At 40.0% G+C, this 452,687-nt stretch overlaps 31 protein-coding genes, 3 long non-coding RNA genes and 1 pseudogene across 84 annotated transcripts; 17 read left to right on the top strand and 18 right to left on the bottom strand.

The window, feature by feature from the left end:
* Positions 1-22,150: 22,150 nt before the first annotated feature.
* On the bottom strand, positions 22,151-25,584 carry LOC124406825 (putative sodium/calcium exchanger 7). The gene is made up of 11 exons (XM_046882452.1): positions 25,528-25,584; positions 25,227-25,444; positions 24,826-25,151; positions 24,676-24,756; positions 24,464-24,583; positions 23,959-24,336; positions 23,799-23,917; positions 23,575-23,728; positions 22,956-23,292; positions 22,841-22,849; positions 22,151-22,169 (listed from the first exon to the last, which is right to left on the bottom strand). Exons 1-11 carry the CDS (start codon positions 25,582-25,584, stop codon positions 22,151-22,153), a joined length of 1,818 nt encoding a protein of 605 aa, XP_046738408.1.
* Positions 25,585-26,218: 634 nt separating this feature from the next.
* On the bottom strand, positions 26,219-28,425 carry LOC124406818 (annotated as a pseudogene).
* A 49,198-nt stretch (positions 28,426-77,623) lies between these two features.
* Positions 77,624-202,282, bottom strand: LOC124404218 (nuclear receptor coactivator 6-like). Its single transcript, XM_046878213.1, has 11 exons — positions 201,532-202,282; positions 199,549-200,811; positions 129,684-129,807; positions 98,731-98,914; positions 89,202-89,356; positions 84,326-89,113; positions 83,762-84,049; positions 83,364-83,528; positions 81,693-81,840; positions 79,123-79,369; positions 77,624-78,289 (listed from the first exon to the last, which is right to left on the bottom strand). Exons 2-11 carry the CDS (start codon positions 200,715-200,717, stop codon positions 78,061-78,063), a joined length of 7,497 nt encoding a protein of 2,498 aa, XP_046734169.1. The 5' UTR covers positions 200,718-200,811; positions 201,532-202,282; the 3' UTR covers positions 77,624-78,060.
* LOC124404282 lies at positions 131,899-136,194 on the top strand. Its single transcript, XR_006928994.1, has 3 exons — positions 131,899-131,958; positions 135,663-135,667; positions 136,182-136,194. It is a non-coding gene; the product is annotated as an uncharacterized LOC124404282 (long non-coding RNA).
* A 1,202-nt stretch (positions 202,283-203,484) lies between the features above and the next one.
* On the bottom strand, positions 203,485-206,762 carry LOC124416199 (dnaJ homolog subfamily A member 1). 2 transcript variants are annotated; one of them, XM_046897224.1, is made up of 6 exons: positions 206,603-206,762; positions 205,842-206,058; positions 205,358-205,658; positions 204,670-205,009; positions 204,140-204,581; positions 203,485-203,797 (listed from the first exon to the last, which is right to left on the bottom strand). In XM_046897224.1, the coding sequence occupies exons 2-5, from the start codon at positions 205,971-205,973 to the stop codon at positions 204,152-204,154; spliced, it is 1,203 nt and encodes a 400-aa protein (XP_046753180.1). In that variant the 5' UTR covers positions 205,974-206,058; positions 206,603-206,762; the 3' UTR covers positions 203,485-203,797; positions 204,140-204,151. The 2 variants fall into 2 exon arrangements, with proteins under 2 accessions (XP_046753180.1, XP_046753106.1); XM_046897150.1 differs by having other exon boundaries at positions 203,485-204,581.
* Positions 206,763-207,821: 1,059 nt separating this feature from the next.
* On the top strand, positions 207,822-224,356 carry LOC124415497. Of its 2 annotated transcripts, none has more exons than XM_046896564.1 (12): positions 207,822-208,004; positions 212,140-212,286; positions 216,876-216,901; positions 219,163-219,205; positions 220,078-220,215; positions 220,668-220,939; positions 221,037-221,171; positions 221,308-221,391; positions 221,527-221,653; positions 221,739-221,960; positions 222,197-222,298; positions 222,641-224,356. In XM_046896564.1, exons 2-12 carry the CDS (start codon positions 212,184-212,186, stop codon positions 222,859-222,861), a joined length of 1,473 nt encoding a protein of 490 aa, XP_046752520.1. In that variant the 5' UTR covers positions 207,822-208,004; positions 212,140-212,183; the 3' UTR covers positions 222,862-224,356. The 2 variants fall into 2 exon arrangements, with proteins under 2 accessions (XP_046752520.1, XP_046752436.1); XM_046896480.1 differs by having other exon boundaries at positions 220,078-220,218.
* A 3,271-nt stretch (positions 224,357-227,627) lies between these two features.
* Positions 227,628-230,330, bottom strand: LOC124416439. Its single transcript, XM_046897576.1, has 4 exons — positions 229,913-230,330; positions 229,532-229,719; positions 228,514-228,885; positions 227,628-228,318 (listed from the first exon to the last, which is right to left on the bottom strand). The coding sequence occupies exons 1-4, from the start codon at positions 230,238-230,240 to the stop codon at positions 228,085-228,087; spliced, it is 1,122 nt and encodes a 373-aa protein (XP_046753532.1). The 5' UTR covers positions 230,241-230,330; the 3' UTR covers positions 227,628-228,084.
* A 1,633-nt stretch (positions 230,331-231,963) lies between these two features.
* LOC124416626 lies at positions 231,964-233,754 on the top strand. 2 transcript variants are annotated; one of them, XM_046897975.1, is made up of 5 exons: positions 231,964-232,175; positions 232,435-232,700; positions 232,835-233,030; positions 233,167-233,319; positions 233,358-233,754. In XM_046897975.1, exons 1-5 carry the CDS (start codon positions 232,109-232,111, stop codon positions 233,378-233,380), a joined length of 705 nt encoding a protein of 234 aa, XP_046753931.1. In that variant the 5' UTR covers positions 231,964-232,108; the 3' UTR covers positions 233,381-233,754. The 2 variants fall into 2 exon arrangements, with proteins under 2 accessions (XP_046753931.1, XP_046753866.1); XM_046897910.1 differs by having other exon boundaries at positions 231,967-232,175; positions 233,167-233,265; positions 233,374-233,752.
* Positions 233,755-233,994: 240 nt separating this feature from the next.
* Positions 233,995-236,331, top strand: LOC124406778 (putative malate dehydrogenase 1B). The gene is made up of 8 exons (XM_046882369.1): positions 233,995-234,286; positions 234,333-234,433; positions 234,504-234,814; positions 234,980-235,269; positions 235,340-235,524; positions 235,682-235,799; positions 235,884-236,079; positions 236,223-236,331. Exons 1-8 carry the CDS (start codon positions 234,019-234,021, stop codon positions 236,329-236,331), a joined length of 1,578 nt encoding a protein of 525 aa, XP_046738325.1. The 5' UTR covers positions 233,995-234,018.
* An 88-nt stretch (positions 236,332-236,419) lies between these two features.
* On the top strand, positions 236,420-255,701 carry LOC124416515 (glyoxal reductase-like). 2 transcript variants are annotated; one of them, XM_046897786.1, is made up of 7 exons: positions 236,420-236,560; positions 236,782-236,862; positions 236,969-237,076; positions 237,189-237,475; positions 237,549-237,750; positions 237,834-237,984; positions 255,690-255,701. In XM_046897786.1, the coding sequence occupies exons 1-6, from the start codon at positions 236,500-236,502 to the stop codon at positions 237,971-237,973; spliced, it is 879 nt and encodes a 292-aa protein (XP_046753742.1). In that variant the 5' UTR covers positions 236,420-236,499; the 3' UTR covers positions 237,974-237,984; positions 255,690-255,701. The 2 variants fall into 2 exon arrangements, with proteins under 2 accessions (XP_046753742.1, XP_046753658.1); XM_046897702.1 differs by lacking the exon at positions 255,690-255,701 and having other exon boundaries at positions 237,834-238,024.
* On the top strand, positions 238,099-240,302 carry LOC124416140 (tRNA-specific adenosine deaminase 1). Its single transcript, XM_046897080.1, has 3 exons — positions 238,099-238,790; positions 238,906-239,154; positions 239,470-240,302. The coding sequence occupies exons 1-3, from the start codon at positions 238,099-238,101 to the stop codon at positions 239,756-239,758; spliced, it is 1,230 nt and encodes a 409-aa protein (XP_046753036.1). The 3' UTR covers positions 239,759-240,302.
* Positions 238,988-241,681, bottom strand: LOC124416347 (RNA 3'-terminal phosphate cyclase-like protein). 2 transcript variants are annotated; one of them, XM_046897437.1, is made up of 8 exons: positions 241,462-241,681; positions 241,123-241,362; positions 240,866-241,032; positions 240,604-240,778; positions 240,309-240,459; positions 240,146-240,250; positions 239,890-240,052; positions 238,988-239,227 (listed from the first exon to the last, which is right to left on the bottom strand). In XM_046897437.1, exons 1-7 carry the CDS (start codon positions 241,601-241,603, stop codon positions 239,899-239,901), a joined length of 1,134 nt encoding a protein of 377 aa, XP_046753393.1. In that variant the 5' UTR covers positions 241,604-241,681; the 3' UTR covers positions 238,988-239,227; positions 239,890-239,898. The 2 variants fall into 2 exon arrangements, with proteins under 2 accessions (XP_046753393.1, XP_046753307.1); XM_046897351.1 differs by lacking the exon at positions 238,988-239,227 and having other exon boundaries at positions 239,852-240,052.
* Positions 241,809-243,770, top strand: LOC124416757 (B-cell receptor-associated protein 31). Of its 2 annotated transcripts, none has more exons than XM_046898107.1 (3): positions 241,809-242,007; positions 242,823-243,137; positions 243,287-243,770. In XM_046898107.1, the coding sequence occupies exons 2-3, from the start codon at positions 242,870-242,872 to the stop codon at positions 243,712-243,714; spliced, it is 696 nt and encodes a 231-aa protein (XP_046754063.1). In that variant the 5' UTR covers positions 241,809-242,007; positions 242,823-242,869; the 3' UTR covers positions 243,715-243,770. The 2 variants fall into 2 exon arrangements, with proteins under 2 accessions (XP_046754063.1, XP_046733704.1); XM_046877748.1 differs by lacking the exon at positions 241,809-242,007 and adding an exon at positions 242,184-242,362.
* Positions 242,688-260,217, top strand: LOC124404027 (glutathione S-transferase 1). 2 transcript variants are annotated; one of them, XM_046877958.1, is made up of 6 exons: positions 242,688-242,698; positions 259,129-259,278; positions 259,360-259,418; positions 259,517-259,658; positions 259,737-259,854; positions 259,932-260,217. In XM_046877958.1, exons 2-6 carry the CDS (start codon positions 259,144-259,146, stop codon positions 260,168-260,170), a joined length of 693 nt encoding a protein of 230 aa, XP_046733914.1. In that variant the 5' UTR covers positions 242,688-242,698; positions 259,129-259,143; the 3' UTR covers positions 260,171-260,217. The 2 variants fall into 2 exon arrangements, with proteins under 2 accessions (XP_046733914.1, XP_046733826.1); XM_046877870.1 differs by lacking the exon at positions 242,688-242,698 and adding an exon at positions 259,003-259,025.
* Positions 245,659-251,400, top strand: LOC124406750. The gene is made up of 2 exons (XM_046882328.1): positions 245,659-245,860; positions 246,113-251,400. Exons 1-2 carry the CDS (start codon positions 245,676-245,678, stop codon positions 250,992-250,994), a joined length of 5,067 nt encoding a protein of 1,688 aa, XP_046738284.1. The 5' UTR covers positions 245,659-245,675; the 3' UTR covers positions 250,995-251,400.
* Positions 251,240-252,686, bottom strand: LOC124404145 (MICOS complex subunit MIC25). The gene is made up of 2 exons (XM_046878089.1): positions 251,901-252,686; positions 251,240-251,537 (listed from the first exon to the last, which is right to left on the bottom strand). The coding sequence occupies exons 1-2, from the start codon at positions 252,295-252,297 to the stop codon at positions 251,362-251,364; spliced, it is 573 nt and encodes a 190-aa protein (XP_046734045.1). The 5' UTR covers positions 252,298-252,686; the 3' UTR covers positions 251,240-251,361.
* Positions 252,857-255,877, bottom strand: LOC124415922 (alpha-(1,3)-fucosyltransferase 10). 4 transcript variants are annotated; one of them, XM_046896868.1, is made up of 9 exons: positions 255,670-255,771; positions 255,257-255,438; positions 255,080-255,125; positions 254,867-254,994; positions 254,533-254,752; positions 254,266-254,455; positions 253,805-253,982; positions 253,195-253,705; positions 252,857-253,103 (listed from the first exon to the last, which is right to left on the bottom strand). In XM_046896868.1, exons 2-8 carry the CDS (start codon positions 255,323-255,325, stop codon positions 253,220-253,222), a joined length of 1,317 nt encoding a protein of 438 aa, XP_046752824.1. In that variant the 5' UTR covers positions 255,326-255,438; positions 255,670-255,771; the 3' UTR covers positions 252,857-253,103; positions 253,195-253,219. The 4 variants fall into 4 exon arrangements, with proteins under 4 accessions (XP_046752824.1, XP_046752906.1, XP_046752738.1 ...); XM_046896950.1 differs by lacking the exon at positions 252,857-253,103 and having other exon boundaries at positions 253,171-253,705; positions 255,749-255,877; XM_046896782.1 differs by lacking the exon at positions 252,857-253,103 and having other exon boundaries at positions 253,171-253,705; positions 255,620-255,773.
* On the top strand, positions 256,173-258,255 carry LOC124414543 (BTB/POZ domain-containing protein 17). The gene is made up of 3 exons (XM_046895899.1): positions 256,173-256,470; positions 256,594-256,734; positions 256,832-258,255. Exons 1-3 carry the CDS (start codon positions 256,375-256,377, stop codon positions 258,089-258,091), a joined length of 1,497 nt encoding a protein of 498 aa, XP_046751855.1. The 5' UTR covers positions 256,173-256,374; the 3' UTR covers positions 258,092-258,255.
* An 831-nt stretch (positions 260,218-261,048) lies between the features above and the next one.
* On the bottom strand, positions 261,049-268,840 carry LOC124405120 (putative thiamine transporter SLC35F3). 5 transcript variants are annotated; one of them, XM_046879892.1, is made up of 12 exons: positions 268,422-268,837; positions 267,776-267,953; positions 267,489-267,664; positions 267,211-267,360; positions 266,745-267,095; positions 266,550-266,678; positions 266,229-266,418; positions 265,933-266,022; positions 265,709-265,838; positions 262,667-262,950; positions 261,628-261,669; positions 261,049-261,450 (listed from the first exon to the last, which is right to left on the bottom strand). In XM_046879892.1, the coding sequence occupies exons 2-11, from the start codon at positions 267,915-267,917 to the stop codon at positions 261,662-261,664; spliced, it is 1,650 nt and encodes a 549-aa protein (XP_046735848.1). In that variant the 5' UTR covers positions 267,918-267,953; positions 268,422-268,837; the 3' UTR covers positions 261,049-261,450; positions 261,628-261,661. The 5 variants fall into 5 exon arrangements, with proteins under 5 accessions (XP_046735848.1, XP_046735929.1, XP_046735765.1 ...); XM_046879973.1 differs by lacking the exons at positions 261,628-261,669; positions 262,667-262,950 and adding an exon at positions 264,415-264,444 and having other exon boundaries at positions 268,422-268,839; XM_046879809.1 differs by lacking the exon at positions 261,628-261,669 and having other exon boundaries at positions 268,422-268,835.
* A 4,427-nt stretch (positions 268,841-273,267) lies between these two features.
* On the bottom strand, positions 273,268-276,790 carry LOC124404946 (activin receptor type-2A). Of its 3 annotated transcripts, none has more exons than XM_046879532.1 (9): positions 276,393-276,790; positions 275,760-275,962; positions 275,495-275,666; positions 275,175-275,317; positions 274,712-275,091; positions 274,416-274,611; positions 273,940-274,077; positions 273,705-273,836; positions 273,268-273,619 (listed from the first exon to the last, which is right to left on the bottom strand). In XM_046879532.1, exons 1-9 carry the CDS (start codon positions 276,436-276,438, stop codon positions 273,434-273,436), a joined length of 1,596 nt encoding a protein of 531 aa, XP_046735488.1. In that variant the 5' UTR covers positions 276,439-276,790; the 3' UTR covers positions 273,268-273,433. The 3 variants fall into 3 exon arrangements, with proteins under 3 accessions (XP_046735488.1, XP_046735572.1, XP_046735631.1); XM_046879616.1 differs by having other exon boundaries at positions 273,269-273,619; positions 274,425-274,611; positions 276,393-276,786; XM_046879675.1 differs by having other exon boundaries at positions 273,269-273,619; positions 275,760-275,950; positions 276,393-276,786.
* Positions 276,791-277,453: 663 nt separating this feature from the next.
* LOC124404339 (uncharacterized protein YbjS) lies at positions 277,454-282,000 on the top strand. Its single transcript, XM_046878401.1, has 7 exons — positions 277,454-277,751; positions 277,858-278,031; positions 278,378-278,580; positions 278,771-278,924; positions 279,089-279,357; positions 279,450-279,668; positions 279,757-282,000. The coding sequence occupies exons 1-7, from the start codon at positions 277,703-277,705 to the stop codon at positions 279,808-279,810; spliced, it is 1,122 nt and encodes a 373-aa protein (XP_046734357.1). The 5' UTR covers positions 277,454-277,702; the 3' UTR covers positions 279,811-282,000.
* A 4,628-nt stretch (positions 282,001-286,628) lies between these two features.
* LOC124404926 (protogenin B-like) lies at positions 286,629-295,228 on the bottom strand. Of its 2 annotated transcripts, none has more exons than XM_046879432.1 (20): positions 294,783-295,228; positions 293,599-293,858; positions 292,701-292,836; positions 292,410-292,563; positions 291,950-292,018; positions 291,628-291,851; positions 291,414-291,556; positions 290,556-290,715; positions 290,125-290,412; positions 289,823-290,032; positions 289,561-289,752; positions 289,265-289,449; positions 288,948-289,092; positions 288,749-288,847; positions 288,508-288,661; positions 288,290-288,423; positions 287,766-288,134; positions 287,411-287,688; positions 287,197-287,304; positions 286,629-287,058 (listed from the first exon to the last, which is right to left on the bottom strand). In XM_046879432.1, exons 1-20 carry the CDS (start codon positions 294,847-294,849, stop codon positions 286,864-286,866), a joined length of 3,570 nt encoding a protein of 1,189 aa, XP_046735388.1. In that variant the 5' UTR covers positions 294,850-295,228; the 3' UTR covers positions 286,629-286,863. The 2 variants fall into 2 exon arrangements, with proteins under 2 accessions (XP_046735388.1, XP_046735397.1); XM_046879441.1 differs by having other exon boundaries at positions 289,868-290,032.
* A 324-nt stretch (positions 295,229-295,552) lies between these two features.
* Positions 295,553-299,407, top strand: LOC124406209 (cell division cycle protein 16 homolog). Its single transcript, XM_046881567.1, has 11 exons — positions 295,553-295,744; positions 295,850-296,002; positions 296,098-296,262; positions 296,386-296,545; positions 296,636-296,888; positions 296,963-297,042; positions 297,245-297,334; positions 297,468-297,777; positions 297,839-298,001; positions 298,070-298,262; positions 298,673-299,407. Exons 1-11 carry the CDS (start codon positions 295,619-295,621, stop codon positions 298,957-298,959), a joined length of 1,980 nt encoding a protein of 659 aa, XP_046737523.1. The 5' UTR covers positions 295,553-295,618; the 3' UTR covers positions 298,960-299,407.
* A 1,452-nt stretch (positions 299,408-300,859) lies between these two features.
* LOC124404086 (cytoplasmic polyadenylation element-binding protein 1) lies at positions 300,860-310,101 on the top strand. Its single transcript, XM_046877944.1, has 12 exons — positions 300,860-301,137; positions 302,855-303,137; positions 304,626-304,816; positions 306,224-306,489; positions 306,815-306,941; positions 307,037-307,415; positions 307,589-307,821; positions 307,940-308,032; positions 308,130-308,295; positions 308,375-308,502; positions 308,580-308,660; positions 308,730-310,101. The coding sequence occupies exons 1-12, from the start codon at positions 301,117-301,119 to the stop codon at positions 308,901-308,903; spliced, it is 2,142 nt and encodes a 713-aa protein (XP_046733900.1). The 5' UTR covers positions 300,860-301,116; the 3' UTR covers positions 308,904-310,101.
* Positions 310,102-311,234: 1,133 nt separating this feature from the next.
* On the bottom strand, positions 311,235-314,183 carry LOC124404055 (peroxisomal membrane protein 11C). Of its 8 annotated transcripts, none has more exons than XM_046877899.1 (6): positions 314,035-314,183; positions 313,539-313,772; positions 313,205-313,383; positions 312,156-312,224; positions 311,742-311,951; positions 311,235-311,604 (listed from the first exon to the last, which is right to left on the bottom strand). In XM_046877899.1, the coding sequence occupies exons 2-6, from the start codon at positions 313,767-313,769 to the stop codon at positions 311,583-311,585; spliced, it is 711 nt and encodes a 236-aa protein (XP_046733855.1). In that variant the 5' UTR covers positions 313,770-313,772; positions 314,035-314,183; the 3' UTR covers positions 311,235-311,582. The 8 variants fall into 8 exon arrangements, 7 of the variants coding, with proteins under 7 accessions (XP_046733855.1, XP_046733846.1, XP_046733838.1 ...); XM_046877890.1 differs by having other exon boundaries at positions 313,846-314,176; XM_046877882.1 differs by having other exon boundaries at positions 314,031-314,176.
* An 828-nt stretch (positions 314,184-315,011) lies between these two features.
* On the bottom strand, positions 315,012-319,844 carry LOC124408900. The gene is made up of 3 exons (XR_006929478.1): positions 319,719-319,844; positions 316,159-316,164; positions 315,012-315,022 (listed from the first exon to the last, which is right to left on the bottom strand). It is a non-coding gene; the product is annotated as an uncharacterized LOC124408900 (long non-coding RNA).
* LOC124408864 (protein lap4) lies at positions 315,068-352,385 on the top strand. 7 transcript variants are annotated; one of them, XR_006929477.1, is made up of 36 exons: positions 315,071-315,550; positions 315,732-315,849; positions 317,677-317,755; positions 317,883-317,972; positions 318,337-318,457; positions 318,575-318,867; positions 319,493-319,626; positions 319,733-319,844; positions 319,982-320,157; positions 320,296-320,456; positions 322,895-323,005; positions 323,126-323,368; positions 323,522-323,755; positions 323,913-323,991; positions 324,900-325,064; positions 325,394-325,569; positions 325,789-325,929; positions 326,065-326,220; positions 326,314-326,394; positions 326,493-327,299; positions 330,631-330,738; positions 330,928-331,107; positions 331,585-331,614; positions 332,566-332,724; positions 332,810-333,190; positions 333,360-333,515; positions 344,192-344,755; positions 345,258-345,369; positions 345,601-345,657; positions 345,785-345,902; positions 348,931-349,036; positions 349,187-349,300; positions 349,419-349,550; positions 349,762-349,962; positions 350,546-350,638; positions 351,133-351,339. XR_006929477.1 is itself a non-coding variant. In XM_046886153.1 (35 exons), the coding sequence occupies exons 1-35, from the start codon at positions 315,389-315,391 to the stop codon at positions 351,385-351,387; spliced, it is 6,039 nt and encodes a 2,012-aa protein (XP_046742109.1). In that variant the 5' UTR covers positions 315,072-315,388; the 3' UTR covers positions 351,388-352,385. The 7 variants fall into 7 exon arrangements, 6 of the variants coding, with proteins under 6 accessions (XP_046742118.1, XP_046742098.1, XP_046742109.1 ...); XM_046886153.1 differs by lacking the exon at positions 350,546-350,638 and having other exon boundaries at positions 315,072-315,550; positions 326,493-327,026; positions 351,133-352,385; XM_046886123.1 differs by lacking the exon at positions 350,546-350,638 and having other exon boundaries at positions 315,072-315,550; positions 351,133-352,385.
* A 2,343-nt stretch (positions 352,386-354,728) lies between these two features.
* Positions 354,729-356,673, bottom strand: LOC124408895 (33 kDa inner dynein arm light chain, axonemal). The gene is made up of 6 exons (XM_046886185.1): positions 356,474-356,673; positions 356,022-356,180; positions 355,452-355,584; positions 355,229-355,374; positions 354,949-355,146; positions 354,729-354,871 (listed from the first exon to the last, which is right to left on the bottom strand). Exons 1-6 carry the CDS (start codon positions 356,564-356,566, stop codon positions 354,836-354,838), a joined length of 765 nt encoding a protein of 254 aa, XP_046742141.1. The 5' UTR covers positions 356,567-356,673; the 3' UTR covers positions 354,729-354,835.
* Positions 356,674-357,603: 930 nt separating this feature from the next.
* On the bottom strand, positions 357,604-359,698 carry LOC124406407 (alpha-2-macroglobulin receptor-associated protein). Of its 3 annotated transcripts, none has more exons than XM_046881826.1 (7): positions 359,117-359,280; positions 358,889-359,030; positions 358,641-358,838; positions 358,438-358,548; positions 358,234-358,342; positions 357,954-358,110; positions 357,604-357,890 (listed from the first exon to the last, which is right to left on the bottom strand). In XM_046881826.1, the coding sequence occupies exons 1-7, from the start codon at positions 359,195-359,197 to the stop codon at positions 357,687-357,689; spliced, it is 1,002 nt and encodes a 333-aa protein (XP_046737782.1). In that variant the 5' UTR covers positions 359,198-359,280; the 3' UTR covers positions 357,604-357,686. The 3 variants fall into 3 exon arrangements, with proteins under 3 accessions (XP_046737782.1, XP_046737772.1, XP_046737776.1); XM_046881816.1 differs by lacking the exon at positions 359,117-359,280 and adding an exon at positions 359,455-359,698 and having other exon boundaries at positions 357,606-357,890; XM_046881820.1 differs by lacking the exon at positions 359,117-359,280 and adding an exon at positions 359,455-359,696 and having other exon boundaries at positions 357,611-357,890; positions 358,641-358,811.
* Positions 359,699-380,857: 21,159 nt separating this feature from the next.
* On the top strand, positions 380,858-389,678 carry LOC124407160. Of its 2 annotated transcripts, XM_046883019.1 has the most exons (9): positions 380,858-381,559; positions 381,858-381,983; positions 383,541-383,707; positions 384,031-384,144; positions 384,307-384,367; positions 384,434-384,741; positions 385,029-385,160; positions 385,324-385,545; positions 386,896-389,678. In XM_046883019.1, the coding sequence occupies exons 1-9, from the start codon at positions 381,432-381,434 to the stop codon at positions 387,987-387,989; spliced, it is 2,352 nt and encodes a 783-aa protein (XP_046738975.1). In that variant the 5' UTR covers positions 380,858-381,431; the 3' UTR covers positions 387,990-389,678. The 2 variants fall into 2 exon arrangements, with proteins under 2 accessions (XP_046738975.1, XP_046738983.1); XM_046883027.1 differs by lacking the exon at positions 381,858-381,983.
* Positions 389,679-390,060: 382 nt separating this feature from the next.
* On the bottom strand, positions 390,061-410,034 carry LOC124407125 (tolloid-like protein 1). 6 transcript variants are annotated; one of them, XR_006929293.1, is made up of 20 exons: positions 409,720-410,033; positions 409,149-409,645; positions 408,335-408,474; positions 404,828-404,888; positions 402,216-402,308; positions 401,570-401,665; positions 400,836-401,013; positions 400,644-400,670; positions 400,301-400,512; positions 399,271-399,478; positions 398,969-399,177; positions 398,650-398,878; positions 398,387-398,572; positions 397,966-398,211; positions 397,599-397,819; positions 397,293-397,475; positions 397,005-397,134; positions 396,749-396,933; positions 395,248-395,387; positions 393,463-393,600 (listed from the first exon to the last, which is right to left on the bottom strand). XR_006929293.1 is itself a non-coding variant. In XM_046882988.1 (19 exons), exons 6-19 carry the CDS (start codon positions 401,648-401,650, stop codon positions 393,251-393,253), a joined length of 2,661 nt encoding a protein of 886 aa, XP_046738944.1. In that variant the 5' UTR covers positions 401,651-401,665; positions 402,216-402,308; positions 404,828-404,888; positions 408,335-408,474; positions 409,149-409,645; positions 409,720-410,032; the 3' UTR covers positions 390,061-393,250. The 6 variants fall into 6 exon arrangements, 5 of the variants coding, with proteins under 5 accessions (XP_046738944.1, XP_046738929.1, XP_046738952.1 ...); XM_046882988.1 differs by lacking the exon at positions 395,248-395,387 and having other exon boundaries at positions 390,061-393,600; positions 400,836-401,029; positions 409,720-410,032; XM_046882973.1 differs by lacking the exon at positions 395,248-395,387 and having other exon boundaries at positions 390,061-393,600; positions 409,720-410,032.
* Positions 396,841-417,810, top strand: LOC124407220. Its single transcript, XR_006929300.1, has 3 exons — positions 396,841-396,966; positions 409,317-409,320; positions 417,799-417,810. It is a non-coding gene; the product is annotated as an uncharacterized LOC124407220 (long non-coding RNA).
* Positions 414,235-432,735, bottom strand: LOC124407175 (heterogeneous nuclear ribonucleoprotein R). 13 transcript variants are annotated; one of them, XM_046883049.1, is made up of 13 exons: positions 432,213-432,735; positions 430,656-431,041; positions 430,037-430,144; positions 429,671-429,847; positions 427,335-427,470; positions 424,407-424,612; positions 423,882-424,031; positions 423,653-423,798; positions 423,437-423,555; positions 419,250-419,264; positions 418,548-418,696; positions 416,366-416,528; positions 414,235-414,653 (listed from the first exon to the last, which is right to left on the bottom strand). In XM_046883049.1, the coding sequence occupies exons 1-13, from the start codon at positions 432,223-432,225 to the stop codon at positions 414,412-414,414; spliced, it is 2,010 nt and encodes a 669-aa protein (XP_046739005.1). In that variant the 5' UTR covers positions 432,226-432,735; the 3' UTR covers positions 414,235-414,411. The 13 variants fall into 13 exon arrangements, with proteins under 13 accessions (XP_046739005.1, XP_046739022.1, XP_046739031.1 ...); XM_046883066.1 differs by lacking the exon at positions 427,335-427,470 and adding an exon at positions 428,201-428,336 and having other exon boundaries at positions 416,375-416,528; positions 432,213-432,732; XM_046883075.1 differs by lacking the exon at positions 427,335-427,470 and adding an exon at positions 428,201-428,336 and having other exon boundaries at positions 414,235-414,650; positions 416,375-416,528; positions 432,213-432,732.
* A 5,590-nt stretch (positions 432,736-438,325) lies between these two features.
* LOC124404468 lies at positions 438,326-444,268 on the top strand. The gene is made up of 12 exons (XM_046878611.1): positions 438,326-439,082; positions 439,158-439,276; positions 439,364-439,508; positions 440,237-440,366; positions 440,536-440,701; positions 440,794-440,974; positions 441,078-441,436; positions 441,737-441,893; positions 442,315-442,446; positions 442,584-442,701; positions 443,014-443,168; positions 443,259-444,268. Exons 1-12 carry the CDS (start codon positions 438,439-438,441, stop codon positions 443,362-443,364), a joined length of 2,412 nt encoding a protein of 803 aa, XP_046734567.1. The 5' UTR covers positions 438,326-438,438; the 3' UTR covers positions 443,365-444,268.
* Positions 444,269-448,532: 4,264 nt separating this feature from the next.
* LOC124406618 (mitochondrial pyruvate carrier 1) lies at positions 448,533-449,736 on the bottom strand. The gene is made up of 3 exons (XM_046882088.1): positions 449,577-449,736; positions 449,301-449,401; positions 448,533-448,993 (listed from the first exon to the last, which is right to left on the bottom strand). Exons 1-3 carry the CDS (start codon positions 449,630-449,632, stop codon positions 448,833-448,835), a joined length of 318 nt encoding a protein of 105 aa, XP_046738044.1. The 5' UTR covers positions 449,633-449,736; the 3' UTR covers positions 448,533-448,832.
* Positions 449,737-452,687: the final 2,951 nt, after the last annotated feature.

Raw genomic sequence — 452,687 nt, 5'->3', positions numbered from 1 at the left:
ACCAAAAAATCTGAAGTGTCCGTCGATTTTCCTACAATTTTTTCAGTAAAATCTTCACTTCTATTCTATCCATGCACATAAACAGCCAACTTCGGATCAATTATGCCCGATACGAACTGGGCGAGCTTCGATTGTACCGAAATTTCAAACTTCCAACGGCATTTGCAGACTCGTGGAAAAAAATCTCTCTTCAAAACCGCCGCAGAGTCGGCCACTTCAAGTAGAGACGATCAGTTACGGGTCAGACTACATTGCATGAAACGGCGTCGGTTAGCCGCAGGATTTTTCACTCCGTGTCCACATTCGTTCATTCGTTTTTTTTTTTTAAAGCGATCTGCAGAGAGAGAGAGAGAGTTGGCATACGCGGTATACCCAGTATATCTATTCAACGTGTTTGTAGGTATACCCGGTGTGGGGAATATTATAGAGAAGCGAGGATTAATCGACGGTGTATAACGAGCTCGTTGTCTAATTCAGAGCTCGCTCCCCGGCAAATCGATAACGCCGGCCGGCGTGTTCTGTTCCATTGAACGTTCATCGAGGTATGAAACGTATAATACTACACCTGAATATCGTTTACGCGATATCATTCCCGGGAAATCGATGCAGAAATTAAACGCCGCATAATTCAAGTTATTGGAGCACTCGCGAAGTTGGATTCCATGTTCGAGAGAATTTCTTACACGTATGTTCTTCGACACATGGCTCATATACTGCGCTGTTTAATACTGTAGAATATATAATTATGTATTATGTTGAGGATTTTTTTTCCTCGGAAGCCCCCCAAATCAACTTTTTTCAGATATTTATCTCAACTCTAACTCGTGCCTTTGTAAGAGGATGGATTTCCCCATTTAAAATACACATCTTTCGGACACATTCTTAATTGTGTAAAGATGACTTACGTCAAGAAGCTTGAAAATAAAATAATGCAGCTATCTGAATCAACATCAGCATAGATATGAAATCCAATCTCACCGGAATAAAAAAAATATAGGAGCAAATGGCGTTTCGAACACTTTCGCAGCGTCGCTGTGAAAATTGTTTCGTTAATACCCCTCGGTTTTCCCCCGCAATCGGTCTATCATACGCAAGACTTGACTCGAGCGATTTTCCGCTTTGAATAAAGCGCGAGCTTTCGCAAGGCTGATATCCCACACTTAATGCTTATACCTGTATACGTGAAGACACCTTGAACCTACAGAGACAGCAGGATGGCAAGAGGTCGGAATGTGTGCTCAATGGTGAATTAAATTTCGGTTGAGAAATCCCTAGAAAAGCAAGCAGCTCGGCTTCGCTCTCGCGGGGATCTAGAGTTAAGTAAATTTAGTCATTGAATGTGAAATGGGTTATAGGACTTTCCCCCGGCTTTCCTGCACCATCCAGCTGCGAGACTCGCTCGTATTACAATAGAGTCTGCACAGTCCTCTGTCTACCTCCTCGTAAACCTTTCGATCATCCCCCACTTTATTACAAAGATAATCACTCGCTGTTCCCGAGCCAATCGCAATTACCTCGGAAAGTAACCGCCCAGTCAGAGGTAATGGGGAAAAATTTATTCAACGTAAACCTGTTCACTGAGGGGCGGGGGTTGAAATTCCGAATTTTTTACTGGCCGAACTTAAAGTGATGAAACCGAACTTTGACTAAACATCAAAGTTTCGAAGATTTTCTGTTCTGTGAATTTCTGACCAGAAATTCCACCCCTTTGATCTTTCTTCGTTTTGAATTGTCGATATTTTTACGATCGGAATCCTGGTCATTCTAATTTTCGGTTTTTCTCATTTTTCACACCCACTCGTCGAGTAAACTACCCTGCGTAAGAATATTTTGATTTTCGAAATTAAACTCTATCAAACCTTTATTTTTCGTCATTTTACTCCATCGGAACTTTGAGCCGTCGAGTTTCGGGTCATTCTAAACTTTGCTGTTCCGTAAAAGTTTGATTCCTTCACTCGAAGTCTCGCTACCAAATAATTCGGAATTAGGCGCTTTCGGAACTTTTCAAATTCGGAACTTCAACCCCGTCCCCTCGAAAAATCATCGATCGGTGTCAAGAAAGGTACGGTTTGAAAATTTCGTTTCCCCAGTACCGCTTATATAGAAACCTGAATTACCTCTCACGTGACTCCCGCCATAGTCGCCTAGCTTTTTTCACTCTCAGTGACCTCGATTTTCTTCTTCTCTTTTCATCGCCATCAGCTTCCCGCAGCAAACTTCAAACGGGAAGAACAACTCAATATCCTCGTATAACGTAAGTATACCTACGTATACCCGATGTACCTACCTTATACCATCGCAAACCCTATATGCACATACGTACACACACACACACACAAATACGTGCATCCATTCCGCGTCACGTTTATACGTTTCATTTGACAGTTGGCGGAGATAAAAAGCACGAGGGTAGGAAGTGCAGCAGTTCCGCAAGTTTAACGACACACCGCGTCTCGACTCCTCGGGCTGCACGTCTCGCGGAACGTCGTTCGTTCCAGGCTTTATAAGCATTCTCTCGGCGGATGGTAAACTATAAAGTTTGAATGTCTTCCTCCCGTTTTCGGGCTGCATCCGTGTCCTCGGTACGCGCCGTTACGGGACAGAGGCAGGCGTTTTCCGGTGCGGGTTGAATCCGCAGGTCGTTACGCGAGCACGCGGAACACCGGAACCCTAGGCTGCAGCTCTGACCGGATATCACAGATTTCACAGCCGACTTCCCCCTGCTGCTGCGGATGTCTGCAACATACTCCGTGCCAACATGTCCAACGCATCGGTGAAAATAAAACCGGATCGACGAATAATACCTACGTAATGTGGAAATCCATTTGCACCAGCCTTTGTACGAGACTCCGAAGCTCTTCTCTTTGAGCGGATCGTGCATACGCGCCGCGTCATCGACGATGGAATCAAGCGGTACAAAAAGAAATGGAGTAAAGATGAAATAGTTTTTGTTCTATTTGAAAAATCTGACACACCGCGTTGCACAGGAAACCTCCTTGAACTCCTCGATATCGTATACCTATGCAGCACATCGTCAACGAGGTGGAACGAACGCTGCAATTTCCTCCACGAAACGGAACCGCTGCACACGACTCCCTTCGAAACTGATTCGTGAATATTTCAACAGCTTCTGCATTCGTGGTGCAATCGCTGTGTATATACATCGAAAAAATGTTCAAAGCTACAATAGAACTCTTCGTAATTCGTATCCTCACTTCTCATCGTTTCATTGATCATCGTCAACGAATTACCGACGAGTCTCTGTCGAAGTCCGTATAGATACAAATAAATTACCCTTCTTTGAAATTCTACCCTCTCGTTATTTATATTTCTCTGCAAAACTTTTCGGATAACTTGCCGTTTGAGTATTACGAGATTGAATTTTCGTTGTCACGGCTGACCAATTGCCTCGAGAAATTCAACACAAAGATATCTTTTATAGGTACAGACTAATTTATGCCTAAAACGAAAATCGCGGAGGCGTAGTAAGGAAGAGAAACACCGAGTTTGTAGCGGGAAATTAAGTGAACTTGAAACAAAGCGATTGTTTTCCAGGCTATAAACCCGGCTGAATCAGCCCCAAAGTTTGCGAGCAAATTTCTCGGCCGACGATTATCAGCCGGTTATCTTTCCGGTTAACGAATCTCGGCAATCGGCGACGAATTTGAATATCGATCCTCTCGGCGCGTTCGAAAATCCTCCACCCCCGACATGTTGATTGCCTGTAAAATTCTCTCCCTCATATTTTACACCCTTGAAATATTTAAGTACCTATATAGGACCAAGTTGTCGCGAAAATGCGAGAAGGGATTCGCCAATTCAGACCTGAAAGCAAACGATCTCCCTTGAGGGTGAAGATTCGAGAATTTTTTGCGAGTCGCGTATCGCGCTGTTTGTCCCGCGAGGACTTTGAGGAGCGACTTGTACTCATTGTCAGACTGGCCAAGGACTCGCGATCTGTTTTATTATTTCTCCTTTGTACCCGAGCTCAGCGGCTCCCCTCTTTTGTGTGTAAATGTTTCTCTTCCTCCTCGTATTCCTTTCGTCACCCGCGTTCTACGGATACACGAGTTGGCACAAATTTCGAGCTTTGTTGGTCGACCGTTTCGGCACTCCGCAGACTTGTCGAGCAAACGTCGTCGCGGCTGAACAAACTTTCATTAAATACAATCAAAGTCGGTGCGTGTTACGTACCTTATACATATATATAGTACATTCCCGGCTTTTTCACGTAATACAGTGTCCGGGATAAACGGTGAGTTTATATACCTGCTTATGCAACCGGGGCCGACTTTAATCCCGGGAAAATTAGCGGAAGAGCAAAAAACAAAAGAAAATAAAAAAGGAAACGTGAGAACAAAGAGAGAGGTTGAAAAAAAAAGAATAATAAGCATGGGGAGATGTAAAAACAGCTAAAAAGGATATCCAAACAATTTTACGCGCCGATGCGACACGCGGTTCGGATCTTTCCTTCCAGGTTGCGATAAGGGAGGAAGAGATACGCCCGGCCGATGGATGAGGGGAAATAAAAGTGTCGTGAACCACCGCGGACAAAGTGATGTTCTGGACCAGTGACTGTATAAGTTGAACAGCCTTCCTTTGACCACTGAACCCTTTGACCCTTTCCCGACGGATCAAAGCTGCGTGGCCAACCCGAGGACAAGTTTGCAACGACGTTTTTACACCCCGTAGATAATTTATTATACACAGTCCATTTAGCGTTGTGAAATTCGCCCTGCGTCGCTCTATCGCAATCAAAATTACCTCAATCCGCGTGCAGGAAGATACGGATATAGGTAGATGATATGGTCTAACGAAGGTATATATCTTCTCACCCTGGAGATTTGAACGAGGAAATATTACAAATAGACGAATTACTTAAGGGGATGTCCTGGAGATTAAAGACGTCGTATTTTAAACACAAAAACGGGTTAACCGCCCCATTCTATACACAATTCTGAACAAAAAGTCATGAATTCATTTTTATTTGATACAGAAATAAAGAAATTGCACGAAAACTACGAATTTACTATTGCGATTTTGTAGTTTTCGTGCCATTTCTTTGTCGTTGCATCAAATGAAAATTTATTACAGTCTTTTTGTTCAGAATTGTGTATATAATGGGGCTCTCAGTCCTTTTTGTGTTTGAATCACGTGGACTTCGATATCTGGAGATATGTACGGCAAGATGGAAATCGAACAGGGCAACCCCTTGAGTAGTTGCTGCGGCAACCGCAATTGTGTAGAATAGTATTTCTCTAGACGTTAACTTGAGAGCATCCATTTTCTCGAATATTATATACGTTTCACTGCATTTAAGTACATACTTTATTATCGCAGAATCCCTTAATTTTCTTGTAACGCAAAGTCTCAACAAGCACAAACCGCAATTGCGATGATCGGGCTCTTCCAAACGCGAGAAGGAAACGGTGTCGAGCCCCGCGGCGAAAAGGTCGCCGGAAACCACGAGGGGTGAGATTGTTCCGCTCCATCGACGGTCTCGCGACAGTGAAAACCGGTGACCTGGTACCTCAGATAAAGCCGCAAGCTCGCGTGCAACGAGCTTCCCGCTGATTCGACTGCATTTCAAAAAGGTCGTTCATGCGGGGCGGCCGTAAGTTATACGGCCATGCCCGCTCCACCGCGATTCGTGCTTCCTTCCCTCTCCCCGACAGATAAATCCACCCGTGCGGCTTGCACCCCCGACAGTAAATCAAAATTGTTGTACACCTATATACATACGTACGTATTCCTGCAGCCTTTCCAAGATATTTCACATCCGTACGTGTCACGCTTTGATCGACTTCCGATCGAAAAAGTTGATCCCTTGGCGATTTGTAAATGTAGGTACGTACGTGCCGTAATATGCAGACGCGATGCAATTTATTCGCAGAGATATTATTTCTTGTTTTTTTTTTTATACATTCGCCTGCTCGTCAATTTTGTTTAGGTACGATGAAAATCTGCGCTCGGTCAAATTTGCATGCAGTGGATATAATATATGGGGTGGGTTTGAAATTACGAATTTTAAAAGTTCGAAATGCGCCTAATTCCGACAATTGTTTGGTGACGAAACTCGAAGTAAAATTACGAAAAATAAAGTTTCGATAGACGAAAATTCAGTAAGTATCGATAATTCAACACGAAGAAAGATCAAAGGGTTGAAACTTTACGTCCAATCTTCAATCAATCGGGATTTCGTTGTTTCAGATTTCTAAATTTTCTCATCTTCGCACTTTCGGAACTTTGACTTGTCGGAATTACGCCCTTTCGCCATTTTACCATATCGGATCCTTGCACCTCCGGAACTTTGATGTTAAATTTCCTCAATGTTTAATATCATCGCTTTAAGTTACGCCACCAAAAAATTCGGAATTCAGCGCTTTCGCAACATTTCAAATTCAGATTTTCAACCCCGACCCAATTTAATATACATATATACACATACACAAAGGATTGACAAATGATCCCGGAAGTAAGAAGCAGGGCATAAATCGCACAGGTTGAACACCCGATCGTTGAACACGCCTGGTCGGAAGGCGGAAGAGTTCGTCACAATTCGCATTCGCCATTCGCGGAATTCGGCCTCTTTCATTTCTGCGATGCTCGTTCTCGTCCCGCGATTCGCCGTGCAGGCAGGCAACAACGTCTTTCTTGTTTTCCTGAATCAGCAGCCGCCGTCGCGTCTGTCCATTTATCTCAGCTCCCTTCGCGCGCGTCTCGATATCTGAGTTTCTGTTTCACCTCCTATCCCTATACTCAGTTTATCGAGATTGGCTCTTCCTGAGGAGCCTCGACTGGCCTGCAGCGCCCCGGTTGATCCGACCGCCACGTTAAGCCATCCATCCTCCAAGTTCGCAAAGCGTTATCAGCGCCCGGATCACCCCGCACCCTTCCCGAATTCCCCCGGGTTTTCCTTCCCTCCGGCATCAGTTAGCCGTGTTTTATTGATTGATTTAATCCCCACATGCCCGCCTCGGTTCTCCCTCAGGGCTGTAATAAGGGCCCCAGTAATTGGCCGAATCTCACGATCAGTCAGGTTGACCCGACTCAAAATAAGGTGTCAGTCTGGGACTCGCTTGGAATTGCGATCACGCTAGTGGATCCTGAAAAACTGCGTCCTGGCAAAAATCAAACTAATTTGCAAAGCAAGAGTGTGAAGGATGAAAAAACAGCTAAAATTAATGAGTCTTTCATTTTTTTTTTTTTAACCAATAATCCAAAAATCAGAATTCCAGTCATTGGGTCTGGTGTGTTTTTTCTTTTTCATTCCACGCGATTCGGCGAGCACGGAGATCGACGACTTTCAACTTCGGTTAGAAATTCCCACCGGAGTAAATCCGGTTAACCTCTGAAGCGGAAAGTTGCAGGAGACGAATGGCAGATAGGAAAAATATGGCGTTTCTTTATAGCTAAGCTCATCGGATCAGCTGAAATTGAATAAGTTTCAATTAAACGAGATCCAAACTATTCGTTATCGTGACCTACGCGTCTTCCAATCGTACTATTCACTTCGAGAGATCCGATATTATATCCTCCGGATATCCTCGATGCAATTCGATAACAATGCAGACGTAATGCATAACTATACACAACATTCTGCATAATTGTTAAGGAAAATTTCGCTAGATTAAAGTTCGCACGTTCGGGACATCGAAATTGCCTCGCAATAACAAACCCTTGTATACCTAATATAGAAGAGCTGTCGCATGTCGTCCAGATTATTGACAGTGAATTGATTCTCTAAACCCGATCAACCGGAATCGAGTGCCCATCAATTTTTCGGGTGAATGCAATTTAATAATTCGGTGCCTCCCCCCTCCCCCCTCCCCCTCCCCCCCTCACCACCGCTCGCCTGCACGTTTTGCCCTGCAGCTCGGACCGCGGATCGTTATTCAACGTCGTGCCTACAGCTTCGCTGCAAACCAAGGCAGATTTTACTCGATTATTCCAGTGCACATTTCAGGATGTTCTATTTTCGATTGCTGGATTCGGGAATTTGATTTTGGGAGAACAATAATCACTCGTCAAATCAGCAACTCCCCTGTCGGTATATAATTATTACTTGATCATGTTCCGCGGTCAACGTTATACAATTGGAAAAAGTTTACGTCTGAATGTAATTCGGTGTATTTATACTAATAGGGTTGTTTTTTAATTTTTATGCTTCTAGGGACTTGAACGCTTTCAAATTAATAATAAAATAATTCCCTAACAATTTGAGCTTTCTGCATCAACTCCAAGGTAGTCCGCTTTGCGATTGAAACATCTTATGGAAATAATATGGACAAACTTTTTCGATCTTTGAAATTTCTCGAGTCTCTGGCGAATATACTGAAAATAATGGAAAATTTATATTTTTATAGAGAATTGAACGTGCTACAGAAAAGTTACATGGTATTCGCGAATGAAAGAGTTCAAGTTAATTAACGTTCAAAGCTTAATCAAATTCGTTAATCAACATTCGAACGCTTGTATTTATGAATTTTATGCATCAGAGTTTTTTTGTAGAACGTTCAATTCTGTTAAAAAGTACGACTTATAAAACTTCAAAGAGCGAGAAGAGTTTTTCCCATTTCATTTCCATAAGATGCTTCGAATTATCTTAGAGTTTATGCAGACAGATGAAATTTTCTGATATTTTTTTATATTATTAATTTGAAAGCGTTCAAACGTCTCGGGGTATAAAAATTAAAAAAACAACCCTCTTGAGGACCACTCTAATGTATACTAAAGATTATAGATATACGTAATATTGTTTTGGCAAGAAGGAAAAATGCCGAAGGCAAGACACGCGGTACGTAGCGATTGACTAATTTTTTATCCTACCTGCTCGTTATTATCCCAGGAGGATCTGTGCGGGCGATCTTTTACAGACACTCAAGGACCCGATGTTTGCCCGTCTAGCTGTCGGCCGACTGGATGGGAAAAGGGTCGCCAAAGACCCGGGCTGAACTCGCTGATCAAGTATTTATCCGAGGATCAAATGTTCGTATACCTTGTGCAGGTACCTGTAGTCCTCGATTCAGCACCCATGAGATACATTATGCAGTTTGATAAGTTAGCAAATCTCTTTGGAATAAGAAAAGAAGAGAAAGAAAATGAAAACAGGAATAGAAAAAAAAGAAAAAAAAAAACAAATAAGAAAAAAATTATAAGTGAAGAAGAAATATTGCAGCAAAAAAATTTGACCTCGTAGGGCTTTATGGCGACAGATTGAAAGACCTTTTTCTCTCTCGGCACTAAAAGGATCGGGGCTAAAGCCTTCTCTGAGAAAATCTTGAATTCTAAATATGTCGAAAAGCCTCGGAGAAGCCCGCCTGCCTCCCAGACCGTATAAATTACTCCCATCTCCCGGCAAAAGCTCTCGCTATACACTTAGCCGTAAAGAAGGCCGCGGATTCTTGCTCGGCCTCGCATCCACGGGCGTCGAGGAACACGCAGTAATTTCTCGCAAAGGGTGTATGCCCATAAAGACACGTCGCAGCCCTGTGGGGGGGGGGTAGGGGGGGGGGGGGGGCGAGAGGAAGGCGGGAAATGGAGAAAAAGCCGGAGAGCCGGGACCCTCGGAAGTGGTTGTACACCCGCCGTAAGTGATCAACGACACGAGGATTTCTGCGAGCTACGGAAGGATCAACCTGATCCAGAAGAGAAGAATTATGCCAGCGCGGCGTCCGCAGGTCCTTCTTGCAGCTGTCCGATACCCCGCCGATAATCGTCCTTGTGTGATATCCGGTTCTGAGATTTTTTCATCTAAATTCAGCTTATAGGTATACCGTGATCCGATTCGAGTTCGATCTTCAGTCTCCCCTTAATGTAAAATGGATAATATGAAATAAAAACATAATTTTCTCTCTCATTCCCTTGGAAATCGCTGCGTGCTTCGTCCTTTGATCACACGCTCCGCATATCCGTGAAACGCGGCCGCGACGATAATCAAGGGCTGCGACAACATGGACAAAGGTTCACTGTGAACCGACTCCCGGAACTATGACGTGGAAAAAAATCAACGGAAATGATCCCCGGGACATGATGAATCTTTCTTTTTCGACGTTCGTTATCACCGACGATCCTGTTGCACCGAGAGAAGAAATTTACTTGCCTGAAGGGGATACACGTGATCGACATTTTATAATAATTGTAGGACAAGTGTTTTCACAGTGAATCGTACCGCATGTAAACATTCTCATAGAAACTGTAATCTCGTTCGTTTTTTTCTCCCAGTATGTCGATTGCTACTTATAATCAATCATTGGTTAGATCGATGACGCTGAGGCGTCAATGAAACCTCGATGATCACCGCATGACCGGAGATTTCCGCGGCCCTTTATTCCTAATACTCGGAGCTCGGGGTGTGTTTTTCGATGGGGTCGCGTAAGGGGTGGGTTCTAGAATCAGGCGAAGGCGCGGTCGAAAGTTCAAAGTTTAACCGTAGTCGCATAAAAGACAGATATAGGCTCGATATCGGGGCACCAACACCGTCTCACTCCTCCCGTATCTATCACCGGTAGGATTTACGTTACGACACCCCGTTGCCAAGTTAGCTTTCGGAACAGTTCTTTCAATAACCATAAACCTAAGAGATAAAACTCAATTTTAAACCCGAGCCGCTTGCACGCGGGGCTGGATCGAAGCGACGCGACGCTCGACGGGCACCTTGCGAAAAAATTCGCCCTTTTCCATGCACCGTCGACGATTCCGACGGATGATCGGTAGCCACGGTCAGCCAGGACGCGAATCACGATTCGTAGCAGACTCGCGACGACGGGAATGAAATCGAGTCGAAAGCCTTCCTCGAGGCTTGTTCGTATTTATTTAGGTCCTGTCGCGATATTTTCACGCCACCGCCGCATCGTCAGAGTTCGATATATTTTAATGCTGTCCCAGGGTAGGTACCGCAGCTCCCGCCCCCCTCGATATTTTCTTTTCCCGACGGCATCCTGTCAAAATAGGAACGCGTACCTGCCCTCCTCTCCGCTTTCCTTGCAATCGTCCTCGAGAAATGCGAAAGGTTCGGCTGACTCTTTTCCGGGATCACGCGCCCTTCCGCCAACGGAAGCGTGAGTTTCGCATAGAAATTTCTATATTATGCGAAAGGGCGGAATCCGCCCGGCCTGCCTTTATTATTTTTATTATTTTGATCGTTCGGAAAACCCGCGTCGGCCAGCCCCGCGTACGTAATACGCGTGGATCCCGTTTTCCGATACACTTATTATACGAATATACCCATCGGAATACTCGAGAATACAATATGCAAAACTTACATACGTACCTTTCGATTTTCCAATCGACTCGAGCTCCCGCAGGCCGACATTGCGACAGAACTCGAGTCCGGATGCTCTGTGGAAAAAGAGAAAAGTCTTCAACGATCTTGGATGATGAGGCCCGTTTGCGAGGGACGATTCTCCGAATCGTTCCACCGCACCTTGAGAGATCCAATCCGGCGAGCAGCCGACTTCCTGGCTGGAAATATCACTGGACCTGTGTATTATTGGCACTCAAAAAACGATATCAGGCAAACGGGACGCCGAGAAAACGGCCGACTGTGATCGCCTCGAATAAGTGTCGGTTAAGTGACCTCGACCTCTCCGCAAATATGTCTGGAATTCCTAACCCAGTGTATGTGTACATGGGTTATACGTGTATGTATGTTAGCGCTGGGTCGCGACACTGTGATAACGCTTACAAGGGACCGCGAGGCCACGACCATCGGTTATACGCCCTATTTCTCCAGCTTTTATACATGCCTGTATGCATATAACCTGGTTCACCACATAAAGCTACCTATATGGACGAAAAGGCTGACCAAAGAAAACTTCTTTCTTCTCAACTTACTATTTTTATCACTTTTCTTATTTCCATCCATAATTTTCCAACGATATTTTTCGACAATTTTGAACGATCTTTACCTAGATTAAACCTGAATCTTTACAGTAACTTTATCATGCTTTAACCTCGATCTCAGCTCTTTCGCAGAAAGAAATTACTGTTTAAAGATCGACGGTACTTTGACGCGCAGATTCCCTTCGTTACTTGGCATCGTTGCAGCTGATGTTGAAAATACGTTTCATGGTTCATCCGCATCACTGATCAACGAGAGTTCCGAAACACGGACCATCGGGGGTCGGAATATAAGAAGGTACAACCTGTAAGTACAACCAAGTCGCTGCGCATCCTCGCCATCCACGATATTACCTTTTTAATGGCATTCCAGGAAAATGCGTAGGGCCGAGAAAGGGGCCTCGGCCAGATGTCCAGTGATACAAGAAGGAATTTCATTTACTATCCACGCAAGGCTACGCGCCTTGACGATGTTCTCTGGCATGGCATTTGGCCGAGCTGCCGTTATCCTTATCACTTTTTACCCAGCGCCATAAAACTTGCCACATAATTTATTCCCGAAAGTGGACGGCGTTCTTATTTCATCCAGCATGGTGAAAAGGAAGAACGACGTGAATTTTCGTTCGAGGCATCGTCGCGTCTTCAACGGATGCAGAAACGTATTATAAACTTGACGTAGCCGCGCGGAATATAAGAAAACAATAATAAACCTGACATCCGGAAACAATAAGAGATTTCATTTTATACCGTCTTATTCCGTTTCATTTCATCGTTCGCCATCTTCGTCGACGTTGCGTTCAGAAAATTGATCCGTATCTCGAATAACCGTGCGAAATGCATGCGAGGGATTTCCAAGATTTCATTTGGATTTCCACTTGTGAACCTGGCGACCGTCGACATCCGTGGTGTGGCGTATCGTGATCCTCCCACGCGATCCCGTATCCCGGTCACACAATTGCACACTGTTTTTATTCAAATTTTTTCCGTTAATTTTCCCGGATCAATTTCCGCTTTTCAAACTTAATCGAACGCCCGTATCATGCGAGCTTTGAAAAATGCACGGCGTTAATGCTTGACGTAGTGTAGTAGATAAGCTATGAGAATTGTACGTACAGATTCCGTTACCGACGCTTCTTTGCCAAGGAACAAATCTTTTTCTAGGATCTTCGAGAGTCGGATACTTCCACTCTGGCTCGGTTTATCGATCATCGGATCATTTCGTCACTCTACTTTACCGGCAATTTGCTCTGCCTTACCATCGTTTCAGCCCGATAAGGTATGAGTCTTCGCTAAGAACCGTCGGTAACTGAAACTATATTCGGAACTCTCATAGCTTATGCATTTACTGTAACTCCGGAACTATCGGTCGTTCCGAAATTCTGGCAAAATTTTCGCCCCATCGTAACAACCGTAAAATCCCGGACTGATCTGTAATCAGTCGTTCACAATCGGATTTCAGCGAAGCACGCCGAAGAGAAGTAGAAAACGAGACGTCGCTCGTCGATGGAAATTTCGCCGAAAATCGAACGGAGCTTGACAGCGTGACGTGAATCTGGCGTAATTAGGGCAGTTGGCCGAGGGGCAGGTTGGATTTGTCATTAGCAGCGTTAATATCATGTTACCGAGTTTTGTGGCTACCAGTCGCGTAACAGCTGCGAATGTGATTTAATTAAGATTTAAGATGTCCCGTATAATTTAAATAATATCAGCAGTCCCCGGAATATAATTTGCATGCATAATATTAATTTCCCGTTACGTAATACAACCGAGTCCAGCGATTTCCTGCGGATCAAACGTTGATAACTATTTTACACGCAAATAATGACGACGAAACCGAAAACTCTGTTTGAATCCAATTTGTCCAAGTCCCTGAAAAATACGGTTAGCACTTTTCGTAAAAAGCTGTTCTTACCTTCTTCATTCCTGATGGAAATCTCCCCGAGACGACCACCTGTTTCAATACTGCGAGGTTAATCTCTGACGATGCATCATAATCTTTCAAGAAACTTTTCACCGACTGGGGATTATCTAGACTGGCGAAACTCTTCGGTGGCGATTTATTACACAAGAAAAGCTCGCCAACGGATTGGAGGGAGTGAAAACGTCTCTGGCAATAAATCAAAAGTTTAAAATACTCGAGTGACAATCTTGGCTAATTGTTCATCCGACACGTGGCCTGGGCGTAAAATAATTTGAATGGATTATTTTCGCACGGTAAATAATTAGCATTCGTCGGATTCTTGAACGGTAAGAAACGGTTGAAAAGCTTTTATGGTAACTCGTAAAAAGTAACTTTTTACCGTCGTCCTTTCTAGCTTTCCCTGTTCACCATCTCCCCTCTCATTTCTCGCTCACAAAAGATTCGTTAATTTGAATTAATTCTCACGGCAATACATTGTGATTAAAAAAGACGCTAAGTTATGTGCATTCATAACGAGTTGGGCAGGCGGGCGGACGGAGCTACACACAAACCTGCGGGTCGCTGGGCACAAACAAATTTATATGTCTCCAGCCTGACGTAGCTATATACCTACTCACGCATACGTATACGAAACGCAAAGAATAATTAAGAAATAATTACGTCTTCTTACTTTCTCCCTCCGTCCTAAATAAGGACAACCAATTCACGACCCGTAAAAACGCAGCGAAGCTTCAAGTTCGTTCTACCGATTTCTAAATAAAATTTATTCCTCCCTCAAAAGTGTTTACCGGAGTAAACTCAACCTCGTCGTTTCCCACTCGCCCCCCATCGCATTTGGCCGTTCAAAATCAAGATCAATAAAAAATTCAACCTCAGCGAGACTGGCTGCAAGCTCCGGCAGAAGGCAAGGGCAAATCCTTCTTCTGCACCTGCATCGGTGCAATAATAATATTCACATACGATTACCTGCGTCGTTCGAGATTTCGCTCGAATGCCTCTCGAAAGCCTGAAAGTTTTTTCCTCCGCACTTGGCGCTCTCTTTTGCGCAGCGGTAAATCTTTGTTTCCACGACGTTATAGCGCGTCGGCTTATATGCACAACGCGGTGCAACAGCTTACCGGAAGCGACAGGCGCAGAGAGGCTGATCCTGGATGTTCAAGCCTGTTTACTCGCCCCCTTCTGACTTTTGCTGCACCAGCCGTCTCGGCTCATGATTTGCATTCGCATTTCTATGCGAAATGCGGGCTTGTCGAATTCGAGAAGGAAAATATCGCTGTGTTTTGAGAAGAACACATTGCCTCGTGCGGTAGAACCTCGTTAGCGTGAACCACTCGAGCGCGCACCGAGTTTTTCAAGTATTAATTTAAAAATCTCAAATACATCTGCAGCACTTCTGTTCAAAAACTTAGTCTTATACTCGTAGCATGAGGATTTAGCGCACCTCATTATTAGTCAGCGGCTGTCGTTCAGCCCTTAAGTTTTCCTCGTTTGAAGGCCCTTGACCGTTCGTGGGACTTCGCGAAAGTTTGTACGATGGGTCACTGGGAGGGATGAGTACGTTTCTGAATCAACATGCCCGGATAACAACCTCGTGACAAAATCTTCTCGCCGAAGCCCGCAGGTGTGCGCAGCTATTTCTTTCGAAAATATCGGAGTTGAAATGGTTCCCCATATGAACCTCCCAAAACGAGATTCGCCTGCGTCGATAATCCCGGCGCCTTATCTTATATCTTCGCTGATGTTTGCTATAGCATTGCAATTAGAAAAAAGAAATCTCAAAGAAAAATCACTTCCGAACCGGCTAATTTTTTCCATCACCTCGAATGCAAAAAAGCAACCTCCGATATTCGTTCCGATTTCTAACGATAAACTCCGAATGTAGAATAGCATCGACTAGTATTACAGAAGTACGTATCTACAGGCGAACGGACGCAATAAATACTAACAGGCGCACACGCTGCAGGGGAGCTGACGGAGTCCGGAGAGTATAGGCCATAGATCAGCCGGCAATCCCGTGGAAAATATCTATCAAAAAACCTGTCACGCATCGAGCCAACTCCGCCCGTTTGCCCCCGGTGGGTAGTTTTATTTTTCCTCTCTTTCTCTCTCTCTCTCTTTCTCTCTATTTCTCCTTTTTCCTCTTCCTCTCGTCTTTTTCCCCTTTTTTCTTTGGGGAATATTCCGCAGACATCCACTCAAGCCAGTCCATTACGGCGTATGGCTGGCTGCTGGCTCCGATCGTGCATCGGCATTCTATGGGCGGCATCCGTGCAGCTAGGAAAACGCGGAGGGCATCGCCGACCGTCCACCGAGTCGATCCTGAGACACCCTTTGTTGACTTCCGTTATGCCCCGTTAGGATTTACTCCCACAGACTCGTTCCGATCACAATAAGCTCCGCTGACGCATCCTGCGGAGAAGTTTCTGAAAGAACTTGAGCTGCTTTTCTAATATTACACTTTGCTTCGAGAATGTTTACGATATATTGCTAGACATATTCCCACAGCAGCGCGATTCTCCGATCGTTACACATAACTACATCCTCCATATACAACCTTATAATGAAAAGTCTCGCAGGTACGGAAGGTAACCAAGTTTCAGAGTTTGAACAGCGTGAACGTGCAGAGATGCAGCGAAAAACAACGGGTGGGGTGAAAATTTTCTACACCTAGTGTACGGTTTACCCTGCAGCCAGGGGCACAGGTTCAATTTTCCCTCGGGTACGGACGATTGCGCTTGAAAAATAAAATGATGACGCGCGACTGTGCAAATGGACGAAAAGCGTCCGCTGCAGCCATTCGTTTGGTCCGATCGCACAGGGGCGGCTTTCCGTCCCTACACACCTGCGCCCCGTATACGCACGTATGCCGATGTATCGACAGTTGTATCTAATCTCATTACATTAGCGAGAGCCAACTGCCAGCGTAAATCTGGGATCCCTATAACTCTGCGCTGAAACTGCAGTACAGGGATTGTCCTGGAACCATCGGGATTCAAGCCCGGGAGAGTCGTTACCCCGGTTATTCGAGCAACGCGAAATGCGGAAATGCTGTATCAAGATCGAATACAGGATCTTCAATGTTGCTCAGTAGGTACCTACACGCCGTATTGCTCGATCGATAGGCTTAGATTGATCAGTTCGTCAATTCGTCTGCAACGAATCGATACTGCATCGTGCCTGTGGTAGGGACGGCAGTAAATCGAGGGGTGTCGACAAGCTCGGATGAGGAAACGTCTTGTTCCACGTCTTGGAATTCAAGGAACTGGAGCACACGCAAGGTGTCGTGGATGGCTGTCGAATGGCGGACACCTTGCCTTCACATCCGTAACTCGAGCAGAGGAAGCGTTCGCTCGGGCGATTCCGCCGACTAATGACAACGTCACGTTCTACGAGAAGGATCCGTGTCCTCGACGATCTGAGCTTTGTCCCGGGTCCACTTGATCCGTGCGAAACCCTCGCGGGTCGACTAAGTATCGGCCATCAATTAGACGCCTTCGCTCACCAGCTCCTACTAGCTACTGGCCGACTATAACGCGAAATTCCCTCGCGATGTTGTCGAGGCGGATTCTCTCATTAACAACATCTGGGCCAAAGTGCACGCCGAGTTTTTTAACGCCTCAAGGCTTGATAGTAGCTAAACGAAAAGGAAACCTACTTCATGCTCGAGAATTCATGTCAAGTAATTCATCTCGCTTGGGTGTGTAGGAGTAACGGTTCGTCCTTAACGATTCGCGGTCCACGGAATGCAGGGCGCAAAAATGAATGAAAAAAGATACTGCAGCCTGGTGGAGGTAGAAAGATAGTACAAACAGAGAGATGAAAGTCAGCTGTAATTACAAGTATACACAGCGAGCGAATCGTCCCCGAGTTCTAGTTCTCGCGGAGTGTTCCAACGAAAGCACCTCTCCGTTTTGACGACGGTAGTCGAAAGCTGCGTACCCGCTGCCGTGCGGCGCGCCAAGAATCCTCGAGCACCTCTGGATGTCGGGTACAACACGACTTTACAGTCGACCCTGGCACCACAGCCGAGTAGGTATCTCAGCAACCGAGCACACACATGACACACTCAGCGATATATTACATACTCTGCACTGCTGACGCTCTCCATCTTTGACATGCTAACCAAGTCTGTATACCTACTCGGTGTCCCCGAACCGAGGCTCTGGGAATCGCGTATCACATCACGGTGACAATCGTACATAATAAACGGGGTCATGGCCATGAGCGATTGCAGAGGAAGCTTATCCTTCGTAACTAAGCGATGTTGTAAAGATCGAGATCCCCAGAGTAAGTAAGTACAACGTGCCATGTGCATGGCTTGGATGGTCGGGTGAAAAACGGTATTGCGACGGAAGGGGGATAGCAGGGATCGAAATGGGTGTCAGGCCGAGTGCTCAGCTGGGAATTTGGTGTGCGCAGTGCAAACAAAGTAGGTATACAACGCCGATTCTGGATGCAGATTTCCATACCGACACTTACCGACACCTAGCCAAGACGCAATCCTTTTTTAATTGAATTCTGAAAAAAGGTTTGTATCTTGGCTAAGTGTCGGCAAATATCGGTGTGGATATCTGTATGGAGAACCAGGGTTGTTTAACTACTATACGAATGGTACGATCGTTACCTAGAATTCATATTCGAGGCCTGCTTAGCGCCCACCAGGCGTGTAGCTGGTTTCAAACGTACGTTGCTCGGCGGTTCGCGATGGTAATACACCCGCGTAAATAGACCGAGGTTCTACCCGACGTACCTACCACCCAGAGGGTATGTAGAAGGTTTTCCTGGCCAATGTGTTCGAGGGCGGAGCTCGGGAGCGAGCTTTGAGGACCGCGAATTGCTGCTTACATTGGCAGAGTCGTGGAAACGTGACGCGAGAACCGGCTAACTCAACGTGGAAAGAGGGATGAGAGAGAGGGAGGGAGCAAGAGAGACGCTGCATAAAAAGGAATGCAGGTCACCGGGCATTCTTTGCACCGAGTCCCTCTTCCTGCTTTTCGCAATTTTCACCGCATCTTTACAAGGCGTGATGTATTGTAACGGTTATTGTTGATTTTTAGGAAATTTTCCCTTAACGAAAGAAAACAATCAAACAAACAAACAAAAAAAAGTCAAATACTTATTATTGAAGACACAAAGTGTAAACTACACTCAAAAAAAATTGTTCAAACCTTTATTTCTAGATGTAAAATCGATGAATGTTGTTTGCAGATCTCGTTTTCCTAGATGGCTTTTCGATTTTCATTGTTATAAACTTGTTATGTATTGACTCATGGTTTAGAAGAAAATCTGACTAGACTTTGTTTAGTAAAAAAGAAATGTATGTTGTAAGATTGAATAAAGTGACAGGCGAAAGCATAAATTGAAATGTGAACTGCAAGGTATTAATTCAGTGTTAATTCTTCGGCGTCTTCTATTTAAACGGTTACAGCGTAAGGATTCGAAGGGGTGGTCCAGTCTTTTGTTACTCTCGTGATAAATTCGGTGGGTGGCATTGTAAATCGGTTTTAATCTCGTTTCACGATCGCTGTGTAGCGTACCGGAGAAAAATGAAAGCACACTGCGGAACCGTGTATACATTATATACCTATCCTCGATTTTCTTGCTCTCTTGTTACGGAGGCAAAAGGAGGCGATTCAATAAAGACTTTCGCAAGAACTGGAACGTAAATCACGACAAAGGTGCCGCTCGAAAACACGTATATAAATCCGAGATTTATCATTGTTCCGTTATTTCCAATTTCGCTTCTCTCGTAGTAATACGAGCCCCGTAATATCTCACACTTGTAATATATTCTATCAGATTTCGATATATTATATAGGTATGTATTATATATTTCCAGGCAGAGTATCAAACTTAAAGGGGGAAACGATAGGGATGAAGGGGCGGGGCGGGGGGGGGGGGGGGAGGAAAAAGGAAAAGCGCTGGATCATATCGAACCATCAATTTTAAAAGCTTACCGAATAAAATACTCGTAAAAAGTGATAGAAAAATTTTCCTCGCTGCAAACTGGACCGAATCATGTTTCCAACCAACTAAATCTTGGCTATACCTACGTATATAGGTACGCACCTTATCCTCTCAGCTACTGCTACGTGAATTATTACCCTATCCAGCTGCCTATCACACAATTAATGCACAACTTTAAGCGTAGCAGCGGCAACTGACGTTGATAAATGACGAAAATACAGATTCGGTATTGGTAGAAAATTTCAGTTTACAGTTGCATCGATACATCTTTTTTCTAATCGTTCTCTTCTTCTCTGCTTATGCCGGTTTTCCATCAACAATTTCACTCGACGCTTAAGGACTTGCAAAGCACGTTTAGATTCTTCCCGACGTCGGTCGTACGTACGCGTTAAATACGCAGCTGAGAAATTCGAAGAGACACGGCGGCGTGCTGACGGGATGAAAGCTTTGGAATATCCGGGATAACGGTGGCTGGCGGCTGCCAGGATAGCTACGCGTAATATCAAACGGCATATGCATATATATATACACATATATATATACCTGTATCTGCAGGGGCAGAGACTGCAAACCGCTGCACTGCAACGGCGCGGACCAGTAGTTCCCGATCAAATTTACGACAGGCAATGTCCGATATTATCCATTTGTCTTTTTGCACGGCCGGAGCCCGGTGCCCCGATATCTTCGCTCGTGCAATTTGTTTGCCAATTTTTCCGAGCCACCGAACACGCGGCCACCGCCACGCCGTTCAGCTTGTTTTACTATTTCGACTCGTGCTTTACGCTCCAATTTTCTATAAATATAATAGATTTTTAGAGTCCGTGCAGCAGCAGGAACGGCATTCGTTGTTTATCGAGGTCGAAAATTAAATTGGCGTTGCCCATTGATGTTGCACATACCCGCGTCCCTACTCATGTGTAGGTGTAATGTATCCCCCTGCCTGACGAACCGTACAAAGTACCAACGGCTGTTCACGATTTTAGTTCAATTTTGCGATGCAATTTGCCCCTAAAGCCCCGCGATTCCATTCCTATTTCACCATTTTCCATCGACCGATCGATGTTTACCGATACCCATCCCGACTTTTACCGAGGCAGTAAAAAAAACTAAGTATACTCTAAACATTCGTCATTAATATCACGAGGGAAATAGTCGGGATGAAATTTTCACTACCAGCCCAGATGAACCGAGTTTTTCGTTTTTATCCCAGCAACTTTTTTTACTTCCGCCTGATCTTGAATGCAATCGTTCGGTTTCAGATCCGAATAAATTTCCCGCGGCTCTAGGAGGGCGACGGAGACGGGAATGACTCGAGTTTCGAGTTTCGGCTGACGTGCGCGTATAATGGAGTAGGTATGATATTCAATGTCCGACGACGACGCCGATCGCCAATTCAACGCCGGGCCGCAAGAACCTGACAAAGAGATGAGAGAAGGGCCGCGTCAGCGGTTTCCGAATATTGCGGCCCCCTTAACGGCCGCGCCGAACCATCCGCATGGAAACGCGGAATACTCGTGTGATACACACGATGCTGCGATCTACGTCGAATACGTGCAGCTAGGGAGGCGGCATCGAGCTGACTCATAAACTTCCGGGGCGGCCGTTGCTGCTGACGCGAATCTGCAGCGAGATCCTCGCCCTGCTGCAGGCTCTTAAATTCGCGAAGTCCAGCATCAGTTACTCGTTGCCAACCCTAAGGAATACGCGCCGCTTCACGGCGGCTCACGAATCAGATTCATTTTCGACCAATCCGGGGTCGAACAACTCCCCCAACCTGGTACGAGAAGGGGCATAAAATCTTGGTAAAAATTTATTCTCAAGCTTGCGAGAAGTGTTTACCGTAGATAGACGAGCACTTCGCCATTCCATCGTACGAAAGGAAAAAACTTTTTCCATCAAACTGCACCCATGTCTGTACGACTGGTATACCTACGTCTATTTGGCGAAGTGGTACCGATAACGGCACTCGCCCAGCCACCTACCATCCTCGTATAACCTGAAAACTTTTCAACAGCATCTCTCTACTCCGAAGTTTGTATTCCCTCACTCGTTCAACTTTCCATCCATCGCCCACCATTTCGAGGTTTGTTAATTGCGTCAAATTCAGAACGTGGATCAGGGGGATCCGTCCTTCAAACTTTGACACGCGGATTTAATTTTATCCCATCCATTTCGACAACCTGCCATCGTATTTAAACTCATAAAGGCAAATGCAAAATACCTGCGGAGGGAATACAGATGTTTGACCGTTTCAAACGGACCGTGAACAGATTTCCGTTAATAGAGAATAAAACAAAAATCTACCCTCCGGCAGATTTACGTCTATAGAGATAACGTTTATGCTTCAAATACATCCGCAGACTAGGGGCGAATTGTGGAAGTCACGAAAAATTTGGCAAATTTAAAGATAAGCAGAAACCATTAGGCCTGAACACTAGCCCTTCAAATGCAGTGATAATCACATGAATGTAACTCCGTGAAACTTAAAACCTATACAGTGTGATACTATAAACTCGATGTGCCTTACTCATCGGCAACTGCGGTAGAAACAGATATTCGCTGTTGAATCCTCGCGAAAAGATTGTAAAGAATAGCGTCAATCGTTGTTATATGCTTATATAAATACCAAAAGGGGAGGATTTGTGTGCTTGTTTAGGTACGTAGCGAGAGGTTCAATCAAATGGACAACGAATAAATGAATAGTGGGTAAACTTTTCATTTCAACGGAACATCGGAGTGCAGGTGTCACGTACGGAGTGGGCAGTGCGGCTACAAAACGTATAACGTTGCAAATTCACGAAGCCGAAGCTAGCAGCCAGAGTTAGCAGCCAAACGTGTTGAAATTTTTGGAAATAGAAAAATACAGTTCAGTTTTATCCTCAGAATTCTATAAAAATATTCGGAGTTCAAGGTACTACACAGAATTTAGATTTTCGGACTTCACTGCCTTATTCGAATGAACATCAGAACGTTTGGCGGCTAATTCTGGCTGCTAGCTTCAGCCTCGTTGCAGATTCGACGTGAATTGTGGAAATACGTAAGTTCAAAATCACAAGATGTCATTCGAATTTTATTCCAAGCTTCTTATCATCACGGTCATCTACTTTCTACCCATCTATTCTGCACATTTGTATAGTACGCTACACCGTCATTCCGCGTACAGGTATCGCATAATTATTACAATAAACCTGAAAAAGGTACTCCTCAATCATCTCTGTGATCTGACCCCAGGGGGTGAATGAAACCAATCTCGCTAAGGATGCATATCACCATAAACATGAAGTAAATGCTGTAGAGCATGAAGCCGTAGGATCGTCGGGCGAGGTAACTGGTTGTGGTAAGGTAAAAGGCCGAGGCCATAAGTGAGCACAGCAGAAAGGCTATGCACCCGGGGCCCATGGCGCTGGATCTTACGTGAGTTCGCAGGTTGTCATGTTTCGCCGCAGCGAGTCCGTAGGTCAGACCCATGCTCAGGAGGGTGTTGAACAACGGCCCTCCGAAACAGGCGGCGAACCCCATTCGCGGATAGCCCCGTCTTGCTATCGCCACGTTTGATATGAGGTCTGAAACAATGATAAAACTGAATGCTCCGTTCCGCTTTGATCTGACGCCACGTCAACATTGACGGATTTATATGCTAATATGGCTGTGAGAAAGGTGAAGTGAATCTGTCTTGGGGTGTTTCTTTCTCTTTTTTTTTTTTGTCTTTTTCTTGGATCGCGTCTCACAAATCCTTCTTCCCAGCGTCTCGAGAGGAGGCCAGTGAGCCGCCAATAGAATGCGAATGAAGGTGAAAATTTCCAATGAACTGACCGGAGAGATTCTTGAAAATTATTCTCACTCACCACCGATGCTGTTTCCCCATGCAAGAAACATCATTCCTAAAGTGCTGTCGGATATTGTCAAAGCGGTCCCTATTGTGTGGAGAACCGAGTAGACTTCCTGAGCTATCAAATATACAACTGCCATCGCTGCGAAGAATCCCAGGAACGCGAATGCCTGAATTCATTACAGAGTGACTCTTCTGTTCAAGGCATTTCAACTTACGATGTTGCTAATAATGCCTCACGTTGTGATACTTCGGAATTCTGTCCAAATCAGTTGCGAAGAAAGCGAACACCCCGGTGCTGATCCCGACCACCAAAGCCAATCCGTACAAGGGAATGGGTCCAATAGAGTACGACCAAACTGCATACCTCAAGACAAAATACACGTGGTTAGCTCATTACTCGGTCTTCCATTCGACTCGTGACTCCTTCGTTTTGAGAGTAGATCATCATTACCGCCGAATAGAAAGGTAATGGCGACGGGCGTTACGCAGAGCTGGGTGCAGTTGAGGAGCTTCGACCAGCCTCGTTTCGCCGCGGTCTGATTCACTACGGGAATCAGGAACTGGAGGAAGACCATAGGGATCGCTCGAAGGACTATGTAAACGCGCGACAACTTTGAAGCCTCCGACCAGTCCTCCATGTTTATGGGGGAGACGTCAAAAACGAATTCTCGAAAGAGTCCGTGGGGTCGGCGAGAAGCACCTTCGTCGACGTTCGCTTCCTGCATCGTATCGTCCTTGGCCAAGACATTCTTCCGCTCGACGTCCAACACGATGTCTGAATGTAACCCACGGATTCAAGATGGTAAGAATAACCTCGCGCCTGAAGGATCCTCTTCGGACCGTACATTTAATCTTACTTCCAAATCGATGATCGAAGTGGATAGTTTCGCCCTCGAACTTACCCAGTTTTGATTGTAATCCGACAGCTTTGGCGCGTGTGGGTAGCCGTGGGATGAGAGTTTCGTCCCGATTATCCAAGTAAGTTTTCAGCACGGTTCGGTCGTACAGGCTCGGTATTCGACCTGAATTCAGAGCTCAGTTAGAGGCATTTCTGCCACGAAGGCTGACGGAATTTGCAGGGATGAGACTGGATCGTTAGTTGTGTCATACCAACCTTCCGTCACGTTTCTTCTGCTGTCAATCACCTGCCCCATGACAACAACCACGATAAATCCGATGTAGACGAAAATGAGACCTTAGAAAAACGAAGAAGAAGAAGAAGATCAGTTTCGCGGGTTCGGAAAAAATAGTTAGAGGAACGTACTCATGGCTTCCCACACGTGGACGGACTCGTCACCTGTAACGTAGGCTATCCAGCACACGGCACCGATGTAAAACATCGTGTCGCGGATATACGGGCGAAACCTTACTCTGAACGGCTGGACGACGGCTATGGAACCGGCTATAACCGTGGTAACAAAGACCCCGGCGCCAATGAGCTCGTTGAACATGACCACCGTCTCCTCGGCGGGCGCGACGAGGGCTGTAAAGATGTCGGGTGCTCCGTTGCCAAAGGCGAGGATCGTCACCCCGGCGATGTTGTCCGAGAGGTGCATTACCTCGGCGATAATACTTAGAGCAGGGCAAAAACTGATTGTGAAAGGAAAATTTAGTCAGGCTGCATGTGATCTGGCCCGCTTTCGCGTCTTATATGCCACCCCTTACAAATTGTCGGCGGTAGTTCCCAGGATGAGGAACAAGTAAAGGAGCCACAACATGTACAGAATAATTCCAAGAGTGATTAATGCTGTGTGCTCCGATGAAAATTCGCAGAACAAACTAGGTATGTACTGTATTGCCGCGTCCGTAAGACAGTCCGACGTTTTCTTCGTCCATTCGCACCTTTCCGCGGCTGGGATTTGCCACACATAGCCGCAATCGTCCTGAAAGAGTTCCAGAAAAAGAGAGCTTTCGTGGATGTCACAGTCGTGTACCAAAGACACTATTTCCACCGACGAACTCTTACCTCATCTACCTCAAGACCACCATGTCTGGCGACAATCGGCGGAAGATCTGAGGCCATTTAAAAATATTTTTCCTCGAATTTCACAGATATTTACAACCTACAACCTAACCTTATTACCTTTGGGCTAGATCATTGCCGCGCAGACGACATACCAATAAAACAATAAACGACGAATGTACAAAACTTGTCTCTGTACTTTGTTTCACTTCTCAAACGTTTCAAAGTGAAAATTTCATTAACTCGATTCAATTGTAGGTGCATAATGTTCTCGCATTGCCGGTAGAAAACACTATAGCTTCGTGTCGATATTTATGAACTGCGAGAGACGAGTCTGACTACCACAGATTTTTGTGATTTTTAGACTGATTTTATTATTTCGTAGAGAATTGCGTTGGTGCAAAGTGGGACAGCGGGGAATGAAAAGTGAACTTCCGGTTCGTGTTTTGCCTTTGCATAGTTGCACATTTATAATAGAACCGAGAGAAGATACAGTACAGAATTATGCAGAAACTTTTTCTACTAACTAACCAGCTATCACGTTGTAGAAGAAAAAGCTACGTACACGTGTAGGAAAAAGCACCCTGATGCTGCGATCGTTCGCACACCCCGTCTTGGCTCAACTTCTCCGAGAACTGCAGGCATCTAGATATTCTTGTTAGAATATTTGAACATAAAACAACGATTATCAGGACTACAGCGCAACACACAAATTCTTTTTCTCCTTGTCTCTGACTTGACATTTCTGTCGACGAAAAATCGCGCACAGCAGTTTATTAAGAATCCAGAAAAAGAAGGCCAAAGCACATAATACGCCGGCAACAACGTCCAAGAGTAGATACTGATACCAGACTAGCTCGGACGCTGCAGTCCTGAGAGCTCTCAGCCCGTGACGTAGAAGATACTCGACCCAGAAGACGGCATCCTCAAGTGGAGCCTGCGGCCGGTCGCGAAATCTCCTCGAGGCTTGCCTGGCGTGCTCGGCGTACCTGAAAAACAGGGTAAGAAAAGTCGTGGACGCATGGGGCTAGCTCGATCGGAAATTGCCATCGAGATCTGGATTCACTTCACCTGTTGTCGGTCAGCAATCTTTTCAAGTTCTCGTAGACATAGTCGTGGGACGAATTGTAGAAGTCCGTAATCAAGGCGTAGCCCTACGCCACGCAATGGACTGTGTTGGCAAATTGGTCTGCAAAAAGTGGCATTCCAAGAATCGGAACTCCGCAGTACACGGCCACCTGAATGTCAAGGAGCCCCCCGTGGCTGAAGAAAACTCAAACGTTTGTATGGCCTGCAAGGGAGAAGGAGAAACGTTCTATAATCCGTATTAATAGTAGAAATGGAATTCATCGTGAATAGCCGAGGAGTGGCTGGGGGCAGCAATTTCAATTCTCACGGCTGATTGGATCGTCGGCCGACGGGCAACATCAAAGTTTGCAGATTTCTCAAAGGGTCAGGATCGATTGGATTACATATACATACACCCGCCCGCATATATACAGGTATAAAATGTGTATGTGGGTATGGTTTAGGCGGGAGGGCGAAGGGGGCGAAAGCTTACAGAGAACGGCGAGCTGCGGCGCCCAATTGAGGCATTTCACGTTCCTCGGTAATTGCGGCATCTCCCGTTCGTCGCATTTCCATAGCAGGCGCTGCGGGAGTTGACCGAACGCTTCTCGAAGAATGGCCATGTTCTTAGAGGGAAAAGTCGTGCTATTCAGCTGGGAACCCATGCTGAAATAGACGACTCCTTCCACCGCCGAATCCAAATATTCCCTCAGATCCCTCGGGAGCTGGGCTGGACCGGAGCTCGGAATGTGTATACTGCCGACTTCCTTCACTCCAGGTGCCAGGGCCCGTGGACTGGTCACGGAATGATGCGCGTTTACGAGAACCAGACCAACCTTGGATCGGAGGACGCCGAGAGACTGGAGGTCGAAGCTGAAGTAAGACTTGGCGATCTCGTAGCTCGGCCAATCCGAGCAGAATCGGTAGCCGATTTTGAAAGCCAACAGGTGAACCATGTTGATCAGTCTCTCGAGGAAGCTCATCCAACCGGGTATGGACTGAAAAAATTTGGAATGTAGCTGGGATTGTCAGGATTGGGCAAAGCGTCGGGTAACCAGGGAAGGGTGATGCTGGAAACGATGCCGACGAAGGAGGTCCCGAATTTTTGCACGAAGCCCAGGAAACAATCGGTTGCGAATATCTCGATGATCATCAGATCGAACCGCTCGTCATTATCCAGAAGCGCCTTAATCCCGGGATGCTCGAATACCGGCCTTTGTCCATAAATTCTTGGCGTCCAGCCAAACGTTGAAGTTCTGGACGAGTTTGAAGCCCACCGAGCCGATCATCGAAGGTAGGCTGTCCGAAATGTCAACGTCGGTAAAGTTCGGGATTTTCTCCTTTTGAGGAAAATGCGAGATGACTCAAAGCTCGTGTTCTCTTTCTGCCAGCATTTTCAGGAGCGGTTCGAACGGGATGTAATGACTCTTGGATTGGAACGGCATCATAGCCAGGATCTTCGAATCGTCGCTGAAACATTTACATTGCAAACAACTTACCTTGGATAAAAGTTGGCTGGAAGCGGAAGGTACTTTAACAACAAGGTATACCAGGTGTAATAACTCTTATTGGTAGATTCATGTATAATTTATTTTAATATGTTGGAACACCGCTTCTGCCAACTGTTCAAACAGACATGTTTATAGATATCTCATTTCATTAAGGGGTAACCATTGTGAAAACAAACGGAAAGCACTTCTTTTACAATTCTTATTTAGATCGAAGAAAAGTAAGTGAAATAATAATATTTACGCAAGTCATTAGGCATATATTTATATACAATACAAAAAATTATTGTTAGCATATATTGAAAAACTTGCAACACTGAGCCATTTTCCTAAGTCATGTTGAATTCTGTGGCCCGCAGTGTAACTGGTGCAAATTTGAATCTGGAAAAAAATTTGAAAAAATCACTTAACGTAGATTATCATAGCTACAAAACCTCGTAGGTGATTTTGAAAATATTGATTTTTTTGTAATTCTCTAGTATTTGAACAAAAATGTCTCAATTTTGACCACAAAAAGGTCACTCATTTCCTTATTATATTCATTAATAATGTTTAAATTAACTTATCTAATTGTTAAATTTTTTATATTTTTACAGTGGTTTGACCCCTCCAATGATATGTTACAGATAATTTATTTCAATACGAACCGGACTTTATAATATATATCAACTTATGATTTGTTTATTCTGTATTCAACAGCTTATTGATTACAACGGATTTTTTGGGTTTACTTAGTTATTACAACAATGACAATGACAAGATACTATACCTATGTTCGTATTTGTGGTATTCGAGGAATACTATTAAATTCCCTGAGCATCCTGAAACACATCATGAATATATTAAAGCCTGCCACGGAATCGCAAAAAATGAGCGAGTGAGAGAGAGAGAGAGAAAGAGAGGGAATCAAAATAGCGAAATACCGATTCGAAGTCAGAAAAATTTCGTCAAAGGAGCAATTCACTTTAACAAAGATTAAACAACCAACAGCCTTACGCGGGCAGATTGTCACTCTGCGGAGTAACGCGTCACGGCGTCGTTCAGAAATTGTCAGAATTCAGAGGCGAACGTCTAGAGGCAGTCACTAGCCGCCCCGGAGATTGATGGCAAGCCACGAAAGGGCTTCGCACCACTCTTGTTCAAATTCGGTAAGTCCCCTTTTCCCGGGGTCTCGTTTCAACCCCCGCGTGCAACGACGTCGTTCATACACACCAGCGGGAGAAAAACTTTCGTTTCGGGTGTTATTGACAAAAACTAGAGCACTTGAAGCTGGCGGGGGAACCACGGAGAAGAGTGGCAATCGCTTGTCTCAGGATTTAGGCAAGTTTGCGACGTAACGATAATGGGACCCAGATTTTCAGGGAACCACGGAGAACACGGTTCACTGATAATTTCCTGGCGTTTAATTAATTAATCGTAGTTAAAATCAAGTCATTACTCGGCCCAGCTGAGCTCGCCGTGGAAGATACGAAAATAGTGAGTCGTTGGGCAGGCGAGAGGGCGGTGCGCGGTGAAAGGATGCAATTAAGCGTCGATTGGACGAAAAGGTAATCGAACCACCTTGACAAGGTATGCCCAGGTCTTGCCTGGAGTCGGCGAAGCTCTCCGATAAACCCGGCTAATTGGCTCGGGATCGGTGCAACAACAATCTTGGATCGAGACACTCTCCCGGAGCTCTTCTTTCGGCGGCGACGTTGCCTCAGCTGGCAAAGGGCGATCCTCGACTGCATCCGAAGATTTAAGGCTGTTGTTGCGGTCGGAGCCCTTCTAATCGAGGAAACCTTCCCGTCGTGCATCTCTTTCGATTTCTGTACATACCCCGTGACTACGTCTACTCTGCTACAAGCTCCACCCTCCTTCATCCACCCCCGGCCCCGGGCTTACAGCCCTCGGTAGCATATATCAAGATTTCCAGCAACTTTTCTCTGAAACTCTTCCTCCACGGGGGACCATCTCGTAACTAGATTCTCCTTGTAATCATGTTGCGAAAATAAAAGAGGTGCCTTGATTGGTTTCCTCGCGAAGTAGCTTCCAGCCTTCCAGCCTTCCAGCCTTCCAGCTCCGAGTCCTCCTCTCCTTCCTCGTGTTCGTCTTCTCCTTCTTCTTCAAGTTATTTTCACCCTGCGATTCCTCGTCAACGCTCGTGGTCAGAGAGAAGATAAAAGCGCTCATCTTTTCTTTCGTTTTCTTCTCTGCGCTCCTCCGATCTACAGGGTGATTCGTTTTAATTGACTCTGAGATTTAGTTCCGAGATAACGTTAACGCTGCAACATTCTTTCAGGAAAGTTGCGGACGGTGGGTCGATAAGAGGGACATTCGGCGGAGTAATATATCGGATCTTTCATATCTGTTTTCCTTCCCTCCCTTACACGTCGAGCCATAACTTCAGCGACTAATGAACAGACATTGAGCTTCCGCCTTCCCGTCCGGAGAAAATAATCCACCAACTGATCCGTGTATTTTTGGACGATGAAAGTTGCTCATCGTTTAGGCAGGTATGTACAGGTACACCATAGCACCCGAGGCAATTCAACGCGTCTCCTTGTATTATATATTATTCCATTACTTCCAGCAACTCCAGCTTTTGTCCCCCGCGATTTATCTTCCATTTTGACGAACCCCGCGGCTCGTCTGCATACCGGATCCCTAGGGAAACGAGGCGCGCCAGCCCGGGTATCTCCGGAGAGTTGGTCTTGAGCGTTGTGCCCCCGCCTCCGCCGCCACCGGCTCAACTCGGGACAGGAATTGTTAAATGAAAGTGAAACAATGAAAAGCAAAGCCTCCCTCAAATTACTCCGCCCATCGTTTGGCCGGTCTTTGACGCGGAAGAAGAACAAAGGCTTGGTCTCGCACAATCTACGAATCTCTATTGAGTTCGGAGCTGTACAGCCTCCGGGAGGAGGGTGGCTGCAAGGAGTAACTTCAATATGACAAGTTAAAATGTTGGAGGAATCTGCCGACACGTTTGGCCGAATTTGCTTCTCTTTTAATTGCCATTTGGGACGGCGAATTGGAGCAACGGTTACTCCGCCACCCATGCTTGGAGTCGCAATGAAATTAGCGAAATGAAAGAGCCGGAAAATTAAAGTAGACAAGATCTCGCCTCTCGTACAAGTCCGTAACACTTTAGCGGTCGTTTAATTTACTTTGTTTTTTTACGTCTCACTGCCATGCCGCCGCACAGAGCTGTAGGTCCTGTACGAAAAAGAAACGGCTGTAATTAAAAGAAAATTAAAACTGTCCCCAGCGCGCGTTCCACATCGTCGTAAACCGTTAAAGAGTCGTAAAACAAAGTCGAGTTAAGCCCCGATGTTGCGGAGGTTGGAAGTCGCCGGTTCGAGGCTCGTAGTAATAAATCTAGGCACGGAGGTGAGGTGAGCTAATTTTCCGACAGAATTTCATGGAGCAATGCGAGCAAACTGGCCCGCGGGAATTGCCTTATCAAGGCTTCGCGAGAATGTCGATGCGACCCCACGCGACGAAGAGGCGAAGAAGAAAGAGAAGAAAGAGACCACGAGTCTGCCTGACAGGTGGAGACTCCCCGGATTACTTACATATCATTCTCTGGAAGTCTTCCGCCGCCGAAAATCCATTAGCTCCCTTCTCGAGGAAGAGGGCGTAAGACAGGTGCGTGGCAGGAAAGGTCGGCTCCCTCGTCGCTGGTTCACCGCAAACAGAAACTTGGCTGTTGTTCCAGCATCAGAGGGGCTTGTCCATCATTAGCATTGCTTAGACAGGGCTTGTGGGTCGTTGGGTGGGTGAGTTGTCTGGGAGCAGGGCACGTGCCTCGCTAGACCGCAGCCTGCAGGAGCCGGCATATCCTGTCGGCCAAGGATCAAGCCTGCCATAAGGTAGCCTAGGGATAACCAATTACGATTCAAACTTTAGGAATGACCAACGTTAGACGCAATCTGTTCGCTCCGATCGATCGGCTGTCTCTGTATCAAACGAGAGATGGTGAGCCAAATCAATGCTGTTCAGAACTCGGACCAGTCCAAGTCAATTTCGGATGCATCGGAAGTTTGGCTGGTGGATTTACCTGTTTGTTTGTGGTTTGTTCAAACAGAGACGATAATAGAAGTGCATAGTTATCCGATGTTGTCTTTGACAAAAGTTCCCACCGATCTACCAAGTGCAGCGTAAATATTAGGTGTACCCGTACTTGCATGGCGGGGATTCGCCCCGATAATCCATATAATGGAGAAGCGAGCGTTGCGTTTGATTGCGTCCCCAACGGAAATTGCTTGTCTCGTAATTAGCCGTGTAACTTGGCCGTCCGCGGTAATGGCATCAGAACCATTCAAATTTGTACAGCCGCAGGAAATTGTACAAATTTGAAGTTGGTGAATGTTTAATTTAGTAAATAAAGCTTAAATGCAAATGTCGTCAGAATGGACGAAGTACTTAACAAGATGGAGCAGGAAGTACGACGCGGCTGCCTGCGCGGTTAGACGGCGACGTTGGGGTGGAGGGTGGAAGTCGAGGAAGGTTGAGGGGTGGGGGTTTAAAACGTATACTTGGCTGGAAATTCCGCCGCGAGAGTCGAGTGCCAAGGCCTCGTCTTCCTTGAGATAAAACGGAAAGTATTTCGCTTGGAAAATAATTCCAACTTCCGGGTTGCCGCCGCCTTTGTTGTCTCTTCCATATCGCAACCGACCGGCGCGGCGCTCAACTTTTTCAAGTAAAGAGAGAGAGAAAAAAAGAAAATCATTGTTTATCGTTATTTCTTTTCCCTCCTTCCCTTCTTCATTCAGTTTTTCTCTCGCCGCTGCGATAATCCCATAATATCACGTGTAACAGAGAGCGAAGCTCGCACCCTTCGCAATTTTCAATACTGCAGAAAAAGGTGCTGAGTAAGAATTTCCTAATTTGTATTTTGGTTTTCATAACTTACTGGCAATTTGTAAGACGCTAGCGTTATTACAATTCACCGAACATATGATGCGGAATATGATAAGTACGTAAATGGTAAGATTTAATTACAACAATAATAAGCAACGGAGGACGCGGTACTTTGCGCTGCAGGCAATTGAATTGGGACTAAGTTTGTGTTTTAATCAATTCACGAGATTATATAACCGCCGCCTTATTCCACCGTTTGCGCTATAGGTATATAATGCGGGAGGGAGGAAATTTGTCTTACATTTATTCACCCTTCGCGAATCAAAAAGTTTTCCTCAACCAAACCCGTGCCTGCCTGCCCGCCTCCTTGCCACTCCAGCGTTATCTAATTATACAACCGCGAGATTATTCTCAACGGATTTATCAAGCATTCACGAGGACCTTGAAAATTCACGTCCAATAAAACATCATCGAACTCGCGGTTCTCCGACATTTTTTATTATTCAATTGGTTTTTTTTTTTTCTTTTGCATTGCATTGCATCGCATCTTTTTTCCCTTTGTTTCCGCCTCGTTTCAGATCGAGTGGACGGTCAGTCGCGAAAGCTGGAATATAAGACCTCTTTTATCCGACACCCCTTCTATTCCCTTCATTCTTCCCTCTGTCGCGAATATATTCAAGGCACGCACCTCCATGTGCAGCCGCGTCGTGACGCCCTCGTGAATCCCGGGTGGACTTTAAAGTGGGCGTATTTGTAGTTGTGACAAAGCATCGGGCGCTCTTAAAATACCACATTTGCGGTAAATCGCGTGCCCCAGGCATCGGCATCGGCATCGGCATCGGCATCGGCATCGGCATCGGCGAGGAGGTAACGGCTCTGAGTCCCCGCGAATGGTTCGCTATATACGTGGTCGACATACAAAACGCGCGATTTCTCCGCCCCGACGCAGGCCTCGCAATTTTTCCTGGATCCCGCGGCGTCGACCCGACTCGACGTCCTGCATCCTCGCGAGAAATACAAGCCGCAGCGTTCCGGGATTAAAAATTTGGAAATTCAACCAGCGGAGCTTGCGGGCTTCGCTCTTTCAGACCTTTGTACCTACACGCGTGATCCAGGCGATACGATTTGCATAAATCAACCTCCGGGCGACATTCCCGCCGGTGCTGAACCACTGCCATCTTCCAAAGCTCGAGGTGTCAGCATTCTTTTATTCCCCGCATATTTTGCCGCCAGGAATCCTTGTTCTCCGTGGGACTTTTATCCTTTGAAACCTTGAGCCAAGGCTTGTGAAGGCAGTTTGTAAAGAGAGAGATGAAACACCTTCTTTCGTTTTCGCAATTCGCGCGGAGCTGAGAGGAAGACGATTTATAAGTCGCGACACGGGACTTCCGGAAGTAGTTGTTGTTGCGCGGTATGACTGAGTTCTTTTGAAAACCAATCACTCCAGTCTCGTATTCCATTTCATTCCCAGAGTCTCAATATGGCGCAGTTACCACGATTTCAAGCCACCTGAATCGATCTAGTCGACTCAAAGAGACGAGACGCGGCGTAGCTCGGCTCTAATTTCCCTAGAAACAGACTGTCGAGATAATTGACAACGGACGGAGATAAATAGCAGAGGAAAGGTGAGACGCGGCTGACAATGCTGTGCGGGAAGAGTTTTGAAACAATTAAACAATCCGCCCGCACCTGCAGCTCCTTGCTGTTTCGCTTCGTGGAATGAACTCCGCCCCGAGCTCTAATCCTTCCGCTTCTCCTGTGGCCTGTTTCTTGGGATTATAATTGAAATTCAGATAATTGCAATTTGCTGCAGGATGCGAATAGCAGTAAACCTCACCGAACTCGCTAAGGCGAAGATGCAACGGTGATTTCTCAATTCTCACCTCGGAATATCTTTTCGTTTGGCTCTCCATTTTAGTTATACGATGTGCGGAAAGCCCAAGGAAGAGGAGCGTGCTTTAAGGATATTCATTCATCCGAATTTGAGAGGAAAAATATTTCGAAAGGAGAAAGGTCGGCCGTAGTTATTTTCCCCGAAACTTTGGGCATCTCCTTTTCCTTCTACCCGGTAACGAGCGTCGGCTATGTGGGACTTTGCGATACTCGAGACGGACGGGTGAATCGGAAATCCAGGATCGAACGAGAGGCGAGTAACGAGCACTCGGAGAATCTCTAATGGGACGTGGAGATGGACGCCGAGCGTCGTTTTCCTCGCTCGCTCGCTGCGGCCTGAGATACCGAATGAAAGGAACGTTATCGGCTTCTTAATTCGCGCCCTTTGCCCCGAGGCTGCCAGCTCATTGTCTACCTTTATTCTTCCTTCAATTTCATTCTCGAATGACGAACACTCTGATATTTATCTTTCCGATTTATGACTTGCCAGCGGTCGGCCCCGCATTCATGGATCGTCTGATCTGGGGAGCGTTTTTTCCAAAACGCCTTGGCGAGGAAAACAAGCGACATAAACTTACAACGAGTGGCCATGACATTTTAGTTTATAAAATTCTACCCCTTCTTACGAAATTAAGGGATTTTACGCAGTTTGGAGATCGAAAAAAGCGATTTTTCATTTTTTATTGGATTATGTGAAATGAAAAACCGAAAAAGATTTAGTTAATATGAGGTATTATCTGTTCTTTGATTAAAGGAATAAGCAAAATATTAATTTCTAATCAAATGGCGGCTTCTCAAAACAGGAATTCAATTTTCAGTAAAAACTTTCGCCTCGATTTGCGTATAAAATGGAAAATATTTTTCGGTGAGAAAAAACCTTCGATCACAGACTGAAGAACATATCCATAAAGCTTGTGTAAAAATTCGAGACTGATCGGTTCACCCGTTTCCGAGAAATTTTCCTCACCGACTTTGAAAACATAGTTTTGAGAAAACCGCGTTCAAAGTTTCAAAAGCACTTTCAATCCCTCCGGGGCGTCTTTGCAAATGTGCGCGTAACTTTGAGAATATCTATCAGATCGATATGAAATTTTCTGTATAGGTATATACTTGAATAGATATTCGTTACGAAAATGAGATGGAAAAAAAATCAATTTTTGAAAATTTTTGAATTTTTTAAATCGAATGGAAGAAACAACGAGTCCAAAAGCTCAACTTATGGCCAGAGAAAGAGCCAGGACGTTAATTCTACGGGTGAACCGAGCTTAAACCCTTATATCCATCGGCGTTGATGAAACATGATAAAGGGGGAAATTGTTAAAATCAAGCCTCCTCGTATCCGTTTCGGCAATTAACACTGATCTAATATTCATTTCAAGCCCACTTTCGTATAATTCATGATTAGAGGCAAGGGCGAAGCGTTGCGGATGCCACATGGCGCGGCTCACATCGTAATGCGATTACTCGACCATGAAAGTCGTGTTTGCTTAGGCCTCGCCGCGCCCTGCAGGCCTCTCGCTTCTGCTGAGCGATACTTTTAATTTTAGCCGTGCCCTGAATATTTCACAAACAAATTAACTCGAGGATTTGTACAGAGCGATGTTTGCACGAGCATCGAGTTTGAGTGATCCTCGCCATCTTCGGGTCCGGTCGTGCCGATCAAATTATAAACAGCTTGCGCCCTCGGAGTTTTGCGAATTAAATCCCGCTCCAATCGACGAAATTATTTTCACATGCCGATCTATGAAATCCTCGTAAAGCACGCCGTGCAGCTTCTGGCTCGATCCCTCTTACGCTTCGCGTTCTTCTTTATTCAACTTTTCAACTGACTTCCTTCCAAGTTACTCAGACTTTTCACATTCCGGTATATATATATACGTATAAAACAACCCCCGTCAGATTATTCCCCGTCCCCTCGGTGAGAAACTTTGGTGAAAAATCAAATGAATTTCATATACAAACGACTAAAACTGATTCCCCGGGAACGCGAACGCTGCGAATAAGTAATCCGTGCATGATTTATGTCTACTTCGGAACTCACGGCAGCGCGATTTTAACTTCTTAAAATTGATTAAAATCAGTTCAGGGATACGTAAACCTGAAACTTTTCGAGTTGACATAGTCATGCCTCTAACGAAGAGACGGCGAGGAGAGTCGCCTGCCTCGTCACGCGACGCGCTACGGTGGAAATTTTCGTATCTTGTTTCTAAACTGCAGTTCGGCGCATTTGGTGCATGTAAAATTTTTAAGTCCACGATCCGACAGCCCGGCTGAAGGCAACGGAACTCTGAAACTACCGGGTTGTAATTAATGCTCGGAGTAAAAGCCTGCTGCAATTACAGGGCGGTCTCATTTAATTTCGGACCAAGTTCAGTCTAGTCGAGGAAAATGGGTCATCGCGGTATTACCCATTAGCATACGAATATGGACCCGCCCTACGACCGGCGTGCTCGTGTTCTTGCCAAATTGGCAAAGGATGGAAAACGAAAAAAATTACCCCCACATCGATGCGTGAGAAAATTTGTTCCCTTCCTCTCTAGCTCCATTCGAAATCTGCGACTCGCAATCATCAACCTGACTGCAACTAGATACCTTACAACACCGAAAATAGAACGAAGCCTTTCCGACGCAGTGAGACGCATCAACGACTCACGCAAATCCAATGAAGCACGATTCGCGCCGTTCTATACCCTTAATATTCCATCGCGAAGGATTAATGGATCCTTCTTCGGCTGAAAATTGCAATCGAGTATCAAACTCGGTTCTGCAGACTGGAGATTAAAGTGGTTTGTTATTAAGGATTGCGCGAGGGAATAGGGGAGAGCGAGGGGTGCAGGAAGGGAGATATTCCTCCAGAATGAGAAGCAATTCCTTACAAGGTATATTTCCACCTACTTACAATTTTATCGGCCTTTTCTTCAATCCGTCGCTTTATTCCACCGTGATAAAATCTCGGGCGTAGACGCGGCTTGCACGAAGAGAAATTGGCCCGTTGCGCAATCACACGATGCGCAAATCTCGCTGAAAAGGTGGAGTGTATTAAGTATACCGAGTAAATTTGGATCGTTTCGCATCGCGCGGGTCGGCTTTCCGTTTTTACCGCGTCCTCAAGGCGGCGGGTCGAAAAGCAAACGGGGTGTTTTCTCGGGGCAAAAAGTATCCACGCCAACGCCCTGCCGAGTGTTTCGGAAGGATTAGGCCGCTTCAGACGTCGGGGATGAAAAACGAGGCTGGAATGTAGTTGCTGATGACGTTATGACGGATTCTTTGCATGCGACTCGAGCCCTCGCGAGCAGAGAAAAAACCGCAAGTCCCAACGTAGTCCGCGGTGGTGGCAAAACGGGGCAAACATATCGCTCCCGAGTGACTCCGGAATGCCAAAAACGGTTCAATCTTCGTCGTGACTCGACTATTTCTCTTCTCGGTTTATCCTCTCTCTCTTGTCTCGCTCCGCCCGACTTTCTCAAGAGGCAAAGGCTCGAGAGATCTATCAAACGTATGGGTATATATAAATAAACGTATAGAGATGAGAAGCGAGAAAGTGGAGGTCAGACAACAACTTACCAAAATTTGTTCGTACCTCGCGTTCTACTAATGTCACTCAGCTCTGTCAAATTTCCAAGTAGATGCATGCGAGCCGGGTGAGCTGAGTTTGCAACACCAGCTAAGAAAACGACTCGGAGCAACTTGGACGGCGATACAGATCTGGAGGAGCATCAACTGCGCCCGAGTCGTAACGCCGGTCCGTCATTCTCTAAACTCGACAATTTCCAACCACTCGGGTCCCACTAGGAGGCCAAAGCCAACGGTGCAGGCCAAGATAGCGGGAGTTTTATGGGACCGCAGTGCCGCCGAAGGTGTTTCGCCCGTCGAGTCGACTCTCTCGGAACCGACAAACTTATTTTGCATTTCAGGTACGAAGGTAGGGATGGTGGTGGAGGGCTGATCATCCCTCTAACTATAATACAGACGGTGGAGCAGCAGAGCGGCCCGGGACTTCCGTTTTGGCGCGAGATAAAGCTAAGAGAAAAACATTCCGCGGGAGGTATAAGCTGGGGAAGGGCTTCGTTGGCCGTTAGCCAAAAGTTGCAAATAAGTTCTGCCGCTGCCGCGCCGGTGAGAAGGTGGGTTCTTTTGTTTCCCTCTCAGGGATGGAAAATATAGATCTTATTCTCTCGGCAAGTCGAGTTTCCTTTCGACCTGGTAAAATCAGGCAACTTCTCCGTGTTCCCCATTGTTTGCGTCGATCCGGCAGCGCCGGTTCGACGTCGTCCAGGTGTGCCGCTGCATTCGCGGGGGCGAGAAGCGGGGGATCCTCTGCAGGGATGCAGGAAAGTTTCGCCCCGCAGCAAGTCGTCATCCAGGTTCTCATTGTCTTATCGGGAGTCGGGAAATTAAGCTTTCGCTGCAAAGGGCCGCCGAACAATACCTCGGGAATATCCGGGCAGTCCCACATTAAAATTAATTCCACTGTTAGTTCTCATATTTCTGCATTCCTTCTCCCGGCGTGACGCAATCCTACATATACGTACACGTCTACCTTCTAAGTGTCTATATTATACGTAATGACTTGGTTGCCCCGTCTCCCAACTCGCCTCCACGTTCCCTGGACGTCCCTGAAGCTCCTTGAGAGATGAGAGAAGGAAACAATGAGAGGCTGTCAAATTTTGCTTCGACCTCGAGTCAAGTATAAGTAGGGGATACAAAATAATCCATCAGCCCTACGTTCCACCCACCTAATACCACCCTTCCGGTCCTTTTCGCATTTTGATTATCGATTTCTGACTACGGTGGGTCGATTTGCAATTTGCACACACTGTGCACCTCGTATATTTGTCCAGCAAGCGACTCTCCGGCAGATAACCAAAGAAGCTTCTCTGCGTGGGTAACCTACTTATGGTAAAATTTTGAACGGCGGGGGGGGGGGGGGGGTAAGAATACCTTTTGATACGAAGATGAGGGTGGATTGGGGAGTGGCACCCCCTCACTCGAAACGAGGCGAAGGAACTAATTGACACTCGTGAGAAGAGACGAGGAGGGCGAGTCCTTTACATCACCGATAAATAATGCATGCGATAAATAAGGTGCGGGAAAACGAAGACGGAAACGCCACCGTGAATAAAACAGGAGCTGCTTCGAGAGCATTTCGCGGTTGGCAGGCAGGCCAGACGCCAACCGTAGAACGCCAGACCAACCAACCGACAAACTACACCCTTCCCGACCACTTCATGGATATTGGAATAAACATCAGAGCGAACAAATGCCGGTTCTGCCCACGATGAGTGCCCCTTGCCGATTTATCCCTGCAGCCATGAATGCCGGCTGGAGGTACTTTTGATATTTGAATTCTTCCATTTTTTTTTTTTTTTTTACACACATTTTTCCATTCACATTTAGTTCCTCTCTCCTCTTTAATCCGGCACTAATTGATACCGGTTCGCTAGTTATAGCGGCACGTTTACCTCTATACCTATAACTACATGAAATTGAAGGAGTATCATAAGCGGATGGCTTCGGTACAATGAACACAATGAATCTAGATAATTTTCTTATTATATTTTATACAGCACAATACACAGACTGCACAAGCAAAATTCCCGTTCCATAGACCGTATTATTCTCATTACTAGCACAATAGATTCTAATATTACACATCAGCTACAGGATTGAAAATGAAAGCCTGTATTCCCAATTACAAGGTGCTCCGTGCAATTCTATGGGAGAATGTCACCCTGATTTGAGACCTTCCAGACAACGTAAACAGTAGCAACATGATATTCATCTTCTTCGATATCATCGGAATCTTCACTGGTATCAGAAAAAGTGAAGACTCTTATTCGTAGTAACACCCTGGCCTCTTATGTACACTCGCGCGTCACGAGTGTCACTTCATTAAATGGCGATTCAAAAACCACATCCTGGCGCCCCGGGGCTCCGCGTGATCGTCGAAATAACGCTTCGACCCGCCGAGATGTCACGTAAAGCAGATCATCTTTGTATACCAAGACGCCCTATACGACAAGCATCGTATACAGGATGCCAGATGACGTTGTAAACTAACGTGAGATCCTCGAAACGGGAAAACGGGAAAATATCTCAAAGCTCCAGATTTGCCGAGGTAACCGAGTCGACGTGACTTGAGAGTCCCTTGGGTCCTCGCGGATTTCCAGAGAAAGTGTCGACGCCGCTTGATTCACGGTTTGCAGATGCGGCGCGTATTGGATACGGCATGTAATTCACTTGCAAATATAGAGCTTCATCTTTACTTCGGAAATAGTATACATAGAGATGCAACGAGGATGGAGCGGGGAGGGATGTAGGTGCAGGTGCTCTTCGCTGAGCGACTGCGTCGAAAAAGCCTGAACCGTACGTCGAAGGGCCGAACTCGCCAAACTCGCCCAAATTTACAACGTGAAAAACCCAGCTTGGCGTTGGAATGAGAACACGCGATTATATTAGCAGTGCGTGAAATCGTGTAACGCGATTTGTACGGCTGAGAGCGTCCGGACCAACGCTTCCGGACACCCAGGGGCGCTCTTGAATACGAGTTGACGCGGATGGACCAGATTTGGTCGAGCCGGACTCGCGAGCTTAACGAGTCCAGACCCAACCCGGCTTTGTTAGAGGCCCCAGCCGACGATTTTCGCCGCCCCTCGACGTCCGTTCACGTTTTCGATGCCATTCGTCCAACACCAAAACCCGAATCTACCCCCGGAAGATATTGCTCAAGTATCCATTAAAAAGAATGCGTCTCAAATCTGAACTAGTCAAAATTGTAAATCGGGCATTTTTCTCACGGTCACGTCTGCGTGTCGGAGTAACTCACGTGCTGTACATTGTCGTGCCGAATTTCATCATAAAAACACTCGAGTATAAAATTAAAATTAAACTCGCCGAGCATGAAAACAATATCGCCGGGTGAACGTCGACGAAGAGCGAAGCGTGAAGTGGTCAGGCAAGCGAAATGCCTAACTCAAGTGGAATTTCAATAGGTGGCAAGTTAATTCGCGGGCGCGAGGGCCACCCTTACATCTGCTTAATTAGGTTGGCCTTGGGGCGGTTCCCTCGTCATGGTGTGTCCCGAACGGGATAGGAATTGCGGCTTTCCGTGGCACGGACGTATTATCTACGATATGTTGTGGTTGTTTCAATTTGGCCGAAAGCCCTTAGCCTGACCCAAAGCTACCGGAGCCTCGGTATACTGGCGATTAATTGCTTTTGAAGCTTTTCAAACTCTGCTAAATTTGTACATGGCCAGGCTTTTCGGTGGGCAACCGATCCTGTCGTCCTGCAGGCCTCGACTTAAACCGTCTGAATTATTCTTATTCGTCATTATTAAGCAGAGACTTTCGCGATCCTTGCGAAAGAATTGCGAGTGTTCTTCAGTCGGGGACTTGACTCAAGTTTCAATAACTCAATTACAGCAAGTACGCCTTGCGTTTGACGCTAGACGACCGTCTCTGGAGCTCGCGCGTTTATTGGAACGACAAGCTTTCCGCAACACTTTTCACACTCCCGACAGTTAATTCCGAGACTCGTTGTGTAAAATTTGTCACTGCCAGTTGCAGTCCGCAGCTGGTACCCCATCACTAATTGTAAGCTGCACAAGAGGTAATAAAATACATCAAGACTCGAGCTTTTTGCCTCTCGCCTCGCTTTTCTCTTCTCTTCAGTTTTTCCTCAGCCGCGAAAGGATCGTGACCTCAGTGTCTTTCCTCCTCTCAATTGTCAACTATCAAAGACCACACCATGGGGCTTCTTCCCCATTAATTCATCACAATTTGTTTTCACCAACGGCTAAGTGTTTCCGCCACAATCTCTAAGTCGACGTATGCATCACAGACACAGCAATTGGAACGCGACGCAATTCTAAGCGCATAAATTAGGAAGTATATCAAATTAAGTGTACAGCATGGGACAAGGAATCGAGTGGCTCCACTGATATGGTCTCGGTGCAGTTTCATGCCTCATCCCCGCAGACTTCCCGACATTCATCAGACACGAGCCTACATATATGAAGCTAACCCGGCGTCATGAACTCGCCTCGCCTTTATTTACGAGCCGGACGTCCAACGTGGATGATGCTCTAGTTTTTGGCTGAGTATAACCTGGTGAAAGAGGAAATTTGTGTTGCTGTATTAATGAGCTTCTTGCCTTGAGGGTCGCACGACGACGTCGCGCCTCATTCAACAGGAATTCCTCACAGCGCGCGGTGCAGCTTCCGCAGCATCTATCCGTTTGCGCAGGCGGATCCCACGGGCCAATTAGGTCTTTCTTAGTACACGGTGAAAAGCCCCACGGCATTGAAATTTTAACTAGCTGGTTCATTCCGCATCGAAACATCCGCTGATTAAAGGGAAACGCCACCGTCGCGATACACCTTCAACCTTCTTATCGACCTGACAATATTCGCTCCCGACGACGACGAATGTCGGCGATAACATCCTCCAGGTATACGCAGATTTGATCGAACGCGATCAGCGACAGGCAGGTCAGGTCACAACGTACAGCGAGTGGAGGCTCGATCGTTGAATTATGCGACGCGGAGCGTGATCAGGGCTGGCAGATAGCCTAGAACGTAACCAATATTTAACGGCGATTAGTGTCAAGTTCTATTCATCCTCTATACGTCCAGGGTATGGTATCGATTATCTCCTCCTCTGGTATACTTGCCAGCCACGCATGGCTAATCAATCGTCGTCTGGAAAATCTATACGACAATTCGTCTCCTTCGAGCTATACGACGTATAAATAACGATCAGGTCTCAGACACGCCTCGCTGAAGCAGCTTCCGGGCCGTCGGTTCACGTTGCACGATCTCCGATCACCGTGGCGTGGCGTAAAAAGTATCAATTCATTGCCCCCGGGGGTGGTTAACTATTTGTAAAATTAGCCGTCGCTGCATACCCCCGTCTTGATTTACGTAGTGAATGATGGAATTTGGCCCGCCCTAATCAAGTCTGAATTTCGAACTCGGCGCCTTACAGCTCGCCGGAAACGAGATTATCCGAGTTAACAAGGAAACTTGCTGCAGCCACGGGCTTCACCTCAACAAACCCTCTCTCCCACACCCTTCGATACTTGCAAGGGAAAAATATCCCGTTTCCCTGGAGCTCTCCGGTCCCTCGTTCTAGCGATAAGATTTATTGCCGTATTTACGCGGGTGGTAAAAGGGTGCTCAGAAATACGAAACTCGTTAATTGCACGCAATGTAATTAATTCCGAATTCGATTCTTGTTCTCAGTCTGTAGAACTCGTAAAATCAGATCCTGTCGAAGGTATCCAACTACCTGGAAAGTCTAATGACGATCGATCTTCCCATGTTTTATCGCAGTTTGCAGCTTGTAAATCGGCGTTGAAGAACTTTGACTCCTTTCCGGTTGCAGCTTATCGTCAATCGATGTACCACTCGTAAGACTCACCGACGGTTATTGAAGGAGAAGAATCTGTCAAGTTTCGTCCACATTGCATACCTACCCAGACGAGATGAAAGAATGGGGTTCACCTGTGAGAAACCAACGATCATCTGAAGGTGAGCCAGTTACTTTATGGTCTGTATATCAATTCACGGTGTAGGGATCTCCAAATCTCCTCATTCCTTCTAGATACACTGGACCGAGCATCGAAGCTGCAAAAGATAACAAACGCGCGCGCGTAAGAGCCGTGGAAGGGGTGCTAATCAAGAGAAACGATGCTTGATTACTAAATGGACGGTGGGCTAATTCCGAGGAGCAGGGTAGAGACGGGTGACTCGGCCCAGGGTAAGGGAGGCAGAAAAAAAGCCGCGAGAACCGAGAGGGTGGGCCCTACGGAGAGGACTTACTTTAAAACGAGATACCGAGATACCTGATAACAAGACTGATTATCAGGAAAATTCCCTCCAGCGATCCACCACTTTTTACGTCGTTAACCGGAATTACGCTTCTCGTCTCATCGCACCGCCGGCATACGCAGGAGAAGCTTGAATCTTTAAGTGAACTTCGATCCCGTCTAAGGTTGAGCTTAATTAGCGAGATAAACGGAGATTCAGATATATAGCAATTATTTTTCGCCGGTGAGTAATTGTTCACAGTGCAGGGAGAAAAGTTTAAACTTTTTTCACTAATTTGTTGTTTACCTTTTTTCCAACATTTTCCCAGGTCAAATAGTTTAAATCGAGAAATACGCCACAGAGAAGAACAAAATAGACAAATTCGATCCAATTTTTAAGGCAGAGCTGCAGAAGCTTGAGGGTGGCGAAGATCGAACGTATAATTCAAGGGAAATTGCTATCGGGCAATAGCTCGACGCGTAAGTTCGAAATTTAAACGGAGTTTTCGGGGGGGGGGGGGGGGGGGGGCTTTAAAGCGGCAGGGTTGAGGGTTGAGGGTTACGCGGTGCGAGCGAGCGAGCGTGGGGAGGTAAAGTTTCACCACTTTGCGTCTAACTAGTTGGGACAACTGACGCGGACGGGAAGGACCGACGGATAGACGGACGGACGTGAAACGGTCACCGCAATGTCACGCACCGGAACTCAGGATCGATGGTTCCACCGCGTCACCAACCAGCCACCGAGCCACCGAGGCAGGCGAGCGGTGAACCAGCCGGCAGCCCTTGCGACGTGACTTGAATTAACGATCACAATTAACATTGCGTTCGTTCGTTCGGTCCTTCGTTCGTTCGTTCGTTCGTTCGTTCGTTCGTTACCCTCGGACAACCTCCGATTTTCCTCCCCCTGGAACCGAAAATCCTAGGGCGCAGTCCTCGCCTCAACCCCACACCCTCTCCTCCCTCAACCTCGGGAGGCCCACGACCCAAAGGCTTCCAGATGTTACGTAATGTTACAAATTTTAACACCGTTAAATATGGAACTCACGCCCAGTAGTTACGCGCAGTTGAAATCCCCTCGACAAATTTACCTCACACTCTCGCCATAAATCAACACGGTGGTGGAAGAGAGTCGACGATGTCGCCGAGAATACCATCCGTCCAATTCCTTTAAACAATTATCTCTCCTCGTCACTGCAGTAGCGAGCTCATGTCTCTTGCGATAAGTTATACATCTATTTTGGAAATGACTCGATCAACGGGAACATTATTATTCTAAATCTATCCGACACACAGTGCAGAAATTTAACTGAGTGAAGAAGTGAGCGAAGGACGAACAGCAAGAATAGAAGTGCGTTTCGTTTCGAGAACGGTGCTCTTAGTACTCGGGATTCACTTTTGAATCGCAACAAAAGAAAAAAACTGATTGTAAGACGTGACAATCGTTAAACTGAGAATATCGCGAGAGTCTTTTGACTTGACAAGAGCTTTAGAACGGCCTGTATGGGCCTCTAATTAGATTAGATGATTAACAAAACTGTCCCAGGTGTAAACTGAGCCCTGTCATTTACCAATTTAATTACGGAGAGGACTGATAACTATTAATAGCCAAGGTGGCCTGCGGGGAAGGTGTTCGTTCGGAGAGCGGGTAGATACGTCACGGCATTCAATACTAATTGGTAGATAATTTCGCGATTAATTTTTCGGCGAAATTATATTTAATAACGACCACAAACTCTGCGACAAAGATTATAACTACGTACGAGTGAATGAAAGTTGAACAGATTGTAAATAAACTGCTCGTTATACGCTATTGTTGTTTGTTCGAACAGAGTAATAAAGAACCACTCGTTCCACTTTGTCACCGACAGCTTTTCACCGCTCTCCCACTTTCTCGTTTTAATTGGAAATGGAACGAGAAGAACACCAGTGCAGCCTCTGCACATTCGATCTCCATGCATTTAGTATATCAATAACCGATATTTGTGTTCGAAACATGTATCTACATAAACACGAATATCAGAGTAGTTTCAAAGGCAAAGGTTCGATCTAGAAGTAATACGAGCATTTTTAGGCATCTCTTTTGAAGCAGCGCATGAGCATTTATAAACCAGTACACAATTCAATTATTATTCTTCTTATTTTCGTCATATCATTATTAGGTATTTACTTACTAAAGTTTTCTTTCCCGGTGGTATCGTGGCGCAAACGTGTGAAATTACTATTTCCAATAGAATACTCTCTGATCAATCGTTCCATGACTCAAAGCTGCGTCCCGCGAAAATAAGTAAAACACACTGACGATGCGATGTGTGGCGAAGTGTGTCTTCAGGTGGAATTTATGGTGCTGCTGCGCTACGGACACGACTAACGGGTACTCTCCCATTCATTGCATTGAATGCAGGCTCCTGCACGAGGACGCTTATTGATGCAGGTACCGCGCCTATCCTCGAAGTGGGCCATGCTCCAATATACCCACCCGGAGAATAGATGCAAATCGCGGTCCTAGATCTTGCTTGCATAGGACCTCGCCAACGGTGTTGCCCAGGGCGAGCCAGCCGAGCTGTGGTCGTGGTAACTGTCCGCGTTGCACGCCAGGAAGTCACTTAGTATGCTAATTTCATAATTTGTACTCCATTGTGCTCGTATGACATCCCATCGTTGATCAATATCTGCCCGATAACATGCCCGATATTGTCAATCGGGTTTCACCTACGCGGATCGGATCAATGTGTCGAGAATTTCGACATTCCACATTCCTATGCTAGTATTCTCGAACAACGAAACCCGGAATTTGAGCGTGGAAAATTACTGAAATCGATTCCACACCATCTAGCGACGATGATTCAGTGGATATTGTCTCCTCTTGATGTGTAACTACGACAATTGATATAATGTCCACAGAGTTGGTGCATCTGTTTAACAATCAGTATTCACATCACTGCGAAATTAAATTAACATAAAACCAGGTGCGCTGCGACTGTAGGGGTATTCGAGAGGGGCAAATATTGGAATCCAAATACGTGGCTTGAAATTGTAAACGTGTGACGTTCTCCGGAATATTACGTCAGGGGCAGAAGACACAGAGTGGCGTCACGTAGATTGTTGTAAATTTTTTGATACACTTAACGGCGACCGTCAAGTATAAACTACAATCTTTTATTACAGCTATTGGAGCCGCAGCAGCGAGTCTTCATCATCACCACGGAGTTCATTGTACAGCTTTCGTGTGCGATAACCATGGCGTGGAATAGCGAGAACCTATCCTAAGGACGAATTTCGAGGATGGAGATGGCACAGTGGACGAAGTGTGCGGGACATGAGGAATTGCATCCGAATATTCGATTCATCATATTGTGAACGTGCGAATAGTGCTAAGACCTGCGAAGTGTACTCATGTAAAAAACACGCGATACATGGAATCTGGTGAAAATGTCCAGAGCGAGCAGTTTTTATCTCGGAAGAAAAGAAAGACCGAAGGAGGTTCGTGTGGTTGAGGGAAAAGGATTCGGACGAAAGGGTCGGTGCTTTTTCTGCAAGTCAGATAGCTGAACACTGATACTCAAAGAAGTAAGGCAGGGATAGAGATGAAAACTCTAGCTTAGAAAAAAAATATAGATATATGTGACTGAAACAAAACACATAAATTTTTGACGATGTTACGTGTATGAAGCCTTGAATAAAAGTATGTATCAATTATGACGTTTCTGTGAAGCCCCTTGCAAGTACCCCATTCTAGGATCCTCGAACTGGTTACATTTTTTGCTTACTTCTCCTCTCGAGATTCTGTTGTTCATTCCTCTTCTGATAATTTTTGGTACGGGCTACATATAAAGCACCATACTACGTAGCTGGAATCGTTCAGGATTGTAGAGGATATTCTCACAAATTTCGTTGCGTCTTCGCTGCTATTGGTTTGACGGAGTTCTACCTGTGTGTTCCATGAGACCTAAAATCCAATTCGTGGCAAACAGGTCCTGCAAGTCATTTGACGTGGAAATCACCGGAAAGAGGCAGCTCACCCGGTTGAGGGTTTTCACTTTTTTTGGACTGAATTGGAGAAAGCTCAGATAAATTCATTTGTACCCTAAAACAATGTAGATTTGCGAGAGGAATTAATCGGGCGCAGTCCCAATGTCCTGCGAGCGACAAGTGAGAAGATAAAGCCAAAAAACGAATTGTTCATTTGGTCATTTTCCTGCTGCTGCAATTTTGTTCGTAATTTCTCTTCCGCTGGTCCTGCGCTTATGATGATGTGTTTTCTGAGTTCCTGGGGGTCGGATCACTCTGGAGATGGTCATACAAATCGATTTCAAGACGACAAATTTTCGGCTCCGAAATTGAGCAAAAAAGCAAGGCTAACCCCTATGGATTTTTGGCCAAAATTTCGACGACTTTGAAAAGTGCTGCAATAAAATCTTTCAGGCCCTATCTCGACGTAATTTTGCGAGAGGAATCGATTAAGCGCAGTCCCAATACGCTGCGAGCGATAGCTTAAAAGTTACAGCCGAAAATCTTATGATTTTTATCGTCATTTCTTTGCTGCTGGTCCTACGCTTATTTTAATGTGTTTTTCGAGTTCCTTGGGGTCGAATTACTCTAGAGATGGTCATACAAATCGATTTCAAGACGACAAATTTCCGGCTCCGTAATTGGGCAAAAAAGCAAGGCTAACCCCTTTGGATTTTTAGCCAAAATTTCGACGACTTTGAAAAGTGCTGCAATAAAATCTTTCAGGCCTCATTCCGACGTAATTTTGCGAGAGGAATCGATTAAGCGCAGTCCTAATACGCTGCGAGCGATAGCTCAAAAGTTACAGCCGAAAAACTTATGATTTTTATCGTCATTTCTTTGCTGCTGGTCCTATGCTTATTTTGATGTGTTTTTTGAGTTCCTGGGGGTCGAATTACTCTAGAGATGGTCATACAAATCGATTTCAAGACGACAAATTTCCGGCTCCGTAATTGGGCAAAAAAGCAAGGCTAACCCCTTTGGATTTTTAGCCAAAATTTCGACGACTTTGAAAAGTGGTGCGATAAAATCTTTCAGGCCCTATTCCGACGTAATTTTGCGAGAGGAATCGATTAAGCGCAGTCCCAATACGCTGCGAGCGATAGCTTGAAAGTTACAGCCGAAAAACTTATGATTTTTATCGTCATTTCTTTGCTGCTGGTCCTACGCTTATTTTAATGTGTTTTTTGAGTTCCTGGGGGTCGAATTACTCTGGAGATGGTCATACAAATCGATTTCAAGACGAAAAATTTTCGGCTCCGAAATTGAGCAAAAAAGCAAGGCTAACCCCTTTGGATTTTTGGCCAAAATTTCGACGACTTTGAAAAGTGCTGCAATAAAATCTTACAGGCCCTATTTCGACGTAATTTTGCGAGAGGAATCGATTAAGCGCAGTCCCAATACGCTGCGAGCGATAGCTTAAAAGTTACAGCCGAAAAACTTATGATTTTTATCGTCATTTCTTTGCTGCTGGTCCTACGCTTATTTTAATGTGTTTTTCGAGTTCCTTGGGGTCGAATTACTCGAGAGATGGTCATACAAATCGATTTCAAGACGACAAATTTCCGGCTCCGTAATTGGGCAGAAAAGCAAGGCTGACCCCTTTGGATTTTTAGCCAAAATTTCGACGACTTTGAAAAGTGCTGCAATAGAATCTTTCAGGCCCTATTCCGACGTAATTTTGCGAGAGGAATCGATTCAGCGCAGTCCTAATACGCTGCGAGCGATAGCTCAAAAGTTACAGCCGAAAAACTTATGATTTTTATCGTCATTTCTTTGCTGCTGGTCCTATGCTTATTTTGATGTGTTTTTTGAGTTCCTGGGGGTCGAATTACTCTAGAGATGGTCATACAAATCGATTTCAAGACGACAAATTTTCGGCCCCGAAATTGAGCAAAAAAGCAAGGCTAACCCCTTTGGATTTTTGGCCAAAATTTCGACGACTTTGAAAAGTGCTGCAATAAAATCTTTCAGGCCCCATTCCGACGTAATTTTGCGAGAGGAATCGATTAAGCGCAGTCCCAATACGCTGCGAGCGATAGCTTAAAAGTTACAGCCGAAAAACTCATGATTTTCATCGTCATTTCTTTGCTGCCGGTCCTACGCTTATTTTGATGTGTTTTTTGAGTTCCTGGGGGTCGAATTACTCAAGAGATGGTCATACAAATCGATTTCAAGACGACAAATTTTCGGCTCCGAAATTGGGCAAAAAAGCAAGGCTAACCCCTTTGGATTTTTGGCCAAAATTTCGACGACTTTGAAAAGTGCTGCAATAAAATCTTTCAGGCCCTATTCCGACGTAATTTTGCGAGAGGAATCGATTAAGCGCAGTCCCAATACGCTGCGAGCGATAGCTTAAAAGTTACAGCCGAAAAACTCATGATTTTCATCGCCATTTCTTTGCTGCTGGTCCTACGCTTATTTTAATGTGTTTTTTGAGTTCCTAGGGGTCGAATTACTCTAGAGATGGTCATACAAATCGATTTCAAGACGACAAATTTTCGGCTCTGAAATTGAGCAAAAAAGCAAGGCTACCCCCTTTGGATTTTTAGCCAAAATTTCGACGACTCTGAAAAGTGCTGCAATAAAATCTTTCAGGCCCTATTCCGACGTAATTCCGCGAGAGGAATCGATTAAGCGCAGTCCCAATACGCTGCGAGCGATAGCTCAAAAGTTACAGCCGAAAAACTTATGATTTTTATCGTCATTTCTTTGCTGCTGGTCCTATGCTTATTTTGATGTGTTTTTTGAGTTACTTGGGGTCGAATTACTCTAGAGATGGTCATACAAATCGATTTCAAGACGACAAATTTCCGGCTTCGTAATTGGGCAAAAAAGCAAGGCTAACCCCTTTGGATTTTCAGCCAAAATTTCGACGACTTTGAAAAGTGCTGCAATTAAATCTTTCAGGCCCTATTCCGACGTAATTTTGCGAGAGGAATCGATTAAGCGCAGTCCTAATACGCTGCGAGCGATAGCTCAAAAGTAACAGCCGAAAAACTTATGATTTTTATCGTCATTTCTTTGCTGCTGGTCCTAAGCTTATTTTGATGTGTTTTTTGAGTTCCTTGGGGTCGAATTACTCTAGGGATGGTCATACGAATCGATTTCAAGACGACAAATTTTCGGCTCCGAAATTGAGCAAAAAAGCAAGGCTGACCCCTTTGGATTTTTGGCCAAAATTTCGACGACTTTGAAAAGTGCTGCAATAAAATCTTTCAGGCCCCATTTCGACGTAATTTTGCGAGAGGAATCGATTAAGCGCAGTCCCACTACGCTGCGAGCGATAGCTTAAAAGTTACAGCCGAAAAACTCATGATTTTCATCGCCATTTCTTTGCTGCTGGTCCTACGCTTATTTTAATGTGTTTTTTGAGTTCCTGGGGGTCGAATTACTCTAGAGATGGTCATACAAATCGATTTCAAGACGACAAATTTTCGGCTTCGAAATTGAGCAAAAAAGCAAGGCTAACCCCTTTGGATTTTTGGCCAAAATTTCGACGACTTTGAAAAGTGCTGCAATGAAATCTTTCAGGCCCTATTTCGACGTAATTTCGCGAGAGAAATCGATTAAGCGCAGTCCTAATACGCTGCGAGCGATAGCTCAAAAGTTACAGCCGAAAAACTTATGATTTTTATCGTCATTTCTTTGCCGCTGGTCCTATGCTTATTTTGATGTGTTTTTTGAGTTCCTTGGGGTCGAATTACTCTGGAGATGGTCATACAAATCGATTTCAAGACGACAAATTTTCGGCTCCGAAATTGAGCAAAAAAGCAAGGCTAACCCCTTTGGATTTTTGGCCAAAAGTTCGACGACTTTGAAAAGTGCTGCAATAAAATCTTTCAGGCCCTATTCCGACGTAATTTTGCGAGAGGAATCGATTAAGCGCAGTCCCAATACGCTGCGAGCGATAGCTTGAAAGTTACAGCCGAAAAACTCATGATTTTCATCGCCATTTCTTTGCTGCTGGTCCTACGCTCATTTTAATGTGTTTTTTGAGTTCCTGGGGGTCGAATTACTCTAGAGATGGTCATTTAAATCGATTTCAGGACGACAAATTTTCGGCTCCGAAATTGAGCAAAAAAGCAAGGCTAACCCCTTTGGATTTTTGGCCAAAATTTTGACGACTTTGAAAAGTGCTGCAATAAAATCTTTCAGGCCCCATTTCGACGTAATTTTGCGAGAGGAATCGATTAAGCGCAGTCCCAATACGCTGCGAGCGATAGCTCAAAAGTTACAGCCGAAAAACTCATGATTTTCATCGCCATTTCTTTGCTGCTGGTCCTACGCTTATTTTAATGTGTTTTTTGAGTTCCTGGGGGTCGAATTACTCTAGAGATGGTCATACAAATCGATTTCAAGACGACAAATTTTCGGCTCCGAAATTGAGCAAAAAAGCAAGGCTAACCCCTTTGGATTTTTGGCCGAAATTTCGACGACTTTGAAAAGTGCTGCAATAAAATCTTTCAGGCCCTATTCCGACGTAATTTTGCGAGAGGAATCGATTAAGCGCAGTCCCACTACGCTGCGAGCGATAGCTTAAAAGTTACAGCCGAAAAACTCATGATTTTCATCGCCATTTCTTTGCTGCTGGTCCTACGCTTATTTTAATGTGTTTTTTGAGTTCCTGGGGGTCGAATTACTCTAGAGATGGTCATACAAATCGATTTCAAGACGACAAATTTTCGGCTCCGAAATTGAGCAAAAAAGCAAGACTAACCCCTTTGGATTTTTGGCCAAAATTTCGACGACTTTGAAAAGTGCTGCAATAAAATTTTTCAGGCCCTATTCCGACGTAATTTTGCGAGAGGAATCGATTAAGCGCAGTCCCAATACGCTGCGAGCGATAGCTTGAAAGTTACAGCCGAAAAACTTATGATTTTTATCGTCATTTCTTTGCTGCTGGTCCTACGCTTATTTTAATGTGTTTTTTGAGTTCCTGGGGGTCGAATTACTCTGGAGATGGTCATACAAATCGATTTCAAGACGAAAAATTTTCGGCTCCGAAATTGAGCAAAAAAGCAAGGCTAACCCCTTTGGATTTTTGGCCAAAATTTCGACGACTTTGAAAAGTGCTGCAATAAAATCTTTCAGGCCCTATTTCGACGTAATTTTGCGAGAGGAATCGATTAAGCGCAGTCCCAATACGCTGCGAGCGATAGCTTAAAAGTTACAGCCGAAAAACTTATGATTTTTATCGTCATTTCTTTGCTGCTGGTCCTACGCTTATTTTAATGTGTTTTTCGAGTTCCTTGGGGTCGAATTACTCTAGAGATGGTCATACAAATCGATTTCAAGACGACAAATTTCCGGCTCCGTAATTGGGCAGAAAAGCAAGGCTAACCCCTTTGGATTTTTAGCCAAAATTTCGACGACTTTGAAAAGTGCTGCAATAGAATCTTTCAGGCCCTATTCCGACGTAATTTTGCGAGAGGAATCGATTCAGCGCAGTCCTAATACGCTGCGAGCGATAGCTCAAAAGTTACAGCCGAAAAACTTATGATTTTTATCGTCATTTCTTTGCTGCTGGTCCTATGCTTATTTTGATGTGTTTTTTGAGTTCCTGGGGGTCGAATTACTCTAGAGATGGTCATACAAATCGATTTCAAGACGACAAATTTTCGGCCCCGAAATTGAGCAAAAAAGCAAGGCTAACCCCTTTGGATTTTTGGCCAAAATTTCGACGACTTTGAAAAGTGCTGCAATAAAATCTTTCAGGCCCCATTCCGACGTAATTTTGCGAGAGGAATCGATTAAGCGCAGTCCCAATACGCTGCGAGCGATAGCTTAAAAGTTACAGCCGAAAAACTCATGATTTTCATCGTCATTTCTTTGCTGCCGGTCCTACGCTTATTTTGATGTGTTTTTTGAGTTCCTGGGGGTCGAATTACTCTAGAGATGGTCATACAAATCGATTTCAAGACGACAAATTTTCGGCTCCGAAATTGGGCAAAAAAGCAAGGCTAACCCCTTTGGATTTTTGGCCAAAATTTCGACGACTTTGAAAAGTGCTGCAATAAAATCTTTCAGGCCCTATTCCGACGTAATTTTGCGAGAGGAATCGATTAAGCGCAGTCCCAATACGCTGCGAGCGATAGCTTAAAAGTTACAGCCGAAAAACTCATGATTTTCATCGCCATTTCTTTGCTGCTGGTCCTACGCTTATTTTAATGTGTTTTTTGAGTTCCTAGGGGTCGAATTACTCTAGAGATGGTCATACAAATCGATTTCAAGACGACAAATTTTCGGCTCTGAAATTGAGCAAAAAAGCAAGGCTACCCCCTTTGGATTTTTAGCCAAAATTTCGACGACTTTGAAAAGTGCTGCGATAGAATCTTTTAGGCCCTATTCCGACGTAATTTTGCGAGAGGAATCGATTAAGCGCAGTCCCAATACGCTGCGAGCGATAGCTTAAAAGTTACAGCCGAAAAACTTATGATTTTTATCGTCATTTCTTTGCTGCTGGTCCTATGCTTATTTTGATGTGTTTTTTGAGTTCCTTGGGGTCGAATTACTCTGGAGATGGTCATACAAATCGATTTCAATACGACAAATTTCCGGCTCCGAAATCGGGCAAAAAAGCAAGGCTAACCTCTTTGGATTTTTGGCCAAAATTTCGACGACTCTGAAAAGTGCTGCAATAAAATCTTTCAGGCCCTATTCCGACGTAATTCCGCGAGAGGAATCGATTAAGCGCAGTCCCAATACGCTGCGAGCGATAGCTCAAAAGTTACAGCCGAAAAACTTATGATTTTTATCGTCATTTCTTTGCTGCTGGTCCTAAGCTTATTTTGATGTGTTTTTTGAGTTACTTGGGGTCGAATTACTCTAGAGATGGTCATACAAATCGATTTCAAGACGACAAATTTCCGGCTTCGTAATTGGGCAAAAAAGCAAGGCTAACCCCTTTGGATTTTCAGCCAAAATTTCGACGACTTTGAAAAGTGCTGCAATTAAATCTTTCAGGCCCTATTCCGACGTAATTTTGCGAGAGGAATCGATTAAGCGCAGTCCTAATACGCTGCGAGCGATAGCTCAAAAGTAACAGCCGAAAAACTTATGATTTTTATCGTCATTTCTTTGCTGCTGGTCCTAAGCTTATTTTGATGTGTTTTTTGAGTTCCTTGGGGTCGAATTACTCTAGGGATGGTCATACAAATCGATTTCAAGACGACAAATTTTCGGCTCCGAAATTGAGCAAAAAAGCAAGGCTGACCCCTTTGGATTTTTGGCCAAAATTTCGACGACTTTGAAAAGTGCTGCAATAAAATCTTTCAGGCCCCATTTCGACGTAATTTTGCGAGAGGAATCGATTAAGCGCAGTCCCACTACGCTGCGAGCGATAGCTTAAAAGTTACAGCCGAAAAACTCATGATTTTCATCGCCATTTCTTTGCTGCTGGTCCTACGCTTATTTTAATGTGTTTTTTGAGTTCCTGGGGGTCGAATTACTCTAGAGATGGTCATACAAATCGATTTCAAGACGACAAATTTTCGGCTTCGAAATTGAGCAAAAAAGCAAGGCTAACCCCTTTGGATTTTTGGCCAAAATTTCGACGACTTTGAAAAGTGCTGCAATGAAATCTTTCAGGCCCTATTTCGACGTAATTTCGCGAGAGAAATCGATTAAGCGCAGTCCTAATACGCTGCGAGCGATAGCTCAAAAGTTACAGCCGAAAAACTTATGATTTTTATCGTCATTTCTTTGCCGCTGGTCCTATGCTTATTTTGATGTGTTTTTTGAGTTCCTTGGGGTCGAATTACTCTGGAGATGGTCATACAAATCGATTTTAAGACGACAAATTTTCGGCTCCGAAATTGAGCAAAAAAGCAAGGCTAACCCCTTTGGATTTTTGGCCAAAAGTTCGACGACTTTGAAAAGTGCTGCAATAAAATCTTTCAGGCCCTATTCCGACGTAATTTTGCGAGAGGAATCGATTAAGCGCAGTCCCAATACGCTGCGAGCGATAGCTTGAAAGTTACAGCCGAAAAACTCATGATTTTCATCGCCATTTCTTTGCTGCTGGTCCTACGCTCATTTTAATGTGTTTTTTGAGTTCCTGGGGGTCGAATTACTCTAGAGATGGTCATTTAAATCGATTTCAGGACGACAAATTTTCGGCTCCGAAATTGAGCAAAAAAGCAAGGCTAACCCCTTTGGATTTTTGGCCAAAATTTTGACGACTTTGAAAAGTGCTGCAATAAAATCTTTCAGGCCCTATTCCGACGTAATTTTGCGAGAGGAATCGATTAAGCGCAGTCCCACTACGCTGCGAGCGATAGCTTAAAAGTTACAGCCGAAAAACTCATGATTTTCATCGCCATTTCTTTGCTGCTGGTCCTACGCTTATTTTAATGTGTTTTTTGAGTTCCTGGGGGTCGAATTACTCTAGAGATGGTCATACAAATCGATTTCAAGACGACAAATTTTCGGCTCCGAAATTGAGCAAAAAAGCAAGACTAACCCCTTTGGATTTTTGGCCAAAATTTCGACGACTTTGAAAAGTGCTGCAATAAAATTTTTCAGGCCCTATTCCGACGTAATTTTGCGAGAGGAATCGATTAAGCACAGTCCCAATACGCTGCGAGCGATAGCTTGAAAGTTACAGCCGAAAAACTTATGATTTTTATCGTCATTTCTTTGCTGCTGGTCCTACGCTTATTTTAATGTGTTTTTTGAGTTCCTGGGGGTCGAATTACTCTGGAGATGGTCATACAAATCGATTTCAAGACGAAAAATTTTCGGCTCCGAAATTGAGCAAAAAAGCAAGGCTAACCCCTTTGGATTTTTGGCCGAAATTTCGACGACTTTGAAAAGTGCTGCAATAAAATCTTTCAGGCCCTATTTCGACGTAATTTTGCGAGAGGAATCGATTAAGCGCAGTCCCAATACGCTGCGAGCGATAGCTTAAAAGTTACAGCCGAAAAACTTATGATTTTTATCGTCATTTCTTTGCTGCTGGTCCTACGCTTATTTTAATGTGTTTTTCGAGTTCCTTGGGGTCGAATTACTCTAGAGATGGTCATACAAATCGATTTCAAGACGACAAATTTCCGGCTCCGTAATTGGGCAGAAAAGCAAGGCTAACCCCTTTGGATTTTTAGCCAAAATTTCGACGACTTTGAAAAGTGCTGCAATAGAATCTTTCAGGCCCTATTCCGACGTAATTTTGCGAGAGGAATCGATTCAGCGCAGTCCTAATACGCTGCGAGCGATAGCTCAAAAGTTACAGCCGAAAAACTTATGATTTTTATCGTCATTTCTTTGCTGCTGGTCCTATGCTTATTTTGATGTGTTTTTTGAGTTCCTGGGGGTCGAATTACTCTAGAGATGGTCATACAAATCGATTTCAAGACGACAAATTTTCGGCCCCGAAATTGAGCAAAAAAGCAAGGCTAACCCCTTTGGATTTTTGGCCAAAATTTCGACGACTTTGAAAAGTGCTGCAATAAAATCTTTCAGGCCCCATTCCGACGTAATTTTGCGAGAGGAATCGATTAAGCGCAGTCCCAATACGCTGCGAGCGATAGCTTAAAAGTTACAGCCGAAAAACTCATGATTTTCATCGTCATTTCTTTGCTGCCGGTCCTACGCTTATTTTGATGTGTTTTTTGAGTTCCTGGGGGTCGAATTACTCTAGAGATGGTCATACAAATCGATTTCAAGACGACAAATTTTCGGCTCCGAAATTGGGCAAAAAAGCAAGGCTAACCCCTTTGGATTTTTGGCCAAAATTTCGACGACTTTGAAAAGTGCTGCAATAAAATCTTTCAGGCCCTATTCCGACGTAATTTTGCGAGAGGAATCGATTAAGCGCAGTCCCAATACGCTGCGAGCGATAGCTTAAAAGTTACAGCCGAAAAACTCATGATTTTCATCGCCATTTCTTTGCTGCTGGTCCTACGCTTATTTCAATGTGTTTTTTGAGTTCCTAGGGGTCGAATTACTCTAGAGATGGTCATACAAATCGATTTCAAGACGACAAATTTTCGGCTCTGAAATTGAGCAAAAAAGCAAGGCTACCCCCTTTGGATTTTTAGCCAAAATTTCGACGACTTTGAAAAGTGCTGCGATAGAATCTTTTAGGCCCTAATCCGACGTAATTTTGCGAGAGGAATCGATTAAGCGCAGTCCCAATACGCTGCGAGCGATAGCTTAAAAGTTACAGCTGAAAAACTTATGATTTTTATCGTCATTTCTTTGCTGCTGGTCCTATGCTTATTTTGATGTGTTTTTTGAGTTCCTTGGGGTCGAATTACTCTGGAGATGGTCATACAAATCGATTTCAATACGACAAATTTCCGGCTCCGAAATCGGGCAAAAAAGCAAGGCTAACCTCTTTGGATTTTTGGCCAAAATTTCGACGACTCTGAAAAGTGCTGCAATAAAATCTTTCAGGCCCTATTCCGACGTAATTCCGCGAGAGGAATCGATTAAGCGCAGTCCCAATACGCTGCGAGCGATAGCTCAAAAGTTACAGCCGAAAAACTTATGATTTTTATCGTCATTTCTTTGCTGCTGGTCCTAAGCTTATTTTGATGTGTTTTTTGAGTTACTTGGGGTCGAATTACTCTAGAGATGGTCATACAAAAAGATTTCAAGACGACAAATTTCCGGCTTCGTAATTGGGCAAAAAAGCAAGGCTAACCCCTTTGGATTTTCAGCCAAAATTTCGACGACTTTGAAAAGTGCTGCAATTAAATCTTTCAGGCCCTATTCCGACGTAATTTTGCGAGAGGAATCGATTAAGCGCAGTCCTAATACGCTGCGAGCGATAGCTCAAAAGTAACAGCCGAAAAACTTATGATTTTTATCGTCATTTCTTTGCTGCTGGTCCTAAGCTTATTTTGATGTGTTTTTTGAGTTCCTTGGGGTCGAATTACTCTAGGGATGGTCATACAAATCGATTTCAAGACGACAAATTTTCGGCTCCGAAATTGAGCAAAAAAGCAAGGCTGACCCCTTTGGATTTTTGGCCAAAATTTCGACGACTTTGGAAAGTGCTGCAATAAAATCTTTCAGGCCCCATTTCGACGTAATTTTGCGAGAGGAATCGATTAAGCGCAGTCCCACTACGCTGCGAGCGATAGCTTAAAAGTTACAGCCGAAAAACTCATGATTTTCATCGCCATTTCTTTGCTGCTGGTCCTACGCTTATTTTAATGTGTTTTTTGAGTTCCTGGGGGTCGAATTACTCTAGAGATGGTCATACAAATCGATTTCAAGACGACAAATTTTCGGCTTCGAAATTGAGCAAAAAAGCAAGGCTAACCCCTTTGGATTTTTGGCCAAAATTTCGACGACTTTGAAAAGTGCTGCAATGAAATCTTTCAGGCCCTATTTCAACGTAATTTCGCGAGAGAAATCGATTAAGCGCAGTCCTAATACGCTGCGAGCGATAGCTCAAAAGTTACAGCCGAAAAACTTATGATTTTTATCGTCATTTCTTTGCCGCTGGTCCTATGCTTATTTTGATGTGTTTTTTGAGTTCCTTGGGGTCGAATTACTCTGGAGATGGTCATACAAATCGATTTCAAGACGACAAATTTTCGGCTCCGAAATTGAGCAAAAAAGCAAGGCTAACCCCTTTGGATTTTTGGCCAAAAGTTCGACGACTTTGAAAAGTGCTGCAATAAAATCTTTCAGGCCCTATTCCGACGTAATTTTGCGAGAGGAATCGATTAAGCGCAGTCCCAATACGCTGCGAGCGATAGCTTGAAAGTTACAGCCGAAAAACTCATGATTTTCATCGCCATTTCTTTGCTGCTGGTCCTACGCTCATTTTAATGTGTTTTTTGAGTTCCTGGGGGTCGAATTACTCTAGAGATGGTCATTTAAATCGATTTCAGGACGACAAATTTTCGGCTCCGAAATTGAGCAAAAAAGCAAGGCTAACCCCTTTGGATTTTTGGCCAAAATTTTGACGACTTTGAAAAGTGCTGCAATAAAATCTTTCAGGCCCCATTTCGACGTAATTTTGCGAGAGGAATCGATTAAGCGCAGTCCCAATACGCTGCGAGCGATAGCTCAAAAGTTACAGCCGAAAAACTCATGATTTTCATCGCCATTTCTTTGCTGCTGGTCCTACGCTTATTTTAATGTGTTTTTTGAGTTCCTGGGGGTCGAATTACTCTAGAGATGGTCATACAAATCGATTTCAAGACGACAAATTTTCGGCTCCGAAATTGAGCAAAAAAGCAAGGCTAACCCCTTTGGATTTTTGGCCGAAATTTCGACGACTTTGAAAAGTGCTGCAATAAAATCTTTCAGGCCCTATTCCGACGTAATTTTGCGAGAGGAATCGATTAAGCGCAGTCCTAATACGCTGCGAGCGATAGCTCAAAAGTAACAGCCGAAAAACTTATGATTTTTATCGTCATTTCTTTGCTGCTGGTCCTAAGCTTATTTTGATGTGTTTTTTGAGTTCCTTGGGGTCGAATTACTCTAGGGATGGTCATACAAATCGATTTCAAGACGACAAATTTTCGGCTCCGAAATTGAGCAAAAAAGCAAGGCTGACCCCTTTGGATTTTTGGCCAAAATTTCGACGACTTTGAAAAGTGCTGCAATAAAATCTTTCAGGCCCCATTTCGACGTAATTTTGCGAGAGGAATCGATTAAGCGCAGTCCCACTACGCTGCGAGCGATAGCTTAAAAGTTACAGCCGAAAAACTCATGATTTTCATCGCCATTTCTTTGCTGCTGGTCCTACGCTTATTTTAATGTGTTTTTTGAGTTCCTGGGGGTCGAATTACTCTAGAGATGGTCATACAAATCGATTTCAAGACGACAAATTTTCGGCTTCGAAATTGAGCAAAAAAGCAAGGCTAACCCCTTTGGATTTTTGGCCAAAATTTCGACGACTTTGAAAAGTGCTGCAATGAAATCTTTCAGGCCCTATTTCGACGTAATTTCGCGAGAGAAATCGATTAAGCGCAGTCCTAATACGCTGCGAGCGATAGCTCAAAAGTTACAGCCGAAAAACTTATGATTTTTATCGTCATTTCTTTGCCGCTGGTCCTATGCTTATTTTGATGTGTTTTTTGAGTTCCTTGGGGTCGAATTACTCTGGAGATGGTCATACAAATCGATTTCAAGACGACAAATTTTCGGCTCCGAAATTGAGCAAAAAAGCAAGGCTAACCCCTTTGGATTTTTGGCCAAAAGTTCGACGACTTTGAAAAGTGCTGCAATAAAATCTTTCAGGCCCTATTCCGACGTAATTTTGCGAGAGGAATCGATTAAGCGCAGTCCCAATACGCTGCGAGCGATAGCTTGAAAGTTACAGCCGAAAAACTCATGATTTTCATCGCCATTTCTTTGCTGCTGGTCCTACGCTCATTTTAATGTGTTTTTCTAGTTCCTGGGGGTCGAATTACTCTAGAGATGGTCATTTAAATCGATTTCAGGACGACAAATTTTCGGCTCCGAAATTGAGCAAAAAAGCAAGGCTAACCCCTTTGGATTTTTGGCCAAAATTTTGACGACTTTGAAAAGTGCTGCAATAAAATCTTTCAGGCCCCATTTCGACGTAATTTTGCGAGAGGAATCGATTAAGCGCAGTCCCAATACGCTGCGAGCGATAGCTCAAAAGTTACAGCCGAAAAACTCATGATTTTCATCGCCATTTCTTTGCTGCTGGTCCTACGCTTATTTTAATGTGTTTTTTGAGTTCCTGGGGGTCGAATTACTCTAGAGATGGTCATACAAATCGATTTCAAGACGACAAATTTTCGGCTCCGAAATTGAGCAAAAAAGCAAGGCTAACCCCTTTGGATTTTTGGCCGAAATTTCGACGACTTTGAAAAGTGCTGCAATAAAATCTTTCAGGCCCTATTCCGACGTAATTTTGCGAGAGAAATCGATTAAGCGCAGTCCCACTACGCTGCGAGCGATAGCTTAAAAGTTACAGCCGAAAAACTCATGATTTTCATCGCCATTTCTTTGCTGCTGGTCCTACGCTTATTTTAATGTGTTTTTTGAGTTCCTGGGGGTCGAATTACTCTAGAGATGGTCATACAAATCGATTTCAAGACGACAAATTTTCGGCTCCGAAATTGAGCAAAAAAGCAAGACTAACCCCTTTGGATTTTTGGCCAAAATTTCGACGACTTTGAAAAGTGCTGCAATAAAATTTTTCAGGCCCTATTCCGACGTAATTTTGCGAGAGGAATCGATTAAGCGCAGTCCCAATACGCTGCGAGCGATAGCTTGAAAGTTACAGCCGAAAAACTTATGATTTTTATCGTCATTTCTTTGCTGCTGGTCCTATGCTTATTTTGATGTGTTTTTTGAGTTCCTTGGGGTCGAATTACTCTGGAGATGGTCATACAAATCGATTTCAAGACGACAAATTTTCGGCTCCGAAATTGAGCAAAAAAGCAAGGCTAACCCCTTTGGATTTTTGGCCAAAATTTCGACGACTTTGAAAAGTGCTGCAATAAAATCTTTTAGGCCCCATTTCGACGTAATTTTGCGAGAGGAATCGATTAAGCGCAGTCCCAATACGCTGCGAGCGATAGCTTAAAAGTTACAGCCGAAAAACTCATGATTTTCATCGCCATTTCTTTGCTGCTGGTCCTACGCTCATTTTAATGTGTTTTTTGAGTTCCTGGGGGTCGAATTACTCTAGAGATGGTCATTTAAATCGATTTCAGGGCGACAAATTTTCGGCTCCGAAATTGAGCAAAAAAGCAAGGCTAACCCCTTTGGATTTTTGGCCAAAATTTTGACGACTTTGAGAAGTGCTGCAATAAAATCTTTCAGGCCCCATTTCGACGTAATTTTGCGACAGGAATCGATTAAGCGCAGTCCCAATACGCTGCGAGCGATAGCTCAAAAGTTACAGCCGAAAAACTCATGATTTTCATCGCCATTTCTTTGCTGCTGGTCCTACGCTCATTTTAATGTGTTTTTTGAGTTCCTGGGGGTCGAATTACTCTAGAGATGGTCATTTAAATCGATTTCAGGACGACAAATTTTCGGCTCCGAAATTGAGCAAAAAAGCAAGGCTAACCCCTTTGGATTTTTGGCCAAAATTTTGACGACTTCGAAAAACGCTGCAATAAAATCTTTCAGGCCCTATTCCGACGTAATTTTGCGAGAGGAATCGATCAAGTGCAGTCTCAATACGCTGCGAGCGATAGCTTAAAAGTTACAGCTGAAAAACTTATGATTTTTATCGTCATTTCTTTGCTGCTGGTCCTACGCTTATTTTAATGTGTTTTTCGAGTTCCTTGGGGTCGAATGACTCTAGAGATGGTCATACAAATCGATTTCAAGACGACAAATTTCCGGCTCCGTAATTGGGCAAAAAAGCAAGGCTAACCCCTTTGGATTTTTGGCCAAAATTTCGACGACTTTGAAAAGTGCTGCAATAAAATCTTTCAGGCCCCATTTCGACGTAATTTTGCGAGAGGAATCGATTAAGCGCAGTCCCAATACGCTGCGAGCGATAGCTCAAAAGTTACAGCCGAAAAACTCATGATTTTCATCGCCATTTCTTTGCTGCTGGTCCTACGCTTATTTTAATGTGTTTTTTGAGTTCCTGGGGGTCGAATTACTCTAGAGATGGTCATACAAATCGATTTCAAGACGACAAATTTTCGGCTCCGAAATTGAGCAAAAAAGCAAGGCTAACCCCTTTGGATTTTTGGCCGAAATTTCGACGACTTTGAAAAGTGCTGCAATAAAATCTTTCAGGCCCTATTCCGACGTAATTTTGCGAGAGGAATCGATTAAGCGCAGTCCCACTACGCTGCGAGCGATAGCTTAAAAGTTACAGCCGAAAAACTCATGATTTTCATCGCCATTTCTTTGCTGCTGGTCCTACGCTTATTTTAATGTGTTTTTTGAGTTCCTGGGGGTCGAATTACTCTAGAGATGGTCATACAAATCGATTTCAAGACGACAAATTTTCGGCTCCGAAATTGAGCAAAAAAGCAAGACTAACCCCTTTGGATTTTTGGCCAAAATTTCGACGACTTTGAAAAGTGCTGCAATAAAATTTTTCAGGCCCTATTCCGACGTAATTTTGCGAGAGGAATCGATTAAGCGCAGTCCCAATACGCTGCGAGCGATAGCTTGAAAGTTACAGCCGAAAAACTTATGATTTTTATCGTCATTTCTTTGCTGCTGGTCCTATGCTTATTTTGATGTGTTTTTTGAGTTCCTTGGGGTCGAATTACTCTGGAGATGGTCATACAAATCGATTTCAAGACGACAAATTTTCGGCTCCGAAATTGAGCAAAAAAGCAAGGCTAACCCCTTTGGATTTTTGGCCAAAATTTCGACGACTTTGAAAAGTGCTGCAATAAAATCTTTTAGGCCCCATTTCGACGTAATTTTGCGAGAGGAATCGATTAAGCGCAGTCCCAATACGCTGCGAGCGATAGCTTAAAAGTTACAGCCGAAAAACTCATGATTTTCATCGCCATTTCTTTGCTGCTGGTCCTACGCTCATTTTAATGTGTTTTTTGAGTTCCTGGGGGTCGAATTACTCTAGAGATGGTCATTTAAATCGATTTCAGGGCGACAAATTTTCGGCTCCGAAATTGAGCAAAAAAGCAAGGCTAACCCCTTTGGATTTTTGGCCAAAATTTTGACGACTTTGAGAAGTGCTGCAATAAAATCTTTCAGGCCCCATTTCGACGTAATTTTGCGACAGGAATCGATTAAGCGCAGTCCCAATACGCTGCGAGCGATAGCTCAAAAGTTACAGCCGAAAAACTCATGATTTTCATCGCCATTTCTTTGCTGCTGGTCCTACGCTCATTTTAATGTGTTTTTTGAGTTCCTGGGGGTCGAATTACTCTAGAGATGGTCATTTAAATCGATTTCAGGACGACAAATTTTCGGCTCCGAAATTGAGCAAAAAAGCAAGGCTAACCCCTTTGGATTTTTGGCCAAAATTTTGACGACTTCGAAAAACGCTGCAATAAAATCTTTCAGGCCCTATTCCGACGTAATTTTGCGAGAGGAATCGATCAAGTGCAGTCTCAATACGCTGCGAGCGATAGCTTAAAAGTTACAGCTGAAAAACTTATGATTTTTATCGTCATTTCTTTGCTGCTGGTCCTACGCTTATTTTAATGTGTTTTTCGAGTTCCTTGGGGTCGAATGACTCTAGAGATGGTCATACAAATCGATTTCAAGACGACAAATTTCCGGCTCCGTAATTGGGCAAAAAAGCAAGGCTAACCCCTTTGGATTTTTGGCCAAAATTTCGACGACTTTGAAAAGTGCTGCAATAAAATCTTTCAGGCCCCATTTCGACGTAATTTTGCGAGAGGAATCGATTAAGCGCAGTCCCACTACGCTGCGAGCGATAGCTTAAAAGTTACAGCCGAAAAACTCATGATTTTTATCGTCATTTCTTTGCTGCTGGTCCTAAGCTTATTTTGATGTGTTTTTTGAGTTCCTTGGGGTCGAATTACTCTAGGGATGGTCATACAAATCGATTTCAAGACGACAAATTTTCGGCTCCGAAATTGAGCAAAAAAGCAAGGCTGACCCCTTTGGATTTTTGGCCAAAATTTCGACGACTTTGAAAAGTGCTGCAATAAAATCTTTCAGGCCCCATTTCGACGTAATTTTGCGAGAGGAATCGATTAGGCGCAGTCCCACTACGCTGCGAGCAATAGCTTAAAAGTTACAGCCGAAAAACTCATGATTTTCATCGCCATTTCTTTGCTGCTGGTCCTACGCTTATTTTAATGTGTTTTTTGAGTTCCTGGGGGTCGAATTACTCTAGAGATGGTCATACAAATCGATTTCACGACGACAAATTTTCGGCTCCGAAATTGAGCAAAAAAGCAAGGCTAACCCCTTTGGATTTTTGGCCAAAATTTCGACGACTTTGAAAAGTGCTGCAATAAAATCATAAGGGCCCTATTTCGACGTAATTTCGCGAGAGAAAACGATTAAGCGCAGTCCTAATACGCTGCGAGCGATAGCTTAAAAGTTACAGCCGAAAAACTTATGATTTTTATCGTCATTTCTTTGCTGCTGGTCCTACGCTTATTTTAATGTGTTTTTCGAGTTCCTTGGGGTCGAATTACTCTAGAGATGGTCATACAAATCGATTTCAAGACGACAAATTTCCGGCTCCGTAATTGGGCAAAAAAGCAAGGCTAACCCCTTTGGATTTTTGGCCAAAATTTCGACGACTTTGAAAAGTGCTGCAATAAAATCTTTCAGGCCCTATTTCGACGTAATTTTGCGAGAGAAATCGATTAATCGCAGTCCTAATACGCTGCGAGCGATAGCTCAAAAGTTACAGCCGAAAAACTTATGATTTTTATCGTCATTTCTTTGCTGCTGGTCCTATGCTTATTTTGATGTGTTTTTTGAGTTCCTTGGGGTCGAATTACTCTAGAGATGGTCATACAAATCGATTTCAAGACGACAAATTTTCGGCTCCGAAATTGAGCAAAAAAGCAAGGCTAACCCCTTTGGATTTTTGGCCAAAATTTCGACGACTTTGAAAAGTGCTGCAATAAAATCTTTCAGGCCCTATTTCGACGTAATTTTGCGAGAGAAATCGATTAATCGCAGTCCTAATACGCTGCGAGCGATAGCTCAAAAGTTACAGCCGAAAAACTTATGATTTTTATCGTCATTTCTTTGCTGCTGGTCCTATGCTTATTTTGATGTGTTTTTTGAGTTCCTTGGGGTCGAATTACTCTAGAGATGGTCATACAAATCGATTTCAAGACGACAAATTTTCGGCTCCGAAATTGAGCAAAAAAGCAAGGCTAACCCCTTTGGATTTTTGGCCAAAATTTCGACGACTTTGAAAAGTGCTGCAATAAAATCTTTCAGGCCCCATTCCGACGTAATTTTGCGAGAGGAATCGATTAAGCGCAGTCCCAATACGCTGCGAGCGATAGCTTCAAAGTTACAGCCGAAAAACTCATGATTTCCATCGCCATTTCTTTGCTGCTGGTCCTACGCTCATTTTAATGTGTTTTTTGAGTTCCTGGGGGTCGAATTACTCTAGAGATGGTCATTTAAATCGATTTCAGGGCGACAAATTTTCGGCTCCGAAATTGAGCAAAAAAGCAAGGCTAACCCCTTTGGATTTTTGGCCAAAATTTTGACGACTTTGAAAAGTGCTGCAATAAAATCTTTCAGGCCCCATTTCGACGTAATTTTGCGAGAGGAATCGATTAAGCGCAGTCCCAATACGCTGCGAGCGATAGCTCAAAAGTTACAGCCGAAAAACTCATGATTTTCATCGCCATTTCTTTGCTGCTGGTCCTACGCTTATTTTAATGTTTTTTTTGAGTTCCTGGGGGTCGAATTACTCTAGAGATGGTCATACAAATCGATTTCAGGACGACAAATTTTCGGCTCCGAAATTGAGCAAAAAAGCAAGGCTAACCCCTTTGGATTTTTGGCCAAAATTTTGACGACTTTGAAAAGTGCTGCAATAAAATCTTTCAGGCCCTATTTCGACGTAATTTTGCGAGAGGAATCGATCAAGTGCAGTCTCAATACGCTGCGAGCGATAGCTTAAAAGTTACAGCTGAAAAACTTATGATTTTTATCGTCATTTCTTTGCTGCTGGTCCTACGCTTATTTTAATGTGTTTTTCGAGTTCCTTGGGGTCGAATTACTCTAGAGATGGTCATACAAATCGATTTCAAGACGACAAATTTCCGGCTCCGTAATTGGGCAAAAAAGCAAGGCTAACCCCTTTGGATTTTTGGCCAAAATTTCGACGACTTTGAAAAGTGCTGCAATAAAATCTTTCAGGCCCCATTTCGACGTAATTTTGCGAGAGGAATCGATTAGGCGCAGTCCCACTACGCTGCGAGCAATAGCTTAAAAGTTACAGCCGAAAAACTCATGATTCTCATCGCCATTTCTTTGCTGCTGGTCCTACGCTTATTTTAATGTGTTTTTTGAGTTCCTGGGGGTCGAATTACTCTAGAGATGGTCATACAAATCGATTTCAAGACGACAAATTTTCGGCTCCGAAATTGAGCAAAAAAGCAAGGCTAACCCCTTTGGATTTTTGGCCAAAATTTCGACGACTTTGAAAAGTGCTGCAATAAAATCTTTCAGGCCCTATTTCGACGTAATTTTGCGAGAGAAAACGATTAAGCGCAGTCCTAATACGCTGCGAGCGATAGCTCAAAAGTTACAGCCGAAAAACTTATGATTTTTATCGTCATTTCTTTGCTGCTGGTCCTATGCTTATTTTGATGTGTTTTTTGAGTTCCTTGGGGTCGAATTACTCTAGAGATGGTCATACAAATCGATTTCAAGACGACAAATTTTCGGCTCCGAAATTGAGCAAAAAAGCAAGGCTAACCCCTTTGGATTTTTGGCCAAAATTTCGACGACTTTGAAAAGTGCTGCAATAAAATCTTTCAGGCCCTATTCCGACGTAATTTTGCGAGAGGAATCGATTAAGCGCAGTCCCAAGACGCTGCGAGCGATAGCTTAAAAGTTACAGCCGAAAAACTCATGGTTTTCATCGCCATTTCTTTGCTGCTGGTCCTACGCTCATTTTAATGTGTTTTTTGAGTTCCTGGGGGTCGAATTACTCTAGAGATGGTCATTTAAATCGATTTCAGGACGACAAATTTTCGGCTCCGAAATTGAGCAAAAAAGCAAGGCTAACCCCTTTGGATTTTTGGCCAAAATTTTGACGACTTTGAAAAGTGCTGCAATAAAATCTTTCAGGCCCCATTTCGACGTAATTTTGCGAGAGGAATCGATTAAGCGCAGTCCCAATACGCTGCGAGCGATAGCTCAAAAGTTACAGCCGAAAAACTCATGATTTTCATCGCCATTTCTTTGCTGCTGGTCCTACGCTTATTTTAATGTTTTTTTTGAGTTCCTGGGGGTCGAATTACTCTAGAGATGGTCATACAAATCGATTTCACGACGACAAATTTTCGGCTCCGAAATTGAGCAAAAAAGCAAGGCTAACCCCTTTGGATTTTTGGCCAAAATTTTGACGACTTTGAAAAGTGCTGCAATAAAATCTTTCAGGCCCTATTCCGACGTAATTTTGCGAGAGGAATCGATTAGGCGCAGTCCCAATACGCTGCGAGCGATAGCTTAAAAGTTACAGCCGAAAAACTTATGATTTTTATCGTCATTTCTTTGCTGCTGGTCCTATGCTTATTTTGATGTGGTTTTTGAGTTCCTTGGGGTTGAATTACTCTAGAGATGGTCATACAAATCGATTTCAATACGACAAATTTCCGGCTCCGAAATTGGGCAAAAAAGCAAGGCTAACCTCTTTGGATTTTTGGCCAAAATTTCGACGACTTTGAAAAGTGCTGCAATAAAATCTTTCAGGCCCTATTCCGACGTAATTTTGCGAGAGGAATCGATTAAGCGCAGTCCCAATACGCTGCGAGCGATAGCTTAAAAGTTACAGCCGAAAAACTCATGATTTTCATCGCCATTTCTTTGCTGCTGGTCCTACGCTTATTTTAATGTGTTTTTTGAGTTCCTGGGGGTCGAATTACTCTAGAGATGGTCATACAAATCGATTTCAGGACGACAAATTTTCGGCTCCGAAATTGAGCAAAAAAGCAAGGCTAACCCCTTTGGATTTTTGGCCAAAATTTTGACGACTTTGAAAAGTGCTGCAATAAAATCTTTCAGGCCCTATTCCGACGTAATTTTGCGAGAGGAATCGATCAAGTGCAGTCTCAATACGCTGCGAGCGATAGCTTAAAAGTTACAGCCGAAAAACTTATGATTTTTATCGTCATTTCTTTGCTGCTGGTCCTACGCTTATTTTAATGTGTTTTTTGAGTTCCTTGGGGTCGAATTACTCTAGAGATGGTCATACAAATGGATTTCAATACGACAAATTTCCGGCTCCGAAATTGGGCAAAAAAGCAAGGCTAACCTCTTTGGATTTTTCGCCAAAATTTCGACGACTCTGAAAAGTGCTGCAATAAAATCTTTCAGGCCCTATTCGGACGTAATTTTGCGAGAGGAATCGATTAATCGCAGTCCCAATACGCTGCGAGCGATAGCTTAAAAGTTACAGCCGAAAAACTTATGATTTTTATCGTCATTTCTTTGCTGCTGGTCCTATGCTTATTTTGATGTGTTTTTTGAGTTCCTTGGGGTCGAATTACTCTAGAGATGGTCATACAAATCGATTTCAATACGACAAATTTCCGGCTCCGAAATTGGGCAAAAAAGCAAGGCTAACCTCTTTGGATTTTTGGCCAAAATTTCGACGACTTTGAAAAGTGCTGCAATAAAATCTTTCAGGCCCTATTCCGACGTAATTTTGCGAGAGGAATCGATTAAGCGCAGTCCCAATACGCTGCGAGCGATAGCTTAAAAGTTACAGCCGAAAAACTCATGATTTTCATCGCCATTTCTTTGCTGCTGGTCCTACGCTTATTTTAATGTGTTTTTTGAGTTCCTGGGGGTCGAATTACTCTAGAGATGGTCATACAAATCGATTTCAGGACGACAAATTTTCGGCTCCGAAATTGAGCAAAAAAGCAAGGCTAACCCCTTTGGATTTTTCGCCAAAATTTCGACGACTCTGAAAAGTGCTGCAATAAAATCTTTCGGGCCCTATTCGGACGTAATTTTGCGAGAGGAATCGATTAAGCGCAGTCCCAATACGCTGCGAGCGATAGCTTAAAAGTTACAGCCGAAAAACTTATGATTTTTATCGTCATTTCTTCGCTGCTGGTCCTATGCTTATTTTGATGTGTTTTTTGAGTTCCTTGGGGTCGAATTACTCCAGAGATGGTCATACAAATCGATTTCAAGACGACAAATTTTCGGCTCCGAAATTGGGCAAAAAAGCAAGGCTAACGCCTTCGGATTTTTGGCCAAAATTTCGACGACTTCGAAAAGTGCTGCAATTAAATCTTTCAGGCCCTATTCCGACGTAATTTTGCGAGAGGAATCGATTAAGCGCAGTCCCAATACGCTGCGAGCGATAGCTCAAAAGTTTCAGCCGAAAAACTCCTGATTTTCATCGTCATTTCTCTGCTGCTGGTCCTACGCTTATTTTGATGTGTTTTCTGAGTTTCTGCGGGTCGAATTACTCCAGAGATGGTCATACAAATCAATTCCAAGACGACAAATTTTCGGCTCCGAAATTGGGCAAAAAAGCAAGGCTAACCCCTTCGGATTTTTGGCGAAAATTTCGTGAACTTCGAAAAGTGCTGCAATAAAATCTCCCAAGCCCTATTCCGACGTATTTTTGCGAGATTAATTGATCGGGCGCAGTCTCAATACGCTGCGATCAAGTCATAAAAAGTTACAGCCGAAAAACTGAAAATTTTCATCGTCATTTTGCTGCTGTCGGTCGTACGCGGTTGATCATGTTTTTTTTTGAGTTCCCGGGGGTTCCCCTAGTCAAGAAAGGGTCATACAAATTGATTACAATTAAAAAACTTCCGAATTTCACGAAAAATTTGTGCTCATTCGAAAAATGCTGCCAACAATTCCTTGACACAATATAATGTCCTTTTCCGTTGGATTCTCCGTCAGACAGATCAATCGTTTGGAAGTTACAACAGAAAAACGCACTCATCTAGATGTGTACCGTAATCCTGAAATCTCCGGTACCGCTATGTCTCGTCGCTGTTGATTCTGGTGAGTCAACGCGCATCACTCGCTAAGTTGCGAAAAAAACTCGTCATCAATCGCAGTATAACTCAATATTTCAATGTTTTATTAACTCATATTTCACATACAATAGTATTATGCGTGAATGATCAAATATTGTATAAACAAAATTTACAAAATAAAGTACATTCAAGTCTTCACGACTAAAAGCTACTAATAGATCACATAGCTTCATATTTCTTTGCAACGGAGTACGTACCTCTGAACTCTCGTCTATTTTAGTGGTTTCATCCCGTTTCATACTTTATACTCTATCTCTTACATATGTATAAATATTATGCCAAGTATTAAATAAGATAGCTTTTTACTATATCACCTTATGCAGGGAGTTCCTTAGTACAGAACTAGATATTATTATACACTCATAGATTTCAAGTTCTATATTGTAAATATAAAATTATTATCTTTTATTCCTTTAAATACCACTGATAGTTGATATTATATCATATTTGTATAATTATGTATAATTACATTATATATTTCACAATACAATCATGATAATATACATATATAATGTTGATTTTCTCTCAAATTGATTTCCATCTTCATACCATACCATGCTCATTACAATAATATTTCTATAAAGCAACCGTGAAGATTACGAATACACCTATTTCATGTAATTCCATCTGAATCGGCGTTACCGGTTACCAAAGCAGGCATTTCTTTCAACATAACGATATATCGTTCAAATTAGTGATTCTTATGTACGACAGCACCTCCCGAAAGTTGGGCCAAACTTGCGACACATCGCGATTATTCGTCATAGTTTCAAGTTTCATTTATTCTCTTGATTACACTTCAACGTAACGAATGATTATTTTACCACCATTTCTCACCTAATTTCTAAAATTTACTACATACACTTTATACAGTTGGAAATCTGATGACCGATAACACTGATTTCATTCATATACTGTCTGAGGAAACTTCTTCTCTCTTGTTTGTCAATAGAATGCAACGTGTGTGCTTGTGTATGTCGTGTGTACATGTGTGTGATTTTGATTTTACCAAATGCACGCGCTTCTTGGTACGAATGGAACAAAAAAATTTATTGTTTATGTAGAAGTATACGGAAATCATCACCTGTTAACTATTTGTAAATAATAAGTCGTACCGCTGCCTAGATCTACAATCTCTGTGAATATAAATTCATATACATATTCACATATTCGACGTATAAACACTACAGTTATACATTTAATACGTAGTTGTATCATCATTAATATATATATATAGTACAGTCATTATAATAAATCTTACCTGTTATTATTTACAATAAATAGCATGTACAATTAATCACGAGATTATAGTATAATATGCAGTTGATAATGATGTTTGATTTCTGTATCTGTCACTGAGGTAAATGGTACTGCTTGCTGTTTTCTTATACTGTACGGAGCATTAAACATCATTTTTCACTTACTTTATTCAAGAGAATATATTTTCACCAATTCGACTTCATTACCCGCGACGTGAACTTGGTTTTGAAATAAACTGTTAAACATACATTTACAAGTAATATGGCATATGGTGTATTTTATATGTGCTTGGAATTTGATTGAAGAAAAAATAAATGGATAATATTAAAGAACACAAAAAAGCCACTCTTTAAAACATGCGTTTAGTTGAATACTGTTCTTCGTGGAAAAATCATTCCAACTGGATGCCGTGCATAAGTGGTTTTCACTAAGCCGTAAAAGTAACCGAAAATTTCAACTTTTTCACGTAATTGACTACCTAAATTTAGCTAAATGAACTGACTGGCAAACGGAAATATGGTTAAAAAGAATGCGGTTTAAGTGTGCCGTGACTCGCAAACACACGAGTGCGATTAAACGTTAGTTAAGGCTGTCCCTATATCTTGTGAACATTGCTTAGAATATTTTCTTTTCTTTTTCTCGTCATTGTGTTTTGTTTCGAATAATAAAAATCTTGGACCACTGTTTTCACAAGACATCATTCGTTAATTACACTAAATAGACATTAATCACTAAATAATCGTATTGTTTCTTATAAATATTTTCCTGCTGTTGGGAGTTGAGTTAAAAGTGTTACTAGTACATATTATAATCCTGTTAGAATAGTGTTAGAAATGTTTCGAATGCTCGGTTGATATGTCAACGCATTAAATTTGGATGTATGTGTGTGTGCGCACCCCACTGTACTGAAAAATAAAAGAAAACAAAATAAAAAAAAAAAATAGAGGCAAATGCGATGTACAGATTAATCGTCTATCTTATTTTTAAATTTACTTCAAATATTATTTAGTTATTTTGATTTACAATAAATACTCTAAGGCCCTTTTACGCACAATCATAACATTCTACGCAATATTTATAGTAATGCAAATACTTGAAACAAACTGTAATGTAAGAAGCCCCTGATCGGAGTCTCCAATATCATCTTAAAAATTATCACACACCTGTGTAACCTATTCGTCACAATCGTACAGATACCTCCAGCGAACTGAGTCGTTGATGCATGTGTGCTTACTGTGAAATAAGTATAGTATACCGTTATTCGGATAATTAGTAAATCAACCAAAAGTTCAATATTTTACGGAGAAGCTTACATCAGAAATATATAGGACATTACTGATACCTATGGTAAATGAGAATTCGTAACTACCAACGAAATTCAATTCGAAAAGTTATACGTAACGTTGGTTATCTCTACTTATTACAGTATGACTTTCGATCATTCTAATATGTATTGGTCATTAAGTAATTCCAACAGACTAACTAACGGATAGTATGATTGCTTATCCGTACCATTCACTATATTCGATGTTGAGGAAAAATACTGTAGCCGTACAGACGCCTAAATTTACGTTGCAAAATGTATTCCAAGCACATCAATATCTCTTTAAAAACTGTTTGAAAGAACCGACTTCGATGAAATTTTATGGGCATTACATTTTTTAAAAATTAACTTATTTCCCATTTATCGTATGAAAATTACAACATATGATGAAACCAGCCCGTTTTTAACAAAACATAATGAACATAACGTTTGTGCGGAGACCTTACTTTTGCAAATCAGGTGTAATAATTGATGAGAAGTGCATTAAATAATGACACTATTATTTACAATGGCATCAAATGCGTATCAATAATTAGCTCACATTAAACATGTAGGTCATTATACCCCAACTTGAATGAAAAATCTCTGAACGGAAGGATGATTACCAGCCAAGGTATTCCTTACTATTGTTAAAGACATAGTATGCCTCTGTTCTGATCTACTAAATTAGTTGAGTTTACAAGTTACTCGTCTAATATTTCACATAAGGTTTACACATTACTTTTGATTTATATTAGGCTAAAATGATTTTCCAGACTAATGCTAACGCAATATGTCGATCAAAACGTTTGTAACAAACATCGATTGTATTAGTAAAAAATGTGTGAAAATTAATAACTGCGTAACGAAAATGATGTATTTTTTAATTCGTTGTGTCACATATCATCCCATTCTATCGGTGCCTACTGTAGTACCTAATCACCGTATTTATTACACATATTGAATATGATAAGCAATGGAATAATGGTAATTACACGATATACGTACATATAGATGCCATTTTCTTGACACATTGAAAATCATACAAAATTACTTTGATATTTGCATTTCATTATTTATTGTCTGCCAGTGTTGATATAAGCAAAGAGCTATCTTCAAAGGAAATGAATTGTCGAAGATCAATTTATGATATTGTGAATACAACATGTTCATTAGAATCGAGGAATATATATTCTACTACATTCAATAGTGGCTCTTTATTGAGTTGAAAAAAAAATTGTTGCTCTTACTGTTTGTGCCTCAATAACGAATTTTCATATTAAGTACTTCCATAAATTGTGTCGAAAGTACTAATAGGAGAGCCCGACATATGTAAAAACATATGTAAGATATCATTGAAATATATCTATATCTACCAATAAATATAGGTGCCTATCATTCCTCAACTAGACAAGTATGAAAATTCTCAATATGAGGTTTCTCTCTGCTGAAGCACGAACTCTACTGTGAAAAAGAATTGTATGATCATTCAGTCTCGGTTTTTATGCATCGGTAGATGAAAGAAAAAATAAAACAAACAAAAGGTCAAGTGGAAATGTTTAAGTTCCATGAGAAATAGTCGAGTATAGAATTAGTACGGCTCCTTGCGTGTACGGAATGCGGAATAATGCAAACGAAGCTGTATAAACGGCAATCATTCCTTAACGTTCATAGAGAATCTGCGAGAGCCAATAACACCTGATTCTATGTAAAGCCCGCATATGTAACTCTTTGTCTCACTCAAGGGCCGAATAGCAAGTAAGTAGCAGGCTGTGTCTAATCTAACATAAAGCCTTTTTGGGATTCATGAGGAATCACATGCTTTCGCTTTCACTCGAGGATCCCCTACTGAAGGTAAGAATGATTGAACCTGTTCAAAATGTAACTCTGCAATAGATATATAATTAGAATATTTTGCTTGGTTTGTCAATTCTTTAATCTCAAAACTTTATCATGTAATTAACCCCAGACATAAAGGTATGACAGGGTCTAAGCGAGCCCTGTTCTTCTTTTACGTTTTTAGAAATTTCACTTCCACGACTTTAGCTTAGAATTGGCAACTTGAAATTTCGTGTCACTGACGGGAAAATTTTCTCTAGACTCTACATTTTCCACCGTTGTATTGAAATGTCGAGAAAGAATGATTAGAGACCAAACAGCAATAAGAAAATAACGACAAAGTCCGCTGGACCCTGACGTGTTTTTCATATATACAAAAGAAGAGTGTGTATGGCCAAAGTTAATATAAATGCGTGAAACTTTAGCCGGTTAGTAACAGTGCGCGTTTGAAAAATATACGCACACATACATATATACGTACATACGCATATACGTATTTTTTTTCAAACATATTTTTTCATTCTTTTTCATGTGTGTGTCTTTTTTTAAATGCGTACTGTTACTCGGTGACGAAAGTTTCACGCATATCATGAAGTATGTATATATATATATATATACATAAAATAAAAATACAGTAGTCAATTATAATAGTTGTAATTAGGTATACATCGTTACCATATTTCAGCAACATAATTTTATATGTTTCATGTATACTAAGTAAGAACTACTGCATTAAATGACAGTATTTTACTGAATTGCATAAAAATATTATTTTTTTAACATTATCGTGTGATTTAATATAACAGTTATATTATGCTAAAATGCGATTAAGTAAATACACACTATATACTTAATTCAAAATAAGTAAATTTACATATAATTACAAACAATTTTCAGGGTTTTTCACAGGCATAATAATTATACTATTGTTGTTGCTGTTGTTGTTGTTGTTGTCATAAAGCTAAGTTTTTACATATAAACAATGTACAAATTCATGAAGCACAATCAATATAGCTAAATTAACTACCAATTATAACCACAATAATAATAAAGAAACTAACAATGAAAATTATAAGTGGAAGAAAAATATCCAGAGACAAATATTTGCAGAAAACTAAATGATTCCAAGATACTAATATCACTGTGTTTTGACACTCATTAATTATTTCATTTTTTTAAATATTTTTTATGAGCATTCTTTACCTATTATGCAATCAGAATTCTCATTATATTAGGCAAGTATATATACAATTCTAGCTAATCCTTGATGCTGCTTATTAATTACATTTATAAATAATCGTTACAGATACACTACATACCATCCACTTTGTTTTTGAAAATTAGAGTTACCAACAGTCTCCATGCATCACCGGTTATGATGTTTTGCTTTTGCAGTCTCTGTTGACTTTGTATCTTTTCTTTTCTGTACTTTCTTAGAATCAGACTTGAGCGATCCTGTCGCCTTCGATGCTACGCTTTGTCTGTTGCACTTCCGTGTCGTACTCTTCACTATTGACTGAGATTCGCTTATTCTATCCAACTCGGCCATTGCTTCCTGAATAGCATTTTCCAGTTGCATATTTAATTTACGACTTCTAGAAAAAAATTAAACATTCAATTAGGTAAATTTTTTTCGTTTTCTACTCCATCGGTAAAATGATAATAAAAAATTTTCTAAACCTCATCAATGCCATACGACATAATCCCCACCTTCAGGTTTCAAATAGGTTTTGTCATCATAATAATAGCGATAGATGCTTAATTCAAAACCATATAAAGGTGTGCCACTAATGACGACATATTGTAATTTTAACAAATGATTAACTCAAAGGAATGATAATCGCCAATACTTGCACAGGCATAATACTAATTAGTACATTTCGTAAAGTAATTGGCTGTCGGTTTGCTAATAAATGCTATACATTTTTTCTATACTCTTCATAGAGTGCCCACACATTGATCACGTTGACATATAGAGGCATTCAAAAATCACTTTCTTATTAAATCACGTTAAACCAAGAAATTTAAACTTATTTTCTTCGTTGTAATAAAATACGAAAAGCAATTGTTCCATATGAATGTTTCGCAAGTTTACCTACCGCCAAATAGTTACCGTATACGTAGTATCCGTACCTGGTAACATTGTAATGTGGTCTGCCAGATTCATACAAATGTATTTCATGGGTCAAAAATTATCTTGCTACTCAGTGAATTGAATCAGAGTTACAAAAATCAAGTTGAAACGTGTTGTAACTGTATGTGCTCACACGCTATTCCAAAAAAGAGTACTGCGGTCTTGCGATAGAGAATGATGGCGCGCAAAAAGAAAATGTAAAATTTTGGACACTCGCTCTAACTGTGGGTATAGCATTTATCAGACTGGCAAGTCCAGATGTCATATTTTTTCCCCTAGCAGATAGCGACTCACTTCCTAAACTTTTTTCTGGCACGGTGGTGTGCCTCGAGGCCATCGGAGAGAGATTTGAGGGAAGTAGCATCGACCTGGGTGAGCGTTCCACTGCCCCCATACCAACGCACCGAAACGCGCAAGCTGCCCGGGGGTCCCAAGGACTCGACTTTTCCAGGCCAAGCTGGACTCCCCCGAGCTGCGCCCCACACTAGCTCACCAACCTCAAGTTTCCACGAATTTCCAGCTTCCCTTTGATCCTCGGTTACTAAGAGCCCAAAGAAGTAATATGTCAAAATTGTCTGGCAATAGGACTGCATGTGCCATTATGTTCTCGAAATTAATAAAAACAAATTGATCAAATACATTCTGGATTGTTCGTTCCAACCCTATCTCAGGAGCTAATTTTATTTCATCTTCGTTAATTCCCACCTCCGTTTATGTTTATATTATGAAAGTGAACCCATCACCCATAGGTCTTTGAGTAATTTACAGAGTATAGTTTAGTTTATAGTTTAGTAAAAACGAGACGTGTGTCTTAGGATTTGTTTTGAAGCAACATTTTTTTTCACTCTCATCTGAACATACAGCAAAAAAAAAAAATCTTCAAAGAAGGATATCTCTTGCAATTTTTGGTTTGCTACACGTTTTCTGTGAGCAAAATCCATAGCTGAGATGATTCATAAGTTATATTGCATTGACTTGAAAGTCAACTTCACTTAAAGATTCATCTTTAAACATCCTTAAACGTCGATTAGTGACTGTACAATAAATATTCCATCAAAATTCTTCAGACAACGCTTTCCGGGTCAAGAGCGTATCATTAAATCCGGCTAAGTGGTAACAATATCAGAAAAAATTTACTTTTTCGTCAGCATAATATTGTAAAAAAAAATTAAAATTCCGGGGACAATCTTTTGAAACTGAACCTAAGTGTTATCTTTCCTCAAGGCTTTCTTTTTTGTTATGTGCAAGTTCTTCAGGGGAGAGTGTAAAAAACTTAATGTTGCTCACCAACGAAAGACCCTAATGTGTATACTCTGCAATACTCGGAGTTTCACCGACATTTTGAAACAGGAGTCGAAATTTTCTATCCATCAAAGCATGGTTCAACCCTCCTCTGCCAATGAACACTTATTTCCCACAATAGATTCACCAAACTGAGAGCATGGATTTTGGATGTTAGGTAGTGGTGCTTGCTGTTGCGTGATGGCTGCTGTTACTGAGGCATGGTCGCAAATGGATTTTTATAGTGATGCGAGCACTTTGAATGTGACCTACCGAATGCTGCGATGAACTTAACAACCTCCCCTATGCGCTGACCATCATGAAACATGATGAAAGATTCTCTGATGACACAGGCATTATTTGACACGCGTACAACATTTTATAATCTGTTACCAAAGCCGCTGAACCTTCTGCCGACGTAACATTTCGTTAATGCTTATGAGGCGTTTTACTTGACATGAGATCGCTTGGGATTATGCACATGCGAGGCAGGGGGATGCGTGTGGCTATATATGTACCAAAAAATGCAATACCAATGACTGCCACACGATTTCTAGAATGAACGAATGACTGAAGCGATCGACCACCGGCTAAAACGTTATGGAGTGAATTATTTTTCGGTATTAACAAACCTAACAGCCAATTAGTAAACACAATAAAATATCCTGATTTATTATTTACAACTGTAATGCAAGTTATTGCTTTTGGGTAAGCGACGATGTATGTATTGACAAAATAGACTATTTTGAAAACAAGGGACAAACTTTAATACTTGATTACTTACCTGCATGATATTGTAAATAATGGATTAGTTAAACATGATGATATGTGAAATAATAATCTATTTACTTAATAATTTCAATTAGACGGATGCCAAAGCTTTACATACTGTGACAAAGGTAAGTAATTTTTTAGTCAATCCACCCACTTTTTAATATTTACTACTTATCAATAGAAGTGCTTTGTTAAAAAGTTCACCAATCACTTCCGAATTACAAAAATTAGGAACTTACCCGTTGCGTCTGTTAAACATAGAAGCCGAAATTGACTGAGAAATGTACGCCTTTATGTCGCAGTACATAAACGTACTTTAGTATGTGTGGTAATGGATGATAACGTTTCATTCAATAAGGGCCATTACCAAAGCAATTATGGTATGAATGAGAAAATAAGGATGATGCATGCTGATATAAATAGCCACCACCATGCACACTCAACTTTTTTGCGATTATAAATTCTTCTTGAATAAAAGTACCAGGAAGCATTCATGGCGACCAAGTGCACACGTTGATACTGAACTTCGGAATCACACACATTGACATTACTGCAATTGCAACTCACTTCTATCAATCAATGATTCCCTGTCTGACGTTGCACACACATACAATCATTCTTATGCATTTGCTCCAATTATGATACATGTGAAAAAGTTTACCAGTATCAAGTTCGATTCAGTCGAGCCATTAATTAATGTCTATCACACTTTAGAAATCATTTATATTACCATGCAACAACCCATACTGAAGTAAATGTGTTTATGAATTATAGTGGATAGTCTTCTAGGAATACAGTACAATACTGACCATCCTGGTCTTCATGCAGAGTGGAGTGCATGGAGTGGACGGAGTCCAGTTTTCGCTTGATCCCACGGCCGAGGGCATGTTCCGCGCCCTCGCACCTTGCCGAGCTCACCACCCCTTCGGCCTGCTTCAACGTCTCTGACGCATAGATCTGTCAAATACAACTCAATCAACTCAGGCACAAACCTACTGCATGCTACTATAAACTCAGCGGGACTGTTTGATGAAGTTACAAGTATGTAAGTATGTTATTACATTCTGTGATAAATCTTTACGTTTTCACACCGACCAACTTGATAATCCTCGGGCAGTTACCGAAGTAAAAATTCAATGATATACAACATGCACTGAAGAAAATATCTCGTAGCCGGTCAAATTTACGATTCTATTAATTTTTTTTATCAAGCCTTAATGCGCACTACATGTCTTGTGATCAGTTTGTATAAATTCAATTTATTTGTAATACTTCATCTCTTTGCGTTATTATCCAAGGTCACGCCTGGTATTCAAACTCATTCTGTTTATGCATGCAATTTAAAGAAACAAAAAAATTATGAGAGCAAACTTAGTATTCAAATACACATGCTTATTGCAGGATTTTTCATTTGTTAAAAATTAGTTTCAGAATTCTTCATTAAGAATTTATTTTTGGTATATAAATCGGTACGTCCTAAAATTCCGTTATCACTGAGTAATAGTACAATTACATATTGAAGTTTTTACGTTAAATAATAATGCTACGAGTAATATAAATGCTCATGTAAAAACTTGTAAAATAATATTAAATACAAACTAATTACAAACTTAATGTTATAATAATCCAACCGCTCCCTTGTTATAAAATTCAACCAACAACAGAGATATTACGATTATTTAAATGTTAATATACAACTCGATAAGTCATTCTAAAAGAAGAATGTTTCCTTGTTAATCCTCCTCTGAGGAGCCGGTATCCTCCTCATTGTTACCTTCGTTTTCGTACGCGAATTTATTGTACATGTAAGGATCGATGTACGCAGGTTTATTTTGATAATAATTGGCAAGAGCTACATCATCGATATCAGGCCTATAGTTATACAAGTGTGGATACAATCCTGGTGTTGTGGAACCACAGACATTCATAATTTTTTGATTAACCAAGTTCTGGGAAAGATATGGAATTGCATTGGTATGTTGCTGCACGAATTTTTCATTTGTATATTGTTGAGTTGTTACATGACTTTCAAGACTTTCCCCAGACTGAGATTGAGCGATATCACCGTCACGGTCAACTTCGTACAAACGCGACGCTACTTTCTGCGAATAAATGTGCGGGTTTGATGGAATCATTGTGTAATTTGCATGGTCTGGTAATAATGTTTGTTGTCGATACATATTTCCACCCGGAATGAAATGATGATTATGATAGAGGACGGGATAAGGATTTTGATCAACAATCTGTGATGAATTTTCAGATTCTGAAAATGAAGTATTAGTCATATCTCTACTAGCATCTAGTTGTTCCAGCAACGGTGAATGATCCACAATGTCTGAATAAATGGAATGATTTGGTGATGATATGTCCACACGTTCCCGTGAGTCTGCAGAAGTGTTTTCTGGGTGTGTCGTATCAGCTGGCTGGTGGGTGTCTGTATTAGTGAGATGATGGATGCCCTGTTCTATGTGGGTACCAACCTGGATCCCAGTTGTCACCGTTGACTCTACGTAAGTTTTTCCGTGGTGTCCAGGTGGTCCGATCATCACTTCTTTCGTCGCTAATCCGTGAACTCGCCAATCCTCAGTCACTATTTGGGTATCACCAGAGTCAGGTTCACTACTCGACACGCAGTGAACCATCGGCTGTAAATTTAGAACAGAAATTAGCGTGATTGTACTAAAAAATATACGTGACCAATGAATTATTTATTAAATATAATTTATGCGATTAGTTCTGTTCATTCAGTGGGATTTTTCGTATACTCATACGTTCCAACATTGTCGACTTCAAGATATTGAAAGGTTTAATTTAAAAGTTTGAAACGTTCCTCTGGCAATTGTAAACATCACACTATTAATAATAATAACTATATTACCGTCGAAGACGAATGGTGCCTTGTTCCCATAGATGGTGCTGGGGATGCTGCGCCATGAGTTGTAGTATCCACTGCAGGGCTACTAGAACGCTGGCTATTTCCAGGACTATGTGTCGTCGTGTCCGGTGGTGATCCTTGGCGCATCAACGTGGATTGTGCAACATTCGCTTGGTTTCCTGCTGTCTGCGTGGATACTGAATGCCTTGCCATTAACGGACTATGCTGACTGTTTTGTTGAGCTGTTTTTTCAACAACAGGAGTACTAGTACTTGTTAAAACATATTGTTGATTTTGTTGTTGTTGTTGTTGTTGTTGTTGTAGCTGTTGATGTTGCTGTTGCTGATGATGATGCTTTTGTTGGTGCTGCTGCTGTAGCTGCTGCTGTTGTTGTTGCTGCTGCTGCTGCTGCTGCTGCTGCTGTTGTTGTTGTTGTTGTTGCTGCTGCTGCTGCTGTTGTAGCTGCAGTTGGTGTTGCTGCTGCTGCTGCTGTTGTTGCTGCTGCTGTTGTTGTTGTTGTTGTTGCTGTTGCTGTTGTAGATTTTGTTGCTGTTGTAGATTTTGTTGCTGCTCTATATTTTGTTCGCAGCGTGGCGAACTGGCTGTACTTTTTGGAGACGAGGGTGACTTTGCCTGAACAAGGCCACCACTAAGGATATACGATTGATGCTGGTCTAAATTTAGCGAAGAATCTATGTTAGCAGCGTTGTTAGTATTTGCAGACTGGAAATTCGGTATTTGATTGTTTGACACCATGGTAGTTTGCTGTTGTACAATTGTTGTATTCTGCTGCACGAAAGTTGTATTTTGCTGATTGGAAGCAGAAGAAACAGCTATGTTAGATGCCGGAGTGCAGGGTACCATTAGCGTTTGTCCATTCATCTGGATGAACTCCTGCTGGCCTTGAACATTGGAAGGACGAACTTGAGATGTGTTAAATGTTACTTGTTGGTTTGGACTAACATTAGCTACAATCGGACTCAGCTGATTGCCGAACGAAGTAGTACCATTAACAAGGAACTGCCCACTGTTCGGCGACAAGAATTGGGCGCCTGGACTGTGCTGTTGAATGATTTTTCCACTTGTTGCTTGTGGTGCTCGAATCACCATCCCAGCAGGCCCAGCAGCTAAAATACTCTGTCCTGGGCTAAATATTCCACCGTGACTTTGAACCGGAGTCAGTACATTCTGCCCGTTTACATTCTGTATTTGCAATTGCATTCCCAAGTTATTATCTTGCAGTAGCGTCGCTGTACCGTCAGCTGACATGACCATGCTACCGATTCCTGGTACAATAAACTGTTGAATTGTAGGGAAATTCTGCATCATTCCTGTAGCTCCATTCAATAGATTAACCGGCTGTAATAAATTGATTTGCTGAGTTGGTTGAGGATTAGTAATTATTTGCTGTGTATTAAACTGTGTTGATGCCGTTCCTGCTTGACCATTCATCACAAGCTGAGCTGGAGCACCGCCTTTCCCTGGAACAATTGTGAGAGCTTGTAGCATTGGACCTCCTATGCTTTGAGTTTGGAAATTTTGTTGAGCAAAATTAGACTGCGATTGCATCAGCATTCCTGTATTTTGCTGTGAAGATGAGATGTGAAGCATAGAAGCCACAGTTTGAGAATTTCCCTTTCTTTTTTTGTATGCCTTTTTCTTAGTAATCGCAGATTCCGGAGATAGCAGTGCTGGTTGTCGATTAACAACAGCTGAATTAGCATTAACATTTCTCGCAACGTCTTGATTAGCTTCTATTATTGATTGAGCATTTTGCAAAACGTTTCCAGTGGCGACAGTGAGGTGTGGGATTTGAACGTTCTGCCCTATACCATCCATTGTCACTACACTTGGTTGAATGAGCAGTGGCGTCTGAATTGTATTAACAAGTACGGTCGGTTGTCCAATCACTTGCTGAGCGACTCCCACTGCTGGAATAACTTGACTAACAGCTCCCGTCACACTCGTCACCATAGGTGAGACCGACATTGGTGGCATCGAACTCGCATTCGATATCAGTTTGGGTGGTGGAGGTGCCATAACTCCACTTATTCCAGATCCTGTACTCGCCATTATCAGCTGTCCACCGCTCGAAACCAAAATGTGACCTGGTGGTAAGGTATTTCCAGGTGAATGCTTAAGCACGCCAGCCGACGTATGAATGACATTATGGACTTGAACGTTTGACTGGGGATGGCTCTGTTGATGCGTTTGCGGCTGTGCTTGTGAACAAGATGTACCCTGAGGTACCTGAATGCTGCTAACCACGCTTTGAACCATTTCCAATGGAGATTTCGACACGCTGACAGTCGTTGGTTGACTATAAACAATCGGACTGGAGCTGGAGTGATGTAAAGTTGCCGAAGACACATGCGTATTCGAAGGTGATACGGTAGATTGATTCTGAAGTTGATTCTTGCTGGAAACGAGTATATTAGGTACAGCAGAATTGGGCAATACAGATGGTGCATTAATTGATACCGTTGCGGTGTTGGCTCTTCCCGCGAGCACGGATGTAATTGTATTGCTACTTGCGGTATGGCCACTAGCCATAGTCGTTATTACTGATGACGCGCCACTATAAGGAGTGAACGATCCACGTGATACGACGTTAATGGTATGAGGATGGGGTTGATAGCCGTCGATAGCCGATTGTCTAAGACCTGTCGACACTTGCCGTTTTGTCAAATGGGTAGAACTCTGTGCCAAAGTTTCAGAGACTTGAACGGGGATTTCGATCTGCGGGGAAGCGCTAGGGGGAACCGTGCTAGACGGTGCCATAGTTGAACATGTAGGTGTTGCGGATCGTTGCTCCTGTGATGCAGATAACGGGGATGACGCCACCGTTGAAGATGAGGACGACTGAGTAGGTTGCTGACTCTGAGACGTAGATAGCTGAGAAGAAGTGTGCCCGGGTGTTTGATGAGAATGAGGTGTCGGAGGTTGCGAGTAACTGTGGGGTGTTGAAGGTTGCGACGATATGAGACTCTGCGGTGTTGTTGGTTGTGACATACCCGATGTCGAAGATGCCGGCGTCTCGGAATTCGCGGGGCTATGATTGCCCACGGGTGATCCATGACTGGTACTAACAGTTCCTCCTTGAATTGGCCTTGAATCAATTTGCTGACTGGTCGGCAGCTTGTCCCCAACGAAAGTTGATGAAGTCACCGGATCGTCGCGTTGATCAGGCTGTACGACATATTGACGGTGAAATTGGGGTTTGTATTGATCCTGTGCATATGATTGCGTATCGCCACTGGAAACGCAACCTTGGCAAGGGCTGTGCTCAGGAACCGTGACATTATTCATCGGGGTAGGCGTCATACTGCTGTGAACAACTATCGGAGAAGTAGCGTGATTCTTAACAGAATTATTGCAGATGGAAGAGTTGATGGGGCTTGGTACCGAGGAAGGCTTTGGTTGTGGAAGATAAGCGTTATTACCAGGCACGTGCGCACTGTGTGTATTCTGAGATACTTTCGAACTGTTCAGTATCGTCATGTGAGAGCTACTGACACCAGTTTGTCTCGAAATTGTACTGTTCAGAAGCGCTGTTTGTTGAGCCAGGTATCCGCTAGGATCCTCCAGAAAAGAAGGACCGGTACTTGCGACTGTTGAACCAATTTGATTACTCGACTGCGCTTTTTCAGTGTAAGCATCTCCGGAACTAAGATTTGACTGATCAACAGGGGCAATCTTCATTTCCACTGAATGGTGGGGTCGTTTCTTACCAAACGATTTATTCGCTTTAGCTTTTTTCCGAGCAAGTTCATCAGTCCAAGCAGGTGTTGGTGGTATATGATGATGTAGGGGTGGAACTCGATCAAACGTATTGCAAACCAAATTGTTCTGAACAGAAACAGGCGGCGACTGATGCGCCGCTACGACTGTTCTATTCTGCTGCCATGGTGGGCCTCTCGGATTAAATTGTGCGCCGACCGTCTGTCCGTTTGAGCCAAGGCCCACCTGAGCTTCCGCACCATGATTACCACTGGGACTTCTACCAGGGTTATTCACATTGGTGAATTGTTGATGTACTGGCTTTGGATCCATTCCGACACCCTTCGTTGAATCAAAGTGTCTCAGCGGATACGGTACTTGATGCTGCGGGTAAATTCGTTGCATGTTTTCCGTGGGTACGCCATTAGATATCAAGTTACAATTTTGCAGAACATGATGTCGCTGCAATACGTGACTGTGCATTGGATGATGCTGATGCGGAATTTGTTTGCCATTCATGTCCTCGTCGCTGATCGTTGGCGGTCTGTTTTGCCGATTTTGAGACTCTCCACTATTAACACCATTGGCAACCGCACCGACGTTCGACTGTTGCATAACGTTCAAGACCTGTCCATTCAGGTGATTAGTTGACTGCGATGCTTGATTTGGATACTGAGGCTGCGCGCATGCCTGCGGAATTTGTTGCTGCTGCTGCTGTTGTTGTTGTTGATGAATTTGCATTTGAAAATTCTCAGGTGCCTGGGGCTGCATCAAATGCTGAGGTGGTTGTTGCTGTTGCTGGTGCTGGTGTTGCTGTAGCTGTTGCATTTGATGTTGATGGAGTTGCTGCAGCTGGGGGTGAAGCTGCGTCTGTGCCGGGTTTTGAGGTGATGTTATGTGATGTAAAAACCCATCAGACTGATTCTGAGCTCCGTAATTGCCCGTTGTTTGTGCCTGCTCCGAGCCTTGGGCAATGTGTTGTTGCTGTTGCTGCTGTATACTCATGTTGTGTTTTTGTAGCTGCTGCAGGTGAAGCTGCTGTTGTAGTTGCTGCTGCTGTTGTTGCTGCTGACTAATATGCTGTTGTTGCATCACATGCAAAGACTGTTGGTTCAAGTGATTGATATATGTGGGCAACTGCTGCTGCGATATTTGGTTATTGACAACACCTTGTTGTTGCTGCGGTTGTTGATGTTGCTGATGTTGCTGCTGATGCTGTTGTTGCTGCTGCTGTTGTTGTTGCTGCTGTTGATGAAGTATTTGCATGTGCTGCATTTGTTGATGATGGTGTAATATTTGCTGTTGCTGTTGTTGTTGCTGTTGCTGAGATATGTGTTGTTGCATTAGCTGCTGTTGTTGTTGCTGTAGTATCAATTGTTGCTGATGCTGCTGCTGAAGTATCTGTTGTTGTTGCTGCGTCATATTCTTCAAATTGTTCCCTTGCTGATTCATTATCAAAGGATTGCCCACCACCATCCCAGCCATCCCATGTTGACCCAATCTCTGCTGAGGCGTGCGAGCCGCCGCGGCGCCGGTGACGTCCTGACTCTGCGATGGAGAGTTCAGAGGTTGGTGATTGATCGATTGGTTATTCTGCTGAATCTGCAGATTCGGTATTGCGATCGGTGGCCATACCTAGAAGGGGAAGAACGAAATACTGTTGTCAGCATATAATTTACGAGAACCAAGTTACGGAATAAATTGAGGGATACCCAAGCCTTACCTGTGGATTGTTGGAAACTGGAGAGCCTTGTACGCCGTTCCCTGTAGAAGCTACCAGGGCACGTTCCCGCTGCACCAGCAGTTGAGAAACCGAAACACCAGAGTACAGTCCTCCTGCACTTGCCAACTTTCGCTTCTTCCTCTTACTGAGGCCGTCTGAAAAATTGAATGATCAAGATACGGTTATTCAATAGAAGATCAAAAGTTATTGCAGGGTGCGCATATTGAACGACACGAGTATTCTAACTGAATATAAAATAACTGAATTTGACAAAGTGCCATTGCTGTATACATATATTGTATAAAGATTACGCTTAATCAATGACATTTGAACGGCCCAGGGTAAGAATCATTTTAGTCAACTCGGACTGATTCCAAGAAAAATGTACATTAAGGTTTGCTTTCTCATAAGAGAACATTAGAAAGCAATTCTTCTGGCAGGTTTTTCTTGAGCTGATGCTGGTTTTCCCATTCAATATTGGTATGTCCCGAAACTAAGTAGGTATTCTCTAATGCCACAACAATGATATCGTTAACTCGCTTTCGATAAAAAAAAAATGGAGTAAGGTAGTTTTTACCCTGGGCCCTTCATTTAAGTATACTGTCACGAGATCAGAGATGAAGAATGCCTTTCAGAAACAGTGAGAGGACTACGAGTATGCCTGAAGGCGACAAAAAGGTTTCACATATTTAATTCATACTTAAAGTTGACAACTTGCAATTATATTACGGTGTACGGAATACGAGGGATAAACGATGCCCTCGAAGAATTTCCCTCTGCATTGTCGCGAAGGTACTATATTCAAATAATAATAGGTATATTATAATTTCCTTAAACCGGACTGATATCGCGTCCAAGATACGTCTCTGGACTATAAGAAGACGGAGTTTTGTTTCGCGTGACGACAACTCCTTCGACCGTTTTAACCTCGGTGACTCGACCCCAACTCTATGCGGTTGCTGCGGTCAGTTTAACGATTTTAGCCACCGAGCCCACCCAAGGTGGGCGCCTCCTCCCTTCTGCCTCCTGTCCTTCTTATTCGAGGCCAACTCATGTGCGTGTTCAAGCCTTTCGCTTGCCCACGAAAGTATTCGACCGCCTAAGCGGCTTACGTTGATTGGACTGTTGCCCATGCGTCTTTATTCGCGGCTTCTTAATTTCTCAACCACCGCTCAAGCCAGCTGCTCACTCCAAGATGCGTCAAAAGCTATACTCGTAACCATTGACACAGATTTTGACGAGGTGCTCTACCTTTCTCCCTCATTTTTACTCCATTTTTAACCAGCAACCGCCATTGTATTCATAAGTAGGTGTGCGAATGGGATGATGCCGAGGCCATCTCGTTTGCGGTAAACCGCGAGAACGTTGAGAGGCTAACCATTGTCGGACAAAAGCTCACATAATTCTGTACGCGCTATCCGAGATCTTGTTTCAAACAAACTTCCCTCCTTCCTTTCTTTCTTCTTAACGAGAAATTCCAACTTCCAGGAACAGTGCGAAGATGCCAACGTTGAAAGATCGTAATATTGCGATAACAAACGTCAAAGCCCGCTGAAAGTGGGGTGATTAGAGAGGGTCGAACCCCCACCACGCTGCGTTTCTGCTTCTCTTGGCATTTGCGGAAGGGACAAAAATTTTGCTGATATTTTTTAGCTTTGAAGGACAGAGATAGACAAAAAGTGAATGCGAGGATGTTAATGAAGGAACGAGGTAAGAAAAAGTACCTCGTGTCGGTATCGTTGGAGGATAATCATAATCTTACATGGGGTAATAGAATTATCCGGTGCAGGTATAGGAACGAAAGATAAATAGAGGATAACAACACCACCGATTTTCCTTCTTCTCGTACTCCCGTCTTCCAGTCTCTACTAATGCAAGTCAGAATGATTGAGCCTTTATTGCGATTCATTCAATGACGATTCGACAAAAGGTGAAAACCTCGTTGACTTTGAGGCATTGTCGTGCCTTTTTTCTGTGATCGAATTCGTTCAAAAGTTTCTTTACTTTCGGACGGTTGCGTCGAGCTCCTACCAATTCCGAATCGTCTTGAGAAGGGTGAGATTATACGGCAAAGGGGCGGACTGCTTTGAGGGATCTCATAAACACAGATACGGATAACCTTTTGTACGCAAATACGTTTGGAGTACATCCTGCCCTCGGAGGAATAAAAATCTATCGTGCTTAAAAAAATAGGAATACTGGAGGCTTGAAAATCCTAAGTGCGTTGTACGTCTGAACGAGTAACGCTTTTACAAATTGTTCAGGTTTGCAAAAGCTATAAATCTATACGACGTAAACTTCACCGCTTACCGATATTGGTTATAGATTGATTTCAAACTCAGTTATTTATTTTTCGTTTAGTCGTATCATAATATATAGAAACACAAGTATAATAAATGGATTGAATCATCACTAGGTGTTTCGTAAGAACAATTTCCCACGCAGTTATTGAGGTTGAAAACTTTTCATTACTCCTCGCAACATATCCCACAAATTGTAAATGAAGCGACGCGACAAGGTATGGCCAAAGAATCCCAACTACAGTAACGGCGAAACGACGCACGAGTGATCCTCAACTTGACGTAAAGATCACCCAAACTTCAAATTAAATCATTCCTCGTGACTCTTATCTAGTTTTGTCATTAGATTACTACTAGCATTTACGTATAAATCTGACGTAAGCCTCTTAGAAAGAAACATATCGAATCATTTACAGAATTCAGTAAAACGATTTCTCCAACCGAGCGACATACCTCGATGACTTCCGCCGACAATTATGAAAGGTGAGAATCCCGTTTTCGGGATTCCCGGGAGAAAAGCTGAATACGAAAAAGGCAGGCCCCGATACTGGAGGGTTGCCTCGAAGAGGGGTGGATAGTCTCGATCATGTTAAATCAGGGGTAAATCGGTGCAGCTAGTTCTGAGGAGTCGTATCACGTACTGAACGGTAAATTGACGAATGCGCATGAGCGTCGTGGAGGTGCGCAAGGTTCGGCGGAAGCTGTGCGCGGTCCGGCACTGCAGGCAGGCAGGCGGTTCTTCCCCTTCCTATTCCCCACCCTCTCTGTGTCCGTAAGGTTCAACACTGCTTATATTCTCATATGAAATTAACCCTTATCAACGCGTGTCTACTAGCTTCTTCTCCACCTGCGTCAAGACCCCACCCCGTCAACGCCGACGCCGACCCGGTCGATTCCAGCGGAAACAGAAACTACGGCAGGGAGGCAGGAACGGGGAAAGGAGGGAGGGAGGGAGGGAGGGAGGCAAGCAAGCAAAGCACAGCATACGACGACGACGTCGACGATACGGACGACATACAGAAACGGTGGAGGTGGACGACGCAGACGTCGACGACGACGACGACGACGACGACGAACCACTAACACCCGCGGACTCCACTCCACCTCAGCCACTGTTGGACTTTTTCTCTCTCCCGGGACTTATTGATCGCGCTACAACCGACAAGAAGACACGGCTTCGGCTGATTGGCCTCTTTCAAAGGTGGCGAGAGACCGACGGGCTCCCACCCTTCTTCACCTACGCCTCGCGCCCGGACACACACACACACTGTAATCCGCAACCCGGTTTATAAAATACAACATTACCACCGAGGAGGTGGAGACCAGATCAATTCGCCCTTACGGGGGTGCGACGAGGCGGCGAAGTTAACTTTACTACGAAATCAATTCATTTCTGAAAGTTGAATTTCGCTCATTCTATACGCACGATATTGCTCTCGACTCCCTTTCGATTCCATTCTGCTGCCCATTAACGGGATAACGAAGCTTGACAGACCTAGCAAATATCCCACTTTCAAAGAACCATAAATATAGAGTAAAGTTCGTCGTTTATTAAACAAATGTAACTCAATATCGGCACTTTTATGAAATATGGGCGTTTCTTGCAGACGAGCGTTTAGTATAGATCATCTGTAACATCAACTCTTGGGTACAAAACCGCCAAAGAAGGATAAATTCGAGTCATCGGATTGACGAACCTGTTTGGATGTACTCCAGGAATTACTCGTCGAACTGTCGACTCGCGGAATCCCTACTGGGACGAAGGAGGGGAGGGATAATGGTTTCATTGATTGTAGAACTGGCTCGACCACTGACGATAAACTATGCTTAACCTCGGGTTTATTTGATCCCGGGCTGCAAAGCTCCCCCCACTCCTCGCCGCCTCGTCCCTGTTGACTGCTACCACATTCGCGAGTGGGGATGCACCCCTCCCCCTCCCCCTCCCCCACTCTCAATCTCCCTCAACGATCCGCCAGGCTCAGCCCCCTCCCCTCTTCCACCCCCCAACGCGCCAGAGGGATGCCTGGCGAAGCAGTCTCTCTGCTTGTCGCTTTATATCACCGGAAAATTGGAATTGAAGCGCCGGTAGAAGCGAGCTTTCAAGTTTAAAACGACCCCATAAAGCTTCGCGCAAAGCCCCCTCCCCCCCCTGCCCCGTCCCCCTTCGCCGTTCAACGCGAAAACGTGAAAACACGTTGGTTAACGTCAAGCGTTAACTTTACACTGGGGATTGAATTTCGTCCAATTTGTTCGCTTTGCTCTCGATACAAAAAAAAACCGCAAACTATAATGAAGTCTAATAGCTTTGCGACCAAACATCCATCGAAATCATGTCTTTTCCTTTGAATGATGCTTAGTGAAAAGACGTTAGATCCAGTTAGTCTTACTCTTAAGGCACTAATGGTGCCAGACACATTTATAGTCGAGATGCGCAGTAATTTCCACGCCTGTACTATTGGTTGGCATTTGAATAGGAAATATATTGTGTGCTATACACGGCCTGTACACGACGACTGCGCAGCTCCATTGCAACGCAATAAAATCTCCGAGCCACAAACTACACACCGTAGAATATAGACTTTACACTCCTGCAAGTTCCAGAGTCTGGAGGAATGCAAATTGAAGCAAACAAAAAAAAAAGCAGAAGTGAACACCGTAGGCAGCCTGTTAAGGATAATTATCGTTCATACCATTTATTACCACAAATTGACAGGGGATAATCGCTAGGCGAGTACTTGGATGATGAAAAATTCAATCAATACTGATCGACTCGAAATTGATCGTTCATGCATAAACAAACGTGATGAAATTACGGGACATCAACGATTGTAAATTGGTGGTTACGTATAAAAATCATACGAATTAGATTGTCAATTCAACATATTTCCTGAAAAAAAAGTAAAACTCTTTTTATTGTACTACTAACCGGCAAATCGTGGCTTTCCTTTCCCTCTTGAGAATCAATTAGCTTGGTTAATTTATCACTCCGAGTTACCTCAGTTACTATTTACTGTTAGTTGAAAAGAATAACATTGAAACCTTCTAAAAGTTCTTCAAGTCGTCAATTATTGAAAGTCAAATATATATATACGATCACCCCTGGTTCAATTTGTTCGTTTGAATGAAAAAGTATTCGAAAATCCACCCTCGTTTCCTCAGTCTTCTCCCCCTCTGCCGCGCTTGCTCTCTCTCTCTCTCTGTAGATATATTCCCCTGGTACGAGAGTTCACTACCACGGAAATACGCAGCGGGCATGCTACTTCCGTTTACTGTAGCATCATTACGGTGTCTCGACTAAGGGCAGGCGATTCAATCTGCAGTTATCTGGACGGGCGCGAGCCGGCGAGGAAGAGCGAGACGGGAGATCGGGATGGGAGTCGGGTGCGACCCTCAATTTCATCCATCCTCCCCCTACTCCCTACCCCTCGCCCCGGCCCTCCCTCTCTGCCTCTCTCCCTCTCTCCCCGACGCCGACGCCGACGCTCTTCTCCCCTACCTACCATCCACCACAAGAGAGAGTCGCTCCGTTTCACGTAATAACGTTACCTGCGAAGCGATGAAAGTTTAATACCAACCTCCCGGAAATTTAATATCCTTTTGTTCCTAGATTTTTCTCCGCGGTTATCGCCGGAATCGAATTACGTCAGTACAGAAAGTCGAAAAGCCAGTTTTGGTTAGCCAAGAAAAATTCACCCTTCCACGAATTCTCGTTACGCTACGGTATATTTGACAAAAAATGCTCTCGGTTTTCATAACAATTGCAAATACCGATATTACAATCGTATCAATATATTATAGGATGACAAACATGTAGAAGTCGATTTCAATACTTCGAACAATATAAAAACTCGTCTTTGACCAGAGACTCGCGAATCAAAGCAGTGCGATGTTTCGCACTATAATCCCCGGCCCCATTCTTGTAAGGGTACCGAAACCTGAATTGCTCCAGTTTCGAATGGTTAGAGTCAGGCTTAGTTACGGGGAGCTGAGGGAAGTGAAAGGAGGAGGGAGTTTTTTTTTCATCTTTTCAGCTAAGGATTATTGAGGTTTTCGCATTCGTATCCGGAGGGTCTGCGAGCACGCGGCATGATGTATTGATAAATGCGGTTATATCCCGCCGCTTGCGGGCAAAAAGACGTAGGTAGCTTTTAAATCGGATGGGAGGGGTATTCGAGGGAAAGCTTTTTTTCGGTTACATCGCCGTATATTTGCTCGGTGAGTCGTGATGGTGTATACGTGTATATGTAGACGAAACGCTGACTTATATCGGCAATACCCTGGAGGGGAAGGGGATACGAGGAGGCTATCAACAATATTTCAACCGATAAACTCAATCTTACCATCTCGCGACAATCAATTTTCAACATCTTTATCTCTACTTACGTTCGACTTCCATGACGCAATACAAAATGCGATACGAGAGATGAATTATCCCTCAGTATACATGCATTATATATATGTATACATATATCGAGCAGAACTTGGATATATTACGCGTGCACACGAACGCGGAACGCGGTGCTTTGTTAGTTGCAATTACGATTACAATCGTAATTATAACAGCCCTGGTTAAGCTACGGCATTGTCGAGACTTACAGAGCGTATAATTCGATCATCGATAAACCCGACGTACAATCAAGAATTACTTCGTCGAAGACAGGTTGAATTAAAAGGGGGTGGCGGGACAACCTACAGCGGAATTCCCCTCTGACTGCGCCACTTCAAAGGCTGCTTTATAACCAAATAATTAACGTTCGACTTTTTAACAGGAATCTACGTCACCGTCTGCTATTATCAAGGGGCGGTGAATAAGTTGAATAAGTGCTCGAATGAACGAAATTACGATTCTTCGTGAAATTCCACTCTCCAGAGACGGTGTATTTTCGCATTGCTAACTAACAGGACGTTTAATAATGTCCTTGTAGCGATTGTTGAAATATACTCTTCTCTAATAATCTCAGTATACCTACGTATAATACAATAATTAGCATCGGGTAAAAGTGGCATAATATCAATATTTAGTTGTTGCAATTTACTGTTGCGTAAAATTATGTAAAAAAATTTTACATGCCGTACAAAGGCAGACGTGGTCCTGGAGTAGATTCTTTTATTTTAATTTTTAAACCCCTGCTCTTTGAAGAGGGAGTCTGCGGGAGTTGTTTTCGCAGAAACGAGATTGTCTGCGGGGTTATTATTGGAAAGCAAAGTCGAAAGAGAGAGAGAGAGAGAGAGAGAGAGAGAGAGAGAGAGAGAGAGAGAGAGAAAAGGAGACCTAGGGGTAGTTCGGTGGTTGCGAGAAGAGACGAGAAGCGAAGAGAAGGAGGAGGAGGAAGAGGAGGAGGAGGGTGGTGGGATGGGATGGCTATATATCATTGGTGGTTTAATACCACCAAAGAGATCGGAATCGAAGAGGGGAAAAGAGGGTGAACCGGAGGCTTGGAATGGGAGGCGACGCCGACGCCGACGCTGACGCCGACGCCACAGCGGCTCCGCTAATGCCGCAATTTCATCGTTTTTCTTCGCCGCGACTTTTTCCTAATGATTACGAGGGCGGTGGACGGACGTCGCGGCGTTTCTCGTCCAAGTGAAACTTTTGGTCCTCTTCCAATAAAAGTTGGCACGTGCTCCGTCGTTCGTTCCACGTCGATTATACCGCCGGGGTATATGTATAGATCCAGGCATGAAATACGTAGGCAAACGTAGACGTATACCTACGTGAGCGAGCGCAGACATGGACAGAGGGACCTACGTACCCCGAGGCTGCAGGGCGACGTCTAGATTTTCCTAGCGTCGCAAGGTGGAAGAAGGTGCCTTTTCACCCCCGCGATGCTTGGCTGTCCGGAGAAAACTTTTCTAATATACGCTTGGCCGCGACAACGCGCTAGATCCGCTCGTCCAAATCAATCCGAAAACTTTTTACATAGGTATACGTATGTACAGACAATTTAGCCACAGTTATATGTTTGCTGGAGGAGAATTTTCCCAATGAAAGATGAGAACGCAAATTCAGAGTCGTATATATCAGAGCTACTGCCCCTAAAGTCGAGGGGGAGTCTGAGCCAGGTTGTAAAACCCTCGGTAGTTGAAAAATTCAACTTTCATGTATACAAAAGGACATTAGAGCTCGAATCACCCAACGCTCGCCTCGCATATGCCTGAGTCACGCGGAAAACGACGACGTCGATTGTAAGTTCTATCTGATATTGATGTCTAGAGGGTGGTGCGTAGCCGAACGATAAGAAGCCGTCTCCTCTGATCTTTTTACATTATTATTTTGCCCCGCGTACAAGATAAAATATAGATACTTGATACAACATATATATATATATATATATATATATATGTGTGTTTAGGCATCTGTATATTCAAATAGGTACGATATTTCATCCAACAACATTGTTGTGGCTACACGTATGTATGTATAATTTATATACATGAAGTAGATGGAAATAAATTTATTCGTTTACACATTCACTGGAAGATGTATTATACGATCTTGTAATCCAGGGGCGCTGCTCGGGAGAATTTTTATATTACACTCAGATTATGGGCTGGACGGTTTTCAAACCTTTTATTCATTTTTCATTCCGTTCGCTTTCCATCTCGCTATCGATAAGCGAAGTCTGTTTACCTGTAGTAAAACTAATTTTCCACGTTCAATTAAATCATTCGAGAATTCTATTTGCAAGCAGAGATCTCACTCCTTCTCTTTACTGTTCCTCTTTCAACAAATTTTCATTGCGAAATCCGATCAAATGGTTCGACCCGATGGTTTTTAATCTTTCCTTTCATCGCACGGATTCTTTTGCTTCACCGAGTTGTAATGGGACCCCTGACCCCCGCCCCTTCCCAAATTAAGACATTCAAGTATGCAGATATGATTCGTAGCACAAAAAACAAGGCTGTAAGGTAGGTATGCAAAACTGCTTCATTTTTCACAAGATTTTAACAAGGCGGTCCAAACAATGCTTTCATGATGACTGTTTATGATTCGAAACTGTTACCATGTTCTTCATATTGGAATAAAAAAAATTAAGATTTACACACTAGCCAAACGTTCAGTGCTAATTTACCTCACCTATACAATATCCGATAAAGATTGTGCCGCAGTAATTAATTTTCACGACGCAGCTGGCAGAAAAGCCCTGCTGAGAGGTATGGATACAGGTGAATATCGTTACGTCTAAAAGTAGTATGAGATACCATAAGTGATTCAAGATGCGTCTCACCTTTTTTGGACTTGTCGGATGAGGTAGGCGACGGCGAGGCTGGAGGCGCCGGGACGCAGGAGACGGTCGAGGAGGCGACGGGACTCGCGGCAGCAGCGGGGAGCAGCAATTTCCTCTTATGGTTGCAGAGCTTTGTCATCTCTCTGGTTTTACCCTGGTCCGGGCACCAAGGTCGCGTAGCAACCTGCAAAAGCAATCAGGAATTAACATTTTGGCCTCTGACGGGTGAAGACAATGTGAAATTAATCCAATAGCTGAGCCTTCTCGGTATTTTCAAGCTCAATAATGGCTACTTGATAACGACAGTCACTGTCGGATACACGAGACCCTTATACATATATATATATAAATTCAGCTTTTCATTGGTCGGATTAGTTCTTGATTGTATTAAACCAAGGTGATATCAATCATGTCGTCGATAATTCAGGTTCAGGGGGGTAGTTAGGGGGGAAAAATCGTCGCCAACATTCGTCGTCGGACCGCAGCCATAACTACCTGGCAGAGTCTCTCTATCAATCAAGAATAACGTGAGAGAGTAAATGAAAGCAGCACGCGAATCCGTTCATCGTCGATTGGCTCTGAATTATTTCTAGCTCCGTTCTAATTTTATACTCTCAAACTAATATACCAGCGACTCAAACTCAACTACTCTTTGGTCATCCACAGAGTTTCAGCCTTTCTCTCGTAATCATCTAAATCATCGTCTATAACATCGAGGAAAAGAAAGGAAGCCCGAGACAGTCGCCGCTGACAATCTTCACCATCTTTTCGACCCACGTATCCGCCTTTCCGTCATTATTACAGCACTATACATATGAATGAAAGTTGTTTGCCAAAATCATTAGTTCTCGATCTCACACGATATATACGGTATCCCCCGCCCGCTCATCTTGACCCAATTCGCGCTGCAAAAAGTATATTGAATCCAAAGTGCACGAGTAGGTATGATTAAACGCATTGACGGTGAAAGTCGTCGTGCTTTAATTATAATATACACACACGTATGCTACAGACCTGATTCTCAATTAGTCTCGTTAAAAATCAGATCAAATTCAATCTTGAGAGTCTTCTGTATCGAGGGAGCAGCAATGAGTTCGTAGGTTATGATAACGAATTAAAAGGACGATTCTCCGAACAAGTAAAACGATAACAAAGAGTGAGTAATTACTGTACGTGGGCGTGCATGCGACGCGTGTGTTAAGCGATTGGTTCGTTAACTGTAATTCTACCGCAAGGCAGATCAATACAACGTACGGTGGGATATCGATGTGAGTTTGACCCTGTAATCAGTCAAGCGCGTAACAGTTGTGGGATGGAAAACAAGTATGATGAAAATAACAAATATTCTGATTCGTCAATTTCGACGGAAGATCCAGCTAGCTAACAATTCGAACACATCCTGCTACGGAGACGTTCCGTGGAAACTACGAGCAGAAAAATCGCTAATTTGTACTTTTGTATTAAAAGCTGAGACGAAGATTGATTGCAATGGATTCTAACGATATTTTCAAAACAACCAGACATCGATGATATGATCAATTTGCTAAATCAACGTAGAAAATAACGAGAAGCGATAACTTGTTGAAAGTGCATAAGCACCATCCAAGATGCAGAGAAGTAGGTGCCCACGTCAGACATAGATAGATATATATAGACAGTGTAATGTATCTCGTAATTCTTGATAAACTGTAACTCGGACGGAGGTTAGCGGTGATGGGTTTAATTGATCATATAAATTAACAATGGCCTGAATGCGATGGTCGGATTATTGATTTAACCTTGATGTCATTTCTGCCGACTATAAATTATCGCTAATTATAGTTTCTCGCTCACAATCAGACGGAGGGGACCCCCGATGCCTAATTACCCGCGGATCGCTTATACTCTGATACTTTTTCTTGCAGGAACGATCCTATAAAGACCGCTGCTGTCTGTATTCTAGAACAAGCGGTAACTCGAATACATGAAACATTCTTCATCGACATATTGACTGTTTTCTCCACGTTTTTCACGTTCTGAGGAAAGGTTACGGGAACTAAAAAAGCGGAACTCGGTAATCCTGGGTTTTTGGGATCGCTAAAAACGAATCCAACGTCCAAATTTCAAAATTCAAAATAGCGGATCCAACATGGTGGACTCAAAATATAAAAATCGATCCAATCAGCTTAAAATTTGTGACTTGGGGATTTTCGATATCGTTGAAAACGAATCCGAGGTTACAATTTCGAAATTCAAGATGGCGATTCCAGTATTGCGAACTGAAAGTATAAAAAATGATACTATTCGCCCATATTAGATCCGCCATTTGGAATTGTGAAAAATATACCCAGTTTCAAAGAATTTCACTGTAAGGAAGGATGTCATCACAATTTCATAAACTGTAATCAATGTAAAACACGAATGCGGAAGTTGGGCAGCGCATCCGTCGTCGACCGTGTAACACATGTTTAAGCCTTGTCCGACGATAATACGCCTTCGCGTACTTTCTACCGTAGGAATCCGAGAGTGTGCGGTAAAATGCATCTGGAAATTGATCGTAAGTACCTAAACCGCAAATTGCAGCACGCTACCGGCGTGTTAGTACAGGTAAACACATATAACGCATTTCTCGAGTGATCGAGTCCAAATCGGGAGAAGCGTCCCTCCAGTCGAGAGACGTGAGCACGATCCATATACTCAGCGCATCCTTTTCCGTACGTAAAATCGTAAGAGAAGAGAGAAAGAATGAACATGCGAATGAATGTTTGACTGATTTACGAACGTGGGAGGAAATAATGTATGAGGAAAAATCGAGGTCGAATTAATCTGCAACGGCCGCGAATTATATGCCGAGCGAGGATGAATACTTATCCATCCTCCCCGTTCCTTCCTCTTTTCCCGCAGACGGTTTATTCCCTCTTCTTTTTGTCCACCGCACTCCCTGGCCTGGCCGCCCGGAGAATTTATGAGGCTATAACTTCTCGATGCATTCACCAGTCGACCGAATGCGACGCGACCCGTTTCACCGGGAAGTGGTCTGCGTTTTATTAGCGAGCCATACCCCGATCTCGTGTCGCATTGTCCGCCCGATCGCGACGATTACCGACTCCTCTTCAACTTCCACTATCCTTCACCATCCTCCTTCTCCCTCTCTTATCCCGCGCGGGTCGTTTCGCTGAACCCATAAAAGCGCGTCATCATGGCTCCGTCGCCGTGAAGATAAAGAATTAAGGGAAAAAATCTTCCTCGAGATTCATTTACTTCTGTATTCGGCGAAGAAGTGAAATCGTATCTGGGCACCTTGTCCATATCACGTATAGATTCTGCGAAACACGACGAAAGGAAACACTGCAACTAGTGTGGCTAATAGGCAAGGGAGGGACTGCTCGCGCGTCGTTAAACCAAATTTATGCTCTAGGTTGTGCTAACGTCAGGTTGCGTGTGTCGCTGCACCCTACTGGTTCGAAAGAATTCAGGGTATAGTGCTCTTTCGCATGCCCGAAATTGCGGTCGTGAAAAATTCACGAGGAAATGTGGGGACCGAGAAACCGGAAACAAATTTTAAACATGTACCCACACACGACGTACTTAATGCAGTGATAACTATTATATTGTTCATAATTAAATATCAGGGTTATCGATTGTCAGTATCATCAGCCTGATTTCCCCACGATGCTTCGACCACCATCCATCACACCTTAAATAATACGTCAAGATTAACGAAATGGACTCCACTTTTCTGATGCAAACGTACAGAGTTAGAATGAAACGGGGATTTTCGCGTGATTTCCTTCCCAAGTAGGTACACCTTCTTAGTATACGTCCCGTCTACCTCGAAAGGTCTACCAGCCAACAAGAGGATACGAGGAGAGGAGGAGAAACTTTACGATTGCCATTTATAACGTAGGTAATGTTCAGCGTGACTGGCGCGATGCACGTCTACTAAAGTATAAGTAACCCACCTCGGCAGAGTTCAAGTCTCTCGTGGTACGTCCCGGGGACCTTAAATTATGCAATTATATTCGCCCGCGCCGAGATCACGGTCCACGTTTGAAGCGTCGATCATCGTCCAATCTCCTCCTCCTCCTCGTCCGCTCGACGGCAAATTTCCCTTAAGTCGAGAGCGTTTACAATTTATACCAACGAGTGCCTGTATGTACCAACAAGTAACGGGCCAGAAACTGGATAATTCAGATGAATTTACCGCAGAGCACGTGCGTGAATCCGTCGACGGGCAGATGCATGCGTAGTCACGGTGTATATATACCGAGGCATAAATAAGTTATAGAGAAGTTGAAGTGAGTGCAATGCGGAGCGATATAAGACGACGTCGTGGCTCCGGCGTATAATGAGGTGGGCATGGCACGAGGTATACGGTCTACGGTCTACGGTATACGGTATACGGTATACGGTATACGGTACCGCACGTACGTACCTATCGCACAGGCAATTGCATAGTCGTTCGTCGCTCGAGCATGACTTACGACTTACGAGTCGTATTATCGTTGCCATTATTCAGCTCCGCGTCATTCTCTTCGGACAAAGTGCCCGTGTTCACCATTTCACCATTACGCCGTTCTCTGCCTCCTCGACACTGACATAAAGGCCTGCCTGCGGATCGGGAAGCAAGATTCCTAATACTAACATAAACGGCGTGCAGACGGTTGCCAGAGTCGAGTCGTCCACTTGTCACGACGCTTTCTCCCTCCACCATCGAGTGAAGATATTTCGGCCGAATTGCATATACACCGGAGTTTAACATGTGCAAAATAATTTAGTCGAAGCAATGCAGGTACATCGTGGATGAAAACACAGATATTACTACCGCATCGTCATCTCCGGCTCAATTTCACTTTTCAATGTACTTCCAAAGAGCAATCAGAATTTCAGTTTAAAAACTCAAGCTCGAATCAATTAGAAATTCAGTTTCGACAAAGTGGTAGCGATTTTTCTCCTCGCTCTTCATCACCCTCCCCTCCGGATCTCGTCAACAGGATTCTTGCGCATTCGTCGCATATATATTATAACGACGGCGTGAAATAAAGTTATTACAAGAAACCAGTTACGATCCATGAGAAATACCTATGAATACTACCTCGGGAAAAAGAGCACGGTACGGCATTGATACAAATGAAATGTCGACGGAATCCGATCTCACGATTAAATCGAGGCGTACAGGGACTACACCATGCCGATTGAAGGAGATCTGTAACATTCCTTCCGCCACGGTGTAAGTTGTATATTACTTTTCTTCGCCTTCTTTCATGTCTCGAAACGAATCCCCCCCCCCCCCCCCCTTCGCGCTCACTCTTTCTCAACTATTTCATTAATGCAATAAAACTGCAGTTAAGAAAATAACAAGAAACGTAAGTGGAAAGTACGCTTGAAATTCCTCTGCAACTTTTGCGCATGACAATATAATTGAACGTTGAACCGAAATAATTTTGCAGCCATGAAGCTCGATGCCCCGGGATAATACAATTAAAGCCTTTGGTGGTGAAAATAGCGTATGAACTCAGCCGATGAAACCGCGGCGGGGGTTTCCGGGGTTCTGACTCATACGAGGAGGAAGAGAAAAGGGTTAACCGCGGGACATAACACCGTGTGGTTAATCCCCTTTTCTCATCTCTCCTAAAACCGAGCCAGCCAACTGCTCACCTTCTTGCCTCTCTGATTTTTCGATCCACAAATCCGATTCGTTTCTTCCCTGTTTCAATTGTGCACGATTCATGTGACGTACGTAGAAAGGTTCGAGGGGTGAGCTACACGCGAAATTTGTTGTCTCCTTTCCACCGAGAGCTAGAAACTTTCTCATTATTTACTCTGATCCACAGTTGAAGCTGTAGCAGTGCAATAGCCTGGCCACGCCATGGCAGACAAAGTGTGGTAATTCAATTCTGCCCCCCCCCCCCCCCCCCCCCCCCCCATTCTTTGGCGGGAGGAGGAAAGAAGGAAATAAAAAGATAAGTAAATAAATAAGGAGGTCAGAGCGAGATTATAAGCAGGTCAGTAAATCCTCAAGATTGGAGTAAGTATATCGCGATGGTATAATTGGTTATACGAAAAATACGACCTATTATATTTACAACGCAGATAAGATGATGAAGAAGAAAAGAAGAGAACGAGGCCTCATTATTTCGTGGCTCGTTCTTTAGTTAATTGTCCTTGCCTCCCCGTCCCCGTAGTTAGTGTCAGGAGACGATAAAATTATTGAAACTCGTAGCTGTATAAAGTTAAAAAAATAAAAAAAAAATAAAAAAAAAAAAAAAGAGAGAGAAGATATAAAAAAAACGTGCAGAAGTTTGTCGCGCGTACCGTGGGTAATTGGCGACGATGACGAAGAGGAAATTGGCCCTGGTCTCTCTGGTCCACCACCTCCTCCTCCTCCTCCTCGTCGTCGTCGCGCCCGCCGAGAGTAAATTGGATCTCTTGCATACGTATAGCCATACCTGTGAAGAAGGAGCGTCTATCGCCTGCGCTCGGTTCGCTCACACGTATACGGACACGCGTGCAGCAGCAGCGAGCATTAAAATACGGATAAGTTTAATACCATGGCAGCCAGCTTGGCGATGTTCACCACGGCAAGCAAACATAACTCCCTGCGTACATCCTCCTTCGACCAACCGGCCACCGTTCGCCACATCTTTTTATCCCTTTTTCGTTTTCTTGCTTAATTCCACTTCCTCACTCTTATTTCTCTTTTATCGTCATTCTTTTTCTCGCACGCAACAAGCCAGCCTGGATTTTTATATTCAGCACGCGATTACAACCCCCCAAGATACGGACGGATCGAGATGAGATAGAGACCCTAATCGCTTCCAAATTATTTCTGATACTTCATTATTGCACAACGAAATTGTACGAGTTGGATTTTTCTTTCCTTCTATCTCTCTTTCTGTCTTTGAAAAACAACAAAGATAAAGAAAGAAAAATAGCAGAGCGTACTAGTGTATAATACATGTAGATACTAACAACGCTAGAGCCGAAGAAACTGCGGTACCAGATCAGATTGAAAATTATTTTTAATTCGAATACGTAACAGTGCGAAAGGTGGGAAAATACGGAGGGGGACGAGTAAGGCAATAAATTATCGTCGGCGTCGTAAATCAATCGTAAAAATCGAATCAAGTCGAACCGAATGAAATGGAATCTCGATGGGAAAAGTCAGCTCGAGAGTACCTAAAAGTTGAAAACATAAAACCGTGGTTGACGGTCTGTTGGGGGGGCGGGGGGAATCCAGGAAACTAAAAGTCTTGTACTTTATCGCATCGTTCGAACCACCCAGAGCAACTGCGGCGTATTATTGTATAGAAAATGCGGGAATATCAGCATGCAGCAAAGTCTATATATGCCTAAAGGTATAATAAGGGAAACCACAGCACCCCTGAAACAGATTTAACAATAATTATTCATGAAACCTTTTTCCAGGGTCCCCGTGCAAAATCGAACAAAATCATGACCGCAATACGAGTGTAACATATACATATTGTATTATAGCCTCCGGTTGTAAAATATTACGTGACTATACCGAATAAAGGGCAAAACCGAAAAGCAGAGATTGCCAGGTTACGGGCTTATCGCGACAACCCGATCTGGTGGGAAAACGATGAGTTTGCGAACGCGGCAGAAAAGCACGACGCCCTGTTCCCTGGGTCATAAATATCTGGCCGCGCGCGAGTCTCTCTCCTACACTCTGCGTAAACGTATACGTATTGTTAAAGTTGTCCTGGTATGCAAGAGGATACGTTTCTCTGTGTGTGGATATCGTATACGTATAGGTATGTATGTGTATTATAGGCAAAGCGCGTTCGTGTCGAGAAATACGCAACGCTGAATTTCAGTTATGCGAACGTGCTAATAACAAACGGATTCTATTCCGTCGTGAATTCCATCACTTCTATTGCAAAGCCCTGCGGCAGCAGAGCGAATGCCGCCACCCGGTTGCAAAGATTTATAGACCGATAAAACGTACATTCCAATATACTGCATACACATCTTTATTTATGTTATACTTTACTACGCATATATCTAACCCTCTGCAAGTGATGCGTGATATACCCGTGTCATTATTATTCAATTTTGATTCATATTCACAATTATATATTCGTACTACTTATTGTCAGTTACAAGAAATTTAATACTTACGAACGAGGCAAATCTCAATTTTTTACATATTTATATTGTGTGTATATATATATGTATACTTATGTACAGTTATAAATTGAAAATTCATACGAGGTGTATTTGCGGTATTGAAACTGTAGATTTGTGGAAAAAAAAAAGATTCCCACAGTCAACGACACGTATACTTAACACTATCCTACATCCACATCTACATGATTAATATATTTTCTTTTATTTCCCCTCCTTCCGCAAGGCGGAAAACAACAACCCGACAGAGAAATAAAAATTGATGACTTGTTTTCCCTCGTCAGTTGAGTTCCCTCCATACCAGCGTAGAATAAAACTTAATTGAATGATACTAGATCTTTCCCGCGAGTTCAACGATGGGAGACCAGTTTGCAGAGGAGTTGGAAGTTGAGACGGACACCTCATTAATATTGATGGCGTATCTCACACCGCAGCCGCCTCCCTTACCTCCTGGATTCTTGACCTCTGGCCAATTTCAATATTATACCTAACGCCAGATATATACGTATAATACCAAAGTATACAGTTCCAGAGTTTGCAGGTAAGCCCGAGCCGTGGTGCAATAGCGAATGTTCAAGGACAACACTTCGACATTCGCTGCTCGCCGCAACAATTAAGGAGAAAGCAGATGATCGCGGATCGTCGGATGATGTGAACAAATTCAGTACCGCAGAAGCGTTTGTCTCGTCGACAAGAATTCGCACAAAGTTTCACACGAGCCTATACCCGACTTTCGCCAAACACCCCCAGCACCCTCATTAGCGATTCGTCCTCATTAGCGTTGGCCGGAAGGATGTTAGTCCTTGGCGAATCACCGCGGCTCGCTTTCAACCCTCGACGAAGCTCGAGGTGGTGGGAGACGAGGGAATGAACGAAGGAGGGACGACGGAAGAAAGAGAGGCGGCTAATCTGAATCAGGGGAGATAACGTTTTCGACTACCTTCTTCGTCGCGTCGTCGGATCGTTTCGCTCTATCTGTGTTTCATCAGGTTAACAAATACCAGCTATCGCTGACTCGGCGGCCCTCGTCTTGGGGCATAATTTAAGTTACTGTTGCTAAATTGCCGATGCGGTCCCGATTGGCAATTTCGCAAAATCAACGAATATGCATGCACACGTCGGCTGGCTTGAAACACTGTAAATGGTGATTCAGGAACCGATTAGTATCGAAAGTAGGACGCATCGATCCATCCACCGGGTGGATTCAACCGATTGGAATTTCACAGTTATACTCTTCAAGCGAACGTTTCCATTGATATTTTCTACCTGTTTTGCGTTTCAGACACGAATCGTGAGGCACGTAAGAAGAGAAAGTCTATTTCGGTTTCGAGAATTTTTACAACTAAAACCTCAGGGCATTTACATAACAGATAAGAATATGAAAAGTTAGATATGACAAGAAATTGCTCGCTTACGTAAGGAGTTCTCACCGCGTCCCTTTCGGTAGACAAGACTAGTTTCCATATTTTCTCATTTTCCTCTTCACTAAAACCGAAAAAAGCGAGCAAACGACCGACCTGAAGTTGGCAAGGTTTTAGCGAAGAACAAAGTTGTCTCTTTCTTCTCAAGGGAGGTCCGAAAGGTCTTCATTGTCAAGCCGAGATGTCATTCCGGTAGAATCGTTCTCTCGAGCCGGCTAATAAAAACTGGAAATTCTGGTTCCCCTACAAGAGGCGGTAGACTGGAGGTTCGAAACGGGTGCGTATTACGCGTTGTACATACCCACATGCATACATACATACAGAAATAGATACACACGTCGAAAGACACGAACAAGGGCGACGGCGATGATGAGCGATAGCTGTGAATCGTCCGCTGATTCATTTACGAGGAAGTCAAATCTGCATGACATTTCGTCGCTTCGTCTGCATACGTATATACGCTCGACTTTGCTTTTCCTTTATTTCACATCTTCATCTTCTTTCCTCTCACGATGTGGACAAATACTGCAGAGACCCGCCGCCGTGTAGACTCTAGAAGTGTTGTTTCAAACTTGTTCAAGCTTGGCTTACAAAATGTATTTCGTTTGTACGTTACAGGGACGCTGGCGGTTATTTTCAATCGTTTTAAAGAAGTAAACAAATTGCTCAGTATTCATCAGCCGCCACTGGCAATAAATTTTTTCGAACTTTGACAAGTTTTCTTTTATTCTACCTTTTATCGTTAGGTACGTACTTTTGGTTAAATCGATCAGCAGAGTGAGGATAAAATGAGCAAGGGATAAAAAAAATTCCATCGAATGAATCGATAAACGGATACTTATATGGTTTCGATTGCCGTGACAAATCACACCGAAGGTTATTATAATTCGACGAAATAATGAACTTACGACCGTTTGCAAAATGAAAACCGACGCGTGGCCGCCTGATAGAAGTACGCGCCTACCTACGCGATTATATAATATTATTCAGGACCGAAGTATGCGGGTGTCCCCTATAACTGCGAAGCCAACTAATCTATTAATGTAATATTCAATATTAACAGCTGACGTCAGCCGAGCACGCGTTTGCAAAATAGATAATATTTCGGTGGTTCACCTTGCCTGTGGGGAAAAAAAAGAAATCAACGAATTCGACTCACGTACAATCGTGCGTCGATTAAATTTGCCCAACTAGCGTTTCGAATGCGATACACGGCGTAACGATACGGAATAGAGAAATTGTACCCGTTGTATTGTTGTTCTTTTTCCATTCAACAAAAGACATCCTCTCTCATCACGCGTTAACCCTGACTTTTTGTCGGCAGATCTAAGCGTATAGAGATATAGTTTATAAATACACACAGGTTATATTGTATTGCGAAGAGATATAATGCTCTTGTGCAGCAAGACGTGGTTGTCCATCGCGATCCAAGTCATGCGAGAAGAAGGCTGGAGCGGAGATTTCGAGTTGAAAAAAAAAAAAAAAAATTCGACAAACGCCGCTCCACCTGAAACCAACCTCTGTATAAATTTGCCATTGCGGTCTTGATTTACGAAGGCACTAGCGTAAGTAATAGTAACTCGGAATAACGCTGCCGTCCAGCAACGCCGCGGCAACGGAACGGAAACTGCACCAGTTGGCGAAGATTTTCCTACACAGAGCGAGAGAAGTATTCGTTATTTACCGCGAAAGCGTAGGTATACGTTATACATGGATAGGTATCCAACGGCATGTTCGCCGTAAACCATTAACTAAGCGTCGTGGCTTCGCAATCACGGCTACGCGAGTTCCAACTCTGGCTGCAATATGAACTGATTGAAATGGGGAATGAGTGTAACTGATGAGCATGAATTTCATTCTTCGATTTTCAGATGACAGGATCGCTCGACGATTCAAATATCATCAATACTTTGTTCAGCATTTGAACGATCGCTTCCGTTGTAACATCATTAAAACCCACCAATGGCTATAAGAATTTATTTCATTTGTCAGTAGGTATTCGGAATGTTTCAATAACTTGATATAACAATCCAGCTGCAGCAGTCCTCCGTCTCACCGTCCTAGAATTTTATTTTCATCGCCCATCGTGTATTTAAACCCCTTGAATACCGACGAAGAAATAATAATTGCCCGTGGTGAGAATGCTGATTACACCAAAGTTTGTCCAATTTGCATGAGAATGAATAGGTGCCTGAAGGATTTCAAGATCGCCGATTCCGAATGTATGAACTGAAAACACGAAGAATAAACACAGCCAGGTTTCCCCATCCAGCTGAGGTTAATGAAAAATAAAAAATGAAGGAGGGGTTGAACAGACTGTCGGAAACAGTACCTATACGGCTGCTGCAGTCAACGTCACATAATATTACGTATAAAACTAGTAGTCGATGCTGAATTTAAATCGTTCGCAATGTACATATAAATTAGTGGGAAAACAAGTTAAAACATTGACGACGAGGTACTCGTTGGAAGAGAAAGAAGAAACATGAAGATGGAAAAGGAGAAGAGAAAGAGAGAGGAGGAAGGAAGGAGGTCCACTCGCTGGTTCAGTTCGTGCTCTCTGCTGGTTTATAGACGATCATCGGTGTCTGCGTTCACGTCGTACGTCGAGGCTCGGTGTACCGGCTCGCGCGTGGACCAAGGAGGGAAGCTGCGATGCCGTGGCTCGGAAACACCGGCGGACTACAGGCCGGTGGAATGCCGTCGTAGAGGCTCTCAACTCAACCCGGTAACGCGAGATGCTGCTCATAACAACCCATTCGTCGAACGACCAACGACACGGATTTTCTTCACCTCGCCTCGGCGCGAATCCATCCTCCTCCATCCTCCTCGACCCGATCCCTGGGCTCCCAAAGTAGCCGCGCCGACACCGACGTCACGCCCAAGAGCCTTTCTGGGACTTTCGAAGCGGTTCGACCGCGATCCGGAACCGATATACGAAGCAAAGCGGCGATCGTTCCTTCTTGAGACGAGAGGCTTCGCCGCGGCTAGGTTACAAGCCTCGAAAGTGGCTCACCGGAAACATGCAGCACTTAAATGCTAAATACCATTTCCGGCCTTCCCCCTCCTAATTTGCATACCACCGCGGATTCTCCCCCTTAGAGCGATGCAAGGGATTCGCTGCCGTATTTTCCCGCACCTCGATAATTCCCAGAAACTATAAAGAGAGTTAAAGATCTCGACGCGAGGGGTTTCAATTAATACAGCAGCAGACCGTAATTACTACTATCCCATACCTACATCGAAACCGACGGAGGAAGTCCTTGAGATTCCGAGACAGTTTCAACATGCGAGCACGATCAACGGGCCCAAGAACAATCCCGATTCTCGTACACATAAGCCCTCGGGTTTTCGAGACGATCGACGAATTGAAACAGCAAAGGATGGAAAGGAAGTCGTCGGAACCCTCTCGCAGCATCATCGCGTCATGTCTCCGTTCCGCCACTCCGCACGAGAGTAGGTACGTTACAGATTAGATAGCTCAGGTCAGGTTGGATTAGGTATAATACGGCCGGTGTGTAACCTCGAAAGGCGATATGTCTGGCTCAATTACATTCGAAGGGAGCAAAAAGGAGAGAGGAAGAAAGAAAAAGGAGTAGGTATATTATAAAAGGCAAAGGTATACAATATACATGTATTGTTGTGCGTTCGTGTGTGCGGTTTGTACAACAACGAAGCCGATGCGGCGATAGAGAAATATGAGGTACTCTAAATGCACGTGGCACGCTATCAACGCGATCAACCCGACTGACGCCGCGCGTTCAGTGATTTATTTCCACACCGAAGGTTTTACAGGGTTGGAAGAATATGTATTCCGTCGACAGGCAAACTTGTTTATTCCCCGTTCCTCGTGAGGGGTGGAGGGGTGGAGGGGTGTGTGGAGTTCATTCCCTCTTCTTCCCTCCTCGCCTTTCGCTCTTTCTCTCCACCGGCGAAAGATTGGCATCGAGCCGTTGTGTCGCAGCATAAATAGATAAAGAAACCATACATTATTCGCGAAGCATGCGAGGGTCGAGGCCAAGCCAAGCAGCCATACCATCGGCGTCTACGTACTCGCCCAACTGTCACGGGACATTGTTGTATCAGTTATATATACATATATATACACGTATGCCCGATTTCTTGCCTTCGTTATACTCCTTCATTTTTACCTATTTGCCTACATCGTCACTCGAACGAATTTGATTGCAGTTGAGAAAAAAATTTTAACAAACCACTGTCTCGGATTTTCTCTTTTTTTCTTGATCCTTTTTTTTTTTACTTTGTACGTCAACCACACGCTGACACCTGTTAGGTACGATGCTCGTGTATATCACGAGATCACTTTCTACTTCACGATCAAACAGTGATTAAATTTGTCTGCACAGCAAGGGTAATTTCATTGGGATTGATACGTGAATCGTGAACATTCGCCAAACAAGAAGCTCGAAGATAAAGAGACCTCGCCTTTATGCCCGAGTTAACCGCTGGAAATGCAATTATCAGCGACAAAGGGCTCGCACCAGCAATGGGATCAGCGAGAGAGAGAGAGAAAGAGAGAGGGAGGGAGAGAGAGAGAGTCATTGCCTCCAAGGGCGGTCTTCGATTACGCGATCAGATGGTGTCGGACGACGCATCGACACTATCGGAACAACGCCTGGGTATTCTGGCCCTATTTAACCGCATTAGCCTTAACCGTGCATCATATGCTATACACGTATCATCATCTACTCACCTTGCAGGAGTTTGCGCGAAGATAAACGTTACGCGCCATTAAAGAGTCTCCTTAAAATGGAGACGCCATGTAAAAACCACTTGGATACCTCTTCTTATCGGAGAGAGGACTGGTAGTGAATTTTTATCGATTTCAGATGTGACGTTTATACGTCAATCAGATAACTCTGTCAATATAATACAAGTATTCCGACATTTTGGATCTTTGTTCACATTGTCTAATTTTTTTTTTCTTTCTTTCGTCTTCGTCGTCATTTATTGAAAGAATAGTTTTTTTGCTAAAACTTATCGTTAAACATTAACGACACCCCGACTGACGATGAGTCATTATTATCCGATTTCTAAAAATTAACCAACGTTGATTCCCCTGACAAATGAATTGGAAAGTTTGATCAAAGGCTCTCACAGCTTGTATATTCAATTACCGTAATTCGCTTGAATTCAAATTAGGTTAAGCCGATGGAAACTCGAGCCGCGTATATAATACTTTCTCGTAAGTATAATATAAGGTATACAAGGTGAGCTGGTGAAACGCGATGGAGACGAGTTGAAAGAGCTGCAATTTCCAATGAGCCCAATTCGGTGACATTCACGATACCGTCTACTATACAAAATGATAATTTACGACACTGCAGTTACGCGTCGACGGTATTGTTGCTTCAGGATTTCTATACCCACCTGCAGACGTTCGAGCCTGCACGTCGCCACTTCTGACGCGAGAGAATTATGCAGCGAATATACATATATATACATATATATATCCATCGTTGGAGGAGTTTAAGAACGAGGAAACGGGTGTTAAACCCGCGGAGAGACAAAACGCTCTATTCACTCGTGTGTATCTCGAAACGATTCAAACAGCCCCATTATATATGATGCAGAACCTGTCACAGCAGCAACGCCGCGAGAACAACTCTGACGTGAACGGAAGAGGGAAGCGGAGAAAAGAGAAGAGTAGAGAAGAGAAGAGAAGAGAAGCGAAGCGAAGAGAAGAGAACCCAGTGAGCAAACGAGCCCCTGCATGTCTTTCAGCTTATACAAGTTCCGGAGGTACGTAAGATCCGAACTGAATACGATATGGGAGACGCGAGGAGCTGCTGCTGCTGCTGCGCCAAGTTGCATCTACGTCATCCATCCATCCTGGGACACCACCACCAGACATACGGACACGTAGGTACGTATGTGTACCTAGTAGATACTACCTACATACGTATAATGACGAGAGTGGAAACGTCAGGGTGATCCGTGGTTTTAGTCCAACGGCACGTCAGCCTGCCATGCCTGCCCGCCCTGCAGACTGACTGACATCTGGTTCGCGAGCGTGGGAGTGCTGTCCCGTTCCTCCTCTTGCCTGCTATTCCCTCAGCTAGCTTCCAAGTCACATATATCACGCGATGCGCTGCGTGCATTGCCTTATACACCGCCGTGAAATAATACTAATGTGCATCTGTCATTCAAAACGACGAATTCGAGTATTGTAATATGTATCGTACTTTGCTGTGCGACAAACGTGGCAGCGTCAAGGTGTAAAGACTTTCGACAGTCCTGCGTGGTAGTGTCGATGGAAATTGTCAACGTTTTGAGACAAGGACCAAATCATCAATTCTCTCTTGCCTGTGTAAATACGTATATCATTGTCTAAGGAACTGACGAGCATGTGATGCTGGCTACTTCTACGTGTAACAATGTGCAAATTTCATCAACGAATTTGGTCTCTGTAAACATCGTCACTTTACGTTCTATCCGAGAACGTGCCAGAGAGAAAAAAAAAATGTTTCCATTTTAGAGACGGAGAGAAGAGAAATGGGAAATATTTGGAAAGATTGAAAGGTGTTTATATATCCGACGACGGGGTAAAAGGGGCAGCTGAACGTTTGTTTATTTGTACGGAAATCGCGACTCCAAAGTACCCATGGATGGCTGTGGTGGGTACGAGTGTTCAAATTCTGGAGGGTCGCCAAAGTCGACGTCGATTTTGTTTCTGGTTGTCTCCACGGTTGTTCCGGATGTCCCCGTGGCAGCGGGAATCGCTTTGACTCGAAAACGTGAGTGGAATTTATACGGGGCAATACGAGAGGGAAGGGAATGGATGGGATGCTAAGGGAAGGAAAGGAAAGCTCCACCCTCTCCGATTCTTTGCTCTTTACGGAGCGAGCCAACGGATACAAAGAGGTGAAGCTATAAGGGAGAAAAGGACGCGAATCAAAAGAGGTTAGAGTGTAGGGAGGAGAGGGGGAAGGGGAGGTGGGCGGAGAAGTGAAAATGGGATAAGAGAGCTCGCCGAATATCAAGGCGAGACGAGGAGAGAACAAGGAAAAAGAAGAACAAGCGTTTTTGGGAGAAAAAAGGGCGCCACAGTCTCAGCTTACTCCGGCGTGAGAAAAAAGAGAGAAACAACGCGATACACTTTATCGCGGGCTGAATTAGAAGTTGAAAGAAAGAGAGAGTAAGAGAGAAAGAGAAAGAAAAATAAAGACAGAGAGAGAGAGAGGTGGGAAATTGTGAAAGCAACAACGAGACGAGATGAGACCAAGTCAAGTCAGCAGGCAGGCGGGTTCGCAAGTTTGCCAAGGGCTCGAGAAATTACGGTAGACGTGTCAGCAGCCGTTCTACACGTAATGCGCCTACAGAAAGTGGTGCACGGCTCAAGGGGGGGGGGGGGGGGGGGGGGGGGGGCAAAAGCGAGCGAGAGCGGCGAAGCCGTGTGGCTAATAACCTTCCTTTTGAAACAAACCGGGCTAAACTTCTCTCAATCCACAGCAGGGATCCCACCCCTCCCTAACGTCCTCGCACCCCATTTAATCTCCGTCGTTCCTTCCTCGTTTTCCACCGGATTTAGACGTTCATCCGTGTCTGACCCTTGCGCACTACACTCGAACGCATATACATATATACACCCGTGCCTTTTCTCCTCAATCTTATACGGTTAGTCGAAGCTCGGCACCAAGCCAAGCATTCATTAAAGTCCATTGAAAATGAAGCCAACTTTAACGAATCGCTCCCGCAAGGAAAAATTATGTCATAATTTTACGTTACCCAATATTTCGGAGTAAGTCCTCACCATAAAACACCTATCATGGAAATAGGCTCTTACCTGCAACAGAAAAAATTAAGCACATGGCATTAGCAATTAGTCTCGGAAATATCTCGCCTGTAACGTGGGTATAATTTCTTTTCTTATGATTAATTTTTACCTAATAATAGCGCATAATCGCGACCCGCTGCGGTATAACCGAGTCACCGTCGCCTCGCTGCAACAATTAATGGCGTAACTATGTTACAAAGGGGAGTCTGGAACGGAAACGGAAATCACGTTCCAATATCTGCGACTGTTATCTCGCGCGATAATGATACACCCAAGTATACTTATGTAGGTATGTATGTATGTTTCATTGTTATCGCAATATTTCTTAATTGTTGTCGGGTTTCTACAGGCACGCTCGTCTCGCAGCCTTATTCGTAACGTCTTTTGTTCAACCAGATTCCATTTGTTTCACTTGCTTTTTCCTTATCTTAATTTCTACAGTACCGCATATATACATCTGTGTACAAGGAAAAAAAATTCGCGTAACATTTCTCACGGGGTAATTTCACAACCGCGAGAAGAGAGAAAGAAAAAAACATTTTATGCAAGGATAACAGGGGACCGAGCGTTATTACGATTAAACGCGTCGTGAGATATAAAAAATCTCCATGACTAACTAAATCAGCAGGGTACAAAGACGAAGGGGAGGGGAATACTTTTTAAAGGCTGGAGAGTCGCAGAAGTCTAAGCAGCACCACTCCGTGTAATTTTTTCCGTATATTTATACACTCGTATAAAAACGCGTAATCTCGCTTGTGCGATTTAACTGCCATTAGTAAGTTGAACGTATATACATACAATACATATAACAGTAGGTAGAGACGAGCGTAAACTGACGACGACGGTAAAATGTATAAGTGGATAATAATTATGTTGACTCCAGATGTAGGAACGTCGAGGGAACGCGGAAAACTCCTTAGCTGGCGGAATTAAGGCAGTGTTAATATCAAGTTTCCGTGGAGATGAGGAAAGGGGGGGGGGGGGGGGGTGAAGTAGCGAAAGAAGTGTTGAAGCCGAGAGTCTTGCTTGCGCCTGGGACCCGGATGATGGTGAGGGGGAAAAAAGAAAACGAAGAGGAGCGAGAAAAAGGAAGAAGGAAGAAGGAAAAGTAAAGGCCCACCCTCTGTAAAATAATTACGTCAGAGTAAAGAATCGCTCCCTTTATACCAGAGAAAAAAGAAACTCCGATGCAGTCGAGCGTTAGTATTTTTTACAGCTAGTCTTAAAATCAGTTAGTCTAGTTAGCAGGTCTTTATATTAAGGAAAAGTCTCTGCTATAACTTTGATCTCGACAATAAATTTACCCGACACTTCCCTCCAGTCTTCTGACCCGATAATACAAGGAAGAAAAAAGAGAGGAAATAAAAAAGACAGAATATTCGAAATTACCGTGTTCAAAACAACTCTCCCGCCACTTGTTTAAACAGTATCGAGAAGAAGGACCAAGAGTGCAGTCAACCCCTCGGAAATCGTTCTTTCGACAAAACGGGGATGCGTAAATGACGGGGAGAACGGAAGGAGGAATTGAACAACACTTCCATTATACATTAAAATTAAAGAGCAGTTAGTGACTTTTTGTTTCGAGAAACGAGGCAAGAGGGAGGGGAGGATAAAATTCATCGTCAAACAGATATAAAACTGTAACTCTATAGAAAACTAATAATAAAACATGACAAAAAAAAAATCACGCAAAATTATATTTAACAGTAGAAAGCGTTGATTACTCAATTATTATTTATCTCCCTTTCATGTTGAAAAAGTATCGTTAATATTCACGTAGGAACAATTATAAACTACACGTAAAATCAAATTCATACTTCAACAACAAATAACAAAAAAAATACACTTCCTGGACTAAAACAACGTACGAGAATTATATACCGCGTTTCAAAGAGAAGAGCAAAGCATAAAGGAGATACGAGACGTGCGTATGGTGGGTGATACGATAATAACAACGTTGACGAAACTTTGTAGATCCCCAGAAATTGCACGCAATCGTCGACGAGGGGGGTGGATGCTTGCCTGCCCATTCACGCGTGGCAATCTTAGCAATCTTGGCGTCCCTCTCGTATAATTAATCTTCGCATAATTTCGTATAGTAGTTAATTAACTACGTTAAGCGCGGGGACCCTCCACCCCTACCCGGCGCCGACGAGCCGCTTGACTTATTACCTTGACACAGGAATCACTCCCTCGGTGTGTATTATATAAGGCCCGAGATAAACCAAGGAAAGGAAATAAATGAATATCGAAATTGTTACAATGAGGATTGACAATGGAAGTAGAACTTGGGATTGAAGAATTTCAAGATTAAAAACTGTGGTTTTATTCCTCCCGTCTTACGCGGCACGTGGATTTCAACTTCCGAAAAACTGCAGTTTGTTTTAAATCACCGAGCTGATTACCTACGCAACGTTTTCCGCACAGGCAATCAGCTATAGGCGCAAAAGGCGCGAGTCAATCTGCAGCCCCGTGGGCGTTATACACACAGGAAAGGAAGGAAGCTATGCGGCGTGCACGAGGGAGGATAATTAATTATCATGGCACCGCTAAATTTGTAAAGCTGTAATTTAATTATTAGCACGCCACGGTGGTAAAGGGGAGCTCGTGTTGAACGACTGTTCGCTCGATCTCCGCTCGAACAGTTTGGAATATCCTGCGCAACGATATATTGGCAAGGCAAGCGCGGTGCGAAAACCAATACCGCGAAACCCCGCCGGAATCCGTCCGTTTCCAACACATCCGATCAATCCCTTGGAGTTAATCCGTTGATGCAGATTTCATCCCTCCTTCTCGAGGAGGACGGTGGTCATCAATACCGTCGTTTTAATATCGAATCCTCACTCCGAACAGCGAGTCTTTACACCCCACTTGACTCTTATGATTTTCCCCATTTCCTTGACATCCCGTAATCTTATCTTCTTCTTCTTCTTCTTCTCTATCTCTATGGAGGTATATACAGAACTCAACATCTTCTCTCTGTCTGTATATTATATCCGTATGTTCACTTATGACTCAAAAACTATTGAACCGATTTTGATTTCACCATACACACGTAGTTCTTTATAATATATGATTGAATTGTACGCTACCGCCAGTAGCGTATAACCAAAGCAGATAATAATCTCAATAACGAGCGAATTATACCTCGCGTGCTACGATAATCAGGATTTGTCCTCTCTCATCGTCCACTGATCCGAGTTGCTCGTATCACGCGTGTGTCACTTTTCGATGAACTGAGAACAAGTTGTTCGAGGTACTGATTCCTATTCTCAAGTGCAATTCCGAAGATAAGCATTCGTTTCCATCACGCCGGATAATCACTATGCAGTGCAATACTAAAGGGTTGGATGAAGATTTCGTTCACTTTCAAACGGATACGTAAGACATTCGCGACGTGCGTTCGTCACCGGTTCAAGTTTAATACTGAACTTTGCGCGGCGAGGTAGGGTATACATAAACACCGTGCGTAATAATAAGCGTCTTCTTTAAAAGTCAATTTGCTATTATTATAATTTTCCAGCACAGGTAACTGTCAATCCTACATCAGGACAGGTACCTAAAAATCTTTCGAAAACCGCCCACGCTTAAACCAGACATACCTTTACACGTATCCTCTATATTCTGTACATTTATATAGGTATATAAATGAATAAAAAAATTGCCCTCCTCGTATAAAAGTCAAACATAGCAATTTCGAAAGCCACATTCGCATAGCTATGGAATTGAGGTCACGGTTTTCCATTTTTCAATGCTTTATGGATATTATTATAGTTAGTAGGCTCGTACTCACGAAATGATCATGATTAATTATAATTATAATTATATTAATAATAGGTATGCAAAAAGTTTGTCGGCAGGTGAGGATCACGGTCAATGCCAATCAGACAGCACCGACAGGAAGACACGTGTCCCGTGGCACCGGACTCGACTCGATTTCATTCGATATCGGATTCACCGAGGGTGAGAATTGGTCGCGCGTGCCGCGGGAAAAGGTGAAAGATTGCAAAGGTTTCACTGGAGAGATCCGCCGAAGCGGATATCTTCACCAATACGTTGCATGCGTTATACGAGGGTGGCTTAGGGCTTAGTCGGCGCTCTTTTTCATTCCGTTTTTCTCATACCTACCTAAGAAATTGCAGTGTCACACGTGATACGAAAAAGCGTACAAATCACGATCGACGTTTCCCCGGATATTATACAACTGGATGAGTGATCTCGGAAGATATTTGTTCAACTTTGGAAGTACATAAAGGCACGAGAAATTCGCGTCATTGTGTTATATAGGCGAGTTTGCAAAAGGAAATCTCCGACTGTTCCTTCGGTGAATAATTCGTGACGCAAGGATGCTGCTGCGGCTACGCGTTCACCTGAAACGAAAGCATTTCGAATCATCGCGCAGCGTTATGCCCACGTATACATAATATTATCACGTATTTTTGAGACGTACGAAACGGAAGCGGGACTAATTATTTTCATTACTTACATCCGTTCCGTGACTGATTACCGTTGGCAGGCAGGTGTCCGAGGGGGAGCTGCACCGACGTAATCTACGCATGTGCCTCGTATTATATACCTGCGGGAGCCAGCGTCCCCTGGGCGTGACTTTTGTACGCGGGCCTTGTTTGGAAGGGAGGCCCACCGGTTCCCAAACATCATCATATACGGCACCTGACCCTCGTACAGTTGTACAAAAATGCGAGTATCGCCCTTGTGATTTATTTAATTTAAGAAAGAAGTTCGCCTCCAGGACAGAGGAGAATCAAATTTGGCGAAATATTTTTATAGACTGTAACGCGCGTCTTTATATTCGTCTTCGTAATTTTGTTCTTCTCTCACACTTAGCGAAACATATTTATCCGGGCTCATGTTCGCTGCTTGAAAATAAATATCAGGTCGCTTATCTTGAAAGGAAAAGTTTGCCTTACTTATATATATATATATATAATATATATGTGTATAACGAATTGTATAGCCTGCGAAGATAGCGTGATACAGCTCTATATCCATGGGAAGCCTTCTCTTTTCGAGATAATCTCCGAGCGGGTATTATAATACCGTGTATAAACATCGGATTAATCATTAATAACTACTATTTATAGAGAAAGGTCTGGACAACGGAAAAAGAAAGAGGAAGTAGAGAGAGAGAGAGAAAGAGATCAAAGAACAGGCGAAGAAACGAGGATCGTTGAATTCCAGCCAAAGCGAGAAGAAGTTTGCGAGGGCAAAACCGTTATTAACTGCGGTGGTGGCGGCTAGTATTAAGACAGGAATACCTGCATATATATATACCTATGTACGTATATAATCAACAAGGGCAAGAGATTCGAAGGTTAAAGTTCATCGGAATGATGGATCCATTATTGATCTATGAAGACTGGCTTAGGCACTCTGATCATTTTCACCGTTTCACCTACCCCTGTCTGGCTCTTCGTCTCTTTCTCCCTCATTAATTTCATTTCTCTCTCCTATCAATATGCGTATTATATTTAATTACTTTTTTTTTTAATTAATTGTATTTAGAATTGAAATTAAAATCCTTGCTCACGATGCTTGTTGTCATTAAGCTCAGCTATAAATTTACTTGTACGAGTCTAGGTATAATCTACTGTTATCTATTCGTTGAAGGGAACTTGTCTTGTAACCGATAAAAAAAGAAAAAATTCCATTCAACCGAATTATCTCTCTATAATATATATCTTTCATTTCTACCACGAACGCATCCCACATTTCTTCACAGCTTTCGATCTCGATCATGTACTTTGCAGCGCCACGAGTACCTACCTGGTTATCCATTAGTCACGATCGCAACTAAACCCCGCACTGTGTGTGAAATCTTTTGGAAAAGGTGTCGACGCTTGGCAAATTGATTGGGGGGGGGGGGGGGGGGGGTGTTTTAGCACGGTAACGACTTAGCGCTAAAGCTGCGTGGTGTCTGGCGAAATGTTGCGAAAGAGGGGAATTGGCGAGCGTGCAAATCTCTCCAGCGCATCTTCCATGTCTCGTAATAAATTTCCCCTCGAGTTAGTTGCGGGCTTTTTCACCTTTTGCAAGGTCACGACGATGATGACGATTTATTTGTCCAAAGACTCTCAGCAGCTGACGGCCTAAGCCCATGAAAGGACCTAAACACACCCCGACCACCGACCCGACAAGACAATAAAAACATTCTTCGAGCCCCGGCAATAAATCAACGTAAATTCTCTGCCCACCACCCGCAGGTGAAAAACAAAAACGTCTTCAGATCCGCCACGCATCGCGATATCCTTTTCAGCCCTCCATTACTTACGCCCTTAATTCGTCTCCCTCAAAAGCTATCCTAACTCAACGGCGGGTTCAAGCGATAGTCCCACGTATCACTGAACGATCATCAAATTCAAGGAAGGGATGATTTCTAATTCGTCTCTGTCTTCCCTATCTCGTTCGTCATCCAATGAAGGGAGGATAAGGAGGACAGGGGGGCGGGGGAGGGGAGAAGTGGGATAATTGCGGGCTCGTCCATGAAAAATAAAACGACCGCAGGTTGGTTCTCTCGTTAATTATTCCCAACGACAATCAGACACAGTAACGAGTTTGATTGACAGCTCAGCGTATTTGTACTACCTACGTACCATGTGATACGATACGTGCACTCCTTCGACGATTCGCGACTCGTATCACGTAACGGCGTCACAATCCAAGGTCAAGGCTGAACATGGAGCCTCGTTTCCCCCCTTCGTCCACCTCTTCGTATCCGATTACAATTACACGAGGCTGAAGCCTGACGGCCAGAAATAACAGCTAAACGATCTAATGTTCAATCGAACAAGCTAGTGAATTTGAAAAATCAGAATTTTGTGAAATACCTTAACCCCTAATATTTTGATAGAATTATGAGGGTAAAATTGAACTGCATTTTTCTATTTCCAAAAAGTTTCCTAATATACACCTTTTGCTTGTAGGTTTTTCGTCGAACCAGGCCGAGTAGCAATTACAGAATACCGCAACCTGGACTCGGAGGAAAACGTCGGAACCCTCGGAATAGATGTAATTAAGGAGCTTAGAGAAAAAACGCGATTCGAGTCGACTGTGTCGTCTATTTCGTTGCTGATTGAAAATATCCAACTTCAAGGTGGTATTTTGCTCATTTTACTCATGCTCTTGGTTTTTTCTACTTTCTTACAAAAAGAGCGAGTTACTTGTCGCGCATGTTGTAATGAAACTGTGTTAATTTTTTTTCGATATTCCAATAGTCTCGAGACTCAGAAAACACTGTGGATATCAATAAAACCTACTCGTGATTATTGTCGATAACGTACACTGGTATTGCAACAAAAATGCACAACAGATGTAGACGACAACTGTAGGCTCTACTAAAAGCCGCGTTGTTTAAATTTTAATTCGAGGTAAAAACTGCACTCGTCAAAACAAAAATTATGAAATGTTGTTGAGTTTGAGAAAAAGATTAAACAAAAAAAAAAGAAAAAAGAAGAAGAAGAAAGGGAAAAAGTAGGTAGAAATGAAACAATACGCATTAAATGAAACATCAGCGGGCAGAAGTTAATGCTACAGTCGCATGCTACGTTTGCCGAATGAATAGTAGAGTATATATATATATATATATAATATGAAAGAGATGGAAAGGTCGGAGAAACGGCGAGCGATGTCGAGGGTGGATGGGTGGATGGGTGGATGGGTGGGTGGGTGGGTGGGGGAGGCGAAGCGGCGTAAATATCGTGTAACGTAATTTAAAAATGTAATTGCTCTTGTCATCCTCCACGTTGAAGTGCACGGCGGAGCGAAGTTTCAGGTATGGGTGTCGTGTGTATACGTGTATCGTGTGTTTAAGCGTGTGTAACGCGAGGTTGAGAGGAGAGGAGAGGAGAGGAGAGGAGAGGAGAGGAGAGGAGGGCGCAACAATGGGTGGTCGTCGCGAGGCAGACTCCCGCTTCTGTAATAAGTTTTCACGTAAAACGAAACGGGAATTATCCGAGCGTGAATGTGCCGGGGAATTGTATTTCACGGGTATGTGCAGGAAAGGCAAAATATTCTCTGCTAGCCCCGCAACGCGCTTTTGGCCCGGTGTGTCTGTCTGTCTCTCTACTCTTGTTGCTCTGTACCTACTGCACACAGCGCAGCATTACACACCCACCTACGTTGCCTGCTGCCTGCTGCCTGCGCTACGTCGAGCAAAATACAATGCTGCAGCTACCCTACGAAATTCTTGTCTTCTTTCGCGATTAAACAAAAGACCGAAAGCATTTTATGGACGATCTTTTCGACTTTTGTATCAGTATCATAAAGATCGATTTTTTTTTCCCGTCACTTTCACTCAAGCCACAAATCCGATATTAAACCGGAAGTACATACCGGAATTAATGGATAGTGATTTACTGATGAGATCAGTATTTTGTGCTTCAAAATCCTTGCTCAAAAGACTTCGGCGCTTATACATACAGGGACCTGTTTTAAAAAATAAGTGATAAGAAAACGTCAAATATTTGATTATAGTTTTGCATCGTTGACCAACGTAATGTTCGGTTCGACTTTAGATCTTTAATAATGATATTGCGTTTCAAACAAAGCATTTACGCGTCGGACATTGACCCGTAATTGTCTTCCACCCCCGACGCAGGATAACCATTACAAGGGTGAATACGAACAGTTTTAACGAGGTTTAATGTAGAACCGAGAATCCTCCAAAAATCAGAATCATATTCAAGGGTGTTTTTCCGCGTGCCGAGAGGGGACTGGGTGGAAAACGAGATATGGTGAAAAGGGGTTGTTGGAGAACCACGGAGCTGCGATTGATTAGCCCCGTGATACGAGAAGCGTTGCTGCTGCGTGAGGTTTAAAACTTTGAACAATGGGGCATGTCATAATGGCCTTTTGTGTTTCATCGAAACGCTTTAGTGGGCGGAAAAACGCCGCTCGGCATTTTCCCATTAATTATTCCGCAGCGATCGAGGGAGGAAGGGAGGGATTCGAGGGCAGGCGAATCGTCGCTGAAAACGAAATCGCGTCGGTGTGCCGCAAGTTGGTACAACGCCGCTGACGATACCACCTCATGCAGTGAGAATCGCGGATGCATGGGGTGAGATGGGATGGGATGGGATGAAGGCACGGCATGGCATGGTGATGGCATGGTGATGGCACGGTCAATCGTTGTACGGATCTCGTTATTTATTCAACACCCCCTCCCTCCCTCCCTCGTCACACTACATTATCGGTGAATGCGAGCGCTTAATTACCCACCGTGTACCAGTTACAAACTGAACCAGTACATAAAAGCTGCGATACACGCCCGATAAGAAGAGGAGCGGCAATCATGAACACGGCGACGTAACAAAGCTGCACAGGTTTTAACGCGGGATTTTCTGCGAATCATCGACTCGTCGATATAGGCGCCTAGATCATGCACGTGACAGGTCTGCATAGATCTGCAACGCTTGGCTATTATGCAACAACGCTGTGCGATGGCGCGTCGACCTCGTCGACGTGCGTTACACCGCCGCATGCAGGGCTGTCGCTTCGAGATAATGCGAAGCATCGCGATCCCGCAGTGCGATTCCTGTGTCCAGGAGTCCGAGGTTCTAGTGGAAAAAACCGCGACGATATTCGAATTGAAGTGAATTTTTTATTTCATTTTTTATAATCACGTCTTCCGGCATAAATCGTACCCGCTTATATTTCTGGTCGGGCATTCTGTACGTAATTACGGTAGACTGGGTACTTGGTGTACTAACTTGAGCGGAACGAACGGTGAGTATACATGCATATACTGTTTTTTCGGCACTTCGTTCTCAGCAATTTTGTTATTCCACTTGGTCTGACCCGCGTGAAAATGATTTACGACTGAATGTTTAAAATAATCTTTCTCCGTCTGTTTCCCATATCGTTAGACCATTACAGAAAAAATTAGAAGAAGAAAATTGGAATGAATTAAATTTTGAACAAAGCGAGGTTTCCGTATCGTCCTCTTTCAATCCGACCAACATCATCACGTACAGCGTATACGGCAATATAACCGACGGCACGAAAATTTGTCGAACAACAAATGCGCAATTCGGTAGAGATTTATATTATATTGTATGTATAGCTCCGAGACGTGCAGGTCTTATTCGACATTGTTCGTCGATCCAACTACGAGAGTTATACCTGTATATATGTACAGATCCGCATTGTTCGGAATGGAGGATTGGATCGTAGGAACGGAATGGGATAAAGAGAGGAAGGAGGGAAGGATGGAAGAAACCGCCCGGGGCTCCGTCGGGGTGGAAGGAGGTTCGGGTGCCGGGGTTATGCGGGAAGTAGAGAGCGAGGAAGAGAGAAGTTGGCCGTCGATCGAGGTGAGAGAAGACGTATGAAACGGACGTGAACTTGGAGCGCCCCGGCGCTTCGACGTCTCGACGTCTCGCCGGATAGCCGGAGAGGAAAAGGGCCAAGGAGGCGAAGCTGTGCAACGGCGAAGGCGATTCTCGTCTCCAGGCTCAAACCACGCAGGTCGATATGTGCCGAGGGCAAGTGAGCCAGACATCCGGCGAACTGCTGCAACTAGGTACCGACCATCCGCAAAACATTTGCCTAGAGTAAGTACATCACCTATACTCTTGAGGAGGATAGTATCTACCTACCTAGACGTTTGGATGAGTTATTCATTTCGGCGTATATGTATACCTACTTGCAAGTTGGCAAATTGAATCAAGGATTTGAAAAACATGTCGATGCATCGTCCAGATAGCATTATAGATACTACATTGTACCTTAGTATTTCGACTTTAGGCCAAGTTAACTTGCTCGGTTAGTAGGTAAGTACTAGTACAGCCGGGAAGATTCAGCCACGTGTAATTTCGCCAGGTTTTTAACGGATTTAGACGGAACCTCCGCGCTTGCTTTTGATTTTGATTAGCCTTCACAGCGGTTTGGTGCCGCAGGATGCAGGACACGCATGCTTCCTGCTCTACTACCGTGAAACGAGGATAACAACTACGAAAAGAAACCGCTGTGCGCGATGCAAGTGGCGAGAAGCCATTTTCGCAACTCGAATAATGCGCGGTGAGTGAGCCGCAAGGAAAAGAAAGACCAGGAATGAAATCTCTTCTCCAGGAACGAGAATGAAAATTGAAGGCACGTTTTTCCAGGCGTTTTTCTAATTCATCTTGCATTTTCATTTATTTATTTCTATTTCACCTGACGTTTGTTCTTCAACACCGTTCTATCAAAAAAAAAAAAAGTTCCAATTTAGTTTTTATGTACCTGTCACGTAACTTCCACAGCTCATTTCTTGTCCATATACGTAAGGAGAAAAAATACTTTTCACATTATCAAGTATAATCGCCATGCACCTGCAAGGGTATAATTTAAAAGAAGTGTACTACAGGCTAGAGAAGAGTCTGCTGCTGCAGAGTGATAACGTCGTCTGTCTACGAATTACCTCCCACGTGTACATTGTACATTGGTAACTACACACACCGTATACCGCAGACAACATCTAATTGAGCGTGTCGAGAGTTAACGATTCCCTTCCTGACTTCAAACCATCGCGAGATTGTCGAAGAAAAGTGCGAGCGTATAATAATACCAAGGAGAGATATATAGGAGAGAGCCTTGAGAAGAGGGCAGCGGAAAAGACGTTATATTAATACGCATATAGGTATGAGGAGGCCGCCTGCGGTACACAAAAGAAGAATGAAGTGATGAATTGGCAAAGTTAGTCCCAGGTCGTCGTGGCAATGCGGGCATTCGGAAAAGAGGGAGAAAAATAACATGGCGAGTCGCATTTTCCCCGCGGTGGAAGGCGGAATAAGTACTCGGAGGATCCTCGGAAGCGTCGCAAAGAGAAGATTTCTCAACGGTTAACAACGAGGCGGCGGACCTCGAAAACAAGAACAAGACGACGCCGACGTTGTCGTAAGCCGAGCGCCGTCCTTTTCCGCCTTACTCGCGGGTCTCCTTAAAAGTTTTCCTCCGCGAATATCACGGTCCGCTGGCTTTCAATTCCCTCGTCCTGCTGCCCCGCCGGTCCTCGGATTCGCGAAACCCTTTGCCTCAGACACAAAGACCGTTCGCCCCGCTCCGCGCAATTTTTCTTTCATTATTATCATCATTATCCGACATCTTCCCCCGTCTTATCTTTTTTGTTATATTATCGCTATTATTATTCCTCATTCTTGACACTATATATTACATTTTTTAATTTCCCTTAATTTTCCATCTATAAAGTAGAAAAACGTAGCGAAATCTACTCTATAAGATCAAACTAAACCCCCAAAGGTCGGTAACTATTATAATCTACGTATTATACGTTCAAGCAATTAAAAACATATAGCGAGAGAAAAAGCGTCGGTTCCCTGTGTCTTTAATTGCCCTTTCGATGGGTAGATAAAATATACTGGATATGGAGAGCGAGGGGGGAGGGGGGGGGGGCGACTAAAAACTAAAAATGAATGTAAATGAATGAAAAGAAATGTAAGAGAAAAAAATCGAACGAAGAACTTGACGGGCCCGAAAGGCAGCAGGCGCGGACCTAATTAGGCGTTGGGCCCTGGTAATTCTAGCAGGTGATCGCGAGGTAATTGTTGACTGGAAGATAATTGAGGGAAACGCGGGCCGCAATAACCGGCATAAGAAGAAGAAGAAGGGGCCTCGAGGGAGGCTGAGAAGTGCCTCGAAGAGCACCGAAGATACCATTGGAGCGGCACTGCCTCACCGACGTCCGAGACTCACGTCAGCAACGTCGCTACACAAGTAGGTAAAATAATTGTTGGGACACGGGCGACGTTCAGCACCTCGCGAGGATCGAGCCCCGGGCGTCCGTTTAATAAACCGAGCTGACGCTTGCCGGCCCCTAATAATGCTGCTACATATTTGTAGCGGTTTGTAACAAAGCCTTAAACGAGGTCTAATCCTGTGCCCTGCATGCGGATGGGAAAGGGGGAAACCGCGCTTCCACCTTACCACCAATCAGCGACCGAGATTCGCTTCCAGGGTTTCTTATTATACACGCGCTCGATTCCCTCTCATCGCGTTACTTTCGCAACTTCTAATAGCCACGAGGGTAGTCAAAAGTACCTAGGCCTGTAGTTCTACTTACTTCTAGTTCGTATTACCAGTCCTCTTTACCGGGACGGTTGCACCACCAGCTGACGGGAATAATCGTCAATTCCATTAACAATTTTCGTCCTCGTTGAAAACCAAATTCCCATCGTCCAAATTGTGCTAATAAAATATACTACAAACACTTGGTTGTTGGTATAGGTATGATGACGATACCAACAGCAGGACGTAGAACGCGACGCATCGTCATAAAACAGGTATAGCGAAGCCCGGCACACTGTTTAACGGAAGCGAAACGTGATCAGGAAGGGTGATTCACGAGCCGCGCGAAACTCGCGACACGTCATCCCGGCACGGGCACGACTTTCACCCAGATGATGTCTACGGCCAGGCGGAAGATCGTGATTTATGCGAGTGGTGGTGTGATTGACGATCGATTGACGGCGATGAATTAGGTATCCAAGCAATCAAAGCAGCTCGGTTATCGCTGGTGTATTTCCATGAAACTTTCACGAGGAACGATAGGAATAAGACGACATAGTGATAGAGAAGAACTTCCGCCAGCTTACCTTGGGGTCGAAGTTGAAAACCAGCTCCGGCCTTAGCGGACACTCCAGGCCGCACTTGCAGGTTCCCGCGGTTGTCAGGTACTCTTTCAGCTGGTCCAGCGAACCCAGCGCCGTATTGCTTGGACTGGAATAAAAAGAAAATGCAAATTCCTGGGTGAGTTAATGAATCACGTCGGTGGTTCTATCGATTGGTAAGGCTCTACTCTTTACGTGCATGCGGCAAGTACTACAACATGTTTCGGCTATGTGCGTGCGAAAGTTCGCATCTATCACGTACACAGCAAGATTATGATCGCCACCACGTTCATCGATCCAAATCTAAGGGGACTTGTGTCTTTTTGTCCCGCCTGGAGGTCGTAGCTATTTGGTGTATCGAGGTGGTTCAAAGTTACGGTTCCCAATTTATCGCCGATCATTCGCCCCGGTCCCTCGTAGTAGACAATGTCGACCCTCCTAAAAAATCCCGGGTCCCTTTTCCCAAATACGACAACGAATTTTCAACCGACCGCGGAAAACTCACGACGCAAAATGCCTCAATGTACATGCAAAATATCGCCTCCTTCTTCCCCCATCGCCCGGGTGGTAGACGATAAATCGAGCAAACTTTTTTCTTTCCCCTCGGGTTCATCCGCGCACCTTAAATACGGCCACAGGCCGACGGCTAAGAGGGGGAATATCCTCTTCGGAAACGCCGACAAAAGTTTCCAAAGTGACTCAAATAAACTAAATGAAAAAACCTAAATAAACTTTGATAAAACGAGTGAATTAAATCCTTCCTATCTTGGATCTTGAATTCCGATTCAATGATTATTTTGTAAATGATTCCGAAACTTGTATAAAATTTATTCAATCGGGTTGAGACATTCCTTGTTGACATTCTACGACCCGATCAGACTGACGCGAACGCGCGGGACAAGGCAAACATATCCGGAGACAAGGACCACCGTGCAGTAACCGAGAAGGACATTCGTTTAAACCGGTATGAATTGACGAGGATGACGAAGAAGGAAGATAATTATCAGACGACTAATTATACCCGGTTTGAGAGCGGAGGAGCGAGTCGGGGACAAAAGTCGAGGATGGCGGGGTGGAAGGAGGGGAAGGAGGAGGAGGAGGAGAAGAAGGCCAGGAGCCGGTCCTGCGGATCCGAGAACAGCTGTGATTCCGTAAATAACGCAGGTCGGGTCTGCAGAGGTTGCCGCGAACGCGGCGAGGAACCACGACGACTGCGGAGACTGCGGAGACTACCACTTTCGGTGAAATGGATGTCAGAGTCGGAGGCTGAGCGGGATGAATTATGATATTTAGGGCGGAGGGAGGCAAGGAAGGAAGGAAGGAAAGGGTCCTAAGCTGCAGTCGTTGATGCTCGGGGAGCCGGAGGTGGCGGTAAGGAGGAGAGGGAGACCCTTCCGCAAAATTACGTAATCATCCGCGTTTTAACCGTGCCGACTCCTCGCCTCGGCGCATACCTCGCCTCAAAAGTCATCCTTCATTCGGAGCTCTTCCCTTGCCTGCTATTCTCTTGGCCCGAGCGATGCCAGAACCACGAAGAGGATGGATGGATGGATGGATGGATGGATGGGTATCTTTCCGGTTCCGCGGAGGGATCCGGGGCTGCATCGACGTCATTTAAATTTCAAAGAACTCGCACACCCTTGTGTTGATTCATTTTTAGGCTCTTACAGATTCATGCGGCCAACTTATATATATATATATATCTATATATAATAGGTAATGCGTTATACATATTTGCGTGAAAAGAACCCGGAAGAATCTTTATGGAAATAGACTCCCGGTCGAATTGGCTGGATTTTCAGTATATTATAGTACAAAGTACATATCCTCCTCCCGAGCAAAAATTTCCATGGACACAAGTCCCAAAAATCAGTGGTTTCCGAGAAACAGGCTCCGGAAGAAGGGTGTCCAGATTTTTTGATATCAATGAATTTCGTGATTTTCGTAAATTATAAAGCTTCACGGGGACTTGAAATCGAACAAATCACTCGATAAAACTGCACAGTTAATTCTCAAAGGTAGGCAGAAAGGTGGTATTGATCCCAGGAATGCATTGATTCTATCCATAAACTCGCTGGTTTACCAGAAGAAGGTGCAACGTCAGATTTCGCGTGAAGAACGAGACCCTCCGACTCTAGCAATAATCGAACTGTCCTATTTTTCACGGGTCTGCAGAATCTCTGCGAATCGCATGTTCAGCTTTTGAGTGGTATATTTGATTTCAAGTCCCCCTTGAAGCATTGTAATTCGTAAAAATCACGTATTTTATAGGTCTCAAAGAGTCCACCCCCTTTTTTGGATTATTGGTACTTGTGTCCATGAGAACTTTTGATCTGGAGTATATATGTATTACACTGCACACTGAAAATCCAGACAATTCAACCGGAAGCCAATTTCCATAAGATTTCTGCTAGGTCCTTCACACCCTTTCTCGTCACTCATTTTACATACCCTTTTCGCGTGAAATGAATTTTTCCATTCTGAAAACTCAGGAGTGTCCTTTCGTAATAATTTCAAGGAAGTGGAACCGGTGGATTATAGTAAATAATATACTCATGTGGGCGAAACGATAACTTCATTCTACGGTGAGGGTACGGTCTTCTTATCGTAATCCTCGTTCAGCTGATCCGCAGCAGCCAGACACGCATCGAAAGGGTCCGAGGAAAGAAAGCCTTATCCCCGATCTATGGATCGGTCTAATGACACGTTTGGCATAGCTACGTCGGTGTTGCACTTTCCACCTAGTCTGACATTTGAAGTAAGTACTCTTTGAAGCTGCGGTGCAGACGGAATCGAAATTTAATTCAGCACTTTCAACTCTGGGTATACCTACTGGAACATTACAATTTTCCAAGTCTGATAAGACAAGATGATTCTCACAAATTTGAAATCTTTGAGTAAGGTAGATTCCGTTGATAAATATTAAGAAAGTTTTTAACGCTTTCAGAACATACAAAAATCATTCCGTAGATGCAGTCCTGTGTAGTCGTGAAATTTTTTACAGATGAATCCTCGCTAGCCCTTTACACGTATCCATTATACATGTAGGGTGACCATTTATTCAACTCTGCAAACGTCCGGGACAGCAGAATTACGCAATGAATTCTACCCGGCGCAGTGGTGACTGCTGTGAAATTGAGTCACGTGCCGATAAGCCGAAATACCAATTGAAATTAGTTTGATAATTCACGTGCAGCGACGAAAAGTGGGGGGCGATATTGTATCAATATAATCACTCGTACCAACATCATGACTGCAACTTTTGTATAAAATTATAAATTACGCAGGACAATAATAATTGCTTATAAGGCTGTTGCAGCTGCTATTAAGATCACCATTGAAGTGGAGGGATATTCATAACCGACCAAGGATGCTGCGGGTCAAAAATGTTATCTTGGCATGCCGATTTCGCAAACGCGAGTGATCAGTGCTGGCTAATTTCTTTTCTTTTCTATCTTTTTTTTTTTTTTTGTCACGGTTCGCAAGCGCGCAGCTTTATTTAAGTAGTTTCGTGGCGGGTCTGCAAACTGATTCACCACACGAGAGGCGACTAAACGACGATTCGAGAATAATCACGATCTTCCCGCCACGCAGCACGGATACGCGATGCACAGACTCGGAGCTCGCGTGCTCCCGCATCCAGCTTCCTCCTCTTCGGCGACGACGACGCCGTCAACCGTGGGAATACCTCGTCGCCGATCTCGCGGAGCCTTTACTTTTCCTCTTTCATCCGCACGTCGGGGAAAACGTTCGTGGACATAAAAATTTCATCGTCTGTACCTCCGGGTAAAATATATGTAGTAACCATAGAGTGATTCGTCTGTACGTGCTTGATAAATTGCAGATGATAAATCTACTTGTTCATAAACGAGTAATTGCTTCAAACATTGTATATCGTAGTGCAGATTGCAGGGATCCGCGACACCACAATGCAGATAATATCGCGCTTCAATATTGTCTATGCAGGGCTATCGAAATTTTTTTCCAAAACCCGATAATCAATCCCTTCGAATATGATCCGTGTGAAACTGCACGCTGCAGGTACTATTAAAGTACAGGTAGTAGAGGTGTCGTGTCATGTCCATATGCCATTGATTTACTATCGTGATCCACGTATACCGACTCTATAATACGGCTCGCGAATGTCTTTAGTTTCGCGTTGGTTCATTAATCCAGGTTAACTTCTTACTCGCACCGGCATGTTGCTGCAGCTAAGCGATCGAGCCGCGTATAACCTCCGAATGTCCTGCATACCTAGGTAATGCATATTACACGCACGGTTCTATGGCGGCAGCCGTGTCCGGATAGTCGCGTAGCTATATACCGACGTTTGACGGGGGTTAATACGGCTGTTAACCACTCGAGCGCGTGCAAGAACAGAGCGGATACACGGGCATGGATAATTGATAGGCAGGAAAATCGATTCGTTAGCCGATAGCAGCCGATGATGTATGAACTCGGGAAACGCGATATATTTATGTAAATAAATTTTGTACACTACCGTCATCGACATCGCGGTGCAACTTACATCGTGCGTGAGACCAATAATGATTCGAGTTTTTGAGAAGCGCGAATAATTGTACGCACGAGACAATTACCTGCATTGATCATCATCAGATTAGTTTTCGCGTTGGTATTTATAGGTGTAAATCCTGCGACCTCGTAATCGATCGCAAATCGCCGAGAATGAAGTGATTTGTAAGAGGTGATCTGGCGAACTCTGCTCGGTAGGAGAAGCTGATCAAGGTGAGACCGTCGAAGGGTCATGGCCGAGCCGAAACGATCCGACATCAGGAGGAATCCGGGTCAGTCCCGATAGACGGCACGGAAAGTTAATTAAGATCAAAGTGCGAGGTAATTTATCCAGCTAACGGTGGTCGACAAAGCCCGGAGACACCTTCGCGGTGCCTCTTTATACGCGTGGCACGAGTCAATGTACCTACGACTTGGGTTAATTAAAAAGGCGAAGGTGATCGGGACTAGGAATTATAGCGATTCATGGAAAGATGGATTTCCAGCGCACGGAATGGATGGCACAGCTTGTACATACGTACCGATTGCGAGGATTTTCATTTTTAAGTCCGCAACGACGTATCCACCATGACAGACAAGTGATGTATGTATACCTACCCACTGACATTACATGACACAGAATCGACAGCTTTCACCCATGCAATTGCGAGAGAAAACTGTTGCTATATACGTAAAAACTATGCGCACACAGGATTGCTCGGAAGAGAAAACAGAATCGTTTTATTGGCTTGTTAGTTTCATCTTCTTTTTCCTTGTTTTGCTTTTCTACAGTGCGAAGCCAGACGAATCACTGATCTGTACCCTCGTGTAAAAATAAATTGTTCAGCGATTGGAAGAAAGAAAGGAACGAGACTGTTGAAAAGTTGTCAGTATATTATAACCGATTAACTCGAATAACTGCATTTCCTTGAGGGTGCAGCCAGCCTTTGCCCACGTGACCTTACAGAGTAAGTATTGCTATATTATAATGAGTAGGTATAAAAGAGAAGCAAGCGTCCGCACAGACGGCTGTGCGTGTGGTGATTTCAGGCTTCGTGTCAGAATGAGTTATGTCACAGAGATTCAAATCAGTCCGGATACACGGTGTCGAGTAATGAGAAAAATGTTAAGCAATCAAGAACGGACCGATTCAAACAGGATAGATATAACGTCCGCCTAATATGGGATCAGCTGCTTCTGAGAAATTAATTTTTGGGTGGGCGCGAACGACGGAGATTGAGTTATTCTGCCCGCTTTGCTGCATACAGTCATGCCAGGCATACGTATTGGTAACCATGCTGTGTAGAAGGCAACGCAGCTCCAATTATCGGACTGTAATTACGACGATTTATCAAAGCAACAAAGTAAATACATTATTCTCGTTATAAATGCATAAGCAAATGCTGTGTAACGATTTGTAGCGATCTATGTAATTGAATATAATACGCAAAGAAAATGTTTTGTTTCTTCTTTCATCTTTTAAATCGATGATGAGAGACCCGCGAATACAGCTGATTAAATTCCCACCGAGCAACAGTGGGTCGTGCGTCTCGGGTTTCAATTCCGATCGAATCGTATCCGAGAAATCTCGGGTGTAGATTGAAGACGACTCGGGCTGCCTGCACTGCAGCACAAGTAAGAAATTATCTTTCCATCCTTTTATCCAGCTCGGTTAAACCCGCGAGATCGGTAAACCGGTTTGCATCATCTCGCTCGCAGGGTCAAACACGGACGAAGCATTTTCTACCGACTTCTTGACCCAGGCGAAAGAGAGAGAGGGAGGGCAGGGGGAGAGAAAGAGAGATGATCAAGCTCAACTCCGATGTAGGTACTCGACCCACAGGATGTATGATTTTTGTAGATCATCGGTAGTGTGGTGGCAATGCACACAAATATCACGAGAGTTTTCTTGGCGGTTGGAGACAATAAAAAAAAAGTTAAATGGAATGAATAAAGAAGCGGAGAAAGCAGCAAGAGATAACAGGATGAAAGAAGGGGAGAAAGAAAAATGTGAAACGAAAGCACGAGACGCAGCAGCGGCGGCCCTGACTTATTTTCCCAAGGCACATTGCAGAATAATATGCTGAAGCGGCCGGCCACCGCGGTCTGCCAACTGGCTTGCCTGTTTCGCTCGTCACTTTAACTGCGACCGGATCTCTTCAGTGGTTTGGCAAGTTAGCTGCACCGCATGTAGGTATAAGAGCTAGCTGTTGAGAATGCGGAGACGGCTGAGCAGATCCTTCCACGGACGATGGAGAGGAAAAAAGCTGTAGGAGTGAGTGAGGGAGGGAGGGAGGGATGGAGGGGAGAAGGATCAATAAATTATTGCGAGCACGTTTCAGAGTTATCGTTAGAACAACCTTTTAATGACCGCGCTACTCGAACGATCGGCTCCCTTGGTCGGTCATTTCTCAAAATGGTACGTATCATACCCCCCCACCCTCCCGCCACCGCCGCCGCTTCACCTCCCCCGCCTCACCACACACCTACAGAGACCCGTAATTGTTCAATACGGAAAGATCCGATCTGCAAAAACACCAGCATGGCGTCTCCCGCTAACCTGATCGGGTCAAGGTTAATAAGCCAAAGGAGAAGAAGGATGAGAAGAAGAGAGATCAGGACATTTAATCATCCTTATAGAACCCTCGATTCAATTTTTCTAACGCAGGCAAGAATTTATGTATTATATATATACATATACACGCAATGTAAAGCGGGGTAGCGATAGGTATATACTGAGAAAAGCTACGTGCGTATAAAATAGAATAAGAGATAAAAAAGAATCCTTGCTCGATCGATTTGGTACCCTTGTTTGTTTTCTTTTTCTTTTTCTTTTTTACACAAATTACTCTCAGAGTCTCACCCCTTTTTTTTACAATATACCCTACAGAAGAGACGCCTCAATTTTTTGCCACGACGAACTCGTCGAGTACGCTTTTCAAAAAACCCTGTGCATTGAGCATGTTTTTCATAAGGCCGACGTAGCACAAGATCCATACCTAGGTATATAACCATAGAATAAAAAAGAGGAGCTGGAAGACAAGATTCGGCAGAAAATGAAAACGATTATTACCACGATTCAAGCGAAGTCGTACGAGACATTTGCAGAAATGAGTCGCGATTGTGCAGACTCAACGCAAAGATGGGAAAAAATGAGTTGCGAGGAGATAACACCGAGGGCGCAAAAACAACGGGGGTGGTGAATGGAGGAGGGAGGAGGGAGGAGGGAGAGTCTGGACGAGGAGGAGAGTAAACGCGGTTATAATAACAATTTGTCGGGCCGAGCTGTCGTGGAAATTACATAAAATGGCTGTCAAGTCGTCTGACCTTGAATACCCTACAATTACGCGTCTGCTGCTGGGAATAACCGCCCGCCTCGACGAAGTTGTAGGTATGCGCGCCTGCGTGCAAAAGCATCGTGCTTGCGTGCCTGCCTGCCTGACTGCGTGCAGAATCGTGCGATTATTACTATGCCTACATGATGAGCTCCCATCTGCACTTCTTAATTTCAATTCAACCAGTGCAGACCGCAATTGGCACAAACGCGTCAAACGGGCACTTCAAACTCGTAATTGTCGTGAAAAATCTTTTGGGGTCGATTCAATAAGACAGTCCCCTTCCTTGCTCTTTTACAGAGTCTATACAATCCAACAGTTGTACTGCCTACCTCTAGTTTGGGGGGGGGGGGGGAGGGGGCATTGTTGAGATTTGCCAGTTATCTATGGCAAATAGGTTGCAAAAATAATATTTATTCTAATTTCCGTTCGCCGTGCACTGAGAACAAACTTGCAATCATAATTCACAAGACAGCCTAGAGTACGTACGTAGGGTAGGTGGTAAGTGGTAGGTAGGTACCTACGCGTCAGCGAGGAAAGGGACGGTAAAACATGAAGAGTGCGAGTCTGCAACATAACGTATGACGGAATGCGGTATAACGGCGATGGAAACTAGTAATTATAACGCACTAAGGCTTACAATCGAATGAAGAATAACGACGGTAAATAATCTCGAACGAATTCAACTTTTCACGAGATCCTTGCCTTGATTTTTTCTATACTCTTGCGTACCTATAATAATATCATTATGTTGGTAATTAACGGCATCTGTAATGTCATTGTCACACTGTCACTTCGCGTTCTGTCAAATTACATCAACCGCGAAGAGCTTACCAGGTGAAATACTGAAAAATTTCCGGCAAGTCATTAGAGGGTCGCTCGTCGTCGGGTGTACGTCGTTGCAGAGAATGAGGGAATGTACCGACCTTCGTCGCGTGGCCGCGACGCCGCAAGTCACCCGAGCAAAAAACCGCTTCTTTATTTGCCCCAACCTGTAATATAAATGGCTAAGTGGTGCTACCGGTCGTTTCATCAGCCTTGCGCAAACTCGACTTTCATGTCCTAAATAATTACGTGACCTTTTATCAAAGGGAGAGAGGCAAAAGGGAGGTGAGGAGAGCCGAGCATGCCGACACGATCAGAGATTACGTATGGTAATAGTATTCGTACGAGGTACAAATAAACATATACATTCCAACACTTAACAATCTTAATTCATTGGCAACGATAATTGAGATACATCGTCACCAACAAAACTCTCTCTCTTCAAACTGGTTCTACCTTATCGTCGATTTAACTACGATCCCCTGTCAGACCAATTATTATCGATGAATACGACATACCTGTGCTTGGCAGTAAAGACAAAAGGCTGTCTCTCTTATATCCTACTCTAAAACGAAGAATCCCTTTGTCATGATGGGAATAACAATTTGCACCGTTCGTCAACTTGGTAAATTAGCTTTAGCACAAAGTTCAAGTAGCAACGAAACTCGCGTGAATATTGGATGAAGTAGAGGGTGGGCGGTAAAGGGGCGATAGCGGGTATAAGGCATCCCCGTCATAGTCTCGTTATAAACACCTTTGACAGGGGCTAAAGACAAAGGAACCACGACTGGATGCTCCGACAACGGTCCGGACTTCTGTAGAGTGGGTAAGGGAGACGGTCGTTGTTGTGACGACGACGGTACATCCATACATACATATGGATTAGGAAAGCTCCTCCTCGCAAGCGCATCTCGGTCCACAACCGAACTTGGAAGCAGCAGAAGTATCGCAGCCGACCAAAGAGGGGATCATCGGGCATGTTTATTCAAGAACGTGTACATATCCATAGTGATAGAGAGGGAGAGAGAGAGAGAGAGAGACTCGAAAGCCGTTGTAGGACTACGAGGTCTTATGCGAAGAGGCAGCAGAGTTATCCTAGTGGGCTTGAAATATCTCCCATCTTCCACCTCCACGTCTACTCGCGAGCTTTGCCGCGCAATGTATTCATAGACCTCGGCATGTACTCCTCGAGCTTTCTCGCCCTCCTCGTCTGCCACTCTCTTTCACTCCCTATTGACATATCTTGTTTAACGCCCGTTGGCCGGACGATTGGCAGGTGAATAGCTACCTACCGTCGTCACTTCTTTCTCAGCTACTCGTCTTGCGTTTCTAATTAGATTCGTTTAATTAAATCCTTTTTTGGCGGAGCGTCGCACGCTGGCATGTTAACTGAACTGACAACGACGATGACGATGATGATGATGATGATGATGTTGAACCTTCACAAAAGATCGATAAGAAGGAGGGAAGGGAGAATAGAAGAAACTTACTCACCCTACACCTGGTAGAGGTGAAAGAATTTCTAGTGCAGATGCAGTCGAGTGTATGTCGCATTTTTCCACGTACATACTTACTTACTTACATTTCCTCGGCTCGGAACTCGAGATTCCCGGAATGACACAAGGGAAAAGTGGCCAAGCCGCGTGTAAAGCCCGCTGGCTCCGGGCACCGCGTGACTTTCCCAGCTAGGTACTCGGGACGCCTTAGCGATTCTCTCGGTGATGCGCCCGAGGGGAAAAAGTAGTCGCTAGGTGTAAATTGCGAGGATAGCTTGACTGCAGCGATGGAGTCGGAGATAACTGCCGAGCTACTAAGGACTTGAAGCAGGGGTAATCGAACTCTCCCATTACCAAGGTAACGATGATAATCGTTCTCCCTGTTGCGACTGACGACGCCAAGTGAAACCGAACAAGGAAGTCCGAGTATAATAGCTAAATTTAGTAGGATTACAGGGCTGTAATTAATATACGTACACCTTGGGAAACCTAGCCATAGACAATAAATAGGTACAAGAGCTCCCCCGAAAAGATTTTCTTAACAATCTGACAGTCCTACGATAATATCTGATCTGCAGCTTTCGAGGTGCATTGTTTCTATCATCGAAACGGACGTAATATCACGATACGAGATATATAGCTGCAGTCTTCGTGAGTAACAAAGCAAGAGCGCTTGAAACGACAGTGACAGGAACGAATTGTTCGATCACGAAGACAAATACTAGGAGATGAGAAAGGAGAGAAGGAAGCACGGGAATATAAAACGGAGTATAGATATACTTATGAAGGTACGAAGGTGGGTAGGTACCAAGTCGCCCGGGAGAATTTACCAGGGAATGTTGGCTCGTGACCTCCGGTTGGGTCTTGCATGTCAACCGGGAGAGGTCACGAAGGCAGTGCAGAGTTATTTGTACCTCGTGGCGAAGACGCGGCCCGGCATCGTACATCTTTGTCGTTGAATTTGAAAGCACGAGAGCAGCAAAAGCAGCAGCAGCAGCAGCCCTGGGAGTCGCCGCACGGCTGCATGGTTCGCCCGACTCTTGAATCGTTTTGCAAATTCCCGCGTATGAATTTATCTGAGCGTATCTCCTGCAAAGCGCAATTAGGGAATAAAACGAGCAGCCGTGTTTCGCCAACGGTTACCGCGATTCGGTTCTGCTTGGACGGTCGGAAACAACATCTGTCGTCCGTCCCGAGATGATGACTTACTTACTTACTTACTTAAGCTTCCGAATCTTTCTTCGACCAAGTATCGAGCATACTGCACTTGCAAACTGAAACTGAAGCGTTCCGGGAAGTAATATTATTTACGTGACCATTCGATTCGATATTACAACGCCGCGCGTACCTGTTTTATGGTTTCCGTTTCAAGGGACAGCCTACACTACAGCCGGACAACATGAGGCGTATGAATATTCACTCGTGGCGTTGACAGACGGCGAGGTGACGACGACGACGACGACGACGTCGCGGTCGTCGACGTCCTCTACTCGTAGAAGTACGACGAACTCAAAGCGACAGCTGCTATCGCGTCGCCCTGCAATCCACCCTGCAGTCGTCGCTTGCTTGACGCAGAAGGCAGGAAACGCTTGCTGGTACGTTAACATGTAATTCGTGAGCCAATTAAAAACCGGCAGGAAACCAGCCGGGCCAAGCCACGCGGCGCGTATCTATCGAGCCGATTCGATTTTTGCACCCTCCTCTTAACTTTTTCCCTGTCCGTCCAGCAGCACCTACTGAGCCGCGAAAGTTCAAAATGTGTGATGAGGGAGGCTTCGTTCGTTCCTAAGTACCCTAGTATATAAATAGACAATTTAATAATTTGAACCCAGCCAAGAAGAGTTTCTTTTGCATATCGATAGATAGTCGAGCGCGGCATTCGTTTAGGTAATTAATTTACTAATAATTGTCAAAAGCATGATGATGCTAAACTTTCAAGAGTGCGTATAAGGTTCCATTTCGATCCTCACTACGTCACATCCCATCCCTTCATAGAACAAAAATCAGACGAATCAAAGTTGAATTAGTTAAAAAATGTATACGTCATATTTTCAAATCAATTTCTATTCCTCTATCAATACCAACGAGTAGGTAAGTCTAAACGGAACACCCAACTCCCGCCTTGGTTCTATCATCCATGCGGCGGTTGTTTACTCGTACCAGTTAACCTCCCGTCAAATTTGATCTAAAAATAATCCAGCCAAGCGTTGGGTGAATGGCGCATTTTCGCATTACTTTTATTTTACATTCCTGTTCATCACTCTCCGACCCTCACCCACCCGACACCCTCGTCTGTTTTTTCACTTCTCTCGCTGATTCGACTCCATATTTTTCAGCCTGCAAGCCTCAGTCTTATTACGATTTTATTGTACACAGGGATGATCTGAAATGCGACACTCATGGATAGCCGACCTTAGCTTTCAGATCGTTTCTATAGCACTACTGCTGTAATAACAATCGATCGATCCAAAATCACGACATATCGTGCGAATGTCAACTCACCTTTATCGGACCCTAGTAACAAGTACTCAACGAAAAATCGACGAGTCTTATAATACCGAGTGCTCAGAAAAGGTACGTCATTCCACTTGTTTGTTGTCGCTTACCTGTAACATAAAAAAAGGGAAAAAATGTTGAGTTGAAAATTTAACGTGATGTCGTTCAATGCGTGTGAACCGATGATCTTATTGTTAGCCATAAGATGAACGTGGAAGATTATACATGTAAGGCTAGGGTGGGGGGGGGGGGGCTGATCCGACTTTGTCGTTTCCGCGCGCCCTGAGAATTAGGGGGGGGGGGGGGGGGGGGGCGATAGAGTCGCGTGGCCTGGAAACTCCGGCGCGTTTTAAGCCCGCGGCTCGAATTTCCCTCTGCATGTTCCGATCCCATAGATATCACTTCTAAATGTAGGCGTGTTCGTGGTTATCAAGTTAGATTAACAAGCGGCGCTACTGCATGCCTACCGACTGCTTCTCGCCGCAACTTTGCAGGACGCAAAGTCGTCGCTCACTCGTTCGCGTGCTCCTCGCTGCCTCTACCTAATCCGGTCACGTGACCAAAAACCATACACCGTGTTTAACGCGTACGTACGACGTTCAGATGTTACCCGACTGCCCGTTCTATCTTTGACTTGGCTACGTAGTATGTGTGTATATATTGTTACAAAGGGTGAGATCACCCGTTAATTACCCGTGTTGCCCTTTTTTCAATGTCTAGTAGTCATCTTCAACTGTATAAGCTTTCATTTGTCATCAAATAAATAAAGTTTATGCGTCAACCATGATTATTTGAAAAACAGTCAGTCTCCAGACTTGAAACGGAGAACCTCGTACTAAATACATATATTGACTTTGCATAATTCTTACTAATTGTAAGAGACTCATTTCGCACGGAGAGCCCATTGATTTTCACATTCTTTTCGTAGAATCCCCCACATTATATATATTTTTTTTCACATTACAAACATTCTCGTATATAAAACACAAATGACGTATTACTGATAAGTATATATTTGGATGGCGGTAGTATACAGCAAGGGGCGGTTTCGAAATAAATTAGAAGGTAGACCGAGGGATGGGGGAAAGGTGCACCAGATAAAAAAGAACAACAGGGGTCAGAAGCTCGGTCCGATCCGACGATAAGGCGCGAAATGTATACGTAATATTCGGAAATAAAAATGTAAAACAGCACTAGCATTTGAACGCGTGGCTACGTGTCTACAGCCCAAAGGTATAGGGTCTGGTGCGTCGATCGCGTGCGAGATACACGCCCGTGCCCGATCACCTTTCTCTCCACCACCAGCTCCCATGACCAACGTGTCCAATGACTCACAAGTCACGACTCGACGAACCAAACCGAACCGAATCACCTCCCGAGGTGACGACGACAGCGTATACACAGAGGAAATTATGAAAATCATAAAGGGTTGTCAAATTACGTGTACCTAGAAGAAATATCAAGCAGTATCGAGAAAAAAGGATACAATTTCGAATTTACACGAAAGAGAGGTGTACCTGTAAGAATGCGGTGTAGACTATAGTGATCGACAATAATCGGACACTGCCATGTGCATGTTACGTGTATAAATTGTGGGTAAAAGTATGAGGAAAGAAACCGACATCAAATATTGACGCTGCATGGGAATGTCCTTCCTGTGTCAAAGTCAGAAAAACATATCGATATCCGCCGCGAATACGAGGTAATGTAAAAAAATCGAGAGCTTCATCCTCCGGGCGGAAGCCCACCCGCGGTGTATTCCTGGAGTAATATTTCTCCCATGGAGGGTCCCGACTCTACTGTACCTACATATAACGTACGAGCGACAAATCGTGCGAATCGATGATCGACGTCGTCGTCGCCGGCCAGCCGGCCGGTCGAAACACGAGGTGACCGACCACTACGTCCGGGTTGGTCGTTGATTCGGGGGATCCGAATCCCCGAAATCTGTCCGAAAGGCAAGTCGAGTCGAAAGATCGTATCTGCGATCTGCGACGCAATTCAATTCGAGCTGTAGGCGCGCAGATACAATGACTTGATTTTATAATGAAAATCGATCCAACGTGTCACGTGTTCGTTCAGTTTTTATTTCCTCGTCACACGCTCGAATCGAGTGTTACGGTGCTTATAATAACGTCTATAGTAAGTAGGTATGAATGTATAATACAATTATACAGAGGCAAAGGATTTATACTGTAAGACCTGCGACGATAACTTATACAGCTGGGGACGAAGAGCTTATAACGGTAAAGTATTTGAAATATAGACATCTTGCGAACCGGTTTATAAATCTTACAGGTATTGCGTAATTAACTATCGCAGCGCGGTGTGCCCGCTGAGATGCGAATTAAACGATTGGTAACACGCGGCGTTCGAGTTCTCCTCGTACCAACCCATACGTAGGTAGGTAGTACCTTTAGGTGGCTCAAAGCCTTCGGCTACGTTAAAGCACGAGGTTAAATAAAAATTGAGGTCAATACTTCAGAAACGAAATACACCCTACCATTATACAGAGGTATAAAAATTCACATTCCTCGCTTATACGCGTGCGTGTAAAAGTGTATAATGTTGGAGAAATATTACGGCACGCAAGAAGAGCTTTATTTATCCGCCCGTGAAAATATCAGACAAGGTGGTGGATGCAGAGAGCGTGGAATTGTACTGCGGATGATGGACAGAAACAAGCGGGATAGAATGATAGAGTAATACGGTAAGAAAACCGGAGGTATAGGTATGGAAAAGGTATACAGAGATACAGAATTGGATAGCATTGGATGAAGTGAAGTAAAATGATAAGGATGTAAGATAGTAAAGCAGAGAAAGGAGAAAGAGAATGTGTGAGAGAGAGAGAGAGAGAAAGAGGTGAAGAGGTGAAGAGGAGACGAGGTACAAGACAAGTCGAGCTATAGAAGCCGCTACTACTCGTTACAATCGAAGAAGTTGAAGGATTTATGCGAGTCAGGAACGACGTTCTCAGAGATCGAGTCGAGTGACGGGCGTCGTAGTCTGGTGAAAATAGAAAAATAAATATTGAAACGAAGGAAAAAAAATGGCAACGACAATCCGCAAAGGGTAAAAGAGAAGAGAATAAGCTACGCGGAGGACAGCTCAAGCGGGTGAAAGAAAAGATACTGCCGCCATGGAGGGGGAGGGAAGAAAAGGAAGAGGTAAAAAAAAAGAGAGCTCACAAACGCGGGCGCGAGGAGGAGGCGACGCGGCGTTGCACTCTCGGCGTGTGTCCCTGAGAAAATGACGAAGGCGACGTTTGAAGGGTACGCCCAAAGACTAACAACGCCAGCCGAGGTCGGACAGAGTGAAGAAAAATAAAGATGACGGAGAGAGATAGAGAGACAGAGAGAGAGAGCACAGAAATGCGAAAGAAATCGCGGGCGGCGTTGATACGAGATTTCTACTTCTCCCAGCGTCGTTAGTCTCACACTGATTATACACCCTCGCTGATACCGCGCATCGATCACGCATCACCGATGTTAGGGGTTGAAAAGTTTCCACCGTTCTTCGAGCTGCATGTATTATTTCATGAAAAATCAAAGCTGACAATAAGAGTTTAACTGCTTAACGAGATCGGTGGCAAAAGATCGGTGGTACAGCGAGTAAAATCGAAAGACACAAGCTCTTCTCGACTACTCCGGGAAGTCCTATTTCGGTCTCGAGAAAAGTAGGTATTCAACACTCGCGATGGTTCCTGTATACGTATGACGGTTGCATTGCACATACCCTGCGGGACATCAGCGGTACAGGAGTAGTATAAGCCGGGGTGCATTCGAGTCGTCAGATCAAGAAACTAACTAAACACGTTTAGTCGCTTAGTCGGCGAGTCGTTTAATCACCGAGCAAGTCGGTAATTCCATTTCATTCTAATTTTAAACACCGTCAGACAATAACGATGCGGTAGGCATGCGGCGGCGGCGGCGAGGCGCCCGCGAGTCGAATTCGTCTTCTTCCCAGAAACGCGACGCGACGTCTTTCACGCCCGGACCGCGACGACATCGTTGCGATCAAGAATTTTCGAGGGGGCCGGTGGCCTAAAATAATAACAATATCCGCATTGTGAGAAAAAATTAAACAACGAACCGCAACCCGAAATGCCAGCAATCTCGGCGTCTCGATCCCCTTGGAAGTTTTCTAACAATAAGAGAATCGGCGAAGGCGGCGGGCCGCGTGTCTTCTGTCGACCCGGAGACACGACACGATAATAGTTTCGGTTACAACAAATCACTCCCGAGTCCTTATCCTCCCTCTTCCTCCTCGCCTATAAACGCGAAATACGTCGGTCCGACTCTTCTCGCCAGTGAATCATTCGCCCCTCTTCTTCTTATTCCTCTTCCGCGCCCCCGCAAACGAGCGATTTCGCGCTCCGCTTGTCAACTCTCGCGGCGCGATATGTGCAATTTTATTCGCCCATTTCAAGATGTCCCGCCGAGTCCGGGTCGCATATGCCTTACGTACGGTTTCGCAAGGATATATTCCAGCGATTGCACGCGTCCGCGTGTATTTCTATGTGTATACGTTTATATTGCCAAATGCCATCACGTTCTCGTCCTGCCGACCCTAATCAACGTCAAGCCGCGATCTATTTTGCAACGAAAAAAAATGAGGTTGAGAGTATAAGGGCAAAATTCTGACGGATCAAAAAGGTTATACACGCGCAAATCCGCGAGATGGAACAAACGCTTCAAATTATACATACATATGTATGTACATTAGGGTGTGCCAAAGAAAACAACATTCAAAAAATGGTAAAACTAAAATAGCCATTTCTAAACATCAATATCAAGAGCTCATATTTGAATGAGATATTCTATTCGAGATACTATACCGAAATTTTGATGTGCGTTTGAAAAAAAAAAATTCTTTTTTTCTCTCTTAACACACCGTAATATATGTATAGAAATTTGTATTCCACGCGACGTATGTATGAGTACATGAAGAGACGTCGACGTAAAGAGCTGCGCCACGCAGCTAGTGATAAGTGATTTCCATTTGGCAAGAAGCTCCGCGATAGAATCGCCCACGCCCGTCTATGCACATCTGCATAAAATACTATTCATATTCCGTAAGGGTAAAAGTGGGAAAAAACACATAGCCAATTCCCATGATAATCAGAGATTATACCGCACGTCCGCGTGATCGCGATCCCGGCCATTCATTTGTCCCCTTTCTTCGCAGCAGCCCCCACCCCCCCTTTCTCCTCAGCTGTAAGAATTAAGCACGAGGCATATCACGCCGATTACACATAGAATATATGAACCGATGAACGTCGATTTAGCCTACCGAGCGGAGGCATTTACCCGTCTCGTCGAAATTCCGAAGATCTCTTAAAATTGGATACGGAGGAATTATCCACGCACTTCTCACTGACTGACTGACTGCCACGAGTCACGACGAGGCGAGAAGAAGGGGAATGAAACATCGCGACGACTCAATTTCTTTCATTTTAAGACGTATACATATATACCTATATGTATAGGTGTACCACACATATATATAAAAAGAGGAGACGAGGTACCTACAGATTTTTTTCTACTCCCTTCGGTTAGGTGAAGCATTCTCATAAACATATACAGTGAATGTATAAATGGATACGTTGTACCGATTCTGTCCTTTAAATTTTTAACCGCCTGATCGAATGAACGAATAATGCAACGGAAGTGAGCATGATATGTACAACAATATATTCGCATTACTGGTTCGTCGAATATTATAACTATAATACAGAGCTGGGTTATGAATATTATTATTTAGTAAAGCAGCGATACCGATATACTCACGCATGAGTATTATATACATACAATATATAATATGCATGTATAACACGCGTGTACGCAGGCGGAGGAGCGTGCATGTATGTATAACGCTGCGTGCAAACGTCACGCCAGTCTGCACGAGTAATTATATTAAATAGACACGTCACGGCGGTTGACGAGTGCCTCGTGCGAGATAATTACCATTTGAAATGATTGCGTGTAACCCCGTCGCTGGTGCAGCAGGTCCGAGGACTCGACTCGTAATTAAAAGTGTCACGTGATAGCGTTGCTTGCGTTGCCGATGCCGTTGCCGTTCAACGCGGCTCGTTTTAAAATACGAATTATTTTATACAGTATTGTCTCCTCTCAAGCCAGTCTAGCTTTGCGTGTATGGCACCGTTTCATTTTCGCGTGAAATTACAACGTCAATTATATACCCATGCCCAACCACCCCTGCTAGCCGTTCGAACTCGTTACTTACCCAGTGGGGTACTTCAACTTTCCCACACTTCCAGGCAAACATCGTCATACGCAATGTTACGAGTGAAACAAGCACGCAAGTCGAGATCCAAGAGTATAAAACGATTTGTGGATACTACCCACGTGTCAGGAAATGATGCGCAATTAATCAACGACAGATAATCATCATGGTGAAATCATATTTCACGATGATGCCGCGTGGCGTTTGTAAAACTCTGTAGTACGGAACAAAAAATCCCACCTCTCGATCGATGCCTTGCAACGATTATAGGTATAAGTCTTTAAATTATCGGGAGCTTAGAGATTGGAAGTATAATAAAATGCGAAGGAACACCGTGATATGCATGGTGAAAAAAAAAATAAATAAATAAAAAAATAACCAAGGTTGACTCGGTAGGCTGAACGGAAGATTTAATTAGAGGCAAAAACGTTGGCGGGAGGCGCGAATCGCGTTCTACTTACAAAGCTCGTCGATCACAATCGACTGAATACGTTATACACAGACCATCAGGTTTTATCACGAAAACTTGCAGAGAACGATGATGATAAAACTTATGAGGTGGGTAGAAAGGTGGGTAAAACGAAGCACTTCCGATTTAATGAGGCGAAGTATGAATAGTAGGAGAGGAATGAGGAGAGGTGCTCTAGCTTAGCTAAGTATCTCGAACGCCTCGCGGGCTCGGTGTAGCTACAACAGAGATGTGATGGATGATGGTGTACGTGCATGAATGTATATAGAGAGAGAGAAGACGATATCGCGTCAGATCGAAACTAAGGCAGAGGCACCGGCTTGGCCGTAGGTGGGTAGGTAGGTAGGTACATGTGCAGTGTATAATACCTACCAGTCCCTTGGCGTAATGTACGCGAAGAAGCCCGTGGAACCGTTCCGAGAGTGACGAAGACGCCGCGCCGTGCGGCCCAGCAGCGCCGAAGGACAACTCCGCCATTATTCACTGTCCCAAGACGAACCTGGGAGAGGAGAGAGGAGAGAGAGGAGAGGGAGGAGAGGGAGGAGGTAAAAAGAACAAATGGGAGGAAACACGACTCGACGTACGCGATTAATGACGAGCACGCGGAGAGGAGCAAAGGAGGCTCCTCGCTGTTTGTCGGCGTAACGATATACGATTAAATTTATAATACTAGGGTATGGAGGTTGGATTGTACGAGTATGACGGTACCCTTGACGCAATTCGCAAGCCGCCTTAGCCGCACGAAGTGCGCGATACGTTTTTGGAATTGAGAATTTAGGGTGGCAGAATTGTTAGGTAACTACCCCGAGATGTAAGACGGGTGAAAAGTGATTTCTTTCGGGGTGAAACACACACCGTTTGATGATTACAGCCCATGCGTACCGACGATCGTTCTTCGTCGTGATTTATTTCTTTTTTTTTTCATTTTTCTATTTGCTCGCTATCTTTGCTAGAAGCGAAAAAGGTCGATAATATATCAAGTCGTAATTATATGAAAAAGACAAACACGTCAAACCTATATTTGGATATGACGGACTAAATGTTTCGTTATTATTATCAAATCTTACTTGAGCCAAATGTGATTTGTTAACTACTGTCAAATTTCTATATCGATCGTGATTCGTTACCACGAAAATTTAATAATAATAACTTCAGAGAAGGGCTCACGGCTTGCGAAGCTTGCAGAATTCCATCGTAATTATATTATTGGATACAGTACCTATTTTGGAAAGAGGAAAGATTTTATTTCGACGTTATTCCACCCTGACGTTTTACAACTCTAGATTAATTTGTGCGGCGTCCGTTTCTCCTCTCCCCTCGAACTCAGGAGACGTATAATCGATTCATTAGCATTCACCTCCTTCCTTCATCCTACTCAGGTATAATACCGATCCACCACCGCGCGATGAGAAGCCGGCAAAAGGCTGAGAGGAGGAGGGAGAGGATGCAACGCAGAAGAAAACCCGCGGGGACTCTACTTTTTCTCCTTTTTTTTCTTTTTCTTTCCAAGTGGCTTGAATTAGCCCAAGATTTATGTCCTCCGATCCTCAGGTCTCCGGTAGATGTATATATATATATATATATATATATATATATATATATATATATATATATATATATATATAAAAGTGATCGAGCCGCAATTACTATACTGATCGAGAATCTGTACCCCCCTCCCTCTTTCTCTTTCTCATCTCGTCTTTTTAAGTTCCTTAATCTTGCCTGCCTTGCCCTTCTGACGGTATAATACAATGTTTACTACTCGAATTGTCATCGCGTTAATCGTTGCACACCGTGGTCGTTACATACGTAAAAGTATCATTTGTTTGCGAATCAGACAGATTATGAGACAGGGTCGTAGCCTCATTTCCTCGTATAATACGTTGTCATTTATGGATGAAGAAATCTCATGCCAACGACGCAACGGACCCTCGAGTGTTCTACTGTACTACAATAGTGAAAAGGGTTATAAAAGGTCCCGTAGCGAGGATCCTTCTCATCCCGCTGTCCGCGGCACCGTCGCATACACGTGACAATGACAAACGTGCTTCTTCGATGGCTGACCGTAGAACTGTCTTAAAGCCGAGTATCTATCAACCAACCAACCATCCAACCTACCAACCTACCAACCAAAGGGAAACGCGGGACACGCAGCACAAGCCAGCCGCTGCCCTCCGTCCGTCCACTCGCTAACAATTTCCCCTTATGGCGTGCTGATTAAATCTCCCTATACGGGGGTTTCCCCGCCTTTCTACCCTCCTACCTCCTACCTCCTACCTGCCCGCCGGCGGACTACCAGCTATTCCTTATCGTTATCAGGCACGTTCTAAAGTATATACCCACCGAGAGCTGAGGCGCCGCGTGCTAGACGCCCTTAGACGAAACACGCAACCCTGGTTGGGAGATGAAAACAAAGCTTGCCCCCTTATCGCGGCGAGATGATCGCCGTCCAGCCTTACTTCCACCTTCGTAAATTAGAGATTAAAATACAGGATACGGACGGAGCTGGCGCCTTCCATGCCCTTCCGCCCTATGCCGCACAAACACGTAGTACCCGTGGTGATTGACGCACCTATTCACACGGAATTTCATTCAAGTCTCAATTTCGCAACCTATAACATTGCAGCTATGCACGAGGAGTACAATAGATCTAACGTCGAACAACAACTTTTCATCTGCGTAAGATGGTGGTCGGACGATGACGGACGGTAGGTGGGGTCGTGGCTCGTTAACTCGACGAATTCACAAGGCCACACTCTATATGAACGAGATTGACTTCGTCCTCCCGCCACCCCGAGGAGGAGGGCGACGGACAAACCAGGGCGTGCGTTTCTCCCGTAACCGCTGTACGACCTCTTGCGCTTACTCACCCGATACTCACTCCGGGCGTAACGGCGACGCTGACGCATGTTGCGACCCGCCGACGAGACTGTAATATATACTTGCTGCACATAATGTGTGTGTGTGTGTGTGTGTGTGTGTTTGTGTTTGTTGGTACGTAGATACGTCATACCGTGGTGTGCATGGATACGTGCATGAATGATAGATGCATCGATCACGAGTCGACGGTGATGAATTCTATGTTTCCTCGACGTACGCCGCTTACTAGAGACTTCAGATTTTGGATCAATTGCTTCAAAGCTCGTCGTCGTACCTCATCTACAATCTTATTCGCAAATCAAACTATGCATCGAAAGATTAGCATAAAAATCTCTCCAATATACCTCGGGATCTGAGAAATTGATAGATAATTTGTTATATCTCGCAAAAAAAAAAAAAAAAAAAAAAACGAAAAACCACGTTGAACCGGAAGTAAAGAGACCAGCAATTTCTAGCCAGGTTGTGGCAATTGCAACGCGTCAACCTATATATATATATATATATATAAATAACGGTTGAAAATCTTGTGCCTCTGGAGTCGTTCGAGTTACGCTCGGTACGTGAGTCGAAATAGTAGGTACGTGATGCCGATCGGGGATCGCGCTATCGATGGGCGATCAGCCCTTTCTATCCTCTCAAGTACCACCGAGATAAACGGCGAACCACAATAAATATCAAATAGCCAGTCCGTCGGACGGTGAAGTAAACAACTCGCGGGCCAACCGGTAACAACAATATTGTATCGTATACGGATACTCAACGATCACGAGCGACGATCGTGCAGCGAAGATCCGATCGTTTTTTTCTCTCCCTCCCTACAAGCAGTTCGATCGATCAATCGATCGATAGTTCGTACGACGCCCCTAGGTATTCACACCACATTGTGGTGCAAAGAATAAAATGAAACTAGCACAGTATTCATTTGCTCATCAGTCGTCTATATTTCTATATGTACCTCCAACCGCATGGAGTGAAGCAAAAAAATTAACGACACTGTGCAAAGATTCTAATAACACCATTAAGTCGGCAACTATATTAGATATTATAACCTTTAATTATACTCTACACCGAGCAGCGAGCACGTCGAAAATACAATAATTGTTTGAAAGGAAAATAATATTATGTTTGATCGAATGATACACTTCGAGTCGTGTGTGTAAAATACTGTATACGCATCTGTGTGTGTGTCTGTGCTTAACATATATGGTGGCTCCGTGATAAAACGGGGCCATGAAGCACCTGGGCAAATTAAATTACCTCGGCCAATAAAAGAAAATGAGAAATGAGAAATGAGAAATGAGAAATGAGCGGCCGCTTCGCAACGGGGTGTATGTATATAGGTAGAGATATATCTATGCATGTGTATCGTATATACTATAGAGGCGCGCGTGTGGACCCGCCTATACATTCGCAGCTCGCTTACTCTGTGTAAACGTGGCTAATGCAATTAGCAAAGCGGTGACGAAGCGTCCGCCGGAGAGAAGGGGTGGGGAGGGGGGGGGGGGGGGGGTGGGGAGAGAGAAAACGAGGAGCAGAACAGCAGCAACCCTCAGTTTTTACGAATTTTCTCACAAACTCCGTATAAATTATTTGAAGGGTACTTTGATGCTCACAGGTGCTTATGTAGGTATACCTACGCGTATTTATATACACGTCATTTACTTCACTTCATCGTCAAATTTTACACCCTCGTAAAATTTCTCGACCAGAAAATACCCCCGAGTTTCTCCAATTTTTATTATTAACCCCGTGTAATTTCTTTTGAACTTCGGCGTTCGTTATCGCGAAGATTTTCCACTGATACAAGGTGCACGCATCGAGTCCAGTACACGCCTAAAACTTATCAACAAAATCCATATTCCAGATTCTAGACTGCGATTTGCGTGTTATCTGTTTATCTGATCGTGATCGGCATAAAATTTCTAAACGTCGTCGGTAGGTGACTAAAAAAAGTGATGTAACAAATATTCGCATTCGCGAAAATCGTGGGAATATTTAGCAAACTCGATTGTCACAAATACTTCATATTTGGCTTATAAAAATTGCAAAAATAATATTAAACAAGATAAAACTCATTAGTTTGATAACGAACTTTTATTATAAACGTTTGTGTTCACGTTTAAATCACACCTCTAATCAAAAAATAAACTTATTTCTGTTATCAATTTGTTGTTATTATTTAACAAACAAACAATCGGCTTGATTCGAATCAGCTCGGCAATTTCCGGAATAAGATGCAAACTGTCAGTCAATCAATTGTCAACTTTTAGCCATAAAAAAAAATGGTGCTAAATCAAAAAATGAATATTGGCATCGGCATTCGCGAATACTTAAATATTTACATTCTTTACATCACTAGCTAGGTATGCAATGTCAACAACGATAACGAGAAGGAGGAAAAAAACGTTTTCGCTAACGGTAGTTCTAACGAGCAGAAGAACAAGAACAATAACCACGATGATTACGACAGATCATCGGAAGGCCACCGCAGACAGAGAACGCTTACCGCACAAGGTAAACCCAAACGTGTCGAAGTAACCGATGATATTCGTGAGTGAATCACGTACAAACCCATCAGGCAACCGAGCACTTTCGGTACAGCGCGAATATTTCCTCGTTTGATACGTTGACTATTTCTTTTATTTATTCACTTTGCCCACTATTTATTCGCCTATTTTCCTTCAGGTGTTGTTTACGATTGCGAACAGCCGCCGAGCCGAGCGCGTCGTATAAGCACCGGTTATCCATGCCCTCATACTGTAAGAGCAAAGGTCTCCGATCAACTTCCGTGTTAGACACCTCGCCTGTAGTAAGGAAAAAAAGGCAAAACGTACTTTCAATCCAATCTTTGCACACCTACATAATAATATCATACCTGACAAGATTTATACGGCTAATAAAAATATAATCGTCATACTTCACCATCGCTGAAAAAGCATATGTAATATGTAAAATAGGCTTACGTAAAAACTCGCGAGGCGGGGGGGGGGGGGGGGGGGGGCAAATAAAATTGATCCTATACTTTGGAGATAAAAAATGTAGGAAAAGATCTACGATTCTTTTTTATACGCGTCCAACGGACTCCCATTAATTAATTTCATTTTAATCCCCTACACAGCGTTCGCTGAAACTCCCCCCCGCCTTGGTTAAAATTTAGCAGCACTAATCTTAATTCGAGATGCGTTCATTTCTCTCGAGATGGCAACCGGCCAGGTTGTATCGCTGCTACATCCCGCTACTGAGCTATAAATATTATAGATCTGATCTGTATCTGCGGCGGCCTGTATAAATGATGTTCGACTTTATACTGATCTAAACTCGAGGCTTAACGAACGATCGCGATGTGATCCGGCAGTCGACTTGTTCTACGGAGGTGTACCTACGACGTAGCTTTTTACGTCACATTCCGCCGTACCCGCATTCACTGCGTTATAATATATTCGCAGGGTCATCCCGCATGAAAGCCGGCAGGTCATTGTCAATACTCTGCTGCTCGACGTGGGTGATGATGACTCGGCGATTAATTGGCGCGTTAGTGGCTGTCGTTTGATCGATAAAAAAAATAATATCTAGCATAAAGGATGTATTTTAGAGACTAACGAAGTTGAATATTACTTTATACAAAGTATATAATCGTTCAGCAAAGAGAAATCAATACAAGTGTAGAAAAAGAAAGCAAGACTCTCCCCCCCTTTTTTGCTTTTTCCTCTCTCTCTCTCTCTCCTTAATTTTTCCTTCGGTCATCGTTGTTGACTTTCAAATTCGCGTTACGCATGTTGAGGCGTAAGAATGATCCTCGGTCGTAAAATCATCTCGCAGATATAGCTGAGGGAGCTTGGTATACAGAAAGACGGGCGCGTAATTAATTGAAGCGGATAGACAGACCCGAGCACCGATAATATAAGCGGATGTTTTTTGCTCTGCCTAATGCCACAACTATTACAATATACCGCGAAGATATTGTACGCCCGACGAGAGAGAAAGACGATACGCGTTTGGGATCGTGAGGAGAAAGAGAGGCAAATACATAACCTTGGCTGACTCGGCCCGATCTGTAAACTCACGCTTGTCCCAGATTGAATCTAAAATTTAACGCACACGTGGTGGTTCAACGTTGGAAATATTATACAGCCGTCGCGCAGGTAGTCGAAAAAATATTCAAGTCACGCTCTGTTCGGAACTGGACTACCGGCTGCCTGTCACAGCAGAAAAGATATGTATTAAGTGTGTAAAAAGTGATGGCAAAACATTCCAACGATTCCTCGAACCAAATTATATTACGTATATCCAGTGTATCCATCCGTGGAAAATTCTGGGCGAGAATAAAATATGTAAAATAATTTCAGCAATGATTCCCCATATCGGCAAAACCTTAGGAACAACATCTGGTGCCCGTTTCAAAGTGAACAAGGCAAAGGAGAAACCCGTGTTGGTACGAGTTACACGTCTCGCTGGATATCAGTTCTAGAATTCTATCGGGATTGAAGAAGAGGAAAAAAACAATTTGGAAGTTACGGATAAGAGAAGCTTCAAGCGACTAATTTATAGCGCCAAAATTGTGCAAACATAAATGGTAAATATTACAAGTGCGTGTATGAGTGTATGAGTGTAGGTACTATCCTACATGTAGTAATGTAATTATAGTTAAGAAGATGTGTCATAGCCCCTATATAGATAAATATATAAGCTTAAATATATATACAATATTTCAATTTGGTAATAAAGGTCCAAGTTCGCGAATATCGCGATCATGGCCATTTTAATTCCACAACCATAGATATGGCGTGTTACTATTATTATAGGATCGACATTGACGTCAAAAGTCACGAGATATTGGCAAACCGCGTATCGCGTAACCTTGACCACGGGACAAAGTATAGCCGGTTCGCGCCAAAATCGATCCAACGATATACGTATAGCCATGTCTAAAATGTGACCCGCCAAATTTGCGAATAACAAAAGTTTTGTAACAAGATGAAATTCTTCTTTTGTTTCTTGCGTTCCGTAACGCGTATGTATTAACAAACGAAATAAGCAATATTGTGAATGACACTACATTTTCCCCTCTATATCCCATCCTATGAGATGAAAATTCACACACCACGACAAAATGAAGTACATAATATGCATACAGAGGAATAGCGTGACACGTTATAGACGAAACTGCGAGACATAAATTTGAAGAATCTCGAGGCGAGTCGAAACGACGGTTACATACACATATATACAGGAAAAAGCTTTTGATTTAGTCGCTTTTTCTCCGGTGACCGTAGATTTTTCCCGCATCTTTTTTCCGCAGCAGACATACAGGTATACAATTATCGACAGACGTAAGCCCCGAGACGACCGGCCTGGTACCCATCTATCGACCAACCTTTTTATAACAACTCAAGAAGAGGCACGGCAGGTATACTCATTGTAGTCGATGGCTCGCGAATTCTCAACTCCTGTCGTCGAGAGAAGAAAATCCTTACTCTCCCTCCCTCAACATCATACACGAGAAGATGATGAGGTGTCTCGGGCACAGCGGCTAGTGAACCATCGAAGGTAGGTCTATTGGTCGTCGCGGGTATCTATGTACCAAACCCATAATAGATCACTTATACGCCAGTCTAAGGGCTGGAAAACCGCCAAATGCACTCAACGTTCAATCAGCAGCTACCCTCTTTTACCCACGGTTAGCCACCTACAAGCGCAGTCTACATACCAAGGATTCCCCAGTGAGGCCCGGTTAAGCCCTAATCTAGTGTTGGGCTCACTATACAAATACTTTGACGCTACACGATGTAGTAACAATAGGAGAGGAAAATATTTCGATTCTTATCAATAGTCATATTTCGTTATTCACTTACAAGCATGCAATCTGCGCGTGTAACTGGCTAGCAGAAGGGAGAAAAATATGTTTTTTTCTCGAGTTATAGAAAAATATCATATTATGAGTGACGGTAACGAGAATGAGCAAACATGAAAAAAAAATAATGCCGCTTGACAGTGCCCCCCATGAACGCCGTAACGACATTCTGTACAGGTTAAATTTTTAATTTATTTTGCGACAATGACGTGGGTTAAATGGTGTAAAAAGGTTTGTTAAAATGGCTAAAGAGAGTTTAAGAGCCAGCCAAACAAGTTTTCGATTGTTCATTTTCGCCTGTGTGGTAACACAGCTAGCAGCGGCCTCGACGGGTGTTGATTCGATATAAACGACTTAGAGAGAAAAAAATAAATGTTAATACAATTATAGTATATGAAACGAACGTTATATTCACAAGCCTTTCTTCAAAGAATCTTTCATTGATTGGCAAACAATAGTTGAGCAAAGGAACAAGGCTAAAATAAGGTGGTGGAATCGAAAAGAAAAAAAAAAATAGGAAAAAAATGTATACCTGGATACCGATTCGAAAAGAGCCGCATGATAAATTATTTATGATACACACGCATGTAACCACGAACGCGTATATCTTTCTCTATACGTGTGCGCCGATACTTTGTAAGGGGGAACGAGTTTCGTTCGTTACACGTACTTACGTTATACGGCGATATATACGTGCGGGGTGATCAAGTCGAAAAGAGAAGAGGTTCTTACATACTTCAAAATACAGGGGAGACGAGGAATATCGAGTGACGATGCGGACGACGAAAGAAAACCGAAACTTGTGCCTGAATCAAAGAGAGCCAAGAGTCGAAACGACCCCAGGAAATTCTGATCTTAATCCAAAATACACTTACAACTAAGACGATGCTAATTGGTCGAATAATGGACATGTCATGCATGCCTACAACGCGCCTAATTCGTGATACATGTCCGAAACAAAATCCTCATAGGACCGTATTAGGGGCCTGATATCTTTTTTATAGTTCTCGTTATTTCCGATACAGGCTACGTTCTGAACCGCATACGTTTACCGCGGAGGAGGTAATTATTCAATGTCGAATGGTCACCGTTAATGAGTACGTCGGGGCTGATATCTCAGTTCGTCGAGGTCTAGTCACCGCGGGTGATTCCTCGGACCCTACACAAAGGCCTCTCATCCTCGCACACATCGCTTTTAGCTTTGGTTTGCCTCGCTTTGCCTGCCTGCCTGCCTGCCATCCAGCACGGCTGCTTAAGAATAATGAGGAAAATCGAGGAGGACTAACAGATGCACGATCGTACACTGCAGCAACGATGAAACAACGAGCCAATTGAGAGGATAAGGAAACTATTTTCAGCGTGTAAATTAGGCTGGTTCTTTGTTCAACGTTTATTTTGGTCAAGTTGCCAATCCAAAAACTTGTGACAAATACTGAAAGAGAAATTGTAGTAAAACCTTGAGGAGGTAGGAAAATATTTAGAGGTGGCTACCAATTATTGTAATATTTTTTATTTATGTTTACGTGTACACCTTACTGATTTGTATAATATAAATTACTTTATTCTTTCGTATGTGCCAACGGCACATCGATCTTCAGACGCAAAGAGCCAAAGAAGGTAACAAGCGCGTAAGAAAATGGGGGGGAGAAGAAAGTCGGATGCGCTGTGATTCGGTCGGTTAAATGATAAACGGATGAAAAAATATTACCCAGGACGTCTTTAATTCCTCCAGTCAAGAAAAACGATTCACGTTTCGTCCGTTAAAACATCAAAGCCAAGCAGCAAAGTAGCATTTTCGAATGGCTAATGCGATTGTGATAAAATAATTCGTCGTAAATAAATTCATTGAGCGTTTGTAATTATAAACAAAGATCAAGAAGGCAAAGGCAAACCTACCGACTGCAAGTGGAAAAAGTTACACAAGTTTTCCGACGTGGAAATAATACCGTAAAATAACAGCGTGCAGACTTGACGGTTTTAATGTGTAAAATTTTCATTTCGTTGCAGCATTTAAAAAATGCGATCTTGCTCCAGCCGAGGGTCCGAAAATTGAGGTTTTCCGGTGAGCTGAGAGTCTATCTCGCGATTTTATTGATCACTCTCATCAATTACACCGAGATCCCTCCGACATCACGGCATGGCTAGCACGACTCGGTATAAACCGCGTTGTCTACTCGCACATATGTACTGCAACCTTATTTATACTCGGTACCGACGTGATTGCATCGTAAAGGGAAGCGTCGAACTGCTGCTGCTGCTGCTGCAGTAGAGAAATAAAAAACAGAGAATGCCAACTCAGCACGTTTTGCCTGGTCGTTTCCCGACTCGGAGATGGTTCCTCTCCCCTATCGACGAACACAGATCGGCTGCTGCTGTTCGCAGCATGAATTTTTCCGCGACACAGAGACGTGTGAATTTCAATAGCAATTAACCGTATACATATTAGAATTTTAAATTTAGGTAATTCGCGATGGTCCATTTAATTACGATATGCTAAAAACCAAGGGTAAAAGAAGAAATAAAATTGGAAAAAAACATTTTTCGCGTTTAAACAACGCCAACGACGAGGTAGTAAATAAATTAAGTCGTAAAATTACTTGATATTAAACAAATTTATAACGAAACGACTCGCATCTGTGAACCAGGTATAAAAGTCTACGTAGAAATGAAATTTCAGATCGAGGGGAATACTTCTTATATTATGAGTCAAATATAAAATATAAGTAACGCGAGGCAAACTTGTCCGCTCGCTAACTCACTGACTCACTTGGCTTCATTCCGTTCCGCGATTAATTGAAAGCGCGAGGCGTCGGTCGTCCGGCTACGGCTTAATTAAAACATCAAAGTTCATTTCTCTACGTCTACAAACCCCGAAGGCGGCGGGCGAGAGTTAAAGCTCTTTCGGGTGAAAAGTATTTTTTTTTTTCTTCCCCTTAACCCTCTAATTTCTCCCTTTCTCTTTTGTCTGAATTTCTTTCCCTAATGGTGACTAACCCCGTCACTCATCCCCCTCGGAGTTTCGGATGGGTGAGGATTTTCCGAGGGTATCATCTAGGTATATGTATACATACCCGCACTGTATTTGAATATGAGTGGCAGAAGGAAAGAGGCGCGCGGATTGCTAAAGTTTTGCTAATTGGGTCGGGGACTCGGGGCTTCGGAGATTCCCGGCTTCTGGGCTTCTGGGACACGCCGAGCCGCTTCGTTGCCCCCAACTGCCCGTTTACGTAAAAGGTTCGCCTCGCTTCGCATCGAGTCTCTCGAGAGGTGGTGGAGGTTTGACGCCGGCTCCTCAGTCATGGCCCACGTGAAAGTATAAATAAATCACGACGCTAGCCGCTTCAAGCCCGTGACTACGCTATAAGTACGTAGGTACTACGCCTTCCTCAATCCCAGCCCCTTACACACATTCACAGGTATATCAAAAGCTCGTGCGGCATACCAACGAAACTTTCGTGCATCGCCGGAGGAAAGAAATTTTACATACGTAATATAAAAATTGTCGGATATTCGTTATATGTGCCGTAGTTGCTTACTTGATTCATCCTGAATCGTGAAGGCTTATAATAATAATAATAATAATAATAATAATAATAATAATAATAATAATAATAATAATAATAATAATAATAATAATAATAATAATAATAATAATAATAATAATAATAATAATAATAATAATAATAATAATAATAATAATAATAATAATAATAATAATAATAATAATAATAATAGTAATAATAATAATAATAATAATAATAATAATAATAATAATAATAATAATAATAATAATAATAATAATAATAATAATTCTCCAACTATGACACGTCAGAGATACATCAGTGTGTCTTGGGCTCGAGCTTACAGCCTGGTATATATATAATACGCATCAACGGACGCGTGTCGAAATCACGTCCAACGAGATAATTAGTTATCTGCTTTTGGTAAGTGGGAGATCAAAGGATCCCTCTCGCGTCGCATCGGCAACAGTAACAGCAACAGCAGCAGCAGCAGCAGCAGCAGCACCGGGTATACCGACGTTGTGCTTTGGATTTTGATTAAGCAATCTGTACCGCAGGGATGCTCCTCATCCTCACCTTCCTCCACCGATATGCCGACGACGGCTGAGCCTGAAACCTGGAATCCATCCAGCCACATAACCCGCCTGACAGGAATCCTTTCATCCCCTTTATTCCTGCAGCAGGATTTCGTTACCATCAAGTGTTGCCGCCGTGAGATGTATAAGGATAAGGGAGAGAAATGAGCAGACGGATACTAAAGCTTTGAGCTTGTTGGCCTCCCCTGGCTGCCCCGATAATTGTTAATTATTAATTGTTGATTATTGATTATTACCAGCTGGATATTATCATTGATCGTGTACTATGACGAACTTTAAAACATCGTCGCGTGGCGAGTGACATCTATCCGTCTGTACCTCCCTCCAGCTACGCTGGGATATCCAGTCAACAATATCTTGAACACGTGAGAGGAATTCCACCCTGCCTACTCACCTATGATACCGCGATTCGCGTGAATATTCAATTAATTAACAAAGTACGTTAATACCGATGTACGTATGTATGTATGTATATACATAAACTCTGCTAGGGCAGGCGGCAATCATATGGTGACGACCCGCTAGCGCTGCATCATTTCGAATGAAATAACAGAAACTCTTGACGTGTTGAAGTTCAAGCATTCTTTTTATCGTATAAATTCACCATTCACCGCAGGTTAAATCCACAGGATCGAATTGACGTTAATAAGTAAAACGGGAAGTAAGTCTAACCCACGGTCAAGTAATGATATATGTATATATGTATGTATACTCGTATGTTAAGGATGATTCACCGTCGAGATACGAAAGATCTGCATCCTTATTATTACGAGAAAGACCAGCTGTCGTGATAATGTTATAGAGTAGATGATGGGAAATAATTAAAAAGCGATATGACCAACTCCGAGGCAATCAAAATTCATTAAGACGAGCAATGCACGGGACTGTGAAGAGGACCGAACGAGAGAGGAGAGAAGATGGAGGGGTTCATTAGCATTTTAATTAGTAACCAGAAAGAGAGAGAGAGAGAGAGAGAGAGTGAGAAAGAGAGAAGGATAGAATCATCGTCATCGACAACAGCGACGACGATCGCCTCAAATTACCCGGGACTTTATCGGGTGAGTAAATTATTTCTCTGGTCACTACACGTCGTATACGACGAAGACACGCGGATTAGGTACACCGTTTATGCACATCATTATTGTTGTCATTGTTGTTGTTTTTCTTCAATAGTGAATACCTGCTGCAGGTCTTACGAAATTCTGAAGAACTTTCATAGTTGATTTCTGCAGCGTAAATGTATAGCTTGTATATACCTATTTAGGGTGTTGATGAATTTTTGCCGCCCCAACCCCCAAATCAACTTTAAATAATTAGAAAACAATCACCAAATTTTTACAGATTTTTACCTCAACTCTAAGATAGTCCGCTTTGTGATCGAAGTTTTTTATGGAAATAACATGGGGAAAGCTTTTTTTCTCAGTATATATTTTATTGTAAAAGTAATAATGTTAAAAAAGATTTGTAACCGTGAGGTTTTAGTCGGCACTAATGCTAATGTCTGGAAAAAAATTCACATAATCATCTCACGCAATCTCGACGAATTGCACCCCCTTGAAATCTGACTTTTTTTGCATTCAGAGGAAGTGCAATTCGTCTAGATTTGCTGGCATCGTGATATAATTTTTTTTACAAATAGTACGACTAATGCCCACTAAAACCTCGCAGTTACAGATTTTTTTAAATATTATTACTTTTCCAACAAAATATAAATCGAGGAAACAAGTTTTTCCCATGTCATTTCCGTAAGAGACTTCGATCACAAAGCGGACTATCCCAGAGTTGAGGTAGAAATCTGAAAAAATTATGCAATTTTTTTCGAATTATTTCAAATTGATTTGGGGAGTTGGGGGCAAAAATTCGTCGACACCCTAATATACATATATGATATAACTATCACAGGCGTGCGTGACGGTAATAAAAACTGAGTATAGCAATACCCCATAACTTATACAAAACTTGTCCCGAGTAGAATCCCGTCAGTCTTTGGAAGTAGTTGACGTGGTTGTCATTCATTCACCCGGATATAGACCAAGTTACTAAAGAAAACATAAACTGTGTCTCGGATCAGACATCGATTTATATAATATGCCTGCACCATTTGACCAAACAACAACAATAAAATATTATATTATTTGTGTTTTGTTTTATGTATTATCGTTTTCTTTCACGCGTGATCGTGTCTGAATCGATCGATATCTCAATCCACCAACCGACGAGACAATCGACAAGGCAGGAAATAATACCATTTGCACTCTCTGATGCAGAAGTAAAAAAATTTTATTAACGATTTAGGCTCGGATTTACGGTTCCAATGATAATATAACCCTCGAGATTTGTAAGTGGTAATTCCAACATTCTTCTGGGATCTAGTTTTCAAATAGGATCGTTAATGACGCCCGGTTTTGTCACAGAGAAGCCACATGGAGACAGTGATGCATCTGGGGTTCCCGGACCGGACACGCTGCGTTTAAACTAGAATCGGTAGGATTAAATCCCGCCAACGACACGCAGTATTTGTTACTTCATCCCGTCTCTTTCTTCTTTCTTTGACTAGAAACAAAAGAAAAGCGGAAACCACCATCTCCTTGTCCATCATCCGCGACCTAATTCCAAAGAATCTCAATCGTTTATCTGTTACGTTATAGAGATCCGCGCCTATAACATGGTGAAAAAATAAATGAGCGTGAAGTTGGATTTTTCAACGAATCGACGATGACGACGAGAAGGAAGTGATACAAAAAATTAACGTACGCATGATGGAATGCGTCCTGTCTGACCACTTGAATGTTGAACCCTTATGTACATAGAGTCCTGATTTGTACGAGATGATAAGGCTATACTTTCTCATATAAGTTAGTAAGTGGCGATAATGTTAAACCAAGTCGGTATCCGATCGAAAACCAAACTCCTAGAGGTGCTGCTGTGGAAGATGCTGCTGGGCTTGGATCTCAATACCACTTGTACCAGACTACCAGCATCACCCCGATTATTCCAGACGTGCGTGTGAGGGCGAGAGAAAAATCAGAGAGACGAGAGACGAGCGAGGAGTGAAGAGGAGAGGAGAGGAGAGGAGAGGAGAGGAGAGGAGAGGAGAGACGACGCGCCACTCCGACAGATGTTCGGTTGTTCGAAAGCCGTTCTCGAAACCTTCTCGTGGCGGGTAGAACGGAGTCAGTGAGTCCAACACGCTCAACGCCACCAGCAACTCTCAACGTGGTTAGTGAAAGAAGAGTTGATCGTTCGTTATCCGTACAGCTCGCGTATAATTACAAAACCACCGAAATAGATCTCCGAATAAATGGGTATAATGTACGAGATTAGAAAGTCGCCCTCGTCGTCTAATTATATGCCTGCGTGAACAAAACGTTGCATCACGTCTCGGACGAGAGCAGCGTGGATACTGGATATAGGTAGACGCAGGTGTCGTCATTACATCTCATAGTCAGGCAGCAGCTGGACGAGCGCGAAACTAGGTCCAATCCCAATGATTTTACTCTCGTTCCCAGAATTTCATCCAAAATTAAACAGATTATATAAACGGAATATTTCATTTTATAACCGCGAATAGTAGTAGGTGGAGCAAAAACATTGGGGCCCCACTACTATATAGCGCCTTACAATCAAGCACATTGCGATCACGTTCCCGTTCATCCTCCCATTATATTCGTCTCGATACACAAACTGAATTAAACATATACAATTCGCTGTCCACCGATGAGATAAAAAATTTTTACGGACAGAATATGATTGCGAGAAAAGATCGGAGGAGAGGATCAACGAGTCGATGGTGATCTGGTTGAGTTCACTGCGATGGTGGACGCGTGAGACTGGCAGGCAGAGGGCATTACATGCCAACGAACGGGTAGTCGATGAGTACTCGATGGGTAGTCGAACGAGAGACCTGTTATTAAGGTCAATGGGCTTAAAATGTTTTTTACCGTCACGGTTTTTAACTATATTGAATACGAGGGTGTTTAGGGTTAAGAGCGGGAAAAGGGATACGAGAATGTGCCTACATGTAAAAGGGTATCAGTTGCAAATCCATGACGACTATGGGGACGTCGGACCTTTTCCCTCGAACCAGCCGCCAATTCCTTCCTGGCTTCCATCACGCTACCATGCACGTACCTACCGAGTGTTTGTCCGTCCGTATATCTGCCCCGCAGCGAACCGGTGCTGAGAAGGCGAAGGATCATCTTGGTTTGTTTTTAAAACGGCGCCAATCATCGATTTTGCGTGGACTGTAATTGCGGGTATAATTTCACTCCTGCCACACAGCAAGCAAGCAGTGTATCCACCTCGTCTGCCATCTAGATGCGTGACTGTGTGCGACGCACGTATGCGACGGTGAAGAATAAGAAGCCGACGCAAGGACTGTTAACATTTCTTCTGTTTTGTTTTCTTCTTTAGAATTTTTATCCTACTTTTTTCAAATTACAATTACCCTCGTAACGTTTGTTTTACAAAAATTTCCGCTTTAAGTACCAAGCTGAAGCCTAGCAGACAGAATTATTAGCCAAACGTTCAAATGTTCATTCGAATAAGGTGGTGTGAAGTCCGAAAATCGAAATTTTGTTAAATACCTTGAACCCCCAACAATACTCTTGTATTAAGATAAATATGATGGAATTATTTTATATTCTCGATAGTAAGGATACGAGAAAAATGAAGAATATGTAAACAGATAAAGACTGAGATCGATATTACCGAGCGTAGAAGATAGTGAGACAAGACATCGCGGGACCAGCACCAGTTTATAGACCAATGATTAACAAGGGACTCAACAACTGACATACAAAGAATGGTAGCCCAGCCGCCGCGCTCTGATGCTTCGGTTGAAGGCTGTTCGGGTGGTTGTAGTAATTACGTTAAGTGCGCGAAAGCACTTTGTGGCCTACCAGAAGATAAACGCTCTTCTACCCCCCGTTCCTTACATCGCGTCGACGACGTATAACGTGATTCACAAAACTCAGGGATATTCGGTAATTTCAATCATACGACAAGAGGATAAAATTATTATTATTATTTCCGTATCGTTCACAAGGCACAAATTTTATTGTCGACGCGGGTATTTAATGTCCGCTTGGGTGATTCGTGATCGTCTGTCTATATATATATATATATTTATTTCCGACGTTCGCAACGTAACCATTTTCGCTGTGAATATAAGAAAGAGAGAAAAATGGGCTGGTGCACGCGTTGGCGTCGCCCTGACCTAAATACTCGTGACCCGGGCCTTATTCTCCAAGGCTTTGCTCTCCTCCGCTATAATACTCTCCTCTCCTCAGCCGCTTTCCCGCCATCCTCGTTTTTCTTTCTCTCTCGTCCCCTCCCGTCCAGCTTATACGACCGGCAGCTCGATTACCAGAGCAGGCAGGTATATTATAGCTGGGTATCCACACCCCTCCTTCGCGCGCACACAAGCACACACGTATACACGTTACGACACCACGCGTGGATGTGTATGAAATTAGTCACGGGAGCAGATGGAATTTCAACGCCGTCGAGGGAAAGAGATAAGATCTGGCCGTAGTAAACATAATTAGGTAATCAACAACAAAAAATTTTTTTATTCCCTCCTCTGCGTGTTTTACATATATATGTATGTATAAGTATGCGCAGAGACTGACTTTACCTACAGGTGCACCACCACCGGTGGTGGTAGCATTCAGGCGAGAGACTTGCGGTTGGTTGGTTCGAGCTTGTTACCGGGCGCAATCAGATGCGATCCAAGATTAAATGAAATTCGTGTAACCGTTGCAAACGATTGCTGCACCAACATCAGAGGAATAAAAATTTTCATTCGAATATCTCTGCAGTTGTTACGTATGTATGCATGCATGCATGTGCATACCTCCTACATTCGCAGCAAATTGCAGGACCAATATGTATACCAACGTATGCACACAATATTACATCCCGGTATAAATTGTTCGATGATATTATACCTTGAGGTCCGGTGCAGAGCTTGGTTGCAATAATAAATTATCGGCCAAGAACTCGAGAATTCGAATAAATTGAAGGCTGCAGCATCATGGAGGCACAAATCGGTCGTGATAATAAATTATCACCGATCAAAATGAGCTTCAGTTAGCTTTATGCATAGTGATTGGAATACCATCAACGACGGTGTCAATGCAGTCGTATTCGTGTTTCCATTGAAGAACTTGTCGGCCTACCCGCGGTGTTGGTGCATTGAACGAAGCTCGTAAGGGAGGAAAGATAACTGTTATATTGACAGGTATGAAACATTGCACCGAGAAGTGAATCGCAGGAGTTAGAAAGAGCACGGCTTACCGTTTGGTAGGAAACCTGACAGGACGACGTCAACTAGGATGGACGGTTACGTGCATATAAGTATTCACAAGTCCTATGCCGCGAGTGAAAAATAGACGGCCTGCTGGACACGCGTTGAAAACGTTCAAACACCATGGATCGTAAACAGAAGAAAAGTTGAAAATATGTAATAACATACGCAGTGTTAAAAATATGTCGATAATGTCGTGAAACAGGTGGTGAGACTACACACGTTATAAATCACTGATCACCACCGCCCTTATCTCATCGCCAGCAGTCGCGTAGCTCACGATTGATGCAAAAAGCATCTGTTATACTATATATATACTATACGCGTTGCCGATAATAAAACAAGTGTAGTCATTCGTGACGCGGCGTAAAAGTAATATAATTACGTGTGACAAGGCGATGTAATTAATTGTCTTCGGTTGAGAATATTAAACAAAGAGATCAAAGATGATCCGCAGAGCCGATACGCGACATCGTTCCCTCCCAAATACATTTCTATGAGATTATTTTCAATCGGAAAACAAGAGCCAGTCATTTTTCATAAAAATCAATATCCCTCCCCTCGGAATTGATCGCACTGCAATCAGCGCGATTATACCGATAAGTTTCATCCACATCGGCATCGTTATTACGGTACGTTGAATGATGATATATGTATCTTCGATTGAAAAATGGAGAAACAAAATATCGCAGACATGGAATGTGGCGTAAAAATTGGTCCTGGGTAAAAAAAGGATTTCTTATACTAAAACGAAAGAAAACAAAATGTTCATTACATTATTATAGGCAGTGAACAACACCGACGCGTGCTCAAGGTTTTAACCGGTTATCGATCTCTCCGGATTTATCGGCTTTTCATAATTACCAAAGGCGGGGCCTGTTGAGCCGAAATTATTTCGTAACCGATAAATAGATGGTAAGATGAATGGATAGATGGACAGATAAATAGATAGACAGATCTGCCTACACTCTTCGGCCAGCGGAAAAACAAAAGAGACTCGACGTTCAAAATCGAAACCGATCATCATCGCACCGTCAACGAATTCATGCGTGTATTTATGTATGCCACGTATTACACCATAAAGAAGAGGGACAATAAAAAATAACAATGAACAAGAGTAAAGAAGAGGAGAAAAATGCTATAATCGTCATCGCATGCTTCGTCAATTATGCTGCCAGAGTATATAGCATATGGGCACGTATGGAAATTTATATCCAGGTGCTGCATGACGTAGATATACACCGATTTATCCACAATACAAGGAATGGTGTGAGAGCCAACGTTTAAACTTGATTTTTGGTAAAAGGTTGAGGGTGCCTTCCTTTCATCGGTTCGTTAGCAAGCCGAGTCCCCCGGAGGTGAATCCCGGGGTTATAAGCACGGCGGGATGGGACCGGGCGGTTGCTGCAGAGCCCATTGTGATCGCGCGAGGATCGGAAGAAGAACGCAGAGACAGAGAGATGAGGGAACCCTGGTGGAAGGGAATACACCTCGGCAGGAGGAGGGTGAGAGAAGAAGAAGAAGAAGAAGAAGAAGAAGAATGAAAGAGAAAGAGAGAGAGAGGCGAGCGAAGAGAACCGACCAAATAAACGAGTTGGCTGGGTTGTTGGCCTCGGGTGAACCCGCAGCAGCCCCGGTGCTGCAAAACACCACACGAGCATCGAGAGCCCGAGCAATCGGGGAGAGAGCGAGAGAGAAAAGCGTTTATTCAAGAGAAGAGAGAGAGAGAGAGAGAGGAATATAGAAAAAGAGAAGGGATGAACGAAGAAGACTGGTGCTTAAAGGGCTGGTGAAATGGTTCCAGATCTGAGTATCATCGAGTTTATTACGTGTATGATTTCGTTAATCGTTTGCACGTCAGTTTTCATTTGTTTATTACTGTTTATTGAGACATTTTTTTTTTTCTCTCTTCATTTCAACAATTATTGAATATTTTCCAAAAACTTCTTTGAGCGGGGATTGACAAGAACTCTAAATAACTCTGTATTGGCAAAGTATTAACGCTTATTAAAGGGTACGCATTATATATCATAGCACGTGTGTACGTATTATATACTACGTAGGTCTGTATAACAGCGAAGATGGATGATATATCGCAATAAATAGATAGGTGTAACACGTTTCACTGCACATGCGGAGCATTACATATGTGTACTAGTCATACACGCAGCAGCGACGCAAAGCGACTACATATACATCTACACATATATATATATATATATATATATAGTATATACACGCGTCTATTTATACAGTCTGGTATACAACGCTGGTTATTCATTTCTTGAATGATCTCTTTATAGGACGAAAAGAGGATCAGGGATTATATGGGTTTTCAAACGGCCCACAGTGCGGCCAGAGATATTCTAGCTCGTATAATCTCTTCGTTATAATCCTATAACATATAACATAATAATAATATATAATATATACATATATACTTGCTATCCAGCGACTGGCTAGTTGCTGTGTTATTCGGTAGAAGGAACGAATGTAAATGCGATACTTGAATTATCCACACGCGGTGGACTAATTGGGATTTTAACAACACAAATATCGTGAACAACTTCTTTTCCCGGTTGAATGATATTGAATTTCAAATAACCGGTGTATAATAAGATGCTTAAAAATGGTTGAAAAAAAAAAGAAGAAAATTATACATATACCTGTACAAGTTTGTTCCACCGACTTACGTCAGACCCGACAAAAATTTGATATACCCAATTATTATCCAATTAAAAATCAGCATTAAACATATATCGAAATTTAAAAAAAAAACCATCCTTACGTACGTGGACATTTTTTTTTTTTTTTTTTTTTTACCCAAAGTCATAAACCCATATAGGAGATAATTATCATCGACAAATAAGAGTGGCTTGAGAATGGCAAACAAGCAAAGCTATAAATCGCGGTGTTCTCTCCACGCATTCGTACAGCTATTATAACGAATGGCCCCGCAGGCTTCTTCGTCTGGCGACACAACAATAAACGACAGGACGCAGAAGGAGGTCGCGCCCGAGACTAAAGCAAGCCAGGTAAGGCAATGTAAGGCAAGGTAAGGTAAGGTCGGAGAGAGAGAACGAGGATGAGGAGAGTACAGGAGTTATCCCGAAGATATCCGACAATGGCCTCATTGTCCAGAGTTCGCTCTCCTCATCTCGGCAGATTGTATGCCGCGATAAAATCATTCTATTCGACTCGATGTTTCCTCCCTTTACTTTATACTTCTTCCACGTCACCTCGACGTGGTTCACCGACCGACTGCGCCCGCAGCGGGGAGCGCTGCCAAAATACAAGGTGTCCCTCCGTATCTTTTATAATTGTTTAAAGTGTATATGCCAATCGAACCACTCTCGATGAGTGTAGTTTCAATGTTGAATATTCACGTTATAAATTATAAATAATTTCGCATTGCGTACAGCTATTATACGTAATACACGTTCATTTACACGTGCAGCGAGTGCGTTTCGCACGACGTCCGTTGATTTTGGGGAGAGCCGATTTCGAAGAGCAGGAGCAGCTGTGTTAAATTGCGAGAGGTCTTTCGTAATTGCGGCTTGTAAAAACCTGAGAGTTCGTCAAAGGCCGACTTGCACGTTTCGTTTGCCGGACGGTGAAGACGGACCTTGGCCGATTTCTCAAAGCTACATCGACTGACTGTCGAACGAATAAACCGCGAATGAAAAACGAAAGTACTTGATCGAAAGAGATCTCGTTTCACTGGAACGCCACCCGTCCCAATATACCTTAACCTACAACTACCAGATGATATCGGAAATGAAGACAACAAACATATACCCTTGATAATTCAATATCCTAAGAAGGATAAAAGGAAATTTGCGTTTATGAGGACTACAACGTGAACTCCGAAATTCCAGTTTACTTGAGATATTATAAACAAGATTTTGAATTCGAAGTATTTCTGCCAATGAGATTCGACGTTATGGTGAATTTGACTTTCGACCCTTTAAGAAACCGGAACCGCATCCACGAATTACTTATTACATGACAAAAAAAATTTTCACTGGATTCAAAAGATTTTGCGCCCTGGGACTTGTACGATTCGGACAATGACACGTACTGACGAGTAATTGAATTAATATTTCCACCGATTCTCGGCAATGTCCTCGATGGATCGGTGACGATGCGGAAATTCGAATCGGTACGAAAGAGTTTATTACATACCCGCTACCTGGTCAATCAACGAGTGTTACGCGACAAGCATATCTATCTCATCGTCAAACAAACTACGACACGAGATCATAATGGGTACCCCTACGTAGATGCGATCAGCAGTCGCAATACCGCAGGACAATTACCGGTCGACAACGCAGCGAACCAAGAACCCTGCAAGCAGGATGATTACGAGGGCAGACTGTGACGGGCTGCTTATATATATAGATATCCGCCCACGTAAACGCTACACAATCATTCGTCTTTTTCGCACCTACTTTAACGCGTCATGAGTAATGCACATATACAAGAGATGAAATTGTTCGTTTGAAAATAAAAATTATTCAATAATATCCGAGATAGAGATGATGCATCTACATCATGCTGAAGGTAGTATCAATGTAATATTTATTTGAAGAGCATCTATACGAGGTGCTGCATCTGTCGGTTGAATTTTTTTGTTATCAAACTCCTTGGATCAAAAAACAATAAATACCTACTCTCTCATCATCGCAGTGTTTGCAGCGACTGTTACGTCTCTTGAAATATAAACGGGAGTCAGAATCTACAGAACATTCCGTTTTTGTTTTCATCTTTTCTTTTTCAAAATCAGTATATTGACACAAAGAATGAGGCGAATTATAGATTACTCCTTTTATACAAAAATACGATCTGTTCCTACGAAAGACATAAATTGCAATCGCGGTACGTGTGCTGTGTAGCGGTGCAAATTGGTGGCACGCGGTTGACCGACCCGAATCAGTAATTGGACGACAAGTATCGCGCGGCTTCTAGGTACGCGTGTATCTCTGGAGGTCTAAAGCAGAGGGAGTATCAAAAAGAGAGAGAGTCCGCTTTGGTAAACCTCCCCCAGCACACGTTATATAGTTTGTTAGGGTTTACGGTTTAGGGTTCAGGGTTTAGGTTTAGGTTTAGGTTTAGGTTTAGGTTCAGGTTGGGTAACTGTATCGCATGCAGCGGTAACGAGAGTTAGGGTATGGATAGGGGCTGAAGTGGGGCGTGTTTGCGGTGTTGGCTTCTCTTGCCGCCTCGACTACACCCTGCCTACCCGACGTAGTAAGTCAGGCCAAACGGACATGCAGAGCCGACTAGGGAAGTAGATACCTACTCGCTGGAAACAGTTAATGGGCTTCGACGCTACCGAGGTAGGCGAGGTGGCTTTAAGGCCTTGGAGTCACTTCCTATAAAACCAGGGCGCCTACAACACAACGATGAAACACCGCTCACGTATCAAGCTGCCTTCTTTCCTTGTTTTTCAGTTACTCCTAATTCTTATTTTAGCATCACCATTCATTCTTCTCAATATTACTCTCGAGTTTTTAGCCATGTTTGTCCCCCCATTCAAACCGTATGTAATTATAGGTGTTTAATTAACGATGAGTATGTAGTTCGTATTGCTGCAGGGTAAACGTACCTGTACCTATACTCCACGTTGACAAATGCAAATTGAACAAACATGATCCTTCGTCGTTAATATAAACAGATTAAGAAAATTAAAAACTGCTTGCACAGATTTTGGCGCAATTTTTTATAAACACATTTTACTTGGGTAGGTACTCCAAAGCTAGCTGAGTAATACGTGTACGATAATTTTCAAGAAGATACGTGTAATGGATGGTAATGCGTGAAGTTACGAGCGAATGACGTTCGTTTCATACCTATACAGGTGTGAGTAGTAACAACATACGTGGATTTGATTAGCGCGTGTCCGTTCGTCGTAATCGAGCATTAACCACGCATTTATACCCTTCAATCTTTTACCGATCTCGAAGCCTAGCTTGCATGCGGTTAAACGTTTACGACTCACGGAAATGATATCGTCATTCCAGGTAAAAAGTAAACGAACGTTTTTGCAAAGAGATTTACTTCTGAACAAATCCACGATGGCAATCATATTTAATTAATCAATAAATTACATGCGGCTTGTATGATACCGACACATAACAGACGGAAAGGCTGACTGAAAGAGAAAAGAAAAACAACAGCCGGTGAAAATTGTAAAACCGTAAACCGGTCGTCCGCTGCATTTTTTAAAATTTCACTTTTGGTTTATACACGTATATATATATATGCTACAATACAGATACGCAGGCGAAACAGAAAGAATGAAAATAGAAAAGATAAAAAGCTTCAAAGAGTATATAAAGATAAGAAGGAATAAGAGACAGTGAGACGAATCGTGGAAATCTTTCATCGCGTTATCTCTTATCATCTACATGTGCGCTGCACGATGCAAACCTCCCAGAGAGCTGAAGCACCCTTCACTTGAGGCTACGATACAACATCGTCGACGAACAACTAAAGAAAGCACCAACGTCGTTCGTCCTACGTCAAGCCCCCGCTTTCAACGCGCACTACACCAACCATCCATAAAATACTTTCACGAGGTTGAGGAGTACTTTTACTGATTGTGAGACGACAGTATACGAAGATTGGAGATCTATAAACGTGTACGCCGTAAGATACATGAAATGGATTTGTTTTTTCTCCTTTCAATGAAACACCGATCCCAACTCGCTTGAGATTTGTGCCGGTTCGTAGAAATCAGTGATTGGTTTCAAGCTCACGGCAAAAGCTTACGGCAAGAAGAGCTTGTCCACTTTTATAGCAACGTACCATACGGTGCTCTGTATTATAACCGTGTAATAGCTACCAGCTAGAGTACCTACTGCAGGTGTTGCGGTGACGACTACGGAGCTACCGCGATGCAATGATTGCGTTGCTGCTCGTTCCCTACTACCAACAACATCCCAGTAGGTATGTATAACGTTGTGCGGTTAATTCGCGCCTTTTCCCCAACACCAAATTACCAACTTTTCACTATTATCAGACGCGTAGGTTTCCAGCCAACCAGCCACCACCTAGTATACGAAAGCTTCCAGGTCTACCTAGAACGAAGGAGATAGGTGAACCGGTAAAATTACACCTCTTAAAATACCTTCTTGGTTACGCGTCCGTCTCGATCTATTGCCGGTTAAATATCTCGAGGTAATACCCTAATTTGTATGCTGCGGCGGTACACGGTTATGAGAAGGTATCTTATACCAGCGCACCAGGATTGCAGCACCTGGGCGTTGGGTGATTGAAAAATCAGCCGCAGCAAAAGAGGTTTGCTCTGCAATTTGCTAGTGTAATTTTGCGAGAACTATGCGCGGCGAAGCTAGAGAGTTAGGTCAAATTTTAATCAATCTTCAGTCGAGTGAAACGTCTATATATACATGGTGTCCAGTAAAAAATCCGTAACAAATTTAAGAAAATCTCCAGTACATTTTCAGGTTGTTCAACGACATTAAAAATAAAATATTCCGCGGAGATAAGAAAAATTTAATGATGATTTACAGGACTTTTGAAGAACAAGCAAAAATTCAAGAACGTTTCCAGGACCACTGGACACCATGAATATAGCTTAATGTCTGAAACACCTTATACGATAATCAAAAAACATCATGACTCGAGAAAAATTAACAAGCCAATAACTACCGTGCTATAATAATTGATTATATGTATAATACGAGGAGAAAAATTTCGTTTCGTCAATGAGTTCCAGACGATCCCTCTAAGTAGGTATACTGGAATGAGTTGTCCTGATATAAGGTATATAAACGTGCCTGTACTTTGCATCCTGACTCAAGCGCGGTTTGTATATTGAGACAGAGATCTCTTTAGCTTCGAGTATAACGTGATTCTCGTTACTCCTTGGGGTCCTACAACGTCGTAGTATACCTCCTGCGCAAATGCCAATCACTGTCGTATGTTCGAGAGTGGAAAGGTGCGAGATTAAACCGCGAGGGAGTGCGTTTGCCGTCGTTCCGTCCGTCGACGTTCGTTTACGGAGGAGAGAAATGGAGGAAGCGAACGATTGCCGAGAGAGAGAGAGAGAGAGAGAGAAACAACCGTCACTACTACTACTACTACTACTATACTGCCACCCTAGCTTCTCCGTGTAACACCTACAACACAGCTATGGTTGGGTAACTGCGGGGAGGAGAAGAGGATGCGAGGATATGCGGGGAAACGGATGTTATATTGATCAGTTGCGATGAAACTGGGTTAACATCCCGACACACGCGGACTTTCCACAATTCCTCTCCTCCTCCTCCTTTTCCTCCTTCTCCGACACGATTCTGTCGAACGAATTCGCCGAGATTTGCGCAAACCCTCGATACGAATAACACAAAAAATTCATGTAAATTCTTTCGCGATTCGAAATACTATGAAAAATAAAGACAAGAAACAATTTTGAATACACAAAAAGCTTTCGACATTCGAATATCCACGTAAAAGTGACGGTGATTTCTTCTGCACTAGTCTTTACACAGACAAGCAGAAGAGGAATAATCTGCAACATTTTTTTTTTTCCTCCAAGCACGGCGAGCATGTAGACCGAGTCACAAAGCGAGTGAGCCAGAGGAATCTTGAATGAAATCGAGGCGCAAGAATTTATCCCTGGGCTAGTGGAAGGCGGCCGAGGAGGAGGGCCACTTGAAAACCCGGGCTCGTCGGCAGGCTCCTCAGCGCGTCCTTTTGAACCCTTGAAAGGTCAGCAATTGTACGAAAGTGGTGTGCGGACACCCAGACGACGACAACGGCTCGTCGGGCTTTAAGCCGACAGCGAGCGACGCCTCACTGCTAACTTGGGAGAGACGAGAGCGGAGCGACGAAGAACAGAAGTAGAAGTTATTGATTCTGGGTTACCAGTTGGCGAGCGAGGCGGCGAACCAGGCTCAACTTTCGACCGTTGGTTGCATAATTTTTGATTTCATCTCTTTGTTTTTCTTACTCCCTATTCATTTCCCTGACTTCTAAGTACGAAGCACGCACCAATGTATAGATTTACATTCATCGAGACTAAACAAAATGATAAAATAAAGTTCATTAAATCGTGTCGGAAATATCACAAGCCCTTTCAAATTTAGATGTTCATACCATTTTTCTATCATTTGAAACAAATCGGCTGTTGTCAGTATTATTTGATTATGAAAAAGATGGGTAAAAAATATACAGATCCGAAAAATCGTCTCTTGTCTACATCGAAGACACCCTAATATCGTTGTTATAAATTTTCTAGCGAATTGAACGAAGCATTTTTACTGAAATGCCCTTTGTCAGGAATGGATGGGGGAAGGGGTCGAGAAAAAGCGTGGAGAACGATCGTCAGAAGCTAGGGAAGATTTAAGAGGGCGATTACGTAACGCGAAGGGTCCAGCAGTGTCGAAATTTTTATCGGTTTAGCGGAGCAGGAAATTGCCTACAAAATGCTTATCCCCGCAAGTCGTCGAAAAGCGGAATGTTTCGATTTGCAATCGTCGATTGAAAACTGAACCGGTATTTGTATGTACCTATATATGTCCACACGTGTAAACAGATTATTATATATGCTACGACTATAAGTATCTCTATGTGAAAAAAGAGTCCGTAAAAAATTTCCATTTCGAATAACGATCTCACACTTCTGTCGAATGCAATAAAACGATTATCGCTTATAAACCATGTCCCGATACGACGATATATTCACACTGCAAAAAGATTATGCATGCGGTTAGATCAACTGATCAAGTGGATCAGCACAGGACAGAACATACTCGTACACCTACCGTTACTGTGAGAGTAGTTTGAAAAAACTATATAAGATAAATATGCACTAATATGTATTATTAAGAATCGTTATTTCTCCAGCAAACACCTCAACAACATACAACAACAACCGAAACCTGCAGATTAACATATAATCCCGGGATAGAAAAGGACAAAGAATAATTTCTTTCACACGATTATCGACGCGCGTCAGAGATAGGCATGTATAAACAGGTATTATAACTCTCGACATTAGTTGTGTGTGTACACAGATACGTCTGCCGCTGTCTGTGTGCCAGGAAGAAGGGAGGCGAAAAACAATCCGATAACATTACCCTGAGTGGCTTTGGATTTCACCCTTCCGGGTACGTTCTTCTCCTTCTTCCCCTCCCTTCCGGCGCATGGCGTCACGGTGTACGGTGGGGGTGTTTATCTCGAGCGAAATTAATCTTCCTGCACCATTTGGGTCAATAAAATCCAAGTCAAGTCGACTCGACGGGCGCCGTGGATGGCATGAGAGAACGCGTAGCTAATGCTGCAGTAGCAGCAGCAGCCGTGCATGGTAGCGGAAGACGACGGCGGATCCCTGCTGTTTACTTTATCCCTTCCCCCTCCCCCCCCCCCCCCCTGCCGGTTCCCTTCCCTTCCGCTTATCCTTCCGCTACCATTCCGCCTTCCGATCCACTCGAAATCCGTTACTAACCCTAATGCTGTTACCACGTTTTCGCATCCCGTTGTAACCCTCCCTCCAGACAACCGACGACGGATCTATACTCAGAACTCAAGTCTCTCTTCCTCCCTCCCTACCTCGGCGATCCCCGGTTGTCGAGGATCAGACAGGGGGAAGAAAGGAAGAAAGGAAGGAAGGAAGGAAGGAAGGAGAATACTGCAGGAAGAAGAAGAAGAGTGAAACACGAGCAACCAGCAGTAGTAGAAATTATACAACCGCAAACTTGAAAACTTTTTCCTACCATCCATTCGTGTATAAACACGTCCAGACGAGACGTGAATTGTGATTTTTGTGGTTTTTACCGGGAATTACATTTGAAAGCGAAATATCAAGTATAATGGGGCGGTATATGGAGAGGGAGATTCGAGACAATGGAAAAGGGGCGAGAGAGAGAAATGGGGAGACTTTCCTCGATTGGATCCGAGAGGTAGGGAGGGATGCGAACGGTTTATCGTAGAGTTTGTCGCGTCAGTCCATTATTTAATACAATTATCCCCCGTTCTGTAACCCGGAGCGGAGCTTTTCAACCCCCTCGGTATAGCCGTCGCTCCGCTACACCGTATTGATTCCAACCACCACTTTAACTTGACTCCTACAAACCTCCCTCCGCTCAAGTATAATGCAATCGCCACTCTTCACTCTCCGTTCTCCATTCTCCATTCTCCGCTCTCCGCTCTCTCTCTCTCTCCCTCTACTTTCCACATTCTGCTCTCCACCGCGGCGTATATACCTTCCACATATTCCACATAGATATGTACAACGTTCTCTATACACACGATCCGGGGTCAAACCGACCCTCGCACCAAAAACCCTCCCACCTTCGGTTACGCCCGAAGAAATTCCGTTTTAATAGACAAGGGAAACGTTCGTTTCACTAAATATGATGATCCAAGAATTCCACGATAGCTGTCGCTGACTTCTATACACGATCTCGCAGCGATTGTCGATTCACTAATTTGTATAATATACCGTGACATTTTTGAAACACAAATACCGCAAGACGATATACTTACTACCTTCGGTGATTATGATGCGATTTGAATGGGTCGTCTAGTCAAGTGTGAAGACAGGTTAATATGCAGTTTGTGTTGATTGTGGATTCTTACCTGAAAGCAAAGAGAAACCAAACGTTAGAACGATTAATTATCATACCTAGGGGTAACAGTTACACATCAACGACGTTATAATGGGATGCACCAGAAAGTTTAACAGCAAGACCGAAACACGATAGGTATAATAATTTCAAAACATCCCCTTTTGAAAAAATGCTCAACTTGTTTAATTAAACAGAGTAAGAACTTGAAAAATCTCTGCCGGGTTTCGTACCATTAACAAGTCATCGGACGAACGATTCGAAATATTATATATATATATAAAGCAATAAAAATGAAAAGCATAACGAAGTATTTGCCGCGACCACCACCACCACCACCACGGGATATCATTGTTCTTACTGCTAGTCGATATACCGGAGTGATGCACCCCGTGGGAACGAACTGAGGCCAGGTAGAGTCACCACACTACCATGCTAGTGGTGCTGGTAGTGCTGATGCTGCCGCCATTGGGTATAAGGTAAGCGTAATACATATACTCAATACTCCTTTTTACCGAGTCAAGCTATAAAATATATGACGTTTTATGACGTTGTTATGGCATCGGACCGCACGTCCCGGTCTTCGCCTACTGAATAAACGATCGAGGAACATCACCATGGCTGATAATTAATTTTCATTTTACCCGGTGCAATTTAGATTAAAAGAATTTTTCACTCAATTTGAATATCTCATGCGGTATAAATTTGCGCTCGCCCTTCGTGCGATGATCGATATCGGATGGATCGGGTGTTTGTCATTTAACATTCACACACTTCTAACGAACGGAGCCACCTCAAGAGCTGTACTTTCCAAAGGCCTGTTTCAATAGTCCAAAACCACTCTAACGGTGCACGCATTGTCATCTTTCGAAGCCGGCAAAATACCTTGGCGAGAAGGACGAGGGGGACCAAAAGCGGGTGCAGCACGTTCGCTAAGCTTGTTACCCATTTTGAATTTTTAGCCTCTGGTTTCCGCAGCACGCTTTTACAAGCACCGCATCGTCGATATGAATAATCGAGTCGCAATCCACAACAGGTATGCATGCGTATTTTTATCTATCTATAACGCCGGGAACTTCCCATCACGGATTGCAAGAAAAAAGTAAGTGAAAGGAATAAGAAATAGAGAAAATGTGAAAACACTTTTCCTAGAAAAGGCTAAAAACTTTTCATCTTATTGTAAGAATCGATTTAATTTAACCTTAAAATTGACTTTTCAACGTCATCGCGACACCCATACTTTAACGCGTTTCCCACAAAACTAACGGCTGGTCACTCATATAATGCTTATCGATAATTGACGTTGAAATAATGAATTTCATCGTCAATGATTCTCCTCGCGAATTGAAAATAAATCTTATAAATTATACGTAACAAACGACCAAGCCTGAAGTCTCGCGAATGATTTCTTATGTCGGTAAAGAAAGGTTGTTCCCGGCGGCTCGTGTCCCCAATTCTTGTGTGTGTATACGACGAACGTGAGCTCTTCCCTTCAATTATGCACGCTATTTACAGGATGCGTGCGTATGTGTGCACGTCTATATACTTTCGTCGTCGTCGTCGCCTCCCGAGGCGTACAGGATCAATAAAGAATGATTGTACGCTATGTAGGTACGTATTATATATGCATGCAGCAGGTAGATAAAATGTTCAAAGTTTAAACCTTCTGGATTCCATATACGGCGAGGAGGAGGAGGAGGAGGAGGTAGGCAGGATACGTAACCAGAACGTATATCCATCGTACATATCCCGACGACACATACGCATTACGGCGAGGTGGGTACATCCCTATATACCGCAAGCGAGCCACAATTGAGCCTCGGCTCTTTTATTTCGAGGCGCGATGCGGCGGTTTGGTTTGCGATATATATCGAGAGCACGACGATGGACGGCCCCTCCATATTATACATATTCCTATACATAAAGTATGTATCTACCCGGGGATTGCATTATACTACCCATACCCATTACCCGTATCCGTGCCTCTCAGGGTAGCCCCGCGGCTCCTTACCTCGTCGAGAGAGAAGCTGAACCCATCCTCGGTTAGGTATACCTACCTAATTGGAATTATCTTTTTGCACAAATTGCATATATATATAGATATTATACATATATATCTATAACACCCATCCCATCCTCGCAGTCAGTTATTCCTTCGATTTATCGCAAAGTCTTGGCTAGTACCGACATATATGCGTAATGCGTATACGTAACTTGGTACAACGTTTCCAAATAAGAAAAACAACAACGTTTACCCTGTCGGTACGTCACTATGACAATAATTGATCAGGTGATGCGAAAACGAAACAGAGGTATACACGTTGCTTTGCAGATCGGAAAATATTTAGGTATCATCACTCTTGTTATTATTATTTATTTATTTGCGTCAAGAAATAAGGTAAATCGTTTCTTTCGCCTCCCCTTCATCTTCATCTTCATCTTTCTCGGCGACGCGGACATCTCGGCGAGAAGAATCGCCGTCGTCATCGACGTCGTCGTCGTCGTCGTCGTCGTCGTCGTCGTCGTTGCTTGAGAGCCATAAAAGGGGCCGCCGCCAGTGGCGAGGACACGAGAAAAGGTCACCGAGGCGACACTGACCCCAGAGAAAACGAGATAGAGCCGAGATGAGATGAGACGAGGCGAAGCGAGGCGAGGCGAGCAGCTAGCTAGAAGGCAGAGGGAGGGAGACGCGACGTGACAAAAGCAGCGCGAATCCCGGAGTAAAGCTGCTGCCGGGATAAGTGACATTAATTTCCCCCAGCAAACGGTGGGTAAGTATATAGGTATAGGTGTACACGGAGAAACCGCAAAACCAGAACGAAAGACAACGAAAAGAAAGAAAGCGAACAAACCGCTCCTTACCTACAGTCGTGCCATATATAATATATATGTATAGGGAAAAATACTATTTCTGTCGTTGATTATAAAATTTACCTCTTTATTACACCTGTGCATATAAACACCTTTGCTCGCGAACCGGCACGACGGATTCTCACGCAGTGGCAATTTTTAAATCTCTTTACAGTTTACACCGACTTCCTGATAATTTCAGTCTAACGGCGAGCGATAAGCTCCTGGAAGGTAGGAAAAAGAGAGAGAGAGAGAGAGAAATACTACTGGAAAGAGAATAAGAGAGATGTAAATGCAGGCGTATACCTCGGGCTACAAAAAGCATAAAAACCACCTGGATGCCCTGCAAAGATTGCTGCCAGGTTTCTAACAGGCCAACAGCTAAGGGTAAGCTGCCTGTAGTGGAGAGAACCAAAGTCGTAAACAAACATTATAATACCGAGTTAATGATATTTGGTTGCCGTATTTACGAGGGCAGTATACTGCTTTGACGCGATCTTCCTCCTGAAACGGGCGAACGAAAGAAGGAAACGTACAGGTAGAGAAGGATTGCGCTATGGAATCACGCCGATAACCATTTCCGGTCTAATCATGTATTATAAACGTACACTGATACAATCCCGATTCCTGATAAAAAAAAAAGTTGCCTTCATACAGCGCCCGAGATTTCGAAGGACTCGTTTTGTTTTTTTCTCCCAATGGAGTAAAAACTCACGTGATTTTCGTTACAACTGTCGGACGGCGAAAAACATTCAAGTCCGAGCACTAAAGCCGACGACAAAAAAACGGATTTCGGGGAGTTAATCATTTCCTGTTCGGATAACGTCAATATTTATCAACACCACCACTGCCCCGCATGGCACGAATCCGCGGGGGAAAACGTCGTCGCCCCCTGATAACAACGAATTATAAACATTCTTTTATTTGCATAAGCATTCGCATTTACATACCTGCTGCACACGTGAAAGCGAGCCTTTGTTTGGTGGTGATACAGACGGAGGAGATCCGTACAGATTTAATATTGTACATGTATACCTATAATAGGTGTGTCGATTCCAATGCTCTACGTCCGCTCAACAACACCAGAACCATACTTGTCAGAGATTCACGGTATGTATGTACATACAAGGTGTGGATGTTGGATTTATCCACCATCGCATACGGAATTACGTTGACTTACGACAAGGATTGAAAATGGACCTTCCCGCACGCGCATGAACAAAATAAATCGGACCATAGACGCGTTGTTGGACAGCGGTATTCTACTAGCTATTCCATACCTCATAGTTTGGAATCTTTGAAAGATATATTGTACAGAACCAGTGGCAATAAACCACAATTACCGTAAAACGATGGGGATAATAAATAAGGTGGTGGAGAAAAAGAAACACTTCGAACACCGCGGGTGGGGGGAAACTCTGCCATGTTATTTCCTCAAGGCATATTTCTAGCTAATGAAGCGGTTGCCACAAAAGCAACATCAGTCTATAAAGCTATGGATAGTCACGCTTCGACGAGTCTACCATTTTTTATCCATCCTACATCACGTCACTGTCAGTTTTCATCACCTAAAATTATCGATATCTAATTAATTATTATCCACGTTAATAAACCAGCCGCACAAAAAGAATGTGTAATTTTATCTTCGTTGCAAATAGGATTGGAAAAATGTAGCAACAACAAATGCGCGAAGAATATGCAAGTTTCTATTCCCATATTAGGTGCATACACATTATACATGTATATTATATCCCAGACACAAGGAGCTGTGTACAAGTGCACCACATCTGCGGCAGAAGATACAAATCCTCAAGTTCTACCGTTGCGGCAACGACAACGCAACGCAACGCAACGCAACGCAACGCAGATTAGCATTTATGTAGAGAAGGTAGGTAGGTCTCCGGGTCGTCTGACTGCAGCAAAGGTACAAAGTACATAAACGACGCCTTGTTGCGGCCTTAGTCGAGGGCCTCCTCGCCGGGAGGCCACGTGGGTCCCAAGTGGCACATGTTTTTATAACAACGTAACCAAACCCGGAGGGCTGTAGTCTGAGGCTTGTAGAGAAAACTCAAGGACGCGTAGCAGAATCGGTAGAAGGAGAAGGAGAAGCAGAAGCAAAAGAGGAAGAAGAGGAAGGAAGGAAGAGGGAGAAGAATACTTGAGAATATTGACGTTTCTGGCGTATCTGCAAAAAAGAGAGGGAACGGAGGGCTTTCCTTTCCTCTTCACCCTACGGAGATATCACTCACCCCGGCATCGTACAACACGCGATACTTGAGGAAACACACTGACGCCGGCCGGCGAGCTAAAGTCGACTTCTCCTGCTTTGCTTGCTTCCCTAGTCTGGCGATGGTTTCGCGGGAGATGAGAAATAGGGGGGCGAGAGAAAAGGAATGATCTCCTATCCGCTTCGTACATGACGTTATACATGGTGATTCACTCGCACGACGACCCGTTCAAATATTCACCCCGAACCGGCCCTCCGCCATCGTCACTCCACCGTATAACCCCGTGTGGGTATAACAAGCCAACCTACACTACCTACACTACCTACACCGGCTGACAAGAGTTTCGAACTACATACAACTTCTTTTGCATGGCGGTCGGTGGGTTTAGGTAGGTTAACCTATCGAAGGTGGTTGTTCGTTTCGCATTGTCGGTTAAAGGGAAGAATTTTGAACATCTTTAACAACAACGGTATGCACTAAAAGTAAGTGTAATAAAAAAAATAAAAACTAATTCTCCTAATTTATCCCTTTCCAAGGGAACAAAAAATCTACCACACGGACTTCGATGAAAATTGTTTTTTTTATTATGAATCTGGACTCGAAATTTTGAAATTAAATACCGGAGCCAATATTACAATACCAAGGGACTTCACTTTTGGGGATGTTTGTCCGTGGACAAACTATTCTAATAAATCCGCTATTTTGAATTATAAAATTTCGATTCCATATTCGTAATCAGCGACACAACAAACCCCTCCTAGATGTCGAATGTCATCGAAATCCATTTGGTAGAATTACTCTTCTCTTGAAATGGGTTAAAAAAAAAATGGGGAAATCAACCCTCTCGCGGCACCGGGTTTAGAGTTAAGGTGAAAATTTGAAAAAATTAGGGAATTATTTTCGAATTATTCGGAGCCGAATAATTCGGAGGACGAGGCAGTCGAGATTCAAAAATGGCCTTTACAAGGACCACCCTAATATTGTATATATATTGTATTCGCCCTAGAGGTATAAATTGCTTAAATCGCAGTTTCGTCCACACACAGTTTATTAAAAACGATCGATTATACTCAGGCCACGATAAATTACGAGGCAGAACACAGACCACCGCAACTATCGTCGGTGATACTGAGCTCAAGCATACCTTTGTTTTTCTCCAATATCTTCTTCTCAGGACGGAATTCTAAAAACTTATTCCAGACGTCTGGACATTTATTCACGATTCAGCTCGTCTCGATTTCGATTCTGATATACAGGTGTATAAATATACATACACACAGGTTTATATACGGATATATATATATATATATATATATATATGCAGAACACATATTTCTCTGCACAAGCTAGGTTTTGATCGCGCACTCTCAAGGGAAATTGAATTTTCCCTGTCCGCATGTAAATCGTGTAGGCGAAATATCAAGAACGTGACGCAAATAGGAAGGAAGAAGTAAAAGAATATAAACCAACTCCGCAAGCTGATCGGGAAACTGACGAGGAACGATTCCAGGTATGAGATTGATGATTCCGGTGAATTGCGCCCGAGAAAAGATTTCGAAATTGTTAGACAATCGTGGACGTTTTATACGCCAAAATTATACCTATTAAAGAAGGCTTGAACAGAGAAATATTATGATAAAAAAGTTTTACGTTTCATACGTGCGTTAAGCAGATTTTTAAAATTTTACAGATATTGATATTTGTACATGGGTGACGGGCATGGGTGACGTCAAACAGTACTTTTTGTCAATCTGTTGTATCTGCTTCAACTTTGTTTCATGTGAAAAATTAAAAAAAGATGTTAAAAAATTAATTTTCCTCAAACTATTCAAATGTGAAAGAAGAAAATTTCATGAAACTTCTTCGCCACAAACCCTAACGGGGTAAAGAACTGCCAAAGTTATAGAGAAAGATTTATAAAGGGAGAATCACCAGGCTATTTACATTTCATCTATTGTATGTGCAATATGTATATACATATATTATATGTACTTAGGTATTGCAACAAAAAAACTGGAGAAAAACGTCTCTCGAGTATTTTCACTTTACTCGTCGTCCTTGTCAGAGTCGAATTTCATCCTACTTTGTACAAAGCAGGATACAAGGGCGCTGAGTGCAAGGAGGTGAGCAAGGAGGGAGAGCAGAAAAAAGAAACCAAGTCGCAACGAGGCGAGTACACGAGCGGCAAGAAATCCATTCACCGTCCTTTTGCGGAGTCGGAGAAGAATAAAGAAAACGTAAAACGGAACACAAGAAATATAGAATATCAAAGAAAAGAAGAGGGAACGCGTTTCATCATCTCAGAATTTCAGTACATAGCATTACATTCACCGTATATGGTTGTGTAATGTTTATACATCCACACATTATAAATATGATGTATTTCATATGACTTTTTTGAAATCGCATATTTTCTCCTCTTTCATTCCAAGATTTTGCACAAAAAAAAAAAACACACACACACAATTTCTAGATCATTTATAGATGAAACTAACAAGTGGCTTAAGCGTCAATTACGACATGTAACACAGATAAACGATAATAATTACACAAATCGTAATTATTTCAGAGCTCAAACAATCTGTTACGTCGAACGAACACTTGCCAGGTGTAGGTGGTGAAGTAAAAATACTATAAAGCGCGGGAGGAAAAAAACACGGTGGTAAACGATACCTCTCCGACTTGTCTCTACAGACCCATATTCTGATAGTTCCCAGCCTGCAATGCTGTCGAAGTCACCCTGAGGACGCAAAAACGCCAGATGCCACGCGCCGCGTGTGTAAACGCCCCTAAACGCATCCCTCAAATACATGACGATGGATGGAATACAGGTAGAAAAAGCAATAAAACGGTGAAGTGTACAAGGCGAAGAAAGAAAAGCGAAACAAGAGACGGAATTTGCACAGCAGGGTGGTCAGGAATTTTTGGGAAAAAGATTCCATGACATTTCTAGGTTTTCCAAGACCCAAGAGCTAGCTTTCCCTTACATTTTCTTAGTGTTCTAGTAAATTACTAAAAGCTAAATCGCTCAGCTTATTAATTCTATATTCTATTCAAATTCAATTCGAAGTGAAAAATAATATAATGTACGTTAAAAAGTCATTATTTAAACCATATTGTTTTATCGACGAAAAAAAGTGAACTTGTTACCTGAAAAAAATAATTTCTAATTCCCATGATAGAAAACTGATATTTCTAGGTTTTTCAGGTGTGTGGCCACATTGCACAGCCAAAGAGTAACCTTGCGAGAGTATTTCATCTTACAATTGTATGAATGAAATATGAATTGCATTCATTTTCCCTTAACCGATGAATTTATTCATTAATGTCGCGAGTGAGGAGAGGTTCAAGGCGTAGTTCCTCCCCTTCCTCGTTCTTGCCGATTTACCCGTTCGACATACTATACATCCCTTCCTGCAGGTACCAAGGTAAACATATTATAGAACTGTCCTAAATAATGCACCAAAGTACCGTGGAATACGAGCTTGTTATTTTACACAGGGTAGAACTCGAAACCGCTGCTTGTTTGCCAAAGTTTTATCAATATCCGCTCACGAAGAGACGACGACATACAGCGGCCTTTTGCCTGAATTACCCTGTTATTAATATTGCAATGGAGCGATAAACGAAATGGAACGAGGTGGTTCGAATAATCGATAAACCCTGAAACGATTTGCGGGCGCGGCCGTTACATGATCGATGATGGCGAGCAATCTGAAGAAGACACTTGATTCAGCAGGGTCATTATTAATAGCGCAGAATAATAAGGAGACACCCTTTTCCCTTTTCGTAAAAGGAGAAAAGGAGGCGCAAGGAAGAAAATCAAGAGTTTTATTAAAACTGACTATGAGAAAGGAGGGAAAAAAACCAAGTCACACCCCTCGAAGGCTGATTGAAACGGGCCGACGACGGTTCCGTAAATGGCAACAACCAGATCGGATTACGTTGCGACGGACGGTGAACGGATCTTGAACACAACCAAACAACGTCCAGTTGAGAAAATCATTTTCAGCGCCACCTACATACTTCCTTAATTTAATTGGACACGTTCAATTGACGGTAAATTTATTGGGTTCAAGTAAATTGTAATGAAAAAACAAATAAATTATGAATCAAAATATCTCGTTTACTTGACTCTTATATACGTACTACAACCTCGTCTACAACAATAACATATTTATTTGTAAATATGAAATGTCCAGTCAATGAAACAATGCACTTGGGACAAGTAAACTGATTTATTTCGTTCAACCCTTCTGTTCAATTTCAGATTTTATTAATCCAAGTTTCAAATAATTTTGTATAAAATAAATATTCATCAATTTATTTGCTAGTGGTATTTTCTCAAAAAAAGAGAGCATAATTTTCTTCAATTCAAGTAAATTCGTATCGTCAATTTGTATTCGAATTGAATGATCAAAAGTATATTTGGCAAGCCGAATATAGTTGGGTAAACTTGATAATGTGGTTGAGTTTGGTAAACGATTAAGTTGAGCGAGCCAATTGAATCAACGCGTTTTTGAATCTCAAATAAACGATATTATATTGGACAATTCGGATTCAGTTTGAGTACCGTAATGAATTAGTTGATTCAGCTGAGACAACTGCAGTATTGGCTGATTCAATCAGCATGTTTCTTGAACACTGAATTAATTTGTTACATATCAATGCGATATTAGTTTGCTTTGAAAATTCACTTTTTTCCATATTACCTGCAAATATTATTAGATTGAAGGAATAGAAACATTGACAGTAAACTCGCATGTTTCGCTTTCGAATCCCGTTCAAAGTGTGGTGTTTCTAAAAAAACAATTGATAATGCCTCTACTTCGACATACAACTAATTATCAATAGTTGGCTTATAAGTAGCGTGTTTGATAAGTTGCAATTGCCTTAATACGAGGCAAACAAAATTTTTTTGGTTTTTACAACCGATGTTAAATTTTACAATCTTGTTCTGGTCTAATTATTTGGTTACTGTAAACGTTTCTTTGTAAGATATTGAACCTGCAGTTTTTTTCTATTTTTATAGAATTTTTTCTTATTTGACACGAGTTTTAATTATATACAAAAGGATCACGTTCACTGTATTACACCAATATTTACCCAAACGAGCGTAAATGTCTGTTTGGACTAAACGAACGAGCGATTTACTTGAATGAAATAATATCTACCAAAAATCAGTGAATTTTTTTTTCTCAGTGTACATACCTATGTATATGTATATGTGGATATATTAATATGTCTACAAACCGATAATGAAACTCCACGAATATAAGAATTGCGTGTACACGATATTTTTTGATTTAATTTTCAATTCACTATAAACGCAACTGAAAATGTGTTTTACACAATTTCAATCATTTTTTCATACGTAATTGACATGGACATCGTATTGTACGCGATATAAATATGACGTAAAAAACATTAGAGATGAATAAGGGAAGCTGCATCGAGCCCACGACAAAAAAAATACCTTTCAGTCCATAATGTCGATTGAAACAAGATAAATAAATTAACCATGGTTTTGAATCCGTATCAAACAGAGCGCGAGGCTTAAACTAGCACAAGAGATATATATTCGTTTTATAATTAATAAAAAGAGCAACAATACAAGGTAACAGAAAGACACATACTGCCTCAAAAAAAAATCCTAAGAGCCGCGTCACTGTTTCTTCATAAGTCATAACATGGCGAACAGTATAAAAAAAATCTAGGCGATTGCATTGGTCGTGGAGTTCGAAAAAAAAAATCAAGGAGAGAATTATATAAAGAAGAAGAGAAAATTTTTTTTTTAATAAAATAAAGCCGTGAACAAATGTTCAACTTCCAGCGATATGAGATTATGTATATAATATAATTCCGATAGCCCGGGTCAGCTGTTCATTGTCAAATGTGTCGGGTGATGTATTCTTATCGCGCCGCATGTAACATCATACATGATACACACCTACGCCACGTCGCACACACGCATACACGTATATAGGTGGCTTCCTTTGTTTGCATTATGTCATTGTTTAGTCAGAAAATGTTTATGCACTTGCGTCGCGCGCGCGTGTCATTCCGATGCTATCTCTTCGGTTAGCAAACATTGCATGCGCACACATTCATAGGCGCAGCAAGCAAGTTGTATACATAACAACGCCGGAAAACAAGTAGGTACCTACATAGGACACAGGACCGTGGACACCGCATACATATAGAATATAGATATGTATAATATGTACCGTGGCGCATAATCTGATCTGTGCGCATAGTAAAAGGCTCACGTGCTACCGGGCCACGTATCACGCGTGTACAATTATTAGACGGATTATCTTACACCGCGGCGTGTCTCCCTCTCTAGCTGTAATACAGGGTAGACTGAAAATAAATGAAACTTAGAAACGAACCGATATTTGAATTAAATTTCTTCTCGTCGTACCACTTGCAAGTATTCTTCTGGGTCGGCATTTAAACGATCAATGAAATGATGAAAGATCCCACCATTCGACGTGGCATAAATTTCCTAGCGTCCATGAGTTATTGGATATACAAGATCGAGTAGCTCGCAATTTGTAATTGCGCAAACCTGTCGTCACAACATGATAATCGCAAGCTTGATCGCAAAACGAATGTAGAGTAAGGTTCGTTAAAGCCCCGTTGATGCTAGTTTACGAGGGACGATGTTTGGCTCAAAAAACGGTTTAATGTACCAAAGAGTATAAAAAAAAACCAACAAACACAAACTAATCAACATGTCGTTTCTCATTGTCAGTGAGTCGGCAGAATGGACTGTATCAGCCGTCGCATAATTGACGTGAAATTGAAAAGGTTTTATTATGTATACATACATACATCGTTGCGTTATCGTCCGTTCTAGATTTCGCAAATCCACATTATGTATGTATATAGGTAAACAGAAACTGAGAAATTAATTCACGTATAGCCTGACTAGCTCGAATTATCGTCTGTTTCGTATACGGTATACCCACTTACGATACGGAAAAGGAGAAGGTAAAAGTGTCTTAAAAAAACCACGAAGCGAATTACCCCATAACAAGCTTTGCACGAAATTCTGCGGTTAATCCGGTGCAATTATTTCACCGACGCGATCCGAATTTTTCGCTCTCTTCACTACGTACTAACGATATAAAGTGAAAAAGCAAAGGAACATGCGACCCGCTTTAGAATTAAACCGCACGAAAGAGACGCAGACGCGTATATCGGATAGAGTGCCACGTTTAAATTCGTAAATGGTAGGCGGGGGGAGGGGAGGGGTCCCCGCCTTACGCCTGTTGTCAGATAACAAAAGTAGATAGCTCAGAAACAACAGCAGTTTGATGCTTTCCTCAACGGAATGAACGGCTGCTGCCTTGGTTGTTAATTTAATATGTAATTACACATGAAAGAAGACCGCGGGGCCGTCGCCGTGGCGTACAATGATAATTACGCTAACTAATTATGTACCACACACGCTTATTAGCATCTCTCTGGAGAGAGGGGGGAAGAGAGAGAGAGAGTGTTGGTTCCGTTTACGAGGCTAAAAGTTCGCCCTTGCAATTCATAGAATGCAATTAATAAGGACCTTCTTCCTAACTGAAGGTGTTTCATTTTAAATGTCAAAATGAAAAATTAAAATAAACGAATTTTTCGGAATACGGTTAAAAATCAGATGAGTTCAAAGAATGAGATAAGAAAAACAGATGGAGATGGATAAGTAAGCGGTTTTAGACACTGGCCATGAGCTAGCCCTGGAAACTTCCCGTCCGCGCAGACTGCAGTTTCCAAGTTTATCTAGGAAAACAAGAATAATATCCAATTCGAATTTCGAACTACACATTTAGATTCGTGATTAACGATTTTAGTGTCCTTGGGTAGCATATTACATGAAAGTATGTCAATTTTTTTTTTGATTTTGTGGAATTTTGATATTTAAATAATTGGAAAAATACCGAACCGATCAAAGCAAAAATCTAATCAGTTCTGAGTTTAATGGAGCCGGATCGATTGAGAGCAAAATCATCGAAATCCGGTAACTCGATCTCGAGATATCGTCGGAGAAATAAATTGATCACATACATGATACATACAAACACATACAATAGTCCTCCCGAAAATGGTCGTAATTCTCTAGACTTAAAAAAGTGGATCTTGTCAAATTTTCATTTTTGGATAAATCTCAATAACTTCCATTTTTCTGTGAAAACAATGAAACGGGAAGTTTGAAAAAAGCCCTCAGAGCAGCACTCTTCGTTATACGGCCAGAGACAGATTAGTCTGAATTGAGTTCCCCGCCTTTTCGAGCGGGGCTTGCGGATTGTACTAAAATTGCCGGTCACGGGGGTAAATTCCATCGGCAGAGGGGCGAGTTTGCCTCGGCGGCGAGCGAATGCGACGCCAGCAGCTTCCCAGGCGACGTTTCGCCCCCCCGTCGCTTTTTCTGGTTCCCCCGCACCCCGAGACGTCGGGGTCGCCCTGCTAGAGCGTTTAACGACCTTGTCTCAGACCTTCCCGAGGCGAACAACGACGCGGTAACTAGGTACCCAGCTCGTGCGCCTCTTCTGCTAGATTGTCTCTGGCCAAACGAAGAAGCCTTTATATGATGGTTGTCCATCATCATCATCGGGCGCTAATATGAAATCTTTATTCATTTACACGACATTTAGTACAACTTTACATTTATGGAAAAATCTTCTATTTTCAAGTGGAAATATAAACCCCGTAAAATTGATTTTTCTCACTCGACGCGGGACTTGAACTCGCGACCGTCGGATTTGCAGGCCGGTAAGAAACCGTCTGCGCCAACCAACGGTGTTGAAAATCGATGCGCAAAAGTAAATGTCAAGCTACCCAAGCACGGTACATGAATTGCTGATTTCAATTTTAAAAGGTTTTACGATTATCCAAAGAATTTTTCCACTGCTAGGAGAAAAAGGAACATGCGCACTAAGAATGACTGAAAATAATCGATTTTCGATTAATTCATTATTTTTTTCCGATTAATCGAGTATCAATGGATTATTTTTCCTAAGAATCGATTTTCGTTCTTTATTGAGACTACATACTGAAATTTACGAAGTTTAGGTTTCATATGCACCATTTCAAAAAAATCCCCAAAAAATGAAATAATTTTTATCGATTCAATCGAGTCGTGTTTGATTATTTTTTTGGACACGATTAATCGATGCATCGATTATTCTTAGCTTAGTGGCCATCGCTGTGCCATACGCACGCACGCACGTATGCCAAATTACGTTCGTACCTAGATACCATGTACATGTATGAGAAATATAAAAATATTCATCCATATTTCGTAAGACCTGAAAGAGATCCGAGACAGCGGTTTGACATATTGTCCACCAGTGTTGCTGCTGCTGTTGCTGCTCCCTACTGATAATAATCCATCACGTCGTGATCATCAAACGGTAAAAATAATAAATCTTGTTCTCAAACGAACGAGATCGAGAACGCTGATTTATGTCTAAATTCACGATAACGATTAACCCTGTATAAATATAGGAATCAACCTCTGCCGTTCACTATTCGCTTTTGTCTCACTGCCTATAAATAACTCCGAGCCCAGTGTTGCGAATAAATTCCGACAGCACGGTAGCAGCTGAATGAAAAGAAATATCTCTATATTACACATCTTACAAAGCCTGCGCCTCAGCGGGCGGGAGTAATAAAAGGTGTGTCAAAAGATCAGAAAATATAAAGGATCAAAATATCATGAAATTTTCAACTACGCGAAAATCTACTTCATACGAGTTCAAAATGTACAAGAAAGTTGCAATACGGAAGAATGCCAAAATGTAGGAAGATGAAAGAATCGATAGCCAAAATATGGAGTCGACGGAATCTTGACGATTCTTATATATATTTTGCATTTCTATACTTACTCCTTTCTGTCTTAATTTCACTCTTCACTTCTATATTTCAACTATCTCTATGAATTTTAAAATTCTTCAAAACGGATATATGCACTTTTGAAATATTTCTACATTTTTTCCCCCAAGCCCACTGCTACCTCGTCAAGTCCCGTCTAGCCACGAGAAAAAAAAGAAATCTGAACGAAAGCGTAATTTTAACTAAAGCCAAGAATCAAACCAAGGACGATATAATATGGATCCGAAAATCGCTTTAATCGTTCAATCGATCGGATGAATACATTGCATACAACAAAATGTATACAACAATATTGCAAATAATTCATATTATATCATATTAACCTATTTACCTATCTAGTACCCGTACACATTACAAACTATAGATAGTTACAACGTAACACCTGTACACACACACACAGGCACATACACACGTACACAAGCGATATCTACGAAGTGTTTTCTTTTTTTTTACAACGTCGCGCATCGGCCGACACGCGACGACGATACGCGTTCGCACTATACTCCGGCTGTTTATTATTGCGGCAAGCAGTCTCGCCACGATGGTGCATACATACATACATACATACATACATACATGCATGCATGCATGCATACTAAGGGCTGATGCGGTATTTATTTCTCGTGTTTAGCGAATTATTTAACGCGAGTTATTAAGCGCCAAACGAACAGTGGGGAGGTGAGCTACGGCGCAGGGAGCAAAGGAGGGAGGGAGGGAGAAACACTGGTAATTAATTATCACATTTGCGTAATCGCTATGGTATGTATACAAGACCGGCTGGCTGCCCGTCGCGTCGTTCGTTCGTTCGTTCTTACGCAACGCAACAGCACATCACAGATATAATGTTATACACCGTACCGATCTATCTCCATCTCTTACTCGCTCTCGCATCATCGTCGTTTGATAAACTCAGAGCAGCGGAAGAATCCAAGCTGCCGCTGCTGTCTCTGCACGTGTACCCACCACTCCGAGAGCCTTACTTTGTTCAAATTTTTTTCTCTCTTTCTTTCTTTTTTTTTCTTTTTTTCTTTCTTTCTTTCTTTCTTTCGTTCCTCACTCGAATTGCACAATCCTCGCATTCTCCTTCTCCTTCTCCTAAGCCAACGCTACGTTACGTCACGTCTCCTCTCGACGAAGTGGTAGTTTGACTATACCATTGTATGAAAAGAAGGAAAGAATCAATCGCCCGCAGACGTTTGCATACACACCTACTTCTACGCACAGTACAGAGTGATAGTTGTATATGCTGACAATAACAACAATACCGATGATGATAATAATATGCGATGATGCGGGAATTACCGAGAGATAGTCAACGCTGCGCGGAACTACAATTCAGGGATTTTAAAAACCATACGGCCATTACACTTGCGGATGGTTTTTTTTTTATTCCCCCATCTGCACCCTCTGTGCGCTAAATTATGAATCAGAATATTAATAAAAAATTATGAAATTTGTTCTATATAGAGTTTAGAAAAAAAATCTGTGAGGTTTATTGATTAATGGCGCCCTCTATAGACTAGAATTAACTGTCAGCTAGGTAGGAGTAGTGGAGAACAGGGGACAGTCAGTCCCCAGAGCAGCCGTTGGGTCTGTGGGATGCGCGTGCGTCGCACTTATATTTCAATAAACGTCTTTCCCAAGACGATCTGTGTTATCGTCGTATGCCGTATGCCTCGACGTATACATAAAAATCCACCACGTTTTTTTTTTATTTATCAATGTTAATCAGGCCGGAATTACGATTCATTTAACACCATATGATGGACAGGCATGACCCCGGAGATGACGAAGAATATGAAAACGTAACAAGACATGGTGACTAGTAAAAAATCCGTAACAAATTCAAGAATATTTCTAGGAAATTTTCATATTATTCAAGGATATTAAAAATACAATATTTCCACAACACAAGAAAAATTCAAGGACATTTCCAGGACCACTGGACGCCATGCCACATATTCTACGATGTAACCGAAAGTATTATTTAATAATACAATCAATGCTAAAATTTCTATATGCTCGATAGATTTCTGCATCCTAGACAGTCTCCGACACTAATCTTTTATGCGAAATCAAAGTCAACCTAAATAAAATATGCATGTATGCAAAATAATAAGGGAAAAAAGTGTAGACGTTTTTTATAACGTGTTCGCCTGCGTTTGCGATGCTGCGGGGGTTTTAGTTAGCGATAAGTAATTTTACACCTGATATATGTATTCTAATTCATTTTTCCGCACGCAATATTATCTCTTTTGCAGCCACGGGTTTCAATATCGTGCATTCGTAATAGGTACACTTGAAACTCAGCTGTATCCTCACGAAAAAGCGGAAAACAATTCTTGTTAATAATGATTTGCCTGCGTGCCTAGTCTCGTCATTTGTTTCTTCGAGTGTCGCGGAATACGAAAAACTTTTTAAAATGTATTTGTTTACTAGTTTTTTTACTGTCTAAATTTTTTTTAAACCACGTGCCTTTCTGGGGGAGGGGCTTCAAAAGTGTCCGAAATAGAGCTACTTAGTTTATGAACAGCTCCTATCCATATCCGACCAAAGCCAGAGCCCATGGTGCAGTTTTGTCTGCGTCGTGATCATACGTCTCAAGTTAGTTGCGCACAATTCAATCATAACAAACAACGTTGGTGTGGCGTGCTCATACACAAAATTTCCATCCAAGTTTCTTCACCAGGTACCTACGTAGGCACCGCTGATGGGCGTATACGCACATGGGTCACACGCACGCACGCACGCACGCACAGTAGTAAAATGCTCGAATAGTACGTAACTTAGGCGTATTGCTGTGTGGATTATCCTCGTCGCCGCACTTACGAGCAGCGGCAGGAGTTGTAAATCAAAGAATTGGTCGACGGGCCCGAAATAAAGGCAGAAAAGGCGGAACGAGGGTCTAAAGAGAACTGCAAGGAATGGAAAGGTCAGAGTCAAAGTCACCGCAAATACCCATAAAGAGTTTCACCCAATGCCGGACGTCTCTTGTCCTTTTCTAACAACATGATCTTCCGTGAGAAGAGCCAGGGTAAAATTTTCTGCCTCCTCCGTGTAATATGCCTTAGGTATACGTGGACCCGAATGACACCCTACGCCTACCCGCACCACCCCTTTTCCACCTCGCTATACCTTTTTCACTTTACCTGACTCCCACTATCCATGTAGGTAGGCACGGAACTTTATGGGCAAACCGAGTAACCGAGGAAGAGCAGCAGATTCTTCTCCACTGACTTCTACTGCAGAATTCTAATTTACGAAGGTCAGCTGTGAGCGAAGGCCACCTTCCCTTCCTTCTATCTCCGAACCCTTTGTGTATAAGACGTTTCCTTCGTACAGAGTCCCTAGCAACTCTGTAAGCTTAGTTTGGCTCAGTTTCTTCTTCTCGGAGTGCGTCGACGACCACTTTCAGAGGGATACGGACGGTCCCCTCAATACCACGAAGAAGGAGAGGCAGGCAGGGGAATTCCCCGATTCTTTGACCGCAGGTCTCAGGTCTTTAAATCCTGTGTAGCCTTTTAAAGCGTGACTTTTTACCCTCCAGAAAAATCTCCCCCCGTCGGGTAAGACGAGGGAGGATCATCGACGCGGTTCGCTCAACCGAAACGGATATGACGTCGTGCTTCACCACGAAGATTTTCAGCATAAGGTATATTTACGTGACTACCTACCACACTACGTATGAGGGTTGCGCCTCTACAAGAAATTTCCCGCTTTCTCCAAAATTAAAGAACGAATTGTGACCCGAACTCAACACCGAATATAAAAGACGTATGCACGCGAGTTTGTGTGTGTGTGTGTGTATGTGTGTGCGTGCGCGTATGCACTGTTATATCACACACTATACCGTGACAACGATCAGATGTTTCGCATGTTCTAAAACCGGAGCTTCCATTCTATTCCTGTATTATAGGCATGTCAACGAACCTAATAATAATTAAATACGGACATATAACAGAAATAAAATTTCTTTCCTTGATAACAAAAAACATACCTGCAGCTAGACCCCAAAAATATTTGGGTTATTAACCGAATAAAACTGTTGTAAAGAACGGTTTAAAGATGTCGCCGACTAAAGTGATGATGCAACAAAGAAAAAAAAGCGGAGGGTGAAGTAAGCCAGCCCCGAAGAAAGAGGGGGAAAGAAGGAAAAAAGAAATTGAAGAACAATTGTATCTTAGTGAAATATCGAGTTACGTGTTTATTTCTCGATCTTTTCCGTCCGCCCCTAGTGGACAAAGGTATTGGTTAAAATTCGGAAAAAGTTAAAAAACAAATCTTCCGATCCGACATATGCGCGAATCAGTTACAACATTTCAGCATGATATTTGTACCAATATCAGCAGCAAAAATGTTGGAGTAATTAAGGCAGACGGTTGCAGAGACACGACCGAGAACCCGGAAATCCCAATTAAGGCTCCCCCAGCGCCTAATCGGATCGGATGAGCTCTCGCCACATGTGCGCTTACGAGGACAAAATTTTTAAATACTCTTCGATAAAACGAAACTTCGAATCGTTCAAAAGAGCTAGCACAGATGTGAACATTATTAAATCTATCAGTAATCAAGTAAGATCTGCAATTATACCGCATTATTCAAAAGGTAAATCGTTATACGTGTCAGGGATTTAATTTCACTTGCTGTTAAACGGTGGGTGTATCATTCCCAAATTGGATTTTTACTACTTTCATAAAAATTTTTTTCATGCAATAATATGAGTTTAAAGTACAAGAAATAGTAGAGAATTCCTTACCTGATATATATGATGACACCGTTAGTGCATATCCTCTTCCACCCCTGAGGAACAGAAACTGATGTTTGTTGTTGCTGATGATTCACGGCACTACTGTTCATATTCAACACAACATGATGCTGCACGTTGTTCGGCAACAATGATCTCACAGCCTGCTGTGGACACGAATTTAATGACAGGGATTCCTGTGACTGGCTGTGACTTTCGGGGCTACTTAAACTGCTGTAAGTAGATTCCGCCGTGTCCGATCGCACAGAATCACACCGCCCAATGCTCCCCAAGCTGATCTGATTATCCAGACAAGAATCTAATGTCTGATTCGAAAGAGAATTTGAATTTGAATTTGAATTTGAATTTGAATTCGAATTTGAATTCAACTCGCACTTAACACCGATGGCTCGATGGTCGTTCACTAAACTGCTTGGAGAATAAACATCTTCGCCGGTATGCTGAACAAAAGTAATAGGAGTAGTCTCATTGACGACACTTGAGCACGTCTCCCCTGACGCTGTGGCAAGTTTACCCGGCGGCAAGTACCCGTCGGGCAATTGTGCCACGGGGTAGGCGGCATTGCATGCCTCCCCGCTGACCCTGTGGGGCGCCCTCATAGAAAATACTTTCCGCTGTTCATCGGAACTCGTCGCTTTTCCCAACGGGTCTTCGCTGCCGCTTAGTTCTGGACTTTTGTTACTATTCGTGTCCGCCAGACTGTCCTCTGCCCCGTTCCCATGGCTCGTCAAACGATGACCGTTGGTCAGGGCTGCTTGATCGTAAGCTGTCCCATTGGTCGCAAGTATCGGTATCGGTCTCTGCCTGTTTTCGTCGTTGGCTCTGTCGACAATGGAGTACGATTGAGATCTGGAGATACCTTCTTCGTGTTCCGACAGGGCATTGTTTCCAATCAAATTTATTTGCTTGGTGATATTTTTACCCGGGTAAGTTTTAGCTGGATAAACTTGTCCCTGCGATTGGACCAAGGCATTGTGGTAGGATCCCTGCTGGTAGCCAACGGAAGGATTCTGACCTACCGCTGTGGCATAGGCAAAGTTATCGCCAGAAACGTAGACTAGAAGACTGTTTTGCTGTATATTTGGCAGTGACGATTGGTGCTGATTGTTGCGATGGGAGGGAACAGGGTGAGACGGGATCTGCTCAGGCTTGCCGGCCATGGTCCAGGTCCAGCAGTGTAGGGCGCCGCGCCACCAACATTACTGGTATACACAGCGCACGCCTCCGACACTCCTCTAGTCTCTGCGGCATCCTCTGGCAACACAGAAAATACAGTGTCAACGTCAACGTCGTTGCATCCTCCTACCCATATGTCGCCGACTTGTTTGGGTGCCCGAAAACTTATTAGTGAAAGAGAATGGGGGAAAAAAAATTAAAAAATTATGTATGCTCTACGAATAGACCAAGACTTGAGAATCTCCATCCCCGCGGGGATTACCGAAATTGAGGAATTACGATTACTATTTCTTTTTTTCCGTTTACACCAGATGCATTTCGAGCTGTGATGCGCGACAATTGCAAGTGAGCCAAAGAAACGTAGTTCAAAAAGGGGAATAAACAAATAAATAAACGTGAATCGAATCGAAACGAATCGAATCGGAGTAGAATAGCGTTTACGTCAAGAGCCCGAGTCGAGTGAATCTGTGTCAAACCTCAGTTGTCGCGTTGGCGAAGCCCAAGGTCATTGGATGAGAAGCTAGCTGACTGACTGACTGACTGACTGACTAACTGACAGACAGGCAGGCAGGCAGGCAGGCAGGCAGCAGCTGTCGAGGAGAAGAGATACAAAGTCCGAATAGTAAAAAAAAAATAAAAGGTGTACGAATTGTGTGCACGTTTACAATAATTATGAAAAATACTAGACCGCGAGGGAAAGGAGTCAAGTCAGTGTGTGTCAGACAGTGTCGCGGTGTAACGTAGACGTAGACGTAGCGTAGACGACGAAGGTGTAAGTGGAAAAAAATGCGTAGTAACCTGAATTGCGCATTTGATGCATATGTACGAACTAGACAACGACTGAATCCAGTTGACATCACACACGAAAATAATCCAATAGCGGCACTGGCACTCTATTAACCCTGACCAGTAGGAGCTGCACTTGCACACTACGGATATATAATCTTTACACACCGTGGTTATAATATACAATATACGTATATTGTATATGTATGTATATACATGTATACACGTATCGGTATACGTGCAGGATCGTGATATAATTAGGGCACAAAATATGTTAACTAATTGATATTGTTATGACATCGATGTCATCACCGTTACATTACGGTTACGTCGCGCTACGTTACGCGTTCACGAAACACTGTGAAACACGGTTAAGTTAACCCCGTCGCCGAAACAACTTCCAACACCTGCGCGGTCCCGAACCAATGTTTTCACTAAAACTTCACCTTAATCGTGGAACAAAACACTAACGTAACGATATTAATTATTATAATGGAAAAAAAAACAATCACTTTACGCGCGACAAATCTGACCCTGCAGATCGAAACACGCGCACGATTTTCACCCTGAAAATCCACTCTATTTCGTCAATACCAATAAAAATTCCATCCCGCAGATGCTTTCCCTCCGCTGTATTTTCACGTAACTGATATTGGAAAAATATGGCTCCCTCTGCATACCCAGAAACCTTTGCGGCATCTCGAGTCTCGACGACGGACCACGGCTTTCATGGTTCCATGATGCATTTCACAAAAACAATCGGGGACTACGCCCGTGCCATCTGACGACGGTTTACCTACGCCTCGGCATCCCCTCCCCGCCAGCCTGCGTGACTGCGCCGAACTCGGTCGTAATAACAAGACCCATTCACATCGATACACGACGCGAAACGGAGCGATTTCACAGCGCCCAATGGCGCAGTGGTCAGCGCCTGCATTAAGTACGGAGCCGAAATTCAGGGAGCGTATAGAGATTGGATTCATGGATGGACCGAGCCTTCGACTGAACCGGGAATTATTTGAAAGAGCAATAATAATAATAATAATTTGTTTTCGTTTCATTTTCATTAATTTTATTCACGATTTTTCGGCATAGGAATTACGCTCAAGTATTCTCTTCTTTCTTTCCAGAAAAAAGAACTCGACGAAAATGTATTCACCTAGGAATTATGCATTACGTATTGTGAATTATATCACGTCCGAATACACAAATTATACGAATTACCATTACAGCGGTTGAATGTGCGAAAGATTGGTTTCACGTAGAGATTATCAACAAAAAAAGTGTAGTAAAAATTCGTTGAGTTTAATTCAGTTTCAAAATGGTCTCTAAAAAAAAAAAAAAAAAAAAAATCACAGTTGTGACACACTCAAGGTATACCATTTATGTGATTCAATGATAAAACAATTACGGAGACACATTCATTTAATATTATGTGTCACGCTTCTATTCAATTTTACTGATCCTTACCATAGACAAGTGAAACAATAACGAGAATCATACAGTAACTCGTTGGTTAATTTGCCTATGATTCATTTATATTTACTATTATTATTGTTATTATCTAATCAAAGTATGACAATTACCAGAGACAATCATTATCACCTATCGCTAGTGAGATTAGCGAAAATGGGATAAATTTTTAGCCAAGTTATTACCTGCGACGAGACATGTAATAATTTAAAGGAACGAGAAAAGGAATAGCTTCAGTCACTCTGAAATTTTCAAAAGATGATGATCATACAATCATAATCTAGAAAGCCTTGATTCGAAATGAATCGATTTAGCTATATAGCTATTATATCTACTTGAATTAGGGAAACATTGGCACGTTCTTACTAGAAGCCAACAGAGTCTGTCGAGTACATTTACTCACTTTGTAGACGGGTATCTAAATATTGCCCAATGGTTCCAATTTTCCCTGTCACATTTGTAATCGAATGTTACCCAACAGTCTTAATCTTCCCTGTCACATTTGTTTACTGCGCAATTTAAAAACGCCAATATACCACATACATAAGTTTAGTTTAGCAGCGTTAAATAAATTATTTCTACTATATTTTGCAAATCAGCAAAACTAGAAATACATCATTGTGGGAGCTGGTTTGATCGCAAGGCGAAGAAGAATTTGGAACATCTATAATCGCAGAAAGGTAATGTTAAGAAAACAAACTTACATTTTTGTGAAATAGTTTCAACTCTTGTTTGTTGTAACAGAGTCTTTCCGAAGAATCTCTCAAGTCATCAAAGATGGCATGACGCGTCAATTGGAATTTATCTGAGAATTAGGAGACAAAAAAAAAACAAAACTGAACTACTTAACTTTCGCCACTGTAAATTAAGAATAAATAAATTTCGCAACATAATAGCCAAGTAATTACAAGTAACTAAACCTCAGGTTTAAATTTAGTCAAATACGCTCAACGCCACCACGGCGCCTCATGCCATACCATTTTTATGGCTTCATTAGCAAAATCGCCGAACAGCGCGGTGCTGGGTGTTTACGTTCATACAAAAAAAATTATCGTCTCCCACATTATTACCGAATCCTTGAGGTGTAGTTAAGGTGCGCAAGGTGTATGAACGAGGAAGAGAATAAAATAGAAATAGAGCTCTTAACATTAATATTCGGTTAGTGAGTGGCGCACTGAACGCGAGACGGTCCACCTTCGTCCTCCTCGTAAGCTTGCCGCGTATTTCGCCGTCTCGTTTCTTGCTCGGGGTCCAAGTCCGTCAGCAAACATTCTTCGGCGCCGTCGGGAATCATAACCTCTTCTCTAGGAGGTAAGCATTGTTCGAGGGCTGGAATCATTACAGGGTCTATGACCTTCGGGAAGTTAACGACGAATTGAACGATGAGCCGGCCCCTCGTGAAGGGATCCTTGTAAACTGGCATTCCTTCGTTTAAAATGCATTTGACGTCGCCATGCTTTGTCACTTCACCCGGGATGCATGTCACGACCAAATCACGGTCATCAAGAGTGCGAATTACTTTTTGAAAACCGCATAGTGCCTCAACCAGCTCCAGCTGCATCCTCATGATCAAATCGTTACCCGTTCGTCTGGAGTCAAAATAGTTACAATTAAATCATAGTATCACTGAAACTCGACTTGTTCACCGAATACTACCAACAAAGACCATAGACTTACTTGAAAACCTCATGCTCCTTCTCGTCAAGGAGGATAACAATATCGCCTGGTTCTAGCTCAGGCTCCTGATCACCTTCTCCAGTGAATACGATTTTCTGCCCATCTACCATCCCCTTGTCAACGTGAACCTCAAGTATTTTTCTATCTCGCACAGTCTTACGCCCATTGCAATGCTTGCATCTATCACGGGGGTTAATGCGCTCTCCCTGCCCTTTGCAGTCAGAGCAAATCGATTGAAGCTGTTGGATCATTCCCGGTGCAAGTTGCTGAATTTGTACCTGCATCCCAGAACCGCGGCAGGTAGGGCATTGCTCTACCGAACCTTTCTTACCACCGATACCTACAGATTTGCGAAAGACATTGTTTTCAAATAATCATAGAAATATTAACACTTGATGGAAACTTTCGTGTAAACAGGCAAATGGTCTGAGAAAATTCGGAGCATACTTTGTCTAGCACAGTTTGAACCGCAACATTAGAAAACTTTCCATGTATAATATTTACCTAGCCACTTGTGTAACAACTAACATGCTTTGTACAGTAACCTTGGCATAAAATGCGCATCTGATATTCAGGCCCTTCGCATTCTGATATCCAGAATATTCAACGAGTACACAAAGGAATGTGGAAAGTACGACGAAGAACAAAGAAATATAAAAAAGCATAGTCAGTGGAATTACAGCCCTACCTTCGCACTTGTCGCATATAACATTTTTCTGCAGAGCGAGTTTCCGTACAGTTCCCTTGTAAAGTTCTTCCAGAGATACAGAGAGCTGATGAATAACATCTTGGCCCTTTCGCTCTCTTCGACGTCCTACTCTACCGCCGCCCATTCCACCCCCAAAGAACATATCAAAGATGTCCATGGGGGAAGAGAAACCTCCACCACTCATTCCTCCTTCTTTCAATGCTTGTTCTCCTCCTTGGTCATATATACGCTTCTTTTCAGGATTCGATAACACTTCGTAAGCTTGTGAAATTTGCTTGAACTGTAAACGAATTTGGAAAAGGCCCAGGATACTTTCAGTGTATTCAGTTATGTGAACATTAAACACAGAGGGAAGATAATTGAATTTCATAATGAGCAAGAAAAAGCCAATGATGCGTTACTTTCTTGATGATGCGATGTAAGAGAAAAATATCAATGAAACGGAATCATAATAAATACTGACCCTTTCCCCTTCATTTGGATTTTTGTCAGGATGATATTTCAAAGCAAGTTTCCTGTAGGCTTTTTTCAGGTCCTCCTGTGCACAGCCAGGTTTCACACCGAGAACATCATAGAACGTTGTTTCTTTGACCATGATTGCGCAAGGTCTACTGCTCCTCTCCGAATATTGACACTTGGTGAGACAAGTTTCGTTTCTCTGAAACTACCGCAATTACCTGCTGCAAGTGAAGAAAGGAAGGCATTCTAGAGCGTTGTGTCACGGTATATGTGCATGTATAGAATACGGAAATTTGACTAATTCAACGATTCCAGGTGTGAAATTACCGTGAAATTTTACTTCGCAAAGTTAAAGGCAAACAACGAGACCCAAGGTCACCGGTACGGCTCACAAGATTCGTTCGTATCAACAGGACGGAAGGCGAACGTTCAATAGAAATTCGAGAAAAGTCTCACCACGCCATGAGAGTACGTCATCAGCTGAGTATTAACAATCTACACACCACACGTCGAACCTCGTGTCGCTGAATTGAATTACGAAAAATTTCACGAAAAAATGGATGATTTAATAAATATTTCGACGCTTCGGATAAAGTGAAGCACGATGTAAAGACGTGAAAGATTTACGTACACACGCGTGTTAGCAAAAGGGAATTAATTCTTTGGAAAAAAATGTATTGATCCCGTAGCTACGCAGAGATATTTCTAGTTGAATGAAAATATGCCTTAACAAACCTATTTATTAGCGTTACGTAGCAGCTTTACCTGTAACAGCAACAAAAGGCGCTACTGCTTGACGACGGTGAAACTCTCGCCAGAAATGACAGCGAAAAACTACGGATCTTGTGACGGTTTAGCACGAATATTGCCGTTGTCACGTTCTCGAAATTTCCTCAGGCAGCAATGGACGTCATTCGATGCGGATTCGCGGACCAATCAGAAGCGAGGTGAAGGCCAATAGCGATCCGCGCGACACTACGTGGCCATTCGCTAAACCAACCCTGGCAATGAACCGGACTATCGAATGATCTCGAATATCAAGCTGAATAATCGAATCAGATATTCGACTGCAATTTTCGAACATCACCCGGGAACGAACAGCGGACTTTTAATTAATTATCCAAACGAGAGATGAAAACTCTGTACATACATACTTGGATTCAATTTCTTGCTGTATTGTTTATTATTCTATTATATTGTATAGTTATCATTGTATTAGTCCCGGTATTTTATATACATGCGATTGAAGAAACTGATTTATGAAAATAATGCTATAAATGGATATCAAAGACCGAAATCACAGAGTACGAGTCAATTCCGATAGACTTTACCTATATCTACACTTATCACTTATTGTTATATTATTTGTGCAGAACAACGCTCGCCTCGATACGAGAAACGCGTGCGGCTGGATGAGAGAGAACGGAGATTCGCAACGTGCAGCACATCAGTATAATCGATCTCGACAGGGTGGCCACAAATTTTTGGGAAAAAAATTCCATGACAATACCAGGTTTCCCAGGGCCTAAGACCTAGTTTTCCTTGGCATCTTCCCAGTTCTAATAAGTTACTAAAGCCTAAATCCTTCAGCTTATTAACTTTATATTCGATTCAAATTCAATTCGAATTGAAGAAAAATGTAATGTACAAAAAAGTCAGTTTAGACCAATTTATTTTTTCGACGAAAAAAGTAAATTTGTCACTTCAAAAAATCATTTCTAAGTCCTATGATGGAAAACTGCTATTTTCAGTTTTTCCCATGACCAAATTAAAAATCCCCTGAAGCAATTCCAGGTTTTCCAGGCTTTTCAGGTGTGTGGCCACCCTGTTCCAGCAGCTCGCGAAGGAGAGGTCAGCGGTGGACTTTCGTCCTCCGTCGGTTGAAACGCAGGGGTTGGCTCAGGGCGTCGGCGGGGTGGGAAGGGTGGGCGGAGGGAGACGTCGATCGATCGCGACGGCGCAGGACGACGACGTGGTCGAGGAAGGTTCGCGCCAACTGTTTCTTCGACAGTCTGACGAGACTCGTCGCGACATTTTCATCTCAAGTTATTCCGAAATCATCCTATTGCACGTATAGTAATTATTAAACTCGACATACGGGATCGTATCGGACTTGCCACAGAGCGAGAATTTTCAGAGAAACGTCCGAAATACGTCTACGCTAATCGCAAGTATTATCTCAATGCAATTTATAATTTCTGAGAGTATAATAGTGACATAATACTCGCAACCAGAGGTGAAAACTCATCGTTGCTCGATCACCCGGCGAATATCCTCGAGACACACCTTAATTTTAACGTACTATTTGATAGTGAAATTAACTATACGCAAGTACTGTTATGCATTGCGCAATCGATTATTATACATGCCGAAGACGTAGCATGTGAATGAAATAGAATTCGACTACCATATACTCGTACTTACCGACATGCTGGCCGTGTGCGTAGAAATAGATGAGAGCGAAACATGTGCTTCTTATCAGCAGCTTTCGTTATCTTCAGAATGAAAATTCAATCACCTTTTGTTGTTATTCGCTTTAACTTTGCACGAACACCGACTGAATACACCATAGGTGTACGTTTTTTCTGATCGCCGCCGTTATCCAGCCACGAGTTACGTTTCACTAACAATCAGTATGTGCCCAATACCGTCTTGGGTTGAAAAGATAAACCATGTTAGAAGCGACGGGTTTTATCGGCTTTCTCAAATCTTTTGGAAAATGGCCAGGTGAACATTATACTTCCACTTTTGAAGTTATACCAAGCACCGCCAATTACCTTTTTACGTATATAAAATTCATTGAAAATAATGATTTTCAAAGGCTTTATACACCGCCGGATTCATAGTCCCGGTGAGAGTTGAAAACCGCAAGATTTGGTCTACAGTAAGAGAAGGTTACAAAAGTTGTAAATAAAACCCGGAACTGAGAGAAATTCTTCGTGAATATTTATCTTGCGTTTCTTTTATGGTAAAAATATTTGTATTTTGTCGTCTATCCCGATGGTCAATACTTAAATATCGTATTTCGGCAAGTAAATTCGAGGATGTATCTATACATTCACTTGTAAAAATTGTTGAGAGAATTTTGTTTTCTATTGTTTATAAGGTTGAAACTTCCGACCTGTATATTTGGTTATATTCCAGGACGGGAAATTCACCGAGTTTAGTTTTACGTTTTACGAAATGAACGTACGATCTTATCATTTGAGAGAGTTACATAAGGCACCCAGGTATGAGTTGAATCATTTCAGCGATGACCAAAACATCATTATTCTCAATTTTTAATGGAATTCGTGCACGTATTTATTTATAATTAAGTAGGTACTAGCTGGTCTTACAGCGGTCGGTGTGTAGGTTCGGAATATGAGGGGACTTGTAAATTCGTTCTAAAAACGAACCTGCGCGTCGCTTCTAATCGGATTTACGTAACGAGACGCTCGGGGATAACGAGATTCGTGAAGGATTATTACACCACGGGGTAAGACGAGGCCTTGAAATCGTTTTACGCCTATACGGTATACCTATGTAATTCATACATAAGGTACTTATTTTCCCCACCTGTCTCCCTTATCCAAGGTGTGGGTTCGAATTCCCTCAATATTCTTGCGAAGCTTTTCGCGTGGCACGTGCCTTAAAGGAGTGAAGTACAGAGAGAGGATAAGAAGAAAAACCGTAGTATCGCCGATTTTTAGGCAATTGATCGAAGGAAAAAGCAAAAATTGAAAATAGACACACATAAACTGATTTCTGCTCAATCATATTTCCTCGGAAAATAGTAGCGAACGTTTTTTTCCGGAAAGGTATAAGAGGGTGAAGGAGGATCGTAGCTTTGACTCTCTTCCGATGTTTCACAGATACCTTCGAGGACTCATCATCCGATATTCGCGGGGGCAAACCAACAACGAACTACACAACCAGTCTTCTGGAAATTTTTCTCCCACCTCTGTTTATTTTCCCCGTGCCTCTAAACCGAAAGAATTATCTATATCAATGAGAACTACATAAAAAAAAATCTCTATTTGTTTGTACAAACAATGTAATACATAAATCATTCTCATTGTCATCACTGACAGTTAGAGTTGATGAAAATACCGTGATCCTGGATAAAATGCCTACACATGAGCTGGAGGGAGATCTTGTTAATGGATTCGGTAATGAAATTAATGACTACAACGCAGCTGGTCTGGGAGTAATAATTGTCGTAGGCACAGCGACAGGCCTATGTTTACATTAGTAATTTCACGCCTCCGCGACTCAATGTCAGTACTAGTCTGAGCGCAGCTTGCAAGCTCGCCCGTGGTGACCCATGCACGCTGCTTTCTCCGTTACGGGTTTCGGGTCTTTACAGAGAAGGGTCACAGGACGAGGATATTTCGAGATGAGGCCTGTTTCCAGGGTACCTGGGCTACATGGACCGCGTACCTACGTGTTTATATTAATTATAGATCGTACTCTCTAAATTTCATTGAAGCGAAAACTGCGCAACTCGTTTGATGGAGTGTATATTCGCTCTGCGAATGAGTGAACTTTTCCACTTCAAACGCTTCGGGTGAACAACATCACTCTCAGTTTCACTCGATTCAAGTGAATATTCACCCTATTGAACTAAAATATTCACTCGATTTGGAGTTACGAAGTTTTCACTCTCACTTAGTGAATTTTTACTCGAAGACATTAAAAGTTTCAGTGCGAATCGAAAGTTAAACAATTAGAGTAGCATTTCGACCAACAGCACAATGATTCCCGACAATGAGTTTAAATATCCAAAAATTCAGCAACTTTGTAATTTTCATCCGCATTTCCGTGTACACGACTAATATTACAAGCTCACCGCGAACTAATCTTTACTCAAGTCGCATTGCAAGCTCGGGTAGCATGTTCAAACTTCGCTCTCTTGGCCGTAATTACAAGCTCCCAAGTTAATCTTCGAGTTACTCGGTGAACCTATGAAACTGCGAGCTGCCTAGTGAGCTTTGAGGCGAGAAACTCTACTCCGAGCTTGTCGACGGTTACCCAGCCGATTTTCCTCTCTACGTGACTCCCGGAATTTGGGTATAGGTAGGTTCTAAAGTACACACGGAGAGAAAGCACATCAGGTATGCGACTTGTAAATTTTCCAACCTTTCCCCAAGCGCTTTCCTTTACTCGAAATTTAACTCTGCACTAAACGCACGACGCAACCAGATTTTTTCAACTCTCATTTCACAAGTTAGGTATATGTTTTACCGAAGGAAAGCATCGAGGAAGGAAAAATTGGAGTTGATATTGTGTTTTGATTTTGAAATAAGAGTGTAAGAAAAATTTCTCTAATACGCAATAGACGATAACATGGCTACTTTTACCGTCGTAAGGCCTCAGCATTTTTATGCTGCCTAACTCGGTTAGAGTCGTATGTATACGTCCCAATGAATTTTTATGTAGCCCTGATCCTCTGAAAATAATAAAAACTCGCCAAAGCTCGACGAAACTCGAAGTGAAATTACCTGAGAAGGGCGGATGCGTTATACCTGAGTCTGGAGCAATAGCGTGTAAAGCCGGTTTCTCCGGAGATGAACAATTTCTAGGTAGATACAACTTTCATTTCCAATTTGGGACTGTGAATAATTGGTACCATGAAATTTGCCATATAATTATTAAATCCATACTTCTGGAGAGAATTTTTCTACAGAGTACACTGTCATGTATATCCCTGACATTTATCGAAGTTTAAAATAAATATCAAATTGATTTATGTATTGCAAATATAGCACACATAAAGAAATGGTCTGAATTCATACTTTTCCACGAAAAAATGCATTTTCTGCGAATCTACTGTGAAAATCTGAAGAACCAATTTTCACACAAACTTAATAGACACCAAAAAATTTTACACAATTTATTCAAAATTTTTCTTTTGTTACTGATTAGATCCGTCATATCGAATTTTCGAATGTCTAGTTTAGAATCCTAATCAGTGACCTCAAAAACTATGTAACATAAAGTTTTGTCCAAATCAAATAATAGTTTCCAATTTACGTCCGCCATGTTGGATCCGCCATTTCGAATTCTTGAATTTATAATCAAAATCCCAATTAGCGACCCCAAAAGCCCATGTATGGAAATTTCAAGCGAATCACATGAAAGGAAAAATGAATGCGTGAAAGGGTTAAGAGAAGCTCAGTGCAGGGATAAGCTCATACCAACATATATAAGAAGCAAGGTTTTCGCATTGGCGAAAAAGCTAATCCTGAAATTTTTTTACTTGATTACAGGATACATAGGAATACCTTATCATTAACCGATGTATTCAACAACTGTTTCAGAACACCCGGACCAAATTTTCTCGACTTGATAAACGGACCGCAGAATGCGCCTGCAGGAAGCGCTGAGGCAAACAGGCCTGGGGATCTTCCTGGTCTTCACTCTCTCCCGAAGGTTTGTCGATCCGGCACCCTTGGGAGGAACCGCAGGTGAGATTACATGGATAACTGTTTCACCTTCACCCTGCTATCGAGCTAGTAGCGATACAAGGGCGGTTCTGGATACAAATTCCTGTACCGATATTTGGAGTGTCGGTAAGATGTCGATAAAGGAATCTGTATCCAGAACCGGCCTTGTATTGCTACTCGAACTGATGCACGTGAAGGTAAATTAAATGCTAAATCAACTAGATTGCGTAATTCGTTTCTCGATGAAAAATCATGTCACCCAATCGTCGGTATAAAACCTCGAGAAAACGAACCACGTGACAATATGTGCCCGCGACGCGACGCTGTAAACGTGGTTTTATTTATTTATTTATTTTTTTTCTTTTGCTTGGAGAAATGATTCGTGAAAAGGCAGATGACGCCGTCGGATTCGTTTAAGCTATTTCAGGCGCGACACTCAACGGAGCCTATATCGACGTCAAAGCCGGGTTTCGCACGTTTTTTATGATTACGGAAAGCGCGAGAGGCAGCCCGACGTTCTCACCCCCGTGAGACCCGGTCAATTTTATCCAAAGCGAGCTGCTTGAGACAGCGCACCTAGCGTACCTTTTTTTTCATTTCAACCCCCTTGACGCATATCGAAAAGCTTGGCAACAAATCGACACGTCACGCGATAAACCGACGGCGTGACATCCGCGAGAAAGATTCAACGACGTAATTATCGTTCGCAGCTGCGATGTAAGGACTGTTGGAACCATGGAAATCCATGACATACGAGTTTGTAACGATTTTACGACACGCGGGCATTCCTCTGTGCGATACCGAACCTTTGATAATAATTCGCAATCTATTCGGGCACACGAATTTTGAATCATGCATGAAAAATTTCCGCAGCGACTGGTCTTTTCACTGTAAAGTTAATTACCATTTTTCATTCACGAGCCTGGAGGGTGAATTACATTTTTGACAGGGGTTGTTAAATGCCTTTTAAATTCAGAGGTACCACCTCGTCGTCAGAGTCTGCGCAGCTTGAACAATTCTAGTTCTAGTATAATCCGCGATATTTCCAACGGATAGAAAATTATCTTTAGCGCGGTCAAAGGTTGTAAAGCTGCGAACAGATCTCTCCTGTCCCAGCTGTTGAAAAACACGCGAGACTTGGGATCGGGAATGAAAACATTGACCGCCCTTTCATTTTGTCAGATCATACACAGATTCGCGTAGCAGCATCCATCGTCAGGTATGAATTTAAAATGAACGTAATTTTAAAATTAACGATTTATCCATCAGCCCGCGATCAAAGAACCAAGACACGGTAGCTGCATGCTTCATATTTCTAATCGTAAGCTAATGTCAGCCGCTTCGCGATGCAGAGTAAAAATTTCATCATTCCAGGGTAGAATCGATCATACAAACGATATTCAATTAGTATAAGATAGGAGACGATTACGTAGCCATATGGTTTCGTGATGGTTTCGCGTAGCGCAGGGTCGAGCCTTGACCTTGAGATACGACCTTGGAGCGCAACGCGCGGCGCAGAATCTGATCTCGTTAGCGGAACGCCTCGGTGACAAATTAACTTTCATAGACCCTATGTGATATGTTTATGAGTATGTGTGTACAATACGGTCAGCTGTACAATACAGAATACATAATACAATAATCTGTGGGTATATTATGTCTGTGTGGTTTATATAATGAAGTAGATATAAGCGCAGGTAAATAGGGGAGATAACAAATGGTAGGGTGGCTCACTATTCTTTTCACACGATATAACACAATTCGGTATCTTTCCTTGATCAATCCACCGAACCTTCTCATATCGGTATCGCAACTGATGGATGGGAAATGTGTGTTATCACGGAAGCTTTAAAGTTTCGCTATAGTTAGCTTCGTTACACCGAAAATTGAAATTCACTAAATGGAAACCTGATGGGCTTAAGGAAAATCTCGGATAACGCGAGGGGGGGGGAACGTGTCTGTCGGACACTTTGAAGACAGGCGTTTTTTGTTGCAAATAAGTCTGGAAAAAACAAGGAATCGCGAACTCGAGATTTTTGTTACACTTGATTCACAGTTTTGACAAAATTGAGGCTCGGTCTTGATCAGATGAGACGGCTAAAAATCTATATTCTTCATTGCCGCGGTCGTTTCTGAACTTTACAACAATCAGAACTGCTTATTTTCGACATTTTCCCCCGTTGCTAACTCCCCTGAGTTTTTTTTTAATAGGTCTCAAATGTTTTGCGAATTTGCCTAAACTCTTGAGAACATCCTCCGAGATCGTGTACATCCGTGAAAATTTTCGCCGCCATATTGTGGCTGAAGTAACGATTTTGGCTCTAGCGCTTTTTTGTGTTGAATTCGGATAACAGCTTGGTGAACCAACTGAGCAGGAAGATTTTGCGTCGTCGTCGAAAACTGCCAGGAATTTTAATCCCATGCAAAACGAAATAATTGCACAAGGTGTTTGTTGCCAAGTAAACTTTGCGTCCCGCAAATTTCGGATAGAAACGGCGTAACTCGATCTTAAGCCTCGTAATTTCAAGGGATCAGAGTGTCTCGCTTTCACGGAATCTGACGACTCCCGAATCCACCCGTGAGAAAAATTGTTTATGCCTATGACGGAGTATTTACGATCGGATTTGACGAGGAAAAAGCATGAACCGTATAATTGGTTATTGAACACCATCTGTTTCCGCATCTCCGCTGTTCGTTGAAACCGTGATTGATACAGAGAAATGCGTCCATGTCGAAAATGATTGGGTCGAGCGTGGGTAAATATTTAACCGAAACTAGGTATATGAGAGAAAATCGACACTGATGTGGATAGAACTTGCCTGTGAAATTTCATCAACTAAATAACAGTACAAACTGCTGAAGATCCGTCATACAATAAATCGAAACATTTCAGCTGAGGTAATGAAATACGCTATTCGTCGGAGATGTTGAAACATATAACTGATTTAACCAGCGAGGGCCAAAGGAAGAAAATAGCTATTTATGTGGCATGCCTGTAAACCGCCTGTTTTTTTGGCAAGGATAAAGATTTCAGGACGAGCTGAAGGCGAGCCGGAAGCGAGTACTGAAATTATCCGAGCCAAAAAACGGTTTACGGGCATGCCACATGCAATATTTTTGACGGTATGGGCATTGCAAAGCAAAACGAAGAGTGAGGTTATGTCGCGATCTGTTCGACGAAGCTACTTTATTCGGCAGTTTGGGATGCGCACTTCGAACTGCGCATCAAAACTGCGGAATAAAGACTTTATTCCGCAACTTTGTTCGCTGCCGTATAAAGCGTCACTTTACGGAACGAAAACTGCCACAAAAGTGGACTTTTCAATGCCCATGCCGTAAAAAATTATTTTTTAGCATCTTGACGAAATTGTGAACGCTCCGTTGTCCCAGATTATTTGTCAAAAAATTTCGTTCCACGTACGTTGCAACCTCGTAATTCAATATGAAACATTGCAGTCATGTTTAATTAAGATGGCATTCACGGCGTCAATGGTCGTTAATAAGCTTACGGCTAGCTTAGAAACTTCTCGCCTTACCCACAAGAATCTTTACTACGTATACCCATAACGCGGTCGCCAATAATGGTGGCTGGTGACCAAAAGATCGCCCTGCGGGAGTCTCCAATAGGGAATTAACAGAGTCGAGTCACGAGCTGCGGGACGTCGAGACTCGCGGTTCACAGCTATCGCTTTTATGCTCGGAGAGCTTTTAACCCACCTATACTGCGCGCATCGCTCGCCAATGCCATTTTCAGATTTATTTCCAGAAAAGTCTCGGTGTTTCCTCCCAGGTTCATTTGTCCTTTTTTCCCCTGCCTCGCCCTGTCTACACGAATTATTGAATATCTCGTTTCAGGTGAGATAAATTCAAGAGAGCCGTCAGTGTGGGGACGAGAACAAGAGACAGATAGATATTAGACAGATACGTGGATAGGCAAATAGATAGATGAATACCTATATAGATACTGTTTATTAATCCCAATGCGTTGGAGAAAGGAAAAAAAAGAAAGAGATGGTAGAGAGGAAGGGAGTGAAGGAAAGGTGAGTATTGGGAGGGGTTTGAATCCATTTATCCGGCCCGCAACATCACGTCGGTTGCACGTACGCTGAATTTGAAATATATTTCCATTCGTGTCATTTTCCGATTAAACCTACAACAGTATGCACGTGTATGCCATCGACCACCGCATACATCAATCTGCATGCACTGCAGAAACATGTTATTATACAACGATGGATTTCCACCAGCTAGAACGAACGAAGGGGTCAAATAGGATATATGTATATTGTATACCTCATAGACATTCGAGACGAGGTCGAGTCGATCTCTACTTCAAATCCTTATTAGCCAGCATTGTTTCGCTTGTTAGTAATAACAATACCACGCTCGCTCCAGTTTTGCATCGACTTGTTATCTTAACGGTTGAATAAATAGAATAATATTAATTAAACTCACCTCCTCGCACAATCAAATTTGAAACTGAGCTCTGCCGCGATATATTATTAAAAATCTCAACAAACAGCAGTCTGATACCTGAGTAGTATAGACAACCTTGTGAACCTACAAGCCTTCACGTTTTTGTAAATTGTATTCCGATTCCTCTGTTTCAGATACACCAGCTGCCAATGTACACGAGGTGAGTCGGGAATCCCCTAAATTCTGTATTGTTTACAAATTTCATTGTATCTACGTAAATATCTGTGTCTTCGATAAACCTTTAATGATGAATAGAAGAAATGTATTAATCGAATGACAAAGTGAATAAAGCAACGCCGCTTGCGAATAGTTCGATAGTTGGTGCTTGAATACAAAGTCTGGCCAAGATCGACTTTAGATTGACGTTGAGACGAAAATTTTACGATCAATGCGCCTCTGATTGTAAGAGACTCGTCGTAGCGAAGTACCTACGTAGACGCTTCCTTGACGTACAATACACACCACACCACACCCACCTGCAAGTAGATTCAGCACCGAGGGGCGAGTCTTTATTCCTTCGGGACCGAGGGGGTGGCTGTGTTATGGGTGACGCGCAGAAGCCTCTGACGTCAATCGGGCTATGCATGTATATACCTACCTACCTATATCAGAGTCTCCCAGGCAACCGGGATTCATTCTTCGATGCCCATGAATGAACTCCGCGGACGAAAGATACGGACCAGATCTTAAATATCCGACGCGTTTACAACGTGAAATAGAAAGGAACAGAGGAAAAGAATTACGCTTGCTGGAAAAACCTATGCGAGATATACTATATAACGATATGGAAAATATTCTAAAGAACATTATTATCTCTCTATACATTTACCCTCTTCGCGGTGCCGGCTATAGAAAATCGACGTACGTACAAGTTAGTACAACTTGGCGTTAGGCAAACTAGGGAAATTCTATATGGATATATAACCATTGTACTCGTGTACCCTTAATCTGCTCTGTAATTCACTGAATTCATTTAGCTTGGGGTGATATTATTTTTGAAAATATTACGGCCTCTACAATGGTTTACTCAGCCTGTGTGCTTTCAGAGTACCTACCAACGTTTACGGTGAACTATATAAACATTCCGAGAACAGGTTTTATACCTTCCCGGTTCTATTTATACAGTGGCAGAACTATAAACTCGGAAAACGACGTAGTCATGCAAAGAAAATCTCAAAAGTGACAGAGTGTCGAAACAGGATCACGAGTCATAAGGATACAATCGATGCGGAGCGGAGCATTCGAAAAAACAAATTATAATCAACGGTATACAAAGTTATATAAATAATACACTACTAGTTTCTCGGTAAGGCAGAAAATTAAACGATCAAATTGAATTTTTATAATCTTTTTTTATTTCCTAAAGGTAGAAACTCTGGCCGACCTTTTTCCAAATACACTGCACCGTTACTTATAACTACGGCGAAACGTGCAGATCCATTAAATACACGAACTGTTTGCGAAGATAAAATTTGAGCAGAATTTAGTGCCGGTTGAATAATCATGAATACATTAATCTTTTTTTTTTTAATATAGAACGAGTTGAAGGGCCGTGTGGATATAATAGGCTTAACGAGTATAATGGGATCGCGACATCTTTCAAACATTTTACCGCTTTCGCATTCGAATTAAAAATACGTAAACTCACGTATGACAAATAAATTGTGGCATAACTTTATCATGCCGTTGTTCCAGACTTTAGCGAACACTTGGCAGAGTATAAATACAATATAATTTGGCAGAACTTTAGTTTTGGAGTACAAATGAATAAACATGACCATCGAAAGATGGACATATACATTTTTGTCAAATCGAATAATAATTTTTTAAGCACAATTTTCCAAACCACTATAAAAATGTGAGAAAGAAATTCTCATGACCGCGATGAATTAAATTTGACTGCATATTATACATAATACTTTTGAATGAAATTATGTCACCTCACAATTAAAAATATGAAAAAAGGAACTCGATACGAGGGCGCGCTCATCGCGCGCAAGCCGATTCGTCGCTGCTAATGATAACGCCGGGAATCGCACCTTCCTTTAAATATGTTTGCCGAGAAGAGATCTTCAGAAGCACTCGGGTGTAACGTTGTTAACGACACTCTTCGAGGATGCCTGAGAAAAGCCAAGTGTTGTTGCCGCTGAAACTGGGGAGCCGCGAATGCGCCACGATTGTCGTTACCTTGTCACCTACCTACAAGATACAGCTGCCCCTTACTTGCGACGGGCTTAAGAGCAGATTATAAACAAAGATGTCTCCCCTTTTTTTTATCTAAGTCGTATATTGTTAGATTAAAAAAAACGAAAAGTTTACAACCCTTAATCTATTAGCTAGGTTGCAGTTGGTAAACAAGTTAGGAGGTAACTGAAACTGAAAAATATCGCATGTTGATATCTGTCATTCAAATTCTTCCAGGATTCGGATGTCGAGCAGCTGCAGACCCTGAAGCATTCGATCGGTAAGTCTCAAAGTCAGCCTGTTTCGACCCTCTTTCAAGAGTGAGACTACATGTAGGTATACGAGTACACCCAGCTCTCGAAGATAAGGCTGATATAGTGGCGATGACGAACACCCTCGTTCCCGATTTCGCTGCGTTCCATCGAAGCCGATTCTTCGCGAACATGTTTATCGGAGTTTCCATGCCGACATAGTTGTCTGGCCGAGGCTGGCCGCTTCTTATGTACACGGTCTTCGATAATCAATGTACCTACACCGAGCGCATCGCGTGTCCGAAGTGTCGCGTGTCCCGTCGGATTCACTGACCCGGTACCCATTTACTTCACTTAAAATTCTCCTCCCTATCTCACGTACGGCCGGGCTCGTGGATACCTCTAGATAAATGTATGTACTATACGAATCAGGGTCGTCCTTAAAAAAGTCATTTTTTAATTTCACCGGCTCGCCCTCCAAATCGGATTTAGATACCTAATCCAAAAATAATTTTCGCAGATTTTTATCTCAACTTTAATCCGTGGAACCAAAAGGGTGGATTTCTCCAATTAATTCTTTCCGGGACACATCAAATCTACTGAACAGATTTAAATAAAAGTGAATATAGAAGGGTTTCTTGGGTCACTGGTTGCGAATCTGAAATCTAAATTCGAAAATTCAACGTAGCGAATCCAATATGGTAGATCAAAACCCGAAAACTGACTTAATATTGCCGGATTGGATTCACCATTCGGAACTTTGGAATTTCGAGTTCAGATTCGTAATCAGCGACCTCGAAAATCCCCCGGGTACTCACTCACCCCTTTCGCAACCATGCATTCTGCCTACTTGACCCATAAATTTCGGCCAATGTCACACGGGAAATATTTCGCTTTTCAGGAAACACATTGGCAGCAATGAAAGCACAGGCCGCTGCGCATGCAGCCGAGGTAGCTAAAACGGCTGAAGCAATTGCCGCATCCGCGGCATCATCCCAGGCAAACAGCACCGCTGCGCTAAATTCACCCCAGGATACCCGCGGTGAGCTTTTCATGTCGCACACATCCATTTTGTCCCCACCAACATTGCATTTATTTATCCCCTCCACGAAACGGAAGAAGTAAAATAGTATGTGATGACGTACAGACACGCATACACACGTGAATGGATTTACGGTGGTTGAACCCGGAACGTCAAGGGTTGATTCCGTAATTTAATCATAGGTACACTTGCATTAAATTTCATTCGAGAACCTTGAATCTCTGAGAGATAGCGCCTTATCGATACGTTTAAATGTCCTCCTGACAAAAAGCCCTGACTTCAACGCCCTTCCATATCAACATTTATCTGCTCCAGTAGTAGACAAGTCGTTTGATTTGACTACGTTTCCTTAAAAAGGAGAGCTTCGATCTATTCCATTCTGTCTTATTGCTAGTTGTCCTCGCCACCCTGCACTTTGTCGATCTTGGAATCAATCCTTGTTTTTTCAGGATCACTGGTCCAAGCCGATGAGAAGGAGGTCTCTCGCGAATCGCCGGCGTTAGTTACTTCCGCTCCTAGACCACTTCCACCTTCTCTGGTTCCCAGGGGTCAAGCGGAAGTCATACACGGTGAACACCAACGCCAAAACACACCGACGCCACCCGGTGTATCTGGATCAGTTCCAGCCGATTCCATCATTCCTCCCGCTCTCCAGTCTCCCGAACAACTAACATTCAACGGACAGAGGCGGTCCTACGCCTCTCGGGATCTTTCAAACGCCGTAAGACACCAGATGCTTTTTTACATTAGGTATAGGTATTCTCTTCGTCTAACGTGTTCACTCATTCTTTGACGTACTCGAAATTTTTGGCTCATAGATCGAGAGAATGGACAAATTGGCAGCATACGCGAACGCCCAGTATTCGCCGATGGACATGGCCGAGTACGTATTTAGAACCGGAGACGAGAAGGGAGTTACTTTGGCCGTAGAGGAGTTCCTGCAGCAGGGATTGGTGAGCGCGTCACGTTACATTGTGCTTTTTATTCCACAAACTGGATTTTCCAACCCGTTGATATGATATGTCGTGCCTCTGGCGATGAAAAAATTAATTGTTCAATAGAAAGTTGACTGGTTCGTTCTCTGCGCAGATGACACGCGATGAAGCAATAGCCTTTCTACAGGAGGTCAAGTACAACCTGGATTACTTGCAAGCGCACTACATTCAGAACAAGGTGCGATATTTTGCGAATCATTCGATTCATGCGCCAGTGATAGTTAGTCACGTGCAGTAAAAAGTGTAATGCCACCTGACATTCTTTATCCATGAATTGGATGAAGAAAATTTTCATTTACAATTACAATTGCAGGAAAGAGCAAGCCGTGTTCAAAAGGCGTTAGAGAACGCCGAGATGCAAGCTCAGAATCGGGCGATGGTTAAGGACTACCAAGATATGGTGGAGCCGTTAAAGAAAAGGAAAATGGAGCCGGTCAACGGTGAGTTATTTTTTCCATGTGTCAAAATCAGGCTGGTTAACGACAACGCTTGTTCTTCTACTTTTATTATATGTCGTATTCTTAGACATACAGGTCAGCAACTTGATCAAAGAATCGAGCCAAGATACTCCGGCCCACGCGGGTGTCGGGGCGGTCGATGTTGGCATGGGTATGTTCCCGGAGGATGCCGATTATGAGGAACTCCTCGAAAGACTCCGCGTCGCAGATTTCCTCTACACTCAGTATACCCTTGAGGAAGTGATTTATCAGCTGGCCAACGTTATGTTCGCCCAGTCTCTCGCTAGGGGTGAGTTTTCGCGCTGCCGATCCTTATAGAGCTGGATTCTCGGGTCATTCGACATTCAATTTCCATCAGTCACGAGGCTTGCGGTTATTCTATTCGAACTCTCAGACAACTGGCCAAAGCTTTATTCTCCTTGTTGACTTGGCTATATGTATAGGAGCGATACGCAAATCGGGCTCCAGTCGAATGCTGCGAATTTAAGACGATGACCTAAAAAATTCTCGACTGATATTTTCTAGGTAGTACGCAGGTACAAGAAGCTATTCAAAAGTTCACCAGCTTTCTCGAGGCGGAAGCCGCTCAAGGACGCATTTCCATACCCCTGGAGAAGAAAATCCTTGGTAAGAATAACTTACTGATAACACTTGTACGATTGATCGACTAGCAAAATTGAAGAAAAGAAATTTTCAATACCAATACCAATAAGAAATTCCGAAATTCACATAGACTTGAAGACCTTATAGACTGTTTTTACGGTCTTTTTCGTATAAAACACATGAATATAGTACGTTATACGAGGGTACGGATCAAAATTGCAAACAAAGTACCGAATGGTCAAACAAACTTCGAACGTTGTCGTCCTTTACATATGCGCCACGACTTAAGTTAAAGTTCACAACGTTTGGAACTTTGACCCCAGACTCTTACGCGATTCCTATGCCAGCAATCGATCTATTTTTCAGACGTTTTGATCGCGTCTCTCTCCGATACGCTAACGAAGCACCCGGACCTCGTCCCCACGGCACGCGAGGGTCTTGGCGGTCCAGCCCTGCAGCCGAGCGGACGATTTCTTCAGGAATTACTATTGTCGCGAGCTCCGGCTCGGCTCCCGAATCAGGAACCACTCAGGAACCACGAGACTCCGTCTCAGCTCGGTCTCACCAAGTACATGCACCGGGCGTAAGGGATTCCTCTTCAAATAAATCTATACTTTCATTCTTTATCTCTCTATCCTTCGCATTTTTTCCCCATTCTCGCCCCCTTTCCTGTTCTCTATTCTGCGACAAGTACTATCTTCTGAAAATCTAGTGACAAATACTACGGTCCAATTATGCCGAAAAAACTAAAAAATATCCTAGTTGCAGGAAAGATTTCGGACTATAAGTCACCATAGTGCAAAAAAAACAAGGTATGCACCCCGTGTGTGTTCCAAGGGGTGTTTCACCGATGAAAAAATTGACAGGATGATTACGTATTTCGTGATTACCTTTTCACATTTCACAGAGTAATTACGAGAGATTACTTGACAAATAAATTTTACTTTGATCACGTGATTTCTGATGATTCCCAAGGTTCATGTAAATTATTAAGATTACAAAGTGGCTGTAATCCTAAATAATTTCTCATTACTACCGATAATTACTTCGATAATTACCGATTTCAGTGTGATTTTGGAAATTATAAAGTGATTTCGGAGATTAGGAAATGATTTCGAATGATATTGTCACCTGAATCGCTTCGGTGAAACACCCCCTAAGCGTATCCCTTAACATTCAACTTATTTTCTACCCTCTACAATTACCACATAATCTTGCCACAAGACGATAGCCGTTATACTCGTAACACGGTATATTATTATTCATGTAGAACGAGTTAAAGTGAGTAAATAAAGCTTCCTCGGCTTGACAAGAGAAATTCTTACTGATAAAAATTCACGTATTAACGTACAAGATAAAGATAATATACGAAATTTCGAAATTATCTGTTGCATTGCAAAGAGGAGGTTCTCTTGTAGGTAGATTGACTGGTGATCTAATTTTAATCAATAACTTTAACAAATAGGCATTTCGCGATGAGAAAACTTTATAGGGATACCGCCTGTTAAAGATCTATTCTCACTATACTATATGGACTTTATCAGTTCTCAAGGGTAATTCGTTCGTAAACGTTCGAGAAAATACCGGTTTTTGATTCGAAGTTAGCATTACGTGTAGGCATTTTGAAATGAAATAATTAGAAATTAACTCGTGTGTGTTAATATTATGTACACTTTACGATTCCTTTGATATACTTTGCTAAAATTGTAAAATATTGACCAATTTGAAAATTCACTAAAAATTGCAAATTTGTAGCGTATATCGTAAAATGAATATCATATTGTAATAATAAGCAATGCTGTGCTATATTTCTGGCAAAAAAAAAATATGGTATTTCTAAAAGTTGAAATATACACGAAAGATTGTTACAAGATAGCTTCTTCGAGACAAACGCTTCGTTGATAAAGGTCTTAATTCGATATTACAGGGTGGAGCTAGAGTACCTATTTTAGCCGATGAATCCATCTAGCTTGTGGTTTAATGCTCAAGCTGAATTAATCTCGAGTCATTATAACATATCTATTGTACATCAATCGTGTACAAAAATTTACATTTCAAAAAAATTAACAACCCAATATCAATGAACAAAAGTCTGCTAACGACGCTGTTCAAGAATCAAGGAAAATTTCGTAATAGTGACAAACGAAAACGAAGAAAATTTGACCAATACGAGGTGATGCAATGAGTAGCACCAACTTCATTGCCTATAAGAAATATGTAATAAACGATAATAATTCCGAAAGACCCGAAAACAAGTAAAGAGTGTAGAATTTGCTATACACCACGGTCACTGGCTGTTCGCTGATCACGATCGTTCGCATAGCCGCGCTTCCCAAACGTAGGGATGTGATGTGGATGTAGGTACATCGTACGTATGCACATAAGCCGAAAACTTTCAAATTCATAACCAGTTTCACCCGGAATGTGGATATCGTTCAAAGTAGGAAATATAATCACTTTGTCGGTGCCAGTCCCTGCAGATCTTATATTTATAGTCATTCACGTCCTGGAAATCCTGCTCCATTTTTGTCACATTCTCATTTCTTTTTGATTTTGTTATACAAGTAAGTGAAAAACTACGAGGCCGTTCGGATCGAAAATCTGTAAATTTCTATGTTAAGCAAAACCCCGTCGATTAAAATAAAAAGCATCAATTCGTTCTCGAGATATCGTCGAACAAAAATTTTTTCACACCGTAGACACACACGCAAACACCCAAACGTCTATCTGAAAATAGTAACAGGTGATTCTGTAGTCAACTTCGCACCTTCAGGGTGGTTATAACAACTTTCATTATTCTCTTTCTTTGTCAAAAAAGAGGTTTAAAAAGTTCGACGAAAGACGATGCGATGTTATAGTTAACCGAATAGGGTATTCGGCTGGTCTGACGCGGATCTCACTACTGCAATTGGTTGTCTGACACCCCAGACCCACTACTACGAGTTGACGGCTGATGAGTCACGGTTCGTACTACTTATGCCGTCGATTCGAACGCTACTAATACTGGGGGAGCGGCCATTAATTACGTGAGGTGTTTTTTTTTTTTTTTTTTTTTATTTAACCAGATTTAGTCAGATTTGGTAAGACGTGGTGGAACCCCCCTACCCATAACGTGGAATTGACCCGACAACTTTTAAATAATTGAATTTATTCGATACTATTGATATTTAATATTGTCTATTTCCGGAATTGATTTTGTAATACAAAATGTTATCTGTTATAATAATGTATATTCTCTTGATTAAAAACTTGTCATGAGATTTTCATTGACACCCCCCCCCCCCCCCCCCCCCCTCCATCCCATTTTTAACTCACGTAATTAATGGCCGATCCCTTTGCTAATTATTTACGGCCGACCAGACCTGGATGTGGAAAAATCATAATGTAGCTTTCACACTTGAATACAACAATGCAGTGATCAACGAAGAGAAGTATTTTCTTTTTTTATCGACCGATGAATAATTTTTATGAGAATACATAAGAATATAGATATGTTGGTCCGGAGTTTGTAAGCTCATGTCAATTTGATAGCTATAACCAGGGAACTCTGGAGCGTTGAACGAGCAAAAAGAAGAATGGAATTGATCAAGTTATAGGTATGTTATGACTGGTTAAGTAAATATTTTAATTAACTGCTACCATCTGATATCGTACTAATCCTTCAATGAGTTTTCCATGTGTACGAATATTCGACCAAGTTTTGAAATTGAAAGTCAGCAGCGATATGCTTGTCGATTTGTATTGTACATAGTTACAGTAAGGTGTTAAGTAAAATCCAACGAGAGAACAAGGCTTCAGCTTCCTGTCGTTCACAAATTGTTCCAGATCAGAATTGTCGGCTCGAGGCTCAGTACCGTGAATTTTTCAACAATATTTAGACATCCTTATTGCATTAGTGAAAATTAATTGTTAAACGTGAGCGGTAAAAACTAAACGAGACTTTGAATGATTCGATACGGAAAATGGATGAATAGGTTTATAACCACTGAGCTGTATATTATCGCATCATTGTTATTGTAATCCGGCAAATAAGCATTAATAATATCAATGTAAAGCTTATTACCGAATAAATACGTATAATAAATTATTTCACTCGCCTCTTGATCTTATCTATCGCCACGTACTGTTTTTCATACACGTATCCCTTATCTCAAACCATCAAATTGTTCATAGCGCTACAAGTGTTATGTAGACTAGTCAAAAATTTTGTAAAAAAGGACCATTTTAAATTTTATGTCAGAACGAAACGGTAAATTCTATGCCAATACCCGTTCAGTTCTTTAATAAAATCCAGAATTATGAATTTAAAAATACAGTGAGCTTTTCTTCTAAGGGTTTCAATGAAATCAAGTATAATGTATACAACGACATTCTTTTAACGACAGGTATCATGTAGCCATCTCGTTAGTCGTGAAGGTGAAAACTTTTCCCTTCGAGCGCAACCAGCACAAACCTTGTAGGTATAAAATTTCCGGTGCAGACTTAAGGTTATCGCGCCAATAAATTTCCCGCTAAGCCAGTAAAATTTTTCATTACTGCGGAATAAACGACTCTTCAACTTGGATACAGAGTTGTTCCAGCTTTCGACTAGGGGAACAGCGTTAAATGTTCATTACCAGCCAATAATGTGAATTTTACAGCAAGGCTACAGAAATGAGAGGGAGTTTGGATCCGTATGGGAACGCGTATGGATCCATCGTGGATTGTTTCCGATTTTCATTTCATTCATCACTTCAATTTACCCCCCTTGTTTACGAAATAAATAATCATTTTTCGCCAGACGTTACGTAGAGCCAAGAACCCAAGTCTGTAAGGATGTAATCAATGGGAGAAACAAGCATGACCAGGTCATCGTGTGTTTTGTATAGAAAAGTGGCAAATTATAGAATGAATTATTTTCTCGCAATAAATTAAATCCATTAAATGAAATCAAATATGAACCATGTAGAAAGCAATCCGATTTAACTCTCTGCAAATACGTCTGAAGACGGAGCACGTGGAGTTACAAACAATTTATGAGTTCTCTTATTTTTTATTCATCAACTTTTCTTGGTGGACCTACAAAACTACTCATACATTATTTCAGGCCACCAAGTTACCAACAAGGTGGGCATCAACACACCGATTGCACTTGCAATTTGCTCGAAATCTGTGAGGCTAATGACAAACTATAAATATAACAGTAAGTATTGTTTGAAAGTAGAGGGGTCGCGAGGGAAGGACTACCCACCCTATCCACCCCCCTCAAGGGCTGGCGAGACTAGGTCCATCGCTTGGTAAGATTTCCTATATCTCGACGTTTCAGGATGATATTATAAATATAGTATCAGCGTCACCCCTGGGTGACAACATAAACGTCTGGCAATATTCGTGAAGCAAACACTTAATTTTTAGAAAGGCACTTTATTCGTTACACGCTGATGTAGGCACGCCTGTCGCATAGTCGTAAAATAAGAGTTATGCATAGTAAAATTGCACGAAAGTCTAATATGATATGAAATCAAGGTTCTTTCTATTAGTCGTCGAAAATTTTGACTGTAATTAAAGTGATTCAGAATAATTTAACGTATGGATGACTAACTCATGAATTCCGCACGTCGGGAAGTAACACCTATACTGAGATAACGAATAGCGTAACAATGAAATATCGTCAACTTTTAACAATGATCAACATTATTTTTCTTGCGATCAATAAATACAAGATAATCTTCGGAAGAAATCTACATATCAGAATCTACCCAGATAATCTCTTTTTGAGTATTTTTTAAATCGATGAAAAATTTTGACTATATTCGACGAGGGACTTCCTTCTACACGATCACGCTACGTCGATTTGTCTTACAGTAAGGACTGTAAACTTCCATTTTGTCCACGGGGGTGTTCATGGCCGAGTAATCGATTGGGAAGGAGATCGAGTCGCCACGTAGAACGCAGCTCTCAGTCATGCCCAGGAGATGCTCTCCGGGGCCGAAAGGCCCCCGGCCGAATAGAAAGTTGGCGAAAACCAGCTGGTACTGCGGCCAGCCCAGCGGATGGTCCCCATTCTAAGCAATCGTGAACATTATCTCTTGGGAGGTTTGAATACCTTGTATTAAGTTGGGGAATGTAACTTTGACACTTCATGCTGTGATATAATTACATATAGCCCTTGTGCAAATTCAACATGTGGAATATATTAACAGGCCCTATAGACCGAGTATTTACGAGTCAGGCGACTATCGACGAGCCTCAAGACTTACCGAGGTCATCGAGCTGTAGGCGACATCGATGCAAGACTTAATCCGACCGGAATCGAACCCGACGACGAAGCTGTAGAACGCAGCAATTTCATCCTTGGTGATTCTCCCGGTTCCCGAGGTGTTTATGGCTAGGAAGAAGACGCGCGGCAAGGCCTTAACCCACAGAGGGAGGTCGCTGAAACTCCTCCCTTCTTGAGGGGCGACTTTCTGAGCCCACCAATTCAACCAGTCCTCCAGGTCCACCTGCTTCTCATCGTCGTCACTCGCTGCGAGGTCCCGGCTTATTATAGACTCTACCAGTCCCTGCTCGATCTCCATCAGTCGTAGATATTCAGGGCTATTTTTCGACCAGTCCGCAAACCTCCTCAGCCGCTTTACGTTAAGATACAATAAAGAAGGAACCATTTAAAGGGCGTAAAAGCGTTTTCTCTTCAAGACATTTTTTTCCCTCTTTCAAATTAGTTTCAATAATTTCCTCAATCCCTCGCCGAGAGGGAGTAAGTCCAGTTCGAAACCTACTTACGCAGAAACCATCTTATTAATACCAAGACGCGATTGTTCATCGGAAGGTAATAAACTGCAAGATGGGAAAAGTAAGGTCTTGAATGTCAAATGGTGTTCTGTAAACTAACTAACTGTCACTTGAGCCGAATGATACGCGTTCTGAAACTCAAAATTAATCGATAGGGATTCATATATTTTACATGCATATAAGTATAAAGTACGTTGCACCTATAGTTTAGTGCGAGTAATGTAGTAAAAATTGAGGTAAAATCCTCGTGTTATCAATGAAAAATTATCTTCCTTGTTGACCCAGGTCAGTGCATGCGGAAAGCAATGCGGAAAAAAATGCTGATTGAATATAACATAACATAATTACCTACATTAATGCAGAGAAATTAAAGTCTAAACCAAGTTCGCGGAAGGTGGGGCGCGTTGTTATGTAAAAAATAGTCCACCTGGCACTTATTGATCCCACGATGATTTGTACGAACCGAAATACGCCGTGGACTCATACCTCGGACAGAAGTTCGAAGTCCCTCTTCGAGACGCTTCCGGTCCTCCTATGGTCCAGAAGATATGTAAAAAAATGGGCAAGCTTGTCACGTTGAACCGGTGCTAACCTCTGTATCGCGCCAATATCTTTCGACGGCATCTCATTCGTTGTCAAGCTCTCGTCACTCGGAAACCTGCTCACCCAGGTCGCTGCGGGTTACAAATTTCCTTTTCCGATTACTTTTGCACCCATTGATTTCAGAGGATTGTCTCACGGTAATGTTGTAGGCAATACTGTGATAAACGCTTACAGAGGACGTGTCCCGTGGCAAATGTACCATCGATCTATCTGTCCATTAACCAATCTCGAGTGGGAAATAGCGAACGAGCGAAATCGACTTACTCCACACATGAACACTCCATCCTGGATGATCGATTTCCTTAGCGGGGGGCTCGTTGATGACGAAACCATCTTCTTGGCCTGGTATCGTTCGCCACCTTTTTAACAGCTCCTTTGTTCTGTCTTTGGTACGATCACAGGCCTGCCTCCAATTCGCAATGAACTTTCTGGGTACCCGGGATGGGCTGTTCTTCTCATCGGTCTGCGAGCCCGAGAGTTCGACACTCCCTCCGGAATTTCTCTTAAGGCTCTGGTTAGTGGCGTTGCCCCGAAGAACGGGAATCGAGGATATGGAGGAGGCCTCTCGAATACTGTCCGAACGACTCTCCATCGCAAACTATACCAGGTCGCTCACCGAGAAAAGGCTTGGCCTTCTCCCCGAAATAATCGATTCACCTGCAGGTAGACCTCGTTGGACTGAGAAACTCTAGGTCGCTCAATACTGTGCTATGTCCATCGTGTCACGTAGCAACGTCTTTTCTATACTTCAAAGTTTCATACTATTATCTCCAGGTTCTAGCCATTCTTGTTCCACGTGAAATCGGTGCTTGTGCTTGATGGCGAGTTGTTTTATAGCGCTATTATATAAACGCCTCCTTTTTAGATACTCCAAACGACAAAATTGTTATAAGCAAAGTTTCACCATGAAACGAAAATCTATTTTTTACCCATCCTGATGACATTTCCCCATGGATAACAGCACGGTAACGAAAGAAAAATCAAAAAACGGCAAGCTTCTTTCAACTGCAGTAAACAGCTCAGACATTAAATTAACGTGCTATTTCATCTCAAATCATTCGAAATGTTTTACATTCAATACTTATTTTTAGGTGCTAGAACGAGAGACGCGAAGAAAAATGATGGTCGAAGCAAAGAACAAAGAAGGATACGCATTTGAAGCTGAAAACTGAATACCTGGAGGTGGAAACTGAGACGCAAGAAAGTTTGAACGCAAATTTAGATCAGATCAAAGCAACAGAAAGTCAAAAAGCAACGGAGGCAAATCCACCTGTGATACAATGCAAGCTGAATTATTGTTGCAGCAAAGTTCCACTTTTCACGTACATACATGTGATAAAAATAATAATAAAAAAATTCGATACGGCAAAGCTTGTGTGCCGGGTTGCCTGAGGCAGAAGGGGAAAGGAGATTCACCGCTTACGAGAAGGAGACGTATTTAAAATTTCGTAGTATCAAGATGCTACACGCTATAAAGGGTGTCAAGATTCAGATCGAACTATCGGTCTGTCAAAAAATGGAGGGTAAAATAGGCTCGCTATGCCTTATGGTGAAATCGCCTATAACAGATCGCATGCGAAACTTACGAATCACGCGATGTTTCCAAAATGTAGAATCGGCCGAACCAGCTCTCTTTGTCGACCCCAAGACGCCACAGGTTTAGTCGGTGATGGTCCCCGCCGACGTAAAGTCGATGAATTTCCAGCTCTTGAACTGACTCATATGTGATCTGTTAAAAAAAAAAAAAAAGAAAACAGTTATTCAGTGTCCGAACAGTTTGTATTTGTTGTTTATACGGTAAGCACGCAATTCGTAACAGAAACAACTTGACACCGTCATCTGTGCTGAACAATGGTCACGACCTTACTGAAAACACAATTGAACATAAGATAATGTAACATACGTGCATATTTCGTTGAAGCGATAGCATATAACTTTTTTCCACAGAAATTAAATCGCTCCGACAGGAAAACTGAATATAGCACAGCCAACACAATATGTAACGGTTAAATAGCTATCGTCACTTGTTTACCGTTGAAAAAACCCAATCGCATGCATAACGCGTGAAAACGAACCTCTGGGTGGCTGTGAACGGTTTGTTTGACGATGCTTCACCAATACCAGTCCCACGGATCGACTTAATTACGAAGAACCATCAAACTGAGCACAAATTTGCACAAATTCGAGACGCAGGATGCAACGGCAGCACGTTTGAATTCTTCGACGTCCCAGAATTCCGTGAGTACCCCGAAGGTGGCGCTGCAGCAGCGACGCTTGTGCGGCAAAAAGGATTCCCTCAGATTTCAAACGAGTTCAAAACTTCAAACCCATAGACAACTGCCGACAACTGACACAAACTGTAAACGTTGGAACGAGTGCACATAACAAAGAATATTTGGACTCTAACGTAGATTCGTAGTTGAAAAATAACTGCGGCACGTAGTCCCGTACCTAAAGAGAATGGCAGGTATATTCGACTTGTTTGGAAAGATCGATGATCCGATTCAGCGTGCTCCAATCATGCCAGGTGAGCAAAAATAAATAATCAGGTTATGTTTTTTACGTTTACGCGGTCTGCCATCACTTAATTTTAAATTGAAGACTCAACATATACAAATTCTGCGTGCAAGAATTGTTGAATGTGCAATATAGATAGGAATGAATAAGGCATCTGACCTCGCTGCCACGATAAACAGGAAACAAAGAAACGAATTGAATGTCATTTCGGGGATCTAATATCTGTCGATTAACGTGATTTAACTTCATCGTTGAATTTATGTAAATAGAGCATGGGAGAGCATCAAAGCAACGTATTCATCAGGAAGGTCCGGGTGCAACCCCAGCAAAATTCTTCGGGCCCAACAACGGATGTAAACCCAAAGGATTATCGATACGCTCCAACTCTGACCTTAATATTAATGCTGCAATTCCAAAGCCCTCAATGAGCTTGAAAAATAAAAAACAAACTGAAACCTTGAAACCATCGGTAACTCAGATGGACTTGGATGGGAAACCTATATCCCCGCGATCCAAAAACCAGCAATTCCTGAAGGTGACGATCATTGATTAGTTATAATAGAAAAACTAAAGAATTATGTTTTCAACAATTTCAAGTTCAATTTCAACGTATAATCTGTTCAACATTTAATAGTTATCAAAAATTAGAATTTTTGTGTATTCATTCAGGTCAAGGATCTGAAGCCTTTGTCAACGAAGACCTCCCCAAAATCCAAATTTCTTGAAGTCAACTCTGGTGGCAAACTACATCAGAACGATGTGTTTAAAAAACCATTGACACCTACTGTTATTAAAAATACGAGATCATCTACATACCCAGAACCAGAAAAACTGGCTTTCTATTATGACGAAGATGAGAACTACAGTGAGTTAGCATGACGTGTCATATGTTATCTTTTAGAATGCATCAATGTCTACTTGAGAATATGAAATAAAATATTCGAGTTTTCCAATTACTTGGGACCAATTTACAATAAACCAAAAATCTTTTTATGTCGCAGTGAACACCGATGAACCACCTACTGCTCCTGATTTTGAAGAATTAATAGCTACCTTTACTCGGTCAATTCAGACTTACGACGATGAGGGTTTCGAATCTGGTAAGACAGTTTTCCACTTCAAAGTTCAAATTCATTTGTTAGCCACATCATTTGGTAAATGAAATGGCAGTATAAATTGAGATTAAAAAATCATTTTTTTTTTCTCAGATCCTGAAATGTTGTCCTTCCCTGCATTACCTGAGCTCAAGCTACACGCATGTTTAAAATCTGAACAGAAACTTGATGAAGATTCGCTCAGTCTTCCGGATATTTCAGACAACGAATTTTAATGAAAACTGAGAATATTTCAATACCTGGACATCATCGACGAGCGACTGTTCACAATGACAATCAAAGGCAACGAAATACTTGTATTTGCTGCAAATCAGATTTCTCATTACTTTATCTTGGTAAAAATAAAATTAAGAATCAAATATGATCGTACCAGAGTCTGATCGATTATTCGTTAACTATTGCTTTGATTCTCAGTTTTTTCATGCCAAAGACGTTTTTTAACCACTACTAGATTCCCAGCTCTTGCATTTCTAGTTGATTTAATAATAATTATCATTATTTATAATAAATCTGCATCTTTGCACATGTAAATTTTTTGTATTTTTGAAAATAAACATGTCATCATTTTGATAACTTGGAGCTTGTCAGTAATTTGCTTGGTACTTTAGATTCCTAGGTGTATCTATGGTTACGAATGTCAGACTATAAACATTTGCCAAATATCCGTACATGGATTAGATATAAAGCTGATACTTATTGGACATCACAAATAACTCAAACTGATAAATCTAACCAAAGATGACAGCCAACCAGCCATTAATCTTGGTAGCTGGCATCGTGGAGGACCAGGTTTTCTCCCATGTGTGCTATGTTGCTAATCATTTATCTCAAACTCTACCGAATTTTAAATTTAAAAGGATTTGTAAACAATATGAAGAATGGGAAGTACGAATTCAAACCCTACAACATTCTTTGTACAAAATCAACAGGAAAATCTGTTTGCATATAGCCGTGGTTGGCGAAGATCTGCAAAACACAAGGCTGGTCACACAAAAATTCACCACTCGTTTGGCGTAAATTTGGAAAATGTGCAGGAAACTACACATACATAGGTGACGCAACTCAATTCTGGGAATTTATTCGTGAGTACTATGGTATTGAGTCCCAGCTTAGTAACAATGAACTGAACACGTTGGGGCAAGATTGCAGTCAGGTACACCAAGTCCATCAACAATTATTTAGCACTCGCTAGGGATGAAGAATTACATTCGTATACTGTCTAGGAAACAGAAATAAGGGCATATAAGAATATGTTGCACGTAAGAAATTCAAAACTGCATATTTCAATATTTGGATCAGACAAACAACTGTGTGAAAACCTGGCAGTTGACTTATGTGCAATTAAAACACTGCATTTTACAAGGGAAATGGTTGTGAGAATGTACAATGCCCCTGTGCCTAGTACAAGAGTAAATGAACAAACAATAGATATAGAAACACCCTGCAAAAGCTCATCTGCTATTGAAATTGTACAATCACTAAGTATTGCTTTGAATGACTGCGACATACTTATTATATTAGACGAAATACTAATGTGAGTTAATAACACAAGTTGTGATTGATATTAAAGGCTGAGCCTACATGTAAATTGAATAATTATTGTAAAAGTCAATATGGATCGATTATAGAATTAAAATAACTAGTAAACTAATTTGTATTCCTTCCACTGCTGTGCCATAAAACTTATATAGTCTTTCAGGGAGACTGGAGAACCAGTAGATCATTGGTTAAATCGTAACCGATCGTCCATGCTTGACTTAGCAAGGCACATAAATGATTTCGCCCCAGATTACATGAAGGTGGTATTTTGTTCAGCGGGCCCAAATTGTCTCAACGCCGGAGTGCTTGCTTCTACAGTTGTAAACTTGGATGTAAATAATATTGTCGTTGTGAGTAGTCACCTAGGACTTGAAATTTTGTGTGAAACAGCAAATTTGGTTGATGTAGCATTAGAAGAAATGGGGTGCCCTCCAGTTTGGGGCTTTATAGGCAAGTGTTTGTTGCAGACAGATATTCACTTATGAGTGAAGTTAAACATTGCTCACAGCAAATTTTGCAGGCATAAACCATTTTGTGGATATACGCAACACTATTCAGAGACACGAAATTTATAGACCCAATAACCGAGCGTTGAAATCTCGAAATGGTACAACGTTGTCACTGGGGGTGAGGCACCGAGAGTTAAGATCAATATTCTACCTGGTACATGACAAGGACCCTGATGTCACTCTTCTTGAGCATAAAGTAATACAATCAAAGTAATCTATGCCTAAATAAATGTATAATGACATGAAATTCATTTAAATTAATGATTAGAAAACTGATTCTGTATTATATTCCAAAAAATGATGTATTTCGAGGTCTGAATCAAATATTCATGAGCTGATCTAAAATTCACCAGGTTCCGCTGGCAGGTAACTCTCAAAAATGCACAGCGATCTGTGATCTTGTCAAACTTTGGTACAACAAAAGCAGCAATGTGGAAGATGAAATTATTTCTTTAGGAATTTGCTCAAAGGGTAAGTAAGAAAGGGAAAAATTATTCCACTCCTATTGAATACTGCCAGTGGCCATGCCCACCGTTTGATTAACTATGCCCATAGGAATGTTTGGCATTCCGAAGGGGATATTTTTCTCGCAACCTGTGTATTTACAACAATTGATGGACGACAGCCGTTATTGGATACCATGTGCTGAATTTCCACAACCAGATTATCAACACTGGATTTTGAACAACATGATTGAAACTGCTCAAATTTTGGCAGAGAAACTCATCTATGCGACGGACCCATTAAAGATGTAGTTCACTGATCTATGATACAAAAAGCAATTTATGTACCCATCTACCAACCATGGAAGGTTTACATTGTGTATAAAAATGTGTATTCCAAATCTCAAATGTAAAATAAAGAGACGATCGTTTGATATTTGATTCCTGGCAGCGATTACAGACACACGTGCATAGATATATCCAAGGTCGAAGCCACCATTCCCACTGTACATATGTACATGAATACTGAATACGAAAAGATCATTGATTCTGCTTTCTAACCTATGAAACCGCATCTTGCTCATATTGTTAGCAGAGTATTTGGAAACAGTTTATTCGTAATTGTCCACCCCCAGACGCTCGTTACCTCGAGTTGATAACTTGTAGGTGAAAATTAGAATTATATCGTTCGTATTCTCGAGTTTGTTCAGAATTTGTTAGACTGCAAAATGTTGAAGGCAAAAGAATATGTGAAGCTGTCAAGTGGCTACCACATGCCTCTTCTTGGATGTAAGAACAAACAAAGACTAAAAATGATTCAAATAAAAAATATCCATTGCTTTTATAACATCAATCACAGTCTGACGATCTATCAGCGAAGATTATCGTTCAACGTTCAATTTCATGATTATCATACTTTTATATGTTACAAGATCCATTCTCGGAAACCTGCAACAGACATATTTTTGGAAATATCATCTCTACAAATAATTACTTGGTTTTTATTTCAGTTGGAACCTACACAATAAGAGGCAGAGACCTCATCCTCGATGTTGTAGACGAGAGCCTTAAAGTGGGATTTCGATCGATCGGTGAGTAGGGCTGCCGTGGCTATATTTTTATAGTTTATTATCTATATCATTTATTCTCACTGCTTCTTTATATTTTTAAACATTTAAATCTTTCAATTCCCCTCAGATACCGCTGCAAGATATGGAAATGAACGTGATATAGGCGAAGCCCTGAGAATATCTCTGCCTAAATATAATCTAAAAAGAGAGGATATCTTTGTCACTACCAAACTCGGCAAGTGAACTCATACCGATCTTGGATTCATTATACTACGTAGTCTCAAGAGAACTCGACGGTCTCTTTGTACTTGAACATCAAACTTACAAACATGATTTCTGGATTACAGCCCCGAGCGATACTGGCTGTCCAGAAAAAGTTTACAACGCTGTAAAGAATTCTCTCTCAGCATTGGGACTCACCTACTTGGATCTGTACTTGATTCATTGGCCTGGTGCCGGGGCCATCCCGGAGAATTCCACAGAGAACATTAAACTGAGAGACGCAACATGGAAAGTGTTGGCAGAGTTTCAAAAGCAAGGCATACTTAGATCAATTGGAGTATCTAATTACCTCGTTAAACATCTCAAAGAATTGTTAGCGAATGATTATGGCGTGAGACCTTCTGTTAATCAAGTAGGGTGAATTTTGATTTTTGCAGTTTTGGTGGAAATTTGTCCACTGGTTAACCATTGTGCTGAATTTACAGGTTGAATGTCATCCCCACTATCGTCAGGATGAACTAAGAACTTATTGTAATAAAGAAGGAATTCATGTTCAAGCTTATTCCTCTTTAGGCACAAGTAAATCTAACGAACTGCTCCAGGATCCAACAGTCAACAGCATTGCCAAAGAATACAAGGTATCTCCAGCTAGGGTTCTATTAAGATGGGCACTGCAACAGGATATCGGTATGATTTCTGAACTTTCCATATGTCTCAAACGCTTAGATGGTAATAATGTTGACAATTGTCCACTATTTTCATTTCCATAGGAATCATACCAAAAGCTGCAAAAATAGAGCACATCAGAGATAACATCGATCTAAACTTCGTCATAAGCGATCAGCACATGAAAACATTGTCGAGCTTACCTCAAAAAAAATATACATGGGATCCAACCAACGTCTGTTAAGAGATACAAAAGTGAACATGGGCTTGGTCTAAATGCAGAATGCTTGCAATGATTCCATATTTTTATATCGTTGATACACTTAATTAAAAACTATCTGACAATGGGAGCATAAGTTGTTGTTAATTATGAACAACCTGGCGGATAGAATAGCGCAGCTCTGCTGTGAAAAATATAATAGTTTTGGAAAAACAGGAAAACCCCAAGATACAGAGTGGACAGTTCTAGCCGGAATTGTTTTGAAAGATGCCCAAGAAACTTTATCAGTTGTATCGCTGGCTACTGGAACCAAGTGTTTAAGCGGTACTGAGTTATTAGATACAAAACAGTGGGAAATTGGAAGTAGGTTAAGCGATTCACATGCTGAGATCCTAGCCCGGCGAGCATTTCTACGCTACTTATACCATCAATTAAATTTGAGGCTGAACAACAGTAATAGCGATGTTTTCGAGTTGGATGCAAATAAAACAATCTGTCTACGGAACAATATTTCACTTCACTATTATTGTAGTCAAACTCCTTGTGGGGATTGTTCGATATTTCCTAAGATAGTTGAGAATCGCGTGTTTGGCATCAACGCTTCTGCACGGAAAAGAAAAAGTCATGCAAACGATAATATGGAAATAAAACGACTCAATCTTCAGGAAGATTATCAGTGCGACGAGTACGACGTGCATCGAACAGGGGCAAAATGTGTGCAAACCGGAGAACAAGATTCTAGACTACCGGGTGTTGACTATCACCTTGTTGGACCTATAAGAACAAAACCAGGACGGGGTGATCGAACACTGAGTTTATCCTGTTCCGACAAAATTGCTAAGTAAGAAAATTGGGACCTACAAATTGAATTCAAACCTGCTATTGCCATAGAAAACGGTAGCTGCATCTCTTTTATTTTCATTATACATATTGTAATTATATAATACTTCCTACAGATGGAATATTCTTGGTATACAAGGGGCTCTTTTATCCAGACTAATTCCACCTGTAAGAATTGATAGTTTTTGTATTGGAGGGCAGTCTCCATTTTCTCCAGAAGCTATGCAACGTGGTATCTGTGAAAGGTTTGCCACTGGAAGATGTCCAGTTTTCATGCAATCAGAACAAAGTTTCGTCCACAGAAAAGGAGCTAACAGGACTCGGCCTTGCCCCTCCAGCGTAATATGGTGTGCAGTGCCCGATAGGTAAGTATCACTGTCTTATGTAAACATTGAGGTTTACAGTGGTCTGGCTTTAAGACAAATACCAGAAATACATCTGTAATAGATCAGTAAACGTTTCTTAAAAATCACTATTTCACAACTGTATAATTAATTTGAAGAGATTTTAACACCAGAATGAGTATAATTCAACTTTTATTGCATTTCGAATCATATTGGAGTTGTGAAGTAGCCACGCATTCTGGAAATGCAAAATTATATCAACATGATGAACTTCGATCTTTTTAAATTAGTGCATATATGATTCATATGAAAGTAATCATTTTTCAATACAAACAGACAATTGGAGATATCTGTGGATGGCCGAAAACAAGGTGCAACGAAAAAAAAAAAAAGAGGAAATTACTTATTAATCAGCAAGCAAGAGCTTTTTAGAACATTCCTCAGAACTGTTGACAGATTCAATAGAATGACAACCAGTGAACAAAATCACCCAAAGAAAATCACATACTATCATGCAAAGCAAAGCTCAACAGCTTATCAACAATCTTGGAGTGGGTTAAAGTTACAAAGTTTTCGGACATGGCCTGCAAAGCCATTATACCTTCAAGACTTCGTATTAATGTAATCCGATGCTAAATTTCATCAATTATATAAGTTTCAGATTGTATGAAGTAAGTCTGACAGGTTCGAGTGTAATAGTAACAACTCGTGTATCTGTATGTTTGTCCCTTATCTTAATGGATAAAAACTACTCACACTCAAACGCTACATGACACGGCGATTGATATTCGAATATCCTATTCCAACACAAGTTAATAATACGAGACTTGGTTCCTCAACGATGGTTTCATCACTGCTCACCATGTCTATTTTAAAAACAATACCAAAAAAGTCTCTCAAATCCCGTAGAAATTGTATTCTGAAAATCAATAAGATATAGTTGAACGACAATCAAGCTTTGATCAAGATAATACCAATAAAATGTTTTTTATGCAAAATGACTTTTACTTACGCGGCTTGCGTCAATGGGCCTAGGGTCATCTTTGAAATGTCTTTCTTACCAAGTGCCATAAATAGTGCTGCCATGCTTTGAAAAGCAGAATCTACACATCCGCTTCTGCAAAGTAAGAGTTTCTAGAGAGGTGTTGATTAAATAGTAACACATTTAATCTCACCTGTATATTTCGTCCAAAAGATATAAGGCTGCTTTTTTACCAAGATCTTCCGGAACGCATGGTAGAGATCCGGTCTCTGTCAAGGGTGAAAATGCTTCACCACTCAAAAATACTCCTGTTGTCGTTTCAGCGACTAAAGTTATTCCAAAACCTAAGGGTGAAAAATATTTATCTGGATGTAATACAAATTTCAACCTCAACTGATGGAGTCTGTTAAACATTACTTACTTTCATTGTGAACTAGCTTACTGACATAGAAATTTCTATACACCAATATTTGTAATAACGATTTTACCTGGAGATTTACCGCTTGATGCACCTCGGCTCTGATCTGTGTGAATATAAATATCTGGAAGATATTTCAACAAGCATCCTTTAGCAGATTCCACCATGCGATTGGCTATTGCTGGGGATACACGTACCGAACACGCTACGCCTCGCACTCGTTTAACCATTCCACAATTCTGGCACTATAGCAATAAGTTTAAACTTAGGCTCTATGTGAAGCTGAATGAGTTCAAATTTACAACAGTTATTCAAAAAAATTGTTAACCAACCTGTACCGACTTAAGGTGACGATTCACAGGACATTTAAACCATACTTCGCCACCACCTAATGGAGCAACGCCTCTCTTGGAAATATTTAATTCCACATCATCATCCCCTACAATGAATTGCTTAATGACTGGAATTCCGCTAGCTTTCAGCCTATCGATAGAAGGGTCTGAAACAATTAAAAACCAATTAATTTGATAGAACGTTAGATTTTCAATATGCAAACTGTATGAATGAATAGATTTTCAAAAATTCTTACCGAGAGTATTGTTGGTTATTCCCTTGATTTTGAGTTTGACCATTTTCTTACAAAAAGGGGCTAACATCATAACAGCTTCCAAATAGTAACTGATGCCTCGCTCAAGACTACATTCGTGTTCCAGATCTCCTCCGACTAGTAAACCAGGAATATAGGAAATAATAGTGCCAGTCTCATTCAACTCTATCCTCGTCCCATTTGTGATTTTGTCCATGAGGCGAACGAAGTTTATTTCATATTCTGCAATAAAAACCATAAATATAAATTTTCAACTTTATGGCGAAAATTGAACCACTGAATTGATTAAAAATCACATCCGTCAAGTTTAAAAATTCTAACCTCTAAGGCCAGGATTGTCATCGTTGATTCGTATCCCTGTTATTCTTACAGGTTTCCCGGATAATGTTGCCAGTAGTAAACGATACCTAAAGTAATTGCATCCTTCGTACGTGAGTACGTTGTTTATAAATTTACCTGGCATTCTTGCTCAATTATATTACTGTGCTCAAGTTCCAAACAATAATCGATGCGTAAAGCACGTGGTGTTATCTTTTTTTTCTACCTATTACAGTCGTTAACTTGCGTTCCTCAATTGAGTGAAAACAACAATCTTCGACGTCTTTCAAATGTTTAGGAACGCAAACTTTCGCTAACGAACTGGCCAATCAAAAAAGACCCTGTGTTCCACTGTGTCGTGGAAAACGAAATAGAAAAAACGTAGAAAACATAGCAACATTTACGGAGTACGACGTCATCCTGTAATTTATTTATAAACTCAGGAATATCCATACCGCACTTTGTACTTAGCTGGACGTTAAGCCGAGCGAATGAGTGATCGGAGATTCAGCTATTGCTTGAACCGGCGTGCGACTTTCTAAAAACCACGTAAGTAGCTGAGCCATTAATATAAAAATTTTGCTAACCAAGAGAATAGTGACGATTTACCCATTTCATTTGTAATTTTCCGCGCCAACGTGACATTTTTTTTCTCTACCGTACCATTGTACAAGAGAATAATCCTATGAGACTTGAGTACAAGGTTTGCCTACATGTACGAGTTTCATTACGATTCAATAGTGAAATCCTACCTCCCCGCCATCTCCTCGTCGCATACATTTTTAGCCATGCATTGACACAGAATATTTTTCAAATTCATAAATAGTATTGCGTCATAGGCTGAAGCTATCTGATCAAAGTTTGATAAGTCAATTGTGATTCACTTTTACACCTCAGTACATAGGTATTGCATTCGATCTCATATCGTACTGATTTTTTTTATGACAATTCTCATTACTTTACACACTATTTTTTGTGCGAAAAAATAATTCGGACCGCTCAAGTTTTTGGATATATTCAACGGTGTGAAATCTACTTGCATCCACAGAGGGAGTATTTTGTAATAGACATCTGTAATTTTGGTAGTTGTAATTCTTTTTATCTTAGGCTTGCAGTAATCAACACTAGTACCAAGTCGGAAAAAAATTACTGCGTGTTTGAATAAAATGGGCACAGAAAAAGTTTCACTTTTTTCATTTGTAATTCATCCGTTGGTCAGTCTATCATATTACAATAATTCGTTGTATGTGACAATTTAATTGAATTCAAAATTCATCTGGCTTAGAAATGACAAATATTCAAGAACTTTTCAGTACCTGATGTTGATTAAGCGTGTAATTGAAATTGTTCGTTATTATTTTCAGATATATTCTTCCGAAAGATAAGAAAGCAAGAAACAAGACTAGTAAAGATGAGCTTGCAATGGACAATTATCGCCTCTTTTCTGTATGTGGAAATAGCCGTTGTTCTACTCCTCGTTTTGCCAATAGCATCCCCGAAGAGTTGGCAGAGGCTTTTCAAATCCAGATTCCTTCAGAGCTTGAGCAGTCAAGCGTCGATATACTTTTTAGTCTTGCTGGCCATTTTGGTATTATTTCTGCTAGATGCGATCCGAGAAATGCGCAAGTATTCTAACATAGAGACTGGAGAACATGTTCATTTAAATACAGAAATGCAAGGTACGATATGTGCATACTAATATTTGTTGAAAAATGAAGAGTGCGTGAGATTAAATATTTAAAAAATGAGACTACTTTAGAATGTGGATTAATGTGTTTTCGAAAAAATAACAATCTTTGACGATTAAATACAATTGCATAAATTACAGGTAACATGCGGCTGTTTCGGGCTCAACGGAATTTTTACATTTCTGGATTTTCTCTCTTTTTGAGTCTTGTGATCCGTCGCCTGGTTACTCTGATTTCGGCCCAAGCAACGCTATTGGCTCAAAGTGAGGCAGCTATGCGGCAAGCCGTATCTGCCACCACCACGGCAAAATCTCTACTGGCACAGAAATCATCAGGTGAAAGTGCCCAGAATGATTCCAACGAGGCTCATGACAAAGCAGTTTCTGAGCTTAAGAATCAAATCAAAAGCTTGAATAAACAAATTTCCGAACTTGAAGCAGAATTGAAAAAGGAGAAGAAAGACAAAGAAGCAGTCACATCGCAAGCAAAATCTCTTGTACAGGAATATGATCGACTGAGCGAAGAACATGCCAAGTTGCAGTCTAGCGGAGACAAAAAAGTGGAATAATTTCCACCGTACTTCCTTTTGCACAAAAGACATGGTATTTGTTTGTAACTCTCTATTGTAGGATTTGCAAAGCTGCGTTGTCTTATTATTGAAGTTCTAAGCAAGTCTTTCTCTCATATTTATCTTTGAATGCTTGAATATTTCATGTTTGTACATAGCAACAATTACAGTGTGAGGGATTTAATATTGCTAGTTGATTCCTATGATTTGGTAAAGCGCTCGAGCATTTGTAATTTAATTATGGTAAAAATTTACGTAAAAATGAGGGATTCAAAAGTTTTTAAATGATATTTATTCGTCAGCTTAAAATATTAATCAGAGTGTAAAATTCTGAATAGCATTAACCGGCTGTTGTTTATTAATTACCATTAGAGCAATTTCTAATATCGTTAAAAGTATAAATATAACTTCTATGATGTTTCCTGGTATTGTATGCATATTTTTGAACTGTTTGTATTAACTTTTATAGTTTCTTAAATATAAGAAATACGTTAAAATAAAAAATCATCAATTTGATGTCTTCTTGTATCCCTAATTGCGATTGCTCAATACAAAAGTATTGTATTATAATAGTGCGACAATGATAAAAAAGATGTATGATGTAAATTCTTAGAAATATACCAACATTATCGGCCACTAGGAAGATTTTTTACTCCAACAAAACATGTAGACATGTTGATAAAAAACAAAGAACTATAGACTTGATGACAAAATATCTAGTAGGCTAGATAAATATGACTCGTAAAGTTGCATCGTGTGAGGAGAGTATTTAACTTTCTGGTATTGTGATAATTACAATTTGAAATTGTGGAAAACTTTTACTAATATGCAAGTGGAAGGTATAGATAACAGGCCCAATAAACCAAGTCTGGATATGAGTGACAGTAATGCTACGAAACTACGTGAAAACACAAGTCAGAACTCAGAGTCAAAATTTGAACAACAATATTCAGGCATTAATTGGGAGAAAGCAATATTCTTACCATTTGATACATTTTTTGCCAAAGTGGTAATGATGTCGGTCATACTTTTGATCCTCGCTGTAATTTACAAAATTGCATACAGTGCAGATACTACCATGTATATACCAGAATACTACATCATACCAAGTTGCGACGTCATTTACATGACCGATACCATCCTGAGAATAGTGCATAACATGTTTACCAGGATACGAGAGATGCGACAGTACTTGCCTACAAATTGGCTCTTACTTGTCATTGATATAACTTCATTAATACCATTGAACTTGATTTACGATGTGTGGAATACCAGTAAAGAACTCACTCGGCAGGCAGCATACAGTGCACTTTTATCAAACAAATTACTTAGAATCTACCGCTTGCCACTACATTTTCTGGAATATCGATCTGCAATTGGTGCTAGAAATTTGTGGAAACTTGCAATGGTCTACTTGACAATGTACCTCGTCTTAGGGCATATTTTAGCAGCGTTATTACATGCCATGGCATGCTGGAATTGCGAAGAGATGAACTGGACCTACAGCTTCCCAACTGATGTCCTCGACACTTCTAAAAAGATAAATCAGTTTTTAGCAGCAATTACAGTTGTGATGTCTGTTAATTGGAACAATGCTCGGGGAAACGTTTCAGCCACTGTACCTAGAGAATGGTGTTTTTTCAGTTTTGTTATGGTCTCTGGATTTTTCATGAAATCCATGTTCTACGCTTTTCTAGTCAGCATTTTTAGGAGAAATATGTGGAGACACCTTACATTCATGTTGGAAATAAAGTAAGCAGTACCGGAGGTACTGCATTGTTCTATTCCCACACTTCTGTACTTTGCAATCGAACAATTCAGTCCAATCAATTATGACTTGAAATTATGATTTCAGGTCCGAGGCAGAGTTTGTCAAATCTTGGGGTGCATCTGGTTATTTGAGAAACCAACTGAATCTATACCATTTGACACTGCTGGAAAATAGAGCTGGAATTAGAGAAATGCCAGAGTTCTTCCATGCGCTACCTGGCCCTCTGCGTCGTTCAGTTCAACTTGATCTTCACTGGGAGATGCTACGACATTCACAGTTGTTTCGCAGCCAAGATATAGCTTTTAAACGTGCCCTCAGCTGTGCAATCAGACATCAATATTTCCTTCCGGGTGAATATGTGTTTCGGGTAAACAGGTTAGTAGTGTGTTGGTGAAAATAGTTTTGCCACGAAATAAATGGCCTCGCCAATCATTGGAACAGAAAGTTTGAAATCAATCGCCGTGTACATGAATTTTATTCGGAGTCATCATTTTTCATTCATTTCTCTCACAAAAACGCGTTTCCAAACTTTGCACAGTGTAATAAACGTCAAAAGCGTATAGGGTGGTATGTCAGCTTACAACTGATCCTCTGATACTCTGTCTCAATAATTTATTCTGTTCATAGATACTCAGCAAAAATGGTCTACATAGCTTCTGGCGTTTTGCAAGTATTAACCGAAGATGATGCAGAAACTCCAATATTGTCATTATCAAGTGGGACTGTATTAGGTGAAGGAAAACTACTCATACCCTCGACGTGTCGAGCAGACATTCGTACCGCAACTCATTCTAAATTGCATATATTGGATGCGACAAGTCTTTACAGGCTATTGAATTTGTATCCCAAAGTAGCAGCTCATCTTCACCATAAACGAACTGCACGCACTGTGATTGCTGAAAACCTAAATAGACTGAAACACGGGCAGGTACGACATTATAAAAATATATCAGAACGTAATGGAATCAGTTGGATGAAAACGCAATGGCACGTAATTCAAGAGGCATCAAAATATGGTAACAATCACTTCTCACTAGATTTAATACCAATCGATGGAACAAAGACTTCACGATACCTTGAATTATTAGCTTTGAGTGAAAGGGTGGAATTGATGTCAAATGCCGTATGCTTGAGCATGAACTGCCCGTGTATTCTTGAACCAGAATCAAACTTTCTCAACTGGTGGGAAAAACTTAACGCCTTTGTATCTGTTGTCATTATTCTATTGTATCCATACTACATAACATTTACTCTAACACTCCCCAATTGGCTCCTACTATTGGATACTATGTTTGTCATAACTAAAAGTATTGATATATTTATACAAGCTTCCACTGCAGTAAAGCTGGAGAATCGACTCCGAATAGTCGACATTGGACATTTACTGAGACTACGATTACAGACACTGTCTTTCATCATCGATATTATTGTTACATTGCCGATAGAACTTTTCATGACGATATTCGGAACTCGTTCTTCTACAGAAGGTGTACCTTATTACTCGTATTCGGCTTACAGAATGAACAGACTCTTGACGATTTATAGATTATACAAGTACATACTAAAACTGGAAGGACATACAGAAACCAATGTAGAATTGTTGAAATCGTGTAGGTCAGTTTTTACATACACAATTGCTGCGTATTGGCTGGCGACTGCAACATATTATGGCAGTTGTCGCTTAAGGGGATGTGGTGTAGATTCGTGGATTGGGTATTACACCAACCACGAAGAAGAGACTTATGGTAAAAAGGAATTGTTCTATAATCCTTTAATAACTACCATGTACTATGTATTTAATACCTTAACAAGTTTGGGTGTTTCTAAATTGGTGCCTAGAAACAATTGGGAGATTTTAGAATTGGATGGAGGAATAATATTAAGTCTAATTATGTACGTTTACTTTTGTGCTGAATTGGGAGCAACGCACATAATTTATTACGAGAGTAAAAATTCTGCCACAGAGCACCTCGACTTGGTCACTCAATTTTTAAGACTTCGTGGAAACTCATCTGACATTATATCTCGTGTTCGAGATCATCTCGGTACGCAATGGGAGTATAAGAAATTGAACATGAATACCAACGGAAGATTGTTAACCAACGTATCTCAAGATCTGTATGATAAAATAATTATACACAGCATCATGAAAACTTTGAGATCTGTGCCTATATTTTACAGAGGAGACGAAAGTTTTTTGGAGATATTAGCTAAAAAGGCTAAGGTATTTCTCCTTACGAAAGATACAATGATCGCCCAAGCCGGCTTGAAAAACACGGCTATGTACGTAATACGAAACGGATACTGCCGAGTTGTTTCTGCATTACCAAGCGATGTGGACAGGGACAGAAGCGAAATCATTGGCCCTGGATCAATGATACTGGTCATTGAATTTCTGCACGATACTAATAATCTGGCTGATATACATGCCATAACAACGTGTGAGATCATATCAATACAGCGAACCGATTTCTGGAATACCCTCAACATGTTTCCTGAGTTCAAAGCCCAATTCGAGAATGCTATCGACTACAGTTATTTCACTGGTAAGACTATAGAAAACTTGAGTGCAAGAAGAGGGGGGAACAAAATAACCAGGTACCCAAACTGGGCAAATTTAGATGAAAGAGCAATCATCTCGGATTATATGACGCCTTTCAAAAGAATAGGAATGTTTTCTTTTATTCGTCATTTAATGTTACGACGTGGCATAAATCCGCATGGACAAAAATTCCAGCACTGGGAAGAATTCCGCGAAGTCGTATGTTTTCTAAGTGCATTATTTTATCCAAACTTCTTCACATCGCTAGTACTGTATCCTCATGCACGTTTAGCCGGTTACATGTTCGACATTGTAGGGTTTGTAGATATTTATCTTCGTTTGCACGTTTCTTACTACAACGAAAACGGCATTATCGTCACTCATCCTCTCTGTACCACATTGCATTACATGACCACTAGTTTTATTACAGACATTATAACGAGTACGCCGCTGGAATTGTTTGGACTGCAAAATACATTCGGTAGTCAAAATACCCATTTGACAAAGGCCTGGTTTTACTTAATCACACGGCCGCTTTTACTTTTTCGGATCTTTGGCAGATTTGCCACGGTAAAGGATGATATCAAGCATAATCACAAGCCTTTGGCTTACTTTCGATTTTTACTGACAACTGGAGTTATGCTGAATGCTTTGTCGTGCGCTAATATGCTGTACAACTGTGAATTTCTACATAATAACGGCGTGTATCACAACATTGAATGTACTTCATACTCCTGGTTTTCAATGTCTCAATTTAAACAATACAACGATCCTTTATCAGTCTACCTGATATCTGTATATTTTCACTCTACCTTTATGTTTCGTTGTGGTAATGGGGTAATATTAGTGGTGACAACTCTAGAAATGATCGTCATCATGCTAGTTTGCATGACCTTGATACCTACATGGTGGTTGATGATTGCCCAGATTACCTCCAATAAAGTTGGAGGGGATCTTAGTCCCACCGATTACCGTCAAGAGATGCAAGCTATGCTCAGATATTTGAAAAACGAAGACGTCTCTTCAGAATTAATACTGCTATCTATCGAGGAGGTGGAACACCGTTGGAAGTGCTCCAAAGAATTGAACTGGAAGAAGCTTTTCAGAACTTTACCCTCCCAACTTCATGAAGAGGTGGCCGTCGAATTGCATGGCCCAGCATTGGCCAAAGTTAATCTACTCAAAGACCAGGATTTTAGCGCAACAAGATTACTGGCCTGTCAAGTTGAAGACACGTGCTATCGCAAGGAAACGCCAATTATTCAACGCAACCAGGTCCAAGGTAACATTTACATTATCAAGAGTGGATTCGTTGATATTTTGGCAGCTGATGATACTTTGATCTGCTCACTTGGACCTGGGGGTATTTTTGGCTCGTTCAGGAGAAAAAAGCCTGTGAGACACACAATGCAAATGATGGCATCTGGCCATACTTCCCTATTTGTTATATCAGCTGAAGAATTTTATAACGTACTGGATCATTTTCCCGTTATACAGGAAAGAATATCTCGCGCCACGGCAATGGATGCAGAATTTGTGGATGTAGTTGCAATAGCGTCAAACTTCGAGAGTTCGGAAAAGAAAGTAAAATTCAACAGTAAAACCCATTATGAGCTAATTTGTATTTCAGCAAAGTCGAGATGGTACAAACATCTGCACTGGATTATATGTGTCCCTATATCGGTGATTAGTGTGTATTTAGTGACATCTCAAGTTGCTTTGCAAGTTTTAACCATGCCTGTTAATTCCTTGATTTACACCTGTGACTTTTGTTTCTTTATCAAGATATTCGTTGGCTTTCACACAAATCTTGATGACGAAAATTCAAATGCTTCCATTAATAGTTACAAGCGGACGGTAAAGAAATACTTTGTTAAATGGAACTTATTCTGGCTAGACCTGCTGTGCTGTATTCCGTTTGAAGTACTGGCGTATTCCGTGGACGAATCCCGAGTCAAGGCTACACTTCTTACAGTTCTGAAGTTAAATCGACTTCTTAGATTATATCACGTATTACATTATCAAACCGAGCAACAACAGCGATTGCACGTAAATCCAGTGAAGCGTAGTATGTTTCTTTGCATGACAAATATCTTGTTTGTTCATATGGGTGTTTGTCTGTGGATATTGATTGCATGTCGCAAATCAGGATGCAAGCATAATATCCCTCCAAATCGTGAAGAGCGCCTTGTCACCTCAAGACTCGAGGCCATGCTTCTAGCTTATCAGTATAATTTTGATCTACTGACCGCAGTTGGAACACATGACGTTCAGCCGACCACAATACCCGAAGTACTGGCAACAATATTTTTGATACTAGTTTATCAAATAATGGCATTGAATTTACTAACAACTTTGGCTACACTCATTCACTTTGCTCAGCACACGTTCACGAATTTTGAAATCCAAGTTCAAAGGCTCTACTCATTTATGGAGAGTAAATCTCTCTCTCCTATCTTACTGCAACGAATATGGGAATACTGTTTGCAGCAGTGGCTGAGACAACAAGGGGCATGGATGCCTAGCATGATTTTGAGCATGCCCAATTTTTTACAAAATCAAATTATGTTTGACATATATGGCTACTTGCTGACCGAATCCAAAGTATTTCATGGATTGCACGAAGATTTCCTGTATCAGCTCACAGCTAGAATGAATCGCTGTGTTTATTTTCCGAAAAATTACATTGTTCAGGCTGGTGATGTCGACCATACAATGTATTTTATACATTCTGGAAAAGTTCAAATTTTCGACAAGGCTAAGCCCAGTACAAGAGGGCTCGGAAGTATTCTCGGGGTTAAACAAGGTGTAACTACAGCTCTTCCTCATTTCAACGATGTAATTGCACTAACAGTGACTGACGTCATGAGCTTGCACAAAGATGCATGGAAAGATTTACTTGCAGAATTTCCATCTGCTAGAATAATCCTTTTTGATAGAATTGCCCAGATGACAGAATTTTACTAAATTATTACAGTGTGTGTATAATTTTTTTAAATTCATAGTCATGTAAGTTTCAGAGCAGTGATGTACGTTTACAAAATACTAGGTTCATGAAGAATTTGAAGAGAAAGTTTTGTTAATATTCTAGGTCTAATTTTAAGCAATGCATAGCGGTGCTTGTCAGTAAAAAATCAAACCTAAATAACACTGTCAGCTTAACTGCGATCACGTCGCACTAAATTTTTCAACACTAAGAAAATTGGCCTAGGTTTGCAATGTGAACAATAAATATTTTATTCATACCAACTGCTGTACAATTTGTTGAAAACTAAACGTTCAAACTCCAACAAAGGAAAATAAAATTAATAATCTGCTAAGTTCATAAGGTATCTCAGCATCGAGCAGCGATGATTTTTGCACGACGTTGATCCACGCAGTTGGAAAATTCTTCAACCAAAGTGGAGCACTTTAGTATTTCCTTGGGATTTTCTTGATAGCACTTTAGTACTTCGGTGCTATTCTCAATGCAGGGAGGTCTCGGCATTTTGGTAGACGGAGCATTTTTACCTACATGTCACATAATCAGTTGAGCGGAATGAAAGTAGATGTTTGGAACTTCTACAGCAGGTTTGATCGGACGTTATATTAGAGAAATATAAGCCTAACAAATTCAAACCACAATTTAATTATGGAGAATTTTCCAGATACGTTTCTTCACTCAGTGGTAGGAGTACAAAAAAATGAAATCTGTAACTGAAGTTAGCTTATGAATAGCCTTAGATGTTAGCAATCACATTTTACGATCCTGCTAAGGTTGTTGCAGTAATTTTATACATTTGATTTGACATTTCGATTAAGAGTGAAGAATCACATTTTTAGGATAATTACACCTTTGCAATTGAGTAGTGTATAAATCTGCTTTTCAATTACCATCTGTAAACTCGTTGACTGCTTTCTTGTACTCGATTGCCATGATAGTATCAATTTTTTCATGATTTCTTTCCAAATTTTGAAGACGTCGCTGCCAGTACTGATCCTGGCTCTTGAGTTCTTCCTCTTTCTGCTGTTGGATTTCAAGAGCTGATATAGTATATTCTGGATAATGATAAACTGCCACTCCATTTGACGGAGCACCCTGACCAGGGAGTATTGGAACCCCACTGGGCAGTGACATCAGATTGGATGGCTGAGCATCCCTTACATCCTTGGATCCAATTTCATCCTCAACACCCTGAAGTCGCTGGACAACTGCGTCTGACACTTGAATCACTCCGACTACCTCATCATTGGAAATGGTCAACTTTCTGGCACTTTGACTTGATCCCATGACTGGAATATTACAGGGAAATATCCTGCTTGAAACTTGACCAATATAACTTTTAACCTCTATAAATTAGAATTTCTAACGTAGGTTACTTTCGGAGACCGTATTAGAAGTGATTTTTTTTTCGATGTGGTTCACTGTATTTGCCCTAACCTAACGACAGGGTTGCCTCAGTATCTATTATAAGTCTGTACTCAGTACCATCCAATCACAACAATTTATGCGGATGAAGTTATATAAATTCAGAATTTATCTGTCGTCGTCGGAAGTGTTGTTCAAGACTACCTTTCTAGGTTCAAGTGTTATTTAATGCAAATTGCCAATTCACGGCATACACCGACCAACCGGCAAAAATCGATATCGCGATTTCGAGTTACGAGACCTCGCGTGCACTTCGTGTCCTATCTTCGTGTGACTTCATCTTCAGTACGCTGTGCATTTCAGTATTACATTTCATGCATTTCAGTCACTGATTCCAGTGGTTGAACCCTGATTCTAGGCAACACCCTCTATCGATGTGCAAGCTCAGTTGCATCCGATGGAAAATCAGCACAACTTACGTAGGGTCGCATCAAGTTCTATCTTGTGCAGTGGACGAAATTGAGGATTCAGTATATTATTCATCCAATCGATGTATCTGTGTTAATTTTAATGTACATTGTCACTTAGGAAATAATTTTCTCGATTTGCAGTCAGTTTCATTCAATGGATGTCGTCACTGATTGTGAAAACTTTGGTATTGAACCATTCAATTCGATCCTTTCCACGTCTAGACTGTTACCCGAATAGAAGTGTTACCCTCGCAAAATCTGCACAATTTTAATAAGCTCTGTAGAGTGGTACTGAAGAAAAGTAATTATGATTTCTTTCTTTGATATAGAATTCAAGAAGTAAATATACCATAATTAAGAACAATGTTGTTATATCAGCAATCTCTTTCTGGGTTGAATGTTAACAATTGTTGATGAAAACTCTCTCGATCAATGCTGATATTACGCAAGACTAGTTGTGCCAATAATTTTGCTTTGCATCTACCAACGATGAATTCATCCACCCAAAAATTGCTTCTATCTACTGTATTGGTCAGCGGATTCACGGGTAGCGGGCAATTGTAGTGCTCCTTATTGACAATGTAAGAATTTGCATTATCGAATGATCTTTGGCAGACTAAGCATTCAAATGACTGGACGTAATTCCCAAATTCATTCGGGACACTTTTGTCCCGATTACGAAGAGCATTCCGTAGACGAGGATTCGTTATTCGTTCGTTGAGATTTCTAGATATCTTGTGCGAGATATACTCGCGATAGCGCGATTCATCTGTTGCCAGCAGCAGCAAGAAATTTGCAAGTTCCTTAGGCCCTGCAAAGTCTCTCACGGATACAGCTGAATTTTTATTCGGTAGCCAATCCTGCAAATCAAGTTTTTCAAATGAAATACATAAATAAGTTGAAGAACATATAGAAATGTTAAATAGCAAACCATTAAAAGATTCAAACATTTTTACCACCTTGAAAGATGGTGAGCCATAATATACCGGTACTGATCCAACCATTAGCGGTCTCCATAATTTTTCAGTAATATAATCATCACAAACAGCATTTTCAAAGGCTAGCGTAAATTTGTACTGAGATGTCAACGACAGAAATTCACTGTCTTTTAAGGAGCTCACATGGTCTCGTTTCAAGCTAAACAAACGAAGAACATTGTCATGTAAGGCAGATGTCATAACTTACTGACTGATCTTCTGAATGTATGTACTCTTTGAATTTAGTTTATGATGGAAATTAGAAAAGTATCATTTGCGATTTTGAAGACTACTTGCTGCTGGCTTGTATGATATAAAAGTCCACAACTATAATCTACAGGTAGTAATCTTGGAGAACAAAGAGCTTGGTAAATAGTGGTTACCTTATAAATTATAGAAATATAAAACTTTAGCAGTATCTGGTTGTTGATAACCAAGCTTACCTTTCTGGGAGTTTTTTATTATTTAAACACGCACCATAAGAATCAATGGAAATATACTGCATGAGTTCCTTAATGTACAAATCTCTCATGCTGGCTGTCTCACAATTTGATTGAATGTACAGAAATGGTGCGAGTTGTTTCTCCCTTATTAATCTGTTTTTCTTCTCTAATGATACAAAATATTTTGTTCCTATAAAATTTTTAATTAATATTGATATGTCATCATTCTCAAAGATCAATCTTTTACACTTAATTCAAGAGTTGTACCTATCAAGTCTTCTTCACTGTCTAAATCAACTAAAGTCAGTGGTACGTCACTAAACCGACTAAAAGTTGCTGAGTGATTGAATAAAGAAAGAGCAGTTTCCGATGTTAGCGTCGGAATATTTCTAGGTGATTCTTCGTGCAGTAGTCCCCAGTCAATACTACCTCTCCGCGGCAAAGGTAAATCTTCGAATTCAATACTACTACCATAAAATAAAATGGTCTAAAAACAAGCAAAATCAATTAATGGTGAAAACCATTGAGCGATTTTTTACAAAATAGATGATATAGTAATATAGGATAAATTCTTTTGAAAGCGTAGTAAGATTTGACTCACGCTGAGCAAATTGTGCGATACAAAGTTCCGATTCTGTGTGAAATAACACTTGACTTGACCGCAGTTTTCCAATCGACCCTGATTTCCGGTGAAAGGTGTCCACCACAGTATCACTGGAACCTTGATATCTGAGAATGGAATTATGAGCTAATTAGTAAGTATGCTACCATAATATTTAAAAAAATATGTTAATATACTTATACACATCATCACCTTCAAATAGTATTTCATAATCCTCGTAGGTGCGCATCAGCCAAAACTATGATAGAAATGAAAATATTTTATACTTCGTATTATTTACAAATTTATATTGATGTGGCACAAATTCTTAACATTTTATCATGAAAGTTCCTCGAGAACTACACTTAAATACATGCATAATTAACTTACCTGAGAAATAATAAATAAACTGCTTGCAACGAGCGCTACCCAAATACATTTTCTCAAATAGTTTGCCATTTTTCACAAGAGTTACATTAGGTTGCAGTTCCTTGTGCGTATGACAATTGTTGAGGATAACTCCAAGTATCTATCTGCTCCAGGAAGGGGATGTCCGGAATGGGCAGAACAACCTATAGAAAATTAGTATGAACAGTAAACGCATGATAAATACAACATGTATACAGATAACGAAAAAGACTGCTGATTGGCTATAAAGAAGTTGGAGCCAGTAGTACAGCTCCGCAGAAGTACCCACAACAAAGAATTTGTCTTTTAAGTTTAATAAGTTTAAACAATGCAGCAAAAAATCACCGAAAGTTATAGCGTTTTCCATCAAATAAATATATGCCCAATAAATTAACGACGGTATTTCTTATGTCAGTGTATTCGGTATTGCTCGTTAGAATTCAATAATTCACAGGACGACATTGGCATCCTTACCAGCATGTTGGGGCTGGTTTTGTTGACACCAGTTGATTGAGTAGCGCCGAGCGTTCAGCACTGGAGCCTATTGTAAGTTTTAAGACTATGCTGATTAGTTTAAGTGTGTTTGAAGTCGAACGGTCGCACCCGAATCGTATCAAGATCAGAAAATAGTCTTTATTTACTACAAATTATGTTTTGAAAATTACAAACACGTAATTTCCAAATTCCGCGACAACTCGGTTCCTGAACGCAGACAACCGCAACTTCGCTGATCGTTGCAAGCGAGGTTATGTTGTCAATGTTGTTCTCGGCCTAGGCTACTCGAGTTTCTGACATTCGTGCGTCCAGGTTCATCATGCGTTATCGTTGAAGACTGAATGGGATATCGTGTACTAAAACTGATTTCGATCGACGGGTAATCATTCTGCATTGTGTTTTTTTCTGCAGCCATTTTCCGATACACGTATGCCCGCCTGTAATTGTCAACAGTTATGAACACTGTTTCGTATTTTCACGAGTATAGACTTTAATCGAATAAAAATGCAGTGTCAGAAGTTTTGAAGGACGTTTCCGATAGATCTCGTCCGCAAAGTACGTCCCTATTTTTCTTCTATCTAATTTCTGGTAGAGCGGTCAGGTGGATGACAGGGGCTTCTGACATGGAGAACAAGGAAGGCAAAGCTTCTGGCTCAAGGCCGAGTCCTAGCGGAGAGTCAGAAAATTCAGGTTCCATAGAGGTATGTTTCATTTATCTAAAAAGAAAACGTGTTACGTATGCGTACAATGGAAGGATTAGTTTTTATTAGAACCCAGCTGGTAATTATTATCTGGCACGTATGTACACCATTGTCTCATTTCAGGTCGACAATTCAAGTACAGTACTGTTGAAAATTGCAACACTGTATGCCGAACGATTGATGAATGATATTTGTTTGGTAGTCAATGGTGTCGAGTATCCAGCTCATCGTTTGATACTTTGTGCCTCCAGTGATGTGTTTCAGGTAAACGATTGCCTAATAGAATCTACAAATGTTTGGAACATCATTGTTATTTTTTTTACACAGTGTTCAACTGCCTGAGCCATGTGACGTGTTTTAGGTAATGCTAATGAGCCCACAATGGACAGAATCACAAGAGAGCAGAGTCACATTGCAAGAGACTCCGCAGTGTGCTACAATATTCAGTGAATTCTTACGCTACTTTTATACAGGTCAAATACGAATTAATTATGGCGTTGTTCTGCCCATACTGTCTCTTGCCGATAAGTATAATGTTAGGGATCTCATTTCACTCTGCATAAACTATATGCAAAGCCATATTCCTGCAGCTGCTACTCATGGAACACTTGTTTCTTGGCTACAGTACACTACAAACTGTGGGCATCATGCGGTTGCTCAATCCTGCCAGAATTTCATCAAATGGAACTTGGAGTTAGTTGCAAAAACCGCTGATTTTGGAAATTTCGAACCAGACGTCCTTGTCTCTCTGCTTCACCAGAGCAGCTTGGTTATCAGAGATGAAATGACCCTGTACGAATGTTTAGAATCTTGGCTAAATCACCAAGCCCTACGTTTGAAAACTGAGCTACTTCCGACAGATCTAGAAATAACCCTGGAACAGATTGTTGTTGCAGTCATGTCCTGTGTAAGATTCCCAATGATGTCACCTCGACAATTGGCAAAATTGTTGCTTTCACCACTGACAAAAAAGTACAAGGAATTCTTTGTCGAGAGGATGGCTATCGGAATGTCTTTCCATTCTGGTCTGCAAGAAAGAGTCAACAAAGTGATTAGAACTGAAGAAGATGGTGGCTTACTTTTTGAGCCTAGACTTTACACAATAGACACATGCAGTTCATTGCTCACTATAGAAAACTTCCGCAGCCTACCTTCCTACCACACAAGAACATTAGTATTTTCCAGTCATTCCTATTTAGCTGAATGTGCCGGAGATCGTACCTGTGAGTGGGTTGTAGACATTTATCCAAAAGGTGTGTGGTTCAAAAAGTTTTTCCTAATAGTTTGGCAGGGTAATGTCGAGGTGCCGGAATATGTGATGAGGTCGGTAAGACTGTCTCTGACATGTAGAGAACCACCGCCAAATAGTGAATCTGACATGCGAGTAAAAATAGGGGTTCTGTTTTATGGTCTACAGGACGGTGTGGAACACATAGCCAGAGTTACTGAGATCATTCATCGATTTAGCAAGGACGACCGAGTTCTTAATTTAGATGATCTTTTGCCGTTTGAAGAGCTTAATCCTCAACAAGCAACAGCTGGAAATGTTATTTCCCCATTTCTTGTTGGTCCCAATAAGGATATGCTCAAACTACACATTGTTATATCTCCTGCTAATTGATTCCAGAAAAAGGATAATGAAGCAATGTCAATCAACTGACGATATTTATGTTGTTTCAATTATATTTATTGCGAGTATGTATTACCTTCAGGTTTGTAGCAATTTCTGGCTAATGCAAATGATAAAGGATATAGTCGCTCAATTCTCTCGGAGTGACAGATGTTTTATTTATTACGTAAAATAACCATTCATTGAAGTGATTTGAAAAAATCGCTCAAAGAAGTTGAACATAATTACTATACTAATAGTAAGTATAAAGTCAACAGTGCATGTATATACCTATGTACAAATGAATATTTTGCACTGAAGATAATGATTTCCCATAGTGTTTTCCAAGTATAAAATTTCGCAAATCACTTTACAGATATGCCAAAATTTATCGTGTTTTGCTTGTCATACTACTTGAAATTATGCAATGTATCTCTGAAAATACCACTGTTTTTTCGTAAGGAAACAAAGTGACGTTTACTACGATCCGTAGCCTTGCTATACTTGTATATGAAACAAATTCTGAATTAAAACTGTAGTCATACAGTTACATGTATGATAATAGTCTCGTGATTATTCGTAACGTTAATATTATATTTGACGAATAAAATGTTGTTTGGTTGTAAAATGAGAACCTCATTATTAGAAAAGATAGTACCTTTCCTCCTTAACAACTTACAATTAAAAGTAATTTAATTGTTCGAGCTATAGTTCAAATTTACAACCTGCTATCCATTGAGTATGTAGTGTAAAATCAATATTACAGTTCTGCAAGGAATCTGCATTCAAATATTTCCGATTGTTGTTGACCTCAATTCATTGACGAGAGCTATATATCAAGTGAGGTGAAAGTTAAAAGACTTGTTACTCTTATACATCCAGATAACGTCAGACAAGCTGGTACCACAGATTGCAAGCAGAGTTGGCATACGTTCTACAATACTCCGTGAGTACTTTATCGGGATAAAAACATTTCTGAACATTTATTGAAAAAAATAATTGGACGAATTTTTCTTTAATTACCAGAATCATATTATTGATTGTTTTAGCTTTATAATCAAAATATGAAGTTGTACTCAGTGTCGGATGGGCCACCTTCTCTTGCTTGCAGGCAAGCTCTGAAAGCATTGAAGATTGATTATGAATTGGTAAACGTAGATTTTGGACGAGGTGAACACATGACGGATGATTTTGAGAAAGTATATATATGACATTCCAATATTGCCAAGTTTTTTTAAAACTATTTATTAAGAAACAGGTTTATTTTCTGGTCTATACAGTTGAATCCTCAAAAGGAAATACCAGTATTAATAGATGGAGATCTCACAATCGGAGAAAGGTACATACATGCACATTATTGCCAACCTTGAAACAACTACCAGGTTCTGTTACAATTAATATAACCAGTGGATGTCATTCCAACTACTTCATTTTTAGCAATGCAATTTTGCAATACCTTGCTGATAAATACGATGGTAGCGGAACACTTTATCCAAAAGATCCCGCCGCACGCGCAATCGTGAATCACAGGCTCTGCTTCAACCTATCTACATATTATCGTTATATTTCAGAATACGTAGTAGGTTTTCATGACTTATGTTACATCATATTTAGGTTTCATTTGTAAATTCATGAAATACAGCATGTTTTACTTCAGATGGCACCGATATTCTTCGCGTACGAGCGAACACCTCTTGGATTAAAAAAGATGAATATTGGCTTGAGTGCCTTTGACACATACCTAAAACGTTCCAAGACAACTTATGCTGCTGGAAGTGAGTAATTCGACACATATATGTATGTACTCCATGGTAGGTGCAGAATCAACGTTGAAGAGGATATTTTTTTACAGATAACTTAACAATCGCTGACTTTCCCCTTGTAACAGCCACAATGTGTTTGGAGGCAATCGATTTTTCTTTATCTACATGGTCTTTCGTCGAAAGTTGGTACAACAACTTTAAAACAAAACATCAAGACTTGTGGGAAATCGCCCAAGGTGGCATGCAGGAGATCAGCTATTTTGAAAAGAATCCTCCCGATCTCTCACATATGGATCATCCTATACATCCGGTTCGAAAACAAAACTAAATTTACTCTGATAACAGCACTTGAGCAATATGATTTTTCATATTTCACAATTATTCGTCACATAATTAGTTTCACTTAATGTTTATCTATGAGTTCACTTGATTCCTATCGCACAATAAGATAACTGGTGAATAAATAAATAAATAAATAAATAAATAAATTAAATCGAAGTATAAGATACAGAATAAAATTTACGCAATGCAAGGAAATCATTTCCATGTACTTCTTATTGATTGATTCTCCAGTTTTACTATGTCATTCAGTTATAGTATATCTTTTCACAGGGTTGATATTGCCTCCGCATGTGTATAATGACACACAATTATGTAATGTTATACAACTATAAGGTTTAAGAAACAGACGGCTACTACTATAGTACATCCTGAACAAAGAGAAGGGATGTTCAAACAAATCCGATACGTTGTATTATAAAGTTTGTGAATGTAGTACCTGCCACATCGTTAATTGAAATATTTAATGATTTTTCATTGCCACGAGCTCATTTAAAAATTGGAAACAATTATTTTTATTGCCTAACATATTACTGGTAATAATTCATTACTCTTAATTGGGAATTTTCTAACTAGCCTCATAATTTATTGTAACAATGTAATACTTTTTTCTCAACATTGGCAAGACAATGTCACGAATTTCATAAATATCTAATGAGATCACCTTGCTTGCTCCGTTAATTATGGTAATTGACGTGTATTTTGAACAAGTGAGGCTGTTTTCTGTACTCATATCGAGAGTTTTACAAACATAAAAATTCGATAATCTATTGTACAAATATAATACAAGGGTATGCCAAGAAAGACAAGTGTCTATATACGCATATTCATTAATTTCGAAGGTGATTTGATCTATTCACGCTATTACTTCTCCTTAATACAAACGATTATTTTTCAAACACTGAACTCACTGCGTAACAATTAATCATTGAATGCTTGAGTTAATCCCATAAAAGTGAAGTTATGAAATTTCCTCAGAATCTTTCATTTTTATATGAAGAACAGCATTTCTTTAAAATCAGCTTATTGTTAGTGGTTCTTTAACAGATCAAACCACTATAAACCTTGATATTCCGGGTGTGATAATCAAGAACTGGATCTTGTGAAACCCTGATAGTCATCTGATAATAAGCATAAAAGGCCCTGTAGGTTGGTCACCGAACCCTCCCAGAAGGTGATCGTAGATGTGATTTTATGTATCCAGTTCGATAGTCGACTACGTCACGTGATGTACCGCCTGGCAATCCGTGCCTGTGTCTCCTGCTCCATCTGAAAACACGTTTCTCTTTCAGTCCACCAATTTTTTTTTATTTATATATTTACTCATTGCCAGCATGCAAGCCTTCGCACATTTTCAATGAAGATATTCAACTTTTATCAACACTATACTATGTGCTAGTACACACAGAATATATTATTTACTAAACAAAAAAGTATAGTACCAACCAATTGTAAATTACGCTGAGCCGTTCAACGGACATCACGATGCTTCATTCCATAATTATAGCACATTCAGAATGATAGAAGAAACAGCTAGTCAAATAGTATTGGCTATAATTTACAGGTTTCAACGATCTAAAATCAGCGTCTTACTCTATAGGTAATAATGTATATACAAATACGTGTGACCCAGGTATACTAAATCTCTCACGACTCATAGTCGTTGAAATGTGATTCATATGAATCATATATTCTTATTACAGGTTGTTTGGCAATTCAAAGAAACAGTTAAAACCGGAGCGATTAATATATTGTGGAAATGAAACAAATCTTTTTAATATTACACATTGTTGACAAGTACTGGAAACATACATAAATGTATAAAGGATCCTAGTTATGTTGAAGAAATAAATATAATATTTTCCTGGCTAGTGGATGATCTCGAAGGGAGCGAATTGTCTGACTATTATCAACAATACCTTGTTAAGAGTTTCGAGGCAGTATTGCAATGTGAATATTCTTCGCCCAAGCTATGTATTTTATCAAACGTAGGATAGAACTAAATGTGCAGAGGCACAAAATAGCATTCCTGCTTCACACTATATGCTCAACTTGATTTTTAGATCAGAAATTCAATATTCAATATAATATTAAGGTATGATATGGAGAACCAAAAATCCCTGCCGCATTAAAATAACACACCTATAAACCTAAAAAACAGCTGTGTGCAATGCTACATACATTGAATATGCTTCTTAAAAAATCAGCATTCTACAAATAGAACCCTCGGATTGTGGGCTTATTATTACCATTCCAGAATTTGTGCAACACAATGTCGGTTTAGGCAATTGGCTCTGTTCATTAAAATGTTGCAAAGTAACAAGAGATCTTGTTGGTTATTACATGAAAATCCATCCTCTAATCTTACTCTACACGCTGGAAGAGACGAGCCAAGTACAGTTTCCCTTCGCTGGTTATTAGCCAAGAACTGGATGCGCAATACGCGCAAGCTACTACAGCAGCTGGTAAATTATGAAAGGCGTACCTTGTTGGACTTGAGGGACGATGAGCGAGCGATGATGGTTGTTGGTAGTGGTTGAATTTGAGGTAGGGACTCGGCGCGAAGGTTCAGAGGACGAAGAAGTGTTGATATTATGATGATAGGTCAAGTTAGTACTATTTGCGGATGGGAGTGGAAGAAGGGTTTGTCCATCACCCTGAGTGGAGGAGACCCCGTAGTTCCGTCTGAATTGCCGTTGCTGGATTGATTGTCTTCGGCTTCTATTCATCGCGCTTCTGCCACCCCCATGATGCTGCGAACTTGTCGTACTGCATCAACCCCATTGAATGTTTTGTTTCAAATTTACATACCTAATTCACGTATTACTTTATCTATATGTTATGTCATATTGATACTTTTCATTTTCACTCAGCCGAGCCTCTTTTCCCTTGAAATCTGCAATTCTTTCTGGTCAGACCTTATTTTTCTATCCCCTGTGAAACTAATTCACTACACTTATGGTTATACATGTGTTTGATCTAAAATTTGTGATTTGCCTGACGATTCTCAGACAAGTATTTGAATGAACCCTGCATTTTTTATCAATAATGGAATTTCCGTTTCATTTGTCAACCATATACTTTGATAATTTTTCAAAGAGTCGGAGACTTGGTGAGATTTTCCCCGAATTCATGATATTTTTATCCAAACATTGAGCAATAAAATTCAAAATTAAAACATAAACATGGAGTACCCGTCTTCCTAACAAATATACATATATTCCGCAAAGATTATTGGTTCTTAAGAAAAAAGCAAATGAAAATACCTGTGGAGTATAGATTCGGAAAGTAATGGAGAACATAGAGTTATTGCCTTTATGGCAAAATATTGTTAATCATGGCTGTATCTGTAGAAGGCTATGATATTTGTATCTTAGGACAGCATAGTTCACAATGGAGAGACTTGCTTCATAACCAGTATACAGCTTAGATGAGATATGCAGATACAATGAAAAATATAGGATTAGAGAGAACACAAGTGTGACGAGCATGCTTCTAAATGGAATGTATGAAAAAAACGCGGACACAGTTTGAAGCAGTGTGCATTTGAGAGTAGCGGAATCAGCATAAACTAGAAACACCATGCACCCACCAATATTAGATTGTTTTTATTGTTCGCACATACAGACAATTCACCAATAAAATGGCAAGCAGTAATAAAATCTGCACTCCATATTTTACACACCATAAATTTTGTTGTTAACAAGTGTTGCGTTGTAAATCAGCCATATAGCAACAAACTCAGGATGGTAATTGTGGATTTGTCAACTGACCCAATCATTATATACATATATTCAATGAATCATATTATAGTTACTGTTGATTAGTGTTTGAATTTTGAAACCTTATAATTTTGCGTGCAATTCCCTGAAATTTAAAAATTAATTTACTATTCGCCAACTAAATCCTCCAGGCCCTCCTACGTTTAGCATGATATTATTGATTCAAATAGATTATTAAATAATCTTTAACGTATTTGAAAAATGATAGTATCTGTTCGTATAATCTCTGCTGCATCTATTTCAAATTTTTAAGAAATGTGGGAACTTTCGAAACATTTAACAACTTCTAAGTTATACTGCGAAACGAAAAAAAATTTAAACACATGTTAACAACAAAAATTCACGAATATGCAGCCACTCCATTACTTCTTCTCTGCGCAGCCTATTTCAGAGGTGAATTTTCAGTGTCACTGGCAAACAATATAGGTATGTAGGCGATATTTCTTCTTACCTTGCATTGTGACTCATCGCGATTATGTTTCTGTAACAGCATATAATGGATCCTGATTGTTGGGAAGTGAGTGATGAAGTGTCAAAGTTGATTCACATATAATAATAAGCAGCCGCGTCAGAGTTATCAAGATTTACTCTAAAACTCAAGAAGATCTTAACTGATGCGATTGATTTAATTAAATTGATCGAGTTTTAAATTTGGCAAATCCCATTAATATCAGTATATATAATTATATGCATAGGTAAATTGTGATCTTGTGATGATTGGATATAGGAATTAGAGGATAGATATTTGTATCTATCTCAGACAGGTGATATCACGAATTTGTAACGGGTCTAGGATTTCAATCCAAGCTGTGATCCTACAGGGCAAAATTATGTTGGAATGAATTGTTCCGACTTTAATGTGTATGAATATTAATATTCTACTATGCTACTCCAATTCTCATAGTAGAATAGGTATGATATAGGCTTGGTGATGAGTCCTTTGTGTAAGAAAATTCGACCAGGTCGATTACACTATATGATTCTTACACTGTACCATCATGTTGCACGGCAGTTATGTAACAGTTGGCAGTGAATAATCTGTGGTTCCCGAATATGCATTATATTCTGAGTGAGCCTAAACCTAAGCAGTCCGATCCTAATCCTGCTAAGATGAGACAATCACAATTGGAACAAGAAACAGTCGAGTTTGGACACAAACATAGAATATATGTAATATTCTATTCTATCGTGAAAATAATCTTACACGTTTGACACAATTTACTAAGCAATACCCCCTATCTTAAACGCAGAGTCACCAGTTTTTAAAATATTGTTTTACTTCCAAAAACAGATGATGATGAAAAATTAAGTGGCATGTGTAACTTATCTTGCAATTCTACTACAGCAATAACATAATTTGACCTAAACGAATGTCTCGTGTATTTGTTGAAAACACATAAAGAAATCAAAGATTTAATGTTACTCTGATGTACATCAACGACGAACGTAGGTATACACTTGTGGCATAATTGAGACTTGAGAAGAATATGCTTTCTATTTATAGTGAAGATCAAAGGCACAAACTGTGAATATAGTGAATTTTTCAAGCAGAACCTACTGTAGTATAACTATGCTCTTTCTATTTGGTGCAAAGTATGATATGAGTGATAAAAATTCAAATTATATTTACAAGAGTAGGTTAAAGGGACATGAATCCTAAGAAACTGAAAACTATAATGGAAATTAAGTAGAACTAAAGTGCATTCTACAATCCTGAGGAGTCAAAAAGAATTCAAAGTACATACCGTAGCAATCGCGTGATGTAATCGGGCCAATTGTCAGGGAACATCACAAGAAAGAATCCAACTGCTATCAATATTATCCCTGCCAACTTCATGCCAACAAAGTGAGCGCCATAAAGGACTACATCAAGGGCTGTAACAAATGCCACAATTCTATATGCTTGGTGCTCGCATGGGTGCATACGGACAGACCTACAAGAATCGATAAAATCGCATCATCATCCTACCTGCAGACACAGGTACAGCGGTGATTAATCCCAAAGTTATGAAAAGATCGTAAGTCAAGGCAATGCTGAAGTTCCCCAACATGTTGGCAACTGTGTAAGCGGGGTAAAAAAATTATTCAATTTAGAGTTTCTACACAACTTGGAATATTAACCAAAGCCAATGACAGGCTAGTGAGTACCGGATGATTTCAGAGCCGCAAGCACGAAATATGAATTACAGCGCATCGGCACTTTGCTTTCTTGATATGCATTCACTATTATGAATTATTGAAATAAAGTAATATCGTGTAACAAACCCAAATGAAGAATACTGGCCGAAAGTAAAGCTGGCCAAGGGAGACGATTCCATTGTACACTTTCGACGCCCGAGAAATACAAAGCGAGACAAATTGGCCACAGTAAAGCAGCATTGCATAACCCAACCAACGAAAAGAAAAGGGAAACCTGACCGAATGTAGTTTCCCCTATTACCTTTTTAAATAATACCTGCAACCAGATTCGAATTATTTTCATATCGACTTGTATTGTTGGAAAAAATGTATTCTTCCGTGGTATAAGAAATAATTCAATACAAATTTGGCATAATCCAATCCCACACTAGAATTATCGTAACTTACTTTGTAAACTGCAGAACCAGCAGCAGCCGAAACTGCAAGTACTACACCACCAAGAGTTGGACTACCTGAGATACCATCCATATATGCAAGTAATGCAATTCCTGTGTCACACAAAATGACTGCTACTATCTGTAATTCAAAATATTCAATCGATGTTATGCTGCAATCAGTTACGAATCAATTCATTTGTCTTACCCGAACGCCAACAAATTGTTCGTGGAGAATAACCCAGGAGAGAAGATAAACACAGCAAACATTAGTTGCAAAAAGAGCCATAACATCTGTTGCTAGTAATATCCTTAGCGAATGAATGTACATGTAATTTGTCACTACCCATAGACCACAAAAAAGACTGCATCGTGTCAAGAAGCGTCCGCCTGTGAACCCTTTGTCTCGAAAACCTCGAAGACTTTCTGCGACAATCTCCGATGGATTTGAGCATTTTGTGCTCGCTACTCGGCACAGAAAGTATACCGGGAAATACAGGACTGCCCAGTTTGTGCAGAACCATGTCGTGAAAAATGGTGCATTATAGGACAGAGTTAACTGTAAGTAATATACACACTTAATTAAATCACATTTGCACTACAATTTATTTCGCTGAAACCTCATTACTCAATGTTCACAGGCGCTGTGTACCCCTTCTGAGATACCTACTTACATGCTGATGATGAAGTCCAGAGACATTAGAAGGTATTGAAGCTTCTTGACCAACTGTTTCTGGTTTTTTAAAGTATAAATATTTCATACAATGGGTTGCTCCAACCCAGCTAGCCGTTATGCAAATCGTTACACAGACTCCAAAGTAGATCTATAAATTGAAATGCAATATATGACTGCTACGGACTCCTAATATATACAGACTATCTAATCAAATTCTGACAGTCCACAGTTTCCTCAGCATAATTGCAGTAGAATTCGTACTGAGAAAGTGTTTACCTTCTTTGCCGATTCGGCACAACAAGAAGCATAACATGTTGATAGAGAATTTGAAGAACTTCCTGGAGCATATGACTGTTGACTTTGCCCTCCTCCGCCTGGGTCATTCGTAGATCTACAAGCAATTGAAATTTCACTGCATCCTCCGCTCGCGCTACATCCTTGTTGTTCGCATCCTGAAAAATGGTGTCTAACATTATATATGTATATTATATATTTCCCGCACAAGCTTAATATATAAGTCTGTACTTATTGGGAGTGATTCCTCAGAAGTCAGTAGATATTACCTGAAGACGTTTCCAGTATAACTTGCACGGGACTAGCATAAGGACCGTTGTTCTGTTGTTCCTCGTTCAAGACGATGCTTGGAGTACGTGATCTTCGGGGATGAAATATTGTTGGGACTTCGCTGACTCCACCACTACCCATCCTTCAAGGCTTCTTCAACTTATTATCCATAGAATACTGTACACATACGAGAGAACAAAATTATTTGGTACTGCTAACGCACTAACAATCAACACAGTCTAATTATTCATTGATCCAATTACTGTATTGTAATAAGACTGTAGAAATGGAAAATCCCGAGGAAGAGTGATGGTTGCCTACTGCTAGGCGTTCTTGTCTTACAATTAACTAGGAGTGATAATTATTTTATTTAATTAGTATCACATATTAGATACGTCACTCTCTCTAGAGAAAATCATATTTAATCATTTCAGTTTTTTCATACAAAAGAAAGTTTAGTATTTTTCACGGGCAGACGGGTTTTTCAATTGAAACTGCGAATGGCATCGTAGATTTCTCGATAACGTGGAGTATACATAAATAATTGTTGTCAATATGAAATCTTGTGTTATACCCTGCCATATAACATTAAGAATGCTATAGGGTAAGCAAAGTAGCGAGTGTTGTCAGAACTTGTATACATACGTAGAAAATAATGTAGTATATGTTGGGCTGACTGTAACGAAATATGCCTTTTCGAACAGTTGCGTATCGCGTACGTAACAGTCGTGCGTTGTAATACGTAAAAAATCACCCCTGATGCTGCCGGTGCATTGAAGAGACAGTAGTCAGTTACTACATTTACCTCAAATAACGTGTTCAGAATTGAAAAATAAGAAACTCAAGTAGAGACTCGACGAATGGGATAAATCGGATAAATAGCCGACGGTAGCAACACCCTCACCCTCTCGCCGTGCCATTGATTGCAATTTGTAAGGCAAGGTCCGCCAACCGTTCTTGACTTTCACCCTTACTGTGCGTCGGCGCAAAATATTTTTATTCGATTCCTTCCAGGGCCTGTTTCCCCCTTTCTTTTTGCCTACCGATAGTACGTGTAAGCATCGCATGAGCTACAACGTACCGTTGCCCACACGAAAGATGTGTTGGACCAATAAAAAGAAAATATGATCGGCTCGTAAGGCTACAAAAGACAGATACCGCCGAAACCACGTTGCGCAGTGAATACTGCTGTACTATACGTGCACCGTATTTATTTACATGCAGTACTCCTAGAATACAATAATAACGCACGTACGTAAACGTATAGGTATGTATGTAGCTACATGATAAGGTAAGATTCCAGGGTTTGCGATTAGCGTATGTCTTGATATTTTTTATTATTTCAATACGTAAATAATGAAACACGTATGTTATAGTAAATTTTTACAGAAAGAAAATGATAAAGTTTATGGGTACATATGTAGTTTACACTCCTTTCAAACAGAATGTTCTCATAATAAAGTATTAATTATACAAACGAGGTTTACAAATTATGAGCTATCATTTAACAATAATTCATAGATTTCACACATTTTTATCAACTGGGTAGGAGTCTAGAAATGTTATAGAAAAAACATTACAACTGTCACGTCAATGTCTAGAAACCAAGTGATAATGAACATGAAATACAACACAGTTAGTAATTTTCGTCAAAAGATTAGCAGGAAGCTGCATTCCAAGGAAAAAATATGCCAAAGTTAAGTAAAATTTTTCAAACAAAGACAAGCCTCGTGCGAGTACTCAAAAATCTGTAATGAATTTTTACTAATTTTTAGCTTTATTACAGTTGACCATCTTGAAAATTGAGGACGTTCAAGTATTTTCGACATGCTATTATGCAAATTATAAAGAGGAATCCCCATCATCCATTTTCTTACTTTCAGAATATTTGGGGGGGGGGGGGGGGGGGGGGGGGGGAGAAAAAGTCAAGTTGTAAGCTGCCGAAGCTAACTTGTACATACATATAGGAACATTCCATTTCTTCAGTTTACACGCTACTTATCGAGATAAATAAAAATTATTCTATCATATGCCTACATGCTAATTCACTTTATATATATTTACAATAGTCTATATGCACCGAGGTGCATGTATTTTCTGACCATGGTCTTTGTTATGATACAGCCTACATGTAGTAATAGATGCATTCGGGATTTTTATTAAAAACAATTATAAAATCAATCGCCTAAAATGTAACTTAGATGTATTTTCGCATAGTTACAATAACGGTACTAAAAAGCAGGGAGTGGAGGTACTTGCCAAGTACCAGATCTCTAATTACCCACGAAATATTTGTTTAGTGAGAAAATTTTTCATTTTCTGAGCCACCTATGTGCTCGTTTAAAAATACTCAAGCTTCCATTAGGACATATTAAAAAATTCGGGCTCCCAATGTTCACACTTTAATCATTGACTATATGTATATCAAGACTCCTGACCTGGGTCCAAACCCTCTTGAGGGATTTTGGTACTTTTTGGTACTACACGTGTAGAACTAGTGGTAATTTTCATACATTCGCACCTCATGAATACCGACTCGTTGAGTGTGATAGTAATGTCAATCGAGCAAATGATTGCAGAATACTGCAATTTCCCGTGTATCTCTCACTGTCTGTTGCCCATCAAAAACTGGACAGATCTTGTAAACATTAGCAGTCTCTATATACCTGCAGTGAATGCTAAAATATTAGTATCAGGAGTTGTTGCAATATTGAGAGTGTGTGCTTTTTAGTACAGTCAAAGTACTACAATTGTTTACATTTAGGTACTTAATTACTTATGAGATTGAAGTTTGTAACGTTATCATAAGAAAATACGAACAAATAATTCATCTACTTTAACCATTGAATGTTTCAGGGACGAGAAAAAAAGTAGGCAAATTAGTGATCAAATTATAAATTGCATGCCAATTTTTTTCCCACCCTTTCACATCTCCAATGGTTACAGTTATGAAATTTGTCTCCTATATATTTGTTGCACTGAAGTTAGGAACTTCAATCTCATGATTATTCGTTATCTATAACTAGTACTTACAATTTTATACTGTAAGGTAAAATATACCTGTATCCGCAAGTGTCAATGGTTATTAAACAGTTCATATATTAACATGATTACAATAATGAATGTACAATTATGAATTACTAGACAGGTATTGTATGTTTCTTGACCAGTGCTGACAATGTACCGGTAATTGACAAGACTATATGTGGTCTCTAATAGAATAGATATAACTGAGATGCCAAAATTTGTTGACAAATGAATTTGTCACTACCTTCTTGCACAATATAGACTGAGCTGCCAACTGCAATTCCTGAATAATTAAGAAGTGTTTGAATATAAATGTCGGAATCCAGCTTAACTCGATCACCCTCTAGACATTAACGCCTTCGATTTCTGTGTTCCTTTCGGGATTATCTCATACCACGTGATAGTACCTCCCCCATTTCAATTCGAAATTTTTCGGAAGCCCGTTCCATAGTTGTAAGTTGCCCAAAGTTTTTTTAAGTCTTGAAATCCAATAATTTTCATTTGATGATATCTGGAGATGGAAAAGTTGTGTTAACAACAAGGTCTTTATTGGGTTAACACTGAATCCAAAATTTTGGAAATAAAATTTTAAGATTTGTAAATCACGTTTTAGTTGACAAGAATAGATTTGAAAAGGAAAATGCTATATTTCGACAGTTTGAACAATATTAATTTTCGTTTTTTTTTTTTTCTAATTCCTCGTTGAAAACAAAAAATTTCAAGCGCTGCCTCTGAATTGTATTTTCGATGGTTTAAAAGGTATGAATTTTAACAGAATAAAAACGTAATTATTATTCGCTGAGCATTCCAAGCGATCAGCGTTGTATGGTTTGTTGCCTATTTTTCAATCGATACAGTACAGCTTATTGACTGGCGAATGGATTCAATTATAATTCGTCAAAAATGTGGTTATACAGCGGAGAATATGGATGTTCATGTAATCATATAGTAATCATGCATACCTATGCGCATCGTTTTTCGCCGTATGGTCCCATTTTTGATGAATTGGAATTGAACCCACTTATATCACATTTTTCTTTTTCAAATCCCAAGATATCATTGAAAAAAAAAATCGAAGGGTTGAAGTCTGCAGGGTGACCGAATTGAGCTGGGTCCCCACAAGTACGAATGAATAGCTTGTAAGTTGAGCGCAACAATCTTGCAACACTAATTGAGAATGTGCTAATATTCTTTGAATAGCTTGACTTTTCTATAGTTAGTTTATATAAGGTAATTATTGATACCAAGACTTATTTAAACCATCGAATCATACTCACACACACACACACAGGCAGACTCACCCACCTACTTGCTGACACACATGTGTAACGCATGTATACCAAGCTACACTGTTGAAAAACGAGTCATATTTAAATAAAGTTTTGAACGTAAAAACTTTTAAGTAGTGCCAAAGACACTCACTTGAAATCTGCTTCAAACAGAGAAACGAGTGCCTTGACATTAACAAAAACTTCAGCTTAAAAAATCTTCATTTGATTGCTGTTCAAGCCTGAAAATCATAAATTCGAAATGTTTAGAAACGGGTTCGCGTTTTTGCAATGTTTAATTTCAAGTCTGGCGAACAACGACAGTCGATTTTCTGTCTCTAATCTTAAACACCAAGAAGCAAACAAGTTCACTTCAATCTGCAAATTACACCATCCTAAAAATAGATATTGTATTGAGTACCAAACAATTGTTACAAGAGAAGAGAAGAGACAAGATTTCAAAAACAGCTTCAATAGTTATGTGTATATTTTGGAAAATTCAGTTCATTCAAATAAAATAAAGGTACTTGCATCTTTCTATGTACTCCACTCAATGTTGCATCATTCAATATATTAGGATTAATTGCTGCTAATGCAAGCTAAATATTTTTTGAACCACTGTTTCATTTTCGTAAATTTATCCAGATATGTGTCTCAACAATTAACAAGTTCTGCTGTGATGTTTCAGATTTCACTAACAATGATGAAGTGAATAGGTAGTATTACACAGGTAACAATTGTGAACTGAAATGACTCATACAGAATTATAGGGGAGAAAATGAATCATTCTACTGAAAGAGTAGCAAACTGATTACTGGTCAAATTAGAAGATTGTTCTTCTCTTCACAGGTGCAAAATAGGTATATCCCAAACATACATTTACCCATGCTTTTGTCCACAAATCCATGGTACAATTCATTGTAGAGCATTTGGGCCAGCTGCCTCGTTTTGAGTAGCCTATACCTATTTGATTGCTATCGGTTGTAAATAATTTGTCATACTATCAATTTGCACAAGCACCACGAATTGAATAAATCTTGGACAGTATGTGACCAATGGGACACAATTACGACATTTTAATAAAAGTTTGGAACAGGCTGATGTCGAGTAGAGTTAGCAGAGTAACAATTTTTGAAAGTTGCAATGAGTTTGGCAATAAATAATATTATGATAGTGTTACAACTGTATCAAGTCATGCTATATTAATGATTGTGAAGATGTGTCCCAAATGTGTATTGTTGCCAAATATTAAATAAAAATTGACCTCATGATTACGATTGCTCCCGATTGGCACATAAAGCAATGTAGAACGGGAAGCGGTTGTTGTGCTGTGTGGCTACAGCTAATATACATACAAACTAACTACATACTAGATTCCTTGGTGGTAAGAGACTCATTGTTGTGGTCCATGCGTATCAAAGTAGATGAGTTAAGATGTAACGTTCTGCCTAGAGTAACAACTCTCTCCATAACGCACGATGCCGACAATCGAGCTTCAGCATCATGATCCCAACACTCTTCCATTGTATCACAGAGTGATAAGAGACCCTGGGGATTGTCAGACAAAAAGAAAAGTAATAATGAGTAAATAATGAAAATTAAAAAGGAAACTTGATGCAGTTGGGATACTTACCGGGTGCTTTCGCCATGTTTCTAATATGAGGGGGCGTTCCTTCTTAACAACAACGCTTTCTTGCATGTCTTCTAATGTTGGGTGAAGGCCAACTTCCTCCTCAAAAGGAAGTCTGTATTCTCCAATGGGACCCTGTTGTAAACAAGATGATAACTTAAAATTTTTTTGACAATTGCCGACAGCATTACAAGTGTGAAAACGAATGAATGGAAAAATAATTTCAAAAACTGCTTACATCTTGGACAGTACATCTCGATGCTAATTCCCACAGTACCAATCCGCAAGCATACATATCGATCCGCAGAAAAGAATCACGGGTAAAGTTAATTGCACCTTCCAGTACCTCGGGTGCCATATAACGTCTGGTACCAACCTATGGCGTATACACACTGATATAGGTACGTGTGTTTGTTTCGCGAACAATATTTTGCTGTGTTGAAGAGTTTAGTTTCGAGAATACAAGGTTGAAGTTTATAATGTTAACGGAAGACGAGAGGGCATGAAGATTTTTATTTTGCAACTTTCGTATTATCAGAAATGCAGTAAGTCCTCGACTATTAGTGAGAGAGAGCATTATACTTGCTTTGCAACTTATCCCTACAAACAAATTCTAAAAGTTCCGAACAATAATATTCAACGTTTCGTTGTGTTAGTCTAACGAACTTTGACCTTGTTTCTAAATTGTATTAATAAATAGCATAAAATTCATACTATCTCTACCTGTCCGTGCGTATCGCCGCATGGCTTCCCAGGATGAAAGATTAAAGCTAACCCAAAGTCAGCTATACAGGCACTCATGTCAGCTTTGAGGAGAACATTTTTCGATTTAAAATCACGATGTGCGACTGCTGGCTTGTATCCATCAGCTTTATTTGCTGGTATTTCCTCGTGCAGATGCATTAGGCCCCTAAATAAAGTAGATATTCATAATTAGGCCCTTCTGCTGCCAAATCAAAGATATGGCTCAAATTGTCATCAGAGTTTAAATAACTTATCATCTATTCTACCTTGCCATAGACTCTGCAATTTTGCACATTTCAGGCCATGTGACAACATTAGCCTTAAGGAAGTCACATAGCGATCCTTTCTCATGATACGCAGTTATTAGCCAAAATTCAGCTTGAAGGTTGTCCCCTCGCTTTTCAACTCCTATATAGCGTAATATGTCTTCATGATCCATATGCGCCAGTTTAAATATTTCTTGCTCCGACTGCCAAGATTGTTTATCTTGGATGGGAAAAACTTTGACAGCAACAACATCATTTTTCAGCTGTGCTTTCCACACAGCCCCAAAACGACCGCGAGCTTTGATTTCTAAGAGTTGAATTGGCCGTAGACCCAAATTTGGGGAAGGTTGTGGTAATGGCAAAGGCTCTAATGTCGGCACCTAGACATTGAAATATCAATGAGAGTATATCAAAGCCCATTATCTCGATGAATTCGCAATCCAAACAGGTATAAAAAATTTACCTCGTTGAAGTAGGTTAGTTTACGTTGTCGATAAAACCAGTATAAGCTGAGTAGGATGAATGCAAGTAATAACATCGGAATAGAGACCGATACAACAATAGTAATGTAATGCTGTTCATCGTTTACTGGAACTGGTTCACGTTCTATGAAAAATAGTTTATTGTAGTAACGAATTGCACAGAGGTGTAAAAATATTAAAATATTTTGTTTTCAAATTTTTTCTACCGTACTATTGTCTGACCTCCTTTTTCCCACCATTCCTCAAAGGTCAAGCAGTATTTTACAACATGTGTTTCACAAATTTTGAAAAATTGACTCACCTCCGTCTGGGTGATCATCATCGGTCTGTAGAGGTGATTGCGTAGGATCCCATGTATAATTTTGATTACACATGTTTCCATCGCAGCAACAAAAAAACAATTTTGTTCGTTCGTTTCTCTTTTCAATGCATTGCGCTTTGTCATAGCAATCCTTATTATCTAAGAAGCATCCCTGTTAAGTAACACGAATACGTGACATTAGTTAAGATTCTTTTGCATTTAATCAGGCAAACTCCAGACATAGGAATTTTAAACATGTAAGAACCTTTAATTTAATATTAGTCTGTCCAGTAGTACTATTTCTTTCCCAAAGTACATAGCAGTGATTACGTTTTTCAGATTCTTGGGGACTACATTCTTCTTGTTTAAAACAGTTTTTTTGCTGGTCCACACACATAGACTCATTGTAAAACTCGCAATACGTTACTCCCTTAACATCGTGGGCAAATGATGTGCCTGTAAACATAAGTAAATTGGATCAAATCTTTTTTTCTTCCAGACAAGCCCGCAGAATATTATGAAACGTACTCGTAAATATTCGCCCTACGCTTGAAAACATAAGAAAAAGTATAGACTATCAGATGTAGGCGCCAACTAGTGGAGTTCAATTGCTGCTGAAGCAAGAATCGAAAAAACAATTCCTCGCCAGCAATGTATATGTGTAGGTGGTATAGTGTTTTCATGACAAAACTCATTAATCAGAGAGTCAAACAGAAATTGCATTCTGTCATTCGAAAACATGAATTTTTCGAGCGATGGAGGGATACTGGCGTTGAATCAACAAATTTTGGGAAACACGATACACATCCCAGTGTATAATCGCCGAGTGTGTAAACGGGCAACTAGCGACTGTTACGAAAGAATTTCGATATGTGTACATATAATACTTGGAATGTACCTAGTAACCCCAGTAGGCATGGTAGTATCATCAAATACGGAGGCATTGTAATAGGATCACAGAAGCATAACAGTAATTTTGCGGCTATTAGCTGTTGAGCAATTTGTAGTAATTCACTCGGCGACACATTTCTCTCACTCAACAAGCCGCGCACAACACAGCCTCATGTCATTCACTTATCCACCGAGGACACACAAATGCTACTGGCCCAGAACTTCGTGGATTCTTGAACTCAATATCTTATTCACAATCAGATACAATGAATAAATATACGTATGCGATCGTCGATGCGTATCTGTAGTGTTGTGATAAAGTTTCTGAGAAATAGTGATGGAATATCCTCGTAGTTATTATAAAAATATACGCCAAATACACGCGAGTGACAATAGACGACCAGCACTACATGACGCCGTTAATTCCAATTACCAAGATTGGAAAGTCTGCATGACCGAGCACTGACGACTTGAGAATGTATAAAGACTACTGACCGTGTGAACTTTGCTCCGTGGGTAAGGGCTTGATAGGGGGCGCTGAGGACGGGGGGAAAATTGCAGTGTTCTGCTGTGCTGACTGGAATTAACGCTGGGAGATTTAACACAAGACGGACCGTAAGTGTAAAACAATAAAATTACACCTGGATCCACCCAAAGTTCGTAAATAGACGAGTAGATAAGGGAAGGTCTTCGCATGAGAAATTTTCCGTAGGATCTTCAGATATACCACTGGCGGTAGCCTTGCGTGTACATAAAGTATGGCGGAGGAGTGAGCAAGGGAGAGCGAGGACATATTCGTTACAGCCTGTTCTCTTGCTCTACACCTGGTTGGCTGATACGTTTCCACTCAGCCAATCAATCGCAGAGTGAGAGAGACGGAGTATCCCGAGTATATATCTCGCTTGCCCATCACTTCGGCTGCAGTTATTGCCAGCGAGGTTGGCGGCATGGGTAGCTACGTAACGTCCAGTAGTATATGCTCCACGGTTTGGGCAAACAGCTCGTTGCAGCTCGCATGGAGATCGGTGGATCAGTCCGACTTCCTGACAGTACCAGTACCAAATCCTCGTTAGAGTCGTAGTGTCAGACAGTAATTCATTCTTGGTTTGCGAGGTTATGAGATCCTTTAGTGGTATAAGAAGGACGTTGACATACGTAGTTTATCAAATCGGGCCCTCGTTCGACACTCCGTGTATTCGATGACAAATTGCTCGTTACATTGTTTAAGCGTTTATTCTGTTGTACTATAATACGCGTAGTTTCTTAATAATTGCATTTACCCGGTTGCCTTTTTTACCCCTCGAATGGTCATCAGCAATGGAAACTGTCAATTTTGATACAAAACCAGGAGTAATCGTTCTGGGAGGTAATCACTTATCATTCATATGCTATGTTGGGACAGAAGAAGCTGAATAAAGAAACTCAGCACAGTCAACCTTCTCGCCATTCATAATCTTATCAACTTTGTGTAGGATGTGGTTTTATCGGACGGAACCTTGTGGAATATTTATTGGATAATGAGCTGGTATCATATGTCCGAGTAATCGACAAGGTACCACCTCAAACAGCATGGCTTAACAAGAAACATCAAAGAATATTTGAGCATCCTTTGCTTGAATTTAGAAGCGCTAACCTTATTAACTCAGGTATATCGCTTGCTGTACTTCTATACACTTTGCTATTCTTTATAGAAACAATCCTGCCTTTTATATTTACAATTAATCAATTTAGGTACAAAGCATGAATTTATTTCCATTTGTATTCAGTTGGTATCGATCCAATATTTTACTTAGGACTGATCTTTCATGTTTATTCACACATACAAAACAAATTGTAGTCCTAATGAACTTAATTGCAAAGTCTTGCTAATTTTGGTTTTCTCTATGTTTGTGGCTATATTTTAAGACACAAGTATGAAGTAAACAATGTTGTTGAAATTATTTTGATCCAATGGACATGATTTTTTATTTTTTATTTGTATAAACCATTTAGCCTCTTGTGACAATGCTTTTGCTGGTGAGCAAACGATAGACATTGTATTTAATTGTGCTGGGGAAACAAAGTATGGGCAAACAGACCCTGTTTACAAGGAAGGAATTCATAAACTCAGTATGAATTGTGCCCAGAAAGCAGCTAAACTTGGGGTACAACGATACGTAGAGATCTCAAGTGGACATTTGAGTTCATCCGAAAAGGTACTTGTGATTTTGATTCCCTTAAAAAAATGATTGTAATAAATAAACTATTTTCGCTCATGCCAGATGTTTAACAATGGATTACGTCATCTCATTGTACACAATACAAGCACAAGCATCTGATAAGACAAGCTTAGTTGTTTACCGAATCCAAACTGTCCTCTTATTAACTGAAAAGAAACATTTTCAGGTACCGCACAAAGAGGATGATGAAGTTGATCCGTGGACATTCATAGCGAAATATAAAGTTCAAGTCGAAAATGATCTAAGAAATATACCTGGATTGAAGTTTACTATTATTAGACCAGCGATCATTTATGGCCCTGGAGACAGGAACAGTTTAGGTAAGATAATGAGGATATGCTGTAGATCCTTGCTGTGACCATGCTTCTTCACCTTTAAATTACGCTGAAATCAATCGTCATCACTTCTTAGCGTAACCTATAATTATATATTTCATTTACATTATGTATATATCATAATTGAGGAATGAATTTATGTTCCGCAGCACCTCGCCTCGTTGTGGGAGCAGTTTATAAACATTTAGGTGAAATGATGAAGTTGCTCTGGGGCCCAAACCTTCGGATGAATACTGTACATGTGCGAGATGTGGTGAGAGCTATGTGGCATGTTACACGTCATCCCAATACCATTGGCCAGATTTACAACGTTGTGGACGAGTCTGATTCCACTCAAGGCTCCATAAGCGCACTTGTGTCGGAATTATTTAATATTAATCACGACTATTGGGGCGCAGCCCTGTCAACATTAGCCAAGGTATGATCAAAGTATTTACTTCCAAGAAGGCTTTATCATACTTATTAGTCGAAGATTAAAATTGGTGACTAATGCTGTAAATCTTCATACAGGTTGATATGACCACAATCGTAGAAGAAGTTAACGATAAACATATGAGCCCATGGGCTGAAGCATGCAGCAAAGATGGAGTGGAAAATAGTCCACTATCTCCATATATTGACAGAGAGCTACTTTACAATAAAAATTTGTATTTACAGCCTGGAAAGTTGTCACTTACAACTAACTTCACTTACCTCTACCCAAAGCTGACAAAGGAGTCTCTAAAAGAGGTTTGACCTGGGACTTTTAACTGTAACTTGATTGGAAATTGCTGATCTCTACCACATGTCGTATAAACTGTTCTTTGTTTTCTTACAGGTTGTTGATGATTACGTAGAGATGAAAATATTTCCACATTCCCTAGTTCTGTGATGAATTCTTCTATAAGCTGCTTGAACAACGTGTAGAATGAAAATAGATGCATGATTCTACAAGCCAAAGCATTTCACACTGTGCCTAATGTGAAGAATATATTAAAACGTAGTGAGATAAATACGCAAAGCATTAATTAAACTTGTCGACTTTCTGAAAGTATAATAATTACAACGGATCGAATTAACTAAGCCTACAGCCACGCTGTGATAACGAAAATAAGTAATGTACTTAATTTTACTCTAGCCTGCAAGTTACGAGTGAGTCTGTCGATTATTTTTGCTTCTGCCCTCTAAGGATATGTACACACACGTACAACTGAATTTCGCGACCTAAACTCTCGAAATTTATGAGGTGTTTTTCGAATTATGGATGCATAAATCATTTCACAGATAAAAAGTACTAAGCATGAAATGACGCTGGAGAGCTTCACACTCTGCTGAAATTGCTGAAAAATTATTATCAAGATACCTGATAGGTAAATTTAAAAATTAGCGCAACATCATCATGGTCGCTGTTATGAGGCTTATAATTCCGTTTCGGCTTAACAATGATCTGCGATAGGTAGTTGCCAAACGATATTTCACGACAGCAAGAGTAAGTGAAATATGTTTGCACCATCAAATATAGCGTGATAATCGTAGTGTAGCCTGTGAAATTCACTGGTACAAACATGTGCACATGCCTGTGGAATTATTACAAAAATTATAAAATGATAAAGACGAATCGTTGATAGACTCTTAACGCAATTTCTGAAGTATTTATGCAGGGTACTAGTCAATGTGAATAATATCGTAATTGGAAGATTTTTGATAATCTCGATGAGCAAAATGATACTCGAGTTTGAAATCACCACGTTTATTAGTACCGAACTAAAAAAAATTATGTTACAAATCTACAAATTAGACGCATGTTATCACTGTTCATTAATTCAAAACGAATGAGTAACATGAAATAGTTTGTAAAGTAAACTTCGCCTTTTTGATGCCATTTTTCAATGTGCCTAATTATTTTGTACGCGTTTATTAGAAATATAGATGCGAATAAACGGTGCCAAAGTTCTGATATTATCTACTATATGTTTAAATTCGATAGTTGATATAAGCTGTGACAAAGCACAACGAAAGAGATTTATATCAACTCTGAATCCGTAATAGAAAAATCAAAAATGGAACTACTGGATCGAGGAGATGCAGGGAAAGCAGTAGCTGTTGTTATTTTTGATAACACTTCTGTTTCTCGATGGCTTTCTTCTTTTCAAAACGATCATTGAATCAAACGTTTCGCGCGGATGTTTGGTATAGTAGTGGCCTAGAAATTCGTTGATTAGTATTATCACAAAGTGAATTAAATAGCGCAATTATCGTGTTTTGGCTCCACTAGATTGCTCAGAGATCTTAATATAGTAGACTAGTAGAGTCATACAAGTTACTTCTTGCAGGAATGAGCTATTTTACTATTGACAGCGGAAGTTGCACATTTAGTAGATCGTATAGGTTTATCAATTATACCATAAACAATAACCACTGTGCAAATGCATTTACTTATAGCCTAAACTAATTAAGCTAACTAAATTAAGCTATAGTAAAATACATTTTGAGATACACTATTAAGCGATGAGTATTCTGCTGTATCAAATCAATGTATACAGGTCCATTTCAATAAAAATCGATAATTATGTCAAATAGCATTCATCATGTTTCCAAACCGTGTATTAAATAAAAAGAACGTCTACAACAAATAGATACTAGAAGCTCAAAAAATAGAAAATCTTAAAATAATTATATAACCATATTGCGTTGCCTTAATTTTATTCGATCATCATTACAACAATATGCTGTATACAGAGAGGTCAACAATATTATTAAATATCTCTTGTATCGTATGGAATTTAAATACTAAACAGTAGGATTGTAATTAGACGTTATTAATTATATTCAATATATTAAAATATATACTTTTAATATTTTCCATAGTAATCATAATAACGTATGTGTATATACAATCAGGTTAAGTATTTACAAAGTAACTGCACCTTCAACTAACATACTTCTAAAACGGAATCAACTACCTTAAAGTGAAAATAATATTTATTGAATAAAATAAATTATAAACATTCATGTAATAATAGATAATCAATGTGATTAATTATAGTAACAATAATTAAAATTATTTGTATTCATATGAATAAAAAAAAATTAGCAATAGTTTATTATATTTAATCAATATTTTAAAAAGTGTTCCTGTGAGGTATTTAAAACAGTTTAAATATAAAGAACAGTAAGGAGTAGGTACGATAGTTAAGTTAAAATTAAGTTACGATAATCACCATAGAGAGCAACCTCTATGGAGTTTTATTCATTTCAATGGGGTTGCTGCAAAAGACGTTAAAAGTGCCTATAACTTGGGTATTTTAATAGATTTATCAATCTTTTTCTAAATGATAGATTTCCTAAATGTAACATATTTGTTTGAAAATAATTTAGCTCAGTTCTGTAGTTTTGTCAAGATTCTGAACTTCATATGTGGCAGCAACCCCATTTCCGATTGAACAAGATATCTCAAGATTACTACATCCATCGGAGAATATTATAAGATTCTTTGAATCGTTTTCAAGTGTGAGTATAACGAAAATCATTAATGTTGTTTGTAAACGTTTACAGATGCAGGGAATGACACTATTCCAAGAAATAACACGAAAAATGCTCATTTTTGGATTATGGAAAGCTTACATGGTATTTTATATAGGATTTTCATTCACTTGAGGAGTTGTAACAATCATATTGGGGCCTATGTGATATCCTAGGTGATAACTGGTTATCGACCTTTGTAGCGGAATAAATTTATAACATCAAAATTTGGTAGGCGTAAAATGTCTATCCACACATAATAACCAACTATTGCCCACTTTCCAATTAGGAAAAATACAAATTCTCCTCAGGGTGTATTGATTAAAAATAAGTGGTGAAATGTAAGACATAATAAAAATGTTCTCCGTCCAGTACATCCAATATGGCCTAAAACTAATTCTCATCATAAAATCACAAGATGCCAAATTTATCGACCTATGGACATATAATAAAAATTATGTATCGCTGTTAAAAGTGCGCTGGCTGAAAGTATGTATATAAAGGCCGACAAACCTTATAGAATTAGTTTGTACAGTTATTGATAGAAAAGTTGAGGGACACAGGGGAATTGAGTGTTTCTGTAATTAACAATTCGATTCAGGTTGTGATTCTATTAAACTAGATGGTAACTGCAGGAAACTACAATCATCTCTGAACCTATGTGAGTTGAATACTGTGCCACACACATTGGTGTTTTTATATATCTTCAGCCAGCAATGTATGCGATTACTGTGGCGAAAAAGTAACGATTGGCAGTTCTGGTAAACCTTACATAGTTGTGTGTAATTTCGGTGTTTTATTATAGGCTGCAAAAATATTTTACAAGAACCGCACATAATATTACACATATTAATACTCAATTACAACAACTTAGTAGTTCAATTGAATGTCATATGGAGTTATAGATGCGGAGTTCACGAAGATGAATTTAAAGATGCACGACGTAATCTGTGACTAGGTTCTCTGACTAATGTGCAAATTTATTGTTTAATTTTGTACTTTGCATGTTTGAAGAAATGATGTAAGGAATTTATTAGTCTGATTAAAAGGTCGTAGATTATGATAATATTGTGAAAAATTAAATGTTCCAAGGAGTTGTGGGCCCTAAAACATATTGGTAACAAATACAACTCGACCAAATTGGTTCATTATACTTTCTATAAACAAAATAATGGTAGTATCAATACGTAAAGAAATAACAATCATGAGTAAACACACTAGATTCAAAAAACTATGCAACACATTGAACAAGGTATGGTTGAAAAACTTTAGGTGCTCTGAGTGTATCATATAATATAGAATAGCAGAATACACAGATGTCAACTTTCAATATAGAATTTTGACATTACTAGTATTGAAATAGTCAAAACCAATTTTTTCAATACCACTGTATCAAGACTAATATCCAATTAGCGTACAATAAAACAGTGGAGTCCCTCGAAAATTTCAAATAGCTTTTAAACAGCTGCCAAACATTTATCTGGAATGCCTTTGCACTCAGTAATCGAATTGTGCATTGATTTCATCAGCATCATGGCAAAAAATTTTCATACGGTCTTGTACAAGAGAGAAGTACCATCGTTTTTCTGATTGGTAATTAGATTTATACGATATCAGATTTCGTGCATACCTATTTATCGCGTTGACCGAAGTTTTATAAAGACTGCCGGGTTTGTTATTTTTCGTGATGGAGTAGTGTGTTACGAGTAGGTACAGAGGGCAATTCTACTACGCTGCAACTTACTGACTCGTCGTGTAGAATCCCAATGTAAAATTAAATCAACATGGCAAAGTACCCGAAATTACCCCTGGCCCTTCAACTCCTCTCATCCGTTCGTTAAAGTTCATAGGACTAGCAGTATTTATATATCTTCAGTCAATGCCTACTAGTAAAAATTATCGCATAGTTCATGTTGGTGATGAGCTAAAATATTATTGAATGTATAAAGAAATAAATAGCAGTTAATAGAGGAACAGCAATAACATCGACATGCCTACGTCTCACTCATTCTAAACGATACAACTTAGTCTATCAGGTACTGTGTTGGGTTTTTCTGTCATGGTAACGTACACCATTCTGTATGAGTGCTGTGTTGACTGTATGTTTTGTATTACCAATAAATTCTGTCTTAAATTATGTGAGATTAATATTGGAAAATGATCATCAAATGACTCAATAGCTCGTTTTGTTTAGAAAACTAACAAAAAGAGTATCAAACTGTCGGTATAACCATATTGAATAGAATACAATTAAGAATGTTTAGTATAAAATGTAAATGATTGTATACACTTGAGTAGAAGTGCTGTAAAAATTCAGCATTTGCTACCTATCCTCTTATACTATTATCTGTTATGTTTGCTCTATGAAAATATCCACAAGCTAATGCTTACAGGTAAAGAAATATGTAAATTGGTGAAGTTACATTAAATTAATGAAATTCCGAGTACTAGGCAACGATTTATGATCCTATTTTGATTCTGTTTAATTAGATTTTTAACCATGTCCAAACGAATTCTATCAAAAACTTTACTGAAAATATAACACCAATTATGTCGTTAAATTTGTGAATTCGTTTGATATTCTATAGAGTTATTCAGAAGCAGCTGCCATATAAAATTCAGAAACTTTCACCACGTGAAGCGAATCAATAATACATTATACACTTCAATCGAACTCTTAATAATGTACTACAAATTATACCCCAGAGAAGCGGTTCAGAAAGAACTGTCACCAGCGAGACTAAATTCGCCGAAATGTCTTCAAGAAGACTGAACGTTTATAACAAACTTTATTCCGTAGCATCATTTTATCGATACCTCTAGTATGGAAAGACATTCATACTCAGCAGTCTCGATTTCCTCGGAAATTCTGGACACATACATCACTCGGCACTGGAGGTTACATGATAACATTTCGTCCTCTCACCGTGAACACATTTCTGAACACATCTCTGATATATAAATACAGCTAAATTGACAATTTATTTTTTGAGTACGATACAAATAATATTCAAGCCTGATAATATTGATCCCGAAAGAAGAATAAAGCAATGGTCTAAATTAAAAAATTTCCCAATTGATTTCTATGCTAGCTGTTCCTGCACATCATTGTAAATTAATATATCAGTATGTAAAAACAATTATTAGTTTGATACGTGAACTGCGCAACAACACAATTATGAAAGTTGTTCACTACACAGCAAAAACTTGATGTGAGAATATTGTGTGACTTATGAAAAAAAAGTCACAGGATTTAAACGAAATTTAAAACTGATATAATAGCTACTATTTAAATAGTAAATTTAATATTTATTACTTCTTGCAGTTAAACCTGTAATTATTCTCTCAAAATGACACGTAAGAAATGAGGAAATAAAGTTTCCAAGTGGAAATCATCAGCCATCCTCCACGTGAGTGAGGATTCGAAGCCGACACTTCAGTCTGTAAGCTTTTTGAATTGGTTACAAATATTTAGAAAATTTGTTTCAAATGTGTCTGAAACTCCTTCAATAAGTTCAGTCTTGTCGGATACTACAGTCTTTCTCGAGAGTCAAGAAATATCTCTGTCACCTTTAAATTAGTATCGAAATAAAAACTAAGGGTAACAGTTTACTTAAGAATGCTAATGGAATGCCTGCACAATTAGGTAGTATTGTCGTGATTGTTGTGTTGTTACCGAATAAGTAGTAACATCATACACATTTTTATTATGTGTTTTTCTGCATTTGAGAGAATTCCGAAAACTAAATGTCAGTGTAAACAGTTCCTTTGTCAAATATATCTGTATCATATAAAAAACAAGGACAAAAGATCTAATAGAAGTGTTAATATTTACATACATTATTAAATAACGAAATCTAATATATACTAATATTATCAACATTTCATTGTCAAAAAGATTCGCGTTTTCAAATTATTGTTTCTGAACAATCAATCGCATCATAATAATTTATTAAATATGAGCAAATACCATGTGGTAGAAATCATTTTCCATGATCAATATCAGAAAGTATGTGTAACTGTATGTGTAGCTGGGCCAATTTTGATGTGTCATTTCATTTTAGTAACTGGTCAGTGACACACTTATAATACATCGAATAATATTTACATAGCCAGTACTATAGTAACTCAGGCACCTATGCAATTCGATAATATATATATATTTTTATATATATATATATATATTAATGGTACAATACTAAATCGTTCTTTTCTTAGCTTACTAAACAACTTCACATTATCCCTCATTCAATAGTATCAAAGATCATCTCTTCAGAGCATACAGCCTGCATACTCACATTTATTATATTAGTTTGACGCCAGCTCAGAGGCGATTTAGAGTAACATGAGCATTCTCATTATTACGATTTGATTATTATTCCACTGACACGGAATACATCATTCGTTAAATCTGAAGGTGTTCTCACCCATTGGGAGCAACGACGGGAACTGACGTTGATGGCACTTGCTGGAGAGACAACAAGTTTTCCAAACATTCAAAATTATTGTTTAAGCTGCTACAGCTGCTTGCCACTGTAGAATTTAACATCGTCATCCTCGTGCCATCTGAATCCTGCCGAGGCTGTTGATTCGAGCTGGTGCTGTCTTTTCGATCAAACTGTAAAATTGAAATTATCTGTTTTATTTATAATTGTTCAAGTTGATGTTGGAGTTGTTATAATCACTTTTTATAATTTTAAAAATTGTCTTCCATCAATTTGGTAAAATCCACATCAATAGTAACGTAATGCAATACCTGAGGATTTGAGGTAATGTCCAGATCTTTACTGTCATCATTTATGTTCCAAGGTGTCAGAAGGGAATCTTTCATGCAACATTCAACAATGCCGTTAGAACAACCCCCCTGGAACAATTAAGTAAAGAACTGCTAGAAAATATTCAAATATGCAACTAAACTATGTCACAAGTGATATTAGACTTCTTGGAGTATTGGAAATAATATTTTGTACCTTAGTATCTATATGAGAATTTGCGGATTTAGATGAGGCTGGACACAGGGTGGTTAGTTCAATTTCATTTATGGTCGACGCTGCACGTGCATGTTGGTTGCCGCCAATTGAATTTCTCTCTGCACAGCGGCCATTTCCATTGCGTAATATACCACGATCTTTTAACGATTGTAAACTTTCCTGGGGTGATTGTGTATTTTCCCACTTTTTTCGAAAATATATACTGCTCAGGCAAATAACAATGAAACAGGTGCTTATGCTTACACCAACAATGATTCCTAGGGAAATAGGTCATCAAAGAATCGTTATTGAATTGAATTTTACGTCTTGACTTTGTTGTAGCTTTCCGACTTACCAAAACTTTGATCTGTTCCTAGAGTGGAAGACGGGCTGTCCCCATGTAAAGGATCGGTAGAATTCTTTGGAACATCACCTGTGTGGAAAATGATTCTGTCCGAAGTTTTTCCATATCCAGCATCGGTAGCAGCTCGTACTTCTAGAAAGTATCGTGTACTTGGAATAAGACGTAGCAATTTTGCAGTTTTATTTGTTCCAGGTACAGTTATATTTGCCCAATGTTTCACGGGTGTAGTGAAAGGATCAGTTGTGTAGAAAATAGTGTAGTTGCGTATCTCTCCATTTGTTTTACTTGGCTGTTTCCACGAAATGCCAACCTCAGTAATGTTGGATAGAAACCATTTTATCTCCCTAACGTTACCTGGAACTTTTTTTGAAAACCATAGTCTTGATTACTGAAAACAACTTATGCAAAAAAAATTTACAATAACACCTGAATAATCCCAAACCAGATCCTAGGCAATATCTTTACTAAGAAAATGTCATTTTCATGGATACGCGTTAATTTTTTTTACAACTTACTATCTTGCTTTGTCCGACACTCCATATCTTTGCTGTACGAGCCACCTTGTTCGCTTGTTTTATACAGGACTCTGACTTTGAATTGATATACTGTAAACGGTTTTAGATGATGCACTGTCACCGTCATGTTTGTTCTGCAACATGATTTCAAAACAAAGTAAGTTATGATTTTCGCGCTTCAAGTTTGGATAAAGTTGTTTTTTTGCTACTGAACTTACGTGTTGAAACACTGCAATGGTTCTGGAATTGTGGGGTGGAAAGTGTTGTAACACACTTCGTAACAATGCTCCGGGTGAGAAGGGGCAGCAGACCACGTTACGTTAATAGCAGTGGATGAAATAGGAACCCCTTCCAGATTAGTCAGAGTATGATCTGGACATAGAATAAATAACATTCTTTGCAAAGAACTTTCACACGCCATAAATATTCATTCGATTCTGCGATATGTGTATCATTTACCTTCGCTGAGTCTCTTTGAATCCAAATACATTTGAAAACATTCCAATAATTTCCCAGAACTGATCATACACAATCCTATGTCATACGATGCGTCAGCTTCTGTAAAGATTAGGCAAAATATTTTCAAACAAAAATATTCAGAAAATCATTACAACCACTGTTTGTGCTCATTTTATGATAACGACATGTTAGTATTTACCAAGCTCTGTAAGTATGTACTCTGTACAATTCTTAGGCAGATAAGTAGTCGTCAGCTTCTTTCCGACAACATTCTGGTAGTACAACTGCCACAAATCAAAGTCATCTTCCCACCCTGATGTTTCTTCATTCATATTCCAATTTAGCTATTGATTACAATTACAAATTAATTACCCATACAGTATTTTGTATTACCGTAATGAAGAATCAGACAATAGATTCGTTTTATAAATTGAATCACTGATTTTTTTTAATTGCATAGCTTTGTTATGAGTTAATTGAACGGACATCAATACAAGAGATTGTCGAACTTCGAACCTTGACAGTTGATGCGTTGATGTTTGCCACATTGAGATTCAATAGACCTGTCCGCGGGACTTCGTTGGAGTTAGTTGAGGGCATCAAAGCAGTGGTCCAGCCTAGTTGCGAATCACTAACATTGGGCCAGCCTCGATCTGTTCGAGCTAAAACTCGAATCTCATAAGATGCGCCAGGAACCAAATCTGTTTTGAACGTTAATTATAATGTATTGAGTGAAAAATTACACTTTGAAATTATCGAGTTCACATGACTGGAACAAAGTAGTCTATAACTGGGAGACTATATTTACACACCAGTGAGAGTATATTGGTTAACAGCCGATGGGAGATGGAGAACTCTGGACGAGGGATGATGTTGAAGCCTCCATTGTAATTTATATTCCAGTATAAACCCTCGTGCCTCTGTCTTATTTAGCGGTGCCCATGATACTTCAAGTTTGGTAGGGCTAATCACCTTGACTTTTGTCGTTGGAGCAGCTATTGGAACTAAATGATAAATAAATTGTCAAGAATATCAATGGGCAAGTATTTCTTTACGAATGAAAATCATCACTACCAAATTTATTCGACAAATTTAGCCTTGCATCATTTGTTGCCATACCACTTGCAGCAGTTGCACAATTAACAGAAGCTGATTGTTCACTAGATCCATATGTGTTCCATGTCCGGACGTACATTGTATAATTAGTAAATGGCACCAGCGATTTAACTTCAACGAATGTTGAATTTGGTTCGGGTAAGGCAATGTCTTCTTGGCTGCCTGGTTCTAGAGTAACAGAACGATGAGATAATTTGAAAAATTTTCTTATCTGTGCCATATACTGAAATTCACCAAAATTGATTTAGTGTAATGCATACCTGCAAGAGCATAGTGAACGGTGAAATATGAGTCAACATTAGGGAATGGCATTGTTTGTGGTATTTTCCAAGATAGATGAATTATATCTGGTGACAAGGCGTGACAATTTAAAGATGTAGGAATAGGGGGGCGTTGCGGTGACTTGGTGACCTGGAGCCTACCAGCCGCCCAAATTTCTCCAGCAACATTCACCGCGACACACTGGTAAATGCCAGCATCGGACGGAACTGTGGACGAGATTACTAGTCCCACTTTATTATTGTCACTCACGAATGTTTTTTCCCGAGCTGTAATATTATATTTAATTATATACAAAAATGCGAAATACCATCAAAATTTATTGAGCAATAAATACTGCTCATTGATTAGGTATGAATTTTATTTAATCAAATGAAATTTGTGAATAAATATTTGTCAGGAGGTAATTTACGGTTCATAGTGATATTGACAGAATCCTTAAGCCAGTAAATTTGAGGCGTAGGACGTCCTTCGGCTTGACATTCGAACCGGACTGTTCTTCCACTAGGCTGTACTTGATTGGTAGGTTTCTTTACAAAAGTTGGTGGTATTAGGACGTCTATTGTAATATTCTGCGGAAGAAAAATGTTACCAATATTAATAAGAACAGTTTTTGAAAGACGAGGTCCTGACAATGGTCTTTTGTACTACTAATGATTGAAACTGATGGTTTTATAGTCAACTTGTTATACGCGGAGTAAGAGTAAAAACAAAGTGTCCACTTGGACAAGAAAGTTCAACCATGTAGAAACAGATCATTTCTGGACTGGATCATTTAGCAATGTTTATTTCCTTGAATTCGTTCTTACTCGGAATGTTCAAATATGACAATCCGTAGAATGCTTAGAATATTTCTGAATTTACAAAAAGAAGGACGATATTGGTAGGGAGAGGGGGGGGGGGGGGGGGGACAATTGATTAGTATTCAAAAACAAATAAAGAAATAAAATGTTCAGAAGGATCAACAAATAGTATTTTGTTGGAAAATATGTATTTCCAAATATTAGCTGTGCACTTTTACTACAAAGCTACAATAGAACTTTCTTCTCTAAATATTTTAAAAAGGTGTAATACAAAAACATAGCAGTGGTGTTTGGAAAAGCTGAAACAATTTCCATGACCAACCATCATAAAGAACCCCATCTTTCTAAATTTTTCCCAGTTTCACTAATTTATAAAATTTGCAACAACCAGCATTGGATGTGGCGAAGAAGTTGCCACATTTACTGGATTTAACGAGTCTTTCAACTAAATGGCCAAACGTGTGTACCTGAGTCTGGAGGGTCACGTTGGAGTTTTTTACAGAACAATCATAAATGCCTGCATCCGCTATGGTAAGCTCTTCTAACATTAACGCTGCTACACTGCCTGTGGAATTTAGGAGCACACGCGGCTCTTTGGAACCGGCACCATCTGAAAATAATTTACGTCATGTTCAGTATCTGAGCATCAAACTAGCTAGTAATTGTGGTTCATCTGCTTACCTGGGAACTGAGAAACAAATGTCCAAGTTACAAGAGTTGGAAAACCCGATGCGGCGCAGACTAGCATCAGATCAGACCCAGCAATAAGCTGATAACTATTTGAAATTTGTGGAAAAAGGATAACAGGTAAATCTGATCTTTTTTCTTGAATTTTGGGAATAACGTGCAGTTGCGCTTCTTTGCTTTTTCTAGTCTTCTTTAAAAACTTGTTATTTACTACACATCTGAAATTGAGATTCAAGGAATAAGAAGGGTGCTCATTACGTTACTCGAATAACATTGAAGACGTGATTAAAGTACGATATATAATAGTGATTTTTACCTGTATGAACCAGCATCAGATAGATTCGTTGCACTTATATATAGAACACCTGGTGATACCAAGAAATATCTGAAAAATATTTCCTTCATAACTATTATCTTCTATTCATAGCACTATTGTGGGTTAAATTATGAAGATTTCGGAACAGTTTATTATACATTTCTTAATTAATGGAATTATAATTTACGGGAAAAAACTCTATTTCTGTATGACAGTTTCCTAACATTTTATAAAAACCATTGGATTGTACACATATTACTATTTAATAGTACATATTTGTAAAATAGAAATTCACCAAAGCCAGCTTCACATACCAAAGATATTAATAATAATGGAACGCATGTAAAGGGTTGGTCTTTGTAAAAAGTCAATTCTAACTGCTTGTGAGTCAGCTCACACTCGAGTGATCTACTAAAAATAGTGTAACTATGGGTTGCTATGGCTTGCAACATATTCTTACTTTTTTCCACGAACATAGGGTAAAAACTGTCCATTATGCTGCCAAGTAATGTTTGGTGGAAATGGAATGCTACTGATGTAACAAGAAAATCTGGCTACTTCCCCCTCATGTACGATCAAATCTTGTGGCGATTCGTCAAATTCTCGAGATAAGTCTGAAATCAATATGTGCTGAATGATTAACATAGATAGGGATTACCTGAGAAATTTACTAGTAAAATATATACTTCATAGTTGATGTATTTGTTTAGTATGATAAATAGCTTTAAAAGCTATTATATAAAATTCTCACCAGCAATCTGTAAAAATGCAGGGGAAGACCTTAGTGAGCCTACAGCATTTTTAGTCACACAACGGTAAGACTCCAATCCTTGAATTTTATCACTTGGACTATTGCGGCTTTCTTGTTCTTTACTCTTTCTTGTCATCTATAAAACATAAGTCTGAGAAATTGCACTTCAGTTGCAATATTCTTGGCGAGGGTAAAGAAGTGTAGTGCCATTTGTCGCAGGTGGCAGGATTTTTGTTGGGAGCTAAACAATGACTTGTATAGATTCATGTAACCGGACGAGGGATATATAGGTTCCCAACAGCAAAAAGTTTCAGAACATTATTAAAGAGGAAGAAAAAGTACTAAAGATACCATGTGCTAAATGTTCAAATATAATTTAAGGCACCGTTCAGCTGTTATAAATGGAATAAGTATGTTTCTCGTTACTTTTCAACATGATAAGAGGAAGCAAAACAGTTGGCTGTGAGAATTTCACATACATGAATAGTAAACTGCAGTTAACTAGTTAAGACAGCTGGTGAAAGATGTATGTACTGACACTTACATGGATTCTGACCCCTTCGATATCCCTAGTGATTTTGCAACCCACGGTTCCAAATGAGCACCGTTGGTCGTAAGTTTACTAGGGATACAGACGGGGTCAGAATCAATGTAAGTGTCCATACAAATGTGTGAAGACAAATTTTACCCCTCCCCCATTTTGGTAAGTCAGAAATAAGGTAGGTGGTGCCGGCGTTCTATAATCTAGTAATCAACGTGTATCGTAACTGCGTCTGCTAAAGTTGCTAAGGTTGAATGCATCTCCCGAGAAATGCCATACATACCGCGAATAGAAATCAGAGGCAATATATGAATATTACATTGTGAAAGTTAGACATGTTTCATTTCGATGGTGTACCTTCAGGAAGTGTAGAGAACCATTACGCAGTTTGCATCGTACCAGGCCGCACGGAGGCGCTGCCACTCCATTCCGTAACCAGGATACATTTTGGTTATTTCCTATGGAACAATTGAGAATCGCTCCTCTTCGGCCAACCACAATATTGCCATTGGGCTCTTCCTCCAGTCTAACACCTAGCCCCCCGTTTCGCTCCAGTTCTAAGATTTCGGGTTTTGACAAGTTTAATCCTCCGTGACTTATGTTCACTCCTTTTACACCTGTAAAGAAAATAAAAATTTGCATAAATTTCAAACTTTGAGGTCGATCAGGTTCAACAAAAGAAAGTTTCGAACATCATTAATTCTTTGTTGTGCCTATTCACACTACAGAGCGAACCAACACGTAACATTTTAAATAAGCCAAGTGTTTATGTGTCACAAATCGTTTCGTAAAAATAAGAGTGTCCGGACATGTTTTCAAGCCACGCCAATTTCTACGTGAATAGAATTATTCAGAAACACAATCTTTGAGAGTGACAGACATCAGATCATTTACTGAACATGTAGCAAAGAAACAACAGAGGCTGAGCTTAATCTAACCATTATCACTCGACTTAAGTCTGCCTCAAGTAGCGATTCGGTCGATCCAAATTTTATGGAAAAAAAAAAAAAAAAAAATTGGGATATTTCAATATTTGGTGCATTTGGAGTGTTTGAAAGGTGCCGTGAATGTCCACTCTGTAATGCGGAAAAAGTCATCGATAAGTCTTAAGAACGTGTATGCAAGTTATTACAGTTTCTCAATTTTTACTTTAAGATTAAGTTTGGGAAAAGGGATGTAAATTTGAGATGAACCGTGAAGATATTGCAAATTATGGATGCCCGTGGTAGAAGCTAAAGAGGCTAACCAATGGAATAGGATAAAGGCATGTCAAGCAGATGATTGAAAAGTGCTGATGGTAATTTAAAATTCATAATTGATGCAGGTTCGAGGCGCACGATGTGCAGCACACGTACCTTGCTAATCGTAAGTTCTCTGGTGTTAAACCAGGATGAATATCGATCTTACGAGATGCACGGAAGCTACGTGATAGGCGGTGTGCATGCAGAACAGACGGAAATCGCACGCGTGCTCGTTTAGCACATACAGTGTATACAAGCACCTAGTAAGAACATAAACAAACGATGATAAAACGGACGCACCTTCAAAGCAGGCGGTTCTTAAAGCTTCTGTAAGTAAGATGCTGAGCAAAAATACTCGCGCCGCCATATATCAACACTCATTTGTACCGGTTTCACTGACAAATTCTAGCCGAAATACGCTGTATAAAGACAAAGCTCCTCCGTCGTTGATACATCTCTTCTTTGCCGCATCTTCGACATCATCCACGGAATATCCACAATTACCGTGGCTTCACAATGTTCAGTTCCGTTTACCGCAAGCCGAACCCCATAACCCTCTCTACGTCTTCATTTTTACTTTATTACGAATAATCACTGCACTGTGAACGGCATTTCGGGTTTCAAACTTGGTAAGAAAACTATTGTAAAAAAATCTAGACACACTTTATTGCAAAAGAGAAGGAGAAATTTTATTCCCTCAACACGCAAAGTGCGCATCTTTCCCGTGTCTCTTCTCTCGCCCCATCGCGCAGTGCTTCTTTTCTCTCTTTTCCTCTCTTTCTCGCTCTCACTCTCCCTCTCTTTCTCATTCCCTCTCTCTTTCTCTATATCTATCTATTCGCAGCCAGATCGAAAGGTAAAGTAGCCGGCAAAGCCGTCCGATCGTCGCTGTTTCACCGACTGATCCTGCACATGTGGTAAATAGGTATTCAATTTTTAACACGGCTGAATATCTTGGCAAACTCGTTGGCAAACGGTCAACGGCATTAGTACTACATTGTGGTCGTTAGCAGGTCGTTAGGTTACTTTCCCCGTATACAAATATACACCACAGTATTTATGTCGTGATTGGTCGTGATGGAGAGGAGGATTAAACAAAGTTTGTGTTTTAAATCCTATCCTACAAGTTTTCGTTGATGAGATCGTGTGTAACAATGGCACAACAAGAAATCGATACAGATTATGATAAGATGCAAAGCTTCAACGACAAGAATATCGACTTAGAAAACTACAGAAAATTAGTTAAATCATATTTAGACTTGGTAAGCTTCTCATACATTCACTGAAAGCCTAGCCTAAAAATTTCACACAACTTCCATATATTCCGGCATTCGTGTAGTAATTGCATTTTACTCCCCAACTCACAGCATTTATACAGCGCTGCATCATTCTGGGCAGATAAAGTTCTTTCGCTAGGAAATGAGAACCCCAAAGACGTTTATGCGCTTGCGCAATGCATGTTTCTCATGAAGCAGTACCATCGAGCCGCTCATCTCATCAGGAGTCGTGGACTTGAAAAGGTTTGAAAATTGGATCGCGTTACATCTATGATGCAAAAACTTTTGACACATCATCTCGACAACCCTGGCTTTTTTTGTAACCTTTGTGCTTGCAGACAGACATAATGTGCCATTATCTAGCTGTGAGATGCCTATTAGAGGCCAAAGAATTCACCGAAGCTCTTCAAGTAATTGTTGAAATGGAGATGTCTACTAACATCTCTGCATCTGGTGTCAGTTTTAATAGCCAAGCAGACATACTTGAGGTTGCCCCAAGAAATGTAAGTCTATTATAAGTTTAAAGAATTGTAAAGATTAGTTGCTATTATATTTTCCAACCCTTATTTGTTCTTTGGGACATCAAATGTGAAGCGAATTTTTGATAAATATGGATGTGAATTAAGGTGCAAAGCTCTATCCTATATTGCAAAGGAAGAGTATACGAAGCAATGGACAACAGAGCTGTAGCTTTGGATTGTTATAAACAAGCACTGCAGTGTGATGTGTATTCGTATCAAGCTTTTGAAGCATTGGTTCAGAACCAGATGCTATCGGCTGCTGAAGGTAAAAATTTTTATTCTGCACATATAAGCTGTTCCAAAGTATTAAGATTGATTAAAACTGATGTTCTTATAAATTCTTCCAATGTTTTAGAGAAGGAGCTGTTAGAATCATTGCCCATAACTGAGCAGTGCTCAGGTGGCGAAGCCAAATTACTACGATTATTGTATGAAAGTAAATTGAAGAAATATCAATCTCCAGCTGAAAAAGAGCCCTCGCTTTGCTGTGGAGTTCAGGGAGTCTTGGTAACTGACAGATTAATGGATAATTTGGATATGGAAGTTTCTAGAGCAGAAAGACTGTATTACAACTGTGATTATCAACAATGTTTTAGTCTTACTGAAAGGTTGGCATTCTTGCTGATAACATTTGCGCTCATTTTACAACTGACATTTTCATAATTTATTGAAAAATTTTCAGGATCCTAAAGAAGGACCCCTACCATAGCACATGTCTGCCTGTGCATATCGCCTGCTTAGTTGAGTTGAAGAAATCAAACGGTAGGAAATTGTTTTTATTACATTTGTTGTAAATAAAAATTATATATTGGTCTAACTTACAAAACCTAAATACTAAAAAATCCTGAAAAATTTTTAGAATTTGCACAATCTTTGACTTTTAATTTATGTGTAAGAAAAATATAGCCTGCCGCTTTGAAATGAATAAATGTTTTATAATAGACCAGAATATGTGGTTTTTCAGCACTCTTCTATCTAGCACATAAGCTAGTAGACTTGTATCCAGATATGGCTCTTGCTTGGTTTGCAGTTGGCTGTTACTACTACGTTATAGGTAAAACGCAACTCCAAAATTCAACTGAACATGCCCTCAAAATTTCATAGTACTTCATATAAAAATCTGGGTACAAAAGTAAAATGAAACTTTGTCACATATTTGAATCTACGAAAAATATTATCATTAATAGGTAAAAGTGATCCGGCCCGCAGGTATTTGGCAAAGGCTACAGCCTTGGATCGACTATTTGGACCTGCATGGCTAGCATATGGTCACTCATTTGCTGTGGAAAACGAACACGACCAGGCAATGGCTGCTTATTTCAAAGCTTCGCAACTCATGAAAGGCTGTCACTTGCCGCTGCTATATATTGGACTGGAATGCGGTCTGACAAATAATCTTAGACTGGCGGATAAATTTTTTCAACAAGCTCAAAGCATTGCCCCGGATGACCCGTTTGTTATACATGAAATGGCAGTCATATCTTTTCAAAATTCAGAGTAAGTAAGTTTTGATAAGCAGAATTATGTCACGTACAAACTATCATTTGAATGATTATAGTTATAAAGCTGCTGAGCAACAATTTCGAGAAGCTATGAAAAAAATACAAGGTGATTTGCAAGCGGTGATTCTTCCAAGCAAATGGGAAGCACTGCTCAACAATTTAGGACACACGTGTAGAAAAATGAAAAAGTACGATGATGCGTTAGACTACCACCAACAGGTAAGTTGGAACACTATAATAGCTTTACTATTTCAAAAGTTTTATTTCAACAAAAATTGATGTTTCAGGCTCTAGTATTGAATCCACTGAACCCATCAACATATTCAGCTATCGGATTTGTTCATGCTCTTCGTGGTACCACACAGGAAGCTGTGGACGCTTTTCACCGGGCTCTTGGTCTGCGTAGAGATGACACTTTTACTACGACAATGCTCGGTTACGTAATGGAACAGCTCATTGACGAAGTACCACCTTATCCAGGTGAGAAACTCATACCAGCGTTCCTTTAAAATAGTGTTCTACCAAATGAGTGCTTTGTCCCGATTGATTCTTTGTACTCAAAATTTTTCATAGAAGATTTCTGTCTAAAGAATAGTCTGTTGGTTATCCTGTACTACTTTGGTACGAATAGTTATATGCTAGTAGAACTGAACTCAGTACATAGTGAGCAGTCACTAAGACTTGATACTGAGCAAAAGGTGTAACAGGTTTTGGTGGCCCCCTCCTCTCCGCTGCCATTGCCCCATGTCCTTCTCCACCTCTTGCTCATTGATAACTTGATATACAGGTCCCACAAGTGTTTACAGTCTTTGTGCATCTCAAGTTCATATACTTTTCTAGTATAACGAATCGTATGAATAAATGCATTAAAAACTAACTTTTTTTCACAGATGCACCACAGGAAACACCGAAATATAAGTTCCCAGGGGGTGCGGTAACTACAGGAGGCGGAGAACCTTTTCAAAATTTAACTGGCCCCTCTCAAGATCCAAATATGGAAACATTAAGAGTTAATTTGTTCTCGGGATGGGGCGAGGAGGCTTCAAAGTCTGAGGAGGAAGCTTTAAGCAAACTAGAGCGAGCTAGAGACAGAGTAGTCGTTAATTACTCGACAAGTGATATGAGTTCAGAAGTAGAAATGCTAGACCCGTCTGCGGTCCACATAGACTATAAATAAATGTAGCCTCCGACGTGGGAGATTTGTGCAAGACTGAAGTGGAGAAATCTGTATCAATTACCACGATAATCTTTAAAAACATTTTCCTTGCAGTACCATCTTCGTGAGTATCTTGATGTGAGAGTATTCCTGAGCTGCTAATCCCAATACTCTCCGGCACATCCGTATCAAACACGACATTGTCGACTGTTATGAAAATTTACTAAAACTGTACAAATTTCAGTGTAAACGTACAGTTATTACACAGATGAAAAGAAAAAATGAAAGTTATATTTTATCCCCGTTATTTAACAATCGAGTCGTCTACCTTCTTTCACTGTAATTTTACACTGGTAGAATATACTTTTGTAGCAATGAATACATCGGTCTGTAATCGAATTATTACGGTTCTACAGATTTGCTGTATATATTATACTCGTGGTCGAATTGTAACATGATACCTATTTCAGTGAATCGGTAGCGCTGAAAAGAGTACTGTCTATTCTTCTCGTCTAGTATGATACCGTATTAGAAAGGACAATAGACAATTATTAAAACACCCTGTTTCGTAACACCACCTACGATTCCTTAGTAGGGGAAAGACTGGTAAAATTGATCCCCCATCGTCAGAAGTAAATTATGTATCATATACTTTCTTCTCAATGATGAAAGCGATGAATACTTAAATACCTACATATATTTCTAAGTCTGTTGTATAAATATTTCTGATAGAGTATCAAAACTTGCAGGGTTTTTGTAGTTCAATAGCTGTTATGTATTGTTTCAGTTAGAGTGCAATACTACACAAATGCGACCCTAAAGTACTACTAAAGAATTATACTTAGTCATTTTGGTATTGATCAAATTTAATGGAGCAAAAAATATTATTTCAGAAGCATTCGCCAATGTCAAAGGTATCGTTCAATCGCATTCTTCAAAGTAGTTCACTTTAAACCACAAGTGGAACATCACAGAATGTTGAATGAAGCCTATAAGGCATTAAGGAAAAGAGAAAGGAAAAAATGAAGTACCGAAGTTTTTGATAGTGTGTTTGATTTGCCGACTATAGCACTAGAACCTGGAGTGTAAAATTTAATACACTCGTGTAAAATTTATTTAAAAAAAATGCATTGTTCCACATAGTTGGACCATAATTGCCGTGCATTACAAATGTTAAACGAATGCAGCATGGACAGGTTACTACCCCGATAAATTCTGTTCTCTGCTATTCCTCTGCCAAGCGTAAGGGGGGGGGGGGGGGGGTAATTTTCCGCAGACGGTTGATCATCGTTTTTTCATGCTCTGCAGGTCCCTGCAGTCAATGCTCTTATTGTTCATTCACACGGTGCGAAATTCATAAAGTTCGCGAGACTTGAAAAGGTAGTGTGGTTTATACGTATATAATTTTACCGACGTGCGGCGCCATCGTGGCCGCGGGGGGAGAATAAGGACCGCGCAGGTCGCGGTTTCTACATATATGCATAGAGAGTCGCAGATATCAGGGGGGTAAGGCTGTTCCGCCGCGTAGCGGCTGCGTTGACGAATATCATCGTGCGTATAGTCCATACGTACGTGAACGAAAAGTATTCAATTCAGTTTGCCAAGCGAAGCAAGGTGGAGAAGAATGGGTGTTACGTTTCTGTCGTTGCTGTGCGTGATGGTCATCATTGAATGAGAAATAAGGGAAATAGATTCACGTTTCATGATACATATATTAAATGGGCGTGAGAAATAATAAATTTTGACAAATTATAGTTGAATTAATGATGATGAATATTATTTGAAAATAACATCACTCGCAAGGAGAAGATATTCACTTCAGATACCGGAATCACATCTCTGGCGTTCATTCGACTCTTAGATTTTAACGTGAACCATTAATTTATTTTATAAATTCGTTATTGAATTCTCTTACATATAAAATATAATATTACAAGTTTGGCTTCGACATTTTTCTGTTTCGTTTCGTTACCGTTTTTTTTTTTTTTTTAATTTGTCAGAAAAAGCGCTATAAGAACTTATAAGAACACTTTGTCTGCGTTTCTCGTCTTTTTTTTTTATATTGCCCATAAACTTGAGTTATCAAACCAGTATTATATATAAGATACTTGGCTTGGCGTATCTAAAAAAAATTACCAAGTGCAAAAAGAAAAGAGTCTGCAGCCAAGCCGGCATACGATGCCCACCCCACTGCAACAGGTAATATTATAAATTAATTAATACCAATATAGCATGTGATACATATACGAGATATATCTGTATATTAAAATTTAGATGCACAGGTGTAGGGGTTGCACCTTCTTGAACGAACCCACGTGTAAAACATGTGTTGCTCTATTCGGGAATTTGCACATAACGTACGTACTCCGTACGTTCGTCACGCCGCAGTATGCGCAGCACGAGCGACTTCCTATATAGTCAGCCACCAGCTAGCTGCCTTGACTGTAACGGCATTTATCTGCACATACCTGCAGCAACATGGTTCAATTTTCATATGCCATGTCTGTATCAGACCTCTTCTGATCGTGCATATCCCTTACTGATTAACGCGAATAGTTTTGGTAATTCTGTGTACGTATTTACGTACTGAAATGGTTTATAGTGAGAACTTTTTTTTCTCCCTTACTTTTGTTTTGCTCGTTGTTGATCTCATATATTGCAGAGAAGGTGAAGCTTATTATGTTTGTAAATAGATATACATTTACAATTATACACTATCAATGATATTCACCAGTTTATTATTCTTATTGCTATTTACACGCCTAAACGCATTATACGGACACTGAATCGACGACGCGACAGCAATCGTTAAAATTTCTATTCTCATGGCCTATAATAGCTTATCATTTATCAACGTTTATCCAAACTTTAACTCTCCTGTGAACCATACATTTTGTATTCTAAATATCCAAAAAAAGGATTAGCGTCTAAAACTGAATCTCCAATTTTTTTAAATTTAATTCCAACCGAAAGTTAATTAACGTATACGGTAAAGAGATTGAATCGCTAATAGCATTCTGCATTATATTGATACATAAAAATCCATGGATCACTCACCATATCGGCTGTTTTTACAGAATTCGAATTCTAATCACCCGTATGTGTAGGCATACCCGCTCGCTTCACGGAAAATTGTACATGTACCCATTGAAGGTAAATATTAAAGCCGTATAGGTCAAACCTTGCTATACGTACGGATTTCTCCGCTCTCTGGTTTGTATACGGATTAGGAGATCTGTTTTTGTGTTTTTCAATGGCTTTCCGAGAACTCGAAAGGTACAAGAGACGAAGAACTTATCGTTAGTCCCGAAGCCGAGTGTACTCGTAATTATATTTTTGATCTGCATGTTACGTGGTTCTCTTCCCTTACTCGCAACGACAATTTCTTGTACATACATGTGTGTACCTATATGTATATACATGTATTTATACATATCAACCGTACCTGCAATATGATGTCGGAAGGATCTAATTATTGATTGATATACATATACAATGTACATATTATTATATTGGTTGGATTTTTGAATCAAACTCTTTAATTTTTTCACGCAGTCATTTATTCACTCTTTTCCTTGTAACAATATCGCTCGATATAAATGTTTTCTAATGTACTGTGGATTACTTGATAACTGGAACGACGAGAAACGATGTTATACATACAACAGTATAATATACATGGATACCATGAAATATTGAATCGTACATTATCTGAACGGCCGCAGATTTGATTTACTATAACAATAAGACGTATAATGCAGCTCACAATGAATAAAATACATGCGCAATATATAATTGGAAAAAATTAATTATCAAAACAATAAATTATGTCGCATATACGATGTACATATATGCAATATATGTATGTATATATATATATATACACTATTCATATAATGCAATACAACTGTTACAGCTTGGACTATCGTACGATGCCGAATGCGGAAGCAGTTCGGAAAGTGAGAGCCATACTCCGAACCATGCCCCTCACAATCAGCATCATCATCTGCAGCAACAACGCGAACGAGAGCGGGAGAGAGAAAGAGAGCGCGAACGCGAACATCTCCATCAACTGCAGTCAATCAGCAGCTTACTTCTAGATCTTCCTCCGGTGCCTTCCAGCCCCTATCTGGCTGCTCATGCCCGTGACGGATCTCACGGCTCCTGTCTGCAGACTCCCAGAGGCTCTCTCTCCGACGGTAAGACATGTATACCTATTCCGCAGGGATTCCCCACATTGCGGTATCTGCCGCAAATCGCTATCATGAAAACATTTTATATCAGTTACACATATTATGTATATGACATATCTTTTACGGTGCTGCAGACCGTAGTATAGGGGTGACCGCTTGAGAAAAGTTTTGTCTTTGCCGATACATGCATAATACGCGTATAAGTATACAATACATTTCGACTAAATGTAACAACAACTACCACAATAGTAATAATAACAACAGCAACAACAACAATAATAATAATAGTAGTAGTAATAATGGGTATACCGCCGTAGTTGTTCTTCACGATTTGAAGATCGAACAAATTGTCTGCCTTGTCACGTCCGATGCCAAAATTGAGTGGGTCGATACCAAACGGGGTTTTTTTTCTTCCGTAGCTGCTGCTTCCTTACGATATGGTCCTATATTCCCGGCTTTTGCGAGTTCGCCTCTTGGCTCCCGCTTGAATTGCTTTATATTGAACCGTAATACAAAATATATACATACATATGTACGTGTGTGCAATTTCATTTACTCGCGAAGCCGTCTATTATCGTCACTGCAGCCTCAATATACATTATAGGTATATGTTTGTTACACATGTACAATAATATATAATGTTAATATATTAATACCTCTATCTCTCTTTCTCTACTCAGATATCTATACTATTGCACACGTAAAACTATACAAGAATTCATAGAGTGCATAGGGAGTACATTAGATTCATATGATAATATAATCTACTATACATATACCGAAACATGATATAACACGTCCGAGTGTACTGATGATTAATTTCACTCCGCAATCACCAATAAATTTGCTCTTCCCAGAGCTTACCTAAGTGCCAAGAAATTTTTTAGCAAAACTCTGCGGAAACCGATGTGTTGAACAACGATATTACATCATCGAGGGAGACTAATTCCTCAGATAAAAATGCAAGGCATGTGCCTCATTCAATTGTGTGCAGGTCCTTCTACCACAAAACGAACTCACAATTGCAAATTGACTTTTATGTAGTAACCTGCAATTTCAAATTTACCGAGTCGCGGTGTGGCACATTGCATAATATACGAAAATCATAGCAGTCAAATCGCAAGTGTATATCAGCTGGTTATTACTTGAATTTCTTCCAACCACCCTCTATATACTTCTCACGTATGCACATGTGTGTGTGTTTACGTGTGTGTGATTATATATGTATATATATAGACTTGAACGTTTCGGAAGATGCGAAATGATATAACTGCATTCGAGTTTTTTGTAAATATACGCGTAAAGGTAAAATAATTTCGACTCTATTTGTTCGTCGTTTGTTCCGTCGTCAGTAATCATGTAAAATCGGCTCGCATGTAAACCCATACCTACGCGAAACAAAACGAAGCATAGATACAATAATATATTTTAACATACATGGTAATATTCAGGGAGAAGGAAACAATATTGTTTTACCGATGTCATTTCTATCAGGCGACATGTCGATCTCGGATTTGTTCGGCCTTGGATTACCTAGAGGTTCCTTGATGGGGAGCACCGGCAACGGCGGCGGGCCCAGCGGAGCAGTGCAAACGGGAATTGGATCACCCGGAGGATATCGCGCTCATCAACAATACCACAATACTTCATCACTCCGCAACCAGTCTGCGCAACACATTTATCAGGTTTGACAAATTATACAATACCTACATTATTAAATTCTCAAAAAAAAAAAGAGGAAGAAATCGTCATCTGTATATGAATATATAATAGCATGGTACACCTGTGCACCAACTCTATCGCTGAATTAAAATTCTACCCTGCTGTCGGCATGAGTATAGCATGTAGGTAAATGTAGATAAATGATGTACCTTATGTTATAACGGTATGCATTTGCTATACCGCGACGTTTGTTATTTTTTTCGTAAAATTTCCCATCAAAATCACAGTAATTCATCTATCTTACATAATGACCCGAGGCTTTCAAAAGTCATACCCGTTCATTCTTTTTTCACGTGACAAGTGATCAGCTGTTTGGCTGCGAATCTATGACAACCACAACAGAATCGCAACAATTGATAATTCCATGATAGTTTCCGCAGATTGATATTTGTGTTGGATAAATATGAGCATTCTTATACCTTGTAAAAATGTAATGTTAAAAATCACCGCTGATTGGTTTATAATAATTATTTTCCATTGTTGATCACTTAAATTTCTCATCGTGATATGGGCCGTTGACTATATGGGCTCACTTTCAACACTCAAACACCGTTTTTTTATTCCTCAGGGAAGAGTTTCGCCACCTTCAGTTTAGCGATAGTTTGCTTACATCTGCACATTCCAATGGAAATTAAGCGCGAATAACATGGTTTTAAGAAAGAAATTTATTTTATATAATTATTATTGGGACTGACATCGAATGATAGGATTGCTCACATCCGCCCACTTTGTGCAGATAACGGCGTATTTGCTGGCTCAGATTAAACACACGCGTATGAAATCAAATATATGTGAAATTTATTAGACGCGAGTGTGCCTCGATGGATTTTGAATATTGCTTCATGTATCCTACACGATATGTTAAAGAAAAAACTCTGATTCCATTAAATTATCGATACTTTACATGCGAGATTGAAAAGACTTGTCGCTGCATTATTCGAGGGTTCGATCTATTTAACTTATGTATTACTTATATATAACTTAAATTTGGAGGCTCGACACCGAGTCTTGCAGGGAATGTGAGTACAATTAATCGTATAATGTATACGAGGGGCCCTCGACCATTTATGCGTACATCCATAATATCAATATGTATAATTTAATATCAGTAGTAGCTTTAACGTATAGATGATGAGAATGTGTCATAAAAATAGTGAATTGAGAGCCGGCTGAGTCTTGTGATAGACATACATGCGTTAATTCGCAAGCTTAGCTGGAGCAAACTGTTGGTTGGTCCTTTCGGGGCACGGTTAGCAACAAATCTGCTCCTCTAAACCAATGGAATTATGCTATAAGATTACACCGGCAACCGCAAACAAATTATGAAACAATAATTTATATCGAATTTATTACCAAACACCCAAATTCAGTATGAAGACAGCCATGGATGCTACCCAACTACCCTCTCGCTTGATATGCCAAGCTCTCCAACTTCCGTGACCACTCCGGGCAGCCCCAGCACACCTGGCAGTGTTTATTCCAATCCCTACACTTACGCAACCGCTGCGAGCAGTGGCGCTGGGACAAATCCTGCATCGTCGAGCAGTCGTATGCAGCTGCAACAGATTGGTTCTCCTTCATCTCCTATGCACTCACAGTATTATGGAAGGCCAATACGTGGTTCGCCCTCCTACAGGTTGGCACACAGTGGATTTTTATCTACATTCATGTACTACACTTATTGTTAGATATATTTTGCCATTCGCAGATCTGTACGTAGGGGAGAGGCAAAATGGGTCTCTTAAGGGAGGGTCTCTTATTAGTAATGTCAGACCAATTTAGACAAGGAAATTTCGAAATTTTTTTAAGTCCCATTTGATTGTACATAAGGCCCATTTTGCCCGCTAGGGCCCATGTTGCCCCCTTCTCTGCTATATACTTGTAATGGTCAAGTTTTCTTCTGTTGTGTCAAAGTCTGATTAACCAAAGTTGTTATTCATTATCGTGTATGTACATTCCAGTGACTGTGGAAGTCCAACTTTAGAATATACTCCCGTTATGGGATGTAGCGGCTCTCGTTCGAATTCGCCGGCAGATTCTGAAACTAGTGGTGTAAGCAGTATGGATGGATCACTGTCTGACATTATGGTAAAGAATAGTCTCAATTTGAACCTTATCAGTGGTAACTACTTTTATTTTCAACTGCCTAACATAAGTCATTATATTTTCCAATTATCTTACAGAATTGCATATCCCTGAACCCCGGCTCTCAGCCCTGTTACCCGCAAGCATTGAGTTCTTTGATGTCACCTGAACCAGATCTGTGCTCGAGTAACAGGACAGCTGCCTTACAGCGAATGGCTGCAAAAAAGTATTTGTCATCACCGCGTCAACAGCAACAGCAATCGGCTCTTAATAATCATTTTTCTCATAACCATATTCGTAATCATCAGTACATACAAAATCAGAACAGAAATTATTTGAGCTCACTTTTGAGCTCTGAAAAAAACTGCTGTCCAGTTGGTAACTCACACATAATGCCGATAAGTAGCTCGTCTTCTAATGCCTTGGACCAGCAAACATCGCTTGATTTGGCTGCAGGATTTCATCGCATTGCTGCTTGTAAGTCTTCAAAATACACTTCATAATTTTCATGTACCATGTGATCACATCGTTGATTCAATTTTTGGAAAAAGCCAATTGGTTATAGTGCAGTTGGAACGTTAATATCTCTTTATTGAAAAATTTTTGACTACTTGTATTAATTAAATTTGTTCTTCTGCTCAATATTCCAGCACTTTATGATGCAACATGTACCTGGAGTGGTCTGTTGCCTCAACGCACTCAGAAACCGCTTGGTTATTCCTCAAAAGTGTTCCTAGGTGGAGTTCCGTGGGATATTACAGAGTCTCTGCTAATTTCAACTTTCAAACAGTTTGGTCAAATTCGCGTTGAGTGGCCAGGCAAAGAACCATCCGTATCTCAACCCAAAGGATATGTCTACATCATATTTGAGTCTGAAAAGCAGGTGCGTACAATATTTTTTGGGAATCTATGTAATATTGCAGTGACATTAACTTCGTTATTATCATATATGTATGAAATAATATGTATTATGCATATGAAACTGCTTTTTCAAACGTAAGGTCAAAGCTCTCCTGGCCTCCTGCACCCACGACTTTACAAATGGAGGCAGTTGGTATTATAAGATATCGTCGAAACGCACAAAGGGAAAGGAGGTAAGTTCCTCAAGTCAGAAACTGTTCTTAAAATAAATTTTTCCGTGTTTTTACACAACAATGATGATGACGGTATATTTCTCTGCAAATGATACAGGTCCAGGTTATTCCTTGGGTATTGAATGACAGCAACTATGTGAAGTCCTCCTCTCAAAAATTGGATCCACAGAAAACTGTCTTTGTTGGAGCACTTCATGGTATGTTGACTGCAGAAGGGCTTGCTAAAATCATGGACGACCTCTTTGAGGAAGTGATCTACGCAGGTGAGGTTGCGAGAAATTGCAAACTTCAGTTTGAGAACGAATCGATTTTTTGTTTAATAATTTTTTTACTTTATTGCAGGCATTGACACCGATAAATACAAGTATCCAATTGGGTCTGCTAGAGTAACGTTCAGCAGTTCACGGTCTTACTTCAAAGCTATCACTGCTGCCTTTGTAGAAATAAAAACTGCGAAGTTTACCAAGAAGGTAGAAAATAAACCTGTAAAAAACATATCGATACAATTCTCCATGACAGAGGTGTCTGTATCTGATTTTGATTGCAGGTTCAAGTTGATCCCTATCTTGAGGATTCGTTGTGTTCAGGCTGCTCAGTTCAACAGGGACCATATTTTTGTCGTGAATTTGTAAGTATAAGAGATATGTAAAACTTGGACCGTTACTAGATCATTGACTAAGTCACTTTTGCTTGGCAGGTTTGTTTCAGATACTTCTGCCGAAGCTGTTGGCAGTGGCAGCACTCTATGGAGTCGATGTGGCATCATAAACCACGTATGCGCAGCTCCAAGACCAATCAGGTTGTAGGACTCACCCCAGGTGTTGGAATAAAGATCCCAGGTCTTCGCAATCCGAGCAGCCCTAATATTTAATAGCAATCCCGCAACACATATTTAGATCAGCTTCCATGTTCAATTTTATTTACGTATATCCTTTCTTCACTTTTTTTCCACTCTATGGACTAGAGTTATTCGAACGGACATAATTGTGCCGATTATTTTCAAAATGGTGCAAATTCAGTTTTACTGCAGGGCTGCGGGCAGCTGGTCTGACCAAGTGACATGGCAGACACCAGCTGATTGGCTTAATGATTAGTTTGTTGATATTATTGTAATGTTCAAGCAATCGATATTTGTAACGAGTAACGTTCAAGTTCCTATCTAAAATGCTCGATAATTATCGTGCATTTATTTGTTGAAACGGATAATTTTTATTTAGTATGTTTATTTAGAGACTGGTTCTCTTATCAACATTTTAACCGAGAGTATCGAAAATACGATATTACTAGATTCTGTCATAATGATGTTACGCCGCTGTCGTTTCAAATGCGGGCCCTGAAATGTTTTAGTGACAATATTTTTTATAAGATAGAATGATGATCTCGTGGATTAACGAACAACTGATTATTGTGATAGTTAATCAACTTATTAGCGCAATTGTTAATTTCTCAAATTTTTATGAAATCACAAAAAATGCTGTTACGCGATATTATGATTGATTATTCTTTTAATGAGACTTACATTAATGGACAAGCACCGTTGTTAATTGTTCTGCTATGCACTGAAATACCAGAGCTAAGTTAGTTGTTGAGATATAGCGGCCACGTACGTATATAAAATAGTATAAATATGCTATGCTATTTCTTGTTACGGCCAAGGCCCACAATACGTTTTTCTAATTGCAATAATTTATAATATTATTGCTTTCTGTTATAGTTTTACATTAGATTGTACAGTGTAGGGGTGAGATGTAGTTACACCCACTGTAGCCATAAATTATGTTGTTAATTAGAGCCGAAACTGCTTGCCAGTGCTCATTGGACTGTTTAATCGTTGACGAAATGGAAAAGTACACGGTCTACGATTCTGGAGCGGATTGTAGTGAATTGATTCAGTTTTTATTTTTTGTTAAATTCATATTATCTTGCCTTTTTTTTTGCAAAGAGATCTTTCAACTCATGTTTCAAATGTTTTGATACGATTTTGTTACCTAAATGTATTAAATTCATATTTTGCAGATATTTATTTATTCCTAATTTCCAAACTTCATGGTATCCTTTTCATAATGGTGGTGGTTTAGGTTTTTTTTTTTTTTTACCTCCTATCATCTCCATCGGGTTCCAATATATACCTTGGATATTTAGTAAACGACCCTATACTTCATTTCATTTTTCACTAATTCGTATGGACGGCAGTGACAGACTTGATTGTAGATCGTAAGGCAATCCAAAGAATCTCTAGGATGATTCAAGCAATATTTTTACTCCAAGCTTTGCTTCAGACGGAAAAAAGATTCATCAAAGCTATTTGCTGCAGCACAGCTCTCAAGTAATTGTGTTAAAATCAATCTCAGCTCTTTCACATCGCACCATCTATATGTGGAGTGTATGATGAACTGTCAAGCGAATAAACTAACTTAAAGTGCGACAAATGTGATCAGTGTTACGACATAAAGAATATGCTGATGATGACTAATATGTCAATCATACGAGGAGATTAATATACTGAAGCAAGTCGAGTGATAAATAAGGAGATTCCGTACAAAAGTTTCAGTAACTCTAGCAGAACGCAGTATTCGCGATTGAGAAGAATCATTCAAGTTCAATTTAGATCGATCTGAAATATAAAGTAACACTCGTCATTTGTAAGAAAATGTTTATATATTTGAGTATCTCTAGGTGTACATAATAGAGACATGATTTGTGTTCAACACATCAAGTGGTTCCATAGTAAACTAAACCGAGCAAACAATTTTGATCAGAGCGACGATTTTTCTTCTAATGCGATAACTTTGCTGCCTCTTCTCCATGTGTTAAAATTAAACATGGTTATTGGCTTCGTATTTTCAGTCGAAATTGGATATTATACATTTGGTAATAAAAGGAATCCGCAGCTATTAGAATGATAGTTCAAGTAAAATTTTTAAAAATTTCCTCTTATCGGAAATATCTTATTTATCAAATTTTAATGCGCCGTGCCTTTTAAAATAATTCGCGTAGGTTTTATCCCAGTGTTTGAGACACAAATTAATTTTCACAGTACTTGAAACGTGCAATACACAGGGTGATTATTTATTGCTATTTAATCAAGACTGTTGAACAAAATGTGCGATACCGTTTGTCACGTATTTTGAAAACTTTTAAGTAGAGCCAAGTATTGTTATAACAAGAAGAACGAGCTTTCACAATTGAAAAGTTGAATAAGTGCCTGTATGATTGGTTCATTTTTATTAACGACAACAATGATTATGATATTGATATTAATAATAATAATAATAATAATAACAACAACATATTAATAGATATTCAATTCGAACAATATTAACAAAATTCTGATATCAATATCTACAGGATAACATACGCATTAATAAATAACTGGAAATTTACATTACCAAGCCTTCGAACAACATCAAAGCTTTATTCAAATATCAATAATACTCTATAATGCTTTAGCCTTTTCCCGTTAGATATATCCTTGTTGAAGCATAATGTGTAATGCAAACTAAGTCGTTGAAAACAATAAAAAGTGTTCTTGATAAGTAACTACCCCATTTTATCCTGTATTACCCATCTTGCTGAATTTCAAAATTTTCAATACTATTATCAAATCATCCTGAAAGCAAGTGCATGTATTTTAGATTTCTATTCAATTACTTTTCACGGAGTTAGAATACTTTTCCATTTACGTTCGTTACATTGTGAACTGGATTACTTTTTCGACACTGTATGTTTACTGAACATCTGGTACAGTACTATTAACGATGAGACAGTCCCAAACACTCCCACATGCCATGTCTTGAGTTTGCCTCCCCATAAGACTCCAGATGGTAAGTAATTCACTGCATAACTCAGGTCCAAGATTAATCTTAGGCAAGACAGTGATTCATCGCGTTGTTGTATATCCAACATGCGTGACGCTATCCTGTTGTATTAATTATCATAATTATTGATCTTGTTTGAATTCACTACAGGAATTTTCGTCCAGCTAGAAATTTAGTCATTTTATATTATGAAAAATTCATGCATACACCACAGGATTCCAAAAATCTTTCAGCCACAAATGTGTCCTAACTCTCGAATATGCAGCATTACAAATGAGCAATGTCTCCGAAGCGAATCAACTCACCCGATGTTGCTCTCAGTCTGTTGTAAGCAAACCTTCTGCTTTTCCAATTGGATCACTTTTCTTAGTGATCTGAAAAAACGAGGTATATATCAATAGTGTGCAAAGATCGTCAGATGTGCAAAGATCGTCAGGGCTGGGTAATATTTAAAATGTAAACTACAAAAGGAGAAATTTCAAATATATATGGTCACACATTTTTTATTTTCTATTTGAAATATAAAAATGTATGCATTCACCTAATTGCCAGATACCTTTGTGCAATCGTCTTTCCCAAAATTTCTTGCCCAGTATTTGCAAATGATTCTTTTTGATTGGAGTAAATTATAATAGAACAGGCAGGTTATAACATAAATTTTAGTTCGAAGCAAGCGTATTCAGGAATGCATCAATCTTTTTGCTCAAATGAGAAAGCAGTGGATTTGATACATATCTTGACTGTATTGCATGTGAAAACTCGTCATGTCTGTCTGTAGTCATTTTTTCCAAAAATATGAGAACCTTTTGAATGGTATTCCAGAACTAAACAGTGGGTGATTGCTGTGCTTGCATTATCTTTTTAATAATGGCAACTAATGAAAATTGTAGTTGTCTGTAATTGAAAAACTGTTGTGAAATACAATACTTGTCTATCATCGTCTACACTCGTTGCAGATTCATTTGCACACTGTGATAATCTGGTCTAACAGAAGACACATTAAGGACAGACAGTAATACAACCAACTGCAGTTGCTTATCAGGAAAAATAACATGGGTATAAAATAAAATGACAAGCAAGAAAGTGTACCTCAGTTGTTAAAAAAATTTTAGTATTTGCAGTACAGTAAAATTATATGCATGCCATTTTCATTTTATAACTCATATCAAATACCTATTTTACATTTTTCACACTTGTGAAAGCATTTCACCCTAGATTTAAATATAAAACTTAAATAATGCAGCATTGTGGTAATTTGTGACTCCAACCATGCTGCTGTAACACTGTTATGAATATAATCAAAATTCGACAACATTATTGGACCTGCAGCATTTTCGTAAAATGTGATTCTTACTTTATTAAAGAAAGGTGAAGAGAGATCACCCAGCACCAAGTAGTGACAATGTCCAACAATGCAACGTTCACTGACAGAATTTTGCACTCTCCGGCCCAGCAGAGATGTTCAATTGGGTTGAAAATTACATCCACGAAGTTTTTAAACAAAGTGGCCCATCTAGTAACCCAGTCAGGTTCCTAAGACCGGGAGAGAGAGAGAAATTGCAAAATCAAATCTTAACTTCGTACTTCTCACACATGATATAGAATTCAGATATCTACATGCAAAAGATAGATAAAGTTATAATGTAAAGTAAAAAATACTAAATAAGGTTTTATTAATCGTGCCATACCGATTTGCCCCAACCATAGCTGACAACGTGATGCAACATGGGCAAATCATCTAATAGCCGCAAAATTACACGACAACCACTGATTTGGCTAGAGAAAATTTGTGACTTGATTGCGACATTTTTTGATGAGGCAATTCCAGAAGTTAGCTTGCCTAAGTACGTCAGTAATCTCAACACCTTATCCCTTCCATGGTAACTTTCCAGAACTTCTATCACGGTTGTGGTATTCATGTCCTGAATAAATATAAAATTTAATTCAATTCAATTTTAACAGCTGTACTGTTGATATTCTTCACAAAATGTTTACACTGTAGGATGGTGTACGTCAATTCACGTGATGACAGTTCTCTGATACCTTCTTCGCGTGGGTCGAACATTTTTAAGGTTAGATCAGGACGAATTAGAGTTGTCAGTGAGATTATGAGTCTCGCTGAATGTAACATATTTCCATCAGCTTTCTGTAATTTGTGATTTTGTAAATCCAATCTTTACCTACGTTTTTCACTCAGATTTCGAATTATTTTTACAACGTTTTCTTCAAGGTGTGACTTTCAAAACCTTGTTATAACGTCATAGGTTCGTAGGTTATGAGGGTTTCAAGTAGTTTCAAGCGTAGTGCTCTTGAGAGCGTATTTCCACAAATCACAATTTCGCATTCAATTATTGCATACAAGGTCGTGATATGTTACATACAGGCAACCTACACACGCACAAGTTTCGTCGCAGCTTGTTCACGGTCACGTGCGGTCACAGCACTCGGTTACCCTTTCACCAGAGATCCCCTGTATATGATTGCTGACTAGGTGAGTGAATTGAGTGAACAATGGTAGAAAACTTTTGTACCATCGTGAAAACCATAGACTCATCGAGATGGACTGAGCTGCGTTCTGGAACCTTATTCGAGTTACTTGAGCATCGTTGTTTCTCTGCTTGATCTTATGCTTTTGACAGAGATACGATGATACCTGAGTTAATTCGAGTAAGATCAGAACGCAGCTCTGTACGGTCTGTGCGCCGACCTGAAGCCGCAATTAGAAAGAGAGCTCAACAGCTGAAGACGGTCCTCTTTGTTGTACATACGATCCAAAGAGTGGAGGATCAGCCACCAGGCAGGAAAGCAATTGAGTCAAGCGGAGGTATACTTGTGTATAAGCTATGTGTTTTCCCCGCCAATTCACCGATTAAAGTGAGAAGTCCCGCTCTTACTGTTGCTTTCTCTTTCTAATTACGGCTTCAGATCGGTGCACAGTCACGGAATCTCTCTGTGCAAATCTTATGACGAAAACGCGAGTGTGGCTCTTATAAGCTCCCATGTTCGCACAAGGAACTTGGCCCGAGATGATTCTGACTTATTTTTCACTCGTGACAGCAGTTATAAGCGCTATCTAGACCAATCAGAAGGCAGCTTTAAAAGCAGAATCTTCTTTCACGAGTATAAAATAAGTCAGAATTAGACCCCAGGTGTAGCCGAACGGAGTTCAAACCTCAACCCGCCAATTCAGCGCCCGAGCCACGTGACCCGTCGTAATGAGGTTAACTAAGGTTAATAAATACATCTGAAGATGGCGGTACTATCAAAGAACCTATTTTCAATATCTATTAACGCTATGACGTTCGTGGTTGAATAAGGGAGGGGTACTTTTTGTGCGCCGTGTTTGTCGTGTCGTTTTGGTGAGACGTGATGACGTCAGACTTGAAGGCTCGAGCCGTGTTTGAAGCCGAAAAGGGCGTGAAAGTGTGGTGTGCTCATCATTTTATATAATTTATTTCATTAGAAATATGTACAAATAGGTGTAGTGTCTGAGTGAATTGTTAATTATGTTCGGTGCTGTCTGTGCGTGATAGAAAACATGTTTCGTTGTATACCGATATTCAAAGGGTGTAACAGGCAGGTGGAATACGTTGACAAGCGTCACTGCTCGTTGCCTAGTGTTCCCGAGGATATTCTACGTTATTCACGTAGTTTGGAAGAATTACTTCTGGACGCGAACCACATACGCGACTTGCCGAAGGTACGAGAGTACGAAAACAATTTACATTGGGAAGTAGGGTATCGAATGTAATGTTGAACGGGAAATGAAAATAAAATAACAATAAATTAATAAAAACGCAGCAATGCATTAACTTGTCGAAAAAAATTGACATTTTTCAAGCAGATTAGTCTCATTTTCCACTGTTGTTAATCTGTTGCAGAATTTCTTTCGTCTGCAAAGACTTCGACGATTAGGATTAAGTGACAATGAGATACACCGCTTGCCGCCGGATATTCAAAATTTTGAAAACCTCGTGGAGCTGGACGTGTCAAGAAATGGTTAAGTGTTTGCATGTCACATTAGACATTTTTTAGGCGAACCCTCGATATAGGTACCAAAATGACCCAAAATATATGGTATATGTGACACACGATATTGTTCTGGTACACCTTAGCTGCTATACCAGTGGCTCACCAAAAAATGCTTGTTGTTTGGTTCCAAAATCCTATTACTTTTATCCCCCTCCCCCCATTTATTGCCCCGACACTGTCTCGCACTTCTTAAAAACTCGCGATCGTTTTTCATTTTACCCTTATTTCTCCGAGAATACCATGATGTCATTTCTCAGAAGCAGCATAATGCTATACGTATGCCTGTAGCAAACGCGATAAATTGAGTCGAGCCTTGCAGTGTGCATTTCATTCCTTGTGTGTGTGTGTGGGGGAGGAGGGGGGGGGGGGGGGGACAATGACCAGTGAGCGTCCATTACAGGAGAGAGTCGGAAGTCGACTGGCACTGTCCTATGGAGGGCAGCCCTCCATACGCTGTCCTAAATGAGCCCGTAAGATGTATAATCTATACGCTGTGTCCGTACTACGTTATCGCGATACACGGGCGGCTTTACGTTCACTCACCAATTTTAGTATACTTTGAGGGCTACTCTATCTAAATCATCTTGAATTTATCTTGAATCATTTGGAATAGTGCTTACTACCTTATAAACCTTACACGCGTAACTGGCACCGTCGTAAATTACCCCGTGAAATGTATGATCTATACGTCGTACACGTACTGCGTATCGCGATACGCGGGCGGTTAGTTACCTTCACTCACGAATTTTACTATAGTGTGAGGGCTACTTATCACAATCATCTTGTATTTATCTTGAAACACTTTGAATACCGCTTACGACTTTATAAACCTTATACACGTGGTTGTATTTCGAAATTACGAAATATCAATACACGTGTCCGAAAATACCTGATTGCTATAGTTTAATCACTATAATGTAATACATTATCAAGGAAAAAGCTGATCATTCGTAAGTCCGCGTATTTGCAAACGCAATTGTCATCGTTATGCATGCGTATTTACATACACGTATACACAGGTATACACGTATATGCAATAACTCGAAAAAGTACTTGTTTAATCACCTTTTGATATTCTAACTCATCACTCATCTGGTTGAAACGAAAGAATCCTTTATTTCATCACATTAGATTAATTAATCCTTAAATACTTCGGGCTTTATTTCAGCAAGATGAACAGAAAGACCAATGAGAATGAATGCTTCTATACATTAAATTTTGAGATATTTAGTTTGACTTACTGCATAAGGATTGGAGGTGTCAAGCTGCTATTCACTTCTATTCACTTCTATGCATCTAATGCTTTTGAACTGATTCTAATTTGTATACATTTGTACATGTATATACTATGCGTAACGACAGTACATAATATGTACGGTACTCATTACAATTTTTCGAATTAGCTTTAGCAACGGTTATGAGCTTGTCTTTGTGAAGTACAAGGAATGGATAGTGATAACAATAATATGTTACATCATTATTTCTTACTTGATACTAAGAATTTTTATGTGCTTATACAGCTGCAATATTCACTCAGACTCACACATGTAGTATCGTGAGCCAAATTATTTATTTGCATTGAAAAGTTATATATACATGTCACTGTTGAAAGTAAGAAAAGCACGTCTTGCAACTTCAGTCAAGATGAGAGTCCACAGTGGAGTTAACTGCATAACAGCATACATACTGTTAACAGCATATTACAAAATCTATACTAGTACACACTGCAAAACGCCTGTATGTAAAATTCCTGAAATGAACCATTGCTGAACCATAATAATTATTTTGTTATAGACATACCAGATATACCTGAGAACATCAAAAATTTGCAAGCTCTACAGGTGGCCGATTTTAGCAGCAATCCTATACCTAAGTACGAGTGCTTTATTACTAAGTGATTATACTGAACTGAAAAATTTGAAAAAGAAGTCAATCCTGTATTTATAATACCATTCTACCTAGAAATTACCTTCTTGTGCATAATGAAGTATTTCTTTCAGATTACCAGCTGGGTTTGTGCAGCTGAGGAATCTGACTGTTTTGGGTTTGAATGATATGTCACTAACGAACTTGCCATCAGATTTTGGAAGGTACCGTCATATGGAATATCAATTTATTACTTGCACACAAGTTGAAACAAGCATAAAATGCCTATCATAGTACAAACAAAAAAGTATTCCAATGGTAAAGTTAGCGTTTGAGTTAAAGATGGCGATGGAGATTTTCATAAAAGTGATACATAAAAGAAAACGGAGAGAAAAATCGAATACGTTTGGAAGATTTGGAAGCTACAATGATCATTGAATAGTCCAAGAACACGAGTTGAGTGTTGGTTATGAAAAACCTTGGTAAATCCTAGGACTCTGAAATCACATTTCTTACGACCTGACTCTTATGATAGGAAATACAATTTTTAAATGGCTGAAATTAATTCTGATTATAATATTGATACAGTTTAGAAGCACTGCAATCCTTGGAATTAAGAGAAAATTTACTCAAGTCGCTGCCAGAATCTCTTTCTCAGTTATCGAAACTTGAAAGACTGGACCTCGGAGACAATGAAATTGAAGAGTTGGTGAGTAATTGTCAACTCTTTAATGAAAATCTTAAACTAAAACAAAACGTTTTAAGAATGAAAACTGTGAAACTTTGACATTTTATCACGGATGTACTGGAATAAAAACTTTTTCAGCCAGTGCACATAGGAAAATTGCCGGCGTTGCAAGAGTTGTGGTTGGATCACAATCAGCTGCAACATTTGCCACCTCAAATTGGAGAGTTGACTACATTGGCTTGCCTCGATGTGTCAGAGAACAGATTGGAGGATCTTCCGGAAGAGATTGGTGGTCTTATTTCGCTCACAGACTTGCACTTATCTCAGAACGTTATTGAAAAGCTGCCTGACGGGCTCGGCAAGTTGAAGAAACTGACTATTCTAAAGGTGGATCAAAATAGGTTGTCTGCACTTAATCACAATGTTGGCAGGTAAAGATATACGATGCTCAATATCAGCGCAATGCTTACTCAATGCTCATACTATCGTTGACACAGGTGTTGTAAACCCTAGTATCGATTCTGACCTCCCTAGTTTTAGTACGTTGGCTCGACGCGCTGCCAACGTTGGATACAGGCTGCTGGTACTAGCCTTATTTCTAATCCATTAGAACTGCAAGGGTCAGATTCGACTTGTAGGCGAATATAGGAAGTTGACACATTATTGACTTTTTACTCGGGATCGTCAGGTAGTGCACGGATACAGGCGTTGACTGAATAATTGAAAGACAATCACCCCTGCGCAAATTTTCATGGCCAATACTGTGTAGGTGAGTGGGCCTACGCGGACTGGGCTCCACAAAAAGTTCTGTTAACGATACGGTGGCTTATTTATCAGCAGGAACCGTTTACCATGCAATCCCAAAAGCCTCATATCAGGTGATCATCTGTAACAATCTTCAGTCAACGGTATAGGCATTCGCAAGCACTCTGACGATATCATATATTCAATAAAACATATTTTAGACCGACCTACGCACTGCTGGATACCTGCGCCTGATACATGTGAAAGAGTTTAATATACCAACAATTATATAACCGCTTCTGATTGTTTCAGTTGCGAAAATCTCCAGGAGCTTATTTTAACGGAAAATTTCCTCTTGGAACTGCCGCCATCCATTGGAAACCTATTAAACCTAAATAATTTGAATGTGGATCGAAACAGCCTTCAGTTTCTTCCTACAGAAATTGGTAAGTAGATACTACTTGAGCGTCTTATTATATTTATAATTTTAAGGCATAAATTTCTTACATTTCTTGGCAGAAATTTTAACAATAACCACTTTTTCGATAACAGGCAATTTACTGAAGCTGGGCGTGCTCTCCTTGCGTGATAATAAATTGCAATATCTTCCGAACGAAGTTGGTCAGTGTACAGCTCTCCATGTCTTGGATGTGTCCGGTAACAGGTATTAGTATTCAACTTCTTCAGTTATTTTTTATTGTAATGTCTATTTAATTTATAAAATATGAAGAAAGTTATCAAAAATTTTATAGTAGATCCTGCTGAAATCACCTACCAGTTACTTATAATATTATTTTTCAGATTGCAGTACTTGCCGTACTCATTGATCAATTTAAACCTAAAAGCAGTTTGGTTGAGTGAAAACCAGGCTCAGCCAATGCTGACATTCCAGACAGACATTGATGACGAAACGGAACAGGAAGTACTCACATGTTTTCTTTTGCCACAACTTGAATATCATCCTGAAAATCAACATGGTAAGTTATTTTAGATTCTTATACTCGAAATATTTCATGATTTCTACGATTGAAATGTTTGGTGTGTCTTGCGTTTGAAATAATTCTTCTTGTGATTATATTTTCTCGAATCTCTCAAAGTGTGTTTCAATTTTTTAGATCGAGGAAGGTTAAGCACGTTGACTGGGATCCGAGATACAATTGTAGGAGACGAAATGAGAGAAGTAGGAAGCAGCGACGACGAAGGTTGGCAAGAAAGGGAGGCTTCACGTACACATTCCGTCAAGTTTACGGACGAAGCACCAGACACAGACAAGGAGGTGAGCTCAATACGTGCTGACCCTACCTTTTTCTTTTCATTTTTAGTTCAGGCTATGAAGGTGATTTTTTGCCTACAACAAACTGATTCTTATAGCATGCTCTGATTCTGGGAAGTGTATTGTGGTATGTAAGGGATCATATAATTATGTTCTATATTGTCAAACCATTTGCGGAAATCTGTGATGACTATTCTCTCTATTCGTACTTCGTTTTATATGCTAAGTGAAGGTACATCACTATGCACACGTTATTTTGTATCATGACATATGTTTTTGTTTTTTGCGTTTTTGATGGTTCATCTTTATTGAAAGGTGTTTCGACTTGGTCAGTCTGTTCATTTTATAAATCTAAGTGCAACATCAAGCAAGACAATTGTCTTTTACTTGTAGTGCCCTCAAATCTGTGATTTTATTATCAATATTTTTACTACACTTGGCATATTATGGAACCAAAGACATGTGCATATATTCTCTAGTAAATATATTATTTAAATTTAGATTGAATTTGAAAACTGTTACTTATGTCAAAAGAAACACTTATATTATTTGAAATTTTACTTGAAAACATATCTAGTCTTACTGCCCGAGTAAATGTAATCATCGGCGATACGTATAAACAAATATTAACTTTTTTTCAATCATTATTCTTTTTCTTCTGATAGACGAATTCTCAGAACTATCTTTTAGTGTTATTGACTACTTATATTATCGCAATATTTTGATTACCCAAGTTTTTCACATCGCTTGAGGAGGAGCTGAACTATGTTTTGTTTTTCACTGCTGCAACTGTAAGAGATTTACTCTACTATTTATCATTGTTATTATACATTTTTACAAAAATAATGCATTACAGCTTCATGAATATTGCGATAAATGAACAGCATGATTCTTGTGTGGAAGATCAAATAGAACCGTAGTCCGTTATCTCCTTTGAATTGGATGTAATTGATTAATCATGCTACGGTGAATCGTTAAAGAAAGAAGAAGTTGTTACAAGTTCAGTTTTTCTCTGAGTCGTAGTGGAAGTCTTTAATTTTCACTTTTACTCCGTCTCCATACTTTAATTGGATTCCTAATTAAAATTTGTGTTGCTGAAAACTAGCACCTAAATTATTCGAATGTAATAAACAGAAAATAACGTATTTTTGTTTGTCTTTTCCATTCATTTATTTTCGCTATTAAATACCGTGTTGTTCTAAGAAGAGAGGGTTATTTTTATATTTAAGTTCCTGCAATTATTCTCCAGTAACTCTACACTGCACTGGGATTGCATTCACGTACCTGCAACTGTAAACTGTGATTTGTTAACCTAAGGCAAGAGAAAGTCATCGTTTTTATATACGAAGGAATATTACACAAATATTAAAAATATGATAATTCACAAGCTTAATGTATCACTTGTGATCGCCAGTTACATTCGATACAATTCACATATTTTATCCTTGAACAACTATCAGTGAGCAGAAGAGATAGCCTCATACATTTGCTGGACCTACAGAATTATCAACACATGCACACATCTACTTTCTTCAAAACTGTTTTTTGTATGAGTATCATTTCTTACCTCTGTCTATCATTCTTTCAAATGACTGCGTCTAATCACAATCGGGCCTTGTTGTAACACCGCTGTCCTGGGAGGACCTGCTGTAGCGAGGATTTGTCACGCCTCGACGACTCGTTTGGGCGGACCTTGTTTGTGGTATGAGTGCGGCATCTCATGGTAGATGGAGAAGGCTAGGTTGAGTCCACACTGAGGAGAGTTGTGTTTAAGTTGGACATCTCCTAACGAGGCCCCATTGTATTTTCAATAGGTCTCATTCTTATTCACATTTCGCTTAAGGGAGGGTTGTCCATATCACACCGCTTTTCAGAGTTTTCGTAATATTTTGAACTCCGCTTGTCTTCTGCACTAAGTGACGTCTCTTCGTGTATTGTATTAACAGATTTAATTGTTCGAATTACTTGAATAACATTTAGTATGGTTTATTAACAAGTTTCATTAACTTTGCAAATAGTACGATTTTCCAATTGCATTGTCCGAGTATATAATTGGTGCCTTAATCACATTTCATGTTTAATCATGCACATACTAATTAAAAAGTGGAGACTTGAAACTCATGTGCAACCTGTTTATAAACATCACCTTAAAGAAGATATGGTAAAATGGTACGCTGAATCCCATATCTGACTGCAGCAAATCTCTCAAAGTACCATCTACTTCACACTATAAGCATTGGGTCAATCCGATGAAAAAGCCCGGAATTGTCTGTTGCTTGTGATACCTTTTTTTTTTTCAACCAAATGACTGTGTAATTTGGGTAATATTCTCCTACACTTGAAGGCTCAGCTATAGCTTTTCTATAATATATTGTTACATTGCTTTTGCAAATGTTTTTTGTACACTTTTTATAATAATGAAGTTGTGTTTTTTATTTCAGACACCATTTGTACGTCAGAACACGCCTCATCCTAAGGAATTGAAGGCTAAGGCTCACAAGCTGTTCGGTAAAGGCAAAAATGAAAGCCGCTCAGGATCAACTGAGGAGCAGGTTGTAAAGAAAACTTGACATCTAATGCAAACAACCAAATTGATTATACCTATCATTGATAGAGTAACACAAATTTTTTCACACCAGCAATTCAATATTCTTCATTTCTCTGTCAACTAGGACGTTTCCCAAACTTTTGGTTTGGATAAAATAGAATCAGAGGAACAAACAAAAGGTACAGAATTGGAAAATTTTATAACTGCTGAACAGGAAAATCAGCCTTTGCAGAATTCCGTCGAAGTTGCCAAGTTTGGACTCAGAGTTTCCGCTGTGGAAGCATTGGATGATATTCGCGATGTTCCTATACCAAACGAACAAACACCTGTCCCGCCCCAGCAGCCTCCAGACCAGAATACTTTGCAGGTGAATAGCAATACACGACATTCTTACGATTGCTACTATCTTTGAAGCAAGAATTTATCCGCTAAAATTTTCATGGTCTTCTTTATTTGTGTCACAAACGGTTGCCTGATATATATAAAATCAGTCATCAAATTACTTTCAACTGTTGTATAGGATGCAGAAATAGAGAGACCATTGCCCAATGCTAGAATTAAAGATGATTCCGAGGAAGAAGACATACAAAGGCACGTTGAATTTTCGGTAACAGAAGAGACTAATAACGACGAAAGTATGGGAGACATGGGCAAACCTAACAGGCTGCACCGTCGAGATACCCCCCATCATTTGAAGAATAAACGAATTCATACGTTGATCGATAAGGACAAAGTTGCTTCCATTATCGCACAGGTAAGCTCGTCATCAGCTTGGCATTTGATGTCAGCTATTAGATTTCGTATAGGCATCGATATTTATAGTCTTGCCTTTACTTGATTAATGAATTAATCGTTGGCTCGGACATTAAAAGCATCTTTCAACTACTAATAATAAATGTACGTTTAATCAGGCATTATTGAAAAAAAGTGATGAGCTTCCAGTATCGCCCTTGCCTCCAATTGACACTACAGACGACCAACACTGTCCAGGTATGCTGTGAACAATGCGTTCACATTTTATATTTAATAGAAAGTTCATTTACAATTTTTCCTTAGTTATCAATTTTTACTACAGACTGTATCAATAGATTTATAAGCGAGAATATCTTTTAGCACTCCTAGGTTCAATTCTTAATCCTAAGAGTCATGACAAGATGTTCGTGAATTATCTCTCTTCCTGAAATCGTGAAGTTATCTCATCTTGGACTCATAATTCTGTGTTGTATACACTGTTTTATGGTGGGTGGGGGGTGTGTGATATCATATCAGCTGCCAGTGTACAGCCTTATCAGCTATGATTAATCCATCTTGAAAATAGCGTACTACGTTTTTTTCACTGCACGAGTAGAAGCTATTTAGAAAGAAACGCTGACAATAGTGTAGTGGTTGTGGCTATTGATTTGTGGGAGTGGTTGTTAAGTTTTGAAGTTGGGACTATCGAGTTATTGACATGCCTCGAAGATACAAAGTTTTTACGCTGAAGAAAAAGAAGAAAAGTAATGAAATTTTCTCCCATGTGCACGGAAAAATTATTTTGCACCATCTCATTTTATCATGTCAGACATTTCCTGTGGATCCAGCAGCTTTCTCGTAGTCTATTTTTCCAGCCCAACAAACCTGTAGATTGTGAAATTCTCAGAGAATCTTAAGGAAACATATCATTTACAGTTCACATAGATAATATTATCAAATCTGATCACTGATACTGCAGTAAAACTATTTCATTCTCGCTATTATTATTTTACTTCATTGCGTTTTCGTTTACAATCTTGATTTGACGAAATAATCCTATTATGGTTTAAATTTAGGTAGCATTTGATATCTTACAATTAGAAGTACAGTGATTTATATGCTATGTGCTAGGCTCACCAAAAATAACTAAATTGATCTTGTTACAGATACAATATCAGATGCAGAGCCATCGATAGAAGTGCGTGAAGAACAATATGAGATTCACATAGAAAGAACAACAGGAGGTCTTGGCTTGTCCATAGCCGGTGGTATAGGATCAACCCCGTTCAAGGGGGACGATGAAGGAATTTTCATTTCACGAGTAACAGAGGGTAAACTTAATTCGTATTTGTACTAAACTCATATCTTTCAAGACTTTCTAACACCACTGTCGAACTTACTCAAAATGAAATGTATCCTTTCACTGAAAGGACCTTGTGAAGCATACCTGTCACACAACAGCAGCCAACTGGCAGTGGTTGATGCAATGCGTGAAGTCACCTCTGGTTGGTTGGAAGGGCCCCTTTCACAAGATCCTCGATATATCTGTCGATGTATCCTGTTTTTTTTTTGGAACTCTGTTAACTCTACAATTTATTAATTATTTATGTATTCGGAATATTATCCTATGATGCAGCGCCCAATGATAATTATATTACAGGAGGACCCGCAGAACTAGCAGGACTCCGAGTGGGAGATAAAGTGATTGCCGTCAATGGGGTTTCAGTTGTTAACGTGGATCACTATGATGCCGTCGAGGTTTTAAAAGCCTGTGGCCGTGTTCTTGTATTAGTTGTTCTCAGAGAGGTCACCAGAATAATTCCATCATCAGAACAGGTATGTAATTTGTATGTACCTAATACATTGATTTTGCGCGTGCATACAAACACATGTGTGGATGTCGTCATTGACATCTTGTAATTTGTCAGAACTGACTGAGTTGAATATGAGAGAATAACTCTAAGTCTTTGGACATAAAGAAATATAAATCACACATCTGGATCTTGATATTCGTGTATTCACACAATATTTTATTCATTCCTCATGTTGTTATAGACGTCAACAAGGAAAGATTCGGTGTGTTCAAGTTTGAGCACTAGCCGAGCCCCTAGTGCAACGTCTTATGTATCGTCAACTACTCTCTCGCATCATCTTGAAAATGGAGAGAACCAATTCACACCTCACGATACTCCGAAGGTAGAATTATCTCTTGTCTTATGGATTATTGTTACTTCCACTTGATTGAATTTCACGTAAAGTAAAACCTGTTATCGCGCTTTAAAATATTATGCCAAACATTAAATATCATTGATCTTTTGAAATTTTCTGCAGATAAAAAAAATACCTGACCCAATTCCAAATGCCAGAGCAAGCAGCGAGCCTATGATGACTGTATTGGTGCACACTACGCTTATTCGGGACCAAAATGGCCTTGGGTTCAGTATTGCTGGTGGCAAAAGCTCTCCGCCTTTCAAAGATAATACCGATGTAAGTAGTACCTTGCATCCATGAATCCCGAAGACATGCTTGGAACGTGATTGAATTCTCTAAACATTAACATGTCACTGGTTGTTCTTGCAGGCAATATATATCTCCAGAATTACTGATGGAGGCGTCGCACAAAAGGATGGAAAATTGATGGTTGGCGACAGAGTTATATCGGTAAAACTTGAATTCATCTCTAAATTATTGCTAGTTACAAAATGAAACCATGTATCATAAAGTGGAGTGCGAATTGACGAACAAATTTCAATTTTCAGATAAACGGAGTTGAAATGACTGGTGCGAAGCACGAACAAGCTGTAGGCATGCTTACTGGCCTGGAGAGATTCGTTAGACTAGTAGTTGAACGCGAAATACCCTTATCTCAGGCAAATTCTTCCAATCCGTTGACTCCGTCAGAGAAATCTCCACGAGTCATTGGAGCACCGCGCCCATACACGGGACTTTACAATGCCAACAGTTACATGGCGAATAGGCCGGGATATGCAGGGTATCGTCGCTCTATGGATGCGGAGAAAAATTTATCGCAAAGCCCAACGTCTAAAACACCTCCTCCCACCAAGGATGAGGTGGTAAATGGAGCTTCTAAAGTCAATGGAATTACCGAAACTGTGAATCCTCTCAGAAATTCCACACCAGCAATGTTGTCTGGCGCTAATAACGCAAACCAGCCACAACCACAACCACAGCCAGCTCCGCGACATAGCGTTTCTCAAACAGCATCCGTTGCTGTTCCCGCGCCATCTGTAGAGCGAGAATCAAGGCCGGCTTCACCACAGGAGGATATACAGGTACCGAAGCCAATCACCAACGAGGAATTTCAGGCCATGATCCCTGCTCATTTCCTACGACCTCCGACATCCTCGCCCTCACCAGACTCCCACCAGGGCCCTGTCGTCACAGTGACTATCAAGCAACCCGATAACCTCCCAAGGGATATTAACTTCCCCCCGGCGCCAACCACCATTGGCAAAGTTACCGAGACCATCACAAAGAGCACCCTTACTGAAACAGTGGTCACTAGAGTCACCGACAACGAGCTGGTTCACCCAGTCATCATTGAGGTATGTGCCTCTTTGCTCACAGCATGCAGTTTTCACATTATCTCCATAGCAGATGCACTTACTACTTATGTGTATGATGTAATGGTATGAGCCATAATGCTGTATGGTACAATTCGTATGAATGCAACGCCAGTCTAACACAAGCGGTTGCCAATACCAGTTTTTGTTCTAGTTCTTATATGCAAATGAAACTTATAGTAGTCCACAGTTTTTCAATACACTAATAGAATTGTGAAAGCCAAGAAAAGAATGAAAATGTCTGGAAGATTGGTAATAGTGTTGGAATTTTTACAACAATTTCTAAGGATTTGCGATCTTTAGCGTTCTACGTTATTTATTGAATCAATTTTTCAAATAATAGTGCCCTACATGTTACTAAGGAATAATCAAATACTGTTCAAATTGATGATGGAATCAATAAGATTTAACTTTTGATTTCACGTATGCTGCACCAGTATGCAATACACAATAGTAAAGAAAATTGACTTCAGCTTATACACCGACTCCCTCGACAACCATTTTAATGCATACACAATCTTCATTTGTACAATGAAGGTACAATGAAAGACGAAATACGACATATACATGTTACTATAGTGTTTTCTTATGAAATATATTACATTAGAATTACATACACCTCGCGGCATAATATTTTTTTTGCGCTTCAAATAGGCTACGATTTGCCTTTAATTATATTAATTGTAAAAAAGTTCATTGAACAGTAATAATTTCTCATTCTATTTTCATAATTCTGTCGCAGATTCGCAACTTTCTTTGTTTGTGGTAAGAATAATACAGCTGTACAAGTGTTTGAATTCTTTAGTCTTGTAAGTTGAGGCGTGATCTTATTGGTATTATTTTCAAATTTTCCTGTTCTTTATGCAACTATTTCAAGAATTGAGCACCCATAAGGAAAAAGGAAAATTCAAGGAAAACCTTGTTTTGTCAAATTTACTACTGCGAAAAGTGGGTATACATGGCTTGATAATTTTGTAAACAACATTGAATATCTTTTTCTTTTATTGGTTGTGTAATTAGTTGTACATAGATGTTTATTTAGGAGGATACAAAGTGTCTGTTTTACAATTTGACTACTTCCAAGAATAGATTAATGTATCAATATCAAACAAGGTGTAGAGACTTGGCAAGCCGACATTGGTCAGAAAATAATCAACCTACGATACTGATAAAACTTACTTTTCGAATAACAGTGAAACTTGGTTAGTACCAAGGCCTGCTAACATAGCCTTGCTTGATGCATGACTTAACGATCTTCTCCCTCTATCGCAAGTGCCAATGATGGAACGTACACTCACGCCTTTGTTATATGGGAGGTGGGTAAAATAAGAGATTCTGCATTTTCGTTATCCATCAGCTTTAACGACAGTATTATGATTACAGTAGTTTGTTAACGAACTCCATATTCTAACTTTCGACGTTATTACAATGCTTATGTAAAATATTACTGGGCACCAATACTTGTACATCGAATTATCAATTGTGTGTCCATCATTTTTTCACCAGTTAGGTGAGAATCACGATATAATTCCATAGATTCGGATATCTTATGTAAAAATAGTCGATTTCAAACCTTTGATGTGACCATAGAACAATATTGAATAGATCGTACTCATGATTTTTGACTCGAAAGAATTTCATATATTGATATTATTTCGTTAACTGTAAATCACTTTTGATCATTGTATGGGTCGAAGCTCAATCGGTTGAAACTTAGGGGCCTATATTCTGATATGAAAAATTAGGTAAGTATTACTGTCGTATCTAAGAATTGTCAGTTCTTGTTCAGAAATGAAAACTCCCATGAAACTATTACTGTACAAAACATATTAGATATGAAAACCCCAATGTTTGTAATTGCTAAATGCTGTAATTCAGGAATGGCCAATTCAATTTCTCATAAGGAGATCCCCAGAATTACATACATTTGATAAAGTGGCAAGGAATTCCCGCAGTATGATAGAGGCACATGGATTTATGTGATTCTAGGTGCAGGTAAATAAAGCATGTTGAAACGTTGAAACCTACCAAGAGCCCTATATTGCGATAAAAAATTCTAATGTTTCAGTGGCGAGTCAGGTTTCTATAGCTGAACACGTAACCTTAGTGGATAGTAGTTTGGAAACTGCATTTTCAACCCGATTTCTCTTTTAGTTTAGCAGTCATGTTTTTTTTTCCTTGCTTTAGCAATTTTTCTAGTTTTACCGAATTTCCAACGACATGTATTTGGTTGCTTCGACATTTTCAATCTTAGTTTCCATTTTATGATAACATATCGCAAGATATCTATATTCCTGTTCGAATTGATGGAACAGTTATATTGTTTGGTTCACTATAGGTAGCATGACGATATTACCTTGCTATACCTACTCCCTTACCATTTTATGACGTTCCATGAAATTCGGTTGTTAGTCGGTCTGAGGATCTCCTTTTAGAAAAAGCATCTGTTCGCTATTTCGTAATGTATACATATTCTTTTTAATGTTATTCCCATTTGGAATGGTGATTGCCAACAACTGATTGGATTGATTCTCCAACAAAATCATTAAACTGTGCCTTAATTTACAATATCATTTTTTGCCAACTACAGATTCAAGTTATTTGCACAATTATAAGATGGATCCAAATTAACTTAAAAAATTTTGATGCCATATTTCATCAATTATAATTTATAGACATGAGTAATGTTACCCTATTCGCAACTGTGGTTTACAATATTGAAATTAAACCATAGCGTCGCTCATTTACTGGCTATATTTTCATCTATCTTCAGAACACTTAGGAAAGGGATGCTTCCAGTCTGTATTAATTACCCATTTCGAATTCAGCAGGGGCTGTTTCATTTACCGAACAAAGACGTTTTTCGCCTCAGATGTCTATATTCTCATAGTATATGCTATTTGTAAAAATAGTTTATACTGTATATGTGTACAATGTTATAAATGTTCGCATATGCTTCTGTCATTAATTGAATTTTAATTAAATTTTTTGGCTAGCAACTTGTAGGCTCTGTGAACAATTTGGGTGATTGGAGATGGTGAGTGATTCAGCCCTGAGAAGATTTTCCTCGCTGATGCTTGTCTCTTTTCGAAGTCAAAGCCTTTGCCTATTACACTGTATTCCTCAACTATTGCAACTTTTGATCCTCGCCTTCCATACCCACTCCCAAAATTGGCCACCACTGTGTTCAAAATCGACTTGTTACGTAGTTTGCCGACAACCCTGTCAAACATGTATCAATCCTGTTTGTGTACATAATAATAAGACTAACTGCCATCGATCTAACATACTTGACTAAGAAAGAACTGTTTAGGATGTGGTGCTGGTAAAGGAAGGATCTCTTGGATTCAGTATTATTGGCGGAACAGACCATTCGTGTATACCATTTGGAGTTAAGGAGCCTGGAATTTTTATATCTCACGTAAGTTATTGGAAGATAGCACTCGCTGAGCTATAACATATTCTCATCTATGTAACGATCATACGTAATCATTTTTACATTCCTTGGTAAGAATTTATCCCATCAATAATCAATTGATGCTTAACATTTCAATTAATTATTAGTTTCTACTGTGTCATTTATTTAAACGTGTATTACAATAATCCTCAGGTTGTACCTGATGGCATAGCTGCAAATTCTGGAAAGCTGAGAATGGGTGATAGAATATTAAAAGTAAATGGGACAGATGTAACAAAAGCTACTCACCAGGAAGCCGTGATGGAACTTCTGCGGCCTGGTGATTTTATTACACTCACCATCCGACATGATCCATTGCCAGATAGCTACCAAGTAAGTGATATACACCTATAATTTTTGCGACTTGGATCGTTTTTGAATTGCCACTTGAGATAATAAAACTCGATTAGTTGTGTATTGTGCCTAAAGATGCGACAAAGGATAATATTCAAAAAGTGCTATGCGTCAAGTTGCTTTGTTCAAGAGAGCTATGCTTGTATGTCGAAACTGGTCTCTATAGCAAGCAGATCTTTTTTATTTGCATAACTTGATGCTTGCCGAGAGCTGTCTTTCTTGTTATATTATTTGAGCTTGGATCAATCTTTTCCTTTACTATGTACCTGCAAACACCACACATAAGTTGTTATTGTCAGACAAAAAGATTGTCCAACAAAATTCCACTTTATTGTTCGAACGATCTACGCTTTTGTCAACTGCCATCACCAGATTGGATAACATCAACTTTTCTTCAATCTTCCGTATCAGCTTTCGTATTATATGTATGTCACATTATATCATTTATTTCACAAGCTGGTCGAAATAGAGTACATTCCAGTAACAGTAAGTAAAGTGACCTGAGATGTGTTGAATGTTCTGCCATTTTTCTGTTACATCATTATTGTCTGGAACATGTGCCAAATTGTTCGCATGATGTGTACTTGCCATCAAGTTTATAGAACTCACTAATAATTACCATACTGCTTCGACACTTTTTGTTAATTCCATATTCTATTGTTCGAATTCTAGATACATCATGATATCATATTTTGAAATTCGAACCAAATTATTATAATTTAATCATTCGGATGTTTAGTGGTTAGAGAAATCAGGAAAATCGGGAATTGTCAGGGAATTTTGTGGCTGTGAAAATGTTAGGAAAAAATCAGGGATTGTAACGATTTTTCTACATTAAAAAAAACAAAAGTTCCGTTTGTTTATTAATTTTTTTACAATTCAAATACTGAAAAAAAGTATTCTTAAATACTAAAATATTTTTTAATATTATGCGTATAAACCTCTTTCCACCCATAACGTGCACTGTGTAATGTTCGACTATGGTGATATATTTGTGCCATTTGTCATAATGAGTATGAGGTACACTACCTTTAAACTTTGCATGCAAATGAAATGAATTTCGATATATATACCTTTGCACTTTTTTTTCTCACTTCATTACAGCTTACCCCATTTTGAGAGTTCGTTATTTAACCCAATTAGATGACTTATACATATACGTACATTTTTACATTTCTTTAATTATTACTGCATAATCGGTCAGGGACAAACTATTGTTTGGATCTGGAAATATGGACTAGTCGGAGAATTGTTTCCAACAAGTCCGTCACGCACCTTGAATTCATTAATAATTGGTATTGATTGTATAACAGGCAATATCTATCTCCAAGTTGTATTTGTTGACAAATGGTGATAATTTAATAGATTTGGTCGAAGTTCACTCATCACTTTTTTCTTCTCTCAATTTGCATTTAAGCACGCTAGTCATTTTTCCAGGAATTAACCATAGTCAAAGAGCCAGGAGAAAAACTTGGCATGCACATAAAAGGAGGATTAAGAGGGCAACGTGGTAATCCCTTGGATCATACCGACGAAGGCGTTTTTATTTCAAAAATCAATTCTGGAGGCGCGGCCAAACGGGATAGCAGATTGAAGGTAGTTTGAACATACAATTAAACAGGCTTAATAAAATGTTCTCTTGATACTGTAAGTCTTCTGTACGGATTAATATTTTAATCAGGTCGGAATGAGGTTATTAGAAGTTAACGGTACATCCTTGTTGGGCGCAACACATCAAGAAGCAGTTAATATTCTCCGATGCTCAGGGAATACGATAACGTTGGTTGTCTGTAAAGGATATGACAAAAACGACTTGGAGCAGGCACTATACACGTCAAGAGGGAGGGATTCTAAAGAGTCACAAGGATCTCGAGAATACAAGGATTCTACAACGGATGAGGTAAAGTCCTTGTCACACAGTGTTTCTAGTTTGGATCGTGACGACGAGGATACGGCTACAATTCGGCAAGAGCAGGAAATGAAAGCTGAATTAGTTGCCTGGGAACAAGAAGAACGAGATCGAGCTATGATGGAGTACAGAGAAAAATCCACACCAGAAAAGGTACTTTTTATTTAAAACTCGATTATTGGACTTTATTCAGATCCTTCAACGAACCAATTAGACCTTGTCTGGTACCATATCAGATATTAGTCTTTGTTTCTTATCACTATTCTCATGTTGATTGTTCGTTCATCGGTAATAGAATCTGACGTGGTGCTACTGTTGACAGGTATTAGATGTTGTAAGAGCAGCAGAATCTCTGGTGAACAAACCAAATAGTCCGGTCGATATGCATGTACCTCCCAAGTCTCCCGGAGGTACGAAGGACCTGAAAACGACGACTATTGTTATGACCAAACATACCTTAGCACCCCAGAACTCCACTGTAAGTAATTTTCTTTTCTATAACAGATAGCGTGCAAAGTTTATGGCACGGCAAGATCTGGAATGCTTGTGCACTTGTGCATGTCTCATATACAAAGGATAGCATGATAACGAATGCATGCTGCAAAGTAGATAGCATGAAATACTAAACCTAAATATCTGCCAGCATCATGACATTTATTTCTTATAATACTTTTTTTTTGTAAGGCGTTAGGAGGAAAATATTATAAGCGCTGGTGGTTATTGAATTGAACAGAATAAATAGTGGAATGAGCGTTAGACAAAGTGTGCTTGGTTGTGATTTTTTGCGAGGAATCTTATTTTATTTCCATGAACTTGATGATTATCACCAATAATTGGATATTGAATCAGAATCAGGTTCGGATTTATGTGCGGAATCGAATAATTATATTTTTGGATATTGGAGCTGGTACAAACCGTCAACTTTGATGGGATACATGAGCTGTATACATTATTTCAATGTACAAATTGTAATCACAAACTCCACCTTGAGCACCAAGTTATGGTTCACCACGTAGCTATCATTCTATCCACAGCCTTCCAAGTGCTGCTCAATTCACTATATTCCCATGTTATGAAGGTCCAAGTATGTATTGCCGTTTTTGAAATATTTCTCATGATTAGTTCTTTTGAAAACATAAGTTCGATTGAATAAACATATCTCGGAAACTGCTATGATCATGCCCTGTAATAGTCCATGCAATAATTCAGCACAATGATACTTTGACAATTTTCACACAAATTTTTGTGGATCACAACTAATGGTCAATTACAAATTATGAGCATAATTTGGTGGTAACTTGTTGGATTGAAATTTCCATGTCAACTTTTGTCCCTTATGCTCCTTCGATAACTATGGACTATTGTGAGATTTTTAGCAACAAAAATTGTGCCACAAGAAGCTTTCCGAAACACCCTACTGTTGACGTTATTTTAAATAATATCTAGACACATACGGAACATAATTGAAACTGACTGAAACGCACTTGTCTTATGAAACTTTATTATGAGTTTTAATTTGATTAATCAACTTCATGTAATCTTTATTCATTGCTCGTTAGTTTCATATGTAATTCGTTGAGTTTCCAAATTTATACACGGACACTAATACACGGACAAAAATGTATTGTAGAATGTACAGCATTGAGATGGTATTCCGATTTGGATTGGCGTAACTAAACACTAAAAGTTTTGTTCGGGTTGATATAAAAAATCAGAACGAATTCGACATAAATTATAATTCAAAAATAGTTATCGTTAGACTGTACTGATATAAACATGGTAGGATTTGTTATTATTTCACTCTGACTTTAAATTGTCACATTTCGACTCTAGCTTATACAATAAGCTTCACTCCATGTATTTCTGTTGGTTGGAAAATCTAGTAATAGGCACATGAAGTACTAAAAAAATCTCCTGTGACGAACATTCAACTTAAAAACAATATGCTAGGGACTGGAATCGATAACTTAAAATTGCGAAAAAAGCATAAACCAGTAACATACAGGTGAAACTTTTTTGCATGGTCCGTAAGAAAAAAGTGTCAGAACAATGGGGCCGTAATGTACACATGTGAAATCATGTACAAGTGAAAAATTTGTAAACAAGATTTTACTGTATATGCATTCGAACAGGTCAGTTGGTCGGGGATATGGACTGTTGTGAGTTTGTCAGATCGCGATAAGTGGACTATCGCAGGGTGTGCGTGAATATTACTATTTTATGCACATACAGTAAATCTAGCTCGGTGTAATAAATACATAATAATTAGAGGAGTTGCAGTAAAAAATTGGTATAAGTGACAAAATTTGAAATTACGAGATAAGTACAATATGGACTACCCATTTAAACTCATAACTTGAAAGGTTGATTTCAAAACATTAACAAAAATGCACGCATATTTTTTCTGTACTATGCCCTTGAACCATTCCATTATGGAGGTTATTGCAATTCGGAGCTGTAGAATTAGCAACCTAATTTCAATAATTGTTAGTTACTTATGAAGCGAAACTAAAAAAATGTTGTTGCGTCATTGTTTCTAAACTTTCACATCTATTTATTTTATTTTTATTGGATAAAAAGAGTAATGACATCCCTTTTAAAGTCAACGGTGCAGATAGTTTTCAATTGAGTCAATCATATACCCATTAGTATGGGCACTTTTTTCTATTTCCATGAAAATAGTGCTATCTAGTTCTATGCTCTTATCACACTTTATCACATTTTCTCACTTCTTCTTATTACCTTTATAGAGTGTTTAATTATCGAAATTAAACTTGTGCATTTGACTAGCCCCAATTCCAAACACCTGGATGTCCATACCAACGTTGCACCATTAAAAGTTCCAGAAAATCCTGCTGTTCTTTTGCTATTCCGTTAATTTACAATTAATGATGTCCTGTTTTCTAAAGGTTCGCGTACCTGTTTACATTATTTACCATTGCTAGACAAACTCTATTGTATATTGTTATAGCATGATTGAAATTGTTTGTTTCTTTCCCGTGCCCGTATGCACCATTCAACGTTATTACTTTGGCAATTTAGCGTTATTACGTGTCATTGCATAAAATTTAGTGTCAGTTATTTACTAATCGATATGCTTAAATCGCGCATGATAAGTACTATCGATGTCCAGCATGCTCTTTAGAGCAAACAAAAAGAGTTGAAATATTTGCAGACAACGGAAGGCGATAGCACATCTATGGCAGCCCTATAACAAGAGCAAGCTATCCATCCTCTTCCCGCTTTCCCTGCGTCTGCCCTGCGGACTAATGTGCCATAAATAATTATAAATTATATAATGATGTAATGATATAAGCACAGGTTGCCATTATTACATGCTCACACCTATATTATTGTTGAACAATACCTTGTTATTCTGTCTGTTATCCAAACTGCCATTAAGCTTATAAGCGGGTCGTCGTACAATGTTAATTACTGACGTGGAAGAAACGATGTGTTTATTTTATGAAGTAAGATAAACTGTTAGCGAAGTGTGATATCTTCCTCATCATAATTATGTATTTCCTATAACTCCATACCATCAAATACTTCTAGTCTCGCCATAATGATATTGTCTTAGTTCTCTCTGTTCATTATGGTTTTTACGAGTTATTCATACCCATCTTAGAAATTCAAGTTCGTACTTGCACACAAGTCAGTTACTCGATAATAATTCTTGATAATACAAAGGTATTGTATCGAATTTTTAGAAGATAAATGATTTTTTAGGCCAGAATAATTGATTACATTGTAAAGGCGTAGGGTAGCTGCAAATTTGACTAAAGTCATGAAACACGTTTTGCTTAAAACTTTTCCAGTGTCGAACGTAAGTAAAAAGTCGTCAATTATTTGCTGACGTTTCAGCCCTTTGAGAGGGACCCTTCCCAGAGCTGTATTTTATTTTCAAAGAACATTTCTATTTAAAAAAGAGAAACATAACAATTAGTGTGAATAACGTAGTTCCGTTATTAATAAATGGAACCAAATAAGAAAAATCAGGAACCATCCATGCCTGGGTCAATAGCCAATGGCCAATTTTTATAAATAACTGCGGAGATCCCTCCTTGAAGGGCTACAACGTCAGCAAACAGTAGATGTCTTGTCACTCATCTTCGACAATAAATAAGTCTTGACCATAATTAGGATAAGGTCGAGAGATTGTATCTATGGAGAAAATGCTGGCAAAATATTCGCAAGGAGAATTTAAACATAGGCACAGAATCAAGACGTTAGTCATCGGCAAGCTTGTAATTAAATTTTGGCTATTAGACATTTTTCTTACCCCACAGTTATTATTGAGTAATGATTCATAGCGAACAAATTGTCAACAGGAATAATTTGATCATAACTTTACTTTCAAAATACTCTAACCATTTAAAATACAGCTTGAAAAATTCACTCGGCTGGATTTACATGTGTGATAACTTTGAAAATACAGAGAATCCGTCAATAGCTGTTCAATACTATGAGAGAATATTTAGTATTACTGAAATCACCCCAGAGCGCTATATGTATGTACGTACATTAGACCTGTCCTTAAGAAGGGCAAAATCGAATTTTAATGGTCTTACCCCCCAAATTGCTTCATAATAATTTAAAAAAAAATGTCAGAATTTAAAAAAAAATTTCCCTTCATATTTACCCACCGCTATAAAGCCTTACTTTTTCCCATAAGAAAAGCATTGATTTTTCGTGATTTTTGATCTTTTTTTTACCGCTGCCATAATTATCAGCTAAAAAATCTTAAATTCTCGGAAAATGTTGACAGTTGTGTTACCTTTTTGTCGAATTTTTTGGAATTCGATACAAGCATTTTTGGGCTAGATCAATCACATCTTTATTCTCTGTATGTTGCAGAAAAAAGCAAAAAAAGTCGAAGAACGTCGTTTTGAGAGCTAAAAATAGGAGGAATAAAATGGCAGAGGTTACGAAAAATAGGTAACTTTTCGCTGAAGATGGTAAATTCTCAGAAATCGCTGAAAATAGAAAAAAAGTATCTTTCAGAGGTCTAAATACGGAAGTTGAAATCGGTTAAGTCTTCACACATTTTATTATTATTACAGAATCGTAGAACAGAACTTCTAGTTTATAAATATTATTAATAGTTATAATTATTATAAATAGTTTATAAATATTATTTATAAACTAGAAGTTCTGTTCTATGATTCTGTAATAATAATAAAATGTGTTAAGACTTAACCGATTTTAACTTCCATATTTAGACCTCTGAAAGATACTTTTCGACTTTTTTTCTATTTTCAGCTATTTCTGAGAATTTACCATCTTCAGCGAAAAGTTTCCTATTTTTCGTAACCTCTGCCATTTTATTCCTCCTATTTTTAGCTCTCAAAACAATGTTCTTCGACTTTTTTTGCTTTTTTCCAAAAAATTCGACAAAAAGGTAACCTAACTGTCAACATTTTCTGAGAATTTAAAATTTTTTAACTGATAATTATGGCAGCGGTAAAAAAAAAAATCAAAAATCGCAAAAAATCAATGCTTTCCTTACGGGAAAAAGTAAGGCTTTATAGCGGTAGGTAAATATAAAGGGAAAATTTTTTTTCAAATTCTGACATTTTTTTTAATTATTATGAACCAATTTGGGGGGTAAGACCATTAAAATTCGATTTCGCACTTCTTAAGGACAGGTCTAACGTACATACTTGTATCATTTATTTTGTGGATGTGGTTCATGTGTTGTTTCACCTTCCTGTAAATTGTTTTGGGTGTGTTCATACTTAAATATCTGATCCAACTCTCTTCAATTAAATTATCGAATAGTTGAGAACATGGTTCTAAGCTTCATCATTTTCGAGTATCAAGTATCTTACTAAAAATTTCATTACACATAATAGTTAACTTGATACTTGCCACGCGTGAGACTCATTATTTACTAACTATACCAATGAAGGATATCAGTATTGGTAGGAGTAAACTTTCTATACTTCATACTTGTGAAAGATGCTTCTATTGACACAGACAGTGAAAACTAGCGGATTGTATTAAAAATTAGTCAAACGAACCCTGTTTCTATTTTGAATTATGTGACGTTATACAACTGGAATCCTTTGTGTGGCATTGCGACAATGATTACAATGTTGCTACGACTTGCCGAAATAAAGATTCTTGAACCTCAAAACTATGCGAATGGCAAAGTGAGTACAACTTCATACGTATCATATCATTTTTAAATTTCGAAGAAGAAGCTGTATATATCAAGAAATCTTGTAAAAAGTCAACTTGCAATGCGTATGCTACAAAAGTACACCATTCGTGTTGAAAAAATTGTAATGACATAGTTGTCTGTACTACAGCAAAGCTCAATAAGAATTATAATAAATAAACTCTGAACAAATTTTGTTCGAAATAGGAAGCAGATGTCGCAAGACTAATATCTGTGAAAATGATTGAGAACGGACCACCTCGATGGTAGTAGTTTCAAATTATTAACATAGAAGGTGTTTGAAGGGAATACTGGAGTTACGCTTGAAAAGCGCTCACATTTCACAGAGCAAATTTAGTACGAAAGAGTATGACGTAGTATTTATACATTTTGATTAGGTAGTATGAACCTAGTTAAATTTTGTAATTCGTCAAGTGTACATATACCGAGTAATTATCGAAAATGATTCATGCAGAACAATCCATCGCTGTTTCATTAGAAGTCATAGCTCGAATTTCAAACTGTTTTGTAAAATGGGCAACTTGTACTTGACAGAAGAAAATTGTTGTCGAAAGATCAGATGGAGGATATATTTTGCTAATCATTAACCAAGATTTAAAGTTACGCTAAGAACAATAACTTGGTATTCTTGTAATTTATTTGGCTGACAGTAGAATTCTCGCTGCGACATCAAAGATCTGTGGTGAAATATTACGTATGCCAGCAAGCGAGGGCCAAATTCATAGTTGGCTTTATATTTGCAATTAAATTATTTTCGAATTTACATTAAAAAAGTCTTTGGTAAATTCTGAAACAGTCGTTCAATTTTCAATCTTCGTTTTATGCAAATTTTGATGTAACGTCATTGAGCCTCGGGCAGGTAACGTAACATTTTCCAAACGTGAGCAGGTTACGGGATAAAAGTGTTATCCTTTACGAGTTGCAACAGTGTCAATTGAAAATCACCCGAAATCTGGAGTCCTCGTTTAACATTCATATATCTACGAATTATGAATTGTAATTTGGGATAATCAGACTTGGTAGTATTTTTTTTTTTTTTTTCAATCAACAAAACTCACTAACGAACTTTGTCACTCCTGTTTCATTAGAACACGTAAGTTTATATTATATATATATTCGTGACCAAAAATTAAAACCAAGGGGAAAGACACACTTTCTTACCTTGCTATAAAACACGTGGTACATTTTGTGTATGGAAAATGCGATGGTTTACCTGATTATTATGTTATTATATAAATTCATATCACTATTAGAATATATAAATTAATGTGCTGTATATCTATAAATTTTCTATAAATGTTATATGTTTATGTAAATCTAATGGACCAGATAATTACACAGATACACACACACATATACGTACATATATATGCGGGCTACTTCAAACTCTGAGAACAGAAGGAGATGAGTTGATTCGTAGGTGCCAATCCGCAGCCAATCAGGTGATTGCATTGAAGCAATGTCAATATTGATATCAGTGTTAGATTTTCATGATTTTATATCGACGGCCAACTAGAATAGAAATAATTCGGAACGGCAACAAAGAGTGGTGGCTTGCTTCAATGCCACTGCGCCGCCTACTGACCAACTAAGCCTGTCCTATTATTGGAATTTGACGCGACCCCCCCGTATATGTATATGATACGTATATACATATATGTATATGTTCATCATTATACATAAAGATATTATTTATTTAAATATAAAATAAAATGTTGATGTTAAAGTTAAAGTTCCATCTGATTAATATTTATAATTCAATATGAAAGGTGTGTTTCGTATTTTTAATGAAAGTATAGGATTCATCCAAGCAAAGTGGCGCGATGCTCAATCGCTCGAGAAAGAAGGTACTCAATGGCCATAGATATGCCATTGATCAAATGTCATCTATTTCTAACTGTTTTTTTTTTTTTCCTAAATTTGAAGGGGAATGCATTCTCATGGGGTTACGAAAACAAGATGCTTTCAAACCGTTTAACCTTGGTGATTATGTATAGTTTTGGTAACTACATATTCAGATCAGTGACCTAAATGAGATCATGTCTAAAAGTTGTCAACAACTTTTTTTCATAGGCTTGTGAGTACATAATCAAGATCCGATATTCTAAGTGTCTGTAAATTGTTACAAACTTTGAGCTCAGCGCTGCTTTTAAGAGAAGCATCAGAGATGTTCTCAGTTGACATAAGATAGCTAGGGTAGAGAAAACAAATTATTTTGAGAAAAGTTTTACGAATATGTTTACAAAAGAAGGGAAAAGTTGTGATGCAAAATTTACATGATGTACCTACAATGTCGAACCTATACACAATATAGTATTGTTTGGTAGATTTAACAAGACGAGAGGCCGAGCATCGCTTCATTGAACACATTAATTAAGTTACGGTACATTTTCTACTGTCAATTAAACACAGTAATGAAATGGTAATTACAAAAGTTTTACTGAGCGTGTTGAGGAATCGTTAAATATGTATGGATGGTTATGCTGTTTCGATTCGTACAGTTTGATAAGAGTGTGTTCAGAAATGAGCTCCTAGTACCCTGAGCTCACAGGAATGGAGATAGAGCATGCCGTAAATTCAACGGTGTAGCAGAGATACAATACTACTAATAGCACTACCAGTTAATTTTTGAACACAGCCTTAAGGACATGAGTCACTCAACCTCCGTAGCGAGAAAAAAGCAAGGACCACGCGTTTTGGTTGAATTTCTTCACATTCTGATTTTTGATAACGATAGGCACCGTCCCCAGGCTGGTGAGTGCTGAAAAAACAATCTGATCAATATGAATTGATGAACAGGAAATTGGACACCTTACTTAATTTCAGTGGCCAATTTCTCGGCTATCTAGGCTGTGATGGCAAAACCAGTTTCTATACTGTGTCAACAGAATGATCCAAGTTTCCCAAATTGTTATTATGCAAAAACTCTAGCAACCGTGCTAATCTCGGTGACTGATCCAGTAGCATGAAGCTTGCGATGATCCTTGATTTACCACAATGACAAGATTGAAAATGACGTGACCCGTGTCCTTAGAAATGACGGAGGAAAATTTTCCTTCTGACCAAGCTTGGAAATAGATTCAGCTGTTTGAGCTTGCGAGATGTATCGATGTTTATAAATAGATAAAGTGTGACCCTTACTAAAGTTGGCAGCCAAGGGAGTATGTGTTATAACAAGGTCTCTACCATTCTTCAATGGCTCATTGATGGGTGGTAGTCCTCACCCAACTACACCAGGTGGCATGATGCACTGAAAGAGCTTCCGCAGAGCGCAAATGTAATTTTGTGTGGTAGTGGGATTAAATGGTTGCTGACTTGTAAAATGGGGCTTTGTATTATACCAGAAGGGTTCATAAGTAGGCTTCACTTTTGTTTAAGAACTAAACACTAACAATAAGAATTATAGCGTTTTTTCTAACCGTGGAAAATATTCTTGTATTGACATTACCTTTTCTTGCAGTACAGTCCCGCTGTTTTTCATAGTTTTGTACAAAAATATACAACAATTTAGTACGTAGCGTATCGTATTGTTAATTGCGATAATATGCCTTAGTTTGCTTAACATGAAGTACAAGACATCAATTTCAGGGTAATATTTTAATAAAAATAAAATAATCTTCTTTATCATAATTATCAAAAATTATTCTGCACAATCCGCTAATCTAACCAATTTGAAACTTGTGGATGTCGTCTGATTTCCATGGCTTTAGCCTATGCAACTATCTCATATTATGTCATCTCATTTGCTCGATAATGAATATCAACTCTGTATCATGGGTTTGACCAAATTTGCCGATATTGTTGCAATGTTGATATCAAAATCGTCGAATGTAGCATATATACCACTCATATTATGAGCAAGGGAGAATTATTGTACAAGATTTTGCTTCAACCATAACAGGGATCCATATTTCATCATCAATTCAATTGACTAGTCACGAGAAAATTAGATGGTCTAAACTACCATCCAACTAGGCAAGATTTTTATGTTAAAATTATAATTTACGGTCACTGTCAACTTTCATTTTCAACACTTTATTTTTGGTCATAAAATTCCTTGAATTTCCTACAAGTTCAGTAGTGAAAAGTGAATTTAGGAACAATATTTTTTTATTATTAGATTTCGAGAAAATTGTACACGTGATATGTTAACTTATAACTTGTGGAAAGGACAATAATAATTAGTCGTATTGTAAAGAAGATTTTTTTAGAAAAAATTAGTGATTCGCAAAACTGGAAGATAATTTAATCTTCTTCTCCTTCTCTAATTATTAGTAAATTATGCATAAAGGGGGAAAAGTAGGTCTTTTTACACCAAGCATAATTTTGCAGTATGAGTCCAAGGTGAGCCCAAGATGAATATTGCAGATGCGTGAGGTGTAAAAAGACTTTGCCTCTATGGTGTGTACTATACTTTACGTAATGAAAGTATGGCTTACAAGTATTTTGTACTGTTTGGAATTTTGTTAGTACTCTCACAGAACAGATTACTTCAAGTTCGGAACGCAGATGATAAAGACTCATAGATGATACTTGTGTTGCTTAAAAGTACTTTCTGGAGGGACCATTGTCTTTAATACTACTATTATTTTATATTTTCGGTACTTTTTAACACTGTTTTAAAATATTTTTGCAATAACTAATATGACAATTCAATAAATCTCACTCTACTGTTTAAGGCAATCAACTTTATGTCTTTGTTCTTCAATTTAGATGCATTTCGTTTATGTAACAATACATTTATTTGTTCAAAAAGTATATAATGTGAACTTGCGATCTTTCGATATCGCTATTTTGATTTGAGCTTTGGACCGTAATACCAGCAGCAAATCTAGCCGTTAAATGTAAATAAAAGATTCCAATGTGTGAATGATGAGTGAATGAATTATACGAATACTCTTCTAATGTTTCTTATATTCATTTTAACTAACAATTTCACTAATATCTTATGTTTGATTTCATTTACTTAGTTAATTAGCAAAGAAGCTGCTGCAGGAACATCTGTGGATGGTGTAGTCTTGTCAATTCCTCCAGCCTCTTCTACTCATTCAAATCCCCATACCCAAATCACAAACCATGATGTTCACTCTGCAATGCAGACCCTGCCCTCTCCTTCCACTGGAACAGCATCCAGTAGATCTAAATGTGCTGTGACATCTGCAACACTTCCAATGTCTTGTAAAACTGCAGACGCCACAGGGGACGTGTTATTCTCACACCGTAATACACCATTATCATCAGTCAGAACAACATTTATTGATACATCAGTACCTTACATTCAGCCTCCCAAATTCCGAATGCAACAGCGTCCGTTATCCACTCTTGAACCCACTCATTCTTCTGAAGAAACTGTTTTCCAAAAGCGATTTTCTATTAATGACCCTTTTGACAATCATCGCTCACGCCCTACTAGACTTCCCCCGACGCCACTGACCAGCCCTGGGTACATTGAAGATATCATTCCTTCTCGTCCTCCTCCCTCCAGAGAATTACCGCAGATTGCACGCTCTGTACACTGGAAATCTCAGGTTGAGGTGGGTCCTACTTGCATGATTATTATCGATCATTACCCTATACAAGTACTATATATACAAGTAGTAAGTGCTCGTAAAAATTAACACAAGTATAAGTAAAATAATACCAACGCCTCGATAATATATTGCCATTAATGATTGAATTGATTGGAAACTGTTGGCGCTTGAATGTCATTCGTAACGCTTGTAACAAATAGTGGCACTTCGATAACGCTTCTATACCCACCGCTGGGGTAACTGTTTTCATTCCAATTTGCCTTACTCACACAACAATATGCTGGTTGAGTATGCGTCATATTTCAATGTTACAATGAACTGAATGAAAACTGTCAGATTGAGCGGGACTGCAAAGATAGGATACTAACATGACTAGTGCAGCATGTAATATTATGTATACATTCTCATACGATGAACTTAGATTTGTTCTTAATTCTGAGTTGTCACCGCACCGTTATCTTACCGTTCAAGACTATTTACCAATGCTAGTATTAATTGAATACAGCCCACGACAACGCCATCTCCAACTCCTGCTTCGACACAGATGTCCGTTAGTGATCGGAAAAGATTATTCGAATCTGCTATGGAGGAACACTTGAAACCTTCTCCAAAACCAGGTGAGAGTTTTTCTGTCTCAAATAAACTAAAGAATAGTTCTCAAATATGTAGACTTGAGGTTTGACTTACCTGGTTTGGTAACATGATGCACGTATGTACATTAATAACTCGATTCAACGAATGGAATAAAATGTCACAGATTTAAAGTTACCTTCGATTTCATTCACAATCATAATTAACAACTGCAATCGAATTACAAATATGAACAATCCTTCATTTAATGTTTTCAGAGAAGGTGTTCAGCTTTCTGAGCCAAGATGAAGTCGAGAACATGAAACAAGAAGAAGGTGAGACAACCTAACAACTTGACAACCTTTTTATTTTAGAAATTTCCTCAATTTATTCCTCTTGAATGAGCACATTGAGATTATGTGAATCAGTACTATACAACGCTGTTGAATCTGATGGTTTCAGAAAGAAAAATTGCCACATTAACACGAGATGAATTGAAGTCATGGGCACAGATTGATGAAAATGAGGCATTGGAAGAGCCAGAGGATATGATGGAGGAGCAGGAGGACAGAAGACCTAAGTAAGATTGGTTGAGCTGCCTCACACTCTCACAGCAAGATGCACCTACGCTAGTCGCTTCCTGTAACCTGCCTCTTTTCCCTTTGTTTTCACTGATTTCCTTGACCATACTTAGTACAATAATTTTTAGATTGAATAGTTTGGTATGTGGCATAGATTGAGGTGTGGGAATTTTTATCTGAGTATGCTTCACGTTTCACTGTGGTAAAGTGTTTAAACATGCTGATGGCATTAAGTGATAATTACAAACATGATCGGACATGCGTATCAAAATTCAGGAAAAGCGTTATTTTCCAACTCGGAATTCTGTTTGAATATTGAAATTTATACAATCTTATGCACGGAATGATGGAGATGGTTTGCTGCGAACAAGTAAACAACATCTTGATAGTGATTTTGCAGGCAATTCTTAATTAGGTTCAATTGCTTGCGAACACATAACCATCACCTTGATCTGAATAATTATTTTTTATTTTTCAACCAGCATGCTAACAGTTTTTGTACCGTGGTTTAAATGTTCTACAGCGTTTTCCTCGATTTTTCTATAGGTTGTGTATATATGTAATTATATTCTACGTGTGATACGTTCTCAGACTGTTACCACTAAAAAAGAAAACAGTAATAATAGCCATCAGTGCATAGATATATGTGTAATTACCTAGGCAGCTATAGTTCTGAGGAGTTGAAAATACGTACAAAACCAATTCGCAAAATCGACACTATATATATTATGTTATATTGCAATTGATGCATAGTGTCAGCTGAGTTTGGAATGTTTGAAGCTGTGTTGCGAGGAACTTTGTGCTCCACTAGCTTTTAATACTGAACCTCAAACAAATGGTTTTGCAGAATCAGGGATTCGTCGAGTATTTTTTTATCATACACATCACTTCAACAAACTTACTTTTTAAATTTGATATTTCCAAACTGAATTGGCTGATCAGCAAAGGCCTAGACAAGAAATTTATACAGTTTTATGCTTTTGTAGCTCCTTTTTTGCGCTCAATAATCTATCTTGGGACTGATACACTCATTTTTGCTAATTGGGTTGGAAACAAATGCAATGCTTTGACAGTGAATCTGCATTGCATTTTTTACGCTGCGGTATCCTAGTGAAGGGCGGTAGTTCATGTTCTCCAGATTTTAAAAACATAACATCTAACTCTACTTTTTGCAAACTCGTCAGATTTTGTGTTCAATGCAGTGGTTTGTGTTTTCTTAGTGATTCCAAATCTTGATCATCATACAAAATAACATAATCGATATGTAAACTCGAATTTACAGTCGGAATATGAGAAATTCTCATTATGCATAATGTTTGTACAAAAATCGCTAGACGGAGTTTTACAGCATTGTTCCGAGTTGCAATTACAAGTCAAGATTTTCCATGTTGATTAAGACATAAGACTTTGAGATCAATTTATGCACGAGATTTCGTTTGTGAGTACATTTACAAAGGAATTCGTAAAATGATTTTGATTCATATTCAGGGACAACTCATTTTCAGAACAATACAGTATTTTCATTGCCGTATAGTATGTCCAATATACAATAGACAATATAATTTGTAGGTACCTTATCTTTTAATTGTCAATTTTAGGTCATATGTTATATTATTCATTTATTCTTCCTTCTTCTTTGAGAATGATTTGACTTGAGTGGATACTTTGGTGAGATTGATAATTGTTCTGTTTCATTTACAATTTCATGCAAGGAGAAGTATTGTCAAAAATTCGTTCACAAATTTTTACATCATAGTACAAGTCGCTAAGAAAATATATCAGTCTTCTGTGCATACATATTCGAAAAACTGCTTGAAAACATTCCTTGTGCCTATACTTCCAGTGCAGAAGGCTGAAATTTTTTTGCTGGACGCGTACTACCATAATCTTAGAATTTACGAATAGGAACGCGATAAACTTCATATGATATGAAAATTAAACTACGAAAAATGATTCAAAATTCCATTCAAGTCCCACCCTGATTTACTTTCGTTTTCATCTAAGCTTTCATCAGTCTCTATTGCTATGTAACTTTCAAGATTTATCCATATTGCTTTTCCTCCTAAAGCTCAATTTTCGATATACTAGTTAATGGATTGTTAAATATAAAACACTCTGTGGATGCATTGAGCAACTCGCACTACATGTCGGAATTTTTCCTCCACGTTGTATGAACAGATTAATTCTAAGTTCTGCAATTGTCAAAATTAAATTAGGCCATTTTATGTCGATGCGGCAACCCTCGATTTCATTTTGTTCGATTTCATCAGAATATCGGGGCAGATCAGTATTGACTCCTGCGAAACCATTTTACAAAAAAGTCTCTTTAATATATAATTATGATCATCAATTGCCCCCAATCTTAATTTGTGTAATTACTCCTTCGGATTGTCATTCGAATGCCCATACCTTTTATACAATTGTCTTCACTGAGACGAATAGTTGATTCTAATATGCTTTGTTGGACCATGAAAATCGAATTCTGTGATTATATTTCACTATATAATGTTTATAGACATAACAAGTTTTAAAATGCATTCAAGTACAGAAGCCTTTCTTAGCTAGTGTAATATGTAAAATTTTTAATGCTTAATTGAAAGAACATGAAGGGTGGAGGTTTTCGAGATATTTTTGGTTATTTGCAAATATCAAACATGCTTTATCCAGACTTTCTCTATTGACAAAGACGAATTTTTTTAAATTACACGATTTTCGTATGCGATCCGTTTTAGCGAGCGTTCTACTAAAGCGATTTAGTTAAGTTATAAAATCATTCACTGCAGCTTGCTGACAAACTATTTTCCTAACCCACTTTGTATTAAAATATACAATTCTGTAGCAACTCGAAGTCTTTTTTTTTTACACATTTACACTCCACATGGCATTTGTACTTTAGTATTTGTAATCGTCACAACTGATCCCTTGGCATTGTGTATTGTTTTCGCTTTTGTATTTTCTATAAATAAAAACTAATGTTAAGAAGCTGTTTTAGTGATTTGTCAGTACGCATGCTCGTTAACCTTCCAGTAGCCGACTGTCTTCACGAAGTCCTCATCCCCTATTACACAACGCACCAAGTATCGTCAGGACTGCCAAAGCTGAACGACGTTTGAAGGAAAGAATGATTCAGGAGGTAATATTGCATCGAATTCACCGCCATTCCCTACTTTCTTCTTCCAGTTTACATCTTAGACAAAAACATTAATTTTTTTTTTTTTTCAGAATCCAAATGTATTGTGGTCATATACTTATTATATTTGTGTACCATAAATTCTGTCTACAGGGCTTAATTTCGGATGAGGAAGAAGATAACCAACTATCTCCTGCCAAACAACGAGCACTGAGAGCTGAAAAACGCGCTGCTTGGAGACAAGCACGACTTAAGTCTCTCGAGCAGGTAAAAGTCAACTGTAATCCTTATTTTCTATGTATAATGTGTAATAGTTTACTACATGTGTAAAGAGCTGTAACACAAGTTTGCATTATTTGATCCGGTTTTTCTTTATTTCACCAAGGACGCTCTCCAAGCACAAATAGTGATCAAGAAGATGAACGAGATGATGGATACATCTGGAAAGACAGATACTTTAGGTGAATTGGCAGTCAAAGTTGCAGACCCTCCAACGGAACCAGAGAACGTGACGGAAGTAGGTTTTATTTTGAATTTTCATCACAATATTCTATACAGTAAAACTAAAATTAATCAATTAACATCAGAATGTGATTTACATTAAAATTTCTATTTTAACATCAATTGTTACTAATTGCTTGTGTTTGTGTACTGTAATTATAACATGATCTTTGTAAGCTGACCCATGTAACTACAACGGCTATCGTTTCTCTGTCTCCTTACGATAGTTCGCTACATTACGACCGTCTAGTGCAGATTTCCCTAAGCTTGCTGTGCGCAGCAAGATTGGCCCCCCAAAGGCTGTCCGCGAATGTGAAAAAGTAGTGGATGAAAAGGTCACTCGGCGCACCGAAGAGTATGTGGACGAAGTGACGGGTGAACGCCGTGTGCGAACCGTTGAATACGTCGAGAAGCTGATTGAGCACGAGGTACCAAATGTTGCTTTGGCGATTTTTTTTTACAAGGATATTTCTGTTAATTCATGTAGAGAAGAGATTATGATCTTTTAAATACGCATCGCACAGTCAGGAGGGCCCAAATCAAATACACCACGTGTATACAGATTGACGCATACATGCATGTGTAACAGGTTTCAACTTTGCTTCGTATTCTCTTTTTATAATACTCTTTGGTACGAACATTTGATACAATTTTCTTATTAGCAAAGACTAGTACCGTTACTTCAGGATAGAGAGCTCCGGTTCGTCTGCCATTACTTTTATTCGTTTATTTATATCATTTTATTACTTCATCTTACATGCGCGATGCAAAACGCATAGCATGTCACACGTAGTCATCTGAAGTACGTAGAATGGACTATGCTTTGCACATGACAAACAATTTGGACAAAGGAATATAAAAGAAACTGTTGGTAAAATTGTCATTTTCCCAGTAAACTATGCTTGGCACATATCCTTTGTACTATTGGTATCGATCTATTTGACTATTGTCATTAACTACTAATTTCCTGACAAATAGAATGAAATTAACAGTTGGTCTTGTTGTTTGAAGATTCCAACACTCTCACCGGGAATGCAACCTGCACTGCCTTGAGCCACTCACTTTCTTTCCACTGATTACTGACAAACTGTTCTCCTGCTAGCGGTATGCTCTACATGTTCTAAGTAACTTGGTATCGTATGATGTGCCATGGGATTTCAGTGAAGTGGGCCCGTCATACTGATAGTAGGCATTGAAGAAGAGTGATCAGCTCATGCCTCAAAGTCCATTTCGATGGCTCAAAGGGCCAACTTCACCAAATTCACGTGGTACAGCCTGAAGTATAGCGACACTTTTGTTCAGTCAATATTAATCATCATTGCAGCATTTTCAAACTCAATACTTCAAAACTTGAACTATACCATATTTCATTTAAAAATTTAACCAAGCAATCTGAACTATCTGTGATTTATTTTGCTGAAATAAAGTACTCGGAACGTTGTTCCAATTTACTATGTTTATTTGAAACCCACTATTTTTTTTACGAATGTTCCTTGTCATGTCTCATGTGTCTTGTCGAAATACCCAGTTTGCTATATATGTATATGTATATTTCTTTCTATTAAGGTATGTTATTTCTATAATATCTCTGATCATAGGTCGAAACTCTCAGAGAAAAAATTATCTCACTGGAGCTCAGTAATGCCGAAGAGGAAGCTGAAAGTATCGGAGGAACTGGTGCCAGTGATGCTGAAAGTGAGAGCGAAGATCCCACAGCTCAAACTTCTGCGAGTACACCCGTCGAAGAGAAAGACACCAGATCTCATACTTCCACACCAATCCATGTTAATCTCCCACCGACTATACCGCTTAAAAAGAAAAAACGAAAGCGTTCGCGCAAAGGACGTCACTAATAATAACAATGAATTTAGCGATTCTAAAACATCCGACAATATTCACGTAGGATAGTATTGATGAATTCATATTATAAAATGTCACGTCATCCTACCGATTATGTAAGCTCTTATTCAGCTTTTACAATTTGACATACTGAAATGTTGCTTTGTGCAATATTTTTTTCCCAAATCAGACTAGCATACATGAGTGATTAGTATTTTGAACATAAAATTCATCAAACATAGATCGTAACCACTTGTTGAATATTTCAGACAACAAATTAGCACGAACACACTGCTGGTATTTAGTGGTTTCGAGAAATAAATTACTTTTCTCGGGCAGCAGTTGTTTCAAAAATTGATCAAATATTATGCTGCCAGTCAACATTCATTTATATGTCTCAATTTTATCAAACAAATTACCCTTTCACTTACTTAGTAACTTGTATAATTAAGTACTTGACACATTGACCTTTCAATGTGCGTAAAGGTTTCGGGTCTTACCAGAAGTGTACATTCCTAAGTATTTTTCTATTAATATAGTTACATCACATGTTAACCGTATGTATTTTAAATGGTAGCTAGTGGTTTTTTTTCAATAAAAACTGTCTGAAAGAATTCACATGCTGTAAGGATTCGGTCAAGCGGGTTCCTCAGGCCAATGGCAGAGTTAACCTACCGCTGCCCATTATTACCATGATTAGGCGTGATCAAGGTCCTCCTGAATGGCTCCAAGGTCCACTTGACCAAAGCGTCACAGCATGTATTTTTCTGTTCATTGAAAGTACACAGCATTCAGGCAAAAGCGAGTCAAAGTATTAAATCAGGTCAAAGGCAGTAAAACACTATTTATTTAATTGCTAATGGTACTAACTAGTTCTCATTTAGACAAAAATCTGACTTAAGCTATGTGATTGACAGCTCCTCGTGCTACAGAACGTGACGTGTACCATATTTTGCATTATAGTTTAATGTATTGATGTATATAAATAAATAACTTGGTATATTTTAAATAACCATAGGGTGCGTCACTATAGGCATTCTGTTAGGTTCTACCCGAGGAAAATATTATCACTTGATTCTGTTGAATATTCACACCACTTTTCCTAATATTGTAAGACAGTTTATTTCGGACTATTAGCTGGCCTACTTCATTTCGTTCAGAATCTCCAATAACTGGTCATGCATTTTAGAAAATGTTGTTCGCAGAATAGTAAGAGAAATTGCGGATAATTTCGAATTTTCAGCAGTAAAATAATTTTGATAACTTGTAATTGACATTGTATCGCTTCTCTTTAAATGTTTCCTTTGATTTCTGTTGGTTTTATTTATAATTGAATTCGAATGTGCTTCGTGAAAATAACTCACTTTAATTTCTCTTGTTTTACAATCAATCTTTTCTAATTGGAACTGACAAACCGTTTTGATTTCACAAATACAAAAATAGGAATCATTTCATAGTACATTGATGTTGCCAAATCCGAAATTGTTTTTTATATTCACAAAAATTACTATACTGTGGTTACTAGTCGGGAAAACCAAGAAGTCAGGGAATTTGTCAATTATTGTCAGGAAATTTTGTGGCAGTATAGAGAGAGAAAAATAAAGCCTCGCTCATAAAAAATCCAGATTTTAAGAACAATTTTTCTTCACCATTATCTCCAGATAATAAAATTGAAACAATGAGTTCGGATTCTAATCAAGGAAAACTTATAATTTGGTCACGGAAAAGTCGTGTAATTTATTCGCCTACTATTAGTGAGTTCATGTTCTGATTTCTATTGTCAGTCTGTACTTAAAACTTGTATAGTGAAAATATGTTACCATGTGAAACGGTTTTTTAAATAGCGATTGCTAATTTTAAAGCGGATCGGAACAGAATAATTCGTGCTCCGAAAACTTGAATCTTAGCACGAAAAGCTCGGAAAAGTCGTGGAATTTTTGTAATAAAAGAATATCAGCAACTTGAAACAAATATGTTTAAAAGATTTCTGCAAAGTTAAAATTCACGGTAGTATATAATTTTAATGATAAACTGCCAGAATGATACATTAACCATTAAAACACATTTTCTGTTAAATTACAGTTTTTTTTTTAACGCAAAATTATTTACTAGTTGAATAAACTGAAAATATGGAAAGTTTCAAGTCATGCAGCACACTAATTGTGGCACATTTTATTTTTATAAAATCCGCGATAGTGAAACGATCCAGTATTATGCTAGACAGTAAATCTGTTGCAGTTGGCAGACAATTTTGAATTGGCTATAAAACTCGCATATATGCGACTGGAAATCGAAGCATTGCGCTGCCTGAAATGGTCAAAAACTTTCGTGCAACGATGAGGGATATTAATTAAATGATTATCTGTGTTTCGTCATCCATACGTAATATTTGAGACCTTAGAGAACCCAAACTGGAACAAGATTGTTAAAAGAAGAAGAGAAAAAAAAATACGCGAAATGTATTTCGATTTTTATCAATCAAGCAGTTCTGCCGTTTCTACGCGTTTTAACTTGTTCATAATTTGATTTCACGAAATGTACGTTTGAAGTACACAGACCATTTATCACTTGTGCGTACGTATCAAATTTATGTAAACGGCACATGGGACCAATATTGGACATCTTAGTATCATTGCGATCTTATAGTAATTTGAAAAATGCCATGCTTATTTATGAAAACCACCAAGTTTCAGAGGAGCAATAGTGAAGATTCTCAGAGACTAATTAATAGTTGTACAATTCGTTTGAATGCTCCCTATACTTTGCCGTAAGTCAATTATCACATAGCAAACAATGGTTACTTTTGTTTTCAGTTTGAATATTACGTACAACTAAAGAAATATAACAAAAAATGTATTTTATTCAGCCTAGTAAGGAGCATGATAAAAACCGTTATTAATTGTATATTCATTAAAAATATATGAGTGTTTTGGTTGAACTTGAGTAAATTAGCGCAGTGTGTACAAAATTGTTAGTATTTTCGGCGGCTATATACATTATATGTATATTAGGACTCATTATTTTTTCGATAATTCGTATTATAGATAGTCATTGCAGTGAAGGGTTATCAAGAGACGATTTGCCTACTGTCCATCTGTTCCACAATAGAAAATATTCTACATAAGCATGCGTGCCTTAACTGTGGCAGTGAAAAATACTCCATGTAAGTTGATGAAGTGAATTTTGAAAGACATACTACTATAATTTGCGAAAGAACATAAGTTTCATAAAAGTATGTGACATTTCGCTGATACAGTATAGCAATTATATTATATACAGAGTAAATATAAGCAATTAATCGAAATTAGATTAGGAAATTACTTTATTATTTAATTTGAATGTATTCCTTGAATAAATAATATTTATGTATTTTATATGATGAGAAATTGTTTTCATGAGAAACAGTATTCCATATGGAAAAGCCTGTACAAACTCCTAGAAATGAAATTGTTTGCTTGAGAATCACTTTTTTGTTGCAATGATTCCTTCAAGTTGTGTCTGGAAAGAGAATAACGTTTTATGCAAGTACCAGAAATCTCAAATTTTTCGCTCATATTAAATCATGCACGTTTTACCTTGAGTTGCTGATTTGTTTTCTTTAGAAATTGAATTTCCTCGGAATGTTTTTTATCCTCAGCTTCGCGCAATTCAGCAGCTCTCGTTTCTGCTTGTTCGAATTTCTGTCTTAACTCAGCAACATTTTTTTCAAGCTCGATTTTTTGAACGCGTAATTCGTCAGCAGCTGATATAAGATCTTCCTTTCCCTGTTCAGCCTGCCGGAAACATTTTGGTTGAAAACAATTTGAAAAACTTCTAGAGGTACAGAGCAATCAGTGGCTGTTGTGTATTATTTACCTGTAAAGCCTTACGCATGCCAAATGCTATGCTACTTTGATAGAGTGTTTGATATGCAGCCATAGTCATGCGAATCTCATCTCTAACTCGCAACAAAAGTAACCCTCGTTCAGCACAGTTGATTGTTACTTGGCGGATCACTTCATCTAAATGCGTACATCAGTTATATTGACATATGAATTTAGAATGTGTAAAAACGATAGTTCGATACAAATGTTGTTACCAAAACATTGCGTATAAAGTTCTCGCCTGACAGGACAGATTCCCGTCTCCCTAGCTTGTCGCTGCTGTAGTCTCATATCAAGTTGTTCTTGCAAATTGATGACATCTAATCTGGTAGCCGGTATACTTGACACCTGTATATCATATTAAATTAAAGTATATGCTTGGATCCGTATTCAACAAGTATAATTTAGCAAATGTCTGAATGTCTTATTATCGACTTTATTCAACATAATAGCATATTATCACTCTCAAAGCGGGTTAACATATTTTTCCTATCTCGATACACAATTTTGAACAAAAACATTCCAACACATTTTCATTTGACACAGAAATAAAGGAATGGTATGGATTCTACGAATTCGCAATAGCAAATTCGTAGAATTTTTGTCATTTCTTTATGTTTGCAACAAATAAAAATGTCTTGAACTGATTTTGTTCAGAATTGTGTACAGAATGAGGTTGTTAATTGATATTTGGAGATATATATGACGTCGAAATCAACTAGGGCACCCTCTCAACAGTGTTAGAGCGGTTTAAATGAATGGATCTAGGATGAATTAATACGCACACGTTGAGTCCATATCTGACCATCTTCCTCCCATTCTTTTGGAGGCAGAATTCCATTCAGAATCTCATCAGTTTCGCGTCGAATATCAGTTGTTGGAGGTGCCGTTTGTACTTTACATGCAGTCGTCCCAACCTTAGATGGCGATGCATCTTTATTCTTCTGTATTCAAAACATCAGCATATATCGTTCAGAATAGTCATTGCAAAGTATCATGAGTCGATTATCTGAAATAAATCAATTGCTTTTCGCTACGAATATTCACTAACCCTCAACTACGCAGGTGAAAACTAGGTTTTCTTTAAATAAAATTGTTACACTGGATATTATCATCTTCTCTTACCGTTTCTTAAAAAACCACGGTTGATAGAGTAAAATACTTTCATTTCCAAGAGTTGTCACATCAGTAGTTCAGGGTTTAACTAGTGGAATAATTAACGTCTTTCAAAACGAACCTTTTCTGGGTGAGTTGTGACAAGGACAGGATTGTCATACTTTATCAGAGTATCAGTGGGAGGGACAGTCCTTTCCTGAACCACTGCTGCCATAATACTTCTTTTTCTATAACTGTACCCAGTGTGTATAAGATTTGAGTGCTGGGTGAGAAATTACTCTTGCTTGTCTGCTGATAGTTTTCAGCATTTGTTTACTTGGTAACCATGACGAAAAAGTCCTTTAAGTAGGTGAAGATCAAAGAGGATTTTGGTGAAGATTACACTAATATTGGTCGATTTACTGCACAGTTTTTGATTGCAACTAGCACAACGTCAAATTTCATCATTGAATTCTCATTTTTAAGAATGAATATACTTGGTATTCTAGTAAGCCAACACAAATTAAGCAAGTCAAAAACATGATTGAAATAAATTAAATGGAATTTAAAAGAATTGGCACACAATTCTTTTTGATTCCATTCAATTTGTTCTACTTGGTAGTATTTCCGTTTTCAACTAACTCAATTCGTTTCGGTTTACTGGATTGTATGTATGTACATACATAAAGGGCTGGTTGTTCCACCTATTGAGTAAAATTTACGTGCAAGAAAAACTACTTTAATTGCTAATCAGATTATTGAATGAATCATCATGACTCGAAGGTAAATTTTACTACGAGAATGTAATGACCGCCCCTCGGTAAATGAACATTGAATAAATATAACCCAAACTTTGTATGTAATGTATGTCTAATGTCTTTTTCAAGGATATGATACCTACTTGCACGTCGTTCTTCCAGCATATCAATTCATTACCGAAATTGTAGATCCATCCCCATTAAAATCTTCAACTACCAATAGTTTTTAAAGGCAACAGTGTATCATATTGTTTTAAATATACGCTACTTTCCATTCTAAGATGTAATTCCGACAGGCAAAACAAGGGAAAATCCATGCACACATTTAGTCCAAACTTCCTATAATATTTAGCACTAAAACCTTAATTTACGTTCGAAAAAATACTTGATCGATTGTTTATTTTATCACGGTATCAAAATGACTATTGTTTTGTTGGGGTGATTCCATTAAATATTAGAGCATAGTTAATCATTTCATAAAAATCATTTTTTAATTTGCTCTTGAAAAATAATTGTACAAAAACATTATCTATATACTACAAATGCAATACGTACATTTTTTCATATTATTTACAGTTTTAACTTGGAAAATATTATTTACAGCTCCACATGTTTCTGCATTATCTTTGTCTCAAGATCAAGGTGTAACTTCTCAACTACTCTTGCATGTTTTTTCATGATTTTTTTAGTAGTTGAATTGTCAAAATCTTCTGATTTTCCTCTCTTACCATCAGTCAAAGCTTCGGAGGTATGAAAATGGCGTAGTTTCAACAATCTCCTTTCATAGTGTCGAAGTTCTTCCTAAAATTAAATAGATACCTCACAATTGGCAGCCTGGTGTCAAACATTCATGTGTTTTTATACCTTGAGGGAAGTTAACTCATCTGGATTGAACTTGGCTTCCTGGGCAATTCTCCACAGAGCTTGCACTTTTGGCTCTATGAATTCCTTATGATTTGGCCCTTGGGCAGTAAGTCTTTCCAAATGATCATATCCATCTTTCAATTTCACGTGTTTCTCTCTATTTAAATGCAAAGTTATAATAACAGTAGAAGGATATCAATAAAGTAATTACAAATCATGGATTTGATAAGTTGCCAAATTCAGACTAGAAATCTTGTATGGAATTGTTATAATTATTTACCTCATCAAATTTACTTTCGTAAGATAATCATTATTTTTTCCAAGAACATTATTGCTCTCTTCCTCTTGCTCAAGCATATTCCAGTTTTCGTGCTTATCGTTCAAGCTGTCTGTGATCAGAAAAGTTGAAAAATGTAGTTGAATTATGCAGTAATGGAGCAATTCTCTGCATATTATTTAAGACGTCCTGAGAAAAAAATCTTACTCTCATGAGTCTGAGTATCTCCTGCATGGATATCAGCGATAAGGTTCATATATTCATCAACTTTTTCCTGATGATGGAGGAACTCTTCTTTCAATGCTGCCAGCTCTTCATCTGGAAATAAAACATGCTTTTGCCAATTGAAGAAACAAACAATTAGAATGATGGATGGAAAATTGACGTTGCAAACAAATGATTATTATTACCTGTAAAACCAGCAAATTCAGCTTTTGCCCATAACTGATTGAGCTTTCTGTTTTTAAAAATATCTTTTGATACGTAATTGCTACCGTCATTCATAGCCTTGTGTCTCTTCAAGATATTCTCATCCTCTGTGTCTTCGAAATGCTCCAACAGGTCATACGTGCTCATAATGCCTACATACAGAAGATATTTGAAAATTTCTGAACGTAAAGGTCAATTAATGGAAAATACAGGAGAAATTCAAAATTACCAATTAGTTTTTTACGCATTGTAGCTTCGTGCAACCCTTCAAGATCTTTGCCCTCAGCTTTAAGATGTTTTAAAGCAATCTCCTCTTTGTCATGAATTTTCAAATCACTGAACAGTGCTTGCAGCTTGGGTTCGGTTAGACGCTGGAATATAAACATTCTTGCAATGAATTATAGACAATTAGTATGAGAAAAGTTAAATGTTTTAATTTCTGGAAGTGCTCATTCACATGGTAGAGTGAATCTACTGGAGTAGCACAAAACTCATGCCACAGTTTTGCAAGAGCGGCTAGGATGAGTTGGACTGGCATTATATTGTTGCAAAGATTTCAAGTAATTCTCATATTCCATCACTTATTTTAACGAGATAGCAAACAATGATCTGGTTACAATTTTACCAGTATATGTAACATATAATACCCTGTGTACTCGAGTGGTGTGATTTCGGTGGAATTATTCTACAGTGCATACTGCATATACAGAGTGATTATCTATCGACAATACGGCCTGTAGCCTGCTACTGTTTAACGTGCTATGTCTGTAGGTAAAGGGGTAGCGATGATCATACATGCTTTGCTTTGGACCACAATAGATTCAATTTCGCCATTCGGAAAGGTTTGTCGAGTTCTCGCACTGAAGTTGGAACATATATCGAAGCATCCTCGGAAGGCGCATTCGCAGCACTGGAATATTTACTCAAACCCATGCACAGATTACAGCCCAGAAGCAGATACAGACTTGGAAATAAGATTGCTTTTGAAATTTTTACATTCATTTTGATTATGTGCGTATACAAAGTACTGTAACGGCTCTAATATATTTCTTTGCCAATTCCGCTATGTGCCATCTGCCATTCACTGCTTCATTAGTCTGAAACAATTTATTCCGAGTTTTCGTTGGTGGTTGTATGGCAGTCTTGGGTAGTTCGTGGACAACCTAGGTGGGAAGAGCGCGCCTTTAGGTGAACTGTGCGAACTAGTTCGTCGATGACGTCGCCAGTGTGTATGCATACTGTGTTCCTTGGATTGCCTATAATCCATACAGGCCGCAGAGACGAATGAAGGAATTAAACTGTTATGACTACAAGTCGCATCTTGATCCCAAGATGACAAAGGTCTTGCTTCGAAAATCGCGAGGAAAGTGAGGATAACCCATTTGGATTTTTGGCCAAAATTTCGACGACTTTGAGAAGTGCTGCAATAAAATCAGCCAGGCCCTATTCCGACGTAATTTTGCGAGAGGAATCGATTCAGCGCGGTCCCAATACGCTGCGAGCGATAGCTGAAGAGTTACAGCCGGAAAACTCATGATTTTCATCGTCATTTCTTTGCTGTTGGTCCTACGCTTATTTTGAGGTGTTTTCTGAGTTCCTGGGGGTCGAATTACTCTAGAGATGGTCACACAAATTGATCCCGAAACGACAAATTTTTGGCTTCGAAAATAAGCAAAGAAGTAAGGCTAACCCCTTTGGATTTTTGGTCAAAATTTCGACGACTTTGAGGAGTGCTGCAATAAAATCTTTCAGGCCCTATTCCGACGTAATTTTGAGAGGAATCGATTGAGCGCAGTCCCAATACGCTGCGAGCGATAGCTGAAGAGTTACAGACGAAAAACTCGTGATGTTCATCGTCATTTCTTTGCTGCTGGTCCTACGCTTATTTTGAGGTGTTTTCCGAGTTCCTGGGGGTCGAATTACTCTAGAGATGGTCATACAAATCGATCCCGAAACGACAAATTTTTGGCTCCGGAAATGAGCAAAAAAGAAAGGCTAACCCCTTTGGATTTTTGGTCAAAATTTCGACGACTTTGAAAAGTGCTGCAATGAAATCTTCTAGGCCCTATTCCGACGTAATTTTGCGAAAGGAATCGATTGAGCGCAGACCCAATACGCTGCGAGCGATAGCTGAAGAGTTACAGCCGAAAAATTCATGATTTTCATCGTCATTTCTTTGCTGCTGGTCCTACGCTTATTTTGAGGTGTTTTGTGAGTTCCTGGGGGTCGAATTACTCTAGAGATGGTCATACATATCGATTCCGAAACAACAAATTTTTGGCTCCGAAAATGAGCAAAAAAGTAAGGCTAACCCCTTTGGATTTTTGGTCAAAATTTCGACGGTTTTGAGGAGTGCTGCAATGAAATCTTTCGGGCCCTATTCCGACGTAATTTTGCGAGAGGAATCGATTGAGCGCAGTCCCAATACGCTGCGAGCGATAGCTGAAGAGTTACAGCCGAAAAACTCGTGATTTTCATCGTCATTTCTTTGCTGCTGGTCCTACGCTTATTTTGAGGTGTTTTCCGAGTTCCTGGGGGTCGAATTACTCTAGAGATGGTCATACAAATCGATCCCGAAACGACAAATTTTTGGCTCCGAAAATGAGCAAAAAAGTAAGGCTAACCCCTTTGGATTTTTGGTCAAAATTTCGCCGACTTTGAGGAGTGCTGAAATAAAATCTTTCAGGCCCTATTCCGACGTAATTTTGCGAGAGGAATCGATTGAGCGCAGTCCCAATACGCTGCGAGCGATAGCTGAAGAGTTACAGCCGAAAAACTCATGATTTTCATCGTCATTTCTTTGCTGCTGGTCCTACGCTTATTTTGAGGTGTTTTCCGAGTTCCTGGGGGTCGAATTACTCTAGAGATGGTCATACAAATCGATCCCGAAATGACAAATTTTTGGCTCCGAAAATGAGCAAAAAAGCAAGGCTAACCCCTTTGGATTTTTGGTCAAAATTTCGACGACTTTGAAAAGTGCTGCAATAAAATCTTCTAGGCCCTATTCCGACGTCATTTTGCGAGAGGAATCGATTGAGCGCAGTCCCAATACGCTGCGAGCGATAGCTGAAGAGTTACAGCCAAAAAACTCATGATTTTCATCGTCATTTCTTTGCTGCTGGTCCTACGCTTATTTTGAGGTGTTTTCTGAGTTCCTGGGGGTCGAATTACTCTGGAGATGGTCACACAAATTGATCCCGAAACGACAAATTTTTGGCTGCGAAAATGAGCAAAAAAGCAAGGCTAACCCCTTTGGATTTTTGGTCAAAATTTCGACGACTTTGAAAAGCGCTGCAATGAAATCTTCTAGGCCCTATTCCGACGTCATTTTGCGAGAGGAATCGATTGAGCGCAGTCCCAATACGCTGCGAGCGATTGCTGAAGAGTTACAGCCAAAAAACTCATGATTTTCATCGTCATTTCTTTGCTGCTGGTCCTACGCTTATTTTGAGGTGTTTTCTGAGTTCCTGGGGGTCGAATTACTCTGGAGATGGTCACACAAATTGATCATGAAACGACAAATTTTTGGCTGCGAAAATGAGCAAAAAAGTAAGGCTAACCCCTTTGGATTTTTGGTCAAAATTTCGACGACTTTGAAAAGTGCTGCAATAAAATCTTTCAGGCCCTATTCCGACGTAATTTTGCGAGAGGAATCGATTGAGCGCAGTCTCAATACGCTGCGAGCGATAGCTGAAGAGTTACAGCCGAAAAACTCATGATTTTCATCGTCATTTCTTTGCTGCTGGTCCTACGCTTATTTTGAGGTGTTTTCCGAGTTACTGGGGGTCGAATTACTCTAGAGATGGTCATACAAATCGATCCCGAAGCGACAAATTTTTGGCTCCGAAAATGAGCAAAAAAGAAAGGCTAACCCCTTTGGATTTTTGGTCAAAATTTCGACGACTTTGAAAAGTGCTGCAATGAAATCTTCTAGGCCCTATTCCGACGTAATTTTGCGAAAGGAATCGATTGAGCGCAGTCCCAATACGCTGCGAGCGATAGCTGAAGAGTTACAGCCGAAAAACTCATGATTTTCATCGTCATTTCTTTGCTGCTGGTCCTACGCTTATTTTGAGGTGTTTTCTGAGTTCCTGGGGGTCGAATTACTCTAGAGATGGTCATACATATCGATTCCGAAACAACAAATTTTTGGCTCCGATAATGAGCAAAAAAGTAAGGCTAACCCCTTTGGATTTTTGGTCAAAATTTCGACGGTTTTGAGGAGTGCTGCAATGAAATCTTTCGGGCCCTATTCCGACGTAATTTTGCGAGAGGAATCGATTGAGCGCAGTCCCAATACGCTGCGAGCGATAGCTGAAGAGTTACAGCCGAAAAACTCGTGATTTTCATCGTCATTTCTTTGCTGCTGGTCCTACGCTTATTTTGAGGTGTTTTCCGAGTTCCTGGGGGTCGAATTACTCTAGGGATGGTCATACAAATCGATCCCGGAACGACAAATTTTTGGCTCCGAAAATGAGCAAAAAAGACAGGCTAACCCCTTTGGATTTTTGGTCAAAATTTCGACGACTTTGAAAAGTGCTGCGATAAAATCGTCTGGGCCCTATTCCGACGTAATTTTGCGAGAGGAATCGATTAAGCGCAGTCCCAATACGCTGCGAGCGATAGCTGAAGAGTTACAGCTGAAAAACTCATGATTTTCATCGTCATTTCTTTGCTGCTGGTCCTACGATTATTTTGAGGTGTTTTCTGAGTTCCTGGGGGTCGAATTACTCTAGAGATGGTCATACATATCGATTCCGGAACAACAAATTTTTGGCTCCGAAAATGGGCAAAAAAGTAAGGCTAACCCCTTTGGATTTTTGGTCAAAATTTCGACGACTTTGAGGAGTGCTGCAATAAAATCTTTCAGGCCCTATTCCAACGTAATTTTGCGAGAGGAATCGATTGAGCGCAGTCCCAATACGCTGCGAGCGATAGCTGAAGAGTTACAGCCAAAAAACTCGTGATTTTCATCGTCATTTCTTTGCTGCTGGTCCTACGCTTATTTTGAGGTGTTTTCCGAGTTCCTGGGGGTCGAATTACTCTAGGGATGGTCATACAAATCGATCCCGAAACGACAAATCATTCGCTCCGAAAATGAGCAAAAAAGTAAGGCTAACCCCTTTGGATTTTTGGTCAAAATTTCGACGGTTTTGAGGAGTGCTGCAATAAAATCTTTCAGGCCCTATTCCGACCTAATTTTGCGAAAGGAATCGATTGAGCGCAGTCTCAATACGCTGCGAGCGTAAGCTGAAGATTTACAGCCGAAAAACTCACGATTTTCATCGTCATTTCTTTGCTGCTGGTCCTACGCTTATTTTGAGGTGTTTTCTGAGTTCCTGGGGGTCGAATTACTCTAGAGATGGTCATACAAATCGATCCCGAAACGACAAATTTTTGGCTCCGAAAATGAGCAAAAAAGTAAGGCTAACCCCTTCGGATTTTTGGTCAAAATTTCGACGACTTTGAAAAGTGCTGCAATAAAATCTTTCAGGCCCTATTCCGACGTAATTTTGCGAGAGGAATCGATTGAGCGCAGTCTCAATACGCTGCGAGCGATAGCTGAAGAGTTACAGCCGAAAAACTCATGATTTTCATCGTCATTTCTTTGCTGCTGGTCCTACGCTTATTTTGAGGTGTTTTCCGAGTTACTGGGGGTCGAATTACTCTAGAGATGGTCATACAAATCGATCCCGAAGCGACAAATTTTTGGCTCCGAAAATGAGCAAAAAAGAAAGGCTAACCCCTTTGGATTTTTGGTCAAAATTTCGACGACTTTGAAAAGTGCTGCAATGAAATCTTCTAGGCCCTATTCCGACGTAATTTTGCGAAAGGAATCGATTGAGCGCAGTCCCAATACGCTGCGAGCGATAGCTGAAGAGTTACAGCCGAAAAACTCATGATTTTCATCGTCATTTCTTTGCTGCTGGTCCTACGCTTATTTTGAGGTGTTTTCTGAGTTCCTGGGGGTCGAATTACTCTAGAGATGGTCATACATATCGATTCCGAAACAACAAATTTTTGGCTCCGATAATGAGCAAAAAAGTAAGGCTAACCCCTTTGGATTTTTGGTCAAAATTTCGACGGTTTTGAGGAGTGCTGCAATGAAATCTTTCGGGCCCTATTCCGACGTAATTTTGCGAGAGGAATCGATTGAGCGCAGTCCCAATACGCTGCGAGCGATAGCTGAAGAGTTACAGCCGAAAAACTCGTGATTTTCATCGTCATTTCTTTGCTGCTGGTCCTACGCTTATTTTGAGGTGTTTTCCGAGTTCCTGGGGGTCGAATTACTCTAGGGATGGTCATACAAATCGATCCCGGAACGACAAATTTTTGGCTCCGAAAATGAGCAAAAAAGACAGGCTAACCCCTTTGGATTTTTGGTCAAAATTTCGACGACTTTGAAAAGTGCTGCGATAAAATCGTCTGGGCCCTATTCCGACGTAATTTTGCGAGAGGAATCGATTAAGCGCAGTCCCAATACGCTGCGAGCGATAGCTGAAGAGTTACAGCTGAAAAACTCATGATTTTCATCGTCATTTCTTTGCTGCTGGTCCTACGATTATTTTGAGGTGTTTTCTGAGTTCCTGGGGGTCGAATTACTCTAGAGATGGTCATACATATCGATTCCGGAACAACAAATTTTTGGCTCCGAAAATGGGCAAAAAAGTAAGGCTAACCCCTTTGGATTTTTGGTCAAAATTTCGACGACTTTGAGGAGTGCTGCAATAAAATCTTTCAGGCCCTATTCCAACGTAATTTTGCGAGAGGAATCGATTGAGCGCAGTCCCAATACGCTGCGAGCGATAGCTGAAGAGTTACAGCCAAAAAACTCGTGATTTTCATCGTCATTTCTTTGCTGCTGGTCCTACGCTTATTTTGAGGTGTTTTCCGAGTTCCTGGGGGTCGAATTACTCTAGGGATGGTCATACAAATCGATCCCGAAACGACAAATCATTCGCTCCGAAAATGAGCAAAAAAGTAAGGCTAACCCCTTTGGATTTTTGGTCAAAATTTCGACGGTTTTGAGGAGTGCTGCAATAAAATCTTTCAGGCCCTATTCCGACCTAATTTTGCGAAAGGAATCGATTGAGCGCAGTCTCAATACGCTGCGAGCGTAAGCTGAAGATTTACAGCCGAAAAACTCACGATTTTCATCGTCATTTCTTTGCTGCTGGTCCTACGCTTATTTTGAGGTGTTTTCTGAGTTCCTGGGGGTCGAATTACTCTAGAGATGGTCATACAAATCGATCCCGAAACGACAAATTTTTGGCTCCGAAAATGAGCAAAAAAGTAAGGCTAACCCCTTCGGATTTTTGGTCAAAATTTCGACGACTTTGAAAAGTGCTGCAATAAAATCTTTCAGGCCCTATTCCGACGTAATTTTGCGAGAGGAATCGATTGAGCGCAGTCTCAATACGCTGCGAGCGATAGCTGAAGAGTTACAGCCGAAAAACTCATGATTTCCATCGTCATTTCTTTGCTGCTGGTCCTACGCTTATTTTGAGGTGTTTTCCGAGTTCCTGGGGGTCGAATTACTCTAGAGATGGTCATACAAATCGATCCCGAAACGACAAATTTTTGGCTTCGAAAATGAGCAAAAAAGTAAGGCTAACCCCTTTGGATTTTTGGTCAAAATTTCGACGACTTTGAGGAGTGCTGAAATAAAATCTTTCAGGCCCTATCCCGACGTAATTTTGCGAGAGGAATCGATTGAGCGCAGTCCCAATACGCTGCGAGCGATAGCTGAAGAGTTACAGCCGAAAAACTCATGATTTTCATCGTCATTTCTTTGCTGCTGGTCCTACGCTTATTTTCAGGTGTTTTCTGAGTTCCTGGGGGTCGAATTACTCCAGAGATGGTCATACAAATCGGTCCCGAAACGACAAATTTTTGTCTCTGAAAATGAGCAAAAAAGTAAGGCTAACCCCTTTGGATTTTTGGTCAAAATTTCGCCGACGTTGAGGAGTGCTGAAATAAAATCTTTCAGGCCCTATTCCGACGTAATTTTGCGAGAGGAATCGATTGAGCGCAGTCCCAATACGCTGCGAGCGATAGCTGAAGAGTTACAGCCGAAAAACTCGTGATTTTCATCGTCATTTCTTTGCTGCTGGTCCTACGCTTATTTTGAGGTGTTTTCCGAGTTCCTGGGGGTCGAATTACTCTAGAAATGGTCATACAAATCGATCCCGAAACGACAAATTTTTGGCTCCGAAAATGAGCATAAAAGTAAGGCTAACCCCTTTGGATTTTTGGTCAAAATTTCGCCGACTTTGAGGAGTGCTGAAATAAAATCTTTCAGGCCCTATTCCGACGTAATTTTGCGAGAGGAATCGATTGAGCGCAGTCCCAATACGCTGCGAGCGATAGCTGAAGAGTTACAGCCGAAAAACTTGTGATTTTCATCGTCATTTCTTTGCTGCTGGTCCGACGCTTATTGTGAGGTGTTTTCCGAGTTCCTGGGGGTCGAATTACTCTAGAGATGGTCATACAAATCGATCCCGAAACGACAAATTTTTGGCTCCGAAAATGAGCAAAAAAGCAAGGCTAACCCCTTTGGATTTTTGGTCAAAATTTCGACGACTTTGAAAAGTGCTGCAATAAAATCTTCTGGGCCCTATTCCGACGTAATTTTGCGAGAGAAATCGATTGAGCGCAGTCCCAATACGCTGCGAGCGATAGCTGAAGAGTTACAGCCGAAAAACTCATGATTTTCATCGTCATTTCTTTGCTGCTGGTCCTACGCTTATTTTGAGGTGTTTTCCGAGTTCCTGGGGGTCGAATTACTCTAGAAATGGTCATACAAATCGATCCCGAAACGACAAATTTTTGGCTTCGAAAATGAGCAAAAAAGTAAGGCTAACCCCTTTGGATTTTTGGTCAAAATTTCGACGACTTTGAGGAGTGCTGAAATGAAATCTTTCAGGCCCTATCCCGACGTAATTTTGCGAGAGGAATCGATTGAGCGCAGTCCCAATACGCTGCGAGCGATAGCTGAAGAGTTACAGCCGAAAAACTCATGATTTCCATCGTCATTTCTTTGCTGCTGGTCCTACGCTTATTTTGAGGTGTTTTCCGAGTTCCTGGGGGTCGAATTACTCTAGAGATGGTCATACAAATCGATCCCGAAACGACAAATTTTTGGCTTCGAAAATGAGCAAAAAAGTAAGGCTAACCCCTTTGGATTTTTGGTCAAAATTTCGACGACTTTGAGGAGTGCTGAAATAAAATCTTTCAGGCCCTATTCCGACGTAATTTTGCGAGAGGAATCGATTGAGCGCAGTCTAAATACGCTGCGAGCGATAGCTGAAGAGTTACAGCCGAAAAACTCATGATTTTCATCGTCATTTCTTTGCTGCTGGTCCTACGCTTATTTTGAGGTGTTTTCTGAGTTCCTGGGGGTCGGCTTACTCTAGAGATGGTCATACAAATCGATCCCGAAACGACAAATTTTTGGCTTCGAAAATGAGCAAAAAAGTAAGGCTAACCCCTTTGGATTTTTGGTCAAAATTTCGACGACTTTGAGGAGTGCTGAAATGAAATCTTTCAGGCCCTATCCCGACGTAATTTTGCGAGAGGAATCGATTGAGCGCAGTCCCAATACGCTGCGAGCGATAGCTGAAGAGTTACAGCCGAAAAACTCCTGATTTCCATCGTCATTTCTTTGCTGCTGGTCCTACGCTTATTTTCAGGTGTTTTCCGAGTTCCTGGGGGTCGAATTACTCTAGAGATGGTCATACAAATCGATCCCGAAACGACAAATTTTTGGCTCCGAAAATGAGCAAAAAAGTAAGGCTAACCCCTTTGGATTTTTGGTCAAAATTTCGACAACTTTGAAAAGTGCTGCAATAAAATCTTTCAGGCCCTATTCCGACGTAATTTTGCGAGAGGAATCGATTGAGCGCAGTCTCAATACGCTGCGAGCGATAGCTGAAGAGTTACAGCCGAAAAACTCATGATTTTCATCGTCATTTCTTTGCTGCTGGTCCTACGCTTATTTTGAGGTGTTTTCCGAGTTCCTGGGGGTCGAATTACTCTAGAGATGGTCATACAAATCGATCCCGAAACGACAAATTTTTGGCTCCGAAAATGAGCAAAAAAGCAAGGCTAACCCCTTTGGATTTTTGGTCAAAATTTCGACGACTTTGAAAAGTGCTGCAATAAAATCTTCTAGGCCCTATTCCGACGTAATTTTGCGAGAGGAATCGATTGAGCGCAGTCTCAATACGCTGCGAGCGATAGCTGAAGAGTTACAGCCAAAAAACTCATGATTTTCATCGTCATTTCTTTGCTGCTGGTCCTACGCTTATTTTGAGGTGTTTTCCGAGTTCCTGGGGGTCGAATTACTCTAGAGATGGTCATACAAATCGATCCCGAAACGACAAATTTTCGGCTCCGAAAATGAGCAAAAAAGCAAGGCTAACCCCTTTGGATTTTTGGTCAAAATTTCGACGACTTTGAAAAGTGCTGCAATAAAATCTTCTAGGCCCTATTCCGACGTAATTTTGCGAGAGGAATCGATTGAGCGCAGTCCCAATACGCTGCGAGCGATAGCTGAAGAGTTACAGCCAAAAAACTCATGATTTTCATTGTCATTTCTTAGCTGCCGGTCCTACGCTTATTTTGAGGTGTTTTCCGAGTTCCTGGGGGTCGAATTACTCTAGAGATGGTCACACAAATCGATCCCGAAACGACAAATTTTTGGCTCCGAAAATGAGCAAAAAAGTAAGGCTAACCCCTTTGGATTTTTGGTCAAAATTTCGACGACTTTGAAAAGTGCTGCAATAAAATCTTTCAGGCCCTATTCCGACGTAATTTTGCGAGAGGAATCGATTGAGCGCAGTCTCAATACGCTGCGAGCGATAGCTGAAGAGTTACAGCCGAAAAACTCATGATTTTCATCGTCATTTCTTTGCTGCTGGTCCTACGCTTATTTTGAGGTGTTTTCTGAGTTCCTGGGGGCCGAATTACTCTAGAGATGGTCATACAAATCGATCCCGAAACGACAAATTTTTGGCTTTGAAAATGAGCAAAAAAGTAAGGCTAACCCCTTTGGATTTTTGGTCAAAATTTCGACGACTTTGAGGAGTGCTGAAATGAATTCTTTCAGGCCCTATCCCGACGTAATTTTGCGAGAGGAATCGATTGAGCGCAGTCCCAATACGCTGCGAGCGATAGCTGAAGAGTTACAGCTGAAAAACTCATGATTTTCATCGTCATTTCTTTGCTGCTGGTCCTACGCTTATTTTCAGGTGTTTTCTGAGTTCCTGGGGGTCGAATTACTCTAGAGATGGTCATACAAATCGATCCCGAAACGACAAATTTTTGGCTCCGAAAATGAGCAAAAAAGTAAGGCTAACCCCTTTGGATTTTTGGTCAAAATTTCGCCGACTTTGAGGAGTGCTGGAATAAAATCTTTCAGGCCCTATTCCGACGTAATTTTGCGAGAGGAATCGATTGAGCGCAGTCCCAATACGCTGCGAGCGATAGCTGAAGAGTTACAGCCGAAAAACTCGTGATTTTCATCGTCATTTCTTTGCTGCTGGTCCTACGCTTATTTTGAGGTGTTTTCCGAGTTCCTGGGGGTCGAATTACTCTAGAAATGGTCATACAAATCGATCCCGAAACGACAAATTTTTGGCTCCGAAAATGAGCAAAAAAGTAAGGCTAACCCCTTTGGATTTTTGGTCAAAATTTCGACGACTTTGAAAAGTGCTGCAATAAAATCTTTCAGGCCCTATTCCGACGTAATTTTGCGAGAGGAATCGATTGAGCGCAGTCTCAATACGCTGCGAGCGATAGCTGAAGAGTTACAGCCGAAAAACTCATGATTTTCATCGTCATTTCTTTGCTGCTGGTCCTACGCTTATTTTGAGGTGTTTTCTGAGTTCCTGGGGGTCGAATTACTCTAGAGATGGTCATACAAATCGATCCCGAAACGACAAATTTTTGGCTTCGAAAATGAGCAAAAAAGTAAGGCTAACCCCTTTGGATTTTTGGTCAAAATTTCGACGACTTTGAGGAGTGCTGAAATGAAATCTTTCAGGCCCTATTCCGACGTAATTTTGCGAGAGGAATCGATTGAGCGCAGTCCCAATACGCTGCGAGCGATAGCTGAAGAGTTACAGCCGAAAAACTCATGATTTTCATCGTCATTTCTTTGCTGCTGGTCCTACGCTTATTTTCAGGTGTTTTCTGAGTTCCTGGGGGTCAAATTACTCTAGAGATGGTCATACAAATCGATCCCGAAACGACAAATTTTTGGCTCCGAAAATGAGCAAAAAAGTAAGGCTAACCCCTTTGGATTTTTGGTCAAAATTTCGCCGACTTTGAGGAGTGCTGAAATAAAATCTTTCAGGCCCTATTCCGACGTAATTTTGCGAGAGGAATCGATTGAGCGCAGTCCCAATACGCTGCGAGCGATAGCTGAAGAGTTACAGCCGAAAAACTCGTGATTTTCATCGTCATTTCTTTGCTGCTGGTCCTACGCTTATTTTGAGGTGTTTTCCGAGTTCCTGGGGGTCGAATTACTCTAGAAATGGTCATACAAATCGATCCCGGAACGACAAATTTTTGGCTCCGAAAATGAGCAAAAAAGTAAGGCTAACCCCTTTGGATTTTTGGTCCAAATTTCGCCGACTTTGAGGAGTTCTGAAATAAAATCTTTCAGGCCCTATTCCGACGTAATTTTGCGAGAGGAATCGATTGAGCGCAGTCCCAATACGCTGCGAGCGATAGCTGGAGAGTTACAGCCGAAAAACTTGTGATTTTCATCGTCATTTCTTTGCTGCTGGTCCTACGCTTATTTTGAGGTGTTTTCTGAGTTCCTGGGGGTCGAATTACTCTAGAGATGGTCATACAAATCGATCCCGAAACGACAAATTTTTGGCTTTGAAAATGAGCAAAAAAGTAAGGCTAACCCCTTTGGATTTTTGGTCGAAATTTCGACGACTTTGAGGAGTGCTGAAATGAAATCTTTCAGGCCCTATCCTGACGTAATTTTGCGAGAGGAATCGATTGAGCGCAGTCCCAATACGCTGCGAGCGATAGCTGAAGAGTTACAGCCGAAAAACTCATGATTTTCATCGTCATTTCTTTGCTGCTGGTCCTACGCTTATTTTCAGGTGTTTTCTGAGTTCCTGGGGGTCGAATTACTCTAGAGATGGTCATACAAATCGATCCCGAAACGACAAATTTTTGGCTCCGAAAATGAGCAAAAAAGTAAGGCTAACCCCTTTGGATTTTTGGTCAAAATTTCGCCGACTTTGAGGAGTGCTGAAATAAAATCTTTCAGGCCCTATTCCGACGTAATTTTGCGAGAGGAATCGATTGAGCGCAGTCCCAATACGCTGCGAGCGATAGCTGAAGAGTTACAGCCGAAAAACTCGTGATTTTCATCGTCATTTCTTTGCTGCTGGTCCTACGCTTATTTTCAGGTGTTTTCTGAGTTCCTGGGGGTCGAATTACTCTAGAGATGGTCATACAAATCGATCCCGAAACCACAAATTTTTGGCTCCGAAAATGAGCAAAAAAGTAAGGCTAACCCCTTTGGATTTTTGGTCAAAATTTCGCCGACTTTGAGGAGTGCTGAAATAAAATCTTTCAGGCCCTATTCCGACGTAATTTTGCGAGAGGAATCGATTGAGCGCAGTCCCAATACGCTGCGAGCGATAGCTGAAGAGTTACAGCCGAAAAACTCGTGATTTTCATCGTCATTTCTTTGCTGCTGGTCCTACGCTTATTTTGAGGTGTTTTCCGAGTTCCTGGGGGTCGAATTACTCTAGAAATGGTCATACAAATCGATCCCGAAACGACAAATTTTTAGCTCCGAAAATGAGCAAAAAAGTAAGGCTAACCCCTTTGGATTTTTGGTCAAAATTTCGCCGACTTTGAGGAGTGCTGAAATAAAATCTTTCAGGCCCTATTCCGACGTAATTTTGCGAGAGGAATCGATTGAGCGCAGTCCCAATACGCTGCGAGCGATAGCTGAAGAGTTACAGCCAAAAAACTCATGATTTTCATCGTCATTTCTTTGCTGCTGGTCCTACGCTTATTTTCAGGTGTTTTCTGAGTTCCTGGGGGTCGAATTACTCTAGAAATGGTCATACAAATCGATCCCGAAACGACAAATTTTTGGCTCCGAAAATGAGCAAAAAAGTAAGGCTAACCCCTTCGGATTTTTGGTCAAAATTTCGACGACTTTGAAAAGTGCTGCAATAAAATCTTTCAGGCCCTATTCCGACGTAATTTTGCGAGAGGAATCGATTGAGCGCAGTCCCAATACGCTGCGAGCGATAGCTGAAGAGTTACAGCCGAAAAACTTGTGATTTTCATCGTCATTTCTTTGCTGCTGGTCCTACGCTTATTGTGAGGTGTTTTCCGAGTTCCTGGGGGTCGAATTACTCTAGAGATGGTCATACAAATCGATCTCGAAACGACAACTTTTTGGCTCCGAAAATGAGCAAAAAAGCAAGGCTAACCCCTTTGGATTTTTGGTCAAAATTTCGACGACTTTGAAAAGTGCTGCAATAAAATCTTCTAGGCCCTATTCCGACGTAATTTTGCGAGAGGAATCGATTGAGCGCAGTCCCAATACGCTGCGAGCGATAGCTGAAGAGTTACAGCCGAAAAACTTGTGATTTTCATCGTCATTTCTTTGCTGCTGGTCCTACGCTTATTGTGAGGTGTTTTCCGAGTTCCTGGGGGTCGAATTACTCTAGAGATGGTCATACAAATCGATCCCGAATCGACAAATTTTTGGCTCCGAAAATGAGCAAAAAAGCAAGGCTAACCCCTTTGGATTTTTGGTCAAAATTTCGACGACTTTGAAAAGTGCTGCAATAAAATCTTCTAGGCCCTATTCCGACGTAATTTTGCGAGAGGAATCGATTGAGCGCAGTCCCAATACGCTGCGAGCGATAGCTGAAGAGTTACAGCCAAAAAACTCATGATTTTCATCGTCATTTCTTTGCTGCTGGTCCTACGCTTATTTTGAGGTGTTTTCCGAGTTCCTGGGGGTCGAATTACTCTAGAGATGGTCACACAAATCGATCCCGAAACGACAAATTTTTGGCTCCGAAAATGAGCAAAAAAGTAAGGCTAACCCCTTTGGATTTTTGGTCAAAATTTCGACGACTTTGAAAAGTGCTGCAATAAAATCTTTCAGGCCCTATTCCGACGTAATTTTGCGAGAGGAATCGATTGAGCGCAGTCTCAATACGCTGCGAGCGATAGCTGAAGAGTTACAGCCGAAAAACTCATGATTTTCATCGTCATTTCTTTGCTGCTGGTCCTACGCTTATTTTGAGGTGTTTTCTGAGTTCCTGGGGGCCGAATTACTCTAGAGATGGTCATACAAATCGATCCCGAAACGACAAATTTTTGGCTTTGAAAATGAGCAAAAAAGTAAGGCTAACCCCTTTGGATTTTTGGTCAAAATTTCGACGACTTTGAGGAGTGCTGAAATGAATTCTTTCAGGCCCTATCCCGACGTAATTTTGCGAGAGGAATCGATTGAGCGCAGTCCCAATACGCTGCGAGCGATAGCTGAAGAGTTACAGCTGAAAAACTCATGATTTTCATCGTCATTTCTTTGCTGCTGGTCCTACGCTTATTTTCAGGTGTTTTCTGAGTTCCTGGGGGTCGAATTACTCTAGAGATGGTCATACAAATCGATCCCGAAACGACAAATTTTTGGCTCCGAAAATGAGCAAAAAAGTAAGGCTAACCCCTTTGGATTTTTGGTCAAAATTTCGCCGACTTTGAGGAGTGCTGGAATAAAATCTTTCAGGCCCTATTCCGACGTAATTTTGCGAGAGGAATCGATTGAGCGCAGTCCCAATACGCTGCGAGCGATAGCTGAAGAGTTACAGCCGAAAAACTCGTGATTTTCATCGTCATTTCTTTGCTGCTGGTCCTACGCTTATTTTGAGGTGTTTTCCGAGTTCCTGGGGGTCGAATTACTCTAGAAATGGTCATACAAATCGATCCCGAAACGACAAATTTTTGGCTCCGAAAATGAGCAAAAAAGTAAGGCTAACCCCTTTGGATTTTTGGTCAAAATTTCGACGACTTTGAAAAGTGCTGCAATAAAATCTTTCAGGCCCTATTCCGACGTAATTTTGCGAGAGGAATCGATTGAGCGCAGTCTCAATACGCTGCGAGCGATAGCTGAAGAGTTACAGCCGAAAAACTCATGATTTTCATCGTCATTTCTTTGCTGCTGGTCCTACGCTTATTTTGAGGTGTTTTCTGAGTTCCTGGGGGTCGAATTACTCTAGAGATGGTCATACAAATCGATCCCGAAACGACAAATTTTTGGCTTCGAAAATGAGCAAAAAAGTAAGGCTAACCCCTTTGGATTTTTGGTCAAAATTTCGACGACTTTGAGGAGTGCTGAAATGAAATCTTTCAGGCCCTATTCCGACGTAATTTTGCGAGAGGAATCGATTGAGCGCAGTCCCAATACGCTGCGAGCGATAGCTGAAGAGTTACAGCCGAAAAACTCATGATTTTCATCGTCATTTCTTTGCTGCTGGTCCTACGCTTATTTTCAGGTGTTTTCTGAGTTCCTGGGGGTCAAATTACTCTAGAGATGGTCATACAAATCGATCCCGAAACGACAAATTTTTGGCTCCGAAAATGAGCAAAAAAGTAAGGCTAACCCCTTTGGATTTTTGGTCAAAATTTCGCCGACTTTGAGGAGTGCTGAAATAAAATCTTTCAGGCCCTATTCCGACGTAATTTTGCGAGAGGAATCGATTGAGCGCAGTCCCAATACGCTGCGAGCGATAGCTGAAGAGTTACAGCCGAAAAACTCGTGATTTTCATCGTCATTTCTTTGCTGCTGGTCCTACGCTTATTTTGAGGTGTTTTCCGAGTTCCTGGGGGTCGAATTACTCTAGAAATGGTCATACAAATCGATCCCGGAACGACAAATTTTTGGCTCCGAAAATGAGCAAAAAAGTAAGGCTAACCCCTTTGGATTTTTGGTCCAAATTTCGCCGACTTTGAGGAGTTCTGAAATAAAATCTTTCAGGCCCTATTCCGACGTAATTTTGCGAGAGGAATCGATTGAGCGCAGTCCCAATACGCTGCGAGCGATAGCTGGAGAGTTACAGCCGAAAAACTTGTGATTTTCATCGTCATTTCTTTGCTGCTGGTCCTACGCTTATTTTGAGGTGTTTTCTGAGTTCCTGGGGGTCGAATTACTCTAGAGATGGTCATACAAATCGATCCCGAAACGACAAATTTTTGGCTTTGAAAATGAGCAAAAAAGTAAGGCTAACCCCTTTGGATTTTTGGTCGAAATTTCGACGACTTTGAGGAGTGCTGAAATGAAATCTTTCAGGCCCTATCCTGACGTAATTTTGCGAGAGGAATCGATTGAGCGCAGTCCCAATACGCTGCGAGCGATAGCTGAAGAGTTACAGCCGAAAAACTCATGATTTTCATCGTCATTTCTTTGCTGCTGGTCCTACGCTTATTTTCAGGTGTTTTCTGAGTTCCTGGGGGTCGAATTACTCTAGAGATGGTCATACAAATCGATCCCGAAACGACAAATTTTTGGCTCCGAAAATGAGCAAAAAGGTAAGGCTAACCCCTTTGGATTTTTGGTCAAAATTTCGCCGACTTTGAGGAGTGCTGAAATAAAATCTTTCAGGCCCTATTCCGACGTAATTTTGCGAGAGGAATCGATTGAGCGCAGTCCCAATACGCTGCGAGCGATAGCTGAAGAGTTACAGCCGAAAAACTCGTGATTTTCATCGTCATTTCTTTGCTGCTGGTCCTACGCTTATTTTCAGGTGTTTTCTGAGTTCCTGGGGGTCGAATTACTCTAGAGATGGTCATACAAATCGATCCCGAAACCACAAATTTTTGGCTCCGAAAATGAGCAAAAAAGTAAGGCTAACCCCTTTGGATTTTTGGTCAAAATTTCGCCGACTTTGAGGAGTGCTGAAATAAAATCTTTCAGGCCCTATTCCGACGTAATTTTGCGAGAGGAATCGATTGAGCGCAGTCCCAATACGCTGCGAGCGATAGCTGAAGAGTTACAGCCGAAAAACTCGTGATTTTCATCGTCATTTCTTTGCTGCTGGTCCTACGCTTATTTTGAGGTGTTTTCCGAGTTCCTGGGGGTCGAATTACTCTAGAAATGGTCATACAAATCGATCCCGAAACGACAAATTTTTAGCTCCGAAAATGAGCAAAAAAGTAAGGCTAACCCCTTTGGATTTTTGGTCAAAATTTCGCCGACTTTGAGGAGTGCTGAAATAAAATCTTTCAGGCCCTATTCCGACGTAATTTTGCGAGAGGAATCGATTGAGCGCAGTCCCAATACGCTGCGAGCGATAGCTGAAGAGTTACAGCCAAAAAACTCATGATTTTCATCGTCATTTCTTTGCTGCTGGTCCTACGCTTATTTTCAGGTGTTTTCTGAGTTCCTGGGGGTCGAATTACTCTAGAAATGGTCATACAAATCGATCCCGAAACGACAAATTTTTGGCTCCGAAAATGAGCAAAAAAGTAAGGCTAACCCCTTCGGATTTTTGGTCAAAATTTCGACGACTTTGAAAAGTGCTGCAATAAAATCTTTCAGGCCCTATTCCGACGTAATTTTGCGAGAGGAATCGATTGAGCGCAGTCCCAATACGCTGCGAGCGATAGCTGAAGAGTTACAGCCGAAAAACTTGTGATTTTCATCGTCATTTCTTTGCTGCTGGTCCTACGCTTATTGTGAGGTGTTTTCCGAGTTCCTGGGGGTCGAATTACTCTAGAGATGGTCATACAAATCGATCTCGAAACGACAACTTTTTGGCTCCGAAAATGAGCAAAAAAGCAAGGCTAACCCCTTTGGATTTTTGGTCAAAATTTCGACGACTTTGAAAAGTGCTGCAATAAAATCTTCTAGGCCCTATTCCGACGTAATTTTGCGAGAGGAATCGATTGAGCGCAGTCCCAATACGCTGCGAGCGATAGCTGAAGAGTTACAGCCGAAAAACTTGTGATTTTCATCGTCATTTCTTTGCTGCTGGTCCTACGCTTATTGTGAGGTGTTTTCCGAGTTCCTGGGGGTCGAATTACTCTAGAGATGGTCATACAAATCGATCCCGAATCGACAAATTTTTGGCTCCGAAAATGAGCAAAAAAGCAAGGCTAACCCCTTTGGATTTTTGGTCAAAATTTCGACGACTTTGAAAAGTGCTGCAATAAAATCTTCTAGGCCCTATTCCGACGTAATTTTGCGAGAGGAATCGATTGAGCGCAGTCCCAATACGCTGCGAGCGATAGCTGAAGAGTTACAGCCAAAAAACTCATGATTTTCATCGTCATTTCTTTGCTGCTGGTCCTACGCTTATTTTCAGGTGTTTTCTGAGTTCCTGGGGGTCGAATTACTCTAGAAATGGTCATACAAATCGATCCCGAAACGACAAATTTTTGGCTCCGAAAATGAGCAAAAAAGTAAGGCTAACCCCTTTGGATTTCTGGTCAAAATTTCGCCGACTTTGAGGAGTGCTGAAATAAAATCTTTCAGGCCCTATTCCGACGTAATTTTGCGAGAGGAATCGATTGAGCGCAGTCCCAATACGCTGCGAGCGATAGCTGAAGAGTTACAGCCGAAAAACTTGTGATTTTCATCGTCATTTCTTTGCTGCTGGTCCTACGCTTATTTTGAGGTGTTTTCCGAGTTCCTGGGGGTCGAATTACTCTAGAGATGGTCATACAAATCGATCCCGAAACGACAAATTTTTGGCTCCGAAAATGAGCAAAAAAGCAAGGCTAACCCCTTTGGATTTTTGGTCAAAATTTCGACGACTTTGAAAAGTGCTGCAATAAAATCTTCCAGGCCCTATTCCGACGTAATTTTGCGAGAGGAATCGATTGAGCGCAGTCCCAATACGCTGCGAGCGATAGCTGAAGAGTTACAGCCAAAAAACTCATGATTTTCATCGTCATTTCTTTGCTGCTGGTCCTACGCTTATTTTGAGGTGTTTTTGGAGTTCCTGGGGGTCGAATTACTCTAGAGATGGTCACACAAATTGATCCCGAAACGACAAATTTTTGGCTGCGAAAATGAGCGAAAAAGTAAGGCTAACCCCTTTGGATTTTTGGTCAAAATTTCGACGACTTTGAAAAGTGCTGCAATGAAATCTTTCAGGCCCTATTTCGACGTAATTTTGCGAGAGGAATCGATTGAGCGCAGTCTCAATACGCTGCGAGCGATAGCTGAAGAGTTACAGCCGAAAAACTTGTGATTTTCATCGTCATTTCTTTGCTGCTGGTCCTACGCTTATTTTGAGGTGTTTTCCGAGTTCCTGGGGGTCGAATTACTCTCGAGATGGTCATACAAATCGATCCCGAAACGACAAATTTTTGGCTCCGAAAATGAGCAAAAAAGCAAGGCTAACCCCTTTGGATTTTTGGTCAAAATTTCGACGACTTCGAAAAGTGCTGCAATAAAATCTTTCAGGCCCTATTCCGACGTAATTTTGCGAGAGGAATCGATTTAGCGCTCTCCCAATACGCTGCGAGCGATAGCTGAAAAGTTACAGCCGAAAAACTCATGATTTTCATCGTCGTTTCTTTGCTGCTGGTCATACGCTTATTTTTGTCTGTTTTCTAGTTCCTGGAGGTCGAATTACTTCAGAGATGGTCATACAAATCGATTCCAAGACGACAAATTTTTGGCTCCGAAAATGAGCAAAAAAGTAAGGCTAACCCCTTTGGATTTTTGGCCTAAATTTCGACGACTTTCAAAAGTGCTGCAATGAAATCTGCCAGGCCCTTTGCCTGCGAAAAAGGAATCTAGAACAGCAAACGACTAACAGTTGAAGAAATATAAAAAAATACAGTTAACACTGATTCTTTATTCAATTCAATACAGGTTTTATAAGATAGAGACAGTACAATATTATACAATATGTGTTGAATTATCCAACTATAGGCGTGTTATACCTCAACTTAAATCGTAACCTAAACTGCGCACAACTTCAAAATTATTGCAAATATACTAATTATATAAATGAGTATATGAGTGTAGTAATTATTGCTATATTATATCATTATTAGTACAATGTAATAGTATAACATAATACCACAATTATGCTATTCGAAAACTTGATATAGTAGTGTACACACTGACACCCGAACACTTCTATTAGAACTAATTAGGCACATAGAATAAACTAAAAGTGCAATTTTGTATGGCTACATATTCGAGTTTATGATTTTTCTTTTTCACCTGTTTGCAAAACCCAGTACAAATTTGAAGTTTTTCAGCAGCACAAGTTCTGATTCGTGGCTGACAGCGTGTCTAGACTGTGCGCAACGGATTTCTCTCGTAAAATCACGTCGATGTTGGGTATGAATTAATCCATTTCAGCATTTTCCAACATTCGACAAAATTATATTGAAAAAATCCAAGGGAGTTGGACTTGGATTTTTGCGATTTATGAAGCTCGGAAACTTTTCGTCTCAGAATCGTTTGCAAGACTCTTTTTTCATTAATTGGACCCTCAGGAATGCGAAAAAGATCGACATCACAAACAGCGTAGGAACAACAGCAGGGGAATTACAAAGGAAATCTAGCATTTCCGGCTGTAATTCTTGATACGTTGCTTTGCGTATATTCTATGTAAGCTCCATGATGAGTAGTTGTTGGAGATATAAAAAAATAGTCTAATTTGTTCTCAGTGTTCTAGAATCGTGATACATGTGAGGCATTGACAAGAATCAGGTATTGATATTTTTTTTTTTTTTTTTTTTTTTAATTATTATTGTTCATTGTTTAGAAGAAAGGTCCTGTTGACACTCCGCAATATTGTTAGTGTAGACTGTGCGGTAATAATCACATGAAAAGGTACTTATGCACGAATGCATGATTCTGGAATAATGAGAATGAATGAGATTATTTTCTTACCTCGAAAAACTGCTACCGTTTCATTCGATGTTCTTCTCGCTTCTACATTTTCGGAGTTTGTTCACACTTTCAATCAACCATCCGAAATTTTTCAATTTTTCGGATAAAAACGCAACCGAGAACCAATAGCCCTTTTCACTCCCGTATGAAGTATACTAATTTTCACCACCCTCTGCACCGGGAAGTATAACTTCCCGTTTGTTTACGACAATGTGAAATTAAACCGGTACAACAGAGAACTGCAACCTCTCACCACTGTATAGGAACCACACCTAGCGTCACCGCGGCGAAAAGTCGGAGTCTCTTTTCGCAGAAAGCAAACCACGAGCTGACTCATAATCACGCTCGTGACTATCATCTTCAGTAGTTCAGTCTTCGGTCGAAAGAGAAAGAAAACCGCTCGTAAATACAGATATGTTACTCAACCGTACTCTGATATACAAACAGTTTGTGCAAGTAATTAACGCAATTTAACTTTTTCCGGATATTATTAAAAAATCGATACGTGCTAGACTCTATCAAATCCCGCATTCAAACCGTCTGGTGCAACAACTGCATTAGTAACAAGTGGTTACAAGTCACAGTCTGTCGACAGTGTTTCGGATTCTAGGTAAATAAACACCAGTATTTCCTGACAGAAATTGTAGACGACAAATACATCCCCACGCGTAATGCGGTCACGTACCCATACATGAAATGACTTTAATGACGTGCTCGTGTGTGCACCTTTGTGCTCGATCGTGCCTTTATGTCGCGTATCGAAAGGAGGTTATGCTGAAAATATGACGTGATTGACAGTTTCATATTTGTGATAATATTCGTAATCGATAGCTAAGGGAAATCGCAATTAAAGATGGTATATCTCGAATCGGATGAGGGCGTGTGGGATCACCACTATTGGGTCATCTCGCTTGGAGCCGTGCTTTCTTTCGTTGGATTTCTAGTTAGCTGTGTATGCGGCTGTCGCCGCGACGAAAACAAGTATGTATGGTCATGGTTATTGATATATGAAGGTGACAATTCCAAAATATGTGCAATTCATATTAAGTAAGGTAACGATGAAACAGTTCTCACTGATCGATGAGTACAGATAATGTGCTTGGACGGTGAAGTTTTCTCTATTATTTTAAACTTGTTTTAGATATAAAGTAAATGGATGGTGACATTTCATAAATGAGCAGTTGATATTCCACGCTGTGGATATATTTTTATACAATGAATAAAAATGAACGAACTTGTTACCATTGTACTTGACCTTCGTGCCTATGTATTACAACAGGAGCGAGCTTGGGGGGCTTGCGGGTATGGTAACAATCACCCACTCTGACAATGAAGGTTTCAACAGGCTGCCAACCACAGACATCGGGCATTCCATCTCGCAGGACACAACCGATGCTGGAAAAAGGTTTCGACAAGCACAGACCTGGCATGGGTGCATGTTGGATTCATCCAGCTAACAAACGATCCACTAATCTAATTTTGTTGGAGTTTTAACTTTACAATCGACTGTAGCAAGCTTCACAATAACATATTCCAAAACAATAATGTCATTACGTTTCACTTCGAAACATAATTTCATTTATTTCACTAATTCTTTGTTGTTAAGATAAACCTTGAACAGAGCATACCCTTTGTAAATATTTGACCGGGCAGCTGTGTGGTGAGGTGCAAGAATTGGCTATCAGTAAAATTATTGGACTGCACATCTTCTCAAGGCTTACTGTGTATATGAATGCTAGTGCTTTATAATTTGATATATCTGTACATTGATATTAATATACAGGTCCCAAATCTTCCCGGTGCCATTTGCTTTCGAACCATAGTCGTGGTTCTGATAGGTAATATAAGTATATAACAAATTATGGATGCGAGCTATTTGATACATTAACTGTGTTGTAGTATAAAAAATCCAACATCTTATCGCCAATTCCAATTTTATATCATACTTTGAAACTGCAAGGAAAGTAGATCAGCTATATGGATAATCCTGAATTCTGTAATTAAAAATGATTCGAACTTATTTTTATAGAATATAGGTTTTGTCACAGCATTCAATGGAAATATTGTACCAGATTTGAAAACTTTCAAGGTAGTCAAGCCTGAAATAGATTACTTTCATCGAAATTATCATGCAAACGTGAAATCTTGCATACAGAACTGTTTCAAAAAGCTACGTGAACCTTAACAAATTATATTGCTCAGTGAACCGCAAACATTTGTATTAGACAATGGAATAGTCATAAAGCAAGAAACATTTTACATCTGGTAGTGTTAGCTTGATAAATTCAAATCACTTGGTTTATTTAAAAACTTACAATCTTCTATGAGTTTGAATTTGCTATAGTATATCCTTTATCAATTGTGAACATGACTAAAGTGCAATTCATTTGTATTTATACAGTTATACAACTTTGTGTTTTCCCATAGATCATGAGATTTTTTTTCCGCTTTATACGCCTGCTATTGTATCTTCTTTAATAAGGGATATAAAAACTCACAAATTATTCTTGTACATTCGATTCTAAAGCTTCGTCCTATAGCGTTTTTTACTTCAGGTGTTCCATTTAATTTTCTACTTGTTGTAAGAGTTGCACCACCACTGACTGTGAATAAATAAGTATTAGCTTAGAATTACACAAGTCACCAAATTTTAAGGATGGTTCTATTTGGCAACCTACCTTCACATCATTTTACAATAAAGTATGTAACATATTTCAAATCACGAAGACTGTATACCAATGGCTATACATCCTACTTGTACAAATGCAGAGTAATCAAAGTTTCAAGAAACGTAAACCCCCTTAGCCGAATTGTTCTTCTTTTCAGGTGACTGGCTCTCTACATCTAACCCTTTATATTTTTCCTTACAATTAAAACGGGCAAACTAATTAATGGCACTGAACATTTAGCGAAATTTTTTTGTTAAAAAGACAATTTTGTGATAAAATCTTATCTCATTTAGGACGAGCAGTGCGAATAGAAGTTTACCAGATATTCCAAAAGATGGAACGACGATCGAAGGTGGTCGACTCGAAACCTTACCTCAAGATGTTATCTATGAGACTAACGAGGTTATGTGCGATCCATCTGTCCTTTATGCAACCGTTGAGGAAAAAAACTCTCGGCAATGTATGAATCTACCAGAAAAATAGATGTAGTCAATTCCGGAATAAACATGCATTGAACATTCTAAGATTCTGTTGAATATCACAGTAGCGCCCCTCCCCCCTCGTGAAAAACACTATCCGCAAATAGATAAAGTTTATTCGAATCTATGATATGTGTCATTTTAGAAACACCAAAATTTTGACGAAAAGAATATGTGTGTGAAAAGGGAAATTTACTTGAAAATAACTGTCTTGATTCATCTGACAGAATATTATCTCTCAGCATATTACTTCCGGAAGTCCACTGTCTGCATCAGATTTATTTCGTCTCATTATCACTTACAGCAGATGTCAGGAGAGGAGAAAGAGAACTCGAAGAAACTTCTCTGCAAAGTACACTGATTGAACAAGACTCCATGTCTCCTTACACGAGACTGAAGAATCCTGGATCTAAGAATGGTATTTATATAATATTTGGCATAGATCAGAAGTTATCGAAATTAATTATGACATTTTTTTTTTCACATCAGTTTGGCAATAATCAATTGCCGAAAGATGGTACTTGACAACTATGTCACGTGCAAAAAAGTTGAAAAAATAAATAAGCTCATTACCTTACAGATGAACACCCTTATGCCCAGGTGCACAACGTTCAAAAGACTGAAGCCACGCAACTAAACAGGTAACATGATTTCTATAAAAACTCTGAAAATTTCAACGCAAATTAATCTATTAATAAAATCTGTAGGAATAACGTTGGCCATTTAGTAGATACTAGTCTTCCATCGTCTTCGTCGTCATCGTCATCGTCTAATCATACGAGTGCCAATCCTGTCGCTCCGCCAAGATCTCGAAAGTCGTCTTCTCATAATTCATTAGTAAGCCCGGATCCTGTTCCGGATATTCAAGCTGCAACTGCTATCACTGGTGGAGTTCATGCCAATCAAGATTTACCTTACATGACACCACCTTTACTCATGCCTCTCCCTGAACCACCACAGCTAAATCATCACGAGGAGAGGCAACAGCACTTTAGTGGAGATTCTCATGATTACAGTACGTACTTGTGCAACTTTGTCCCAAAATATGTATGTAGCACTCTTATCTGAGTACCTGCAGTAGAATTTCGATTATCTGAACTATTATGCATCCACTCTAACTTAGGTGATTGAAAAACTTGGATAATGCAGATTGAAAAAATTACTGTACCTCGCATAATATGGATTTATATAACCACGAGATAAACTTGAATAACTACAAGATGTACTAAAATAACTACGAACTTGAATGAAGCGGAATTGGATAATTTAAGCTTTACCATAGTTCCATTTAATTTTTTTCAGAGGGTTACACAAGCATAAGTGTAAGAGAACCCTTAGCAAACATAATTGCACAAACAAAAGCTGCGCAGCAGGAACGTCAACAACAACGTGGATTAACTGACCCTCATTATGCTACAGTTTCTGATGATTCAGGTATTCCTACAGAATATTTATTACATTACCAGAATCACATACTTATATGTGAGCTAAAAGCAGTCCATTAAAGGCAATTTTTCTGTATTACTCAACAACACTTTGAATTTCGACCAAACAATTTGAAACTCATTACTATACTCAATATTCACTCTATATGCAGATGAAATGTATGCAGCAATTGATGAACAAGAGAAGGTATACACAAGTGGAAGTGAAACATATGCTCAAATACAGCCGATGGTACTTGATCCGGTTAGGGTTCAGCAAAACGAGCAAACACATTCAATGCAGCCATTGCATGTGGATGATTTGTATGTGTCAGCGCCACAACCTCCAAGTGTTGATAGCCTCAGACATGTGGCACATGCTCATTCTAGACAAGGTATATTACGACAAATATGTGCATTCCTAAGATGCTTACTATATTTTTTTATCGATATTATCAAAATTTATTGAAACGGATATTTCAATGGGGAAGGAACTCACTGCTGTAGTGGCACCTCTGTGATTTCAGCTACGAGGTGATGATACTGGTAATGAACAAGAACGGAGAGATGTAGTCTATCGGGCATTTACTGTGTACTTAAAATAACCGTTATTTAGTACAGACACTCAGTTTTGTCTCACAGTTAGGTAACCCATTCAGAGTATAACATGCAGTATCAGTCCCCATCGTGATTGGAACTACAGCGCTGATCGCTGCGGTCTGCTTCTTACATGTTCATCTACGATTGCCACTGCATAAAATTATATTGGGTCACTACTTGAAGAAGGCAAGTTTCACGGATTTTTTTTATTTTTGTATTCCCATAGTTTAGGAACAAGTCATTTGGTCGGTTTCTTTTTTTCCTTTATTTTAAACAAAGTTAGAATAAAGACAGAGGGGTTAATGGGTTAAAGAAAGGAATGTTGTGATGTTACTCAAGCTAAATTATAGTGAAGGTTGATCATTATTTTTTTTCATTCCATTGGTAGAACATAAACAAACTGATTGAGTATTAAGATTGTCCTCGAGTATCATTTGATTGAATATGTTAATGAACACAGTTTAAGAAATGCTTAAATCGAGACACGGACGATCTCCAAAAATCGAATCGATATTGGTTGTCATTTGCTATCCTGCTAATTGTAACTCTAAAACGGTCGATAAGGTCCCACACGCAAACCTGATTAGGGGCAGACAGAATGAAGGCTGAGAGCATAGTTGCCTAGTACATATTTCACAGTCAAATGCAGATCGGTGATCTGTACATTAAACAAGACAAGTTAATACTTGATAAAAAAATCCCAGGTCCAGATAATCTTATTAAGATTCACGGCTTCGGCCTCTGAGTCTTGCAGCAATTTTACTAAAGTCATTATTGGTGAACAGATTGAATGCTATTCGAATGTTACACATAAGTTGGGTCCAAATAGTCTATTTATGAGCCAAAATCGGGCTGATTATTGTAATATATAAGCATTTGAGAGTGCCCACATTTTCAAGTCACAAGACGTCATAAAAAATCCAAGAATTCTGCTTGGTTTGTGAGTTACATGTGTGTATCAACTACAGCTAAATTCGCGTGCATACAACTTTCTATAGTTTGTACCGGAAAAGAAATAATACTACCTAATTATTAAAGAATATTCTATTTTTTGCACATATGAGAAGCAGAAATTTTTTCCCTGTGAAACTTCCTCATTGACTTACATAATCATTAACCTGGTATAACTTTTAACTACCCTCAAGCATCATCATCAAGTGCGACTAGTTCAGTTGCTAATCTGGGTTCTCCAAAACCTGAAAAACGTCAAGCAAATTCTCCACTGCCACCACCACCAGAGACGATGTCAGACGTTTATGCATCTGTCGAGAAACGAGGCTGTAAGGAAGATCGCTTAAGAGCCAGTATTTCTTCAGGGAAATCCTTGGAAGATATGTATGCTAAAGTAATGAAGAAGAAGCGAGACATTGATGATGAGCAATTGGATATAGCAACAATGAACAGCAACAACCATAATGGAGAAAACGCAATTCTGAATAGAAAACATAGCCTTATTGAAGTCAGTCGAACGTCGTGGTCGAGTCATGATTCTATAGAATTTCAAAGAAAGGACTTGGAATCATCCCATTTTGCCGTGGGTAATAGTAGTGCAAATTTTCCAACTGAGAGTGAAGGAAATTTGCTAAAACTTGCATTAAAACAGAACGAAGCTGACGCAAATAAGTCTGGTTCAGACCCGGGTTACGAGGCAGTTAATGTTAACCGAAAAAGTAGCATAGTTAGAACTGTCTCAGATATCGATCCAAATTATGAAGTGTTGCGGCCACAATTTTCCAGGGGTAGTAAAAATCGAAATTCCACGACGCAGAACAATGTTATTGATGTAACCCTCATGTATTCTTCGCCATATAAACATAGGCAAGTCAGTAATGCAAGCAGTGAGGATCCTGGCTATGAAAAAGTTCGAATGCGGCGGAGAATTGATTTGGATCAAGATACAGATTCAGAACCGAATTATGAAAGCATGCCCCATGATTCTGGGGAGCCAAATTATGCCTCGGTCTGTCGGCCAGGTGACAGCGATACAGACCCCAATTACGAATCCGTTAGTCAAAGTGACCCAAATTACGAAAGTGTCAAGTATTTGACTGTCAGCCAAAACGAAGATCCACCTTACGAGCAAGTAAACAATTATAAAAGTACTACCAACATTGACGATTACGAAATGGTGCAGAATAAAAATGAAGGTGACCCAAACTATGAAAAAATACAAATGAGTCATTCTACGAATGTTGCACATGATGCTGAAACCGATGATGAGCAATATATTCACGTCTGAAAGCCAATGAATGTATATGCTGATATTCTACCTGCCTTAAGTATGTACGGACACTCAGATTGATTCTGACCCCTTCGATATCCCTAGTAATTTTAAGACCCACAGTTTTGAATGAGCCCCATTGGCATTGCCGAGCAGCGAGCAGATATATCCTGAGGTGTGTGAATCTAAGTGTCTGTGCATATATGCATTGAAAATATCCTGTGTGCTAGTAAATTTTATTTGCATCACTTGTTCATTCTGGAATCTTTGACAATATGATTTTTGCTGCCAAACTAATATCTAGCGTATATTACGCAAATCTTCATTATTGGTAAATTATATGACACTGGCGTGCATAAAAAATATATATGTATATGAATAAGTATATTTAGTTTATAATTATTTATTCTTTTGTCCGTTTATGGCATATACATATTTTCTATCAGAAATAGAACATATTATTAGTTTTTTTCTCACTCCAAGTAGTGGTTGTTCATAGTTTATATATTTTTCTACCAGTTTTAGTGCCTACATTTCAATGATAGGATTCTTATCATTAAAAAGAAAAGGAATAAAGACGGATGGACATCCCAGTAAATGCAGTTAAATAGGTGAATGACCAACTTTAGGTCTTTCCACTGCCACTAAACACTACATTAATTCGAAAATATATAAATCGAATACTGTACTTCTGAATTAGTGTTACAAGTATGGATAAGTACCAACAGTGAAAAGACCTTCATTGTTACGTTGTTTTTTTTTTACATTAAGTTGAGTTATATTCACTACTGAAATTATGTTTATTACGATTCTGTATCAGTTGGTCTGTTTATCTGTAACTACTGCATTATTCAGATGCATGGTACCTATTATCTGTTACTTACCTGTACCTTTTTTTACTGAGTTGTCAGTTACGTTCCATTACACAAATTGCGCCGATAAGAATTGAAACTATTGTTAATGACTGAATTTTGACTCAGTATTTAGTTGGTCATATTGTTCATTGAATAAATAATGCTTTATGCACTTTTATTACACTACTGATGGTACATACATTCGACACGCATTTTTAAGAAATTTGAATAAAGTTTATATTCATCATTTCAAGTCAAAATTTTATCAATACTCAGTCTAAACTCCCATTTACTCATAATTCACTACATTGCTTAAGGCGAAAAGAATTATATTTTCACTGTACTTTTTAATACTTTACAAACTCACTGTGTCCCAAGTTTATCACTCATCAAGATTACTAACCACAATCAAATTTAGTATTTGTATGCTTTTGGTTTTCATTCAGTATGCTACGATGCATCCAAAATTAGACTTAAATCTTCATTTGTAATCAACATAATACCTGCTAGTGAAAGTATACGTATGCTCGCAAATAATAGTACCATGTTTAATGAGTAACTGGTTGCTGTTCAAGTTGTCATAACATTGTTCCTGAAAAATAAATTTAGTGAATAAAAAATGGATTTATGTCGAAGCATGCAATTGATGGTGTTACGAAGTAGATGACTGAAAGTGTTATGAACATAAGACTAAGTTCATCCGTATCGCAAGAAAATTGAGAAAGTGATTTTGCACCCAAGTACCACATATAATGAGAAAGTTTAAGGCTGCTGCATAGCTGAATTTTGACGTGGCAAGCATTCTATCGTTTTTGCAATACAATAAAGGAAAGATTCAAATATTTATACCGAATATACAGTGTTATCAATTCCTTCCTCAATATAATTGTTTTCCTAATACACTATCCTTACAAATCCAAACTGACAAACATCAATTTTCTCTGAATCATTTTCGTCTAACTGATCACAAAGTATCGAGGACATTGCTGTGTCAACGGCATCATATTACCAGTTATGAAATCGACTCAAAAATAGAAATTGCGGCCAGGATAAAAGGACTCCGCATTATTCAGTTCATCACAGCAATTAGATTGTAAAGTTTCGCTCCTGGGTTCTGTAATTACATTTGGAAAAAACTTAGTAATCACACTCATCCTGTGAGTGAAATTATAATAAGTTCGTGCATGCAGGGTGAATTTCAAATTCCTATAAATAATACACAGGTTCAAAACTGGTTTGATTAAAAAAATGTATTATTCTCATTACTGAGAACCCGATTTATAGACACCACAATGACAATTCGCGTTTTATGGCCTCTACGTGGATTAACAATGTAAATGCTATAGCTATCACTTATATTAGTTATATTATCTTTATGTGTTTATGCTTTTATATAATAACCTTTTATTTTTGCAACTCATTTGTGTATTGTGCTCCATGATATTAATGAATCATAAATGAAGGTTGAACCAGAATACCTCTGAAGAACTGTTCTGGCTCAAGAAGTTTCTTGAAGTGAAATTCACTTATTTTGTTTCTGCCGACTTGCACTTGAAAAAAGTAGTTAATAGGAGTGAAATTCAAATGCATCATTTGATAAAAAATGCACTGGAAATAACATAGTTCTTTGAAAGTAATTCCATCAAAATTGTTTACCTTGCCTCAATGGGTTGTGTACTGTTGCAAATTAAATGTGAACATTCGATTGATAGGCAACAGTTTCATTATGTTACTTATATTGGATTGATATATGTAACGACAATTGCAGTATGTACTACAGGTGCCTAATCGTTACATTTGTTAGTATATAGAAGGATCAATCCTAGAATATAGCGAGCCTTCGCTTGTGGTCAAAAAGTGCTTAAACAGAGTTACTTCAACAAAGTGCGTGTTCCGGTTACATTGGTATAACTTTTATCTTGAGGTCTGTTCAATGTTCACCTTTGCATAAAATCTTTCCCAGAACAGTGAATATTTAATAGTAATTTTCACGTATTATCGTGAATTGCAGTCAACGCCAATATTTGCTTCAGTTGTTTTTGAACGATATTTTGATCAATAATAATTTCGGGATCGATGATATAAAAATATTTGTGAACCTTTCATTTTTCTTCTTGCCAAAACAGTAAATGTGTAATGCAGAAATCACACTATACCAAACTCTATGAGAAAGTGTTTGAATTCGATGATTGGTTCATGTTTTTGAGCAATCATATGCTGTTCTTTATGTGTAATTTTTTCTTTCAAATCTTCTTAACATCAATACCGTATTTGCACTTTCATAATTACAAACTATGAAAACTCTTTTAATATCGCAAAATAAATAATCGACCGTATTGCAATAAGACGAAAATAAAGAAATAATATGTGGCTAATTGCCATATCAAAATCGGAATGACCAGGTAATTTGGAAAATGTACTGTTCTACACTTACTGTCATTAATTGTAAATGTACTAAATACAAGCTCAGTATAATCCTCTTATGTTATCTTGCTGGATTTTAAATTCATGAATGTCCGAGGAAAATATTTTGCTCTATTGTTGTAGTCAGTTGTTATTTAAATTGATTTGTGCGGTATTGTTTGGGCAGTATTAACACAGATGTTGTATTCGAATTCCTGTGTTTCAAAGTATAGGTGTATTTAACTGGAACAGATTGTAGATTGGCATCGTGCAAGATCATTTCTAAAATAATTTATTGCATGTGACGTGTAATAATTATATCTTTCAATTGCTGTGCTTTCTCGTCTCATTTGCTTACATTATATTTTGGGCGAGAAAAGCATTGTATATAAAAATGATTTGGGAACAGCTGCTGTTGTTTTCATTTCTCATACACTACTCAACGTCAGAATTGCACTTACGAAATTATATTACTGTATTTTTGGTTTCTCGTGGGATGGATCTCATAATCTAGCCCTCATAATTTGTTGAGTTCAAAATCAGAATTCCGATATTAAACCTGTACGTTATAAGATTGCTTTGCTCCGAATTTCGACTAACGCTTTGTTTACTTTACACATACTTCATTTTTATGTCCAGTGTATATACACGTGTCTTGTGTGATTTATTTATCATAGTTTAGAATATTCTTTGGTATAGCTCCAATGGCAGCATTTATCGTGAAATATATATTTAGGTGTATTAACTATAAAATTCTAAACATCCTAACTTTAAACTTTGAAGAATTGGCAATTGGCGTTTTTTATGCATAAATCTGTTTCCATGTAATCACAAGCAGACAACTAGAATCCTTCAAAGATAACATAAATAATACAGTCTTTTCAGAAAGAAATATTCTAATACTTGGATGAGTTATAGAAACTTATAATTATGAAAGTTTCGTAGATTGGATCACTTGAATTTCATATAATAGCAATTTTATAATATGAATGGTAATTGTCCGTTGCCAACGAAAATTTCTACTATTATTATCGATAGAATAAGCAAATCGATTGGAAAACACGTTAAAAGCTGGAGTCTTACATCCAATCTTAATGTATTTGAATAGTATACAGTTCACAGTATACAAAGAAATGCATTTCGTGTGTAAAAGTAACAAAATGGCTTATTGTATTGTGAATACGTAATGATCTCTATTGATTAAACACACACACAAAAATATATTAACAAGCCAAATATTCGTACATTCATGACTCAGACTGATTATTTTGTTTTCGAATATCGTTTTACTCGAAATTAGAAAATTGTTACATCGGGACAGAGACAAATGTTGGTGGTTTTGTCCCAGTATGACGTATTTATAACTGATATTCTTACAATTAAATTAGTAAGTGACGGTATTTATACTATTGTAGATCTTTTGCTTCTACACCCTTACATTTGAACCAGCACGTATGCTTATAACTATTTAGTATTACTTCGACTCTACTTAAAGAATTGCAGGACGTGTGGCACTATAGTAATTACAGCCCAATGATAAACGAAGAATAAATCATAAAAGATTAATCACAATGAACAAAAGAATAGACGGATGTTTCTTTTCCTTTCTCGTGTGATGGCCAAAAACAACTTAAAAACTCCGGACATGCATACACATCCAACAGAGATATTTAGTTCTGTAATGAGTAAGAATGTGAAATCGAAGTCATTCATCTGTATCAGCTAAAAATCAGATGGATGTATGAATGTATATATCTACCTTATTTCATATGCATAACATTATACTGCACAGTACGATTTGTAATAACTATACTCGATGCATGGCTAGTGTGTTTGCTTATTAGTCAATATCTGAAGTATTTGATGAGCACGATGATTTCTGTTGATGGCGCTGATCAGGCTACCTTCATCAGGCAACAGTAACAACAACAACAACAAGTTACATATCAAGAAGAGTCCAGAGCGCAACGTGGGGGGTCGTGGTAGGTGCAACGACCTCAGCCACGCTGCAAGCATCCACGGTCACACACTGTCTGGGCTGCTTGCCTCATCGCCACAAACGTGCTCCGCTTCACTCCCACTAGGAGGACTCGTTTGCTGAAAGTGGTGCTGATTAAAATTATGGCTGTGACTATGACTATGGCTCTGATGATGACGATGATGGTGATGATGGTGGTGATGAAGAAGTCTATCATGACGGTGACAGTGACGTTGATCTTCGACTCGTTGCTGCAAGTCGTCGATATGAACCTCTTGAGGACGTTTCTTCAACTTTCGGTGACATAGTAGACAAAATAAAGTTGCTATCAGAATGGCACCGGCAGCACATCCGGCTGGTACAGCATAACTGTCAGGAGGTATTACTACCGTACCTAAAAATAAAATCAACGTCGATATTAAATGCATATCAGAATGCTTGAAAAAAGTACTAGAGTCAGATGTACTTCTATGGAGAAACTACTCTGCAAGTACTGATCTTCATCCAGAGAAGTACTTCCTAAACTGACTACCCCAATTTTAATAGGCTTAGGCCAAAAAACAAACACTGCTTATTAGATCGGTGTCAACAAGGGTCTATAATAGGAATTAATTCTGGCTGAAAATTTGCAGACGTGATTGGCTACATAAAACTTCACAGACTACCTGGACGTCGCACTCTGTGTCAAAGTAATGAAGATTTTTGATTGCATCATAATTTGCTAAAGAGTATTCATTATCATATAATGTTATCATATACAATAAAGTAGCTACTACAGTAGTGTGAGAGGAGACACGAGATTAAGATTATAAGAACAAGACGTACTTGGCGCATGAGAAAAGAGTAATACATGCAGTTGACAATTTTTCCGAAAGCAAGTTGAATTGCATTCCAATATAAACCATGCAGTCCTTCAGGATTATGGAAAGGATATTACCATAGGCAGGTAATGTATCAATTTATTGTGATATCAGTTGACGCAATATCGTTGGTAATGTTAATGTATTGCATAACTAAGCAATTATAAACATCGTGCTATATTTAATTTATGTGTCATTTTCGAGTACTCAGATATCATTCATATGTTTAACTCTTACCTTCTGAACTGATTACACACATTTGCATCACTGAGCTGTATTACATTTAGTCAACACTAATTACAATTCTATGAGCAAATCTCACGCCAATTAGCATATTTTTATGACTATCTGTCGATGTAGCAACCATAAAAGAAATTTAGGTACTTACAATTATTGTAACATTCAATTCGATATATCATAGGAAAAATTGGTCAAATCGTTGTGATGCTCGCAACTGAATCATTACCTGCCAAGTTGACGTAATTTCAACCATCCTACTGAGTTAGCTCAATTCCGACCATACTGAAAAGTTGGCTTATCTTCAATAAGACCTGTCAATTTAGCAGCAATTAAAGAATTTGAATTAGTTACAATAATTGTAAGTAACTTAATTTCTTTTACTGCTGCTTGTTAGTTCTAATTATTGTGATGCACCCAATTTTTTTATTAGGAGTGATTTGACAAGTCCTAATGAAAATGAACTAATTGTCTCGGATGGTTAAAATTGAGCTAATTGGTCAGGAGGTTTTTTTACAAGTAAAGCCGGCAGTGGTACAGTTTCAACCATCCCGACAGAGGCTCATTTTCATTTCATTTTTCATTTGACGACTCGTCAAATTGTGATGAAGTATACTGCAGCATAATAATGCAAATGTATGCAATCAATTCCCTTTCGTTGATAAAACTTTTTTGTCACTAGATAAGTTATAATGCATCATTATCCCCGAATGATTATAGAAACCGTTATATATGGAGATATTTCACATGTAAAATCTGACAACTGGGGTTGAGCAGCTCAATATAAACTGCAGACTTAATTACAGCTGCAATATGTCTTAGATCGTAACGTATGCAGGTACTACTGACATTGAATATCTAAATCACATTAAACTTCTTAGGCAGATTTTAATGGAATGTCACTCAACAATGCAATTGACATGGAAAACGGTGCGTGGACTCACGTGATAAGGGAGATCATAACATGCCGGCCCGTTGGAAGCCACGTGTGAGGCTCAGGTGGCCACGAACACAAAGCACAGAGAGAGAAGAAGCATGGCAGTGCCTCCAGCCAATGCTGGCTCCAAGGGAGCTGATGCTGCACCTGCGACACCACACACCATTCACCCAACCAATCCCACCACTCTCACTTGTACGTACGTACTACTTACCTAAAAAATTTTAAGTCTATATCTTTACCCACCAACTTGTGGCGTTGTAGTTTTATGATTTGGCCTGCAGATTATTGAAACGAAGCTTAGTTCGTTCGATAATGACAAGTGATAATATCAGTCGCCAAAACAATAGAAAACAGTACATTGACTGCGAGTGTTAAACTTTTTTTTATTGGTCTTATTAGCATTTGAAACAACTCAGTGCACTTGATGGATAGTCTATGCAGGTATAGTTATCAGGTGTAGATATACGTATAGGCATGCTATGAAACACTCGTTTACACAGTAAGATGAAATAAGTAGTCAATGAAATATTACAATAGTAATTATTAGATGTTATTCTATAGAATTGCAACTGAGAAACTATACAGAGATCAGACTTAATATGCCTCGAAATTCAAAAAAACTCATGTGCCAAACGATCCAAAGTAAACACACCTAAGGACAATAAATAGTACTGAGGGCATAAATCTATGGAACCATATGTATAATGCATGTGGCTGGTTCTTCTAAAACTTGTGACACTTCTGTACCTCATGATGACCAGTGTTTTTGTAATTGTAGACTATACGAACCTAAGTTGATAAAGAAATCTTTTTAGAATTTTTTTCGCTAGGCTGCACATCGAGTTCAGGAAGAAAATTCCATAGAAAATTTATTGTTATTGGAATAATTTTGAAAGTACTAGGCTGATTAAATCTGAAGCCTTACTAGACATAAGTTAAGAAAAACTCCGTCCGTTGAGATCAAAATCATCAAAATCCGTTCATCCATTCTCGTGATATCAACATACGAAAAATTAATTGAAAATTAATACTTCGTGGTTATTAGCATTTTTTAGTAATTTACTACATTCTATTATAAATCCAAGATATTTTTATTGGAAATATAATTTTTTTTTCTAATAATTCTATTTTAGAGGCTTATATTTTTCACGTTTGCTTGAATAAAGAAAATACTGAACGGTTCTAAAAACAATAATTTTAAATTATTAATGACAGTAATTATAGAGTTAGATGTATCGATTTCATGTTCTCCCATATCTAAACAAGTCTTTTTTCGAGGCATAATACCAACATATCGTAGTGTCACAAAACCAGTGGCCACCGTTATGAGTAAAAGTGTCAGATTTTATAAGAATCAATCTATACTTGTTTGTGTGTGTGTGTGTGTGTGTGTGTGCGCGCGCACACACACGTATACGTATATATTTACATGTGAATCTGAGAGAGGAAGCAAATAATGAACATCGATATAAAGTTTAAATATAACGCATTTCATCAAGACTTACAGTTTTCTTCATCAGACGAGTCATCTGGCCCACAATTGTTAATCCCATTACAGTGAAGACCCTTGGTAATACAATATTTGCTCACGATACAAAGAAATTGTCCAGAGCAATCACCGTCCATAGCCACTTCCGTCCACACCGCTCGGAAGCCCTGTTGACCCACCGCTTTGTCCGCAGATATAAAACTGAATCGTATGGGGGTGTAACTATCAATTCAAGTAAAAAGAAACTTTGGTACTTTGAAAGAGATTCAAACCTTAGGCGCATATTATTATCTTCAGAAACATAACTCCACTTCTCATCAGCGCTTTTAACGCCACAGAGTTCAAGAGGTGGAGCCGACACCATGTGCCACATGCGCAGTACTGCTGCAGGGCAACCTCGTACTGTGAAGAAAACATATTTGTTGAAACAAAGATTATAACTCTGTCTTTGTTTATCAGTTAGATATTGATTCCACAAGCATAGTTTCGTATCAGTTTATAAAAAAAGAAAATCCATTGAGAATGTTGAGGAGAAAGTTATGCAAACATTGCTTACACACCTGACTGGACGCCTTCAACAGAAAATAATTCGAAATTAAGAAGTACTCGATAATTTGGTCTAACGTTTATAAACCAATTACAAGTTTTACTGGCCAAGTTGCGTGCTGGCCCATCATACTTGTTTGGAAAATTAGGACTAGTGATCATCCCGTAATCCAAACTGCTGATATTTGAACCACAATCTGCAACATATTAATCTCAAAATAATAAGTATTGTCAAATACTGTAATGATGATAAATAATAAATGACTACTAATTTAAAATTAGTGCATTGGTGAAATTTAGTTATGACGTATGTAATTTACCACCAAAAATAGATTTTGCAACATCAAACGTGTAGCGAGCCTTGAATCCACTGTACACAAGCTCAGAATCAGAATGCAAGATAACTTTCAGTCCAAGAGCCCCAAGATTTGACTCCACAGGTCCCGGAGCTGTCATACCGCAGTAGCGACCAATTAACTTCTCTGTGTTGTCTCGATACATATTGTATATCTCTAACCAATCTTCTTGGCAAATTTCAATTCTATTGGAAAAAGGTGATTACAGCTCAACGTGGACGGCATCAATTTCAGTTCTTCATTACCCAGACTCATCATATATATCAAACGTTTAATTCTGTTACAGACATAAGGTAAAAGATACAGAATAAATTGAAGATCCAAGACTCACCCATAAAATCCCACCGATGAATTAGCATTGTCAGCTCTGACCTTGAAATGATCAAATACTAATGTAACCTGTTCGTTTGGTGTGGCTAAAAATAAATAAGTGCAGTTGGTATCGCTGGGATAATTGCTAGGGTAACGTGGGGAATTGAATTCTCCTCTTTTACGGGATGAACTGCGATACGTAAATAAACAGGTTCCATCGGGTGCTGCCGTTCCAGGTATCCGATACTCTGTTTCAAATCGATATCTACAGAAAGAGCAAAACCAAAAGCTTCAAAGTTGAACGTAGTAGTATAAATAAAATTAGATATATTCAAATTTTATGAGATATCAGTGTTTTGTAACAAGATAATACAATCAGGCCATTCAATTATTTAATCCAATGAATCGATCCAGTATTAGCAATTGAGGCATAAACTTACTGAGCTTTGAATCCGTTGCCCTGAAGCTCTCCGCTGCTGAAGACCATAACAAGCCGTGGCCCATCACTGACGACATTGCTTGGCTTGTGTTCTGCACCGCACAATTCGTGGTCAAATTTATCGTATGAATCTGTTGCCTCCTGCCCTTTTAGATATACTTTCAAATATCCATCGGTACAGACCGAGCTGTAAAGTATCGATAATCAATGATATTATCAGCTTCAATATTGGGAATCTGAGTATAGACAGACTATGGTACGTACTCTCCTTTTGCTTGCCCTTTGGGTATATCAAACTTGTGAAACTCTAGTCGCACACGTTCTAGATGTTGTGAATCTTGCATTCCATAGATAAAATATCGGCAAACTATTTTGGGTATATATGGAAAAGGATAATTCGGGCTAAACACAAAGCCAAAGGATTCCTTCTTACTTAATATCTTCTGATCGCACTCTGAACCACGAATGTGTTCGCCGTCATCCTTAATGAAATCTACAAATTTACAGCAAGGAAAAATGACTAAGACATATCTCCCAACACAAGCTCATCCATAACTAATACATGGTATTATTTTTCATTTACCTAATTTAACAAAGCTTTCGGAAAATTCAAAAATACCCTTGAACCCGCGATTCTGCGTGTTGGCTGTTCGCTGCAGTGTAACAAATAACACGAACAGACTAGATTCGGAGGAGTAAAGCACCAAGTTTCGTTGTTGCCCACAGTATGTACCGATAACTGCCGAGGTGTTGTCAACGCCATCATATACTTTTACGTAATCGAACGGACAACTACAAGAATGTCAAGTAATTTGATTAGCAAACGGTTAAAAAATACGATGAATGGTGAGCCGTTAATTTCACACACAGAGCTGTATTACTCACTGAGGCCCACCAAAGAATAAATCAAAGTCACGGAATTCTAGGCGAACCCGTTGACTGGGTTTTCCGATAAATTGATAGCTGCAGACTAGATCTTTGGGATAGGCACCCGGATAAGTTGGTGACAAGATATTTCCTGTAAATTTAATAGCTGCGTCTACTGTAAATGTGCATGGCGTACTTGGCGCTGGAGTTCCCACTTCATATTCAGCTGAAAATATGATGTGCAATGAAAGCATATTTCAAATAGTATTACTGTAGACTTTCAGCAATAAACTTAAATAAGTTGATTTAGTGATAGAGAAAATTAGTGTTATATGGCCCCTGCTTTATGAACAAGTATTATACATTCAGTGTTATGACATGATGGAAAATGGAGATATAAGGGAAACAAAATTCGTCGAGTATCTTCGTACTATTGACATCACATCGCATATCTGCAATGAGATACTAGCATCCAATAAAATTAAGTTTTCATCACTTTCATTATAAAAAATTTATGAGTCCCAAAGGTTACCCATAATAAAAATATTTTAAAGTTCTTTTCATGATATATAAGTGTACCTACATATATACCTGGCCAAAATATTATTTTTTCCATAGTAAAACCACATTAATGAAAGAGTATAAGTCAGTTCCACACAGGTAACGCAACTAATAACTTGGTGACTGAGAATTATTAAGACGTAAGTTGTATAAATTACAGCAAAATCGATTTAATTGTAAACAATAATTGATCATTTCCTTCATTTTCTACTGCCACTGTTGCATCAAATGTTCATTGAAACATTTATTGCATGAGGCTAGTCATGTTCATCTAGTATTCTGAGATAGGACACGGAGGCTCTATAATTCATATTATCTCTGGGAGTTACGTATTACTTCCTAGTATTTCCAGCCAAGTATACAGCCGAGTTTATAGACAAGTATAAGTGATACTACTACTGATATCATTATCTATATCACCGAATAAGGTGCTTTCGTCTAAGAATAAATTCATAAAATGTAGGTGAAAAAATTGAATGCATCTTACACTCATTGATAAAAGTGTAGTAGCCAGTAAATAGATTAGGCAGAGTAACGTTTTTGTCAGTATAGAAACTGAGTGCAATGCCATGATACAAAGAAACACGCTTTCGTGGAGGGATAGGGCCACAGTATCTTCCGCCAAATGGTGATTCTATCAGCTTGCTATGATTTCCAGACTGTACTTCTGTGTAAATATCCATGTACTCATGAACGCAACTATAAAATTGAAAATGCACAGAATTACAATGTTACCATCATTGAAGATCAAAATTATTACATAACTGTCATATTAACGCAATGTATCTCATGACATTGAAATACACACCCACAAAATAAGCAAAACTCACCCGGGTAACTCGCCAACTGCTGCGCCACTGAAATACATCAAGAAATAATTGGGAAACAATTGTATAATAATAATTATGTAACTGTAGACCATATTGGGTCTACCAATTGCTGTTTTATGATTGAATATTAAGAAGGCGATGCTGGATCTGAATTTAAATCTAATTGTAAGATGAAGTTTCATCAATACTCACTCAGGAGGCATACCACGAAGGCCAAAAGAAGTAAACACAATTTCAACTCGTTGCTCAGGTCCAGCCAGAAATGTATAAACACATTGTCTAGATTCACCTTCAGGGTTGATCAAAGTTGGAGCACTGAAGGTTCCATTTTGTGGACCATCTGGGAAGCTTGCGAAGGATTGATCGCACTCTGAGCACAAAATCATCTTAGTAGTGTGTATAATATAAAAGTCATTTGGCATAGATTACAAATTAATGACATTCTACAAGCATGTGTATAAACTGAAAAAAGAGCAAATCTCCTCAGTTTCATTACTTCTAATTTACAAATGATCAGTATCTGGATCGTGGACAGCTGTAGGGATCTCCATTAGACAGGATACTTAGTTCAACTTCGGCGAAGTAATTGTTCCAGATAACTGCAGTGTAATAGTAATGAGCAGGCATAGCTTTGATTAATTTTTTGTATGATAAACCATCCACTCTTGACTTCCAGGTCAACGCCTCTAAAATCAACTGTGGTACAATAGCGATGGAAGTAACTGCAATGAGTTTTCATCAGTGTTCGTACCAACTAGAATTAAGAAAGATTTGAAAGCCTATAAAAACTCCTAATAACTATACAATAGGGTCCACATTTTGAAATTCAAGAGACTTGCCCAGGTACTCGATTACATAATTATATTGTAATGTCACTGTCATACTAGCTAATAGTATATATAAAATTCTCAATAAATGAGACATACTTGGTGTCTTGGCAGTAGTGAATGGTCCCAGTGGCGGCGGCAGTGAAGGAATGTAGTCAGGCCGGCGTAGTGGTACAACATCGATTACCTCACGAGCTGATTATAATGTATGACGACCATCCAAGATATCCCAAATCCACCGCCACCGGGAACACACCATACTCCCATTAATAAAATAATAAAAATCATACGATTGTATTTTTAAAGCTTGTAAAGTAATAATTCATGGCACTGTAAAAGATTGTGATACAAATTCCATTCGATAAGAGCAAAAATTCACGATAGATTTGGATATATAGAATCTTTTTTTGATATACATGCAATTATTTGTTAAATTTAATGTATGAATAATCTAATGTGAAAAATAACGAAAACAATAGTTGTTTCCGTACGTACATATCAACTTGTGTGTTACGCACTAAGTGCCAAATGATCATGGAAAGTACATTCAATTCAGTGTAGTAATAATTGGTATGCCCAACTGAGTATAGGACTGGCCGTTTTACAGAAATGATGACGCGTATACTTGTAATATGTAAGTGAGTCACGGTAAACACGAAATACTGCTGACATGCCCATTAATTTGTAATGTAAACACTATTTTATCAAGCAGTTGTACTACATTTGTATAAGAGAAAATACACACCTGTAGTGGTACGTGGAAGGAGTAGCAGAAGGAAGGCAGATACAACCAAACTACTCCCAGAGGCATGCCGGAGTGCTGAGGCCATACTGTGTCCTGCAATCAGCAATACTTTGTGACAGAAAGAAGAAGCAAGGCTGCGCGCAGCAACATACAACCACCTATTATGTTTACATATGAAGTGAAACATTTTAAAAGTGATTAAAAAAAAAAATCTGAAAAGATTAAGGTCACATGATCTAGTTTTCGGCTGCCGCAGAAACGGTAGCTTCATGTGGCGACAGAAGCATTATTTTGACGGTAAATGTGCAGAGAGATGGAAATAGTGTGAATAATAAATTGTAGAATATTCAATGATACCGAGTTAAACGAATTTGACTAATTGTATGGACGGGAAAATCGAACAAAGCTGTTGAACTTAGAGAGATAAACTGCAAGAAGTTGTCTGGTTTGACAAATCCTTCAATAGTAATAATAATGGATTGTTTATGCCTCTACCTATGGGTCACTCCAACTCTACATATATGATCAATAGTTACCTCGGATTTATTTTATTATTTTCAAAAAAACTGTAGCCAGGCTGGACCTGTGGATTTTTAATACACGAAGGGAAAGGATTATTTGAGTCAAGTGATATTCGTTTGATTCTACTAAATGCTATAGTCAATTGCGGCGAACACGATACTTACATAATTCAACAAAATACTTTAGTGGGACGAAATACTTGTGACAACTTAATACAAAACTGAAGCAAGCCTTTGAATGCAGTCATGCTGGTTATTTTAAATGATTTAAATTTTTAATAAATAAAACTAATTTGTTCGAGGTAACACGGCGGTTCCTTGCGATAATGTGAATTTTGTATCAATAATATCTTTTTATTTAAAAAATATGAAATTGCTGCATCACAACAAATTAGGGTTATTCTAATTCATGAATTGTTGACTAAGCATTAAAGTTATTTAAGCGCACAAAACATCGAATGATATCCTTTGGAGTTCTGTGGGATTTCAAAATTTTGTGGGATTTACTCGATATTAATCAGGTAAAACTCGAAAACTTATTGTTGGATATGTAGAAGTTATAACTGAACATGTGTCGACAGTTTGGGTTTGCGTCAATATCAATTCTGATGTCTCAGAAACTTGGTATCATGTTTGCTTCATTCGTAACCGATTTGATATGAAATTTATCTTACGTTATCTATATCTGAAGTCCTGGCAGCCTACCCGGTTTTATCACCATCTCTGAAGCAACTTCTGTAGCGAGAAAGTTCGCCACCTAGCGGTCGTTTATAGTACTATTATACTCAGGTTCACATAGGACGATTAATGTATTCTCCACTTATTTCAAAGCATATGCAGGTGTTCCTTTTACCTCGAAAACGAATTAGTGCAACTGATTCAACCAGTTACGCCAAACACACTCCGGTTAGATCAACAAAGTATGATGGCATTCAATCGATGTCAATTTATTTTAAGCTAGATTCATGTACTTATTTTATTTGAAGTATTTAATTGTTTCTGTCAATGAAGATGCGACTTCAAGGAATAATACATAAACTTCAAATGAAATGATATTTAGTTGACTCAATTTCGGAAATGGATGAAAAGGTTCGCTGAAATCAATACTTCACTGAATCGCAACAAGAAAGGCTTTTGTTGAATCAAGGAAATCGCATGACTAAATCATTTTGACAAACTAACTAAATCGGAATTGTCGAATCGAAGTCATCGTATTTGGAACAAATAAGTGACACTAGATTGAAGTGAATGGACTCCAACAAAATCTATTTTGTTGGATCAAGAAATCCTTTACCACCGTGTGAAAATTATGAATGTTCTCCTTCAGCTTAGATTTAAAAAAAACCTCTGAAATCAAGCTTTTCAGGCCTTATATCGACGTAATTTTGCGTGAGAAATAGATTGCGCACAGTCCAAAATCGCTACGAATAACGGGCCAAAAGTTGCAGCCAAAAAACGAGAAATCTCTCTGTATTTTCTTCGTATATTCTAAGTTGTTGGTCGTACGATGTTTTAAATGACTTTTTAGAATTCTTTGGGGTTTGGGATTAGTTAACAAATGAATGGGTCTGAATAATATTGGTCTCAACCGACGCAGCATTCCGTGGCTTAAGACTGACTCAATTTTGGATTTCATAGGTCACACAGTTTTTCAGTTTATTGAATAACAAAATGTAAGAAAAAAAATTCCATTTGCTGACGTTTTACGGGCTCGAAATGCATACCAGTGGAAAGTTCTTAGGTTGGCTTTATAAAGGACAGTCAAGTTAACCACTAGTTTTATTTCAATTTGCTGTGTATGTCGTCAAAATAAAGTTCATTGCACCTTCGTCAACGGTTATACACATTACAGAATCAGATCCTGCCACAGATTCCACCATTTTTCAAATTACTTTATGCAAATCTGAATATGTTATTTAATTTTGACATGGGCATGTGTTATATTTTGATAACTCTGACTTCCACACTTCTTTAAAACTCCCCGGACAGCAGAACGAAGGCCATTGGATTATGTGTCCCCAATGCTTAACTCATTTTGAAAAGGCGAATGCCACATTTATGTATCACTTATGTTCAAGGATGTGACCCTACCATATCGTCAGTGTCTGTTCCAAGCACAGGAAGAGGGTTGAAAGTAGATCTGGTAGATCATCTGAAATGTATAAAAATTAGTATTGGTTCACATTCTGATGCTATTTTATCGATATAAAGCAGATCACCTGAATTTGATTTATTGATAAATGTAGATGATAGTATATCTATCTCTCCGTGAGATTAATCTTCTGTAATAAGTATAAAAAAAACTGCGTTCGTTCACGAAGTCACACGAGAACGGAACTTGTTATTTAATTAATGTTGATGAAAATGTGATAAAGCGAACAGGATACCATGTATAATAATTCACTAGAAAATTTCAGCTTTACTTCTATATCTATTAATGATGTGTACGGAAATTTTTTTTCAGTTCTTTGTTCAATAATTTTATACGAATATACCGTGTTGCCGTAAGGGGGGGTCCATCGACCAAAGTAGCTACCAGAACTACAGATCGCAGATGGCTGTCAATTTTTTCCTGAATGCTGTTTTGTGTTCCACAAACCTGCCTAAAGCTCACGACGAGAAAAAAATTATTTGACCCTGGCCGATTTTGTATATACGACCCGAAACAAGATATCAAACATCTGAAAGGATCGATTGTTCGGAACAGGAAACAATGTCTGTACACCAAATTTCAGCCAAAAATGTTGGAAATTGTAGTAAAAAAGGTCTCATACTGTTAATAGCTATCATGGATAGTTTAGGCGGTATGAATTTTCAAAAATAAATTCCAGCAGTGGCAATTTGTAATCCTCTTTCCGATTGTGACCGGGTTCTTCATCATGCTGTTATGGGTATTCGAATTACACGATATACCGAACCAAGAAACGCAAAATTTCAGCGAGCGCGCCGCCGCATAAAATTGGCAATATCAAAGCGAGAGGAGAATTTACGCAAACAATAGGGACCTATCAACGGCGCGGGGAAATTTAAAAAATTCGACGTATTATGGAATGATTTTTCTGTGTTCAATGAATATACATTAGGGTGGTCGTTATATGGGGTAAAAATGAATTTTACCCTTTCCACCCCCTAAATCGGTTTGAAATACGTAAAACGAAACGCTGTAATTTTTAAAATTAAAAAAAAAATGTTTAACCCTTGACCACGGGGGTTGAAGTTTTCCATTTAAAATACATGGGGTTTTTCTGCGTTTGCAGTCACTATTTTACTGTGGGCTTAAATATTTTTGTGAAATCTTGAAATGTTCAGAAATTAGTTTAAAAACATGTTGCTACATGGAAAAAATTTCCCAAACTCCTACTCTCCAAATGTTGTATAACATCACCATAATAATTATAATTTTTTTTTTCTTTGCTTCCTCGTTTTTTTTTTATAAATCTATTTAAAATAGAATAATTTTCCAAACGAGTTACGAATTCTTAAGTATTGTCTCGTTTTTTGCGTCTGGATGATTTTTCCGATACTCACTTACAATTTGTAAAATAAACTGTTTTTGTTGTTCGTTCCGTGTGAGTATCGAGACGCAAAAAAGGAGACAATACTTAAGAATTTGTAACTCGTTTGGAAAATTATTCTATTTTAAATACATTTATGAAAAAAAAGAGGAAGCAAAATAAAAAAAAATTATAATTATTATGGTGATGTTATACAAAATTTTGAAGGTAGGGGTTTGGGGAATTTTTTCCATGTAGCAACATGTTTGTAAACTAATTTCTGAAAATTTCAAGATTTTACAAACATGTTTAAGCCCACAGTAAAATAGTGACTGCAAACGCAGAAAACCCCTACGTATTTTAAATGGAAAACTTAAATCCCGTGATGAAGGGTTCCACATTTTTTTTTAAATCTGAAAAAAATTACAGCGTTACTTTTTACGTATTTTGAACCGATTAAGAGGGCGAAAAGGCTAAAATTCATTTTTACCCTAAATAACGACCACCCTAATATACATCCTTGAAACTTTTCAGGTGATAAAAATTTATCTTTGAACATTCATATCTTCTAAACTATTCGCGATAGCTATGAACAGTATGGGATCCTTTTTACGTAAAATTAGCTATACTTTACGGAAAAAATAGTTGCATTGAAAAATCTTTAAAAATCGAAACTTTGGATTTTTCATAGCGTATCTCCTCCTACAATTTTCCATATTTTTGGCTGAAATTTGGTGTGCGGACATTGTTTACTGTTTCGAACAATCGAGCGTTTCAGATTTTTGATATCTTGTTTCGGGTCGTGTATACAAAGTCAGCCAGGGTCCAATAATTTTTTTCTTGCCGTGAGCTTTAGGCATGTTTTTTAGAACACAAAACAGCATTCAGGAAAAAATTGACAGCCACCTGCGATCTATAGTTCTGGTAGCTACTTTAGTCCATGGACCCACCCCCCTCGATCTTTATATAGAATACTGTTTGCGGCTACAGAGTAATTGGCCGATTACGAAATTACGTCCTCCCCTGGTAAGTTAAATCAATGAGGTCGATTAATTAGCTGATATAACACAAGATGTGGAATTCTAAAACATGGTATAAGAGTCCTTCGTTTCTCCTTTTTGTCGCACATCAAATCGTGTGTATGCGTTCGAAAGCAATTAATAGAAGATCGGTATCTTCTTCTTTTTCTTCTGTTCTGGCTATGCATCTTATAACCCTACTGAAAATGATTAGGTATTAAATCATATAATGTTTTGAAAGGAATCAACGTGTAATGTATCGTGTATTTGTCTTGCATTAATTTATCTTGTAAATTCGAAACAATTTAAAAAATCGCAAAGTAATTCTAACAGGAGGTAAAACGAAATGAAATGAAACAAATGGCCGACCACTAACCTAAGGCCAACCACTAGATATTCACCCTGTATGCTCTCGGTAAGAGATTACCCACCAGAGGTGCGATGTATACCTACAAATTAAACAATACTTAAAACGAAATATAAAATATCTTATAACCGATTTTCTGGACGATACGGTATATTCTTATGTATTCAGGTGATTTGTTACAGTATTGCATTGCAAGAAATAAACAATTTCCCTGTGTTACAGTAGACTGCTCTCGAAGATACGAAAAAGTCACTATTATATGTATATGGTTGAGATTTCTTTGTTTATACGAATTGAAACATTAAATCATCATTGATTGAGTTATTTATCACGACAAAACGATCGAAATTTCCAATATTTCACCTTTACAAGCGGCAATTTATACGCATCGAAATTGGTGGCGTCGAGTACATTATACAAGCGCTGAACGTAAGAACTTTGAGCGGTTTCAAAGCGAGCAAATTTACAAAATCGCGTTAGTAGAATATTTTCGCAATTCTAGTCTAATTGGCGTTGCATAATGTACCGCCAGAGAGTGGATTACATCAAATTTCATCTTTACTATTTTTTATCTTCTCCAATTTCGAATTCGTTGAGTAGTTGAGGAATGATTCTGATTATGGCTGAGAAACCGGACAAATGTGAAAATTGAATAAGAAACTGCGAATGAAACGTGAGAAGCCTTCCGCAGGGAGTTATGCAAGGAATAGCTACGTACCGAGATTAGCTGGCAGGACTGTCAGCAATCTTCTATCTCTGTTGTGCTGTTGGGTTGACAATGAGATCTGTCTTTCTTCTAGATAATTTTCAGCACTGGGCAGCTCGTTTCAGAACACACTTTGTGTCCTTTGATTTTCACTGTGTCACATACTCATAAGATTCAGAACTTGCTAATAGATCGATGAGAAATGATTCTGATTGGCTGAACAGCGGTGGAAAGATGTGTAGTATATTACTAGAGCATTTCCAAATCACTAAAGCCGAAGAAATTCATACGAAATAGAAAGAAATGACTTTTTAAACCTTGATCGAAATATAACTCTACTTGAGGCTGGCTTCGTCTGCGAGTTGATTTTTATTCTCACAATAGTCTTCAAAGCCGGGATTTTGATTCGCTGATTCGAAAGATAACTTTCAATTGAAAATGAAAAAGCGGACCCTTAGTCTCTGTACAGCCAAAACGTGGTATATTGAAAAGGTGCGATGGAAGGAATTTGTGAGAGTGAGGGTGCAAAAGAGCACGGACAAAACTAGACGGAGAGGGCAAGTCGCCGGCAAGTGAGCAGGGCGGGGTAGTAGACGGAGAATTGGGGATGACTGAGAAAACCTGAACCGCGCCCATGCGCTTGACTGATGTTACTCGCGGGAGTCGGAAGCTGATGGTCAATAGTTGGTCCTCCCGCACGAGCAGTGACACTTTATTATGACTCCCAGAGCGCCAGAGAAATTAAAAGAGAAATGACAGTGAATTCGTCAAGCATTGATGATTGGCGTTATGAATGCATGCATGCTCTGAATGTAAATTTACGCACCATTGATGTTTCATCAGCATGATTTCACTCACATACACGCACGGAAGGGGGGTGGGCGAGGAATTCGCGAGATTTTCGCCAAGCTCTCCGAATATTGGTGATCTTTTCCCATGCGTTGAATCACTCACGGGGATAGTAATAGCTGGGAAAATCCACCCCCCGGTTCAGTCAGGTTGAGAGTAGAAGGTGCCCGAACTCCGAATCAATCCGAAGAACCAATTTTGCTTTCTCAAGTCGGTTAATCTTGTCCTCTTCTTGTGCAGAACTTTAAAACGCGTTAACTCCTGCGACGCACTTAACCATTTTCTTGAACAATTGGTCGGGCGCTCTATGGTTTGCATTGCCCTTCAATCCCATGTTTCTACATCTGACAATAACATCGCAAATGAAACGTAAATAATTCACCATATCTCAAACTCCTTGCAACAACGCGTTGACAAACGGTCGACCAGGTCCAGCCATCCACCTCAACACGCCCCAACTGACGATAGGGGTTGCTGAGGGCAGAGAAAATAAGGGGTAGAGGTAGCAGCCGGGGGTAGGTGGGTATGGGCGGTAGCAGATACCATACCGCGAAATTCCAGGAGAGTTCACTGTAGGCGCCTTGAGTGTCGTCGGGTCTATGGAGGGGGAGAAAGGTCCTCAGAGGCGACATCATCCCTCTAGCGTCGACCAAGATTCCGGACAAAAGAGAAAGAAGGAAGCCAAACACAAAATACTCGCGGCGGTAGACTTGCAGTATTTCCTAAAAGATAGTTGAATTACACGCCGTTCAAGTTACAAAATGTTTTTTACTTCTCAATTGGAAGAAGAGTTTCAACCTTCTCAAAAGATCGCCTGAGTTAAATTATAGCTTGATGCGAGCCTGTGGCGAAATGCGCACTAGCTCTTTCATCCCTCCAGGTTCTATTCGCTGCCTCATCCCAAGAGCCCCACCCCTGGTTTAACGTCAGTGACACGCCCTGTATATACATATAGCCTCTAGATTTTATTAATACGCAAAGCAGTGCGCGGGGACAAAACGGATCAGGTATCTTCACGTTCAGGTGCCATAATATATCAACATCAGACAATAATATTTGTAAGCCGGCTTTATCACTAGATGAATATGTATTGTCTTTGTATTACGTTAACGTCTCATTGGTGCTCACCGTACGCACCCAAGTATGTCTACATACAGACACAATAAAATGCTGTCAGCGTTGGTGATGGTTGCTACGAGTTCGTCCGTTCACCCACAGGAGGGGACCGTATTCCCCTGAAATTGTATCACGGTTGATAAAGAAATTTTTCAAGTTGAAACTGCTTCCTGATTGGTCCAACTAGCATTTGTCATCTTTGTCGTCGATAATACAAGTTATACAATCAGGTGAACCTTTATTCTATTGTTCACAGAGTTGCTGAATGTCATTTGAACTTCTGCAGACTGGTTACCATTGAATTGACGAGTTTTGTAAACGTAATCACCATTTTTAGACTGCAGTTATGATAACTAGGCAGGAAAATGTGCAATACTTCGACAGTTATTGGGGAGTACCATGATGTTATGCAATGATAAAAATTTAATAAAAAAAGACGAAACGTAAATTAAGAAAGGTAATTCACATACAACTGTTTATTGAGACATGTAGAATACATCTGGTCATACACAAAAATCTTCGTCACTTTAAATCAAGCTCCTAGCCCGAAAAAGGAACCATTTCAACGTTGTTTCAAATTCATCATTAATCAATATGTTTAACTACATCACACTAAAATTAGGGGCAACTTTTAAATTGCAGGAATTGAAAAAAAAAGCAAAGCAATCGGTAGCTGGGTAATAAAAATTTGAAAACACAATTAGCAAATATTTAAAACTTTAGCACTGATAATTTTTTTTTCATGCTTGGGTTTTATCCAATTCAGTTTTTTTTTTATGGAGCTGACAGTTGGCAAAATATAACATGGTTTTCAAGTGATCAAGTATCACTGTTTTCCTCCTTATTACTGCTAAATAACATCACGTCACAAAATGCATGTTTGCAGGAATATAATATATAATATATTTTATATATAATTAAAAAAACACGTCCTCGGGACAAAACCAGTACAACTTCTTTGACCCAAGGCTCGTACATCTGCCTGACATGGGTCAACCAAAATGTCAAGCCCGGTAGTACGTACTTTGAATTTTGAAGTATAGTGGGCTAAAGGGTGCATGACTACGGCGTTGTCATTCACAGTGATGCATTATCCTAAGTATGACCACTACCCAAGGCATCCCAGCTGCCACTGTTCGCCATATAAAAGATTAGAGTGAAAGTATGGGATGCCTGTTAAAAAAAAGGTAGGATCAATCGTATCATAACGCTAGTACCTAGATCAGTCTAAAGTCTCGTCACTGCGAGTTTCGACCGCCTCACTTGTCATGGTCCCATTGCCCTAATCAAATACCAAATTGTTGTCATATCTTGACTGTAATCTTCTTTTTTTTCTTACGTTACATTATGTATAGAATAAAATTTTAATCGACTCGGGCCGAAAGTTTATATGTGAAATGTTATCATTCATCATGTCGTAAAAATCCACTCATTGTCAGTATAATTAGCAATATCATTCTTAATATATTGTTAATAATAATAGTATTGTATCATCAATATTATGCTTTTATAAATAGGATAGAAGGTAAAGTAGTTTAGCATAGTGTTGTTTTACGTAAAATTTTTTGGAAGAGGGGATTTTCTCTCATTACAATATAATCGTATAAAGACGTCTACCGAGGCACAGTAATTATTATTGTTAATCCTACTTCTAATATTATTATCATTATCATTAATAATAAATGTAGCACCTCATTGCCCTACTGAAACAACAGTGTGTCAATGAGGGGGGAGGGGGAATAAAGTTAAGTAAAACATTAATAAAAGTTAACAAGATGCTCATAAATAAGGGGGGTTGCGAGCAATCAACCTTTATCCAGACATTTTTCTTGTTTGTGTCACTTTTTTTTTTATTTCATCACCCGGAGGTGATATTGGTTATCCATGATACAAGCTTTACTTTATTCATTACTATTGGTTTGCATTTGTGATTTATATTTCAATACCTCATTCATGGTGATTATATCAGTGAGGTCGAATAGTATAATTGTATTATTTTTGTATAAATTCGACAATGGTTGGCATTCTCCCATTCAGTAGAAAGACCCAAGATGGTTTTCTTTTCTTATTACTTATTCATGATTTTATGGGCTAATAAACTCATACCTTGTGAAGAAATTGTGTATTGTGTATCGTTTATTTTTTTTTTTTTTTTTTGTTTTTAATCATTTTTAATTCTTTTTTTTTTTTTCATTTCTTTGTTCAGGGGGTGCTGGTAATATGTACGTTTCAATAGATTCTATTTCTTCTTGAATTATTTCCAGAACAAGGGGGTTGTCTGGGCTCCAGGGACAGCGACCGACTATAGCCCGCACTTACAACTCTTACCAATTAACTAACAGGCTAACAATAATAACAAAGTCAACACTCAAAAGTGTGTGCTGTATGTGTTTCATGCATTGTATACACTGCGTACATTTTTCAATCTATTTTCAATCTGTAACTATCATTATCAATTGAGTTTCAAGTCATCGCTAAGTTTTTGTTTCTATAGTCAGATTTTCTCTAACGTACATATTTAAAATTTTGCAGAAAATTGAGAAAAAAAATTGCTTTCTTAATATTCTCTCAACTCTTCAACTTCAAGTTCAACTCTTTTTAATAACTTATTTATCAATCATTTCTCTTTCTTCATACTTTTCAGTACTCGTCTTCCCTTATCAAATAGTTTATTTTATAAAAACTTTAATCCTTTTTTTTTCTTTCCTTGGTGCAACTACACATTTGCAACAAATAAATATAAGATAATTTAGACGCATGTATTTTATATATTTTTCGGGACACTGTAATTGAAAGACCTAATGCACAAGAGGTTTTTTTTTAGCCTGTCTCGTCTCCACTTCTTCCAATACTATATAGCAATCTCACTTCCTTACGTGACCTTAATTAAAAAAACTTGTGGAGAGATCGTTAGACAGAGGGTTATTCCATTGGTGTATAACAATCTCTGCCTCTCACCAAATATGCCTGACCCTTAATAATAATAGTTTCACTGACTGTACACATTATAGACCAACAATAGAAGGTCTAGCAGCGCTTGGCGCGCTATCACGCACACATACACACACAGACACACTCTACCTTTCTCTCTGTTCATCTATCGCGGTTTCTCGTTCACTCTTCAATGTTACTTCATCTTAGAACCTACGCATCACGTAATAATTTGCAGGCTCCAATGAGTCCCACTTTACTTAATACGAGCCATCACAATCCCAATGTCAACATCACCGACAGTTCTTCTTTTCTATTACTCTCTCATTTCCTTAGTTTGGCAGTAGTAAACAATGTGACGATGCAATAGTAGGAGCAGTAGTAGTAGCAGTAACAGCAGTAATAGTAGTACCAGTACCAGTAGCAGTAGATGTAGTATTAGTAGTGGTAGTAGTGGGGGTGGTGGTGGTGGTGGTGGTGGTGGTGGTGGTGGTGGTGGTGGTGGTAGTAGCAGTGGCAGTAGCAGTAGCAGTAGCGGTAGCAGTATTAGTAGTAGAAGTAGTAGTAGTAGTGGTAGTAGTAGTAGTAATAGTAGTAGTAGTAGTAGTGGTAGTAATAGTAATAGTAGTAGTAGTAGTGGTAGTAGGTAGTAGTAGGTAGTAGTAGTAGTAGTAGAAGTCGTAGTAGTAGTAGTAGTAGTAGTAGTAGTAGCAGTAGCAGTAGCAGTAGCAGTAGCAGTAGCAGTAGCAGTAGCAGTAGCAGTAGCAGTAGCAGTAGCAGTAGCAGTAGCAGTAGCAATAGCAATAGCAGTAGCAGTAGCAGTAGCAGTAGCAGCAATGGTAGCAGTAGCAGTAGCAGCAATGGTAGCAGTAACAGTAGCAGTAGCGGCAACGGTAGCAGTAACGGTAGCAGTAGAAGGAATAGTAGTACTAATAGTAATATTACTTAGAATAGTTTTATAATTAATATAATAATAGTACGGGGTGGTTGGGTAGTCACTCCAGCTTAACATAGTCTCAGTGGCACATCACTGTACTTAAAAATCACAACGACGGACAATGGTGGTGGCGCTGAGCACAGTGGCCATTGACGGCTGGTTGTTTCATTACATTTACAATTCTTGGTTGGTAATAATATAATAGTACGGATGGGTTGCGTTCTTATTAGCTTATTCACTCACAGACTGGTAGAAGTTAGCTCCAGGATTGATAAGAATCTTGATACCATTGATGATCATCGTTGGAGGCACCTCCAACAGTGGTACCCCTGTCACCAAACCCAGTGCCACCGCCGCCGCCACCACCATTCACACTCGCCAATCTGTACGAATTCCCCAATGGCTGTTGGGCGAGGGGCTGGTTTCCCCAGCTGCTCTGGAAGCGACGTTTACATTCCCCCTGGTTCTGGTGACCCCCGTCAAATTTTCGCTTACCTGCTGCGAAGAAAATGTGTTACATATGAGAAACTAGGCTTCACATTTCTGAGAAAATAGCATACTAAATTTAACGCGAAATGATGTTAAAATTTAAATCCAAATATTGTTCACCAAGGGGAGCAGCTTTTTCAACCAACAAACAAAGTCTCGGCTCTCGTTGTAAGTGACACATTATGGGATTTTTCAAAATATTGCTACACTTATAAATTATGCACGAGTTAGTATTGATTGGATAGGTCAGATGTGCCTTGGAGGGAAGAGGAGATGAGTAATTTACTATAAAATATACAACGCGAGGATCAACTAAAGATAAAAAAATTTGTAACTGAACCTTGCATCTGAGAAAGATTGCCACATTGCATAGCTTTCATCTCAATATACTGGAAGATAATATACTCTTAAGAGTGGAAATCAATCATGAAATCGACATGTCATGTAGAATAAAAATTTAAAAAACGTCAGTGCAGTACAATAGTCCATAAAACAATAGAAAATTCCTCCATAATTGCTTACCACTAACCAAGTGACTTTAACTACCATGATTAAATGAATAGAAGTATATTTTTTTCTACAAATTTCAACACAAGAAATCGATGTTCTTTTTGACCATTGGTAAATATATATACCTATGTAGGTAATATATGCCATATAATTATTTTTCGAGATAAAATTGATGAAAACCACGTTCATGTTCATATTCGTCAATTGATTGCAACAAGTGTTGATCATACTATACTTTGAAGAAAAAAGTTGGACGTACATTACATCACAGGATTTGAGTATGTCTAGGAGGATCAAGCAACATTACTCCAAGTGTTATCACACGGGAAGAATAGTAAGAAATCTAAATATTAATTATCATTGTACGATTGAACTATGGAATATATAATTGATTTTGCAGATAATTCTGGAGTTAACAACCTTGAAATATTATAAAGGGTTAATATTTTGCCTGGTCGTGTACTAAAAGTATGATACGAGCAAACAAGGATGTTAGAAAGCAATGAGTGTGCAGGAGGTGTGTACATAATATGCTGGCACATTGCTTGAGTTTTTTACAAAAGCCTCAAATATTCAATTGGTTCATTTGTATCCAACCTTCAATGCACGACACCGGCAAGTTTGCAGATCTGAACCTTGCTTATTACATCTTGATGTACTCGACTAGTCTTTACTCCCACTATTAGGTCGATCGATACTATCATAATTTCCTTCACAAAGAGATCGTTTCACACCAGCCAATTTTGCAACAGCACCTTGACAGGTGGCAGTACCCTGTTATTGTTAAATAGCTGAGATAGCCTGGTCTGAATCAAATTGAATAGGTGAAGCTCTTCTGCATTGTTAATTAATTTTATTATCAGATGTTTCAAAAACTATCTAAGCAAGATTAATAAAATATCAATAGCTACATTATGGAGACTCTCCTCGTTGCAATGGAGTATTGTAAGAAACATATTTAAAATAGAACAGGAGAGGCGAAGTGCAGTCTGAAAACTAAATTTATAATGTATACAATGGTGAGACGACAGTCTTTTGAAACTATTCAAGCTGCATTGGTCAAAAGTACTGATAACTACACCGTTAGGCAAACTAGCGGCAAATTTAGTAGCGACGAGCATATAACAGTTTGGCAGGTAAAATAGTCCGAGTAGCATCAACTTAATTAGAATATTATTACGAAAAAGATGATTCATTGTGGAGATACAGACCATCCTCACCTGGTAAACTTCCCTTGGCGCGGACCCCCCCACGAGCGGCTGGCCGCTGAGCCCCACGGGTCCCTGAGGTTGCGGGGTTGCGCCCCCCCCTGACCGGGCCACGGGCCTGGGAGCCACCGACCCTGCCACGTGGCATTACGCCACGCCCACCAGCCTGACCAAAGAACACACACCCAATCGTTACCCCTCTGGTGCTTATTTCACTTAACATCATCATTATTTTACAATCAAAAGGTAACACCCCCCTCCCCTCCCCTCCTCCCCACGCCCCCGGTCATGTTGATCTTTGTCTTTTACAGTTAATTTTCGAAATTGTCTCCTTCACTGTGATTCCCCTCTTTGATTGGCTAATTCACATTGTTTACTGTATAACACACCGACATTGTCAATTTATCCTTCGTCATCAACTCTTTTATGTAAAAGATAACATCTAGGGTCATTTATTTGATGCTGAACGTGACAACTCGATGAAAGAGAACCACTTATGTGGGTGTAAGGTGAAACGGCTGCGTTATTCGCGCTTGTATTCAACAACAAATAAACGACCTTATCTGCTACAAGAGCCGAGATATTTCACGCAATATTAAGTTTTTGCATTCAGCGTTAGCAGAGTTATCCAAATTTAAGCCAAAGCAGACCGGATTTGGGGTGAAGGAACTTGAAGCGACACAACTACTGCACTGGCAGCTAGATTATTGTTAATCAAACATAAGCAGAGCATTGTAACTATCAACTAATTCTAAGCATAAGCAGATAGAGTATGCTGAAGCAAGCAAGAGCGTTTTAATTTAGATGAGTAGGGTTCTGGTTAAATACCAGTTAATCTACAGGGTCATTTACTCGTTGCTGAACAAGAGAGCTAGATAGAACGACAGCGTCAGTTGCACTTGTAATCAGCAACGAATAAATGGCCTTGTACATACACGTACATTTATATGCACGTATGTCACGTTTATCTCATTCCCTTTTCTATCCATGGACCGTCGTACCTTTGGAAATAATTATTAAATATAATATAATAAATTCTCTATATCATACATCAGTCTTGACTTTCTTCCAAGTTCCGAATGGCGTTATCCTTAACTCCGAAATATGTCATTTGTCTGTGACCAATCTTTTCTCCTGGGCGTGGACTTTTTATTACAATTATGCAAACTGACCATGAAGCTCACTGATTTGCAATTGATCAGATAATTAACTGACAGTTAATAGGTGTTGAAAATTGTTTCACCCAGATGCATTTGGAGAAAAGATCGATTGCAAGTATTATAAAAAATGACATCGATGTTTCAATCTTGTTCGCACAGGGTGCCCAATGCTCCTGTATTTTGGATAACCCTGCAACTTGACATAAAAAAATATATCATATCCGAGCCACGAGACGCGACGTCGCTCTACAGATAGATAATGAATCAGTAATTGAGGAATGAATTTTAGTTGATTGGAAGTTGGAAATAAGGTAAAGAAAGCTCCTTATACACTGCATTCTACCTACAACTAGAAATTCACCTGGCATAACGATGGGTATTATTAGGCAATCCTGCAACACTGAAAAGAAACGCGCTTTTTTTCCATCAGCTACAGAATGGCATCTTTGTAACATCAACTTCTCTTTTCTAATGTAAGATTATTTTCATTGCTTTTCCCGGCTTCACTTTGGCTGTAATTTAGAATGGGTCTACCATGGCTCAGATATGATTTGCAAGCAATTTGAGAGTGGCAACGTGTTCGGAGTGAGAAAATTAATGATGAACATTCTGGCGTTAGTTGACTGAGGTCAAGAAGGTGGGAGCATGAGGGGGAGGGGGTTACAATGTGGTGTACAACAAATTATGTGTCTGGCATTGTGGTGGACATTTACTCACACTTGCATCACACGCTCAATGAATGTTTATAAGGAAAAAACGCCGCGAGTGCTGGGCGTTGCCCACCAAATATGGATGTTAGTTAGAAACATTGCACCCCAGCATTAGTATTTACTAAAGTTGGCACGAGCGGTTAGAAAATATTGTTAATAATACTAAAAGGTGGGTGGATGGCGGAGACGGTAAATTGGAAATACATAAATAGTAGGGATCGCGAACACTGTGCCACAGTCAAACTACCGCTGATATCAAAGTAATATGATTCAAGAACGAAAACGACTTTAAAACCATTAAAAAAGGCGACCCACCGGTTGAGGCTGCCTGCCCCTCCCTCTGGCAGGTGGCGGAGGCGGCGCGTAATCGAAATAGTAATCTTCGTATCGATAATAGTCATCGTAATATGGATCACTGTAGCCACCTCGATAATCCCCATAACCGTAATAGTCGTAATCATAATCTATAAAAACACACATTACAAATAGACCCAAATTTAGCCACGATATATCCAAATTGGAAACTTATTCAAATAAAGTACATAATAAAGGCATGCCGGGAAAAGAACATTTCTAATACGCCAATTTGAGAAAAAAAAATTTTAAAAAGGATTTTATGTATCAAAAAATCACGGTTCATAAAGAAACTTGGGCGAAACTGTAACATGTCATTACATCGAAACATAATTACAGTATCGCATGTATTGTTTGATTGAAAGCTGGCAGTGATCACTCTATCATCACCATTAGTTACGGATCTATACGATACGAGTCATTGAAAATTTGTCCTTAGAATTAGATGTTAAGAAGAATAATTTTATAACAACTCAACTTTGATATTACATTATTCTAATTAATCGTAAGAATACAATCTGCAAGCTAAGCTTAACAATTTTCGACGACTCTATACGGTATAATTGTAAATATAGTAACTTGTAATGAGATTTTGATAATAAAGAGCTGTTACAAAAAAATTACCAATCTACAACATAACACAACGTCAAAGTTGCAGCTTACCTATTTCCTTGACAGCTGTAATCAGATTTTATAATTGTTGTGCATACATCTCCTCACAAATATTAATATATAGATAGATGACCATACTTTTCCCTGGCATTGTGTACAACACATTACCACTCAAAATGAATAAATACCACAAGGGCACCAGAAACGCGTGTACAAAACAAACAATACACATGCATTTTTTTGGTAATTTGATATAATACAAGGCTATGGAGGACGTCGAGTGTAGCGGGGTATGATGGGGTTGATTTTCTAACAATGGTCAATAGCTGAGCCTAATTCTCCAATTTTTCCCGTCTTTATTGGTCTGCCCCACTCTGTTGACACTACCAATTTTCTCTGAGCGCAAGGCTTGAGCTTTATTCTGTGTATGTTTAATCATAACTACCTAAAGCAATCTGTTTCTTCTATTGATTCTTGTATAATACTTGAATTGAAACCGCAAGTCAAAGAAAAAAAAAAAAGAAAAATAATCAGTTTGACATATTGGTTGACATTTTTGGCAACAATTTGGGAAAACTGGTCTAGAGAATTGGTCCAGCTGTTACTATTAATTATTACTATTGCTTGGCAAAACCTAATGCAGTTTAGGATATTGGGATCTTAGGATGTTATTGATCAAGGATGAATATTATTCAATTCAAGTCATTTCATATAATTCATATACCATTCTTCACCCAGCAATCCTGGAATCAATTTTCGGTTTTTCTGCTATTCCCAAATCTTATTCTACGTGAAAAGGGGGGGTGATCAGTGAAATGTTCAACCTTCAACTGTATTGGTCTTAGGGAAAGAATAGAAGAAAAAATTATTCTTCACTTCTATGCATAATAGTTTGACTTTGTTCAATGACATGTCTGCCTTCAACAGCCGTAATAAAAAATAGAAGAAGCGTTATCTATAATATTACCCGAAAAAATCACTTTTTCCATGAGAGTACTTTGGTCAAGCCTGAAAAATTCTCTTGTTCTCGAGAAATCATGTAGAAAGGTTCCATGATGCAAAAAGTCATTTTTATTTTTTCCCTTGAAAGATTGTGTCTTTTATTCAGTAAAATAGAATTTTGTAGCATGGGAGTCGAAAGGGATGACCTTCAAATATATTCGAAAATTGTTCTTTTTGCGTTGTTTCTTCTTTTTTCATCCGGTATTTTTTTCAATAAATTCATTGAAGACAAAGTAGGATTGAACCTATAATAACAATACCAACCAATAATTGGATATAGATTTCAAAAAAGTAATATACATATTGAAGAAAAAATGAAGAAAAACGGAATTTTCTAATTTTGTTTAATAGTCACTCTTTTCGAACCCCACTCTACGAAATCCAGATGTACCGGAAGGGACGAAACTTTAACGGAAGAAATAAAAGTTGAGTTCTGTTCTATGGAACCTGAAAATATACTGTTGATATAATTTTTGTTAAAAAGTGAATTTTTCAGGGTGAGAACTACCCTGATGTGGTTGAACCTCGGTGAAGAATGGCGGATTGAGCGACATGTATTATAAATATTTAGCTTCTCAAACGTCAACAATTTTTTCACACTTTATATTTTACCTATCATGCGCAAAAGCATTGGGTATGTAATTAAGTAATGTGATGGAGAACCCCAAAAAGCATGCGGGATATAGTTTGTGTGATGAGTGAGTTAAGTTTACCAATATTTGTAGGGTCTGCAAAACTGGTTAGAAATGTGAAAATGACATTCGATAATTCAATGAACGGTTTATACACTTAATAATTTGAATACCTATTTTATGGAACAACAAATGACTATTTCTTTCAATGTGCTATTATGAAGGAAATTCAATCATTTTGCACCTTTACATATCGGTATGAAATTCACGTGTATGACTCAAAATTAATGAATAAGAGAGAATGTGACATAGATGTTAATTAACTAATGTTCAACTTTGAAATACTTAATTTTACGGCTATTCTTGAAAAAAAAAAAGAATTTCAATGCTTGCAAAAACCATGAGGCATATAACGTAAATGAGTTAAAGCCAAAAGTTGACCAATTCCTTATAAGCTAAGTTATTGTATTTCAGAACAGGCTGATAGTAAAACCCACGCTCAACTATGTCATATTCTCAACATCTCCTGAATAAATATCGAAATTGATGTATTGTCGGGCCTTAGCTATCACAAAATTTTATGTTTGAGCTAATCTAAATCAAGGTCTAGTAATACATAACACATATGGAATACAGATGTGTACACGCCAAAAAAATCTTTCCTCTCAGCTGCTAAATGTGAGATTAGCTCAAAAAAACATAATTTTCAATAACCAGACCACGCATATGAACAGGCTTCAATTTTGTTTCATCTAATGACTGACTGTCATCATCCTGATATTCCTACAATTTTTTCCCTAGAAGACCACTGTAAAAGAAACTATCCACCTACTTGAGCATTTTGAGCAATTGAAGCTATCGGTAATATGAACATTTTCTAATTAACCAGTTACATTTTTACAAAAAGAACAGATAATTATTTTCAAACAGCTTCAACGTCTAAACCATTAATGACATTGGTCGCCGAACAGCAAGCAATAAGTTATATGATATTGCAGGGGTCACGAAGGCACGATATATGGGATACCGGTACTAATACTCAGCCAATGAAACAAGTGTACACTCATTTGTACTTCTTTCTTCAACTTTGTAGGAAACAGTTATGAAAACATCCAGCAATGATGACCTTATGCTATTAAATGAAACCAGATGAAATCCGCCAATTTCAATACATACAATTTCTTCAAGCAAGGTTTTTTGAAGTTATTGGTTGCAACGCCACTTTTATAAACCATTTCGAGTTGGCCTCCACCATAAGTGTAAAATGCCAGCTTGAGTATTTGCACACGCGCGCGCGCGTGCTCACTCTCTAATTCTCCCTCTTTGTTTCTTTTCCCCTCTGTTCTGTGAATGTTGATGAAGGCCCCCCCGTCCTAAGTACCTATTGAGGGTATAGCATTTAGTGTAAGGTATCAACTCAGCTCAAAGGGCAAGCAGGTATCCGCCTCACCAAATTGTGGGCATAAGCACGCGCGCGTGTGAATGAGTATGGAACATTTTTTCAATTTTCATATGGAAGTATATATATAAGTATTAAAAGAGAATTCTACCAATGATCAGCATAACTTCGATGCACCAGAAAATAGAATTTGTTGCAATTTAAATGGTTTGCTGCGTATAGCAAGTTTAGTTTTATGTGAAAATTATGAAAATTTCATTAGGAACTGCAAATTAAGAGAAATCAAGTCAGATTTTATAGTGGTAGTTTTTTTAAATTTACGGAGTCTCATGACTATTACCAATTTGTTATGATTACAAGTGAATGATATTACCCTTGGTGATAATAAAATAGTTCAATCACCCACTTCAATTTCATTACGGATATTCGGATCTACTCGAAAAATGCATAAATATTCATTAGATATATTTATTTTAAATGTCATCCTGCGAAAAAACGAAGTAACGTCTTTAACGAAGTATTATCTTTAGAAGAAAAAATTAGTCAATTCTACAATTTTGTCCTTTTATTGAAAATGCAAATTAAGGTACTGATTGAAGACCATAGTTGTCATTATCAGAGAACATGTTCAATACTTTTCTGCCGCTATTAACTTGATCAAACACCTCATTTCTAGAGGCCAGTTTGAAAGGGAATCGAAAGGTCACAGGTTAGCCATCTCTTAACCCAGATTATTCATAATTAGACATACACAACAAACTATCAAGATTAAAGCAATACCCATTTTTAGTGGTTAAAAAATGTGCTGATAATTGGTGGAATATGTGTAAATACAGCATCATTTATTCGTTGCTGAACGCGAGACCCAGATGGGAGAGAGCTGCTTATGCGTATGCTTCAGGAACAAATAAATCACCCTGTATACAAATACACATGGAAAATAGTTGTCAAAATTTGTTTTCAATGAAGAATAGCCCGCAAGGTTATGAATTATTCTAATAATCCCAATTAAATTAACGTAACGACAAATTTCGTTCGTCTTAATCGTCTTAATTATTAAATTAAATGAAAAGGGAGATGTCATATGAAAACAATATTTGCAAGTTCATCCAATGGCTGGTTAAATAAACAGCGATAAGTAGGTAAAATGTTGCTGACATAAATTTTTAAATGCTATTTTGGTTAATCAACTGCCCCCCACTTACCATAATCGCCACGGCCCATGGCTCCACGTATACCAGCACCGGCACCTCGAAGTCCTTGACCACCTGGGCCTCGAACTTGCATGGGACCTCCCATCATGCTTGTATGAGATGGGGAACCTCTATAAATGATTTATAACCACAGACAAATCAGTTGCAACATTATTTTGTAGGGTGAAGAAAATAGACAGAAGAAAATTATCGGTTACAAAATCTTACCCGCCACGAACTTGCATCATCTGCAGCATTCTGCGTTCTCTATTTCGAAGGATTTCTTCTTTTTTCTTTTTGTCCGACGGTGGTTTTGCAAGCGAAACTTCTATGTAGGAACCGCCCATTTCTTTTCCATTTAACTCGCGCATTGCCTGTGTGAAATCAATTTCGTAGAGAAAATGTTCACTTATTTTCATTGTATATTGTATTGATTGAAAATGAAACAGAATATTACCTTAACAGCGTTATCCCTATCTTCAAAATGTATAAAAGCATAATCCTTGATTTTTTTCACCCTCTCAATTTTTCCAAATTGCTCAAAAGATTCCTTCAATTTTTCTTCTGAGCAATCTTGTGTTAGATTTCTCACATATAGCACTCGTACCTGGAAATGAAAATTAAAAAAAAATAATTTATTTAATACTGTTTTACTACAAGGATTGTTTGTGTTGTGTCGCCCATGCAGCATACAGAATGCATGACAGAGATAGTTTTTGTACCGCAAAAACAAAAAGTGTTTCTAGCATGACTATATTTGTGCATTTGACTATCCAAAATAATGATCTAATTATTTTTAAAGCAAGAACATGTCTTTCACACCAGTTTCACCTTATTGGTAATATGATCACATCGAAGCCAGCATGGAAGTATTGAAAAGTTTGGGGCACGCCTAATTGAGCCGAATCGCAATAAACAGATTGGGAATTGAAAGGTTCAAATGATACGACATACGCATAAAGATTGAACGGAAAATATTTACTTTAGACATGGTTTGCTCATCAGGTTCTTCTTGAGGATCAGCCCAATCGACTATGATGTCACAACCCCAGACCTTGATACGACCAGTGCCTAATCTCCTCTTAGCAAGAGAGGCCGATTTGTGAGACTCATACTCCAGAAAGCAGAATCCCCTGTTCTTCTTCTTGTCATCCGGTGAGCTGTAGATAATCACCTCTGTCAGGCCAGCTATATGGTGGAAAATAATATAAAACATAGGTAAGGCTCGTTTTGGAACATTTAAAGTGAAATAATAAAACTAAAAAGAACTACAGGAACAGAACGGAAAATCCGCAAAAACACAAGAAAACAGATCTAGAGAATTATACCAATTTTGGTTACGAAAAATGTTGTTTCTTTAAATAATCATTTACTATGCTGAATTACTCAATTTTTTCTCCGGTATTAGAATTCCTTTGAATAAAATTTGCATTGTTTGATATCATTCAAATGATAAAAAGATTGGATTATTGAAAGATAAAAATATTCCAGAATCTGTCACTGCTACCTAAATATTTCAAACTCTATTTGACGAGATATAAAATATCCAAACAATAAGCAATACCTGTTTCTAAATATAATCTAACGGTTCACTGACTTTCGTGCTTATCCCATACGTAAATACGTGCGTATGTGTATACATATAGTACGGACATACACATACACACACACGCACCAGTCATAGATACATATTAGTACATAAACATTTATGCTCCTTTGTATAGGTATGTAGGTATAACAAATCAAAACAGAATCTTTGCAACTGCTAGCATCCCGAAAGAAAAGAACTTGGATTCGTATATGCCTATATTGACGATGACAACAGACCTAGGCTAATCAAATGATTTTCATTTGAATATGCTACCGAGGTAATAAGAAGACGGCAACTGAATTAAGTGAATGATAAGCACGAGTGTCAAGATGTTCTAGCAGGATAAGAATTGAAAGTAATGAATAGTGGAAGTTTGCCAGAGATAGCGATAATCCACTATAGGTATCATGTGTCAAAAATTGATTACAAAAAATTTCCTCGCAGGAGGAAATGCTGGCAACCTAAAATTAGATTTGATCTGTAAACTCAACAACAATATTTCTTCAACAAAGAGTAATTATTCAAGGTATAAAACAATGCCAAGCCATAAGATAATCATAGTAACACTATAAAAAAAACTATTCCTCAATACTAATCAAAATAAAATCACGATTGATCCAAGGTCCAACTTTAGTTTGCGTCAATCTTTTCTATATACACAAGATTATTTTACTACTCAGCTGATAACTTGACAATTTTTCCCTTATCCTCACGCTCATTCCAATATACTGCAATTGAAGCATCTTGCAAATTTTCAAAACAGTTTTAGTATCAAGTCTAAGCACTTAATCCTAAAGAGATTTCTACATGTGTATAAATTGTTGAGTCTATCATTGTTACGTGTGCGTGTACGAATGCTTGAACATACATGGGTGGACCAAACGTTAGCTTAGTATTCTGGCCGTGTGATGTACGGTTAGAAAAATAATAATTTGTTTGTTGGACAGAAGACTTGATCTTGTCACATATTTGATCAGCATACAAAGAATCGTGTTATCCAGAAAGTTACAACTTTACCGTTTAGTAACAACACACAGATTAGCATGGATACATCAGACAACACGAGTTTAAAAAAATGCAATGCCTGTGTCACATTATCTGATTAACTATGGCAATTCTCTGTAGGACACGGTACACTTCTCCTTCCTCTCAGTTTAGTTATAAGAATAATGCAAACATGAATTGGGAGACAGGTATATTCTGTGAAGATATATTGTTGTCTGATCTTAGTAATTTAATGTGCGTGTGTACATGCATATGCACGTATAAAATCGTGCATGTATGCATACAAGGTATATTCAATGTAATTAGGTGTTGGCCTCTCAACTCTTACCAAATGTCACATAATAGTATAAAATTGGCAATTGAAAATGTATGCAACACTTCAAACATGTATTTCTATCACTGGCCTCCTCTCTGTGTCCAGACTTCGAGAGTTAGTGTGAGAACTTTCAAGTGATCGTTATACTCGTACACACAGGGAAATGGATTCTGAGACTGCCAATTTCTATGATGAGTCAATTACGTTGGCAATACAGATGCAGCCTGCAGTGTCACTGTTCGCAGACTGCTACAGGCTGAATTTGACTTAATGAAAAAGTTAGCAGTCTCAGAATCCATATCCCCGTGTGTACATGTATAATACACATTCAATTGATGAAAATGAATTACTTGTTCTATCAAACCTAACATATGAAAAATCCTTGTGTGACTTGGAATGTGACGAAGATTGAAAAGATTTTGATTTGCACAAAAGCACGTTGTAAATAATTTCAGTGTAGAGAAGAGCACTTCCGGATCTTGTTTTATTAGTATTGAAATATTGAAGATACGTTTTGTCTTTAATCACGACTATAAAACAAGCTAATAATAAGAATATCAATGCACAGTAAATGTCAAATAACAAAAGTAACCATGTGAAGTATATGAATGGGTGTCTATGCGCAAGTCTGTCCAACAATTTATTAATACATGGGTGTGAAGAATTTTTCTTTCATCTATCATGCAATCGCCAGACTCATAAACAAACTTGGGCAGGCCCTCTTTCCAAAAAATTTTCAATACCAGCTTTGAATAAATCATAAACTCCAGCATTTAAAAAAAATTTGTGGAATTTCGGAGATTTGATAAAATTTGCATGAAATATTGACTGGAGATTAGAATATGTCCCGAATGCTGGACAGTTGAACTTCAAACCATCTGGCGTCGTATCAACCGCATTAACCAACTGACTGGCTGACTGACTAATTTAGATATTTTTCTCCCGATTGAACTTCCTTCAACCACTGCCTGCTGATTTAAGGGCATTTGTCAACTTACGTGCATGTTTTGTAAACTCTTCGAACAAGTCATCTCGGTCTCGATTCTTTGGAATATTTCCCACAAACAAGCGGTGATTGTTATAAGATACGGTAACACCAATCTTTTTGCCTTTCCGAATCTCATAATCATTTAGCTGTAAGAATAATGTGGAAGGAGAGAGCCAATTAAGCTTGCCTCTTGTGATTTCGCCTGCTTATCGGCTGACAGCAAAGTGAGGTATTGTAAAGTGATTCTAGGTAGTGGGTCGAAGGGAAAAGGTCGTGAGGAAGCTTTACAGAGGACTGGTGGGAGTGCCTGTCCGTTTGTTAGCGAGCCATACGCCCCCGCGGTCCACGTGGGTCTCCCGGAACCCCCATACTTGGGGCTTAGTCATAAGTCGCATTTCAAGTACATAGCAAAGGTGCATTGATGCTCAACAGTAATCCGTGATAACGACTTGTTGAATACTCAATTGATTCATTTGTCCCATACGTATTGGAAGATAAATTGGCGAGGAAGCATGAACGGTGAAACAAGGTAGGTAATCTGACCGGAAGTATGCAGGTAACAGTGGAGCGAGGGACAGTAAAGAGTAGGAAACAGATCATATAAGTCAACTTATAACTCGACCTATATATAAGAGGAAAAGAAGACATGGACCAGAGAGGTGTTACTAATCTCACTAATAAACCGAGAGGCAAGGAGACTGACTAGAATCGAAAGTGTCACTGATAGTTCGATCCTTGGATCGATTCGAGTTTTCCATAGTTTCATAGTTCCATACCATCTACAACCACTACTTAAAGCTACCAAACTCTTATGTGACAGTACAGGTAGACAGGTAGGTAGGTAGGTAGGTAACACACGCCTCGAATTCACTTTACCTGCTAATTTACCAAATTCGTCCGAGATCTCCTCTTTGCCTTTTGACTTTGGTATGTTCCCCACGAAAAGTCGTAGATTAGGAACACTAATGTTTACTTTCAGACTCTTGCCGGGTTTTATTTCGTGATTATCGAGCTGTGGGATGAAGAAAAACACACACATGCCTAATTTTGTTTGAATGAATTGTTCCATATAGGTGATAAATTACGACAAATGGTTAAATTTCGGAAATGGTTCAAAATGTACAATTTAGCGAGACAAAAGAAACGATGGAAAAAAAAAAAGTGGCATCAATAGTTAGCATGGCGTGGTCCGTGATACCGATTGATTGGCATGCGTTTTATCGCTCGAGTCTTCACAATATAGGAAACCGGCGTTCACATATCATGTATCCTGCAAAGAAAATTTAGTCTACCAATTTTTAAATTTTGTTAGCAAAATTGTCACTGTCCAATTAGGTGAAACCAATTAAGTGAATATACCCCTAACCAATTAAACCATACAAGATACATTTTCTTTTTCCTGTATTTGTTTGTTTTTCTCCTTGTTTTTCATTTTCATTTCTTTTCTATTCGTTCATTACTCTTTTTGTAAGGTTCTCCACTCCCAATTTTGCCCACTGAGCAAAGAGGAGAGCTGGAAATTAAACTTGATCCATAGAACGTCGTTAATACATAGTACTGCTGGGACAAATTAGATGTCAAAGTAATTAAACATGAAATAAATGGTCAGGGACATATATGTATGAGAGTAGCAGATATGTGGATTGTTCATAGAGTAAGCATCAATATTTAATTCCACTTAACGTCCTGTTAAAAAAACGGAACTTTTAAAAAAATAATAATATTAACATGTCCAGAGAAAATACGTACTACTGAGAAAAAAAAAGCAAGTAAGTACGAACACAGAACAAGCCACATAAAAAATAAAATTGCACCCGTTCAAAATGTTTGCACAGCATTATTTCTGGCAGAGAGATAATAAATCGATTCTGTTATTAATTTGTGTTTGGAAATCGACATACAGTGAATTAAAATCACCGAATCGCAATCAAAAGATACATACAAGAGCGTGTAATTATTTTAACTAGATTTCATTTCAAACAAAAATTTTCCACTAATCAAATAAGTTCACAGTTCACTTGTTAGGAGACAAGAGCCAAAGCAAAAGCCAGAATACTAATACTAAAAACGTTTTCAACGAGAGCATGTTTTGGTAGCAATAACAATTTTGTAACATCTCTAAAAATTTTGTAAACAATAAATAAATAAATATATCCAATGGTTCCGTAGCGGCATGGTGTTAACTATGGGGTAAGAAAAATAGAAGTAAGTTGGTACACGTTATAAGAGTGGTTCTATGACAAGTAGTCCAGGTAATACAAAATATATATATATATATATATATATATGTATATACGGATAATATATATATATATATACACATATACATATTATGTAGTCACATACCTCTCTTACTGCCTGTTGAGCAGCCTCCCTGTTAGTGAACGTGATAAATGCATATCCCCTGTTGGAACCAGTCATGGGATCCATCATCAGTCTCAAATCCCAAATCATGCCACATTTCTCGAACAACGGAATTAATTCATCCTCGTACATATCTTTCGGAATTTTTCCACAAAACACCTGAATTAACACATAATCAAAAAAACAGCTGTATGATATATATCAGTATAATTCATTTTTATTACAACGTAGTTTTTCGTATCTATCAGTTGTCGAAATTTTTTTTTACTGTTGGCAGCACGTCGATTACACGCACCACCCTAAACTTTCTAAACCGCCGATATTTAGTCATGGGTTTATTCTTCCTACCTCGCAACCATTCCCTGGCGTGGGGCCCTCCCAACCTGGGGGAGGGCCACCGTACTTTCTTTGACCCGTTGTAACATCTAAGGAATACCCAGTCCTCTCTAATATCATCTGGAATATAAAACAAAATCAAATCAGTGCATATTTTATATCAACAATCAGCATCCTCACAATGATTTCATACTCTTAAAATGCTCTTATAATTTAGTAATTTACTATGAAGTTCTACAGCTTCCAATCATCAGCTATTGCGGATATGGAGTCTGTAAATGCAATTAGTAACAAATTATTTTACCCCAAGTCCAAGCAACCCACTTTGACTAGAGGGCCGCAAGCTGTGAGTAGCAATAAGCTACGCTTATTCTGAGGGAGAGCCAATTATGTAGGCTTCTTGTAAAATCATATATTGTCCTTTGTGTCGAAGGACTGTATACGCAGTAAAGAATCATTGACCATGTAGACAAACTAAGACCCAATACAAAACCAAGCGATGGGAAGGTTGTTAAAAAACTTTGTACGAATCGTTTGAAGTTAAGAATATTCGATGAATGTTGTTACAATAATATTTTATGCATTTGCATCAGTTGGGAATTTATTGTTGATTAAAAATGACCATTTTTACCTTGATCTTGTCCTCATCGGGCGCTTTTGGAGTTGTGCTAGCCCCAGCTCCTTGGCCAGCGCGACTCTTTTGTCTATAAGTTTTCATGACACCACATAAGTAAGCGGACTTGTTCGAAACGTGCTCCAGATTGGACTCGAGAAATTGAGTGAGAACATTCAATGCACCGTCAACAGGAAATTCTTTCAGGGCATCCAGAGCTCTTTCATCAAGGTCTACGTGAGCCAATTTTCCAGTTTTATAAATTTCGTCCAGCTTTCCTGCAACCTTCTCGTCGAGTCCGTACTGTACGAGTTTCGCGTAATCCTCCGTTCTCTCGACGTATTCCATTTCGTCCTTTGGTTGCTTTTCCTCCATTTTTAATTCCCCATTCCCCTCTGCCATAGCTGCAAAAATGGAATCGTGCATCACGAGTCACATTGGTTTTGGCACTTGTAACAATGATACACCTAACCGCAACTTCTCATATACTCTAGGGTTGGAAGGTTGAGCCGGATGTCAAAGGGATCACTTATTTCTTTAAATTAACCCAAGTGCCGTTAAATAAGCTGAACAAACGTGGATTTGAAGCTCGCGCCTGACAATTCCATGCTCGATTGTAACAACCGCGTGATGACAACAGACGATAGCGTAGTCAAGACAAGATATCACTGTACACAAAGAGAAATATAGATTTGAATAAACGAAGAGCTAGAGAAAGTTGAAAAATATATATGCATATAAAAAATATACACACACACGCGTTATGTATGCAGAGGGATATGGCTGATATCTGAAGATAAGGAGAGAAAAACTGGTCGCGTCATTAAAAATAGATACATAGTCCCCCCTACAATTGAGCCGGACCCGTCATCGACGAGTTGATGAGTTTGAGCAAATAAGGCCGAGTGTCGCACTAGGTTTTCCTTGCATTTTGCAAAATAAAAAAAAAAAATGGAAATTGCGAACCGCAAAGGGTAGCCGGCCGGCAAGAGGTTGCATCCCGTACGTCTTAAAGAATGCGGTGCATTTCTGCACCCGACGCGTCACTTGCAACAACTCGCCGTGGAACGACTAGTGATATTTCACCGGTTAGAAAATTGATGATAAAAATGTGGAAACAATATAAGTTCGCGTTATTTTCAACTAACACGGTTTTATTACCTCAGAAAATAACTGAACAGAATCCTCCGGTGAGGAAATGGCGGCAGACGTCAACGTGATCGCGTACTTCGGGGTTCACAAAACGACGCGCAAAGATAAGCTCAAACCCAGCGAGCTACGTTGGCCATTTTCTTTTTACCAGAATCGCGGATTTGGATTGGCTCGCGCGAAAACTAAGAATAAAATAACCCGCTTGTGCAGTACATATGCAGTTTGCACTTGGCGAACGAGACGGCGGAAGATAGAAACAAGGACGCTGATATGATTTTCGGTCAGAAACTGGCAAATAAAATGGAACAAAGAGTTATGAAAATAATTTATACCTCTTCTGATGGAAATATAATTTTGCGAAAAGAAACAATTTCGGATGCAAACACACTGATCAAGTATATTAATATTATTCAAAACTCATACATTTAACGCTCATAGTTATTAGAGGTGTGTTGGAATTATATTATAACGAGAACACTTCCGATTTATTATAGGTGATAAGTATTATAATATGGTTTACAAATTTAGCCACTGCCTTGACGTGCGATAATTTTTATTTAATTATTGTTTTTAGTTTCAGTAGATCCGCGTAGAAATTGCATAGAATCACAATATCAAAGTCTGACCGATATTAAATTTGATTTCACCAGTGTTTTATAATTTCGCGTAGGCACTTTGGTGTTGCAATATTGCAATGATATTATGTTCCGGGGCACAGCGTAGTTTTGATATCGTAGAGTGCCTACATAGCCGCGTAATGCATAAATTGGACTGTCGCCGAGAGAGCGGTGCAATGGTGCAAGCCCTACAAAACCAAACCAGTTTGCTTGCTTGCGCCCCAATCCGATTCAACCGTCTGCTTTTCCTTGTCTTGCTTCGCGGTTCGCCGCCTGTGTGCGTTCACGTCGGTAGGTACATACAACGTGCGAATGTATTCGCGCCCCGCCTTGTTGCGCGGCTCTATGGAGATTACACACACGAGTCCGCGCCGCGTGTGAAATCTCGTCGTGTGTGCCTGCCTGCCTGCCTGCCTGCCTGCCTGCCTGGAGCAACGAGTCGACGAGCCGGGGCCGCGAACTCGCTGTCTCATCTCACACATGCCCAGAGACACGTAGGTATGCGTGGACAGAGGTATACGTATACTTGCCACTGCAGAATGCTCGGGTGTGCGTAAGCACGTCGGTTCGTAAGCGTACGTGCATCGAGGTGTTGTGCACACTGCACCCGCGTCCTTGCTGCGCTCGCGTCTCCAGAGTTGCAGAGACGGCACACGATACACGTACAGATATAGGTATGATTGCACACTACCACACGACGACCGCTGCAGATCACGTATGCATACGTATAATCCAGAACCTGTTTCTTCGCACTTTTCGGCATTTCTACCAATTATTATCTTCATAGCCGCAACGCCGATATGCTATTTGGACATCCAAAATTTTCAAAAAGAATAACATTCTTTTATCGTTAATGGACTGGCAACGTCCGCAACAGACATTATTTTGGCAATATATATAAATCGGTGACGTAGAAATTTCCATTGCGATTTTGTAGCGGTTCAGTTATTGCACTCACCTCTGTTATTCTCAAGTCGCAGACGCTATGCGTGGTTGATTTTTAATCTTTTTTTTTTTCGTGCAGTCGTAGGTGCATTCTGCGAAGAGGTCAAAATATACGCGCTTCACGCTGCGCCGGTAAGCCAACCACCTCCTGTAGTCGGTCACTTACGACTTTAGTCCAAAATGATATCGAAACTATGCGTGATTTAGAAAAAGATTGTATGCTATCGTGATTTTAGATCTTTCATAACGTAGATATGACTTATATTTTGTACAGCAATCTAATATACTAGACGTTTAGTGTGATAGAAATACGTCGCGTAGCAGATTGCACTGTGTTCAGTTGTTGGGTAAAAAAAAACTTGTTTTGTCGTACATCCAGAGGTAAGTTCAATACAAATTAGTATATTCCGTGACATTTTGACCGCGTGATGTAGCATCTGAATACCTCGAATTTACGTAGAATAGCAGTTTGAGTGATTACATATTTTTAGGTTAGAAATTGACTGGCAGAATACTAGCGGAAAGACTGTACTTGGTCACCATGGTCGACTACTTGTACATGATGGTTTCATATATATTTCGTAATACAAACACATAAGTCTGTTTGTTTATTGAGGAAAACATGATTAATATTCACAAGTTATCACTGAAAGATATATCGTTATTTCCTTATTCCCTATTACTCGAATTTTTTGATTATCTGAACTGCTAGGGTTCACAATAGCTCGGAATAGCAAAATTTGACTGTACATAGGTATACCTATATGTATGTAGCTATCTTATACGTATGATATATACCTATTTATACAGTCTTTTAAGGATTTCAACGAGAATTTACAAGAGGATGACACTTTTTTTTATATGACACTGTTACAGCAGCAACAACGCAGAAACGCGGTACTCGTTTGCTAACTGGTTGAAATACATTGTATCGGGGATGTCCGGGAAAAATGGACCCCTTGATAAGAACATGATTTTCAAAAACTTTCAAGATAACAATTAGTTTTGTTTTGGCTTAAAAGTAATTTTTAACGTATGGGGCCCACGTTGCCCGGCTCACCCCTATGCTACTATTATGCGTACCTACTACCATAAGCGGACGAAAAATAGCACCCATTTCTTAGTTTCCCACGCATAAGTCTTCCATATGTATACCTATATGTGCTGGAGATGCCACCGTGCACAGTTACGATAGGCGTACGTGTTTGCTAGGGTGAATCAGGTATCTACTACGAATATATTAATGTCATAAGGACTGACAAGTTTTCCGAAGGATGAGAGGTTGAGCATCAAACCCGCAGCAGTCTTATCTTCTTACTCGAGAACTTGTCGTCCGAGTATGAGAATTTTTTTTTCTGCAGATAAACAGGGGTGAACCTGTGGGGCAACAATAATGCCTGTGTGAGCTAAAGGGGAATGGAGGCTGCAGGGGGTTGCACCGTAAACTCTCCTGGCGAGGTCCGGCGTACGAGACGTGAGATTACCATGATAAAGCCATCCTAAATGTTATGTTCCATTAAGTTACAGCTTTGTTTTGACACCGAGTCCGAAATTCGGTCTTCTTGCGAATCAGTCTTGTAACACTATTATAGGTATGGGAAGGTACGATATTTGATTTTCCGGATTCGCACCAACCTAATGTAATGCTTCTTGGTTGAAAGATCGCCAGAATTCGGTTACCCAAGCCCCTTATATATAATATCTACAATGTTCTCTTTTTTACGAAAACAAATCATTGTGTGGAAAACTACGCCAAAGCGTTTACAGTTTCGATTTTTGTAATTTTCATGGAGCAATAATTATCGTGGTAGTATGAATGGCAAATTTTTGTGTTCAACTTTCGCGAAAATAAAATGATGTAATGGATTCCTAGAGATGAATAACAGATTTAGTATATAGGTGATGGAAATACAGTAAGTGACTTGAAACCTTTTGCGGTATTACAGACTGGAAAGTTTTTCGATTTTTTCTCAGATTGTTTGCTTTCACTCCGATCGTCACAGGGCGAAGACGAAAAATATTTAAAAATTAATGGTCATTATTATTATTATTATTATTATTATTATTATTACTACTACTACTACTACTACTACTATTATTGTTATTGTTATTATAAACGTACACATTGGCGTGCAGGTCCTTATTCAGGATGTGGAAGAATTTTTTCCTGCCGCCCCCAAATCGATTTCAAATAAGTTGAAAACGATTCCCTAATTTTTATGATTTTTATCTCAACTCCTTATGCTGTCCCACGAGCCTTTTATTTTGCCATAAGAATAACATTGCATTTTATAATCACTTTCTACAGAATTTTTTTTCACCGGCAACTTTCATGGTTTTCTCGCAGACCCGGTATGTATGATACGTAGCTTGTCGGATTTTTACCACTTCTCTGATGTGTAACATGTCGCCACGGTAAGCATCCAACAAGCCAAGTGTACGTATCATATATATATATATACGTACACGCACAAATTATGTAGGTATAATACCCTTATACATACGCGCGCACGCATTAGGTATACAATATCACCGTGCGAACTCTGTACACCGGACGTTATATACGAGCAGCGTTGACGATTGTGCATTGTTATCTGCCTGCAGCTGTTGCGCCTGGTATGAGTTATTCAAATTCGGTACTAATACGCGCGAAATTCGTGTTTCTTACCGTGAGCTGGTCTCACAAGTTCATACATTTGGCGAATATGCTGTGAGGTTTCGGTGAAGTAGGCTTCTTGAGCTTATACAATGATGGGACCGACTTACAACACATTGTGTGGCACAACACGCAGGCACCTCGAATGGTTCAAAAGGCGCGTTTCACGGCATCCTCATTGTATTAATATCCGCGTGATTTATCGAATACTACAAAAAAGGTACTGTCAATTAGGATTGAAAATGGATGCGTGTTTCAGCAACATGGTGTTCAAGACCGATACAACAGCTAATCGTTTAGTCACTTCAATGAAAACATAACAGATATGCCAAGACTTGTCTACTTTGATTTTCGTGTAATTGGTCTAAAACGATGAGCTGATACGCGACAGTCATTACTTCGAATTTTGAACACCAGTGAGCAGATCACTCTTGTTCCGATTCTCTTTCCGGACACGTTATACCTAATTTTGCCAACTCAAATTCCTCCTGCGATGTTTATCTCTGTATAACTTGATCCAAATTATTATCAAATATACACGAATGAAAGTGTCGCACTAGCCAGCGACGGCGAAGTACAATCTGCTTGTGAGGTGCGGAGTACCAGTAAGATGTGGAGAAGGGAACAAAGAACAAAGAAACAGTCTATTTTTTGTACAATGTAAACGTACATATTCTAATACTGATAGAATTGAGAAAAACTTGAATCATTTCAATGCCGAAAATAATATATCGTGTAACAGGAAAGCAAACTCGGTCTTTTCAGGCCAAGCGTAAGTGTGCTATATGAGTCGTAGGTGATCACGCATAGGAGCCGAAGACTAATATTGCAAATATGCGAGGCAAAAAGTCCGTTACCTCCTTATTACACACGATCCTTCATATAACAAGAGTATGTTACTCGTACTTTTTCACGCAATACGAAATGGAGGTCAGGATCGCGTAATTTCAGATTTGTTGCGACAGCGCATGCATGCAGTACAGAACAGACCAGTTAAACTCCAAGAAGCTCATCGCAAAACGCAATGGAAGGTCCTTGGCACGTCTCACTGATCTCTCCGTTGTCAAAGGTGTCGAGGAAACTCCATGTTCATTCACAGAGAGTTCCTACATAGAGATGAGCTTTGGCCTAACATCTGCCATTGTAGTCTTCAGACATTAGGGGTTAAAAAAATAAGTTATCAGGGAGCCCTTTCCGAGTCTTGCACTATATGGGGTGCAGCTCTACACTTGTTGCTTTACGAAGACAACACCTGTTACTATTGAGTCATTTTTTCGCGATCTTGACTTCGGGAACTGTGCGTACGCACTTAATGTACTAACGCGAGTAGAAAAGTCAAGCTTGATTAGCCTGTACGGATGTATGTATTATAATTTACACCATGCTTGTTTCTATTCGAACTACAGGCACCGCCGAAAACCCTTATGATGAGGCGTGAGTCTCACACACATAAGTATAGCTACGTACGTGACACGCACGGCAGGCGTACAGCACAGCTACCGTCGTTCATCTATCGAGTAACCACGGCATATTCTGTAACTGGTTTAGCCTGGCGTCTAAGCCGCACGTGACTTAATTATATTTTATTTTCACGAGAGAATCGAATGTCACGAAGGAATGCCCATTATACCATATTTCCTCTGATATTGCATGCATCATACAGATAACGACCTATGAATTCACACGAACACAAACTGCACCAGTTACAAATCGCGTTACATTATACCTATAGGGTGTGCTATGGCTATGTTATACCTATTAAGGCCGATGACTAAATGCCATCGACGATGAGTCACTGACATAGGTATAAGTTATGTGTACCTCTGTGCGATGAGTAGATCAGCTTTACCAACTATGCTTATGCGAAATTAAATTCCTGCTACATAGTGGATCTGAACCGCGTTAATTATAGCTGTACACGTAGCGTAAGTTCGAAAGGCGCGGGAAGGGCCCGGGTTAACGCAACGCTTTGTGTACCTGTACAGTTTGCATTCTGTTGCTTCTGCCGTTAGTAGCGGTTAGGCGCGTCGTCGTGTCTCTGGCGTAGCCACAGCCCCCTCCTCCCTTCATTTATCAGATCCAGTGTAGTCCGTCCGTCGTGCGTCCGTCCGTTTACGTATCATCGTGTGGACCGAGGTGCGGACGTTAATTTCGTGGGCGTGAAAGATTTTCCGTATAAAGTGTATACAATGGCATTGAAGTTAAATTAAATATTGGACGTTGGTCGGTCGGTCGTGGTGATTATGAGAAATCTGGCATTACATTATGTCGAAGACGTAGAATAAATTTTACGTATTATTACGTTGGTCAAGACTTAAATATATAGTAGTAATAGTGATATTATTTTGGGTAACGACAGATAATATAACAATAAAAGTAGGAGCAACAATCGTAACTAAAATTGTACAGCGTTCTGGTGTAGAATCGTAAAATGTGGTTGACAGTAGTGTGGGCGACTTTTTTGATCGCGTGCCCGTCGCTGCTGGGCGTTGTCGGTCAGTACGAATGGCAGGCGCGCGACGAGTTTGACGAAATTCGTCGGCGAATGGATCAGGTTACCATCGAAAACTGCCCGATTCAGCATGTCGGAGATTTGTACCTTCCCGAGGATGCGGTATCGCATTTACCGGACATCAAGGACATCAACATAAACCCAGTATTCCCAAACAGAACAGCTTTGCTTCACCTGCAGAATATGGCACTGAGCAGATCGTTTTACTGGAGTTACATACTGCAGTCGCGTTTCATACGACCCGCGATAAACGACACGTACGATCCAGGAATGATGTACTACTTCTTATCAACCGTAGCAGATGTATCCGCCAATCCGTATATCAATGCCTCAGCAATTTACTTTGCTCCAAACACCTCATACTCCCCATCTTATCGAGGGTTCTTTAATAAAACTATGCCCAGATTCGCTCCAAGAACTTTCAGAGCTGACGATTTCAATGACCCGATTCATCTTGAGCGAATATCGACCAGAAATACCTTCACTGTTCAAGATCTCGGAGCTTTTCCCGCTGATAGTCTCAGCCACGATTATACTACTGATTATTATCGAATAAATGAATGGTGAGCCGATCCTCCTAATACACAACCCATGTAATGTCTTTTGACTTTTTTTGACCACCTGATTCGTTGTTACAGGTACAAAAAATGGCTTCCAGACAATGTTGACAAAAGACATGATACAAAAACTACCTATCAGGTCGAAATCAGATATGCAAATAACACCAACGAGACTTTCACATTTCATGGCCCCCGAGGTACAAATATTCGCTTTTAAAAGAAATTGTTTGACTTGTCAAAAATATGCACACATTGTTTTATGACGAGAATCGGATTGGTTTTAGGTGCCGATGAATATCCTGGGCCAGTTAAATGGACTCGGCCGTACTTTGATTGTGGCCGGTCAAATCGTTGGCTGGTGGCCGCAGTTGTACCCATTGTTGATATTTACCCCAGGCATACCCAATTCAGACATATTGAATATCCAACGTAAGAATGACGCACAAGCACATGTTATAATTTCCGCATTACCTCTGTCAACAACTCGAGTACTTTGTAGTTTTTATGAGCACTATAGTGCTTAAAAGTCTAGTTGACTCACAGGAGTTAAGGAGTCCATTTGCTTGAACAAACCAAGATTATTGTGTTGTTTTTGGCAAAAGATGGCACAGAAAATAGGATTTGTAGCATAAGCGCATATAGGGATTTCTTGACTCGTGTGAGTTTTATTTGTTGGTACTTTGCATGGACTCAAGAGACCCCTATTTTATGCGCACATGGGGCCACTACCTTCTCAAGATCGATAACTAGATACTACTTATAATCTGTATATAACGCTATTCAACAAGCTGAGCCCGGTGATGTGTTTTTCTCCATCTCCGGTTACCTTCTTTTGATTCTGTGATTATTTAATATGATCACAGGTCGATATTATTTACTATTTTTAATGCATGGTGCTAAAAAAAAAAAAAGTAGGTCATCGCGGTTACTTTAATCAGTAATCACAAGGTCGTAAGGCTACACTTATTATTATCAAGTATAAATGAAATGCGTTTCAAGCAAATCAGTGCTCCCAAGAACTGAAGTTCTTGCCATTATACACACAAAACACTATTTTTCACCATTAATAAAAGCTTATCTATGAACAAAATGAAACAAAGATTTACAATCAAATGTATGTAGGACTAATCAATTTTTTATCATATTACTTTCTCCAGGTATACCGCAATTGCAGTTCTTGAAATGGATTTTGAAAGGATAGATATAAATCAATGTCCGAAGGGCCAAGGAAATAGTGGTCCGAACAGATTTGCAAACACAGCAAGGTGTAAGAAAGAAACTACTGAGGTATGTATGTGCAGATTATTACTCGTCTAAAACACTCTAACTCTAACCTAAAGCTCAGTGTAAGTTTACAAAAACTTACGCAGGACTAGTCTTCTTTATCTATTTTCCAGCCAAAGTATGAGGGTATCCATTACTGAACATCACTAAATAATTTGTGTTTAATTTTCAGTGCGAACCGCTACATGGATGGGGCTTCAGGAGAGGTGGCTATCAATGCCGCTGTAAGCCTGGGTCTAGACTGCCGACTGTGGTTAGAAGACCTTATCATGGTGAGATAGTTGAGAGAGCTACGTCGGAGCAGTATTACAACGGATTTGATTGTACCAAGATTGGATGTACGTAAATATCTAATATTCTTCACCACTATATATGAAGATCTTTTCGTTTGTGTAACGCTATATGCTGGTAATTCGTGAAAACTGTTCAGGGGTTCAAAAAATGCCTATACTATGGGAGAAGGCAACGCCATACATGAAAGAGAAATACCTTGAACGATTTTATGAGTATCGAAATTATACAACTGGCCCAGCTTCACTGCACACTGAAAAAATGAATATTGATCAAGCTTTAAAATTCATTCGCAGCGTCAATCCAAAGACCTGTAAGAAGTATGTATCCGTTCAATATCTCATAATTGAAAATCTCAGTAATGAATTATTTTCAACAGGTATACTTGTACAGATACTCAAGTCATTGATCCTTCATTTTTAGTTTTACTCAACATGATTTGAATTTGCATGGAGACATTAGCTTTAAAGCAGAAGAATTCTTTGAGAATGAAGCAAAAATGGCAGCTAGATTAGCTAACTTCATCAGTGCATTTCTCCAAGTATCAGACCCTAAGGAAGTTTATTCTGGCAAGAGGGTGGCAGATCGTCCTTTGACTGAAGATCAAATGATCGGCGAAACTCTAGCTATGGCGCTGGGAGACACCAAAATCTGGTCAGCTGGTACTTATTGGGAACGTAACAAATTTACCAATCGAACCTTCTTTGCCCCTTATGTGTACAAGGCCGAGCTCAATAGCAGAAAGTTCAAAGTTGAGGATCTGGCCAGGCTGAATGACACAGGTATGAAAAAAGTGTGGCTAATCAATATGATACGTTTACAGCAGGGCTTGTTAACACAGACACATAGTTATCTTATGCCCCTGGGGCATGGATCAAGTATGCTAGCCTGATAATTGAGCCTTATGTCTGGTTTACCTGCAGAGGAGTAAAACCACCTAACATTGCTGGGTACAAAAGGTTCTTCAATCCTCCAACTGTCCCAAAAAATTCAATCTGTTTAAGCTGATACGTACACAATATTAGAGATGAGATATTGTTGAATAAATAATAACCTGTTCATATATTCCCAAATAATTATAGACGAAGTTTACACTAACAAGCCTTGGTTCAAATTTCTTAAACAACGCTGGGCAACTAACTTTGAGGAGCTGGAAAAATATTACATGAAGATCAAGATTCGATTCAATGAAACAGGAGAGTATTTGAAAAAATACGAACACTACCCTAATTTTTACAGGTAAGAAAATAGTAGAGTTGAACTTATAAGTGTAGTGGTACATTTCAAAAGTCGAAGGATTCACAAATAGAATGATTTAAAAAATAAAAGTACCTGCTGACCATTTTTCTGACATCCAACTTGTTGATATTCAGTCTGGCTTCACTTAGAATTTAATCATCCAAAATTGTTTGCCAGTTTCAAAGGAAGTAATAGAAAATGTTAAAGAAACAACAAATTGATATACAACTAGATCTAAGAACGTAGTGTCTCTTATGCTTGTAGACCTTTGATAATATGAGCAAATATTGCCAATGCTTCTGAAGCAGGCTTGAGTAAAGAATGGGAACTAAGAAGATTATGATTCAGAAGAAGGGTCAGCTTCATCTCTTATGTGTAATTTATTCTAATGTACGGGGATGGCTCGGGTGTGTCTGTATAGGGCAGCAAACCTGAAACATGGCCATTGGACCGCTCCCTATTTCGATTGTAACGGCAAAGTGAAGAAATGGGTAATCACCTATGCATCACCGTTTTTCGGCTGGGACAACTTGAAAGACAAACTGGAATTCAAGTGAGTATTGAAGTGTATATGGGTAGGCTATAAGCCTGTGTATGTAAATCTAGTGTGAGATAGTCTGGCTAAAGAACCAGTTCAATGATAAAAGAGGAAGGAAGAAAACGTTGTATTTAATATCGGGACACTTACAGGGGTGTTGTGGCTGTTACCATGGACTTGCTTCAGCTAGATATTAATCAATGTGATGATAAATTCTACGTTCCCAATGCCTTCAAAGGCACACATAAATGTGACAGGAAAACATCATACGTAAGTCTCTCTCATATTCCTTTTGGACACACTATTCATGTGTCTAGAAGATTGTGTAGTTCATATTATATTCTGGCATTAACTTTTTCGAGGATGTAATTCATTTGCAAATAAGTAATCTCTGTAGATAGTATTTACATGTTGGTGAATGTCATAGTTGAAATCAATAGCTTGAAAAAATTATACTCTTCACCCAGCAAGAGCATCATATTTTTGAGGCGTTAACTTACTCTTGTTATATAAAACTTTTTCCATCTGGGACATAACTAGGCAGTGACGTAATTGTTTGAGTACCGATTGAAAATATTCTAGTGTGTTCCGCTTCTCGGCCGCGGTTTTGACACTGGAGGCTATAAATGCGAGTGTAAGCAAGGATACGAATACCCATTTGAGGATCTGATAACGTATTATGACGGACAGCTGGTAGAAGCAGAATTCAACAATATTGGTAATGATAAGGAAACCAGGTAAGCGGCGCGATGGAGATCCTGTTGACGGTATGAAGCAAAAATATAAAATTTGAAAAGTTTTACGTTAATATGGGCTTTTGCTTGCAGATACGACATGTTTAAGTGTCGTCTAGCGGGTGCTACTTCGATCCAAGCAAGTTGGTTACTGCTTCTGACGGTAATTGGTCTGTTTTATAGACTGCACCACAGATAAGGCGACCATTTGTAAATTTGTATCAACTTCTATTTTTTTGTACCTCCATTTTATAAATCTGAATAGCATAATCCGTCCGTAGCTTCGTAAGAAAATGCATATACAGAATTATAATACATAGTTAGACTTGCGACATCATATTATTGCAAGGAATTTTAAGGTAAATTACAGATCTGAATAGTATAATCCGTCCGTAGCTTCGTAAGAAAATGCATATACAGAATTATAATACATAGTTAGACTTGCGACATCATATTATTGCAAGGAATTTTAAGGTAAATTACAGATCTGAATAGTATAATCCGTCCGTAGCTTCGTAAGAAAATACATATACAGAATTGTAATACATAGTTGGACTGGAGGCATCATATTATTCCAAGGAATTTTAAGATAAATTACAGATCTGAATAGTATAATCCGTCCGTAGCTTCGTAAGAAAATATATATACAGAATTTTAATACATAGTTGGACTGGAGGCATCATATTATTTCAAGGAATTTTAAGATAAATTACAGATCTGAATAGTATAATCCGTCCATACCTTTATAAGAATATACACATACAGAACTACGATACGTAGTTGGACTTGCAACATCGTATTATTGCAAGCAATTTTAGGAATTACTCGACTGATACTATAAACAGTTTTCAGAAATGCTCGAAAGATTGCTATGAATAATCTTAACCAAAAAATGAATCTTTTTTGTCAATTTTTTATTAATTTATGCGAAAGCTCGTTAATTACAGGTATTGCATTTCCAATCTGGGTTTAAAACGAACAAATTATTCGTAATAAAGATATTAAACTTTTATTAAAGGAACTGCTTTCAACTTTCGTCCACTCTAGAATTATAACTATATTATATTGACAGTAATATTGTAATTCCCTTATACACGTTACAATGAACATTGAGTGAAGCATGCTAGTAGGATAAATCCAATCTCCCTAATACTCCCTGTTTGTAGAATAGCGCCTTTGATATGAAAAACGTAGTCTACTGCGTGCTGCACTCGTGTAAAAACCCGAAAGCAAGAGACGTAAAAAGTCAAATCTGCATACTGCACTTGTATGGTGCATTGACTGAATATAGCGAACATTGCCAATACTAGATAAATTTTAGTGATTGATCGATCGGTCGCAAAGTTGATTACAGTCCTCTGCATTTACAGATTCATTAATGTAACGTTTTCACGAATTTAGCCAATTATTGCAGAAAAGTGCAATTCCCTCTAGGCGCCTCGCCTGTCATAAACTGTGGGGTACTAATCCTCACAATCAGTCGAATGTATTCCGGTACTCTGATTGTCCAATAAGCAATTCAATAATTCATCTGAGAGATAGAATTTGCATGGAAATGGCAGGAATGGATCATTGGCGTTGTGTTACATATCATTGGTCAAAAACCCGTGTAAAATATATCTCAAATTTCACATTGTAGCACGTTGCAGGGTAAATTGTCCCCACTTTACCTGTACTGAAAATGTTATAGACAATAAAGCTGTATGTATACGAAGTATCGAAATGACGACTGTCGAAAATAGTAATCGCTGGGAAATATTTTTTAACTTTTTACAACGTATATACGTATACAGGGTGGGCCAAAAAAAACCGAACCCAATCTAAACGTGAATAAAATTCGAACGCGTCGACCGAATTTCAAAAACTTTTCTTTGCTCGAAATTAAAAGAATAAACCTTTCGTTTCGATGAAAAAAATTGACATTAAAGAATGTTCGACTTATTGTCAGTTTCCATTTTAAATAGTGATTCGAAGTTTGACTCTGGTATTTTAGCAATTCTCCTAGATTCTGTTTACACAACATGAAACGGTTCTTGTAATATTGATGTAAGTTGAACATTCTTTAATACTATTTTTTTCATCCTCCCAGTGACTTTCCAAACCCCGTTTTTCAAGAGCGTGTATCTCAGCAAGTAATGAAGTGAAATCAGTGAACGCGTTCGAAATTTATTCACCTTTTAAATCGGTCCGGTTTTTTTGGGCCACACTGTAAAATTAACGATGTGATGTTTTAATTGTCATATACAGATTTGATATAAGGTATTAATAAAAAAAAAGTACAAGAATAAATACTTATTACTCGATTCTTCAACTTATTATTAATTCCTGTCCGGATAGCATTATAATAATTAAACCTCGGCTGTGTGTTCGAGTTTTGTAAATTTAGATAATTACAAATTTCAATTCGGAAAAATACGAAATTGATTGAACTTTTTGTCAACAACATTGTTATTGCCTTGGCGTCTTGCGCAAATAATAGCACATATCGGAATAAGAATACGTACATGCAGGATCGAGTATGGACTCAAGAAATAAAAATTATTGATGCGGTTTTTACTCACTTATGCTGGTGACGTAGCTCCTGTAAAATCGTCCGAGAGTTTGAACTTTTGAATCTCTGAATCGAAGTATCGTTGGTGAGCCAAACAGAATCCAAATAAGGTTCGTCGATTTTAGAGTTCTTTTTAATCACGTAAATTAATTGAACCAATTTAATTTCTAGCTAAACAAGAAACTGCATCTTGAACAACGAAGAGCCAAGCAACGTTCTGTTGTGAAAACAAAACTTACGCGTTGCTAGAGCATTCATAAAATCTGAGAAACGGAAAATGTCTGTTACACGGGCAATTTATATTCAACAGGCTCACGTATTTTACCCATGTATGTATGTAAAATAAAATCCGTCACTCCGTATGAATTATGCCCGATCCGGAGAGAGATATGATTATTCAAATCTTGGCAGATCTTATTACGTACGCCTTGATTCCAAATAGAATAGTAAACTTTTCGTGGACAATGAGATTGTAGTAAAATATTGAGTGACGCTCACCGCAACCATCCATTCAATAAATATCTGAAATTTCAAAACAGTTTTTTATGTCCTGCTTCTTTACGAACTGCGAAGCGCCGAATCCCTCGATCGAAGCCCCCGGTCGTATGTATTTACGTAGCGTCTCGCCGCGCACTTACGAAAAAAGCCCCCAACTTGGGGGTAAATTCGTGACTTCGTCGTCAACTTTTTTCTTATGGGAATGCAGCATTATTAATGAGTTGGGGGTAAGAATTCACCCCTGAATTGAGGGTTTTTTGTACGTAAGGGTTCGGACCTTTGTCTTACACATTCATATATCTATACAATTTTTCATTGAATCTAATATGTCTATTATAGGTCGAGTATGATGAATCTAAAAGTGGGCATTCGAAAGCAATTTAACTTACATTTTTGGACCTGGCTGCCATTTTTTCGTGGTCTGAAAAGAACCTTAATCCTCGATTGTACCGTATTTCACCGGATTCCAAAAAGCTGATACTTTTTTTTACAGCAAACACAATGCACGACAATTTCACGCCACGTGAACCTCAACTAGCACAAAATCATCACCTATGAGTGTAAAAATTACTCCACAATTTGTCTGAATTTCCCGTTCCACATTTTTGCATTTTGTGTTGCAGTTGAAACACTCAGCAGAGAAAATACACAAAAATTATGAAGTATTTTTGCAAATTTTTTGCACGTCCTTTTGCTGTACTTCTTTCAAATAGGATGATACAGTACAGATATATATCCATAATTCTATAAAACTATTAGCATTCTTCAATATTCATCAATTTTATCTGGGGAACTAGATATGAAGCTGCTCAAGCTACATTTATGATTTCTCCGTACCATTATAAAAAATATTGAGGTTCGGCTTAACACCGCAGATATAGAGGGAAGTCATGGTACTTGGCTTTATTTTTTTAATACAATAGCACAAACTGATAATTGATATTTGTACTTTGTGTCTTTATCAACATTCACAATATTCTTGCATTACAAAACTGTTATGTACATTAATGAAAATTAGATCAAACACGTCAGATGATTTTCAAGGAGAAAACCTGAGGTATTTACGAAACATTGATCCAATTGACTTGCTGTTTATGGTTGTTGAAAATACTTGCCACACTCAATACTTTGGAGCACATGGTTTTTTTTAAAGTAATTGTTATACTGTAGTACTGAAAGTTTTATTCCCACTGGCAGTGAAAAATCATTGCAGTATTTTGAACCTCAGGATCTTGCACATTCAGATTTGTACCAGAGTATACTGCTACCATGCTGCTTTTCACTATTGTTATTATTGTATTCACTTTACAATGATAACAATTTATTGTTATATTGTGTGGTGACAGCATTTTGTACTGAAAAATAATCAGAAACGTGCAAACCGAATTGCAATGACAACGCTACCCTTCGTTGATTACGTGTTTGCATCTACCCCATCAAATATTTACATTGGTATATTCTATAAGAATTTCAAATTCTGATTTACATCCATTCGAATCTACAAATTGTATGCTACCAATAGCGTACTACTTAGTATATGCTTTTATACAGTTTATCTATTCAGTTCAGGTGAAGAACTATGTTATGAAGATTGATGTATAAATATCAGAAGTTAATTCACAGCTCTGAATTGATTACAATGGCTGACCTATAAGATGTGCCTAAATAGAATAGACAAGCTGTAAAATGATGGAGGTGGGGTCTAAATGCCCATGGGCATACTTATTCCACATGAGGAAAATCAGTCAGATTTGAAGGTTTTTCAAAATTTGCACATAGGTTGGCCTCAGAGTTAGAATTCTGTGCCAAGCAGTTTTTCAATTTCTTTAAACCACATGAAGTAATTTGGATAAAAAACTTGGTATTATATTTTGGTACATCGAAACACTGGAATTAAACGCATTACAAACTTACAACAAAATAGATTTATAAATGTGGTCATTTCTGTTCCAAAGCTGCAACAGTTTCTCCAAAAAAAGACCTCAGAGGCATCACTATTGGCGAAGGAATGAATTATTTAAAAAAAAAGATGTTGAAATATGCATGGTAAAGTCAAAGGAATTTCGACCAATAGAAAAATTATTTAGCAGCATAAAAATCGAATTCTCTCCGATCTGGAAACATTTAAAAATATGAGACCTGGTAGATTTTTCTCATATAAAATAATCTCTATTATATGTATACTGAAGTTTACAGCACATTTGAATGTGATCAATAGAACTGCTTCTAAGTTGATACGGTATTGTAAAATCTTTGTTATTCAAGAAAACCTGATACCGTAGACTCTCCCTAATTTCTTGTGCACTAATTTATCTATTGGGCCACCGTTTATCATATCCTTTATTTTACTACATCATGATCTTGACACCTGGATGTAGCAGAGTGCCAGGTATAAGTACGATGCAGTAAAATTAACTGATTTAGCCTGATTGAACTGTAAGTAGACCCTCTTATTTTGTGATTACTGGGAAAGCTTTAGCTTCATTATACGAATATATACGAATATACAAGAAATTGTGGAGAATCTACCATTTTATATAATGTATGCCATGCATACTATGGTTCACTTGGCAACCGAGCACTTTCCAAGTTCTTATGTTACTCTTTATCCAAACAAGTTATTCTTCTTTCTTCTTCTCTCTGTAATGATAGTTTATAAAACGAGCTCCCTGTGTGAGTTGGGCACCTTCGTTGACAAAGTGACAAGCAAACAGGAGCAAGTTACGCGGCTGGACCTTGATCGCAAATCTCATAAACATTGCCGAATACAAACATAACGCTGTAATTAAAGTGATAGAAGAAGTAAATACATCGATTAATAAACATTTCGTGTGTCTGTCTGACCAAATTCATTATTTCTTCCTCAAAGAGGTTGATACGGAATAAATTTGCAAGGTTATGCAAGAGTCCCCAGTATTCTTACATCGCTGACTAGGGAAATTTGCACGATGACATAATAATGGCGCAAGGATTCTATTGCGATATAATCTTTAATAGCCACCTTATTTCATTGATTTGACATTGGTACAGAGCATGAATGTTGCCTAAACTCATTACTAGAGAGTGAACAATATTTATCAACTCACCTAGTGTCATTTTACCACTGATAAATTTCGGATCTCTCTGAATATCAGCGATAGCAGCGATTGGAATAAGCCAATTGGCAATGGGCCCCCAGAAATGGGTGCTGAAAATTGGTTAAACAATTGTGGAAATTTGATATTATTGTGCTGTGAAGTATGTATGTACTACGTATATCTATACATACATTCCGCAATGCCAAGCTCTATGTATGCATGTATATATTTACAAACATACATGCATGAGTATGCTGTATTACATAGTTAATCACGTTATCTAACCTCATAAAATAGTCGCGGGTCTCTTTGCTCTTGAATACTCTCAATATCCGACTCATTTTGATGTTTTCTTTTTGCCAATTTTGTAGCCGAAGAACGATTGAAGAATAATCTGAAAGATCACCGATTCCAGAAAGAATAGGTAAATGAAAAAGAAAATGCTCGAACGGTAACCGGGCGAGGCGTGAGGTGACGACCAGCGCAGACCAGCGTCAACTGTTCACTGCGGCCTACGCCACGGTCTTACATACAGGTCTGGGGACTCTAGTGGTGGGGGAAGTACGCTTACGCTGTAGTTTTTGTTTTTCAGCGCTACCGTTAGTTGGCACTAATGGTAAAGTAATGTTCGCAAACATAACCTCAAATTTCTCAAACTTTGCAAATGACGTGGTCCAAATGTACGTAAAAATAGTGAAAATCGCATAAATCGTGCATGGTTATTTATTTTTAAGAATAACGTGTGCCATCATCACTTCGTCATCGCACACCACTTATTGTTTGAGAAGTTTGAGGTTATGTTTGCGAACATTACTTTACCATTAGTGCCAACTAGCGGTAGCGCTGAAAAACAAAAACTGCAGCGTAAGCGTACTTCCCCCACCACGCAAATTTCGACGAGTCCCCAGGCCTGTATGTAAGACCGTGGACAGGGCAGCGCCATGTCGTCAGCGGCAAAAAGAGGTTCATGAAAATGAGTACCGACGCAACGGCAAGATGCCGCGCGTCAAAACTACGTGAAGTCAGTGATTCCCGCCATTATTTTTTAAACTGACTGAAATTCTTTCTGGTTTGTTTTCTGCGTTTCTACTTACAGGTAGAATTGGTCGACAAAAATTTTATATGAATCGATTCTGAGACAAAAGATTTTTTGCTCAAACAAAAATAAAGCTAACCCCTTTGGATTTTTGGTGAAAATTTTCATGCATTTGAAAAATGCTGGAATCAATTATTTGCGCTATATGGACGCAATTTTTCGAGCAACGGATCGAGAGTTAAGCCGGAATCACGATGAACTTAACGGAACGAATCGTAGCGGAACGAAACGGAACAGAACGGAACGTAACGTAATGTAAGGTGAATAAACGGAACTAGAACAGTGTGGCCGTTATACAGCAGGATTTTCAATAAGTAGCGATGATGTTTTGTTTTACTCGTCACATCAAAATGCCGGTGGTACGAGATAACTATTTATTGTTAAGCTTGCTGTTTGGTGAGTATCCGTACATACAAATGAAAAAAAAGAACTGTGAGGTCTGTCAGAGTTCGTCATATTTTTGAGAAGACAATCCGACATAGAGCAGGGCACGGCTTTCTTTCGTATGGGCGATCGCTACTAGTGTTTCTACTTCCGTTCATTTTCGTTACGTTAAATTCATCGTGATTCCGGCTTTTAGAGCTAAAAACCAAAAGATTTCTTTCGTAATTTATATGCTGCAAGCCCTACGCTCTTTTTGCTGCGTTTTCTGCGTTCCTGACGATCCAATTAGTCAATTTCATGTATTACTAGTCTGAAATAATATGAATCAATGAGATTAATTTCTCATGTCTCCAACAGCTACATCATTTTGCTTCTTCATTTTCATCACTTTTTCACACTTCTAATTAGGAATCCTAGATTTTTAAACTCATCGAATAAAAATTAAATGTAATCGAGTCTATTGGCGTGGGTTTCGACGCGCGGCATCTTGCCGTTGCATCGGTATACATTTTCACGAGCGACTTTTCCTGCCAACGGCATGGAGTTGCCGAGTCAAGCTGCCGTCGCGTCAATTTGACGCCCGTGAAGATCCAGCCGATCCAGCCGTTATACCTATAGTGACTGAAACCTTGTCACTACTGGCGCGCGAATTTTGATCCACAAGCCATTATACGGTAGTTGGAACCTGAAATGAGGTAATGTACGCTATTTTCAGCGTGCTACGATATTAGAGAAATAATGGTTTATTTACAATTTTCAGAATATTCTCAATTCTAGGATGTATAATTTGAAACATTATACTCGTAAGCATTAAACATTAGCATTTAATTTAGAACACTCATCCGAAGTATGTACACAAGTTTCACATATTATACTTATTGACTTATCAAACTAGTTTACATTTTCATATATGGTTGTAGTATAATTACAAGGGGGAAAGAGATATTACAAAATGTACAAGAAGATTAAAATCACTTTTATGATATAGTATAAGTAAAATAAACAGATCTTCGTCGTATAAGATAGATAATGTTAATAATTAATAGTCTGATGTGTTAAGACGCGCATGCGCTTACTGTGACTCTGCAATAGTGCACTGACTTTCCAAGTACTTTTATCACAAGCATACAAGCTCTCAAAAATTATTTCCTCAAAGTGTTATGTATCCGTTCATAATTATATTTCGAAGATTAAAGGCACATTTCCGTATTATAATAGACAATTCCGTAACGTCGTGATGATGAATTTTTTGTTAAAAATTTCGAACTTGGAGAGTATTTATGAAAATATGAAGATAAGAATACTAACGACACGGCGTATGATATGTATGTTCAATATTGTTCTTATTATTCAAATGCCACATTTATGTCTTCTCATTTTAATAAAAACTTGATCAGAGACTCTCTTATAGTACGATAATAGTATGCCTCACTTCGGGAGCAATCTATTTACTTGAATGTTTATAGTATTCGAGGTGCAATATTATAATTGTATTTGGTCAATTTGGGACAAACAAGGCAGGCGGAACCTTTACTGTACAGATCTAGATGCAATGAAAATAATATTTAGTTAACACCAAAATAATCAGATGTACGAAATCTTCATGTCAGTTACAAGGAAATAAAGTCTTTATCCAAGAGAAGTAGAATGCAAAATCCTGTCTGCAATATTTCCACTAATGCGTGCCATTTCTTATTTCTTTTTCTTTCGGTTCTTCTCCTTTTCTACTGTACATAGTACATACATTGCTATTCTCTGATTAATTATGAATCAATTGTTGACATGACAGTCCCAAACATTAAAAGGGAGATTTACGTCAAGTGCATTAGTCACCTCTTGAGTTTCATTTTATCAATTATGCAGATCCATAGTTCCTCAGAGAGTCAGATATTGAGGCTAAAGGTTTTTTTGTTATA

Source organism: Diprion similis, chromosome 1, assembly GCF_021155765.1.
Source record: "Diprion similis isolate iyDipSimi1 chromosome 1, iyDipSimi1.1, whole genome shotgun sequence".
In the NCBI taxonomy this organism is placed as follows: Eukaryota; Metazoa; Arthropoda; class Insecta; order Hymenoptera; family Diprionidae; genus Diprion; species Diprion similis.
Note: the sequence above shows the minus strand (reverse complement) of the source record. Positions and strands in the feature narration are given on the sequence as shown.

Coding starts and splice junctions, on each gene's coding strand:
- LOC124405120 (XM_046879809.1), bottom strand. CDS start 267,917: ATGGGTAGTGGTGGAGTCAGCGAAGTCCCAACAATATTTCATCCCCGA. Junction 266,679..266,744: donor AACAATTTGTTGGCGTTCGG/GTAAGACAAATG, acceptor TTTGAATTACAG/ATAGTAGCAGTCATTTTGTG. Junction 265,839..265,932: donor CGCTGTACCTGTGTCTGCAG/GTAGGATGATGA, acceptor CATTTGTTACAG/CCCTTGATGTAGTCCTTTAT.
- LOC124416199 (XM_046897150.1), bottom strand. CDS start 205,973: ATGGTCAAAGAAACAACGTTCTATGATGTTCTCGGTGTGAAACCTGGC. Junction 205,659..205,841: donor ATCCAAATGAAGGGGAAAGG/GTCAGTATTTAT, acceptor ATTCGTTTACAG/TTCAAGCAAATTTCACAAGC. Junction 205,010..205,357: donor TATATGCGACAAGTGCGAAG/GTAGGGCTGTAA, acceptor GCAAATCTGTAG/GTATCGGTGGTAAGAAAGGT.
- LOC124416515 (XM_046897786.1), top strand. CDS start 236,500: ATGTTGAAGGCAAAAGAATATGTGAAGCTGTCAAGTGGCTACCACATG. Junction 236,561..236,781: donor CCACATGCCTCTTCTTGGAT/GTAAGAACAAAC, acceptor TTTTTATTTCAG/TTGGAACCTACACAATAAGA. Junction 236,863..236,968: donor AGTGGGATTTCGATCGATCG/GTGAGTAGGGCT, acceptor AATTCCCCTCAG/ATACCGCTGCAAGATATGGA.
- LOC124416140 (XM_046897080.1), top strand. CDS start 238,099: ATGAACAACCTGGCGGATAGAATAGCGCAGCTCTGCTGTGAAAAATAT. Junction 238,791..238,905: donor TGTTCCGACAAAATTGCTAA/GTAAGAAAATTG, acceptor TACTTCCTACAG/ATGGAATATTCTTGGTATAC. Junction 239,155..239,469: donor TGGTGTGCAGTGCCCGATAG/GTAAGTATCACT, acceptor CAATACAAACAG/ACAATTGGAGATATCTGTGG.
- LOC124404468 (XM_046878611.1), top strand. CDS start 438,439: ATGTGGTTGACAGTAGTGTGGGCGACTTTTTTGATCGCGTGCCCGTCG. Junction 439,083..439,157: donor TATTATCGAATAAATGAATG/GTGAGCCGATCC, acceptor TCGTTGTTACAG/GTACAAAAAATGGCTTCCAG. Junction 443,169..443,258: donor GGTAATGATAAGGAAACCAG/GTAAGCGGCGCG, acceptor TTTTGCTTGCAG/ATACGACATGTTTAAGTGTC.
- LOC124404145 (XM_046878089.1), bottom strand. CDS start 252,297: ATGGGATCAAGTCAAAGTGCCAGAAAGTTGACCATTTCCAATGATGAG. Junction 251,538..251,900: donor AGTCAACGAGTTTACAGATG/GTAATTGAAAAG, acceptor TGTGACATGTAG/GTAAAAATGCTCCGTCTACC.
- LOC124406618 (XM_046882088.1), bottom strand. CDS start 449,632: ATGAGTCGGATATTGAGAGTATTCAAGAGCAAAGAGACCCGCGACTAT. Junction 449,402..449,576: donor ACCCGCGACTATTTTATGAG/GTTAGATAACGT, acceptor ACCAATTTTCAG/CACCCATTTCTGGGGGCCCA. Junction 448,994..449,300: donor CAGTGGTAAAATGACACTAG/GTGAGTTGATAA, acceptor CTTTAATTACAG/CGTTATGTTTGTATTCGGCA.
- LOC124416439 (XM_046897576.1), bottom strand. CDS start 230,240: ATGGAGAGTCGTTCGGACAGTATTCGAGAGGCCTCCTCCATATCCTCG. Junction 229,720..229,912: donor ATGGAGTGTTCATGTGTGGA/GTAAGTCGATTT, acceptor TGTAACCCGCAG/CGACCTGGGTGAGCAGGTTT. Junction 228,886..229,531: donor ACTTCGAACTTCTGTCCGAG/GTATGAGTCCAC, acceptor CTTAACGTAAAG/CGGCTGAGGAGGTTTGCGGA.
- LOC124406407 (XM_046881816.1), bottom strand. CDS start 359,661: ATGAATGTAAAAATTTCAAAAGCAATCTTATTTCCAAGTCTGTATCTG. Junction 358,839..358,888: donor AATGCGTAAAAAACTAATTG/GTAATTTTGAAT, acceptor CTTTACGTTCAG/AAATTTTCAAATATCTTCTG. Junction 358,111..358,233: donor ACGAAAGTAAATTTGATGAG/GTAAATAATTAT, acceptor GCATTTAAATAG/AGAGAAACACGTGAAATTGA.
- LOC124404946 (XM_046879532.1), bottom strand. CDS start 276,438: ATGCCTCCGTATTTGATGATACTACCATGCCTACTGGGGTTACTAG. Junction 275,318..275,494: donor TGATGATCACCCAGACGGAG/GTGAGTCAATTT, acceptor TATTTTTCATAG/AACGTGAACCAGTTCCAGTA. Junction 274,078..274,415: donor CGCACGGACAGGTAGAGATA/GTATGAATTTTA, acceptor TATACGCCATAG/GTTGGTACCAGACGTTATAT.
- LOC124408895 (XM_046886185.1), bottom strand. CDS start 356,566: ATGGCAGCAGTGGTTCAGGAAAGGACTGTCCCTCCCACTGATACTCTG. Junction 355,585..356,021: donor GTCAGATATGGACTCAACGT/GTGCGTATTAAT, acceptor TATGATATACAG/GTGTCAAGTATACCGGCTAC. Junction 354,872..354,948: donor AAACAAATCAGCAACTCAAG/GTAAAACGTGCA, acceptor TTCTCTTTCCAG/ACACAACTTGAAGGAATCAT.
- LOC124414543 (XM_046895899.1), top strand. CDS start 256,375: ATGACAGGGGCTTCTGACATGGAGAACAAGGAAGGCAAAGCTTCTGGC. Junction 256,471..256,593: donor AAAATTCAGGTTCCATAGAG/GTATGTTTCATT, acceptor GTCTCATTTCAG/GTCGACAATTCAAGTACAGT. Junction 256,735..256,831: donor CCTCCAGTGATGTGTTTCAG/GTAAACGATTGC, acceptor GACGTGTTTTAG/GTAATGCTAATGAGCCCACA.
- LOC124406778 (XM_046882369.1), top strand. CDS start 234,019: ATGACAGCCAACCAGCCATTAATCTTGGTAGCTGGCATCGTGGAGGAC. Junction 234,287..234,332: donor CACACAAAAATTCACCACTC/GTTTGGCGTAAA, acceptor ACACATACATAG/GTGACGCAACTCAATTCTGG. Junction 234,815..234,979: donor ATATTAGACGAAATACTAAT/GTGAGTTAATAA, acceptor ATAGTCTTTCAG/GGAGACTGGAGAACCAGTAG.
- LOC124406750 (XM_046882328.1), top strand. CDS start 245,676: ATGCCAGAGTTCTTCCATGCGCTACCTGGCCCTCTGCGTCGTTCAGTT. Junction 245,861..246,112: donor TATGTGTTTCGGGTAAACAG/GTTAGTAGTGTG, acceptor TTCTGTTCATAG/ATACTCAGCAAAAATGGTCT.
- LOC124416757 (XM_046898107.1), top strand. CDS start 242,870: ATGAGCTTGCAATGGACAATTATCGCCTCTTTTCTGTATGTGGAAATA. Junction 243,138..243,286: donor TTTAAATACAGAAATGCAAG/GTACGATATGTG, acceptor CATAAATTACAG/GTAACATGCGGCTGTTTCGG.
- LOC124408864 (XM_046886123.1), top strand. CDS start 315,389: ATGTTTCGTTGTATACCGATATTCAAAGGGTGTAACAGGCAGGTGGAA. Junction 330,739..330,927: donor CTGGAATTTTTATATCTCAC/GTAAGTTATTGG, acceptor AATAATCCTCAG/GTTGTACCTGATGGCATAGC. Junction 349,963..351,132: donor AGAAGCTGATTGAGCACGAG/GTACCAAATGTT, acceptor CTCTGATCATAG/GTCGAAACTCTCAGAGAAAA.
- LOC124404926 (XM_046879432.1), bottom strand. CDS start 294,849: ATGGCGGCGCGAGTATTTTTGCTCAGCATCTTACTTACAGAAGCTTTA. Junction 293,859..294,782: donor AAGAACCGCCTGCTTTGAAG/GTGCGTCCGTTT, acceptor TTTTCTTTACAG/GTGTAAAAGGAGTGAACATA. Junction 288,424..288,507: donor CCATTGCAGTGTTTCAACAC/GTAAGTTCAGTA, acceptor ATCATGTTGCAG/AACAAACATGACGGTGACAG.
- LOC124406825 (XM_046882452.1), bottom strand. CDS start 25,584: ATGGCCTCAGATCTTCCGCCGATTGTCGCCAGACATGGTGGTCTTGAG. Junction 25,445..25,527: donor GTGGTCTTGAGGTAGATGAG/GTAAGAGTTCGT, acceptor GAACTCTTTCAG/GACGATTGCGGCTATGTGTG. Junction 23,729..23,798: donor GAATTCCGAAGTATCACAAC/GTGAGGCATTAT, acceptor TAATGAATTCAG/GCATTCGCGTTCCTGGGATT.
- LOC124404218 (XM_046878213.1), bottom strand. CDS start 200,717: ATGGCCGGCAAGCCTGAGCAGATCCCGTCTCACCCTGTTCCCTCCCAT. Junction 98,915..129,683: donor TTTTCAACTTCGACCCCAAG/GTAAGCTGGCGG, acceptor TTGCTTTTGCAG/GTTGCTACGCGACCTTGGTG. Junction 81,841..83,363: donor CGGTGACAACTGGGATCCAG/GTTGGTACCCAC, acceptor TGTATTTGACAG/ATCTATGCGTCAGAGACGTT.
- LOC124415922 (XM_046896950.1), bottom strand. CDS start 255,325: ATGGCAAACTATTTGAGAAAATGTATTTGGGTAGCGCTCGTTGCAAGC. Junction 255,126..255,256: donor GTTTATTTATTATTTCTCAG/GTAAGTTAATTA, acceptor TTTCTATCATAG/TTTTGGCTGATGCGCACCTA. Junction 254,753..254,866: donor TATCGCACAATTTGCTCAGC/GTGAGTCAAATC, acceptor GCTTGTTTTTAG/ACCATTTTATTTTATGGTAG.
- LOC124416626 (XM_046897910.1), top strand. CDS start 232,109: ATGGCAGGTATATTCGACTTGTTTGGAAAGATCGATGATCCGATTCAG. Junction 233,031..233,166: donor TGACGAAGATGAGAACTACA/GTGAGTTAGCAT, acceptor TTTATGTCGCAG/TGAACACCGATGAACCACCT. Junction 233,266..233,373: donor CGATGAGGGTTTCGAATCTG/GTAAGACAGTTT, acceptor TTTTTTTCTCAG/ATCCTGAAATGTTGTCCTTC.
- LOC124406209 (XM_046881567.1), top strand. CDS start 295,619: ATGAGATCGTGTGTAACAATGGCACAACAAGAAATCGATACAGATTAT. Junction 297,335..297,467: donor CTGTTACTACTACGTTATAG/GTAAAACGCAAC, acceptor TATCATTAATAG/GTAAAAGTGATCCGGCCCGC. Junction 298,263..298,672: donor CGAAGTACCACCTTATCCAG/GTGAGAAACTCA, acceptor TTTTTTTCACAG/ATGCACCACAGGAAACACCG.
- LOC124407160 (XM_046883019.1), top strand. CDS start 381,432: ATGGTATATCTCGAATCGGATGAGGGCGTGTGGGATCACCACTATTGG. Junction 381,984..383,540: donor ACAACCGATGCTGGAAAAAG/GTTTCGACAAGC, acceptor TATCTCATTTAG/GACGAGCAGTGCGAATAGAA. Junction 384,742..385,028: donor TGGAGATTCTCATGATTACA/GTACGTACTTGT, acceptor AATTTTTTTCAG/AGGGTTACACAAGCATAAGT.
- LOC124415497 (XM_046896480.1), top strand. CDS start 212,184: ATGCGCCTGCAGGAAGCGCTGAGGCAAACAGGCCTGGGGATCTTCCTG. Junction 212,287..216,875: donor ACCCTTGGGAGGAACCGCAG/GTGAGATTACAT, acceptor CCTCTGTTTCAG/ATACACCAGCTGCCAATGTA. Junction 222,299..222,640: donor CCTGGAGAAGAAAATCCTTG/GTAAGAATAACT, acceptor TCTATTTTTCAG/ACGTTTTGATCGCGTCTCTC.
- LOC124407125 (XM_046882973.1), bottom strand. CDS start 402,300: ATGGCCTCAGCACTCCGGCATGCCTCTGGGAGTAGTTTGGTTGTATCT. Junction 398,573..398,649: donor AAAGGGCAAGCAAAAGGAGA/GTACGTACCATA, acceptor GATACTTTACAG/CTCGGTCTGTACCGATGGAT. Junction 396,934..397,004: donor GATAATAATATGCGCCTAAG/GTTTGAATCTCT, acceptor CATACGATTCAG/TTTTATATCTGCGGACAAAG.
- LOC124404055 (XM_046877899.1), bottom strand. CDS start 313,769: ATGAATACCACAACCGTGATAGAAGTTCTGGAAAGTTACCATGGAAGG. Junction 313,384..313,538: donor GCTATGGTTGGGGCAAATCG/GTATGGCACGAT, acceptor TCCCGGTCTTAG/GAACCTGACTGGGTTACTAG. Junction 311,605..311,741: donor AAACATACAGTGTCGAAAAA/GTAATCCAGTTC, acceptor TTTGAAATTCAG/CAAGATGGGTAATACAGGAT.
- LOC124404339 (XM_046878401.1), top strand. CDS start 277,703: ATGGAAACTGTCAATTTTGATACAAAACCAGGAGTAATCGTTCTGGGA. Junction 278,581..278,770: donor ATTTGAGTTCATCCGAAAAG/GTACTTGTGATT, acceptor AAACATTTTCAG/GTACCGCACAAAGAGGATGA. Junction 279,358..279,449: donor CCCTGTCAACATTAGCCAAG/GTATGATCAAAG, acceptor ATCTTCATACAG/GTTGATATGACCACAATCGT.
- LOC124416347 (XM_046897437.1), bottom strand. CDS start 241,603: ATGCCAGGTAAATTTATAAACAACGTACTCACGTACGAAGGATGCAAT. Junction 241,033..241,122: donor AATAACCAACAATACTCTCG/GTAAGAATTTTT, acceptor TAATTGTTTCAG/ACCCTTCTATCGATAGGCTG. Junction 240,053..240,145: donor GGCCCATTGACGCAAGCCGC/GTAAGTAAAAGT, acceptor ATTGATTTTCAG/AATACAATTTCTACGGGATT.
- LOC124404027 (XM_046877958.1), top strand. CDS start 259,144: ATGAAGTTGTACTCAGTGTCGGATGGGCCACCTTCTCTTGCTTGCAGG. Junction 259,279..259,359: donor TGACGGATGATTTTGAGAAA/GTATATATATGA, acceptor TGGTCTATACAG/TTGAATCCTCAAAAGGAAAT. Junction 259,659..259,736: donor GTTATATTTCAGAATACGTA/GTAGGTTTTCAT, acceptor GTTTTACTTCAG/ATGGCACCGATATTCTTCGC.
- LOC124407175 (XM_046883049.1), bottom strand. Junction 429,848..430,036: donor CGCCAGGGAATGGTTGCGAG/GTAGGAAGAATA, acceptor GTGTTAATTCAG/GTGTTTTGTGGAAAAATTCC. Junction 416,529..418,547: donor GGGGCAGGCAGCCTCAACCG/GTGGGTCGCCTT, acceptor TTCTTTGGTCAG/GCTGGTGGGCGTGGCGTAAT.
- LOC124404086 (XM_046877944.1), top strand. CDS start 301,117: ATGCCCACCCCACTGCAACAG. Junction 307,416..307,588: donor ATTTCATCGCATTGCTGCTT/GTAAGTCTTCAA, acceptor TCAATATTCCAG/CACTTTATGATGCAACATGT. Junction 307,822..307,939: donor TATTTGAGTCTGAAAAGCAG/GTGCGTACAATA, acceptor TTCAAACGTAAG/GTCAAAGCTCTCCTGGCCTC.